We start from the raw sequence: 576,716 nt of genomic DNA, 5'->3' as shown, positions 1-576,716 counted from the left end.
GCAAGTTTTTTCAACATATAAACAATCATACTGTATTCATTGTAATGTGTCAAATGTCAAGATATACCCTTGCGTATCCGTGCTTCATTATATTTAGAGCAGTTTGCTGTAATTGGAAACACTGTCCACTGGAGGGCGGTAGTTAGCATGGTTTTGACTTCCATCGGCTTTAAAACTTTCCCTTTTCCTGATTAGTGTCATAATTCAGCAGTATTGATATGAGTCATATAACTTCATGACATTTACATCTCATGCAGGGAGAAACTAAGACAGTATTTGTGGTAGATATACTTGAGAATGCCAAGAACCCTTAACAATGATAATGCAATCAGAGTTGTACAAAGCCCACCTGAGGAGAAACTCTGATCTGGAATCACTGCGTATTGCATTATGATACCAGTGTCAAGTGTAACTATCTTGGTGCCTCTTAAAATCAAGTCAGATTTGTCACAAATACTCTGAACATCATCTATAAGGTGCTTCAACACTAAACTGAATAAACTAGATGTAATTTACTGATAAATTTCAGTAAAATCATTGTTTCAGTGTTTTACAATGCATGTATCAGCCTTGTGATACAGTGACTTCAGATTCACTTCAGCTCTGACCAGAATAAACCAGTTACTGAAGATGAACGAACGACGTATTGGATTATCCTGCTTAAGAAAGCTTTAGGTATCACTGTGGTCCTGCAAAACGATGCCCTCGTAGGTCAATGTGCTTTCAAATCGACAGCTGCAAGCAAAATAAAACTGACTATCGATAGCAGAGTACACTACACCAACTCATGAAGGTTAAATTGGATTAAAAAATTTGGAATGCTCATGCATAAAACAAACAAAAGAAGCATCTCATCCAGAGGTCACATTCAGAAACCAATTAAATCATAGCCTTGCATTACAAAACCCAGAACTATTTTAGGACACATTTTTTAACTCTCTACAGCAGCCACTAGCTCACATCCATTTACAGAGCTGTGGTGTTTGCAAAGGCACAAAGGTACAAGCCTGTTGTGTGCAAGTCTATAGATACAGAATACGCATGTACACAGCTTCTCGTCATTGATTGCCTACATTATAAATGATGCTGTCTTTAATCTGTTCTGTGAATAAATAGGCCTCTAGGAAATCATGTGAGGATTCAATCCTATTACATAGTGTCAAATTTATGTCCTGGAGGGTCATGTACCTATAGAGCTATATATCTTTGCCTTGTCTTTCATTGCATTTAGTTCATTGCACCAGGTGTATCACGCAAGGTAGAATGTTACATTCCCATGACAGTATGACTGGATACAGGAGTCTGTCTTCCCAGGTTAGATCATTATCTTTCAACATATTTATTGGTCCACATGAGTCTGACTCAGGAACAGTGACTCACCACAGGTTGCTTAGTTATCTCCACCAAGTCCTTAATGTTGTAATACTGGTGTTTCTCGAAAGCAGAGAAAAGCATTTCCAGAACTTTCTGTTTGTCAGCCCTGGCTCTCTTGCCTTCCTCTTTCTTTTTCTTCTCATATTCCACCTGTAGGCACAGAACTTGTGCAAACACATAACAGTGAAAAAACAAAAAGACACAAACACTGGAGCAGACTTACATTATAGGTGTGATTAGACACAGGTTTGTAATTTGTGGTAATTGCTTTCTCCAGCTGCTGAGACAGTCTGAGTGGCTTCTTTGATTCCTCAATCTGTAATCTACAGACAATATGTGCAAGTTTCTAACAATTTAACTTTGCAGCTTTAAATAATAAACACTGGTTTTCCATACACCATTGAACATCCTTACTTCTTTAACTTCATGTAGCTCTCATTGACTGCAGGTCTGCATTCAGCACGTTGCACCACCATGCCTTCGAGCGTAACCTGGTCTTGGAAGCAGAAAAAAAGTGTAATATTTGTTCATATGTATTCACATGTGGTATACATACAATAAATCCATTTTGACTTGTATAAACAAACCCAAACATTGCATTTGCCAGAAAGTTGAGTTTCTAACATCTACTTGTAAAATGAATACATAGTGCCACTTGATAAAATTAGGAAGAGAAGTACCGAACAATGCAGAATAATTCTTGACAGAAACAAGCACCCTCAACTGTAGTGTTGGCGTACAACCCCTTTTCAAAATTCAACTTGACATTTGCAATCTTGTGAATCAGACAGGTGCTTTCTATGCCTCAATATTATGTTTTGCAGTTTTATTAATAGTGGTCTGACAAACAATAATAAATGTAATCTACCGAGCCTCCCTGACCTTTACAATAGAAATCCACTGATACATACACACACATTTAATTTACACATAAGCATTGTTGTTTTACTAGTGTAAAGCCCTTATCTACAGCACTGTGTGATGTGCACATCTGTGGTCTTATGACTGAATGCTTTAATATTTGTTAAAAGTAAGTGTTCATGTACCAAACAATACCGCAAAAGGTCATGGTTTTGATGGCGCTCTGGTCTAATACAAAACCTTTTAACAGCATCAAAATTTCACCCACAAAATCCATCACCGGGCTTGCACACAATTATTAGCAATTACTGACTGATGAGTGCAGGAGTACTTGTTGGAGTGACTTAATAAATACTCCCACTTATATTTTGAAGCATCCATTTGCCTCACAGTAACTCAGTTCAGCGGCACAAGAGGCCATGTCGTTTTTATTTGGGGAAAAAAAAACAACATCTAACTGTTCATGTTCTTTAATGTTACACAAGAATGATCATAGGAGCAATATCGGAGAAACCTCCAGTTATGTAGCAGGAGGCATTCACATCCACGCTCAATGGAATTGGGGGTGGTGTAGGCTGTGGGCTGCCAAACCGCTGCTGAGATGTTGGCAAGGTTAGAGGTCAATCTTGCGCCCCCTCACAGGTTACCATCCTCTCTGCTCTGCCTGGGTTCAAAACATCCACAAATCCCGAGTCATCTACACAGACACACTCACTCGCTCTTTTTTCTCTTTCTTTCCCGCTCTCTCACCCACCTGTGTGATCCAGTGTTTTGAATCAGAGGTCTCAGCTTATTTGCAAGTACCTGCCAAAAACAAGCATTTCAGGGCAATCTGTTGCATCATTCCTTCATCCCCATCAGCAAAGTCAATTGTTATGTCCTGTACAATACATGGCTCATCCAGAGTTTTGTGATGAATTTTTCAGTGAGTTATTTATGCCTTGCAATTAATCGGAGAGACAATTTCTCACTTTGGACTGTTTTTGGCATCCACTTTAAACTGTGAAAATTGCTCGTGTTTCAATCTCAAACTCAGTAGCTGCTAAAGAGAAGGTGTGGTGTCAACCATACTCTTCCATATTAAAGTGAAAAGACTATTAAACACTTGTGAAACACCCCAAGGCATCACAGTGATCTCAGTTGGAAAGAGGTGGAGGAATTCTTTATCATCTGTGTGACATTTTCTTTAGAACGTCTTAACTCTTGTTGCCACCCACCACCTCCATGTAATGCAATGACGGTCAACTGTAATTTGCAGTTTCAAATGGCAAATGTCTCATGTAAAAGTCTTTCCTTCAACAACTGCCAATCAAGTGATTTAACCAACACCTCAGCAAACTATGAATAATTTAACATTACAATTTATAGAAAATCTTGACATAGAAAAAAAAGGCTCTTCACTATAATTATCACAGATTACCCTTAAAATTACAAATTAGAGTGACATCTGGTTGCGCGTGTAGTTTTTTTTTTTAACAGAAAAACCTGAGGAAAGAACATTAGCTGAACTTTGCACTACATTTCTGTTTGCAACTCAATATGTCATTATATTCATATTCATGATATGCATTGTGAAACCTATCACAATACACAATGATTCGCTAACATCCCCCTGACAGCTGTAATTAACACACAGCTCTAATGAGCTGTTACTCATAGCTCTGTACAAGTTTTAAAAATCTAGGCTAATACTTGGCACAGGATCCTACCCTTAATACAGAATACGTATATGCAGTTTAGCGTGCATGAATGTAACATTTATTGCGAAAGTTGAAATCAAGTGCCTCTCACATTAAGCATATCTATCTTACAAGTGGTTTTCAAAAGGCTTTCTGTAAGCAGGATCTAATTAATGCATGCTCCCATGGGCTGTATAATACGGTTACACCATCAGACCTTTCATAAGAGCTGGACATTGTTGAACTGCTTGAGAACTGAGTAGAGAAGCACAAATATACTGTTACAAGGGAAAATAAATGTATTACATTCACCTAGTAATGAATAAAACAAGTAGAACCTGGGATGCCACCACGGGTCTAGTCCTTTTTTTTTTTTTTTTAAACATACTTCAAACAGAAAGGAAATATTGAAAAAACTTTGATCTTTCTGTTTGATCTAAATCTAATCAGTTAATTTGTTTGGTTAAAATGATCACTTCATTTAAAGTTTGCAAGTATTCAACAACTCCTTGAAATACCAGGCAGATGCACAAACTGATGGACAACCAGAAAACATAACTTGTGAGGAAGCTAGGGCCAGAGCACAGGGTCAGCCAAGATATGGTATACCTGGAGGAGAGAGGTTTAAGGGCCTTGCTCAAGGTGGCTCCTTCTGTTCTTTAGAGTTGTCTACTGAGTCTTGAACCCTTGAGCTACCAGTAAGTATTGATTTTCATTATCTGAAATGAAGTGTTTGGCATCTTGTATTTTGGCTGGAGAATGCTAATTATGTGCCTTAACTGTGACAAAATTAACCAGTGATCAACTGGTGATTGTTGCTGCACTGTATGTCAGTAAACATATCTTTAAATGACAAATGGGTTTGCCGGTTTCCTCCCACCTCCAGAAAATATGCAGCCAGGTAGACGCTACTGTAAATAGCCACTAGGTGTGAATGTGCAATTTTTTGACTAGAGTCCTACTTAGAGCGTGTTCTTGTGATGGGTTCCAGATCCACTACGTCTATGATCAGGATAAAGCACCTATAGATGAATGAATGAATGTGAAACCGTTAGATTGTTTGTAGTGACCAAGTTGTATGGTAGAATGCTATTTTGTATTATTTGTACTATTTAGCATGGTTGTATGCTATTTTTATTACCACAAGCTCTATGAGAGCTCAAAATCACCTGCCATGTTAAACCCCTAGTAAGCAACAGTAAGCAACTTATATTCCAACCACTCAAATTCATAATTAACTTCAGAAAGTCAAAATATTTGTGCATAGCATTAACAAAGCCCCTCTACTAAAGACTGTTCACTTGGAGGCCATCTTGGGAACAATTGTGAGCAGCTATTTTCAATCTTTTATGTACTTGAAGGGAATGAGACAAACTGATAAGAGGTTTCAAATATGGATGCCAAATAGCCTTGGTATTAAAATCTGACAAAAAGTCCCGTGAAGACCTTAACACACACAAAAAATAAATAAATAAATAAATTTTTCATTTTCACACTTCATTCAGGTACAGCACAAACACCATATATGAATGTAAGAAATATGCTGTCTGCACTGCTGTGAGTTACACGCTGCATTATTCATGTTTCAAGAAGCGGCTTGTCTCTACTCATGCTGTCTCTAGGACAACTCCCTTGTCTCACACTGTACTTTGATGTACTCAGTATGTACACACATGCCTAGTATTTCGTCACCTACAGTAAATGAGTGACTAAGAGGATATTGGTGATACCACTTGAAACTTTATGATGTTTTGAACGTTAGATTCTTCTCTTTTTTTCCAAAATTATTGAAATTTAATATGAAAAACACTTCTTGGCAAATACTAAAGGTGATGATTCAAAGTCTCCTTTGAGAAATGTCGACTGTTACTTGATTTCCTATAAGCTGAAGAAAGGTACTTGAGACATACTACTTCTTCATGCGTAAGAGCTCTTGCCATAAAGCTGGTCCTTTTTATTACCTTAAGTAATCAAACGATTATAGCTGCTTATTATAATTAAGTATTCTATATGCCCTCAGACTCTAGAGCCAAGAGAATTGAGAAATTACTTGAAAAATTCTGCATGGTTTTTTAAAACATTTTTTAATTATTATAAACTGAGAGTGAACCCTGAAGTTAGACGACTTCTTGTTTCTACTCTCAAACAGCATACATGGCGCCAAAGAGCTGAGCTCTTATGACCCATGGAAAAAGAAGTAATTTGACGTGACTGACAAGACGTCATTGTTGACAGGCACAGCAGACAGAAACGCCTCAATGGCCAACTGCAGAGAACGACGCCAGAGACACATTAAGATGGCAGTCTGTATAAAGGCATATCTCCTTAGCGACAAACAGACGTTGCTTAGGCTGTCTGATGTCAGCCCACATTCTTATGGTAATATTACAAAAAAGATGTTGAATCCTAAGCCTGGGAGTGTTTTTATAGGCTAATGAGACAATGTAGTTTCTGTGTAATATACTGTATTCCAAGTCAGCTTGAGGTCAATTACGTGTCAACAAATTCCTCCGCATAGTTAGGAATTAAAGTTTCTACCAAAATCGATTGTACTACTAATTAATTTTATATCCAGGATAAATATATAAGCATCATAAAGAAGGTACATCATTTCCCTTTTAGGCCTCTAATGTGTGTTGCATTGGCTACACTTATGCCGTCTGAAAGATGAAAAACAAGTCATTTACATAAACATGCCAATGCGCTGTTCTCGATCTGGCCGTGTTTATTTATAAAGCTGCCAACAGTCACTAGAAGTACACAATAAGAACAGATGGCCCTCTGAAGAAAAATCTCTGCCAAAAGAGAACTAAAAAGTGTGTAAACTTTGACATCAATACCCTACCCCCCCCTAATTTCCAGTGGTTCAGTTTAAGCCCAGCATGTTAAGCTGAGTATTTACTGTTTGGGCAAGTGCTCTGAGCTCACAAGCTGCTGCCCAGCTGATGATCTCTTTCATCAGAGCCGAATGTGTGCTAATTGCTGAACCAGAGCAGAGGAGCACATCGGAGTGGAGAGGTGATTAAATCCAGCCTTTAAAGTGGAGGGGAGGCAGGGCTGCATGCACACTCTCTCTCTCTCTATCTTTCTCTCTCTCTCGCGCTCTCGCTCTCTCTCCTGACGCAGACAAGCCCACCCTTAACAGCCCACCCTCCTCCTCCTGCGAGCGTGTAAGCGTTTGCGACCGTGCTTGCATGCTCGTGTGTGTGTGTGTGTGGCTGCGAAAGGCTCTGGCACTTGTTGGCGGTGCTCAGTGCTCCCGCGCTCAATGCCAGCGCCACTGCTATTTGCTTGCTCGGCCGCACTCACGCAAACACACTCCTCCCCCCACACACTGTCAGGCTGGGTTCAGAAAACGGCATGGAATGGAATCTCAGAAGGATGGAAAGCGAGCTAAGGCAGATCAATCCGGACTTGCTGCAGCCCAGCAAGAGCTTTAAGAAGCCCTCCTCGGGCACCATCACCCTCAATGTGGGGGGTTACTTATATGCGGCACAGCGGCAAACTCTAGCCAAACACCCTGGCTCACTACTTGAAGAGCTTGTCAGTGGTAAGAAAGCTGTGCAGCATGTAGACTCCATGGGTAACACATTTATTGATCGTGATGGGCCTGTTTTCCGCCACATTTTGAATTTCCTGAGAACGGGGGAGCTGATCCTGCCAGATGACTTCAAGGAACTGGCACTTCTAAGGCGCGAGGCTGACTTCTACCGGCTAAGCGAGCTGGCCCAGGCGCTGCAGGAGTGGGAGCAGCAACAGGCAGGTCAGCGCGAACCTGCCTTCCTAGAGGTGACTGACAGCCACGAGCGCTCACATGGCCTCAAGGTCTACTGCAGCGATGCAACCTTCATTGAGAAAGTCAAATCACGCCTGGTGCAGATCTCCAAGAGTCGTCTGGATGGCTTCCCTGAGGAGTTTGTGGTCTCATCTAATATCATCCAGTTCCGGCACTTTATCAAGTCCGAGCAGGGTTCCCGCCTGGTGCTCAAAGAGGACAGCACCTTTCTGTGCACTCTGGAGACGCTCAAGCTTGAAACCGTCATGATGGCTCTTAAAGCAGGCTTTCGTGTGCTTACCTGCCTGGACAGTAGTCGGGGATCGGTAGTGCAATGCGAGGCTCTGCACTTTGTCAAGTGACCCAAACCAGCAAAAAGTACCCATCAACCCACATTGATGTTTCCAGCCATCAGCACAGGACCTGCACTGTATTTACAAAAGAACATTCTGCAATGTATGCTGCTTCTGCATTCCTCAAGCTCCTACTATCCAGCCTTGAGAAGTAAAAAGAGGTGTTATGTATTGTGTTTTCTTCTGGCATACTATGTAGAATTTTTCATTTGACACAAACTAGCTTTTTGTTTTGTTTTGTTTTTTAAGTAAGACAAGGAGTATACAGATAACGGTTTATGAACTGCAGCGTATTATAGAAAACTTTTTGCCTTCTTTCCAGAAAATGTTGAAATCAGAGGAACTGGTTCAGGTTCAGAACAGGGTTCATATGTACAACTACTGTGATGTATGATCAACAGGTTGAAATCTATAATGCATGTGCAAATGTTGTAATTGCTGGTGTTGTGAAATAGTAAAGTTGACAGCAAAATATTATTCCAAACCTGTGAATGTTTTACAAAATAAAGATTATAAATAGCAAATTGTAGTACCTTCTTTATTTAATGATTGCTATGTTATTTAATTTGCTTGTTTTTAAAGAGGTCAGTAGATTTAGTTGGATAAATTAGTACTATTAACAGTAATAGAACGGTCAGTTATATAATAGTAATATAGCGGCTGCATACACTCTTGTAAACAGAGTTGCATGGGATCAGTATAGATATAGGTAAAATTAATTTCCTCAGTAAGAAGACGGATTCCATTGTGCCCTAAATAAGTCTGCAGTATTCTGTATGACCTAAAAACAGGGGGCCATTGTTCAATAATTATTAAATTTCTCCTCCAGCACTGATCCTAATTTAAAGCAGCCACTTTTAAGCTTTTACTTGTGACAGAAGATATCAGACACTATATAACAGAAACAGCATGTATAAATAGCAACATCCACATACACAAATTCACTGCTGCCTAATACAATATCTAACATTTTTATCTGTCATTTTACAAATTGTATGTTTGACAAAATAATTACAGACACTACCTGACTGTGTCATCAGCTTCTTCCCTTCTGCTAAAATAATTCATATATCAAATCACTGTTATATTAATCCTATTTATATTCATACAGCTATCAAGCACATAAAAATACTGGTGACTGGTGAATGAATACATTTGTTTGATGCCAGTGTAAACTCAGTTACAGCCAGAAAAAACAGTCATTATCAAATGAAGTAACTTTGGACATATGGCTACACCCACAACAAGGCAGACTGCATCTCCACACACAAAAATACATCTGTTTCCATAGAATCGGTCCTGCACCCATCTTCTGCTAATGAGTCACAATGAATAGTTGACACTTGAGGAGACAGAATCATACCCATCCCCACAGTTTGTTGTGAGAACATCAAACTGGGTTTCATTTTTAATTGCAGATAAGGGTCATTCATTTTTGATGAGAGACTGTGGGGCTTATTAGCCCTTATCCATGGTTGATGATGCATCTCTAACCCACAGGCATCAGGGCAACTAACACCTTGCGGTGTGGGTGGGGGGGGGAGATTGCGTGCATTTATTTCAGATGTAAGAGCCATTAACTGCTCAAATATTCATGGATTAGTCTCACATCCATTTGCTGCCAGGCAAGACTCCTACATTACAACAAAAGCCCACTGATTCTTTTCGAGTGTTCCAGGGGCGACATGACTAATATCGTTATAATAATTAATTAGTCAAGCTTCCATTTAAATTCAAGGTGGCACATACCCCTGAGGGGTCTCGTAATCACATTTATATCTGTATACATTCATGATGGAAATGTGATTCGATTTCTTTCCAAGTATTGGTAAGGTTATTATCTTGCATAAATACAAGTCCATCACAATTTGGAGGTATACGTGTTATCTTATATTCATTCTGTCATTTATTCCTTTTTTAATGGATTTATCACACAGTAACACTAATCGTGCAGACAAATATTTCACACCACAGATTCAGGCATCATAATCTATTCTAATAAAACACTTACACACATTACTCAGGCATTTAAAGGCCACTTTCAATTGGCACCATCCCAAACTAACACATTGGCTACAAATTCCTAGTATATTATAACTAAAAGTGGTCTTACCAAGCTTAGGGGAAAGAAAAAAACACCTGCCCACTCAGTTGTGTGGTCTTGTAAATATACAGTATCTTACACAGAGGCGTAAAGACATAAATAAACTGTGCATTTTTTAATCAGCAAGGGATGAATAACTACACATGAAACTGCATGTCCACTCTGTCAATAATGCTTTAATGCCACTGTATAGTCACTACGATAGCTGAACACTACTTATCACCTTAATTAAAAGAAATAACATAGCTTTCTGAATGGATCCCATATAATAAAAATATACTGATCCTACATCAAAAGGAAATAGCACAACTACTTCTCCTACAGCATTCTTTCAAAAATGCAAACCGATGAAAGAAAGAAATTTTGGGCATCTCATCTTAACACCAGAGGGACCAGAATCTTAAATAGAATCCCAAGCAGGGTTCTGCATTAATAATGTGAAGTGTTAGATGGGTGAGAATAGATTAGCACAAAAAATACAAACCTTCAGAATTTAGCAAAAAAAAATAAAAAATCAATTTATTGACCGCAATCAATTATTGAACTTACTGCGTTAATAACAGGTTAGTTTAATATGAGTGGTTTTACAGAGATTAACAACTTCTAAATGAAGAAGAGCTTTACTACTAGAACATTCTGCAGAAATGATGCAGAATCTCTGACCACATCACCTTAATTAATGATGCTGAATTGCACTATTCAGTCATTTAATAGCCACAATGCTGAATATATTGCATAATTTCTTGCCTAGTATTGAGAACTGTATACTGAGCAGTAGTGGTTACAAGTAAACAGCTGACTATATTCTAATACAGAGTCTAATTAGCTACATATCATATTTACTTCTTTAAAACATGATTCTCAGAAAAAACACAGAAAAAGAAATGCCTGTGGAACAGAGGCAACAAAACATTCCACCAACCATCTATGCTAATTATCTCACTTCTCTGACTCCTCTGTTTCTATTCTATTCCTTTCTATTTCAGGTCACAGTGGGAGAAAAAATCTGTTACTCTGTGTGGCATCATTAATGACTTTTTATGGACCCAGTTCTTAATACCTATTGTTTTAAATAAGTACCTCAATTGTGAAATGCCTTTCAGTGCATGTGTATGCTTCAGCATTCTGCTTTTTGCTCTAGCCTGACCTAGCAACCGGCTATATGTGCCTACGATGTCAAGGAAAGTTGACATCCCAGCCTATTGGGTGAGAGGCAGTACTGTTAACAAGCAGCATCTCACATTTGACTGTGACACCTTATGAAAGCCTCCGAAGCACATCCATTCAACAGTACTCGCTCAACACATACACGTGTGCACACATGCACAAATACACATCTAACAAACCACACAGCCTGTTCACTTCAGTAAAAGGAAAAAAGGCTCTTTTCAAATGGCTACACAAATACATATATGCATTTCTAACTACACATGTAGTCTAACTACACATGCAGCCTGGGGCACTCTGAATTAATGCATGTGGAGCACTGGAAATGTCTAAGTATGATCACTAGTCAGGGTCTATTCTAGTCAATCATGTTGTATTTACATCAGCAAAGGCTATGCATACAGTGGACATTTACAATAATACACTAAAAACAACCACAACTAAAAAGATTTGATAGAAAATAAATGTCAATTATTAGTTTTTTCCTGCATTTATGTATTTCTGCTAATTATTAAACTATTTATGCATGCTCATGAAATATGTAATGAAACTTTAATTTTATTTTTTTATTTAACCATTTACAAATTACAAATTCAGTTTTATAACAGAAAGCCACAATGAATAGTTTTGGATATATTAGAAACCTTTTACCAGCGTCAACTAGCTTAATTGGTCGAGCAAATCATTCTAGCCAAATCAGAGTAATTCAGCTATATTGTAGTCTAAATGAAGGTTTTCATTTCTAATTTCATTGCTGTTTTGTCCATGTGGAAAAAATGGTAAATATTTAACAAATTTTTGTGTACTAAAGAACCATATGTCTGTAATTCTCTGAGAAATTCTTGGAGTGTTTGGCAGCTTTGAGCCTTTATACACTGTTGCATTTGATGAAGTGTTTTTCACCCTGAACCACTTTAATTCATAACTTGCCTGGAAAAAAATATTCCCCCTCCCTTACCACCCCCATAGGCCAGAGAAAGCTTTAACTGAAGCAAGAGCCTCTATTCATTGCCAACTTCGGTGGCTAACCTGTTGCTTAGCAACCACTTAATCAATACCTGCGGCTTGCAAGAGCTAGGCAGACGGCTGCAAAAAATATTCATAAGCAACAAGAACAAAAGGAGAACAAAGAAATTAAATTCTACAATCTGTTGCATTTGCTTTCACTCATTAGCTATTTATTTTTAAATAACCTCTTACTGCTAAATCACACATCAGAATTTTTTGGCTATTGCTGTCAGAGCACACTGACAAAAATGGTTGTGGTTTTGCAACAACCACACATGTGCATGCACCACGCACACACACTATTAAAATACAGTTCAGGTTGAACTAAAGATCAAACACAAACCCAAAGTTTGATGTAGGATGTGCAAGATTTGCAGGATTGCTTGTATCTAAAGCTTCTAAATATAGTTCATAATATTCTACTATAAATGAAGAGACATAGTCTTGAGCTTTTGGATGCATTTCAAAGACACTATTCTGAGCTTCAGACAACTAGCATGTATGCCTTAAAGGAAAACTCCACATTGAAACACATTAAGTATAATAATAATTGTGATATGTTTGTCAATGTTTTTGATTATACTGCTAATTTGTTGGTGGATGTAGAACATTGCTAGTGCAGATATACTGTTGTGTAGCAGAAAATAATTCCAGCAAGTTCAAACATAAGTAATAATCAGCTTTCACTGCTGGCCCCTTTTTTAAGCAATGTTTACCATCATATTGATGATCAAATAATTGATAATGCAACATGGAGTGATAATCCAGCACAGAAGTTCTCACTCACTCTCACTCATTTTCTACCGCTTATCCGAACTACCTCAGGTCACGGGGAGCCTGTGCCTATCTCAGGCGTCATCGGGCATCAAGGCAGGATACACCCTGGACAGAGTGCCAACCCATCGCAGGGCACACACACACACTCATTCACTCACGCAATCACACAATTTTCCAGAGATGCCAATCAACCTACCATGCATGTCTTTGGACCGGGGGAGGAAACCGGAGTACCCGAGGCACAGGGAGAACATGCAAACTCCACACACACAAGGCGAACCCCCAACCCTGGTGGTGTGAGGCGAACGTGCTAACCACTAAGCCACCGTGCCCCCCAGCACAGAAGTTAAAAAAAAAAAAAAAAAAAAAAAAGCCAGACTCCAGGTTATTTAAGGCAATGCGGATATATAATTAATTTGCAAGAGTAAGGGGGCATGGTAGGCAATTAAAATCAATCAGTGAATGGGATATCAAATACAACGGACAGAGGACATCAGAAGCATGGAAGTTGAAGTTTTGCAACCTGATCCTGATCAGACTAAAAGATTAAAGTGCTGCTGCACCAGTTTCTTTAGGTAGAGATGATTTTCACATTTCACATCAGAGAAGTGCTATTTCACAGACACCACTCAACAAGTGGTTGAATGGCATTGTACATAATGCAGAGAACAGTTAACCAAGGTGAAAACAGATCAAGATAAACAGATGTCAATGAAAGAGGTCTAAATCATCTTGGACACCACAGAATCTCAAACATTTCATGCCACCTTTAATGACAACTCTCTAATACACCTCTACTATAGATTCTATTAAAGTAGGTAAGAGATTTCACATTTCTTAAAGTCTCTTCCGTTCCATCAGAAATCTTTGATGTGAAGGCTCACCTGAGGAGTTCTCTGTAAAGACGGCCAGCGTCTGGCCCCCCACACTCTGCATGGTGAAAGGATGCTCTCTGGGTGCTCGCACTGACATGGTCTTCTCTCCAGAATGTTCAACCACACTCAGCTCTTCATTCAGATTGAATGACACCTGAAAAAAATAAGTCACACAAAGTCATACACTGTAGAACAGTCTGATGCATTTTTCAGAGATTCTGGGATAATAATAATCCAATAGACTGCTCTTACACCATAAATCAACAGTAACATTCAGTTTTCCTCACTCTCTGTTATATATTGAAGCCATATAATTTATCATTTTAATCCCATAATTTTCATGCATTTGTAAAGGGAAAAAACAATTAAGATACCAACCTATCTAACAATTAAAAATGTAAATTTATTTATTGTTATATTTATGAATTTGAAGAGTGGCTTTAAAACGTTAATAAAATACTCACCATTGTTTTTCCTTGTTGTCTTGTAGAATTGAAAAAAGATTGTGGAAGTTATAAATATTCTGACAAAAAAACAAGATATAATCATATTAGATAAATTATGCTTACTTAGTTATTTTAAGTTTGCCTACTTCTCCTCGTCCCGATGCTTTTCCCCACTGCTGCGCCAGATACTTAGGAATCTGGTGGGGGAAACAATAGGGCTACAAACGCTTATATTGAGACCATTTCTTTCATATAGTCACTAGTGTAGGATTAAATAATCTAGATTTTTTTTTAAATCTACAGAAACTGGGCCAACCTTAACCAGCCAAACGCCGGTGTTTTGCTTGGCTCTTGTTAAATCGACGTCTCGGCCTTTATCAGACATGACTGCAGCCTCTCAGCTCCACTCTGAGTTGGGAACATAGGCCTATATGCCAGAAAAACGTCGGTGGTCACTTGTTTTAACAAAGACTTTCTACTAAAGTGTTATGAGACAAGGCCCAAAGAGTGCTGTGTGTATATATACTGACACCTAGTGCTAGTTTTGAAGCACATGTTTAATTCACTAGTGCAAAATGTAGGATGATTGACAAAGCTAAAAGTGTTATTTTAAAAACAGAACTTGATTCAGACACTGAAGTCATGGAAACCTTTTTCTAACATGCCTTAAACTGAAGTATAAAACATGTTAAAACTATACAAAGAAATGTTTCAATGTTTTTATCAATTCTTGACAATTAGAATAGCTGAAATTTCAAAGAAGGCTTAGAGATATGTTTCAACTTAATTTATAGTGGTATAGTGGGGTATAAACCCCACTAGCTAGTGTGCAAATACATTAAATTAAACCATCCTGTGTGTTTAAAATGTTAAAATTTTCCCCTCAAACACTGAACGCTTTTATCACAATTAAACAGTAAAGGTATTATGTACTGACAAACTACAAAATTGTACTATTTCTCTTGAGAGTGAAATAACAGTGAAATAAATCTTTTAATTCTAATAAAAATCAAAATACATACAATAAACACAAAGTGCACAATAAACAAATGCCATGTCTTCAAGTTTCAATACAACAAATACATGGAAAATACTGATTGTGATATCTGGTGTGTGTGTGTGTGTGTGTGTGTGTGTGTGTGTGTGTGTGTGTGTGTCTCCCGCGTGTCATTCACTAAATTCCAGGGGTTTCGTTACCAACGAATAAAGTAACGTATAAAGTGGGCGTGTTTATGGAGGTCTTTATGGAGGTCTTGGACAAAGACCCTCTTTCAAAAAAAAAGAGCATACCTAACGACAAAACAGTCATACAGGTAGATTTTATATTTTATATCTAAGTGCATCCCGTGTGGCGCGCGTGTGTGTTCGTTCAATGATGACTGATTGGTATATTTTCCATTTGCCGACTTCCATCTAGCTCCAGCCACAAGGTGGCAGCCATGCATACAGTCAGCTCCTTATGTTTGTTTTTTTTAATAAGGCTTTACAATCTAAATTTAAAAAGTCTTAGATGAATAACTTTTAAAAAAAAGAAATATTTGACAGCGCGTGACAAAACCAAAGATTTGGTTGAAGTTGTGTTAATCCAAGCACACCTTTCATCATGTTCATATTAATTCAAGAGCTCATCCGAAACAAGCACTGTAACAAAGATCATGCATAATGAAAGACTGCTGAAACGTTGTTGGCGTTTAATAGAATAAATGATCTGTATGGAAATGAATTGAACTGGTTTCTCCCAAGTCTTAGTCACATACACATGATCTTGAAAGAACAATGGCCTCACCAAACTGTACTGCCAACCTAATCAGCTTAAACAGGTACGCAAGGAGTTACATTTGAGAAGGAGAAAATAAGTGTAGCCTTGTAAAAGAAAATAATACAATTGAACTATTGATGGAATATTCCACTGGCAGTGGCTGTAACAGTAAAAGATTTGGACACTCCTGCACATAGAATAGTTTTCTTTATTGCTGTTGATGTAGAATAATAATGCAGATTATTACATTACAAAAGTGCAAACATGTGGAACTGTGTGGTGACCAAAAAAATTGTTAAACATTTTTTGGCATTAATAGCATCAAATTGTGTCTGCATATTGTCTTGTATGAAATATAATTCAGGATTGCATATTTATTGTTGTACTGTGAATTGTAAGTTGATTGAATAATAAATAATGCACAAATTATTTCAACACGCAATGTTATTGCTTACAGTCATCGCAGATGAATTCTTCTAAAACTTATACTTACATAAAAACTTTACACTGAAATGTTTGTAGATTATGTCTTGATCAGACAATACATCATCTTCTTTATGGTAAGACACTTCTGGAGTTCATATTCAATACTTATATTCATTGGCTTTAGTTGGGAGTGGGGAAGGTGACAGGCAGATTTCTCCTTCTCCCAAAAGCCGTTGTTTTTCTTGTTGTTTTAATATGACTATGTGATGAATATGACTTCACTAGACAGACACACACGGACAAAACTACAGTGAGCAAGCAGCAACATAAACATAAGTCCAAAAACATATTTTATCATGCACATAAGCACTCGTGTCTTTGGTGAACAACAACAATAAAATACAGCAATGAGATACAGTAAATGCTCTATTTTCTTGTCATTTGTCACTCTATTCTGTTCTGTCACTCTATTCTGTATACTCTATTTTGACTCTATTTTCTTGTGTATTTTCTTCATCTAAAGCCCCAAATTACCTGAAACTGTGACTCAATATTATGTTGCAATATGTTCATCTAATCAAAAAGGTATTCTAATAAATGGTTATGAACTAAAAACAGACTCCCATGTTGAAATCAAGCATAATTGTTCAGCAAGACAATAGCTCTCTGTTTGTTTTGCTGTGGAGTGCCAGTGTGATTTAAAGCTGCTGACAACACCAGACGCTTACATTGCAATTGGCTCTCTCTCTCTCTCTCTCTCTCTCTCTCTCTCTCTCTCTCTCTCTCTCTCTCTCTCTCTCTCTCTCTCTCTCTCTCTCTCGCTCTTGCTCTCTCTCTCTGACATTTGTATGGATGGGTACTAGTCTGTCTACATGCCTGTCAAAAGGGCACACAGTTAATTTAGGTTTTCTTTTCCTTATACAAACTGCTCTAGGTTGAATTCATACCAAGCTCTATGTCATACACCAGTCAATTCGAATCGGGTTGAAAGAGAGAGAATATGCATCAACTGTAGGGCAGTCATAGCACCTTTTCTGAATGGAAAAAAACCCCAGTGAATGCTGGACGTCATCTTTGCTTTGTTGAGGTGTAAAGACCTTTTCATTATCAGCCCTCATTGAACATGTCCCTGATGAGGTAGCACCTGTTTCTGTTAGCAGTGTGGAATTAATTGCACATAATATACATTTTATTCAAACTGTAAGTATAAAAGGACATTCTAAGGGATTAACTCTGAAAAACAAATACAGGCACATTTGATATATATTTAAATGTATATTTCAGCTGTAAACCTTGATATACATTGCTAGTAAAATTCCCACTAGTAACTATACCTTGTCTGTTATTAGAAATAAGCTGGCATTTAATATTTCTTCAAACAATAAAATGATACTTCTTACACAGACATCACTAACAATAGATATAGAGTATTAAAAAAGCTTTGTATTATTGCACATTATATCCTTTATCTATAGTAAACAGCACCAAAGAGAGAGTGTTAGAAAATCAGTCTGTGGTTTATGTATGTAAATGAGACTATATACAAGTCAACCGATTGATCATTAAAAGTGCTTGTCTATACAATTACACCATAGATTAATATCTCACTCAAGCAATACTTGACATTAAACCCATATTCATGATTTTTCACAGTTTAGTAATTCATTAAGCCAAGACCTCTGTTTACTTCCATTTCAAACAGGGACAAGAAGCAATCAATAACTGTCTACTGATCATGTGTCTGGTTACTCTTTTATTATTTTGTATGTGGAAAAATCTAGCACCACTTTCACTGTAGTGGTTTTGTGAGAACGGTGCAAGTTTCTGGACTGTCGTTTTCCAATGCATTTTTGTTAATTTTCTAAGCCAGTAATTAACATTATGTTAGACATATGTTGTTTATAAACTGGTGTTTATACTAGAAATATGTCCAATTACAACTGAACATACAATTTATTTATGTTTCAATTTCCATTTACATATGTGTATTTTTTTATTCTCATCTTATTTGTATTGTCTGTGTTGTTGTTCTCTCTGTGTTCTGGACGTGTATGAGACAAACAGATTCCTTGTATTCGCAATAAAGCTCCTTCTGATTCTGATTCTAAAGTTATTCTTCCTAAATGTGTTGCAGCAAATAAGCATAATATTATACAATATGTATAAAGTGTGTGTGTGTGTGTGTGTGTGTGTGTGTGTGTGTGTGAAAAGTTCAAGAATAAAAAAAATTCTTCATAATTTCATAATTTAATAAATAAAAATAAATAAAGATACATGACATACAGATTAATTAATTGTGTTTATTTGTTTAATTAACACTAATGGGGTCTCTGACAGTACAACAACTACAAGAACTACAAGAGTCTCCCCCCACCCCCCACTGAAGCAAAGACCTGGCTGACAACCTCAACACCTTCTACTGCAGGTTTGAGAACAACATCTTCACACCTCCCATCCAACCCAGCCCACTGACTGACATCACACCTCTGAGAACCCCATTAGCATCTCCTCCCAGCACTCAAGTTGCACTCATGATTTGTAAAGAGGATGTGAATCGCCTCAGAGACAGAAGACAAGGAAATCTACTGGCCCAGATGGGGTCTCCCCCTCCTGTCTCATTTACATTTACATTTACAGCATTTGGCAGACGCCCTTATCCAGAGCGACGTACATAAGTGCTTAAATCTCTAATATTGAATCATTAATGCTGGCTCACTAGGTTACATACTTAAGATACCATGAGTTTAAAACATTTGTTCAAAGTTACAATGAAAAAGTGTCAAAGGTTGAGGTTTTTTTTTTTTTTTTTTAAATGCAAAAGATAAGGAAAGAAGTGCCTGTTGAAGTGTTTCCTGAATAAGTAGGTCTTCAACTGCCGCTTGAATATAGCCAGTGACTCAGCTGTCCAGACCTCTAGGGGAAGTTCGTTCCACCACCTTGGTGCCAGAACAGAGAAGAGTCTTGTGGTATACTTGAATCTTACCCTGAGAGATGGTGGAACCAGTCGAGCAGTGCTGGTAGATCGGAGGGTGCGGGGTGCAGTGCGAGGAGTGATGAGGGCTTTGAGGTAAGAGGGAGCTGGTCCATTTTTGGCTTTGTAGGCCAACATCAGTGTTTTGAATCTGATGTGTGCAGCTACCGGAAGCCAGTGGAGGGATCGCAGCAGCGGGGTGGTATGTGAGAACTTTGGCAGGTTGAAAACAAGCCGTGCAGCTGCATTTTGGATCATTTGCAGAGGGTGGATTGCGTTCATAGGTAGACCTGCCAGCAGTGAGTTGCAGTAATCCAGTCTAGAAATGACAAGAGACTGAACAAGTATCTGAGCAGCCTGTGAGGACAAAAATGGCCGAATCATTCTAATGTTGTAGAGAAGAAACAGAAGTGAACAAAGCATGTGCTGGCCAACTGGCTCCTATCTTCACCCATATCTTCAACAGATCACCGCTGTGTGAAGTCCCCTCCTGCTTTAAACCCTCCACAATCATCTCGGTCCCCAAAAAACCCTCCATCACTGGACTGAATGACTACAGGCCTGTCACTCTGACATCTGTTGTCGTGAAGACCTTTGAACAGCTGGTATTGGACTGAACCAGAACAGATGTTGGATCCCCTACAGTTTGCCTACCGTGCAAACAGATCAGTGGACGACGCAGTCAACACTGGACTGCACTACATTCTGCAACACCTGGACTGCCCAGGGACATATGCCCGGATTTGTCGACTTCAGTTTGTCTTTTAATACTATAATTCCGGAAATTCTCCACTCCAAACTCCTAAGGCTCACTATACCCCCTTCCATCTGTCAGTGGATCACCAGCTTCCTGACAGACAGAAAACAACAGGTGAGACTGGAAGGTTTCACCTCCAGCATTCAGACAATCACCACTGGCACTCCTCAGGGATGTGTCCTCTCCCCACTTCTATTCTCCCTCTACACTAATGACTGCACTTCATCTGACCAAACTGTTAAACTCCTGAAATTTGCAGATGATACTACGCTCATCAGTCTCATCCAAGATGGCGATGAGTCTGCATACCGGCAGGAGGTGAATCGGCTGGTGCTATGGTGCAGTCAGAACAGTCTAGAGCTAAACACCCTCAAAACTGTGGAGATGATAGTGGACTTTAGGAAAGACCCCCAACACTACTCCCCCTCACAATATCCAACAGCCCAGTGTCATCTGTGGAGTCCTTCAAGTTTCTGGGCACTACCATTTCCCAAGACCTGAAATGGGAGTGCAACATAAACTCCATCATCAAAAAGGCCCAGCAGAGGATGGCAGGCGTTAACAGAACTTTGCTTACTAACACTGCCAGACACAGGAACAGTTTCTTTCCCCAGGCAATCACCCTGATCAACAACTCACCATAATTATATTCACTGCTACATGTCTATAAGTATTGCATTATCAGAGCTGTCGGTCATCACATCATCTGTATATATTACACACACTATTGCTGCTATATATTGTACAAAAAGCATAATATTGCACAATATTGTTATTTGCATTTCCCACACTTTATGTACATAACTGATTAGTCATATTCTGTACTCATATTTAATACTTATAGAATTTGTCATAGTATCACTTGGCCAATAAACCTGATACTGATCCTGATTCTGATCCTGATTCTGATTCTGATTCTGAAGAGACAAGAGACCAACGCCCTGAAACACAGCTCCCTCTCACCTATTACTTTCACCTCACATCGACATATAAAGGTTCAGTTAAAATAATTGTCATTCAATGTCATGGCTGCACATTAATGCAATGTTTACAGATAAAACACTTCTCTTATTTCGGTTGATTATTTGGTCTTTTTTATCTTTCCAGATCACACAGCTATCTTTGATGGACTCTATTCGGGATTCAGCCTCCACTTCAGACTGGCTTTATGTCTGGCCGGTAGCGACGTAAACGGACATGCGCGGTCGCCATGTTACCAAGTTCTCCTCCCCTTTTGGTCTCGTCACAGGCGGCTAGCACTAGCACGGCTACATTACAAGGCGATAGCTGAAGAAGGAGATAGCAACTGGTAAAACTAAATGCTGGATTAAAACAAAGAGGCGTAAGAAATGGAATAAACAAGTCCTGCGATATCGTTAACTTGTGTGAATACAGTCTGTCGACCTGCCATCGTAGAGGGATTATACGATTTGACGCTTCATATAAGGTTATATTCAGACTTACAGTCTGTTAGCTGTAACTGATAGAATACAGTGTCGATGCATGCAGTTGTAGCATACGTTGTCTGATATTAATTGTGACGTTTAATTCTTATTGTCGATATTGTTTAGGCAAAATAACAGATGAGGCACGTTAAATTAACAAGCTTCTAACACACGTATCCGATAAAGAGTTGAACAAAACGCCGTTTGTTATATTGTGAGCTAGCATTACTCAACGACGACTGTTTTTAACTTAGCCAGCTAGCTAGCGTATTAGCGCGCGACCTGGCCGTGGACATTGTTAAAACAAAGTGGAATTATTAAATCCTGGCTGTTGTTTGTGAAAGTGGACATTAGTTGTATGTGGAAACTACTTTGGCGAGGTGAAACTCTTACTAAAAAGCGGCCTGTCAACAAGGCAGTTCTTCTAGTCTGTATTTACAACTCTGCCAGAGACCACCAGTAGAAATGCATCATCCTGAGTTGGCAGGAGAATCAGCGAGCTCTCGAAAAATGGCGCAGGCGGCAAATTGTCCCAGACGGACTACCGCTAGCACTGCCGTTGGATCTTCTGTGTTGACTTCATCATCGGGGGGTGCCAACCTTGGAACCAACATGGTGCCATCAGACGAGTATAAACCTTCAGCGTTGATTCAAACTCTGCCCACTGCTGCATCCTCACTCGGGTCTCAGCAACCTCCTCCCCACACCCTCAACATCCACTCGCAGTCCTCGATTTTGCCCCCAGGTATGGCCTCATCAGGGGCACAGATAAAAAAGAAGAGTGGCTTTCAGATCACAAGTGTTACCCCAGCGCAGATCTCTGTCAGCACAAATAACAGCATTACAGAAGACACTGAGAGTTGTGATGACTTGGATGAGTCCCACACAGAGGACCTGTCTTCTTCTGAGATTTTGGATGTGTCCTTATCCCGGGCTAATGATGCAGCAGGACCTGAGAGGAGCTCTTCTGAAGACACTCTAAACAATCTCCATGATGCAGAAACCCCAGGAGCTGTGTCCCCAAACCAACCACCATTACTCCCGCAAACACACAGTGCTATGGTTAATGGTGCAGTTCACCACCATCATCATACCCATCACCACCACCAGCTTCACTCTACTCCCTCTGGAAGTACTCTTTCTGCCTCATCAGTCTCTGGTGGGACACAAGCTGGGATCCCTCTTGGTAATGTAGTCATGTCTACTGTCACACCAAATCCTGGAGCTTTACCAATCATAGACCAGAAAATGCCTTCAAATGTGGGAGGAATGGTGGATAATTCCACTGTTGGCACAATCAGTGTTGGTCAGCCCTTGATTGCTGCTGCCCCAGGAATATCTGCTGGAATAAATTCTGCAGTGTCAGATGCTACAGTTAGTGTTAAGCCCATAGCAAGCAATGTTAATAATTTAAACTCATGTGTGCCTGGTTTGGGTGGCATAAGTACTAACAGCGTAGCTCCTTCAGCTGGCTTGAATAATACAAATAACCAAAATGTAAACTTGATGCGTCAGCAAAGCAGCAGCATAAATAGTGCCATGACTATACCTACTGGCACCACCGCTTCAGCTGTTATCGGCTCATCTAGTGGCAGTCATGTGGGTATAACTGACATAATTCAACCTTCTGCTGCTGCTGCCCCTGCCTCAAACATTCAGCCTCAGCAGACCCAAATGCCTGTTCCTCATACCACCAGCTCACGTTTCCGAGTAGTTAAATTGGACTCTACTTCAGAACCATTCAAGAAAGGTAGATGGACATGCACAGATTATTATGACAAAGAGGGTCTTATTTCTGGGTCCTCTGAAAATGTGCCCAGCACCCGAACAGCGGAGAGCATCCGCCAGTTTTTACCGGACATCTCAGAAAGAGAGACTGTTACTGTCAGCTCAGTAAGCAGCTCAGTCAGCACTCTAAGCCACTATTCTGAAGGTGTAGTCAGTGGGGATGTTGGTGGTTCCTCAGCTGTACAGCAGAGCTTTCCACCTGGTCATATGTCAGAGTACTCCATGCCTGCTAATGTCTCCAAGCCTCAGATGCACCCACACAAGAAGGCCAATACTGCCACCCCAGTGCCAGTTAGCAATCAGCAGCAGGCTCCAGTCAACATGGGAGGATTGCAGACAACGACTGGCCATCCATCACCTGCTGTACCCCCTCAGCAGCTGACGTATGCACAGGCAGCACAGCTCACTCCAGCTCAGAATGTGCCTGGAGTCACTCAGCAGCAGATGGCATACCCTCCTGCTCCACAGGCAACTGCAGCAGCACAGGTAGCCCCAGTACTTGTCACTTCGCTAAGCCAAGGAGGTAGTCGGCCATCAGATTTTGCCCAAAGTCAGCAGTTAATCCAGGTTGCGGCTTCAGGATCAACACAAGCCCTGCCCCACCTGTCAACCTCCATGACCCCTGTGAGTATAACTGGAAATGGGCAGGTGATGCCACCCTCTCAGCCACCAGTGGGCAACATACCTGCTGCTGTTGCTCAGTCAGTCACTCAAGGTATACTGCAACCCCAGCAGACACCACAGATGGTACAAGCCCCAACTGGTGGTGTCATAACACAGTTGGTACAGTCTACAGGTCCTGGAGTTGTGCAGCAGCTCCCAAAAGGGCCACAGCTCCCAACACAGCTCTCTGTGGAGCAGCAGACACCTCTCAGCAGCCAAGGCATAGGAGCTCAGTTTGTCCCTGTTACTTCAAGTCTGCCCACATCTAATGTGCCTCTCAGCATCCAGAGTGATCCTCAGGCTGGCCTGGTCCAGAATGGTGCAAAGGATGGTGGGGCTCAGCCTGCTGTCAATGCCCTTTATGCCACCTTGCCCACGCTGATGGCCACACATTTGGAGGATGCACAACGCCTTCTAATTCAACATCAGTCCCTGCTTACATTTCCCAAGCTAGCAGTTGGTGAAGGTGCCTCACAAACAGGCACCTCTTTAGCTCCTGAGGAGAGTGGTGGAGTCAGTGCCTTAACTGCCTCAGCCAGTCTGCTGAAGAACTTGCCTGTAGATGGAGAGGAAGATGGGTAAGTGTCAAAGTTTTGGTTAAATGAATCTTCTTAAACTATTGTGATGCTAGTTTGAATATTTCTTTCTTATCTATATCTTGCATACCTGCAAATTCTACTACAAAATAATAATGAATGACTTTTTGTATTTTATTTTCTGCTTCTACAGTATTAAGTCCTAATTTGCTCGTGGTAATATAATTTTTAAGAAAGAAAGAGGATAAATAAAGGCTGCATCAATTTATTGCTAGTCACTCTGCCCAAATGTTTACTGACATAATCCTTTGGCTTTGCACACAGTTATAAGCTGTAATAGCATGGAGGGTTATAGAGTTTATATCAGGCTGATTATATACAAAGATCAGCCTGAAGATATATAATCAAATATACACAATACATACACAATCAATTATTTGTCTGCTGTATCATAACTCTTATGAGGACCGCCGTTATTATACTGCATCAATAGCCTGTTTTGAAGTATTATTGCATTTTTCAACTAAAATGTCAATTTCCAGATTCTAAAAGTTAGTTGTATGCTTCAGTTGTACTTTAGGGATTGGGGTCTATCTCTTGTTGTGTTGTATTTAAAAGAAATATGCAGCCTGAACCAGTTGCATATCTTAATGTATAAGCTAATTAATCTAGGATGTTATTGGCATATGTGGCATTCAGATAATTTTTTTAACGAAATTCTGATGACCTCTTTCATCATTATGTTGATCTATTTCACTTTCTATGTGACCCATAATGGCCAGTAGGATTTTGCATTTCATGCTTCATCACTGCTTAAAGGGAGCCAGTGCTACAGTGCTTTAGTCCTTTAGTCTGTCCAGCTGCCTCCCTACCACATGTCTATGCTTTTCTCAAACAGATCAGGTTCCAAAGCTTAAATTTCATGTTAGTACTTTCGTGCTCGTTTAAATCCATCATGCTTGATATTTCATGGAACGCTGTGGTTTCCCATATAACAAAGAGCTGTTACGTATACCTGCTTTTTATTCAGAAAGTTAGAGTCCAGCTTTTTTCATTACAGCTGCAATTATGCAATTATTTTGTCTGTAATAACTAAGGAATGAATGTAAAGACAGTATTTACATATTACCACAATACCAATGATTTGTCTGTTAAATAATACAGTACTCAGTTTCGGCTACCCATTGTTTTTAATGAATGTATGCTAAACCATAGGCCATAGGCATGTTTATTTTGGAATGGGTTTGCTCACTTTAACGAGAGAGTCAGCCTGTATGTCATAATTTAGGTGTGAACCTATGGCTAATAAGGAAGTGAATAATTGCCTGCCCAGGGCATTGTGCTGCTGAGTAAGGTGCTGTGGAAGTGACACAGGGTTGAGACAACAAAATAAATATGCAAAGGGAGAGAGAAAAATGATTAGGTTAATTTCATGTACCCACATATATTGTGGGCATGTTTTTAGCAAATTGGCCAAACATTCTGTCCTTATTCTGCACTTAACTGTTACAGTTTTAAAGGTATTCATTATGTGAAGAATGAAATTTGTCTTAATTCAAACCTGTATGCTAACCAGCTTTGATGAATCATTGTCCCACAACAAGGGCCAAATGAGTGTTTATACATTTCCACATGCTTAAACTGACTGTATTTTACAGTCTTTTTGCTGTTTCAGTGAGATCTTTCCGCAGTTCTTTGTTCTCTTTGACTCATCATTAATAATGTTTTGTAAATTTCATGATGTAGACTGGCAGACTTATTAGGAAGACGATTATCTTGTTTGCTTTTTTAACATAATCTTCCCTTGGCAGTTATTCAAGAAGCGCGCAAGAGTCTCAATGAATCGCTTATTGTGTGGAGATCAAGTAGATTATCTCTCCAATTAATGGACCCTATGGAATGGCAGAGGAGAGGAAATGCTTTCACTCTGGCAAATCGGGCCAGAACAGATAAGGTGCCTGACTTATGTTGTGATGAAGCTTGGTCTTTCATTCAACAGGCTGTTACTCTTAAAGTGAAAGTGTGGTGTGTGGTTCTCATGTCTATCCTGTCAAGTTAACTGGTAGTTCTGTGCTGGTATTACACTATTAAATTATTTCTATATCTTGGAGCTCCAGTCTGAAGCGTGTTTTTGTAAAGTGTGTGTTTCAAAGAAGGTCCCTCGTAGAATTAGGCTAGGAGTTTCTTACATTTATGTGGATCAAAGTATACTCCACAATGAAAACCTATTGGTGTTGAAACATCATAAAAATAAAACGGAAAAGATCTGCAAGACTTGCATATTTTGACTTATTACATCGATAAGTTGTGCATCACTGTCCTGGTTTAAAACAGTTTAATCCCCATAGTAACAGCTAATTAAGACTAAGTGATGTAAAGAAATAGTATGCTTTCTTTGATGCTAAAACAAATTTGAGATGGGGTGTGTGTGTGATCTGCCATTACTGTGTGACTGACTGCTTAGAATCTGGAAAAGAGGGAGCGTATCAGTAGTGTCCTATGGTTACCCAGGCTAGAAATAGCTTTCCATACTGAGTGTTGGGGCTGATTTACACTTCTGTATCTGAAAACATGCATAGGCGTCATGTGCAGACGTTCATGATGCTGCCTTCTGATGTATTCGAACGTTACATGCATGATATGGCAAAGTATGTACATTTTGAATGATAAAGATAGTTTCTTAGCTTGTTTTCACATTTCTTTTGTTTTAAAAAAACTCAAAACAGTGAGCATATTTTAGACCATCTAGCCCATTTGGACCCATTTCCCACAGAAAAAAAAACAGGGACCCCTTTGACATCTAAAATGAAGATAACACTGCATATATCGTTTTTTACCTTTATGGAAAGTATAGAAAAAACTGTAGTGTGTTGCATTTATGAAATCAATGAACTGCTACCAAGTAAACAAAATTTTATTTCTGCAGGCAAACAAAAATATTTTGAACAGTTTGAACTAACCTTAACAAAAAAGATGCTGGGTTGAAGGTTACTTTCAAATAAAATGTTCAATGTCTAACTGAGTCCTCTTCGTATTCATGACATCAAAATATTAACTTGCCGGCTGCAGCAATCCAAAAATGCGTCTGCTTATTAGGCATACTGGGAAGCCACTCTTGTCAGCAGTAAAAGCAAATGAATCTGTCCACATCTCATTAAATGTTCTGTTTTTTTCAGAAACTTTTCCCTTCTTGCATTTATCCACGTTTGCCTACCTGGGGTTGAAAAGCTTGACTTGAATTGAATGGAATTTTCAATTTCGCGCCGGCGGATTTCGCAAGTCGGGAATTGTGACGCATATTTTGAGCGGCAGTTAACAGTTTATTTTACAGTTTCAAGAGCATCATAATCTTAGAATTTAGAATGACATTTTTAAGAAACTAACTAACTAAAATAAAATAAATTTAAATGAAATATTTATTTTCCAAATCTACAGGGAGCTGCAGCAGAGGAATGAAAGAGCCACTTGCGGCTCCGGAGCCGTGGGTTGCCGACCCCTGATCTAGCCCGTTTGTATGATTGGAAAGCTGCTGTGTAACACAGTGCATGTCTAATTGTGTTGTGAAGCCTTGTTAGTGCACTAGTGCTGTATTGGATACAATATTGGTATCAGGCCTGAAAATCTTGGGTATTACAGAAAATAAAGGACACGTTTGATCTGATTCTGTAACAAATATAGCCTGAATCACACTCTGATTCCTGTTGCTTATATCTCAGCTCAATATAAAGCAATGTGAAGTATGTACGTGTTGATATTCCTAGATGAGTAGTTAGCTGTTTAGCAAATCATGTGTAAGTGTTTCTAACTTGTAGACTTTGTGACATTATAAGAGGATGACAAACAGCTTATTAAATCCATGAAAAACAAGTCATTCTGTTTTTCTTCCTGTAGGGTAGTAGTGTTTAGTGAAGTGATGTAAGTGAAGATCTTCTGTGAATTGCTTCCATTAAATGCTACTCAATTTTAAAGCTTAGAGTTTAAAATATAAACCGGGTATAGATAATAGTGAATATCTAAGATATCAAGGTAAAAAGGTCTTGTGCCTAATCTGTACAAAAGGCTGGAGAATATTTGAGTTCAGAAAGAAAGAACATCAAACAAGTCATTTTTTTTTTTTAGTCTATTTAGTCAACCTCTTAAGTGCAGTCTAATGTAAAATGGCTTGTAATTGCAAGAAACCTGCTCACTCTCTGTAAAGCTAACCATGCTCTGCTGTTGAGGTTAACTAAATCAGTTTTATCTTAGTGATCTCACATATTTTGACACGTTGCAGCATAAATTAATTTCTCTTATTGCTTATATGTAATATATTTATCCTGCAGCAGATAGCAGTGAGCAGCATGTATTAGCAAGGGATGAAAATGGTCGTTGTGTACTTTAATTAGATGGCTCTTTATTATTTTAAGTATTATTATATTGTATATTTTATATATATATATATATATATATATATATATATATATATATAATGTGTGTGTGTGTGTGTGTGTATATATATATATATATATATGTATGTATGTATGTATGTATGTATGTATATATATGTATGTATATATATATATATATATGTATGTATGTATGTGTGTATATATATATATATATATATATATATATATATATATATGTATGTATGTATGTATGTATGTATGTGTATATGTATATATATATATATATATATATATATATATATATATATATATATATGAAATATATTATTTTAATAATTATTTTCTGTACTACTTTAAAATTATTTTAAGTCTCCAGATAGAATGTAGAAACTACTGATTTGTTTACTTTTGTAATGCAATGATGTCACTGCATATTTTAAAAAGCCTAACGGTTTTTAGATGAGGAGGACAAAAGCAAGACAGAGCTGGAGAAAGATAAAGCTGCTGAAAGAAAGTATCTTTGAAAAGGCAGAGTAATTCATCTTTAATCACCAGAATATGGATGCGTTTAATCAGCTGATACGTGATCTCATGTAAGCAGAAAAAAAGTAATTCACTTTGGTCTCAAATTGCTTGTGTAAATAGGAGGTTAAACTCCTAATAACCAGAAAGACACCGTGCAGTAACTGTTAAGATTACTTGAAAACATATAAATACAAAAATATTATATATATTTTTTAATATTTATTATATATTAATAATATATATAAAATATATATATACAGTTTAGTACATTTTAATTTAGTTTATTTCAAACAAACAGATGGTAAAGCTCACTTAATTAAAAAAAAACATACAAACATATCCTATAATGCTTTTTCTCATGAAAGCAGTTACTAGTATTGTATTATAGCTGTAGTGGTTCTCGTTTGTTAAGGTAAATACATTCCTTTGCACATATTGGCAGTTTTTCAGGTTCGGTCATGCCTTTTGCTCTTTATATGCTGAGAGCTGAATTGTTCAGTTATGAATGTGACCTGACTTGTGATTAGTTTCTGTTCCATGTTGCTCAACATTGACGTAAATCACTAAAGTGCCACCCCAGTATGTCTCTTATTGAAAGTTTATTTCAGATAAGTAAGTGTGTTATGAGAGAATTTCATGCCTTTCCATGTGCTGGCAACAACTGAAATTAAAATCATGGAGTTGTTCCATTTTAAATCAATACAAAGTGAAGCTTACAGAAGTCTGAAATTAAAATATTTGATTAGAGGCTGTTGCCAGCAGGGCTTTTCCCAACATATGAGTTACAAGTATGCATTTTGTGGGGTCATTTATGGTATGCACCATTTTGCTATCAGCTGAAACATTGTTTCCTTCTATTTTTGGCCTTTCTTGGGTTGTTCTATATGTGAGTCAGCAGAATTGAACTGTTCTCTCACTGAGGTTTAGGCAGAGCAGGAAATCTCTGGCTGAAGTGTACAACCTTGAGCATGTACCCCATGTGTTTCTTATGCTCTGTTGCCCCACAATGAGATTTCCCTGCCTTGTCCATCAGGCTGAGCTCTGTGAAATGAGGTCAGTGTGAATACAATGGTGGCTGCTGCACAGAACGATGCCTTCACCAAAGCAAGTCTAATCTTTTTTGGACTTATAATTAGAAGTTTAATTATTTGGCTTTTCTCAAAACCGTAAAACTGTTTTATACGTATGATCAGTTTTAGAGGATTCACCACATTTAATTAACACCTAGATTTACTTTACATACAAATTTTATACATGAAGGTATTTGCTGGCTTTTTATCTCTGCACAATTCTGGATGATCAGGGCTTCTGCTCATCTACTAACACTATTGACCATTAGATACACAATTATACAACACTTTTGGAAGAATTCCTTAATTTTTTTTGTTTATCCCAAATGTGGATAAACAGTCAAGGCAATTATGGCTTTAATTTAGTGCCAGTGCTATTCCACCCTCAGACTTTAGGGTAGAGTTTAAAACTGTTCCCCCTGCCTTAACACATATTTAATGATAAATCGTTGTCTGGCTTCAGTGTGACTACCACTGCTTAATTATATATTTTTTAAATAGGTAAACCATATATAATTTTTTTATAATTTTTTTTTATTTGGCTTCAACCTGATATGCTTTGAATAGCTTGCTAGGTTCTAACTGGAGCCTATATATACTTCCCTTTCTTATTAATTTCATTGAAATAGCTTAAATGAAAGACCCAAAAAGGGTCCTGCCTGCTATGTGGAAAATAGTAAAATACTGCCTGATGGTCTAGAGCTTATATTATTGTAGTTATGTATCACTTTGTACAAAATAAGCCCTCTGTGTGTGTGTGAGACTAAATAACAGTTGGTTCCTGCATTGATCTCTGAGCCTGCCACTGTGTGAACTATTAGCACAGAGTCATTGTTTCAGCAGAATTGGCTGCCAGCCATGTCTGTCTTCCACCCCTGTCCCACATGCTAGTCAGCCCAGTTCTTTATACCAGTCCGCCTGCTTGTCTGAGCTACCACTGAGCTGCTATAGTGACCAGCAGCCTAAAGCACAGTCAATCCCAAGCCAATGTGTTTCTTGCCCTGATTCTTTAAGAACTGGGTATGTTTAGAAGAGTGTTTCTTAGTCATAGCGTTTGTAGCAGGTATTTATGCCATCTGCTTAAAGCTGATTAAAGCTTCATTTTACTGAAACCGAAAAGCTTTATATGATGTTGTATGCTTCAGAACTCTGTATGCTCTGAACCAAAATGAATAAATGCTGTTATAGCCGACACTCTTATCCAGATTGAAGTACAAAACCTGCAAACAGTTGAAAGTCAAGTAAAGAATCTAGTGAATGTGCATGAACCTAAAGTAAATTTATTTATGTATGAAGTAAATATTAATTTTAGAGACGATTTCAACCTTAATGCACAGGACAAAAGGCAATCTATTACTATTAAAAAAATTAAAAAAAAAATGTTATATAAAAATGTTATACCTTTCACAGTTAATGCAAGATGAGTGCAAAAACTCTAAATTCAGCTGTATTTCAGTGCTTGATCTGTTTGTGTTCTGAAGCTTGGATTTTTGTTGCCAGAGGTGACAGGCAGTGATGGAGCTTCTGCCTGTTGCAGCAGTGGCTGTCTTTCTGTTTAGGTCAATGGCTGATGGCTAGTGTTCCCAAAACAACCTTGTCTCTTTTATTGCTCTGCCTCAAGTGATCTGACTAACCGTTTGAGAGTAAGGCTTATGTTGTCACTGTAGTACTACACTGTAATACTGGTAGAAGTGGCACATACAGTAATGAGAACAGTGTATTAGTTATCATTTAAGTGGAATCTATAAGTGCTTTTTTTTTTTTGTATGAGGCTTTTAAGGACGCCTTTGATCATTTTGATTTTATCGCTAGCCGGAGCTCCCCCTTTTCATATTTAGGGGCCTCTGAAGCCTGAATTTAACAGAAGCGCCTGTCTGAGCTTGTTTGAGTGTGCAATGCCTGAAGCTCCTTCACCATGCTGGGTTTAGCTCTGTGAATCCTAGGCATGTCCCTCAAGGCTGTTTATATGCTTGCACAGAGGGAGAGAGGCCTGTTCTCCCACTCTTTGAAGGCTAGTAGCTTCTCATCAGGAGAATCAACACAGACACATTTCTTCTCGTATTAAATTCTTGCTGAATATTGTCCAGTATCATTACAGAGATTATTGACAGTAGATTATATGTCGGCTTTATTGCTGACACCCACCATTTAGTGTGCTGTCTTGGTTGAAACATCTCCATCTCCTTTGTCATCTGTAGACTGTGAAAATGCTCTAAACTCTCTCTTTGATAAAACTCTGCTCAAATATTGAGTAAAGCACAATTCACTAACATGGTTTTGAATATTAGGCAGACCAGCTGCATTTACTACAGCATTTGTTAAGCTGTTCTGTTATGCATGATTCCAAATGCAAGCTTAGTGGGTTTCACTTCCATACATTCTTATATTTTCTGTTAAAGTATAGTTCTGTTTTAAGTTTGAATGCAGTCTAAATGTCATGAGGATGTCTGTTTTTATTAGCAGAGAAGATTATTTTGGCTGTTTACCAGAATTTGTGGTAATATCATACTTCTGGGATGGCTCACATATTGTGTCAGACTACTGACATGACAGGTTTGGTTTGAGTTTGTTTTATGTTCCAGTAGGTAACTATTGGAGATTAAATAAATAAAAAACTTTACAAGGTAAATTGTGATGCATAAGTGAGCATGCTTTAACCATGCACCCCCAAGACACGCACGCACACACACAAACACATGCACTGGCTTACTGCACACTTTAGTATGGGGCAAAAAGCATAGATCCAGTGACATTCATGTAGTATTGATGGAGAACTTTCCCCTCTGCTCTCTCAGGCCATTCAGTAATACAGGTAATATGAGACATATAGAGAGTCAGACAGACAAGTCAGATGGCTGGTTCATACTGTCTGGTTCATACTGTCCTCACTTCATTCATGTGTGAATGTCCACATTACCTCACCTCTGTTAAAATTTATTCACTAGTTATTTAGGGTTATCGTATGAGCTCAGAAATTAATTACTGACAATCATAACATTTCTATTAGACTAAATATGTTAGTAATATATGTGAATTCTTATAATAAATATGATACATAAATTAGATAATTGCGAAATTTGTGATCAGCTAAAATAAGAAAAAAATCCTCATTTGCTCTAGTGATCCCAAGAAATCTCAAAGAAAAGGTCTTTGAGTTGCTCAGTGGTTTCATGTGTGGCAGGATGCATAGTTTTCATATGACAAAATATTACTCATCCTTTTCTCTACTGAAATGATGAAACACCCTTCCGCAAAGTGCCAGAGGCTAGGATCATGATCGTTCTCATGTTAGCACTCTAAACAGCTGAAGGAAGTTCTGGTGATAATGGACGTCACAGGCTAGTGATGAATCTGGTTCTTAGTTGTTAAAGCTGTCCTAAACTAATCATGGCATACCTAACATACTATAATCATTTCACTTCCCAATAAAATGTTTTGATGCTTATTGCAGTAAGTAAAATAGAGTAATGCTGTTGAATTTGAAGAAAAATTTGGAAAATTTAGGGAAATCCTGGAACAGGCAAATGTAATCTAATATGATTAAAAGCAGTAGTTAAAAATTGCTGTGAGTGTGGGGTGTGTACTGGGTGTGTGCATATTTGGAAAAGTAGGTGTATGGCTCCCCCTGCAGTCTGGCTAGATGCAGTGTCTGTGTGTTTGTGTCTGTGTGTGAAGCGTTAAATTTTTGTCCAAATTCTTAGAGTACCATTATACAGCGGCCTCACTTGATATGCAAAACACCAATCAGGGCAGGTCATAAAGCTTATAAACAGTAGAATTTGTTTATACAGTTAGTTGGAGGTCTCCTTTAAGATTTCTCTAAGGTTATGATAATTGTCATTATTTCATGAGAATAACTGTTTTTTCCTATCATGTATAATCCCACTTTTTTTTGTCATGTTTGATCAAGGTAGTGTTTTTGTTTATTCTTGAATTGAGTGTGTGGGTGTTGCAGGTTGTATTTTTTTGTTGTTTTTGTAGACTGAATACATTTGGGTTTGAATATAAGAAGAGAGTCTAGAATTTCAGCATTTATTTCCTGGTATTTCTATGCAGGAATTTCTTGTTAGTGTGTGTCCACACAGTAAGTGTGTCCTGTTTGATTGTCCAGATCTACTATAGCTCTATAATGTAACATATCATTCAATGCACATAGCTATCGTCAATTTAACTATTTGGAATGTCCTGAAAATATAGAAACCACTGGTGAATCTGAGCAATAGACTCCAAAAGAGGACTGAAACATTGCAAGAGCTGTAAAAACACAAAAACAGCACTAACATCACCACCACCTTCACAGGGCAGGGCTGAAGTGATCATAATCCACCATTCAAAAAGACTTTAAGAACAGAAATATAGAGGAAAGACCCACAAGATGCATACCGCTCAGTAAGAACAGTGATCAGAAGGCCTGATTTGGAATTCACAAGAAATACAAAGACAATCCAGACAATCCACAGAAGTTCTATGACCAAGTGTTTCGATCCCAGATGGTGTTTAGTTATGGTTGGGAATGGTTGGTTTAGGTATGGTTGGGAAGGTAACAATATGAAATGATTATAAAGTTAGATTTTTGGTGTGTATGTGGCAATCAACGACAAGGACAACAAATAGTGGGCAAAACCTGTCTCTATTATAATACAAGTGGTGGTGACAAAGGTGATAATATTTACGATATCTACAGAAACAAGATGACAAAAGACACAAATTGGAAAAGAGACACGAGCGGTGCCAAAACAAAAACTGGGCTAGCTTGAACATAACCCTTTAACCTGAACTACAAAGGAAAGTAATAAAACAAATCTTCAGCTTAGATGACGCCCTAACTAACCTATACTTCCTATCCAAACAAAAGATACAGAGGGTGGCACTCTCCTAACCTAGTGTATCTAATACAGAAAAGCTTACCTACGTGTTGCACAATATATGTCATGTGAAGTACTCACCTGTCCAGTTTTCCCCAATATAAACAAAGTCACATCCACAAAGCGAATAAACACAAGCATACAGATGCAGAACGAGTGACTAACAAGTCACATACACAAAGTGACTAAGTTGGGATACATGAACAGTCCGACATACTAAAACCGATGAACAACAATAGAGCTCTCTAACAAATTAGCACACGTCTTCTTCCTCCTTCTGTTTCTGATTCTGATTCTAATCCATATTCTGATTATGGTTGATTGGTGGTGTGTGTGTCTGTGAGAGTGTGTGTGTGTGAGAGAGAGTGGAAAACTGGAGGTGTCCAATGGTAGGGATCTGAACCCACAAACGTAGAACATAACTACCAAAGTAATGGAAAAACTTAATGTGGAGATAGAAAGATCTGCTCATGGTCCAAAACATACAAGTTCATCTGTGAAACGTGATGGAGATATAGTCATGGCTTGTATTTTGTGTAACTGTTCCTGGAACAGGTGGAATAATTTTTGATTGATGATGTACCCCAAGACGGTGGTAGCAGAATTAAATCAGAAGTCTACAGGAACGTTTTGTGTGCCATTGTAAAGAGAAATGCATCCAAATTAATCAGGAGCAATTTCATTATGCAGCAAGACAATGATCCAAAACACACTGACTTTGCCAGGCTAGAATCTTTGTTGTGTTGGCAATCATTTGACCTTAATCCATTTGAGCAGCATTTCACCTCCTGGCTGTATTTGTGCTTGGATACTGTGATTCCAGCTGTTTCCTTAGAATCCCACTAGTTTCTGCTTTTTTAAAATCTACAAGCATCTAATTAAATCTTTTTGATTTATAGGCCAGAATCCCTGTAATTTGTTTTTACATAAATATTTGAAGTATAAAGCAAAACAATCACTATATATGTGTTCAAGAGGCAGTGATTCATAGTGTTAAAGATAAGTAATGGAATGGTATTAAAATCTCACTGTCATTGCCAATCTCTTGTAATTCAGTTATGTAAGTTGATGAACTCCTCCAAGTATGGTAAGCTGCTTTCAGGCTCATAATGATGCATTTGGGCATGCGCTAAAGATTTTGTTGCAACGTTTTGTTTATTGTAAACATTGGAACTTTCATAAATGGATCCTTTTGGCATTTACTAAACAGCATTTAATCTGTGTCTAGCACATCTGCAATGTATGTTATAAGCACAGACAGATATTTCAACACATTTTTATCAAACTTTTTTTTTCCCCAGGTAAAATTGTGTCTGAGATACCAATTATACTCAATGTAGCTCAGAGTAAACAGAAACATATCTGGCTGCATAGATGCCATACAACTTTAGTGTTCAAAAACAGATTCCTTTCTCATTCTAAAGTAATCTTTAATTGTATTATATAGTAGTGGATATTAGACTCTCCCTCTCCCCCCTGTTCTTAGACTTCCATTATAAGTTTTTAATTTCAGCACTGCAAGGTATAAGAAATTCTGTATTACTTGCATGTTAAATGAGAGTGTAGTATTTTACACTTCTGCAAATCACCCTGTATAAAGTGTGTGTTATTGGGTTTTAAAAGTCTTTTGATTTTGAGTGCATTGCAGTTGTTCCTGCTTTACTTCTGAAACCTATATTTGCTCTCTTTGTTCAGTCCTTTGGGGGCTTTGTAATATTTTCAGTTTATTGTATTTCTATACTTCAAATGTTAATGCTAATGTCATATTTGAATTATTTGACAATTGTGCAATGCACTTATTTATTCTCAATAAATATTCCTTTTTAACTATAGGTTTATAAGATTCCTGAAAAATGCATCAGGGTGGGTGGAGGTTTCCAGGTCTTGCAATATCTGACATGTACACTAGGGACCAGACTTGCTCCAACAGAGATTCTTGCCTTCCTGCAACTCTTATTTATGCAAGTTATGCTTTATATTTGTTTGTGTGGGCATTAAGTGTCATTCTGAAAATGACATTTAATGTGGGCACTGTTTGCATTTCAGGATGCCAGCTGTCTCAGGACTAACCACGACTATCTACTCCTTCAAACAACCTTTTCTGTTGGTAGAAAAATGTTTCCAAGAATGTAGGATAATAAGGATTACATTTGTATTACTAGCAGCTTTTTCTTTTCATTTTAAGCAGCAGGTAACCAGACAGTTATTGATATTCATGAGGTATTCGTGAGACACTTTGAGATATTCGTGGTAGGTATCATGAGGGAGAATAAAATATGGCAAGTTACCTCTAATAACATCCAAAAACAATAACAATCTTTGCTTGGTGACTAAATTAAGTTCAGCCGTTTTTCCAACTCGCTGACCTCAGTCATTGTATGCTGTAGTGTTATTCCGTGTAAAAACTGTGAGGTTCAAATTTTGTAGATATAGTTAAAGTGCTGATGAAGTAGAGTGGCATGAATGTGCAAAAAAGTAATCTGGAAGTCACCACAATGACATTCTCACCATTTCACTTACGAACGTCATAGGCAGTCCATTTAACTTTAAAAAGTTCAGTGGCCCTTAACACTGGGAATGTTTCTTTTAGTAATGTGAACACTCACTGTTAGTTGGAAGGTCATTTCATTATGGGAGATTAAGAATTTTCTACTCTGAACTTTTGAGTTTGACTGCTTACAGTGGCACTTACTACAGTGATTTTTATAGTTATTGTATTCAAATTATGGGTAACAGAAACTCAGTCCTTTCTGTCACTCTCTCTTAATTGTTTACAGTCATGAGAATGCTAGTATTCTATTCAGTTCTTCTTTAATTTACATGCTGTATGGAAGTAGTGAACTACTTTGGTTACGTTATTCTAAAGCTAACCTTAGATTAAGCATGTTTCCTTACGCTTTGTGATATCTAAAGTAAAGATGGGAGGGTGCTTAGGTTATCCTGATCAAAGTAGAGATGTAAGTGTAAGCTTTGCATCTGATGTAATCCTACAGTAATCAGAGATGCTGGGCATTGATACCTATTTTATAACTAAAACTAATACCCATTTGATTATCTGTGAACTAAATGTAATCAGAGGTTTACATTTTCCTCTATGTTCCTTGGCATTGAGAATTTTTTATTATTAAGGAATATGTCATATTAGTGTTGATCTGACTTATAGTTTTTTTAATGTCCCTTTCTTACTCAGGCATTCCTCAGTCATGCATGCCCACTGTCCTCTCCAACAGCACACCTCTGTTCTCTTGCCAGAAGTGCGGAAGGCGCAAGTGTACCCTCTCACTTAGGCCTCACAACCAGTTCCTGAACTAACAAAAGGCAAAGGGGCTAATGAGTTTAGCGTGTTTACATGGTTAGGTACTATGATCTTGCATTCACAGAGATTAGTACAAACTCAGCACAAAGATTAGATTTTGTTTATCTTTACTTGTACAGACTGCTACTGAGGGTTTTCTGTGTTTATTCCATAGCGGTTTAGGAAGAGTTAAGGAGAAGAATAAGATGTTGGGATTTTTCATGAGATCTTTTAGACTGAGAGATACACTTTGAGAATATCATCCTAAGTGACCTTGAATTATGTGCTCTATTTCATCTCCCTTTGAATCAGATGGGGGGGTTTTGTACCTTTTGGCTTGAGGTCATCATAAACAAGATGTTTTGGATGTTTTGATGCCTTTGAATGGGTGCAGCATTGTACTGGTGTCATATTTATACTCTCATTTATTTAAGTGCTTTTGGTCTAACAGTGCATTTTACTGGCAAATTTGGGAAGCCAATTGAGAAGCTGCAGGTGTGCTTTCATGTACAGGCCAGCACAAGTCTAAAATGCCCTCACAATGCACAGACACTTTCAGCAGAGGGATTGTTGCTCCCAAGCAAACTGGATCTTGCCGGTTGTTGTCTGTGAATGCTCCTCTTGGAATTGGGGCAAACCAATAGGGAGAGAACAGTCATCACGATCTGACGTGACAGATGGAGAGAACAAGAAAAGGGCGGGGAAATAAGCTCAGTGAATGTAGGAAAATAGGCAGCTCACTCTGTAGTAATAATAAGATACCAGAAAGAGATGGGGAGCAATATGAAAAAACATGCTAAACATGTTAAACTGGGCCAGCTGCTAGATTTGTTTGTTTTTAATTTAGTAATTTAACCCCAAAATGAATGTGGGAGGGGGTGTACATTGTTGATGTCATCTTCTGCACTTTATCATAGGATGATAGAGAGCCAGGTATGACGCACAATTCTCAGTCACTGCTGCTAACCCTGCGTTCCCAGTGGTCACCCTTCAGTATGAAGCAGATGAGCCATATGCGTTTTAAGCCTTTTGAGGACAAAGTCTCTCTCTTCTATCATATGGTTGTTAGTTTTATGTGGTGACACTGGGGAAGCTAAATATCTCCTCCACTCATGCCTGGCTTTCAAACAAGTGATTTTTCCTTTAGGGAGCTGTTGGTCAGCTGCTGCATTTATCCAACACAATAAATACACATCACAAGGAAAGCACAGTTTAAGAAGAGCAGAGCATGGATGCCATTAAGCTTTGTAGATCAGTGTTAACAATGTTCCCTATATAGTTTAAGTTTTAAATGCATTTTATTGTGGCACTTGCCTGTAATGTCTGAATGTTAAGCTCACTTCTAAGCCAGTGCTATAAAGTCATCATTTTGAAGCAATGTGTAAGGTTTAATAAAATGCACTCAGTTCGAATTTCCTTAGTTGCTTTGATGGTGGGCGCTGTCTTTTTAAACACTTTCGTAGACTATCAAGCGTGTTCACTTTCTGACCTCCATGAAAAGGTAGTGGACTAGCAGTATACTAAGGTAAATAATATATGTTCACATTTTTGGTTCCGACTGTTGACGGTTTTGAAAACGTGCAGTTGACATGATCAAATTAAGGGTTCAATTGGAAGTAATGCATGTGCTTGACTGGCCATCTGTATCAAGAACATCATGTATAGTACAAACAACCCCCATCATGCTTAGACAAATTAATGACCTCCCTACTATTGTATCACTTCATCAGTTAACTGGAGCTTGTCCTTAATGCACTCCTTGCTGGTCTGCTTAATTGGAAAGCCTTTACTGTACTTTCATGTATTTGAGACTTGGCTTAAGAACAGTACACATTAATACAGTTCCAGACTTGTTAATACAGTATTTCTACATTGTATATCACAGATGATCTAAACTGACTAGTTTTTTTGACAGACTGCATGGGATTCAGTTATAGGGATGGAATGTGCGTGTTTGTATGGATTTGGTAGCTGAGACAGTGCCAAATGTTCTCATGCTGTAACAGACACTTTGTTCTCCATTTTACTTTTCAGTTCACTTGAGTGGTTTCTCACAGGTTGCCTTTACTGACCTGTTTGCCTTCAAGCGAATCCTTTACATACCAGAAATCACTTCACATTACTTATACTTTCTGCCTCTGTATACAGATGAGCATAGTTATGTAACGGCTAACGGGAGATGCTTTTCACACTTCCTCAAAAAATGAAGCACAACCAGGTATAGAAGTGTGTGTGTGTATGTATATGTATATATATGTATATGTGTGTGTGTGTGTGTGTATGTGTGTGTATATATATATATATATATATATATATATATATATATTTATATAAACCTAGAACAGTGGAAAAAATGTGGAAAATTCAGCTTCTAATATGTCCAAGATTGAGAACAAATTGTTGAAATAGGAGAGGATATTATGAATTATATCAAGGTTGACAGATTTCATAGATGCTATCTGTTGAATCGTAGATACTATCTGCTGATTTTGAAATAAATGCCATTGGATAAAAGCATGATCTTATCCTTTACCAGGATTTTTAGCAACCCATTGAGCTCAGGCATTAGTCTTTTAATCGTTTGTGTTTAATTCACATGCACATTGAAGCAGTTCACTTTGCTCCTTTTCTTGCTCATGGAGTGAAACTTGCTGTGGCTGTCCAGTCTTTTCTGTGTGTGCTGCACTGTGAGAGTGGGAGCTGGAGAATACAGGATGAAGCTCTGTTGTGCAACCTGCTGCTGTCAGCCCAAATGGCAAAATGACGTACACTCTCATGCTGAGTGGCAATGTGGCACACATTTCTCTGTGTAATAGATAAGCATGTGCTGATGATGATTTATTCAGTATACCATCTTACTCGATATTCATGGTATTGTGCACATATATATCATTGAAAGTCCAATATTATGGTGACGTACTAAAGCTTAAAAATTTTACAATTTACATTCTTATTTAAAAATGTAATATTAATAAATAATTCTACAAAGAATAGAATAAGTCCTGTATATTTTCCTGACCAACTATAGAAACCTGTTGTGTTTGTATGAGCCTGTGTATAGATGATAATGTATTTGAAGACATAGAAGCTCAGCTAAACACAACTGCATCGCACCAACACACTCTGTGTTGTTTAGACAGTTATAGTCCCTTCTAATGTTGGGCTCTTTTCTGATAATTCGGTGTGAGTAGCCTAAACCTGTGAGACATGCACATGCTTTATCAGCCGTGGTCACTTTAAGCCATTGCTGACATAAAACACTGATGAGAAGTGACAAGATAAGTCCAGGTTGACGTGCAGGGGCCCATCTCTTACAAAGCTGCAGTTGGAGAAGGAAATGCATGATGCACTGGCGGGAAATGAGGAGGAGGAGAGAGTGGGTTGGGCTATGTGAGATTTGGGTGGCCTATGATGTAGTGTGGGCAGCAGCCTCCAGAGCATCAGTTTGTAAAAACACTGATCATTGGGAAGGTCTTAATCTGTGCCGATGGTTTATGTAACCGTGAGTCACATGACGTGACATCACAGCTTGTCCCACTCTTGTTTTCTATCAATCGCTCGCAATTCTGCTTGTTGGACATACAAAGGCAGCACAGAGGATACCGCTGAAAAGACCCACATGCAACACTTGGACTGCTTTTTGCATTTTTGTGCCAGATACACAGTAAGATACTGCTTGTGGTCCTCATGTGTATGTGTTTGTGCACTGTGGATTGTAGTGGATTGAATTCTGTTATTGAAGGATTGCTGATTGACGGATCAATGAGAGAAACAGATCTCCAGGTGCAGGGCCGGGACAGAATGGCTGTAAAGCTTTTGTTCTGGGAGTTGGAAAAGCATCTGAAGAGGTAACGTTCACAAATGAAAAGGACAAATGCCTGTGGAACATTGTTTTCAGGCCTTTCTGTGGACATATCTATTTATAGATTTGTTTTTTTTTTAAACTCTGTCCTCATAATATTTAATAGTTTTATTTTGAAGTATATATGTGTAATATTCTGTGCTTTCATTGTCATCAAGATAATAGTCAGTGTGAATGAAGTTGGCATTGATCTTTCATGGTGTGTTGTGGTTGGCCCAAAACCAAATTTTTGCTTAAGTCACCATATCGGGGGACACAAAGTTGTTTGAATGACATTAGGCTAAGGGACCGCATTTGTGCATTGAGGTCAGACCACAAAGAGATGACGTATATTTGGACACGCTTAAAGCCTCTTCCAGGTAAGAGCCTAAGAAGAGCTTGTTGCTCCTTGAGCTACTTGGATCCTGTCCCTTGTTTGTTGGCCTGCTGTGTTTAATTGGGATAACTTGTCTATATTTATTAGAAACCAAGGAAATTACTAGTCTACCAACATAATCCTGAGGCAGCTTTATACATTCTATAATTGCATATATGTTAAGATAATACTGAGCTATTTAGATATTAAGTGTAGTTTGATCTAATGTGGTAGCTATATTGTGGTTATGATCTCACCCTAATGTCTTTTTTTTCTGCCATCTGGCACAAATCCACACGAACATACAGGAGTTATAACATATTTAGTAGATTCCACACAGGTTAAAATAGAAGCCTAGAGGTAGGCTTCCAGTTCTGTCTAGAGGTCAAGCATGCCGAGACCTTTAGAAGTATACATTCACTTCTCAGAATGCATACTTGTAAATAATACCCCTTTTAGTCATATATACTGGTGGAGTCCCTTTAACACATCAATTCAGTTTGCTGTTACTGTTTTTAAGGTTAAATAAATCAGTAAATATATAAATAAAAACACTACACATCTCTATGCATTATTATTTTGTATAGTGAAGATTAGCAGCAGCATAAGGTTCAGACTTAGTATTTGTAAGCTGATCTGTGAACTTTTTACTATTTACTTGATACTGGAGGAAAAACAAACTCTATACAGGCTCCTATGTTAGGATTCATCATGAATAGCACTGAATAGATAACTATTCTAATAATATATAACTATTCTAATAAAACATACCAAGTCTTAGTACAATACCTACTATAAGAAGATCTTTTCTAGAACAAAGAGTTGAATCTGCTTAATGATTCTGTAATATGCTTTGTGTGTGTGTATGTGTAAGGTTGTTGTATGTATGTGTAACGTTGTCAGCATTGTGTATTTTTTTTAATGGTTATGTGACCTGGTAGAATTCACTAATAACCAAGCGACGCTTTTAAAAGAAACATATAATGGATTCTAGCTTACTTTTTATCACACACATGATTGTTTTGGTGGGTCACTCTGATCAAATTATTTATTTTTGCATAGTGATAATGCCAGTGATGGTGATGTTCAGTTGTCTCTGACCTGACAGGCTCTTTACGTGGGGTTACTAATGAAAGGCAATTATTTATCACAGTATTGGCATGAATATTATACCCCATACAAATGTGCTCATGTTAGTTTGCCTGAATTACTGTACTCCTTGCCGAAACACTTAACTTTACACTTATTATGGTTTTCTTCTAAAAACATGTCCTTGCTTCTTTCTATATCCGTTTGTCACTTCAGACATCAAATCTTCAGATCGTATGCATTTCCTAAGAAATTAGGCTTGTGCAAAAGTGGTTAATTTGCTTCTTGGACTATTTTTCGCTTTAGAAAATAAGATGAATGGTTTGTATTTTTTAAATCATTTCTAGAGCTGTTTTATGTCTAGCTGCTGTTCCGTTTACTTCAAAAGTGTCACCTTGTATTTGCTTTGTATGGTTTTAGACACCACTGTACGTTACTTGTGACCGCTTTGTTTGTGGAAGTTTTTTGTTTTTTTTTAACGAAAACTGATCCGTTTTGGATAATGTACATATAGTTATATATCATCAGGTAAATTATTAATGTTAATCTTGCTATTTGTGTAGACTTGCATTATTACATTAGGTAAAGTAGTAGTTGATGGATAGCATGAACATTTTAATTTGGTACACTGTTGTAAAAATAAATAAATAAAAATACATTGTTTTTGTGAAACCGGAATTTCCTTATTAGGAAGCAGGATTTTAAATATATTAGGAGCGGTGGCGCTGCTGAGCTTCCAGTGGAGGCGTTACCGCATAAATTATTCAAAACACGATCCTGCTCCACCAATAGGGTGCAACGTTGCGCTGTTTTTCTCGGATATTTTATGCAAATAGTGCAGGCTGCAGATTTTTCAGCAGAGCGGAGATGAGCTGACCTTGGAGATCCTTTGTGCGGCGGAGGTGGATGTTCGCTCCGCTGATAACCAGCCTTTCTTTCCGAAGGTCGACTTTTTCCACCAACCGATTCAATGTAAACCGCGGACACACTATATAACGCTCGCGAATCGCTTGAGAGTTACATTTTTCTTGCTTCTGTGTCGGTATATATGGAGGAAATAGCATGAATTCTCAGTGCTACTCGGTGGCGATGGATCTTGGTGTTTGCCAGCTAAGAAATTTTTCGATATCTTTTCTGTCATCACTGCTGGGAGCCGAAACTTCCTCCGTGAAGCTCGACAATAGGTATTAAAAAAAATACAGACAGACCGTGGTGTCATCCATAGGTCTGTAATTTAGCTGTAAAACAGATAAATGTCGTTTTAATGTTTTAATTCAGTCTGATTTCTGCTTGCTTTCGCTGACACTCGATGCATTTGTCAGAGAAAAAGATGCTGCATAGAGAAGTGCTAAGTAAAGCTGGGCAATTTTACTCTTATATTTAAGCTGCTTTTCAAAAAAAAAAACAAAAAAAAGCCTCGTATTTAACGAGGTAATTGTTTTTAAGCAATGTTTATTATTTATAGAAAACCTGATTCTGTTCGGTTTTGTGCATTTACTGAATGTTTAAATGTTTTTTCCCCACCAGCAGCGAGTTGAGTCGTTTTTTCCGTCCTATTAATCACGGTTGTGTTTGGGTTTTATTTTTCAGCTCTTCGGGCGCTAGTGTTGTGGCCATCGACAACAAAATCGAACAAGCCATGGTAAGTGTGTGGATTTCTTTTCTTACTAAACGGGGCGGTTCTGAGGCGGAAGATTAGAGTAGATTTGTGCAGTAAAGCGAAAAGTAATGAGTGAGCGGACGGAGCTGCATCAGCATCTGTAAGTGTCCAGTGAATTACATAATCTCTACACAGTGGGGCTCAACGCTAGTGCAGTGCCGCCTCACATCCCTGAACACTTCAGATCTGTACATGTTGTGTTAATTACCGCCGACATTATAAACACTTAACAGCTCTGGTGTTTTTACCTCGTTGTTTTTCTCGTTTCCAGATGCTACATTTACACCATTCGGCTTTACCGCTTGTAATTTAACATTATTATTTCACATAACGAGTATTTATTGTTTTCTGCGAATACAAATTTTTATTGCCGACATGTACAGAAACCCAACCAATACTCCTGTCTATTTTAATGGTTTGAATGTGGAGTCATATTTCCTGCATAATGCCGTGATCAGGAGCTGCACTCGGCCTCACGCGAGCCTGTGCCTCGTTACTGTTGCTAGGCAAAGGCCTAAGCTTTTACAGGCTGTTATAAATATCTCCGCTTCTGATTGGCTCAGCTCGGTGTGGGACGGCCATTTTGTTCTCTGGGTGACGCGGAGTATAGCAAGAGCCGGTAGTGCTGAATGCAGGTATTCCCAACCTGAACACATGCCCACTGCTTTCCTCAGCGTTGCATCAGTTTGCCTCATATATGCTGCAGCAAATGGACTAAAAATCATGTCGACAATTCAGTGTTCTCATTTTAAAATGAACATGAGGATTATCCATGACAAACATGACCTGTATAATTGAAAACTTCACTAAATCAATTATTTGTACCATAAAACAGTGGTGTGACAGTTCAGGTGTTTCTGTGAAATCTTGTGTGGTTTTCTTATGCTGGAATTTAATTATTATTTTTTACTCTGTCAAATTACTCAGAATGCTTTGTGTTCTCTGTCTCCAGGATCTAGTGAAGAGTCACTTGATGTATGCCGTTCGAGAGGAAGTAGAGGTGCTGAAAGAGCAAATCAAAGAGCTGATAGAAAGAAACCTTCAGCTGGAGCAGGAAAACAACCTGCTGAAGAATTTAGCCAGTCCAGAGCAGCTGGCTCAGTTTCAGGCCCAAGTTCAGAGTGGTTCTCCACCATCTTCCACACAGGGAGCGCAGCAACCAGCAATGCCGGTGCAGCAGCTCCCTCCACAGAACACTGGACCCTCAGTGTAACATCCAAGTGTCCTGTGAAGAGGAGTGAGTGGTCAACTGAGCTAAGGCAGACTACAGAAGCAATTACAGAACATGATATTGGAGGAATTATATAAATTAAATATAATTGGATATTATATGCCTCTTGCACAAGAGGATTATGTCAAAGTTTGCACATATTTAAAGTCTAAGAACCTGACAAAGGCTACACTGCATTGCTGTGCACACTGCTGACAGTCCAGTAGATTGATGACATGTTGGATATTGCCAAACTGCATGGATTGTGACTGTTGGGAGAAAAAAAATTCGAAGTGGACACAACTCAATTCACTGTGCCTCTGTCTAAAGGATTTTAAGCGATGTCATTTTTTCAGTGGTAACTCTTGGCTTTGTAATGGTGTTTCCATACCTCACTCACTTTTGTAGTGGAAATGCTGAAATGATTTTTTTAAGACTCCAAAAAGCAAGCACTTTAATGGTGATAAATGTGAAAATTCTCTGAACAACCAATCAGTGCACCGTCAACTACGTCGAAGGTGTATGAGATGGTGTCACACTTATTTGCATTAGGGTCATCATTATACCTGGGTGAATGAAGGGAGTAAAGTTGTTTAAGAGGGGAGGTATTGATTTTCAGTATTTAACATTCAATTCCTTATTCTATCTGTTGCGACTTTAAAGCTGCTGTTTCAGTGCAGTGACTCGAATCTGAGGAAAAAGATGTTGTGTTGAGAGAATGAATGGAAGAATGAATGTGGGCTCCTGTATATCCTTGTATATTTAGTGTAAGTAATCTGTAAAATAGTGATATTGCGAGAAACACTAAGAGACACTATTTAGGTTGTACAAACTAAAGACGGGGTTGTTGGTTTGCCTGAAATATTTGACTTTTTTTATGCTGTTCCTGGCTGTGTTAACACCTGCTGTAAACCTTGTTCACTTGAAGTTATTTGAAGTATATTGCACCCATGTGATTTGTTTCTGTTTTTGACAGTGAAGTACTCTGGAGATCAAACCTTCAGCTTAGTTATTCTGAATATCATTAATAACTAATATGCATTATTACTGCATTATATATAAGTTGTATGCTTATGTTGTTTGCATGTCTCTCAAAACCGGCGATAAGATGTAAAATAGTTCAATTGCACTTCACAACTCCCAATAAAATGTTTAAGGAACCTTGGCTGAGAACATTATTTTAGGTAGGTGAGAGAGAGAGAGACAGACAGAGAGGCATAGGTTCGATAAGATACAGTCATTATCTCTACAATTTATGTCTTGCCCTGTTTGTCAGGTGTTCAGAAAGTTGCTGGGGTAAGATTGATAATGTCCCAGATGTTTCAAACTATTTATTTCTTGGTTACAAATTATCAACATATTTTACTTCTAATGAAGAAGACCTAAAACCTCTCTGCAAGCAGGTAACCAAACAAAACGGTCATATCAAATATTATTCACCTTATTATGAAATATTTGCTCTTCTTACCTTCTGTATGATACTTTGTATATTTACAAAAGCAAAACTAAAATGGACATTTCCCAAATTTGTAGAATTTATTTTCAAAACTGTCTTACAGGACACCAACAGAACAAACCACATACAAAGAAAATGTGTCACAAGAATAATGGTTACAAAAGCACACATTGTATTACACAAATATGATCCATGTTCAGACATGAGGGTGACAAAGCAAGCCACAATGGTTCAGTAAAAAAGTACTTGTTCCCGTTATCCAGGTACATTGTAAACAAGTGAATGGCAATATCATGTACTGTGCACAGGACTTGTCTCCTTAGCATACAGCTGACGATCAGAACTGCAGCCTCCAGTTTTCCTTACTACTGTGCCTAATGGTCTCCGATCTCATGGATGCGTTGTGGAGGTGCAGGGCTCATATACCCATTCGGATGCTCTGAATGATTTGAAAGATAGCTAAGAAGATTAAAAGCAGGTTATTAGAGCTAGGAACATACACGAGTTTTGAGTTCTGCAACAAAATTACATTATTTGTTTCTCCATCATATTCATATGGCATTAAGAGTGACAAATTGAAGGAAAATCCACTGCCTATTATATGCGGTGTGGGGAATTTTGCTGAACGAATTTGGGTCCTTTTGGAGTCCAGGGTCATTGCAAATCAATACAAGTGTATTCTGAATGATCCTATTTAATCTAGGATGAAGCATGTTTCCTTTTTTCTGTTATAAAGGAATTTGTATTTTCTCCCTTATCTGGTCTCCCCTATAATAATACAGCTACCAAACTAGCAGATTGACTACTAACACTTGGTTCCTCTAAAAAAATAAAGCCAGCCAACCAATGCTCATGCTGTGGTGCAGGGCAGCAAAACACACTCAGAGGAAAGCACAAGGTACGTTCTTTCTCATACATGAGCTCACAAAAGTCAACAATTAGCTAGTCACCAGATCTCAACCCAACTGAACAATTATAGGACATTTTGTAATATTTTACTAAGACAGGGCTCTCAAAACGTTGGGGGAATATCGTTTGGAACAATATTGTTCATCTATCTTGTACAGTACAAAAGATCTGTACCAAGAACATCAAAACTGTCCTTGCAGAATACAGTGGCCCAAAACTACATTAGGTTGTTATTTTTCTTTTTTTTTTACTTAGAATATTTCACCCAATATTTCATGTGGGTAAACAAGTTTGAATTGAATGTTACCTGATCCACAAACAACGAATACAAAGAGTGCCAAAAGCCATGGTCCCACTGGATACTTCTCCTCTTGTGGTCGCTGCAAGATAATCAGAAAACAAGATATTGCACAGCATTTCCTTCAAAAAGTAACACTACCAAGTACTGAATTATACAATTCCCATGTTTATTGTCAGTAAAATAGCTAAACAGACATACATTTTGAAAATGTTATACTTCTGTTGAGTTCACAGACACAGTAAACCAGCATATAGCTTTGAACATTTAAGATTTAAGATTTATTGTCACTGTACTTAACACAGTGAAATAAAAGCAGTCCTTACAGTGCAATTCACATATACTTTGGTGCAATCTACAATTTTAATAATTGAAATAAATAAAAGAAAAACTACAGACAACAATTTCAGTCAATAAATAAGTCAGGTATTATGAATTATGTATAATGTATAAACTTTGATGATTACACAAAAATCCTGAGGCTTAAGATAGTGGTTAAGATAGATGGATAGATGGTTAAGACACTGTGTCTTATTCCTAAAGGTCCAGCGTGGCTGCAGGCTCTCATTCCAACAAAGCTGAAGTGGAAGTGATAACATTTGCATAATCAAACGATTGATGAGTTGATCAAGTGAAATCCTGCAGCAACTATATGAACTATTATATATAATTATAATTACACACATGAATTTTAGACTTTTAGTAAAGTTTAGCATGGTGCTAGAGTCACACAGTACCAGGTATATCCACATTAACATTTGTTCACAGCCTGCCCCCTGTACCACCATGCTGCCCTTGTGCTTTATTGCCCTGCAAAATTGATTACAGCATGAAAATATTTCCTTAGTGAGAATACAGAACACAACACTGCAACATGGAAACTACTATTTTAGAAGCAAAAAAAGGACACAACATTTATATTATCATCCTGGTATACTGTTCAGAATACCCATGTTGACCATTGTTCATTGCTACAAGTGTCAACAATGGGCAAATAAGAATAAGAAAAGTACAAGGAACAAGACAAAAAGTTCAAGGTGTTGACTTGGCGATTGAAGGATGCCTCGTCTCACAACTTATGAAATCTTCTGCTAAAGTCTTAGACCTTCAGAGCTCTCGTGGAGTATTAGACACTCAGAGTGCGAGACACCTCTGAATTAAACGACTGTTGGACAAGATTTCAAACAAGATGGAACATGGAGCTCAGGATGGGAGATGGAGTTCTGTATGGGAGTTGAGGTAAGACCATTGACGACAATGCAATCGAATCATGAGCAAATAAACAAGGTCTTAAGGGGCGTAAAATTTTATTTCAACTTCTGATTTGTCATCCTTTAATTTCTGCACTGAATCATGATCTTGTTCTAGCTGTGTAGAGCTGATGTGCACTTATCATGGCCTTATTCATACCAACATGTATGAGAGGGTGTGTCCACTTGGCCTTAGAGCATTTGGGGGGAAAGCCTGTATATGTCACATCCGTTTATTTCACATCATGAACACATCCACAGAATGTACTGAATGTTAAAGGTTTATAACAACAGTAGTGTTGATGGTTAAAGAGGTTAGTATGTAATTAGCGTATAATTTTATCTCACATCTAGATACATAATTAATTCAAGACGACTTTACAGCTTTACAGGTAATAAAGATTTCGAAGTAGGTTCCTCAGGACCCCATGTGTTATTGAAATGATTGTGTTATCTATTCAAATAACAAGCTAGTAAACAGTCTCTACAGAAATTGATGGTACAGATAAGGAGTGTATTGTTTCTCCTCTGGCGTGACAAAAAAAAACAACAACAACTTTAAAACCCAGACATCTCCTGGCGGGGGGGGGGGGGGGGGGGGGGGTGTCCGTTTAGAAACGCTGTTAATTCTCATTTCCCGCAGGATAATAATGCGTGTCTTACCAGCGTCTTCGCCACGTTGCCCCTCTGCGTGATGTTTTTACTGTGCTTCTCGTTGGCCATTCGGATCCTCTGTTTGGCGACCATCTTCTTGTCACACGGAAAAATAAACTCCTCTCTGCTATAAAATCAGATTGTGTTGCTAATTCTCCGTGGTGATGCTTAACCTCTTTTTCCTGCACCTGCTCCCTTAAAGCCTGGATATATTGAAGTGAAGTGCGCCTCCATCAAAATAACAGCTAAAGGAGAGAGCAGGACGCAGATGATGTGCTCCTTTTCTTACACGGAGCTCCTTGTTATTAGCTATAGCTTCCTCCATAACATACACTAGCGTAGTATTCTGATATAGCCTACTGTTTAGTACAGTAGGATGGATCCATTCAGCTTTTATCTATCTGGCTGTTATGATATGGTAGAACAGGGAAAATTGTTCACTGGTTGTTGTCTCTTGGTATAGATGCATAAACACGTCATGTGTTTTATGTCATCTCCTCATCCTCATGGCTTATTGTGCTCTTTATTATAGGTTCCCTATAATAAAGAGGTTCTAGGGTAATAATATTAGATATTTATATTGGCCTCATTTAGAGAACTGGCTATATTGTGATTTTAAGAGAAACTTTAGAAAAGAATCTGTATTTATGTAAGAAGATTGTGTGTGATGTTTTGGACTGACCGAAGAAGCTTGTAGAGTCTTAGACGAGAAGTCAAATCAGTACCAGTCAATATTTAGACTCTAAATTTTAGAGCAATCCCAGAAAAAAGACCAGATCTGACCAGTTAGCAGCTGTCAAAACACAAACTTATTGCTTGACTAAACTAAATGATTGGATTTTTAATTGGCTTACTATTGTGTTATAACATTAAAAACAATTTGTCTTTGCTGTAGCATTTGTCATGGTTAATCAGAAACCGTTTCCTTTATATGAGCACTTAGCAGCTGGCAAAAATGATTTACCAGTCAGTCTGTGTTTTGGCAGATGGTAGCTGGTCAGATCCATCTGGATTTTTTTATCAGTGATAATATTGATACTGTATTTAATGGAAAATGTGAGATCAGTCCATTCCTACAACAAACAATTCATGGTGTGCTGTATGCAAGAGTGCATACTGCATGTGTACCACTGTAATGTGATAAGACTACACATTTTTTCCATTTTTATGCTTTATATTAACATAATCTGATCATTTTTACTATTTGAAAATCCCATGGATTTTCTCTATATGGAGCAACAAAACATAATAGTTCTACTGAAAGCAGTTAATTTTCATTTCATTTTGTTTTTTTTCTGCAGCATGAACCAGTAATCTGACTGAAATTACTCACATTGTGAGCTAATGGCGAAATGTCTTGGATATTTTAATACTGATGGTTTTGGGCAGAATGTCTGACCTAGTTTGAAATCTGTTTACTCCTACATTACTTCCCTAATTATACTCTTAATCTCCATATGTGTCTTCAGCAAGATATATGTTAACATGAAAAACAGTAAGCAAAAGGAATAAAGCTTTCAAAACTTACAGCTTGCCAAAACTGCTAAAATGTCATGATCATGATAGATGTGTGGTGTGCAGGTCAACATGCTATGATGTGAAATAACAGAAATAGCAGTAATGATGATCTAATGCAGATTTAAACATCAGTATGCTAAATGTACTGTTATAATGTTTTATTAGATCCTGTTATATCTGTTATATCCTAAACTGTTCTGAATGCTATTTTAATTCACGTTTACTGAGTTTACATAGACAATGGTGACAGAGAGGAGTCATTGAAATTAAAACTGTTAAAACAGGCAAAGATATTACTTTGAAAAGTTAAAGATCACAACCAATAAGAGAACTAATGGACATTTAGACAAACAACTGTGAAGCTTTCTTTTCTGCTATAGGAAATTCTATGAGAGCTTGTCACCCCTTAAACTAGCAGGAAGCACAGTGAGACGGGTGAGAGCATACTGAGAGATCTCCCTCGTTCTGCAAAATTTAGCACAAACATACACCCCGCTCATCCTTCTGAGATTTAGACATGTAAAGCTCAGGGATATGATCAGATTGTGGGCTAAAGTGCTAATGCTCACCTCTGGAGTACCTCTTAACTGCTCATGTCTCTTCCACACCACAGGCTTTGTTCGCCTGGCACTGTCTCACTGAAACCTTTGTGGAGTAATAGTATAGACCTGTCCCTATGGAATACAGTGAATCTTCGAGGTCTGTCACAGCTCAGTTCCCAGCACCATTTGAGTCTCTGTGACCAGCTGTGCCATCTAGGGGGCTATTGTTTACCTGCTGTCTGGGAAATTATAGGTAGCCTTTCTGAAAAGACTAAGAGAGTCAAATAACAGGTGGGCGGTCTGAGAGAGAAGAAGATTTTTTTTTACTGGAATACTGATTGGTGTGGATAAGATGTAAAGTTAGAATTAAATAGGCATGTCTTCTGTGCACGTTATGTTTTGTTAACTAAACATGCGGCCGCTCCTCAATTATGTTCTACCTTTTTAAAGAATTCTAGGAGAATAGTGTGTACCAAAAGTCTTCTGAATTTAGCAAACTTTCATTTGATGTGATAAAAAAGGTAAAATGGTTTGTTAGTCTGAGCAAATTATGATGTTATAGTGGTTTATAGAAGTTTGTCTGTTTATTTATTTTTTTAATTGTTTTTTCCATTGCGCTTTTAGTTTTGCAGCAGTCATGGTGCAGTATCGATTCACCTCAGGTATGCTCTTTAGCCTCTAGACATTTTGACTCAGAGTCCCCATAGTCACACAAGGCCAGACAGAGCTGACACAATTGGAGACTGTAGCAGGAAAAAAAAACAGCACGTGTGAACGAAGGCACATGTTTCTCAGATTCCACAGCATGACTATGAGATATACTCTATTGAGAGCAAGAGAACAATCATATAGATCTTTGAGCCATGTGGGAGGAATAAATTAGTCTCCAAGCTCAAGCTGAACATGAAATCTCTTTAGGAAAGTTTGCACATATGTGGTGCTATATTTGTGGAAGTTAATTATTTATTTAATTGGCACTTAACAGCGCTTGAGTTGGTGGATTGTCTGCTAAACATTTTTCTTTTATAATGCATCTTTATAAGTACCATGGTGTATTGAGTGAGGAAGACAACCTCTTATAAGAGTCTTACATTAAGGATTATGGTAAATTAGGATTTACCAGTAACAAGTAGCTATGCTTTTTTGTATGAATGAAAATGATATTAAACTTAAAACCCAGGTGACAGGGCATGCTCTAATAATATCACCACATGCAGCATATATCAGTGCCTTGGAAGTGGGGTGTAGATGCCATTTGAAAAAACTTTACAGGAGAGGCAAGACTAACCTTGATCTTACTTGGACTGGCTGTATTAATCTTTTGAGTTTGGAAATCTTAATCAAAATGAATTTTCACCCAAAGTGTTACTTACATGTCTTTGATTCCAAACCCTCTTCAGATAGAACAAGTAGTTCACATGACCATGCATAGGTCCATTTCAGGATTTTTGCCAGCACTTGTGTGATTGCTATCATACACACTGTTTACATATAAGGAGAAATGACAGAGAGCTATTACACATACAGGGCGTTATTATGTGGTTTCACACACTGGCAAGTACTCAGTTATTTGCCTAGATGGCTGTATTTTTGATGGGAGAGATGAAAGAGACAGGAGCCAAATGCAGCTCAAAGGTTATGCATTATTGATTGACTCTTGAGTTTGTGGATTGAAGGAACAGAGCAGAGTTCACACGCTAGTAAGCAGTCACACCCTTCTTGGGAACTTGCTGGATTGGTATGGGACAAAAACACACCCAAAATTTTTATGTCTGCCAACTTTTTTTTTCATAACCACCTTTTTGAACATCATGTTGTGGTACTTGTTATTAAAGATGTGCACTAATATATTACGGCACAAGAAGCAAGAAGTTCTATTAGTGGACCTGGACAGGGATTGCAAAGAAAGTCGGTCATAAAGCTGCAATTAGTATTTAAGCATAAAAGAAAGTCTGTCACCCATAGTGTGGACTTCAGAGAAGTTTGTGGATTAGAACGTAACCCTATAGCAACTACTTAATGCACAATGTATATGAGTGTTTCCCTGAGCTCTAGCCAGGGGAGTTTCATCTTTCATTGAGGTTATTTGTAATGATGGAAATTTTGATTCCAGACACAGTAACTCCATGAGTAATTGAGTGAAGTTCTTTTGGTAGGTATCATTAGTATATGGAACAAATGAATTAATAGGAGGGAAATTTTGAGAGAATTTTGCTGTAGCATGCTCATCAAAGGGATGGATGTAATAGAGAGAAACAGATACAGGGCTGCATTGGTGTAATAATTTTCCATGTTATTCAGCTGCAGTTGCTTCAATACTGGGTTTTTGGCAAGCTAGTGACTAGCAATTTTCCTCATTCTGCTTCATCCCACAAAACCATCTGGGCACAGCAGTAATAATCAAGAGAGAGGGCAGACTGAATTCAAAAGAACTATGCATTCTGGACATGTATGATCTGAGAAATTTATGTGTATTTCGAATCTGAAATGGATTTATTCATGACATATGTAAACATCCATCCATCCATCCATCCATTAATTAATTAATTCATTCATTCATTCATTCATTCATTCATTCATTCATTACTGCATATACAGTAACTGCATACGTAGGTCATAATCACAGTGTTTATCCTATACCAGCCGCTAAGTGGGAATACACCCTGGATTAAATGACAGTCCATTGCAAGTCATTGCACACACAAATTTATACACTCATTTCCACCTAAGGCCAATTTAGCATAGCCATTCCACCCACTAGAATGCTTTTGTGAAATGGGAGGAAACTGGTGAACCCAAAGGAAACCTACACAGGCAGAGGGAGCAAATGCACAGAAACACACAGGCAGTAACATAAGCTCAGTATCAAAAGCCCTGGAATAGTCAGGTGGCAATGCTATCCACTATATCAAGATGCTGCCTATAAATATGGAATGCAATTGCCATTATAATATAAAATGATATATATTATATAGAAAATATGTAATACTGTGGTGTTAATAATTGCTATGCTCTGCTATTAACTGCTATTATTTATCCTACATGTAGTGTGTTCCTCAATGTATGGTAGTAAGATCTGAAATGTTAGCTCTTACAAGTAACAGAAGGGATGTAAGAAAATAATTATACAGAGGTTAGGTTATTTTTACACTATGATCCAGACACAGCACTACAGATTTTTTTACTCTATATGTTGACATTTTTTTCACCGGATGTTGTGTATTTTTTTCACCAGACGATGTGTATTTTTCACCAGATGATGTGTTTTTTTTTTTCACTAGACCATGCAATTGGACCAGAGGGTGTGGTTGGTAAAAACTCTTTAAGTTCAAACATGTTACAATGATATGTTTCATGGCAAAACATAAATATTTACATACTTGGGGTCTCCTCAGGGAGGTGTACCACAATCAAGGGACATTTGTCCCTCTTATTTATATAAACAGTTGAGAAAATTGCTTCCTTTCAGTGTCCCAGTATCTGTTAATGGCGGGTGCTTTTCAAAGGAAGGCTTGGTGTGTCTCACATAGCCAAGATCAACACAACACATACAAGTTGGGTTTCCACTGACTCTTAAGATGCGTTAAAAGGTCAGAACTAGGCCACATAAAATGACAGATGTGTGAAAACGCCAACGTCCATCTGCTGACACTGCCAGTCTCAGTGCCTTGCTGCCGACCAGGCCACAGAAAGTAGTACACTTTAAGACATACTAAACATATACTGAAGTTCCTGCCAATTGCATGAAAAAGATGAGAGGGAAAAGCGGAGCAGCGTCCTACTTATCTAGCTTAACACTGTCTAAGCCCATCTCCCACGGCTACTATAAATCATATTTATGCACCGCATTTATTATTTTTTTCTAGGCCATTGGATATAGAAGCACTAATGTCTTTTCAATCCAGAAAAAAAGGCAAGAGAGAAAAGTGAAAAAAGTAATTATTATTATCTTATCCCACTGATCTCAATTCTCTATTCCTGTCTCCTATACTACCTGGGAAAAGAAATGCCTCTAGATGATGAGAAACCCTTAATGATGTACCGGACAGGTCCTTGAAGTTTCAGCTGAAAGTTTAACACCATGGGCTGTCTTTCCAGGAAAAGGTATCTGATGCCTGTGACACCACATGCTGATCAAGGATTGTGTTCATCCACAGGTGTATATCTGACATAGTTAGTCACAGTCTCCAAGAACAAACTCCTTTGTGGATGGATGAGGGGAAATAATGGGACCCAGTGGAGATGAAATAACTGTAAGCTGTAAAGATAAACAACACATTATAAATAGACACTGTGGATTGTGCCACCAGATACAAGCTGCAGTGGTAGTGAGATAACACCCATGCTGTTTGTTGTTTAACTACTTTAGGTTTTATTTATTGAGGATGAGTAGGTCGATGAAAAATGGTGAGATGGTTTGTGGTGAGATGGTTTGCTCTTGAGAACTGAGACTGCTTTGGGGTCCCAGAGTATAATCTTTGTCTCACTAAGTCACTAATTCCTGTCTCAGTAAGTCACACTTTGTCTTAGTTTATGCTGCATCTGTGTTCCTTCTGTCACTGTTCTGTCTGTCTGGTGAGGTAATGTATGAACAAGACATTCCTTATCCTGGTGTGAGTGAACTGTCACTCAGATACAGAGAAGGTGGCAGGTAGGAGTCACAGCAACACGTGAGAGCTGCCATCCACACTGACAGAAACCTGCAGCTCATAACCTTAGTGATTCAGCACAGGAATGCAGAGAACGTCAATTCAACTTTATAGCTGGCAAGTACACTCCAGACAATCAACACTCCTTTAAGGAGCTATGATGTTGGCTCACATTCAGCTGGGGGGAAAGGGCCAACCAACTGCTCAGTGCTCTTAGGAAATGACAAAAAAACACTTTCCTTTGGAAATTGTATATAGAAGTGAGTTATCTAGATTTACAATCATTCAGCTTTATTATTCCACTCCAATCATTCCACTCTCAGTGAGATAATCCTGTAAAATAAAATTGAGTGTACCTGAGGTATCATAATATCATAGTTCACCTTCAAAGAGAGGCTCATGAGATTCTCTCTCCCTTAAGCCACATATGGAGTTTTATCGCAAACAGCCACACATTCATGTAAAGCATGTAGCATATAATAACATTCATGTGGACATGCAACTGAGACATTTGCAAAACAGAGAGCAGTGACACCTGAGCCAGGCTGGCATACAATACAAGGCCAATGGATTAGGTTTGTTTTGCTTCTAGCCTGCTCTGTCGCACCCTTTACTGTTCTCTTATGTGTCATCTGATGCTGTCACTGAGCTGATGGAGTAATGAACGCTTTGGTGTGGGAAACTACGATGCTGTAATTAGCAATTTTATCTTGTCTATATTCCTGATGACCTATTGTTTGGAATGTAGCACAAATCCTGTATAGCAGTAAAAGTAAACCAACCTGTAACAAGGAAAATAGGTAAACCCAGGTTCAGCCAGACTAATTAGAGCTACCTTTCTAGAAGGTGATGTAAAGCTATAGCCTGTAGGATGTATCATGTACCCTGATCTTTTAGCTAATAAATAAAGTTAAAGAGAATAGTGCAAGGTACACGAGCATGCAGGGTGTCCCTCTCCCCTCTTCTGGGAACAACATTCTGGCAATCCTAAATATGTTTACAGTAGTTATAGATCACTATTACTAGTCCTCATACATGTAATGTATGTATTTAATGTAATGTGGTGTGCATATTGATCGTTGTGAGACTGGTCAGAGAACATAAATGTACAAACTGATGAAAAGCATAGAATTTTATATTCAGTAATTTGTCACTCAAATCACAATTAATCACACAATAAATTGAATTATTAACTATGTACCTACTCTTTCACATATGCAAAGATATTTTTATCGCATAAGTATCTCAAAATATTTTAGCAATTGAAAACATCTTGAATACAACTGATTTAATCTATTTTCCATTATGAGATTAAAATTTCTAATTTAGAGTTTAAAATAAGAGTATTTATATCCATTATTTTTTCAATCTTGAAATTGTTCTTTTCACAGATAATTTTGTTTTCTTAAAAGATGTTTTCTTTCTTCAAATTTGATATTAAAGAGACAGACAAATTGAATTGGCTTAGCATTCTTTTAGGTGCTTTAAAATGTTACTTTGTTTACAATATTATTTAGTTTAGAATGAAAAATATTAGTATTTCAATTCAACTGTATTGAAGATATTTTCTCATGTTAATATATAGTCTTACAGTGTTGATTAGACAGGATTGTCTGTGTGTTAAAGTACAAGACCAGGCTCATTTTTTAGTTCAGTAATGAGTTCAATAAAATTCCAGCTCTATAGAAACATCTATTGTTTGGATTGTGTTATATAAAGACTGATCACTCTTTCCACCTTCACCAGTGACATCTTCCCTATACACACTACAAATACAGAAACAGAAACAAATGGCTTTGTTAAATAGAGGAATTGTTTTATACGCTCCAGTAAACTCACAATTTATGTTGAGGAATTGTAATAATATGCACCAGTGTAACAAAATCCTGAACCAGCTTGAAGTTTATGCATGTTTAAGGTAAAGTGATGACTGAAAAAACACTGCAAATCCTAATGTACTGTTATGTCATATATTAGATTGATTAAAGAATTTCAGCATCCTATAGTGTACCATATACTGTGATATTGTATAAGAATGTGTATGACGTATTTTAGGTTTATTGACAAAAATTGCACAACAAATTACAATATAATATATCTCGTGTTGATATATCAGCTCATCCTCAAACACGATATGAAGATAGGTGTGTCCTGGGGTAATCTATCACAGAAACAAATTCTTGCGAATCTAACCTTAATAGGCTGTTTAAACAGTAAACACACACACGCACACGAACACACAAACGCACTCACACACACACACACACACACACACGCACGCACATACACACAGTATTAACGTGTGTGTGCATTCTGCACTTGAACAAAAATATTTGAGGTTGATATACCATTGTGACTGTGATGCTGAGGGATGACTAACAAACATTGCTTTCTATGGGCTAGTTTGGATTGTAGTGGGAAAAGCAGAGGAATAACAACGAGCTCAATCTTTCCCTCAGGGAGTCCATGCTTTAATATGGGTCAGTGCTGTCATGGTAAAAAAAAATCCTTCTCCTCATCCCCAGCACTAGTCAACCTGCTGAGTGTGAAGGTAAAAACAACCTTGTACTTGTTAACACTCATTAGTTCCACAGGCTTGCATTAGTGCAGTAGCGAGAGTGAGCCAGCACAGAGACTTGACCAACAAACAACCTATTCAGCTCTGCAGTGGGGATCACCTGCAGCACACTGCCACTTCCTGCCTGTGCTCCAAGTCAGAGGAGAAAGCTCCATCTAAAACAGCTGGCTGGTCCTGCCCTGCCCACTTCCTTTCAGAATGTAAAGAACCAGTTTAGACCAGTCTTCAGCAAATGAGTCGATTGAAGTGGTATATGTTTTAATAAACCTTTTTTTTATGTATTTATACGCGATGTTTACCTAATAAACTTCAAACCTTATTCCATAACTTTCAAGCCTTATTCCAGCTTAGATAGACACCCAAATTCAGTACAATTGTCTAATTTATCTTTAACTGTCTACTTAAATAATTATATATGTAAATATATGCATACATGCATATGATCACACACATACCCTCCTTTAGCTCTACATTTTGGTTTATCATTTATGGCACAATTGTGCAGTCCTCAACAACTTCTATAAATAAACAAACAAAAAACCTCAGATGACATCAACAACAACAAAAAATAATACATTTCAAAATGTAAGCACATCTTATTATTCGTTAACATGCAGATCCATCTTTAGCAACAATAATTTAAAGTAAATGTTTTACAAAATTACTTCAGTTCATTGATGTTTAAGGGCATTTATTTAAGCTCAGCTCTCTTAAGATCCCTCCCACAGCATTTCAATGTGGTTTAGTTCTTGACTTTGACTTGTTCATTGCAATTTAGATTTTTTTTAATTCTTTAAACATACAAATGTCAGTTTGTTGGAGTGTTTGAGATCATTGTTCTGTTGCATGACTCAGCTTAAGCTCATGTCTCAATGACAGCAAGTTTCCCAGGTCATGTGACTGCAGAACAAACACTAATCATAACCCAATCACCATCATGCTTGACATTTGGCATGGATGTTGGTGGTGATATGCTGTGTTTGTTTTTTGCCAAACATGTTACTGTGCATGATGACCAAATATCTCCTCTTTAGTGCCATGTGTAGAACAGATATTTTTCCAGTACCTTTGAAGTTTGTTCAGATGCAATTTTTTAATCCATGCTGTCATATTATTTTGGCGAGAATGAGCATTTTCTTAGTCACCCTTGAATAAATGTAATACTTTTTCAGTTTATTTCTGCTGTCTTGAACATTCAATGTGCTTATTAAGGCCTGTAGGTCACATGGGATGCTTATTTTTGGAAAGACTAGCAATGGTCTTGGAAATCTAATTGTAAACAATCTTTCTCACTGTAGAATAAAAAAATCACATTTTTTAGAGATAGTAACAACAATTGTTTCTTTAAGGCCATGGCTGATGTTCGTTCTTCTTGATATGATTTAGACACATGCCTGAGTACTCCAGAACACCAAACTGCCAAAAGTGCATTTCATTTGTTTCACCTAGCTGCTAATTATACTCTTTATCAAATTTCCCATTCCCAAATTTGTTCATTAATAAGCACTAGCCAAAGGGTCTGAGATGTTGTGCCTTTCAGAAAGTTAGGGCCACCTGCTGTTTTAGCTAGTATGGATTTACAAGTCTTTTAGAATAATGACCCCTGTCACAGCCTTCCTTCTAACATGCAGACTGAAACTTATAATCCAAGTCTTATATGACTAAAAAAAGCAGTGTTCCATCATTTATGCCATTAAAGTGATTAGAGCTCAACAAAAAATATAAAAGACAGTTTAAAGAGTTGTTTCCACGGAGAGCTCAAGCATACTTATCACTATATTAGCTGATACCATTAGATCTATTAAAACATGGTGATTTCTTCTGAGGAAGAGAAAGCATAAGAGAAAAGTGACCCCTGATTAATTGTGCTTCTCTTCCATGAGCCTATTGGCAGAACAGAGCAGCTGGACAGAACCTGCTGACACGCCTCAACCACCCAAGATGAAGAGGACACTCAGCACTCTTTACATGATTACTTTCCCCAAGACTACAGCCAAAACCTCAAACAACCTTTATTCTGAAAAAATGTGTCTGAATGTATAAAGGTTTATGTTTTACACAATGTAGCAGCCTTTTCAGGCCTACAAAAGCTACATACATACTGTACATACATACATACATACATACAAACATACATACATACATACATACATACATACATACATACATACATACATACATACATACATACATACATACATACATAAAATGTGTATTTAGACAAACTGTGTGGCAAAAGCATCACCTTTTCCATGTGGATATAATAGATCATGTTTTATCATTTCCTAGTCAGTTTCAGCATAAGGTTTTACCTGGATCTGCTTTGGACTTGATTTGTGCCGAGAACTTGCCTCTAATACAGTTAATATAGGATGACTGTATTAGAGGCTATCATTGAAATATGTTTTTCTTCACTAAACACTAGCCCCTGCCATGTTATATATAGTTATATGCATTTTTTAAATGACCATGACATTTCAGTATAAAATCTGAATTTATGTGTGAGCTTAAATTTCTGTCACTACATTTTTGTATAATTACCTAATTCAGCTCTTTAGTATTCACTAGAACTAATTAAATGTAGTATGAGAGATGTGCCAGGGTTTAATTTTCTGCCACATCATAAATTTCTTTATATCAGATCAGCTTCCGTAGGTCTGCATGTGGAAAGCTGCCGAGAAAGCTGCTGCATCAGCTTCAGTGAAAATGATTCACTCTGCAGCACCAGTGATCCAGTCTGTACTGCAGAGAAGCCCTGCAGCCTCTGGAATAAGCTCAGGCACTCCAATGTTGAGTGCTACCTCTTTCCAGGGGACCTAGAAACCTACACCAATAAACCCGGCCATCAATTAGTTAGGATTCTTTCAAATAAAGGATAGTCAACCTGGTCCTTCACTCTGTCCAAAGCACCATCAAATGTGTCAGTCTCTCTGAATGGATAATGAGACAGTGAGGCAATATGGTCATTTCTCTATTCTCATGAAATTACTTTTACTGTAAGTCACAGTTGGAATCATCCTTTTATCCAGAAAGTAATTGCATGATATAGTAAGCTTGTTGTTACAGACTATTTACTATTTACATAACATGACCTTTCTCAGAATACCAGAGACTTTAGAGCTATTCATTACATTGTACTATGTATTTAGATCTGCTGTCACTAGGACAATGGACATCCATGAACTATAATATTTCTAGTTATTTGCTTTGTCTATTTATAAACCAATTCCTTTGTGTACATTATATGAAAGCGGACATGATCTCCAGGGCATGCTATAGGGAAAGGCCAGCAAGTTCAGACATGTAAATACATTTTTTTCTGTTTTTTTTTTTGTTTGTTTGTTTGTTTTTTGTTTTTGAAGCAGCTTAAACATCTTTTTGTTGTAGCTTTTGTCTGATATTAAATTTCTGCTATCATTGGACATTTTATGAGCAATTATTTATTTGTTTTTTTATTTGTAAATGGGAACACTCCATGTCTTTTTATATTAGCTTTCTGATTCTCAGCTAAATAAATCTTCTAATTTATACACATTGGTACTAACTACAACCTACCAAGTTACTAAAAACTGTTGAATGAACAGAGATCTGCTGCTATAGATCTGAGTGTAGGGATTTCTGCCATTTGAAGTTGTCTTACAAAGCATGTTCTTACTTCCTTTATGTAAGCACGGACAGGATGTGTATTTATGGCAGCAGGACTGAGCTCCGTGGGTGGCTGATACAGCCGTGTGCATTTGTAGTGTGTATAGGGAAGATGTCACTGGCGAGGGTGGAAAGACTGATCAGCCTTTATATAACACAATCCAAACAGAGACCAATTTGAGCTCTGAATAAAAGATTAAAAAGAAGATATACAAAAAAGTTTCCTTTCTGTATAAGCTGAATTTTAGACTTTGTAAAGTGACTTTTGTTTCTTTTAATTCTTATTGTTCATTTTCTTCATTTTGTTATTAACTTTTAGCTAAACATTGTTGAGTTCAGACTTAATTTGAACCAACACCGTATGACTATCACCATTTTAAATCAAAACTCTTTTAGTCCTTTAACACACAGTCACACACACGGTACATGGGGGAGGGGACCACCACTGTTACCACATGAAGATTAGCCTTTCTTAATCTCGTCTGTCTACAGTATAGCAGAGAAGTTAAGTAACAGTGTAATTGTGAATGCCACTGGTGTTGGATTTTATTTTAACTCTGCATTGTGTATTGTTTAATTTGTGAATTTTGGAAGCTCTGAACTGAAATGAATAATTTGCCAATAGTTACTCCTAAGGCTCTGAGTGTAGAAATCTGCTTAAAAAAATTGGATACAAATTTGACATGTAACAGCCTAAGGAATAAGCCTTGGGAATTATGGTAACTCTGATACACAGTAAATATTGTAATAATCAGTAGATATCATCCTACATGTTTGAATTATTTTCATGTAACTGCCGGCAACTTATGGGGGTCTGGTTGTGGGTCTGGTTGTTTCCCAGTCAGCCTTATCAGGTGAGAAATTGTTAGAGGATGAGGTCTTAAATCAATGCTTAAGAAGGTCAGACTGTGCCCCACTGACCCCAAACAATTTCTTGACTACATGAGCTCATGTCTGTATATGTTCATGCTCTTGGTTTTAGTTCATGATTTATTGTACATTCACATGCTAAATTAAAATATCAGATCATAAACATTATAAAGCACTGCACATAATGATGCTAGTACATTTAGTAAAGAATGTGGCTTTATGTGGGCACACCTAAGAACATGACAAATTAATTGTGTGGCTTTTAATGCAGGGGAAAACAGGTTTATATGGACATTATGATGATCACATTGTGACTGTAGATGATAATAAAAAATGATAAAGCCATTACCTGTTATGGCCATTACCCAGGTGACAGCCATTACCCCACTGTCAAACAAACTACATTTCTGAGCTACATTATGAGCCGGCCGCATTATGAGCCCCCATAACACACCTTTAACAATATACCTAGAATAATGTGACCAGGGTTAATGTGTACTTCCGTGTACAGTGGAGTGCTCACAATCTTTACTGAATGAATGATGAGTGATGGATTTGATGCTATTCTTTTCTCTTTCACTCACTTTGCATTGATAAATGCTTTTATAATGTAGAATGCAATGAAAGTTATTGTTGAATTACATTTACCCATGACCTACACTGTGTTTAAAAATAACATATTCATATTTAATCAGACTTAATCTTAATTCAGCATGGTTCAGTTTCAGTTTTAAATGTGACATTAAATTTCATGTTTGTTTGTGTGTGTGAGGTTTCAGTTTCACATTCTCTTTTAGCTCACATGAATGCAGGTACCTGCACTTTTAATCCTGGTGTAGACACAAAGAAGACCATAAACAAGCCTGAAAGGAGTGCCCCTCCCATGGAGTGGAAGGATAGAGTATACCACTCACATAAGAGATGGCACTAATCTCTGAGAAATAGCTTCCACAACATATATCTTTAAGCTCTTAATAAATAGATGTGCCATGTTGTGCTTATCATGACAGGACATAGCTGAGATGTTTAGAATGACATGGCAGAATGGCTGTTTGTGATGGAACTAAATTGCAGCTGGATGGGAGCCAATCAAATTGTTAACAGTTCACACAAAACAAGCACATGTATTTTAAAGCAAAGTGAACAGAGCCACCTAGTGTCTGCTTTTATACACAGGCACCGCATGTCTGTGACCTACATAGTTTTTCAGGATGAGCTAATACTGGGAACATAACTTCTTGGTGCTAGTTAAGATTTTTTTGCTCTCTAATTGGGTTTCCAATATGAAAGTGAAGCCCTTTGTCTTACAGTTATCCTCTTTTAGAGTGCAAAAAAAAGTAGAACTGCATGCATAGTCCATCAGAGGAGTTCATTAGTTACGATTTTATATTTATTGTTTGGTGCCATTTAATAGTTCTGACACACATATTCAATATTTCATTCATTCATTCATTCATTCACTGTTGTATCACTGTTGCCATCCAAGCCCTCAAGCAACAGAACACCTAGAACCAGGTCTCTATGGACTCACACAGGACATTTTGAGCACCATACATTGCACACATCACTTTGGAACTCTTTTTGAACTCTTTTTGCACTGGTCATTTTACATACTTTGCATATTATCATGTATATAACATATATAAATTATATTTAACATACTTAACTGCATTCCATCCCATTCATTGCATATTATACAGATCTGTTTTTATTCTTAATTTTTGTATTAATCCTTATTTTCAGATTCATAGATCTATGTTCATTGTTTATTTTTTTTCTCTTTATTTATCCTTTTCATTTTAATTTCTATTGTATTTCTTCTCACTACAAGGAACAGTCATAAAACACATTTCAATACATTTGTTACTTGTATGTGACAAATAAAATTTGAATTTGAATTAATTACGAATTAATTAAGATCATTGTGAATCAAGGCACAATGCAGAGATGCACCATTGGTGGACCTTGGAGCCTTTCGGTGGCAATGCTGCATTAACAGCGTGTATATATAATTCTTACAAATTTTAAATAGTAGTATTCTACTAATAGGATAACATGTACTGCAGTGGCTCTCTAATACTGGGCACTCTTAGAAACTGACCTCCCCCACATAGATCAGCTACTGGAAATAGCCTACCATAGAAAATGAATATTGAAGCTCCTTAGAGAATTATCAGAATGATATACTCAGTATACCTCTACAGGGAGAATACAGAGAGGTGCTGCTAACTATTGTTCATATTACTTAATCAAAATAGCATTGCAATTCATTAAAACAAACAAATTATAATAAAAATGCATTATTTACTCCTACTATCTGCAAAAAGCCTGTCAATGGCTCTCAGTCTTCAGAAAACATGAGATGAGGTAAGTGGTATGGCAGCAATATGTCTAAATACAGTTTATCTTCAGATGTACACATCTAACCAAACTCAGTATTGAAAGTACTGTGAATATAGATGCTTTTTGTTTCTGCAACAAATGGAGATGTTGACATTGTATAGCTCAGGCACTGATTCTAAAGATCCTATTGTTTAAACTCTTGAGGTTCCTTGATCCATAGGAAGCCAATCTGAGTGCCAAAGTTGAGGCCATCTCTCACATGGGAGAAGAAGAAGTCAGAATGGCAGGAGGTGCAGAGGGTGAGGTTCGGTCTGTTTGTCACTGTGTTATCCTGGATGTGCTCTGGGAGGAGACCACCTTTCTCCAGGAGGACCCTAAAAACATGTGGGAGAAGAGAAAGGGACAGTTTTCAGCAATTCTACAAAGTGATACTCCTCCAAAGGTCACTAGCAACGTAGCAATAAAGATTTTAGTACTTTTTGTAATAAATCACCTAAATTACCACCTTGCTTATCCTTTTTAAGTACAAAATGAAAACATTGTCATTATCCAGCATTGCTAAGTAGTCATTTTCCATTTATCATCAATCACCATTAAGTCTTGTAAATTATTAGGTGTTCTAATCATTTGACATCTCCCAAACCTTTGATTAATGGCTTTTCTCTAAAATTATTATATCAGATATTTCCAGAGTATAGATCATTTGAAAATCATAAAATATTTTTTTTTTACCTAGTGGCAAGTCTGATATCCACATAAGGCATGGGTGACTCTGTGTCTCTGACACAGTCTGAATGGATGGCCTGAAATTTTTTTGCAGAATTTTGTTCCAGAGAGAAACAGCAGGGTCCAACAGAAGGCCCAATCACAGCCACCACGTTAGCAAGCTCACTGCCAAACTCCCGCACCATGGCATTTACTGTTGCCATAGCAACTCCCATGAGAGTTCCCTTCCAGCCTATGGAAAAAAAAAACGTTTGAGTTTGACTCTTTTTTCACTAGCATTCTGTTGAGTATGTAATATAACAACCACAACAACAACAAGAAAAACAACACAAAATACATTTCTCAAAAGAAGAGCCAACAAAAGCATTTTCTGCTGTAATCATTTTTGTAAATACTGATTAATCTACTTTACATTATGTAAATCATCAGAGTTCTACCATGTTACCATCAGTGGAAACCATGAAACAAGCAAATGTGTGTTTCAAACAGGTAATGAAAAAAATTTAGGGTATTTTTAATATATCAAAGGTCAGAGTGCACAGTCGTAAGTCAACAACCACAACAGCTAATGTAAAAACACAACAATTAGGCTGTTTCATGTCACATACTATGAACTTGTGTTTGAGCATACAGGTAATTTTATACACATCAGGTCATTTTTAGAAAGAGTTTGGATTTTATATACATGAGATCAGGACTGTTTTGACAGACATTATTTTTCAAGCATATTTATTTAATGGTTGTGCTTTCCAGAGGAGGGAATAATCATATGGAAAGTACATAAGAACAATCTAGGTATAAATGTCATTTTAATACTAGTGCAAATGTAATCAACATTACTGTAGAGCTCATGAGGAACTGAGATCATTTCTATACTAAAATTGCACTCAGAAAGCAAACAGATGTTCACTGATGAAGATGTGAAAGGTTAAGTGAAACATGAGTTAAGTCACCTGCATGTGCTACTCCAATGACCTTTCCCACAGGGTCAGCAAAAAGCAGCGGCATGCAGTCAGCTCCTGGGGCTGCTATTACAACACCTGGCTGATTGGTCACAATGCCATCATAACTCTCAGGTTCTGGCTTGTTCATTACCCACACATCACTGCCGTGGTTAGCCTAACAGACAAAACAGAAGCTCCAACTTTACACTGATTTTTCTGGCTGTAAGTCATTATGAAAAAAATAGACTAAGACAAATATGATGAAAAGTCTCTCAGTAATTTAACTTCTGAATCAAGATGAAAGATAAATGCATAAGATAAAGATAAACAACCTGAACCAGACCTCATGTTTGACAGAGGCAGGTTTAAGCAGTGATACCTGCAACAGTTTGCATTCAGCTTCTTAATGAACTGTGTAAAATACACACATATATTGACATACAGAATTCTAAAATTCCCAAGCAGTAACTAAGAAGTAAAAAAGTAGCTAAAAAGAAAGAAATCTTAATTGCATCATGAATTAAAGTGGCTTGTGTGGTATTATTTCCCTGTGCATTGTGGATTTGTAATTTTTAATGAAGTGTTTGCAGGGTCAGGAGAACCACCTTAGAGAGATGGAACTGATGAGGCTGAAAGCCGGCATGCAAGCCAAGGCGGCGAAGATTCTCAGCCACTACAGCGCGTGAGTCTCTGCGACGGGGACTGCTAAACAGATTTAGGGAGCTGAGAGTGCTGATGTAGGAAATTCCTCCTGTTCTTGTGGTAAAGCCATGTGCAAAGCAATCTTTGAACATGAAGTCATAAGGGAGAAATGACACATTTAGCCATATTCTTCTTTTCACAAGTTCATTTAAAAGTTCCATTACTAAAATAACAACAAGAATAACAAGAATTAATAAAGTGTTTTTCATGTAAATGTTTATCACTGTCCCAACAAGAATCCTTAAAGTGATCTCAAGTCATTTTTCATGTCTCTTCATGTACAAGGGTTTTCAATTCTCAGTCCAGGGTTGAAATGCACCACAGAAACCGACAAGTCTTCAGATGTGCCGAACAGGTTAGTAGAAGTGATAAAAACATGGCTTCAGAGGTTTGTAACTAAATGTCTTGGTATCTAGCACATCTGTAAAACTGAAACAGTGATAAACATCTGTACTGGGAAAATAACAAAAGAGCCACTTACTTAAAACTCACTTTAAAGAATTTTAAAGGCACTTGTTGAACGTCTGGAAGTGATGAACGTCTATGCAAATTTTGGACACAAATGATCTGAAGGTTTCCTTCAGTGAAACTCACCTGAGATGAGTGAAGACTTAAGGACTGTAATTTCTCCTCGGAGCGCTGGGAGGCGCTGTAGGAAGCCGCTGATTTGCTCTGTAAGCTGAGTGAGCTGGAGGCAGGTGTTGTTGACTTGTGTGAAGGCGCAGGAGTCGCATTCCAGCACACTGTTGTAGGTGAAAGCGTAGACCTCGGTAAAGAGCTGCTTCTCACACGCCTGCATCTCCTCGCGCCGCGCATGGCTCGTCATCACGTGCACGTGTCTAACGTTCAGCTCGTCCGCGGCTTGCTTGAACGCGTACAGCACGGCTACACAACTGTCGTCTGTTAACACATAGACGTGTCCGTTCAGACCAGAGCACTTCTCCATAACAAACGTCTTAGTGAGTTCTTCAGACCAGCCCACGTGCTGTTGGATAAAAATGTAAACAGGTTGCCTCGTGCCATTTCCTAGAGAGTTCAGTAGTTTGTTCACGCGCTCCTCGAGACACTGTGTGTACCGAGAACAACCGGGATGAACCAAATCCGCCAGGATGATTTCAGCCATCACAGCAACAGCATGGAGTGTGTACAGAAAACGTTGACTTTGCAAACATTCCGCTAAGAAGTCCTCTGTAGATGCTTCACGTGTTTGTTTTTAAGCGCTGTGAATGTGGAACTTTATGTACTTTACACTTCCTGTTAGCTGACGGAACACACCGCCCTTTCTGGAAAGTCCTGAACGGACAGTACAAGTTTATGATTTATTATCTTATAAACGTCAAACTACAGGCATAAACAAATACAGAGTCAGGGCTGTAACAACTTTTTAATACGATTATAAATACAACAAAAGTCGATAAAAACATCAGGATATTAGCTGTTACTGTGTCTCCAGGTGATTAGTGACATTTTCTCATGCAACGTTCACCTTTCTATCTTTACACAATACTAGACGGATTTTCTCATTTCACCAAACACGTTTTAACTGATGACATTTACAGTTAGCATTTCAGCATATTGAATTAACCACATACAAACCACCAGGAACTGCAAGGTACAAGGAAACTCCACGGTATAACTAACCAGACCTTCTTCCTCTCAGGAAAGCCCAACATGAACACAGCAAATATCTATATAAAAGCTTACTAGTTAAATTGTTTTTGCTGTGTAGGTTTTTTTGTGTGCTTACAGATGCATGCATTTAAAGATCACATCCACACATCAATGTGTGTATTAGCAACAGCTGTAGAGTTAATTACTATAGTAATAAATTACATTAATAATAGTAATACTAATAGCTGCAATATATTACATTACAACTACAAATTTATTGCTGAATCATGACATGAATTATTAAATTAGATCACCATAGCAACCAAACAACCATGTGCTGCATGTTTAATACTAGAATAATATTTATTTCAACAATAGTTTCAACTCCAAAAATGTTTGGAGCCTGCTATCAACCCTGTTTGTTGGGTATTTTATTCTCAGTTTCTGGGTGTAAACAGATTCATTCACTGCTTTTTCAACCCCACTGTGTGAGTCTTGTTAAACCTATTTACTAGAGATGAGCCGGATACTCGGCTGAAACGAGTATCCGGTACGGATAAAGCACTTCTGCCGAGTACGAGTATTATACGAGTCAACATCTGTGCTCGGATTGAATGAAAATCATCACTGGGTAGCTGATTGTGTCAGCGTTCTCTGATAGGCTAGTCACAGCGACCCTCCCCTACAGTGATAGGCTAGTCACATCGCCCCTCCCCTACAGTGATAGGCTAGTCACAGCGCCCCTCCCCTACAGTGATAGGCTAGTCACAGCGCCCCTCCCCTACAGTGATAGGCTAGTCACAGCGCCCCTCCCCTACACACATACAGATGTATTGTGTTGCTGTGTCTCGCTCTGCTCACTCACAGTCACACACACAACAGCTCTCTGTCTGTCCCTCAGTCACTCGGGTTCGCGGGTCTTTTCCGTTAACCTTTAGGGTTTCTTCAGCTTTTTACTTCGGGTTGTAACGTTAATAATACGTACTTACTGACCAGTAGAGTTCTGGTAAACGTGGGTTCGTTCAGACGTGGTGCTTACTTGGTAGAATGCGACTCGCATTGCGTCTCTGCCTGTCGGAGATTTTTTTTCTTTTTTAAACCTTCAGCTGTCTCTAACCAGTAACCAGACACTGTGTGTCTGACACGTTTTTGCTGTATTTCATAAAAACATAAAGGTAGTAAGCTAGTGTTATAAATATTACAAATTAATTATTACCAGTTAAAGCCCCGCCCATTTCGAGACAACTTCCCCCTACCCCGCCTACTTCCTGGTTAGGCCCCACCCACTCCGAGTACAGATACGGATAATTGATATGGTTAACAGATACAGATACAGATAATGCTGTACTCGCTCATCCCTACTATTTACTATATACTGCCCAACCAAATATCGTGTTTTAACAAAGGCATTGTGTACTATATAATCCAGGCACTGACTTCCTTTGTTTTCTAAACTCTCTGAAACAAAACACCCCACTTCACTTTATACTTTTATATATTTAAGTAACCAAAAATATATGTTTTATGGTTACAGTCTGTATATTTATATGAATACACTGAATATTAGTGAAGCAGTGTTGTTTTTATAATGACCAACAGAGGTAATAACAGTAGAATTAACATAAAACTTTCTAGTTATTTAAGATTTAAACATTTAAATTTTGCCCATTGGTTATGTTGATACTTATTAAGTGCTTTCAGGTACACAGGCTACTCAGCATTGTACTTTATATTATTTATTTATTTATTTATTTATTTATTTATTTATTTGTTTGTTTGTTTGTTTATTTACTGGCATTAATAAAGTTTTCTGATTCTGATTTATTTCTTTATTTTTACAATATTTCATTGATACGGTGTTGTACAGTATGACAAAAACATAAATATGACGATGGATGTTAAAATATTATTTCACAGTGGCTTTTTCAAAGCTGTGTCGCTTTTACTGCACTCATTTTGCTGAAGACCTCAAATACAAGAGATGTCAGTTTATGTAATCAAAACGTTTAGAAAAAATAGTCAGTGTCTTGCAGGATTTAGGCTAGTAAACAATTTCCAAACAGTGAGCCATTATAAAGAGGAACAGTGTTTTACCCACACAAAGTAATTTGCTGTTGCTGTCTTCTTGTTAAAAATAACCAACAAATGATAATAAGCCAGTGAATCATATATGTGCACCATGCTAAAGAATAGGATCCGAATGATTTTGTGAATTAGGTCAGAACACTTTACTGTGTAAATGCAGACCCTATATAGGCCACTATCTAACCCATTTTGTTGTGTAAGATCTAACCCAGTTACTGAGTGCTATCAAACACTCTCACTGTGCATTATTAATTCCCATCACTGTGTGCTATCAGACCAAGTTACGTTTTATTTAAAATATGTATACCATATACAAGTATACTCAATCACTATGGAGCTTTTATTGATTTCCATTCGAGCTATATTACTTCTATTATTCTATTATTACTTCTATAATTCATCTGTCATTTGAAATTGTGTAAACAGTGTACAATTTGAATCTAACCTTATACACTTTTTGTTTGTTGCTCCATGTTACTTGAAATCCTTTATACTATCTAACTCTTATAATATCAATTAATTGATATAATGACACTTAAATGTGAATGAGGATATATTTGTAACCTATTTAACCAAAAAAGGAAATAGGCCTATATAATAAAAAAGGGAGGTGGCGATACAACGTGCATCGAGGAAATAGTGTAAAAAAACATAGTGTAAATCAGCATTTATTAATTATGCATCTAATGCAGTTGCACTGATTGAACACTAGAGGACCCAAACTGCACATCTCATAAACTCTATCAAGAGTGCTCTGGGCCCAGTAGCTCCAAACTGCGATGATCGACACACATATAAAGTTATACGTTTACACAACCACATTATAACACTAAGAGCTGTTCACTGGCATTTAAATGACACTACTGCGATCTACAGAGCCCAATATCGGGGCAATGTAAGTCGAGCATTTTAGCCAAATGCAGTGTTTTGGATTGTTTATGATTCCCAAATAAAAAAAATACTCTTTTTAGGACCAAATTGTCTTTATTTTGTATTTATTTTGTTTGAAGTTTTCTGTAAATTGAATTAAATTGTGGTTGGTAAAGCCAGTATCATTAATAGAATTGAGTCATTATCAGGTTTAATAAAAAATAAATGATTAAAAAATATCTAACATGATGTGGATGTGTCACTTGTTAAGTTTAAGTACTATATCATTTGCACTCACTGCCTTTATTTGATCAACTTTCTGTTTAAAACAAAACACTCCACTTAATATTTCAGTATGCAAGTTAGTAACTATATACAAATTTATTTACTTACACTGAATATTACTGAAGCAATGCCATATTATTATAAAACCATATCGATCTGGAATAATCCATGCTTTTAACCATATATTGTTGAAAGCGTTGATGAAAATGACATTTTCTTTGCTGATAAGTTATTATTGTGACCAGCAGATGGAGTAAGAACACCATAAATATTTCATAAATATATTTAAAGATTTAAACAGCTATATTTTCCCCAGTGGACATGTGTTCATTCTGTGTCCCCAGTCATTTGGCCCTTATTAAATGCCTTCAGGTACACAGGCTATTCAGTATTTGCTTTATATCAACTATTGTGATGTTTGTGAATAATCAACTGTTTTATTTTTTGCAAACTTTTAGTACCCTTCAGATATAAAGCTATTATTAGTATAACAAAGATGTTGACAAATGTTGAAATATTATATTGCAGTGGCTTTTAATTCCTTTCATTTTGCTGAAATGAGTAAGAAATAAGAGATATATTATATATAGAGATATATATTCTGTCTAGTAGTTAAATATACTGTAGGCAAGCGTTTAAGCTAGCAAACAATATATAAAGAGAAATAGAGCTTTATCTACACAAAGGAATGTGATGTTGCTGCCTTCCTGTTAAAAAAAAATAAAATCAGATGATAATAAGCCAGTAAATTGTATGCATATGCTAGTAGTCTGACAGAAAAGATCCCTATAGGTTGTTCAGGGCTTATCTGGACGTGTATACAGAGAGATCTTGTGAATATATATGAAACTTGAAACGTCCTTGTCTTGCGTTTATCCGTGGAGAGGGTCGTGCACGGCGCTCGGTGTCGCGCGCTTCACTGTAGCCGTGTGGAGACTGGAGCGGAATGTGGCGCTGAGATGCAGCACGACTGAAGGACTACATACACACTGCCACCACAATCATCCAGCTAGGTTTATGTTAAAGGATTACGTACGGAGACGTTCTGCCACGCTCGTTTTTCTCACGGTAAGCGTCTATAATTTGATCGCGCTTCTTTCCCATGTGTGATGGTTGTGTGTTTGGTTCTCGCAGCCCGACGGTTTAGCTGCCACACTTCACCCGTGCTATTCCTTCACACGGCGTGTAAAGCTCAGGAACGCATCGCGGCTCTTCATTAACCAGGCGATCCGAGTGGTGTGTCATTCCCAGTCTCCGACAGTTTGCTTTTACTTGTTGAGGTGGAATCGGAATTATTTCTAACGTGTTGAATGTTGGCTGCGGTGTTAATTACTAAAGGACCAAAGGTGAGGCGTCTGTGGTGGATACTGTAGTGTCGGAAAGACGAAGATAAAGCATGCCTTTTGCCCATACCGTTAAATGCGAGATAGCAACCAAGCAAAAGAGTAAACAGTTTACATTTAGTAAACATTTAACAAACATTTAGTAAACATTTAACAAACCGACAGCATGAGCATGTTCAGTAAATCTTTCTTCAATTAAGTTATAGTGAGGCTGTAGCTGAACTGACAGAAATCGTACAGCAGTATTTTAATCAAAATGTACCCCAAAGTCTCATTGTCTAGAGTTAAAGAGGTTACCCTGTTGTAGTATAAAGTATGTTAGTGTTAAACTGTTTAAAGAGTTTTGTGATGTAAAGAGTTGAACAGTAACAGTAGTGACGATAACAGAGTCTGGGACGCAGTTGTGGCTCTATTGAGTTTTATCTCCATAGCAGAAGCCCTTAATGACATCATCACCTGGGAAACGCATTCAGCACCATGGAGAGAGTTCCGTTCACAAACTACACACACACACACACACACACACACACACACACACACACACACACACACACACACACACACACACACACACACACACTGAATAGTCTGACCTACAGCTCCTAATTGGGGTTTTTTGAGATTCTAACAAATGCATAATTACTTAGACAGACAGACCTAACTGACCTATACAGTTCAAAAGAAATCATATATAAACTGTCTCTTCACCATAAACAAGAACAATAGATTCAAGATCGTTGTTTAATTGAAGATTGTTGTTTAATCATAATGTTTACAGATCATATTTATTCAATTCTCATGATTAATTGCTTACTACTGGTCAGGGTCATCACAGATCCAGAGCCTCTCTTGGGAATGCTGTGGATGAGGCAGGAATAAACCTTAAATGGGGCACTAGTGTTAAAAACCCAACTAAAAAACCCAGCTGAATTTTCCATTGATCCGAAGGGTTTCCAATTATGTTCACTTACATCTCTGCAGATGCTTGCCTTTTTTAAACAGCCTGCATTTTCATTAACATTTTCCACCAGCCCTGCACAATCAACTAACCAAAGCACTTGTGTAAACATTAGCTGGAGAAAATTTACACTGCTGTGGCTGCATTGTGTTGCATTACATGAAATAAATTTTCTCAATAGGTCTTCTGTGAATGCTAAAATCCAGTGGAACTGTACACTTTCTTTGCCTAGCTGCATGCAGATGAAAACTGAGGTCATATTGATCTTAGCTTTCACTCAGAAATGCAGGAAACCAGGAAGGTGGTGGTATTTTCCATGGCATTTTTTTGCATTTTTGTTGGCCATCACTCTAGTTGTCTCCTTTGATTAGTGGAACCTGGCATCATTGCAGTGTTGCTGCATGTGTTAGTCAGGCTTGTGTGTCTGCTTTTCCTTTCAGCAGCAAAGATCATTAAAGATGGTGCCAGATTTATCCAGCGTGCTAGATTAAAAAGGCTTTGGTCACAGCTGCTGTTTGTCCTAAGGGGTCACTGTGTCTTATTGCATTTCAGTACTGAGGATATGAAAGCACCCTTTGAAGTGCTGGATATTTTTTGTGATGCCCACTGTGCAACCATGAGCTCCATTTTCTGGAAACAGTGGAGCCTAAGATCAATGGTTGGCATCAAATCAGGTTAATTTAATTTCTGAGAATATTAGTGAAAAAGCAGTTAGGAAATGCAATTGCTGCTTCTCCGTGTCTGGAATAAAAGCGGTTGGTTTAGTAGAAGACGAAGGAAGATAAAGCTAAACCATGTGGGGGGTGGGGGTAGGAGGAGACAGTGTGGGTAAAAGAAGACTGCACCAATTAAACTGCAGTGTTACTCACACATGCACAAGTAAAAAACAGTACAGAATAAGTATTTACTGTATGGTGAAATAGAATGAAACTATGCTTCATTCTTGAAATACTTTATATTTAGAAAGGCTTGCATTAGGCATATTTCCCATAAGCTCATTTTTTAAATTGTAATTGCTCATTTTAAGTACTAAATTCAATTATAGGCATGGTTGGAAACAGTGTCACAATTACCTCAATTATGTTTTCATTTGTGTTATGGGTTGTGTTGATGGACTTTCAGGGAGTTTTAATGATAAACAGTGTTGCAGATAATGAGCAGATCCTCTATCACTGTTACCAATTTTTACACCACACAAAATCATTTTGTTTTTTTTTTCAAGTACAACAAAGCACCATAATGGTGTAAGTGAAGTTGTTTTTTGGTGTCTGTTTATTTTTTTTTTTTACACATTTTACTCCCCAAATGTAAGAAACCTAACAGGATCTATAAACCTATAAACCTTTATTTATAAATATAAACCTTGTAGTGAATACACTTATAGTTCTGTGTAGAAATAAGACAGAATCTTGTTGTTATTAAATCGTGATGCAGATTCAAAGACATCCCTGATCTCTTCTCCTGTCTGCCCCAATAACAAAATAAACTAATAATGACAGAGAATTGGATTTGCTGGAGAAGAGCAGGATAACCCCTGGACCACTCAGTCTGCTTCATAGCCCTCAGGTTTCTTCCCGCTGCAGCTGGAGATGATGAGGAGCCTGACTGTGCCACAGCACAAATAATCTGAAGCTCAAATAATCACAGCTCAAATTGAAAATATTTGTCCTGCATTGTCGGTAATCAGGGAAATGCACTGGCTTGCCTTGAGTTTGCACAAATATCAGACAATAATCAAATTTGCATCCAGTTCAAGCTAGGGCTTGACTTCAATTACCAAATGCTTTATGCATACATGATTTTATTGTTATAACATTTTGATGCACAGTGTTATTTTATTTTATTGACTTATTATTATTTTACAGTGCATTTTTTTTTGCATTGGTATCATCCTGGTCATATCCCAATGACAGATTAAGCTAAAAAATACAATTTAAATGTCATTTTGGCAAAACTAAATAGCAAGACATTGGGTTTAACTATGCTTTGTGGTGCCTGCAATACTGTATGAATGATATTGTGTGGTTTGGATTATTGGGAAGTTGAGGATGTCAGAACACAACAATAAAATGCTAAACAAATGGAACTGCATTGTTGTTATTTCTTGTTCAAAAATGTTTTCTTGATTATCTGGTTATCTTGTTTAAATTCTGTCCTTGTGCTCTGAAGGTTAAGACATGGTTTTTCATGCTGCATGTAAACACAAATCAGAGGCAGTGTGCAGGTGCAATGGAGCAATGAAGTATATGGGGAGAGGGATTACTGTAGCAGAGCCCCTGCTGTTCCCTTGACAAGCACTGTGTGTTGTGATTAGGGGTCACTTTGAGGAGAGCTATAACTGAGCTCGCTAGAAGGTCACAGGTCTTCTTTCAGCCAGAGGCTCCCACAAACCACTATGTCCAAAGGCTTGTGGCAGAGCTACAGTAAGAAATAGGCTCTTACAGAAAAAGAGAGAGTTTTTTCTTCTGGAAAGAAGACAGATTATTTTTGTTCTTTTACTCCTCACTGGGAACAAAGAGAAGAAAAGGCAAGTTGTAGTCTGCCATTCCATTTGGTTGGCAGTGAGAGAATGCATAAGTGAGCTGTTTGTATGTTTTGAGGCTTTTTCCTAATGGGAAAATTCCTTTTGGTCATTTATTCTCTAAAATTCCTGTAAGGACTTAATCAAACATAGCTAAGTAAAGGATGTAGTAAAGGTCTGACATTCTGCAGTGTGCAACCTTTTCAAGGGCAGCCTGATCTCTTCTCCAATGACAAAAATACTGATAAAAATGGAGGATGCAATTTGCTGGAGAAGAGCAGCTAAATAGGAAGCACTGGACCACTGACACTCAGTGTGCCTAATACTTCTCAGGTCTCTCCCCTTTACAGCTGGAGTTAATGAGGAGCCTGATTGAGCCACAGCTCAAATAATCTTCTGCTGGCGAAGATATTTCTCTAGCATAGTCAGTAATCAGAGCAATGCTCTGGTTTGCATTGCCTTTCAGTTGGCTGAAATATCAGACCAATTTGATAATAATAAACCAATAATAAACTTTGTGTCTGGTTCAGGTTTTGGCCTGACTTCAAAAAACAAATATGGTTTCATACATTTAGCCTTGTTTTCTGTCATTTGTGTATGATATCAGCAGTGATTGTGTTTGAGGTAGAAATTCTGTCAGTGATATGTTTCTACCACACAGAATACAGAATTTCATTCCTGAACTATTTCATTTTACCTAGATTACTCAGAGAATTCGTATGACCTGTTTGTTGTACTGGGGTGGAGGCAGGTGGAGAGGTGGAGAGATAATGGTATTTGGTAGTGAATTGCATTCTAAAACTATATCCCAGTACTGCATCACCTTATTCATACACTGACATTAACTCAACTCCTGACACCATAAATATAGCCTGGGAAGCTTACTAGAGTTACTAGAAATCTCTGCTTTCAGGTGTGCCTTCAACATTGACATGAGATTAAAAAAGTCAAGAGAGCAAATATGACAAATTATGACAGTATTCTTCAAAAAAGAGCTTCAAAATAAAAAGACACTGCTGCTTTTCATGACAAGTGGGAATTAATCTATTATTCATTTCCCATGCTATCAGTAGTCATTTTTTTATGCATAAGTACAATAGCATGTCGCAATTCATTAAATGGGAATAAGATAATTTACTAATGAAATATGAAGTGTGAGACGAGTTCAGTCAAGATACACCATTAAGAGGAATAGATCAGTATGCTCAGCCAGATCTACACATGTACCTGCCACATCTACAACATTCTCAACTGGGAATTAACAGGTTGCTTAGTAACAGCACTACCTTAAATTCCTTTAGGCTTAATTGGGATACAGTTTTGACAGCTTGGACTCATTTGAGATGGCACCCATGTTATGCCTTGAAAGTGAAGCACCAGTATGGCAACACAAGCTGATAGATTAAATAATGAAGTTGGCGACGGTGCCTGTTCGTGCTCAATCTACCTTAAACAATTTGTGCAGACACACTCTGTTTTCCCCTGAGCACAAAGGAGCAGCAGCACCTGAAGAACAGTGTTTTGTTCTTCAACGTAATAGAGTTCTCTTTCTGATGCGAAAAAGGCCCAGCAGCGAAGCTAAAGGTTCAAACCTAACTGGCCCTTTAATTCAACTATTTGGAAGAATTACTCAGTCCTGAAGCATGCCACAAAATTACATTTATTGGCTAATTTTATCATTTTGTTTTATTTCAGCAACACACTTGCTTTGGGATATGGAATATAAAAAAAAGTCTTAAAGTTAATAAATGAAAACACATTTGATTGTATGTTGATGTTGGTTTATGCCACATTTGGTGGTGCAAGATAGTTTTATGCAAGATTTCTGTAGTGATTTCACTGAATTAAGTCTAGAAGGCCTCTAGTCTAATATCACGGTCTAGTAGATTTATGATATTTAGGTTTATTTGCCTGTAAGCATAGAAGGCATCCCATGTTCAGATGGATATGTATTGTGTTGCTGTTGTGTTTTTCCATTAATGTTTTAGCAACCATTTCCCCATGGGCTCAAAAATAAGTGTAACATTATCCCTCCCCCATTGCCATAGCTCTGAGCCAGTGTGGGAAATCTGCAGTATGAGAGCGACAAAGTAACATAGTCTTTTTGTGTCTGCTCTGTGGCACACTCACACCAGGCATTTACATTCATATATTCACATAGTAACAGTGTGCTGCATAATATCAGGGCAAAAACAATTGCCATTCATTCTGAAGGTAATGCATCCATAATAGCACTGTGATATCCAACAGGAAATATGGTCTAACTTTTAATGACTCTTTGCCAAAGGAGGATTTTAGTAGCACTTACAGGTAAAATCTGTAATCCTCTTTGGAAATTTTCTGTTTCTATATAAATATCTGAGAAGAGTGCAAATATAAAGTGTTACATATGTATTTGTAGCTTTATTTATAGACTATTTATGTATGTATTTTACTGTTCTGGTGCTTATAAGTCTCTTTGTTTGCAAAATGTTAAATTACAATGATGCTATTAATGGCAGGTTAGCCGTATGATTTACGATTAAATGAGTCATGGAGTTCTTGGCCAGTTTTGGGCTGTATTAATACAAGCTGAGCTTTCCTAGAGATTTCTTTCCGAAATCACCTTCAGTTGTTTAATGAATATGGCATAAGAAGGCAGCAGTAGTAGGGCTTTAGGAAAACTGAGAATTTAGCAAGGTTATAATGGATAAAGAAGGCACATTTTTAACTGGGAGTTTAAGGCTTTACAGGAGGGAACAGCTAAGAGAAATTGCAAAACTTAGTAAAACACAAACATCAGATCAAGAGTCATAACTGCTGGACCTCTGGTTATGTCTGTGGCATTTCTAAATTGGCTGTTTCTTGAGATTCTTTAATAGTAATAAATGATTTGAAATGTATCTCTTTGGATTCAAAAGCTTAGCTTGTAGACCTCTAGTCTGAATTCTTATTACTGATCATAATCTGTGCTGTCAACATTTAAAGGCCAAAACGCTGAGATGTGTGAATTATTTGATGAGGTCCAATTCTGCTGTATGAATAACAGTGGTTTAAAGAGGAATTTCAGTGCACAATAAGATAAAATCTGTCAACCAATAGGCATTTGCTGTGCTAGAAGACATAAATGCACATCTAAGCTTTTGATGCAGGCTATGCTCTATTTACTCACAGTGTAACACGGGTAACACAAAATCAATCGTGCCTCTTGAGTGAAATGTTGAAATGAGAAGTAGCTACATGTATAGCTCAGATCACACTTCCTTCACTGGTTCCAGATATGCTGTACAATGAACAGACTTTATGATTAAATGTGAATTATAACCTATAAAATCTCTCACAGTTTGTAATGCAATGTATTTAGTATGCTTCTGTATTTTTGTGATTGTACCTCAAGGACTTCTACAGCCACCGAGAAAAGCTCCATCTGTTTTCTGTATTGTGGTTAATGGTGGATGGAAATGATTGACTGCTTGGGCAATGTGGTAAATTTCTGAGTGCTTAACTTGTGTTTGGATGTTTGCCTTTTTGGAAGTTGTGATGAGTGCCACTGCAGTACTCAGCAGGCTACCAGCCGTGCAAAATTACTCAGGTAATGACCAATGGAAGACGTGGCAGCCTCCATTAATGTTAGAACAGAGAAGAAAAGGAAAAGAGTATTCAAGGTTATGTGGTTTTTTTATGGGTTGAATAATGTTTGCATAGCAACAGTTCCCATAGTCCCCAGACCTTTTAATCCCTTTCACACTAGGTTTTGCAGTGTGGACTGAGATATGCAAATGGTTTTGGATAGTGCATGTACTTATGAGATGACTTTGTGAAATCAGTACAGCATACTGTCGTGGATAGTAATACAGTGACAGTAATACAATACTTGCCTAATTTAATCGCACAAAATAATCTTTATGTAATTCATGAATTCAGTTTAATATTCAAGTTACTATTTAAATTAGGAATTGTTTTGTTGTTGTTGTTTTGGTTGCTTTACATTTACAGTATCCATAGCAACTGCCTGTGACTCTCAAGGACGCTGGTTTAAATTTAGCTAGTTTGTAGGTATTTTTTGAAATAGAACCAATAATCCAACTAAATTCTGAAACAAATTCAAATGATTAAAAATCACAGGCAGATGCAAAAAAAAAGAAACGTTGTTTTCCCATGCACATCTCTAACTGAGACCAAAATTAGCATTTGTAGGATTTCAATGTCTGGGTTTTTTCTAGTGTTTCTGGAGGCATTGTAGTAGATTCATTCAGACAAAACAAGTTTAATATTTTAAAAACAAACAAAACAAAAAACAAGAAAAACAAACAAACAAAAAACAACACTAAAACACTGTTCTCTTATAAGCCAGACCCACTTTGGATTTAAATACAAACACAGATACAAACATTGACATTAGGTGCTAAACATATATAGATAAACATAGTGGAATTGTATTATAAACCTAATATTTAATTTAAAGGAATCTAAGGTATACTATATGACCAAAATTTGTGGACACATGACGATCATATCCATATTTGCTTGTTGAACATTCCTTTCCAGATTTAGTCCCTGTTTGCTGTGGCAATATCCTCTACTCTTCTGGGAAGGCCTTGGTACACCATGTCTTTATTAACCCTATGCACATGGGCATTGCCATGCTGGAACATATCAACCCCTTAGTTTCAGTGAGGAGAAACTGTAATAATACAGCATACAAAAAAAAAAAAATTCTGCACAGTTGTGTGATACCAACTTGGTGGGAACAGTTAGAGAAAGAACCACATATTGCAGTGAAGGTCTGATGCTCGCATACGTTTTGGCAATGTAGTGTACATTATGTTGCATTATCTTATACACTTTCTACAATTATCAACCTTTTAAAATCAGAGAGTCACCCTTATAACATACAATACTATATCACTGTCATGTTGGGGTCACTGCTGTACTGACAATTTTATCTGGTTTATGGTGGTCCCTTTTTATATAGAACTGACCATTGGACACATTTAGTAGGTTTATAATCCACATAATGAACCTATATGGTAGATATGTGTTCTAAAATAGTATATGTCAATGTTTAGGGGTATATATTAAATGGGCAACTCTGTGTATGTGTATAATTAAGAATAATTGATGTAAGGGTCTGTGAAAACTCGATAATGTCAGTGGGAGCAACGCTGATGTGTGATGTTGATTAGTGTGAGAGCAGTGAGATGCATATCCCTGACGAACTGAGGGTGATTGATCATGACTAAAGCACTAACACCACCTCTCGCCTCCAAACAAAGCTCCAGTCAGCCCAGCTAGAGAGGATACTCATTAAGAGGGGTTGCTCTGTTCATGGACATTATGATGAATAGAGGGGAGTAGAGGAACAGACCCTGGCTGGACTCCAATCTGGTGGCTGTTTATCTCCGAACATTTCTCTGTGTCCAGAGCCCATCACTGCAATACGCCTCTGCTGTTTCACAAGTCTGTTAACATGTTGCCTCAGACCAGCTTCATTAGCTCTCTGTGCTTATTGGGTGAAAAACATGCAGGCTTGCACTGTTTTATGGAGGAATCTATCAGGACTGTTCTAGGAATTTTGCCATTCTTTTATAAGGTTATTTATATAATCCATTTAAAGGGAACGCTGCCTGTGGTGTGTGTATCGATGATTAGATTTTATGAGAGTTTGTGAACTAATCTCTGAATTACTATTCCAATATGTAATATGTTCCAATAATCTTATGTCCAAAAGATGTCTTACCTATTGACTCATGATGAGGAATATTTCGTCTAGTTTAGAAGAGTACCTGCTGTTCCATTCCATATGCAGAGACACACTACACAGCTCTCACTGATCTAACAGTGGGTTGCCTGACCACAACTGTGCGCTACCATATGTGTATTTCTGGCAGTAATATTTCTACAATCAGCCAGCATTTGATTTTGATTTCACAGCAGTACTTTGTGACTTTTCTCACAAAATATTAAAGCACTTTTTAAAATTCCCTTTGTTCATATTCTTTCCAGCCTCCATTAATTGTAGCACATATGGTGTGAATTTTATTCTTTTTTACAACCATTTTCTCACGTGATTGAAAATTGCCTCACTACAGTGTACATGTAGGCCATGTAAATGTTTACATAAAACATTAGTACCTTAGCACCTTGTCCTATTCCACCATTGAATATTGTCTCTATTTGCATCTTTCTTTTAAACCCCTCAGTATTTTAATAGTTAACTCTTCCACATCATGACTCGTGTTCTGGGAAGATTTAAGACAAACCTGGCTCTTACTTTGCTGCTACACCCAGACAGCATGCTGCTTGGCTGTTCACGGCACCTTCTGCTGCGACATGGGCCATGTGTTTGTGTGTTTAAACTGCAGTTCTAGAAAAATAGTCTAAGAGTGCTTTGCACTCTGAAGTCGATTAATAGAGTATGTGCTTTAAAGTAGAACAGAAGGCTAATAATCAATAATTATGGATGCTGCAAACATTCAAGAAGAAATGTGGAATCATCCTCTAATATGAAACTGTGAAATTGTATTCACCTGTTTTGTATTGTGATTTTAACCATAGGGATGGTCACAAAAAACCTTTTGTATAAATATAAAAAGACAGCTAAAATAAAATATTCAATACTACCATTTAAACACTTGAGAACCCATTAGTTTCACTGCAGTTACTGAATAATTCATTATAATTGCTGAATAATATGCTTTAATATAGGACCAATATTATATGACCAACAGTTTATGGAAACCTAACCATTAATGCATATTTACTTTTTAAACATACCATTTCAGATTTAGTCCCCAATGAGTTCTAATAACCTCCACTCTTCTGGGAAGGCTTGCCACTAGATGATGGAGCATGGCTGTGAGGATTTGCCCTTTCAGCCACAAGTTACTGAGGTCAGACATGTCAGGTGAGGAGGCCTGGGGTGCAGTCAGCATTATAGTTTGTACCAAAGGTGTTCACTGGGGTTGAGGTGAGGGCTTTGTGTAAGCCACTTGAGTTCATCTTTTCCCATCTTGGCAAACCATGTCTTCATGGCATTGTGCACAGGAGTTTTGTTATGCTGGAACAGTTTTGGGCCTCGTTCTTACAATTAAGGTTGTATTGTAAATAAACAGCATACGTAGCCATTCTACAGTATATAATTGTGTGCATCCAGGTTTGCAGCAACAGATTGGGGAAAACCCACATATGGATGTAATGTTCAGGTATCCACAAACTTTATACCTGGGCCATATTGTGTAATAAAAGAATAATCATATGCCTCTAAAACAGGTAAAGGTTTGGATCCAATTTGAAGGAATACCAGAAAAAACACTGGGTCCATTTTCACTGGTGTAGAGTGAGAATTCAAAAAGTCACAGCTTTAATGTCACATGTATGTGCTCTGTGTACACATGCTGATCAAAACAGTAAAGTGCATGCTTAGATCTCATGCCAAACAGGAGCAAACTGTAGCCACCTGTCGCTGCTTTATCGAGCCCTGCTGCCAAGCTCCAGGAACTCTTCCCTTAAAAAGATCGATATTACTCAGCATGACTGGAGAACTATTGATCCTTTTGGCTTGAAACATTTTTCTGTTGCCATTAGTTAAGATTGAAATAAAGTTTTTTTTTCAGGCTTTCTGATAGTTTACCAAATACCATAACACATGATGACAATATTGTAAACATTAATTTGACCATGAAAAGGCTTCTTTCCTTTTCTCTTAGTGAAATATGGAAGTGATATAAAGGGAGTGAAAATGAACAAGTAACAGTACAATCTTGGGCTAGATTACTGTCTATTAGGCATTTTTTATCCACCATACGAATGACGTCTCATGCCTAATGAATACCACAGGACCATGCAAACTGTATTTACTTAAGTGATCTTCAGAGGTATTTGACTTGGGTAAAGCAATTTTTTTAGGAATTCTGACTCAGAATTCTTTTTAAATAGAATCCAGCAAATCCATGGAAGTGTCTTAATATTTGAACCTCTTTAAGAACAAATGTATTATTTGCATAATTATGGAGTTTATTTCTACAGAGGCATGAGAGAGAGATGGAGAGAAAGCATCAGGTGTATAACACCAGCAGCAGCTAACAGCTGCTGAAGAGAAGAAGCTATAAAACTAGATTAGCAGTGGATTATTTGGCTGTCACACTAATCTGCATTTTTTGTCACCCCATTACAGTCTAGCATTGCATAAGAAATGTAAACAAACACAATCACACATGCGGTCACATGGTACAAGGTAAAAATTAAGTTAATAATACGCTTGGAATTTACATCCTGATATATTTGTGGCCTCTAGTAGAGTGGAGGTGATGAATTGGCCTTTTCCTCCATTAAGCCAGGGTAAACCTGCTGAGATTTATGGGGGCTATTATAGCCAGAGATGGTCATTCAAAGGCCACTCATCTTGTTGATATATATATAGGAAGAGAGAAAGAGAGATAGGAACACCAAGTGTAGAAAAACAGAAATGTGCATGGTTGACAAAGGTAAGCACTGCATAGTCAGTGATGGTGAGGTTGTGGCATGGCCACGTGAAGAGCTGATGACTTGTTTTTTAATGCTGGAGCTGCATGCTGTTCTTTTCCTCTGTGAACAAGAGGCACAATAACAGTGATTGACAACAGGGTTGAGGGAAACTGAGCTTGTTCATCTGTTGAAGGTCCTGTGAATTTTTATACCAGGGCCTGTTCATTTATCTAGCAGCCCAAAAACCATCTTGCAGAACTGGCAGTCCTGCGTGTACATCCAGCAACCAAAGAAGGAGAGAAGAAGAGACAGGAAGAGGGATAAGGAGAAGAAAGACTGCTTTGAATATATATGTGAATAATATGAGATGTGTCAGAGGCTTCTTCTTTTTTCTTTTATTGCATGTGTCTGTGAGCATGTCTGTAGTGCATTCACTATTCAGCCTTAAGGGATTCATTTGGTTTTGTGATGGAGGAATGATCTCATGTCTAGACCAGCTGTAACACACACACACACACACACACACACACACACACACACACACACACACACACACACACATATATATATATATATATATATATATACTGTATATATATATATATATATATATATATATATAGTCACTTGAAAGTTTGTGAACCCTTTAGAAATTCCTATATTTCTGCATAAATACAGTATGACCCAAAACATGATCAGATTTTCAAGTCCTAAAAGTGAACACAATTAAACAATTGAGCCAACAATATTATACTTCTTCATTTTATTATTTTTTGCTTTGCTTTCAGTATCTGTTGTGAGCCATTGTCCAGCAATAACTTCAAGTAAAGTTTCCGGTAACTTTTAACAGCTTAGAAGAATTTTATTCCATTCCTCAGTACAGAAGAGCTTCAACACTCAGATTTTAATGGGTGTCCACACATGAACTGCTTGCTTCAGATCCTTCCACAATTTTTCTTTTGGATTAAAGTCAGGACATTGACTTGGCCATTCTAAAACATTATCTTTGTTCTTCTTTAATTATTCTTTGGTAGACAGACTTAGGTGCTTGAGCTAGTTGTCTTGGTGTATGACCCATTTTCTTGAGATTCAGTTCATGGACAGCTGTCTTGCCATTTTCATTTAGAGATATTCTAAATAATTTGGTATTCATTGTTCCATCAATGATGGCAAGCTGTCCTGCACCAGATGCAGCAATACATGCCAAAAGCATGATACTACCTCCACCAGTATTTTCTTTTCTTCATAAATAATGCTTTTCATTTCAAAACAAAAAGTTTTATTTTGGTCTCATTCCTGCACAAATTATTTCAATTGTCCTCTGGCTTGTCCATATGATCTTTACCAAACGTCATGTTCTTTTTGGAGAGTAATGGCTTTCTCCTTGCCTTTGCCTTTGCCTTTCTCCTTGCCTACTCTGCCTTGCACACCAAGGTTGGTCAGTGTTCACCTGATGGCAGACTCATGAGCATTAACATAAGCCAAAGTAAAAGAGGTTACTTGCTGAGAATTACACTGAATTCCTTTCTGACCCAACAGACTATTGCATGTCTTACTTTTGTAACGATCTTTGTTGGTTGACCACTTCTGAGAATGTACTAGAATGGTCTTAAATTTCCTCCATTTGTACAGAATCTATATGACTATAGTCCAAACTCCTAAGAGAGGATTTTGTAACCTTTTCCAGCCTGATGAGCAACAATAACTCGTTTCTGAAGCCCTCAGAAATCTCCATTGTTTTTGCAATGAGCCCCTTCCACAAACACACGTCAGACTTTAAAATATATCTGTACTTTAAATAAAATAGGACACTTGCAGAGACCTGATTGTTATCTCATTGACTGAATGAGATCTAATTTGATCTTGAAATTAAGTACTAAACCTAGAGGTTCACATACTTTTGCCTCTCACAGATATATAATATTGGAACAGTTTCATGAATAAAAAAATGACCAAGTATAATATATTTGTCTGATCTGTTTGATTATGTTCGCTTTGTCAGTTTTTGGGACATTTGTCAAAATCTGATGATGTTTTAGATCATATTTATGCAGAAATATAAACATTTCTAAAGGTTTCACAAACTTTCAAGCGACACTGTATATATATGGATTTCATATATATATAAATTATAAAATTCTAGAATTACATTCTTCAAAATGAGAAATTTTATGAATTATTCCTTGGAGTTTGTAAATTGGAGTTTGATTAGTCTTTAAATAAATGTTAGCTTTAATATAAAGAATAGTAAATAATATGAATTTGGATAAACTTTTTGATGCACAAATATCTTCTGTTCTATTTTGCAAACTAAATATATATTAATTTTACTGACTGGAAAAAAATGGTGAGGCCATATTGATGAGATTAACAGATGTTTGTTTCTGGATAAGAAACGTGATCATTTGTTCACTCTGTGTTTCTCCTCACACACAAGAGATGTCAGAAACCTTTTCCCCCTTCAATTTACAGTCAAAAGTAACTGTTCCTGAAACTAGCTAGGCTCCTCCAAGACTCTGTAACATGTGTGGATGAAATGTATAGTTTTGATTGGGCTGTGATGGATGGGTGTGCAGTTTTGTAGCACATTCTCCCTTAATGCATACAAACGTGCCTGGCCAGCATTGCAATTAAATTTTCTTATGTGTAGCACATAAGCTGAAACACATCTGTTTATAGAATTAAACATATATAGTTATACATATGTAGTTTAATGTATGTTTCCAGTATTAGTTAGACATGGATTAAAGTTCTGTTAGTAATAGTGAGTAATTCATTTATACAAAAAGGCTCAAAAAATACTGTGTATCAATTTTCAGTTCCTCACTATAACAAAGAGCTGAAGAAACAAACTGCATTCTATGGAGATTAACATATATTTGAGTGTTGGAGCAAGCACAAAATCCACCTGAGAGAATGTTTAATGTATGTGAATTATTCAGAGCTGGATGTTTTGCCCTAGAGATACCACTCTGGTATTATACCCTGAATTTGGTAAAAACAAAACAGGATTCCTACTGAAGCTTAAGCAGATATCTGAACCTTTTGACCTGCTTACTACTCCTGAGGCCTAAACAGCCCCTGACAGAAACATTTCAGGTTAATACTTATATTTATGTGTTATATCAACATCAGAGGTAACAAGCATGTCATGCCTATGTCTGCTCTTACTCATGGTCTTACTTGGTTTGTATTTGCTCTATAAACTCTTTAATAAGCTGCCCACCTACATCCATGTTACAAGATATTTGTCTATAAATGTCCATTTTTCCTAAAAATCCAGCTTTGTCAATACATTTAAGCCTTGTTTTTGTTGGGTTATTTTTCCCCAATGATGGTTGTATTCAGAATCAGAAAGCTTATTACAAATCAATAAAAGTGTAGCTTTTTACGCATATGGTTGGGTCTTGAGCATTGATGCTTTAATTCCACACGGTTCTTGTGAATATGTTGTTTAGTACTTTGTAAATTTTAAGCATGCTTCAAAGCAAACTTCAGCTGTGCAATAGTTCAATGTGTTCAGCAGAGTTTATGTATTTATTATCTTGTTTTCAAAGAAATGTCTATTCTCCTAAAGAGCACTGCTGAATAAGAAGTATGAACCCCTAAACAAAACTCCGTATACATCTGTTTGCTAGGAGGAAAAGCACAAACTGGGTCATCACTGGCCATCTTAAATACGTGAAAACTCTCTGTATAGCATTTCTTTACAGTGCAGTGTATAAAAGTCTGAAAAAGACTAATGGGTCTGAGGGGAAAAAAATGGAATGGCTGTGCAGAAAAAAGAGAGAATACTGCAGCGGTTTGGAACATCCTTATCTGATTCCTTTCCAAGCCCTCTTGGTTTTTCCTTTTTTTAATCTGTTTTATATCAGTTCAAATGTTCTACTGACTTGTATAATAGGTTTCTCCATGCCACAGTGGTCTTGTAGAACCCAGAGGAATTGCTGTGTTCAAAATGGCATTCAATTGTACATTATATACTTATTGGCAGCAGGTTCATTAGAACTGTCATAACTGTTTTATTTTGTGATGTTGAGTATGTACTAAAGTGGGAATTGCATCACTGGTGTTTAAAATAAACCCTGAATGACCTGCCTTTGGACATCTTTTTAACAATTGCTCAATTTTTGTTTTCATTTCATGCGCTGTAAAGTTCCTTGTCTGTATAACATCATATGATGCTGGATCATACAGATTTTCTTTCAAATCTAGAGAAAATGCAGGTGCCATGTCCACTGCCTGAGCTAGCCTGTTAGTTAGCTATTTTGCCTAACACTCTGCATTAAAAATGCAGACTACATGTTTTAGGTGCCACACTTTAACTAAAAAGAAATGTTACATTAAGGCGATAATTTATGCCATTACATGATATAATAGACTGTGGATATAGAATTTGCTTACACATAATATCTTTCTAACATTCCAGCTACCTAAAGCTTGCACTTCAGCACAGTTTGTTCAAACATGGATAGGTATTTAGACACAAAGACTTTACAAAAACAGCATTATTGATGGAATGAGTATAATAATCAACAGAGATTTATATACTGCACATCAAACAGACCAAGTACACAAAAGAATACATACATAAATTAAATCCTCTAGCTTTCTCATTTTTTTTTGTGATATTGAGATAGACATTTTGAAGTCAGTTTAGCAGTAGTAAATAAACCAGTGCAAATCCAAATTCTAATAGTCACAGAATATATTTTATATGCTTATGTCTATAATGTAAATGAATTGAATGTTTCATCAAGATTTTCCTGTCACACAGAGGGAAACAGGCATAAATACTGTATTTACTATATAAATTCTTGACTATGACAGCATTCCATGCTGTGATTATTGGGCAGTCAAATAATCCTTAATGGCCTGTGCACATCAGTCATCCAAAGAGATGTTTGTGTGAAAATAATTGTGAATAAAGTCTATTTAATTCGGTCATCTCTCTGATTTCACTCACTGGGGGCTTTGAGAAGTGAGGCCTGCAGATCAGCTCAGGACATGGTGAAGTGTGAGCCAAAACATCTGGATACCTCATCAGACCAGTGGAACAGAGACAACTCAAGATCCAGATCACTGTGAAACCCAGCTACATGAACCGAAGAAGCAGGGGAAAGCAATGCACTTGGTCTGGAGTTCCGCATAAACTATCCAAAATCAGCTTGAATTTTTAACTTATTAGCTGGGAGTGAGTTTAAAGCTGAATACTGTTTGTAACTCGGTCTGTAAACATGTGTTTAATGACTTTATGACATTTATTCTTTTACAAGGATGTGCACGAGTTGAGACAACAATCTAAAGCTCAACAATTTATACTTAAGCTTGACACTAATTGGAAGGGAAGGGAGCATATGGTGCTGCCGTAGCTCAGTGATTCTGTCACTCATACAGCTTGGTGCAGATACCCAACCCGCTAATGAATTCAGCTCAAAACAGACTTGAAAGTGTGTCATTAATCTCTAAAATCGGCTGTGCTGCGTACGTAGGCTTGGCTGCATGTTTGCAGTACAGCATTGAAATGTTATAATGACTGTGAGCGGGGGCAAGAAGAGAATTCGATTGTGTGCTGCTCATATTAAGTGTAGACGTGCTGTTCAGCACCATCCTCTATTATGCTCACTCTGCTTTTCTTGGATGCTAGCCAGCTGATAAATAACCATGTTGTCCTTGGGTGTGACATGCTATCAGAAGACCAGACATACAGTAGCAAATGGTCCAATGGTATTCTACACTGTCTCGTGACTCTTGTTGTAAGCATGTGTCTACCATGCTAAATGTCTTTGCAGTTCAGTAGAGTATGCAAATGGAGCAGCAGTGGTGTCAAAGGCAGTTCTGTTATTCACTGAACAAGGCTCCGAAAGGTAGGAGGAGATCCGTTTTAAAATGCTTGTTTGTCATCATATGCCTCAAGGCATTATTTTCAGAATCAGATATTATTTCAGATATTTTCACTCCAATATACATATGTAGGTTATGTTAATGTCTTCATTAGTTCACTTATCATCAGGCTCAGCACTACCAGGATCAATGACCAGTTTGCTTTTTAGGGTGTTGAACGCTAAACAATATGGCTTGTGTGGGTTAAGAAGACAGCATTATGAAAGGATCTTATATGAAAGCTTGACTCAATAGCCAGGCTGCTTTCTCTGTTCTTAATGCCCTACAAAGTAACACTTCTCCTTCAGTTTTTAACCTTCAGCGGATGACTGAGCGACAGAGAAGGGAACCACTTGCAGTCAACCCTGGCCTTCTCCATATCCTGGATTAATGGTTTGAAATGAGCCTCTATTGGCTAAAGTACATTTGACAGCAATGCAAAAGAAGTGGGGATAAGCATTGGAAAAGGGATTTTAATGAATACACAGGAGGCTCTCTTTTCTGGGGAAAATATTGGGTCTGGCTTTGTTCAGTAAACAGAACCAGGCTAAGCTTCTGGAACTCTGCCAGGGTCATTTATATTATATCTGATGTTTGTATATTTTGTAACTGCATGGTGAAGAGAGACACACTCTGTCATGGCACTGCCTCATCAGTTTTAAATCAGCACAGCTGTAAAAGCCATTAGCATGTCTGGAGAGGATTTTACCCAAGCATGATATCACTACAGTTCTCTGGTGTTCAGTTTTATTGGGATTATATCATAGTCATTTGCAGGTTTCTGTTCTCTTTCAAATTCATTTTTGGAATTTGTTGCATTTGATGTTTATTCAGTGTTTAAATTCTAATAATCTAAAGTCTTTTGTCTGTGTTGAAGGTTTCCAGTTTGCTCCTTTTTGTACTACAAAAAAATACTTTTAATTTTATAGATATTTCAAACACTCTTTATGCCCATGACAATAAACTTGAAACTTGAAACATAAGTAGTAATCCAATTAGTGATGGCTGTAGTTGAAGATAGTTTTCTTCTTGATTCATAGTTTCATGTATGCATTGCAGCTTTTTAGAGTGAAACAATGGACATACAATGACATTTTTTGTCCCATGCATTTCCCCTTCTCTGTCAATGTGGACCCCCAACCTCAAAATATTCATAACTCAGGTTTACAGGCCTGTGTGAAATGCAGCATGATGCTAATTGGCCATGCCTTCTGCCCTGTGTGTATGTGTGTGTGTGTGTGTGTGTGTGTGTGTGTGTGTGTGTGTGTGTGTTTGTGTGACAGTTGAGACAGCGGGAGAGAGATAGGAGATGTAGAGAGGGAGACTGTTTAAAATGCAGAGCAGTCATGGCTGGAGGAATGCTCCAGCTCATTCTCGCCATCTGGTCACTTTTAGAGTGGTTCATGGCGATCGCTTCCTCACATATCACAAGAGGCTGTAGAACACACATACACAGCTCTGCGTTTGTACACTTTTGATGTGTTCACTCTGTAGATCACTAAGATGCAATACAACAACATTAATGAATAGTCTTTGTAGCCACTGAGGGATAAAATTGGGTTCTGGTGGAGAGGCTGTGATGAAGGAAGCCACATGCTGAGGGTGTTGATAATTTGTTATGGTTTGAAGCTGAGCTTGACTTGGGTGTTTAATAGTTTGTTTTGAATCTTCATCTAACTCAGGTATATTGATAACTGGAAAGATAAAGAGAAGAGTGTGCTTAATATTCACCTAAATTGCTGGCGTAACAGATTGGAAACTGCTTTAGGAACTGCTTAATGAGTAGCAATGATCATGTGTGAATAATAATAAATGACCCAAATTTCTCATTCTAATTTCCTCTTATTATTTAAGCTGAAAAGCAATTTAGAAAAAAAAAATACCCCACTTCCTCACCACATTACTCAAAGGTACAGTGTAAATGCAAATTAGTAGAGACTTGAAAGACTGCTTCTTTTATGTACCATACGTAGCAAGATTATTTCCTAAATTAGTGCGTGGATTTTCAATAAATATACAAAAAAAAAATCTCAGATGTTTCTACAAAACATTCTTTATTCATATGTTTAGGAATATTCTGACTTGTGTTTAAATGGCTTTTACACTCAACGTCCACAGAAAGTAGTGGTTGCAAGTAGCAAGTGGTGCCTGAGCCTGAGAGCTATTCAGTTACAATGTTTAAAAAATAACTCAATAAATATGGTTTTCTTTCTGTAATTTTTGATACAGAACCTGTTACATGGGCTCTCTGCTGAAAGTGGAAATAATGATATATGTCTTAATGGAACGTCATGCTTTTGATATGGTTGCTAGGCAACTGGAAAGCATAGAGAGTCAGCGTCAACTAGTTTAAGATTGAAGTAAAATTTCACTAGCTAGCACAATACAGAAAGCAAATAATGTTTTTAAAAGATAATAGGTTCATTTTACTTTATAGCTCTTTTTTATGTAGCTCTTTGTCTGTATGTAGCACCCTGGTCCGTCAGGAACGTTGTTTGATTTCACTATGTACTGCATCAGCTATGTACAGTCAAAATGATAATAAAAGCCTCTTGACTTGATTTGGTTTGACTAAGAAAAGTATCCATGCTCTGATTAGCACTTTATGGATATAAATTTGCATGTTATAGTGTATACTGAGATGCCAGAGGTTATTTATACTTTATGAGCGATAAATGTCAGTATAAAGTACTGTGTTATTTACAATGACCAGAATTATGAATGACATAAAGCCTCTTGATGATATTGTGAGTATTTCGCTGTATAACATACACATTATTTATAGGATAAAGTACAATGAGGTTTGCTGCTATAAGAAGGTAGTGTGGTGCAGCCTGAGGTGAATGTGTTACTGCCCAAAAGTTAATACCAATGATTGCTGTCATTTTTATATTTAATTTTCTCTTAATTACAAGTTTTATTAATGAAATAACTGTTCTATTAATCAAAATAAACCTCACCAAAAACACCACTAGATTAATGATTAAAATTTTTTTGAAATTGTCAGTTGCCTGTGTCAGTTGCTACCAAAAGAAACAATAACTTAGATAACAATAATTTATCTAATAAATTAGAAATAAATGTGCATTAATATAAACCGTGCAGCTGGCAGGACTGAGGGAGCTGCTGTAGAAATATTTATCGCCTTCTGACCAATCAGATCTGAGCATTCATTTGTCCTGTTGTATAAAATATAACTGCCATTGTAGGGCATCAAAATAAAGTAATTTGTCTGTTTAATGACAACATGTTAGTATTATTATTATACAGCGCTTATGTGCTGAAGAGAAACCAGTAAAAGGACTGAGTATAAAGTATTTTTTATTTAATATTTTCTTATAATAAGATAATAGCATAATAATGATGAAAGTCCTTAGGCCTCACAGCTAAAATGCTTCACTGAGTTTATTGCATTTATTGTATTTATGTCACTAAAGACAAGATTGCTGTTATATGGAGCTCTGGTTATGAGATCTCTGAATGTCTGTCCCACTGAGAGAGCCGGAGGGCATGTGAGTTATGGAGGCTATGAGATAGACAGAGTGCCTGCAGGAGGAGTGAAGCGAGTGGATACTGATGGATGAAGCCTTGGGGGAGAGGGGGGAAGACGTGAAGAGTTGCCTTCTGTTGCATGCTGTTTTGTGCTGGGCGAATACCTACAAAATCGCTTACAACTGTTTTTTTTATTGACAGCTAAGGGAAATTTTGTTCTGACAGCAGCAGACTGGCAGTCAGTGGGCTATCTTATTGTTCATGCCAGGAACTATATGCTAATTAGCTTTGTACCCTTTAATAGCCAGGCTAATTGACCTATTCCTCATGTGGAAGCTTTATGACAAAGCCACGCATGCACATAGTCCAGTATCACAAATGTTTAGCAGCCCAATTGGAGAAATTAGCACTGGGAGAAGTGGCAAGACAGTGTACACATCAACAAACAAGAACTGAAAATCAGCTGTGATTAACTGCACATCAACACGATGAACAAAGAGAGAGCAGTGAAAGAAATGTGCACCCACTTTGTCTTTCAACTTTTATCTTCATGGTTCCAGGGGAGCAGTTCAGACTGAAGGGGTATACACAAAAACGAAAGATGAAAGGCATGAACAGGGCACATGATGCATGCCAATGCTGTAAGAGCACAGGGTAGTGGAACCCTGTGGCCTGAAAAGAAGGATGAACAATAACTGGCAGCACTGCTAGTCATGCTTCACTCTCTCGCAGACACATACACAAACATCTTCAGACTGACTAGTTTTAATAATTGATCTCGGTAGAAGGACTAACTGCTCATTTACCGTACACATGGTTAAGATAGTAATTTTCCATGTGCCTGGAAGAATAAATATGTTCATATGGTGTATAATATTTCCCTTACTAAATTCAGAAGAAGCATATTTCAGACATGCTGACGTTGAGAAAGCAGTCACTGGAACGACCTGCCCTTGAGCTTTGTACAGGCAGTACTGTCAGTCCGAATAATGTTAAAACTGGTGAAATATCTTTGTTCAACACTGGATTATATAGAATAGCAAAGAATGTCTGTGTGCAATGTAATGTGTTTATTCAATTATGTAAAGTACTCAAGTTTTTAGTAAGTTTACAGAAAGGAACATTTTTACAATTACCAATTAATTATTGATTATATTAAACTGATGGTTTATGTTCATAAATGGGGATCCTATGTGTTTTAAAGTGCATGTCACACAAACTGCCGCAGGCCCTGTTTTGCTGGTTAATTACATGTTCAAAAACAGTGCTAAATGTTCCAGAAATGACAGTCAGAGGGAAGCTTTACATAATAACACCGTATATACTCCAACAGGAATAATAGTATTGTAATACAAAGGGATTGCACAGATTATTAAACTCACTAATAGGATTAGGTGGTGTACATTTCACATCAAAGACATTTTGGGGGAAAGGAGGCTTTAGAAACAGGAACGGAAAGAGATAGTTGGGTCTCACTCATCACTCTAATAAATGCTTCTCAGATATTTGCATTATTATCTGACACTATTGCATCAGCTTTGTAATATAGTGCGCTTATGACAGTGGCTGTGGCCACCAGTGCTTGTTCTGCATGTTCTGCTTATTGATGCAGGCATTGTCCCCAGTTGGCTGGGTATATAAGACCTTAGTGAATATTGAGCACACTTCACATCTCTCTGCAGTCAGCCCACGCTTACATCTTCATTCACAGAAAGTGGCAGGAGAGTTGCCTCTCTTTGTTCTGTTTCACCACATACACAGTAATCCATTCCCAAAAACAATGAACATGGATACTGATTTTCACGATAAGTGAGAAGCTGTAAACCAAGTATATGTGAGACATGGATTTTAATTCTTGGCTTTAGAAAATGGAAGTCATCTGAATGTCATTTTTTGGGTTCTTATTAACAACTTAATTTAAAAACACAGAAGCTAACAAGACCTTCTCTGTGTTTTTGTTCCAGGATCATTCTGGTGCAGTTATAATGACTTATGGCAACAGGACTTGAATGAATCTTGGCATGGCACTTTTCATTCTCCACTGTAGAAGGTTTTTCTTCATGAGGAGACATGAGTTTAATGGCGCCTTTCTAAAGGCATTATTAGGTGCAATTTGCTCTCAGCAGTGAGTGATATTGTGGTCATGACCCCTTTTCTACTGAAAGGGATGCTCCTCTTAGCCTGCTGGTCTTTTCAAAGAACTGTTCATCCCAGAGAGTCCAGGCTGCCCTGAAATACGAGACAAACGTTTGGTCAGCGTTGAAACAGCAGGGAAAAGCAAACACAGCGTGGGTAAACCAGAGATTGCGAAACGGAAAAACATGCAATTTTTAGCATTTGTGTCAGTGTTTAATATGCTTAACATAATGCCATCTCAGATGAGTTCATCAGTGTTTTCAAATAAAAGCTTCAAATGTAATTGAAAAGGTTTCAAATGTAATTGAAAAGAGTCATCTACATACACATCAGACAATTCACCATGCCTACTGTTATATCAATATGCAAAATCAATATCTGAGCTGCTGTGCTGTATTATAGATGTGCTGTTTATATTTATACCACAGTGCTATTGTCGTCTCCATTCTGATTGGTCAGATGCTATTGATTACATTTCCATAACAGCAGCTCTGACAAAATCTTGCCAAGTAAATAACAGGTTATATCAGTGTGCTTGCTCTACATCTATATGGTGGAAACTGCAGCATAGAAAATCCTGTTAAATCGTTTATATTGTGACATTTTCTGTGAGAACACTTTTATTTAGCGTTTATAGAAGGAGTCACCTTTCATGTCAGCATTCTATAACGGGTAGAAATAACGCTCTTCCTTTAAGTTTTTCAACACAAGAATGTCTTCAGGACAGAGGGCTTTATGAGGTTTCTCAGGAACTTAACAAATTGCTTAATTTGTTTTACTACATTCAAGGGAGAGAAATAAATATGGGTGAGAGAATGACTGTTTATAGCTTTAAAGTAATAGCAGCTGTTCGACAACAGTAAAGATAGATATATTTACATAAGAATGTTATTTTTGATATACACAACAGTTTGACATGAAGTGAAATGCTGTACATATTAATAAAGACATTAGGTGTGCGGCGTGTCATTAGTATAGGAAAATAGTGCTGTATAAGAGAAATAAACCCTTCAGAGTGTGCTGTTACAGGAAAAAAGGTCAAATTTTAGGTGGTGATGGCCCTCCATGACACCAATCTGTTAATGAATATTTTCCTGTAATAGCTTGATTTGTTGTGTTTTTTTTTACATGATTTTTCCTATCCCAGTGTTGGCAAATATCATGACATGCACAATGCACCTAGCTTTTTAGAGGAGGTAATGACACTTGCTGCTCGCTTTTACTCAAACTCATGTCAGTGCTTTATCCAGTTCCTGTCAAAGCCGCTTCCCTGAATATCCCACTGAAACCACATGATATTCTCATATATTCAATTATTATGAACACATGTCTAAAATGGCATAGGTGTATAAAGCATTGTGTATTTGTGGAATCCATGCTGCATTGGGAGACACTGATCGTCTATAGCCCTATCATTTATCAAGGTAATTAGTGTAGCAATTACTTATATCAGCAAAGCATAATTGATTGAAATTGAGCATATAAGTTTGAGGACATGTCATCAATGGCAGTGTCTGTATAGATTAAATCATTTCTCACAAAAAGAATGGATCAAATGAGTCAAGGCAGACATTTTAGCATGCACCAAGTATGCTGAAATCTTTCCTCTGAAATGGAAGACTTTCTGGGAAAGAAGAAGAATGCTATTAAACTCTATTTCCACAGATCACTTTGATTTATTAATTTTTCTTCTCATCTATAATGAACATCCTGAGAAGCATTTGGGATCAAGATGGACACTTATATTTGTGTGCCATATTTATGATTCCTGTCCCATCTCTTTCTTTATGTCTTCCTCATGGGGGTGAGCAGGATGCCACTTAAATCATTCAAAGTGTCAAGTGAGTTCATGAATAATGAAGGCAACACAGGTTGTGGAGTAAATATTTTATGGCCTGTGAAAGTGAGTAGAGATTTGGTTGGAGGGGGTTACTGTCCATGGCATGTGTGATGTGTGAGATGAATGGCAGGGCAACAGGAGTAAAGGAGCGAGTTGTTGTATGGCAGGATGTTGGCTTGGGCTCTTGGTTTCTGATGAGTAGCGCAGAATGCTATGTCAATTACTTATGCTAATTATTTTGTTAATTGCTGCATAGAAAATATGTGATTAGCTTATGCATTTATGCATTACTGTAAAATGATTTATAAAAGCTTTCATGGGCAAAACTGCTTTAATGCAAGTTTGGATATTTGTTAAACCTCCGACTTGCTTCAGCAGGAATATATTTGGCATAAACATTTCCTCATTAAGCCTGGACCTTTAATATAAAAGTAGTGATATGATTGCCTTGATTAAAGAAAATTGTGTTGCGCTCCTTAGTTGATTTCTGTGTGTCGCATTTGAATAATGATCATTACTGTAGTGAACTTGAAAGTGGCAGAGAGGAACATGTTTTGCATACTGATGACAGCCCTGCTTTCTCAGCTCTGTGCTTTCCCCATGACCAGGATCCATCACCCTCACCCATATTAAGTAGCATAATTCTGTTTCATTTGGACATTGATTTCATAAATGATATAATGCATGCAGATGGAGCAGGGGTGCACTTAGGGCATATTAGAGACAGAAGGAAGAGGAAAGCAAACTGCAGCTGCAATCAGGAGACAACATGGGGGTTGGTGGTCTGGCCAGCTCCACAAACACACAGACACACACACACACACACACACACACACACACACACACACACACACAGACAAACACGCAAAACCCCACTGGACATCTGATGGATTGCAGGATGACGTGTGTCAGATTGATGGCCTAGGGCCAGATGGAAGTCATTTGTGGAGGGTGCACTGATAGGACTGGCTCGTGTCCTTGAGGAGTATTTGTTGTGCATTCTAATGGACTAAACCACTGTAAATTCTGCTTACCATGCAACAGCAAGATCTAGAAGCTGATAATAGTAAGAATAACACTCTTTTAAACTAAAACACGAGTTCTGATTTAGAGGCCCTCAAACTAGACAGAGAGTAATCCGATGATCGCCAACCCCCACCTACTTAAACCCTGATCTTTTTAACCTGTTAGTGATACATCAGTGGTATCTGATGTCCATTACATTTAGAATAACAGTTACAGCACTGTCCAGACATCCTACAGAAGTGGGTGTGGGGTTGTAGTAGATGCTAACCAATGCACACATTTTAATACTGTTTTAAGTCTTACTCATTTAAATATAATGAAGACCTGATGAAGAGGATGGTATTGAGACAGCTGTATGAGGTTCAGACAGGTGAAGTTCATTCCACAACTTTCCAGTACAGAGAAGGGTCCTGATTCATGTTTTACTTGTATCTTGATGAGGAATTATAAGTCATTGTTGAGCCGCATTAGAGTCTCAGTTAGTTAACATCTGTGTCATGTTAGAGAAGTCAGACAAGCTTGAGCTTTTTTACTGGAAAAAAGCAGGAGCTACACTGTTTCCTTATAATACAATGAATATGATTTGTAAGATTTATTGAATGGAATAACTTACTAAAATGTACATATTTATTTTTAACTGTTTTAGGCAGATGCATATGACTGTCCATGCATTATTCTTATCAACCCCAATTAGAAATACAGAATGTACATATTACTTTCTTAATTTCAGTGTAATAATAATTATGTATGTGTATGTATAGTGCATTATATGCATTAATCAGTTTAATTTTTATGCCAATATTGATTAGAGAATGTGTTTATCACATTTTTTGTGGACTCTATGGTGTATGGTCCAAAAATATTATTGTATTTGTCTGTTGTAGGTTTGTACATATGCTGTGATGAGCGCTTGAGGTTTACTTTCTGCCCTGGGCAGCTGGCCTGCAGGAGCAGGAGCTTTGGGGACAGCAGTGGCAGACAGAAACAGAGATCCAGCAAAGCTGCCATGGCCAGTGGTAAATAACCCTCTCATTTTCCCTTCTGTTAGAGGCTTGCTTTTATGCATGCTGATTCAATACTCTGCTAGTGCTATAGCAAGGCTTTTATGTAAGTCTCATAATTTGTCTTGGATTTATGTCTTTTTTCCCTTCTGTCAATAATGTGATTTAGGTATAGATAGTTTCTAACTGTCCAGTTCATTAACAATCAATCATATATTAAGATGTAATAAAAATAAATACAAAATTACAATTTGACAAAATGCAATAAATGTTTCCAAAAACCAAAAATACAACTGATGTCATGAAAGGAACATTTACAAATTGATTTAGTAAAAAGCAGTGATCTATACAGAAATTAATCTGCAGTCTGCAGCCATTCTCTAAAGCCAGAAGAGTTTTTAAAGGGATTGTTCTGTCAAGCTGGTTTTGTCTTTGTCTTCAGTCATGTTAGATTGCGTAAGGATCTGTTCAATATTTACTTAAATAATAAAATGTGTCCTCTGTGCTTTCTCTCTGCAGCAGCAGATGGCATTGGGGGTTTGGGTACAGAGCAGACCCACCTCAATGTGCCAGTAGCAGACCCCAGCGCTTGGGCCACAGCCATGAATAACTTAGGCATCATGCCTATAGGCCTAACCGGGCAGCAGTTGGTGTCAGGTAGAGCCATGCATCTTAGTTCTCTGATCTCTTAGATTTTTCTCCACTCTCCCTTACTTTTTTTAGACTGGAGCAATGGCTTGAGTCAAAAGTAAATCTCTCATATTCCTCCCAGCAAGCCGCACAAGCACCAGCTGCCCAAGCCAAGTATGTGACCTTTAGCAGCGATGCTAGACATTGGATTTTATGTTAAACTGTGTTCCAGTCTGTTGAGCTTTATTTTTTCATTGAGGACTCATTTGTTGCAGCTCTGGAAAGGCTGGTACCCTCGAGTGCTCTGGAGGCATACACTGCTTCTTTGTCTGAGGTCTCTATAAGCTATTCCTAGTTCCCGCTTCTACTTAGAATCATTTGGAAATGTGTTGGCGCCCTGTCTATTGGACCTACTGTAGAAATAAAAGAATCATTAATTAACAAATGTTAAACTGCTAATGCAATCACTACAGCCTTTGAAAATTGGAAAATGATTCTTTGTAAGCAAGCTACAAGATAGGTGGCGGTGGTGGCTCAAGTGGTTAAGGCAATGGGTTGTTGATCGGAAGATCAGGGTTCAAGCTGCCACTGTTGGGCCCCTGAATAGGGCCCTTAACCTTCACTGCTCCAGGGGTGCTGTATCATGGCTGACCCTGTGCTGTGACCCCAATTTCCAAAGTTGGGATTTGCAAAGAAAGAAATTTCACTGTGCTGTAATATGTATATGTGACAAAGTAAAGGCTTTTATACAACATGCTTTATAATTATTGGCACCCTTTGAAATAAAGGAAAAAAAATATTTGTGCTTAACAGCACACTAAGAATATATAAGAAATATATAAAAGAAGTTATTTAACCACAGACATTTTATCCATGTGACATTTTCCAGTATATTCAGTAATACTAGCGGTGACAATAAATCCACAAGGAATGTAGCATTGCCTGGTCTCTGAAGTGTATAGCAAAGAGAGTGAGTGAATGATGGAGAGGCTCTATAATTAGCTTTCCATACAGTTTAGTGCTGTGACTGCATTTACAATAGTATCTCATACAAAATAGAGCCTGTGCTGAGTTAGCGGCATACTGGAGCTAATATCATCCCAAGGAGCCATGGTAGATTGAGGCAAATTAAGCCGAGATTTGAATGCATGAGCAGATTCTTCAGATCATGCAAATTTATGGAAATGGCATAATTTGGAATGGCTTACATTTGAATTCTATTTGAGAGTATTGTCATTTAGGTACTATGATTAATCATTCAAGACAGGAAATTTAAATTAGTTTTATTTGCTTCTGGCGTGAAGTGACCAGTTAAAATAAAACATGGGAAGAGTGCTACTAGCAGTTTGCATGGGACCCCTTCAGAGCCTAGTGGCTGTAGGTAATGTCTTAGTCACACAGAAGAAAGGTGCTTGTGCTGCAGCCTTCTTTATACAGTAGTCATTATAATGTTTTCAAAGATAATAATTTCAAGAGAGACCTTATTGGGCACTTGGTTTCATCATATTTTTAAAAATATGTTAGATTATTGTGTTATAATGTGCTACTGGGCTAAATAAGTCACAGGATTAAAGAGATTTCCTCATGGAACTAATATTACCCTGTCTTACAAGTGGCCACTAATGGTATTTTTTGAAGGTGTTCCACCTTTGAGCTAATCATAGCCAGTTGTTTCTTGTGAAGAAGTTTCAGTTCTGGATCTAATTGAAATTCCTGGATCCTCTAAAATTATATATAAAATAAAATCTAATAATGGCATATAACTCATTCCTTCAGTGTCTGGCAGCAAGTGAACAGCTTAAGGCCAAAAGAATGAGCAGTCCTGCAATCCTTAGGGGAAAGTAGGATATAAAGAAATCATATATAAAATTTCTTGTGTTTATATTTTCATGCATTGGGCAGGGATCTGCAAATTCTTTGTTTCACATAATTCCAGAAATTTATAGTCTGCTACATATGTATTTTAGAGGAAATAAGAGAATAGGGTTCTATTATACTTCTTCTTCTGTTTCCTATCTTTAAGGCAACATCGGTTTCCTGTCCTCTTGTAAGAGCTGTAGCATCTTGTTTAATTGTTGTTTGATTATTTTAGCCATTCTCTTCTAATAGTTTGAAATGAGTGAGTACAATCCTAATCCTTTATTTTGCTGAATTTTTTTTTTCAGATTCAATCTGTATCCAAGGTTTTGACCCCAACTTGGGTATTATTGCACCCATTAACCCCATGATGGCAGGAATCAGTTTGGTGCCTCCGCCACCTGTGCAGCCTGAACTACCCATCATCAAAGAGATTATCCATTGTAATAGCTGTACACTTTTCCCCCAGAACCCCAGTAAGACTTTCAAGTGTATCCTGCGGATACTTGCATTAGCTAATCTCACCTTTCCTAGCAAAAAGATGATTAAAAAAGTGCAGCTGATACAATCATTAGTTAATTGTGACTTTATGTGTTTATCATGCAGATCTTCCACCTCCATCAACCAGAGAGCGGCCTCCAGGCTGTAAAACAGTGTTTGTTGGTGGACTGCCTGAGAATGCCAGCGAAGAGATTATCCGAGAGGTGTTTGACCAGTGTGGTGAAATTGTTGCTATCCGAAAGAGCAAGAAAAACTTCTGTCACATCCGCTTTAGTGAAGAGTTCATGGTGGACAAGGCCATTTATCTTTCTGGTGCGCTTTTGTTTTACATTTGCATAAGAATGTCTTACAGTATATTTTGATATACAAATTTTAAGGAAAAAAGATTGTGTAAGGAAAGTTTCTCATAGATTGCAAATCATTTGCATAGACTGCAAAGCAATACAAAGCACATCAGACTGATCAACTTTATTCTATAATAAATCTCTTGTGTACTAATAGGAGTTCCATGCTAGTTTATGTTCTTTATGAATATGTGGGTCTTTAGACTTTATTTTAAGACTGCCAGTGACTCAGCTGTTTAGACATCTAGGGGAAGTTTATTCCAACACCTAGGTGTCAGAACAGAGAAGAGTCCACTGAACCGCCCACTGAATGGTTTGATGAGTATTAGATTTATGTAAATCATATGCTTTGACCTTCACAACTCACCTGATTTCAAGCCAATTAAACACTTATGGGAAAGTTTCAAGTGAAGTGTTAGAAAGCACATTCAATGACCACAAAAAAATACCTATTGAAACAACACAAACATGCACAGAAACTGTTCTAGCTCAGGCCCATGGCTCATGTTGATTTTCTTCTTTAATATGTTACTTATTTTTTTAATAGATATTTGTCATGAATGAAATGAATGATTTTTTTCCCCCAATACATCAGTACTTTATATCAGCATTGATTTAATAAACGTTGTATTTTATATCGTAGGCTACCGGATGCGCATTGGTTCCAGCACAGATAAAAAGGATTCAGGCCGCATCCATGTGGACTTTGCCCAAGCAAGGGATGACTTGTATGAGTGGGAATGCAAACAGAGGCTATTAGCACGGGAAGAACGTCATCGGCGCAAAATCCAGGAAGACCGCTTGCGACCTCCTTCCCCCACTCCCATCATGCACTACTCAGAACATGAGGCAGGCCTGCTTGCTGAAAAACTGAAAGGTGTGTCTGTCTGCTGAAAATGTTGTAATGTCTGCATTTCATCATGAAATGTATCATCATTAAGTAACAGAGAAAAACAGTTAACGTGAAAAACTATCTTGAGCTGCTGCTCTGCAGTGCTTTGCTAACTTCACTGTGGTCTCATGATCTGCTTGGCCAATCAATGCTGTTTTATTCCTGCTGTTTTCTGATGATGTACAAGTTATTAGTGAAATGCTTGGCAGCTAAGCCTAAGTTTTTCTCGACAGTTTAGTCTTCTCTACTTTCTTCAACTGAAAAAAAAAAACTAAACGCTGTTGTTTGTTGTGTAGGGATGGTGTGCCTCTGTGTTGGACTAGCTGCTGTAGTGGTCCTTGGTGAATATGCCCTAGAAGACCACATGCTTGTGATCTAAACACTGCAGTAAAGGGATCAATTTCTATGTAAATGAAGTTTAGAAATAACTCTGCCAACTGATATTTGGGTGAAAGACTATGCATAAAACTCCCCCTTCTTTTCAGTCACTTTCTTTAAGTTACCGTGTCAGTTCCAGTTACAGTCTTTATTCAATGTACTGGCTGTCTAGCCCAAAGCAGAAGCTGCCAAGCCAAAACTCTTAATTCAATTTATTTGTATAGTGCTTTTAACAATTCACATTGTCTCAAAGCAGCTTTACAGAAGCATAGAAACAGAAGAGAAAAAAATAATAAATAAAATAAAAAATAAACATATATATGATATTAGGAAGAAACCTTCAGAGGAACCAGGCTCAGAAGGGCCGCATTCTCATTTGGGTGACACTGGACAGTAAATAATGTCAATGTAAATAGTATCATTTCTACAACAGTTTTTATTCATGCAACCGAGAGCCCCTAAGGAACTAATGGGTCAGCGCAAACTCTTCACCATAGACCCAAAACTAATTCCTTCCTGCCAAAGTTTTTTTTTTTTTTTTTTTTTTTTAAAATCTCCACCATTTAGTTGAGTCTGGTCTGCACCCAGAAACATTGATTTTTGTAGGGATTTCTATGGAGTGTCAGACACTGGGTTTAAAGTGTTGTTTGCTCATTTGCTATATGTTAGGAGTGATAATAAATATAGATTAAATTCTCAAGGTTGTGTCTGGCACACAGGGCATATTCACATGTAAAGGCTTTAAATGTTCTGCAGGACATGTACACATTATAATACACACAGCTAAAGCCTTGGCAAAAATAGTGGAGTGTTGTTTTCTACACCTCAGGGATATTTTCCAACCAGATGGTTTTACAACCATGTTTTTCTTCAAAAAGTAGAAGCTGGCAATTGCAATTTAAAATCTGTAAATTATAGACGCAGTCAACATAAATCTAAACCACCTCCATTTCTAAACCCATTGCTTTTCATTGTATATGCTGCATAAACAATTTACACCACTGAGCTTGTGCCTATAGCTCCTCAGCAGGCTCTTTCATTTTAAGAATTCATTTCGCTTCAAAACAAAGTTTTTCTCTTTAATAATAACAGGCTGTTACAAATAATGTTTTTCCGGATATTTCTAGGTCAAATATTTTTTACTTTATATACAATACGTGATTTGTTTCATGTCTCAGAATCTTTTTTTTTCCTTAAATTTGTGAAAAATTCAAACAGAAAGGTGTAAGGTGCCTTTCTAAGCTCTCAAATCTCCTCATCTGCTTTCATTTAGATGATGGTAACTTGACTACAACCCCCCCACCTTATCAGCAATCTTGGCACGCAGTTGAGCATTTCCTATTCTCTCAGTGTGGTGCTTTTCTGCACCACGTGTACTTGTATGTTAAATGAGCCCCAAAACGCACACAAAGTATTCCAGATACAGCTCAATATTCTGTTGGGCACTGAAAGGAAACCACTATGAAATTAGTCTTTACTATGAATTTGGGGCAGCCTTTGTTGTTTTGTAATATACTAATATTTATTGCCTATAAATATCATTGTGTCTGTGTAAATGGGAACAGCATGCAGGCCTTTGCTTTTTAGTCTAGTTGTAAAACATCAGGGTGCACTCCCTCATTTACAGTATGTGTATTTCAGTGGAGTAAAGCCACATCTTTGAAAGCAGGCAGCACTGAACACTAGTGCAGCTATATAAATCCAGTGTTTCCAGTGGATTTGGCTTATTCGGCTCTGCTTTTTGGTCTCGGCTCTCTGATAAGTCTTTCTTATCCTGCTCTTTTAGTGCCACGAAGTCTGGTTCAGGTGAAGGCACGGTATTTATTTTTATTTGTAAAAAGAAGCTTCTGGTTAATCCTAATATATTATTACAGGAGATTGGTGTGAAAACATTCAATTAGAATATTTCTCAAAAATAAACCAGTAAACTAATACTTAATCATTGATTAGTAATTATATTTGTGTTGGCAGTGAATAACTGGTAGTGTGTTATCTGCCATAAAGCTACAGCAGGGGAAAGGGGGTATGTAGGGGAGACTGATTTAGAGTATTGAGATTTACACATTTATAAATCCGGTCATGGTCTGTGTGATTGAAAGGGAGTGGTTGTGCAGTCTCCTTTGACTGAGGGAATTATTTTTATCCCTGTCTAATAGCATGCTTGCTCTGGGACCAGGAGAATTCTACTTTCTTAATTAGCTGGAATGATGAATGAGTGTCACATCTAAAAGCACATCTGCCCTCACTCACATGGCAGCTGCTTTAGAACCCTATAGTCTCCTGGGGATTTTTTTTAACCAAACACGGATTACACATCAACTCCCAGAATAATTATTGGTCTCTAGGATGTAAAATTAAAATGGACAGAATATAACCGAGATTATCACGTCTTTTTTCAGATGTGCGAGAGGAAATGTGTCTCTTTTGCAAGCTGCAGAAATAACTTTATAATCAAAATCATACACTGGAGAGATTGAAAAACATGCCCTTTATTATAGACGTTCCTGAAATATGTTTCAAACATTCTACATAGATATGATTACTGAACCCTGAGGGAAGCTAAACTCAAGACCATCTACTTTATGCATGTGACTTGGCATTTGAAAATAGTACTCTGGATTATACTTCTTAATTATTTTTCAGGTCAGTGCTTTTCATGACAGGCTTGCCAGGGTTTTAATTTAATGCTAAATTGGTCTGGTTTAAAAATATATTACTAATAATAATATATGATAAATAGTCTAATAAAATCTCTGAAAAATAATTTCTGAAAAAAGGCACACCGTTAGTCTAGACAAATGTATGTGTGTCTATGATGCTATGATGTACTGTCAGGACTCAGCCCAGACTTTTGGCCATGTGCCTTTGTTTACGTTCCTCGTAACGTGTCTGCCCCGCCTTCCTCTGCCCCTCCCTGTCTCCACACCTGTTCCTAATCGTGTCTCATTGTCTTTTGCATTTAACTGTGCCGCGTTGCCTTGTGCAGCATGGAATCAACTGTTGTCTTTGTCTGGTCTAGTCTGTGTTATGTTTCATGTTTTTCGTTATTAAACCCTGTTTATTTTGCTATCCTGTGTTTGGGTCCCTTTTATCCTGTGTTCGTGACACGTACAAAGTCATTTCAATTTAATTGAAAATATATTGTAAAGATTGGAAGAGGGAAAGGGGGATTTGGAGAGGGGGAGGGAGAAAGGTAAGATTTGTAGAGAGGTTTTAGATATGGAGGTTTGGAGATTTAGAGATGGAAAGGTTCATTAGAAATGTGTGTGCACTACAGTGACCTTGTCCCATACAACAGCTGAGAAAAAGAAGAAAAACATGTCTCGAATTTTCAATGCCTGAATTTTTTGGGCAATCCTAGTTAATAATACAGTATTAGCTTTCTGCCTGTACTTTGCATGTTGTGATGAGAAACACATCTGCTGTATTAAACACAGTAAAACAAATGAACGTGTAAAATTGCTCAAAAATAGCTGTTAAGACTGTATGCTACAATGATGTTCATTCTTAACTGTCTATTACAGAGTTGCTATAATATTTAGTCGATTGTAGCCTTTAGGTTAAGGCAAGTGTGATAGAGTTTTAGACATCTCCTTTTGCCATTATTACCTTCAAATTATACAAATTCTATGGCCATAGGCTGTTGCTGCATTAAATAATTTCTAAATTATTTAATGACCCAGCTTCCAGCTTACATGTTCTATTGACAAATGTAAATAGGAGACACATATGTGTGAGTTACACAAACCATATTTCATATATCTAATATGAATATAATAATAAATATTTACATCACCTATAAAAACATTTTTTTTCATCTGAAAAAAGATAGATCATAGATAATCTAATAATCATAGATAATCTAATAATGATCTTCCACTTTTGCCACAGATGACAGCAAGTTCAGTGAGGCCATAGCAGTACTGTTCACATGGATAGAAAGGGGTGAGGTGAACCGACGCAGTGCCAATCAATTCTACTCCATGATCCAGTCAGCCAACAGTCATGTGCGGCGCCTGATGAACGAGAAGGCGCAGCATGAAGAGGAAATGGAGCAAGCCAAAGAGCATTTCAAGAACGCACTACTCGCTATCCTCACCCAATGTAAGACTCGCAGGCCCTATACACACACTGCTTACGAAGAGATGTTCATGTAGTGTTACCATGACAACAGTACATCCTTTGTTCTGTCCAAGATTATGTGTGATTCTTAAGCTGGCTCAGTCTTTGATCAGATCAATGGGCTTTATGACTCAGTTTTCCAGATGAACCATTGTAAATGGCTTCATTTAGCAGCTATGCTAAAATGTAATGACGTACAAACTAGCTTTAATGCAGGAACAAATTATGCTACATAAGCCTTATTTATGTCAGGAAGTGGAAAAGTTTTTTTTTTTTATATGTATGCATATATAAAAAAATATATGCATACATTCAGAATATTTATATTATAATAAGATCAGACCTAGCAACAAAGGGGGACTCTAGCCATAGCCCCCAGAATGGCCCTGGGTAAGTACAGTCTCAGTGGGAGGAGCCTGTCTTCATTTCAGGGATGGAGCTGTTCAACTTAACATACAGGTAGGCCAAAATCAGATTCTAACAGTGAGATCATACAGAGGCTTTTATTAGGCGTCTAATGATGGAATACAATATGCTGTGAATTTCAATTTTGTCTCTAGTTGTGGTTACACGGCAGTTTGCCTACAGTTATAGAAATTCATTCATGTCTTTTAGTATAATTTAAATAATTAATAGCATGAGATTACTTTGAATTTTATAATGGTTATAACACAGGCACATGCACAGACAACAAATAGACCACAATTGATCTTATACCACTGCCCTTTTGCCATTAGACTGGTTGGCTGGTATGTCTAATAATTATATTTTTTTGCTGTAACTTTGTTGTTTACATTGCAAAAATGCGGACCTCGATTGTGGTCATGAACTCTGCGACTGGGAACTCACCCCTGGCTGCACCATCAGCTTCATCAAGTCACATCTGGTTCAGATTTTTCTCAGTCATAAAGGACGGCTCAGATTTTAAACAGCTTATATAACAGCTTATCCCTATATTGCAATACAGACTGCCAAAATTATCATTTAAACAACACCATTAATGTCAATTCTATTAATGTTATTGAGGTATCTGCTTGTATTCATCACATGAGACTTGCCAGATGGCCAGTCTTCCCCTGCTTCATGTTTCAACATGAGTATGAAACACAAGCAGGGGTACTTAGGAAATACTGGGCTACTGTACCTACAATTTAAAACTTAATCCTGTGCATGTGCTTGTTAAAACATACAGCACACACAAATCATACAAATATCTAAAACCAAGTATATAAATTTAGTCAGATCAAAAGGCAACATTTTACAAGAGGTAAGAAGGTCAGTATGTTCCTCAAAACTAATTTGAAATCCATACGTTGCATATTAAAATTTTTATACAATAATATGACAGAAATTTAAGTGAAGCTCAGAATCAGCTTCCCTAAAATTCATTACAAGCAATAAGACTTGAAGCGGGATTGTATTCCAACCATTGTATTCTGTTGCCTTCCTCAGTCCTTAAGGATTTGAATCAGCAGGTCATAAGATGTAAGTACAATAGAGCAGACACTATCAGGAACCTCACTGGGAAGGTTTCTGGTGTGTGGCTCTAGCTGGCAGTGGCTGTACATAAATGGCTTGTCTTGTCTGACTTCCTTATCCACCAAAGTTGAGCAGATTACGGGCGTATTCAGCGCTGCCACCCGGCAAAAGGCTTGGGACCATTTCTCAAAAGCACAGCGCAAGAACATAGACATTTGGCGAAAGCAGTGTGAGGTTGGTATGTCTCCTATCTTCTTGTCATACTGACTCTGCAGGCTACATTGTTGCTCAAGCTGCTAATGTGACTTGTGAGTCTTTATGGCTTTTGTGGTCTCACAAATAAACCATCCTACATTTCTGATTCTGGTCTCTCACTCTGCAGCACAGTCTATGTGCACTAGAAAGTCAGGTATATCTTAAGTTTCCATAGCAACCGATACTTCTAGGGTTAAAATGATAGTCATTAATGAAAGACTTGGATTAATAATTTATTACTGATTAAATTTTCAATAGGTTTGGATTAAATTTTTAAAAGTATGTTGGTATTACATTCTAGTACCTTGATCAGGATTTGACGTTTGAAGCTATCTGGATTCGCTATTTTCAAATCCTTATTACTTATAGATATACATTCTTTCAATTTGGACTGATTTACTGTATTTACAAATGACACATTGCACAAAGTTATTGGGATGTTTTCTCTGTGAGGACCAAAACACATGAAGAACAACTGAAGACGTTACGCTTAAGAAGTACAATTATTAAGTTACTATTTTGAATTAGAATTCAAGAAGTAGTCTATTTGCATACACACACTTCTGTAAGTCCAGACATTGACAGGAACCTTCATATTTATGTTCTCATTTTAGCCAGAGGTAAGATGCTGATTTCGTGGAGGTGACTTTGGTGCAGTGACAGGCCAAAATCAGTTTTGATGTCACCATTGTGAAATCTTGGCCAGTGTGGTCAGAACATGTTTAAGCTAAGTTGTATGTCATATTATAGCATTCATTTTCTTTACTTACATTTTTTGTGCTAAAATATAGTGTAGTATAGTATACAAACAAAAAATATCGGTAGAATAAGATGCCTGATTATTGTAGTTCAACAAACAAAACAAGACAAAGGAACATGTAATGCAGGACTATACCAGTGTATACATATAGGGAAACTTGTATGTGCTCTTTTTCCCTTCAGTGCAACAGCTCCGAGGTTATTTATTGTGTCTGATCTGCAAGATTTCACACTACTGGCATTAAACCACCTCACTGCTGATCCCTATAATGACTATCAGGGGACCAGTGAGCCTGGAAGTTTGTATAATGTGATTTTTTTTACACTTTTCAGTCCCAGACAAATGGAGCATCCAAGCTTTTGTTATCACACACAGCTGTGTGATGGCAGAACCTCAGCTCTCTCAGCAGGCTGTGTTGGACTCGATCAGTCACCAACTGCCTGTCGTTCTATCACAAAGTTGAGCTGCACTTAAAGCCTATTCAGAGCTGAAAAACACAGATACTATCATTGAGTAAATGATACTATTATACTACATTGAATACAGTATGTGCTGTTGCAGTGATTACCTTCGTAAATAAAATGGACGTTTTATTCGAGAAGAAATAGTAGAGTTAGATAGGAAATATAAAATTGATGTTCGAGCAAAGAACATGTTACAGGACACATGCCACTAATGGTGTGTGTGCATGTTTCTCTCTGACTCCCTCTGTCTCTCCTACTGTGTATGTCTGTGTGTGTGTTTGTGTGGGTGGATGATTGGGTGTGTTTTTGATTTTGGTGTTTTAGGAGCTGAGAAATGCCCACAGTGAGGAGATCATGGGAATCCGAAGGGAAGAAGAAATGGAGATGTCAGATGAAGACCTAGAGGAAAACCCATGTAAGAAGGGTCGAATGGATAACTCAGGTATAAACTGTGTTCCTTAGAGGTCAATTAAAATTGTGTGCTGTTATTAACAGCGATTTATGGTTCATGTTTTGTCAGAATTCAAAGTGTCTTTTTACGAAACCTATGCATTATTAAATACCGTAGTGAGTACAACACTAGTAGTGTACTTTATTTGAAAACTAACACTAGTTTTACTCGTATCTGATTTGTCAAATCCATATCTAATCTCGATAGAAATATTTATCTATTCAGTTATTTGTGATTGAGTGTCAAAATGAGTTAATAAACCATCCAGGTTTATGGTTTTTCTTGACAATGCTGAATGAAGAACAACTGTTTCTGCAAAGCTCAGCTGTCTGGAAATTCAGAGCTTAGCTACTGTATATATCATGAACCATCCAACCTTGAAACCTTGAATAGTATTTTTGTTGGAATAGAAAAACATTCAATATCTTAATTCAGTCCCATATTCTTTATGCAGCTAATGCATTTTACAATTGTCTCTGAGGAGTTTTATAAAAATCCTGTCCTGAAGCCAAGAATTATGTGACACCAGCACTGACATGTAAAATATGTCAACTGCACATTCTACCATTTTAGGGCATATATTCAGCTGTAGATACTACACAGTGAATGGTATACAGTACTTCTGACCTAACAATGATGTGTAGCTTTAGACTAGGGCTTTTCACACTTTAAGTGTAAATTGTTAAACAGAATCCTAGGTTGTTATCTTTTTTATGTTTCACACTGCACTTTGCTAAACCCTGGCATAACCTTCTTATTTACTTATTTACTATGTCAACAACCATAATTGGATAAATACAGTCTGCAACCGGTTTAAACAACAGCTTGACTTGTGCTTCACGTCAGTGAGGAAAAAAGATCAGGTCTGTTGTTCTGCACCCGGGGAGTTACACAAATCTTTCACAGATTTATAATTGTTTTTAGCCTTTATAAGTTTGTCATTTAGTTGAACAGGCATTCATTTATATGCAGCTATTTTTTCAGTGTCACATATTTTCCCCCTCTATGGTGAGCAATTCTGTGATGTTCAGTTTTTTGCTGCCTGACGCTACAGAGCCGTTTTTGTTGAGTGTTTCTACGTCCTGGTATTCACACTATATGAGGCACAAGCTGTTCAATTTCTGATTGGGTGTCTGTTGCTAAGCAACTAGCCATAACATTCTAACACCACATTGTGTTACACTGTACACGTTTGGCACCACAGTGCAGGGTTAACACTGAAAAAGTGCCAATAACCCTGCTTCGGAGCCAGGCTTCAAAATTCAGGATAAAAATCGGTTCCGAACCCACTTCTAAATTACCAGAGTGTGAAATGTTGCTCGTTAACAGTGGGGTGCAGAACGACAATAACCCAGGGTTATTGTAAAGTGTGAAAAGGCTTATTGTGTTACTTTGCCTGAAAGAGCCTTAAGGCACTGCAAATTAAGCCAATGTCTGATCAATGGTGATAATATTAGAAAAGAGATCTATAAGGTTGGTGGCTGATATAAGCACTGTAGATTGGCACTGTTCACTGTCATATTTCTTATTAATGGTATTCCAAAATCATTACAAACCTTATTCGTTGCCTTCTTTGCATATACTGTTCTAAAGGTCTTTTGTATTCTTGTTGTGACTATAGCTCTGGCTGTGTGCTCTTATGGCCTGCGAGAGGAGAACGACAGTCTGCGTTGGCAGCTGGATGCCTACAGGAATGAAGTGGAACTGTTGAAGGAGCAGGGAAAGATGCAGCATCCTGATGAGGAACAAAATCATGAGCACCAGCTCAGCTTCCTGCAGCAAACAATGCACAGCATGCAGCAGGTAGCACACATCTCACATCCCCCCCTTGAAGCACACACACACACACACACACACACACACACACACACACACACACACACACACACACACACATACACACACACACACACACATACACACACACACACACAACACAGATTCATTTCACTCTGATGTCTTGGGATATGTTTGACCTCTTTACACAAAGTGGTGCAGCTTACCTGGTAGCAAGAGCGCTGGGAGCTTGCAGAGCAGCCTGCCAGACTCTTTGACTAACTCAAGTTTATCCCACAGCACTCCACTGCTGCCTCTCTCCATAGAAGTAAACGCACACCAATCTCTCATTCATTAAAAAAACATGAAGCATTTGTCTTTCATAACATGACACATTTGGTGACTAAGGCTCAGCATTTGTACTCAGCGATTGCTAACATAACATGATATTATTAGTTAATATTATTTTTTTATCCTGCATGATTCCAGTGAGAAATCTTTTTTTTTATCATTTTAATGGAAAAACAAGAATTTGTGTTTTATATCAACCACAATACAATTTCAGTCAGGCACAATATGATCAGGAGCATGAATAAACACAAAATAAAGATCAGTTTAGATTTCTGGTTGTGCTTATATTAAAAAAGTTCAGATATTTTAGAGAGAAATGCAAGTGCATCCTTAATGTCACTTAACTCAACACTGTCTGTGTCGCATAAGTTGCCGAGTTGTGACCAGGTGGGCTATTTTAAGTCTGACTTGACTACACAGTACCATAATATAATAAACATAATAAACAAGTAAGATAACATTAGCTGAGATGTGCACACTTTAATACATTAATACTGTTATCTTGTTTATTAGCGGCTGGAACAAGATATCATATATATCAGTAGCTACAGAGTTTGGTCTAGCATATTAAAACATTTCTCTAGGTAGCAGTCCAGTGCTCTTTTTTTTTTTGCTGCATCAGACTATGGTCCCTGTTGTTGATCTCCTTTTATAAGCATTCATCACCGACACAGACAAGTACTCTGCTGGCATCTGTTATTATTTACTCTGTATAATGCTGTCTATCTCCACAGCAACTACTGAGGCTCCAGGATGAGCTGAAGGGAAAGGAACTGGAGCTGGAGCAGGCACGAGATGAGCAGCGATACCTAGAGGGTGAGATCTTCAGTCTCAGGGAGAAGGTAGGTTTAACACACGTATGGATTAAACCCTTACTGTATGTCTATATGTTTTATAGACATATGGACTATTTATAGACTATGGCCCATTTGGTTTCTCCTGATTTTTTACCAACATTTTTGCAAATCCTTGTTCAATAAATGTTTTAGCATACTTTCCTGTTTGTTTTCTTCACTTCTGTTCCACTGACTGTTCCACTGTTGTCAAGGAAGTATGGTAGATAAATGGAGAAAATTGTCTATTTTTATTGGTCAGCTGCTATGCTAGTGCAGCGTGTCACTGTAAGTCACTCTGGATAAGTCTGCCAAATGCAGCAAATGTAAACGTAAATAAATCTGTCTGCATAATGTAAAATATTAAAATATTAAAATAATATGCACAAAATGCTAGCCTACAGAATTTGTCTTTTTAATCGGAGAGCTCTTTGTGAATGACTGTCTCTTATGGCCCAATATATAAATCAAACCCCAGTTTGAAAACCTGTATCTTATAATATTAATTGTTTAATTGGACATCCCTTATGCATGGTGATAATTTACTAAGGATTCTTATTTTACTCCTAAATCTTTGTGCTGATATAACCCATATTTAGAACAAAATTCTGTTGGGAGATGATCTAAATTGGCAGTCTTACCATGCCTCTGCACGTGTCACTCTCGCAAGGTCACTCCGAGTATTTGTGCATACAGTGACACACACCAAATCTTTTTATTGCAATTCTGTATTTGAACATGTGTGAATGGTGGGACGCAGTTTATGGACTCACTGTTTTTTCTGTTTTGCTTGACAACTACTAAGCCTGACTCATTAACTATCCATATTATATGTGCACATCTCATTCTCTGCTTAACCATTTCATGCTCTCTGACCTGCAGATGGGGATGAAATGTGCTGTCTATAAAGACAACATACTCTACAGTGTGTTTAGTGCATTTGTGTCACTGACAAAGTGCCCCTGAAAGATGATCCAAGTGTTATAGCTTCTTCACTGATGAACAGTGCAACATGATCTCCTCTCATTTTTGCTAGCACTGTGGTTGGCCTTAGAGCACAGAATAAAATCCATGCTTGTTTACTCAATTTTCCTAACTACAGACATTGGTTTGCATGAATGTTATTTGACTGAGATAATGGGAACATCAATAAAGCAGAGGTCCTGTGGAGATTGTGGTTTACGCTGCAACTAACCCAAATCCTAACAGGATTGATAAACATGATTTGAATGTTGTGACTGATCTGCTTTCTACATATTTCTACACATCTATTAAAAACAAACATGTACAGTACATGCAGAACTGTAAAAAAGGGTCTGAATGAGGGATTAAATATTTAACAGTTACTCAGCTCAGTGTATGTGCTATAAAAATATTAAGACACATAAGTCTGATTATACAGGGTTGCAGAAACCAAATTGCTTCACATTTTTTTTTAACCTTGTTTATATTTATAGCTGTATAATTAAATAACATTTAAAAACAAATACTTTGTTTTCTCCTTACAGCTATTAAACAGCACAGACTTGGTGGAAGGATCAATCCACACCACTAACACTCCTGAAAAGGTAAAGACGAGTCAGTGCTGTCACTAAACTACAGCATACTGGATATGTATTAATTAATAATTCAGCTTTATAGTGTGTTGAAATAAATGTGAGCACATACACAAGGTTCTTTTGTTCTTCAAATTTTAATGGTAACATCAAAACAATTCATAGTTATTCACACTTCACATTAATGCTAAAAAATGAAGTATACTTTACAGTTTCTGTGCATGTTTCTCCTACATATTGCCTAAGCTGTACAAAGAGCTCAGCTTATTTAAAATGTGCTAGCACAGCCAGGTCCGTATACACACCATCATTTCTGTAGCTCTTAATGCACCTGGTAGTGATTGACAGCTTTTCCATCAGGACATGTCTGCTGTAAATAATGGTTTCTAGGGTTTAAGTATCCTCTCTACTCAGAGGCACTGTCCGCTTTACTTACATCTCATATCATCTCATGCTATGCATATGTTTTTTATGGTGTTCTATCTATAGAATACAGTGACACATGGAGCAGATGGGTAACTGTAGGAAGTAACTCCTCACCATAGTCTGTGTAACAAAGCAGCTTAAGAGCAGCACCCTCTATATACCAATCTACATCGACAGGGATTATAAAAGAAATATAAACGTTTTACAAAGCAGCATACCATTTTAATGTCTAATACACACACACACACACACACACACACACACACACACGCACACACACACGCACACACACTATATATAGATACTGTTGCTGACTGGACATTTGTTGTGTAGATTTAAAACAGATATGCCTGTCTTTTGTGTTGTTGGCATTATCTGTGAGGTCACATCTAAAAAGCAAAGTGTGTTTGATGTTGTGATCTGTGAATCACTTCATCATTTATTTGACTTATGGCCTGCCATCTTTAGCAGCCTCTGCAAAGCAGATGGGGTAAAATGTCGATAAACATTGATTTCTCTGAAAGAGGAGCCAAATACTTGTTTACTACAGATTGGTCAGCATGTATGCGGCTTCTACCTCATCATTCACTGTGTTTTGCTTTTTACTCACTTTACACCTTATTTTCATGCATGTGCATGATATTTATGTTTGTGTTTGTGTGGACAGGGAGTAAATGGCACTGCAGAACACTATCAGCATCGAGAGAAGAGCAATGAGGGGGTGACACGTGGTCCTCTAAGATCTGAGAAGGAAGCCGTGTTACTTGGTAAGCTGTCTCCAGTCTGTAGAAGTTTGATCAACAGTGGTTGGATTGAGAAGATTGTTGAATGAATTGGCGATCCAGAGAGTCTTACTCTGACATCTGAGAGCATACAGTAGGCTGAGAGAGAACGAGAGTCAGAGACAGAGTAATGCTGGCAAACTAGTTGCTAGGAGATGTAGTCACAGCTTCTGTCTTCTGTCCATTTGGATGAAGATGCTGAGGAGCACTAATGTCAAAAGGGCTCAAGGGAGCTGTTCCTTTGTCTGATATGTGCTTCACTGGATCTGACCTACACATCCAACAATTCTACCACCCCCCCCACCTCTACCACCCCAACCCCCCCAAGCCCACACACACTCAACATAGTTGCCCAGCTAACAGTGAGTGTGAAAAAAAAAAAAAGACTGAGGGGCCTTGAGCCAGAACGGCAGAGAAACTCAGCTTGTACCAGCAGAAGGGGCATAAAAGGCCCACAATGAAGCACAAAATTGCTTACATTTACAGGTTTAAATCATCAGTCAGCAGCACTGGAGTGCTAACTCTGGAGAGGAAGCCTTCATTTGCTCCCATAAGTAGCACTGCTAATATACGTCCCGTTATATAAGATGATTGCTATTAGATTTGCTTCCCTTCATACAGAAATACATTTGTTATCTATGCTGGAGCAGCAGACTGCAACTCAGCATGAAGGTGAAAAAGTAGCTCCTGCACTGCAACTCTGCCTCTCATTTTAAAATCTGAGCAGACATCATGATCAAGCCCACCCCTCCCTGACACGTCATGAGGGAGCCTCTGTGAAAGGAAGGCTTGTGAAGGGAATTGAATTAGGTTTCTCTGTAATTGGCAGTGTTACGCCATATAAATCAAGGAAATAAATATTGGCTTGGGACCCTCCAGGCAAGGCACTATATTCTCTGCCTCTGCTTCACTGCGTTACCTTTGGAGGACCTCTCCAAAGTAATCAACTAAGGTGGGGGAGGGGCTGTAGGGGGGTTACTGCTCATTCTGCTCTGACAAGGAGTTTTATGATTGTGCAGCCTGCCTTTATTACCAGCCTGTCAGTGACTTGCAAATGTGGCTATAACACCACTGTTCTCGCTTTTTGTGCAGGAGTTATATCAACCTTCCTACATGTCCACCCTTTTGGAGCTAACATTGAGTATCTCTGGTCTTATATTCAAAGACTTGATGCAAAGGTAATACCTTCCTTTGTTTCTTTTATATGCATTTGTTGATCTGTAAATGACTAAATAACCATACATATGTTCTGACTGGAAAAATATTAAATTCATTTCAACCTCTGTGTGTGCGCATATTAAGCTCTTGATTGCAGAGGCCAAAATGGAACTTGCCCTGTTTTGGTTGTGCCAATGTTCAGCATCATATTTCTCCGTCATGTCACACTTCACCTTGGTTAATGGCTCATGTGAAAATAGACACTTTGGGCTCTAAAACTTTGTAGCTTTTAATAATAATTTCTGTTTTACTTAGTCTACTAGGGGGAAATATTTTTTTGAAAAGAAAAGTTCCAAAAACCTAAGAGTTAGTTTTTTCCACATAAATGTTTACATCTTCAAAGTATATTTGTGCTATTAAACCAATTTCTGCTCTTTCTGCTCCCCAAGTGCTTCATAAATATCTAAAATCTGAAGGCAAATTTGTATTCAACCACTGAAATTCTGTCAGATTATCTAAACAGAGGTAAAATGTCTTACTCTGAAAGCCAACAGTGTCCTGCTTAATTTTACATCTGACTTGCAACCTTTCAGGCAAAATAATTCATGTTTATACTGAGTGAAAGCCTTCCATTGGAACTTTCGTTCCATCGACTGTAAAAAAACATTTCAGATTTTAAATACTACAACCTCTGTTTTACATCTATTTTACATCCGCTTTGCAATTGATGATGATGATGGTAACAACAGTTTTAGGTGGTCTGCTGTATATTTGATAAACTTTATATATTTATTTATGTTTGAGCTATTGCAGGCCAGGGGTCTCGTTTATAAAAAAAAATTAATACAAAATTAACTAAATTTGTGAAGAAAATGGCAAAATTCATTTGCTGAAATGGCCACATTCTTTCGCATGAAGACACACATCCCCCAAATGACTAATATACAGTAAACATAAAAACAAAGGGATTAAAGATATTCAGTTGCATGAAGTACCTTAAATGTTTATTTGACTAGGACTGGTTTGAACTGTAATGGCATGAAAATGTCTTTTCCACTACAGTCTCAGTATTTAGCAGACCCTTATTCAAGTGCTTTGAAGTCTCCTTTAAAAATACTGAAAAATATTTCAGAAGTGTCACGTATTGCAGCATGAGTGATATTAATGCATGTAATGTCATTATTCAGCTTAGAGTCTGTTAGAAAGTGCCACACTGGTCTCCAGTTTCTCAGTGAAATGTGCCCAAGGCTAAAAACCCTAGAATAGAGACAAACTCTAGTTGAATGAAATCAGCTCAGCAATCTTTAAATGCGCCTTTTATATGATTTGACTTTCCATTTTCTGTGATGCCTGTCTTCACCTTAGCACAGAAATCAGGAAATACTCTACCATTAAGTGATAAGTATAGTCTTTTTGTTAACCTGTGGTTTATTTCTTGTAACCTGTACTGGTGTCTTTTAGCCCTCAGTGTCCTTTAATAAGTGTCATTTATAAAATAGGTTCTAAATGCTGACCTAATTCACATGATCAAACTGCACTAAGTTGAATTGACATTGCATTTTAAATAAGTTTAAGACTGGGAAAGATGAACTAAACTTACATTTAAAAACTGGTATAAATAAATGTGTCTTTTAACAGGGAAATGTCTTATTTTCTTTTCTCAGGTCTCTGCCAGTGAGTTAGAGCGGCTGATGGTTCGCCTACCAAACATGTTCAAGCAGGAGTTCAGTGGTGTTGGTGCCACGTTGGAAAAACGCTGGAAGTTCTGCGGTTTTGAGGCCCTCAGCTCAACATTGCAAAGAGAAAGAGACAGTTGCTGACACTGAGGTTACAGGATCTGTGAACGCTGTGCCTCGGTGACAGACAGAATGAGACTGGCCAAAGCCTCACAGAAACTCAGTGCAGGGTTCTCCCTCACTGCTATAGCTGTCACTCCTGCTGTTCTGGTTTAGAAATGGTGAAATATGACAGGAAAGGAAAAATCACAGAATCAGGATAGATGTGCTTACTTGAAGAAGCTCTATTCAGATGTCTGATCCTGTTGCGTAACTTCCTGTCAACAGCAGGGGGAAAAAGCTAGGAATACAGCACTGCTAAGTTCTACATGAAGAACGTGGAATATGGATTTGTAGTGACACACAAGTGTGCACACAACAGATCCAGTGGCTGAAGCTCTTCACTGTACTGAACATTTACTTGAAAGAAAGTGTTCAAAGAGTTTCAAAGTTTTTTGTCCGGCTTTTTCTTTCATGCTAGTTATTTTGGGAACTTCAGCCGTGGTAAATGCCCCAGTATCGTAAACATGCTGCAGTTAATATTTACTCATGAATTGAGTGACCAGTGCATATTTCACTGTTAGGGGTCTTTTGCTGTTGTCTGGACAGTATGTAATGTGCATTTTCCTTGTGTCATAATGCACCATCATTATTGGTTCATGTTAATTATGACTCTCAAAAATTCTATTAAAAACCATTTTTATTCAAACCCAAACACTGCTACACATGCAGAGATGAAATCTGTCACATCACTGTCTCAAAATCATATTTTTTTGTGTTTATTTTTCCTAATTTTTTTGCAGTAATAGTCAGAAGACTTGATGAAGACATGAAGCAGAGGCATGGTAATCACTGAATAAAACAAGCTGTTGCCTTAATGGAAAAGAAAAAGATGGCTAGCAGTTATAAGCACATTTTTAGATGTCGACATGGAACAGATCTAAAGGATGTCTAGGATAATCCTATAAGCATAAGATATGTCAGTAATTGGACATGGTTAGCATTTATAGTCATCTATAGTCAGCTGAAGTAAAAATGAAGTTTCCAAATGGATTTGTTTCATTTTATTTATGCAGCACTTTTAATAATAGACAATTTGTCAGAAAGCAGCTTTACAGAGATCTGGATGTAGATTTATATTTAGATCCCTAATGAGCAAGCCAGAGGCAACTGTGGCAAGGAAAACTCCCTGATATGGATGAGGAGGAAACAACAAGGGGAACCAGACACAAGCCAGAACATGTTCTTCGGGTGGCTCGATACTGGGATTACATGCCTAATCAGACAGACAGAATTACCTTTATATTATGTTTAAATTCCTGCACATCAGGTCAAATATACATATTCAAATTAATTTCTATTTCATTTAAAAAAACACACAAAAACAATCACAATGTACTTTAGCTTGGGGTTGAAATATATCCAAGTGCTAATATTTTGCATGTTCCTGTGCAATATACATATCCCAAGAAATTGGGTTTCAGGAATAGCTAAGCAGTTGAAGTTTACAGGTCTCGCTGAAGAGGCCAACTATAGCAGCCAACTATAGTAGCTAAGCAATGCTGGGATCTGACTTTCTGATTGGTGGCCACAGTCTTAACCATTAAGCTAACACTGTTCTCAACTGAATTCAACTTTTAAAAATCTATTTTTATCAGGAATTAAATCTGAGACTTCAATACACACCGATCAGACATAGCATTATGCCCACTGAGAGGTGAAACTAATAAAACAGATTCTCTTTTCATCACGGCTACTGTTAGTGGGTGGGATACATTAGGCGAACATTTTGTGTCATTGATGCACGTAAGGAGCGAAGCCTGGCCTGTGTGGTCCAATCCAACAGATGAGCTACTGTAGCTCAAATTGCTGAAGAAGTTAATGCTGGTTCTGATGGAAAGGTGTCACAGTGCATTGCAGTTTGTTGCGTATGGCAAAACAGTCAGGGGGCCCATGCTGACCCCTGTCCACCAGCGAAAGCACACCAAAAAAACTAAATAAATAAATAATAATTTTTAAAAAAGGTTCAGGAGTGGTTTGAGGGGCACAAGAAGTAGTTTGCGGTGTTGATTTGAAGTCTGATCCATGGTGGCCCCACCTAGCAACTTACAGGAGTTAAAGGATTTGCTGCTAAAATCGTGGTGCCAAATACCATATTCAGGGGTCTAGTGGAGTCTAGTGTATAGGTCAGGTCTGTTTTAACACCAGAAGCGAGACCAACACATGATTAGGAAGGTCATAATTTGCTTATAATTTTTATAAATTTATCCCTGATGTGTGTGCAGCTATATAAATTCACATAAACAAAATATATTTGATTGCATTTGACATTATGTTCTTGTCTAGCTGATGAAGTTTCTTCACATAAAAGGTACATCTGGTTAGATTCACTTCAAAGTGTTCATAGACATCACTTTGTAGCTTGAATATTGATAGGAAAAGGCCTACATTTCCCTTTTGTTAAACAAATAATTTCTCATTACAGAGTCTGCAAAAGACTACAAAAACGAATTCATTTTGTTGACAGCATGGTGCACAAAAATACAGCTTACATAAGCTTTTCTTCCTTCCAATGAACAAAAATAGTGTTTGCTGGACACCAAACCCAGACTGCAAGAATAGCACTTACTGCTCAGCTTCTTATTTCTTTCCTCTGTGACACACTAGCTTCCTAACTAACCCTGAAGCTGGAAAATGAACATTAAGCACATTCAGGTTTTCCTTCTTTCCTTCCCCTGTTCATTTGGTTTGCAGAGCGTGCAGGCCATTAAATGTGCTGAATATCTGTGGTTGACGGATGATGATGACCATCAAAATGCTAGCACAGCAGGATGTTTACAAAGCTCTCACGGTGCAATTTCTTTTTTTCACTTTGAACCTATTTTTAGCAAGGGCTTCAAACATTGTACCTTGCATTTCCTCTGAGAGCCATTTTCTCACTGGTCGTTATTTCTTTTGCCTGTGTTCCTGTCTGCATAGAAATTAGACACTAATGTGATGTAGGTAGGTAGGTCTTTGTTTGAATGAAAAAGCATTAAAAACACCATCACTGGAATGTTCTAGAAAATTTTCCAGTGCCACTTATTCTTAAGTCTTCAGTCACTTGGGTAGCCTTTTTTCCATAAAGATGAAATGTCTAAGACATCCTTTTGGTCTGTCTGAGGAAGCTACAGCATGAGCTGAGTTTGTAAATGAGGTTTTCTGAAGTCCTCTATAAATAACCTGGGTAGGAATGGGAATACAAGCAGCATGAGTTGTTTTAATCTCCTAGTGACAGTAGCCAACTAATTAACTCCAGATTTGTTTATGAATTGAGGAAACAACCTTACAGTATAGCTTATATCCTTCCCCTGTACAGTGACTTTACTGCACTGTGCAATGACATCTGCTACACTGTTAATCTATATGAAAATTATTTTCAATGCTCAACATCAAGACACTGTTTTTATTGTGTGGTTGTCACGAAAACAAATTCCTCGCATGTGAAAACATGCCTGGCAATAAAGCTCTTTCTGATTCTGATGTATGATATACACTTAAATCATACTTAGACCATTTCTGTTACAGCTCACCGTAAAGGTTAGCATCATCTTAGGACAACATGAGGAAAAAAACAACGTTTTAAGTATGAAACGTTCATTATAAAAAAAAAAAATACATACATACATACATACATACACACATACATACACACACACACACACACATACATACACACATACATATATAATGTTTATTATCTATGATGACTGAATAGTGAGAATCAGTTAGTGAGCGCACAGTACAACCAAGAGCTGTGGAGAGTCATAAGTGTTCAAACACCATATACAGACTGTGCAAAGAGATTAGATTGCTTTTAGCAAACCAGATGAAAAACCATTTAAAACAGCACATCACACAAATAACTAAGAAACTACATAAAATGCAATGCAGGCCCAAGCTGTGCAAGCCATTATAGTGAGTTTTATGATAAGAGGTTTTCTAAAAAGCTGTCTTTAAATCTTGGTGAAATGGAAAAGATCTTCTCTGGACAGGTAAAGGCATGAAGCAAGCCTGGCTCTTTTATGTTAGAATAGCTAATAGAAATGCACCATGGTGGAGCAGGACATGCAGAGAGCAGGCTTGTTCAGATCCTCCATGCAGAGTTCACAGCAAGTGCGCAGTCTGAAAATAGCTGCAGTCACAGGAGGGGTCAGTGCAACAGAAGCCAACAGGGCAGCCTGAGTGTAACACAGCTTCAATCAGGACAACAGCAGAACACTCACCTCTGATATACTTACTGTACACATGCTAGTAATCGATATCAGCTACAGCATCTAAGCTGGGCTGGGCCAGGAGAGGAAAGCTGACAAAATCCATGCATCAGTGCCAAACTGTGAGCTATTTTACCAGCTTCTTGATGTGCTCTCAGTTGAGACTGGATTGTTTCCACATATTTGTTCCACAATGGTCTACCTTTGTGCATTTGGATGAACATTTTTTGCAGCACCTGGAAACATTGCCAAAGAAGATGCTCTCATACCATTATCAGTGTACACTTACTATTATTAACCACAAGGGTTATTTATTCGGTATTATAAATAAAATTGTATAGGCATAATTCCAACTTGGTGAGCACTTTTGTACCTTTACATTTCTTACATTCACAGACAGGTTTTTCAACAGATATATTATAAACTTAAAGCATTTATAATGCAGCTTCAAAACAAAGCATCAATAAATGTGAACAATTCCTATCTACAACATAGATCCTTCAACATGAAAGATCCAGGTCTGATGCCTGATTCAGATTGATGGAAGTTCAGGTTATTGACTGACAAAACCGTGATGCAGAGTCCTTGGAGTTGGCTGAGTCAGAGCTGGTGCGCACGGATGAGAGGATGCTGGACAGTGTGAGCTCAACAAGTGGAGGAGGAATAACAGGTAGAGGCAGTGAACAGAAAATGTCTGAGTGAATGGTGCTTTGAAGAACACAGACAGTTAACTCCGATGGCCAGACTCAAACAGATCTTTCGCCTCATTGATCTTCGCTGCCAAATATGGAGATCCACCTGCAGAAGAAGCAGCAATTACTAGTCATGTTTTGTGTGGGGGATATTTTTCTGTTTCCGCCTCCACTCCAGGAAGTAAAGGAGCTACAGCTGGAGCTTTACACAGCATGCTCACATGAAGGAGCTAATAATGTCTGATCTGTCTTAAAACACAGCATTTAAACCATAGTAGCAATTACAGGACATACATTTGATAACATCTACAAAATGCATAGAACAATATAAAGAAGATGAGTGTACGTTGAATGTATGTTCTGAACCCCTGGTCCAGTTCAAACTAATTCCACTCTCCACTTGAAAGTTCTGGTTTTACTTAGCTGACCATTTCGTTAACCTAAAATAACTTCAACCATGGGCACTAGCTCCAGGGCACTGGCTCTGGTGCTTGAGTATCCCAAATACTTCAGATCTGAAGAATCTATATTTAGGCCTAATTTAATGCCTATGTTCACTGTGCTTTTGGAAGAACATCTGTTAGACGGGCAATGACAGCTTCATTTTAATACTTATACGAATACTATTTATGCTATGCATATCTTTATTTCTAAATGGTATTTGTCTGATTTCTAATCAAAAGGCTCAACACTTTTTTAATAGCGCTGTAGGAAGAGACACTAAACAGTATCATTTTCATCAAACACTAAGATCACCTTTATACTTGGGCTATGCATTTAGCAAGCTGCACAAAAAATCATTTCCTAATATCGTAATGTGCATAAGCAGCGTTAATTTACTTTGACTGACATCTTAATCTTTGAGCAGAAAGTGACGGTGACCTCTTGCACCCTTTAGGCTATTTATCATAGAAAAATTCACATGCACACACCCTGCTCTCAACAGTGAGTGTGTCGGGAGCAGTGGCGGTTATAAATTGGAGAACACGCTGGAGAGCGAGCAGGTATCAGGGAGCACGGCCGCTAGCGGCTGCTAATCTGTCTGCGTGCCAGAGGGGGAGCGGCAAAAGCAACGCAGCTTGCAGTGACAGTCTTAATTACACTCTTGCAAACACTCTCTCTCTCACACACACCTTAAATCTAAAAGTTTAAGCTCATCTTTAACTACCCCATAAGAACACAGAACTCATCAGTGTCTGGAGCTGATCTGACTTTCCAGGTACTTTAATATTTGAAGAGATGTGCTTTTAAAAGATTTCAGTTAAACTAAAACACAGACAGCCACCCAGACAATGCTCAAACATCCGCATGGATTCACTGAAAGCAAGCTAATGAAGGCTAATTCAACAATCGTTCCATGTCATTACACTGGCTGTGAGAAATAGTCATCGCTGCAGCACTAAGAGCCATTACTGGAAAACCGTACGAATAAATGACATGAATATTGATCTTGACCTCATTGCCCGAGTCAAGTGAAATCGTGACAAAAATCATACAAAGAGCTGCATGCCATGTGCGCACAGCAAAGTATAGAGAATCTAATCATCTAATCAATGTAACGGAGTCATTTCCCATTTAAACTGAGTTTGACATCGGGTCAGAAGATTAAGATAAAATATGGGATGTGATCATTCTTCATGGTGATTAATGAAGCCACGATGTCACGTTCTGTCAACATCTCATGCCAGGAAATGTGGACACCCATAACTGAGGATCTGTTCTTTTCTGTGACAGGATTAGATACTCACTTGGCTTGCCTACGCCTTCTGCATAACAAAAAGGATGTTATTGCTACATGTGTATTTGTGGTAGCGCTTTAATGAGCAATATTTCTCTGCAGGACATCTTCCTCTTGGTTAAAGGCCTTATCTTTCAGCCACAGATAGGCATCACAAAGCACACTGCTCATTTCACACACTGTAACAGCGACCTGGAGGAGCGCTGCACTGGCACACACACACACACACACACACACACACACACACACACACACACACACACACACACACACAGGTGGTGGAAGGAAAAGCTAGCCATGAGGGGAGCCATTAACCTTGAGCAAGGAAACAAATTACTAGCCAGTTTTTTAAAACTGGAGTTGATTGGGTTGGACAAGTCTAAATGACCACAGACAAATTCAAGGCACAAATAAATTCACTGAGGAGAGAGGACAGAATATTATTATACACACCTCCAAATGTGCATAATCTTTTTAGAGCACAAACAAATAAAAACACACATAAATACATGCGCATATACATATACATATACATATATATATATATATATATATATATATATATATATATATATATATATATATATATATATATATATAAAAATACATGCACACATTTATTTATTAGTGAAATAGCCATGCAGAATAAAACACTGACCTTTATCTGGATGATTTAGGACCATGATCCTCCTATGGGCTTCTCGCACTTTTGTCTTGGTGCTTGTTGGACTGTGTAAAGGGAAACATGCATGAAACCATCACTGGTAAATGATAGCACACCTCCATCTAGTGGTCATACAGCAAATACAATGCACACTAATTATTCTTCCAGCTTTTTGGATCTTGTGTGGTACTTGGTTCAAATCATAAAACTAAGTAACATAATTTAGACAAAAGATATCTAAAGGTTTCAGAGAAAAGGTGTAAAGGCAGTTAGACTCTCAGCTTCTCAATAGAGCCTTCCAGAGGAAAAAATACCTTCCCTGAATAGACACATACTAAAAACACATCATTCAGTGTGACAGACAGACCACACCAGAGAGGCGAGCTTAAAGAGCCTACAGTAAAACATATCTGTGGTCATTACATATATATAAGTGTACAATCAGACCAGATTGCTAGGATTGATTCACAGCATCATAGCTCATGAACCGAGGGCTCAGATTGGCTACAGCACTCCAGATGGCTTTAAAAGGCCAGGCAGATGGGAAAGTAAATAAGTCCAATTGCTTATTCTCTCCCTTTTTTTTTCAAGATGATACAGAAAGCGACAAACTGATGCAACTCTTTTGAGAGCAAAGAACAGATGTAGAGAGAGAAAAAACCTCTTAAGGTACAAATTGGCCACATGGACCTAAAAGGAAACAGTGGAATTGTAAATGTCTTATAATGATCATTTTTCATCTCATTCACTAGAAGCAACTTTCTCCCCTTACTGAATAGAAGTGCTGATTAAATTGTCTCTCAGAGGACATTAAAAGCGTGCCTCCAGCAGATGTTTTAGCTGTTGTCATTACTGCTGGACACCTTAAAGTAAAAACCACTAAGAGGTACAGTAAGAAAGGCAACCATAGAAACACTTTCCATGTTATATACTTGCTAAAAGAACATACAGTTTTGTGGTTATTTTTACAGCTCAGATACCTAACAGAAAACATGAGAAAGTCCTTAAAATCCTGACTTGATTGCTTTAGTGCCCTTAAAAAAAAGTTACTGTAGCAAGTGCTTATTCTGTACAAGTAGGAGGTGTTGCATCGGTCATCGCTGCTTTTTAGCTCTACGTGTGTTTAAACCCAAGTTAAAAGTGGAAGTAATAGATGTTCTGTTTAAATCTGTGCGTGAATTAAACTTCAATCAAGCTAACAGTTTATATGGTAGTATACAATGGTTAAGTGAAATAAAGGAACACAACCAAACAATGCTGGTCATTGTGTGGTAGAGTCGAAAGACAATAGAGAAAAGTATGAAGTGAGCAGCAGCCATATGATGCAAAGTCCACCACAGAAAGAGTAATAGAGCCAGGGTGAGTCACAGCTGATGTGAAACCCTGACGACACATCCTCACTCCTCCTGTAGAAGAAAAATTTCGGGTGGTCCTTCACTGAGCAGATTACAAAGCTAAAGACAAGAATGTGGTTTACAGTCGTCACCCCCACTAGGATCAAAGTTAAGACATGAAACCAAAACGATAGTCTTTGAATAGGACCACAGGGCCTGATGGGAAAACTAGTGATTCAGCGCATTCATGAAATGAATTGTTGTGAAAGAAACAGCATTTGTTCCTATAGAACGATGTACAAAGGAAGCATTAAAACAATAATCTAATGGGATAGAAGTGTGAAGAACACACAGGAGTTGCATTCTTACCTGATCCCGAGAATGAGACTGGCTTCCCGCTTATTCATCTTCGGCTCAAATCCACCTTTGTAATATGGCGAGAATGCCTGATGAAATACATTAAAATAAACAATGCTCAGACAGAGAGAGATCCTTTACAATAACACAAACACTTGTTCTAAGATCATTATGGACATTATCAATTTACTTTCTGAACATATAATTTACATCAGTTTTGTTAATTACCTCTATCTGATGTTAAAAAAAAAAAAAAAAAAGAATAACAATTGGAAAAGCATCCATTATTATAATTATTAAAAAATAATAATAATAAAATACACTGGCCAGAAGCAAAGGCTGTGTTGTGTGCTCCAGATATTGTAAAATAGTTAATCGGTTGGGGCAAGAAGGAACAAATAAACATGTATGCCTTTTTTGCGTTTTTGCAGCCATTACCTAATTCTTTGCCCGATTTAGGCAGAAGATCATGCAGTAGTAATATATGAGGCAGCTCATAGACATACATTAAACAGAGGTATCAGATGAGAATTGTTGGGAGTTGTTGAACAAAACAAGGTGTGACACCATATGTTCCAAACTTAGAAAAAATACATATAAATATATAAGAGGAGGAGAAAGCTTTTTGCAATTGAGAAAAGTGCAACTGAGGGTTTTTTTTTTTGCAGAACCATAATTAGTCTCTACTTTAGTGGCTAGCTAGGGAAGGAGAGTCACTCACCATTATTCTCATTAAAGCATTTAGTGTGCATTATCCAGGGTGCACACAACATAACTCTCAATGTGCCTCACAGAAATAAGCAACCCTATACAGCAGAGGTATTCAACTAAAATTTAAAGAGGTCCAGTAAGAGAAGATTTCTTGACGCAAAGGTCCGGAAGATCATAATGTCTAACTAGTTAGTGTGATATATATTTAAGTAGCCTAGTAGTTGTATCAACATCTGCAAGCAATCAATACCTAACTGTCAAATCAAATAAATGCAGTACAATTCAAAAACATTTTGACAATATTTATTGTCATGAAACATAGAACTGAACATATGTATGATTGTAGATATGTATAACGTTCTCTCATTAAATAAATAAAAGTAGGGCTTCGTTTCAAAATAAGAGAAAATAAATAAAATGTGAAAATTGTGTATGTTTAAATAAAGTGCGTAACTTTCAGTTTTATATCTCAATGAGAGAACTGATCTCTAGCTTGGCTTGCCAGGATTTTAAACCTGGGCTTGAATGGAGTCAAGGCCGCTCTCATACACATGTGGAGGTGTACCTTTGTGTTTTGCCTCATAATGGCGTTTCACATTGCCACTTTTAATTAGTGCCACGGTTTCTGAACATATGAGGCACACTGGTTTAGTGCTCCCAGTGGGAAGTCTGAGCAGAAATGAGTCTGTCCATTCTGGATTAAATGCTCTTTTTTCGCTGTCCACGTTTCTTTTTTTGAATAATTTGAAGAATTTTTTTCTCCCTTTCTCCGTCTCACTCGAGTGTTTCTCTCCCTTTCTCCATCTTACTCGAGTGTTTCTCTCCCTTTCTCCGTCTCACTCTTTGTTTTCTACATGTATTGCTATCTTTCTTTCATGTGTAACTTTAATTCTCTCTCATCTGTCTTGCACTGTTGAGTCGCAGTGTTTACTTCAGTAATGCACAGACTTGACTGGTCTGTGCGTTTCCACTACCACTACCGTAAAGATTGCAAAAGCTGCGCCGGAAAATATAGGCGCCCTGTCAATTTTAAAATCATAACATTTTGTTTTGGCTGTAGGTCCGGATCCGTATTGGACAGCTTCTGGGTCCGGACCCGGACCACGGTCCGCCTGTTAGTGACCTATGCTATACAGTATATAGTCAAAGCATTGGGAAAACTGACACAGTCAAATGGGGGTCTTCCACAAACTGATAACACAAAGTTGGAAGCACATGATTGTAAGGAATGCCTTTGTATGTTGTAGCATTGCAATTTCCCTTTACTGGAGCAAGTGGACCCAGATGTGCTCCAACCTGACAATGCACCATTCACAGTGAGAGAAGGAAAGACTGTCGGGTGGCCTGCACAGAAACCTGATCTTAATTGCACCGAACACCTTTGGTATGTATCAAATGATGACTGAACCAAGTGACATTACTGGAGCTGAAGCCTGGCCACACTAAAGCTCCTGTGGCTGAATTAGGGTTGCAAAGGGACGGAAAGTTTCCGGTAAATTTCCGGCAAATTTCTGGAAACTTTCCACGGGAACTTAATCTGGGGAATTTTGGAAATATTAAAAATTGGAAACTTTATAGGAATTTATGGGAATTTACAGGAATTTATGGGAATTATTTGGAAATATAGGAATGTTTATATAAACTATATTATATACAAACATAAATAAACATTTTGTTTGGACGTAAGCAGACATGCATGCAAGGTAATACACATTTTAAAAATTACGTCTTGACTGATTTAATTGTAAGTAGAACTTTAATTGATTTTTTCATTGAGTAACACAAAAGCATAATAAACTTAATAATTGTAATAAACATTATTTTATAGAGGATTTTTTTATTTCGGGGGGAGTGAGTGTGTGAGGGAGGGTCATCAAATTATCTGTGCATGTGGTAACACTCCTAATTTACTGCTTATTAAGAGTTAGTAAGGTAGTTATTAAGTTTAGGTATTGGGTACAATTAAGAATGTAGAATAAGGTCATGCAGAATAAGGCATTAATATGCGCTTAATAAGTACTAATAAATAGCCAATATTCTATTCATATTCATGCTAATAAGCAACTAGTTAAATGACCCTAAAATAAAGTGTTACTGTGCATGTTATGGATGAATGCAAGTACATGCAGGGGGTGTGGCCTCAATGGCATGCAGGGGGTGTGGCCTCAGTGGCCCTCCAGTAAGCAGTGTGCAAGTGACCGAGGAATGCAGGGTACAAATTAACACAGGGTACTTAAATTGCATTAAATCTTGTTGTTTTAAACAAAATTATGCTGTTAAGATTTTCTTTAACTACATTTAAGTTCCTTGTTATAGGCAACTCTGCATTTTTTTAAATTCCCAGTTTATTCCCATATATTCCCGTTAATTCCCATGGAAAGTTTCTGGCCTTGAAAATTCCCGGAATTTTGCAACCCTAGGCTGAATTAGCACAAATCCCCACAGCCACATTCTAAAATCTATTGGGAAGCCTTCACAGAAGAGTGGATGCTGATATACCAGTAAAGATGGAGCAGTTCAATATTACATGGGAAACAACTCGGAATAAACACTCAGGTAGCCATGCAGTGCATATGCTAATTGTGGTGCTCTGGTGTGCTGCAATGGCTGCCACATGCACCTTTTGTATAGAGAAGACTGATGTGTGTCTGTAGGTTACCACTTGACCTTGTGCTGGTCACATCACACCATCACATGATGTGACAAAATTGGCAAGAATGGGAAACTGCCGTAACATTCAGCTGGTTGATGTGTCCTATCTTTACTCACACCATTGTGAAACCCAGTTTATATGAGAATAGCCAACAGCTTTCACAGCAAATTTCTGTAATGCACAAAGCTCCAGCAAGTGTATAGAATTATTTGTACTGCAGCATCCTCAACAGATACTGATACCACATGTAGTAGCCAGGGTGAATCTGATTGGCAAGTATAATAATATCAGCCACATCCTGGGCTGGCAAGAAAACTCTGTCTTGACTAATGCAGACATACTTCAGAACTGTATTAGGGAACTTTTTGTTACCATAAGATCTATAAGGCTGGATGGTCCCTGCTCCTGCTCCTTGGTGGAAGTGCTTAAAATCCAGTCATACAAGTATGCCAATATCTTGAGGGAGACAAGTTGAATACAACACCCACTGCATTAGGAGAGGGCATAAGCAGGATTTTGAATTGCAATGGCTTCCCTCTGAAAGTAATCCTTAAAAATTATTTACATACTGAAGAGCATTACACTGCTCCAGAGATGTGAACCAGTCCTCGAGCTTTACAGCACAATCCGTCACATGCAACACACTAAGCATACAAAAGGAAATGGTCTTTAGGGACCAGTTCAACTCTCTTAAATCTAGGATTGGACAAAAATCACAATCATTCTAATGGTCAAGGAAGCAAGTTGAATAGAACCCCTTGCTATCGTCCTAGCTTTGCCATTCAGAAACCTGCATGCTCCAATCTACATTTACAGCATTTGGCAGACACCCTCATCCAGAGCGACGTACAGAAGCGCTTAAGTCTCGATCACTGGATACATTAACTCTGGTTCACTAGGTTACATTTACTTAAGATACCATGAGTTTAAACCAATGTTTTTAATCTAGCTCCCATTATTTAACCTTTTATTTAACTTAACCTATCTTTAACTACGCAAGCTCAGGATTGAACAGTGCATGTTATACTGAGAGAAAACCGCTGAATAACAACAAGCCAGTATTTGCATAGACAGAAATATATTCTGTGAAGAAAATGCAGAGGATGAGACCAAGCCAGTGGGGTGCACTTTAGCAAATAGTGACTGCAACCCTGTAACAAACAGTAATGTAATCTATTCTAATGCAACTAATGTAGTCTAGAAATACTAAGGAGGGAAAACCAAAGCAAAGCTAATTTACAAACAAATGGTTGTACTATACAAGGAAACTATATTAGACAAGCAAAAATTAAGGCTATATTTTCCAGCTTTGGAAGACAAACAAGAATGACAGCAGGATTTATTGTGCATAATATGTGACTTTGTAAAAAGTCTTGGTCTTCATACCCACGTATGGGTATGGTATCCAGGTGTTCTCATGCTACTACCCTCACATTAGAAAGAAACAGTGTGACATGCATCACAGCACTAGGATTTTCTCAATTCTATGAAATTAAGTATGACCTTATAAAGAATCCACAGATTCACAACTTCAGTTCCTACCTGCAACTTGTTACCAGGTATAGTGTGATGTGAAAAATGGAAGAAAAATCTAGAATTGTAACAGCTAATCATAAAAGCTTGTGGGTTGTGGGCCAAATGAGATTTGCAAGTATGGCACAACCCCACAGCACTGAGGAAAATCAATACGAACTGAAGTCTGAGGTGAAACTGCAACTCCACAAGAATGAAACCCCACAAGTGGAAGGTTAATATGGCAAAATTGCTTCTGGCCATACAATATGAAGCAGAACACTCTGAAAAATCCCAAAACATTTAAAAATTCATGACTGACTAAAACTGATTATAAAACTGTATGGTTTTATACACAATATATTTGAAAACTGTTTTTTTTTATGAACTACAAAGTTAATTTGTTTTCATTACTTACCGTAGAGGGAAACTTTTTGGCAGAGTCTGTGATGACCTGACCAAGAGGTTTCCATAAGTGGAAGGCATATCGACCTAAAAGTGAACGTAAAGAGTAAAGAGATTAAGGGGTTAAATGAGATTGCCTGTTGGGTTAACTGTGTTCCATCTATTGAATACATTTAGGCATTAGAATAGCTGGCATGAAGTAAAAGTGAAATACAAAACCACATTTAGTCTAATGTGTTTAACAAATGGAAAAGTCTCCCTTCAGTTTGCCTCTATAGTTTGTGGTCACAGTGCTGTTCACAGTGCTGACTATCATCTGTGTTTCACTGCTAAACCAAATCAGCACCCAAAAAAAGTGTCAACATAAAAGGCTCCTTTTGGGATTCTCAAGACTAACTTATTGTATGAAGAGGGAAAAGAGATTTATATATAGATAGATCAATATATCGCTCAATAGATAGATGTACATATAATCTTAAAAAGAAATACTAATTAGCTGTACAATATAGTTTGTTAAATCTCATTCAGAAATACATGCTCCAAAATAAATGTTGAAAACAAAATCAGAAAAAACAATCTAAATATTAAAATAAACTCCTTTTGAGTTATTTGTTTTTGCCTAAAGTGAATTTACTGCGGATAATTGTAAAACATTTTAAGACATGCTGAAAGACCTTGTTAAGTGGGCAGAGTTATTTTACTTTCAACCTCAAAAAGACTTGCTCCTCGCTGAGCCAAGGCCTTTCCCCTTAGCAGACCACACACTGCTTGGAAAGAGATTTTTGGCAGCAGAGCTGTACTGGAAGAGGAATTAGGTAACTTCCTCAAAGCAACCACAAGTGCTTTTCCATGATGACCTCATACAATCACAGTTGGATATCAAGCCTATTAACAACCATTACCTATTATATGAAGGTAGGGTGTCGGGCAGAGACACCTACCAGAAAAGAAAAAAGCAAACCCTCTAATAATAGGAGTTGAGATTATTTATCTCCCAGGTTTAGGCAGTTAAAAGTTGTAGTCACTGATTTTATTGTAAAAAGGCTTTGGGTTTTTTTTATGCTAATGGAAGCATTGACCTTGTTAGTCATTGTAAGGATCTTCTTGAACAATTGAACAAACTTTTAAAAATTTAAGGGATTAAGCATCATTTACAAACATAGCCCGCTGCCACATTTCAACAATTCATAGTTCTATTCAACATTTATGCTCCATCTAGAATTCTCAGCACAGGTAAAGTCAATCACAAGAATGTGTAAACTCCTGCATGTGTAAGGGAGCGGAGAGAACTTTCCTCTGACGGGGGTACATTCACACGCCTCATAAGAAGCATGCGTTAGCCTTCACCAGGTCTGTAGCAGCTGTATGTTAGGGAAGACCTGACTGGTGGGTGGAAAGACTCAATCGGCACAAAATCACAAAAATTATTTTACTTATACTTTTTAGATGCTTTCCATATTTCTCCTGTACAATAAAAATATTGTTATAAAAATAATAGTTTTTCTTTTAACTTGTTCCATTTTCTAATAAAGCAATAAGATAAGACAGGGAATGTTATGTTACTGTGGTTTTAGTAAATAAGTATAACTGATTAAAGTATAACCAAGTTTAACGGTTCTAAAACCTGTCATAATATATAATTAAATTATTATTAAAAAGACCTGATATTGATTAATTATTATAAAATTAATTAATAAATCATTATTGTAATACACATTTTAAATACATTTATTTTCTTACGATGAAAAAATCTATTTCTCTTTACTGTAGAATTAAAACATTTTATTTTTAATCATATGGAAATATTTGGCAGTAGATTGAGCTTTGAATAATTAAATAATAAATAAGTGTCATCACAACACACAATTTGCTTCTGCATCATTTTAGGGAAGTGTGTAATTTACATTAAGAGCAGCAGTCCTGTGTGTTTTACACAATCCAGTGCGGTCATCCTATGAGGGCTGTATGTGTCCTATGGGGAGTGTAGCTCAGTGGTTAAACATGTGGGCAAGTGATTGGAAGGTCGTGAGTTCAAATCCCAGCTCTACCAAACTGCCCATGCTGAGCCCTTAAGCAAGGCCCTGAACCATCAACTGCTCAGATGTACAAATGGCAAATGTAAGTTGCTCTAGAAAAGGCAAATGCTGTAAATATAAAATGTCATAACCACTCTGTGAATTTAATGGATTTACAAACAAGGAACACTTTTATTATGTACTACTTAAGCCACGATTGCAAAAGTCAGCTGAAAAATTATATTCCCTAAAATCATTTGTTCTCTATATTGAAAATGCAGATATAAAGAACTTTTTTTTTAATTAAGAATGTATATCAATCACATGCAAGTGCAGAACAAACAGAGCCACAAGCACTACTGTTTGCTGAGCGAATCATTGGCACAACACTCCCCACTCTCCAAGATCTGTACTTCTCCAGAGTGTGCAAAAGGGCAAAGACAATCACTCTGGACCCCTCACATCCTCCTCACGCACACCCACTCTTTAAACTGTTGCCATCTGGTCGACACTACAGAGCCCTGAGCACCAGAACGACCAGACATAAGAACAGCTTCTTCCCTCAGGCAATCCATCTGATGAACACTTGACATACACGAAACACACAACACTATTCTTGCATTATTTACTTAAAACACATACTTACTTATTTATTTTAATTGCACATTTTTTCCACTGTACATACAAACTGTCTATATTATATATGTGTCCGTGTCTTGTCAATGTCATCCTGTTACACTGTGGAGCTTCTGTCACTAAAACAAATTCCTCGTATGTGAAAACATACCAGGCAATAAAGATCTTTCTGATTCTGTTAATAGATACACTGAAGGAAGTTAATATAACTACTGAAACTGGCCAGACAATAAGCCTTGATTATCTGATACATTATTACGTGAATTATCATCAGATATGACTTTGCTTTGACCTTTTTAACGCAAAGCCATTGGTCAGATTAAAGATGAAAATCCATGAGGCCAAAGAATTTCTGAATATTTCTCTTCACATGAGTTTTGCTTACCTGCGAATCCTGCTGCAGCAACACCAAGTCCAACTGCAATCAATGTGCTGCCCTGTAAATTACACACATGTCCAATCAGCTTTTAACAAGGCGACACAATTTTAATGCACAGGATTCAATAACTGCCTTTTAAGAGCAACTAGGTGCTGACTTCTGAATTCTAAAGGTGTGCAGTGAAGGTTTTTGTATCTGAATCTGACTGATAAGTACAGAAAGCTTCGCAAAGAAGACAGTTGCTAAACCCAAACTACCGATAGACAACTACCAGGCTAGTTAACATGGAGCTAGCTAGCTAGCTAAACACAGTCACATACATAACAAATGAATGCTAGCTAGCCGGCTACGTGCTACACAGATGTTTCAGAGTTTACGTGAGTTAATACTCCTGTAACGTGTTATTTACGTCCTTACATCAGACTACTCACAATACGTTTGTCGACATCTGTTTCACTCCGCCGGTTAGATGTAGTTATATATTCGGCTGATCTCAGAAGGTCACTATCCGTCGCTATGTGACCGCCTGCACGCGCCATGTTTCACACGCTGAAGAAATCTACGGGTCGCCAGTTAGGACCAACGGAACGCACGAGAACTGGAACTGTGTAACTTTACAATGACAATAATTCTTTATCTGTGCAGTAAATACACTTCACTCACAGTCTTTACCTAGCCAGTTTTATCCAGCATTCTTTATTTATGATGGTCAGGATTAGAATCAGAATCAGAAAGATCTTTGTTTTGTTTTTCCCAAAGCCAAAAATAATTTTCCCAAAGCCAAAAATAATTAAAAGTACCAGATAATGGAGTAATGTAAAAATCGATCAACCAATAAACCAAAAGTAAAGTTTAATCAAACAGGGGTTCAAGGTAAGTGTGGCATAATTGGCAAAGTATCTGTGATGTGTTCAAAGGAACCATTTTCAGTTTTCTTCCTAAACCATTTCCCACTCATCTGCATTTTTGTTAAAGTGGTGAAGCTGCTTGACTTTTGTTAACTGCTTCCCTTCTGCTACAGAAATGCTAAAACATGTGACTATTTATTGTCAGGTCTAATACTACAATTGGTTAGTAACTGAACTTCCCAGGACGTCACTGAAGGCATGCAGTTATTCATGCTTGATGTTGGCCGTGTATCGAGCAAAACAGCTCTCTTGTTACCTTCACTGTTCGATAAGCTCTTTCAAAGTATCGTTATATAACAGCATGCAAACTAATAAACATTTGACCTAAAACATGGCGATTTTTAAATATTTATTTTTAATGAGTACGTGCTTGACTTTATTTAGGGTGACCAGACGTCCCCTTTTGCCCGGACATGTCCTCTTTTTGAAACCTAAAAATGTGTCCGGGCGGAATTTCTAAATCGTCCGGGATTTTGTTATTCTAGCCTCAAACGTGTTTACGGCGAATTTGCATTGCACTCTCTCTTTCATTCACATACTAGTCACGCCCTTCCCCTACAGTTCGCTTTGCATTGAGTGGAAGTGTAAGGTGTAGAGCTACCGTCATTGGTCAATAGTATTCTCTGTACACATTTAATTGGTCAGTCACCTCAAGCGCCTTGTTTACCACTGGCAAAGCGCATGGCTACCCGGCATCTTCAGCCATGCCGAAACGCAAGTGTAAGTTCACTGACGAATTAAAACAAAAATTCTTACTTAATGAGTAATCGTAGACTGTTGGGAAAGATTCAGTCCTCTGAAAAATATGCCCCACGTGAGGAGGACTGACCGGTTAAATTATATTTAACATACCGGTTAAAGCCCCGCCCATTTCAAAACAATCCCTACTTCCGGGTTAGGCCCCACCCACGCGCGCTGAAGTGTCCTCTTTTTCACACACCCAAATCTGGTCACTCTACTTTATTCCAGTTTACCCTTGCAACCTTCATACTACTGTTCACAAATATCTGGTAGTGTAATTTAATGTAAGTAACTGAGATGACAACAGATGAATGTTCTTGGTGAAAAGTTTTCATTTTTTTGTTCTAGAACATTATACTTATTGTGCTAAATGTACATTTACATTTCTGGCATTTAGCAGACACCCTTATCCAGAGTGACTTACAATTTATTTCAATTTCTACAACTGAGCATTAACGGCCTTGTTCAGAAGCCCAACAGTGGCAGCTTGGTGGACCTGGGATTCAAACTCATAACCTTCTGGTCAGAAGTACAGCACTTTAACCAATAGGCTACTACATCCCCCCATATCTAACACAATATAGTTGTCCCTCACTATGCCACATTGTCTTATATTATCTTTAATTATATAGGTTTTATATTTGCTCCGAATTATAAACCTATAATATCTAAGGTGCTTTGGATTCTACAACTTTGGGATAATTACCTGTCACAACACAGACGGCGCTGCGACTAGACACGCCTTAGTTGGACCTATCAGTTATAGGTCTTAGTTATAGGTCTATAACTTCTCTCTGCTGATTTACTAGCAGTTAACGGAGGACTGTCTGTCAGGACGATTTTATTCCCTTATACAGAAACTTGAATCAGTAACAAATTATGAATCCAAATGGGAGTGATGACACACAGAACACTGGACCGAACCGCGGAGTGAACGGAACGCAAATGGATGGGAATGAGAATTACTCCACAGACCAAAACACCCAACCTCAAGATTCTAGGAATCCTAGACAGTAAGTCTTTACAAGATAAATAAAATACCTTTTAATACTAAACCTTAATAATATCAAACTTGTGGCGCCCCATAATTAAAGTGTCCAGTGGACTTGTTACATTAAGCTTTAATAATAATACATTATTATAACAGATTAAACTGTTGTTTATAGCCTAATCGTTAGCTATATTATTGGAATTCATAAATACGCTAGAATTATGGGTTGTACATTTAATACTTTGTTGAAAGATACCCTTTTACTCAAAATTATCCGCTTAAGTTTTCGTTTCGTTTCCGATGGTGAGCCGGTGAAATCGGAACACTGTAAACAAACTGTCTACGCATGCGCAGAGCAGTAGATAGTCCAGAATAGGACGTAATAATTACAGAGACACAGATCTCTCTCTCTCTCTCTCTCTCTCTCTCTCTCTCTCTCTCTCTCTCTCTCTCTCTCTCTAGATTATAGAATATATGTACAAGACATATACAAGATTAATACTAAGCTATATATGGCCATATACTATGCTATATATGATTTTTTTGAAGTAAAATACTCAGTTGACTTCTTTAGTTAAAACTCTATTTTTCTATTTGTCTATAGGCATATATATACATCTTTGTATATCTTTGGCATATATATATATATATATATGTATATATATATATATATATATATATATATATATATATATATATATATATATGTATATGAATGTATGTATGTATCATTGTCTTGCTCCCCAGTCAACATATTTTGAATTGTGTTTTCTGTTTAGTTTCCTGATTCTTGAGTTCACATTTTTTAGTTTTAGTTTTGCTAAAAATCACATTAAAAATCTACATTTACATCTATTTTCTCAACTGGATCCCAAATGTCACCATTGTACCACAACTCATGAACTCAGAGTTATCAAGCCATTAGAAGATTTTCACTCCTGATTGTGAATTGGTGAACACCGTAAGAACAAGCTGTTCATGTGAAGTCTTCCGTATAAACATGCTAAACACTAGCACGTTTAAACATATCTCATGCTTCTAGAAAATTCCATGATTGAAAAAGATGGCTTTGAGAAATAACATGCAGCAGCTGATCAGTTAAATGAAAGAATGTTGAGCCACAGACTAGAGAGAATTATGGACTGTGGGTGTGCAAGGAAAACATCAGGAGGGGTATTACATGGAGATAATATATAGCATTACATGTAAAGATGTACGATGGCCCATCAGAAAACAATCGAGACATAAGACATCTATTGAGATGTGCAAACACTTTTAAACACACATTTAAAGCAATTTTTTAGGGTAGTCTCACACTTATTAGTCTTATTTAACCCCCATGTTTATAAATATTTTTAGCGGGAGAAAGATTTGGTGTATTCTCCTGTATGCTTCTGTAAAAAAATTGTGCTTGACTACAAATTAATATAATACATTTTAAAGCTAGTCTCTGGTGGGGATTGTGTTTGAAATATTGTCAGGATGTTATTTGCCTGTGTAACTAAACACTAAATTCTATATTAAACACTGTACACAGCAAAGCATGCATTATCAATGAGTAAGATTATGGCTGTAAACCAGCATTGATGTTGATGTGTTCTTTATGGAGCTTATTACCGTGATTTTCTTTTCCCTTTAGTGTCTTCCTGGACAGACACATTTGGGTCATAGCTCCTACGGTGGGTTTTTAAGGGAAGTTCCAGATGATAATTTGTGGGAATGTATTTGGACTTTGTTTACCATAAAATTACTCATGCCCCACCTTTGTTTGGGACATTCTTTGCAAATGAGCCAATGGAGTTAGTTAAGTTCAAGGCATGGATGGAGATGGTGAGTAAAAGCTACCTGCTGTAACTAATTATGTTTATGCTCACTCAGCTCAGATGGATACACCATGATCCCACCGAATGAATCAAGACGAGGCAAACTGCTGAGGAGTAAGTGATGACGGGTTACTGATTTTTTCCATTTCCTTGTTATCCGCAAATTTTCTCTCCTTATTTGTGTCTCACAGGTGCAATTTTAACATGCATAATGTTTTGGATATAAAAACAAGTCTGCCTTAAATGTAATATTGCCCTCCATTACATTTTGTTCTTGTCTTGGAGTGAAGAGTACTGAACTCATTTATTCACAAGTAAAATAGAAATCTGTTGATTTGTTTTGTGACTCTATATAAGCTGGGTCTTCTGAATATATATATCTCCTCATCAATACAGCATTTGTTGGACTGTATATTGAATTTGTATTGAATTTGAATATTTACAATCACACCCTCCGGAGTCACCCAAATGAGGTTCCCCTTTGAGTCTGGTTCCTCTCAAGGTGTCTTCCTTTACCATCTAAGGGAGTTTTTCTCTGTTACAGTCACCTCAGTCACCTCAGACTTGCTCATTGGGGATAAATACAAACTCATTTAAATATATCTAATATTCATCTTGAAATTTTGTATTATATTAATCTTTATATTAACATTTCGTTCTATGTTTATGTTCTGTAAAGCTGCTTTGAGACAATGTCCATTGTTAAAAGCACTATACAAATAAAACTGAATTTGAATTGAATTTGTCTGTGTCTGGAAGTGTTACGCTGGAACATTCTGGACTGTTTAATGTCAACAATAAATGATTCCCTTTGCTTTAAAACACTATAGCTATGAAACCACCATTGTACTGTATATGTTAACATTCTAATGGAAATTTAACAGAATCTTGAAATTACATCTTAATTAAAAAGTCTTTGGAGTCTTTCTACGCAGAATCTTTCTACGCAGCAGTTAAATAATTTTCCGTTCATTTAAATATTTTAATTGCTCTTATAGTAAAACATATAGTTAAGATTTAACAATGTATGGGGAACACACTAGGATTTGTCTGTACTTTATCTTTTCTCCTGCAGTGTCACAGACAGAACAAGAGGATTGGCAGAGATGGAAGGAGGAACATCGTCCTGGCCCTGTTCAGCTGGCCCCAGTGAGGCTAGGTAAAAGAGATATGCATGACAAATAAGTTCTGGACACTTACTACAGACATAAAAATTAAAGTATAAAGTACTGCTAATGTTTTCTGTGTCATAGGGGGAGCTGAATCATTGCCAGAGGTACGACAGAGACAGCAAGCAGCGAGCCAACGCTCTAAACTCCAAAAAAAGGTTACTGTATTTCTGTTTCAAATTTTAAATGAATTCTTCAACAATCAGAAATATTTAGGCACATTTTATTCCTTTGTTATATGTTGTGGCTTTCTATACTGTAGCTCCAGCAAGAGGACATGGACCGACGCAAAAGACAAGCAGAAGAAGAAGAGAATGAGAAGAAGAAGGCCAAACAGAGAGAAAAGGTGGGACAGGATGAGATTCATACATTAACCTTTTCATATCATAAATATGTAATATGTTTTCGTAGAGCTGAGTTTTTATTACATGGCTGCAGTGCTGCTTTAAAACTCTAGAGGTCATAGCTGAGACCTAGTCATATAGTCATACTATATGCACAGCAATTAAATGTATTTAATCTATAAACTTGTATACAAGAACTAGGATTTACTAATTAATGTGTTGAGTCATGTTAATTGTCACAAACTACAATGTGCCACCTATTAATTAATGATTATCACCAATTAAGGCCCATTAAGGGCACATAGTTTGTGTGTCTTTATAATAAGTCTATTTTTGTTTTCTGATCCGCTTGAATTCTTTTCTTGAAAAAGTTGTATATATATTCTTAATTACACATCTAAAGAACTTACCATAATAGAGAAAATAAGGTTATGCAATATTACATGAAAAATTTGCTTTCCAGGCCAACAAATTAGAATGGAAGAAAAAGCAGGAGGAGGAAGAGAGAAAGAATCTGTACCAACATGATCTTCTAATGTATGTTCACATATTTTCATTACATGTTGTCACATCCCCATGGAGTTAAGAATGCAGTGTTCAGTCATTAAGAGGAAGCTAGTTGCTGTTTCTCTGCTGGCTCAAATCCAAAAATAACAAATCTGTGAGCACAGTTTCAAGGAACTACAGATTTTTTCTATTACTGTCTAGTAGACACAGTAGCACTAAAGCAGCAGCAGCAGCAGGAGTTCCAGTCTGTTTGAGCAGTGAGTCGATTAAAACAACAAAAGGAGACATCCACAATTTCAGTGGTGCCCAATAGCATAAATTATTCATGGTAATGGGAATGCCCCAAACTGGCAAAACAAACCATTGCAGTTATCAAATAACAATGTGTTCGCTTAAGTCTGGAGAGAGTTTGTGAGACTTGATTATTCTTTGGATTTTTATGGCATTTTTGTTTAGTTGGACACACCAATATCAAATATGATTTAATACTGTGTTCATCAACTAACAAAAACTGTTCTTGTGAAGCTATTAATATTTAAACTTGGGCCGTTCTGCTTTGCAGGAAAAGAGAAGCGCATCTTCAAAAGCTCGAAAGATCCAGTTCAGTTCCTATGGCAGCGAGCAGCTCCACACCCACATCATCTTGGGTAAGATGACAGCCAAAAAATGCACTGTGTTTTCCATAGGCCCGGGTTCAAATCTTTGCTGCATAGCTGTGGCACTGAGGTTAACAGCCCAAGGCCCTGGGGTAGTTCACACCAATTGATCTGACTTTGATGCATATTTTCAGAATAAACAGTCCCCTCTTGAGGGCTTTCATCAACATGGTGGATTCATCTGCAGACAAGAATCATTCTGCCAATGGGCTTGGCTTCCTCTCTGAATTGTCTGCTCTATACCCACACACTGGAGAGGGCTATCTGAGCCTGTCATCTGATTTTCTCTGAATAAAAATACACAGACTTTCTCTTCATGGCCAGCCAATGTGAGGACACAAGTGCTGCTTCTGCACAATGATATGAACAGAGTTGAAGGGACTTCCCAGAGTTCACAGAATGCAGAAGGAAGTGTGAGAGTGCAGGAAAAGGGTAGACTGGTGTGGTATAACCTGCATTGTTCTAGTGAAAGTACCTGGACTGTAGCCAGTGTCTCAGCCAATGACATAAGCAGTCTAGGGTGATGGAATCAGGTCTATCAGTACAGCGTCATTGCCACTGCCTCTGTGTCATTTAATCTGATGAAACATGTCTATGTCCAAGTCCATTTCCAAATACGTATATTGCAATGGGCTCTTATAGGGAACTAATGAACACTGATTGTCTGTAACATCTTTGAGACAAGAATTTATTGTAGTTGTTTGTTTTGCTCTTCTGTAACTGCTGTAAAAGGATTCAGATTAACAAGATGATAGCTAGGATATATTATATTGCATTCTCAGTGACAACTTGTATAGCATATAACTGGCATTTATGCAACACATTCTAAGTAATTCATGATTTCCATTGATTGGTAGAGTAAATTGATCTCCCCTGACTAATTTTGCTTCTTTCTTACTAGCTCCAGCCTAGAGAGTTTTCTTAGCCACTGTCACACATGGTTTACTCACTTAGCTAAGCAGACAAGGCACAGCTGCTCTGGGATGGTGTGTATTTTTAAAAGTGCTCTAAAAATAATATTCTTTATAGTAAAATAGTATTCTATCTCAGTCTGTGCCTCAGCAGGCCAAGGATGATTCTGCAGACAGGAGACTGAGCGTGGGGCTTGTTTTACTGTATGAACCACTTGAATGTGGCATCTGACGACATTGCTTTTGCAGGTCGTGTGGTGAGGAAAAAAGTTTTTTGTGTGGCTTGCTGTATTGTTGTGCAAGCTTTTCTTCTGTGGACATCCAGTTTTTTTCTCTACGGAGGAACATCCTGCTAACGGACATATTAAAACATCAGAGGTTAGTTCTGTATAGGCATACTGCTAATATCTGGTCCCATCAGTATTCTAAAAGACGAGGTTTTTGAGTGTACTTCACAGGGTATTGATTCTAGTCTTTGGAAGGCCGCCAAGCAAAGCATTGGAATGCTCCAATCTAAATGTCATAAGCCAGCTGATCAAAGTGTGTGTGGAAAGACGACGTCTTGATGTGGTTTTGTGGCCACTGAGAAGACAAGACAGATTAATCTCCTTCATATCCTCTGTTTGTGCATATGATCATTTGAGTTGACTTCCCAGGGTGTCAGGCCCAGTTCGTCCCACCTTATTCCTCTTGCTCTCAAGCCATTCCAAACAGAACAGCCATTCCCTGGTGTTCCTATGCTATCTGACCAAAAGCACAAAGGATCTCTTCATCTTTTAAGCACTCTTGCCTCACCCCTCCTTATAGCAACTCATTGTGTTAAAAATCCCATGATTTATATCACACGATTATATCACAAAAGCCCATCTAATACTCCCTGTTCAGGGCCCTGCCCATCTGTGTGATTGTATCACCTTCAGTGGCCTGCTTCATAATGAGGAGTTTCTTCACAGGCTCGAGGGCATGAACACAGGGAGGCCAGGAAGGCTGAGGAACAAGATAACCTGCAGCAGAAAAAAGATGAGCAAAGGAGGAAGGTACCAGAGACAAAGCACTTAAAACATAATTTGCATAACTGTTTAATGACTGTCATTTAGTAAAAAACAAACTTGTCCAAAAAGAAAAGCACCAGCATATGCCCTTAATTAACTTGTCCTAGCCTTTCAGTCAGGATTTTTCACCAAGATACTTGCACACATTTAGTACTGGCTTCACTGCAGGTAAACGTAACTAGAGGTGAAAGATAAATGGTTCTTTGACAAAGATGATAATCCCAATGTTCTTACCCCTGAACTGCTGATTACAGATAAACTGGGCAGAAACCTTTGTGACATGTATACACATCCATCTTCTGAACTTTTCTCTATAAACCGAGAGAATGTGTGAAAGGCCCAGGAGATCAGCAGGTTCCAAAATATTCAAACCAGGCTGTTTTATATAAACCAGAACTACATATATATGCATGGTTATACTTATTTCTCATGTCCATGTCTGCTAAATATCTAACCTTCACTAATGTTAGCTTAACTTTCTCTTGTGATAATCTTACTAATCTGACATTCAGGATCCGCCACACTGGTGATTTTTTGAGATGTTTGTAGTGAAGTATAATAAGGCAGGCGATTGTCAGTATGGATGAAATTTACTCTTCATTATGAAGCACATATTTGCTAACATTGATATCATGACCAGTCTCATAGAATTCGACAGTTATTCAGAGTAAGGACACAAAAGAAGACAAAGAAGGAAATGAGAAGGATATTATGGTTGATTTCTAGTACTTCCCTGTCTGCTCTTATCTGTTCAAATTCTGAAAAATACAAATTATTCAGTGAAAATAATCATGCACAGAAAGGTCTGAATGAGTAATACATGCTTGATATTGATTACACTGTTGTGACAACTAAAAGTAACTGAAAAACAACTGCTCTCTCATGCAACTCACTTGAAAAATTAGAAGAGTCATTAATATCATGGATTACGATTCCATTAATTTATTATTTCCAGAGTCAAATTTTGGAAGAAAAAAATAAACAAGAAGAAGAGGACAAGAAAAGACAAATGGAAAATGAACGGTTGCGGTAAGGACATCTAATTCTAAAAGAACTTTACAACCCTATGAATGTCACGCTTAATCAGCTCGCCATGGAAATATGAATGGCTTCAAAATAACTCTCTGATGTATGGGTCAGTCTGGAAGGTTGTTACGGGGTGATGATATATTTCCTCCAGGGTGAACTCGACCTTCCTAGACAGACTGGAGGCGAGAGGATCAGGTACAGCGTCTGAGTCGCTCCCCAGCACCCCGGAGCTTGGTAATGTCTGGCAGATGGAGGAACCGCAGGACCCTGCCTCATCCCCTGTGTCCTTCCCATCACAGCTCCACACTGACAGCGCAGCGGTGGAGGGTAACTCAGATTTATGTGCCAGACATTGAGCGTGTTTAGTCTTAGGCGTTTCAAAGCTTTTTTTGTGATTCTTTCCATTGCAACGTCACCTTGTATCAAAACGCAATTTGTTTCATGTGATTGATGTTGTGCAGAACTCTGCCTCCCATTCCCAATATTATTTTTTGTCAAGCACCGCTAGTCAATGTAGCATATTATGTAAATAAAAAATAAGCCTCTAAATCCTCCTTGTGAGACAGAAATATGGCGCTGAGATGTCATTTTAGCCCAGCAGAATGCATGAGGTAGCAGTAAAGGCTACAGCTAATTAGGTGCACCCACTGAGAGAGGCCAATTCACTGACAGAAATAATCATATTTGACATTGGCTTGACTCACATCCAAAATGAATGCTGGAAAGATTGTTTGACAGCAGTCTGATTAGTATGATGTCTGAGAATCAACACCAGAAAAACCGGCTAAGCGCTCTATATCTCGCTTTTCAGCTGTGTCCTTACTTGTACACATGCTTCAGTCATTAGACAAGCTACACTCAGGGTTCATTCAGGTTTAAGCAACGTAATTAACTCGTGATTTCAAACATAAACAAACAAATCTGTCTTCATTATCCTAAACTACACCCTAGACTAGAAATATAAAATCCTTTCCTATACGCTTGCGTAGTTCATGTATTGAATTTTATTTACACATATTGTTTATTTAGGTGAAAGTTCATTGGGAAATCCTCAACATTGATTCATAAAAACATTCAGATTTAGATGATTTATAGTTTGATTCATTGTCTGGCCACAGCCTTAAACCATCTCCACTTTGAAAATTCCTCACTTTTTTTTGCCAAGAGGGGTGGCTGGAGCTGACTTTTCCGTGAGCTAGCACTGTTTATGGAGCACATGCCGCATGACAGTGCAGGATTAATGCGCTGTTCACCTTCTGTCTGTCTACATGTATTCTAGGATACTTAATGATACATTACGCATGTATATTCCGCCTCATTTGAATCACTGAAATTTGAATTGCTGGCAGGGTCCTGACCCTTAGCCAAGGTCTGGGATGAGCCAGGACCAATCCAAATCCTCACGGCTCTGCCTATGACTGCTAAAGACATTGAATGTCATTTAGAGCTGTAGTTATCCTCAGCTTTTCTATGGTCCTCAGTGTAATGCTACACTCACAATACATTTCCTGAGGTCTGTGGACATCTGGTGTTTATACAGTATGGCTCATACATACTCCATAGCGTGCCTATGGTTCCCTGGCAACTTCTGTTGCAATCCTTCACTGCCTGACATTAATTCCATCCATCTTAATTAGCACAATGATTAAGCTCGGAGAATGTCACCACTTGCCTTACTCAATTTTGTCTGCGGCTCTATACAAGCAGAGGATGCAGAGGCAGCAAGAGTCTGTGACGCTGGGACCAGGGACTCATGGAGAGGACGTGTGTGCAACAGAGCTTGTTTGGCCCATTAGCATGTGGTTAGAGGACTGGGATGACACTGTGTGTGGAATGGGTTGGCAGGAGCACTGCGGTGGAGCACTCCCACCCTGTCTGTCCTGCTGCATGAACTAGATGAACCAGCAGGAAGATTCAGTCAAACTGCTGAGCCTCAGGCTCAATCTGGAATGGGATGGATTCGGATGGAATAGGATGGCTGTTGTGGGTTGGGATGTAAAGTCTTCCCATGCTACCATGCTGCTGTACTTTTCACCATGCTTCATTTTCACTGCCAGTACATGAGAACAGTCATTTAACTAATTTGTTTTAACTTTTCAGTTAGATTGAATTGAATGTAAAATTGTATATTTTCTGTTTTTTTCATTATAGATTCTGACATAGAATGGGTTGTGTTGAAGCTGCAGTCGATGTTCTCTTACTGTGAGCGAAAATATCTGGAAGACATCGTCTCTCAGTGTAACGGCAATTACCAACAAGCTTATGACCTACTCAATGCTTAAATGAGAATGCCATTGGCTCAATCTTTTAGGGTTGGAGGCACAACTAGCTTAACATTATTTTTACCTTGATTCTAAGTATGATAGTAGCTGAACTATTTATAAAAATTGTTTTTCCTGTAACATGCTACTTTTTCACCAAGAAGCACTGGAGTGGTTTGACACACAACACCCGATCACTATTTAAAGCCATGTTCATCAATGATTATGTTCATAAATGATTTAAATAGCGACGAGTGTATGGATAATAGCTTGTATTAGCTATTTTTAGTTGCTAGCTTCTTTATCAAATGGGTAGTTTGGCTTTAGCATTGCTATTTTAAATCATAAAGTTGTTTGTAGCTGAAAAGGTACAATTTTAAAGGTGTGTTTTCAACAGTGCAGATCTTATAGACAAACACATTATTTTTAAGAAAGATACTCAAGAAAGATTCACTGTTAAGATTGTTTTTCCTTTGCTCTCTGTCTATAATAAATAAATCTTCCTTTTAACCTAGCTGAGCATGCCAGCCATTTCATTCCTCCGTTCCAGTTATGAAAGCTTACATATGAATTTTTTTTAATGTTTGCCAGTAGTTTGAGTAACTCATTCAAAAATCCAAACAGTTCCTAAGGGCTTTTCCTGGTTTGTGCTCACAAGTCTAAACAGTGATGTATAATTCACATTAGTGAATGTTATAGAGAGAAATTGAATAAGACCAAAGCAGCACACAGATCACTGGCCACTGATTGTTTTGTTGTATCCTGTACTGTGCATGAACTTACTGCTTGAGCTATTGCTCAATCCAGCACATGCAGTCATGAAAAACTGGAAATTGATGTTTCATCTCACACCAAGAGGGGAAGAGTGCAGGTGTGTGTCGATGTGTGTGGTCTGGATCCTGATCCAACTATTACATCCTGCAGGATCAGGCTTTCCAACAGCATCAAAGTTAATGGAATAGGATCGCAGAGGCCTTTTCACCCGGCTCAAAGGAACGCACACTACACTTAGCAATCACCAATAATTTTGGTACCACATGTTGACATTGAATCACGATTAATCATATTCAAGTACAGGAAGGGCAGAATTTTGCACTTATTATGTTAATATATCCCCCTATTAAATAGGCCATTTCCTGTTATAGCCAGCTTGCCTTTTGAACCGTGTGTGAGTGTGTGTGTGTGTGAGTGTGTGTGTGTGTGTGTCTGTGTGTGAGACGCCAAGAGTAGAGATGAGTGAATGTTTAATAGGGGGTTTCCAATGTCTAAACCTACACAAATGAAATGAATCTGTTATCACCAAGGACTGAAACTACAAGCACATTTGACATAAGATAAAAATGGACTTGAGAATTGTTTTTCTAGGCCACACAAATACTTGTATTTAGTGAGAGATAGTGAGAGAACCACCAGCAATATCATGTGGGTACACAAGCCCAATTGCTCCCAATAGCTTACAACTCTATTCTGTAAAAACCTGCAGGACCCTGATTACCTCAGCAACAGTAAGGGGGATTTCCTGTGGTTCCTCCCCTGAATTAGGTCACAGCATTACCCATATCACAAAAGAATTCCGAGGAAAAATAATAACAACTATAGACTGTTTTAAACCACTGAATACACCCTGAAGATCTGGAGGCTATTATCCTTTAGAGTCAAAGACAAAATATACTGAAAAAAATTACTTCATTGGATTTTGTTTTTGACTGCTATCCAAACTTTATGAAAAGGAAAGGTCACGTTTTAAACTATGAGTAACACTTGTTGCAGTTTTTCCAAAATTGTCTAAACTGGAAAAAATAGGGTAATGAAATACAGCCTAGCCCTTTACAGTAAAAACAAAGATTGAAAAGATTGCCTGGGTTATGGCTAAAGGATATGGGTTTGTTACAACAGTCATACCATTTTACATCTCTCAAGCATAGATCAATTGTAGATAACTTTCTTTATTGGAAGGGAAGGATATTTAAGGTCGGTGAAGGACCTTAATGTGAACTGGAAAAGCATGCTTTTTGCAGGGCTGTAACATGCAGAAATCTCCACAACAACCACAACTGAGTCACTCTGCTTCCTGGGGAAAAATCGGCTCCATGAAAGAGAGACCATGCAGGCACGCCTTGGCTGCTGATGAACAGTGCTGACAGTTTGCTGAATTTTTATTGTACTCACACACACTCTCTCACACATACACCCTCAAAAGCATAGAGATTAACAAAGGACAAAACAAACCCATTTACTAGTATTGAAATATATTATATGTGACAGTGAACTGATTCCTCTATAGGTACTCAAGCTTTATACCTTTACAGTAATCTAAACCATGTACGCATCATTAGGCATTTGGCATGTTGTCGTAAAGAGTATCAAAGCATTTTTGTAATGATTAAAGTAACACTGCTTTGTTCCCTCACAATTAATCATCAGCTTCACTACATATACACCACAAATCGTCTGTATGGCAAAATAGACTGCAGATGGGTTTTAGAGAGAAGATATGTTTTTGTATTTGTTTCACATCCAAAAGACATACAGTATACATTATATAGTGCTGAAACAAAACCAGTGCAGTATTGGTTAAACTCAAATCCTAACATTATTTTCATGAATAATAAACAAGAAAAAACAATAATGGCAAATATTCTGTCTGTCAAAAGGTGATGATGACATCCAGGGCTTTCTACGGCTGGTCTCATGTATTATGGTCAGGAGATGGTCATTATCATAAATGGTGATTTATTATAGAGGTTTTTTTACTCTAGGATTCCTGGCAGCATTGACACATGACATGCCTGGTTACAGCTAATGGTCTTCTAATTTGAGATATTATGCAACACACAGGAAACTGATAAATTAGTTGGAAGACATTAGATGCTGTTCCGCCTGGACCTCATTAAGTATGACTTTTATGTGTAGTGAGAGGAGCTTTATTGCTGATCATATAGCCTACACTCCATGCCATTAGTGGGTAAAGGCCGAAGAGAGACTTTAATGTGATTTTTTTTTTTAAAAATTTATGATAGTTTATGATGTGTTTATATTACCATTGTGGTGTGAAGCAAAATCAGAACACTGGATAAAAATCTGTCATCAGTTTGGCCTGCAACAAGAACATGTGAGGAAAAAGAGGTTTTGAGATTCCTTGACTTTCGTTCAGTAATGTCCTTTGGTGTTTAAAGAATCTCCCCTTTGCATGAAATCAGTCTTAGACCAGGGTGCTGACGCCACTCATAGTCCATCACAGTGTGATTTAACATTATAATTACAGACAATTTTATTTTGCTGGGAAAGTTATTTATCTCAACTGTTTTCCCACTAAGGGCTGGCTTCTTTCCAGCCTGAAGTCTACATGGGACCTGCACAGCTGCGAGACAAGCAAAATATTTGCCTTCTCTGGTCTGGCACTGGCACAAAATCCAAGGCTATAGCAAAAGCAATAAAACTGCCTGCTGATGCCCACACTTTGGTGCTACAACAGCATTTTCAGGAAAAAAATGCCTCTTCTGACTATCCGCTTGCTCTAGATTCTCATGGGGAATAGAGAACACAGCTACACCCTGACCTGATGAACTTCCTTTGCCCTAAGTCTCCTCAGAATTGAAAATTGACTTCCCTTGCCAGCATGTTTGAGGCATCACACTAACCTTCTTCCCATAGAGCAGAGAGGAGCACCTCATGCAGAAAACCACTAACGCATGGCTATGTGGCCACTTTGTGATGGTCCCAGCATGCTGCTAGTTTCCAAATTAAAGGCTATGACAGTGTTGGAGACCAAGCATCAACAGTTTGCCACTGACCTGTAGAGTGACGCTGTCATTACCTATGCCTTGTTCTGCCTGGAGTACTGGATGTTAGGATTGAATTTCTCAGTGTGCACAGAAGATTTGGGAAAACAATCAGTATTATTTTGATGACATTTTGATGTCAAAACATTGCTGAGTTATTTTTAAGAACCAGAATTAAACAGAGTAGTGTTTCCTGCTATTTATATTCAGTATTTTGTTTACAGCTAACAATACACTATAAATTGAACTAATCTCTTTTGGGCATATCTATTGGTCAAAAACATTTGTATGAGGTTGTCAGAGTGAAAATAAGAATAATATAAACAACTGCAATGAACCCAAAAGCAGAGGTCAGTTCGGTTTTACAAAAACATTCCAGCAAATAAACTCAGTGACTTAATTTAGAAGTTGCACAGGACAAAGCCCTGACCATGCTGTGGTCTTCTGTCTCAGTAATATCCTCAATGATACATCTGAACTCCCAACAGTATCCCAGTTTATTCACAGCGTAATCAGTTCAGGAGCCTGGGGGAGGCCTTTGACCAGAAGACAGTCAGACCACTTTCACAACACTGTAGCGAGTTATTGTGTAAAGTACAATTTCAGGCAATTGTGGTATTCTACAAAAGTGAGTCTCCAAAGACCAAAATGGTCCAGCTATACAATACAAAGAAAAAGAATGTTTTTATTCCACTAGATACCACAATTAATTTGAAACAAATAAAAATATAGGAAAGCATAAACCTTTTTCGATTTCCATACTAGTGGCACAGCACTGACTGGAAGACAATAAAACTGTGATGTTGAATCAGGATTCAAAACAGTGCACTGAGTAAGTGAGGGATTAAATGAATTTCGACTGTGTAACACTGAAATGTAAAAATCCTCTTTACTATAGAGTTAGAGCTGTTTTTTGGAAATGTGGCAATCCTCTTCAAGTCCTGCTGTTGTGTTGGACTGAAAAGTATGGGCTATGATAAGCTTAACAAATCAGATAGTTCAAAGCAAGCACACAGAGCAACCCACAGACCCAGCAAAGATCACGTAGTCAAACCAACTTTCATTTTCCAGTGACTTGTTATTCACATTATTCACATTATCTGCCAAAATGCATCTCTTTTTTTCTCTAAAAACAAATGTTACATTATTTTAGGTGGGGAATTGTGTATGCAGTGTTGTCTGTGTATTTTGAGATTAAATGTCTCTAAGAGTACTATTAGAGTATTTACTATAAATACAGTGTGTATGATGCATCATACATGATGCATGTATGATGTGTTGTAAAAAGTGATAGTGATAACAAAAATCTTAGTAGCACTTTGTATAAACTAGTGAACATGTGTACCAGAAAGATATAAAAATGATGGTATATGACATATATCATTAGACCATGTGTTTCAACACAATCTTGACATATGGTGGCCAGACATCCTATTCATCTACAGTAACTCACCACAGGTTATGACTCTTCTTAAGCAGTAATAGCCACTCCCTTGAAAGTATGCAGTCTCTAAACTAATGCAAAACAATGTTGTCATGTCTGTGTTTACAGTCTGCCTGCCGATTCCTGAAGCAATTACACAAATCATCCGATTAATAACTAAAACATCTTCTCGGAAGCCATATTCCAGCCAACCACCTGTTCTCGGCAGTCATGTGATACATGGCAAAATGACTTCTTATTATTTAAGATGATCATTTAATCAGTCGAGTGTACATGTCCAAGTCTGCTGTAAAGCTTTTCCGTGTTTGAAAAACTGTTGTGCATAATAAGGGATGGGGCTAGATCAAAAGCAGAAAGTCTTGTGCCCAGCCCCTTAGTAGTCGGCTGTATGGTGCCATGTGAAATTAGCATTGTCTAGAGATAAAGAGAGGGTCAAGATCAATTAGAGAGTTTAGTCAACCTTAACCAAAGCTTTAGAAGAACTGCCAGCTCACCTAGCATGATCATTCAGCATCTGGAGTGCAGTGTGGTGAAACAGGCACCAAATCTTGACCAGTGTTTAGCCTGACGCTTTCCACTCTGTGATTTGTTGAGTCACATGGGAGAAAGACAGGACCACCGCCGTGACTGAAATGAGCATAGTGTTCTCACGCTATCTCTGCACATTCAGCATCATATTCTTGTTTATTTAGGAGCTGCAATGAATATGCCTTGGTTTAAAAAGTTCTCATGCAATAACAAAAGAAAGCCTTGTACTGCATGGCTTGTGTGTGTATGAATATGTAAAGGTGTGTGATATACTACAGCACTGCCATGTTAAGATGTTAAGCTGTTTTGCAAATATACAAGGCAACAGTTGAGGTGACACAGATAACTGTCATCTGTGGTTTCATCTTTCCTATGTATGTCACATTCTGTGTTTATCTGTCAGATAAACATCTTTATGCACATGTAAGCATTGTACAGTAAGTGGAAAGCATGCGGTCAGTTGTCAGTGTCTTTAAATGAACAGTGAGTAAATTATTTTTATAAACACCTAAAATGCAGTTTATATTTGTAAACTCAAATACTTATGAGAGAGAAATGTGTACGTATTGTGTAATATGGTAAATTGGGCTTAGGGTAAAGCAACAAATGGAAAGAAATGCTTGAATTGAAATTGAATTACATTTTTTATTTAATTTAATATGCGTGCAAAAGCAATCATTCAGTCGTTTTCAATTACAGGCATGCAGTGCACATAAAGGTTATTGAAGCTGAACTAACAACTTCTACGGTGCTGCACTGCTTGCATGTATGCGTGTGGGGAACAACTAAAGGTGGAACATTCCAGTGGGCACAAAATTACAAGCATACCATAATGTCTGTTGTCAAATTTCAAAGCTTTTGTTTAGATCTGTTCAATGCATGTTGTAAAAGGACTAAGGAAACTGGTCTTCTCTGAGGTTTTCTTGCTCTTGCATGTCTGCCAAGAACACCAGAGAAGGCCAGTGATCTGTTTATGGAGGATGCGTGTTTGTGTGACCTGCAAGTGCAAGGCAGTGAATCATCTCATTTCTGTTTACTGTTTCACTGATTAATTTCTTATAACAGAGGCTTAGGACAGTCGTTCAGCTGCAAAGTGAATTACAGATTTATTAACATGCACATTCCGGTACAATAATGTTTCTATATTAACAAGCTCATTCAAAGGAGCATCCATCCCTCCATTTTTCTGTACTGACTATCCTAAACACGGTCGCAAGGCAAATGTATTACTACGAAGCCCACCTCAGATCTTGTGGTACAAAATCTACATAATCTCAGGCTGATAATAAATGGATTAAAACAAAGATAAGTATGTAGTCATTTATAATGTTTTCTGTAAAGAGAATTTTTATTTGACATTTATGAAAGGAGACATCATGATGCTTTAAAATAATGTCATTTTACACCATAGTAGAAACTTCAGGCAGACATCACAGGCTACTTTTTTTGATGTTTGTAATTTGTACTATTGTGCTTAAATACAAGTGTATGAAGATTTAAAAAAACTGCTATAAAGAGAAACCATCTGAGCAAACATCCTATATCACTCCACTGTGTGGAAACTTATTAGACTCAATATGAAACTCATGTCAAGTGAAATGGAAGATCTTTAACAGTGTAGTTAGAATTAAGGACACACAAAAGTTGGAGTTTGTGTTAGAACGCATGGTTTGTTCTCTGTTTATGTATTTATTGAGATAAAAGCCAGAAAACATCTCAATTTCTAAATATTATGACTGAAATGGGACTATTAAGCTACTGCTAACACTAGTGGTAATGTTAGGTCTAGATCATTAACATAGGGTGGGCTTTTTGATTAAGCATTTGTGTGTTTGAATTTTGTATGAGTCCAGCTGCTTCCACAGAGTTCTTTACACACTCTCTGTAATGACAAACAGATGTCAGCATCTGCAGCTGTATCATACACTATAATGATTCAGAGCTGTTATCCACTCCAGAGGGGCATAATAAAATCCTCTAGAATACTCGGATTTGTCAGCACCAATGCACGCACACACACACACACACACACACACACACATGCAAACATGCAAACTCCACACATGGTGGGGGAAGGAATTGAACCCCATTTATACCATCTACATAGGGACAGTTGGGGTCCCAAACAGAATAATGTGGGACTGCGTTCCTCTTTATGAGGCACTGAAAAATCTCCATTAATGATGACATACTGGTAGCTGTATATCAAGTAAGATCTAAACCATAAATTATGTCTGTCTAAACCAACTGTATTTTCAAGCCTGGCCATTACATTTTGTGTTCAAATAATGTGGGCAAATACATTCAAACGCGAGTAAACCAAGATAACCAGTCCATCAGTGACCACCTTCATCAGTGCTGATTCTGTACTTTGATGCTTCTGGAAACTAGCAGTAGAACTTTGTGCCACTTTTGTGATAGTAATATTAGTAATTTAAAGTATATTAAGTCAAGCACAAATATGCTTGGTCTAGTGGAGAATATAAATGTACAGAGCTTTTTATACCCAGTGTGACAAATTATGATAATAAAATGTTAATTGGATTATGATGCCTTCTGACCTAATGCTAGAAAAAGTGTTATATAAATACTGTTCCTGTACAGGAACTGACTAAACAGGTTCTGTTTAACTAAACTAAACTAATCTTTGTATCTTATTATCTTTGGCTCATCTTTTCTGTGTAGAAGCCCTACTAACCTTTATAGTTTTTGCAACAAACTGTAAAGCAGATGTTATCGGTGCTGGTGCAAACTGTAGATAAAAATAATGTTAACTGGGACACAGTGTGTCCCCGTTTGATACAGATATAGTTAAGATAACAAATGTGCATTATGCAGGATTGATGGATATTTGAATGATAAGCATTCAAAGATGAAAGATAATATCAAACCTGGCACAGCTACAGTGGTGTGAAAAAGTGTTTGCCCCATTCTGATTTTTATTTTTATTTTTTTGCACAATTGTCACTCTTTAAAGTTTCAGATCATCAAACAAATTAAAATATTATTCAAAGATAACACAAGTAAACACAGCATGCAGATTTTAAATGAAGGTTTTCAAGAACCAAACCCACATGGCCCTGTGTGAAAAAGTGTTTGCCTTCATGGCAGAGTTCCAAGACGGAAACCACTGCTGAGCAAAAAGAACATAAAGGCTTGTCTCAGATCTTGATGTTCCCCAAACCTTTGGGAATAAAAGAACATCATACCAGCAGTAAAATATGGTGGTGGTAGTGTGATGGTCTGGGACTGTTTTGCTGCTTCAGGACCTGGAAGACTTGCTGTGATAAATGGAACCATGAATTCTGCTGTCTAACTAAATATCCTCAAATCAAACCAAATCAAATTTTATTTGTCACATATACATACTTACAGAGTACGACATGCAGTGAAATGCTTTTTGCATCTGTCTGGAATTCAAACATAAGGAATGCAATTTCTCAGAGTTTTTCTGAATTCAGCTCGGTCATAGTCAGTGCCACTTACAGTATATTCCACCTCAAGTGGACACGGACACTGCAGTATGGGACTTACAGTACATGAGACTTATCCTGAAGGACAATTTGCGGCCATCTGTTCGTGACCTCAAGCTGAAGCGAACTTGGGTTCTGCAGCAGGATAATGACCCAAAACACACCAGCGAGTCCACCTCTGAATGGCTAAAGAAAAACAAAAAGAAGACTTTGGAGTGGCCTAGTCAAAGTCCTGACCTGAATCCTATTGAGATGCCGTGGCATGACCTGAAAAAGGTGGTTCATGCTCAAAAAACCTCCAATGTGGCTGAATTACAACAATTCTGCAAAGATGAGTGGACCAAAACTCCTCCACAGCGCTGTAACAGACTCAATGCAAATTATTGCAAACGCTTGATTGCAGGTTTGAATTTTTTTTCCCTTAATAAAAAAAAAACTTTTTTACTTGTGTTATCTTTGACTAATATTTCAATTTTTTGATGATCTGAAACACTAAAGTGTGACAAACATGCAAAAAAATAAATAAATCAGGAAGGGGGCCAACAATTTTTCACACCACTGTATAATGTATGCTAACTGTGAATATATCTTTCCTTATTCCTTCTGGATACAGATACCGATAAGATCACAAACACAATTTCAAGTCAGTATATCACTCATTCACATCTCAGGGGGAATTAAGAGTAGCCAATACACCTACTGGCATGGGAGGTTGCAGGAAACTGGAGAGACAAGGATAAGGAAAGAACATGTGGAACTCCACACAGACAATACCCTGAGCTCATCATTGTACCCTGGAGCTGTGGGGTGGCAATGCTAACTACTGCACCACTGTGCTTCCCATTTGTACAACATAGGCATAAATCAATTCAACAAACAATTCAGTTTCCTTAATGATCATCACAAGCCTGGAATGTCAATCTTTAAATCAATGTACAATGTGTGTGGTAGCTTTTTATACAAATGGAAACAGAAGCAAATGTAAAATATCAGTTGCTGCACTATCATTAAATTCACACTAAGCTGCTCAGCTAGTGTGATTAAAGCATGCATATGCAGACAGCTTTATCATAAGCCTGCAATAGTCTCTCTTACTTTGAAGAAGGAGGCCCATCATTTCTGGATTACTTAAAAATAACATCATCATGGATGAATCATAAGGGGATTCCTTCTCTGAAACCACAACATCCCTTTTATTTGTTATTGAAATAACAATGAAGCATCACTTTAATTTACATTAATTCCATGCAAATCTGTTGCAATTGCAGTTATTTTTAGAATGACGTCCATACTATTTCCTCTTAGTCTCTGAACTCAGAATATGCATCAATTTCTCCAATCCATATATACATTCTTTTCTCATGTCACTACATATATCTTTTATATTAAATAAATTTTATACTATATCTTTTATATGATTCATGCATATTTCTCCCTTTTTGTTTTATGTTGCCTCTGTATATATATAAAAAATAAATAAATTAAAATAATTTAAATATTAAATAATAAAATAAATTTCATGTTAAAATGAAATTCAGTAAACAGAAGTTTGTGGAAGCTTACAGACTGCTCTCAGGGTGACAGTGAAGGAAAATGTAGATGTCTGTTATTTAGATTACTAGGAAATAGCAAATATCACAGAAGGTTACTCTAATTTAGCATAACAATGAAAGTAAATGATGTGGTGAAGCCTACAACCAACCAATGTGGCTTGTCTGAGACACTAAGTTATTTCATTGTGGTATACGGGAGCTGGCAATAATAAACCTAACCATTAAAGCATGACATGAAAGTTTACACAGCAAGCTAACCAGCATTTACCATAACCAGCAGGGCTTTTTAATACACTCTCTTCTTATTCTTAGTTAAATATATACGTTTTTAAAAATATTATTCAGTAATTACAATAAATTATTTAGTAACTAATGTGAAACTAATAAGATTTATGACTATCAGAGTGAGAAAAGCATTTCAAGACCTAACAACACGTCCTGGGAGTTTAATGGTTTAAAGTAGCTCGTGAATGGATTTATGATCAATGACTGAAGATCACAAATAGATGCTGTCATTTCGGATATCCTTTTTGGAAAATAAACACCTTATACCAAATAAACACAAAATAAACATAATAATTATGGTATTAATTGGTATTGGTATACAGAATAGTAAACATAATTGGTATATTATTGGTAAACAGCTTTAATACCACTGTATTATATCCAAGAATGTTTCAGAAATAAAATGTTCTACAAGAAATAGAGGGTGGAAATTTGTTAAACAAGGAAAGAAAATCCTTGCTGGCTACAAAAGAAATTTGCAAGCTGTGGTATCTGACAAAGAGGATGTTACTAATACTTAGTAATACGTTCAGACCATTTTCTTAGCCACAATAGCTTTTTTTCCTTTTTTTAAAGCCATCAAATATAAACTGTACATTATCGTTTATAAAACAGTGAATTGTTTTGTTTGTTTGTTTAATTGATTGGCTTTTTTTAATTGTTTGCTGCAGTGGATATGTTGACTTCTACAAAACACTATGTTGACACTACAAAAATCAACATAATAATAGTTATATTACAGAAAATCTATATAGTAATTTAGGGGCCTTGTTTAGGGGCCCAGTGATGGCAGCTTGGTGCACTTGAACTTGTAACCTTCTGATTGGTAGTTCAACACCTTAACCAATAGTATTCAGTGGAACTAGAAGACGCAATTGTGTATCGTAATGACAATGTACCTGTGCACAAAGTGAGCTCCATAAAGACATGGTTGCAAATGCTGGTGAGGAAGAACAAAGGTACGAATGGGATGAACTGTAGTTATAACTGGAAGCCAGACTCCTCTGATGGCTCACACAATGTCAGCACCTGACCTCACTAATGCTCTTGTGGCTGAATGGGCATTGATGGAAATCCTTCTAAAGGGTGGAGATTATTATAAAAGCGAAGGGAGACTAAACCTTGAATGATATCAAAAGTATATATATGTGTGTGATTGGTCAGGTGTCCACATACTTTTGGCAATATAGTGCATCACTGCATATAAAACCTTTAATGACAATTAGCTAAAATATATTAAAATTGGCATTTAGCAACATTTAGCAACTATTCCCCATGCTTGTTGGCCTCTAACTTCATCATTAGTTACAAAAAAGTGGTTTATTAGCCTGTAACCACGAGGGACCACAAGTGCAACTAATCAAAACATAACTAGTCAATAACATATCAGTCAGTCTTTGGTCTGAGCCGTGATGGATCACGCAGATTGGAACTGTGCTGTCCAAGGTCCTGAAGCATGTGGGCACACAAGCCGAGGTCAGTACATTTCTGTTGTTGTTGCCCAAACTTGAATGGATAGCTTTCAGTTAGAGTTCTTTCTGAAATGTGGCATAGAACAAAAATAACCAAGGCTTAGTAAGCAAAGAAGGAATGTGTGAGCGTGCAAACTTCTAAGTAACCTTACTGTGCATTACAAGCTCACAGCTGCATCATAAATCCTACCTTAAAGCCATTTTCATCCCACCACAAAATCCTATAAAAAAGTTCATTAATCGTATAATGTATCAATGCTCCATGTTCTGCTGACAAAAGCACCATTTGGTTATAAAACATGTCTTTGTTTCATTCAATGCCCCTACCCACCCCACATCTGACCACTATGTGGGAAACTCACCTCTCGTGACTGGAATCCAGTAGAAAAATTTGGAAAGCAACACTGGTTGGATGTACTTAGGATAGTAAATCAGTGTTTATTAGCCTGAAACAGCTGGGTGTTATTACTGATATGACACATGCATTTCACATGTAAAGAACACAGGAAAAAAGGACTCTAACAGCTCCAGCAAACCACTGTAAGAGAACAAAAGGGAGAGAAGGCTTTAAACTGTTCCAATCCACATAACAATCTTTACATTACCGAGTTATAATCTTACTTATTTCACAGACACTTTTCGTAGACATAGGCAGAATATTGATATTGATAATTGAAATAGCATTGCTTAATGACCAAGCAGTGACTCTCTCACTAATCAGGGGTTAAAATTACCCATCCTTATGTACTGACCTAGCTGATGAATAACTTATTTGTACTAAACTTTTCACAAAAAGAAAAACCACAAATACAGCATTTTAGGCATATTTAGAAAAGTATTTTTATTAGTTTGAATGATATAAATAAACAATACTATTAAACTAAACATTTGTTGATATGAAAAATCTTTAAAATTTTAAGTTTGAAATTTAACTTGTATGTTGTACAGCAATAAATGCTGCTTTGAATGAGAATTTGTGCACAGAATTGTCAAATACAAGATACATAAATACAAAGTTTCTTTAATGAGAAACCACTCAAAATAAGGTTTAAAAGGAGCCCTGTGCTTCCCCCATTTGCAAAAAAGCGCATTTACAACTGACCTACAGTCAATGCATGTCATCCAAAACCTGTGGAAAGAAAGGAGCTTAGACAGACATACACACTGTACAAGAGTTTTATAATAAGATAGAACATTTTACAAATGTCCATCTCTATGTTCATCATAAAAAATAAATAAATACATTTAGTGCATTTTCTCATCTCCCCCAAAAAGAGTGAAATGAAAAAGAACTCTTTAAATTAGCATGTACCAAACTCAGTTTGGTTCACTGTATTCATGTCAATCTTTTCTGCTCTCACAATGACTAAAAGACAGTCCAGCTATCTTTGATTTTGTTTCACTTTGTTTAAAGAAATTTTGCATAACCAACAAAAATCCCATTTATATAACTAACTAAGGCACAAATCAGACCTCTAACAGCCTTTTTGTTCATCTTTTAACATTGTATCAATTAGGAGTTTCAAAATCAGTGCCAAATTTGCTCCAGGACTTCGACTTGCTAAGCAGAGCATAAGGAATATTTAATTGAAGGTTTTAAGCAGAGGTTCTAAATCTCAGATCTGAGAGGACAGCATTACATGTGTTTTAACTGCTTAATACACCTGCTTCAGCTCTGGAAAGGTTGGCTGTCTCCATATGGACACTGTTTATGTAGTCGAAGAAATGGGACTAAAAACCATTATTTCAAGGTGTGACCGCAAACTGCTGCAATTCCAAACTCTGACCAGCCACTTACAGCAATCCCTTGAACTTCCACAATTAACTACCCCAAGTGATTATCAGGTGACATATATCAGGAAGTGTGTTCCTAGATTTAACACTCACAAACTCAGTTTCTTACTGCAAAGTTTTGTACAAAAGTATAAAAAGCAAGTGAAGTCTGCAATGAAGTAGCAATGCAGTCTAACCAACTGAGGCAGTTAATGTTAACATGCCAAAATGTTTATATCAAAAGTGAACAGTCTGATGTGCCCTTAATGATGTACAATATAAACCAATATTGAAAAAAGTCAGAAGTCAGTGATCTAAAATATAAGTGCTCAGTGGTTCTTGGTCATGTTGAAATTGTTCATAAGGTTGTAAAATGTGCATAAACCAGTTCAGTAGCAAAAATGAACAAAAGTCAGGTGTTCATTTTAAAAACACCAAAGTAAGTCCCCTCAGGTTCTGGATCCAAGAGCCATGAATTGGACACGTTGACAAAAAGGCCATCGCTTTCTCCCAACCGGACACCTCTTCCTTGTTGCACACAGTACATGTTGTAGTTTGGGTCACTCCAGTTGAACGTCCCGCCACTCTTTGAAAGCAGCACAGGTTTGAGATTAGACTGGGTGTGACTCTCATGGAAAATATACTGAATCAGCTGGACGTTGCTAACGTCCTGTTTCTTTGAGGCGTGATCAGGAGCATACCGGAAACAGGTCTTGCAATAAACGTAATACAATCCTTGTTCCTTCATCACAAATCGTCCCTCATGGTAATTGACCTTCATCAGCGTGCCATGATACTGGTTCCAATGGATAGTTGTCACAACCTTGGAGTCAGCTGAAAATTCAATTTAAGTAACGGGTTAAAACTTTAACATCAGTGCAATAAATGTCCAGATATAGCTGAATAGTAGTGTTTGCTTACTGCTTGCAAAGTCCATGGGCGTCTTGACAGAAAGGTGTGCTATGGGTGTTTGATCTTTTTTTCGGGGTTTTTCCTTTTTCTTGATGTCTCTGAATGCACCTGCGATTATGGGTTCAGAATGAACTTCCTGGAGAACAACAGAATAAAACGGCATGTAACCTTTGGGAGAACTTGGGAAGAAAATTAGAGCAATGTGACCTAGAGCCTGGCTATTATATATTAAAAAAAATATATAAAAATGAGGAGAAATATGCTTTAGATGGAAACTACAGAGTCACTGAATACATTCCCACCTGTACATATATAAATGTTCATATTGCTTGATGAGCAAGACATTTACATATGAGTTAGAACATAAAACTAGGATGTTAACTGGGATTATTATACAAGTAAAGCCTCTATTGTTGCAATACTAATGCAAACTCTAGTTATTTCCACACATGGCAAATACCGGTTAAGTAAGTACTGTGGAATGAAGACTTTTCACACAGCAGCGCCAAAAAACCTGCATGAGAACATGTGTGTCAAATCATGAGAACATGTGACAAACCTGGTATCAAGTTTCAGATTGATAAAAGATAAGTTCAGCATGTCATTTATTTAAAAAATCTTATATGTAACTATCCAAATAATTGATTAAGAAAGGAATGATAACATTTTTCAATTAAAACCGAAATTGTACGTTGTCTAAGTTCTCTCAATTTCAGTGATTTCAATTCAGTGATTTCTGCAACAACAACCAAGATTTGAGAAATAACAAGATTGTGAATATAGTGTAAATAAATGACACAGTGGAAAATGTAATAGCTGAAGACGAATGCAATTAGACAATTGTAATATTATGTACAAAGGTTGTGTGCAAAATGGCGATTTATCTACAGCAGTGTACAGACTGTTGTGTGTGTGATGAAAAAAGACAGAATGTGGCCCCATTTGGCCCGTGACTGAATTGCAATCATTTCCTGTAACATTGCATGTTAATGAGGCTGGCGCTGGCCTTTGTTATGATGTCTCTTGGAGAAAACAAATGTCAAATAGAACCAAAGCGTACATGAAAACATGCAGAGCATACGCTTAGTGTTTGCCATGGAAGACAGCTAATACTGCGCCTTTGCCTTTACAAATAAGGAAACAATGTTGAGATTTTCCGCATGAATGAGTTTATTAAACATCAGATGGCAGAAAGCGATGAAAGAAATCTTGTTTTGTGTGTGCAAGAATCCTAAAGTTTAGAGTGCACTCTAAACCATTGTGAAAGTTTGTTTTAATTCATGACCACTATCTACATCATCTGTTGTCTATGTGTGATTATTGTGGAAATATATTTCAACTAAAAACCTGTTTACGCAACATACAGCAAAAGTCCAAGAGCACTTGTCTTTTTATGAGAATGGAATTTGTATTTGTTTTTCCATCCAATGCAGCTTAAAAGCAACAAAAAACCTTGGTTCCTGCTTAATCATTCATAAATTTTACATGTCCCAAAGACCCAGATAACTGGATTACTTTATACTTTTATGTAGAATGGTTGTAGTTTTGTCATTTCACACTACATTCACATATTTTAACTGTGTATTACTGTAATTCATCAACCGTCGTAGACTTCAAGTATACGAGTAAGTTTAGACTGAACAGGTTTTCTGTTTTTAGGACATGGAAAGTCATAGATCACTGATGTGATTTAGGTGAGATAAAGATGGCACATTCTTGTATCTTTACAATCTCAGAAGGGTGTTTAACTTAAGGAATGCTACAGGTTTTTTTTGGCTTGGGGGTTTGGCAGCCAAACTTCGGAGTCACATACACTCTCAAAAAGCAAGGACATTGAACTGCGAACAGTACAAATAGGAAGATTAACAAAACTGGGCATCCATTTCAGTATAAGAATTAGGTTCTGGGTTTTATTCAGGATAGACATTTTAATTTTATTTGTTGAGTTTGTAGTTTTGCACTTATTTGATAGCTATGATAAAAATAGGCAAGTTAACATCAATTATATTCACCAACTGCAGTTTATTTGCTCTCTTTTAAGACAAAGATAAAGCTCAAGGTGACTCTACTGATCTTTTGTGTATGTTATATGTGTTTTTCATTTCAATTTCATGAAAATCTACACAAAGCATTTTCATTATAAATCACACATTTCTTATTTGTTTGTTTTTTAGTGTTTTAGCTTATTTTTTGGCTTCAAATTAACAAAGGATGTGTATCAGCTATTACTGGGTTAAGACTGTCAGATAATTCTGACACGTTGCTAATTAATATGGATTAATGAATAGTTTTTTTTAAATAGCAAGAATGTGAGGGTAAAAGAGGAGGACACGGTGGGCCACACAATTTTCCCAGGGTGCTGCAATTTTCTGAATAAAATGTTTAATTTATTTCTAAAATGTATTTTTGCATACGTTGAGCCCTTTTTTTTTATTAAATAATTATCAAAGACAGGACAAAGCTCTAGAGCACACATCTTAACCAACAGACTGCAGAGCTTTTACATGCAGGTTGACTCCATTCATGCCGAAGTGTACTGCAGTGGGCATTTTTTTATATATGGATTCATAGATATTTGATTTCTTTGAATGGTGAAACAAATAGATACAATGAAAATGTCGATATCTCAAATGTATTTTATTTGTACGAAAAATGTTCCTATTTTAGTGTGTGCACAGGAAAACAAAAAATAAATAAAATAAGGCATTTACTCATTTCAAAATAAAAACAAATGACGTTTTAATTCTGAGAGATCCATTAAGTGTTTCAAATGAATCCTACTGGAAGTACATGGTACTGCACTAAAACAGACCTGCCAGGAAATTGTTCAGATTTTAGAAAATAGTACTTTTAATTATGTTGACTGTTGCAAAGCTTTGAAGTGATGCGTTATAACATTACATGATTACAGTCGGTTTTGCTGTTTATAAACTGATGGGCTGATGAATTAAATCTGGGAAAGCTTCATCAAAATCCACAGCTACATTACCAAACATCAGCCGTTCACATGTGCTGCCCTTAACTGAGTTCAAATACTCTTCTGTGCTAGAGAACAGTACAAGGTGTCAAATGCTTCTGAACTATAATACAATGTTTTTCACAATAGTATAGCTATCATTCCACAGTAAACACAACAAGGACAGTTGTGATTAAAAGCTTTGATTAGCTGTCTTCTCTGCAGTGTTCTGGATGCTGTTCAGCTACGACCGTAAGAGTTTGGGAGGCCCACATACAAAGCTCAGGCCGCTATACACAACTTTGAGGATTTAAACACTGGCTTTTTAGTTTTTCTTAGAAAAAACATTTGAGGCTATGCAAACTTTCAAGCTGACAGTTCATAGTGAAAAGAGCATGACCAAGAACTCATTGCTCAAATGCTTATAAACATAATGAGATAATACACTACTATTCCCAGGCCATGTGGGTGGTTTGAGTCAGTGCTACTACGGGCCAAAAATCTATCAAATTATATTGAGAGTGTCATAAATACGTACAAGCTACAAAATAACAAGCTCTAACATTTTTACGTGTTTCCCATGTGCTGCCATGAGGCACCTGCACTGATGATTAGTGTTAGTGATTATGAGGTCCATTACCAAAGCCACATGCGATGCACTGCATTTCTCTCATAAGTCATTGAGAAGGAATGAGAAGCAGCAGCAAGGACAGAAGCACTGACATGCACCTCATAATTCCCTGTTTCGAAACCAACCCCAGGTTATGTAAACATGCTCCTTGTTATAAATCTATATGAGGAGACTGATGACATGCATGTTAATTCCTTATAGTGGTTATCCTGACAGACAGCAGGCCCAAGCTCTCTGGCTTGACCTTTACACAGGCAGCCCCAACCACCACAGTTAAGGAAATGGTTTACAGCAGCTGCGGTATGTAGCTCAATGTTTATCTTCTGCTTTAAACAAATTATGAGAAAACAGTGGCTCCGTGCCTGTACAAGAGCAGCAAGAATATCCTTGATGTCAACAAAAGAGAATCATTATTTCTACCAAGTTAAATAGCATTATATGTTCATTTTAAGTTTACTTGGAATTAAAGAGCACTAGTTTTACTTGGAAATGACTCGTTTTATCAGCTAAGCAGACTTAAAAAAAAAGAACTAAACACCAAAGCTGCAGAGCACCAAATAAAGATAAGAACCCCTTTTGTGTAAGAACTCTTCTGTGGCGTAATCAGTGCAAAAGCAGTTAAATCTCAACACAAAGACACTCACCTCTATAGGCCGAGCTGAAGAAAGGTCGACCTGGAAAATAACAAACATGATTCAGTCCTGCATCTGTATTCAATCACTTGCTTGTAAAATGGCTTATAAATCGACTCAATATGGGGCAGTTGCATGCTTTGTCATTTGTATGAACTTAAAAAAAAACATACAGGGTTTTGTTTTGTTCACAGAGCAAACCTGAGACAGATGTGTAGATGTGTAGATATCTGAACGCATGAACTGATGGATCTCAGGCTTGTTAAGCAAAAATGACATTTGTGATGGAAGCAGTTTATTCTGAGAAGACAACACAACTACCAAATCATTCGTACACCAGGGCACATTTTAATTGCTGTGATTAAAATATGCGAGCCAAAGCATGCTCATTATACAGGTGACAATGTCCATGACTCCTTCCATTGCATATGCAGGTTAAACTGCAATTTGTCTAAGATAAGTGTGATGTGTGTGGATTAGCATTTTCTTATAATATAACTAATTAGATTCAAGATGTTATTGTTTCATTTACTCGTTCCATTTTCCTCAATAATACAAGAAAAGAAGTTACTTTTACCCACAGTAAAAAAAGAAATGTTCTTCATCTGAATTTCTCTCTGCATCCAAAGCCAATCTGAACTTTCTGCCAAATACAACTGAAATTCATCTTGTGTCTTTCTTTGGGCTCTACCACAGGACATAAAAGCCTCTCACACACTTATACACTAGTCTTCATGCCAAAGCCTCACAACACAGGATTCACAGTAAAGACTCATCAACAGCAAAAAAAACTGAATCTGGCCTTCATTAAGATTTATATCATGTTGTGATGCCTGCGTTTGTGTGTGTGTTTGTACATGTGTGTGTGTGTGGTGCATGTGTGTGTGTGAGTGTGTGTGTGTTAAATTAATGATCAGTTCAATATTAAACCCCTAAATAAGCAAATGGGAGCTGAGAAGATCTAAAACATGTTTACTACACAAATCCTGCTTTCTGTCCGGGGCTAAAAAGATCCTCTCTCTCTCTCTCTCTCTCTCTCTCTCTCTCTCTCTCTCTATATATATATATATATATATATATATATATATATATATATATATATATATATATATATGTGTGTGTGTGTGTGTGTGTATATATATGTGTGTGTGTCTCTCTCTATGTCTCTCTCCTTCTCTCTCACTCTTTCTTTTTCTCTCCCTCTCTCTCCCTCTGTGTCTCTCTCTCACTCCCTCTCACTCTATGTCAAATTTAATAAAGTATCCCAAAAACTGGAAGCAGATTGTTTTAATGAATGTCATTTCCAGCCTTTTCCTCTCACACCAGCATCCTTTAGCACTGTGAAAGCACAGCAGCCTCCAGAGCGTAGAGACACCTCTGGCTTATAAAAGTCCCACAAACCCTTTGAACGGCTCGGAGTTGTGCGCTAGCACACTGACAAACACCGCTGAACACCGCTGAACACTGCCACATGCGATTATCGAGTCGGAAAATCAAGCTCGTGCTGTTGTGCGCGTGCCAAAACCCAAACCAGTGAGGCGACATGCTGTGGCGTTGTTTTTTTTTTTTTGTTTTGTTTTGTTTGTTTGTTTCGAAGAACTTAAACGGCGCGAACACGTTGCTTGAAGATGAACTTCAAAAAAGGGCGTCTAAGCGACACATACATGCTGAGATAAGCCCCAACCGCCATTTCCAGCTTTGCACATAAGTGAGTCGCTGCGATTTACAGCGGACACGCAGGTAAAAGCGAAACCGCGCGCGCACTGAAACTTACAACACAGCTTAGGTTTGTGCGGTAATCTGATACTTTTCTAACAGCTCGTACTTTAGAACAAAAAAAACACATGCACACACAAACACACACACACACTCACACACAAATAACTTCAAGGTCAACACAGTTGCACTGAGCTCACGCGCGTCACGGCTCGTGCTGTAATCGTGCCAGTGTGCTTTTGCATGGCTCACCTCGCGGAGATAACCGGTCAAGTGCAGCAGAATGGTGACACTGGACGCGACCTGCAGCAGCCCCATCACGGCCAGCGTGCCGAAAATCAGCGGCTTATGGGCGCTTTGGGTCGGTGGCTGGAAGCGCGATCCCCCGTTTTCCATGTCCATATGGTTCCGCAGGTAACCGTGATAATCATTAGCTGCCATGAGCGCGCGGTTCTAATAACCTCCTCGGTGCAGGAAGTCAGTAATGTGCGCGGATTGCTATATAAACGGTGGGTGGGCAAAGCGAACGCGCTGCTGTTCAGACATTCAGCCAATCAGATAATAGCGGACTCGAGATGTGTCTCGCGCACCAGCGCAGTACAACCCAGTGCCTTCTCAATGGACTTTTGCACTTAAGAAGTGAAAAAGCATCAAAATAAAACTCTCCTTGGCACTAAGGTGGTGTCCACAATAATGCATTTTTGTACCTGTAGTGTTTATTTTGTTTTTATTTTTACTATACTTTAAAATGACTTAAAGGGAGATTGATGGATATTTAATTAGCTTTAGTGCCTAAGGAACTTTCAGCATCATAGCAGGTAGACCTACAATGTAAAGGTACAATATATAATCTTGGTCATACAAGTGGGTATCTTCAAGGGTTTCTCCAGCTTTCTAGGTAAAATATACACTCTAAAGGTACAAAAAGTTGAGAGTCGTATGAATGGTAGAATTTAGTACTCTTTTTTACCCACTGTTTAGTTGCAATAATAAATACACTTTATAACTATAAATGACATTGTCTTTATTATGCTTTTAAAACACAGCTTAAAAGTTTATTAGCATTAACAATTAACACAATGAACACCCCAATGCAGAAATCAGCCCTGTTGTTATTTCTGGTTTGTGTGACTCGAGACTCTGAGGAACAAATGGTACTAAACTGTAGCATCCCATGTCTGTCAAACCTCTACTATGTGAACCACATCAAATGTACACTTAAAAATGCAATTACAGTCCAAATATGTATCCGAAATCTTTTTAAAGGCAACTGATATGAAAATTTCCAGCTGAAAGATATGTATTCCAGTTACAAAAGGCAATGTTCTGCCCCAAAAACAAGGAAAGATTCTAGGATTGTGATCTGAGTGCACAATCATTTTGTATGGCAGTTCAGTCCCCTAACATCACTAAAGCTACATTCACACTGCAAGCCTAGGTGATTTACTAAAACTAGGCTTGCAGTGTGAATGTAGCTTTAGTGATGTTAGTGATGTAATTCTGCTTTACAGACACGGAATAGGCCCCTGATTCATTGTGAAACTGACCATTGTATGGTTTCCTCCCTCCTCACAAAAAACATGCCAGAAGGTTAATTGGCTTCTCTAAATTTCTTCATGGCATAAATATGTGTGTATGAACTGATTTATATCCAGTGTTCCCAGGATAGGCTCTGGATCCGCTTTGACCCTGAGCAGGATGAAACTGTTACTACAGTTTAATTAATGAATCAAATCAATGATGATTAATTTCATTTTGTTTATACTTTCTTTTTAAAGTGGCCTTCATCCAGCACAGCTCTGAATACTGCCATTTACTGAATATGCAGTTACTGAAGATTAATGAATAAATTGAGAAACACAGATATCATTTTCTTTTTTCCCTTCTACAAATATTTCCACCAGAATCAGCGTTTACAGTGTAAAGTAACAGTCAGTGTTTTTGTGTGTTCATGCTTTCATTATTAAAAAAAAGATATTTCGGAAAGAAATCTGATGTTTCCCCGAATGATGCTGGATTTAGAGGCTTGCAGGATGTCTTCATTTTTATGTGTGGGAAGGAATGATTAAGCAGGTGTTGCAATGGTGCAGCGTTAATTGCAATTCAGTTGCCTTTGCTCAAACGATGAGACATGATGAAGTCATTTGAACAAACCCTGGGGGGTGGACAAAGTAACAGAAGCACTTAACAACATATAACTTTATGAGGAGCGGGGTCACTCAATGCCTTCATCATGCCTACAGCTTTACTTGTTTTTCCTTTAAGAAGAAACACCTCTAGGTCTTTGAAGGATAGAGGAAGTGCTTAACAGTCTATTCCAAAACATGCAGTAAAAGTGATCCATTGTGCAGATCTAGTCATCGAGAGGCTCTAGGAGATATATAAGTCCATAACTGTGTTCAGAAATGCAGGCTTGAATTTTTAGCAGCATGTATTTAGAAATCTTCTTTATACACAATATCATTAAGGAAGTGTTGCTTAAAGTGCACCTGGCCATCAAAAAGCCAGGCTGAGAAATGACTTGAGCTAATGACTTCCAAAAGATGGATATCCATACAATTATACATCCACCAACTTGTTAAACAGTTAGCAACAAACATTGTGGATTTGGTTTTCTTGAAATGTAAACACATCTGAAAGTAGGAAAATTGGTGAAAGTCAACTCATCAGACCATATTCCATTTTTCCATTGCTCAGGGGTCCAGGTTTTGTGCTGCTTACACCAAGTTATGTGTGTTTGTGTGTGGGCCTTGGATACCAGCAGTTTCCAAATGGCAGCTCAGTCATAAATCTCAGTTTTGTGAAGCTAGCCGCATAGTTGTTCTTTAATTGTTTCAACAAAGTGCTGATCCAATCCTATTGTAATTAGTATAGTAATTACTGTATGTTGCATTTCATTGTGTTTAACAGCCATCATATTGTTATTAAGCTTCAGTTACAGCCACTGTTCCACTGTGCTGCAGTGTGTCTCTGCTTAACTTGCCTTGTAGTGAATTTTGTCACTGTTCCTTTTGAAACATTGCATGATTTGATGAACGGGGGCACTCTGACGCAATTTGAGCACAAACTATTTGGTCACTCATTTTCAGCTGCCTCATGATGTTTTTTTTCCTTATTTTATGTGGCGTTAGTTATTTTGTCCACCCCACCCTGTTTGCAGTGGCGTGTCTTATTTGGAGTGTTAAAAGGCATTATGACTTTCTTTCCTCTAAAATCATGTGTGTGTTTTACTAACGTGTTACAGTTGACATTCCTGCCAAGGAAAATAAAGTCTGATTGTAGACTATGCCTCCAATCTTTTGTGGCAACAGTATTATTTCCACAGGAAATGCATTTATCCATTATCCAAAAATAGAACCATATGAGCTTGTTCGAGTAAGATGCTGTAGGATGGAGTGCAGTTCATGTCTAACTGATAATCATTTACAAATGTCGGTCATATAGTTGATGTGCATCAGTGAACATCTGAGGTTAATATCACAAATATCACACAATGGCTTTGCTGACAGAGCTCATGTGTTTCACACTTCTGCTCTAAGAGGTAACTCAAATGTATTTAAAACAGATTGTTTCAAGCACATTAAAAATAAAATTCAGATTTTTTATAAAGTTCCTCCAGTGACAGTAGAGTCAAAGTGCATTTGCGTAATTTCTAGATGTTTAAAGAGTCCATGAGTAAAACCTGGCCTTTACGTTTTCATTCTAAATCCTGCAACCTCACTGCTCTGAAATCATTTAGTGTGCAGCCATTAAATGAGCTTTTTTCCAGAACCACAAATCTCACTCTGGTTACACACTGTGTCATATTAGGCTACATTTGTAATTGCATTTTGGCAAAGCAGATCCTTGTTGACTGTCAGTTCACCTGCATTCTTTTACAGGACTGAACACAACACAGGACGAAGTCTTTGCTCGAAACCAGCACACTCTCTGACCTTTTGAACTCAGCTGGGCAGCCAGGCGCTGTGGTGCTGTTATCCCACAATGCACCACATTCACTCTGGAGTCATTAATATACCGTGAGAACCCTTTTTTTTTTGCAGTGGCTTTCTCGTGCCTTCAGCGATTTTCCGCAGAGTGCAGGCGCTAGGGCTGCGGCAGGAAGGTTTGGGTGGTATTTATACCCCTTTGTTTTGCCATGTGAGCTGTTCTTGCCCAAGCCAGGAGGTAGTTGAACAAGCTGAACCCAATGCTCCATCAGAATATGAACAACAGCCAAAACCATACAGTGTCAAGAGCAAAGCACCCGAAACCACTGGCAGGCACTTTTCTGCGTGCTGAGCCGGCCACGGGAGGGTATTATTAGCTCTCCTGTGAGCACAGTACTGTATGCACAGGATGAGAGCGAGCAAGTGCCAGAGCCCTCTGCATGTTTCACAGACTGTGGAGTCACCATGAGAGTGTTTTTTCTGCCTCTAGACTCCATGTGGCTGCCCTGCTGTATTTCAAGCCAACCACGTTTTTTGCATAAGTTTCATGATATTTCAGCACTTCATGATGGACAGGAAGTAAGCCATGAATTATTAACACCCCTGGCTTCAACTAAACCTCAGTAAGGGAATATGTCTGTTGTAATAGTGCCCAAAGAGATTTGTCTTTCAGACTTGTAAAGTTCGAGATTTCACTCTCCCATGCGCAATAACACTTGTGGTTATAGCTAACAATCCTGGTTATAACCAGTTACGAACTGGTAATGAATGTCAAATGGAATACTGTTACAGTTTAGAAAGCAAGACATGGACATAAAAGAACACACTGTTGTCTTTCCCCTCTCTCCCACATCCTGTGTGGCGCTTCCATCCCAGAGCAGGAAAAGAGCTTCTCCATCGTTCCTCCTCCCACCGCCCCCTCATTCACACACCAAAACACGAGAGGGCTTGAGGAGAACACGTATATGTGTGTGTGTGTGTGTGTGTGTATGTGAAGCACTACTCTGCCTCCTTGCGCTGGCCTTTGTACTTCAGACCTTTGCGAACTTATTACATAGCAACTGACATAGCAACAAGTGTGTTTACAAAGAATTCCATCTGCTTAGATGTTGCTCATGCGACACATAAAGGGGAGTCTGTGGTTTTAGCCTAAGCCCAAATTTTAAAAGATCATTTATGAACTAGGTTTTGACTACTCATGTTCAGAGATCAGGATAAGTGTAGAACTAGGATAACCGAGCTGACCGAAAAATTAATCATTATGACAGACGATGATGGATGAGCTGCAGTCGAAAATTTCTCCAACCCAACTTCCTGCTAGGAATTCCTAACGCATGCATTACAAAACACAAACTAGTGTCAGCATGCAAAGGACCAGCCCACTTTGACTGTCAACAAGCTAAAAAATGTACAAACAGTCCCCTGCACAACCTTTTTTTCTTTTGCTATATGATCCACTTGTGTATGGCATAAGTATGCAGGTGAAATAAATACTTGGTTGAGAAAGGTCTAACATACAGAAAGCCTTTTAATCTGCTCTCAGGAATGTGTCACTGATTTCACTAGCGCTCTGAACCCCCGTGTGAAACCCGATCAATTATTGACATATAAACGGGTAATTAGAATGAAAAAATAAATAAATAAATAAAACCAGTATTGCAATTGTTCACACAATGGTGAACAGCTTTTTATTTTATTTTATTGATTTCCTTCCATTTTAAACAGAATACAGACTATGCTTGCTCTATCATTATAGTCATGTGAGTTTCAGATGAACAATGCATAGTAGGAGCTGAAACACTGGTCTAAAACCCCACAGTCTCTAATTATCCGTACATAAAATTGAACTGGCCCTCTTAGTCTGTGCGAAGCCATATCCACGGCTCGTCTTGATGGCTTGCTGTCTTATCCACAAGGACCAAACATGCAATATGTCACTGCTTTAACAGCTCTTCCTCTGCTATCCGCAGACAGCTTCCTGCTTGTCTTTCCGTCAGTTAAGACCTAATTAGAGAAGCCACACTGCTGCTCTGTTCAATCTGGCCTCTGTTCAGCCTTCACTCTCCCACTGGACCTCTGAGTGAACTGCATAGGCTGGAGTTTTCCAGCTCCCAAAGAGAAATGCGCTACCGCACTAAGCAAGCTGCTCCTGGTTCCAATTCCAGTAAAGGTGACACTGTACAATCATTTCTCCCGCTTCTGGTAACCACAAACAGGAAAAATATTCCTAAGCTCCAATCCAACAGACAGTCAGGGGAAACCTTGTGATTCATCGACAAATCCCTGAATCTAATCTCAATTTCCTCTTCTCTGTGTCTCCATGTAAATAAGGAGGTGCTTGTACTTGGGAATTAAAACTGGACAAGTTAGAGGGAGGACTGATGTCATGGAAGGAGATGAAGGAGTGTTTGTGCTATCGTCATGACATGAAACATATGAGCTCATGAGCTTAAATCATCACAACATAAGATGCAAATATATCAAAGAGGCAAAGGCAATAAACTTGTGAGAAATTAGGTGTGACCTTATTGTCAATAATTGGATTGTGGTCAGAACAATTCTGTTAGTGTGTCATGAACAACACGGCCAGCGTCTCTCATCCTCGGCCTCATTGCCTGTTTTCAATCACGTTAGTCAAAATATTTTCAGAAGGGGAAATATTGAACTCGGTTGCTGAGATGTTGTTGAATGTCTGTAAGGTCTTCATCCCCCCACCACCATTAAATACTGCTATTTTGAAATGACTCAACTGCTTGAATAAATGAAGGATCTTACAGATGTCTAAGCTTGGGCTCTCCCACGGTGGGACTTTTCCATGATAAACAGGGTCAGGCTGATCTGGCTCAGGGCTGTGGGAGAGCCCAAGCCGTGCACCCAGCCCACAAACACAACAAGGCCAACTGCCATGTGCGCCGTCATGTTGTCTAAGATATCCTGGATACGGCTACTCAATACTCCATGCATCCCGGTAGAACAATGATCTGCGGTGAAATGGAAGTGAACAACTCATCCAGTCAGCCGTGATGGGCACCGCCGCTCTAATCACGTCAGCTAACGACTGTCCCGCCAGGCTGTTGAATAAGGTGTTTGGTGACGCTTGTGGTGCAACAGCCAAATGTCAGTGAGTTCACGGTCCAACAGATTGAAGCAAATTGGATGGTTAGTGGTCGGTGTTAGAGACATCACCAGCTCTCCATTATAAACGCCATTTTACTGTAATGAAAAAAAAATGGACTCAATTCTGTGGGATGTGAAAAACATTAACAAAATGATTTTCTGTGGCAGTTTTTATTTATGTTTAAATGAAGTGCTAAGTATGAGAGGAAATTTTGTGTGTTTCTGCACATTATGGACATTCAGGATACTCTCTCAAGAATACTTCAAAAAAACTTGCCCATTAATTCACACAAACAAGCAAAGCAACTTACTCAGCCAAAGATTTGTCAAACTCTGTAAACCTGTTACTTGGCTTCTCACTGAGCATGGCTTACAACAAAATGTTAAATAAATAGTTCGTCGGATTAAACAAATCCAGTATAAACGATGTAGGTGGAGATCCTTCTTCACATAAAATTCTCTCTATGCTGTAGGTCATGAATACCAAGGCCCTGATTCAAGCTTCTGTGTTTAGGGAAGTGGATTCACCCAGCAACACTGGCGTTTTGTTGGCGCTGGAAAGCATATGATATCATGGTCTGGGCTGAATCACGGCAGTCCTGGGGTTGGAGGGGGGGATTCCAGTCCAAGACTGAGCCTGTCTGCTGTCACACCAACATGGGAGTCAATGGGGCAACAGCATGCGCAGGCTCCACACAGCTGATTGTTACCTTGTTTAAGAGCCCAGAGGGTTTGGGCAGCATGAATGATATCTCTAAGAGCTTTATTATCAACACGGTAATGATCTTTGTTTAATGAGCTGTGTTAAAAGTGCCCATTTTGTGAAACATGCCATCCTTTTGCATTCTTTAGTCTTTGTGTCACTGCTAAAGCCTGTAATTATCTCTTTCTATTCTGCTTCTATTCATGTCTCCTGAAGCCTCTCCAGATTCGAGCAGGATGTTGACAGGAACCGCACATATCATCAAAAACACACCAAAGTTTATACTGCATCAGTGAATATCTCAGTGAAATATCACAGTGAATAGCTGTGAAATACTGTCACAGAAAAAAGGATGGCTGCTAAGTTGTTCGTTCTGCTTATTTGTACCCATGTGTAAGGCACAAATCCACGTTGCATAAATCATTAGAACATGATTATTATAATACTAAGGCATTATTTGTATGTATTTGTATGCAGGCAGGTTCTTAACTCAGAAACGATAAGAGCACAAACCCTTATTTTTATATACTTTACTTCCTTCTAGGAAGAGGGTGTATGTGTATTGTAAGGTAAAAAAAAAAAAAAAAAAGATTTCACATTCAGACTCTTTTATTGTGCAGTCCAATAAATAGGAAAACTTGACAGTTTCACATGAAAAAGCTTTATTCTTAGCCACAGCTTTAACAGGTGTAGTGCTCTTACTTTAGGCTTTTAATATGTAAACTATTCATCAACTTCACTAGTGTAATCACAATTATAAGTTATACTGACATAAATTATTAAATATCTTACTTTTCAAGAGAATACAAATAAGCCGGAAAAATAGAGAAGTCAGTGTTATATTGTCTGTCTACTTCACTGAGATGAGCATGACACTGCACAAGTAACAAAATATTTACCTTTAAACTATAATGTCAAATCTGCAGTACACACAGCTTTAAATAACACAAATAGCAATAGATACATGAAATATAGGAATGTACAGAAAATAAAGTACACAAAGCCAGCACATTTATGCCTGGTTATACTTACAGCAAAACCAAATACAATCCCACTGTGAAAGAGGCAAAAGTGTATATCTGCAAATACTGTACACCTTCAGCAGAACTAATAAATTAGTTGATAAGTTTTTTTTAGTCAGTTTAAAAACCAAATTGTTCTTTTCCACATTTAGATTTATATAATGCCTACAACTGCCACCTCCAATACTTTTTTTTTTTAAATGGCAAATTCTAAATCGTGTAAACAAAATATCTTCCCCTTCTTCTCCTTCAGAATACGAGTCATCGCACCATTTTTCACTGTAGCAATTCACATACAGATAGCACGAGCATCCACAGTGCTGTATGATTTCGGACCATGCTCATGAGAAATAATCGTTGATGATATGATGCCACAAACTGAACATCCACACCACTTCAATAGTAATACAGGTAAGCATGAAGGAATAGAATAGCATGCATTAGTGTTCATGTCAATCGTAGTACGTTCTAGATGTGTCCTTACTACCTACACCACTACACAGACCTCTCTTGAAACCTTACTGGTATCTGAACTGCGACATTGTTTTGAATAAATCATGAACTGATGTTGCATCATGTCAATTTAAACTAACTGAACGCCTGCTACCTAGAAGTCTCTTGGGGTGCTTTCACATATGCAGCGTTTAGTCCATCGAGACCTGATGCGGTTTCTTTGTGCAGGTGACAACACAGCAATCACATTCAGGTGAAGACCAAAACAAACTATTGACCTAAATTACATTTTGACATTTTAATAGATGCGAGAGCCGTGAGGCACAAACTAAACCAAAGAACAGAGCTGTAGAAATGCTCTGTAAAAAAAGGTAGGAATAACTGTCAGGGGTGAGGCACAAAATGTTGAACTAGTTATTTATATAATTATCTAGTTATGTATTGATTGATGTGATTTCACACACTTTTTTCATTGGTACATTTCTGACTAAGAAATGAATTGTACATGTATGTTTTCAGCCACACACAGCCCTGCACAGCCCAACTTTTTTTTTTTGCTTTTTGGTTTGTTTAATTATGTGCAGTATGAAACTAAACCAAACCAGGTACAAACAAATAAACAAACAGACCAAAAAATGTCAATTTTGCTCTGCCAACGACTCCGCAACTGGACTAAGAAGACTAGCATCCTTATACTTAACCACAGGCTATTATCAATACTCAACTACACAAGCTTTTGATGGTTTTAATACCAAGTGGCTTTGGTGGTTTTTAATAATGTGTCGGGAAATACACGGTTCTGAGATAAATGGAGAAGGACCTACACGGCCATTTCTGTGTAAAGTGCTACCTTCATAGGAATTGCACAGTAAAGTGTAGTCAGTAAGGGGAATGGGATAGTGTGGGAAAGTTTGCGGTGGTTGATTTCCTGCTGGAGTGTAAAACATCTCCAGGAGACGTAAGGAGTGTGTGATTAGTGACCGAGTTATGCAGGCACTGGAAGCTGTGGTTCATTCATGGTTCAAATTAAAGTGGTGCTCCGAGGAATCTAAGCAACCACAAATGTTATGAACAGAACTCTAAGAAACCTCTATATCAAAGTCTAGGTATGGACTTATAAGGACAAATAAGCATTAAAAGTAGAATTTTTTACTGACACATTTCTGTCTTTATAGGATGTCATCTGCTATCAGTAACATTCCAGAAATAAGAAACAGTTAATTTTATAACGGTTAATCCTGCACAAAAACAGAAACATGGGGAAAAACAGTTTTAGAAACCCTAATGTCTGTCTCAAGTAAAGAACATGACCCATGTCCGGTACAAACTGTACATAGTGTCTCACCATTACAGCAACTACAGAAATCTTAATACAGATCACTGGTAACCTGGCAAATCTGCCCTACTTTCTCCTTCATACTATAGAGCTTCTTTGCCTGTGTAGCAGCTTGTAATTCACTGACTTTTCAAAATGTTACGTATTTATGTAACTTAAATGTACTCTTAAAAAAATATTTATTTTGTCTACCTTAATTTTTGGCAACAGTGTTTTTTTATACAGTTTAGTTTACTAAGTGCGCTCAGATGTTAAGGAACGTCCAAGTGCACCACATCATCTGACTATTTTTAGTCATACAAAAAATAGATTATTTATTTATATTTATATATATATATGATGTGGTATCATAAATACTTATCCATAAGGGCATTTTAATAAATTCAGTGCCATCCTGAGGTCTGACAGGACACACTGAAAAAGGAAAGACATGGGATTACTATATTGATATTAAAATACATTTTAATGGAGTCTTTCCATTGGAGGCTGTTTTTAAAGTGTCAAAATATTTACCATGAAATGGTATTTTGATATCTTGGGCAGCTGCATGTGAACCTGGTGTTACTGAATAATTGACCTATAATTACTGTGCATTACTATTGTCATTCATTTGTACATCAAGTGACAAAATAATGTTGTGAGCAAGAACGTGGATATGGGAGGTGTAGTGGTTCAGCTGGCTGGTCCCTTTATCATGTAAATTACCCTAAAGAGAGGTGATCTAATGTTTATCTCAGCTCTAGGGATTCCACTTAACAAGCAATGGCGTCACCGAGCCCTCTGTTTGTTTGTTTTTAACACTGGCTTAGGGCATGAAAGCAAAACAGTGAGCAAAGTGCAAATGATAACATACTGAGTGTACGATATGCAATCCAATATAAAATGAAACAAAAAAAAGTGACAGCAAAAGATTGAGAACAAATATACTTTCAGTCACGGCATGCAATACACTCAAACACACACACATCTGATTCATGGTTAGACCTCGAAACTGGCAGCTCTGTTGAACATGAATTTGAAAGTTAGGGATATCTTCACCTCAGTAAACTGCCGTTAGCACTTACTACTGACGTGTCAGTCACTTGTGTAAGCACTGGGTGGTGATGGTCTATGGGTGTTCAAGAAGCCAATGGAAAAGGGACCTGTGCTCATGTCTTCCGTCCTCAACATGTGGGTCCTCCTCGATGGGACATTCCTCGTAGTATCTAAGCAGAGCCTGAAGGAGCTCGCCCACTCTCCACTCTCTCTCTCTCAGCCTCTGAACTACACGCAGAAACTGCAAATGTAAATACAGCAGCCAGAGTTAGAATGCATTTGAAACAACATTCCCATATTTGGATGAACCTGAGGCTACAGTGGCAGAAATCAAATGGGCCTTCTGTATTCCCAAACTTTTAGAAGTTAAGAAGAGTCTACCTTAAACTTAAACTGGACCAAACTAGACTGAGGATTAAACCGAGTTTATACTGTTGCACTTCTAATTCAATTACATTTACTTGTACCACAGAGCTGCTGAAATCTCAGTTCTGATTGGTCAGGTGTTGATTAATATTCCTTGACAGCACGGCTCAGACAGTAGAGCAAATCCTAGGTTAACACTAATGCACTCACTATTATTAGAAGATTAAAATGACAATATTATAAGAATATGAATGTGCTCATGGACTAGTACGGTGGATATTCCACATAAACATAAAAATCATATAGTTGCCACGGTTTCTGTATGGTGATGTTTGTTGTTTGATAATATGACTTGTTTTTTAGTCTTAATTTTAAGACAGAGTGCAAATATAATCATTTTGGGGTTTGTTGTGTTACATGTATTATACATTATATTTATAATTCTAAAAACCTAAAAACATGTTTATTACTAAATTTGAAGTGAAATTTCCCAGTATAGATTTTTTTTTTTAATGGGGAAAAGAGCTTGCTGACTCATTTTTTTTTATTGTTGTATTTAGATTTATTTGTAAAATACGGTCAATAATATTGGTATTCAAATCATTTTTATTCAAACATTATTTATTCTGAACGATATATGTAAAAAGGTTTATATGGCCAAATCGTTGTAGATACATGACTGTCACACCCATGTGTATTTATTCAAGCATCCAATTCTAGATTTAGTTCCCTAATGCTATTAGAATAAAAGCATCCTCCAGTATCCTCTTCCAGGAAGGAAACGTGGTAACGTGGCTCTGGGGATGTGCCCATTTACCTATGAGCATCATCAAGGCACTGATGTCGGTTGAGGAGGCCTGAAGTCTTCCAGTTCATCTTAAAGGTGTTCAGTGAGTTTGAGCCTAGGCCACTCGAGTTCTTACACATCAGTATTAACAAACTATGTTTTCATAGCTGGCTTTGTGCACAGGAGCACTGTTATGCTGGTACATGTCTGGCTCTCCAGTGAAAGTAAAGGGTCATTCTATAGCACACAAAGACATTCTAGACAACTGTGTGATTCCAACTTTGTGGTTTCCAGCATTTTGGGGAAGGCCCACATTTAGGTGTTAGGATCAGGTATCACATGTATTTGAAATATCAGATATTTTTTGGAAATCAAACCTGCTGCATGTCTCCTTCTGATTGCTGGCCGAACTGCATGACTGGGAGCTCGGTGAGTGAAGCTGCCATCCACTGCAGCACCGTTCTCAGTTGGGGATCTGAACCTTGCCCCCATACATCTGTACTGACCACCAGCAGAGCCCTGTCTCCTTCTGTGTGGCCCCTCTCCACTCGCACTGTCCCTGCCAGAACAAACACACAAAGGCCTGTTAAAAGCACACATACACCCTAACTGACATCAGAGCAGATAACCCCTATTTCAGCAAGCCCATAGCATAAATCCCGTTCCCACAGTCAGTAAATGGGGCCAGACTACTCAGTCTGAAATCATCTGCAGACCCGCAGTGCTTGGACAGTTACAGGAGACAGGGATATGAAACAACAGCAGCGCAGTTTGGACAAAGTAGCAGAATATTTCTACTGCCAAGTATGATCCTTCTGAAATATGACGGGGTCAAGCCCGACTACAAATACAAATATCATATTTCACTATTTACCTATTAAAAAAAAAGGTTTTATGATGAGAAAAAGAAATGATCCATTACCACCCATGAAGTTCCTGGCTTCAGCTTCCTTTCCTTCTGTGTAGTCACTACAGGATGAGAAACATCAGTGGTGTGAGCAAACAGATCAAAAAGACAGCATCAATGCATCAAAAAGTCAAAAGGCTGGAAAAAACATGCAAGAGGGTCATTCAGAACTGAAAGACAGAGAGAAGGATCACATTTTTCAGCAAACCTAGTTTTCATACTGACCTGTTCCACTATTAATAGTGACATTGCACTATACAGTACCATACGAGTTAGGAGGAAACCAGTTCAGGATTACTTTAAATTGCTAGACACTGATTTTTACCAAAGTGATTAAATATTTTTATAGAAATGTGTGTGACTTGCACTCAGTAATGCATTAATGACCAAATGGGAAGCAGACTGAGAAAACCGGTCAGATGTCGAAATGGCTGAATTTTGGACAAAAAAAAGATAAAAAAGTTAAAATTGGTTTTTAACAGAAACATATTTTCTGACACCTATTTTGAGGAACGTTTAATAAATACAATGTAAAAATCCTTTAATTCAATTTATTTTCTTCCTAGGCTTGAATTATCTCTCTAAATAAAAATAAAGGATGCAGTTAATAATTGTGAATAAATACGCTTTTTAGTTCTAGTGTTTTTAGTATTATAAATAGCCAAAGATTTAAGAATCCCCTCTGAGAATGGTTTTCCCAGGCTGCCACAGAAATAAGTCAGCCCAAAGGCAACAGATTCAATTGCTCTTCATCTCATTAAAGAGTTTCACTGTGCTCCATTCAGATAACATTTTCCTGTTCAGTGAAATGAAGCACTGACAGTGATCTTGATTGCCATTTAGCATCTATGAGTCATTTTCCCAGTGGAACAGGATCCTTATGAGAAGCAGGGGCCAGAACAGTCTCCCATCACTCAGCCATGCAGCAGACAGCAAAGACAGACTGTTCTTTTGTCAAAGACAAGATTTCACAAAGAACTGACAGAAGGAATTAACTCCCTGACTCTTCCTACTCCCACTCACACGTACACACACACATGATTTAATTTACTAATTCTATTTGTTAAAACCACAGAATGGAGACCAACAAAGGGCTGTTGTGTTCCTGGGTTTGTCTCTACAAGGCAAAGGTTGCTACAGTCACACAGACAGATTTTCAGCACTTGATGATCAAAGCTCTTGCATCATGCAGACATTTGAGAAAGCCCACGCTGACTATACTCAGTTTCCTGCTCTGGACCAACCTGTCTGATGGGGAGAAGGACAAATGCTCTTCATAAACCTCGCCCTCTAACCCCAGACTGCTCCAGCTACTGCTGTTCCCATTACTGCTGTAGGAGAAAAGAGGAGCACTAAACACTGGGCAAGCACATACACTATCAGGTTATTGCCATGTCACTGTGGATCTTACATACCCACCTCGAAGAACTCTTCAAGATTTTATAAGAGGCTACCTATCACTTCTAGCCACACACAGTAAGCACAAAGGCCATGATTTTACACTAATGGTATCCTAGAAACACTGTCCCAAGATAAATAACTGTTTACGACCACACCTTTCAGAAATATTTTGATACCTACAGTACTGATGGCTTTCATTATCCAAAATACTACTTGGTTATGACTACATCAACCTTAAATGCAAGTCTGTGCCAAGAACTTCTATCAGCTAATCGAAGTAATTCTCCTCTCAGCTTAGAGGACAAGGTCATTTAAATTCCTAATCGAAAAAGGAAATATACTAACTTCAAAAATAGAACGTTTGGTTTTGCTTTTTGTGGAATAAACAATATTCCTTGAGTGAGTGTAGTATCTATAAAAGAAATTCACTTCTTGGCAAAGATGAATTTTTGTTTTGGGGAAACCTTAGCTGTATAAAGGCCTCAAGTTAATGTTCAAGATTCTGAAGAGCCAGAAATACAACAACAAAATATTGCAGGCTGTATTAAAATGTGGGCAATGAAAACAGTTTGCTTTTCATTTACAATTCCTTGAATGATTTATACTGACAACTAAATTAAGCACCACTCCTCCAGATTCTCATACCACTACATTTATGCATTCGCTTCTCCATCAATTCGTCATCATTTTCGGTATGTTATGAACAGTGTTAAAGTGAATAAATGTGTGCAGAATCAGGAAAAATAAGTAGTTGAGGAGTTAGTAATCAAAGTGAATTTCTTCAAGCTACTGAACCTCAAAATTACCTGTCACTTAGGTGATGGAAGCTACTACTTTCATCAGGATGGTCTTCCTCAAAGCTCAGATTAGACCAGCTGCCAAGACTGTCATCTCCCACACTTAGATTCAGCTGCTGACTGACAGTTGACTCTGTGACATTGACACTCTCACTCCCAGGAGCACTGGAACATAAATAGTAAATATCCACTTAAAAAAGCATAGACAGTTAACATCTTTTTTCCACTGGTGAGATGCTTGAAGTCAGAGTGTTGGTTGCTTTGCTAGAAAGTGTACTGATATTCATCATACGCAGACCTCAACATTCATTCTGTTGATGGATGGAATTTACACATAGCTACACCCTACTCATACCATCATAGTGTAATTATACTGTATTATTACCCACCAATGGAAAATCTATAATTATTGCTAATTATAATTGCCATAAATCACAACTACATCAAAGCAATTGAATATCTGTGATTTATTCAAATCACTTACCTAAATCTGTCCAGGATTACACCAACACAGGAAATGTTAATGACTAAGGAACCCACAATATTTGAGCAACTGATGAGCCACTTTTCTTCTGACGTGCAAACATAAGTTTTTACAAACATTTTTACGAGACCAGTCGTCTGTTTTATTTACCTGAGGTTAATGGTTTGGCAGATGTTAGACAATGCAGACGTCATGATCTCTGTGGTAAGGCTTTCTGCAAAGCTTGCGCCATCGTGACCAATCCCACTGTCTGCATTTAAGCTGGTGCTGCTATGTTCCTTCTTAGCTTTCTCAAATGCTGCAGATACCATTTCCTCAGCAAAATCTGCCCTCTTGTCCAGATCTATCTGGATCTTGGGAATTTCAAGACCAACCATCGTGTCCACTGAGTCTTTCTGCATTCTCCTCTGCATTCCATGGTACTTCATGTGACAATTTTTGCAAAATGAGCAATCTCGTCCTTGACAGTACCGGCAAGCCTTGTATGCCTCGGTCAGCTTCTCGGTGAAAGAGCTGCGGTCCAAAGCCCTTCTCTCTTCTACTGTATGAAGAGCTGTAGTCCCCAGAGTCATTTCCAAAGTGTCGTCAACAATCTTCCTGGCATAATGCTCAATTACTTGCATAACACCATTATTGTAATTTCCATCATCTAAGCTGCTGGTGCTATGATATTGCCTGTTTTTCCCAGTGTACGGTAGCACTGAACATGAAAACGCAGATTTGATTAAATTTTCAGCCATGTCTTCAACATTTGACTTCCTGTAGAGACACGAGTCTGTGAGCGATTTAGGAAGCCTAATCGAGGACATTCTTAGCTTTCTTGTGACGTCACATGTAATATTGTAAGCCAATGACTCAGCAAAGTTGACAAGTTCCATATACTCCTTTCTACCAATGTTTCCTGCATCTTGACAAACACACAGCATGGACTCACTAGAGGACGCTTCTTGTCCTCCTGTAAGAATGGCAGGAGAGGACTCAGATGGTGGGACCTTAAAAGTGCTACGGCTGCTGTCATGGTGGGACTGCCGGGATGAGCTAAGTCTCAAAGGGGACTTCTGCTTTATTTTCTGTGCAGCATGAGCTAAGCCTGATTTGATAGATTTATAAGCCAACTGACTGGCATACTGATCCAGGATAAGTTCCCGGCTTCCTCCATCTTTTTTAAGTACCTTGATAACATATCCTGCATACTCATCAGTAACACTTTCACAGCTTGGGTACTCAGCTTGGCTTGAGCTTCTACAAGTGTTGGACTGAGGATTGGAAACTGGTACAATGAGAACATTTGACCATTGGTTATTTTTGCTGACAAAGTGACAGTCTTTCCGGTCACCATGCTGATGCTTATCGGATTTCAAGGATCCTCTTTTGACTGTTTTGTGAAGGCAATTGCTGGAACGCATCATCCTCTTTACATCACTGATGACTTCCCCAGCAATTTCCCCAGCATATGTCCATAATGAATTCAAGGTTTGTTCCGAGAACTGTGCACTGTGTAAAGCAAAGCTGCCATTGCCTTCTTCATTCTCTGACTTACTTACATCACCAACGGTTAAAGTGTCCATCTCAGTTGCCATGGAAACAATATGGCATGCCAAACGCTCAGCATAATGCAGAGCCCCTCTCTCAATCATTTTATTTCCCACAGTGGAACTTTGCTCTGTGTTATGGGTCACAGAGTTAAAACCATCTTCCTGCTCAACATCATCTTCGTTGCTGACAGCTTCTTCAGAAAGTGACCTCATGAGCCTAAGCATGAATTCCTCTTTCTCTGAATCGGAGCTCTCTTCCAGTCCTGGAGTTGGTTCGTAATGTGGGGTGGGTGGTGGTGTTGCAGGGGAAAATTCCTTCGCAAGTTTACCCTTCAGCTTCTTGGAAAACTGTTTAAGCTTTTTCTCACTCGAGGTGTCTGATGGTTGCTGGGGAGTTGAGGGAGGAGTGCCAGGGCTTCCACTGGACTTTATTCCAGTGCTGCCATTAAGCATCTCTTCTGAGATGACTTTTCTGCCTCCATGAATGCCTCCCTCAAAACTGGGCACTTCCAAAGTATCCTTCATCACAATAGACTTGACTTCTGGTGAAGATTTGTCGACTATATATGCATTTTCTAAGCCAGTTTGACAAATTGTTTTATCTATGTTCTTTGAAGTTAAATGTGACTGAGAGTAACATGATGGTGACTCTGTCAAATCTCCCTTGGGAAATAAAGACATGATTTTCTGTGATGCGCATAAATTATAAGGTGGTGAACTCTGACAAGCCACATCCTGGGATTTTGCTATACCAGTACATGTAGCAATCCGACTCCCTATGTTTTTACTTATGAAATCAGCACAGTCGTCCATTTTCTTCTTCATTTTGCTTGTGGGCACAATTTCAAACACTTCCCCCACTATTGTCTCAACCATTGCACCAGACATTTTCTCAAAACTTTTTCCCATTGGAGGTTTTTCAACTGCACTTGTTGACATATTCCCAAAATTCCCACAGACATTACGAATTTTGGAAATACCTAACACTGACTCAGAACATGTTGCAGTGGATGTGTTGGAAGTGGAGGTTACTGCCCTTCCTTGAGAACAAATGCTTCTTTTAGGGCTGCTCTGGCAAGTGTGACTAATGCTGGACTTATACTGACACAGTTCCTCTGGGTTCTGCAGGTAAGATATAGCTTTGCCAGCTGCAGGGACAGGGACACAACTGGCCATTCCAGAAACACAGTACAGAGCTTTCTTTACAGTGCAGCCATCTTCCTCTTCTTGATTTCCAGCTTGGATAAGTGACTGCGAATTCTGGAAACTTGACTGAGCATTGCAGATTTTTGTGGTCTGAGATGCATCTTCAGCACTGACATAGCAGATATTGTCAAGTGACACACTTATGGCTGCCTGTGTTGTGAAAGTCACGTCAGCTTGGGACAGTTCTATGAAGGCTTCTTGAAGAACGGACTCAGAAAGATCTGAAGCATAAGAACAAACTACTTCCTCTTCTTGCTCAAAAGACCAGTCCTTTGGGGTAAGTGGAGTAGAAGGATGTGAGAACTGGCAGACCTCCATAATTCCCTCAAATACTAATTCCTCGGCAAGATCAGCTGCAAATCTGGTGACAGTGTTGTTAAAAATCTGCTTTTTCACAAACAGAAACTCTTTTAGAGCTCCAGAGACTGCTTCCCCAACAAGGAAACCAGCCAATCCATTTATGGCACGCTCTTTTAACACATATGCATGGCGCATTCCAATCTCTTGAAAGGCCATATGAAACACTGAGGAGGTTAGCCTAGCAGCTAAATGGCAAAGTGTTGTGGTACAGGACGAAACTCCTTTCTGTAAATCTCTTAAGGCACTGCCAATGCTCATTTCAACCAGGTCTGTGGCAAACTTCTGAATCCCATCCTTCAGAGACTGCGAGTGTGATTTGGCAATAGTGACTGTCTCCTGAATATCAGACAGTTTCATCAAATGTCCGCTAGTGTTTTTGAATTCTTTATGGCACACACAACTCAAGTTCTTGTTAATGTTAATGTCAACAGGAGAAGAGTACCCACAAACAGTTCCAAGAATTTCTTTCGAGAGATTGTTTGCAAAATCAGAATAGGTTTTATAAAGTGAACAAAGGTCCTGTGGTTTGGGCAATTCTGCTACATCTCCATCTGGTTTCCAAAAACACTCCAAGGCTCCTCCGTCTCCCAGAGGACTAAATGCGGATGAGTGAACCGGGCTGAAGATTCCTCCGCTCTCCTCACAGGATGTCCTCACTGGTCGTGGAGAATCTGGAGTGTCGGAGTGTATACTATACGGAGATCCTGGTTTAAGTGGAGTGGGCTTCCTGATATTGGCTGGAAGAGTCCTGTGGTCAAACTTGTGAGGGTTCATTGCTGTTGAGCCACTTTTTGAATCTGATTTACTATCAGAGCTGTCAGTCTTTTTTTTTTTCTGGGTAAAGAGAACCTGTTCTTTTGGCACCTTCATAGTCGAATCAAAACACTGATCAAGATCATCGAATTGATCAAAACTATCAAAAAACTCACACACTTCAGAGTCTGAATCTTCTACACCCTCTTTAAGAACAGGGATCTTTGGAATGTCAAGCTTTGCTTTTAGACTCTTCTGATAACCAACCTCGTCCAAAAAAATAATGGGACTTGGACTAGAGCAGTCTGAATCATCAGATTCTGTGAATGATGTCGAGGTAACACGACTTTGTGGAAGGTTACTCTGTGTGGATAAGTTCCAATCGTTCTCTGTATCCATAGACAATGTTGTTGGTGACTTCTGTACTAATCCTGTCACATCACAAGTTGACTTCTGTCTACTCTTAGTCTTCTTGGAGACAGAACTAATGATGATACGAGACCCAGATAAATCTTTGAAATGTGAGGGGAGAGTTTGGGAGGCCACGTCTCTCTGGTTCCTCTTATATGCAACTATAAAATAAGAAAGGTCATAATGGCAATTAGGTCATATAAAAATCTGTTTAATAAAATGAGAAGTTTTTCAAAAGCATATGTGATACAGGACTCGAGATGACAGTTAAGCCAAACATTTATTAATATTAGTAGTGGCTCAGCGGTTCATTTACACGGGTATTGTGAACATGTAAAAGTAGTAACCTGTCTCCTCCTCTTCCAAATGTTCAAAAGCTGTGACAAAATCTTCCTCGATAGAAGAGACAGATTGATTGGTGTCATCATCCTCAGCTTGACATGACTCTGATATGCCCCTCTGAAGAGACTGTACCTCCAGAGCGTATCTGATCCCTGCAGTATAACGGCTCAGTAGCCCCAGCATAGTACAAACACTGATCTGTTGAGGGCTGCCATGTCTCAGTATGCACATGGCTCTGGATGATAAGTTGGTCTGCAATTAGAAAAATCAGACAAGGCTTGTAAAAACATCACACTGTGTGGGCTAAACAAGTTTGAGAAAGCATATGCCATTTTTTGTTAGGCCTGCAAGTTTGTGGCTTGATATAAAGGTCTGGCAGCCTACAAAATTATTCCTATTGTCACAGAAAGAACATACCACACACCTAGAAAACCACAAATCACCACAGATGACACTTAATTTCCAAGAAATGCAATAATCCACCATCAAGCACAAACATGCATGCATACTTTGTAAATATGGTGCCTAAAAGATAATGTACCTGAGAGACTCTGTCTTTTCTGTCGAAGGTTCGCTTTGGATCTTTGATGAGCAGCACTTCTTCATCTTTGAGAGTTTGTACATGTAGGGATCGTAACAACTCCACCAATTCAGCAGAGAGAGAGATCACAGCCTATATAAATTACAGTTAGATTCATGTGTTTATTATCAACATTGGTAAGTTAGAGCACTTCCATCACAATAGTGCAGTTTTTGTGAAATATTAATCCATATGCCATAAAGGTCAGCAAAATGTTATCAGCATCATAATCGTTGTTTAAAACATATACATAATCCATCCCTATCTATTTTGATCACTGCTTATCCTGCTGGGTGGCAGGGAACCTGGAGCTTATCTAAGCAGATTCTGGGCACAAGGCAGGGTACAGCATGGACAGGATGACTATAACAGGGCACAATTGCTCACATATTCACACAGCAATTCACACACTACAGACAATTTAGAGATGCCAATCTGCCTACACCGCATGTCTTTGGACTGAACTGGGAGGACACAGAGTATGTGAAGGTACAGTAAACCCCTACAGCAGGGGGAAACCATGGCAGAGGCAGGAATTGAACCCCCAACCCTGAAGGTGTGAGGCAATGTGCTAACCACCAAACCACTGTGCACCCCATTTATATGTGATGATCTATATAATTTAGTTTGCTTACTGCAAATTGCAGGAAAAGAAACACTTGCCTGTAGTGTGAAATCCTCCCCTGCAGTGGAACTCGGTAAGCATATGAAATGTATCTAAAATAAAGAACACGGTCATGTAAATTTACACGGTTCTTACACAGAACAGAACTGCAACTCCATAAAATTAGCGGAGTATCAAATGATGCACTTCTTAAATCATTTCCACTGAAATACATGAGTTGACAAATTTAGTCCAAGTGCCACTTCAGGACATACTTAAGATTACTAGTAGTGTACACTTTTTAAGATTAAGATATTTAGATTAGGAAATTAAGACACACGGCAGAGCGGACAGACCACTTAAGATAAACTCTGATGCAATTATTTATATCACAATACTCAAATTGAGGAGGTTATTTCAAAATCATTTAGTTAACCAAGTCTGTGGTTAAAACCACCATTGCAAGCTTACAGAAGGCCAGAATTATTGACACACAAGAGAATGACTCAATCAAATAAATGTTAGAAACATCTGCCAAGGCTGAGAAGGCCAAAGACGTTTTAACGGAAAAGAAACAGATTGTTGATCTACACATGTCAAGTGTTGACGAGATCAAATACACAAAGCAGTTAAAATACAAGTAAGCACACTTATGGCCATAATAATGTCTGAAACAGCTGAAAACCTGTGGTCAGAATAGACGATGACAGTCCACATGCACAAATGTTAACAAGTTGTGAATAGAGCAATAATTTTGCCCTTATACTTTCCAAGAAACCATAATCAAAACTGTTATTGTATTTTTGTTGTTTTTTTTTCTCTTCTATACACATTATCCTTACTTGTTGCAGACACTGTGACTCTCTAGTGCGCTGCTCTGGCACCACATTGCTCAGCTCTTTCCTGTTCTTTAAAAGGCTCCTCAGGGACAGGGCTGAACTCTCACGGATGGTCTATTCATATGAACACAAAGCAAAAATAGAGCTGTTAGTTCCTTCATTCAAGTTCAAAAGCTGCTAAAACAAGTATAATGACAACCAAGACACATTTATCCATCAATGAACTCCACAGTGCAGACTAGGATGTTAATAATAATGAGTGCTACAGTGTGGTGAAAGCTGATGTTTAAAACAGTAAACACTTTAATGGCTTCCCCAGGGTTGACTAAATGCCAGCGGTATCAAGCAGCTGGACAGAACTGAACTCTACACATATTACTTCATTGCTGGATATTTTGAGTGTTTTGGCTTTAGGAAACTAACACAAAAACAAAAACTATAGTTCCGTTAATGTGTGTCATGCTATATCATGTATCAGTTAGACTCTAGATTTAATGATTTTTCCTGAAAATGAAATGCTCTGTGGGTTTCATTTAATAAGGTACTGGATTTTCCTATAGAAAGCCTCGCTCATGCCAGACACTGGAATACATGTCTCATTTCCAATGTGTACAAACAGTTTTTACCTGACTACACTGGTGCTGTCTGTGCTTTTTTTTTTTTGTTCTGTGTTTATTGTCATCAGGTTCTGTCCTTAATTAGAGGTTATACATCTTAAATGTGCAAATTCTTCCTTCCTTCACCAAAACCTCACATGAATGTTGTCATAGCAAATAAACCAAAAACTTCTGGTTTCAGATGTGACATCATTTCAATACATATTCTGTCCCAATAGCATTACTAATCATGTACTGACTCTTGAATAAATAGCTAAACAGACCAGTTTATCTCTCTAAACTATTTACCCATGCCTGGGCCATGTTATTTGGTGACTTTGTGTGCTATGAATGTGCTGCAGTCTGCACAATGATTTGCATTCAACTAGACTGTATTTTTTATTAACTGCAATACAATTAAAAATAAGTCACTGCAGGGTAACATTGGGGAAGCTTGCAGGAGCTTACTGTACTTGAAAGGTTTAACTGTCCATGACATTGTGTAAATTGATAAGCTGTCCTCATACACATTCATTCATTCATTATGAGTGTTTGTATTAAAACTATAAAAGTTTTCAATCAATTTTTCAAATGATGACTTGATCACTTCAAATTATATATTTTTATCCTACATGTTGTTAAATATATGCTTGTTCAATTTAATTTTAGACTTCCACTCCAGCTAGAATATCCTATTGCAAACTAAAAACCATGGACTGACCTGCTCTCATTCTTTAACACACACTGACCACATTTTCCTAAATACTGGTCTGCCCAAACCTCCTACTTCTCCCCTGTCTCTGTCAGCAGCATCAACCAGAAGCTGCAAAGCACTCTTTCTGACACATTTTCACTTCTTCCATTACCTCTGCTCTTCAAACACCCATCAAGCTTCCAACGTTGAATTTAAAAACACCCAGAGCACATTCTTTCTATCTGCCAGTCCGCTCTTTATTGGAGAAATGAGCTCGGGGTCGAACTCATCATCCTGTGGGTTACATCCTGAAACCTGTCAGATATATCTGTTCCCATTTCCAACCTGACGTCCTGCCTCCGTCACTCTGCATGAATTAGACTGATAGAAAACCTCTCAGGTTTTATTTTAGAAGAAAATAAACATCTCTAATTTGCTTGTCATAGCTAACATTATTGAAAGAGCTGTTGCCCATTTAGCTGACATTAATATCTTGATGTCCTTTCAGTCTGGCTTTGTCTACTAAACTCTGTTGATTGTGGTGCTCAAAATTCTTACTCTATTCTTACTTGTGGCTCCAATACTTTACTAATACAATGTGCCCTGAAAAGTGTGCCTTTTTCTATCTGACTGTAACTGACACCAATAGCACAACACTCCTGCTTGATTCTTATTTTAATACCAGGCAATATCTCAGTGACAAAGATCTGGATCTGTTTCTATTATTTTTCAATTTGACATGTTATTCTCTGGTTACAATATCCCACATTTTCACTGCTGCAGATTTCTATGTAACCTCCTCAGTAAGTGGCCATGCTGTAATTTAAAGATTGCTTGTACTCTACTTTTCTTAAATCTGGGACTTAAGCCCTTAAACTTAGTCCCACAGAGCTTTCATAACACTTCCTTCATTACGTCCTTCGGATGCCAGTTACAACTGATCCTTTTTCTTTCAGTTATTGCTTAAGCCTAATCTCCCTGCTGTGTTTGCTACTACTTTCTTTGCATTGTGCTTTATTAAGCCTTATTGCTTTGCTAGCATGTAGTATACTGTGGTGAGTTTTACCGGGGTATTTTTCTACACCAATTTACTTAAGTTTTGTTCCAGGTCCGACTGTTATTCTATCAATACTCAATACAATCAATACAAATATTAATAATATTAAAATATCAAGATACCAAGAATATGAACAACCACAACTATGGTAATAAACTAGTAACAACAATATTACTACTACTAGGGGTAAGAATTATCAGTGAGAATCATAACAATACTCAGAAATCCGAAGGTTATTTCTTTAATACTTGGAGCTACCTCTTTCCTGATGCTGGCACGGTTCTTGAGTGGAACACCCTTGATCCGGGCACAGGCATCCATGGCAATGCAGGGCTGAGCTGGAGGCCACACCTTCAATGAAGAAAACAGGAATAAAAGAGATTGTCAGATCATTCATACATGTCTGGATGTCAGCAACAGGCCTGATGTAGATCCATAAATTAAAAGCTACAGTAGCAACAGCAGTTTGTTACCTTTGCTGGGTTTCCAACATATAAAGTAAAGGAATGAAATGCACAACACAGCCAAGGTGAGATGAATGTTTACTATATTCAAAATTTAATAGTCAAAAATACAATCATTACACACTACGACATGTAGTGAAAAGCTTTTTATGACTTTCCGTGTAGAAAAGAAATTTTTAAAATACGGTATTTTAAATAGAACTTCAAAATAAAATACAAAAATAGACTAATAAGAAAATAAACTGTGAAACTAAAGTCTGTGACACAATTAGGTGGGAGGCAGTAAGAGGTGATACTATACACACAATATGGGGAAAATCAAAGAAACATCTCTGGCATGTAAATACAATGACTGATTTATTGCTATTAGTAAAATGAATATGAATATACTTTTAAATTTATAATAAATACAAAAGAATCAAACTTCAAGTCAAATTTTTGATTACTGAATATCTATGAACATTTAAACGCTTTAACAGAATGTTATCCGCTGAAATATACATAAATATTTATATTGTCACCAACAACATAAGGTGCTGTAGATAAGCAGCAAAATATAGACTGCTAATATTTCTAAATCTGAAGCGAAGTCATCACACAAACGCTTTCACATTTCTGGATCATGATTTAATTTATTAGACTGTTAGGTAATCTGATCATTCCCATAATCATATAAACTGCATTGTGTAGATCTGCTTTATAACACAACTGAGTAGTTTCAGGCTTCTGTATTATTCAATTAAATATAAAAGAATTTTAAAAGAATAAAAATGAAAATAATAAAAATAAAGCAAGCCTTTCTATGAGAAGGTGTGGCTAAACCTTTGATTTGCTGAAACAAACATTTCTTATTTCAGGAACTACAGCAGAATATTTTACACAAAATTAGTGTAAATAGTGAAAAAACAGTTTCCCTTGTCAGGGAAAATGTACTGATGAAAATTTCCTAAGAAAGGTAAAATAGGTCAGACTTTTTAGCATGAACATGCACTGGTGGGTAAACAGTGACCGCAAGAGCAGTCTCAGTCTCACACACAAGCTATTTTTCCAGTGAACGACTATTAAGAATGGATTCTCCATTATAGAGAAAACTCGTGTGGGGGACGTGAGAGGCTGAAGCTCAGGGAAATAAAAGAACAAAACTGCTCTGGAGACACAAAACAAAACAAAACAAAAAAAAAAGTCGTTCTATAAATTTTCCAGTATCAGACCTGTGTTTTGCAGCTGAAACCCAATTATTGTAAGTCACAACCCTATATTATTATATACGCTATACTATTATTACAAGCTCAAGCTCCAACCCAACACTCCCACTAACATTACCACAAGCCATGAGAACGAACCAAGAGTGAAAAAAGAAAAGCACATTGGTGAAAGAGACTGAAATCCTTTCACATGGTAAAACTGTGGCCTTTTATCTTAATTCTATTCAGATTTGGTACTCTTAATTGAAATAATCCAATTATGTACCTTAAATCATTTTCTAAAGCTACAAAATAAACGGTTCCACCCCAGTAACAAGGAAGGCTACAGTTGAGAAATGCAAAGAAAAAGTGCAGACATTTGAATATTTGTTTCTGCTGTGAATTGGCTTTACTACAAATGAAGAGCCATCGAGTGAATTCAGATGACTAGGAATCAAATAAAAAACATGCAAAAGGTTTCATGTTATACTGTCCCTTTAGCATTTCATGTAATTAACACAAAATCAAGCAGACTGAGATATTTAGGGGAGCTTGTGGTTTTTCAAAATGATCACAGGTTTTCCGCAGATTTGGGTCGACACATCACAGCACACGTTCGGCCATCTTCTATTCATGTGCACGAGTACAGCTTATTAAAGAAAGTAATTACATGCGTCTTCAGTAGTAGGAGTTTAAAAGAAGAATTATGTGCTTACTATTTCCCCAATGACTGTATTAGGTTACAGTTATTCCAAATAAGCATTCAAACTCCATTTAAGTAAAAGATGCAGCTTATATCTTTGCCAATAGTAAAATTTTCACTCATGACTCAAATGGGTGAAAGGTTTACTTAACTACACTTCAAGGCCAGCAAGATTACTGACATCTTGATTAGTTATGCTGGTTTTCCCAAAAGAGCATATTGTGCTTATATTGTTATATTCAGAATGTAGCCTTCAACCCATTCAATTCCCAGTTTATACATTTACTACATGAGAAGTGACATTTTGAATAAGTACTTCTAATAAGGGGTCTGAGGAGTGCCAGGGGTTTATGAAACACAGCCAGATGGTCCACTTTTTAAAACATTAAAAAACATATGTCGAAATCCAGTCAAGTGGCTTTTACTCTCTATGTCCCTCTATGTAACTCAGACACATCGGAACAAACTGTTTTTCCTCAGCACTAGCCTACACATAGCAACAGCAGCATAGTACACAAGACTATAAAAAGAGTTTATCATTATTAACCTATTTGAATGGTCACTAGATTGTATTATGTTTAATCCAGACTCAAGTAATCAGATATCAAATCAGGCTTCAATCTAATGACAGTTTTATTTAAAAAGGTTTTCCATCAGAGAACCGTTAAGAAATAAATATACACAGCTTTATATATATATATATATATATATATAAAGCTTTATGGCACCAATAAAAAGGCAAGGTTTATAATAATGCGTCTAATATTTGAATACATCTGAGCAGAGAGGAATCACAGTGTATTTTGTTGATCATGATGTCTTTCTATACTTTCTAATTTTTTATTAAGCTAAAGCCTGAAAACACCTCAGGCTTTTGAGAACAGCCTCTCTTATTTTTTTCACATTTTCTGGGGTACGCACAGAAGTGGAAGGCCAGGTGATTTCCTTTTCATCACAGACACTGTTATTCTGAACACTTCAACCAACATGAGACATCGTGTTACTATCAGGAATGTTTCCAAGACAACCCACAGTGAAACGTCTAAGAAAAAGGTGCTAAACCACAATTACAACTTCAAGACTTTTGAAATAATATTCAACACCCAATGCTCATGGTGAGCCCACGTTACCATGGCTACTAGCTATTGAAACTGCACCATCAGTGCTGCTTGCTAACAAGGAGCAAAACTTATCCACCCTTGTTGCTGCGTACTGGCTGTTGAAATAATATGCATTTACTTTGCCACACCCTTTACATCGATCAGCCATAACATTAAAACCAACTGCTTATTATCATGTATCCCTTGGGCCACTAAAACAGCTCTGACCGGTTGAGGCATGGCCTGCTGCTGCTATTACACATGTGTATACAGTATATGTTTACAAGAAAGATCTTTGTTCAGAATCATCTATTTTTACATATTGTACTGTATGATATAAAGAATGCACACCAGTCAGCGCAACTTTGTGTTTTTGTCCTGTAGTGTTTTGTATTGTCTGTTTGAACTGTCTTTTGTCTCGCACTGTTTGCACTAGGTTGTACACAATGCACTTTATGTGGCTAGAAAAACTTAAAGTCCTTAGCTCTGTGCTGTTTTATGTAGCACCATGGTCCTGGAAAAACACGCTTTCATTTCACTATGTTCTGCATCAGCTTTATATATGGTTAAAGTGACAATAAAAGCTTCTTGACTTGACGTCACAAGACCTCTGAAAGTGTGCTGCAGTACAAGATGTGCACCAAGACATTAGCAGGAGATCCTTTAAGTCCTGTAAGTTGTGAAGTGGGGACTCTATGGATCAAAATTGTTTGTCCAGCACATCCCACAGATGCTCAATCAGACTAACATTTGAGAAGTGAAATCAGATTAATATTTGGGGAATCATGTCCCTCAAACATTTCCTGAATATTTTTTTTTCACTGAGGCCACTGCCATTAAGGAAATGTTTCCATGAAGTAGTGCAGGTGTAGGTGGGGTGTGTACTGTATATATATCAAAGCAAGATCTACATGAATTCTAGAACTCAAGGTTTCCCAACAGAACATTGCCCAATGCATCACACTCTAAACTGGCTTGTCATCTTCATATAGCACATCCTGGTGCCATTTCTTCTCCAGTTACGTGACGCACACACACCCATGATGTCCACATCATGTAAAAAAAAAAAAAAAACGTGATTCATCAGACCAAACCACTTTCTTCCATTGTTCGATGGTCCAGTTCTGATGCTCACATGCCCATTGTAGGTCTTTTTGATGGTTTCCAGAGGTCAGCAATTAGACCAGTCTTCCTCTGGACTGCAAGCTGTGACGCACCGTGTGCCCAGACACCTTGTGCAAGACACTTTTTCAGCACTTTGTGCTACAGCACCTCTTTTGTGGGATTGGACCAGGCAGGCTATCAATAAATCAATGTTAGGTTTGTTGCTGGTTCATGCATTGCACCTTCCTTGGATCAATTTTGTAGTTATTAACAACTGCAATACAGAAACACCCCACAAGACTATAAGAGATGACCTCAGATGTCACTCAGATTCTTACACTTGCCATTTTTTCTTGCATCCAACACGTCAACTTCAATAACTGGCTGCTTATTTGCTGCTAAATATAAATATATGCCATTGTAATGATATAATCAGTGTTATTCAATTCACCTGACGGTGGTTTTAAGGTCAAAGCTGGTCGTTGTACATCAGTTAGTAGACTAATAGACAGATAAACAATGCGGTTTAAAAAAAACATGAAGTGCGTTACTGTGTTACTTTCTTACGTCACACGTTTTGTTTACACACAACTCAGGCCTGAATGTGACGTGCGTTACGTTTTGCTTCCCACAACCTGCCTTTTGTAAATCGATCCGACCGCAAGAGATTTACTGTCTAAAGCGTTTAATGACGCTTGTTAAGGATTACACGAAGCACTGATTAGAGTATTTATCTGAGGCTGTTAGCCTACAGCTAGACATGTCATATTAATATAGATGATTACAGCATAGCTAGCTTAGCCGGTTAGCATCGAGTCAATGCAGCAGATATGCTAATCTTTAACCGATTACATCACGACAGCGTTTATATAGATAACATTCATATTTATGATCGCTGTCATAAATATTTTCTAAACGCGTCTCTCACCTTTGTTGTGACAGGGACGCGATAAGCTTTTGGATGTTTCTGTATGGCTCCTCTTCATGAAATAAGTCAAACAGACCAAAGCAATCGAACCCGGAACAGCGGGTCTGATAGGATGAGCGCAGAGTCAATGATCGACGTTTCTGAAGCAAAAGCTCTCTTCTTTCTTATTAGGACGTCTTTCTGCACCGAGGTTCTTTATCTTTTTTTTTTAGATAAAAAAAGAAAGTGATTTTGAACTTTGCCGGTGCAAAACAGACAAAGTTCAGGTGGAAAAACAAATCACAGGAGTGGGCAGTTTTGACTTTGCTAACAATCAGGACATGAAGATAAGAAGATTGAGGTGTAAAGAAAAGCCAGTTTGATTGACATGGGAGTGTCCTGTACATTGCAATGTGATTGTGTGCGCAAAGCGGATAAAGCAGATTTACTCATTCTTTTATTTACTCATTCATCTTCAGTTATGTTTATGTTGCTCAGGTCCACTGTAGTTTTTATAGTTTAGGATCTCAAACCAATTAAGTTAGTTAGAAAAAAATGTGGGCAGATATAAGTGAAATATAACCATGATTACGCTTTTTGTGGGAGCTGCTAAGATTGTTGGGGAGAGACTTTGGAAATAGGCGGTATTGTGTGGAGAGATTGGTGAGGGGAGACTGTGTGAGCCGGCAGATTTGGTGAAGAGAGACTGTGGTAGATGGCAAGATCGTTGTGGAGAGACCGTGAGAGCACATGGAATTTGTGAGGAGAGACTATGGGGGTTAGTAAGAAGAGACTGAGCAGTGAGGATTGGTTAGGAGAGACCGCGGGAGAAGGCAGTATTGGTGAGGAGAGATCGTGAGAACCGAAAGTTTTGGTGAGGGAAGACTGTGTGAAGAGGCACACAAAGTATTTGTGAAGAGCAACTGTAGTCTGTGGCTGGATATATAGACAGTAGATAGGTCCAAGTAAGCCTATTAGATAAATATTGTGGTTAGGTTAAAAATAACCTCGGTTAAACTCTGTTCAAACTTGTTGGTGAAGAGAGTCTGTGGGAGTGAATGGGGTTGGTGAGGAGAGTTTGAGGGAGTGGATGGGGTTGGTGAGGAGAGTGTTGGAGTGGATGGGGTTAGTGAGGAGAGTCTGTGGGAGTGGATGGGGTTGGTGAGGAGAGTCTGTGGGAGTGGATGGGGTTGGTGAGGAGAGTCTGTGGGAGTGGATGGGGTTGGTAAGAAGAGTCTGTGGGAGTGGATGGGGTTGGTGAGGAGAGTTTGAGGGAGTGGATGGGGTTGATGAGGAGAGTGTTGGAGTGGATGGGGTTAGTGAGGAGAGTCTGTGGGAGTGTATAGGGTTGCTGTGGAGAGTCATTGGGAGTGGATGGGGTTGGTAAGAAGAGAATGTGGGAGTGGATGGGGTTGGTGAGGAGAGTCTGTGGGAGTGGATGGGGTTGGTGAGGAGAGTCTGTGGGAGTGGATGGGGTTGGTAAGAAGAGTCTGTGGGAGTGGATGGGGTTGGTCAGGAGAGTTTGAGGGAGTGGATGGGGTTGATGAGGAGAGTGTTGGAGTGGATGGGGTTAGTGAGGAGAGTCTGTGGGAGTGTATAGGGTTCCTGTGGAGAGTCATTGGGAGTGGATGGGGTTGGTAAGAAGAGAATGTGGGAGTGGATGGGGTTGGTGAGGAGAGTCTGTGGGAGTGGATGGGGTTGGTGAGGAGAGTCTGTGGGAGTGGATGGGGTTGGTAAGAAGAGTCTGTGGGAGTGGATGGGGTTGGTGAGGAGAGTCTGTTGGAGTGGATGGGGTTGGTGAGGAGAGTCGGTTGGAGTGGATGGGGTTGGTGAGGAGAGCCTTTGGGAGTGTATAGGGTTGCTGTGGAGAGTCATTGGGAGTGGATGGGGTTGGTGAGGAGAGCCTGTGGGAGTGAATGGGGTTGGGGGGAGAGTCGGTTGGAGTGGATAGGGTTGGGGGGAGTCGTGGCCTAATGGTTAGAGAGTTTGTCTCCTAACCCTAAGGTTGTGGGTTCTAGTCTTGGGCCGGCAATACCACGACTGAGGTGCCCTTGAGCAAGGCACTGAACCCCTTAAAGCACTTAAAGTTATATTGATTAAATACTTAGAGTAGTTTATGTAATTCTATAGTGATCTTTTTTGTCTTTCTTATTTTTTGTAAAATAGTTAAGAACCCTAGATATAATGCTAACCGTAGATATGTACATTTGTGAACTTTATAGTCAAACTATTTTAAAATGGCTGTTAATTATCTTATCATTGTAACGAAATATGAAAGAAAATGTTCACATTTTTAATTTTACTTTTTTAAATTTTGAGACATCTTAAGCAGTCATCTTGACTTAATCTTTCAATGGGGTATAAACAACAGAGTTACGAAAGGGCCAGGATTTAAAAGTTTTTATTCTAAGGTTTCTCTCATAGTTTCAGTCTGAGGATAATTTACCACTTAGGCATTTTATTCGAACCATTACCAAAGGTTCGGTGCTAATAATTCTGGAGCTGACTTCATATCTTTCCTATGACTTGCTTTTTACTTGTTTGTGTTACTTTCAATATTTCAAAACCTCACAAGACAACTCAGGAAAAAATGAGACTGAGAATGATACCATACATTATGTATGCATTCAGTTTTATTGAAGAAGATATTATGTGGCACCTTTTTTACCACTTCAAAATGTACAACAAAATTGAGACATTAATTCAATCAGGATACAAAAATACACATCTCAGTGACTTTTATATTGTAATAAATAGTTAATCATGCACCTACGATAAAAAGGCACAGAAAACAGTCACTTAGTAGTCATAAAAATTACCAACTACTTTACCAAAAGATCATCCAGATATCAATACAAGTGACTACTGTAACATTATATCCCAATGGTGAAAACACATACACATCATTTGTTTAACCTTAATAAATATGCAAATGTATATAGCTATACACATAGTTTTACAAATTAAACTGTGCCATTGTAAACACAATGTAAACAAATGAAACTCATCCCACTTCCCACTCATAATAAGATCATGTCAGCGATATGCTCTAGAGCACACTTGCTCGAAAAAATTCTCATGTGAATTGGTTTTGAAAAAAATCAGGCAGTATACAGCTTTATGTACACCATCTATAGATAATCCCGAGCTCAAATGAGCCTGAAATCTTATCAAAAACACACTCAGTCTTGGGGATACACTCTTGAGAGCTTGTTCAGAGACAGATACGCATGAATGTGTGCAGACGAAATAACTGCAGTTTGAGAGGAAGACTGCACTTGGGGAAAATGAATGAAAATGAAAGCACATACGAGGCACTGTTCATTTGAGGTCTGTTAACCTGCTACAGTTGTAAAATGATAAATCTCTAAGGTCAAATTACTTCAGTACTCTCTTCAGGGGCTATCAATTCCCTAATTTGTCGATGTGCTATAATCAGAGGCTATGAAACCATTACAGGTGTCTTAGTTTTCTAACAGTTAGCATGTATGGCATTGCACATTGTTAACACTGCACTTTAGTAGTTTCTAGAAAGATATGCAGTCAATGGATGGCATGTTGTACTTGCATCATTGGCAATGACTATAGATAATATATCAGTGTGGGTTAAATCACTTTCTCACTTAAAATAAAAAACAGTCTTTGACTCCTTTCTAAGGCAATGCATATCTGTTGATGAAGAGTAAAAATAAAAGGATAAAATCAAGACTACATTCACTATAATTACATGTGACACGCTTTGAAAAAAAATCCATTAGGTTCCATTAGCACCCTAAAGTGTTCTTCAGGTTGACCCTGTTGGGAAAGGCTCTACCCAGAAACCTACAAAAATGGGGTCCCTTTAAAAAGTTTCAAGTAGAAAACATTTGGAAAGCTAAAGAACCCTTAAGGAACCTTTTTTCCTAAGAGTGTAGTGTGAAAGTTTATAGAATCCAAAAATAACCATGTTGGTTAAAATTAGAACCACAGAGAATCAGGCCTCCTCCCATTGCTCCCAATAAATCGTGTGTTTTCTACATTCTTAGGCACATTAACACACTCAGCTTCTGGAGGTTCTCAATGCATTACATTCCCTTTAAGAGTCTGATCATAGGACGTAGCCAGCCATCTAATCTGCAGTCAAATGTATGGACAATTTTTTATTTTTATACTCTAGGTGTATTGTTAGTTTTTCCCATCTGATTTATTATTTTTTTTTTATCTGATCATTGCAAAGTTATTTAATGGATATGAATATTTTCAATTAGAAAATTTAGAGAATAAAGATGTCATTCTTTTACTATTTCTATTCATTATTTTGTTTTGATTTATGATTTATTTAGTTTTTTGTTTATTTATTTATTTATTTTTTTACCAAACCCACATTCAGTTCTCTACCACCCCCTAGAGGAAAATTGTAATATGTCATAAACCCCAAGTGAAACCTACATAAAAGTTGTAAATAACATGATTGAAGATGGAGGGTGAAAATCTCCATTGCAATGAAAATAAAAGAGGCACAGCAGGTAATTCTGCTAGTTCCATAGTGTGTCTAATAGAACATCCAGTTGTCTAGCAAATTATCCTGGAAGCACAATTGAATAGAAAGGACCAACAACTTGCTTAAGGAAGATTTTATGAATTAGGTGAGAATATGGCATGTCCACGAACCCACCTTAAACTTAAATAGCTAAAACAACATGAACTGGTTCAGGAGTGCACGAATTGATTTCTTGTTTTCCTTGGAAAAAAAAAACAAACAAAAAAAAAAAACGCATAATAAAGCTTCATAAAGAAGAAAATGTATCAAAATAAATACAATATTGCACCTTCAATAGAATACAACAGCACTTAACATAGAAAGGCGATTACTAAACATTATTATAAATCACATCTGTATTATGGTGCACTATACACAATCAAGTGTGTAAAATCTATAGAACGTTTTAGCCTTAACCTATACAAACCATATCCTTACAGCTGGAATTAACAGTAGAGACTGTTTCAACATATTTACAGTGCATATATTAACCAACAAAAACCTCACGTATACTTGTATACCCTGTAATGCCAGCTAAGAATACAATTTAGTTCTGGGTGTCTTATCAAACATATACTTTATCCCTATTAAAAGGAATACTAATTATGAGAAACTTATACAAATTTGCAGATCAACTGCGATATCTTATGACCAAAACAAGATTCTTATTGCAATTAAAATAGCTAAATGTTCCAAATAGGCCTATAGTCAAAATGCAGAAAATAAAAAATGCTGAAACATTATTTCATAATTCTAATAAAAACCTCCACACTAATATTCTGATACTTAAAAGAATATTTAAAATTTGCATACTTAATGTAAATGATTTCAAGAAAACATATGGGGCAATTCAATGTATTCTTCCTTACTGATATTTTAAAGAACTGATATTTGTGTTCCTCAGTGTCCTAATCGAATATAAATCATAGATGTCCTACTATAAAACTCACTTTTACAATAAATATGGTACATGACACTGCTATTTGACACAGAAGTCTCATGCAAACAAATATATAGAAATGAAACAGCAGTCTAGTAAGACCACAGGGATGCTTCAGTAGTAACAAATGGTATCATACTAAAGTCATAGAAAAATTGTTCAAGTGTTAGTTTGTACAATTAAAAAATGACACTAATCATGCAGTGAAACACATATCCAAAATCAAGCAAATTCACCATGCATCAGAATGTCACTGCTTTAGGAAACCCCTCAATCAACTTTCTTTCTTAAATGAAAAACCATTTGCTATGATTGCAGTTAGAGTGCAACTCTTCAGCAGCCTTTTTCCCGTCTCTTTAAAATGTAAACAGTGCTGTCAAAAGAAGAATATTGCTGACACATCACGTCTCCATCCTATTGTAGCCATCCACCACGAGACAAAATGCCAGCAAGCTATTATCTGGCCCTGCTTCACACACAGTGAACACTTTATGGAAGTCCTGTTTTGCTACTTGACTCTTTTTAAGATGCCAGAAGTTGCCTCTGCAGTGAGAGTTGCATACCTGATTGTGCCATCAATGCAATAAGAAATGGCTTTTTTTTTTTGGAAATCTAAGAACCACCTGAAAATATTCGACCACTGCAATTCTTTTGGCACCAGCACTCGTACTAAAACAACACATTCGCAGGTACTCTAAAGCTATGCTAAATCATGGGGGGGGAGGAAATCCCTCATTACCGAGCTCATCCAGACAATGCAGCTCTGTAAAATGTTCACTTCTCCTGAAGGAAACGACTCCTTGAGCCTCACAGGTCCACCATGGCGCTCTTGGCCAGCTCTTTAGTTCCCTGGAGAATTCTCTTCATATGACCCACCTTCGAGATCCCCAGATCCTGTGCAAATAATAATGGCAGATTTGCAGTTTGTATATGTACATCAGTTTGACATAGTACTAATTCATTTTTATAATAAAGGATATCTACTTAAGTTGATGCCTAAGCAGATACAGACTTAAAAAAGCTAAAATGTTTTTGTTATGCCTGTTTGAGTAGTTCAAATTAAATATGTTAATTACTAAATTAATATGGACTTAGAAACTACATAGCAATGCTTCAATTTTTACAAAGAAAATTAAACGATGTTACTATATAAAATATTTTAATGGAAAGCTAAACACAAACAGCGAATTAACTGGTATAACACTTAAAAAAACTATTAAAATGATAGAAGTATATATAATAAAATAAACTCACCATAAATAGACAACAAATAAAAATTTCAATAATAATTTAAGAGAAAAAAAAAAAAAAAAAAAATGCAACTAATAAATGTACTAATAAAATGTTTAAAATATCATTTTCACTGATTTCTCAAATCTGCACAAACCTACAGAAAACACAGGTCATTCCCAGATAAATGACAGGGGCATGAAATGAGGGGGAACCTTTTCTAGAATTATCATCCTGGAGGGAACATATATATATATACAGGGATTGGACAATGAAAATAACACTTGTTTTTAGACCACAATCATTTGTTAGTATGGTGTAGGGCCTACATTTGTGGCCAGGACACTAATTGAAACTTTTTCTGACACTTTCAAAACACACCAAAAGTTGCTCAATGATAACCAGATCTGGTGACTGTGCAGGCTAATGGACTAATGGAGATGTTAAGCTTAACGTTCATGTTCACCAAAGTACTCTGACAAGTCTTGTGTGTATTGGTGCATTATTATCCTGATACACAGCACCACCTTTAGGGTAAAATGTTTGAACTATTGGGTGCATGTAGTCCTCCAGAATGGTTTAGTAGTCCTTGGCAGTGACGGGACTATCAAGTCCCAGTTGTGGGCCTAGGGAATGATTCACTCTGGGCAAGAAACAGTCAAGATAGTAAGCTCCTTTGAGACTTCTTCACACTATAACTCTCTTGGATGTTTGAAAGACAGTGAAGGTGGATTAAAATAATATTATATAATAAGATAATACACGATTCACATTGTCCACAGCCCAAGATTTCTGCTGCTGGAACCATTGAAACTGATAATTGGCACTGGCATGAGTGACCATGAATAGTGACACTCCCAACCAACAGTTTCAGTCGAGGTTGCGAATTTGATTCTGAAGTCAGTTGGGCTGTTGTGGTTTTAGGTTTTTTTGGATACAGTCCAACTTAGTACCCAGACATCCCCTTCAGCTTCCTCGTGCACTGACTGTTATGATTACAGAGACAGTTACAGAGAGGATACTCGATACACAATAAAGTCTTGCTGTCCTGGTCACAGATGCTAATTCAACCTTCACACACTGCTCTTACTTATGGAACGTGAAATCAGTGAAGTGCATAGATAGGTGTGAATCCACCAACACTATATTGGCCAGTGTTTCCATTTCATTGTCCAACAACTGTATAGGAGTGGTGGTCTGGGGAAGCTTGACAGATGTCACCACAGCTGAACTCTGGTAGACAAACAAAATGTTTTTTCCCAGGTTGCCACAGATGTTTTATGTTTTATGTGTGCTATAGGCAGAACACCTGCTTTTTAGTCAAGAAGTCAGCCGCAACATGTGATGGGTTTTTCCAAGGCAGGCATGCATGTCTTATTGATTATTTTTAATCATGAAGACTGGTGATACATTTAGCACAAATAATAACATACAATTGATGCTACGATAAAGACACTGGAGGACCCAGGTTGCAGATGAGGTCTTAATTGCTGGATAAAAAAGTGCTATAGACAAGACCTTTGTGTAGTTCTGCTGGTGTGATTTATGTAACATTTGACACAGTACAAGTATGAAACTTAAATATACTCAACAAGTGCAAATGAAAATACAATGATGTGAAAATGGTCAATGATGTTTTTAGCTACTGGTTTAACAATTAATTCAGGAATATTTTACATGGCTATGAAACTGCTTTGGTTTGGCAGCAGCTTTGCACTTGTTAGATACATTTCAACTAATTTCTTCTTCTTTCTATCACACACATACACACACACACACCTCGCTGTATCAAAAAAATTACACAAACAGAGGCATGCTCATTCAGATCTTAGCAATTGACATCGGTGAACTTGTGAACTTATGTGTCTATAACAAACAACACAAGCTGATGCATGTGTCACACCATGCTGCAAGTGAAGTCACACTTTTAGTGGCCTTCAATGTGAGCAGATTTCTCTTCTTCACCCTTTCACCTCTCACTAACTCTATTCTCTATTCTAATCTCAACGCTTTCTAAAGCCGTATCATGGCAGGGCCACAAACAGTTAGTTAGCATGTAAGTAGGTTCAAGTCCCAAACAACACTCGCACAAAGGAAGCCAAGCAGAGCAGTGCAGCACAAAACAGCAAACAGGGTCAGGTAAAAAAAGGACAGAAAAGATACAGAGACAAAGTCAGTGAAAGCTATAGGAAGAGAGATAAAGTTCTGCTTATTCTGAGGGACATTGTGAGGCACGAAAGGGCCGTGTGTGTATACCTTCAGGTCCCTCCTTTCCAGATGCAGGAGCTCGGAGCCGCGGATGTCATGGCGGATGAAGGTGTCTTTGTATTCCCCCAAGCTGAGCTGCTCCAGCCAGGCGCCCACCTCCTCAGTGCCCCACCTCTGAACTACACAAGTCAAGAGCAACAAGGCCCCTTCAGTCTCCAAGCCCCGTACAGGCCGCAAAGGACATGAGCAAATGGAGTCAGGGGGCCGAGGAAAAACAAAATAAAACACAACAACCACAAAGGAGGGAAGGAATCAAAAAACATAAAGAGAAGACACAGAAAGGAGTGGCGGTAGCAGCTGGCAAAAAGAGGGTTAAACAGGTTTTGGTTTGGTACGAAATCTCTGGTCACTGGCACACACCCAAAGGGTAATTTCTGGCATGCAGGTTATCAGAGTGGGACATTCACCACTGCATTCAGAGCAGACACAGGAGACAGAGAGAAAGAGAGAGAGAGACAGAGAGTAAGAAGATAGAGAGATAGAGAGAGAGAGCAGGGAGGACGGGAGGTTTAAGCCTGTGCACCCTGTTGATCTATGTCTGGACCCTGAACCATGGTTTCAACTGTCATCCAGCCATACACTTGCTCATCCACAGGCAAGAAGCCATGCGTCAGAGATACATTATTAAGCTTATATGCTGACATCATCCAGAACACTACTGAAACACCAGGGCAATTTCTGTTACTTATATGCACTGATTTATAATAGTGACACAAAAGTTATATAAAGCATATAATCGTTTAAAATACTAAGTTATATATTTTATATAATTATAACTCGCTACTCAGTATACTTTATACTTTTCAAGAGTCCAGTGGTTTCAACCTTTATCTGCTGGAAACATGAATTTTAATTTGAGTATGTTTGTTATGGTGAGTTAAGTCATAGTGGTTTGTGCCTGCTGTTCACGTGTGGACACATGAGACTGTATCTGACTCACAGGACAACATCATGTACAAAGGAAGTGCAGGATGCTCATGGATGGTTGGGTTGTATTGAGAATGTCACAGAACAGAGAACTCTTGAGAGGGATACAGATGCTACATGAAGATCTATGGCATCCTACATGCCCCATAGCACCGCCGTGATGGATTTAACAGATCAGACACATAGTTATTTCACGCTGCACTATGGCTTTAGTGAGAAATCAGGATTGCCTCTCAGTATGGTTTTGGAATTACATATTCCCTATGGAAAGGCACTATGGAATTCCTCTCAACTGCAAAACAAACTCTGGCAACACTATGTTCCATACATAAAATCTTCCAATGTCCAATGAATATCTTTGTCAGAACAGCCATGTGACTTACCTGACTGTGGGCTGGACTTCTTCAGTGCTTTTTCCTTCTTGAACTTTGGCACAATACGGAACATGCCACTTCGGCTGTTTCTCTTGCCATACTCCAGGGAGTGGTCCTACCACAAACATAAAATTCAAATAAAAACTCGTTCATGGTGGGCATAATGGAAATATTAGGTATACTTGAGATGTGGGATGTGGTAGCCTAGTGGTTAAGGAGTTGGGCTACCAATCGGAAGGTTGTGAGTTTGATTCCTACATATACCAAGCTGCCACTGCTGGGCCTCAGTTGTATAAAAATGAGATAAAAGTCGCTCTGGATAAGGGTGTCTGCTAAATGCTGTAAATGTAAATGAGATAAGCATGTAGGTGTTCAAATACTGGAAACATCAATAAGGGAATGTCGGTAATTGTTTGGTTTCATTATGTGCATGTAGGTGATTGCCATTTTGGTCACCTGCATGTTGTATACACTGCCACTGGACAAGTTGCTGATGTGTGTTGGCAATTGGCATTTTAGTAATGGCTATTTTGGTGGCGTGTGTTTGTTATGCTGGTAATAATCACGCATATGTTAATGACATATGGGAGATAGGCATGTCTGGCATTATGATCAGGTTTAACACTGATGATGGTGCACTTTGGTGATGTAAAAGCTGCACATATTAGTGATGGGAATGGCTGTGTTGAAGATTTGTTTTAGGTGATGGATATGCTGGTGTTGTGTATGTTAGCAGTGGGCATGTTGGTGATGTCCATGTGGGTGATAGGTGTGCTGGGATTACTAGTGATGAACATGCAGCTGTTGAGTATAATCGCAGTGGGTATGTTAGTAATGGCCATGTTGGATATGTTAGTGATAAGTATGTTGGACGGCTGTGAATAATAGAAATTTTAAATACACACTCGTGTGCTGGGCTTACCTCCTCATCATTGGGTTGGAGAATGTGGTAAAGCCACAGGATCTCAGTCAGCTTGCCCAACTCCACCTCAACGCACTGCAATGCACTGGACAATAACTCCTCTTCAGGAGGCTCCAGTTGCTGTACAGACACAATTACACAACATGAAATAGGACATACCATGACAGACAGACTACATGACCAAGCAAATGTAAAATTTAGTTTTATATTTGCCTTACCAATGACACTCGTCCAACTAGAAGTGACTCAGTCTCATTGTGCAAGGCCTTCACTGTACTGGTCACCTCAATAGCTGTGTTCCTGGTTAGACTCTAAAGGAAACACACACAGTAGATTACATCGCAACAAACCTTTAGGCAAAGCATGTGTGCATAAGATATATTGTGGCCAAAACTGTGTTGTGACAATTGGTTTGATACAGTTCAACTGCAGTGTATTATGTTAGATTGCTATCTCACCTCAGGGAACTTGGGGTGAGTTTTATTGATGGCATGAGATGCAGCATTTACAGCATGAGCAAGCTCTTGTTCCAGGAGCCCATTTGTCTTGGCTGCCTCACAGATCCTGGTAATGAGCTCTTCAGCTGCACGGGCACACATCTGGACAAGTGCAGCTTCTTCCTCAGTGGCTAGATCTACAGAGTGCTGAGAGTATAGGTGTGGCCTCAGTGGAGGCTTGTCATACTTCAACTTGTCCTCCCAGGACTTCAACGTGTTCTCAAATGCCTGTAGGGGAAAAACAAAACAGAAAGTTCAACCGAAAGTGCAACACTTGGATTGTGTCCACCTGCACACTAACACTCACCCGATCTCTGGTCAGCATCTGTGCTCTATTCTTGTGTTGGATCTTAATAACTCCAGGAGGCTGGATCCAGGCTTCTCCATCCACTTGAATAGGCACGCCTTCATCTCCTAGGATGGTAATCTTCACTGTGCGACACTGGGACAATGACAGGAATTCATCGTGTAAGTCGAGATCATGTGAGTATTTCACTACAATCTTGGGGATTAATAAAAATGATATATGCAACATTTTATAAAGTAAAGTTCACCTGTGCAATACGGTGGTGCTGGAGCTTGATCACTCTGGACACTGCCATTTGCATACTCCCAAACACAGCCACTACCTCCAAGATTTTATCATCGAATGATGGAGCACAGAATATCTACATGGCAAAGAAAAAAGCAGAGTGCTGTTTTTTTTTAATTCATTCCATCTATAATGTACAAAGTAAATGTCAGAAAAAGAATCAATCCCGTTTTTGGCTCACTTGCCAGAAAATGGGGGTTCAGTTGAAAATTTCCATATGCCATACAGACAACTTGTGTGTGAATACATTTGTTTACGCAACAAAGAATGCTGTGAAATTAACTATTGTGGATTGTTGTATGTTATGCAAACCATGGCTAGTTAGGCAAAAATGGCTAAATGCATGAAGCCAGTTTAAGTTAGAGTGGGTTTCTTCAGAATTGGACCTGCACAAGCAATTTACTTACAATCCATTCATTTCAGATCAAGGTGCATTGAAGAAGACAAACATCACAAATCAGTCAATTTCGTGTTAGTGTTAGAACTGTCCTTAGTAGCAGGTAAAGGTAAGTAGGAGAGGATGTCTTCGGTGTGGGTTTGAGATCTAGGTCAATACTGCTCTGCCAACACACATTCTTATATATTCAGAAGCTGCTGTAGTGGTCAGAACCTGCTGTAGTAGGACAGATATGTAATCACAGCTCCAAGTGCATCCTTTCTGAGTATTTGCATATGTCAGAAGATATCTATAAACAATGTCAGTGTGTTTGGTGTTTAGAACCAGTCTGTTGCCAGAAGCATCAGTTTAAACCACAGTAGACAGGTCTGAATTGAGCAAAGACTGTTCTGTGCCAGGCTTTATATCAACAAGTGTTTATTTGCTATGAAGATCTGCCAACAACAGAAATATAAAAACAGGCTTGATTCTGTGTGCTAAAACATATGGACAATGAAACTCAAGTCTCTCCTTTTGCTTAAGAACTGCTCATAAGTATTTGGTCATGGCCAGCTTATATCTGACTTTAACAAATGCACATGTCAGCATTCAACACATCATCTATCAATGTGCACAAACCTTTGTGTTGTTGTAATTGTGCAACGAAGCGGGTGTAGGTACAGAGACATGACATGCCACTAAATGGATCACAGAAAGATTGCTTGTCTTAGTGATATAAGCTGCTCATCTGTGTGCTGGGGATCACTTTGAGGACAGCCTCAAATTAGGCTAACTAATGCTGCCTTTGTTTGGTGAGTCTCCCACTCAGAAGTTGCACATGAATGACCGCGCAAGTTGTAATTACGACTAGGAAACTCAGAGATATTTCTGATCCGAATTTGATTCAAACTTTCAACTTTTCAGATTTTGTTCATTTTGCTAAATGCATCTAATTCTTTTTATGCTGTGAAAATACGCTGCTTATAATTGACCAAAATTCCATTATATTCAGCAACTGAGTAATATTACTATGGCGTCAAAAAGATATCTGTATGAATGAACCTCGCATTGTCCATGTTTCCTGTTCTTTCCTACAACAAGCATGTGAACGTGACATACATGTAATTACGGTATTACACCTATTAAGGTAGGATAAAGTCCAATGGCAAATGAAGCTCACGTTAGATCTACAGATACAAAAAATCCTTGGGAAGATCCACTGTGAAGATTTGACTTATGCCTGGGTCAAACTCCAAGATTTCTACAATACCAACAATGCCATGAACAACGAATGTCAAGTACAGCTATTTCCACACAGAGAGAGGATGATTATTATCTATACAGCAGATACAGGAAGAGGAGAGATCAAAGCTTATTAGGGACCCCTACATCATCCTCTTTGGTACCGCCCCAGAAGTTGGTTCCTCCTGCGTAGCTGGGGATGTTCAGCACAGCAATGCCCTGAAGACTGGGGAGTGGGATGTACTGTCCATCACACTGCAAAAACCATCACACACACATACACACACACAAAAGTGTTATTTACGTTATTTGTTTTTTAAAGTGGAAATGAACAAGCCATGGATGAATATTTGTTTCCTACTAATTTAGAACCAATGCACTCTGTCAGTGAATTAACTTATTAAGTCATAATAAGTATTTAATTGTGTATTAAAATGTAACGTTATTACTATGTTCTTTCTTCTCTAACCTCTAACTGCACTTTTTGCTCCAGGTTCTTGTAGGTTCTCTGCAGTAGCTCCTTAGTTCCCAAGACTCCGTACCACATCATATTTTTGGTGCGGCTCCTAACACAGGGGAACGTGGGGATGGAACAATTATTAATAATATCATATAGTAAGAATTATTATATAGCCAGAGAGGAGATGTTCTGACCTGCATTTCTCAGGATGTTCTTCACGCTTGTTGTTAAACTCCAGTGAGATCTTTGCATCCAAGCCAATCCCAAAGTAATTGTTCATGACACACTTCTCCAGATACCCCTCTCTACATGAATTATAAATAAGCATAAATATAAAAATTGTATATAAGCGATTGCATTTGGATCCATAATTATTCTCACACTTGGTGAAGATGGGTGAAAAAAAGATTATGAAAAAAATACTTTTCACATGTTTAAAAGTATGACAAAACTCTATCTAACCTTTAGTTAAAGTGAATTTATTCTAAGAAAAAAAAATGTTAGAAATGAGATCTAACTGAAACATGTCCATATTTGATTTTTGAAAAAGGTTCATCTGAGTGTTAAGAAGGTGAACTTTTATATAATTGACAATGTGCGTGTGAGGGAGAGAGTGTGTGTGAATTTGTGTACATGTGTGTGTGTGTAGGGGTGAATTAAGAGGTGTGTCAGAAGATCTTACAATGAATCAGGGTCAGGGTCAATGAATGGTGTGGCTCCAAATGGATCAATGTTGGCAAGTAACATCTTGCTGATGATTGAGCTTCCAGCTATGGAGGCAGCAAGGCCTGCACGTAAGCCTGAAATCCAGCAGATCAGAAAGTGTCATTACCAGAATTAAATACCTCGATACAAATCCATTTACAGTATTAGAGCCTTTTAATAAATAATGAAACTTTATTCTCTCGTGGATCATAACTTAATGTCAGAGCAATCATACCTGGACAGATGATGCGAGTGTTGAGGACAGGCAGGTTCTCTTTACTTGTGGTAAAGGGAGGAATGGAGAAAGAGCCACAAGACTGTGTGCTGCGACTCACACGTCTCTCCGTAGGTGAACAGGGTGACTTCGCCGCTATAGGGCAAAGAAAGAAGGCACGTTAACATAGAGACGACACAAGAGAGACACAGAAGAATCTGTTCTCTATGATAGCCATTTTGAGATAAAAAGAAAATGCCAGATATATCAGTATTATTCTACAGTAGGATTGAGAACTACGATGGAGGACAGTATTGATGGGGTGCAGGGACTGGAAACTACGTGGAGATGGGGTAACCTACAATCTCCATCTATGTATAGAAGGCGTGCCTAATAGTATTAATTAAGTAAATGAGTGTAACCTCATAGAGCAGTTGTACCTTATAAAGTGACCACTGACTGTAAGTGAATACATCTGAGAAAGAGTGAAGGTAAGATTATCAAGCTGGTAGCCACAAAAAGTTTGAATGCTTCATCACAATATGTTTCAGAATTTGTTTTTACATAATAGAATTATTTTGAATTAATCAACGATAGCTTATCAACAGCAGCTAATGATAATGTAATGTTTTCTGGAGCATTTTATCCAATCCTGGATAAATAGGACTGTCTAGCTCACAATCACATGGTCCTTATAGAGACAAATATATTGCCTTGGAATCTATAAATGTTTAAGCTTTAAATCTGTGAGCAAAGCAATCCATCTAAGGTTTTGGGGAAAATGTAATAAAAAAAAATACTGCAGAGCCAACAATAAACCATAATCCATACATATTAAAGACAAAAAAAAGAGTTATGTGAATACTGCAGGAATAAAGTTTCTCTTTAAGGAAAATGTATCTTTAAGTAAGTTTTCTTGCTGTTCATCACATATTTCTTTCTGGTAATTTCGCATCACATACTGAAAGAGATCATTTAGTATCTTGAATGTTCATACCTTGCCTACGCCACTAGAGGGCACCATCATCACACTTTCAGAAATCAAAGCCAATTTCTTTTCCAGACTTTTATCTAAAATATACTGATAGTAAATGGCTTGTGTTTAACTACCCATTATGATACCACATGTAATCGTACACTCATTTGTTGTTGACTGAAGACTTTAAATTGCGTGAGTGCAGATTGAACTCACAGGGCAGACTCTCCAGCTCTTTAGTGTCCTCATCCTTCTCATTGTCCTTGTTTTCCTCCTCTGTGTTCCTTTTAATGTCTGTAGGAGACTGCAGTTCCTGTTCATCTGTATGAGCATTCTGTTCATCCACCACTAGGGAGCAGAAACACGACTGACATCAATTTCAATGTGAATATTTACACCAAATAAACTTCACAAATCCTAAATAGACAGATCCACTGTTCAACAATGGTACAAATAAGAAAAGTGCTAGTAAATCATTCATCAAAACATTGTAATCATCTTTGTCATTATTACTTTTCTCAGCCTGCTCGATGATCTGCCTGACAGCTTTCTTCAGGCTGTTTGCACGCAGCATGAGCTGCTCACGTGGCCGGAACAGCTTGTGTGGAGAGTCCTTCTCTGTTACGTTCTCCTCCATTTTCTCCTTTAGCTCCGTCAGAGACTCCTCACTGAGATCCTCCTCCTCCAGCTCCTCTTCCTCCAGCTCCTCTTCTACAATAGGGGGAGTGGTGAGAGAAGGAGGACTCATTGCCTGAGCCTCTGTGTTCAGGGCCTGCAGGAGTGAATCCAGCTTCTCATTCAGCACTGTACACTGCATAGAGAGGAGACACGAGTCAGTATACGGCTCTATTAAAACCATTACTATTACTATTAAGATTTGGCACAAGCTTGAAATGACCATTTCCTAATAAATAGAATTGAATTCATATACACCTTCATGTATTCAACAGTTCCTAAGACTAGAAAACATTAGTGTAACAAAGTTTTGCCAACATTGCTCACACTTAAAAATGGTTTGTAGCTATATATACATAGTCAATTCTTTTTATTGGAGCGAATTTGGATTTATTTATAGCTAACTACTGTGTTATAGCTTGTTAGCCATCATGTTGCTTGACAGTATGGCAGGACTGGAGTCATGGCTGTGTGTTGCCTTGAAAATGCAGGATTTTAAATTTTCCACAAAAATCAAGCTAAACCAATGTAGAAGAAGCAAGGTGCAGGGAAAACATACTTTCACAGCCATGCTTTCAGCTTCCTCTGTGTTCTCTGTGCTCTTTTCATAGGACTTCCCAACTCTGGCAACAAAGTCCTTCACTGTTTCACACAGGATCCTGACAGTGAGAGGAGAGGATAGTTCAGTTTTACTTCAATTCCGCTAGCTGAGTGTGTATGTGTGTGTTTGTGTGTACATATAACACTGGATGGGTTGACTTACTTTGCTGAGGATATGACCACAGAGTGCTGATCTGAGTTGAGGATCTTTGTGAGATGAGCAGCAACTGAATCCTCATAATCTGATATCTGAAACTACAGCGACATTACCAACATTACAGGACTCTCAGGGTTATTAGCACCCCAAATAAATCATTTTATAGATTTAAGATTTAATAAATATTTATGCCGTTCAGCAAAGAGGGTTGCACTACGGTGTATACAATCACTGTGCCCAAAAAAAAAAAACATTCAAGTGTCAGCAAATAAACAGAATTCTAAATTAATTTATTTCCATTTATTTATTGCCCTGCATGTTGCACTCTTAAATAGAAACACGGCATTGGGCAAATACGATTCGATAGTGGATGTTGGGGTTGTCATGCATGTACCTGGCAGTCCTCGGCCTCCTCAGGTGTTGCGGGACAGCTGTGTTTGCGAGGTATTTTAATCTCATACGTCATTATACTCCACCTGTGAAAAGCAGAGAGCAGGTGCATGCTACCAAATAATGCAGGGGATGTCGAGTCAGCTGAGATTCTTGTATGCTTAAGTGACTTGCACTGCAAGAATTTCACCTGGATTTGCAAGAGTCTATTAGAACATAACCCTGAATTGTTTAAAAATCAATGTGCGTCAGAAAGAAACACTGCTGTCCCAACATGTGGTTGTCATCCAGTCTTTAATAGTTTAAACACACGCTTGTATCGTCATTTCAACCATATATAGCTGACGCAGTACACTGATATTTATGCAAGGTTGCTAAAAAGCTTTGTCCTATTTTACACGTTTACCTGTACATCGTGCCTTCCTTTCCATTTTGTCCTTATTTTGTTTAATATTTATATACCTGATTGATCATCATGGAAAAAAGTAAAATGTGCCTCAGTTTACAGTGTAGCTACAAACAACAGAAATTTGTGACATAAAAACATGTCATGGTCTAAGGTACTGTGTACTGGGAAAAAATATGGTATTAGATGAATCTAAGATCTTATTCGATAATCACAAAATAAATTATTATTTTATATATTTATACTTCATATATCTGAATATTTCTGACATTTCACTTAATCAGTATTATTATCTCACTGGTATTTCACTGTTATCTCACTGTTATCTTACTGTTATCTCAGTTTTTATGGCATTGGACTATTGATCAGAAGGGTTTGTGTTAAAATCCCAGGGCCACTAAGCTGCCACTATGGGCCTTGAGCAAGTTGTATAAAAAAGAGATAAAATGTAAATTGCTCTTGATAAGGGTGTCAGGCAAATGCCATAAATGTTAATCTTATACAACAGTCTTGCAGCAAAAATAACATTTCTTCCTTTTTTTTCCTATTTCTTCTGCTGATACATGTGAAACCAGCCAACCATATCTTTCCCAACTGCTGCTCACGATGCAGAGCAGCATAAAACACGTGGGTAAAATGGTGCTATTACATATACTGTACAGACTCATATCTATTCTGCTATATTTCCTCCCAACAGAGTTTTAGACTGCTGTTGTGACCTGTTATAATGTATCCATTGACAGAGGTTTTAAAGCACTTTTGTAGATGTTTAAGAGCATCTGCCAAATGTAAGTATGTAAACGGATGAACACCGTATCTGTCCTTCTCTGCATACATGATTGGCTCCTGGCTTTGTGAAAGACAGAGTATATCATCCCTCCCTCCGAAATGGCAGCAAAAAATGAATAAAAATTTTCTGCCATATAGTCTATAGAGTTATCAAGTAAATTTAACTGTGTATGTTTATCACAGATCACAGAATATAACTAAGGCATTTTGGGAGGTCTTCTAGGTTTGCTGTTTCTAATAAAGTGAGGTGTTTTTACCTATCCAGCATCTTGGTACTGGCTCGCTCCAGTTTCTCCAGTATCTGAGGGAGCTGTGTGTCATCGTCACACGACGGCCCCCAGCCGAGCACACGGGCCAGATCGTTTCCCGTGCCTAGAGGCAACACACCCAGCTGGCACTGGCAACAAAAAAAGTAAACATCTTCAGTCGTCTTGTTCACACAACCCTTTTCACTCATCGATTACTCTATCTAAGTACAGACACATACCTGTTTGTGAAGACTGAGTTTATCAATTTCGGACAGGACCCAGCCGACACTTCCGTCTCCGCCACATACAAGGATTCGGAAGTTATCAAATTTCTGAAATAAGCGTAGGCTGAAAAACATCATAACACTGATGTTCACAACTCTATGGTTTATATAATCATATAAGAACAACTGATAAAATGACATATCTTGCTGTGTATATTCCCAGGTTTCAGCGTGACTTACCCTAAATGAGGTCCACCATTGATTAGGTCAAAGACCTGAGCAGGGTTGAGTAGCTGTTTGAAGCGGCGCAGAAATTTCACTCCTTGGTTGTCTCCACTTTTGGAATTAACAAAGACAAGAAGTGGGCTGGCACATGATGGGGGACAGGTGGCTTTCCAAAAGCCTGTCCAGAAACAGAAAACAATAAACTCAGTACAAGTATGAATCACTGCGGAAAAATCTTTATGTATGCTTTTATACCTCGCTAAATGTTATGTGAGAGTTATGCAAGGCCAATGACTAACAACCTATTTAAATCAAGAAAAGTCTGAGTCACATTGATTTGCATTAAGAGTATGAGTTCCTTTCACTGAGTGTTACAGTGCAAAGTTATGAGGTCTGAGGGATACAGCACCAGATGGGGAAATAAGAACAATGTGATTTATATAATCCTTATAATTCTATACATGATATAATACATGGTATGTTGTAGGTTTCTCTGCATTTAAATGATACACTCTGTTGTGTTGTTGTGGGGTTTTTTTACATTACAATACAGTACAAAAGGTTTTGTGCACTAAAAACAGCACTACAACTAGGAATGGGGAACATTGTTCTTGTGTTTGCTCTCAGGGTTTATTTACACACATAGCTCATCATAATATTGATTTATTTGTCTATATTAATGTTTGGTAATGTAGATAGTGTTACTGTATATGGTATTCATGACAACTTGAATACTCATATATTTCAAAATGTTTATTCCAATAAGCATTTTATGGTTTAGGATATTTTCCAGATTGAATCTCATATTTCATTTTAAAATATTATGATAGCTGACTCGGTGCTCAGGGTACTTCTGCAACATATCGGGGATCCTGTAACGTGTCAAAGATCAAAAACAAGCACATTCTGATTTATGGTAAGGAAAAAATATAAATAGGTTTGTCCTTAGAGTCTTAACGTGGCCATAAATATTCATAAAACTTGTAAGCAGAAATAAGAAACACATTTTACTCAAGGGTCAACCAAAAGCCTGCTGTAATAAATCAGATATTCATGTTAATGTTAGGAGACAATGCAGAGCTTCTTTTGTGAAAGTGACCTTTATTTAACTTTCCAACTGAGCTAGAAAGTTAATTCTAATGTCAGTCAGTCAAGTAAGTGTTTGACTCGGGTCTTATGTTGATATCAGTAATATTGAAGGAGATCTCTTTATGTCCAAGCAGAATAAGCATTTCCAGCACTGTACAGTATGTTTGTTTATGTCAGTTGTCATTAAGGATTTATGTAGGTGTCATGTAGCTCAGTGAACACTACCCTTAAGTAAAGTAAACCACATGTTTTTTTCCAACTCTAGCATTCACAACTTGCACACACTCGCTTAGTTACACCACTGAATCATTTAAAAAAAAGCCAAGCCTGAGTCAATACATGCAAAGTGTCAAATCTGAGCATGCCACAGACTGTATAGCACACAGAAGTAAAGAAATAAACCAATCAACGATGAGCAATTCTCTTCCTCAAGTGATAGTAAACAGAAACAATCATGAGGCTCTCAATTTCTCTATCTATTAGTATCACTTTGTGGTGTATTGATCTTTAAATGGATGTTTATAGGAACATTGGACTACAGGATTCCCATGTGTGTGTCTGTGTGTGTGAGAGAGCGAGCAAGCGAGCGAGCGAGAGAGAGAGAGAGAGAGAGGGAGCGTGTGTGTGTGTGTGTTTGTGCGCGGGTACATGTGTGTGTGTGAGTGAGAGAGAGTGTGTGTTTGTGTGCGTGTGTGTGTGCATGCATGTGCATGTGTGTGTGAGTGAGAGAGAGAATGTGTGTGTGCGTTCGTGTACATGTGTGTGAATGAGAGAAATAGAGTGTGTGTGTGTGTGTGTGTGTGTGTGTGTGTGTGTGTGTGTGTGTGTGTGTGTGTGTGTGTGTGCGAGCGTGTGTGTGTGTGTGTTTAAGACAGCAGTGCTAAGTGAGCTTCCCCACAGCATCAGACTGTTTCAGAGTGGAGCAGGTCACGTGCTAACAGCATGTGCATTCAGCACTGTGAAACACATCAGCCACATCTCTGTGTACATGAGCATGTGCATCTACACTACAGATATGCTCTCTTCCCTTCCATCATCCCCTTATTCATCTTTCCTTTCTTCCTTCTGTCTCTTACTGTCTCTTTTTCTTGCCTTTTCTCGGCTCTTTCTACTTTCAGCAAAAGACTGAGTCACGAAGATTGTACATGTGCCGAAAGCAGTCGGTGGGCAATTATGATGCCACTCTACTTCCCACTACCCATTTAGCTCTGAGGAGGAATTCCTTTGCATGTGAGGGGCTGCAGTCAGAGGAAGAGCTGTTTCTTTATCCATCACAGCGCACATATGCACACATACACACACTCCTCAGAACTGTACAGTAAGTCAAATTAAAACCCCTTCCATCCATCCATCCATCCATCCATCCATCCATCCATCAATCTATCCATTTTTTGTATTGCTTATCCTACACAGGATCCCAGGCAATCTGTAGTCTATCTCTGGAGGACTTGGGACAGAGGGAGGGGGACACCCTGGACGGAGTGCCAATACATTGCAGGGGACAATCACTCATTCACACACTATTGACAATATGCATCTTCGGGCTGGGTGGAAACTGGAGTACCTGAGGAAACCTCTGAAGCACAGGTAGTGTAAGGCCAATATGCTAACCACTAAACCATGCTGCCTGTCCCAAATAAAATTTCCAACTACTGATAAGGAAAAAACAAAGAAAACACCACTTTATTTAGAATTCCTTCTCCTGCTCTCCTCAGCCCTGAAGGCCACCTTTCCTTTCAGTCTGTCTCTCTTCTGTCTCCTCAATCCACTCCGATGTGAAGAACCCTATGTGCAGGACTTCAGAAGGATGCCACGCACTATGTGTACAGATAAAAATCATTTAGCTACTAAAAATGTGGCTCAGGCACACTCATTACTCCTGTTACAATCCCCTACTACGGAGTCCTCATTGTGAAGTGTGTTTCCTCCTTTAATCTAGATCTAGATTCTCCTACTGTCACCTTTTCCTATTTTTTCCTTCTTTCATCTTTTCTCTTACTCTTTCGATGTCTCCATTATTTCACACTCTCTCTATCCCTCTTCTTCTTTCTCCTTTGTGTTCTTTCAGTCTTTGTGTTTACTTTTCTTGTTTCCATCAAGTACAGTTTATTTTCTTTAGGAAAAGCAAATCTATTGTCTATTTCCTTTGGCTGCAAACTAACATTTTGCTCTGCTACACATTCCTGCAATGGAACAAAGCTCTTTTCCTCATGGGCATTTAGGCCTGATCAATAGAGGATGTCCTCAAAAATCAGGGCACACACGCTGGCACGGAAAATGCCAAAGGTAACCTCCCACCGTGCAGCTCTATTAATAGATCTCTGCACGACTACTTTCCTAAATAGTATTATATTTTACTATCAATAATGGGGCAGGCAATTTCCTGGAAACACACCTGTAGTGGCAAATGCACTAAGATGGCTGGTTGAGTAAACAGTGCAGCGATGAAGCCTCTGCATCAGGTTAGTAATGCATCCAGGGGAGAGAGAGAGCGAGAGAGAGAGAGAGAGAGAGAGAGAGAGAGAGAGAGAGAGAGGAACATCTACTGTTTGCTTTCATCTTGAATTTTCCAAGCTCATGGCCTATCACAGACGATTATGTTTACATACACAGAAGACAGGCTGCTCGCAAGACAAGTGACTTTCCATGTGGCACGGGCACAAGACCACGCACTCGGGGAGAGAATGGAAACATTGTAAAGGGATATCACAACACACTGTGCTAATGTATCTCAGATGACTGAGAGAACACATCCTCCACATCCCTGATCTAATCACAACAGGTCAGAAGGCCAAGGCAAGAGGTATTATTCTTTCTGCTGTGAGAGGGATTAGCAAACCAAATGAGCTCCATCTACTCCAAAAAACACACACACACAAATGCGCAAGTATACTCAATCAAAACCCATCGACGCACCGCCTTATACCTTCAGTCAGACCTCAGGTTACTGTGAAGAAGACTGACATGACCTTTTTGTTTTCATCTGCTACATCAATTTAATTTATAGATTCTCATTGGCTTTCAGTATACCTTAAAAAACAAACCAGCAAACCTGCGTATGAGAGCTGGACCTTAAAATCTAGAAATTGTAGAAGTGAGTGTAGAAAAAATCTCTACGAATGAAACAGAGTAATCATTCAGATGCCTACCATCAGAGTCAATACTGTTAAGGGCAGTAGGAGGGATGATGGACACTTTGCACTGGCCAAGAGGACACTTGCGGGGATAGAGATCCATGCAGGCTGTGTGTACCTGTTAAAGCAGAAACACATTCTGAGAAAGTGCTCACAAAGTTCAATCAATTATTAAAGAACAATTCTGTGTCCCACCAACTTTAATGCTTTAAACCAGTTGTCTTCAATCTTATCCGCAAAGGGCCGGTGTGGCTGCAGGCTTTCATTACAGCCAAATTGGACACACACTTTATCTTTGATTGGAGACTAAAGTGAACTGATTAAACAAGTCAAATCAGGAAATCTTGCTGAAAGCCTGCAGCCACACCAGCCCTTTGTGAAGGAGAGTGAAAACCTCTGCCTTAAGTGGAAACTATAAATCTGCTGCTCTGTGTTGATTTGAAGAATATTAAGACCTTACCATCGCTTTGCACCATAGACAGCGCCAGTCTTGCAAGCGCAGCACGCTACCACACGTTTTGTCACACACAGCACACTTGGCACTGACTGGAAGGTTGCCCTCAAGCCACTGATGTGGCATTGCAATCTACAGAACATAAACAGATGCATACTGCATTATATTTAATGGATTCGTTTTCCTTTTCTCAAACTTTTTTTTCCAATACTGTTGTCTCTCTCTCCTGGTGGCTTTCCATCATGCTTCCTTTCCTTCCATTCCTTTCTGGTCTTCTGATGTCCTTCACGCTAAAAAAATGCATGATTTCAAGACTTCAGATATCACTCACCCCATCCTCATCCTCAATGATGTCTCTCCCAATAGATGCCAGTGTGGTCCATTTACAGTTGTTAGTGGCCCTGACAGCACACCTTTTGTGGGCTTTAAATTTGCACACTGAAAAGAAGGAAGAAAATTAATTATGAGTTCTTTAGCAGTAAACCTCTGTTTCACTGTGAATTCTTAAAAAAATCATTCCAAAGACATAAACTATGAATGTGATTAACCAATAACAGAATCAGGTCTTACAATGGGCTAAACCGTGTCAGGAAGCATAGTGCAAAACCTGACGAACTTGAAAAAGCTCTCACAATGCGCCTGAAATAAACATTTAATTTACTATGCTAGAAGTTGTGCCTGAATTCTCTTAATAAATGCACAGTGTGAGGCACAAAATGGCGTTGAAAAGCTGATGTAAAGTGGTGGAATTGGGCAACCACAAAGCTGCCAAGATTCTCATGAGGTAATGTGGTAATAATAAAGGATCCTCATATTAAATTAACATTCATGTAAAAAATGATATTGTGTAAAGAGCACTCATATGTATTTAATGGCATTTTTTTATTAATTGGTTTTGAAAAGAGAGTACTGTTCATCAAGAGAATGGAAATTAAACTGTATTCCTTCTTTCCTGTGACTGTATATTTAATGTGTTAAATGTTTTTGATGTGAGGAAACTGATGTGTTGTTCCTGAGGCATGTCCTTTCACCAGGATCGGCAGATTTGTGTGACTTCCCTGAATATCATTCCTTTATCAGTACCCTAACATACTCTTCTGTTATTATACATTTTGCCATAAATAAAAGCACCTGGTTCTGGGATGTAGATCAAATCAGATTGAAACCTGGCTGTGATTATGTTTTAAAAAGAAAGGAATATGTAATCTGTCACAATTCTCAGCCTGTATTTTTTTTGTAGATTTCACACTTTTCCAGACAGTTCTCCCTCGCACATTGCCTGGATAGAAGAAATGCAGTTTGTGTGTTGATTTGTACATGATGATTAAAACTGCAGGTTTACGCCTGGTTATCAATCTTGCAGAAAAAAACAATCGCAGAACTTAACGCAAAAGAAAGCATTACTCATCAATATTTGTAGAAGCTTGCATTATTTGGGTTTTATTTTTATATATAATTTCACATATGCGTTGTCACTGGTAGGAGTTTTAAAGAAAAATCCTGTGCTTGCAATTACACCAAAAAAAAAACTCCACAGGTTGCAATGCGATTTTAAAAGTTGCAGCAAAATGAAGCACACAATCAGTATATGTATATTAGTGATTTTATTAATTTGAATGGAAAATGTAAATAAGGCCTTTATGAAGATTTGTGTTTAAATACTGGCTTTTAAACATAAATTGCCAACTTAATCTTGAACTTTGAACTTTATATTTTGACCTCAAGTTGCCAACTCTGAATAGGGCCCGTTAAGAGTAAACTGAGTCGACAGATCGGCTTCCATACATGTACACACACACACACACACATTTGCACGCTCTGTTCCTCTACCCACGCCACTTGTGTGGGTGAGAAGCAATAAGCTAATGGCTGGCAACTCTCTGATTTCCTTTACTAAATTGCATTGCAGGTTTAATCAGATTAAAACTGTTCATCTGGCTCGGTCCACACAGAGAAATAAGTGGCTGACTGATTGGCTGCAATCTTTTAACAACAGTTTGCCTGCTTTAGCCAATGCACTAAAAGTGTACAGTAAGCCTTTTTTTCCAAAACACCTCGTAATCAATGTAGATATCAGTCCTGATTACTAACCAGCACACTGCACAAAGCTCTTGCTGCTGGTTTCTGTTTTAAAGCCTGGTTCTCAAAGCACAAAGTATATAGAAACCATACGCCTACACACAATGCGACATGCAAACACTTAAGAGTCTGTGCTGTAAGTTTAGTGAAATCTTCCTAGTTTTGTACCTAATCAGATCGCTCCTCTATTCTGCCATATGCCGCTGGGTCTCCAATTACCTGCTCAATTACTCAGATTTGTAGTGACAGTGTTAATCACGATGCTGGGGTGACGTTTCCCTCCCCACCCACTGCACCAACACACAGTGTTTCTGGCAGTTTCCTTAGCGTGTGCTTCAAAACGAGAGAATCGTGTAGAAGCATTTGCAGAAAATGGGGCACAGCATTTGGAACATGCTCCAGAGTTTTCACTCTCTGCTTCACTCTCTCTCAATAATAAATGAGGAAAGTCTCTGATGTGAAGTCTCGGAAAGCCCTCTCTTACCAAAGCCACATTAGCGATAAGGAAATGCCTCATCTCCCTATAGTTCTACACTTCAGCTGCAATCTGAGCTGAGCCTCTACCCAAACATTCTCCATTGCTCTCAAAACAAGGTTCTAATCAATAAGGCTAATGTCATTCTCAGAGCTGTTAGCAAACCATTTGCGGAACACTCGGTAACGTTGAGTGATCATGAGACTGTATATGACGTGCAGCTAATGGACAGGATGTCTCTGTCAAATTAGACAGTGAGAAATATTGAGTATGCCTCTTATGTTAGGGCCCATGTCGCACATCAATCCTTATTGATTTGGTGGTGCAGGAAATCGAAGAGAAATATAAGCAGCAATGATCGCTCCAAACTCACAGGCTCTTCAGCTACTCTAGATGTTTGCTTTCTGAGCTGGCTTGAATAGATCTTTTACTTTACTGCTCTTACTTCTTTAGGTCACTACAATCAAGGACACAATACAACTACTCCTGAGATACCAGTAATCCTGTCTGACTTTCTGGACCTGACTGATTCATCCTGATGCCCTACTTCTGGTTGGAGTTCTCATCACTCGGAAACCGCTCGCTGTTTCCGAGGACGGCTCCACATGGACAGCTTAAAGATACACGAGATTGCTGTGGGCAGAACTACTTAGAAACCAAAGATGGATATGGACTGCAGTTGATACAAACAGCATTGTTTTGATGGCTCAAGACTGTGACTGCCACAAGTTTTTGCAATTTTGCATTTAAGTCTCCATCAGTACACAGCTGATATCTTCAACAAAAGAGATTTCATGTTATAACTAGAACGATACACAATTGCACATTTTAACCATATTGTACACAGATATAGAAGGGAAATGATTAATAATCTCACTCTCAGGAGTCACCAGATGAGGATGGAATCAGTTTTAAATCTGGTTCCTCTCAAGGTCTCTTCCTCATGCATCTCAGATTGTCCTTACTATCATTAGGTATAAATTGATATGTATATAAATGAATTGATATGCATATAAATATTCAAATTCATAAGTTATATAATTCTTTAAAGATGCTTTATGACCAAAGTGTTACAGAAAAAAATGTAATCAAATTGAACACAAATTTTGCAATTCTTAAATGCTTCATTTGAATTGTACGTATTTTCTTACATCAAAAGTCATAAAATGATATTATAGGATGCAGCATGGTGTGGTGCGTGTACTCTGTAGTAGTATCTGGGCTGATGCTGGGCTGAAACATTACTTCTGTCCTTGGATTTGATGTACGAATGTTATTACATGTTATATTAAATGTATTGACTCACATAACATGACTATGAACACAAGGCACAACTTGTCTTATTGAGTCTTTAAAATTGTTTTGCTTTCAGTTTTACTGAGTCAGTAACTAAGTGGATAACAGTTTTGGATGAGTATTTGCTGTCAACCGATAACTACAGTAGTCTCAGCCTCAAACATACAGACTAGGAGTCATGGAGCATCAGATGTCTTTCATACTCTTTTCTGGCCATAAGCTTCAGGACCATGAATGTTGCACTCTGATTGGATGCCTGCACTTCTGTGTATACACACTTCCACACACACTGTACACATACACTTTCGAGCACTGCCTTTGTTTAGGAAAATAACAACACAATAAGCTTTTCAAAACAAGATTTTAAAAAGTTCACAGAATTAATATGGAGTAAATGAAATAATCTCAAATGAAATAATCTTGTGTGACTGCTGATGGACTATGGGAAAAGGTCTGGGGTACAGTACAGTAAGTCATCTGCCAAGTTATTCAGATTGCCTCTTTCTGTGGTTCTACACCAGGTTTATTGAAAAAAAAAACTACCAGAATCTTTAGCAAATGGTAGTCTGGCTTGTGAAAATAGCAGATCCCCAGAATACAATACGTGTATTATATCAAAAAGGAATTTCTAGAACATTTTATAAACAATACTTCAGCAGAACTACAGCAGGTTGTGATACTACAGCAAAAGTTATATAAAGCTACAGAACAACCATGGCAGACTATGTATAAAAACACATAAACACCTTTGGCTAAGTAACAAGCATTTGCTACTTGCAGGTTAAACAAAAAACGCATTGAAAAAAAATCATTGTCACCAGAAGACAGCGTGAACTTCAGGATTCTTCAGACAGCTCTTGGTTTTAGTTCTAGACTAGAGATTAAATACACCAAATAAGATGATCTGCACATTTCAACAGAATAAATACTCGAAAGACACTGAAAGCTCTGGTTGTTCTGGAAAAAATGCAACATCTTTGTAAAATGTCTCTTAGTTATCACTTCGGCACTGTTAGTGAAAAACAACCTTCATCTATCATCAGGAAAGATGAAAAAGATGAAGAAGTTCACAGCATTTCCAGTCTGGTTATTTAGGAAAGCCACTTTAAAAACTTTCTTATACTGTGTATAAAGGGCTGAAACATTTAATGAAAAGTGTTTTATTCCTTTCCACAAACACTAAGTTATTGATGGGAAATGGTTCATAATGTTGCATTCATGGTCATAATGCAGCCATGGAAACCTTGTATATTCCTCGTAATAACCGGTCCGTACATTCACCTGCTTCAGAAATGGAATTAATGTTTAATGTTTAACTATCTTTTAAACAACATCAGATCATTGCAGCAATAACTTTGCACGACTGGAAAAAATAAGACTCCTGCTAGAAATGAAACCAAGCTGATTCACAGGCACAAAGTGTTTGTGTGAAGTTATTTTTACTTCCTGGTTTTGCAGGATCCAGTGACGTGCAGAGGTGTTTAATGAGCACCATCTGCATGTCTGCGAGCCTAATTAGCACTATCTTTCCACATGATTTCAGTCCATTAGCATGCATGATCCTCAAGAGGATATTTTTAGGTTGAATATTTTAACCTAGCAGGACCTTATCTGACACTTAATCAGGTATCAAAATCATATAGACATAAATAACACACACAGATTTTTTTGTAAATATGCAACTGGAGATAAGCACTGAAAAAAAAAAATAAAAAAGCTCACATTTCCTAGCACTAAATAAGCAGATGGAAAGAATCAACAAAACATGGCATCCATAATTAAAGACGGATTAGAATATACCATGCTGAGAGAGCTTTAGCAGGTAAAGAGAAAATGTAGACAGAGGAAGTGGGCTCGTACCTTCACAGGAGAGGCCATGAGAAGTCACCCCTGAGAGGCTGTCGCGGCAGACGTTGCAGAAGGTGGGGCGAGCATGGGAGCAGGCATACCAGTTGTGCATCCCTGAGAAATGTTCCACATTAAACTGTGCCGTCTATCAAAGGAGAAGTTAAAAAAAAAGATCGGCAGAACCAGGATCAACAAGACTTCTTTTGGAGGTCCTAGAACGTAAATACACTTTAGCATAGATAAATTACTTTTTTAATTTATTAATTTGTTTTAGCAGCAAGCAGAATTCACACACACACACATGCAAGCACACACAACAACTCACACACACAGTACATCCCATATATAGAAAAGTACCACACATGCCCAGCACACATTCCTCTCTTGTACAAGAGACAAAATACTATATATATTTAATATATGGGTCAATATATAAGATCAACACTGATTTCTGATGTGATTTTATTCATCGGAAAGAATGAAGGAATGGATTGTGCCCCGCTTGGCAGATGTGTGGGTGCTGACAGAGGAACATGGGCTCAGGGTGTGGTATTGCAGAGAATTAGGGCTTATGTAATCCTCCCCTCCCGATTATTTCAAAGCAATATAAACTTCAATATAAACTAACGACATCATGTGATCTGTCAACAGTTTGCAGATTCAAATCATTCACATTCAAATATGCAGAAATTTACATCAGCGTACACTTTTGTTAAGTGTAAAAAATTTATAGAAAGTTCAAGAGAACAGGATCGAGAAGCAGGCAGCAGAATCTCCAGGACTTTGGGATCTTCCACAGAGAGAGAGGGAGAGAGAGAGAGAGAGAGAGAGAGAGGGAGAGAGAGAGAGAGAGAGAGAGAGAGAGAGAGAGAGAGAGAGAGAGAGAGAGAGAGAGAGAGAGAGAGAGAGAGAGCACAGTGTTTCAGTGGCAGGTTCATTTATCTTGAAATTCACGGCTAGAAAATATAAAACCCTGCCCTCAGCGATGCAAAACAAATATCACATCATACATGCCTAGCGTCACATATTAGATCACTGACTGAAAGCTTTGTGTGTCTCCAAGTTCAAGACTCCGATGAGATCAGGATCAAGCCGGACAGATGACAAAACCACAAGATATACTCACTAAAATGGAGATGAGGAATGCTTACCTCGTAATGCTCTCTAGACTGAACCGATTTCAAAGAACTGATCCAGTCCTCCATCTCTTTTCTGTTCTCTGCACAGAGAATGAGCCTTCGAAACGGAGTAATTACCTGCAAAGAGAAAGAGAAAGAGAGAGAGAGAGAGAGAGAGAGAGAGAGAGAGGAGGGGAGAGAGAGATGCAGAGAGATAAATGTCTCTTGTCTATCTGGCTCGCTGCCTGTCTCAGCTTAGAGTAAAGATGAGGCTGAGACTCCGCTTCTTAAAAATGAGAGTCAAGATGACCCCCTACCTCCCTCTCTGTCCTCCCCCTCCCCTGCTCTCCTTTCCTCTCCTCTCCTGGTCCGCTAGCCCAGCATGAGCAAGATCCAGGCTGACAGGCAGAGCGCCTCAGAAAATGCTAAAACCCTGTTTCATAACAGAGGTATTCGCTGCACTAGAGATCCACAAGAGAGATTCCCTCTGCATATTATCTATTGATACTATATCAATCTAGATTACAACTTTACTATTACAGGAGAAACAGCATGACAGAGCAATTGTTGTGAGTGTGATTTAATATGTTAACAGAGGATCTGTGTAAAAAAGAGGAGGAGGAAGATGATGAGGAGGAGGCTTTACATTTGCACACATCACTTATATCAATATAAAAAAAAAGAAGCTCCTAGAACACCTAGTCCTCGAAACAAAACCTCCTTGTCTCCAATTAACATGTTACTTACACAAAAAAAGATCATCCTTAGAACCCTGACCACAATAAAATAGCAGTGGAATAATAATAAAGGTAATATGCTAAGCATATTTTTACCAGATGTTTAGATAGAGGATGTTATGGATTTTGAAAACAGTTGAAATCATAGATAGCTATGCATCAAAAAGAAGCAATAAGAAGTTCATTTCCTTCCAAAGCACATTATGCAGTCTTGCATAAGCTGAAATCAGCATCACCAAGCAAGAGTTGGTGTAGTTACCGTACTTTCAGTACTCTCCCAAGAACTACTGCATTATGTAAATAATAAAAAAAAAATAAATAATCCAACTTGCACAGAAATGTTCTCATCTCTATGACAGATTTGTCTGTGGCTCATGAGCCGGATCCCACAGCAAGTGTGAAGGAGGCAGAGTGAAATCTGAACTCCACAGAAGCAAAGGTGAAGACAAGCAACAACACACAGAAGAAGAGCCAGATGTGTCAGAATCAGAGAAATTCAAAGAAAGAAAGTAAGTCTTAAAAAATGGCTAAGACAGAGTCCCACTTCAGCAAGACTTCATGAGAGTCAGCACAAACCCGCCTGTTATGGCTTCCTGTTTTGAGCTGCTGCTCAGGTGACACAAACTCTGAGGCTCTTATTGTGCGGCTTCTTTTTCCTGTGCTCTTGCTAATGTTGCTAAGACTTTAGGCAAGAAGAGAAGGTATCTCTTTAGTTATTAATTAAAGTCGGTTATAATTACTTATTGTCCTTATTGTACTTGTTGCCTGGTCAGGATTTGCAGTAGCTTTGAAGAATATTCCAGAAACACTGAATGCGATGTGGAAATACACACTGGTTGCGGCACTACCCCGTGCCACCTTAATTTTTATTTATTTATTTATTATTTTAACAGAATAAATACCTTTAATCTTATTTTACTTTCGGCTTTTCCCGTTAGGGGTCGCCATAGCGACTCACAACTCTATCCTCAGCATCATCTATTCTCGCATCAATTAACTTCATGTCCTCTTCCAACACATTTATTTATCTCCTCTTTGGACTTCTTTTTTGGACTCAAGTCTGCTATGAAATGCGCCAAGATCTTGTTCAGAAATGTCTAAAATTGAAGCTAGTAAAATTCTGTCAGATTATGTAAACAAAAGTAAAAACATCTCACTGTCCTGACTAATTTTATATCATCAGACTCGTGGCAATAAAATAAATCATATGTTTATACTGATTGAAAATATCTGATAAGTTGATTTCCATTACGTCAGCAGACTGGAACATGTGCATACTGGTAAAAAGGCTTCTAGTCAAAAACTTAGTTGCTTTAATTCTCCTAATTGAATATTGAGTATCCAAAACTTGTATTTGAGTATTTGTTTGTTCTGTTTATAGATCCTAGGATGGACAAAATATTTCTCTGTTGTCTCTGAGCATGTATTTTGCCATTTGTTGGATTATTTCAAACAGTGTTCTGACTTACTGACCTCACTAATCTAGCACACTGACACCTCGCTCTCCCGTTTCATGTCTGGTCATTCTGAGCAACAGAAACACAGGAACGTTGTTATGAAACAGCACGTCGGTAAGTGGGAAATTTTTTAGCAAATGTTCTTTTGGCGGATGTCCAGCAAACCATTGAAAGCCTTTAGCTGGCTCTCCTGACAGGCTGTTAGCAAGACATTGGAATGTGAAAAGCCTCCTTTGTAAAATGCAAACCGGTGCAAGTGTGAAGCATGTCTGCTGTGTATGGGATAGGTTTCTTTTTACAGCCTTGTAAATGACAAGGAGGCTATAATACTTTGGTGTTAACAGCAGGAGAAAGGAGACGTAAAGGTGCAGTTGAACACCAGGCGTGTGGAGGAGGTTAGAACAAGCCCACACGCTTAATGTTTATTTATACACTCTCCATAGATACTGCAATCCTCCACAACACGGCTTGCAGCCAGAGCTACTACTGTATACTCTGCAGCCACTGTTGAACAAAACTTTCCTAAAGATCACAGGATATTTTAACATGCTTATTAGGATTTTTTTGCAAAGGATTTGAAGGATTGTCCTTCCATTCCAAATAAAAAGTCACTACAGACTCTTTTGCTAAAACATTTTGAGCAATTTCCAGCCCTGGCCTGATGTAGCAGTCACATTAGCCATTCATCTCCCCATTACACAAGCACCCACAAATCCCAAAGCATCAGACCACAGCCATGCTACTTCCTCTAAAAGTCTTTTTAAAAGCTCTAGCCCAAGACTAATGCTGTCACGATAGCAGCATAATGGCAACAACAATACCACTTTAAACAACACATGCAAGTCTGTCACAATTGAGCCATTTTGGCTGACAATTAATTGTCATTCACATCACTGTGATCATGATTTTATTTTCTTTCTAATGATATTATTCCACTTTTCTAATATTTATTACATTTATTTGTTTGCATTCTGGATTGTAAAAAAAAAAAACATCTCATATCACAAATAATAAATATCCAAAAAAAATTATATCAATTGCTGAAATTCACAGTCACTGGACAATATGTTATGAATTACAGCAAAACTATGGAAATGTAGAGTATAATGTGCTTCTATATGAATGAAAAACAGCTTCTTGAATACTCTGAATTTATGACCTGTCAGACTCAGGGGGTTTCGCACAGGCAGTTAATTTAAGTCTTATACAGAGTAAAATGAACTGAGAGCTGAAGCACCTGTAGGAGGTGGTGTGAGTTCAGTTGCAGTGGACCTGTGTTGCATTTCCTGTGAATGTGAACGCAACTCTGCTTTGATTCTCAGCTCGGCACTTGTACGGGAACGAAACCTGAGCATGTGTTTTAGCTGAACACAACAAACGTGTACCCTGAGTGTCAGGGTGAACACTGTGAGACAAATAACTGGTAAAATGCCTTATTGAGTTTAATAGCACCAAAATAAAAAGAAGTTACTTTGGTGGTATTACGGTGTGCTGCATTCTCACACATTTGTGATGATGTAAGATAAACACAGATTCCACAGGGTTTAATAGCATCAAGTCAACACCAATGTTTGGATCACATTTGAATTCAGACCACAGCAAATGTGCTCTAGTGACAGACTGGTCAGCTTAACAATGTAATGCAATACAATATAAATGTGCATTAGTAGTTACATACTAAACATACTATAGATTTGAATGTATTTAGTATTTCCATTATATGCAAGATTAATCTAATAAGCTGAATCCCACTATCTGTCACTCAAAAGAAGGAAGACGACCATCTTTCTGAGGCTGCTTCCTGTCAAGCTTTTTTTTACTCAACACTGCTGTCCATCTTCCACAATAAGGATCTAGACCTAGACCCAGATTTTGTAAAGAGGTTTTTTTTGCTATATAGATACAAAATAATCAGAATTCAGTCGATATTAAACTGAGTATCCCTTCAAAAGCAAAAGTAGTTGCAGATGTACAGCACCAACTCACTCTGCAGATTTTCCACAAGGGGGTGCTATTAAAACCAATGTGCAGTAAAACCAAGATTTGTTGGTAAGACTGACCACAGGCACAACACACAGCGTGTAACTGTGCCGCTTTGATAATATCAGTTACAGAATCTTTTAAATATGATTACACTAACCGGTCACTTCTAATCCTGTTCAGTTTAAACGTAATAATCTCAATCTGAAAGATTTGTCTGTTTCAGCTGCTTGGATACATGATTTGATCATTCAAAAGAAATAAAGAGATTTAATCAGAAATTAACATAAAAATAAAAATGTGTTAAACAGTACAGGGATTGTGTACCAGCTCTAAACAAACAATTTCCCATTCTTAATAAATGGTAACACTGCAAAATGTTTATCATGGTCATCATTTAATATTGAGATTTCTGCTTTGTTGAAATTATATTGTATAACACAAATCATTCATTCATTCATTGTACATTTCAAGTTCAGGGCTGTTTTATTTCTTATCAGATAAGTAAACTTATTTTGTGAAACTAATATTGTTCTACCTTGAAAAGTAAAAAAAAAAATAAAAAGTATTAAAACACATTACACAATCTGCAGACAGAATCATTTACACTAGCAGTTATTTGACATTATTATCATCTCGGCTGTAAGAATAGCATACATAAAAATAAAACTTCTTGTCATCTCAATACATGTCCTTGTGCCTGCATTTGTTTTTGTTAAGAGTGCTACAGTAGTTCCTCTGAGCAGTCAGTTTCACCAGTCATGTTAACTGAGATTTTTGGCTTCACTTACCAAACCTTCTAAATGTCTTAAATTGCTAAATTAGTGAAAGCAGCAGGAGGGATGTGCCGAGATAATGAAGTTTGCTACAATAACATTCAGAGAGGGAAAAAACATAATAATAGCTATTGTATCATGATGTACAGTGCTAATGGAGCACCTCAGTAACCCGCAGTGAGACTATTCCTGCACGTTTAAAAGCCTAGAGGCAAATCGTGACTGAGCCCAACTTATTACCCTCTAAATGCTTATTCACCTTGTGTACATTTCATCCTCATCCATGTTACAGATTGCAAAAACCTTTCAAACTGTACATCATTCCTCCCCCAAAAAAAAGATGTTATTGGTCAGTATTTGGAGGACGCAGTCTGCAAGTGTAAGCAGCAGATCAATTTCCTCGCAATCAGCTAAAAGCTCTCAGTAGCGTCGCACGAGCTTAAATTGAATAATAGAATCATGCGTCTTGTCAGAATCCGAGCCAAAAAAGTGCTCGCTGGAATGTGCTTGAAGGTGTAACACTCTGTTCTTCATCTTCATTTCTGAGCAACCCCCTTCTTAAAGCATGCGCACTTACACACACTTACACACGAAATACAAAACGCACACACACTCAGACAGAGCACCTTCCTTTCATTTTAAAGGCATAAATAACTAACACTTGTCTGTTGAAAACGAGATGCGACATTTACACTGTAACTGTCCCACAGCGCTGATCCCTCATTACCTGTGTGTGTGTCTGTGTGTGTGTGTGTATGTAATCTCTGAGCAATGCACTCACCAGCAGCCTTCTCCCGACTGCAGCGCAGTATCCTCTGAGGATGTCTGAGCTCCTGTCCCCCTGCACATGTGTGTGTGCATGCATATAACGTACAGACGGCCAAAGCCCATTGTCCCCATGCCTTTTCCTTACTACCCCTCCTAGACTCCCTGAAAATATGCTCTAGCGTCCTCTAGAAACTGAACACATATGGAGGGAAAGGAAAAAAAAATCAAAAGACGATATTGCAGACCACCCTTAGTGAGTATCTTAAAGAGACAACAGCCTCTTTAGCAGCAAGTCGGGTGCATGATCTGAAGAGGCAAAGCTTAAAGAGTTTGCCCTGCACCAGGCTGAAACGAACATTCAAACACTGACATTAAGAACCAAGAAGAGCGTGAACTCATTTCAGGTTATTCACCTTCCATCATTCCTTCACTTCCTTCACCTCTTTCCTGCTTCGTCCTCTCTGATTTCTCCTCGTATCTATCGCTTAGTCTCGCTTCAGCCCGCCACTCAGGGAAACGTTCGTGCTGTGACGACACTCTGAGGATTTCCTTTTGTTCCTTAGATAGACCCCAGCTTCTCCATGCTAGCTTGATCCCTCTCTGTCCCTCCCTCCGTAGCACACTCAGAGCTGTGCTATTATTAGAAACAAGGAAAAAAGCCTAGCTACAATAAAGACAGGCCTGCAGTAAAATTCTCCTGAAAGAGGCACAACCTAACGAGTACACACAAGAAGATCACCTTTCATCAAGAGAGCAGTAAAAAAGGAAAAAACATTCAGCTGAAAGAGCAATTAAGAGCCCCTGTAGCGTCATGCTATAATAGCAAAATGGCTATTTGTCCTGAGGGAAATGAGTCAGAATTATTAAAGAGGAACTGTTGGAAAGCCTACACTGAGACACCATTAGAGTTTTCACAGCTTTCTGGAAAACATGCATCCAGATGCAGCCGTAATGGCTTGAGCTGGACTTAATGAATATTGTTACCATCAACAAAACGTATCAGGACAACACAGGAAATCACAGAAGGAGGTTTATGTTTTAAAAGGTTTTCAGAGGTTTGTTTCAAGAATGAGACCTCGCAAACCACCCGAGAGCATGCGAGACACACACGCACACATACTCGTACTAACCCAAAGTCACTGTTAGACAATATGCCATCAGCCAAGTTATCCAAATCATCCTCAGTAAAGCACTAAGAGCACTTCTGCTATGAATTACTCCTAATTCTGCTCTGATCTTCCTTAGTCTTTCTTTATGTCTTTATATAGCTATGCCTGAGGAGCACGGCAATTTTTAGAAGAACGCGGCCATGCTTGCTGCTCTGCTAAATGTTCGATCGTGGTGAACTTCTCTAGCTTGTTTGCATTCATACACCCTGATGCTCGAAAGTGCACTAATGAATACGAGGGAAGAAGCTGCCTGAAAACAAATCCCAGTGTTTTAAATTTCCATAGTACAGAGCAACTTTATCCAGAAAAAATCTAAAAATCTATGTGTTACATAGCTAGATAACATAGTGTTCTCTGTTGGCGGTGTGCGGTGTTCTGTATCAAGCATAGTTACATTATAATGTCAGCAATCAGGCAGAAATATCAGACCGGATCTCACACAGTGTCAGCAGGAATGCTAGCTAGCTAAACAACCAAGCTGAAGGCAAGAGGATTTGACAATTCAGTTCCACCTGGCAACCCGCATCAAGCAACATAAATAAACACAATGAAGGCTTTGTTCTGTAAGACCTCTGTATAGCAGATGAAAACAACAGGGTCTGTTTTATTCGTGTCTTTATAGACGTCTACTTGGATGAAGTAGCCCTTAACAAATTCTGTGATAAACCAAGCACACAAAACATTGTCTCAATCTCAAGACTAAATGAGCTGACATTACTGATACCAGCCACTCTATAGTAATACAATTTATGGTCACAACTATGGACACGTGACCATCACACCCACATGTGAATCTTCTCCAGGATCTTTGGTGGATCTTCTTTGCCAAAAGATTGGCCAGGGGTTCACCCTTAACTCGTTCTGCTCCAAGGGTCATGACCAAACTTTCTAAGCTGGGATATGTGAAGAAAAGAATTTCACTGTGCTCTATAAACAATAGAGCACAGAGTAAATTCTTTTCTTCACATAACCCAGTTTAGAAAGTTTGGTGTGGAAGAACTCGAGTAGCCTTCCCAGAGCCCTGACCTTCAACCTCACAGCCTTCTTTGCCTGACCTCACTTATGCTCTTGTAGCTGATTGGACAAAATTCCCAGCATCTAGTGAAAAGCCTTCCCAGAACACATTACACCAAGGAAAACTAATTCTATACCGGGATGTTCAACAAGCACATGTGGGTGTGATTGGTCAAGTGTACATAACCTTCAGCCGCTGTGTTCCAGCTGCATCAATGCCAAGCATCAATGTAGAGTTCATGCTTCTGCTATGTATATGTAATTTACTGAAACAGCTGCTTACCGTGAAACTGTTGTTGACATTCTTTGTGCTTGATTCGGCAACACTGGCATCTGAGAGGTCCACCTCATCAAAGATAAGGGACTGTAGAAGACAGTACAGAGAAATAGTAAACACATTGCATTACTGCACTGCGACAGCTTGACTGCTTATATTCCAGTTTAAAAAGTAAAAACTAGCTTAATAGCCGAATCAACCTGGCTTCACTGATAGCTGCAGCTTGTCAACATGCTTTATTCTTATCCTCTTCATGGACATGGGTATACATGATTTTAGAGCGTGAGTTCATACACAGTAGTCGTCCTAACAGTGGTGGAGGCTTGAAGCGCGTAAGGAAAGCAATGAATAGAAGAAGCATGGGACATGTGGGCATTCATACAACCTTCAGTACTTCGCTGTACTACATTATGCTTCAAAGCAGCTCAGAAATTTCCATCACGCAACGAGGCACCACCTGAAACATCAACCCAAAGGCTTGCAATTAAGGCCAGATCATTTTACAGTGCCTAATCTGCATTCAAGTGCTGATTGGCAGATATTTGACTAAGTGATGACTGTGTACTTGGGAAGTGTAAGCAGTGTGACATCCTGTTTATGATATGATCTGCAGTCTTGGCTTGCATCTAGTAGGGAGAATGCTGGCTCAGTGTTGACTGACTGGACTAGGTATGCAATGTCTGTTGGAGAGCAGGGTGTTATGCCAACACAAACAGAGCCCCCCAGATGCTCAGCCACTTCATTTGTGCCTGTGAGGTCACTGTTAGGACTCCCCTCTCTTTCGCATACACATACAGAGGTTTAATGTTAGGGAGAATGTTCTTTTATGGCAAATAAGAGCCTTAGAATTGGAGGTTGTGAAAAGCCTTTCTTTCCTATACAGAATTCAAGACGGTGTTTGAATGCCTTCCTTAACCCGTGGGTCAAAGCAGGACGCTGATATTTCCATATGAATGACATACATGGTGGAGACAGCGGGGACACACTGAATGGCTGACTGTCTTCAGCCTCTTCGTGTTGGGGCGTCACACATGCGGATGCAGTTTCGAGATTAGTTTAAACAGTCTCTCCTTTCAGACAACGAACAGTGACACACAAGGCCCAAATCTCCACAACATTTCTCTTCTACTGCTTATGTGGACATGACGACAGCAATGATATGATGTTCTCAACCATTGCGCAGCTCACATCCCAGCTCAGGCACAATGGGGAGAACAGGCATCCTAAAATGATGCCAGAGTGTACGGGCCAGCCAGATGAATGGAGCGAATAGCAGTCAGTAATCTCAGTTATAAGTGGGAGAGAGAGAGACGAATATCCAGTGCCAGAAAGGAGGCTCCTGCTGCAGCTGCTGCTAACCCGAATCGCCACCAAACCTTCCTCCGATCCGCTGGCACCCAGAGCGGGAGGTGGGCGGCGAGCACCAGACCAGCAGACGGACAGAACCCTCCAACACACTCGGCTACGTGAGACACGGTACTGCCAGCGGGCCAGCACGCCACCCGTCTGCCTCAGGGCAATTACAAACACATATATACACCATGGCGTTAAGAACAGTGATTGTATATATACCTGTATATAAATTCTTTGTCTGGTTACTTCCCCTGGATCAAATTCTTTCATAGAAACGGTTGAGCAGTGGGAAAAGAATGGGGGCTAGTGTGCTTTCTAATTTTCCACTGAAAAGTATGGTATGGCATGGAATGGTTATTAAACCAAAATCCAGAAACTATCAAGGCCAAGGCCATAGTTTCTATCACAATATTCTACTCTGTAAATTTAGAGGCTGTCTAGACGTCGTTGGGTGGTGAAAGTAATTTCCTATATTATTGCTAGTAAACACTAAAAGCACTGGTGAAATAATAGTACATCAGTATGAAAACACTGTACTGTACTGCACAGACTCAATTCTTAAAGGTAATAAAAGGAGCTGATTTAAGTGAATATTTCAGCAGCATACACAATCTTGCAATCTTGCTTTCCGTGTGCATCGTTAACACAAAAAAACTGACAAAATATAAACGGACAAAAAAATAATTATTACCTAGAAACTTTTTTCTCACAGTGGCACTGACCTGACAAATGTGCCAACTTGTGAACGACTGATTCTGCATGAGCTCCAAACTGACTGTTACTGTTTGCATCCTGGCTTACAAAATCCAGCACAATACATTTCAGTTAACAATGCAAATAACAGAGATTTTGGATTTGTTACCATTACCTTGCCATACACCACCAACTAATTTAAAAGTGTTAATGTGATCTACAGTTTAAAAGCAGCCAACAGCCTCACCTTGGCGTCCTTGGCATAGTAAAGTGTCCGGCCACGGAGTTTGAAGTATCTTTTTTTCCAGCGCTGGAAAGAGCTGGTCTGTTTTAGGAGCAGACCTTCCTTCACACTCGTCTACAGAGAGAAAGTAAAACAGAATGAGGACATTCATCTATTCCCAGAATCCACAGGCACATAATGGCAAAGACAAAGCAATGCAAAAAAAACAGAACTGTGAGGAGGTGGGATCACTGAGTTCATGAGAACTCGCTATATCCTTGTTTTTGATTTTTTTTTTTTTTTTACCATGTCAGTGCTTCTAAATGTGAACACTTTTCTTTTCTTTTTTTTTAATTGAATGTGTCATATGTTGTGGTTGACCCTGCTTAAGTGAGGTGCCTTCTCATGTTTCATGTGACATTGCCACACTAACCAAAAGCACTTTGCTTATCAAATTCTTTGGTTTGTTATTCAAATACTTCTCTGGAAATACAAGGCAACAGAATAAGCATTACTTCACAAACCAGGCCACAGACTTTTAAACAAAAGTACAAGTACTTATTATTTCATTCCAACCAAAATATTGAGTCTGCTAAGCTCTGTGCACTACACATCAAATAATTTATACAATTATAGAGGAGTATGAAAATGTAAAATGATGTCAGTGTCAAGAGTGTTGTACCACCCCTGGATCGAGACCACGCCTCTTTGTGTATCTTTACCAGCGTCATTTGTGTTCCAACAACAATTATGCGCTTGAGAGCGGAGAGACAAATGGCAAACGGCACAAAATAAAGAAGGTTCAATACTGAAAGCAAAGCCTGAGTGAGATGGACAGTTCTACATACATACTATCACACACAGAGGACCTCAGAGGAGAGAGATCTGTTGACAAAATTACACAGCTACAAAGTTTCAGGGCGCAGATCCTTGTTGAGCATACATTTGTGTGTGTGTGTGTGTTTGTGTGTGTGTGTGTGTGTGTGTTCAGGGATGACCTCTGGGTCACAGTGTCAGCCAGTCATGTTTAGTAGAGCTGTACTGTCATTTCACATTATCTCAGTCCCTACCAAACAATAAACAAGAACCACAAGGCTGGAAGCAGTCATACTCCTTCCTGTCCATTCAGCTACAAATATAGCATGAACATTTGAGAGAGAGAGAGAGAGAGAGAGAGAGAGAGAGAGAGAGGCAGAGAGAGAGACTGAGTGAGAAAACAAGAATCCACAGACATATAGGGGTGGGAATCTATTTATAGCAGAGGAAATATGCTCTCTGAAGGGATTGCAAACAGAACGGCAGGCTTCGATCTTACATCCTGGTGCCACAGCTGTGTCAACTTACACACACACACACACACACACACACACACACACACACACACACACACACACACACACTCCTACTATATAGTTGTTAAAGTCTTGAACACTCAAATAACACTTGTGAACTCTTCAGTACTGTACATGTACCTCTTGTGACATTTCAGTAACATGTTTTTAACTTAGTTTATTAGAAAATTAGAAAATTAGGAGATATTGATTCTTAGTAAATATAATCCATACCGCAGAATCTCCACTTACTCTTCTTTTTTTTGTCCCTCAACCGGTTTTTGAAATTGTAAGCACACTAGAATCAATAAAATAAAATGACATAATTTATAAGTTAGTATATTTGTTTATTTATGTAGTTCTTTAACAAGTCTATTTTTTTGAGTAACATTTCATTTAAAGCATATAAAATCGAATCCTCATACTTTAATTCTACATTCTAGAAAAGTCAATCCTCTAATTCTACAAAGAATCATTTTTAATAAGCGCCGACTCTAACAGACTCTTCGTGCTATGTTTCTATCAGATGTTTCCCTAACGTAGTGCAGTTGCAAAATCAAATTCCTGCAACAAATTAACACGACTTTAGCTTCCATATAAGGACTTTCATGTGCTCCATGAAGTAAACATTAAAGTAGTGATGCAGAAGGATTGGTAAACACAAACCTCACGTCATCACTCTGGCTTCCTCAGTGTTACATTTACCTGGAGCATTTTGTTCGCTTCACTACATACCAAGACGGCTTCACTCACAAACTGACCGTTATTCGCTGTCGATGTCTGGCAAACTAAAATTTCTTTGTTATAAAAAGGTGAGCTGATGTGTAGCAGATGGACGAGAGGTGCAATGCAATCAGTGGGCAATTTGCCTAATCCAATTTTCAGCACCAAGACCTCACCTGACTGAGAGGATTCATGAGAGCTGCATGACTGTATGCTCCTTTGTTCCATTTTCTCTCTCTTTTTTCTTTTCCCAGCTTAGCAACTAATAGCACAGGGAAATGAAGAGACTGCATGAGACACTGTGGCATTCAGTGCTTAAAGCAAAAGAGGGAAAATAATCTATTATTATTATTAATTATGATGTTAATATAATTAATATGATGATTATTATTAATATTATTAAATTGTTGTTGTTATTGTTATTTCTGTGTATGGAAAGTGCATTGAAAGCACAAGGACAATACTTTTTTTCAACAGGTTTTAGGAAAAACTTTAATGCTCTACTTTAATGCTCTATTTCAGTGGCCCTTTTTTGGTCTCTATAGACCCTTTCCTTGTCTTTAGTTCCTTTCCTGTTGCCAAGTAGGACAAGCAGCAATCTATTAATAGAGCTTTTCTTCACGAAACACTGACAGGGAGAGCTGCTCTCTGCCAGACAGAACTGAGTAACCTCACTATGCCATAGAGTACACCCACACCTCAGTGCTCAACACACACACACACACACACACACACACACATGTAACCCCATATCTCCCAGTGTGACACTTGACACACAAAAGGTTGTGTGTGTGTGTGTGTGTGTGTGTGTGTGTGTGTGTGTGTGTGTGTGTGCATGTACACAATAGACTGAGGCGCCAATGAGGGCAGCGGCTGTGTTTGGGGGTAGCACAAAGCAGGAGATCGTACAGAAAGTGAATGAAGAAAACAGGTCTTCATCCTGTCCCTGAGGATATCCAGCTTCTCTATCTAACTCCCTGGCACACGACTGCTGTGCCTGCACCACACACAGACACACACACACACACACACACACACACAGGATGTGCCTAGTGCCAAGATGGACTGCTACAGTAAACACAACTCCTTGATGATTTTCGACTATGAGTGCGTATTGCCTGACAAACTACGAACTGAATTATGGAAAGAATTTCCAAGGGTTCACTAGGAACAAGGAAATGTGCACAGACAATAGTATATCCATTGGAAAAGTCTACACATCTCTGTTAAAATGGCAGAATTTTGTGATGTCAATAACAAATCAAGATAAATTCTGTCAGATCTGACTCTTAATGTTAAATTAGAACATATAAAAAAGAAGTGGAAAAAAAAAAAAAACATAAATATTTTTAGTTTTAGTTTTAATTGCACATGTGCCAACACCCCTAAACTAATATTTTGTTGAAGTATCTTATTGACATTACATAACTCAGTCGTATTGGGTTGGGGCTTTAACGATGGCACATCCTGACTTATCAATATTTTCCCACTCAGAGGGCAGTATTTAATATTTAATGCCTCATAGAAATAATACAACTCCTTATCTCATTTAATAACTTTATCTCTGGATTTAATGTCACTATCTCTAGTACTGTAAGTACTGTAATAATGCACTACGCCTTATGTAGAGTCATAAAATCATAAGGGTCCTTCTATCTAGTGATGCTAAACATCATCTTCAAGCAAAAGAATTATAAATAACTAAATGAATATAATGACATTCACGAAGAATATAACAAATTTTACTATATCAAAGATACTATACAGAACATAGTATATAACAGACATAATTATATATAATTTACACACACACACACACATATATATATATATATATATATATATATATATATATATATATATATGTGTGTGTGTGTGTGTGTGTGTGTGTGTGTGGTTACAGTCGTATGCAAAAGTTTAGGAACCCCTAACAATTTCCATGATTTTCATTTATCAGCAATTTCATTTTGACCTATCAAATAACTGAAGGACACAGTAATATTTCAGTAGTGAAATGAGGTTTATTGGATTAACAGAAAATGTGCAATATGCATCAAAACGAAATTAGACAGGTGCATAAATTTGGGCACCCTTCCCATTTTGTTGATTTGAATACCTGTAACTACTTAGTACTGATTAACTGGAACACACAATTGGTTTGGTGGCTCATTAAGCCTTGAACGTCATAGACAGGTGCATCCAAACATGAGAAAAGGTATTCAAGGTGGCCAATTGCAAGTTGTTGTTCTCTTTGACTCTCCTCTGAAGAGTGGCAACATGGAGGCCTCAAAACAACTCTCAAATGACCTGAAAACAAAGATTGTTCAACATTATGGTTTAGGGGAAGGCTACAAAAAGTTATTGCAGAGATATAAGCTGTCAGTGTCCACTGTGAGGAACATAGTGAGGAAATGGAAGACCACAGGCACAGTTCTTGTTAAGGCCAGAAGTGGCAGGCCACGTAAAATATTAGAGAGGCAAAGGTGAAGGATGATGAGAACGGTCAAAAACAGCCCACAGACCACCTCCAAAGACCTACAACATCCACTTGCTACAGATTGTGTCAATGTGCATCAATGTGCATCAATGCGCACTTTGCACAAGGTGAAGCTATACGGGAGAGTGATGCGAAAGAAGCCTTTTCTGCGCACACGCCACAAACTGAGTTGCTTGAGGTATGCAAACACACATTTGGACAAGCCAGCTTCATAATGGAATAAGGTGCTGTGGAGTGATAAAACAAAAATTGAGTTATTTGGTCATAACAAGGGCCGTCATGCATTGTGATTAAAGAACACATGCTGTGGGGCTGTGTGGCAAGTGCCGGTAATGGGAATCTGGTTAAAGTTCAATATCAGCTCAATATCAGCAGATTCTTGAGAATAATGTTGAATCAGTCACAAAATTTACGGCAGGTCTGAAGTTACGCCAGGTCTGGATATTTCAACAAGACAACGACCCAAAACACTACTAAAAATCTACTTGGGCATTTATGCCGAGGAACAAGTACAATGTTCTGGAATGGCCATCCCAGTCCCCAGACGTGAATATCACTGAACATCTGTGGGGTGATATGAAGCGGGCTGTCCATGCTCGGCAACCATCAAACCTAACTGAACTGGAGATGTTTTGTAAGGAGGAATGGTCCAAAATACATTCATCCAGAATCCAGACACCCATTACAGGCTATAGGAAGTGTCTAGAGGCTGTTATTTCTGCTAAAGGAGGCTCTACTAAATATTGATGACTTTTCTGTTGGGGTGCCCAAATTTATGCACCTGTCTAATTTCGTTTTCATGCATATTGCACATTTTCTGTTAATCCAATAAACCTCATTTCACTACTGAAATATTACTGTGTCCTTCAGTTATTTGATAGACCAAAATGAAATTGCTGATCCAAACACCCAAATATTTCTAAAAGAAAATCATGGAAATTGTCGGGTTCCTAAATTTTTTGCATACGACTGTGTGTGTGTGTATAAATTACATTTTTTTCTTTCTCTGAATAAGAAATGTATTCAAAATATTTGGCATTAATTATTAGATAAATATTGTTTGATTATATTAAAGAACCTTGTCTTATGCAGTACATTCTATCTGACTGGATTTTTCAATGAATGGACTCTAAAAGTCAATCCTGACCAGCTTAAATATTAACAATGTACAATCAGGTGATTCAAGGAATATAGTTATAAAGGGCTTGGCCTTCTTTGATTCACTGTTTATGTAAAATTGAACAAAAAAAATTGTCCTCCACATGTCAAACCTATACGACATCATACAACAATGAAATAAATTGAATGAACAAATACAATGAGGTACTGTAGTTCCAATCTGTCCATGCTTTCAATGTAAGTACCGGCACTGCATAAATAAATTATGACCATTACTTAGAGTTTTAGTTAGTGGCTTGAGTGCTGTAAATAAGTGGTGATCTTTCTGTCTACAACATTTGGCATGAGGTTTTGTGGCATAAAATGCAATCGGAAGAATACATTTTAATGTTAAAATTCCATAGTGCTACATTCCAACTAAATGATCTGCATTTAGTATTAAAACCCTAAACCAAGATATCATACCAATGTCTACTGCTGTTGCAAGTCTAATTGAGGATCAGTGATCCACTTGCTCTTGATCTAAAACTGTTCTGGGTGAATATTAAAGTCAGAAAAGGGACTTGCTTGGAAGACTAGATTTTAAACAGTGCTATGACTGTGGCAGATGGTTCTGCTTTGAGCTTATGATTTACGCCATTTATTTTATTTTTAAAGGAATGATATGTGGAATTACCCCCGAATGTTTTCACCTTAAGAATCTCACCTTTGCTTCGATGGTGATGCTGCAGAAGCAGATATTCACACATTCTCCCCATCAAACAATTACAACATGAGACTCTCCAGTTTCATGGATGGCACAAAGTAGCAACTGAAAAATAAATGATCTTTGGTGAAATCACAAAAGAGCAGCAGGGACACGTTGCCTCCCCGGTGATGACTTTTCAGGCTTTGTGTTAGCAGAGCATGATCAGAGCCCTACATTAACACAAACATGCCGTTGCCACCATGGAAGTTAAAAATACCACTTTCACTAAAACTTTGCAGTAGGGTTTAAACTGGTCCAGCAATTACACCTTGTCAAATGTTGCACATAATTTTCTCATCTCCTGCGACACAGAGCCATTGTGTACAGAGGAGGCAGCACACAAGGTAACAATTACACTGGTCAGGACGCTCAGGCGTGGGGAGGCGGAAGGAATGACAGCCACTGAAACACTGCTATACAGTCAGCAGGGGAGGGAGGAGAGGAGAGAACAGCCATTAAAGCTGCTTAACAAAGAAAAGAAGCTAGCTCCGACTTGCCTCCCCTCCCCCAATATACACACATAATGCAAACATATATCTTCCAGACAGCCTATGAATACAGTCCTTTGGCCAAAATGTGGCAAGTGCAATTACCAACTGTAATGTCATATCTAAATACAGTGGTGTTTAGGGTCAGGAGAATATTAGTGTTTGACACAGTCACACACCAACCGATCAATCATTGCGAAAAGAAATCATGTGAGATGGGAAATACTGTATCAACTGGAGCCACTAGGATGAAAATAGAAATTACATAATGAGGGGAACATATTGGCTAATTCAACTTCCTCCAAGGACAATTTTCTCTCTAATGCTTTGCTTACAAACCCCTTGTGAAAGAGCAGGGAATCATATTTGAAAGGAGAAGCTTTGTCTAATCTTCTGGCTCCAACAGGAACCCAGTAACTCTGGAAGCAAATGGGTTTATAGAGGGATTTCTGTCTTTACTCCCTGTATTATCAACAGAGCTGATCTGTAAAATCCCCACTGTAAATCAATGAACATAGCCCATGATATATGGGAAAGACTTAGTACCTTTAAACAGAAAAATACGGAGTCACTATTTCCCATGAACCTTCTGGTTTGTAAAGTGGATCACAGAAATAACATGTGATTGCTGTGTTATATGCTGTCTAATTCTCTAATCTGACTGGTCTGAATGGTTTGATTTGTTTTCTTTTTGTAAAAACCTGTAGTTATTGGCAAACGACTTGTATAAGAGGGACAAAAGAATTTAGCATGTGATAATTGAGCATGTGCTGTTGGATTATGTTCATATGGGAATCACACAACCCCATCAGTGACTATTTACTTCTAATATAATCTTATACTTTACGCATATTTGTGTTTTTATTCAGATTTTATGCTTAGTTTCTCTTTAAGAAACGAGAACATGCCAATAGTGACAGACGTTTGCAGTAACATCTTCCTAATATAATTTATGTTACATTATCTATGTGTTTTCTCAAGTGTTCACACTCTAGGTGTATTCTGTATGTTTATAGGGACAATACATTTGGTGACCCTGACATTAGATTCAGTTTGTTACACATCTGCTGATGCCAGAAGTATTACAAGAGCAATCAGTATAACACACTGTACTGCTTAAATTTTCCATTTTTCGAGAATGTTGTCTCTTTGCATACATACAATAAATGTATTACTGGACATTTTTACAGCATTAGTTATCTTCTAATTAATGGTGCTTGCAAAGCAACATTATTACTATTGTGCCGGACAAAACTTCGGCGCGTAACTTGTCCTGCAGCTTTTGTCCTAGACCCATGAATGACATGTCAAATCGACCGGCTCATTGAGGAGAGGTGTGCTATGACTTTTATAAGCGATCCGAGTACCGGTACTTCCGGTACTGGGTCTCAAAGTGGCCTTTTTTCCCATAGACTCCCATTATGAACTTTGGAGGTTTATAACTCGGCAAGCTTTCGAAGTATCTACACCAAACTCGGCCAGCTCCTTTAGGGTGATACTCTGAACAAACTTTTAAATTGGTGTACCGACTGGCCTTCCGGTTGTGCCGCAGCCCCGCCCCCAAAATATGCAAAATCAAAAAACTTTTTACAACATGGACATGTGACATTAAAACACTCACAACAATGAGGGGAACTTCCTCACGTGTATTTTGATGACGTCACGTGAAGTCACGTGAAAATAAAAAATTAGCACAACATGGACATGTGACATATCAAAACACTCAGCACAATGAGGAAAACTTCCTCAAGAGTATTCAGATGACGTCACATGCTCGTCTCGACTAGCCTCCGGGATTTGCCACGTGCAAGCACCATTCACATTTTCTTCAGGAAATGTACGTTCTAGTTATCTTATCTCATACTTATCTCATGATACATTTTGCAGAAATATCCTAATACAATAAGGCTTTTTGGTGCTAAGGTGTAGAAAAAATAATTCAGTCTGTTGTATTTAGTTCGTGGTCTTGAAGGTTTGTTAGTAGCTCATTAGCATTAAAGTATAGCAAAATAAATAAACTGGAATGTTGGAAATAGGGAAGACCTTTTAAAGCTTTACTTGATATCAGGATGTTACAGGTCTTCTGCTTGCACTAAGTGGAGGTCTGAACAACTCTGAGTGGGTGTTTTAAGATTACTTAATTATTCCACTGGCAGAGTCGAACAGTCTAACTCCTGTTGTCTGTGCAGGAAGTGTTCAAATTTTGTCGTGAGAGCAAAAAGGAAAATTTGATTTTACCTAACCTAATTAGATTCATGTTAGTGTAATGCCGCCAAAAATTACGCCTGCACCTGCATGAAATTAGAGCCCTATGTGTGAAAAATGGATGATCTGACTGTATAGCAAACTACAAAAACAGACGGTGTTTATTCTGCTTCATGCCGGTGGCAATTCCATTCTTCCAGCTCCACTATCTAAACAACAGTGCATCTTATTCATGCATTAGAGCACAGGGCACAGGACACACAGAAAAAGCAGATATCCCTAACTCAATAACTTGACTTGTCAGACATGATTGCAGACCTCTCTATCAGTCTTATCATGGATTTCCCCTCCTTATCAGTACACCTGGATCTGAGCTTTCTGAGCTGCACTTGCTCTTACATTAGGAATACGGTAGAATGGTACATTGGTCTCCTGGTTTCTTTCACTCTTTTGTCATTTTTACTGGTAAAGCAAATCAGATAAGACTTAAAAACAGTATGTAAGGCTTGTCTAACACTTCTGGCTGTAGCATCCAGTTTCATCTGTGCAATTTTTCTATGCATTATTAATGACATGTCTGGTCAACAATATTGTTGTAAGCTTTAAATGAAACAGCTGTGTGCATTTCAGGTTTTAATTGCACTATAAAATTTTCCCAGACCATGGATAATCGCATCACTGCACATGAAAACAGAGTAACTGTTACACTGTTAGATTTTTTGTGCATTAAAAGTTTAAAGCACTGATATTCACAAACTCTTCACACCTTTTTATGTAAGTTTGATAGTTTAATGGTCTCTACCATTTAAAGGACAGTAATACACATAAAGCAAAATTAGATCTCACACAGCTCTTGTGCCGAGGAATCAAGCCTCAGCTGAGGAATCAACAGAGTTACTGAAAAAAGGGAAGTCTAACTATATGTTTACTTGCATCATAGGCATGAAGTAAACAGTCCTCATATAAACAGCTGAAATAAATGTTGCATCATTTAGAGTCAATTGAATTTTTTTTACAAAAACCTTTTACTTGGCAACAATTTAGCCATTAAAATAATTACTAATAATTATTAAATGCATCTACAGGCAGAATCAATGAGAAGAATAAGAATTAAAACTTTATATTACTATATTAATAACTAAATATCACTGCTTTTAAAAATGCTCCCTAGCAGTTTTATCAGAAAAAATATATATTTTTTTCTATTATTTATTGATATTTATCTGAAAGGCTGCAGTGTTGCCCAATTTTTTACCATGCTTTCATAGAAAACCTGCAACAGGCATCACAAATAGCCTGAGTGTTGAGTGGGAAACCTACTGAATAAACACTGAGTGGTGCCGTGCTACGGAAACCAAATCTACACCTCATAAGACGAAGAGATTAAAACAATTATTCATTTTGTTTGCATGTTTGAAAACTTATTCTGTCAGTGTAACTAATGTTGAAAGCCTCTGAGCATCCTGTTCAAAGCCTACTGCTGCTACACCTTATACTGATGAAGACGGAGGCCTACCAGCTGGTCGCCATGGCATCAGCAAATCAGGGTGAAAAACTGCCATTGCACCCCTGCAGTAAAAGATCCACCGCATCTGGACAGCTGTGTGTGTGTGTGTGAGTGTGTGTGTGTGTGTGTGCGTGTGAGTGTGTGTGTGTGAGTGAGTGTGTGTGGGTGTGTGTGAGTGTTTGTGTATGTGTGTGTGAGTGTGAGTGTGTGTGTGTATGTGTGTGTGAGTGTGTGTGTGTGTGGCTGTATATAAGTGGTGTGTGTGTGTGTGTGTGAGTGTGTGTGTGTGTGTGGGTGTGTGTATGTGTGTGTGTGTGAGTGTGTGTGTGTGGCTGTATATAAGTGGTGTATGTGTGTGTGTGTGTCAGTGGACGAGGAGCAGGCAGGAAGCCATAGACAGTCTCTATGATTAGCCAAGTTGTGCAAACAATGAGGTGGAACACTCAGAGGCTGTGTGCTCCATTACTGCTAATCTGCACACATCACAGCCCAGTGCGCAGTCTGCTTCGGCAGAGGTCCAGTTAAAACAAGTCCAGCAGCTATCAGAAAATAACTTAATTATTTCTCAGCTTTGTTCTTTTTTAAAAAGTTATACTGCATAATGGCTTTGCAATACGACAATGTCAAATCAGTACAATAATCAATTATATCACTACACATTTTGGACATCACAGAAGATGTATATAGGCAATATAATTACTAGAACAACAAACTAAATTTTTATTAAATCTTTGAAAATGTAAAAGGATGCAATTTTAGATTGATTTCCTTTATATGTTCCCTTCATCCTTTTGCAGATATTAAATGAAAGCATCACTAAACGTAGATTATTTTTTTTTTTTATTTTATTTTATTTTGTCATGCTACATGTCATCTATTCTGTTTTTGGCTATTTTGGTCATTAGAGATTATATTGTGTGCACATACTGTACAACCCATACTGTACAGCCTCTCTTCTGTTGCTCGCACACACACACACACACACACACACACACACACACAGACACACACACCTATCTTGTAAATACACATAAGCACATACTAACTTTTTACACATACAGAAATTCATTTAGCAACCATACTGCGCTTATGTTCCCCGCTGAGGATACAGATGTCCTGTTTAGGGCTCTTAAAGGGGCTGAACGCAAACGGTACTCTTAACATTAACCTTCTCAATAATTTAAGCTTTATTTTGAAAAAGAACTACTCTTTCCAAAGCCAGAGTTTAGGTCTGATTAGTAACCTATTACAGTATGTATATAATCATCTGTAATTTCTTACAGCTCGCTGTTGATTATTGTTGTTTTTATTATAATATTCCTCTTAACACATAACAGCATATGCAATATGCATAAAAGCATAATGCAGGTTTTGCACACTTATTGTAATGTCATGAGGAGAACACCTCAGTTATTAATGGTATTGATACTGTCTTGTGATCAGTAAAGAAATGTGAAGATGAGGGATAGAATGACAACTTTAAAGAGCTCTCTCAATTCCTGTTAACATTTTAAGGAGTCTCTATTTACCCATCTGTTGTGTGTAATGGGCTCTTAATTAACATGTCAAAAGCTTTCTTGCATTGGTTCATGATCCAGAGCACAAGCCTCTAAATATAGCCTTCTTAAATAATGTAGTGAGGCTAGAGAGCAGCAGTCAATAATTGAGGGGATCTCATACTAGACAGAAAAGAGGAACTTTTTTCATGTCAACAAGTTTCTGTGCAGTCATTTCACCTAAAGTGGCACCTAACTGAGTACTGGACAGAATGCCCAAAGAGCAACAAGTAGTCTGCTATTAAATGAGTTTATTCCAGTGAATAATGATGGAAATGTTGATTGGGAATGTTTAGAGATCAGCGGCATGTAAATCTAAATACATCAGAAAACGAATTGGATTTTTTCCCCTCACTAATAATTCTTGAGTATGTAAAAGCAGTGCTATGTCCATGATTACATTATGCTGAATGACTGAATCCAAACATCATGTTATTTCAACAAGTAGCCTGTCAACAGGTTTGATCAATTTATAAGAGACGTTCGTGGCCATTTAAGCGGTTTAATGGACATCATGTTAATAGTGAAACGGTGCACAGCTTAAAAGACAGACAGAAAGAAAGAACAAGCGTTAGTACAGAAGTCAGTGTGTGGTTTTGCTCATGCACGCAGGCCAGAACTTGAACGCGTGTAAGCACTGATGATTTTGGATGAATTGCTATGAGACATTTATAGTCACATCACAGGTGATGCATTAATATAGGCACGTTTGGGTCTCTTACCTTGCTCCGGATCTGGCCCGACGTAGACACTTTCCTGATGAGCTTCTGCGGCCCTTCCTGCTCGCCCTCGCTGTCGGACGACTCATCTCCAGCTCCCGACCCTCCGGCGGCTCCAGACCCCGCGCTGATGTGCTGAGTGGCGGCGGCTCCACGGGGCTCCTGTGGTGTGACAGCGGAACTGCGATGAGCGCGTGCTGCCGCTCCCTTCCTTTCCACGAGCCACGGAGAGCCGCACAACGGCTCCACAGCGGCTCGCTTCGCCGTCATTCTGCTCGCTTCCTACTACCCATATGCACTGAGCTCAATCCTACACACTCTGTCCTACACACCGCATACTGTCACGATGGGCATGTCGTACGCAGCGCTGCCTGTCGGGGAGGCTTTTATTTCATCCTCAAGGCTGGTGCTTACACAGTCTGAAAGGCTTCACACCATTATTATTATTAGTAGTAGTAGTAGTATTTTTTTTTTTATTATAACAAGAGATCCGGGAGGAAATGTCTGTAGCAGACCCTAGTGGTGGCTCAAACTCACACTGCAACAGATGTTTCTCTGCACTAGGCTGATGTCTGTGTACTATACTGTACATGACTGAAACAGGTCGTTTATAGGATATAGATACAAGATTTATAAACAAAGTTACACCTAAACATGTGCCACATAGGCTTAGGCGCGTGCAACTCATTTCTATACTGATTTTATATGAAAGAAATATAATTTCAGTAAATTTGTTCCCCCCCCCCCCCCCCCCCAGCCTAAGGCTTTAAGGGTTCTTAAAGCTTTTTACTGAATGATTTGTTATAAAGTTTCAGTTTTAGGCTTTTTATGGCTCCACCACGAGGATCATCAGTAAAACAGTTAGGGACTCATGTGCACTCGGATTATGTACTTGATTACTTTCACCTGAACTACTGACAATAGACACGAGCATAATTTTATCATAAGACAATGAAATATCGTATTTCTATCATGTATTATTTGTGAACACACGTGTTAACAACAGTGAGCCAATCACCTTGCTGTGATTGTAGTCGACCGATCACGTGACAATATCCTATTCTACAGCGTTCTATTCTGTTCTATACAAATTCATTTTGAATCTAATTAAACCCACAGCACACTTTACTGTACTCTTCTATTTCTTTAACATCATTGCCTGTTTAATCACATTGTTCTATTATTCTGTCCGAACTTTCCATTATTCTATTCTATGCATTTTTCTTCACTGCTCTATATAGAATTGCATTTGTTTCTATTCCATTTTCTGTTCTATTCCATATCATATGCCATCAAGTTCTATTCTATCATGTCATCTATCCAAAATGATTCAAAGTACCATATTGACCGACTCAACATTCTATCCTATTTTATACCACTCTATACTATTATTATCTATTCTGTGATATTCTATTCTATGTTCAATCGTATTCCATTCCATCCTGTCCTGTTCTGTTCTTTCCCTTCTCTCATACTCTCAGTAGTGGTTTTATGTTTACTGACATTCACTCTAGTGAAATTCTCCAACTCTCTGAATGTTGTTTACTTCTACTTTTTAACTCGCCCCAGAGTAACAGAGCACAGGTTAAAGGGATGGAGCTGTGAAAGTGTAACAGTTTGGCTTTTTTTTTTTTTTTTTTTTTTTTGGGGGGGGGGGGATCTATCTATCTATCTATCTATCTATCTATCTATCTATCTATCTATCTATCTGTCTGTCTATGTATCTATCTATGTATCTATCTATGTATCTGTATCTATCTATGTATCTATCTATCTGCGTCTATCATCCTGTCCCTTCCTCCGAGCGCAACAAAAGCAGGAAAACGCACAGATTCCTAGCGGCACCGGTCTCTGCTCTACAACCAAACCAAAAGCTCCTCCCTGTGTTACAGAAACCAAGCTTAATCAGTGATGAAGAATGTGTCCTTCCTCATCCTAACTCCGGTGAGGAAATCAGTGAGGTTGTACTCACCAGTTCTTCCCAAGCAGGGCTCCGTGTGTACTGGTGCTCATCGTCCATATTCCCAAATCCCCCCGCTGTCCCGCGGCCACAAACACCAGCGCTTTACACACTTTCAGACTAATGTTTAGGTGAATTAACGTGTTAACGTGTACACGGACACCGTGGGTGGATTCTTCAACTCACTAGTAGCCTGTTACGGCTTCTCCACTCCGCCACTTATCACTTCCCTCCTCCTCCTCCTCCTCTTCCTCCTCCTCCTCTTTCAGGGTCTCTCCAAGGGCTGAGTCTTCTGAGCCACGTGATAAATGTCAAGCCGTAAAAGGAAGTGGACTGATTGCCATGGCTACGTACAAAAACCAACCACTGGAGCTTGTTCTATTTTGACACACTGGAGAAGGGAAGCTGGACGTTCTAGGATGTAGCCTATGATGTCATTTGACCTGATCCTTCCACAAATTCAACTAATCCTTCCTATTTCTTTGTTGAGATGATTTGAAAGCAAAATCGGCACAGAGAAATGTTTTTATTATGTTAAAGATATAAGATCAAGTGAACTGGAGCTCTGTTTCCTAATCAGGTGAAGCAAGGACAAGATGAAGTTCTCCTCAATAAACATCTGGGTTCATTGAGAGGTGAACCCAAGAGGTGGCTTGATAGACTATACATCATCCCATCATTTATTTATTTAGAAAACATTTACAAGTATACAAGCTAGATTACAAGCGTAGGAGAAGACTGCGTCTAGCATTCTGTGTTGTATGGTTTTCTCTTTCTGAAAAGGTCACAAGTAGAAACCTTTTAGCAAGCTAGAGTCAACAATCCATGAGGAACCTTTCTGTTTTCTTTCAGAGTTCAAGCGTTTAGCTGTTTGAAAAATGAAATGGTGAAAACAGTTTCTTGGAGATTCCGATGCACCAAGGAATTCACTTCAAGAATAAATGTTTATATGGAGTAATGTTCACAAAATTGTTTTAAAACAATTCTGGGCTTGTTTCCCAGATTAAACCTAAACTGTAGCTAAAAGGAGAAGTCCAGTGATGAGTAACCACTGATGCAGCTTAACACAATATTGTTGCAAAACCGACAAAACTGCCCACTTTCTGTAAAGGAAATACTTTAATAGGCTTTAAGCGTATTAATTAAGCTGATTTGATCTTTCGAAGCAGTAATCGATACAGGGGTTTCAAGTATAGGTTAATTATAAGACCAGTTAAGTAAAGATATAAAAAAAAAAAGCAAAATGTATTTTATAAACAGCTTGTAAAAGCCAATCAAATCAATAAATTGTCTCAAATAATAATTGGTTTAAGGGTAATTTTAGCTTCTTACAGACATCAAGTTAAGGGATCACATTCGAACAGCCTCGATGAATAGACTACATTCGACTAGATAAAGTATAAAACATTGTCAATGAATTACACAAACAATCTATGATGATTGGTGTCTGTAATATGCATTCGTTGCAACAACAACAACAATTCCATTTTATATGTATAGCTCTTTTAGCAATGGACATTGTCACAAAATAGTTTGTTCAGTAATCTATAAATCCACGATATAAAATGTCTCCCCAATGAGCAACCCAGAGGTCACAGTGGCCAGAAAGAAACTCTCTGAAACTACATGAGAGAAAAACCTTGGAAGGAATCAGACCCAAAATTAAACTTATCCATCATCAGGGTGTCACTGGAGAGTGTGATTCTAAATCTTTCCTTCTATAACTGTGTAGTATTTGGTAAAAACTGTGTAATAGGGAAATTAATTTTAATCATAACATGAAGTCTATGTATATGAAGTTATCAACTGTTCACTGATTGAGACTTGAGTGCAAAACTATTCATATGAATGTATGTTATCACAGCAACAATAACATAATAATAATAATAATAATAATAATAATAATAATAATAATAATAATAATAATAATAATAATAATAATTATTAATAATAATAATAATAAGAAGAAGAAGAATTACGAGAATAATAAAGTCATTATTATTTTTCTCCCACCTTCCAAACAGACATACATTTTTCTCGGAACCAGAACGGTGTGTTTTGTTTCACACGGAGCGATTATGAGCCGCATAAGCTCTGTTCGTCAACTATTTTCCTCCGCAGAGCAGCTTCTGCCGGTGGTTTAGGGAACTGAACATGGAGGAAAACATTAAATAACGTTTCACAATATTCGTTTGTTTCGCTGTTTGACCTTGATGTTTTTTTTTAATCACCATGCAGTCACACATTTTAGTCAAAGGAACAGCCGCAGCTGTGGCTGCACGAAGACTCCGGACTATTTTGTGTCCCTTCGTGTCCAGAGAAGGATTTAAACATGAGGTCAAACTCATAAACACTTCATCAGGTAGAAGATAAGATGCACGTTTTAAACTCCACCTTCAGCTTTTAACACCCTGATATTTAGATTAGAAATCCTCTGTATTTCACTATATCTAATATCTAGGCTTTGCTAAAGTAGAACCAGTCAGTTTGGGAAAATATTTTAATAAATAAATATGTTTGCATAATAAACAAATAAGTATAAAAACCCTACTGTTATAACCCTACTGTTATAACACTGTTATAACGTTATATAACGTTTGCTTTGATCATGCTTTGATTGACAGGTGACACAGTGACGATTGGGGAAATCTCCTATAAGCTCAAGACACCAAGAAACCCTGAACTCGTACCAGTGAATCACAGTATGTGTTTTTCTCAGTGGAGTTAATAATTAACACTCTTATTTCTCTGAAATGTCAATTCTCAATTAAGTTAAGGTGTTCGACTACTGAACCGAAGGTCATTGGTTTGAATCCCAGGTCCACCAAGTTGTCACGGAAGGGCCCCTTGAGCAAGGCCCTTAACCCCCAATTGCTCATGTGTATAAACTGAAATAAAAAAAGTCACTCTGGATAAGAGTGTCTGCTAAATGCTGTAAATGTAAATCTGTAAATGTAAACAATAGACACAAATCAGTTACAAAATTGGAAACAAAATGGAATTAAGGAATAAACATTTCTTTTATTTATTTATTTATTACAGGGACAATGCATATTAATAAACATTTCTGTCAATATGCCAGAGTTAGCCAGATGGCTATTTTTCACCTGTAGTCCCTAGACAGATGGTAATAGTCACCCTAAAAAAAAAAATAAAAGTAAATAAAAGTACATATTGAAATAACAATAAAACTACAATACATTTAATAAAAGTACTAAGTATTAGCTATAATGTACATTAGAAACACAAGACGCCAGCAATCAAACAAACATCAGACAAATACATGAACACATACGCACACAATAAACAAAAAACCTTCAGGGGGCAACAAGAGCAGGTCAAAAACAACAAAAGCATTTATTATGACTTCATCATAAGTCAAGTCAAGAAGCTTTTTTATTGTCGTAACCATATATAACTGTTGCAGCACACAGTGAAATGAGACGTTTCTCCAGGATCATGGTGCTACATAAAACAAAGACAGAGCTAAGGACTTAGTAAGTTAGTCCTAGATACATAAAGTGCATCTGTGCAACCTGGTGCAAACAAAAAGTGCAGGACAAAAGACAGTGCAGACAAAAAATTACAAGACAATACAAAAAAGACAACACACAAAAGACGATAAACAGAAACAGTGATTACCAGCGTAAACACTGTATGTTCAACAGTATTGTGTGTGCAGAAATACCGGAATGAACTGAACTAGTATTATTGTAGCAGTTACTTGAGATATTGTAAAGGATTGTGCAAAACAGCAAATGACTGAAATGTGAGACAATGTGCAAAGAGGCAAAAGTGTGCAAAAACAGCACGTAAACAAGTTGTTGGATGTATATTGGAAGTGTGTGTAGTTGGTGTAGGTCTGTGCAGTCCATACAGATGATGTGCGTGTGTATGTTGTGCTCAGTACAGTTCTGGTAAGTTATTAAGGAGTCTGATGGCTTGTGGAAAGAAACTGTTTCACAGTCTGGTCGTGAGAGCCCGAATGCTTCGGTACCTTTTTCCAGACACCAGGAGGGTGAAGATTGTATGTGAGGGGTGTGTGGGCAGGAGGAAAATGACTTACAAGTAATTGTAACTCATAAGTAAGTCATTTAAGTAAGTCATTTTCTGTCTAGTAAAGATTTTCTGTCTAGTAAAGATTTTGGATGTTATTTCCTATAAATTTAGCAAAAGTCTTAGCAACAAAGTCCATATATTACGAAAGTGGGATTGGATTTTGAAATATCTGAATTCAGACATTGTGTACTAACAAATATAGAAACTTGAAAGAGAGATAATAGAGAGAAATTAAAAGACAATAACGTTTATTATTATGTATATCTGTAAATAGTGACATATACAGCGTTGTCTTCTTGAACGGAATTGAAAAGAAAACGACAGAAACGTATTTCTGTTGGTTAATTCTGTAATATTTCTTATGCCATCAAATCTCTGTTTAACTTTGAGCAGTTCTAGTTGTGTGATTGAGCCATGTTACTGTTTCCTGAACAGAATGACATAAGGGATTTCTTAAAAAGATCTGAACTTTCTTACATGGAGAAGAATTTGCAGGCAACTAAGATAAAAAAATAATAAAATTTAAATCTAAGTGTTCTTAGGCTGAGTATTAAAATATAATCAGTAAGCCTTGTGAGAGCTTTGTTTTCATATTCTTAATGATGACATTGCAATTCAGAATGTTTAGTGATGGAATATACTTCCCCAGCAAGTGCAACAGATCTACTTGTTTTGATAAATTCTTTTTTTGTTTGGTTTTACCCTTTAATTTGTTCATCTGTCATCACAGTCAGCTCTACCCCATCAACTACCAAGCAGTTTACACAATAGGGAAAACTTTTGTCTGGCTGCATTCTATCTATTGTATTCCATTATAATCCACATTACATTTCACTATAAACTATTATACTATTTAGTTTTCTTAGATATTTATTTTTTATTATTTATTATTATTGTGTAAGTATGTCCTTAGTTCAATACATCACATGGTTGTAATATGTATGTGACGAATAAACAAGTTTAAACTGAAGAGGGAAGCAAACCGAAGAGGCAGCTTCCTCTGAGACACATGAACCAGCCAACAAACTGCTGCTTATTTTACTTCCCAGTGCAAAATAACGACACATAGGAAAGACAAATCTGCCCTCTTTCACATACACCAGCTCACAGATACCCACCACTGGCTAGTACCACTGTGATTGCAGGGGAGAGAGAGAGTAATGCCTTCCCTCCTTTTTGCTGTCTTGGCTTTTGCCCACGGATGGCTGTGGCTTCATCAGGATCATCATGCTGAACTTCTGTTGAAGCTTTTTAATTGCTAGTTTTCAGTATTTCAGTGTGCATATAACTGCAGTTCATCACTGTTCATGCACATCTTGGGAAAATCTAGGAAAATAATACATTGAAAAGTAACAATTTCTGGGAATTGATATAAATGTAGAAAATGTTTCTGAAACTATGAATATTCTGTATAGAAATGTTCTGCAGTCACTCCTGAGACAATAAAATTTCTCCATCATATTGAACCTGCCACAGCACTGCTAAGCTGCCACTTTTGGGCAATTGAGCAAAGCCCTTAACCCTCCCTGCTAAAGGGGCGCTGCATTATAGCTCCGACCCCAACCTCCTTAGATGGTATATGCGAAGACAATTATTCCAGTGTGCTATAATGTATAAGTGGTGATAATAAAGGCTTCTGTGGCCCAATTTAATTCATTCATTCATATTTTAATGTAGAAAAAATGTCAGCTCACTTCCTCGGTTTAGCTTGAGCTAATTGATTCCACTTTCTCCCTCCTGCCCCTCCCCTCCGCCGCCACCTTTTTCACCGGTTTGTGGGTGTTTTTCGATCGTGTAGCATCTGTATCTAGTTTTCTGTTTTCTGGCAAACCTTCAGTTATATCAGTTATTTAGCTGAAGCTCATTGAGAAAGGAAAGAATTGCTGAATTCCATAGATTTCATCTCTCTGGTCTAATCAGTGAAGTGAGAATATATAATGTTTATTTTTTTGGAATAAAAAAAGAAACATACGTAATGTTCAATCAGTTTAAATTGCTTTGTCTTGTTTGAGGATTACTAATGGTTATGCGTTACAGCGTGTGATAGCGTTACAATGTTTACATTATGCATATGTCAGCACTGCATTACATTGACACGGTGTGTTTGGCGCAGTGACCGAGTCCATGCCACAGACAGTCGCTCAGCACCTACGCTGGATCATGCAGAAAGATTTGCTGGGACAGGATGTGTTTCTGATTGGTCCTCCTGGCCCTCTGCGCCGCTCTATTGCCATGCAGTATCTGGTAACATTGTGTAACTTTTTCCTTCAATGTTAAATTTTATACCTAATCTGTGCATTTCAATAATGACCTCTCTATACATGCATGCCATGCTTTCAGAAATACATGTACCTGAACTGTGTGCTGGTCATGATTTCTAGGAGCTGACCAAGAGGGAGGTTGAGTACGTGGCTCTATCCAGAGACACGACTGAGACTGATCTCAAGCAGCGCAGAGAAATCCGCTCTGGCACAGCCTTCTACATAGACCAGGCAAGTCTGTCCCCAGCTGGATTTAGGCTTGTTATTATGCTATGTTATGTTATTATGTATCCGATCTAGTATTTTTTTTACTCTTTAATTTCTCTTCCAGTGCATGTCATACAGTTTAGAGTGCAAGACCGACATGCTGTATTTAAACAAGTCAAAAGTATCAAGGAGAATAAAACACTTTCTGCCTCTGTAGGTGGCCCAGCCTTGTTGTTGTGTACTGTATGTTGATGCAATATATGATGGTCTGACTGCTGGTTACCTTTTTTAAAAATCTGAGGACACTTTTGGAGGTCAGACACATAAGAAATTCTCTTATAGTCAATATGATTGTTAAACAAACAGTTTTTGTTATCGACGGTTCTCAGTGCTTCCAACATTAGTCTGAATTACTCACAGACTTAAAGAAATTCAACTTTATAGTCGTTGTGCATAATATATGTAAAAGCCAATGAAATGCAGTTCTTTAACTGTTATGAGGTATCAGTCTCCTGGGCTTGAGTTGTTTTTGTTTTTTTTTTTGAGCCGAACAGCATAGTGAAGCAGTGGCTTGTGTGTGTGTGTGTGTGTGTGTGTGTGTGTGTGTGTGTGTGTGTGTGAGAGAGAGAGAGAGAGAGAGAGAGAGAGAGAGAGTGTGTTAAGTGTCACACTGCTCTCTGGGGTTCTGTGCTCTTTTTTTGACCCATATACAAAGCTCTGTGTATAAAAATGGCTTTCTTTACACAAGCTGTGTCTTAATAGATTGCTTACAATAATGTGGTTCATTTTATCTTCAGACACAATTTTTTAGGCAGCAGTATTACACAGATCCATATTGCTTATCTGAAATCAAAGACCATTGCAAATATGTCTACCATTTTATTTTAATGAATGATCTAATCCAGAGGTGTCCAATCTTATCCTGAAATGGTCAGAGTGTGTATCCTGAAATGTGTGTTCAGGTTTTCATTCCAGTGAAAAAAGAAGCCATACAAGATCAACTGATTAAACAGGTGGCATCCAGTGTTGCTTCTGCTTGATTGACATGAAAACCCACACCCAAAACAATGGTTTCTTTGTGGATGAGATCGGACAGCCCTGAACTAATGATTCAAACTAGCAGCAAACTGTAAGACATTTAAAGGTTCAGGTGACACTGAAGGCTTTAATATCATTGTGGATGGAAATTATTTTGGGTTGTGACGTTGGTAAAACATCTGCCCAAATAACTGCAGCCCAGGAGCTGTACTGTCCATTTGGAGTATTTATGAACATTACATCATGCACTTATCTCTCTCTCTCTCTCTCTCTCTCTCTCTCTCTCTCTCTCTCTCTCTCTCTCCCGTCACTAGCTTAATGGGCAGTTTTAGAGTGGAATTCTTGGAAATGTTTACTTTTAGTTCACTTTTTCCACCTTAGCACTTGACATTTGCTTTACTCCAACTTACAAGACATAGTAATGTCAAGTAATTGGATTCTTTAAAAAGATTAAAAACAGAAGGAACATTTAGGGCAGTCTGATTTGCTGTTTCATTGATAAACACATCACATGGCTGGTGTGTGGCTTTAGCTCACCTCCAGTCTTGTGTCTCTACCGTTTCTAGTAATTATGGGATTATACAGTCTGTGATGGAAATAGACCCAAAGTTTAATTTAGAGCATCTGGCTGCACGTTGGTAGGCCATATTTCCACATAATTAGGCACGTTACTTACATGTTAACCTAATTATATGGCGACTTGTTTTGTGGTCACCGAAGGAGCCTAAAATTTCCTGCCTTTGACGTCAAGACTGACACACATATTTGTATGGTTGCACCGTCATGACTGAAGAAATCTGATCAGTCTGCCCACACGGATTCAAGGTTTTAAAATAGAAACAGGCTGTTTTTTTTGGGCTGTGGGTAAACTAGCGGCATCATCGTATAAACGATACTCTAAACGGACTTTCCCTTGAAAGCACAAAAAATTTGATTTTTTATTTAATCAAATCACAGTTAATTAGCTTTTCAAAAATGACTATAGCATTTATTAAAGGTCACTTGCGTGGGAGCTTTTAATAGGACTCATTTAGCTCATGAAACAGGTCAATAACAAGCTCAGGGTGAGGTGAAGTTGTGCTCTTTGTGTTAGCTGGTCGTCTCATGTGTGCAGTGTGCAGTGAGGGCGGCGACCCAGGGCCGAATTCTGGTTCTGGAGGGCTTGGAGAAGGCTGAGAGAAACGTACTGCCTGTCCTCAACAACCTGCTGGAGAACCGCGAGATGCAGCTAGAGGACGGACGCTTTCTCATGTCGGCCCAGCGTTACGACAAACTGCTGCAGGTTCTATCAACTTATATAAATTGAATTAATTAATAAATAAACTCCCTATGCAGTTGAAAATGGATAGAAAGCGTATGGAAAACTATAAAAATGAATTGTGTTTGAACTGTATGAGTAAATTACCCCTCACAAATATTGTGATCGTAGTGCAGTATATACTGTGCAAAATAATCAGTTCAGTTTAGTCAGTGTAGTTTATGTGTGTTTTCATCAATGAATACTTCAATACTGGTACACTAGGGCACAGACTAAGGATACCACGAGTCTAAAACTCTGTTGGGAGGAAATAATTTATTATTTGTTTTAATAAATATGCCCAGAAATAGCCTTAAAAATCTGTATTCTATTTCAACAGAATATTTGGTTGTATTGTAAATGCATAATAATAAAATCTTATAATAATCTTAGACATAAGATATAATGCAGCACATGGACCTCTAAGATGCTCCTAAAATAACTAAATGAAACATTTCTGCTGTATATATGTGAAACTATAATTATAATAGTTTTTTTAATGAAAATAAACTATAGAAAATATGTAGTGGCATTTAGAGAAACATAAAATAATGATTAGAGGACACGGTATAAAACAGCGCTCTACGCAGAAACTCACGTGCAGGATTTATTTGTGTAAAGTAAATCCCTCATGCTTTGTGCTGATTTTAGGAGCACACTAAAGAAGAACTGGACCAGTGGAAGATTGTGCGCGTAAGTGAGGATTTCCGGGTCATTGCTTTGGGGCTGCCTGTGCCACGTTACAAGGGCAACCCTCTGGACCCACCCTTACGCTCGCGCTTCCAGGCTAGAGACGTCTACTACTTGCCCTTCAAGGTACAAAGGTCATGTCTTATTTTATTTATTACCTCACTGAGTTCAATGCATATCGCTTATATTGCTTGTGCTTTTCTCAGGACCAGCTGGAAATCCTGTATAGTCTTGGACCAAATGTGAAAGCTGAAAGGTAAAGAGAAGTTTAGGGTGTGCTAAATAAATATACCGTATGACACATCCTAATGATTCACAGTAGCCGCAAAACATTCTCTTTTTCTTGGCAGAGTGTCTCAGCTCTTGTCATGTGCTACTACTCTTTGCTCACAAGAATCTGCCAATCTGGGTCTTCCTGACTTTCCCGTAGACAATCTACCATCTGCTGTCAAAATGCTGGTGAGTCGCAGAAGCTCCACTCTGCTGTGGAAAGACTTTGTGTAAAATTGTCATCAACAAGGTAGTGGCTAAACAGGTGATGTGGCTTTTGCAGAACATGTTCCCCATGCTGTCCGCTCAGCAGCTGCTCCAGAGACTCTACCCATATGAGACCATGCTGGGGAAAGAGGGTCGAAATGCAGTGGAGGGTGTGTTCAGTGTAAGTGTTTCTCTCTCCTTCTCTCAATATGTCTCAATTGTATATGTCTCTCTGTTTCTGCTGCTCTCTCAGTCCCTCTGTCCCTTTCATTCTGTATCTCTCTCTTTCTCTCACATTCCATGTCTCTGTCTGTCTCAGTCTTGCAATTTCCCACCTCTCTCTCTCTGTCTCTCTCTTTCTCTATCTTTCTCTCACTCACACACACACACACACACACACACACCCACACACACACTCTTTCAGTGTCTGTTCGTCACCACTTCTCGATCACTTTTAGTCTTTGTCTATTATTTTATTTTCATCATAATAGCGCTCCATTGAGCACTATTGGCACATTGAGACCGCATGCTTTAAAGATGAATACTCCATATTCTTTCTTTCTCCTTCTCTAGCGTTTTGAGCTGATGGATGGAAAGAAGCAACCTTCTCCCTGTGCTGTGGTACATGCTGAGCCAGGGAATACAGGAGAAGCATCAGTTTCCCTCAGTATTGCTGACAAAATCAGTTCCTTCCAGGTCAGGGCTCAACAAAATGGTTCTTTATGAATTTCAGTAAATGACCGAGAAAACAGAAACAAGGCTTTAGGCAAGTTACGCAGCACTCTCTCAAACCAATGTCAGCACAAGCCATAGCACACTATGTGGAAAAGGCAAGGCATTGTAGAAAGGCATTAAGATAGATACGATTTTAAGAGAAACAAGCTTTTTATTTGTCATTTTCACGGAAATGCTGCAGGTTCCAGCAGGGTCACGGCGTCCCCGGCCCCCCGACAGCAGTCCGTCTTTCATCAGCACTCCCACCCACGCTCGCCTGCTAGCAGAGATGATGCAGTCTCACCTCGTCAAAGACATGTGTCTCATTGGAGCCAAGGTACACAAGCAGCTTCCTGAACCACAGCAGACAGGGTTACACACATCAACAGAGTTTTTAACTACAGAGCAGACGTGTGTGTAACTACAAGCACAAAAGAGAGAACAGTATCCAGGCATCCAATTAAAATCATTAAGAAGGTTCGTCACCCCTTGTCGAGCAAACGTTTGTGTTGCGGAGTGAGTTTTGAAATTGCGTGTCTGATTCGTGAGATTAGATCAAGCTGCTTAATAAACATATTAGTATACATGTTTACTCATACGCTTTTTCTTTATTTTCTTTACAGGGTTGTGGAAAATCTGTGATTGCCAAAGAATTTGCTGAAATTCTTGGCTATAGCATTGAGCCAATCATGCTATATCAGGTATAGTGGAAATAACTGACATACTCTTACATAACTTTCCAATATGTGTTATATTAAAATCTATCTAAAAGACATATGTTTAATCCTACAAATCGCTGAGAAACTAACATTTAACTCGGCTTGTTAAACTCAGATAATGTGTTCCTGTATTTAAAGTCATGAAGGAAGAAGCAGAAAGCGGTCAGAACACAATCCTTCGGTCTTATCCAAGCTGTATTAGTTATATATTAAGCACGGCATTGACTATAATGTTTTTATTATTATTTTTACTTATACGAGATTTGGAGATTTTGGAAGCCACTCAGATATATGTCCTTTAGAGTTCAGGTGGAAAACTGATTTGAATTTTGGACATTGATTGTATGTACAGCTAATCCTCAGAGCATTATGGTTGAGTCTTTGTGTTCCTGGCACATGAGCTGCAGCTGCAGACAGAGCTGTTTACTTAGAAATGTTTGGATATGCTGGACAGACCGAAGCTCTGGCTCAGAGCCTCGGCACAGTCATGCCAGAGGTCGTGTACTCTGAGGTCATCCGTCCCACTCATCCAACTCTCCTCACCAATCACGCCAGAGAAGCGACAGTGACACCGTCTGATTGGTCTAATGTGACTTGGGCATTTCCATGCAAGAGATTTGAAAATTAAAAGTAGATGAGATAGTTATAGATATATAATATTCTGTACTTATGTAAAGCTGCTTTTAGACAATGGGAATTGTTTAAAAGTGCTATACAAATAAATTGAATTGAATTGAATTAAAATTGTTTACAGATACAAAAACACCCTTAAACAGCTCATATTATGAGATCAGAGGACTTTTTTATTCTGAGCCCTGAATCTTGACCTGTTATTTCCTCTAATATTCAAGTCAGGAAAAAGCTTCATATAATGTCATCTCCAAGCTGTAGTTTCGTATAATACAGTTGTATTTCAGCAGTTAAGAGGACTATAAACAGGAGCAATTTCAAAGATGTGGACCAGCATCCAATCAGTCATGACAAGGAGTATCTACTTGCATCTCCATTTTTTAAGCTACACTCACATATACAGCGATTCAATCTCTAGTCTCTATAGTATGTAGTATGTAGTCGCGAGTTAGCGTTCCTACTGCTGGCCGCGAAGGTTTATTGTGGCTGGGGCAAATAGCATGAAGTTATGTAAGATGAAGGAGAAGCAGTGTGTGATCCTTGCCACAGTTCATGCAAGTACGCGTTCTACTGTCTTCACTCCCATTGGTAGTCACTGCACCAGGGTGCTCCATATTATTGTTATTTATTAAAGTTAAACTTTGTTGCATCACCAAACATGTCCACTTGAACCACTAGTCAGCAAAGGTTACTGTCGCTTGTATTTGCTGGAGGTCCACAGCTCTCGAAAACTAATGATCTCTAGGGGCTTTGACATGCGGATCGCTGTATTTGTGAACATAGCAATAGAAAGCTTCTCTTCTTGATATAGTATTTTTTGACCTTGAAATAGGTGAACTGTAATCATTATTCTTTCTTTTTTATATAAAAATGAACAGGCTCCCCCGTGACCTGAGGTAGTTAAGCGGTAGATAAGCGGTAGAAAATGAATGAATGAATGAATATATAAAAATGTTTTTTATATAAAAATTTACTTATAGCTGTAGTGTTAGATTTGTTTTTTTAATTTATTTAAAAATGAAAATTATTAAAAATGCATTTGTTAATCATTTATTATTATGATTATGAACACATTCTTTTTCAGGTAAAAGTTTGAATACAACTCGACTGTAGACATATACTGTATGTAGACATATAAAAACACTGTCATTTGTATCATATTTAGATGTTGATCAGTTCCAGTAAGTTGTTTTTGGCCCGTTTATCAACTCACATTGATAAATCACACTTAAATCTCCAGCATTTTTATTTCTTGATCTTGGAAGGCTTACAGTCTCCTTTGAAAGATGCTGTGTGTGATTTAACACATCACCCACACATAAAAACACCCACAAACCCACTCTTTCTCTGAAGAACGTGTGAATATATCACTATATATGTTGTGTAGCAGCCAGTCACACAGCCTAGTGTGTGTGTCACACAGAAGTGTGTGTGTGTGGAGAAGTGAGTCTGTGTGTAAGCTGTGGTATGCTGGGAATTTGTTGGCTCAGTCTGAAGCAAGCAGGAAAAGGAAGTAGCCTGTGCATCATGCTGTGGATATATTTAGCTAGTGCAGGTCAGGGGTCTCAGCGTCCGGGGAAAAAAAGGAATTTTTCTGCTATAATTCATCACATAAAACTTTTAGCTTTTTAAAAAAAATTTTTTTACGTATAGCTTTTACATGAGATTTATTTCATTATCTTTATGTTTTGTAACTGAGGTGGTATTTGATTTATTTATTGGTTTATTTTTTGTGAGATTTTTCAAATAAATATAAAATAAATGCCAAATGATACTGTAAAATAATCCACCTTAACAAATGAATTTTTTTTTCTTAAATTAACAACAGAACCACAGATTATTATTAGCTTTTAATGATGTGTCATTCGAATGGGCATTAAACCCATTGTAGAAAATAAAACAAATGGTTCTCTTCCCCTTTATTCTTTAAAGCTTTGTTCATGCATGAATGCGTGGTTGTCTATGTGGCAGGATATGACTGCGCGGGATCTGCTCCAGCAGCGGTACACACTGCCTAACGGTGACACGGCCTGGAGGGCCTCTCCGCTGGTCAGCGCGGCTCAGGAGGGCAAGCTGGTGCTGCTGGATGGAATCCATCGAGTTAACCTAGGAACTCTGGCTGTGTTGTCCAGGCAATTTGGATTTTTTAGCTTATTTATTCATTTTTGATGATCACAATATATGTAGAGGTGATGCTGTGACTAAAATGTGTGTGTTCTTCATGCAGACTGCTGCATGATCGAGAACTGGCTCTGTATGATGGAACTCGGCTCCTGCGGTGGGATCGTTACCTCGCTGTGAAAGAAGAGCTCCAGCTCAATGACCATGAGCTGCAGGAGAGGTACTGTGAGTCACAACCTAGCACATCGCTGTCCAATCTTATCCAAAAAGGACTGGTGTGGGTGCAGGAATTTTTCCAGTGAACCCTTTTTAATCCGTTGGTCTTGGCTTTCAGAAGACATAAGAGTGACTTCTGCTTTATTTGGAACAATAATATGTACCAACACTGACCCTTTTCAGCTAAGATTGGACATCTTGAACACCACTAGACTAATGCAACAGACCTGTGCTGTGTTTCAGTGTTAGACATGTTACACATATGCATGGTTCTGCAGAAAACACATTTAATTTGCAATCAGATTTTAGTTCTAACAATTGGAGGCAAACATATTATTGGTTTTCAGTCAGGTCTACAGACAAAAATGCAGTGTTGCATGTAGAAGAAATGTGAATGTTCCACTATTTCTGTACCTGAGAGCCAGTCATATGTGCTCCCAGTGGGAACAACAGCCTGTGTTAACACAAGTGATTACGTCAATGGCAAGGTGTTATGAGGAAATGAGTGTCTGCATGTCTGCACGTGTGTGTGTGTGTGTGTGTGTGTGTGTGTGATGGAGTGTTAGGGAGTCTTCAGTTCAAGCCTATTAATTTGCTCATGGAAGCTCATACCAATCAACACCTCTAAGAGTGCTTAACTTTGTATACGATTCCTATTCAACGCAATAAAATAATGTAGACTAACGCAGCATTGATTGTCTATATTTTGCTTTTAGTATGAAAATTTGAACAAGAACAAGAACATTTGAACAATTTGAATTTCTATGTGAATATTCATTCACATAGAAATTCAGAAATCACTCAAAATTCTCTTAATGCATGCGTTGATTAACACTACAACACAACAGTGGAACCAGGATTACAAAATGGCATGTACAGATTCACAAGCTCTATAGGAAAACTGCTAGGTAGGAACATATCAGAGATCAGAGCAGAAGCTTATCAAAGACATAAAGAACGCCAACACACATACTGTATATTGTATACAATATACTTGATTCTCCACATAATTTATTATTAACTGGATTAATAATCTATAGTTCTTTAACAAAGATGTACAATTGTTGAATTTCTGAAAACATTTAGCTCGTATTTATGGAGGAATCTTGTATATCTTGTGTGTATGTTTTCCACCATGGGTAAATCTTGAAAACAGTTTATTTATATTTTCCGGTAAAATTACACATTTTTTTGAATTGTTAACTTTAAAAACTTTGAGAGAAAAAATATATTGGTGAGGAATAAAGGTTTATGGCTATTAAAAGGTGAGTGATAACAGGAACTTTCTTGTTTCACAGATGTTTCAGAACAAGAAATGTAGCTGTAAACAGTTAAACGTGTGACGTGTCTTTCTTTAATACATGAAATGTTATGATCGTGCACAGATTGAGTTGACTTGAGATTGTAGTGGTATTAGAGGAATACAATGCAACAGAAAATTCCCCATTTCTGGATGCTAACAGCTTAGTGCCTGGACACATCACATCACCCCGTCTTTGATTACTTTTACTGCAACAGAAAAAATACAATATTAAAGAATGGCAGTTAAATGCGTATGTCTCAAAGCATTGAAGAACTTAGGATCAGGTCAGTTCATAGATCCCAGTGAGGCTATAAATGAATGTGTAAAGACAGATACACTTGAAGGGTAAACCTATTGATGAAAGCCTCAATGAAATGAATAAACATGTGGTGTTCTGCAAGTGGCTAAGGATAAACATCCAGTTAGGTTGGTGTAGATATTTATCTATGCTACAGGAACAAACATTTCTTGATTAATAAAATCTTTCTCGGTCCTGTACCTTGGAAAGATTTTCAGATGTTAGAGTATTAAAAATTGCTGACTGGCAGTGGAGTACTGTAGTGTGTATTAGCTTAATGAGCTTGCTTATTTTTATATGTTTCTATCATGGCTGAATGTTTTTTCCCGAAGCACAGAGAACACAGACCAGTGGCTCACGTGCTCTAATAGAGCGTTTGAATTGATCCTGACAGCTCAGAGCCGCCTGAAAGGACAGAGCCATATCTGAGGTGTTGATTAACTCCTGTTGACATCACCCCCATAGAGTGTCTGTCTCTGACCTGCAATTAAACACACATACAATTGCCATAAAAATGCCTGTTGTCAGGCCTGTGAGAGTGGGAGAGAGTAAATTAAAATCAGGACTCAGTGTCTGGGTAAAACATTGACTCTCGATGAGATGCATTACAGTCCATGACAATGGGCGCGTTCATCTCTCGCCACAATAACAGGAAGCTGCCCACCAGAAAGGCAAGTTTATTTTACACTGAGGCTTGAGTTTATAGGGGTGTCATGGCTGGAGAGTGTCTTGTGTCTGTTTTTTCTTTGCCTCAGTTATGAAGTCTATAATGGTTCAGCAGCCTAGCAGCTTGTGTAATGTGGAGTTAACTACCTGCTGGGGAACTGCTACTGATTTACACTTTAATCACCGGATATGTTGCATTCATTAGATGAAATAATAATAAGAATGATGCAGCACGACTCATCCGTAAGTTTAACTTTCCTGCAATAGTATATTTAATGCTACGCCATCATATTGGTGAATCATTAGAACAAACTGCTTTCATCATTATTCAATACAAGTAGTTGTTGTTGCCTGTCTCTAGTGAACAGAAATGGAAATTCACTGTAGCAAACAATTATCAATGTTTTTGTCATCTGATAGGAACTGATTTATATCTGGTCTCTTAGTGAGACGTATCTTTGTGTTATTATAAAAATAACACAACTGATGTTTATATGAGCTCATCACAATTCCTTCTTTACCGCGACGTCTCCACATTTCATCACTTAAGGAATGCTGTAAACTTTCAGCCCACAGAATCAGCCCTAGATATGTTCATGCTGCTGGAACCCCACCTAGACGGGCAGGAAGGATGTTTGCGGTGGCCCGTCTGAGGCTGGAATAAAGCCTCTTCCTCTTCCTGTCTTACGAGTCGGCTTCCCAGACTATACTTCATGTGGTTCCAGTGCTGCTCTTAATTAACACATACACGTGCACTCTCTCTCTCTCAACACACACACACTCACATCACTCCTTCCAGCCTAGTTAAAGAATGAACCTAGCATGCTGGGCTGTCTAGCCAGACAGGGAGGCAGAGAGGAGACTGACCTAATACCTAACGTATTAAAAGAACTCACTGAAGGCTCCCAGTCCCTCAGCTTACAGTTCCTCAGGCAATTGAGAGTTTTATTATACCCATATAGTTGCATTATTTATGATTAAAGTAATTAATCTCAAATCCTTCATTCCTGGTGACAGGTTTAGAGAAACCTGCTGCTCAGTGCTTTATTGTTTTTGACTTTCATGCTAGCACTGCACCTGTGTGTTGCCATTGCAACACAGCAAAATAAGCAGGAAACACGATTAGGACCAAGCTCAGGCATGAGGTATAGTATGCTGTTGCTAGGCAACAGGAGGTGATTGTCATACCAGAGATGATATAATGGTCAGGAGTTTGCACCTCACTTCTTTCCACCCACTACCTCTGTCAGTTGCAGTTTCTGCATATTACATGCAGGACTCTCCTCAGTTTATAAATAGACAAAGCTGTCCTGTGCGATTAGCAGGAAATCTGAGTCCATCAGGAGCTGTAGTATTGTCAGCTGCAAACACTCAACCATGTCCCTGTAAAGTATGTCCTGTTTTCTGGGTGTTAGACATCACAAGCCTGGTGCAGAGTGAATGTTAGCCTTTAGGAACATGTGTAATCAAAGGACAAAGACAATGCAGTAGTAATTGATAGGTCATAACATATGAAGGATCCTTAGCATCCTTTACAATAGTTTTTAAAGTTACATAACATTCATTTTTCTAGTCATAAGTCCTTGTGCTAAATCTGGTTATTGTTCTCGCTCAGGTACCATGCTTGCTGAGCAAAAACGTGAGTTCAGCTAGAAATAGTGCAGATCATTAAATGTTCTGATCATGTCTGAGAAGAGATGTTGCTGTTTAGCTGCTGCTTCAATTCTGAACTTTAATAAGTGCAGGGATTTTCTGCAAAGGTGGCTTTTGGAGACAATAACTAACATATATTTGGTCAGAAAATGTAAAATGTAATGTCTACTTAGGGTCTCCATACAGGAGACCCTAAGTAGAACTGCATTTGAGATTCAGCCACAGATGTTTTTGCTGTGTATGATTTAAATTTGGTCGAGTTTGCACTTAGTTATATGGGTGATGTTACTACAGTTAAAGCAATTGGCACATTTAGCTTCTTTTTGTGCACAGGGACATTGTCATGCTGCAACATGTTTAGGCTTGTTAGTTCCAGTGCAGAGAATTTTAAATGCTACAACACAAATACATTCGAGACTATTGTGTTCTTCCACCTTTATTTTGGGGTGGAAGCTCACACAGGGGTGAAGATCAGGTGTCCACATACCTTTGGTCAGATAGTGTTTAGTGTGGAGTCACGTCCATCACTAATCACCTTCCCCCAAACTCTAGAAACAGAAACTGAGGTACATGGCCAGGGTTCTGGATTTGGATTTGTATCATACCATGCCATACAGTTAGTCACTGGTGAGAATCATTTTAGAGTCAAGCAGAAATACAGTGTAATATGTTCAGATTGTGTTTAGAAACAATTAGAAATGCTGTACGTTTAGATTAGGTTTAGAGATGAGCAGCGGTACAGTTTAGTATGTACTGACTTATCTATTTTCACATTTACTGTATGTGTATAATTCAGCAGTCTTAAGTGTCTAAGAATGACTACTGTAGATCATCTTTTTTACTGCCTGCCTTCTCACATAGGCGCATCTTTCCCATCCATCCTTCATTCCGGGTTATCGCGCTGGCTGAGCCGCCGGTCACAGGCAGCAGTTCTCAGCAGTGGCTCAGTCCTGAGCTCCTCACCATGTTCTTCTTCCACACAGTCAGACCTCTTGCCAAAGTGGAGGAGGCAGCAATTATCCATCAAATGGTCTGTACACAGTCACTGACTCTATAGGCAATGTCGAATTTAATACTGTTTTGTATTTATTTACAGAGAAAAATGTTCCAAATTCATGTTTTTAGCTGTCATTGTTTACCCTCACTGTGGGCTTCCTCCCACCTTCTCTTTATTCTTTACATCCTTTCATTAAGCCTTTGCCAATATTTTCAGCTGTCATTCTTTTTCTGTCAAAAGTCAATAATTGAATCTCTTAGCAGGATTCCTTCCGTCTTGTGGTTTACACCAAATTCACTTCCATGCTCAATCTGTTATATTTGGGCATGCTTTTAATGCTTTTTCTGTTCACAAGAATCTTTACTGTCAAATTATCATCCATTATTATGCACAAATTAAATTACTGCACTGTCATAAATTTCTTTCAGACCCCGAACGTTCCAAAAGAAGCAGTGGAACAGTTGCTACATTTGACCCACAGCCTGAGAAGCACTAATGACCCAACTGTAAGATGCTGTACAGTATCTCCCAATAATCACAAGCAGTGTCACAAATGTACACTGTCACATAGATCAAATACAACATTATAATACGACACAGTGAAAACCAAATGCAGTAAACAACATAAGTATAACACATTAATAGTAATAGTGCAAATCAAAAGTACAATTATGTACAATACAGAATATGGCCAGTAGTGAAATATACAGTATGCTAATGATGCAATGGTAGTTATATCATATAAGAATTGGATAATTACAAAAATTCTGGAAGAAAAGAAACACTGCCCATTATTGAATCTTTACCTTAAGGTATTTTACCACTAAGGAAATCAGTTCATTTACACTATAGCATCTTTGTGTGTGTGTGTATGTGTGTGTGTGTCTGTGCTCTTATACAGGCTCAGTCTTTGGCTTCTTCATTGTCCACCAGACAGCTGTTAAGAATTTGCCGCCGTCTGTCTCAGTATCCTGAAGAAAGCATTGCTCATGCTGTGAATAAAGCCTGCTTGTCTAGGTAGCATTCTTATCTCTCACATAATCACGTATTTACATCGATTGTTTTATAAAACGATTCTTAAGTGAGGTAGAACACAACCTACATATATAGCTGCTAACAGTGATATAACTATGCCCTCATATACCCACAAATATCCATCATAGCTGTGTAGTAGCTACCAGAAACCATGCAGGGATAGAAGAATAGGATACATCCATAGCATACATATTAAAGTATTTTTAAAGCATTTTGTTTCACCCTGCATAGGTTCCTCCCTAGCCTGGCACGCTCTGCTCTGCAGAAGAACCTGGCGAATTGTTCCATAGAGGAGCGAACTGACCCAGAGCTAAAACAAGACATCACCTGTGAGTTTCAATGTACTTTACACACTAGCGATTAAACATCTTTATTTATTACTACTATTACTCGCCATCTTCTAGTTAATTAAATTCTGTCTGCAAGAAATGGTTCAGACTATTTGATTATAACTACATTATTTACTGGCAAAAAATGATAGATTATAGTAAATTGAATTAGATTGAATGAGAATTTTAATGATATAAAAGACTTTAATGTCTTATATTGCTCAATCGTTCACTATTGTGTCAGTGAAAGAGTCAATAAGTAGTTGGTGCGCCATCATTGTTTGATGTCATATGACCTATTTGAACATTATACTGTAGGTTACCTAGCAACTTGACAGCACACAAATATAGAAGAATACACAAGTAAATTAGTATTAATTTTAATGACATCAATGTACAAAGGATCATTTCTAGAAGAAAATCGATTTCGAGATCGAGAAGAAATCAATATTTAATGTAATAATATACAGACAACATTACAAAATGATGTAAAATAGTGCACTATATAATGAATAGGGCAATAATACTGATCTCACTACATTAGTTTTTTATTATTTAAAATCTAATGCATTAGGTTTTTATTTAGTGACCTTTACCTACATTTAGCAACAAGCAAATGATAAATAACAAAAGACTTTCTAAAGAAATGAGATAGACTTTTATAGACTTACCTGCTATGACTTAAAATAGAACACTAACTTGCGATTAATTCATTTTGTTAAAAAAATGTAAACAATAAGTCTGTCAGCTCGAGTATGTGATAAAGACAGATGGTGATTCTGAGTTGAGCTAAAAGGTCATCACGCTTGTTGAATGAGCAGTGGAATTTAGTCTTCCTTGTCTTCTATGCTCTCACTCTTATTTTCCTGAATCTTTCCATTTCCTGCTTCATTTTTTCTCCCTTTTTCTCTTTTGGTCTATTCATCTCCGTCTTTTTGTTAATGTCAGGCACAATTAGAGACGGAATTCTCACCATAGGCAAGGTCTCCGCTCCTGTCTACAGCCCTGACGAGAAGATGAAGGTCCCTGATGTACTTTTTTATGAGAACACTCAGGTGAGCATATCAGCATTAGTCTCTTCTGCTGCAGCTTAACAGGTAGTGGCCGGTTTATTGTGAAATGATGTTCATTTCACTTCCGGATTATGGCCCCTGGAACATGCTGAAATTCTTTTGTAACAAGTGCCATCAGTATGTTTTGCAACAATAAGAAAAAATGAGCTCTTTGTTTTACCCATCATGAGATGTTTCTTGTGTGACCCCTTGGTTATGAGACTCCGTTTTATAGCCCATCAGTTGGGACTGAACCTGTTGATAATCATTTCCACTGAAAATGGGCAGGATTGCTTTCTAATTACTAATAGATTTTAGCTGGTGTCTTGGATTTCCATGCCTTTTTGCACCTCCCTTTCTTCATGTCTTCATAACTTTTTTCCTGTGTCATTCCATTTTATTACACATAACTTAATTTCTGAACTCGTTTGTTTTGTTTTTGTGTGTATGGATTATGGGTTGTTACAGACATTTCCTGTCAACAGCACCTTTAGAAATATATTTACTGAGAAAAATGAATGTATTTATGTTATATATATGTTAAAACAAGCCTGTCATATGTGAGCACCAAATTTTATATACTGCATGACATTTTCTCAGTATGTTTGCTTTAGCTTTTTGATAATGCCACCCTGAAAGTGTGCCAGACCATCCTCATGAGGAAAAGAACTCTGGCCTGACCTAGATACTTCCTCTCCCTTTTTGAAAACACTCCCCTTCTATGCTGTTAGAGGACAAGGAAAAGGCAGATGAGGAAAAAGTTCCTCTCTGTCCCACTTCTGAGTGGCCTGCTTTTTGTCTTTTGAGCATGCCCAGGAGAGGAGTAGAGCCCACCACTGAGACAAAAATAAGGACATTCACTTAGATATGGCAGCCTCTGTGTCCTGAATGTGGTGAAAACTAACTTGCAGACACTGTACTCTTTCCTTGTGTTGTTAGGTTAACTGAAAACAATTAGGGTGCTTTAGGGTTTTCTAAAATTCAGACTACTCAATACACAATATACAGCACTCTTTGAATAAATGATGCTCCTTCTTGGTAGTACCCTCAAGTGTGCTTTTAGTATGAATATTTTTTCCTTCAAAGGTGCATGTAGTATCTGTGGTCCATTTATATATCTTAACGTTTTTGCTAGTTAGTTAAAGTTGATATTTCCTAATAAAGTGGATTGTATTTTCAAGTTCCCTCATTACATTAACCACATAAAGTCCCAGCTTATATTTTAGATATTTGTTTTAAAGCATTTTAGAATGATGAAACATCAATATAGACTGTATTGCATTGAGACTTAGACTTTTATGTAATGTCTGTGGCCTCAATGCAGCACATGATGATTATGGAGGACATGCTGAAGGACTTCTTGTTGGGTGAACACCTTCTGCTGGTGGGCAATCAGGTAAATATCAAAATGAATCCACATAAACACTTTTAGAGGCTCCTAATATTGTCCAATGAGTGATGATCGTCCTGCCAGAGGTGTTCAGTGAGCTTTTCCTTAACACAGTCCTGTGGAACAGTAAGAGTTTATTAGCACACTCCAGGGAGGAGTGTGACTTTGAGTCATGAGTATAAGTTGTTTTGAATCAAACTTTAAATGTAGAGCAGAGGTCTAAACATTAAGGGACAGTTTGAACCAGTGAACTAGGACTCTTCATGCCCTACAGCGAGTGTACATTCGCCCACTCCCTACTATAGTTGACTTCCCTGTCCCTGGAGGGAGCGTTCCGACTCCGGATGGAGGGAATGGCATGACCACAGCTGTCACAGTGCTCCCGGGGCTGATAGATAGACTCGCACACATTTGTAAATTGAAGCTTATCCTAACAGCCCTTTGTGCACAATATTAGGATTCCTTGAATGTCTGTGTGAAGTATGATTGTAAATAAATGATAGTATGGCTACTTTTTGCTTATGCATCATAGTCATTAAGATTGCTCTCTTTGATTGACAGGGTGTAGGGAAAAACAAAATTGTGGACCGATTCCTGCATCTAATGAACAGGCCCAGAGAATATCTGCAACTACACAGGTAAATTTATTCTATATACAAAGCCTTGTTTCAGAAATAGTTACACTAACTTCTTTTTAAGTCCACATCCTATAGAATAGGAAGCGGAATCATTTACTCGAATCATTTAGCTCTTAACTCTATAACTAGCGGAATTAGTCATGTCATTTATATTTATGTCAAGATATCACTTATGAGCCTTAAGCTGTTGAAGTGCTTAGATTTTCTAAGAATCCTGTGATCTTATTATGTGCATTGACTAAAAACAGGCTCCTTCTTTCCAGGGTCAAGTGATTATTTTTTTATCCTTTATAATATAGGACATTGTAGCACTTAATGGTGTTCTACATGCTCATTTCAGAACACGTGTGTAGTGATATAAAGTTAATTCAGGGTCCTTTTGAAAGTTATTTGAAAGTCAACTGTGTCCTACTGGCCTGGTTAGCTGCTCTAATATTAGACCAAAGAAATCACTTCAGGGAATCTCCATGCCAGTAACTCTGCTGAGAAATGCTTCACATCTGAGACCTACAGACATGAGAGCACTCTATCTATTAAATCGTATAATTATGTTGTATAATTATATGGAGAACATGAGTACAAAACAGATCTACATCAGCTCCCTTAAGGAATTCTCAGGCTGTGCCATGTCTACATTTTGGAACTAAACATGTGGAATAAGATTTTTTAGACGTCTTAGTGTCTTGCTTTCTGCTCTTGGTTCATACAGAGACACTACGGTCCAGACTTTGACTCTTCAGCCATCTGTGAGGGATGGAATCATTGTTTATGAGGACTCTCCACTGGTTAGTGTTCCTCATACAATCCCGGGTCATTGTCTCAAACATATTCAGCCAAGACTATTCCCACACAATATATATGTGCATATATACATAGATATGTCCTAAGTACATTAAAATTATCTTTAGTGCCATCCATTATTTATATTGTAATCGATTTCTTTTGTTTAAATATGTTTTATCAACATGTGTTGATCAAAATGGTGACCTGGTGCCTGTGGAAGCGGGGATGTGGTCAAGCGCCAGTTTGTGAATGGAAGGCAGAACAGTGGGAAGTGAGTAAGGATCCCACGCCTGTGCTAAATTATATTAATGACAGTTTTCTGTTGCTGTGAGCTGTGGCTGTGAAGATAAAAGCGGGAGAATGCATTTTGTGTTTCCAAAGTCTGCCTCGAGTTTCCTCTTTCCAGGGTTTCGGCACAAGTGTATCATGTTTGGATTGGAGGCTTTAGGAAAGAGAAAACTGTAGGCAGACTTGAGAAACTCAAAATGTGCATTATTTTTTAGTTTTTATTTTTAGCATTTCTTTTTCTCTTGTATCCCTGATACAGCTCACTGCAACAGAGAACGGTAATTAATATAATTTAGCACGTGTGTGAGATCCTTACCACCCAGTTCCCTTGGCTCCGCCATCCTTTCACAAACCGGTTCTTGACCATGCCCCTTCCACTGTGCCAATATCAAACAGCATTTGCTTCATCTCTATGTAAAGGGATTGATGCAGTAGCACTTTAATCCTTTAGTGCAGGGGTGTCCAATCTTATCCGAAAAGGGCCAGTGTGGGTTCACATTTTCAATACCATTGTCACTGTAATAGCAATAACGGTTCCCCTATTTGATGTCAGAGCAGCACTAACTTTTCAAAGGAATAATTGAAATACACATCTTAAATATCACACTCAAAATTTATTAATATGTTTCCGGGAAAATGTTCTGTTCAAGCTGAGAAATCGAAACAGAGGAGAGAAGAGAGCCATCTCTAGTGATATTAATACTTAGTCAGTCAGTAGTTGATCTTTTGCCAAGCTCCAAAGAGGGCACACTTGTTGCCAGGCACCCCCTCTAAAGATGCTCTGATCCAGTTGAGGAAAAGCATGTTAAAGATTCATGAGAGAGCCAGTGAACAGTGTGTACTAATCCACCAGACCGCTAGTCTCTGCAGTCTGTGTGGTGTCTTGTTAGTGTGAGTTGGTGGCATTTAGGTGTACTGTTTGTGACCCACGGTTGTGGGTGTCCTTTTCAAATGGGTTTTAATGATGCCTCAGCTCAATACAGAGCCACATCCTTCTTTTCATCTCGCACAACTCTGAGTGTAGCACCTCAATTAGCACTCTTGGCAGCTCTCAGAGTATTAATAGAGTCAACTTTGAAGTGCTCATGAAGCATTGAGTCCTTTTCAGTGGTTAATAATGTTCTAACCCTGTGCAAGCAGAACAGGCAAACACCACCTATAAATGATCTGAGATGGGTTATAAAAGAAGTGAAATCTATAGATGAAAAGAACATTTTTATATACAAGTTATAGACCTGGGTTAGCAGTCCATTTATGCTTTTAAGAAATATACGTCTACATCTGCACTGCCCTGTTTCCTGTGCAATTCCTGTCAACACGCTGTGGTTTCAAAGTGAAATGTCGGACATTGTTCGTGAGAGATTAATAGCAGCCAGCAAAGCCAGGACGTCATGACTGTGTGTTAGTGCTATGAAAATGGAACCTTTTTATCTCTGCTTGTCTCCATGTGCTGTGTGAAGGTGAAAGCTGTAAAGATGGGACACATTCTGGTAATAGATGAGGCAGATAAAGCCCCCACTAATGTCACCTGTATCCTGAAAACTCTGGTGGAGAGTGGAGAAATGATCCTGGCTGATGGCAGAAGAATAGTGTCAGGTAATAGAGTGAGATGGATAGCTTTTTGCGTTATGTAAATATTAGTATAATGTAGAAGTCACGAAATATTCTTTCTCTCTCTAGATTCCATGGAAGCAGACGGGAGAGCCAATGTTATTACCATGCATCCAGACTTTCGCATGCTTGTTTTAGCTAATCGCCCAGGCTTTCCTTTCTTGGGAAACGACTTCTTCGGTGCTCTTGGTAAGACATCTGGCACCGGACATGTCTGATTAAATGCATGTTTTTCCTAATATTAACTGAGAATTGTTATTATTCCTGAGAGCTACAAACACAAATGAAAATAGTAACACCACTGCCCATATATGAATTTATTTCCCAGTAGATTTTACTTGAACATCATTTGAACAAAGTAGCAAACAGTCCTCTCTTTTTTGGTAAAGTCTTTAACCTGATTCAGCTTATCAAGTAAAAGGGTATTGAGCAAGAGGTTTTGTAATATATGGTGAAATTCTCCTCCATTTTAGATAACTTTGTTAAAATGTTGTCTCAGAGGGAAAAAAGCATGTCACGGTGATGTACAGGTACCTAGGCTCTGTGACTTGGTTACAAATGCAGTCAATTTAGAGAGGTGTTAGTTATGCATCAGTATCCAACATGAGTACATTTGTTCTGTGTCTATGTTTGAGAAGGAACACTTAGCGAGGTGCTGCATTTGTTTGTAGTTTGAATTTGAAATCTGTCAACTTCACCATCTTTCCACCAAAATTGCTATAATGATCACTTTTAATATTCTAGAGCACTAACGTCATAGGATGAGTCTAATATGGCTATTGGTGTTTGTGTTAGGGGACATCTTTAGTTGTCATGCAGTGGACAACCCGAAGCCCAAGGCAGAGTTGGCTATGCTAAAGCAGTATGGACCCGACGTTCCTGACGCAGTTCTACAGAAACTCGTGGCAGCGTTTGGAGAGCTACGTGCCATGGCAGATCAGGGAACCATCACTTACCCGTACTCCACTCGGGAGGTGGTCAACATCGTCAAACACCTACAGGTACGAAACAGCTTAAAAACAGCATAGAACATTCAGTGTTGTCAGCTGGAGCGAGGCAGTGCTGTGGAGGACTGCAGGGTGTGACTGGGAAAATTCACTCAGCCCACTCACTAAGTCAGGAGACACACATAGGCCAGACTGCCACTCAGGCCCACAAACACAAGTAAATACATGGACACTTTCTCCTAGCTATGCAGTTCCTGCTCAACACTGACAATGGATTGGATTATTATTAGAAGTATCATCACATTTTACTGATGCCATTAATGTAAAAGTCATTTTGTGCTGTTTTTCAGTACAAGATCTAATAAAAATCCAACAATATTTAACATTTAAGGATTTTTTTTTGTAATATCCTTTAAATGAGGGACTAGAATTTCATGATTAATTTTAAAAATGCAGCTTATGGTATTTTCCACAAGTTTTTTTTTTTTTTTAAATTACATGTATATCATAATGACATGACATAAGGAAACAAGCTTATCAGTGTTGTATGACAAGTCATTATCATCTCAATAGCATCTCTTTCTGTTCAGTATATAGTCAGTACTGCAGTTTGAGACAAGACATGTTACAGATACAGTTAATCCAAAAATGTGAAATAAGCCATGGTTTCTACTTGTAGTATCTTGCTTTAAGTGATGCATTAACGATTCACAAAAAAACAAATAACAAAAAATTGCAAGATATGCAAGAATCTGGCAAGGAAATCCACTACTTGCATGTCATTTCTGATGCTTCTGATCACTTCACACCTTTTATGTCTAATATATGTCGAGATACAATTTGTTCCATTCCATTTTAATCACACCCTGCTGTTTCTCTTCTCTCCTGCACTTGGATTCGAACAGCTGTTGGCTTGTAACCTCTGGGCTCCTCCCTTTTCAGTACCTTATGATTACTCACTGCAGGTCATGTAGCCCGGGATCAATATGTAAGGAATCTATAATAAGTGTCTCTCCACTCATTGATCCAGTGCAGACCTGATAATGAAGAAACAAAAAGCAATTCTCATGCAGTGTCTTGTACAAAATGCCCAGCATTGCTAGGTCATCTCTAAGCCTGCAAAATCTATATAAACACATCCAACTTTCTTTGATTTTTTTGTATGGATTTTCTTGTCCTGCGTTCCTCTAATCCCACCTGCGCAAGACCCTTGTCACATATCAAGTCAGAATTGAGTGAACATGATTTTTCGGGTGCCCTGTAATATAACCCGATCACCTTTCTCTATCTCTGTGAGGTGGGGCTTACTTGCCTGCTTTTAGTGCAAATGCCTATTTTAAGTTTAATAATACATTTGCCCAGTCACTCCTGTGTGCAATGTGAGTCTGTCTTCATGGTAACATAGAGGGACATAAATCAGTTTTGGAGTCAGCAGAGCTGGTATTGACAGCAGTATCTCGTCTGCCTTAGCTCTCTCACCAGGCCTTCCTCATTAGACACCTGATTCTGCCACACTACTCACCACACCATCTTTTCTGCCTTGAACTCTTCTTTTATTTTTTTTATAACAGCCCACATAATATGTGGAGGGGATAAATATTGCTTCTCTGAAGTTTCAAAAGTAGGTTCTTTTATTTCAGGTCATCCAGACGGCAGAGTGTCTGGTTCAAAATAAATCACTATGTAAATGATTCTCATTTAAGCTCTTTATGTTTATCTCGCTAGAAATTTCCAGACGAGGGCCTGGCTAACGTAGTGAGGAACGTGTTTGACTTTGACTCCTACAACAAGGACACGAGAGAGGTTCTGATTGCAGCTCTGCACAAACATGGCATTCCCATCGGAGCCAAACCCACCAGCATCCATCTGGCCAAGGAGTAAGAACCCATAGGATTCTCTCTAACGTGTTGTAACAGGTCTTCTGGTTGTGTACTGACACCATCAGTGAAGAGTTACTACACAGCTTTTCTTAACTAAACTCATACTGGATATGAAGTTAATCTCCTGTCTGTCTGCTCCATTTCACACAGGAGTCAGAATTATAGTGTCATCTGATCCCAAAAGTGAATTACCTACAGAGTATGTTGACTTACAAGTCACTGTCATAATAATTATGTCATTATGCCATACACTGTATTAAATTTGATTCCTCACATAGTATACAGGTTGTAGTAATCTACTGTAGCAGGTGTATTTATTTTTAAGGATTTATGTGCTTACTGTCATGCCATTTATAGGTATGTTCTCTACCTCTTAATTGAACTGAAATGAACTGCAATAAGACTGACTTGACCACTTGTCATTTGTTCCATAGTGTACATACAGTATTAATAAATAAAGGAAAATATTTGTTTCTTCTGTCTCATGCTTCTCTCTGTCTCATGTCTTAATTTTCAAATTTGAAAGTGGGAATTCTTTAAAGTCAAATCATTTTTTTGACTGATATTCTTTTAAAATAAAAACAATGAAGAAACAAGTATTTTCTTTTGGACAGGACAATTCTCTTTTTATCCGATACTTAATGCTTAATGAATTGCCTGTGCAGAGAAGAGTATTTCCGCATGGCAAATACTCCTTCATGGCAATGTAGTCCTTCCTGGGGAGTAGCGAGAAGCCTATGAACAGATGTGTGCAGATGGAACTAGCGGAGCAGAAACCCAGAAACAGCTTGTTGTATGCTATCTGCCAGAGAAAGATTAAAGCAAAAAAAAAAAAACACCTCATTAAAAAAAAGCCATTGTGCTATTAGGTACTTTGAGGTTATATCATTAGCACCTTGTCATATGTGCACCTTTCTTTTTAGGTTGAGCAGTAAGCAGTTCTGTTGACTAAAACATGACTGAATAAATTATGGTGTATACAAAGAGGGAGGCAGATTATTACAACAGCCAAGCTTTAAAATGCATGTATATGCTGAATCCCCTATTCTACCTTTTTAAGGTTGCCGTTACCAGATTGTAAGATGGCTGGGTATTGGACTATTAACCACGGTGGAGGTGCACCGCGGAAACTTCTGTGTCCTACCGAATCCCATCGTATAGATATCAAGGTATTACATATCAATGCTAAGTCCAGAGCTCTTTTAGTGTCATGTTATGCTGTGCAGTTAATGTGACAATGATGCATCGTGCTCTCCAGGGCCCAGTGTTTTTAAGAGTACAGGGTTATCCATTGGAGAGGCACGAGGCCAGAGCGATGAGCTTCACAGAGGAGTACGCACACTGGCAGCTACCCATGAACGAAGTCAACATCATCTGTGACGTCATCACTGATAACGGTAGGCCAGTGTACCAGAAAGCATTTCACTGGAATAAAAGTAGCGGCTGTTAATAAATTGTTTGTGTTATAATAGATCAGGCTTTCAAATGGCTGTACTGAACATGATAGAGCTGTAGTCTAGTAGCCTAGTGGGAATGTTGCAGCCTAATTTCTGAGGTGTTGAACCACCGATCTGAAGGTTGCAAGTTCAAATCCCAGGTCCACCAAGCTGCCACCGCTGGGCAACCTGAGCAAGGCTTAACCCTCAATTACTCAGTTATAAGCCCATCTGGAAAAATCCAATAAATGTAAATGTAGTAGGAGGAAGTCAAGCTGAATAGACATGTTATAATCTTAAAGACATTTCTCTTCTTGTCCAGTAGCAAGTAATTTAACAAGAATGATTTATAGACCGTGTTTAAGACCATGTATTCACAAATACCATCCCTATATTTCAGTAGATTAACTACAGCCAGGAAATAGTAATTGCAAAAGTAGGGCCACGCTTGAGTTTTAGCGCAGGACAGTAGAACATCTAAAACCAACAGCAACTTAAACCTTCCAGGGGCAGAATCCAGCCTGAGTTTTCTCAGTGATGCAGTGAGCACAAATCCACTTTAAAAATGTGTTAAACTATAAAACTGTAATAGACCTGGAAAGAAACTTAAACTGGGGTGAGGTGATCTTTCTTTTGTATTTTGTATTTTCTCTGTATTTGTGCTATATAGGCCTTATTGACACATCTACACAATCTACATACATACAGTATAAAATTTCTTTCATGTGCATTATTTTAATAGAAATAGTAGCAAATTGTCTATTTATTTGCACTAGAGAGGTTTTCATTTTTTAGAATTTTTTGCGAGAACACTCAGGTCTAAGTCTAAATTATTCATACATTTACTTGTTTTACAGTTACTAAAGGTTGGATTAAACCCAAGGGGTGGTCAAATTGGTTAGTAAATTAACCCAGTAATAAATATAATAGCTTTAATAAGAGTAGGTTGTAATTTTCAGAGCTTTAACAAAATTTAAAATCCCAAACCCACATGTCTAGAGAAGGTGTTTATGATTGCATGTAAGACTGTAGATATTTCACAATTTTTGAGACACGTTGACAGCCTTCATCAAGTTCTCAGCATTTTCAAGACTGATACAAATCCAGTAGCCTCACTACTTCTTGGCATCCAAAAAGGCTGAATATTTAACTGATGACAATCTACTTTGTTGTTGTTTTTACAGATATGATTTATGTGGCAACATGTAACCCTGTGTCATTGTATGCCATGCGTGAGCGGGCAGATACGCTGCACTCCATTGAGCTGTATGATGTCTTTCCCCGCACTATCAGCGGAGTGTGGCAGCCTTTCATCACTGTGGCTGCACTAGGGAGCCCGCTTAAGGGCCAGGTGGTGCTTCATGAAGAGCAGGTGGGTTTGTTGGACTCTTGCGAAAAACACATGCTCACAGACAAAACAATAACATTTTTTCCTCATTAATCCCACCTGCTGGTTTCGCACGATCCATCATTGGATATGCTGTTTCACCAGTCATTTTAGAATATACAAAGGCATATTTTGTTATTATGCTGCTGCTAGTTCTGTGTAAGCCAGCAGATAACTAGTGTGTGTATACAGTCAGATCTATAAGTATTTGGACAGTGACATCATGACATCAGTATTGGAGCTACGAATAATAGGCAAGTTATTGGATCTAAGCAACACTAAAATGTGCAGCCAAAATGTGATGGCTAGATGACTGGATCAGAGCATCTCCATAACAGTACGTCTTGTAGGGCGTTCCTAGTATGCAGTAGATAATCCTACGAAAATGGTCCAAAGAGCGACATCTGGTAAACACTGTCATATTGCAAAAACTGTTCAGGAATGGTTTAAGGTGTTAACACGGCCTCCAAATTCTCTAGGTCTCAATCCGAGCAAGCATCGGTTGGATGTGCTGGACAAACCAGTCCGATTCATGGAGGCCCCACCTCATAATTTAGGACTTAAAGTATCAAAATCTCTTGGTCTCAGATAGCATAGCACACCTTAAGTATCTTGTGGAGTTCATGCCTTGATGAGCCAGAGCTGTTTTGGCAGCACTAGTGGAACCTAAACAATGTTAGTCAGGTGGTTTAAATGTTATTGCTGATCGGTATATGAAGTCTGTGCTTTACTAATAACATTTCTAAGGTCTTTGAGGGAAAGGTTGTAACAGTTATATGCCTTTGGCTTAGGGAGGCCCTAGAGATTTGTAAGAGTTTTTCAAACGCCTTCTATGATTATGAGATTATAGCTCTCACGGGTCTTTATGAGCATCTAGCAATACTGTACTTACCTAATACGGCCTTGGAGCTACACACAAAGTACGCAAATAAAATAAATTTGCAAACGCTGTTACGATTCAAGAGCTGTCTGCAGAGGCTAAAAATATCTAAAAATACTTTTCAGGGAAAGTGTCTGTGTATGAAAGAGAAGCCTATTTCTAAATTGTGGACTTCTAGACACCAGAAGTGGAGTCATCCAGAGGTCATGGTTCTCCCAGTAGAAGAAAAACAAAGCATGAATGGAACAATATGGCCAAAAATCCTGACATCTCTTCTTCAGCCAATTTCACCATCTATTCGGGCCTGATGTAAACTTCCTATTTATAGCACAGACAGTGTGAACTCTGTGTCAAGCAGCCCATAAGGAACCCATTAGCCCCCAAGAGATAAATCTGAGCTGCTTTTCCATAAAAGTCAATTGTATATTAAGCAGTTCACCCTGAAAGAGGCTTGGTGTAGCCAAGTCACTGTGTTTCATCTTCAGCAACATCACTGCTGCACTCTTACTGCTCGCATTTTAAAGGCCCAAAAAGGGCATTCATAATTAAGAGCTGCCAAATGAGTAGAAAGTTAGGGGTGAATTATATTCAAAATGCTTCTCTGCTGTCTGTAGAGTAACACAGTTCTGCATGTGGACCTGGCAACCGGTGCGGTGAGGAGACTTGTCCTGTCTCCAGGTAAAGAGGAAGAACCCATGCGCAAAACCTCCAACTGGTGGAATACAAAAGACTCTGAGGTTAGGTCCTGGTACATGCCAGGTTGTTTTCACTTGGATTCATTATAAAGCATTTTTGAAAACAGAGCAGATATTATAGACAAGGCGACTGAACATGGGCACCATAGAGAAAAACTTAGCAGTGTCCTGTGTATGAGGTCAGGTTTTACATCTGGATGAATAGAACTTGATAGAAAAGCAGATTATTGGTTATTGTCCAAAAAGAACATTAACACTGACATTTCTACATTCCAAAATGACTGTAGGCCAAAAACCACAATCTCATGTATTACTGGTAGATTTATTTTAAAAAGATGAATGAAGAACTGGTCAGTGTAAGAGTGGACTAAAATGTCAAGTCACTTGTGGCAACTTAACTTGACATGATTGGAACTGTTATTAAATTAATGGAAAACAAGTCATGTGTAGTTTTAATACTGAAATGACACTTCATCCAGAAAAGCTAAAATAAAGATATTTCTACAGCAAATTAAGAGCTGATCATTAGTGAAGAGTAAGTTTCATGTAGTAATAACTGTCAAAATATTATGTTGCTACAGTCAGCTTACAAAATGTGCCGGGAGTTTGCCCACAAGAACTGGATCCTGTTCTACAAAGCTGATGGGTGAGTTTGTCTCTTTCTGTTTTAGTGTTCTTTACTGAGAGCCTCTTCTTGTACTTGTGTAATGACAGGCTTTCTGCTTTACACTGACAGGAATCAGCTGGATGTTCTGGATGTGCTGGAGGGCCAGGTCCACACCATAACCCTCCCAATCAATCTTAAGGCTGTATTCTTGGTGGCTGAAGACCGCTGGCTGTTAATTGAGAGCAAAACTGACAGGTGCCTCCGTTCATCCAATCCAAATGGACAGAAATTCCTTTGTGAAATGTTTCTAGTGTTAAAGTGTGTGTGTGCGATTGTGCCCTGCGATAGACTGGTATCCTGTCCAGGGTGTACACTGCATTGTCCCCGAAAGTCTCCTGGGACTGGGTCTAGGATCCCCATGACCCAGTAGGATAAGCTGTTGTAGACGACAGATGGATGAATGGATGGATATTTTTGCTACTACTCTGTGTGCACTGTAACTGCTATGAATTTTTATGCAATTAGCATTCTATTAATTGAAAATATGCTTGTTTTTCTGGGTACAGGAAGTTCCTTTTGACCAAACCCATGCACATGGGAGTAGAGGAGTCAGATGTCTGCCAGCTTCATAACATCAGTGAAGACAGTGTTAGCAGCGGCTTTGGTACCAGCTCAGGTACAGCAACTCTGTTAATATATTCAAGAATAGTTTGGCATCTCTTAATTTCTGTTTTATAGTTCTAGCATTCTGTATACAATATTAAATCAGGGTGTTGCATCTTTCCAACCTTTCACATTTCGTTAACAATGGCCAAGATGTTTACAGCCAGTACAAAAATGTATTAATAAATATCTTTCTCTTTTTTTATTTATTTATTTATTTTTTTTACTGTATTTCTTAGGTTTCATTCACACATGCAGTGATTTTATCTCTGTAAGTCTTCAGTGGATATGCTATGAAGTCACCAGTAGGCACTACTGCTACTGGTTGCCATAGTAATAAAGTTTAACAATGGATGGCAACAAATAAGTTTTCTTCCTGCTAAAATTAGACATTCTGTACGGAGAGTATCTAAAATCTGCCAGTTCTTTTGTATATATATGTATCAAATCATATGATTTGAATCATATACACTGTACTTTTTTCACTCACACTGGCAGTCGCACCAAGTTGCTTGAATAAGGTTGAACTTTTTTCAACTGGACACACCCACATTTTCTCAACAACACTTGCTGTCACTCATTTTGCCAGAATTCACCAGCTATCATTGAAAATGCTTCTCCAGGCATTCATAATTAATAAAAATGGAAATAATAATTACAATTTATTATTATTGTTATTATTATTAAACTTAAAAATTATTATTTGCTATTTGGAACAATGCTGCACCATCAAATTGGCTACCCACAAATGAGGCTTCGGACAGATCATTAGCAATGATGCCTGCGATGCTGTACATGTAACCAGCCTTGTGCTTTACTCATATGTGCTGTGCTCTCATGAATTACTCCTTGGTTCTATTCATCCAAGTAAAGTTAGTATGCGTAATTTGACTTATCTGTAGGCATAATGCAATCTGTGCAGTGTTAGTAGAGTATCTTCACATAGATGTCTGAGATCACTTCATCACTAAGGATTTTATTTATTGTTGAATCCAAGTATGTACGTCTTCAGCCTGACTAAGTAAGATGCTAAGATGCAGTCTTGCATTTGCTGAGATTTATTTCTTGTTTGTGTGTAAGTGTTTGCTTAAGGTGCAAGTACATTTTGAAGTCCTTCCACATTTACAGACCGCAGATTCAGATTCATTCTTCCCACTTAAAGATGGCTTCTCTCAGTGATACAGTCATCTCTCACTTTCCATATAGGGAGACACTTATTTCATTATGGAAGCGCTCTTGGAAAGGGTTTAACTTTGTTGGTCTGATTAATGATAGCAATCGTTTGAAGGCTTTATGGCTCATTTGATGCAAAATAAGCGCTGTCTGTTTTCAAAGCTTTAAATAGCAGGTGAAATAAATTGCTTCACTGTTGTTTATCTCCTGCTGAAATTTTGTTTGTGAGAGGAATATCTTGATGTTTGACTCCTCTGATGAAAAGCCCCATTTCAGATGATCTTAATCTCTTCAGCTTATCACTTTATATGGCTTAAAAGTATCACACAGGCATAAGACTGCAGCAGGGGTGGGAGATATAACAGAAAAACATCATAGCACAATCCACAGTGAAGCTTACAAAAATGCTAAACAGCAGTCTCTTATTTAAAAAGCACAGATTTTGCAAGATTATAGCACAACACAGCCGAATTTCCTGAATCCGATTGCTTAAAAGGTGTTGATTAATTTTTCTGCAATTGCAAATTCGACAGCTGGCTGCAATTCAAATGATAGTTTTATATTAATGCACTCCTTCTACAACAGTGCTGTTGCTATAGAAACAACTCCTTCATTGTTCTTGCACGGCAGGCGATCAACATAATCTAAGGCTAAAAAAAGCACGTTATTATTTAACAAAGAAAACATAATTATTGATATTTTGATGTTTTCTGTAAGAAGATGTTTATTGGACCTTTATGGCATGATTTGTAAGACAGTGAGTTTTCTGCCATGGGAGAGTAATCAGGACACAGGACAGTTAAAGAGGGAAAGAATATGTAGCACTTAGCATTGAGCCAAATCGTAGCACCCCATTATGGAACTGCATGCCCTTTTGTGTTTTATGCTTTAGATATCATAAGGCAGAAAATTGTAGTGAAACGAGTAGTGAAAAAATATACAGAAGCCAGATAGTCGCTGACTCAATTAATCTCAGAAAGGTGATGTAATTTCTGGAGATGTAATCAAGATGGAGATGTGAGTGTCATTGAGCAAAGGAGAGTCATTGAGCTCAGCGTAATTTGGTGTACTGGGTAAATGCACAGTTCGGGACAGAACCTGACATTTGTTTTGAAAAATGGCATCTTAATCAAGCTGAGTCTGACAGGATATCATGAGACACACCAAATTATGGCCAGTTCGAGTGAAACGTTCAGATGTCAGATGTCATCCATCAATATGAGCGCACCAAGAAAGACCCCTAACTCTCTCAAAGGCTTTTACAACAAGCAGCGGTGGAGTAATGGTCATGGTCGTGATAGCTAACCCACACTGTTTATGATCTCATTTGTCTTGTGTTTCATGGCTCAGGGATGGAACCTGGCACTCTTCAGGGTGTGTCCAGTGATCAGCTGCCCAATGAGAACCTCAGTGCTGCCCTGGGACAAAAGATCGTCTCACCAAACCGCCTCATCTGTGACAACTCCACCTACGCTAACATCGTCGTGGGCTTTCCAGACCTGCTGGTGAGTAGCTGTCATAACACATCAATCACCTATCCTGTTGCCCACAGTATGACACACTGCATCAGTGTTATTAAGTTCAAAACAGGTCTGAAGTCCTCATGTTATGGAGGGAGACCTGACTGATTCAGAAACCTTTTACTGTTCCACTCTTTCATTCAGTCTCCAAATGAAGTGTACAGCTTTCAGAGGAAATCATCCCTCACTGAAGGCAGAGGGCCCGACATGTTTTTTGGGTCGAGTCGCCGCACAGGTCCTGCGAAACGAGTCAACTGCGTCAGCCTTTTAGCAGCCAATCAAGTTGTGCGAGCTCTTCCCCCTACACAAGTACCTCTGCCTGAGATCTACCCAAAAGGTGCGGGGACAAAGATTAACCAATCCTTAGATTACACAACAAATAATATATTTCATATTGTATGGTGTAAATTTAATTACAGATATCACACCACCTTTGACTTCTGCCTACCTGGAGGTGACGGATCTGAACACCAAGAAAGTCAAGTATATTCCAGTGCCAAGGTAAACACACTGGTTTCTTCTTAGGAAAACTCATTGTGTTAGTTTTGTATGCTGGTTGAGCAGTGTGTCTGACCAGAATTTACAGAATGCTGCAGTGCCCCCTTCTGTCCAAGCGAGATGGCGTTTAAATAACAGAGAAAGCTACTGCTTGAGTGCACGTGTTTTTGCCCCTCAAGTTTATAGAATAGTGTGAAAAAAAAGAAATGTAACTCAGACAAAAACTAAAACTAAACCAGATGAAACAACAGAAAGAAGACAACAATAAAAAACATGAGACAAAATCAAGATGGCATGATGGCACCACTTGATGTATGCTAGGATGCTAGAATATGTATTCACATTCACATAGGGTGGATACAAATTTTTAGCTGATTTTGTTTTATTAATATAAACATCACTGCCTGATATAAATCACAGGTTTATATCAGTGCATTCGTTCTAATATGTTAAAGTTTCTTTAGTAAGAGTTCATTCACAGGGATGCGCACAACTTGCTTCACATAATATAAGTATAATAATAAATGGATATAAAAATGCTCTCGGTTAACAAACAAAAGGTATTCGATTGTTTAATATTTCTGGAAGCAGTCTCAGGTGTCCGTGAGAATAGTGTGAAAGCAAAAGAGGATGTTGAAGCTTTTATAAGTGATAACAGGAACAATTTGTTAAGGACATGTTTAGCAACATTAAATGTAAATATAAACTAATACAGTCTGGCTGTTTAGATTTAAATAAATGCTGTATATTGGACAGTTTTTATTACCTGTCATAAGGTTTGCAGACTATTCTATTTTATAATATTAAATATCAGCTAGCAATTCAGGTCTTTACATTGAGCAAAATTATACATTTTGCCTTTTCTAGTATCTTGTTTAACTGTGTAATGTGATCTAACTTGCTTTCTAACACCACAGAGAAAAACACTGATTTGTAAAAAAGAAAGAGATTTCTATCTAAATATGTTAAATTGCATCACAGCAGATTCTTAATATTCTTCCCATGTTCTCTGATCCTACAGGACGATGTCCATGTCTCCTTACACGGCGTGGATCTCTAAGGTGTCAGACACCGATGTGCTGATTGCTCCACTGGGCTCTGGTGGGGTTGTGACTGTAGATATGGGTGGCTATGTGAGGGTGTGGGAGACAGGTTTGGACAATCTGCAGCGTTCTCTGCTGGAGTGGAGGAACATGATCGGCTCAGAAGATGGCCGACCTGTCCAGGTAAGAGAAACTTTGCAATGAAGGTATGTTTTATTATTAATACAGAGATTTAGGGTGTTAGGCATTAAGATTTTATAATGGTTTCATTTGCAGTTTTTTATTTGACTTGTATTGCTGTTGCAGCACATGACCATATGGTGGCAGGCTTGAGCCACTAAGTGGTCCTCTTTAGACTTTGGCATTAAAAAGCACATTTTAAAATTAACTTCATATGCGAATAATTAGTCATTTCTTTACAGGTCACTGTACTTTGCTTTTATTTAAGTTTATGTTAGCTGTTCTACTTTCTCGTGATCAGTGTCTGTTTTGTTTACATCTGTTATCACTTTTTGCCCATTCCACATTTTATCTTGCTAATTTGTTACTTTGATATTTATGTAAAAATAAAAAAAAATCCTCTATTAACCTTTCTTTATTTGACAATTTTTTTAAGTTTTAAGTACTTCGGCTATGTGAATGAGAGGTAAACAGCTTATTCAGTTGAACTACTTCTGTGTATTTGGTTTGCAAATATGTGGAAGGTCTGTCCGCTCTACTCCACTCCACTCCACTCCACCCTGTTTATTCATTATATCACGTGAAATCCGTAGATGAGAAGAGCATTAATGAAGATTACATGAAAACTGTGTGTTCTTACATTCTGATATGCTTTTGACTGGTAGTCACACACCTGGTAGAGGATAGCTACTAATGTGGTGGCTATGCAGTAATCTCCTCTTACTGGCTTGATTTTATACTGTGATTGTTGTGATACATGTCCTGCTTTACATACACTGAGTCTGATCCAGGTTTTTTTTTACTCGCAAATTCCTGAACTCTTTCATAGCACTCTCCAAGCATTCATGGCCTTTGCTCCATCACATATATTTACCTAGATTTCTTTTCTCGGTGCGTTTTTTTCCACTAAAGCTCTTTAAACACTCAAAGTAGTAACACAGGTTTTCTGTGTAGCCAGTGTAAAGGTATGGCATTTGTATGTATGTTCACGAAGGGGGTGTAAGAGAGGGAGGGAGAGAGGAAGCATGGCTGAATCTGACAGTGCCTTACTGTTGATGCTTTGAGATCGAGATTTATAATGAGATCTGAAGCTGTACTATCATGTTTTAGGACTGAGGAGATCCTTAATTTTCAGGTCTACAGGAGCTCTCCCAGTACCCACACACCGGCTCTAATCCTATCGTGCCTTATTTCCATATACACACAGTGTGTGTTGGGTGTTGAGTCAGCTGGACTCTGTGGGTGTCCTCAGCTGGAGAGTTTGTGTGGAACACTGTGGGATGTGGGATTAGATGACATCCTGGATTAGAGAGACAGTGTTGTCTTTAACACACTTTGAGGATGACTCACAGCACTTGCAGCTGCTTTTAGTTGGTTTTGTCAATGCTATTCACTGTGCTTAGGTGATGGACTGGAGATCCATCAAACTCCATATATTAGACTTAAAAACAGAATTTTAGAGAAGCACTTGCCCTGTTGTCCTTGCCATTGTCGCGTCTATCTTATATGACTTATCCCTCATTATTGATCAATATACTTGAAACTAAATGTTTAACTTTTTTATTCCATTTTATTCCTGAAGGGCCGCTTTGCGACTATGCCAATTGTTAAAAGTCATACACAAATAAAACTGAAAAATGAGCTAGTCCACCAAGCAAGGGAATGAACGCTCCAGTGTCTTTTTTTTTTTTTTTTTTCATTTTTATGTGAACAGTCAGATTGTTCCTATCCATTCTACTATGAGTCACTTTTATTTATACGGCACATTTGACACCAACAGGCATCTGTCCAAAATGCTGCATGTTAAAAGCAAATAAATTAAAACTTAATTAATTCAAACTTCTGTTGTCACAAAAAATGAATAGCAGTAGAAAGCAAGAGACAAGACAGTGCAGATACAGCACTAAATTTAGTTTAATGCAGACATACTGTGCAAGACAAAAAAGACTAAAATACTCAAAGTAAACCAGTAGACAAAGTGCATATACTGTAAATACATCACAACAAGCTATAACTATTTTATTGTTGTAATGCAGTGATGTAATAAAAATAAAAAAAACATACAAAATAAATGTTACTAATTCACATGACAGGCGCTAACAGAACAAGATAAGAAAATAGATGTCTGGATTCTGTAAATTGTAAGAAGTTAGGGAGAATAATTTTTAATTGGATTTTTAAAAATGGATTGTAAGATTTTTCATATATAATAAGACTGACAATAAATGTAATATGTAATAACATTTGCTTGTATTTCAGTTATCAGCATGTATGATAACTGCTGATTCCACACACTTGTGTATAGCATGTAGAAATCTTTCACTATTGGAATTGGACCTGATGTATAATGCTGTACTGGTCCACATTCCTTAGATTGCTCTGCAAAATGAGTTAGTGGCGAGAGTGACATAGATATTAGAGCAGCAGACTCCAGCAATAAGAGCGTCTCTTTGCGCTCATACCGGGATCCCTGCCACCTGCCTCATTCCACTGCTATAGACTCATTCCCTCGCTTCGTCGTTCAGTTTTCAAACACTCTGTCACACTGGCAGATTTTATTTTCTCCCTCATTCTCACCACTTTGTCTTCCTCACCCACTGTTTACTCTTATAGATTTTCACACTCAGGCATGCTTTTGAATGGTGCCTCTGTTACAAAGAATGCCTTCAGCCGTGGGGTTTTTCAACTTTTTCAGTTCTCTGTCTCATGCCTTCCTGGATTAATGAGCCTGTAAATTTCCCTCCAATCTCACAGGCTGGTCCCACCTGGAGTGGATTTACGAGGAGGGTCTAGTCAAAGCGAATCGCTCTCGTTTCACATGTTTAAACACTGCATGATGGAAAACTGATTGATTCTGTAGCTCTGTGCGCTCTCTACAAGAAATTCACCTCATGTTTAATATGATTGATGGCACTAGGCCTGGCATTCTGCTGAACTTCCGACAGCAGTCATCTACATGCATGCCAGTTGGATATGAACATTTATTTTATTTGGATTATATCGGCACTTTCTTTTGTCAACACTGTGAAAAGAAAGTGTTTGAGTATATCCAGTAATTGACAGTAGTTTTTTTTTGTTCGGTGCTGAATCTGCATCAGCTTGTCCAGGAATGGCCTATGGAGCAATAGTTGATTCCGAACAAGCCCCTTGCAGATCGGTGTAGGCATTTCCGTGATCTGTGTGAAGCCCGTTGTTTTGTGGGAAGCCTTCGCTCTGCCCTTTAACCCTATGAAAGACTCCATTATGAGGTCATAGCTGTCTCTCGAGTCTGTCTTTCCTCTGTCCATGGCTAACACTTCGCTCTGTTCCCTTTATTAAATTCACATTATTAGAGCACAGCACTCTCCTACACAAGCTGACGTCAGACCTGTGGAATGTCTGCTTTTGTTCCAGTACTTATATTGTTCCCTGAGGCAACTGATGAAATTTCTGTAGTACTAAGAAACAGAAACTAACAGACACTTTGTCTTACTAAGTTTACCGTGCTTTAGAATAATAAAGACATGGATGAACAGGCAAGTGCGGACAGATACCTGAGTGACATTAATGGTCTTTCAGTTATTGGACATTCTGCAAGGCAAGAATAGCTTGACATTGTACAAGTCCAGTCGTTTACTGTAGTGAAATGATGTATAGCCCGTGTCCTGGTGAAACACAGGACAGCCATGTGGGGAATGTACATGTCTGTTATTCAGGATAGCCTGACGTCAGTGACTCTCTCCAGGTCAACCATATATGTTCTCATGCAGGACAGAGCCCGAATGCTTTCCTCCAGTTTAAAACAAGTAACCAGAGAGAGAGTGTCAGGAAGTCAGTCTTTCTAACAGGTGCAAGCTGAGAACCCTGTTTGTTAGTGATTAAAGGGAAGCGGACACTGACTCATCTCTGACCAGCACTTAGTCTTAAACTGGAGAAACACTCTTAATGGCATTAAAAGGCAGGCGACGAGTGGCTTACTGAACGAGAGAAATGGTCTGGTGACTGATTCATGATTCATAATACAATTCGGTGTGGCTAATCTGTGACTACAGTGTGATACTGTATGTTGTATGTGCTTAGTGTCTCAATGCAATGACTAAATATTCTTTGAATGTTTGAAAGTTTGTCTTTGAATGTCTCTGATTACACATGATTCAGTTATGTTTCATATAGGTGGAGCCCAGCGCTAGAGGGGGACCACATAAATTCAGTTAAGATGTCTTGTCCTGTTTTATACAAAATATAGTATGAATTAAAACAGGGTTGGTAATTCCAAACATTATTATACAATTATTTATCATACAAGAAATACAGAGGAAAATATATTAAAAACAATAATGTTATACTTGTAAAAGCAAAAAGACAAAATACATTTCTTTTAGGGGGCCCATAATTCTTAGCTACAATCCTGCATTTAACTTCATTTAAAATGTCCTTTTGAATCAAAATATAAGGGGTAAACATAGCAAACAGTAATTGCCAAAAATGCAGCAATTAAACCTGCTTGAATTTAAATTCTATGGTAATTATACTGAAACAGCAGATTTGATGAAATATTATAATATAACTGTGTATATAATAATTCATCTGATTTTTAAATCAAAACTGACATTAACATGTAGGAACACAAATATTCTTTGATGAACTAAAATTATGATTCATGAAGAGACCCCATTTTAAATCGCCTGAAAGATCTTTTTAAAAGATAACTCATCCCATAGTACAAAGTCTAAAGCTTTCCCATGTTTGCGCCAGAATGAAGGCATGTGCATGAAGAATCCAACTGACAGTGTTTAGGTTGAGAAGTGTTTAGGATGATAATCATCAGTGGATCTTTATCTCACAGCATAGAGATATGGAGAAGAGGCAACAATTCCCCTTTAACCTCTAGAACATTCTGTCTGCTGTCTGCAGATGAGAGACTCAGATTAAGGTGTGTGCTGTATACATGTTCTCCATGCAGTCCACAGGTATCTGTATACAGACATGAGTGTGTGTGTGTGTGAGAGAGAGAGTAACGCCAGCAGGAGTCATATGTCTCTGGGGCTTGATGTGAACTCATGCTGTTCTTGTAGCCACCTCTGTCCCCATGTCCTCAAGTCTGTGGTATGGTAAGTGTCATCGCCTTTCTGTCTCTTATGTTCGTCCATGTTGAGTGTCACCCAGTATCTCAGTCTCCAAATGTGAAGCGCTCCAGCAGCTGGGGAAACATTCCACCCTGGAGGCTGTGTGGCTGATGCGCCTGTGTGAAAAAGCTCTATTTGGATCCACCTAAGATCATAAAGCATTAATTCTATTGGATCCTTTACAACTGAAAAATGACCTCTCTAGCACTTTCCCTGACAGCAGTCAGCTTTATAAAGCATAGTGTTTGGTTTCCTGCTGCGTTCAGATGCAGGATATTATTCAAGACACACTTCACTGTTACTGCTACCATCAGTGGTAATGGTTTGACACCATGCAGTTTGCATTAATCATTAATACACATTTTTTATTAAAAAAGTTGATTATATAACCTAGTTTATTAGTCCATTTATCAAACCCTCAAGATAATGTTCTCTTTGTTGGCTCAAACTGGTACATAATATGAGCCTCAATAGGAAGCAAACTGAGTAAATGGTTACGGAGTGAAAGTCTGGCTTTGATATAATTAAAGGTCCTTGTAGGACTTCCTTATTAGTATGTAGTAATGTCCTCCTCTCAGTTTGTGCTTGTTGCTGATTGCTGTGGCTATGCCAGGACACCTCACTGTGGAGCAGCAGGCTTCGAGCTGGGCATTCCTGACATTCCGACCCAGAATGTCGCTGTGGCCACTGGACTGTAGGAGGTTAGATTTGACCTAGTCTCAGCCTCAGACGCTTCGTCCACAGTCCAAGGAGCGTCTGAAAACTTTTTTACACCTACAAGGTCACATGCTCCTGTGTTTTGAAGATTGCCTATGCATTTGTCCCATATTTAAGTGTTATAATGGAATTTCACACTGACCAGTGCTTAAACAGGATAGACTATCTTCAGAATTCACGATATTTAAAACAGCATCAGACAGCATCAGATTCCACTCCTCTCAACCAATCTGAGGCTACAGCAGGCACAGGACCTGAATATTGGGGAAAAAAGACTAAGTATTTTTTTTTTTCAGTCTGCAGCTGCCATTGAGCGTGTTCTGAGATTAACCAGTCTGGTCATTCTCCCATGACCTCTCTCATCAGGAAGGCGTTTCCTCCCACAGTAGCACTGCTCACTGGTTTTTCACACTATTCTTTGTAAACTGGAGACTGGAGACTGTTGTGTGTAAAAATCCTCGGAGATCAACAGTTTCTGAAATATTCAAACAGCCCTTCTCTCACCAAAACCCATGGCATGGTCAAGTTCACTCAGATCGTGCTTTTCCCCATTCTGATGTTGACCTACATCTGCATGATTATATCCATTGTGCTGATGCCATGTCAATGGATATTTGCATAATTACATGAATGTGTAGGTGTTTCTAATAAAGTAGACAGTGAGTGCATGTCATTCACTAGAGGTGATGTGAATGAAGCTTGAAACTCAGACAAATAATATATATGTCCAAGTTTACATATGTAATTTGTGCTGCAGTGCTTTTGCTACTTTGATTTTTTTTAGCATTGCATCATTACAGAAATGAAAAAATGAAAAAAGTATTTCGTGATCATTTAGAATGTTACTATTTGATTAATATCTGAACTGACTTTGTGAAACACTTAACCTGTGTATGCCCCTTGGATGAGAACTTGTTGGATTTGTCTCCCCACATTCTGTATATAGAGGCAATGTGTGAAAAGAAGAGTGTATATTTTAGTACACTTCGAAACTTTACATATCAGTGCAGACAGACGTCTCCATGTGAGCAAACACAATGGGGCCTGAAAGCACAAAACGGGCCAAAAGTGCAGTGTTTGACACTGTAGAGAAGTAAAACACAAGCCTGTACAGTACAGTGGAGTGTAATCTAGTTACTCATTCAGGCTACAGCGTAGTACCTGCATATTCAAAAAGATTCTCAAATATCAAAAAGCTTATTTGGCAGTTGGACCGCAAGAAGTGAGAGTGGACAAAGCCCTCCACCAACCCAACACTTACTGAACATTTACTGAAAGATCAGTAGGATTGTATATTCTCCATTAAGGGAATATAAATTTGAGGGCAAGAAAATGACAAAATAACACACCTAAAAGACTATGATTTTATATCACTATGTAACCAGAAACCAAAGATGTAAGATCATACAATGCAATAATGTATTGTAATCCTACCTCAAGTGCCCTGAACACAAGAGATAAAAAAGGTCATCAAAAGAATTAGCGTTTGTCCTTGACCATTTTAGTCACAGTATATCACAAATCCTGGATTCAACTACAAAATAGCCATAATGAATGACAATAAATCTACTACAGCAACAGGTTCTGACTCTGAACTGATAAGACTTCTCATCGTCTTGTATAGATATTATGACCCACAGCTGTGCACTACACACTGCAGTACTGAAAAAGCAGAAAACACAAACAAGCCATGCATCAGATGAGTATTACCAATCAGATGAGTAGACAGTCATCAACTGTGCTAAATAAGTGTTTATGATATCAAGCGATTTCTTAAGGCTATATAGGATCAGACATGCAGCATCATTATGTTTGAATCAGTCTTGAGATCATCTGAGTAAGAATATTAGGGAAGATTTTTTACAATAAAATGTGAGGGTCATAATAAAGAAAATCTTTCGACATGTGTTCGTTTGTGCACGCACGCATGCATCCTTATGGGATTACGAGTACTCTTATATGTCACCTTTTTGATCTTCAGTGACCTATAAATCAGTGAGTGACAGACTGATCCGAAAATGTGCATTAACTAGGCTTACGTGTTTAATATAGAAGATTGGCCCACTTTTACACATCTCCTTGATGCCATTTGCAAGGGTGGCCTAAAAAAACCTTTAGCCTGAATGTGGTACTGTGTTTTTTTATTACACTTTAATTTCATAGAGTTGTAGTGTGATCAGGTAGGACAGTTAGACTGCTGGAATGTCTCTGTGTTTGTTCAGTCCCATTCTAGGCTTCTGCAGAATTTCGGCTGTTCGGTTTACTCTCTTCGTTTTCCCTTTCTTCCCCGTCTTCTTTCTTTTTTGCCTTGAGGCACTGCAGGAGAGCCGGGTCTTATCTGATTGAGCTCGTTTTGTTGACGCATGAAAAAAACAATAGCGGTAGCTCTCGACAGTTGTTGTGGTTAGACACACCTGGATAATTCTCACCCACTGTCTGTGAGCATGTGTGGACGACGTGTGTGTGATATATTTTGTTGAGTCATATAACCACATGTCAATCATGCATGCACTACACAAACTGAGTTTGAACAAAAGATCAAACATCTGCGTGTGTAACCAACATCATTTGTGTTACCATCAGTGATCTCTGTTCAGATATTAGTGTGCAGGCTGGACAGAGATGAAGTAATGGCTTTATGGTGAAGATTTCTGGCTGATCTAATGCCACGTCACAAATACACACACACACACCATTCATGATCTGCCCCTGATACTCTGGGGAAATAAGAAACATATGACTTCTTTAAACTTTAAACTGTCACTCCACTCACAGCTGAAGCAGACTAAACATTGGGTGTTTAAGTTTGTCATCAGAATCCCAACTAACCACCGCATTTGGCAGGACTGAAAGTAGCTGGCCAACAGGTTTGCATCAGTTCTGTGTTCTTTCTCTTGCTCTTGCTGACAGTACACTTCTCTCTAAAGTAGGAACTGGTAAATCTTCAATCTACAATCTGCCTTATGTCATGTTGATTTGCACAATTCAGAAAGATCTCCACTTATCTTTCTTCACAGCCTAATCTTAGTTGCAGGGGCTAATTCTACTGTTACTGCTAGCTTAAATGAGTTAAAATAGACTTGTGCTAATAGCAGGGTTCATACAGAGGTTCCTGGCTAGCACGGGCTGAACACATGGAGCATCCTGTAAGTTCTGCAAGAAAGATATTAACTCCTTCTTGACATTTATAATTCATGCCACATAAACTGTGAGAGCAGAAGGACACATGAATGTTTTAATACATTAATACTGACAGCTAGTGCAATGCTATCCAGCTCCTTCTAGTTTGAATCTGAGATCATGGGAATAACTGAATGTCCTAAATCTGTTATGTACATGACGTGAATGTATAGCAACGTAAAGTGACTTAAAAAGCTGCCACAAGAACATACAACACAAGAACAGCGTTGTGCATCTTGGAGAGATCGTACATGCTTCTGAGACGGATAAGCACTGCTTAATTTTCCCAGTTGCAGTTTTGGTGGGTGGTGCTAGAGAGCACTGTCTAACACAATGGCCCAAAATCTCCCATAGGGTTTCATCTGGGGTGAGATCTGCTGACTGTGTAGATTGTAGCATCTGATTTACATCATTGTGACTGAAACTGTCGTTCCTTAATAACACATTTGGTTTTCTCTTTCTGTATATGATAAAAAAAAATCTCCAATAACATGCAAAATAAAATTACTATGAAGGTTCCATCAGTGAACCTTGAGATACTAAAGCTTCTGGCTTGCTCATTAGAGATAAACTGAAATGAATTATATTTTTTATATTCTGAACGTGTACGCACAAAGAAAATTGAATGGAATGGAATGTGTAACATTGCCTCCATCGTGGTTCAGGTCCATTAAACAGCTTTTGGTTTGTATTAGTTTGCGGTATTGCCCGTGTACGCATGCATGCCTGTGTGTCCTGCTGCAGCCCCCAATGTGCCAACAGAGAAAGCAGACCCCAGGTGCCTGCTTTTTTGCTTTGTGTTGTATAATTGCCCGTGAAGACTGACTCTACCCATCACACCTGTCTTCAATACACACAGGCCTGGATTGTGCTGGCTATGTTCACTGCTCCCAGTAAGACTGCTTTTGCATATGAGTGTGATTCACTGACATGCAAATGCAGTAGCAGACTGAGTGACCTGCATGAAGCATGTTTTTAGTTCCTCGGTTGTTGTTTTGTCTCTCTCTCTTTCTCTCTCTCTCTCTCTTTCTCTGTCTTTCATTCAGATAGAATTGCTTATGGGGGCTGGCAGAGAGCGTGCTGTGCCTCTTTCCTGTAAGCGTGTGTTCATGGTGTGTGTAAGGTTGCCTGCTCCGCATATCTCAGCACAATTGATATCAGACACTAGGACAAACAGGGTGGGCCTCATGACAAGTGTTCTTTTAGATTGTAGACTGTCCCAACTGTTTTTTCCAGAATGATTCAGCAAAATAAAAAAAATGTTCTGTACTCTTAGCACAGTCATCCTTGAGCTTTGACAGTCAGGTTGTTTACTGTGTTGGCTGTGTTTGTGTTTGATGCCCTGGTATCAGCTCTGATATATTTATTGGGAAATGAACACAGTCTAGGTCTAAGCACTGAATTACTCTTGCGGATGACAGTAAGACCTTAGAAAGGAGTTATTATACTGTTCAAGCCCCAAGTATCTCCCAGCAGGGGTGAAAGTAGGAGTGGATGAAGGTCATAGACATCTGCACTGGTGTGAGTGAGCATCAAAGAGCTGCTCAGTAGCTGCTGGTTTTTAAGCTCTGTGTTCTGGGAGATCAGAGAGAAAGCAGAGGATGAGTCCGTGTGGATAAGTGGAAATGATACACAGAACTCCAGTTCCAGGTCAGAACTGGGTGGAGATGAGGACTTCTTCTGTTCATACATAAATAAATGTGTTCATAGGCATTTCTTTTGTTATATATTTATATTTGTTATACTATTATTCTAAATACTAACAGATCTGTTTCGCTATTCTGTTCCAACTAGTAATGATTGTAACGAAGATGTAATATTTTTTCTTTTCTTATTTTTTTTTTCCAGATCACCATTCAGAGAGACAGCGGTCTTGATGTCAGTGCACCAAAACATGGCAAGATCGACCCCGTGAATGCCCCTCATGTCGGGGGTAATCAATGGGCAGGAGGCACCGGTAAGTTTTAATCTTTTGATAGTCAACTTAAAAATACTTTTGGAGGAACCTTGGCAATGCTCTTACTAATAAGTCAAACATTTTTTTGAAGACACTATAATTTAGCATTTTTATTTTATTGCCATTATTTTAAATACTTTTCAAATATTCTTTGATTTTTTTGTGAATTAAGAAATGATGAATGAGGATTAGGATCTGAGCACGGATAGTAAAGAAGTTCCACATATGTTCAACTTTACTTATTTAAATACAGATTTGTTTGATCAGTCGTCACACTATAATAAAGCATCATAAAACTGTGTGTGTTCAGATAAGAAGTTGTGTCTAGAATTGTTATATAAAGGCTAATTGTGTGGTCGTGCAGGGGGCAGAGACACGGCAGGCCTCGGTGGAAAGGGAGGTCCATACCGTCTAGATGCTGGCCACAAAGTCTACCAGATCTCCCAGGCTGAGAAAGACGCCGTGCCTGAAGAAGTGAAGAGAGCTGCACGAGAAATGGCAGAGAAGGCTTTTAAAGAGAGGTACGCTCATTCATCACTCTCTGTCCATATCCTGCTGCCCTCATACTCTAAGAGGATCTTTGAGAGAAATGTTTCAGATGAAGTGAGAAGCTCTTGAGGTTTTTGAACAGAGAGAGAAGTTGCAGGAAGTCAGTGCCTCAATTTGCGGTGTTTACACGCATGTGTGTCTGGACAGGTATATACTAAAGCACAGATCCTCATCAGTTGGCTACAGAAGACTCAAGCTTCAGAATCCAGAGAACTCAACCAGAGACAGCTATTCCAAAAATGTGCCCCATGAATACCGCAATTCATGCGACTCCATGTGTATGTGTGAGAGGGAGACAGAAGCCACAGAGTGCAGGATGAGAAGGCCTGGTAATGAAGGAAGCTTCTGTTTTTGGCCATTTTCTCCTTTGTGCTTCCTGTGTCCACACCCAAGCTCCAAACATCTAAAACAAGTTTCACACTCAGATCCATAAATGCACAGAGCACCAACACACTGAGCCTGATCTTTAAGTGACACATTCATGGACAGGTTCAACTTCAGAATGACGAATATAACAATTATTCTGTAATTGTAATCAGTCTTTAACTATAATTTTTCACATTTCTCAAATTGTTCTTTATGGCTGGAACATCATGTCATATTACAGTGATGTTTTTGATGCTGCTGATGATTCAGCCAGGATGTGTGAATTTGGGCCGTTTATGCGATAACGCATTATATCCTGTTATATAGATTCTGCATGCTTCTCGTCACGTTCTCAACTGCTAAATCTCAGCTCAAGTCAGTCACAGGAAGTGGGATTGTATTTACCTTAGTGGTTGAGTGTAACATTTACTACTGCAAAAACCACACACATAAAACAAGTAGGCTTTGAGAAAAGAGTGATGACAGCCTTCTGAGCCACTCTCAATTTCTTCTCACCTTTTCAGTCTAATATGGATCCTCCCAGAGTCATATTTTCCTCTCCCCCCCATTTCTCTCTCACGCACACACACTGGCATGCTCTCTGTGGTCTGTGGACAGGTCTGGAATTCAGCAGAAAATAGCAGTGTGGCCTGTCCCTTCTCCAATAGTACTACACAAAGAATGTGAGTTTCTGAGGCCAGTCAGGAAATCCACAGCAATTCACTACTCTAAATATGTGTTTGTGTGTGAGGAAAGGAGAGGAAAAGAAAAGATTGAAGAGGGAGAAAGCTTGGTGGTTGCTACTGTTTCATTCGAGGAGGGTTATCACACCCTAACCCGTATCATTTCTCAGAGTTTTAAAGTCTTACCACAGTTTGCCTGAGCAACTTCTTTTAAGGGCAGTTCTTTTAACTTCTTCTTTTGCACATCTGCTCCAGATGGCTGTGGGGATGAAGGTGACTTGTTTAGCTGTGTGTCGAGGCAAGACCATCCTGTGATCTCACCTGTGTAGAAGCTGAAAGCTGCTCACCGCTGTATTCTGTGAACATGTTAGGCTCCACTTCCCCTCTATGACTTCAAACATCTCTCACATGCAAACACACACACACACACACACACACACACACACACACACACACACACACACACATGAATTGCCCTTATCGTTCTGCTCTGTCTCTGTCAGAGTATTGTAGGATTAGCACAGGTCTGTAGGGATTATTGGCTTTAAGTGCACACTGTTGTGATCTGTGTGTCACCTGGACAGCCACTTAGACCTGCTGAAAGAATCACACAGAGCTGTCAGTTCAGCAGTCACACACCCAGAAAACATCAGAACATCCAGCGCTAGCTGAGGAGGAGCAGTATGGTGGGCGTTCTGTCACTGGAGCCTCCAGGATTTCTCACATACGGCAGTGCTCATTAGGGGCCTCCTACATTCAAGAGCTCATCATCATTGTTGACAGATGGCTGTATCACTGTGATCATCAAATGATAGCCTTGAGCAAGTTTTCTCTGGCTTCAGTCCATCCTACAAAAAAGTGTCTCCAGTAACATTAAGACTATGTAGAATGTAGAAAAAAAACTAGGTCTAAATAAAACTAGCTATAGAATACTGATCAAAGATTTGGATATAGCTTGAAATCTAGCCATAGTTCTAATATTCATTTCACAGCTTTTAGAGCAGAATCACATGCATTTATGTAAATTTGTTAGCTGAAGGCAGCTCAATGGACCATATACAAGCTACAGAGTTGCAGGAAGCCTTCTGTGGTCAAATCTGACAAAACAATGTTTTAAAACAAAAAAGTTGAGAAAGAACTGAGACAGATGATTCAACCAGAAGTGCGTTTTTATTCTCACAAACAGTGGGGTCCAAAAGTCTTAGACCGCTAACAACAATGCTCCTGTTTAACATTCTTCTTCTTACACAAAACTAATCTAGTTATCGACAATAGGCAATAGTAACTAAGTGAAATGTAGAATCTTTGAAATCTTGGGGAGCAAAGCTTATAAGCTCTCCTCCAGCTGCACGTGGAGTTCATTTTTGGGCTTTTAAAACTATAAAAAAGAAACCTGAAATGAAAAAAGGCACATATTCTCTCTGGCATCATTGTAGCATCCGGTTTCCTTATATTTATCTAAAATGATGTGTGATTTGAAATTATAAATATGGATTGTAGCATTGACTTAGATATTCCACCATGGTCTGGAATGTTTGTGGAATTGTTGTGTGTGCTTCTGTGTATAACGGAAGTCCTGTGTGTTTTAGATTGAAGGAAATTCAGATGAGTGAGTATGATGCCGCCACCTACGAGCGTTTTTCCGGAGCCGTCCGGCGCCAGGTCCAGTCCCTACGTATCATTCTGGACAGCCTGCAGGTAAACATCTCATCTCAGTGCTCTTGAAGGGTGTGTGCAGTGCATCCAACAGTCTCTGAGTGTTCTTTCCTTTCCTTCCTTTTGCAAACACACACACAAACACACTCACACACACTCACTCACACACACACACACACATAGCTGCTATTACAGCTGCTACACTTTTCTTCCTGCATTTGCCCTCAAGTCCTGAAACAATTATCCCCTATCACTAAGTGAAACTAAGTGCTGTTGTTGCTTTTATGTGTGACCTCGGAATGGACACCCGGCCATGTAGTGCGCTAAAGCAGCTTAGCTCTTCAGCAACACTTCTGGCTATTCTCTTTGCAGCTAGACAGAACAGTGACTCTAGAGGATCGGGTTCCTTGCTGGCAGACGCAACTACAAGTCAGTGGGAAAATACTGTGTCAGGAATTCCATCTTATTTTCTGCTCCCTTTTCTTTGACTTTCTCTCTACAGTTTGCCTCATCCATACTTATGAAGTCAATACCACTTTGAAATAAGAGTATTTACATTTTCCTGATTATTAGCTGCAATAAACAGTGGCAGTTGTGTGTGTCTGTGTAACTGTAGCCCAGGCAGTTTGGCAGTTTTTTTTCTATATGGAGAAAAAACTGCCAAACTGCCTGGGCTACAGTTACAGGCTATGCATTAACGTGTATATTTTACTATAACACGTAAGAAGCCGTAATCAAACTGCACACGTTCTGCCTTGTTGTACATGTCTTTATTCACATGAGCAGTAAACAGGCCTAATGTCATATGTTTTATCTTATCAAGAATAACCCATCATACACACAAATCCAACCAAATGCCTGTTCATCACACAGCTAGATTACGTACAAATTTAACATAACACAACATTATGAGTACATTAGTTTTCCAGTGGCTTTCATTCTGATGTGAGAGTTTTTTCTACTTTGCAAGCAAAATCGACATGAGCTTGAGTTTCAAAACAGCACACACAGTCCGACATGAATCTTTATTTCTGTTCACCTCAGTCTAATTCTGAACGGCTCAACCTTGTCCATGTGTCCATCATTGTCCAGGCAGAAGAGCACAGCACAGCAGACATGGAGTCGTCATCTATTTCTCACTTTTATTTCTAGAACAACAGGAACATCACAGTGACCGTGTCAGCACAAACATCACATGTAGCGTGCCATTCCCACATTTCCTCACTGTGTGATCGACTGTATACACACCTGAGCATCACTGTGGTATGAGTTTACAAAGGACTGAAAACAGAATAACCATTATTCTAGCTTGTTGTTAGAGGAATGCACAGATAACTGCAAACTGCAAAGGAGAAGAACCAAGATGCATATTTACTTGCATGGTGCTGCTCTATAATCAGTGCACAGGGCTGGCATATGCTTTTCCATTAGTTCAGTTCTCACACACACACACACACCTGCACTTACATGGCTCATCTTCCCACACAGCTCTTATTCATGCAAGCTGGGTATCTATGGTATCTTTAATATCATGAGTTTCTAAGACTATTCATGTTTCTGTTGGTTAAGGTGTTGGACTACTGATTGGAAGGTCATAGGTTTCTAATCCCAGGTCCTGCTGGGCTCCTGAGCAAAGCCTCTAACCCTCAATTGCTCAGTTGTATAAATCGAAATAAAAATGTAAGTTACTCTGTATAAGGGAGTCTGCTAAATGTAAATGTATAATTGAAATGTAAGTATTGTGATATTTTTGCCAGCCATCCCTGCACTTAGAGATTCTTCACTTGTTCCTCTAGTGAAACTTTTAAAGCTCACAGATGGCTTCCAATAAATCCTTAAAGAACCTCTGAAGAACTCTTTTCTTCTAAGAGACCACCTAGTAGAATAATCTCATGGCATACTGTGATACTATTTAAAAACACATTAACCTTTTATACTGGTATTCAAGTCTTTCGGCATAATAGAAATCAGACATCTTCAATCAGTATGAATAAATGAATTATTTTATGGCCACAAGTTATATTTGTTAAGAAAACTAGTTATAAATTCTGTTAGAAAATGAGTCAGGACACTGTTGGCTTTCAGTTGTTTTTACCTCTGTTTGGTTAACCTTAGACAGAATTTAAGTGGTTGAAAATAATGCCTTCAATTCTTAAATGATTATGAACAAGCACTCAAGCATCTCAGAGAGCAGAAACGGGCTTGATACCACCAATTACTTTGAACATAGAAACATTTGTGTGAAAAATATTTGTGTGGGTTTTCTGGAACATTTTGTAGAATATATAGCCCCTAGATAATAGGATAGAAATGCTAATACAAATGCTTACATTTCTGAGTGTCCATGTGCTGAACTTGTAAACAACAAAGCAGGCATAAATATCATTTTTTTGGACTTTGGTAAGAGTTTTAGTAAAAATATACATTGTTGAACTGGATTATCTTGGACTTTCTAGTTTTCTTACAAGCATTTCAGAGTGCTCTTTAGGTGCACTAGGAAGTTAGGGACTCTTTTGCAAGAGTTATAACAACCATATAAGCTATGTTAGATATATTACAGTGTGCCTAAAACTTGCAATCTTCATCTGTGTCTTAACCAAGTTAAAAACCACACTGTAAACCCAGAGAAACCATGTGCCTTATAGCCTTTACTCAGCTGCTATTATAGATGTGACCAAAGTCGAGTCTTTGCCTATTGTTAGCAACACAGCTCAGCTCATTGTTTCTAGTAGTGGCATATGGCACAGAAAATAACCCTGATTTCATTCATTCAGGAAGCCTCTGGAGAGTAGTATATTTTTGTGCTGAACTGCAGTCGCTTGCCAACAATTTCCTCTCTGTGTCACAGAAAACATTGTTGTATTATGAGTGTAACACTTTGTTCAGTGTTATCTGAGTGTGACTGGCAGGATGACACAGGAGGACAATGTGTGGGATGATGTAGCAGATCAGGGAGCTCCAGCAGGATCAGAGTCTAAATGAAAAGCAGATGTTGAAATGTATCTATGGCAGTTTAATGTGGTTTTGTTGATTGTTCATAGCTGAGGTGCTGCTGAGGTCAGGAGCATATTGGTTAGTTGTGATGTTTTATTATTTAACACTCACTAGCAATCAAAAGTTGGGACTTATCTGCTCATAGAGGGATTTTCTTCATTTGGAAATCTGATCTTTTGTATTTTAGATTGAGAAAGAAGACATTAACATTATGATAGATTACTTGGTATTATACACCGACCATGAAAACTGTTAATCAGATAATTTGCTGTTTGTTGGCATTTGGCTGCTTCTCCCCTTGTTTGGGGTCACAGATTTTTATATGAGTAAGACCTTATTTTTAAAAAGACATTTTGATTTAGAAATAAAAATTATACAATAGAAGTTTATTATCGGTCTTAGCCTTAGTATTGTCTTCTCATTGACCTTGCAACTTTTGTTCTCTGGGTATGGTTTAAATGTTTATAAAGCATGAAATTATCACCCAATTCTATTACCCATTATAACGAACTTCATTTAACTTGTTCAATTTGTTTTGTCATTTATGGTCAATATTGTCAATTTACTCACTCACTCACTCATTTTCTACCGCTTATCCAAACTACCTCGGGTCACGGGGAGCCTGTGCCTATCTCAGGCGTCATTGGGCATCAAGGCAGGATACACCCTGGACGGAGTGCCAACCCATCGCAGGGCACACACACACACTCTCATTCACTCATGCAATCACGCACTACAGACAATTTTCCAGAGATGCCAATCAACCTACCATGCATGTCTTTGGACCGGGGGAGGAAACCGGAGTACCCGGAGGAAACCCCCGAGGCACGGGGAGAACATGCAAACTCCACACACACAAGGTGGAGGCGGGAATCGAACCCCCAACCCTGGAGGTGTGAGGCGAACGTGCTAACCACTAAGCCACTGTGCCCCTGTCAATTTACAGTCAATATAAAATATGAAAATAAAAATAAATAAGACAAACATGCAAAAATGAGCCAGTATTTTGAATGGTGATGTGATGTGAAGTGATGCTGATTTATCTGATTGGTTTATTGCTCTTTCAGCCTGTGGATGTTGAAAACATTTATACAAAATGTATCAGTGTTATCAGATCTCTTTAGTTTGGTTTCTCATTATTAACACTGTCATTGATCTTAATAGTCCTGTTGAGTTGTTATGTTAATAAACTGCTGTTAGGAGGTGAGTGTAATATTGTGTGATAAACTTTATGATTCTTTTACAGGCTAAAGGAAAGGAAAGGCAGTGGCTGAAGAACCAGGCTTTGGGGGAACTGGATGATGCCAAGATTATTGATGGCCTGACTGGAGAGAAAGCCATTTACAAACGCAGAGGAGAGCTGGAGCCAGAGGTGAGAGAGCTGTCTGTTCTGTCTGTGGCTGTTCTCATAGGAGGCTTATATAGACAAAGTGGCCTCAAGTGATTGAAAACCTCACACTTACAAGAATGCCTTCAGTAGTTCATATGTGTGTTCATTCCCACTCGCGTAAGCACTTTTGGTCTCAGAGGGTTATATGAGTGATGTGTACCATCTTAAACCATTTTAATGTCTTTAATGGGTTCCTAAGTGGTGAAGCTGCTAATGGGACTACATTGTTTTGCCAATGGCATCCATGAGCAGTATATACAACATATACATTACCACAAAACCAGGGGTGGAAAAATTACATAGTAAAGCATTTTTTATCAAATATTTATTACATCTTTTGAAAACATTTGCTTACTGGTTAGCTAATGTTTAATTACCTTGTTGTTGTTAATGAGGTGACCTTTGCAATGAAAGCAAGACTAGCTAACAAATTTATGACATTTCAACAAATATTTCAACATATTTTGATTTCATTATTTCCAGATTTATTTTATTTGGCAGTCAATTTGATTGAGTGTCTAAAAACAAAACATTAATAAATAAATTAAAACTGAAGACACAGAGTAGCATTTATAAAGATGCAGTGACTGGCTCTGTGTGTCACAGGGAAGCACATACTCTTCTTCAGGTTTATGTCTGTTTTATAAATAACCTAGACACAAGGCCTGGTTAGGGAATTTAAAAAGTGCTAATAAATTATGAAAGTGCCTCCTGTAAAATCTATTACAAAATGTTACAGATTTCTGGAATGAAATTTGAGCAGAGCAAGAACTACAATTAAGGGAACCGCAGCAAGATGCATTAAAATGATGGATATGCACTCAAGTCTAAAGTTCATATGTTTTTTGATGCCATTCTGTATGTTTTTGTAGCTGGGCACACCTCAACAGAAGCCCAAGCGCTTACGTCTGCTAGCTGACGTGTCAGGCAGCATGTATCGCTTTAATGGTGTTGATGGGCGACTGGAACGCTCGATGGAGGCTGTGTGTATGGTGATGGAGGCGCTAGAGAATTATGAGCACAAGTTCAAGGTGAGATGCTAAACCACTGTTTGTTTTTTCTCTCCATGTTTTTATACTCTGGCAAATTTTGGTTTGCTTTCAAGGAGACTGACACAAGAATACACCCAGTTGTGTGCTTGCAATAATTTTCCAAGCCATCTTCTCTCTTTATAAGTAATTATTTTTAATGGACATCATGCAGCAGTGAGAAACGAAGACAGTTGTATTTTTCAGAATCCATACCAACACACCACGGAAACAGTGACTGTGTTTACTTCCTCATTCAGTCATGTACTGCTGCAAAACTGGGATATCCCTAGCCGCCAACACACTGTGATGGAGGTTACTATGGAAACATGGGTAAAGGGGGCTGAAGAGATCTTCATGAGCTGACACATGCTTCACTCACAGCTGTGTGTATGGCAACAGTTGTGCATGGTTTCAACCCAAGTGGTCACTTTTTTCTGTCTCTTATTTTTTTCTCTGTCTTATTTATCTTCACTGAAGTACGTAGAGCTGCTGGCTGCCATGTAGGAGGCAATGAATCACTCTATGACCTAGACGCTGTTCTCCACACAGCAATAGCAGCATAAAGCACAAAGATCTGTTGTTTCTCTGTTTATTTCCATCTCGGAGAATCCGTGGGAGGGAATAATGTAAAAAGAATTCAGCATTATGTCACACAAATGAACTGTGCCTCACCACACAGGCAGGCCTTATTACAGATATGCTTTATTTCAGTTTTAGTGGTCTAATCCAGCATGAGCAGGAGGTTACTTAGGAAAATAATTCTAGAGAAAACAAATGGGAAAACATGAGTGATACAGTGTGTGTCTGAGAGTGAACGTGTGGGCACCAGACACTATGGCCCCATCGTGCCATTTAATGCCTTGCATATGCATCCAGCTGGCCTGTCATATATCCTTCAGTGCCTCTTATGTAACTCACATATATAAAGCTCCATCTGACAACTTGTCTACATGGGTTTTTACTGCCTCAGGGGAATACATCTGTCAGCTGTCATTCACTCTTTGACTTAAACCAGGTTTCAATAGCTTGTTTCAAATATTAAATAATACCCATCAGACAAGCAAGCAGATTTAAATATTGATTTGGTGGAAAACAACAGAATCCTATAGTTTCAATAGTAATCAACTAGGCACTCGTCCTCCTGGTGACAAATTAAAGAGAGACTTAATCCCAGCTTAAAGACTGCTGGGGGCATTTATTTAGATGCGAGTTCACTTGTCCACTGCAAATCAATATGCTTTCAATTCTGACTAATTAATTAATCATTGCATGCAGCATTTCTGTCCTGAGTGTTGCTCACTGAATTGTTTGATGACTCAAGATTTCAACCTAGTTAAAAAAAAAGCCTAAGAGAGATTTTGTTAGACTCTCCAGCACCATCATCAAATTATCATTTGGGGAAATGGTCTTTATTGTTCAAGTAGAGTTTCAGGGACAAACACCTTTGTGGATGAAGTTTAACTGGTCACATAACATACATTGGTTACGTGTGCGTTCTATGAGTCTCAAATGATTACCTCCACATGATTATAGCATTATGCCGGCTAGTTCCTCTTCTGTACAGGTTAGAACATGAAAACGTACTTTACACAGAGTATGTTACAGTTATGATTTGGGCCAATTATCACAAATGTATCCCTCTCTATTAAGCATTGTAATAAAACAATGCAAATGACATGCAATTAGTCATGTCCTGAGAGCCATTTTACACCAAAGACCTATTGATGACAGTAATTGTGTTTGAATGTTGATGTGCAGTATACTGAAACTGTCTGATTATTCACCTTGATTAAACAATAGTCATGATATTTTTATTTCAAAATACTCCTATTTAAAATAATGTCTATTAAAAATACATATGCATATATATATATATGTATATAAATAATGTCTCTGTCTTGTCTGATCTTTTAGACCCTTTTGTTAAGCAGTGAGTGATTTATGTAACTTCCCTTTCACATTTTTTAACAATCAGTGTCAGCTATGGCGTCTGGATAACTGGAAAAACCCTTTCTAAACAGTTGGCATACCTATATATTTGTCATTTACAGGATGGAGTTGTTGGTGTGTGTATCCTTGTTCTGGCACAGTACATTCATTTCTCTGCTTTCCTGTTTAATTTTTGTCTGCAGTATGACATAGTAGGCCACTCCGGGGATGGATTTGATATAGAACTGGTCAGATGTGACAAAGTGCCAAAGAACAACAAACAGAGACTGAAAGTCTTAAAGGTATGTAGCCTACGTAAGTACTGCGTGCATTCTGTCATGCTTTTTCCCTTTGTTTGGAAATCAGCTTCCTTTCTGGAACGAAGCCATCTTTCTGATCATGAAACGTGGCTGGGTGTGCACAAAGAAGGTTCATTTACACTCAAAGAAACAATGTTAGGCAGAAGCCAGCTCTCTCAAGTAATCCATACTACATATGTACACCTATGTAACTCTGAAATCCTTCCTTATTTGATTGAAATAGTGTTTATACGTAGATATTTTACGATTTACCTGAATTCCCTGTCCACAGACTATGCATGCACACTCTCAGTTCTGTATGAGTGGAGACTACACGCTGGAAGGCACAGAGCATGCTGTAAAGGATCTGGCACGTGAGGAGGCTGACGAGCACTTTGTCATTGTGCTGAGTGATGCCAATCTGGAACGCTATGGGATCAGCCCTGACCGCTTTGCCCGCACACTCACCAGCAACCCTCAGGTCCATGCCTTTGCCATCTTTATTGGTTCTCTTGGGGACCAGGCCGAGAGGTGAGGTTCAATCCGTTGGCACATAAACATACATATCGTTCATGTTGAGATATTTTTACATACCGTTGTATTTAACTTTTAGAATTATGTGCAGCTTAAAATTAAAATGACAGCAGAAACATTGACAACTTACTTGAGCAAAATTGAGAAGCTCTTCATAAACTTTGGGCAGATCTCATCAATGGGCCTGAACAAAAATAAACAGAATCTAAACAAGCAACAGCAAAATTACAAATTTCTAATATATCTTGGAAATCATATGATTTTTATAGATCTAAAACCCTTTTAAACATTACAAACTGAACCTTCAAAATTTAATTATGACTAATATTGCATTCCTGTAGTGGTATGAAAGAAGATCTAGACCTAATGACAGAGTAGGTATGTTTAAGCTGAAAAAAGTCTGGGTTTTGTTTGCTGTGCCAGAATGAGGACAGCGAGGACAAATGAGGAGAATATAGCGACACGAGAGCGATGCTACTGCGGTGGTCAGAACAAATTCCTTATAGCCTTTAATCTGAGCCCTCACTGACTCCACTCTTTTCAGGCCCACCATGATTTAAGGGGAAGGCTTTTCAAAACTGGTGTCCTCCTTGGGGGGACAGAATGACAGTAATGAATGGTCAGAGGAATAGGAAAGGTGGGAGGGCAAGAGAGTGAAAGGAGCTGGGCGTCCCTCCTCCTTTAGCCCCTTGCCCCCAGCAGGCATTTCCCAAACCCCCCATCTCTCACAAAAGAATCTGGCTGAATGACAGGCTTTGTCGGCCCATTGAGGTCTAGGAGCTCACTCTGATTGCAAGTGAAAGCACATTTGCATTGGTAATGTTTTTTTTTCTGGGGGTTTGCTTTGGGGGGTCTTTTCTCCTTATTTTCTCTGACATGTAGGCTCCAGAGAACCCTGCCAGCGGGCCGTTCTTTTGTAGCCATGGACACCAAGGAGATACCTCAAATCCTGCAGCAGATCTTCACCTCCACGATGTTGTCCAATGCCTGAACACACCCTACCACCTAGGATTCCTCTCCTGAGATCTGTGGACTGCAGATACCAGTCTTGAGAACTTTTCTGCTTCGTTAAACATGTCTAGTTTTTAATTTTGAAATGATTCATTTTATTTTAATGTGACACATTATCCACTACAGATTGTTGAGTTTAGATACTGTTAATCCATTTCATTTCACTGTACTAAATAAGTGTGTCATGTGTACAGAAAGATAAATAGATGAGTTTCGTTACACAGAGGACCGACTGTAGCCTTACTGCCATGTTAAAAGCAGCCGGTGTTATATAAGACCTGTCACTTGATGGACGTGTTTGTGTGAGTTATCTCAGGATTGTACTTTCTCCTCAAGATCATGGAGTGGACATATCACTCGAGGGAGTGGCAGAGTGATAAAATTCAGAGTGGAAAAATCCCACTCACCTTATCACCTTAGTGTCCCTGTTTAATCTCTCTCCAGCTGAAAAGAAAGCAGATTCTAGAGCAGTTTTATTCCTTTTATTCTGTTTTATAGATACAATGCTGAAAAAAATTCACAGCTAATCTGGCACCAGGAGTGGATGAAAGTAGCTCACTTCTAAGACATTTACTTAGAAATAACCTTGGTGAAATCTTAGATAAACTGTAAGCAAGCTCAGGTTATTTTAAGCGTGTAGGTCTTTAACCCAGCGTGAGACTTGAGCATGATTTTTACTCAGCTTCCCGACTTTACTGATCTATTGGCTTAGGTATTTTGACACTAGCAGCACTGAGTGGAGCATTGTTGATCTGACCCCTGGCATTCCCCCATTTAACTGTATGCACTCCTTTAGCACTGTTTGCGTAAGTCCATCCGCCCCTTCCTCAGGCTCATCCTAGAATCCTCAGCTCTGTCGGGATGCCTGTGTTTTTCCTGTGTTCCAAGCATGCCTTTTCCTTCCTGCACTGCTGGAGCTGCTGTTATGCAGACAGGCTGCCGTGTGCCTCCCCAGGGCTTGAGGATTCCAGGCCTGGGCTCGGGTTACACCATGCTCACTGGGTGTTGCTGGGGAGAAAGTGGACCTGTAATTTATATGAGCTGAATAGCAAGCTGTGGAGAGCTGCGGACCGTCAGCAGGTGCCACAAACATGTGCCTGGAAGGAAGATGGATGTGGCTGTTGGTCACATGTACAATTTTTTCAGTTAACTCTGGCCGGGTGGAATGGGACAGCTCTGATTTGCATTCAAGTGCAAAAGAAATAGGGAGTGAGAAAAATGTGTAGAAAAGATGCAAACTTGTCAACATAGTTAATGACTGAATCCTTCCACTAACCTGAAGACAAAGCTTTAAAAATAAAAACATATTGAATGATTGTATAATGCTTTGTGTGTGTGTGTGTGTGTGTGTGTTATTAACATGGTCATATCCTGTGATTGTCTAATGATCTGTTGCTAGATTTCATATGACATTTAAAAAGATCAAATAAATCTTAAAAAATAAACACCATTATCTTTTCTTGTCATGGGGGATTTGGATTAAAACCCTGAAAGGAAGTGCCCTGCTGACTGTGTTATGTCTGATATTTACAGTGTAGATGCCTCCAGATAAAAAGAAACAACTTTTCACTTAGCAGCACAAGGCATGGGTTTTCCATTTTTAACAGAGGTGGCTGTTTGGTGTATTTCTGGAGGGCACAGCAGTTTTCATCCGTGTTGGTCACTTTTTCCATCTGCTAAGGAACAAAATGAAGGATCAGCAAATTGCTCTGCTAAGTTTTACTGTCCTGCCCACCCCAAGCCAACACGCAGACTTTTCCATTACATCCGCATCTCACATGGTTATTATTATATGATTGTAATTTCATAGTACTGTTAATACTCACTCCTTCATCCAGCTCTGTAAATATATGCCCATGTCTATTTTCCCCATTCCTCATCCCTCCCCTGGTCTTCAAACCGTGACTACAGTCTGTGGTCTAAGGTTAATTAAGTCAGGTTTACAAAGCACTTGCATTCTGCTTTAAAGTCACTTATCTTACCTAGTTCCCTGCCATGAAATGTTAATTGTGGGCTGAACTGTTAATGATTTACTCAAAGATAAAGATCACTTCAAGCTAAGATCAGTTCTCACAATCAAGGTCAGGTGACATATGTCACATATTACTTCTAAGGGAACAATCAGGAAATGACTGTGTAGCAAATATTACGCAGTCAGCTTTTCAACCTGTGGTTTTTCAGTGAAAAAAAGAGAAAATATTCTTCTTCTTTTTCTTCTTCTTCTTCTTTAACTACAAATATAATGCCAAGAAGTTAAAAAAACCCAGATAAACAGAAGTACAGATGTTTTGCCTGACTAAAAAGACCTGAAAGCTGCTTAAAGGATACCAAAGAGATCAGAGATGGATATAAAGACATAGAAAGTGTTTACAGGAAATGATCACGTATAGAAAGGAAAATGCAGATACTATAGCTGAAATCAGCATTATTAATATGTATGCTTCTTTATTTCTAGGAAAGCCGGCAGGTGTGATGTGGTGGTGTGCATTGGACTGGCTGGCTGTTTTGTTGCTTGGTCCATGTGACTCATGTGTTATGACAGATTGATTATATGTGACTAATACATTGCAACACACCTATTTAGGATATTTTTACACTGTTGTGTTGAGTAACTGAGATGTCTAGACCTTTGCAATGCCCATGATGGTGGTGTGTATCCATACAGCTGTTAGGATTTACTAGCTTTGTTCAAGCTTGCAAATGTTTTCCTCTCATCTGTCTAAGGCTTATTTCAGATGTGTAAGAACACACGGAAAGGTCAGAAATGACAAAACATCTTCTGCCCTAATAATCACAAACACATGTAATGCCATGTTGTACAATCTGTCATTTTCCCCAGAAAAGAAATACTGCTGTTCTGAGATCAGGATGCTCTAGTTTCTTCTTTGTTGCTTTTTTCTTTAGGGTAAAGGGAAACTCAATCCCGTGACACGCTGCTCTGCATGTGATAGCATTTAATCTGACCTCCTAAAGAGAATGTGACTATACTCATTCTCTATTGCATAATGCTACTGTATAGTCATGCTCACTAGGGCTTTAGGCAATATTCTCCAGCTCCTCCTGAACTCTTCACAGTATGACCTTGACTTACACATGTGCTCTATATTAAGACCTGCTACAGCTGAGTGCAGAAAGCCTTCATACACTTAGGACAAACTGAAAAAGATTTATGCGAATAACCCTTTTAGATCCTGATAAAATTTTTGTGTGTGTAAAAAAGAAATGAAAACAAGTTTAACAGAGTGTTCATTAAGTGGTGATTTGTAACTGTTTCGCTAAGGTATAAATATGAGGTTACTCAGAAGCCGAGCTTTAAATATAGAGAGTTTATTTTGTTTCTTATCTAGTTATAGGATCTAGAATAGTTTCAATTCATTTCTATCATATTTCATGCTAATTAAACACAAAGACAATTCTCATGTTATTTACTGAGGATGCTAATAATTCTTTAGCTTATTAACACTTTCCTTTGATCAACTTTTTAATTGTTTATTTTGCATATTTGGTGTCTTTAATATGCAATTTGGGATTTTTTATGTTAACACATCTAAGATAACAGTGATCCTGACTCCTTGTGCACTCCGGAGCTGCCTGATCCATCCTGATGCCCTACTTCTGCATAGTCTCATCCCCTGAAAGCCACTCACTGCTGCAGATGATGCCTCCACATGTACAGCCTAAAGATACAAGAGATTACTGTACATGGATTTTGCAATCAAGTCTCGATCAGCGAACAGTTGATCATTTCCTAAAATAGACTTCGTGTTATAACTAGAATGAACTTTCTGCTTCCTCCACAGTTGCCCTTTTTGACCATATACTACACAGAAGGGAAATGATTTATAATCGCACTATCTGGCATCACCCAGTTGATGGAGGAGTTCTATCATCATATCGTCATCTCTGGAGTGTTCATTTTAGATACATTTTCAATGTAAAATCTCTTAAATCTGGATATACACTACTGTGCAAAAGTCTTAGGCAGGTGTGAAAAAAATGCTGTAAGAAACAAAGAATGCTTTCAGAAATATAAATAATGAGTGTTTACTTCTGTCAATTTACAAAATGCAAGTGAGCAAACAAAAGAAAAATCTAAATCAAATCAGTATTTGGTGTTACTACCTTTTGCCTTCAAACCAGCATGAAGTGATGACACGGCCCCCACAGAGCCCTGATCTCAACATCATCGAGTGTGTCTGGGATTACATGAAGAGACAGAAGGATGTGAGAGCCTACATCTACAGAAGATCTTAGTTAGTTCTTCAAGATGTTGGAACAACCTACCAGCCGAGTTCCTTCAAAAACTGTGTACAAGTGTACCTAAAAGAATTGCTGCTGTTTTGAAGGCAAAGGGCGGTCACACCAAATATTGATTTGATTTAGATTTCTCTTTTGTTCATTCACTGCATTTTGTTCATTTATGAAAATAAATGTTTAACACTTCCATTTTTGAAAGCATTCTTTGTTTACAGCATTTTTTTCACACCTTTGTACAGTACTGTATAATTATTTCTGTCAAGCTGTTTTTTGAATAACTGAATTGAATGTAAATGTTTTGAATTGGATTTAGATTCATTTTGTATTCTCAGTGTTTTATTATTACATTTAACAAAAATGGGCACATTGTGTTGAAGCTGCAGTACTGTGGAAACAACGCAACTAATATCAGTTCAGTGGTTTGCATTTCCTTTTCTGAACGTGATATAAATATTCTATTAAAAAAAAGCTTTTGTGTCAGCACTTTGCTTTTAACCGGGTCCAACATATTTTAATATCCTTTGAGCTGCTTTCCCACTTGCACCATTTACATATCCCTAATGATATATCTCTTCTAACTCCATCAGACTCCTTGCCAAAGCCTTCCTTATTTTTGTTCACATACTGTAGCAGCTATATGTCTTCCAGATGAAATGCACAACTCCATTTTTTTTACATTTTGGAATTCCTTTGTAGCTAGACTGTAAAATGAAGGTACATTTCCTGCTTCCCTTAAAAAAACATGGGTCCAAGCCGTAGTGAAAAAGTTTGCAGGAACATTACAGAGTGTTCATGAAGGAACTTTAATGAACAGTTTGTTAAACAAAATTATTTGCAAGAATCTGTTAACCAAGTCAGTTGATATACCAAGTACACCAAGTCATAGTTCTTTCTTGAACAAAAGATTAGAAGAGTGTGGGAATAGGAGTATTTCAAAGCATCTGGGAATGTGTTTACTGAATTGTTTGAGAATGCTTCTGTGTCCTGTGTTTGTCAACCTGTTTGTGGAAGGCATGTGTCTGCACTAATGTGCTTCCTGATCCTGTTGATACACTACTGAGAGCTAGGAAGAGGAAGATGCAGCTAATTAGCAGCCAGGGCTAGTTATTAAGCTCAGTGTGTGTAGGGCTTTGCTCAGGATTCACAGTGCAGTTGTGGCTCAGTCTTTTCCTCTGTGAATACAACAGGTTACTGATTAAACTGCTTGTCAGATTCACACGTCTCTACAGGGACACGTTGTTCTCTTTAGGTTAATTAGTTACACTGCTGTAGATTAGGACAGCGTCAGGCAGGGTTTGCTGTCAATGTGTTACTTTATTGGTGTGTGTGCCTATGTGTGTTTATGTGTTTTGTTTGTGTGCATGTGTGTGTGTGTGTGTAAGAGCTGGATAAACTTAAAGCAGTCTATATGATAGGTGATTAAAACTATTAACTCTGTGGACCTTATTTTATTCCAGAAATATGAAACACACACACACACACACACACACACACACACACACAGCCCCATGATTTGGTCATATGAAATTGCTGTATGTCAATTTCATATTCATTATGAAATATGACAATGTTAGTGTGTTTTGAACATCTGGTTGGAAGTCAACAAAAGCTTAAAAAAATAGCCAAAGAGTTTTTGCATTTAAATAACCATTTCTCTCTCTGCATTCGTAATCATCGTAGGAATTCCAGAAGTATATTATGTTATTACTGTTTACAGGTGTTACGTTACTGAGTGAATGAATGAAGTCTCTTTTTATCTCTGTACATGTTGTGCTGTATCACTGAGCAATTTTTAAATGTCATTTAATCTAAATTGGATTCAGCTTCCTCATGCTGCATCTGACACAGAAAAATGATCTCTGTGAATACACAGCTTACACTGATTTTCTGGTTTGAAACAAAAAAATTTAGGAGCAAAAAATGGAGTGAATGTATCATACTGTACATGTTATTACAGAGGTTTGTACAGAAGAGTCGAGTGTTTGCTGACATGCTCCAAAAAAGCTCCTCAGTGTTGTATAATGCTAAAAAGTATGAAACCTGCTAGCAACAGATATGAATCTACCTCTAGACCTGATGTCTGGAAGTTTTTTGCCTGAGCGGTGTTGTTCAGTGTAGTAAATCTCTAAAAGCTACTGGTTCACACAGTGATGTTGTGACTAACATGAGGTTGTGTTGTGACACCAGGCCTAAACATGTCCAGATGTCCTGGAATGACTTTCACATTTGTCAGTTGCATCAGTTTATTCGCTGGTGTGCAGTTACACTGTTTTTTCTGATGCACTCAGTGAGCGAGTTCTGCCAAAGTTTGAGGCAAACTGATGAGTTCTGTTTTTGTCATTTTACCAAACTGTTGTGTCCTATTAACTACAGTCCATGTGGTGTGTGTCTGAAAGATGTGTGTGCACTTGTGTGAGTGTGTGTGTGCATGTGTGTGTGTGTGTGTGTGTGCATGTGTGTGCGTGTGTGTGTGTGTGCGTGTGTTTGTGTGTGTGTGAGCTTGTGTATGTGCGTGTATGTGCATGTGTGTGTGTGCTTGTGTGTGTGTGCATGTGTGTGTGCATGTGTGTCTTTGTATGTGTGTGTGTGCTTGTGTGTGTGTACATGTGTGTGTGTGTGTATGTGTGTGTGTGTGTGTGCATGTGTGTGTGTGTGTGCTTGTGTGTGTGTGTGTGTGTGTGTGTGCTTGTGTGTGTGTGTGTGTATGTGTGTGTGTGTGTGTGTGTGTGAGTCTTTTCACACCTCAACCTCCAGCTGGCTCTGCCTGACCAGCTCCTCTCACTTTGCCAGCTTTGAGTCCCAGAGCTCAGTCCCCAGCTGCACTCCAGACACTGAGCACAGGATCAGGAGCGAGTAAATCATCATGGAATAATGGGAGTTTCCACATATATTCTTATTTGTGAGAGCTGATGATCAAGTTTAGAAAAAAAATCATTATTTATTTTATTTTGTTCGGCTTTTTTTTTTTTTTTTTTAAATAAATGACTGACAAACACTTTTTCTATTTTTTATTGACTGAAAATCGATGCAGTGTTTTATTTCCTATGAAACACTGTAACATTGCTGTTTACTAAATTAGCACTTCTGAGAGAAACATTTTGAAATGTTTTATTAATTTGTACAAGCGTTAATCTGGAAGCTGTTTGTACGTAGTCGTGGTTTAAAAGATTGCTTAATAGGTTTCAATAGGTATCATTTCATCATCTAACACAAACACACACACACACACACTCCCAGTCTGCCTAAATCATTTACACTACTCTTTTTCTTTTACATGAGGTATCATATGCTTTTCGCTTCTGACAGCCAATATGCTTACTTTTGTGTAAAAGTTCATGACTCATCATGGTGAAGTATTTAGTTAGTAATTGAGGCAAACACTTTTCCCCGCAGTTTATCAGGAGCAGCATTAGAAAGAGCAGCGCAATGAAATCTTTCATGTGGTGTGTTTATGTTAGTCTGAGACGTTGACTGTGAAACAGATTATAATGCTCAATGTGAGTTGGTCGGTTAAATGTAATTACATATGCAGGTATATAGGTGAGGTGCAGTCTGGATTGCTGTGCAGCTGTTGCTTTGAGTTGAGATGTTAGATTAAAAAAAAACATGAAATTTATAACGGACCAAAAAATTTAGTCGGCGTGTAAAAAAACAAAAATAGCACATGAAAGCATATTTGAACACTTTTAAAGTCGTCTATCTTGTGCTTGATGACATCTCACTCATTAACTTCAAGCAGAAGTCTGTTATTAACTTTTCATATTTTTGCTCCTCTGTCTGTCATCTGGATTTGTTCTATATTTGTGGTCATAATTTACAGAGCCAAGCTTGGTATTTTTGTGATTTCAGTCTTGTGTGGCCTAATATAACCTTCTGAGCATTCGATTTTTAGCAGTTCAATAAGAGATCATAACTTGTGCCAACATGTCCTGTCATCTGTCTCTGCTTTTTTTCTGAAGAAAAATGTGAGCGGCTTAAGTGGTTCCTATAGTATTAGATGTTTCCATGGGGACTTTAAGCTGGATTTGCAAAAAGTCACTCTAAAGAAGCTGGTGGGGGAAGAAATGGCCTTGTGTTTGCTGTGGAATGGACAAGAGCCTAGAGGTCATGTTCTGCATGTCCCAGCTTTACGTGGTGGATAGAGTGATGCCTGTCTTGCATTATCAGCAATGATCACTGTGGCTCTGATGCTAAACCATTACTTATATAATTGAGTTGTCTGTGCACACTTTGTGATTAAATGATAAGTGTTTGTTCTTCCAGTTTAAATCAGGGGTGTCCAATTTTATTTGCAAATGCAGGGTTTCATTCAAATCAAGCAGGAGCCATGTCTCATTCCTTTCAAAAATACAACATATGAGGTATAGCTTCTGCTTTTATGCAATAAAAACCTGCAGCCATACCAGTCCTTTCCGAATAAGATTGGACACCCAGGTCTCAACCGAGTCAGAATATAGTTCTTAATATTATCAGGTACATAAGGCAGTGATATCAAAAACATTCCTCCGTAACCCTGTCAGATGCTAAATGAGATCCTGTCTATCAATCGTCCCATTAATAACTCAGACGACTGATTGTGAATGGAAAATCTAGCTCATAGACATGCAGATCTGGACAGATTTAGGCAAGTTCCATGCTGAAGTCTGGCTACTGATTATTCTCTGGAGTAAAATGCTGTGTATGTGAAGATAATTAAGAGGCAAACAGAGCTGGCATTTAAAGCTGGTGTGAAGTTAATTGAGACGTGGTGCATCAGAGACTCTGTGATATGCTGTGTGTGTGCAGTCATAGCTCATTGTGAGTATTAGCAGAAGCTAATTAAGAGGGATTAAACTGATTACAACCATGAGAGCATGAGGAAAACAGCTCTGTCTGAATCAGTCCATTTTAATTGCAGAAAACTACTGTACTCTAATCTGTGAAATTGCAAGCACAGTTTCCTGTTAATTCTTACCAGTAAGGACACACGTGTAACCTTCTGTAGTAGAATACTCATGTAGTAGTATACTCATGATTTACAGAGAGCTTTGCCTGAACATGCATCGTGATGACAATACATGACACATCTTGGCCCAAATCAGTGGATAATCTGCAGTAATTCAGAAAAAAATAAAAATTAATAATGATGTTTCAAATAAAAAATGGGACTGAAGTAGTGCTATTGTTTGAGTTTATCTTGGACACTGTCTATACAGTTTTGGTTAGCCCTCTGTTATTGGTGAGATGTCATGGAGAAATGATGTTGACATATTACATGTGGCTGTTTGATTAGTTGTACAGTTAAAGAAACCCACAGAGAAAGTGTCTCCTCTACAGAAGGTGTGGCTGATGCAGCGTGTCAGTCTCTAGCCTCCAGGTGAAAGGGATGTCATGCAAAACCTGCGAGACTAAATGAGAGGGTGTCGATGCTAAATTAAGCTGTTATCCACCCACAAATCTGACCTGGCCAGAGGGGCAAGAGACCAGAAGGGCAGATGTAAAGGATTACTTTAATGGTGACCTGAGAAATGGTTCAAAGAACCTGGTCATTTTAATCACCATCTGCCTAGCTGTGTGTTTCCTTCCCAGTGCATTTAATCTCTCTACAATTCTACAAGATTCAAGAATAGAGTGAATAAAAATGTTTGCATTTCTTGCCTAATTTAACTTAAAGGTTGTTTTCTTTTCCCGGCTTTCTAACAGAAAGCTTTGTTAAATAATTTGCATCTGCAACACAGAGTATGGGAGTAAAATGCAGGTTCACCTTCTTCAGAAGATGTTCATGTGGTTTATGAGATTTCACAACAAAGACTCGAATCATTTTGCCACATGAAGGACTGAATTGTGCTCAATTTGTAAAAGGCGGCTTGTTTTTTATGACCCGGCTCACAGAATGCTAAATTGAGCCCCTTCATTTCACTGGCAGCCTTCTGCCTGATTCTCATTCATGCATTTCAAAGTGGCCTTTCTTTCCTCTGCTGGCAGAGCCTGCCCTGCTGCAAGCAGATAAGTGAGCTGTGCTGAGAGACGCACTGAAGGATGAAAAGGAACAAATTGTTTAGCACTGTGGATTACACTTCACAAATTCTTGTCCTCCCTCTGTCCCTCTTTATTATTAGATTGTTTTCCTACAATATCAGCACAGCAACAGCTGTTCTGAATGCAGTTAACTTGCGTTTACCAGCTGAATACTGGGTTACAGTGTGATCTTATCAGAATCATTACTAAACAGAGGGTAATTCAGCTGCCAATCAATCTAATGACCTCCTATTCTCCAGTTTGATTAGGATCTGCAAGGATTTACTTCCTTGATAATGCCATTTTTTACTGTTTACTGTGCTTTCACTCTTGTACTCATTGAATGATCAACCCCGAGACGAGTGATCAGTATGCGTCAGACCGCATCTCACAGCAGACGAGATGTTCTGCTCAATAGGAGCGCTGATCGAAGCAGGCCATCTGGACCCTGCCTCTGCACCGAGAAGTGGAGAAGAAGAGTTTTGTGTGCTCTGGTCAACAAATCTTCCTAGATTTGCTATATACAGATCAGATTAGATTTAATTAACACATCAGATCAGAACAAGAGCTCATATATAGTGTAAGAAGATCACTTCATACAGTAAATGATTATATCCCTATTCTGAGTATCTGTTTGATACTTTTATACTATTAAGTGCTGAATTTCTTTTAAACAAAACAACAATCTAATAGCTATTTGTGTCTGATTTTAGACTCGCTCTTGTGCTTTGTTGTGACCTTTGACACATGCCTCCTTTTCTGTGTGTGTGTGGGTGAAAGGTAGCTGATGACACAGAGTTCAGAGGAAGGACAGAGACAATACCGAGACTGCATGAGAGATGAATGTGCTTTCCTTGGATTTTCCACAATTCTATATTTAAGTGTGTACTTTGGCTGTGTTTACTATCCGATATCTCAGAAGTCCACTGTTACTTCAACATCAAGGTTAACTCTTTATTATTTGAGCAAACTACCGAGTTCATTTATATCCCACTGTGTTTGTTCGATTCTCCCACTGAGTCAAGCGATTCTTTCTTCCCCTCCCCCAGACTGAGACTCATAGAAATGATTGCTTTAACATTGGTCTTTCATCATTTGTGGGAAATGAGAACATTCTACATCGCTGTGTTAAGCCAAAGACTACATTTTATAAAGAAGCATAAAAAGAAGATACATTCTTCCAAGCTAAATAACCTGACTGACTTAACGGAGCTGAAATCCTGGGCTGCTTGGCTTGGCCTTAGGTCCCGGGGCCTTGGTTTTGGTAGCTACACTTGGGGAATGGTCAGTGAAGGAGCTGCTGATACAGAACTACTGCTTTGTTGAGCCTTTTGATAGAACAGACATGACTGTATTACAACACACTAAGCTGTTAATAGAAAATTGGTTACAAATGTTATAACATGGGGGGGCACGGTGGCTTAGTGGTTAGCACGTTTGCCTCACACCTCCAGGGTTGGGGTTCGATTCCCGTCTCCGCCTTGTGTGTGTGGAGTTTGCATGCACAGGCTCCCCGTGACCCGAGGTAGAACGGATAAGCGGTAGAAGATGAATGAATGAGAGGATAACCCATGGAGATGTGACTTTAGCCATGCAATTTTTTGTACAATTATCTTTTACAAATGTATTCTGTTTGTACGCTTTTTTATTTTTTAGTTTCTTTTGTCATGCACTGAGCTTGGGGAACCTAATCGTTGACAGAAGAGAAAAATGGAAATGCTTTTCATGAGCATGATGTATAGAGGCCAATTTGCTGAATTGCACACAGCAGCTCTCTACCTGCAAGCTATGTGCATGAACAAACTGGCTGCATTTTACTGATCTTTTGTCAACTCCTATTGTATTTATTTTCCAATTATTGCTTTCAAATGTGAAATCTGGCCAGAAGATGAGCATTAAAAGTTTTAAGGTTCATTGATGTAAACTATAACTCATTTCCCCCTCAGTTGTTGTCACAAGGCAAGATTTCTTATTTCTACTCAAATGAACATGAGCTCCTATAAACTTTTTTCTTTCTTGTCATAGAATCTTATCCTTTTTATATACTGTATAAACTGATGAAACTTTACCCATTTTGTTATGGGCCTGAGTGCTTTATGTACATTTCCTTCTTGAATTCCTACTGAAAACACTTTTTATGCCAACAGTCTATTTATGTACCTTGTGAAGGGACACAGAATAGGGAGGCATATATCCTGTTATGCCATGATGTATTATGTAACTTTGTTTTGCCCACTGGAGTACAGCCATGCTTCTCGCTGTGATATTGAGTTGGATGGTGATGCCCTCCTCCTGTGTTCCTCACTCCCACAGGGTTGGAGACACAGTTGTCACCTGCCATTTGCACTTTCCCACACTTCCAGACCACTGGCTCTCTGCTGTCTGCCAAACTCACACGGACAGTGCTGCCAAAACGGTGCCTGCTGCTGCCAGGGGGGAATTCGGTTTTTAAAAATGACAGACTCGGGAGCATTAATCTGTTATGTCAGTATATTTGACACTGGGTCGCTTCAGGCCTGTAGCACGAACACACTGGCTACTCCCCAGTCCACAGTGACTGACACATGCTATAATAGAGCTTGCGGTTTATGTCAAATTTATTTTAAAATAAAAAAATCCAGTTCTGCTTTAGATATAATAAACACAGTTTAAACACAGTAAATAAAAGTTCAGCTGGACTGTGCTAGGGTCATGCACTGACTCATAAGTAACAATACCTGTCTTCTGCTTTTTCACTCTTTCACTTATTAGTAAATCTAATTTCTTGTAATAGACAAAGCAGAAGTTGATGTTTCCCTTTAGGTATCATGGGGTTTATGTGTCAAAATTATTGTGTGATTTTACAGGCATCTCCAGTTCTGCCATTCTGCCTATAGACTATCTTAAAGCACTGAGGTGGTGTCCAGCTGTCGAATGTTCTGCAGGACAACTGCTCACAAGCTGAGACCCCTCCTGTGTGGTAAACCATCTACAGACTGCCTACAGTCCATGGCTAATTTAATTAACTGCGCTGAATGACTCAGAACAGCTCTACTCAACAAACTCCAATATTGTATATACAGCATCAATTTTTACATGAGCAATTATCTGAAATTTTGCTTGGGGGGAAATGTTCTGATCAGCAAAAACTGAAGAACAACACACAAGGATACACTTTAAAGTCACAGTTTTTCATTTTAATTTCAGGTAGTCATATTAAGTACACTTAATGATGCTTTCCAGTTTTGAATTAAGTGTGCATTTCTGTTAAGCTTAATTAATAATGCAATATCTTTAATGCAAAAGCTTCTTATAAGAAAGGGATAGACTTTTAAACAAATACTATTTACATAAAAATACAAAAATATATATTCACAAAAGACTGATAAAATTTACATTAACCAGCTCTACATTATTACAAATTCTTACAAATAATAATTTCTATAAAAAGCCATTTAAATAATCTTCCAGATCAAATTCTTCCAGAGGAAGCGCAATGAGTCCATATAGTGTAGGTGTTTACGAATGTAACAGAGAGATGTCGTCATCATGGTGTTGGTGCCGTGACTGCTTGCTCTTTCAGGTCACATGCCTAGAGAAGAAAGTACACAGAGGGCACAGTTAGTGAAGCTCCAATGGTTATTAGCTGTAAAGGTTTTTCGAGGTTTGTTTTGAATAAACAATCATGATTGTGGTCTTACAAAACCTCAACTGTCTATCATTCTGTAACTGTGCCATTCAGGTCTGAGTGGCAAAACAAAACAACATGTACAGTGCAACAGTGCAAAGCTTTCCACGAAGCCTTTCCCCTTACTGAAATTTACAGTGTTCATTCCGTATATTAAACACACGTTTCATCTCTGAGACGCCCTCATTTAGCATTGAATCACTTACTTGCTAACGTCTTATCAAGGTCAGCGATGAAATCTTCCAGTTCCTTTGTGTCACCAAGTTTTGCTGTAATGAGCATATCATCGAATGAGTCAAAATATAATATGCGTTTATATATCACCTGTTCTTAAATTGGAACTAAATAAAAATGACAATTTACTTGCTCTATTTATTCATAAAGTCAGTCTGAATCAGAAACACTGGACAAATGGAAACATTTAGGCACTCACGTTTGGGAGATGTTACTGAAGGGCTGGTTGGTGAAGGCAAGAACACGGGAGAGTTGAGCCTCTCGTCGCTAAAGCTGAAGCTGTTTCTGTTTAGAGACTCTGCACCTGTTCCAGAGAGACAGAGAGCATGAGAGTGACCAAAAACATTCGACTGCAATTCCTTCCTGTCCATCACCTTTAAGAATCCCATCCACATGTAAGATAACTGAAAGTCAAAGGCCCCAGTGAGCGAGGTCTTTTCAGTGTGAGAGACAGCACTCACGTAACTTCATGTTTATCTATTCTTATCCCTGCTCAGAGTGCACACACAGGCATGTTGCTACAGGAAGTGTGCGGTGCGTTGGGTTTTGATCCTGTGTGTTAGGCTCCACCGAGTCCTGAGCACCGCTGTGTTGTGAACACAGTGTTTTCTCTCTCATTCGCACCACAGCTTTAAAACAGAAGCACCAAAGAAGCACAGATCACCTGCATTCCACGCTGTGTAGTGAAGAACTGAGAGTGACATAGCGATGGCTTTGATTTTGCCAAGAGATATTTTGCTCAGTCACAAAATTTGACTACATTCTCAAGGATGTAATGTGATGAAAAGTTTATTTAATGCAAATAATATTCATTAATTTACATGAAGGAATGTGGCTCAGAAATGTGTGCATATTTATTGTAGAACCTATTTGGTTATGAAGCTATAGAAGACTCTTTAGCTATAGCTAAAGTCATTTGGTAAATGCTTTTATCTAGCGTGACCTCCCTCCAGTTCAATGTTACTAAACACTTGTGGACTCTGTAAGGATCATAAACGGAAAATACTTCATATCAACGCCTGGAGTTTAGTCAGTATCTATATTTGACACATTTAAAACCCATGTTAGGAATGTTCTAGACAATAAATGCAACTGCAGAGAAACATTATAAAGTTTTGTCCCAGATACACTTTGTCTTTTTGTAAGGTTATGCATTAAATAAATACTTTGTTTTATGGCTCCTTACATTGCACATTACTTTCCATGTATCAGAGATGTATCAGCATTGCCAAATTAACCCTGTCAGGTTTCAGAAATCCTCCCGACTTGCTGCTTAGACAAATCTGTGAAATCTGTGTGTGTGTGTGTGTGTGTGTTTGTGTGTTTGTGTGTATGTGCGTGTGCGTGTGTGTGTGTGTGTGCGTGTGTGTGTCTGTGTGAGTGAGTGAGTGAGTGAGTGAGAGAGAGATACATGCCACATAAAGAGTTTAAATTTGACACAGATCAGATGCAGCCTTGTCACGTCATGTGCCTTTACAGTTTAGTGCCAGAGTTCATAACCATACATATAGATGCAAGTTTGGGGCTTTATAAAGCATGTGACTTTAAGAAGTCACTACTATTAGACACATGACATGATCCCGATGTCCTTCGTGTAGTATTAGTGATCTTGATCATATCGAATATGATTATTATCCCAGCTCTCTCTCTCTCTCTCTCTCTCTCTCTCTTTCTCTCTCTACATCCCTCCCTCTCTCTCTCACTGTACATCTCTCTCTCTATCTCTCTCTACATCTCTCCCCCTCTCTCGCTCTCTCTCTCTCCCTCTCTCTCCAGATCTCTCTCTCTTTCTCTCTCTACATCCCTCCCTCTCTCTCTCACTGTACATCTCTCTCTCTATCTCTCTCTACATCTCTCCCCTTCTCTCGCTCTCTCTCCAGATCTCTCTCTCTCTCTCTCTCTCTCTCTCTCTGTACATATCTCCCTCTCTCTCTCACTGTACATCTCTCTCTCTACATCTCTTCCCCTTTCTCTCCCTCTCTCTCCAGATCTCTCCCTCTCTCTCTCACTGTACATCTCTCCCTCTCTCACTCTCTACAGTACATCTCTCTCACACACACAAACACACACACTCACTGTCTGAGTCGCTGATGCCGCTGTCGCTGACGCTCGCGCTGCTCCGCCTCTTCATGGTCTTTAAGTGTTCGTCATATCGGAAATGTCTCTTCTCTAAAGGCGACTTGAAATCCTCAATGACTGCGTCGAACTCGCACAGGACCGCGTTCAGGTCGTCGTCACCCTCAGGGAAGCCTGAAAGAGTCGCATTATAAACGTGACATTCTGCAGTATGACACAAACACAAACCTTCAGGATTTACCTGTACAGGTAAACAAGCTGTTTCTCAGGATTTACCTGTACAGGTAAACAAGCTGTTTCTCAACCATGAAGGAAAACTTACATTTACTCTGACACTTCATCTTTGGTGACTTCATTCCGGTGTCGTATCCCAGCACAAGCCTAAATTATTCCGAATGTGTGTATCGTAAAAGGTTCGTTCTCTCTCTCATGACTGAGGACCGCGACTTTGCTTTTAAATATTCCCTGTATGCTCCAGGGGGCGTGTCCGGGGCGTGTCCTGGGGCGGAGTCAGCGCAGCAGCGCTCGTGGCTACGTGCCATGCTGCATAGGCTTCTGCTGTACTAATGAGCGACACACACCCTAGCATTTAGACCTTACTATTAAACCTAATGCAATAGGTCGCCATGCTTCTTTTAGCTTTCCGATTCAGTTACACCGATTGGCGTCATCCCTGTTAAACCATGTGTTTGTAAACAGCACAAGCACATGACTTTTACACAGTTCCTATTTATTTATAACCATGCTTATACCATTAGTGTACTTGAATCATTTCCCATTTTCATCACCCACTCTTTATTTAGCACCTTCACCTTCTTCATCTGACCCTCTGAGGGACACCTAAAGGCTAAACAAGCAACTTTACAACGCGGTTTTTTTAGTAAATGTTTCTCTGATTTATTCATCCATAGTATTTTTATATAGCCTGTTTATTTCATCCATAAAGCTTTTTATTCTTCATGTCAACACCCGATTCCCTCAATTGTAACAAGAACAAATCCTTTGAGAACTGCTGCTGTAGGTTATATACAGTCACCTTTTTAAATACAGAGCTGTAAAATTTACCAACACAACACATGCAGAGGATGTGGTCAATTTTGCATAACACTCTGTGAAAAGCATTAATAAAACTTTAGTAAAACGGGTCCAAAGATGTGAGATGTTTGTTGTAAATGTTGAGTTTGTAGCGACATCTGGTGGTCAAAATAAACAATTACACGCTGGTTTTAGTACTTGCATGGACGAATGTAAGCAGCTTTTAACTAAACTGAATTGGTTGTCTAATATCCGTGTCTGTGTTGATCTGCACATTTAGCTGTAAATATCAGAAAATGAAAGATGAAACTCTGATCTATTATGTCATACTGATACAGGGAACGCATAGAGTCACATTTCCAGCTAAATGACTCCCGACGCATGTGGCAAGGACTAAGGACCATCTGTGCCTTTGGAAATAAATCCTCTGCAGAGGTGAGAGCAGATCCGTCGCTGGCTGACGAGCTAAATACTTTCTACGGCCGTTTTGAAAGCAATCTAAGCAGCGCGAGTCTGCCGATCAGCGCGTCAGGAAGCAGCAGTCAGAGCAGCGATAATCATGTGATCGCCGTGTGATCGGAGGGCTCTAAAGCGAGTGAACGTCAGGAAAGCAGCCGGACCTGATGGGATTTCTGGTCGTATTCTGCGGTCCTGCGCTGATCAGCTCGCTGGTTTGTTTACATCCATTTTTAATGAGTCTCTTGCTACATCGGTGGTTCCCACCTCCTTCAAAAAAACTGTCATCATCACTGTGCCTAACAACAATAAGCCCTCTTGTCTGAATGACTATATTCCAGTTGCCCTCACATCAATAGTCATGAAGGTCTTCGAGGGACTGGTTAAAAACCTCATCTGCTCCTCCATCCCGGATACTTTGGACCCTCTTCAGTTTGCTTATCGCCCCAACAGATCCACTGATGATGCCATCTCTCACATCCTGCACTCTTCTCTCACACACATTGACAGCAATAATAGGAACTATGTAAGGCTGCTATTTATTATACTATACGACTATAGCTCAGCTTTCAATACTATAGTCCCCATCAAGCTGGCTTCTAAACTCATGGACCTCGGCCTGAATTCTTCACTCTGCAACTGGATTCTTGATTTCCTCACTCTCAGACCTCAAGTGGTGAAAGTAGGCCAGTACACCTCCAACTCCATCACCCTGAACATAGGAGCCCCACAAGGCTGTGTCCTGAGTCCCCTGCTCTACTCTCTCTACACACATGACTGCATATCTTCCCACAGCTCCACATCTATTATCAAATTTGCTGATGATACTGTGGTTCTGGGCCTCATTCACAACAATAATGAGATCGCATACTTGGATGAGGTAGAGAAATTAACATCATGGTGCCAGGACAATTGTCTCTCTCTGAATGTGAGCAAAACTAAAGAGCTGATTGTTGACTTCAGGAAGAGACAGCAGCAGCCCTATACTCCTCTTATGATCAGCGGGACCCCTGTGGAGAGGGTGAGCAGCTTCAAGTACCTCGGCGTAAACATCTCCGAGGACCTGACTTGGACTACCCACATTCAAACACAGGTTAATAAAGCCAGGCAAAGACTGTACCATCTGCGACAGCTGAGAAAATTCAGGGTCTCACCTGCAATCCTGAAAACTTTCTTTTCAGGGGCCATAGAAAGTGTATTGTCTCAGTGTGTCTCAGTGTGGTATGGGAACAGCTCCAGTCTAAGCCCTGCAGAGAGTTGTGCGCTTAGCTGAGCGCATCACAGGGTCTGCTCTCTCATCTGTGCAGGATATCTACCTCAAACGCTGCAAAAACAGAGCTGTTAAAATCGTCAAGGACTCAATCCACCCCAGTAACCATCTTTTCACTTTGCTGCCATCTAGTAAGTGTTTCCGTAGCCAGATGGCAAAAACCGAGAGACTTAGGAGGAGTTTCTTCCCCAGGCCATCAGGCTCCTAAACTCAAAACCAGCTTCTCAGCATCATCTTTATCTCAGCGTCTCCACTTAATATTCACATTATCAGTAAGATATCCATCATTCACTACCTCACATTGACATACTGAAAGTGTCAACCTGTTTGCACATTGCCTCTTGCACATTCCTGTGTATCTTTATATTTAAGACTACAGTATAATGCACATATGCACATTGCCTTTTGTACATCCCTGTGTATCTCAATATTTAAGACTACAGTTTACTTTCATGCACACTATTTTTCATTCTATATTTAATTTCACAGTATACATCTTTTATATTTTATTCTTATATTTTTATTGTTTACTTTTATTTCACTTTTTCATAGCTATATTTTCATCTGTGTTGTATTTTTTTATTAATTGTACTGTCCATGGAGCGGACCTGACTCACATTTCACTGCTTTCACTAAATGAATATTTTTTTTAGAACATGTTTACACAAAAATTTCTAATCTTCAACAAATTCCTATTCATTAAATTAACGACTTTATTACTTATATTCAGACATTGTTAACTGAACGCTGTAACATATTATTTCTACAGCCACTCTAATGCAATGTTTGTATTTATTATTCATAAGAATATGATACATAACACATAATCATATTCATGCTTCCCAATTGTCATCAAATGAAATAGCAAAATAAATGGGAAACTATTGAAGTATTTATTTAATTTATTTTATTTTATGTATTCACTAAGGCATTTAAGACTGTTTTATTGCATAAATCATGACAAAAAAAAACATGGGTTATACAAAAAAGAGCATTTTGTTTAAATTACTAAAAACACTAAAATGACAAAAACTGATTATTTTCATTGAATTACAGAAGCTTTCACACTCGGATTCAGAATCATGTATTTTTCTCAAATAACACCATGTGTTCACATGAACTAGGAGACCTTGTGCTAATGATTTTATATCCATTTAAATAAATGATTTAAACAAGTTTGTTGTGTAGTTACATGAAATCACATCAGCAGCAACAGAGGTATCATTTTAGGAAATTACTAGGTGCAGTCACATTACAAACCTTAACGTTCAGATCCAATCGTGCTGCCTTTAAGGTTCATATTTGCATCCAAAGTGCCTTATATCTCTCAGTTGAACAATCAATAACAATTCACAAAAACATCACATTCTTCAAACACAACCAATTACAAGCCTATAACACAAAAACAGTTCCCTCTGGTGGGCAGATTATTTCTTATCAGCTGTTCAGGATTAGGGTGAGAAGGTAAAAATTGGTCAAGATGGACTTTTAAAGAATGAATTAAAGAATGAATGAATTTTGGTTCACACAGCTCAGAACAAATGTGGGGGAAAAAAAATCTGGGAAGACAGTACCTTTTGTCTCTGAGGTTATTGCTCATTTTTGCCCCTAGTGGAACAGAAACTAGCTCTTTTTTAATCTTACAATTCTATAAGGCGGTTTTTTAATTCGCTTGGTGGGTGGGATTAGTTCATTAATCAGGCTGCGCTGTGAGTATAATCCATGTAAAGAGCAAGCTTTGAGAATACTTTAATGGCATTCTTCATTCTAAACCATAAAACCAGCAAGATGGTATTATTCACTGATACAACTGTGATCAAGCTGCTAAATTTCACTATTTAGTGTTGTCTGACATCAGTTTAACTCTATGAAATAGTGTAATTAATCACAAATCCATAGTTAGCATGTTTTCAATCATGCAAGATAATCAGAGCATATTTTCTTAAGTACCATTGAACAGATGCAGCTCATTCATGTAAAATAGTGATTATGAATTATGAAGTGTTCAAATATCTGTAATATCTAGTGTTTAATCAACAAATAATTAACACACTCAGCTGGTTCCCTTTCGATCTCCTGAAATATCACTTTAAAATTGCTGAATTATGGCTCAGATCAATTTTCACAACATTAAGTAACAAACAACATGAGCACAAATACAATATTTTCACACACAGAGCAACTCAAATATGCTTGACAGTATGTTTTCTTCATGCTAATTAGGCATTTTAAATATAACTGAAATGTAAGAATTTGATCATTTTCTTTTGCAATTGTTTGCTGCATTAATACTGCCATGTTGTTCCTCTTAATCACTGTACTGATTTATTGGTAAGCATTAATACTGGCTTTTCTTTGATAATTACACATAGTTAATAACGTATGCCCTTTCCGTTCCATTCAAGAACAGCAAAACTTTCAAAATCTAGCATGACCATCTTTCCATATCATCATCATTTGAACTGGGCTATACAAGGCCACAGTCTTTCAGCAGTAACAGAGCTTCTTCTCTTCCTGCTCACTGGTTAGAGGTGTTGCAATGCTTCCACTTAGTTGTTTCAGCCTCAGAGGCTTGTGATTCTTCAGCTTGTGGGCCAGGGTGAGGAAAATGGCGTCCACATGCTCCTTCTCAGCAGGGTCCTTGGCAGATGTCTCAAAGAGGGGGAAATTATAGCTATCAGCTAGCCGCTGAGCCAGTGAGGTGGGAACCTCTCCTCTTCCTAAGTCACTTTTGTTCCCCACTAAGATGTGGGGCACGTTCAGAGGAACTGAGTGCCGCCTACACTCCTCAATCCACTCGGGCAGACTTTCGAAGGATGCCAGGTTGCTTACATCATAAACAAAGATCACAGCGTGAACGCTGCGGTAGTAATGATCCACCATACTCTTTCTGAATCGCTCCTGTCCTGCTGTGTCCCAAATCTGCAACTAAAAGCAAACATACTGTTTGGATCAGATTCCTAAAATAATCACACCTCAAACTCACTGTTAAACGGTAGCATGACCTTCATTGTTGTGATGATTTCAATTGACAACTCAATGCGTTGGGGAAACTGGGGCCTACTGTTAAACGCACATTAGTCAAGACTAAAACTAGTGGTAAAGAAAGATTTTTTCACTTCCTGCTCCGGTATACAAAGCAAACAGAGTTCAGTTACCAAGTATTGTCATGCCATCGATTTTAAATGATGATATATGCTGTTTATTGAGTGTGTAGTATGAGGTACGGCACATAAGTACACTCATCATCCACTTTCCAGGATCACCTGTATACCTACATATCCATGTGCTGAAAACCATTCAGTTATCTAATGTTTTTTTTCCCCCCACACCATTCTGTGTAGACTGTTGATAGAGAATGTTGTGTGTGAAATTCCTAGTATATGAGCAGGTTCTGAAATACTTAAACCAGTCCATCTGGTACCAACATCCATGTCACATCTAAATTATTTTAGAGTGCATTTTCCCCTCTGTGATGTTTGATCTGAATATACGCTGAAGCACCGACCTGTATCTGTGTGATTTTATGCACTGTGTTGCCAGCACGTGATCAACATAACTGTAATGCTGCTGCAGGAAGACTCCACAGTACAGTACCTTTGCTTTTCTTTGTAATGAGGGCAAAGGAATTTTTAAACTGTCTGTCACTACTGAAGTTAGATAAGTAGCATACATTTCTATGAAGGAGGTTCATTAAAAGCTCATAACCTTACCTGTCTGAGTGAAATAAAAAATGTATGTGCTTCATTTGTTTATTTGTTATAGAATGTCAGGCATTTGCATTGTTATATACCGATTACATTTACACACATGAGTCTATTAAATGACTGGAGTCTGCTATACACTCTCTGACAAGTCTTGTCAACAAAAGTTGTAGGAACAACAAATAATAAATTGACTTCTAGTTGATCATTTGGAATCAGAAGTGGCTTATATGAAAGGCAAAGGCCTCAAGATTACGCTTATTTTACCAAAAAAAATCTTATCATGCCTTGATTTTTAATTAGGACAGAAAGGTCAGACTTTACTTAGACAAAAGTCTTGTCACTTAACAGAAATAGTGTACAGTACAGAACATAAAGTCATGGTGCAGTGGAAAACGAATTAATATTGTGTATGACTCCCATGAGCTTGGAGGACTGAATCTCGGCAATGACTCAAATAACATTAATAAAGTCATCTGGAATGGCAAAGAAAGCATTCTTGCAGGACTCCCAGAGTTCATCAAGATTCTTTAGTTTCATCTTTAATGCCTCCTCCTTCATCTTACCCCAGACATGCTCAATAATGTTCATGCCTGGTGACTGGGTTGGCCAATCCTGGAGCACCTTGACCCTCTTTGCTTTCAGGAACTTTGATGTGGAGACTGAAGTATGAGAAAGAGCACTATCCTGCTGAAGAATTTGCCCTCTTCTGTGGTATGTAATGGGCAGCAAGAATGTCTTGATACTTCAGGCTGTTGATGTTGCCATCCACTCTGCAGATCTCTCGCACGGCCCCATACTGAATGTAACCCCAAACCGTGATTTTTCCTCCACCGAACTTGACTGTTTTCTGTGTGAATCTTGGGTTCATGCGGGTTCCAATAGGTCTTCTGCAGTATTTGTGACGACTGGGATGCAGTTCGAAAAATCAACCTTCTGCCACTTTTCCACAGTCCATCCTTCCTGCAGGCTGTAGGCCTTGGCAAATGCAATACGATTTTTTGTTGACTTCTGTTTAATGCTGGTTTCTGGTGACCAGATGATATATAGCTCTGCTGCAGGTGAAAAAGGGCTGGCCCTCGACTGTCGAACCAACAAACGGTCCTCTCGAACAGTTGTCTTACGGGGTCTGCCTGACCTGAGTCTGTCATAAACTTCACTGGTTTCTTCAGTTCTTTTTCTTATCCTCTCCACTTGACGTTTAGATACATTAAAGATGTCTGCCACCTCAGCAGGAGACTTGGTTTTCAGGCTCTTGATGATCAGCACTTTGTCAGAGGTCCGGATGCATTTCAAATGAAGGTTGGGTGTGCTATGGTTCTTCTTCTACACACCTGGGAATGTGTTAATTACAGTATTTCTCACAGGTGATGCTCTAATCTGTGACCTTTCTGAACAAATTAAATAATTAAAAATCAAGGCATGATAAGATTTTATTTTGGTAAAATAAGCGTAATCTAGAGGCCTTTGCCTTTCATATAAGCCACTTCTGATTCCAAATGATCAACTAGAAATCAAGTTATTATTTGTTGTTCCTACAACTTGGATAGGCAACAAGACTTTTGTCAGGGTGTGTAAAGCAGATAGTTAAATAACATTTAAAATGAGGTTTCCCGACCATAAAATACACTCAAATGATTAGATATTTCAATATAATCATGTTTAACGTGTTCAATATATATTCTAGGTTATTTTCACATTATCATCTAGTGCTTGCTAATATTCTGAACAGCAGCTACGTTAATTCCTATCCACTGCTTCTCTCTTTCTACCCGTCCCGAGGCATCCACAAATTGTACCAGCTCCGACTGTCTTCCTTGCAGCGAAGATGTTGGACCTCCACTGAGATGCGGCCGAATCTGTGAGAATCCTGACTCATCGAGAGATTTACCAACTCCAGTTAGACTCTGCTATACTAAAGAGGAGATCCAACTCCATGTGGTCTTGACAACAATCTCCTCAAATACAAATACAACATTTGTCAGACTGTATATTTACAATCACACCCACATGAGGATGAGGTTCCCCTTTGAGTCCTTTGGTTCCTCTCAAGGTGTCTTCCTTTGCCATCTAAAAGAGGTTTTCCTCCCTACAGTCACCTCAGACTTGCTCATTGGGGATAAATACAAACACATTTAAATATATCTAATATTAATCTTGAATTTTTGTATTATATTAATCTTTATATTAACATTTTGTTCTATGTTTATGTTCTGTAAAGCTGCTTTGAGACAATGTCCATTGTTAAAAGCGCTATACAAATAAAACTGAATTTGAATTGAATTGAATTATTTCTACTAGCCAGAAAACCTTTAACAATGTACAATATGATCTCCAGGGCCCAAATCACCCAGTTTTATATTCTCTGTAAGATAAGTGGAGTTGATTAAGTCGTGTTAAATAACGTGTTATTGTTAGACTCAGAGGTAAACACACAGTAACGTCTAGAACATTCTGTAAAAGACACCACGACTGAGGAGTAATAACGTTGTAATAACGATGTTATAACACAGTAACCGCATAATAACGGAATAACAAATTGTCCGTTAGAACATGTTGTGTGGACAAACACCACACGATATAACTGACTTTCTTACCTTGATATTTTCTCCATTCAGCTCCAGGGTCTTTTCTCTGAAATCAACTCCAATTGTGGCTTCTGGGTTTTTAAGAAACTTAGCTTCACAGAACCTGTAGGTTAAACACGTTTTTCCAACATTCGAATCCCCGATGACAATTATTTTAAACACCCTTGTTTGGAAACTGTCTTGAAACGAATCATTTGCGAGACTGTTTCTGTCCCAAACTCTAGCGGAATCAGGATTAGCGTTTTCGTCTCCAGCTGCCATAGCAGTACGAGTTCCCGTGAAGTATCGCGAGAACACAAAGAGACGTCTGAAGCGAGCGCGAGAACACATCCGACCAATCAGGAATCAGGGGATCACACACAACACGCGCGCGCGCGCGCGCACACACACACACACACACACACACACAAGATAAATAAGTTACAAGTGTGAAGTTGTTAAATAACTTGATTAGGGACAAACGTTTACATTGCAGAAATGAAACATTTTGGGTCTCAGAGTAATCAGGGAGGAAGGAATACACCGTGGATGAGCTGGCAGTTCATATGAGGATACACAAACACTTCCACACTTAGCATTAGCATCGACAACCTTCATAATGAAATGTATTGGAAGGAAGGTGGGAGGAAACAACACACAACTCAGACATGGGAAAACATGAGGCATCCTTTCTACAGACATGCATCTTATAATATGTAATAAATAAAACTAAAATGTATAAGGTGTTTAATAACTCAAAAATATATTAACACTTGTATTTATCTCTCAAAGGTTGAGAAAACAATACACTCATTAGTGTAACAGCACCAAATTGGCAATATTAATCTGAGAAAATAATTTATCATCTTCTGATGTTCATTATCACAGTACCTATTAACTCAATAATACTATAAAAAAAAAACATGTAAATTCAAGTAAAAGCAAAAACAAAGTCACTTATTGCCAGCCACATACAATTCTGCAGTTCTTATCGTCAGATGGAGGATGACATTTTTTGTGTCTCCTACAAAACAGCCATGAACAAACACTGAGATTTCCAGACTACCAATTCTCATCAGAAAAAGAGCTTGAGCTGCCAGAATCTGAATCCGCATCAGTCAGTCCAAAGTCCCAGTCTACACTGGAGCCACTGTCATCATCCTCCTCAGTAATGAAATTCTGTCCTGAACTAAGGCAAGCTGTATAAATGCGGGCAGAGAGACTTATCGAGCCAAACGAGGACCCGAACATGGTGACCACGTTTTTCCATGTGTCCCTAGAAGAATCATACTCATGTATGACAAGCCTGTTTTTGTTGTGATGGACAATGGCAAGAGTAAGCAGGAGCAGTTTGTTTTTGTGTTGTACCACTTGGTAGTTGAGAGCACTGCTATCGATGGGTATGTCTGCAATGCGTCTCCATTCCCCCCGGACTGGGTTATACACTTTCACTACTGGGATATCACAAAGGCAGATGATCTGATCCTGAAAGACACAGGCCTTGTGGAGCTTGTTGCGTTTTAAAGAGCCACGCTGAAGCCAATGGTTTCTCTTGGGCTCGTAGCACAATATTCTTCTCTTGTTCACTACATATAGTTGCTCATTGACTGTCACAACTTGCATCTTGCCTAAGGAATGGGGCAAAGGGGCGACAAACATCCACTGGTTCCTCTGAATGCTATAGCACTCAACCTCCTTGAGCCTGCCATCAGATACAGGGTCCCTGCCACCAAGAATGTACATGTGCCCACTGAGGTAGCCAATATATGAATGCATTCTCCCGAGCAGTCTTTCAGCCAGCTCCTGCCAGAAATTCAGCAACGGATTATACACCCAGAAGTGCTTTGACAGGTGTGAGGCTATGTACAGGTTGTTTTCTGGCGTGGCGCAGACTAAAAATGTTTCCATAGGAGAACGTTTAAAATTCTGATTGCTGAGATTTATGATAGGAGATGACATGGAGTAGATCTCTTCAGTGTAAGGATCATAACACATGAACGGTTCATTTGGTCGGCCAAAAAACAGGACCATTTCTTTTGCGCTTTTACCAATTCTCTGTTTTGTATTGTTCATTGAAATCACACTGCTCTCTCCCGTACCAGCCAAATCTGGCAAACTCGGAAGGTGTTTTTTAATAAAAGGCTTTGATTTAAGGCTGTCTAAATAGAACCGGTCCTTCTCTGTGAACAGTGACCATCGGACACATTTAAGGATGTGCAACGCGTCCTCCGTTTCCAGAGGCAGATTATGTTCGATCCAGTGTATTGCAACCGCACACACTTTCCTCTCGCAGTCAATATCGAGGGAATCCAAAGTGAGGATCTCTTTCATTTGTCTCATGTCCAGTTCACACAGCTCCTTTTCACTATCACTGAGCTGAGCAAAGTGCTTTGCTATGAAGGCTTGAGCTTTGCTTTTCAGGTCCATGTTGTCAAAGGTGTCTGCAAATTTCAAGATCCCTGTACAGTTAGACAGGTCCAGCCTTCTGGTCATGAAATCAGCACAGGCATGTCTGATGTACTCCACCTGCAGCATATTGGCAGCTGAATAGAGCTTTTGCACGTTGGCTTCAGTGATGGTCACTTTGCCTGTGTAGCAGTAATCGACAATGAGCGCCATGGACTCTGCGTCCACGTCGTGAATTGTAATCTTACTCTGAGTGCTTTCGTACAGTCCTCCTGTAAACATACTCCTAAAATATGGACTGGCTGCTGCCAAAATATTACGGTTACACTGGAAAAACGTCGGTGTCTCTGTTATGGAGGAGCATCCTGACGTGTCCTGTCCTGCTTCCACTTCAATACCAACATCAACCAGAAGTTGGGAGTCGTAAAACATTTTAAGTTCTCTCATCAAATTCCGTGCATGGCTTAAATCCTCGAGCTCTTCCGGACCACTAAAACAGTTTACTGTAGCCATTTGGAGCTTATACGACATCCAGTTATCTCAGAACAACAACAACAACGTCCACAATATTTGTAGATTCTGACTCTGAACCGATTCCCCCCGCTGTCGCCGGTTTAGGATTCAGCTTTCTCATTCATTCACATTCCCAGCTGTGACACTATAACAAGCTCTCAAAGCTAGAAAGAGACACTGTTTATTTTTCTTACAGCGCAGCCAAATGATTCGAATCAAAACGAGGTTCTGGTGACGGCGGCATTACATTTTTCATTATAGCCGAGAAAAACGAGCCGCTTGTCGGTTGACTCATCTTGCTCGTTAGATAGCGTCAAACGCAAACATGGTTGCCAGGTATGCACAACAAACGCATATCATTTATTATAGAAAATGAGAGTCACATGGCATATGGCGATGATCCTTTTCCCAGTCAGTATTAACTACTTTAAAAACCCAGCATATGATTGACTTTCATTGTTCAATGTCATGTGCAAAATTATTGTAATGTAATACATTTGTCTATAAATATGATAGCTATAACTGTCCTGATTATATATTGGAATAAAATATTAGCTTAATATTACTTGCTGTATTAATATTTGTGTGAGTCTGATATACGATTCGGGTATAAATAAATGTAGTTTATTCAAAACGCGCAACCTTCACAGTGGAATACAAAAAAAAGCAACCCATGAGCGTTTGTATTTTACCTCTAGCATGAGGGTATTTCAGGGTCAAGGCAACACATCCAACATGGAAGCACACGATGCTGATTGGCTACACACAATAAGCACTGTCATCGGGTTTGGTTGACTCGACCAATCGTTATTCGGGCATTTTATTCAATCAATAGAAACAATAGTAAGAAATAGATATTGCATTGTTAATTTAGTCGACCAACGTGGTGGCCTTTTTACCGAATGTTATTGGATAGGAAATAGCTGTACAAATAGCTGTAGCCTAATTACTATCACGTGGCCTGGGTTTGTGTATTTACTTGTTTAGTTACCAGTGAGTTTAAAATAATCTAGTAAAATCCTGGAACTTAATATGTAAAATTACTGTTTTAAATATATTTAGAACACAATACAAAAGCTAAAATTATGCAAAGTTAAAACTGCAACCTGTAAATCAGTGTTTAAATATAATTAACAACCTTAAATCTTAAAAAAAAAATAATAATCATAATTAAGTTTGGTCTCATAATTATAAAGTATTCCCATTCTGTTTGGAATCTCCAGAACATCCAAGAGCTGAATTGTGTATTATTCTTTACCAGCAATGATATTAGTTGTAACTGCGATTAAGCTCGTTAATTCTCCTCAGTCCCTCCTTGTTATCTATAGTCTTGTGAACAGTTATGAGAAAGGGGAAGGCTTTAGGCAGTTCAACCCTCCGGCTGAGTTTCTGATGGCCCCAGTGAAGACAGCGCAGTCTCTCAGCCAGGTCTCTACGCCCAGCACGCTCTAGTCCATCCTGCAGCATTTTAGTCTTGTTAGGCTTATCCCAACACCTCTCGTACCTGTGAGATAAAACCACCTGCATAAAATAATACAGCTTCCAAATTTCAATAACAGGTTGTTAGGTAACAGATTCTGTTACTAGTTTTACCTACCAGGACTCCAACATGCACTTGGCCTGATCCCTCTTCTCCCTCGATGTGGCGTGAAACTGCCTGACTTCAGTTCTTGTGAAGCCCAGCTCATATGCAAGAACTGGCCACTCAAAGCCCAGCTGTTTTGAGATGTCATGTATAGACTTCATGTTGATCACAGCATCCTGGGAGACACAAGTTTTGTATTAAATTTACATCTGCGCTTCACTATTAATTTCCCCCTTAATTTTCAGTTGTCTACACAGCTCACCTCTTGAGCTTTGCTTGGCATTTTTTCTTTTTGTCCACGTGGTTCCTTGCTTCCAGTTCCTGCTGAACCATTATTTTTCAATGAACAATAACAAAAGTCAGCTGCTCTGATGTCGTAATATTATTAATACACTTGTCACATGTTTCAGTTCCATTCTGTTGCATTAGCAGTTTGAAACATTTTTTATATTATTCAATAAAAAAGACACACATTAAAAACATTTTTAAAATTGTTTAATAAAAATGTATTAGCGAAAGAGAATTTGTTGAAGCACTTACTTTTTGTAGCTGTATATCAGTCAGTGATGATTTTGCACTGTCTTGGATTCACCATGGAGATTGTCCAATACAAATCTGCTCTGTTAGAAATTAAGGTTACATTTAAGCTGTGTTCAGCCAGTCATGGCTATTGCTATGCCATGTGACTCTCATTTTCATTGTACATTTTGAACAAAAGGCTGGATATAAAAGTCCTTAAAAACAGCTCAAACCCAGATGTACAAAATTATCTTTATCTCAGGTTCAGGATGGTGTACCAATACTTCATTAGATGATTAGACTAATGCTAATAATTAGATGATAACGGGGCAGGGAAAAGCACAACAACACAAGTAGTACAAGAAGAAAGATATTGAAAAGGATGTTGACATCTCTTTTGGAAATTTCCCTTAGGTCAAAAGCAACAATCCGTCTGAATTATCACATGGTACATGAACCGAGAGAGAGCTGTATGTCCTCACATACAACCAAAGCTTAAATCTCCTAAAATCCAAGCCTTCATTGCTTTAGTATTCTTCCCTGTCACATCTGCACTCACGAAACTCACCCCTTTAAACTGAATAACCATGATCTCAGAATCTTTTATAGCAGTGCAGTGTACAATTGATTATATATACTTCTAATAATGCTTATGCACCTGTGTAGTGTTTATACCAGCACTAATCCATTTACTTCCTAGGACATTCGCAGCTATGTAAATGTAAATAATGCCAGGTTGTCACATTTATTAGATCATTGCATTGTGAAATATTTTTTTCCAACTAACACTTAATAAAGATTCATCTTACAATATGATTCCAGCTGCACATATACCTGTTTAAACTGTTAAAAACTATGAACTATATGTAAACTTGTAAACAATTTACCAAACTTCCAGAATTGGCATTATAAAAATATTTCCCAGAGAACATACGCTTGTTCTGCCTCATTTTCCTGCTTATGATTGAATATATCCTGCCTAGTACTACTCAGAAGGAGTGATCAAAATAAAGTGTATTCCACATATAAGGCTTTGACATAGTGCCATCTACAGACAAACAGTGTAGCATTCCTCAGACACCAAATATATAGAGTGTTCAAGTGGACAGCTGAAAAACCTTTATTTTAATGTTAAAATACACTTATTTGAATTTTCTTTCATGTTTCTACCAAGATGTGCAATCCATCAGCAACGCTCTTTAACATGAGCAACTTGTAAACACACAATAATGCTTGTTGCAATCGCATTAAGAGGCATTTGTACTTATGTTACATTTTTAAAGCCAATTTGCTAAAAGAACAAGATCAGTGTGTTAAATTGTTTGTAATAGTGTCAAAGCCAAGCTTTCCATTTTTAGTTACTGAAATTCACAGTTTCAATGTTATCTTGTTTTTGACACTAAAGTACTCATCAAGGTGCTTCCTTAGAAACAGTTTGAGTTCAGTTGTACTAGATGTGGTTTGTGAAATGAAACTTAACTGGTCTAAGAATTCTCAAACAATGAACAGTAAAATGCCATTTGGCAGTCAGGAAATAACTTACAGTAAAACCTTAAAACACTTACCATGAGGCACTATGAGCTAACAATATCTGTCTTATGAAGTTGTACTTGACATTACCAGTTTTCTGTAAGTATAAAGAATTAAATAACAAACAGTTCTTTTTAATTATGGGGGAATATCTTACATGTAAACAATCATTTGCATAATTTTCTAATCAAAGTTTTTGGTCACTGGGGCATATTGCAATTTCTGTATGTACATGGCATAAATGAAATTAGCTGTGCTAACTGTCTTATACCATCAATGATCACATATCAATGATTACACTTTATTCTTTTTCTGTTGCCTCTAAACAACAGCTTTACCCAGCCAGCTGGGCCTTAAACACTGTAGGCCGTTTGTGAAGATCAGTGCATGTCTAGCATCAATAACATCCATCCCTCCAGCTTGAATCACGCAGAGCACTCAGGGATGCCATACTCTTTGGAGGAGTCAGTAAGCTGATAAAAAACAACAACACAGGCATTGCTGTATTATAGATCTGTAAAATGTGCTGAAAATATTATTTAGTAGGTATTTAGCCTTTATGTTATCAATAGTCAAATATGGATTTAAGCCAGCTAATATGGATTGTTTGAGGCTGTGTTTACCTGCGTGCAGGCTGAGCGATCTTGCTCCGTGTTGTCCCACTTGTGCCAATAAAGGAGGCTGGTCGAGGTAGAGCACTGCGACTTGTAGAGGATGGAGCGCTGGCTTTATTGGGTTTACTAACACTATTGCTGGAGAGTGAGTTTAAACTAACAGATGAAGGCATTGTGATGGGACCCTGTATGGTAGGACTGACGTAGGCAGTGGCTTTCACTGGTTGTCGTGTTGCAGTGGAAAAGGTGCCGATACTCTGTACCCGCTGCTGCAGCTGACCTGGTGATGGAACTGACATTACAGAACATATAAACTATGGGCTAAAGCAATATACAGGTCAAAGTTTTGGTATATAATAACTGAGTAAATTATATCATATTATATAAAAGTATAACATATATTGTAATGAACTGCATTTTATTAATTGTATTGTATTCTAAGTACAATTCAATACCTGTTTTATGTATTTAAATGTGCCATTAAAGTACATTCTATGTGCCTGTATTTTTGCAAATAAAATCCATCACACGCTATTTGACATTCTTTTTGTATATTCACAATAATTTTGATGTTCAGTGAGTGACATCTACATTTGGTAATCAAGCTTTTAGTTCTGTTATTCCCTATTATCATTAAATGACATAGAAATGAAACACCGGAAACTTATGAATCTCACTATTAGATTTTAAGCTGATTGCATTTTTGCTTGAGTTTCCTTTTGTATTTTGTTATATCTTGTGTCTGTATGTTGTCTGTATGTGATACTGTTGCGTTGCCTTCTTAGACAGGCTTGGTTCTGTGCCTTACTTGCAGACTGAAGCCTGGCAAGGCCGCTTGAAGAGTCAAAGCTCTGACTGTTGCGTAGGGTTGATGGTGAAGATTGAAATGAAGAGAAGGGTGTGTGACTGGCTGGAGCTGCAATACTTGTCACACTTGGCACAGATAGCATGCTGGGAGCTCGTATCAGATTTGGCATGCTTTTCCGCAGCATGTCTGAAAGTACATCATACAAAGAACATCTAGTGGAATACCTTAACTATTAAACTAAAAACACCCAAAACATTTAATATGGCAACAATTACTAACTTTGTCACCTGCCAGATTAAAAAAAAAAAAAAAAAATATATATATATATATATATATATATATATATATATATATATATATATATATATACACACACACACATATACATATATACACAAACAGTATATTTATATATATATTTACTGTATATACAAACAGTATATTTTATACAAACAGCCCACACCCCTACTACCTCATCCAGAATGTCCTGTTCCACCCCACCCAATCTGGCGTAATATGAAAAACATATGTTGTCTAGGCCAAAGGCTGCCATAAACTGCCATTCAACCGCACATAATCAGTAAAACTGGACACAAATGACATGTAGTGGCTATATTTAAAAAGAGCTACTGTACAATACTGTATATTCTTTATATTTACTGTAGACAGGCCAGTTTGATCAGTTACTCTTGTCTTACAAGTGCATGCTGCAGGTATGCATACTGATTGTAGCCCATGGCCAAGAACACTTGACTGCCACAGTCAGGATGTTTAAAAATCTCAATAATTCAATACACTCATAACAACAACTCTCACACACACACACACACACACACACACACACACACACACACACATACACACACACACACACACACACATACACACACACAATCAATCCTCCACCGTGTCAATACTGCCACTATGCTGAGAATGATACACAATCCAAATAATATTTGGTCAGTGGTGATTTTATGATCTCTTTTCAGTGATATATAGGATCAGTAGGTGGGGGTAGGGGGCGGGGGGTTGTAAGACCAGCATCATAACATATGGGCTGTATTTGCATGCAGTATGTGCACAAATAGTCACCACTTTCATATCACTACCAGCAGCAGTACACCTAGGGGGTGAACATACAATTTATGTAGGATTAAGACAGAGAACCAGTCAGTATATAACACTAAAAAAAACCAACAACAAATTGTATATATAAATATGTCATGTGAAAAAAATAGGACACCCAATGAAAGCCTTAAACATATGGGCATTTGATATTCATTTTAACAAAATTTGTTAACAAAAGTAATATAACTAAACAAAAAAACCTGTAAAAAAAGATCTGTAAAATGTAATTTAATAAAATCTAATGTAAGGATAGAATAAATTGGATAAAAATACCTACAGGTGAATCACATCAGGTGAACATTATTAGAACATTATTACAGAGCATTTTGAAGATGGCTTGCATTATTTACATATTTTATATATTTAGTACATAATTTATATATTTAGTTTGTTTTGCTCTTATTTGTTACTATGGTGATATTGCTCTTATTTGTTACTATGGTGAGATCCAAAGAGCTCTATGAGGCCTTCAAAAATTGATCAAAAGATTGTTGATGCTTATGAAATTATTCAAATTATTTTGAGATCTTTTTATATCCCTTACCAGACGTAAGGGATATAAAAAGATCTCAAAATAATTTGTAATCAGCGATTCCACTGTCTGGAAAATCCAAAAATCGGAAGAGCAGAAGGGAACCTTGCATCATGACAATGACCTAAAACATAACATACCAGTAAATCCACCAAGGACTCACTGAAATGTAAAAAACAGAGAATTGTAGAATGGCCAATTCAAAGTCCAGATCTAAATCCTATTGAGATCCTGTGGGATGATTTGAAATGGACTGCACATGCAAGAAACCCCTCAAACATCACACAGCTGAAATAATTCTGCATTGAAGAGGGGAACCTTTCTTCCAGTCAATGTCAGAAACTGGAAGATGGCGACAAGAAACATCTCATTGAGGTTATATCAGCCAAACATAGAAAAACTAGCTATAAAGACACAGGTGCCCCTTTTCCACCAAGGCAGTTTGAGTGCTGGTTCAGAGCCAGAGACTAATTTAAAATCAGTTCTTTCTTTTTCGACACCCAAAGCACTGGCTCTGAACCAGTAAAAGTGGTTCTTAAGTAGCACCAAAACACTGCTGGTCTAGAACCGCTTGCGTTAGGGGCTGGGGGCGTCGTTACTGTGACTAACAAGACAAAAGAGGACGTCATTAGCACCATTTTTAAATCATTTTAAATTGGGATTCGCCAGCGTTTGAAAGCCATGAGCATTAACAGTAAAGCAACATCCGCCATTGTTATAACGTTGTATACGGTGATGTAAGACTTGGCTCTGTGATGGCTCTCTAGCCCATGGAAAGGCAAACCGGTTCTTAGAAGGCTTGCCAGTGGAACCAACTTCAAACCAGCACTCTGAACCAGCACCCAGTTCTTTCTGGTGGAAAGGGGGCAAGGGTGTCGTAACTTTTTTTTATTGATTTCTTTTGTTTAATAAGTGAAAAGAGTGTGATTTTTTTCTTGTTTACATGCAATTACCTCACTTTCATTCACAAGCACAAATGAAAACAAGATCAGGAATTGATATGTTGACATTTCTTAATAAAGAGCTGAATATTTTATTTAATGGGGTGTCCTAATTTTTTCACATGAATGTATATGCTTTACATCTACATTCCTTCACTGGGCTTTATTCAGCTTCTATAATAAAATAATTTCCATTAGTATATCAGTAACCGAGTGCTGACCTGTGCTGGTGCGGTAACCCTGTGTTTCGGTGCTTGTGTAGCTGCTTGTGCTGGAAGTAGGGCTGCTGAGGTACTGTGTGCTGGAGGAGCTGCAGCGTCGTGGCTCTCTGAGACTTGACAAGTTGTGTGAGTGGGACACACTCCGCTGCATGGACCCTGTACGAAAAAGCCGTGGCTGGGGAGGTGGCAAATCATCAAAATCCTCCTCATCTTCCTCCATCCTCAAATCAGTCCGCTCTGGGCGACACAATCCTGAGTGCACAGAGAAGCTGGAGCTCCGGCGGGCACCTGTGGCCGAGGTAGTGGCGTACTCCTGACGCAGACCTGAATATATGAACAGGCATTCAAGATGGCTCCAAATACTGGTTTAACCTCATATACTGTCTTTCTTGTTCTGACATATTTGTGTATTTATATATTAAAGCTGATTATTGAGTTAAAATGTACATACTCTCCTCCTGTAGCCGGGCCATGACCTGGACATCTGTCATGTCATGAAGTTTGTAGTCCATAGAGACTGAATCATCATCCAGCTCTGGGATGTTGAACTCATTGTTCATGGAAGACTGTGGACTGACGGCAGCATGTGGACGACTGTAATCTAGTGAAGAAATAGCATTAAGTTTGGGAGCAAACTAGGTATTTACTAAACCGTTAACAATTTACTTAAGGGTGATTATAATAGGGCTATGTGACACCTTTATGACAACTGACATAAACCTACATAAACATTTAAAAATGCTTATTCCAATTGCCATTTCTGCCTTAGCGACTGCTTTTGTCAGTGTTATGACAAATTTAAAGACTTTTAAGCTCAGTGGACTTCTAGTACGTCAAATCCATATAAAGGTGATGCTATGTAAACAGGAATATCCTTATGGTAATGGAATGTAGCCTACTATGTGGAAAAACAGTGATGAGTTGGCCTCAACTGACCTCAGATCACCTGAAAAGGACTCCTTAGGTTTGCCTATAGATTTAATTTGCACGGTACAGGTCTATACTTTTTCAGTAAAGAGCCAAGAGATTTAAGAGAGAAAAGGAAGATCAACATATAGTGAGAAAGAGAGATAGAGATAATTGACAACATGTTAAGCTTATTAAAATTACACCATCTCTTATGATTCTGATCCTTTTAACATGATTCTGATCAGTTTATGGAGGAATGAAAGCATAGAAATAATAGATTAAAAATGTGCTGTTGGTGGTAGTAAACATTCGACATTGTGGTGTTTTAAAGTTTTTATCATGTTAATGGCCCAGCACTTATTACACTTATTGGAATAAGCTTTCATCATTGTGTGTGTAGGCATTATGTCAGTTGGGCTACATTTAGACTATGAGCACAAATACCTTACTACTGAATAAAGTACTTTACATGCCTTTTATACTAGCTAAGATGTCTTCTGTTACTGATTCTTAGCTTCCAAAGTAGCTAAGCTGTTGTGCCTCATAGAAAAATGGAATATGAATGAGTATGATGAGGCTTACTTTGAGTAGCCGAGTGATAGAGGAATGAGGGCGATCTCTCGGCCAGGTCACCACAACTCCTCCCAATGGGAGGTGACTGGAGAGAGCAGTGGCTGGATTGAGGGGATGGAACTAGATCAACAGACACATGAGACATGATTCATTGTAATGGATTTTCCAGATTTCAACTCAGGTGATGATAATGTGATAATATGGCCATCATGCTTTGTTAAAGTAATATGAGAAATCATTTTATTTGAGGTCTATGTTTATGTCTCTGATGACACAGTATAAAATATAATATAGTGTAACATATAAATGCTTTCCAATTGAGCTACTTCCATAAAGGGTGTCACCAGGTCCAATCAATAAGTCTCACATTTCCCCAAGCCTGGCAGAAATATGCTGAGTAGTACAGAACGTCATATGATATCTTTTTTAGAGCACAAATCAATAAGCACAGTAATGCTCTGAGCTTTGCCATCTGTCCATTTTCCTCAAATGTACCCATTATGTAAAAAGGTTCCTGTAAATTACAAATGGCATGCGATGCTGTATTTCTACTGTCAGTACGTAAAGAGAAAGTTAAAGCATAAAATGATTATTTCTATTACTTTCTGAGCCTGTTAGTACAGCTGTAGTGATAGTGTTACCTGTTTGTTCAGTTAGTGCAGGTTTAGTAAGAGATTTAACTGAGGTGCTTAAAAAGGAGAGTCCATCTAAAGGTCTGTATGATAAGGATGGTGAACTGCCAGAAAGAGCTCCTCTCCATCGTTTGGCTAAGAAAAGAATGGAAGTTATATTAGTTAGTGTTCAGTTTGTTGAGGATACTTTCATTCATGTAAAGGTGAGAAATGAGAACATTAAGCTGAACATTAAGTGAACAGGGCTGTGGTTAGGGGCACATAGGTTTAGCTTTTATTTAACTGTTTTGAAGGAATGAGGATAACTTTCCTGCCCTTACATCTCTGTTGATTACTCAACTGAAAAATGCTCAAATGTAATAGCACACATTTTACATACAGAAATCTGATTCACTAATCAGCCAACAGAGCACTGTGCTTTTGTTGTACCTAAAAATTAGCCTTGCCACTGTCTGTATGAAAACGAGCATTCACAGCCACCCACAAAGAACAAAGCTTTTTCAGAGAGTGGCTAAACAAAGCTGTATTCATAACCTTCCAGCGCACAGCCAACCTTTGCTCAATCTGGCCTTTCAACAGCAACAATAGCTCAAAGCTGAACAGCAGAATCCTCTGTACACAAATCTCAGATTTATACATGCACACATCCAAACTGATCGTAATGCCGTGCCTGTCCAGGCTGAGTGTGGAAATGTAGCTAGCACACTGTTTCCGTCCAGATTAGCCGAAAGGGTTAATATAGTCATAGTCTCTATGGTAACCGTCCTCTCCACCATGGCTGCAAAACACTGTCGGATATTTCAGGATGAAAGAGAGTTAAGAAAAGGAAAAAGGTTTAGAGTTTGGTTTCTCTGCTTTAGACATAGAGTAATATATTAACATTTATAGGGATTATTATTATTATTACTTATTATATGGGTTTTCACTGACAGAAACCATTTTAAAATGTTACACATGCTGATGTAAATGCTCTAAAATGAGTGCAAGTCCAATAGTACAATGTCTTAGAATAAAATGGCCTCACACCAGGCATTATGCTGAGCAACATACAAGACTTAAAATACACTCTAATCATGATGTATTTGCAACATACACTTGTCTAATTTCAGCACATCATGCAGTATTATATTATTCATAACCATGTAATTATATGCAAGTATTACCCAAGTATCCAAGTTTATTACTTTACATTTCTTACAGTTCTTATATTACATTTCTCTCACTAGTCATGCTCTTTTTTAAAACCATAAAACCTCCCATGTTATTGTACAGGCTAATGATTGCTCTCTGATGTACCAATACCAATTCAAGGTAAATGTGCAGTTTTATTCACTAATATAACTCTGATAATGAGTTTCAAAACAAATGAAATCAAACTGAAAAGCATTTACACATTTCCAAATATTCTCTAAAAATGTTAGCTTTTTTAATTGTTTAAACACTGCATGCCACTGTCTACTCATACAACCAGCTTTTCCTTTTCCTGTAGGTTCAATGTTTGTAATGTAAAATCAAGAATACCGTACCCTGGTCTAGTCGATAGCATAAGGTGCGCTTAGCTGACTCCACCTCAGGCCCAGGGTTGTCGAATACATGTCTACACCACTGCAGAGGGCTGAGAGGTGACCGAGGGAACAGCTTTGCTTTTGGAGATGCATACAACCTGAAGATATAAGCCACAATGTCAACATGCTGGCATGCGACTCTATGAGTGTGTTACAGAATGTCTCCACTTCATGTATGATGTAGGATGGAACTCAATGAGAGCATTTAAAAATGAGGTATTAAAAAGTGACACTTGTTAAAAAGGTCATTATTAGCACTAGATCATATTATGCAAGGGTGCATCCGGATAAACGCATGGATGCAACCTTTATTAAGACTAAGACATCAAATCATTACAATAAAACATATTTCCATTGTCATGCACATGACAAGCACCTAAAGCAAGTCAATATATATATATATATATATATATATATATATATATATATAAATATATATATATATATATATATTCTCCAGCAGAAGCTTTGAGTCTGGGTTTCGTTCTGTACACAGCTATAACAAAAGACATCTACCAGATCACTTGTGCTAGTGCTGCAAGAGGACCTGCACATTTCTCTGCTAACTAGGACATAACTGCAAATATCACAGTATTGGGTCAGCAATGCCAAAATCCCCCTCACTGTTTCCTACCAAATAGAACAGAAGAGCTGCATGAGCTTGATTTGAGACAATGTGAAAATGAAGTGCTATGACTTGGATACATTTGGAATGCAAACAAATAATGCAGACTAGTGAGATGTCAGAAAGGGTTGCAGCAGGGTTGCAGTACCAGCTGTCCTCAGACTCTCGGTCGATGTTTAGTAGAGAAAAGATGTCTAAGATTTCCAGCTCGTTCAGCAGTAAGCTCTCAACCTGAAAGCACGCGTACTGTTCATCTCTATTGTGTACTTCCAATTGTGTGGGCTGAGCTGAAAGGCAGTGGTTTCCTGAATAAACATGACCACTGGCCGTGTTTCCAGCGAAGTTCTGGTTTGGGAATAAATGTCCGCTGTGGCTGTAGTTATTTGCAGCCCTTGTCCTTAGCTGCTCGTTTTGTCGCTCCAATTTGCGCACGAGCTCCTGCAGCTTTTTCACCTCGAGCTCCGCATCCATAACAGCGTTGTTCCCGTTAACGTCCGCCATCGCGTGCAGCTTCATCACGGCCGCCTCCATTGAGCAGAAAATAAAAAATTAAAATCAAGGAGAAATATATTTTATACAACGATAAAGAGATGGCAATGTTTTAGTCAGTGTACACAGCTTGCAGCGAGTGCATGTGGTAGGTCTGTTCAGCTCGAGGCGACATGCTGCTTCTTTCAGATGCTGATGTGCTGCTCGATGCCTCCTTTCTCCTTCCTCTCTGTTAAAAACAGCACCACACTAAAGCAGCACACACACACACACACACACACACACACACACACACACACACACACACACACACACACACAAACATACACACACACATACACACACACATACACACATACACACGCAAAAACACATACATACACACACATACATACACACATACACACACAAACACACACATACACACACAAACACACACATACACACACACAAACACACACATACACGCACAAACATACACACACATACATACACACACATACACACACAAACACACACATACATACATATACGCACACACATACACACACACAAACACACACACACATACACAAACACACACATACACACAAACACACACATACATACACACATACACACACAAACATACACACATACTGTACACACACACACATACACACACACATACACATCATCATCATAATAGCACTAAATATTTGTCAATCAAAAAATCAAAAAACTGCTTTTACAAATCACATGTTTATTATAGAGTTTTTTGAGGGACATCTAGCAACTTCTCTTTACAACGTAACCTAATATCCTAGGTTCATTATCTAAAATACAAAATGTTATTTCTGTGTTACCTAAATGTAATACTAATTTTAATACAGTTACTGCATTTATCTACTGGCAATTTTCATCTGTTTCTGAATTCAGTAAAGATCTAAATGGGGCTGACATTGATATCCATAAATGTCACTATAAACTACCTATTAAAGTTAGGGTATGAACTTTTGAATTGAATATGTTTAAAAATTATAGTCTCATACATTATCTTTTACACTGGAAGGGATCTCACACTCCCCGGCTGTACAAAGTCTAATGATCCCTGTCCTAATATGTCATAAAACTGTAGAGATTGGACTTGGTCTGCACAACACCCAGTACCTCAGCCTGATGTTGCACAGAATATGTTGCGTAAATTCCCCTAACATTTGTAGTCACACTGATTCTGAAATAACTTCTGGTTTATGTTAATTCTATTTAATTGAATTAATTTTTTTTATGTTACAGACCCTTGGAAAAAAAAGCATTTCACTACGCATTGTACTGTGTATGGTTGTGGACGTGACCAACAAAATTTTAATTTAAATTCTGGGGGCTAGAATGCCTTGACTAGCCTGATCACCTTCAAGTAGAAAAACATTGCTTGCTTGGTTTGTTTCCAGTGTTCAACTATCTAGTTTAAATGAGCCTGTGCTTGGTTTACAGGAGTGGAACTGGGTGTGCTGTACATCAGATGTGTTGTGTGAGACGTTTGTCTGGTCACTATGCTTGTACAAAGTAGTTATTTGAGTCAGTGCACCCTTCATGTCAGCTCAGTCTAGTCTCTGAAATACTCAGATCAGCCTGTGTGGTTTTTATTTCCATTGTTTTGATGTTTGATTATAAGAAGCCAGGTTAAGAAACCTGGTTTATTGGATAATGGCACAGCTGAACAGATGTACATGTGTTCCAATATACAGTGGGCATGTGGCTCTTATAACAGCCCTGATTCTTTGTGGTATGGATTGTCCAATTAAATACAGTACGTGAGACACGTTACACCAACCAAAAATAGATTTTATTGTGGGTCAAACATGGGTTAATATTTAATTTTTAAACAAAAATTAAAAAGAAGACCAAAAAGAAACACTTCACTAACATAATCTATTAACCTATAGTAGCTCATAACAGATTACTTCACTCGTTAATTGTCAGTAGTTCACTTCATTTAGCAAACGAGATATGAAAATAATAATAATATATAGATGCTTTATATTGAATAAAATAAAATAAAGAGCCAAATCTCCTCCCATATGTATTGTCAACAGCTCCACCACCCACAATGAATGTTATTTTTTAAAAAAACCTATGAATGAATCTTTGATATGCATACAGAACTGTTTTCTTTCCTTTACCATATCAAACTATTTTAACATTATTTGACATTTCTTTATGTCCGTGTACTTCATGGATTTGCAGTTGTTTTGACTTCAGCGATGCCATTTACCTGTAAGACAAAAACATGTTTGTTTTAAACACTGCACTTATAATTTCAGTGTAATCATTTGAGCAGAACTTTGTCTTACCTTTAATGACACCAAAGCAGGCCTCACAGTGCACATTGCGCTGGTACACCCACATGCTGTCCCCTGCTTTCAGGTGTCCTAGATTACTGTTACACACCTGACACTGGAGTAGGAACAGAGAGAGTAAGAGTAAGTTTTAACTGGCATATAAGATACTGTTTTAAACACAATCCAGTTCTAAGTTTGAATTAAAACCCTAAATGATCTTTAAATTGTAATATTATTGTAATAATTGTAATATTACATTATAGCACTAAACCGTTGAATTTTCCAGTCCAATTGGTTAGAAGGTGCTGCTCAATTTTTAAAACAATAAAGATTTAATATCACAGCTTCATCATGTGTTCCTCTTTAGGTTTCTGTAGTAACAGCTTGTTCACAGGGTTCCCATTATTTATGTATAACAATAAATATTTCTCTGTTTTTTTTTTAGGAGACATTTAATTTACATTTTTATAGAAATAGAGACTACAGTCAGCACCAGCACTTTTTTGTCATAAACCTGTTTCTTTAAGTTTTCTGCTAGGGAATTTAGGGAAATCAGGAAAGAAGAATTTGTGCCTTGAGGGATGTCTGTTTGGTGGCATTGCTTTTTATTATCTGTGTTAATAAAACTAAATGGTTTCACAGACATTACATTATATTAAAATGTAATTATTAATGGTTTAAATGACGAGTTGTTCTTAAATAAACAAACAAACAACAAATAAATACATTCTTTAAAAGTATTAAAAGTTTTGTATTTTAATATATAACGTGTTTTTATGGGTTCTTATAAATAAATAAAAAATAGTTCTTATAAATAAATACATTAATTGGTCTTACAATAAAAAAAAAAATGCAGAAATATGTAGAAAAAAATTCATTTACCTTGAAACAATTGGCATGGCACTTTATATCCATTTCCTCTAGTATCATCTTTGTATCATAGAGAATTGGTTTCTGGCAGTATGTGCAAATATCCTTCTCAGCATATATTTTCCTACAAAAAAAAGTGCTGTAAATGTATATATTCTGTCACGGATATGAAGTAAAAACATCTAAAGTTCAGTTGAATTACCTTTCAGGTGTTGTGTAAAGCATTTCCATACTTGACCTACTTGATTTGTAGGTGTCTAAGAGAATTTCAGGTCTGTTGAAAAATTATACAACAGTAAAATGCAGATTTTACAGCCAGTTTGTAGCAAAAAAAATGTAACATTAGTTAAACTAACGCATTTGTGTGCTGTCATTGTACCTGCTGTCTGAGTAAGTTGTAGCAGTGTAGGTCTTTGTGGTGCCCCGACGACTGTCGAATACATGACTGTGCATAAAAAGACCCACAAATTAAAACATCTGTAACACTTCATCAACATATAGTGCTTAATATTAGTGAAATGTAACGTACCTGTCAGACATCGCAGATGATGTCTTCACGTATTCTGTGTACACATTTTCAGAAATGTACTCTTCGGGTCTGTAAGAATAATACAGTGCCATTGTAAGACGTCTGCAGGTCTCAAATGATCATGCAGATCTGGAGTCTGAAAGCAAATGCGTACCTGCTGTCTTTGGAAGACATTCTGGTATATGCTGTAGATCTGGTTTCACCACTTTTATCATTCCTGTTAACAGATCCGATAGACATACACACGGTTCAAAGGTAGCACGAATCATGTACAAAGAAACTACGAAGAAAAATACCATTTATGGGTTACACCCTACATTCCATACCTGATGTCAGAAGCATAAGTGTCCTTGATGGATGAGGGTATGAGGGTATCAAACAACTGGTCCTCAGTACTGTAAGAAATCATTAAATTAATCTTTGCTCTTTCTGCTGTAATAATGGATTTCTTTATGCATGTAATTATTCCAGTATTTTTGTTAATCTATGTGCTATTAAAAGGTGAGGCTGAACAATCACCTGGATTTGGAACTGAAAGAATAGGATGATGTTTTTGAAGTTGGAGTAGTACTTGTATAGGTTTTGCTGAAATAGATAAGAATAAGTGTTTATCAGAATGTCAGGGTGATAAGATATAAACAATCCAGCTATAAGTCTGTGAATGACATTTGCATTTACTCTGAAATGATCTTGGTCTGTGAGGACGGTGGTGTTGATTTGACTGATTTGACGTCATCTCTGAAAATTAAAACGTTGTGTAGAGTTATACAGAGTTATACGCATTAATAAATGAATTATACAGGGGTTATTCACAACTCACTTATATATGGTGTCCTGAAAAGTAGTCACAGTGACAGTCTCTGTTTTGGTATTCTTGGTGGGTGAGCTTGGTATTGTCACTGATTTGACTGTTGTGGTGCCATCTCTGACAAAAAAAGTTACATGTATATTCAGCAGAAAATAAAACAGAATAAGCAATAAATAATACGCACATTTCCCCACTTACTGCACTGTGTTATCCTTAAAAGTGGTCACTGTTACAGTCTCTGTCTTGGAAGACTTGGTGGGTGAGGTTGGTGTTGTCACTGATTTGACTGTTTTGATGTCTTTTCTGTGAAAAGACAAAACGTTATATGCCTCAGAAAATACAGAATAAGCAATGCTTAATACAAAATTTCCCCACTTACTGCACTGGGCTATCCTTAGAAGTAGTCACAGTGAAAGTCTCTTGCTTGGTAGTCTTGGTGGGTGAGGTTGGTGTTCTCACTGATTTGATAGTTTTTATTTCTTCACTGAACATAAAAAGAAGGTTATGTAGTTATGTGAATGTAAGCAGAATGAAACAAAAATAGGCAATAGTTAGAAATTACATTTAAAATGAGAGATGGAAATCAACTGAAGTCACTGAATTGTACACAAGAAAACATATCCTGGGGAGGTAAGTTAATGAGTTAATGAGACACGTAAATGGCACAATCTTATCAGTGTAGCTGTCGACCTTCCAGGCACGCAAGACTAAATAACACAGACCTAAAGACAAGATTAACAAAGACAATGACCTCTAGGTGTGGTGAAATAGCACTAACAGCATTTACCTAGTAGTAGTCTTGGGGTTTGTGAAGATCTTTTCACTGAATGTTTTCGTTTTGGTTGGTGAATTCAACACAGATGTCCTGAAGAAATATGAGAAGACACGTTGAATTCAGAGCAAAGTTGCATGTGGTGTCAATCACTTAATGAGCAAAGTGTTTTTTTTTTTAAACAATGCTCTACCTGCTTGTGGTCACAGTTGTCTTTGTGCCATCTTTGAAAGATGAAGTAGGAGTAGTAGGAGTGCTGAAAGTGACATGGAATGTTTTTTTAAACATAATTCTGCAAAAGAATGTGGTATTCCACTAGGTGTGTGCGTTCAGGGTGTGTTTTATCTCATCTTCAGCTTTATTGATGTGGTAAAGCAGGAATATGATGGGTGGGGTACGCATACTTTAAATGATGGAAATTGTGGGTATGACCAGGTATTCTAAACGATTACCAGATAAATTCAATTATATAAAGTAAGCTGTTTTTTTTTTTATACATGTTTTTAAATGTTACCTGAATGAATCCAGTTCATCCTGACTTGAACTGAATCTACAATATACAAATATGACATGATTAGAAATAAGATGAGAAATATAAATTTACTTTTTCTTTTTTTCCATATGTATTTGTAGATTGTATTACCTTTTAGTCAGGGACTGAACAGATGTTCTTGATGAACCCGAGTCAGTGACTGTGGAGGAGCTGGTGATGACGGTGCTGGTCTTAGTTTCTGAAGGGCTAAAGAAAATAATATGCAAATATGTATCCATTAATAAAAATTGATGGCCATTTCTAAATACACTTATCCATGATGGGATCTGGATGTTTTCTGTATACCTGGTAAGATTTTCAGTGGATTTATACCGGCCCAGAACACTTCTCCCATAGTTTGAAGTTTGGCTGTCAAAAGACAGTAAATGTCACCGTTCCAGCAAAGTTCAGCAATAATTATAATTTGTACATTTTGCATTCTCAGTATGAAAAATTAGATGGGGTACCAAACTACAATGTAAAAACGTTTCACCCCATGATAAAAGATAATGTATTTGTCTGTATGGCTATTCCCTCGGTGTTTACTCACTCCACTACTTTATCATCAATCGGTTCTTTCTTGATCCAGCTGTTGTCCTGCAGCAGGGATGTCTTCTTTTTGCTGTCGTCTACCACACTGGACTTGCCTGCAGTTACAAAGTGTAGTTTATGTATCATTCATTAGCTCATCTATTGGTGAAATATGCAATACATGATACATAATGAGCTGTTTGGGGAAAAACATGCTACTGAATGGATTTTTCACCACACTGACACCTGAGTAAAACAAGAATTTTTTAAATTATAATTTGCATTCATTCCCTTTTAATGAGCTCCATAACCAGCTCAAAATAAACAATGAACATTTAGTTCCTCTAATGTACAATAATAGTAGTGACACTGAGCAATGTGCCAGTGCATTGATTCTCCAACGTTACTTTAAGACTGTGACTGCAGTTAATGTTATAAGCATAACACATTATCTTACCTGTGTCACGAGGGTATGATTTCCTGGTGAATGGGGAAGTCATGGTTTATGCTACAAAAAAAATAAAATATTGATAAGATTGATAAGATTGTGCTACGGTTTTGGTCTATGTAAGCACACATTACTGGCAATGTTTGGTAACAACGATCATCTCCGACTCCACAGGACCATAAAAGACATAATTATTCTGCTTTTGCAGACTTCTAATATAGGTATCTTATTTATTTATTTTTTTATTTTCATACAATATTTTCAGGAAAGAAAACTTGTCTGTCTTGATCTTCATCAGACACACCCTACACAAACATGCAGGTGAAAGGAAGCAGTGTTTTCTGTTGTTTAATCACAACACACACATACAGTGTATTAGCCTCACATTTCCATGCACAAAACACTTACAGCGCAGTAGGACGCTGTCCTAAATCATTAAAAATCTAGTTGTGAATGCCATACTTGAGTTTTTGCTATCAGTCTATTTCATTCATTCACTGAATCCTCTGTTTTAAACCGTGTCATGACACAAATGTCATATCTATACCACAACTGTAATTCAACTATAATGTCACCATGTAAGAAAAAAAACCAAAAGAAGAAATATTGATGGCTTGAGATTGATGAGCGTCTACTTACCTTAATGTGTCAGTGTCTGATGCTGGAATGTGAATACGTTTCCTGAGCTTTCCCTGACTGAGTTTCACTTGCTGGGATCACCTGAGCAGGGCAGCTGAAGGTGTGGCTCTACACTGTAAATAACCAGTCCCTCAACCTGAATGCTAAGCAACGTGCATATTTCTCCACCTATGATTAGTAACGTAATGTGTTCATGTGATCAGTAAAGGTAAGATCAGGATACACAGGAGAGGTCGAAACTATTTAGAGGATGAGGCATTCTTAAGCTTACAGTGACACTAACTATTTTATACATTTTTGCACTTGGGCATTCAAAGAACCATTATTGGTTAACACCCGAAAACATCACGTTAGTACACATTTAAACAAAATGTCAGTGAAACATTATAACAATGTGGGGGTTTTGGTTTTAAGAGGTGAAGCATGAATAAGTAAAGATGACATATGTTTGTATTCTGCTGCTGTAACCTTTGAACTGCTCTACTAATCTTACAACATTTTAAAATGGATCTCCTACACTTTTATATTGATTGAAACAACAAAACTGTCTGTAGCTCTTAAACGTTTCTGTCAAACTTAACTAGTCCACTTAAAGTCCACATAAGGTCAACTGAATTTTGCTTCTTATCTCTTCACACCACAACAGACTTTGCTCAGTAAGACCAATCTCTCTGGGAATCATATCTTGAAGAATATTGTAAGCTTTACTCTACATAAACATACTGTGAACAATGTTAATGTGCTTTTTTTCAGTAGAGGTATTCGAGTTTCTGAGAATTCCATGAACAATGTTAATGTGCTTTTTTTAGTAGAGGTTTTCGAGTTTCTGAGAATACCTTAGTTTATTTTGGCTCATGGGAAATGGAAAATGAAAAAAAATTCAACCTTTCAGTGATTTGGGACAAATTCCAAGCACTGAAATATGATCTTTTTAGGTGTGACAGTGTATTTCATTTCATTTTGTATATGCTTTTACACATTTGATTTTGTATTGGTGTTATTAGCACTAAGAATAAATTTGAATTTGTCATCTAATCTTTGTTCTAAAACAGGGATGTCCCGTTTCGGCAAAGGGCTGGCCTGACCGCACTTTTTCAGATACAAATGAAATCAGGTGTGGCTTCCTTTTAGTTGAAAAGAAAACATGCAGCCATACTGGAACTTTTAAGATTAGCTTTCACACAATGTTCCTGAGATAGACTCTGAATCTTCAATGACCCTGATCAGGATAAATTGCTTACTGAATGTGAATGAATGTGAGTGAGTCTTGATGCACTGATACATATGTTCAGTCACATGTCATTGTCTTATTGTTCAGGTGTTACTAGTGTATCTCTGGGGTTGGGGGTTTGGTTCCTACCTCTGCCCTGTCTACACAGAGCTTGCATGCTCTGCCTGTGCTTTGGGGGTTTTCTCCAGGTACTCTGCTTTCCTCCCCATGCACAGTAGGCTGACTGGCATCTCTAAATTGTCAGTAGTATGAGAGTGTGTGTACAACTGTGTCATCAAGGGTATCTCATATTATGTGCCTCTAATAGAAATACTGAATATATTCATGTCAGCTCATAACATGGGTACAAACATTGATGAAATTATAATTAACACACCACAATTAACACCTCCTAATTAATTAATCAATTAATTCATTGAATGATTAAATAATTACTTAGGGCCTTTTTGATAATTGCATGTTTTTGCCTCAACATTGTTCTCTTGGCTGAGTTGTAATGAAGTTGGAGTCAGTGTACATTGACTTTCAGTCTCAGACCATAATTAGTATGAAGAGCTGAAGCTAATTGGAGTTAATTGAGTAAGTCTTGCCCTTCTGTAACTGACACAGCCACAAAAATTCTGTCAAGCCAAGTTAACAAGGCTAAAATTGTGGAGAAAATATCCGAATCAGAATCAGAATCAGGTTTATTGGCCAAGTGTGTTGACACACACACAAGGAATTTGGTTCCAGCTGTTTGTGACTCTAAAAAGTATAGACCAAAATAACACTATAGTCTGTATACACTATACTTGTAACTTGGACTATACAAGACAAGACAATACAGACTATACAAGACAATACAGATGATGTGATACAATAGACATTATGAGTATTAAATAGGAATAACAGAATATATGACTGATTATGTACATAAAGTGCATGGTAGTGCAAATAACAATATTGTGCAATATTATGCATATGTGTGTAACATATACGGATGATGTGATGACTGACAGTTCTGATAAAGCAGGGAATATAATGATGGTGAGTTGTTAATCAGGTTGATTGCCTGGGGAATCAATTTTATTTCTGCTGTTTTAACCATGCTTTGCAGTCTGTTTCTGTCCTGTTTTGTTGCTGCACCAAACCAGATGGTGATGGATGTGCACAGGACAGATTCAATGACTGCAATGTAGAACAGCATCAGCAGCTCCTGTGGCAGACCATACTTCCATAATTGGCATAGAAAGTACATCCTCTGCTGGGCCTTTTTGATGATGGAGTTTATGTTGCACTCCCATTTCAGGTCTTGAAAAATGGCAGTGCCCAGAAACTTGAAGGATATTGTGAGGAGTAGTGTTGAGGCGTCTTTCCTAAAGTCTACTATCATCTTCACAGTTTTGAGGGTGTTTAGCTCTATGCTGTTCTGACTGCCTAGACTGCCTATAATCTGTAATTGCCATACAAAGGGCTTAGATAGTTTTTCAACATGATTCTAATCCCGGTGACACTCTGAGTAATGCAGCACCAGGCTGTTTGTTCTCTTGGCTCAAAGGGCTGTCATGTCTTTTACGTGATCTCATCTCTCTCTATGAGTCATTGCACTTAGCTACTTTGAACAGCAGATGTCAGTGTTGCTCTGCTTTCACATTTTCTCTGGTCTCTCAGGTTGAGAGAGGACTGATTGTGTGATGGGTGAGGCTTTTACCCATGAAAAATTCTCTTCTGCATATGGAGCATACAAGGGGAAAATAATCTCCCTCGTCTTTCCATCAAGTCTGGATTAATGCTTATTGTTTCCTTTCTGCAAATTTCCCATTAAACAACCAGTCAGCTGTGAACGGTTTTATTTCATGTTCTGTTTCTCACATTCCATATGCTGTGCTTATTTTATCCACCAACAAATTTTGTCTTGAATATTAAAATTTTTAAATATTTTTTCCATCCCTGTAGCAGTGATGCAGAAACATCTATGTAAAGCTCTAAATGTCCTAATTCAACATCATTATATGTAGTCATTACAATCAGGGTAGTCAAGGTCAATTAGGAGTTATTACTCACACGGTTACTTTACACGACATGCATTTAATAACAATAATTTTAGATTGAAATGTAATAAAGCCTATATGGGGTCAGTTTTAAAAAGATTGATTTGAGCTAGATTCTAATTTCCAAAATCATCTTGTATGCCATGTGAAGGACCAGGAAATAATAAAGATTTTGGGAATTTGTGCAAAGCCTTCACCAGGGAGATCTGTGTGTCAGGATGATCCTAGAATCCTTTAGCCAAGCTAGTACACACACACAGAGAGTGAGAGAGAGAGAGAGAGAGAGAGAGAGAGAGAGAGAGAGAGAGAGAGAGAGAGAGAGAGAGAGAATAATTACATAACATTAGATAAACAGTTTAATTACATACCATTGAAACATCTATTTGAGCAAGGGCTCGTTCATAAAACATTGTAAACCAAACACCAACATTGGGACAGTTATTGTTATGTCATATATGGGTACAACTCTCAATATAAAAGCTAACCATAATGCAATATGTATTTTTTAATGCTATTTGTGCATATGATGTGCTGGAGCCATGCACGAGCTGACATGTGATTTATAAGCTTTACTGTTAAGAGTTTTCGATTTGAGCGAAGCAAAGAAGCCAAAACAAAAAGGCATGGAATGATTGTGCATTAAATGTGAGTATTGCATGTCCAGTGCAGTGCAGTCCGGAGTGATGTGATGTGATGTGATGTGGTGAAGCTGACTGGGTGTGAGCGTATCCCGGCATGCCTGACACAAGCGGACGGGGGAGGAAGAGGAGGAGGAGGAGGGTGAAGTTAAGATGGCAGCGCTGCTAGGGCTGTTACTTGGCCGACCTCGAGAAAAATACAAGGAATAAACAAAAACAAATAAAAAAACGAGGACGTCAGCTCGCGTGTTTGAGAGAATTCGATGTAAGAAAATGTATACTCGGTTTGACCTCAAGCGCTGTTTTGCACAAGACAGGCTTTAATATTCTGTTCCGAGAGAAAGAGCGGCTTATTTCGCAGTTGCACCAGCGGCGTTACGCCGACATTATTACCGGATTGGAGATACCGGAGCTACCAAACTGCTCTTGTGCTCGTTTGCATTTTCGTGGCGGATACATGGGGGGAAAACCTACTGTACGCTTTACGACGGGTTAAAGTACCTATTGATCGCCAGCTAGTGACATATTGATGTAATATATGCATTGTTCCCCAAAACGATGATGTGCGCTGCTGCTGCGGCAGCTGGAGCCGGCGGCGGGATTCTGTCTTTATCCCCGTCCATGGGGCTGGGTGTGAGAGTCTTACCCGGAGCTTTACCTGGAGCTGGGGCCGAGTTTAATTCTGCCGGTCCCGGGATGAGCTCCTGTTCCACCTCAGGGTCCCAACCGGACTGTCGGAGCCGATACCAACTGCTCCTTTCGGGGCGAGCTTTGGCGGATAAGTACAGGAGGATATACACAAGCACTGTCAGCGATAAAGAACAAGGCATAACCCTCGGCAGGTACGTGTTGTCCAGTTAAATTGGATAGCTATGTGTTCTATATAAACAAAAATGGCAAACAAATAATAACATAGCAAAGCTATAAAGCTAATTGACCAGTCAACACAAGCTAGCATTGTGTTGCTAGCACTAGCTAGTGTTTGCTAACTTCCGTGTGTTATGCTAAGCAATGTTAGCTAGCATTTTTATATTTTTTTAGCTGATAAAACACTTTTAAATACAGATACGACCAGTGTATGTTGACATAATGACAGTTGGTGCTAGCGTTATTAAAACCAGGACCGAGCAAAGCGAGTATGCTAGGCTAGCAGTTACTAACCACTAACGGTTAATTTAGAAGCTAGCTAGCAAGAGAAATTCTGCATAAACTAGCACACTGGCTTGTTTTTGTCTAGCATGTGTTTAAACTCTGGTCTGTCTTACTACATTTTTTATTATTATTATTATTATTCAGTCTGAACACACATGATATCTTGTTCTTGTTTTGTATGATTAGCTGACTAGTTAACTATTTGCTTTATTACTTATATTATATTATGACAGTGTAGAGCCGACGCTGCAAAGCAGGCTCCAAGATACGTTTATAACAATTATCGGATTATCGCAAAGATGATAATACAATGCTAAAATCGTGTTTGTGTTTCATTTTCTGTTCAATTCCTGAACGTTTGGTGGGCGCGCCTGACTAGCTCGTCGTAATGTAATTACAGGAATGCAGTTAGATAACAGTTATACAGGCCAAGCCTTTGCATAAAGCCGTCTTTATCTTTCATAAGACAGAAGTTATTTAGGAAAAAGCATGATCTAATTCATTGGTAAATGTAATAATGAACCCTGACCCAAGGATTCTTGTTTGTAATGCGCATAGGCCCCTGTTCATTGGTTAGCCTGCGCAGGCTGGAGCAGCATTGTGCCTTACGTCACCCTGTCCATAACCCAAGCGCTGCTGCATCTCCGGCTTCACTGAGCTTATTTACACAAGTTCGCCTTTTTATCTCTATTATGTCTTCTGCGTTCATTTGTGTTACGGTCACAATTTAGTAAGGCATAGCACATTGACACGTAGACATGCGTTACATTTAACACGCCCAGTCGTTAAATAGACACTTTAAAGTATCGGCACTGCCCCGTTTTTCGTTTGTGATGATGGTGGCTTGTGTGTTCCCAAGATAAACAAGGCAGCATAATCACAGCTGTCTCACTAGGTAGGTATGTACATTTATATGACTTAGCTCATGCCCATGAACGCGGTGTACACCTCTGGCTTAAACCATGCCCGGGTCATGCCACTGATGTTTCGCTTGCAGCTGAGCTCTGATATCAGTCTTGTTTTAAAGATGTATCTATTTTTTAATAAGTGCAACCGGTGCTTAAGTTTGTGCTTTGCTTGTCATTCATGACAATGACAAATTTTGTCATTTCCAATTATTTAAAAACTCAAGCCTAGTAAAGTTAGTACGAAACACTATACTGCCTGATACGGGGGAAGAGAAAATTATTATGTAAGATTGTAATCTCACTGGAGATTGTCCTTGTGCTGGCATCCAAGCAAATTAACATTTGTCATTAAAGGTACCATGTTGGTGTAAGCACATTTAAATGAGAGAAAAATATCACGGACTGACTGTTTTTGCTCAGAAGTTTATCTTCTTAACCTTATCTTAAAAATATCATAATTGGATTATATTTTAAGTGTCAAATTTGATTATGTTGATTATTTAGTGTGCGTGACAGTTTCTACTGAGAGGTTTCCTCAATAATTGATAAATAAATATAAACAGATAACATGAAGGTTTTAATGTTGCATCCTTAATAAGTTGGATCAGTGGTTAATGTCAGTTTTTAGAACACCAATGTACAGTATGTTTTCGTCATTTGTGGATAATGGCTCTCACTGTGGTTCGCTGGAGTCCCAAAGCTTTAGAAATGGCTTTATATCCTTTTCCAGACTGATAGATCCCAATTACTTTCTTTCTCATTTGTTCCTGAATTTCTTTGGATCGCTGCATGATGTGTAGCTTTTGAGGATCTTTTTGTCTACTTCACTTTGTCCGTCAGGTCTTATTTAAGTGATTTCTTGATTGCGAACAGGCTTTATTTGTTTTTGCTGCTCCCTAAAAATATGGATGTTCACTGTTGGTGATTTTCAGATATTACTCAACCCATGTGGAGACATTATTTAGAAGATATTCATTTAGAAATAAATTTACCGAGTGCACTTAAATGGGCCGATCAAAGTATTTATCAAAATCCACTTATTTTCTATTGATCATGTTAGTAGTTTACACATGTAAGCATACTTGGTATAGAACTGGTGAGTCACAATGACATGCCTGTGTTTATTTTATGTATCAGTGTATTTCTGGTTGCAAGGAATTTAACTCTTTAAAATATTTATTACACTTGGTTTTCGTTAATGTTTCATTTTTTAAATTGTTTTTTTTAGGGGAAAGAAGGCTTTGACTAAGAAGAAACTGAAGAGGCGGCAAAAAATCAGATCAAAAGTCAGAACAAGAACAAAGGTAATGTGAAAACACTTAAACCAGTTTTGTAGAATCTACCAAATTTGTACAAGCTATGTATGAATGAGTTATGCATTGATTGAAGTCCCAGATTTTTCCTTTTTCATTTCATTCAAGAAGTATTATTTTGCCATCCTTTACATTGAAAAGGCAACTCTAATGACCTACATTCTTGGCGTGCCCACCTTTGTCAGATCCTTTTAGTGTCATCTGCTGCTGGATGCCGTAATTACATGGTGATCCACCACAGAAAGAGTCTTTTGCCAGTAGAACATTGGGATGCGCATTTCACTCATTTTGTGAATTCAGGCACTCCATAGATGTAAGGAGCATTTAAAAAATTCTGCTAATCTTGTACCTTGACCAAAATCCACAGCATTTGTTGACTGTTAGTTATGTTTTTTTTGTCTAAAGTGTGTGGGTTTTCACATGATGATGGTGAACTAGTTAAAGAGTTGAAATCTAAAATTTGTTAAAGATGTAACTGTCAAAGTGTATGTGATCACAATGAGAATTTATGTTTGTATTAACTGGTTAGTACAGATATTTACTGTACCAATGAAGGAAATATTATTGAATGCTCAATATTAGAACCTTGGCTGATTATAAAATTAATTCCCTTTGGTGCAATTGAGGCATGATTCATGCACTTGCCCATTGTACTTGAACAGGTAATAAACAGGTTTTGTGAAGTGAATGGCCTCTATTTTATTCCTAAACCTTAATAAGTGTTAAATCATCCTGCAGTCAATATATTTAGTTACAATACACGTATTCCATCTTCTCTGTATTAAAATATTAGCAAATGAGGCTCTCTCATGGTACAACAGAAAAATGCCTGCACTGTTGTTAGAAGTTTGATTTTGAATTCCAAAGCTGCCATAGCTGTCTGTGACTTGGCGCTCAAGCGAGCCCTCTGTGTGGGAAGGATGGCACACTTAAACTTCCCTGAGTCATACTAGCCAATCATATCTGTCTGTGTGCTCACATACTGTATGTGGAAGAGGGTAGATGGCACTTTCCACTTTTCTGAGACACCACATGTGTTCAGCTGCCCTGTCATATAGCGTGAGCAGCAGTTTGAAAAAGAAAATGATGCTGGCTTCATGTCCTCAACAACCTTATGTTAGAGAATTTAGTTTTAGGGCATAATCAATACCTGAACAATGATTTCAGTATTTGAATACTAATGACTCAAATGACATTCAAATCACATCTCTCTTTACATATCTCTTTGACAAATGTACTGTTTTACTCTGCCAGTGATATTGGGTAACAATTTTAATGTTAAAAAATGTAGCATGAGGAACATGATTTGTGTTAGAAATGCCCAGATTAGTGTCCAGAGATGTTAACCTATTAGAACCTGGAGAAATTGTATAGTGATGGCCAGATAGTATTAACAAGGATTTCCTGTAGTGGGGTGATACATTTCTAAATTATGCCCATGATACTATGATATTCCTCATTGAGTGACATGTCTGAGTAGGGCCTGGGGTGTCCAGTTTATCTACAGACCAAGTTGTGATAACTTATTTAGTGATGTAAACTGAGGATTGTTTGGCTGCAGTCTTATTCATATAATACAGTAAGTTGTATTTTGTGATGGGGTACGGGGACTAGCTGCTGTTTAGCAGTCCTTGTGGGAAAGTCAGGAATAGTCTAGAAATAGGACAGTACACTGGGTTCAGCTGATCTGAACACCGTTTACAGAACGATCTCTGGTTAATGTCATATAGTGCCCCGTGCACGAGGGACTCTTGCATTCAGAAGTGTTTCCTGGATTGCTGGATCAGTCCTCAGTTTCTGATTTGGTGACCTGGTTATAACGTCTAAATCTCATAATAAAATTGTGACAGCAACAGCGATGGGATAACATGCATAGATTCGATTGTTATGCTCAATTTTGAGACAGTAAATTCTGAGAGGCATATCTTCACCTTTCAGGAGATTCAGACACTGGTTACCTGAGCACGACTAGCAAGGTTATTTAGAGCTAACCATTCAAAGCGGCTTGAACTACTGGGAAATCAAACCAAGTATAGAGAAATTAGAAGTGTATAGAGAAATGGATTCTGTTGGGGGAATACCAATACCACATCAGGGAACAGTGATTTAAAATGATTTAACATTTAGACACCTTCTAGTGTACGTGCAACACAAGGAGGGGATAAATTTAATAAATTAAAACTTACGTTTCATAATGCAAAAGTTGAAATTTCTGCTTTCAGAACATGGACCTAATGGAGGTAACGTGAAGACAGATACATGAATTGCATTTGTAGTCTTTCTTTACTAGGGTATAAATAAAATCTGAAGACATCCAAGCTGCCATATTTACTACTGTTTGCCTGTTACACAGGTATGTGTCACACTTCTACCTGACCCATTAAATCTGTACATTTATGAGGCTGTTTTCTGACTAGCTAGTGCAGGGGTGGCCAACCAGTCAGAGACCAAGAGCCACATTTTTTACTGTGTTACCGCAAAGAACCACATCATACACATGGGCACACATGAACATCACCTTTTTTCCCCTGCCATTTTGAGAGCAAACTTGACACAAATTGTTTACTCAAATGATCTTGCTCCTACTGGGAAACTTTTGAGGTATTGTCATCCCACTCACATGCGCGTTTGATGGAAATGCCATATTGAACTCAAGTGAAGCGAACACGCACATTAAAAAGACACAAATACAAACTTCGTTATGAACGTAAGAGCTGCATGAAACCGGGCAAAGAGCAGCAGGTTAGCCATCCCTGAGCTAGTGTCAGATACTGAACTATGTATGTGTCTGAGAGATGAGAACAGTGAAGCACGTTAAAGGCTTGTCAAGCAAATAAGCTGTGTCCTAGTTTTAAGAGATACCAGGTAACATGACTTCTGCTGTCAAGTCGTCAATACGTCATCAGTTAAGATCAGGGTTTGTTTAAAAAAAAACTTCTATGCTGTATGTTTTGCTGGTAAATAAATTGATCAGAAGAATCATTTTCTTATGTGTTGCTCAAGCAGTTTCATAACACTGGATATTTGTAGTGAGGAGTTTGGCTTTATAGTCATCATTGTTCTGAGAAAGACCTTTCAGGTCAGTGATTTAACATCATTATCAATATTAATCCATGTATAGCTGTTGTGTTTGCAATGCCAGGAACACAAATTTATTAGGCTCTTAGAGCTGAGTACATGCCAGTAAACACTTGCACACATAGAAGAGATTTGGGGAGTGGCTGGGTCATGATTGGCTGTTGCTAGACGACCCATGTTGCATGTCTCCACAGCAACAGCGTTCCTCACATCCTGAACTGAACACCAGTCTTTGGAGGGCAATTCCTGCCTGTGTTTGGATATTCTTCATGCATCAGATTTATTTTCCCTAGTGAATAGGAATGGTTCCTGGGCATGGATAAGAACAATTAATGTGACTGTAGCAGAGAGGAGCATAAGCAGCAATTATCCCTCCTAATGTTCTGTCAGTCTCACTGCAGTCTGCTTCGATCTCTACATTTCTCCTTTCTCCGTATCTTTATCTGTGTCTCTCTGGATGCTACGGCATGCTATTTGTGCTCCCAAATAAACATGGGTGGGATCTTTCACAAATCAAGGGCTTGACCTGAGGACTGAAGGTATTGCTGTTATAAATTACAGCATGTAACAGCTTGCCCTATCAGACCCGGTGTGACAGATAGATGTGATTTTGTTCTGTGGAATGACTTTCTGGCTGAGTGAGCGTGGGAAGAGATTTTTTTTTTTTTTGCTGTGTGTAACATAGAGCTAGGCTATATGGCCAAAAATATTCGATGTCGAATATTTTTTTAATACTCTGCATTTGTGATAATTTCTGAATAATATCCGTTGATCAGAATCAGAACCAGGATCAGAATCAGGTTTATTGGCGTTGACACATACAAGAAATTTGGTTCCAGCTGTTTGTGACTCTCAAAAGTACAGACATAAATAACACTATACTATACATTTAGCTTGGACTATACAAGACAAAACAGACTATACAAGACAATACAGCCGATGTGAGACAATACAGACAGTACGAGTATTAAATAGGAATAACAATATATGACAGATCAGTTATGTACATAAAGTGTGAGAGTGCGTGGTAGTGCAAATAACAGTATTGTGCTTTTGTACAATATACAGCAGCAGTAGTGTGTGTAACATATACAGATGATGTGATGACTGACCGTTAGAAACATTTACAGGACATATGTACAGTTACCCAATAAACAAAATATCACCAGACTTGCAGTGATCATTTTACATTTTTAATGTGTCCTGGGGCTCGGGAGCAAAAAACCCAAAGAATCTCAGCTCTCAAACAAATCCCATAAAGTTATTATTAATTAAACAAAAAGCATTATTGCATTCTGATTAACACGAATAACAACACAGCAACTTTGAGTATTTAAGTATCTTTGATAGGCATTGGCTGTATGATTTTCAGTAGTTCAGAGATCTTCTTGTCTTGTTTTGCTTCAGCTTTGGAAACCGCAGTCATTTTAGACTATTTGGTCTTGGTCAAAATAGAGTGCGACTACGATATTGTGTGAATTAGAGAGAGGTCATATAAAATATGGCTGCTGAAATATGCAGTAGTTTTGCTGCAACTAAAAAAAACATGTTAATAATTTTACGTGTAATGTAAAATATTGGAGAAAATGTCCCTGGGATGCACATTTGCTCAAAGAATGCGTCCATGATGAAAACCATGCATTAAAGACTCCGGTCACAGAGGTAAAATGATCACTGCGCTCGATAGTACTTATTTTTAAAGCTTATTACTTTTTAAAACGATAGTACGTATTTTCAAAGTTTCTGCAGGGGTAAATTTGTTTGGTACTCAACTAGGTTAGTGACATCTCCAATGTGTAGCCCACACACATGCATTGTTTGTCTGGAAACTCAACTAACTAAGACTACAATCTGCTAGAACTAGTTTGAATAGATGTGCTTGGCTGCCTTCTCAGCTGGCCTCAGAGGAATCATGAACAGCCAGCTGATCACATCTTTTTGAACTGCAGCTCATGCAACGTCAGGGGATGATGTAATACCCTCGAGGGAATAGAATATCTGTCTACTTCTACATGCATGTGCTCCCAGATTCCCGACAAGGGAGAGTGTATGACTAGTTTTGCTCTCTTTGACTCCTGGCCATGGATAGCGGTGGATTAGAACTCACAACCTCTGTGTAGCAGGTCAAGCTTTTCTGTTGAGTCACTTGGGAGAACTCGTCCCTGCCATCCTGTTCACTTTGGACATATTAGAAATCACATGTGAGCTGCCTGTCTGAGCAATAATTTGCAAAAACAGATTTTGATCTAATCCTCTTTCCTTGTTGTGCTTATTTGCTTATGTCTTATTCATGATATTCACTATGTAGAAGACCCATCTCACAGAGCCTTTCTCCCCCACCCCATCTCTTCTACCTCTTCTCTCTTTTCTCTCCCTCTTGCAGACAGAGAATCTTGATGGGGCCTTCCCAGTCCCAGACATCAAGCTCCACAGTAATCCATCTGCGTTTAATGTGTACTGTAATGTTCGGCGCTGTGTACTGGACTGGCAGCAAAAGGAGACCTCCCTGGCCCTGGCTTCCCGGAACTCTGTTCAGAGTGGTGACTCGGACAGTGAGGAAGAGGAGGAGTATCGTGAACCTGCTGTCAAACTACCCAAGGTCAGTGGATCACAATATTGTTGATAAGACTCTAGTGCATACCTAACATTAACATGTTATTGTAGATTTATTTAGACTCACATAGAAACAGGCCATCTGCGTAGTTGCTATGTGAACAGAAAGCAGTGCAGCCTGCAACACAGGGTGGCTTTTTTAGCACTGTGCTTTCACACGCATTAGGTTCAGTGGGATGAACTGACTTTAGTGATGACTGACATTGCTGATCGTAGCAAATTGGCTCAATTAACAGTGGCGTCTTGATAAGTACATTGTTAAATTAATTGTTTAATACACGGACATATTGAATCATCTCATATCAGTTGATACAAATAGTATGCTGTATCGTTACACACCTGTTCTAACGATAGTGCTGTCTCATGTTTCCTAAAACACGTTCCCAACAAGCAAATCTTATACACTCAGCGATTTTGCTAGTAGTTAGTGGAGGTCTGGATTCAAATAACCATATTTTAGAGGCTTGACTTTGCATTTTTCAGTATTTATTTGTGTAGTTAATAAACACTTTCATCAGAAGTGATATGAGAAGTGTTCTGCTTAGAGCAGTAACACTCATGGCTTGTTCTTGTTTTCGTCAGATCATTGGCATTGGACTGTGCGGAGTGTTTGAGCTTATAAAGGAGACGCGGTTCTCACACCCCTCACTGTGTCTGAGGAGCCTGCAGGCACTGCTGGACATGCTACAGGGGCAACAGCCTGAGAGCTTCCAGACAGAACCACCAGATGTGCTGGGTGTGTTTCTGTCCGTCTCTTATTCTAGCTCTCGTCCTCTCTCTCTCTCACTCACTCACTCACTCACTCACTCACACACACACACACGCACACAGACACTCACTCACCCATTCACTCATTCCAGACAGAACCACCAGATGTGCTGGGTGTGTTTCTGTCCGTCTCTTATTCTAGCTCTTGTCCTCTCTCTCTCTCTCTCTCTCTCTCTCTCTCTCTCTCTCTCTCTCTCTCTCTCTCTCTCTCTCTCTCTCTCTCTCTCTCTCTCTCTCTCTCTCTCTCTCTCTCTCTCTCTCTCTCTCTCTCTCTCATACACTCATTCACCCACTCACTCACTCACTCACACTCACTCTCACACACGCACACACACTCACTCACTCTCACACGCACACACACTCACTCACTCACTCACTCACACACACGCACACACTCTCTCTTTCTCTCTCTCTCACACACACACATTCTCTCTTACACATACACACATACACAAACAAAATGAATTCTTTCTGTGGGTGTTCTTATGTATACAGAATCTCTGTTCCACCTGCTGCTGGAGACCACAGTACGGAGTACAGGAATGAATGACCCCACTGGTCAAGCACTGACCGCTCTATCCTGTGCCTGCCTGTTCAGCTTGGTGGTGGCCTGGGGAGACACTGGAAAAATCCTGCAGGCTGTATCTGCTATTCTCACGAATAATGGCAGCCATGCCTGCCAGACTATCCAGGTTAGAGGAGCTTTTTACCTGCATGTTGTCCGAATACAAAAGGAGCTTTCTGACTGAGACACAACTACATCAGTAGATCTCGAGATATCATCTGAAAAGATTATTTGGATTTATAAAGTATCAATGTAATATATTTCTTACAGCATTCCTTAGAGCATTTGCAGTGCTGTTCTTGTCTGAGCAGTGAGAATATTAGTCAGCTCCAGAATTACCATCCTCATATCCAAAAGAAATTATATCTTAAGTCACCATCCATCATGGGGACACAAAAGCAATTGCTATGCAACATTGATTGTAAAGGATATACAAAAGACGTAAGCAATTAAAAAATCTATTAGGCTCAGTCAGACCCATAATAATAGGAAGAGTTGCGTGAGTATATTTTATCACAGCAGAATAACAGAATTGCACACAGGTTTATTGATTTTTGTGGTGTCGGGTTTTAAAACTATTAGAAGTTGTTATTTACTCCATGGCAGGCTTCAGCATATAATAACTGATGGACATTTTCAACATTTTTCTTTTGAAAGTTTTTCAAGCAGCCTCATGTGTTCAAGCTCAGAATTCTTAATGTAAGCTGCCATAAAGGGTTTGTTGTGGCTTATAATATTATTATTATTATTATTATTATTAATAGTTTATTACATGACTGTTTGATTCAAGTCATATTGAGTGAATTCTCTTTAGTTTAATTGTCGTATGTGGAATCTGTGTAAAAATCTTTTGTTAAGTCAGACAGCTCACAGCTTAATTCAGGTATGATATTACATTAGAAAACATAATAAATCTATTTGATGTAGAAAATGTCTTAGTATGCTTTGCCTAAAATGATGTTGGCCTGAGAAATGCACTGCTTGATTTTTTTTTTTGATTTTTTATTTAAATACATTATTCTGTCTGTGTTTATTAAGTAGGTTTTATATCTTATACTCCATGACCTGCTATTATCTCATACAAATCATGCTTAAAATCATGCTTGATTTCTGATGAACAAAATAACACTAGTTGAGTTACTTGTATGCCACACAATTAAAAACACTTGTCCTTCCTTATATGCTGGCTGTATCTTATAATTCTGGTTTCACACACTGATTGCTCTGTTAAAAAGCCCAGAAAAATGGACATTGTTGGCACAGTCATTTTGAGATGTGAATTAGACTCCACTTGACACTTGTGTGCATGTGCTGTTTAGGTTCCAACAATTCTGAATGCTCTACAGAGGAGTGTACAAGCAGTGTTAGTAGGGAAGGTCCAGATTCAGGACTGGTTTGGGAATGGCATCAAACGAGCTGCACTGATGAACAAATGGGTTCTAAAAGAGGTGAGCATTGATGAGGATGAGCACTGCCTGCTCCAAACGGATGGATCCTTCCTTTACCTGCTCTGTAAGGACGGTCTCTACAAAATCGGCTCAGGGTACAGTGGCACTGTTCGGGTAAGCCCGTGTCCTTCTGAAATGTTTTTGAATTAGTTTTGGTAACACAAGATTATATTATAAAGGTAAAATGAGATTATGCGATTATAAAACAGTCTGTTATTGCAGGGCCATGTGTATAACTCCACATCTCGCATCAGGAACCGAAAGGAGAAGAGGTCGTGGTTGGGATTTGCTCAGGTAACAGACTCCTTACCTGTCTTCCACAGAGAGCTGATGATGAATGCCACACGCAGGAGCAAAGAGCTGTAAATTTGTTATGTGTTGTTTGATAGGGCTTTCTGTTATATCGGGACATGAACAGTCACAGCATGGCAGCCATCAAGATCAACCCAGAGACCCTGGAGCAGGAGGGCACTATTACAATGCCTGGTACGAACAACTGCATTTATGGAAGTGCATGCTGGTGCAAACAGTTGTTCATTTAAAGAGTGACTTTGTTTAGTGTTGGGATTTAAATGATGTACTTTTTTCTCTAAGGTCTCCAAGCAGAGGGACAGAACATAATCTTTACAGATGGAGAATATATCAACCAGATAGCAGCCTGCAAGGATGTAAGTACTTATTTGTTTTCAAACTCACCAAAGCTATTTTTAAGCTTTTGTGCTTCATGTCTAAACGTGTTAATTGTGTAGAGATCTTCTTTGCAGGACTTTTTTTGCCTTTTGAATTGTAAACCTGCCCCATAAGCATAATAAGAAACCATGCAGTGTGTCATCTGGCCATTTTCTCAGAGTTACACCTAGTCCTTGATTACATGGTGCCAGTGTAGAGGAGATGAGATATGAATGGTATTGTTTCAAAGGAGTGTTACATACAGACAGACAGACAGATGGTTTGTTTGTATGCATAAATGTTTCCATCAGCAGAATTTAGGCAGCTACCACGGATATCCTGGAGGAGGAGCATGTGCATTCTGTCATGTTTAAGCACAGGAGAATTACAGAAAGAATAAACTCCAATACCCAGTAACTTCCTCCTTCACCCCAGTGATACAGACGCAATGATACAAACAGGATATCACACTTCAGTTGTAGTGGCATGCTGTCTGAGGCGGATGTGGCTGTGTGCGTCTGTCTGTGACAAATTGTCTATTGAAGCTGCTGGTTGGTGTTCATTGGTTTGCGACCAGGAGGAAAATTCTCAGCATTGTTCAATTGCACACATTCAGATTGCTGTAGTTTATCTTGATAAATGTAATAAACAAGTGACAGATTTACAAAAAACTTCAGTTTGAATGTTTTTACAATAGCACTAGTTTTCTTCACATTATTAAGTGGTAAGTTTAGCTGAATTTTAGCTATTTGATGACATTATGTTTATCTACGTTATCTCGTGTTAACAGACTTACCTTGCAACCCAAATTCAGTGCCACAGGGTTAGGAAGCATTGTGCATCAATTATGTTAGACTTATTTTAAAATGCTGCTGAGTTTTATGTAGTGATTACGCTGTCTTGCTGGCTAATTAATTAAGAGTGGAGAATCTGACTAGCTGGACGTTTTTAGTCTGTATTTTTGCCTTGTAAATAACTCTAAGATTCTGGGGTATTTGGTTTGACGCGTACAGTGAATAGGTTGCATGCTTGATTTATAGCCCAAGAGCTGTTATAATTATAATGTTTCCAGATGCTGTATGAATCTTGAACCATCAAAATATGAACCAACCTACTGCATACATTCATATTTATAAAATTGGCAACACTAATGTGTGTAACATTTGATATAGGATGGCTTTGTGGTGCGAATATATGCCACAAGTACAGACCCGGCCTTGCAGCAGGAGTTGCAGCTCAAGCTGGCTAGAAAGTGTCTCCACGCCTGTGGCATCTCTCTCTTCGATTTGGAAAAAGACCTGCATATCATCAGTAGGACACTTGTTTCTGTGTTCCATCATGGTTTTAGAAAATGTTGCTGAGCATATCACTTAATCTCACATTTACCTGTTAATAGAACACAAATCACCCAAGTCACATGAATTTATCCTGCACGTTTTAATGTGTTTGTGGTCACATCCTCAGGCACAGGGTTTGATGAAGAAGCAGCGCTGCTTGGAGCTGGTAGAGAGTTTGCTTTGATGAAAACAGCTTCTGGGAAGGTCAGTGTTTGCAATATAATGCCTTTTTGCTAGTAATGGGTGTAAATAAAGAATTTCATACCATGTGTTACATAAGATCAGTGATCAGTGTTGCATAAATATGATAATGCACTTAAGTTAGAGGATATTGGTAACAACTATTTTGCTTAATTTTTTGTGAATGTGCATCAATCTCTTCCTGTGAGTGTTTGCACACAAGCACTTCTGGCATTGAGGGTGTCACTGTCATTGAGCACTGTGAGACTGTTTTTAACTGCCGACACTTCACAGAGAATACATAGTGCCTACATTAAAGCAAGAAAATGCACTCAGTTCATAAATCAACTTAAAAGGTTAAGTAACAGGAATAAACTGTGCTATTCTACACTTTTAAATAATTAGGCGAAAGAACTTTAGGGGGCTTTTTACACCTGGTCACTTCATGCGTTTTCTGTGATCCGATAGCTATCTGATGGTAAAAAGACCAGGTCTAAATGCCCTCCGAAACGTTTTCGAGACAGATATAAATCCGATCGTTCAGACCACTTCAGGAGGTGGTCTGGGACGCATTTCAGATGAAACTGGACAGGTGTAAATGAATGTGGTTGTTCAAACCACAAAAGTCAGCGCTATACTTGTCCCAAATGGAAGTACGTCGCTCGCAGGTGACTCGCAAGTCGTGCATCGCGCCAGAAACAAATATGTTTTACCACCAGTGCTGGCTCCGATCTTTCACCCAGGTGTCTCGTTGGGTCTTAAAATGCACTGCTGCTGTTAGCAAAAAGGCAGCAAACAGTAAATGCTGTTTTTTGTAGCAACCGCATACACCAAAGCGTGTTCCATTTCAATTACCCCGGAAATGAGGTAAAATATACTGTATTTGCATTTTGGGCGGGAGTAGAAAGATCGGATTGATATCCGATTCGCCAAGACGCATTTATGTGGCCTAATGTAAATGGAACAGTTTTAACAAAACAGATAGCTATCGGATCAGAGAAAACACATGAAGTGACCAGGTGTAAAAAGGCCCCAAGGCTTTGTCAATCTTCATAAAACCACTTTGTAAACACTAGCAGCTAATAATGATTAGCAGGATAGCTTGCAAACTAATATATTGGTGACAGGGATATTTAGAGATTAAGGTTGGATTTGATTTAAAACTTAGATTTGAATAGCATGTTCAAGATTTCTAATCAGAATTAACAAGTAAACTTTGTTTGGAATTCACAGCTTTTGAAATTAGTTAAATGCCAGCAAACACTGCAGTAACTGTACATGTATGAGACTAGACTGTTTGTCAAAACAATTTAGTACTACAGTTTTTTTTCTAACAAAATTTCAAGCTTTATCATCTCATTACACCGTCATATAATCTTCACATTCTTAGAAGACATTGAATTGAAATTGAGTTTCTATTGCAGTAATATGGTCTATCCATCCAACCATTTCCTCACCACATGACTTTCACACCACCCTACCATTACACTCTGCCTGTTACAACTGTGTGGATATCATATAAATGTTAAAGCTTCAGCCATGCTGTTTGTGGCCCTAATGTATGCTGCCTTTGTTTTGTCATTTTTTGTTTGTTTACTTTAGATTTTTTTTTATGCAGCAGCAGCTGCAAATGTGAAAGAGTCCTCTGTTTATAACAGTTACTTTGGCCATTTACACAGGATAAAGCACCAGTCTTAAAGCCACCTGAGAAAACAGTAAAGCTGCATAAAGGTTTACATTTGCTTATCTACCTTTCTTCACCTTTCTTGTAGATCTACTACACTGGAAAGTACCAAAGTCTTGGCATTAAACAGGGTGGACCATCAGCAGGGAAATGGGTTGAACTGCCCATTACAAAATCACCTAAGATTGCACAGTTTTCAGTGGGCCATGACGGCTCCCATGCCCTTTTGGTGGCTGAAGATGGCAGTGTTTTCTTCACTGGATCTGCCAGCAAAGGAGAAGATGGAGAGTCAAGTAAGTTTCTGTTGTCCTTTATTCCATATCTTTTACAATCTTGTTTTAAACAGTTTCATTCATATATAGTCCTATTAATTGAGGTTTCACTTTCAGGTTAATTCAGTATAACTATTTAATCACTAGTGAATAAACTTTGTGAAGATTGAATTGAGTAGAGTCCGGTTTATCATGCTGACATATTTGTCTTATAATTATCTTTAAAAGAAATTAAACCAAGATTTGAAATGGACCTCTATTATTTGTAAAAAAAAACAACAAAAACAAACAACAACAAAAAAAAAACAATTTTACACTCACCTGTTAAGTACTTATATACAGGTCTATAATATACAGGTCTAATATCTTGGATAATTGCTATTTGGTTGATCTTTTGATGCTTGCTCATTTTCAGCAAAGAGTCGCAGACAACCAAAGCCCTACAAGCCTAAGAAGATAATCAAGCTGGAGACAAAGACTGCGGTATACACAGCCTGCAACAATGGCAGCAGCAGCATAGTAACTAAGGATGGAGAACTCTACATGTTTGGCAAGGATGCCATTTACAGTGACAGCACCTGTAAGTGCTTATCTCTGGGATTGTCACTAAAGTCTTTATAAAGGATCGACTGGCAGTTAGTTGTCTGTGTGGAACTTATCTATAATATATCCCTGACAGCATCATTTGATGTTTCTGCCTGTTGCCACTGCTTTATTGTATGAGCCAAACAACAGTTAATATTATCTTAATTTAAGTTGATTAAGATAACGGTTATCAAAGGATGATTTGCTGATTTGAAGTGATGCCTGTACATGTGTTGCAATGGTTCTGACTAATATTGTGGTTGTAATCTTTGGTAGAATTAAAGTTTTTCCTCTTTTCTCAGGTCAGGTATCAGATTTGAAGGGGCACTTTGTAACTCAGGTAGCCATGGGGAAAGCCCATACATGTGTGCTGACTAAAAACGGAGAGGTGTGGACATTTGGAGTAAACAACAAAGGCCAGTGTGGCCGAGACACAGGAGCCATGAGTCAGGGAGGGAAAGGTAACAGTCAGCTTTCCAGAAGTTCAACTTTGCAGTAATGCAGCTATTTAGTGATTTTGTAATTTCTTGATTTTTTTTGGACATCATGTTTGCTGCCTTGGTAATTTGAAGAAGATTCTTTTTCTTAATTTTCTGCTTTTACTGTTTACAGCTTTTGGGGTGGAGAACATGGCTACAGCAATGGATGAGGATTTGGAAGATGAGCTGGATGAGAAGGAGGAAAAGTCTATGATGTGCCAGCCAGGCATGCACAAGTGGAAGCTGGACCAGTGTATGGTTTGCACTGTATGTGGAGACTGCACTGGATATGGAGCTAGCTGTGTGAGCAGTGGAAGGCCAGACAGAGTGCCTGGAGGGTGAGTAACTCACATGAGAGTAACGCAGCAGGAACTCACATTGCTAGCCAGTGTGCTGTTATGTCTTTAGATTTGTTGTGTGTCTGTGTGTGTCTGTGTGTGTCTGTGTGTGTCTGTGTGTGTCTGTGTGTGTCTGTGTGTCTAATGTATGTCTATGGGTGTGTGTATGTGTATTCTCTTTAGAATTTGTGGTTGTGGTTCTGGCGAGTCGGGCTGCTCTTCATGTGGCTGTTGCAAGGCTTGTGCTCGTGAGCTGGATGGCCAAGAGGCCAGGCAGAGAGGGATCTTTGATGCTGTGAAGGAGATGATACCACTAGACCTGCTGTTAGGTACAGCACCAACTTACGACTGGTTTTCAAACCATCCACTACCATCTCTAGCATATTCATTTCATGTTGAAGAGCTACTTTATCTACATTTTTTTTGTTACTGTTTTGCCTGTCAGCATTGTGCATGTGTATATGTGTGTGCGCTCCACTGACTGGCATTTCCTTTTCATGCTCATCATTCACCGTCTCCATGTTGTCTCTTGTTTGCCCCCTCTTTTCTGCCCTGGCGCTTCTGGGTCGTTTTTATTTTAGCTGTGCCTGTCCCTCCCCCTCCAGGCGTTAATATAGAGGAACACATCCAGATCCGACAGGAAGAGAAGAGACAGCGCGTCAATCGCCGCCACAGGCTAGAAGAGGGTAGAGGTAAGATGCAGTCATGACATTACACACACACACTCTCTCCCACAGACTCCTAGTTCTTCAGATTCTCAATGCTATGACACCTTGCTAATACCTCTTAAGTATTTAAGACCTGGAGCTTTGTGGAGTTATTGAATCAGGGCATCGCTTCTCTTGGGTCCTATAATCTTTTTCACATGCAGCTAATTTTTTCCTGTTGTGTGCCTGGGGCTTGCGTTGGTCCACATACAATAAATTTGATTATGTTTTGAAAAGAAATCTTTCACTATTGATTTATCAAATCTACTTAAAATAAATGTAACCCAAAGAGATACTACGGATAGATACAACCTTTACATGTGATCGTGACTTTCATGTGGAAGTGCCCCCCTTGCTTGTGTTTTATGGTTTGCCATGTGTTTCCATTTGTGAAATGCTTTGCCCATGCATGTGAAAGTTTCTTTCTCCCCCCCATAGGCCCCCTTGTATTCCCTGGCCCCCTTTTTATGAACCAGCGTGAGCAGGCCCTAGCCAGGCTAAGACCCATTCAAGCCTTTAAGCTAATGCGGGACAAACTCAAAGGTACTATGGTCTTCACTAAAGATTCTGCTTGGAGTCCAGCTTCCTGCTCTTTTCCCTCATTTAGCACACTAGTCTTCTTTACCTTCTTGTTCCCATTTTTATTATTCTCACTCTTGCTTTCTTTAAAAAATAAAACTTTTACCTTTTCTCTCCCTTTCTTTAGCTATTTTTTCACTCACTAGTTTATGTACACTATGGTAGAACTACATAAATAAATTGTATGTTAATTATATTCTGTTTTCCTCTTTTTGAATGAATGTTCACTCTGCTCTCCATATGTGGTAAATAAATTTGACTTAAATATCACTCAATATTTGCATATTTCAGCTTGATTATTGTAAAAAAAATGTGTTCAACCATGGTGCAGTAGTGTTTGCAGAGTCTGGCTAATATGTGCACAACAGAGTTCACAAAAGCAGATGGTGTTATTATTGCAGGTGCATTTGACTTGTGAAATCAGTAGGAGGCGTTTCATCACATTTGATAAAGTAAATGTATTCATCATGACTATGAGAAGTAATACAATACGTCTACAGTATATAGGGAACAGTTTATTAAAATACAAATACTGTTTCACACGCGGGGGCACGGTGGCTTAGTGGTTAGCACGTTCGCCTCACACCTCCAGCCTTGTGTGTGTGGAGTTTGCATGTTCTCCCCGTGCCTCGGGGGTTTCCTCCGGGTACTCCGGTTTCCTCCCCCGGCCCAAAGACATGCATGGTAGGTTGATTGGCATCTCTGGAAAATTGTCCGTAGTGTGTGATTGCGTGAGTGAATGAGAGTGTGTGTGTGCCCTGCGATGGGTTGGCACTCCGTCCAGCGTGCATCCTGCCTTGATGCCCAATGACGCCTGAGATTTCGGAGGGTTCCGAGAGTTCGGATAAGCGGTAGAAAATGAGTGAGTGAGAGTGTTTCACACACCTTCTGGTGGTGGATAAAATGTGTGACCCCGATGTGTATTAGCCCTGAAGTTGTGGGGGAGCATGTCTGCCTTCATGTTCACACTTAAGGCACACTCTTTTGCCTGTTCAATTAATTAGTTAGTTAGTTATTTACTGAGAATTTGTTCACCTCGCTGGTTTGATTAGGACTGTGACATGCTTTATTTTTGATGTATTTCATCATTCATATGTCTGGGCTTTTCTCTTAGTTTTAATAAGCAACCTGTCATCAATTATTTATTTATTTCATTTTTTTATGTTTGAAATGCCTTCTAAAAGAAACCCACCTAATTAGCTGTAACTTTACATATGTTTTATTGTTGTGGTCTCATCTAGCATCTTTTTCTGTATTTATTTTCCTTCGATTCTCTGTGCGTGCCTTTAATCTTTCATTTCATTGTTAATCTTGAAGCTCCAGTTCTGAATCACTTTTCAGGTGACTGATTGCCTTGGTCTTTCTCGTCGTATATGTGAGGTGGTTCCCAGCATCATCAAACCGTGCTTTTCTTTACAGATGGTAGCAGTGAGCGTGGTGACAAAGATGCAAGTAAGATCACTACCTATCCTCCTGGAGCAGTGCGCTTTGACTCTGAGCTTCGTGCGGTGCAGGTCAGCTGCGGCTTCCACCACTCTGGTAAGCTAGAACTACAGCTGACTATACAAACAGATGCTAATACAACAATTCTATTGATTACCTTTGTAATATAGAATAGAATAGAATTACACAGCGCTTTTAGTTGTGTTTCCATTGTATCACATTATATTATTTACTAGTTACAAATCACCTTATTTGCAGCTCAATGCATAATAAATACCACTCCTATATGTTTTAACTGTATGCTAATCTCTCTTTCACAGTGGTGCTAATGGAGAATGGGGATGTGTACACATTTGGCTATGGGCAGCATGGACAGCTTGGACATGGCGATGTGAATTCTAGGTAATAATAACGAGGCTTTAATTTGATACCGTATGGTATTTTGGGGTAAATCTTTTAAATATAAGACAAACTGGTCAGCCCCAGCTTGTTGACCTGTGGCTTTATTTTGTTCTGCAAAGGGGGTCTCCGACTTTAGTGCAAGCTCTCCCGGGCCCCAGCGTGCAGGTTACCGCAGGCAGTAACCACACAGCTGTGCTCCTCATGGATGGACAGGTCTTCACTTTTGGGAGCTTTTCGGTATGTCACAGTTTTTCATGTGTACCTATTCCTAGTACTCCATATTAAGGTGTGTAATGTCTTAAATCCTGAGTCATGCTAAAAAACACAGTGAGGATTTTGTTTTCATGGTTATGGCAAAAGCACAAAAATAACATTACATAATGTCACAGTGTTGTGTATTATTGCAGGGCAGCACTAATAGTTTTAGTTTCTATGATGACATTCTGTACAGAGGTAGGACTGCAAGAGCTGAGACGAAAGTTTTAGAGGCTAAAATAGGGTCTCAGTAGTAATGTAAGTAGCAAAGTGACAAAGTCCCTCTGTACAAGCAAATTTTAAACATAATGCCCTGATGCAAAACTCTACTAACATCATCGCAGGTTAATTGATTTATGATCAAAAGGGAAAAACGGGTCAAATAAAGACTTCTACCCAGCCAAATTAGCAGCACATTGGGGTTGCCACAGCAAATTTTGTGCCTACACAAAAATAAAACCCTGATGGTTTTTGCATTCTCTCACCAGAAAGGACAGCTTGGTCGGCCCATTGTGGACATGCCCTACTGGAATGCCAAACCTTCGCCCATGCCCAACATCGGAGCCAGATATGGTCGCAAAGCCACTTGGATTGGAGCCAGTGGTGACCAGACCTTTTTGAGGATTGATGAAGCACTAATCAACTCTCATGTCTTGGCCACCTCGGAGATCTTTGCCAGCAAACACATAATTGGTACATCATTTCTGGAATTTGAGGGACTTTTCCAAGAAATTGGTTCTAATAAAAATGCTCCTGCTTGTCCTGGAATAAACTGATTTATGATTTGATCTGCTTAGGTTTGGTTCCTACCTCTATATCCGAGCCCCCTCCCTTCAGATGCCTGCTGATCAACAAAATGGATGGAAGCTGCCGGACATTCAATGACTCAGAGCAGGAAGATCTACAAGGCTTTGGCCTCTGCCTAGACCCCGTATATGATGTCATCTGGCGGTAAGGATCTGATTACATTCTCTGTGCTGAGCTGGCTTTCTTATTAAGAATATGCTGATGTTAGATGAGAAATGAAAAATGGCATTACTACATATCCATCAAGCATGATAGTGGCAGCACTGTATTGTTCAGAGCGGAATACATATATATTTGTATTATGTGAATCCAGATAAGAGTATGATGAGTATATGTTTTTTAGTTAACATGAGTCAGTATATCTGTCAGGCTGCACATGTTTTTTCATCTTCATAGTTCATAATTATCTTTTTTTCCCCCAGGTTCCTGCCCAGCACCCGAGAGATGTGGTGCTATAATTCTGTAATAGCAGACGCCCGCATGCCTACAGCCACGGATATCCAGTCACGTTGCAGCATCCTGAGCCCAGAGCTGGCACTGCCCTCAGGATCCCACGCCACCACCACACGCTCCCACGGAGCCCTTCATGTCCTGGGTACACCAATAACCTCATCAATCAGACTCCTTATACACTCTCTCTTTCCACGTTGTATTCTGTTGTCCATGACACAACCATTCCTTTTGTTTTACTTTTTTGTAAAACCTTCATTATTATTATTATTGTTATTATTATTTTTATTCCCTTTTACTTTCCCTAGACTAAATTGATAGTGACCATAGTAGATGTGAAACAGCACATTGCTTTCCTTTTATACCTGGATTGAGAATAATGGGCTAATCATTAGAACTATCTAGATCAAAGATTGTAAGAAAATACTGTACGATTATGTTCTTCAAGCTCTTTAAAACTGGCATGATGCTGCAGCATTTGAGGCATATTGCATATAGATGTAAAAATGACTTATAGGGAATGTTTTTTTCCCTTTGCAAGAATCTGTTTGCGCACATGATTTCAATATAGTCCTGACTGCAGTCAGAGTACAATTGCTGTGTAATTATCTATTTTTAGACCTCCTTGTGCCTTTGAAAACCAGACTTCTATTTTTCTCGTTATTGAGTGCACATAAATATCTTTTGTACTTTTTTGCCCTGCGTTTCTTAATTTTTTTTATTATTTTTTTTGTCATTGTCATGTCATTTGCTAAAAGCACTTTTTCAGAATATTCCAAGAATTTCTGTCCTCATATTTGGTTTAGAGTGCAGCTGGCTGAAATGGCAAAGGTTCAGTGTAGGATGGGCTGATTTTGACCAAATTAAGAATAAATCAGAACCTGTATTTGCTTATTTGATATAATTAGATTAAAGTAGATGCAGCTTCAACAAAACGATTACAGTACAAACTAAGAAACCTTTCTATTATAAATCGGTACTTGTGTAGGTTCTGAAACTATTCCTAATTCTCATGGGACACTTTCTTGTAGGTTGTCTGGATACACTTGCAGCCATGCAGGAGCTGAAAATGGGTGTAGCTAGTGCCGAAGAGGAAACCCAGGCTGTGATGAAAGTTTATTCAAAGGAGGATTACAGTGTGGTCAACCGCTTTGAGAGTGAGTACACACTCCCTTAAACAGATACAACACTGAGATGCTGAAAGTGTTTCCATAAATAGCTAATACAATTTTTATTTGTGCATCTACATCACATCCACAGAATATTTTTAATAGTACAGATGAAGAGAATGTTGCAGTTTGTCAGTACTGTTGTGTGTTTAGGTCATGGTGGAGGTTGGGGTTACTCTGCTCATTCTGTAGAGGCCATTCGCTTTTGTGCTGATGCTGATATCCTACTGGGTGGTCTGGGGCTATTTGGAGGCCGTGGAGAATACACTGCTAAAATTAAGGTATGTTAGTATTTATGATCAGAGCTGCATCACTTCTCATGCTAGCAAATAATCATATGTCCAAAGCAGCACCTTATTCACTATTTAGTGCACAAGTTGTGTTGTGTTTAACTGCGACCCATTTGGAATTTAAACCATCATTCTAATATGCACTTATAATCATACAATGAAAAGTACTGTCCAAATGATGCACAGTGCTGTTTATAGATTATATGTGACGTTAGCAAAACGATTTTTGTTTTGGACACACATACAATGAAATGATGGTGTGGCCTTTTTTTTTTTTTTTTAACCATATTGTGCAAGTCCTGTGGTTGATGGTTGGTTGTTTTCTTACAGCTGTTTGAGCTGGGACCAGATGGAGGTGATCATGAGACAGATGGAGATCTATTGGCTGAGACAGATGTTCTGGCCTATGATTGTGCTGCTAGGTATGCCTAACAGAAAAGTATCTGTTATTTTTACTATGCTATCAGAATTATCTCCCCAGTCTGCCCTCATTAATATGTGTCATTTTTAATGAGATGTAGCCGTGTTTGAGGCTACAGGATAGTGTTTACAAGCCTAAACATGCTTTTACTTCTAGGTACGATTTATGCACAGAAATGTGAATTGTGTCCATGACGTAGACATGTAAACACTAGATTTGTCATTATGTACGATCATACATTATGTTTTTCCAGGGAAAAATATGCCATGATGTTTGACGAGCCAGTGTTGCTTCAGCTGGGCTGGTGGTATGTTGCCTGGGGAAGGGTGTCAGGACCCAGCAGTGACTGTGGCTCACATGGACAGGCAACTATAACCACTGATGATGGGTACATCTTAATTTCTCACAAAAATGCAGGTTTCTCATCATTACATCTGTGTATCAGCGTTTAAAATTTGATATTTTTTAACATTGTCAAAACTCTGTTTGATTTTGCAGTGTGGTGTTTCAGTTTAAAGGCTCCAAGAAATCAAACAATGGTACTGATGTAAATGCTGGTCAGATACCCCAATTATTATACAGGTAAGTGATATTTGGCTTCTTTAAACTGACAATATGTTCTCCTAATGCACTTAACTGATCAGCTGCACTATGCCTCCAGGTTGCCATCTAATGACGGTAATGCATCAAAAGGAAAACTACAGACCAGTGAACCAGTTCACATCCTGAAGCGATCTTTTGCCAGGACTGTCTCAGTGGTATGTTTATTATGTTATGTACAAGAACAGGCATATTGATTGGTTGGAACAGGCATATTGATTGATTATTTCAGTAGCCAGACACTTAATTTGTCAAACGTATGATCACAGTTTTGCATTCATTATTATTTAAATATTAGATTTGGTTTGTTTAAACTTGTTACCACACTGCTAATTTCACACTTTATTAGATGCCGGCTTAGTATAAACTTGCGTAACTTCACAGAACAGGCTCGACAGCTCAGCTGAGTAAATACTAGGGTTGGGAACCGAGAACCAGTTCTAATTCAGAACCGGTTCTGTTTTTTAACAGGAACCGGAAACGCACGGAATATTTAAGTTTCGGTTCCAAACGCGGTTCCGATGCGATGACGGGCAAAGCGCTGGGAGCGGTCACTTTAAATAGCCATGTCTTATGTCATGAATATTAATTGTTTACACTGTTTACAGTCACGCAACCAAATTAAAGCAGCTTACCAAAGAAATCAGTCACTCGCGCTTCTGTGCTGAGGCACGCTTTGTGTTAAACACAGGGGCGGTTCTAGGATTTCATCTTTAGGTGTTTTAGCCCTCAGTGAGAATTTGAAACAGGAAGAGTTTTATATTATATATTATATATGACTACATAGTAAGCCAAAAGTTATGGTATTATTAAATGGCAAAAGTGGACACCAAAATTTTATGCATAATGTAATGATGCCAGTTTTTAATCAAATCAGTTCATGTATGTGTGAATTTTCTACGAACAGTGTGTCCAATTAATGCAGTCATTAATAAAAAATATTCACAAGACAAAGACCAAATCAATAAATGTTATTTTTATTTAATATTGAATGGATTGTTTGCATTAATATTTTGTTTGTGCTATCAACTCTGGTAATAAGAATAGTGAAATTTCACTGCTTTTGGTTGCCGTCTTTGCGGTTTAACTGCTGATTAACGTTATAGATAAATGCCTCCAGCTCTGACTGCGCGTGCACGCTGCGCGGGCCTGTGCTTCTCCGTTCAAATAAAGCAGACAGCTCATGACGCACTTTTGAAAGACTACAACGTGCACGCGCGTAAAAGCAAAGAAAAAAAATCGCTCTTGGACCAAACTGATAAATAATTTTCTTTCCAATCGAAAACATGTCCTGCGTTTTAACGTAATTTTTATTTTTTATTTTTGAAAGAAAAAATTATACTTATAGTTTTAGGGTGGCTGAGATCACATACAAGGGGGCTGGAGACACCCTAAAAAAGGTCTAGAACCGCCCCTGGTTAAACACATCTAAAAAAAAAAAGTCTAAAGTGTGGATTCATTTCCAAAGCTAATAACAATGAAGCAAATCTACCCCCTCCGAGAGGGTTTTCTTCACAGTTGGAGATACAATAAGCCAGGAAAGGTCTCGTCTTCTCCCAGAGAAAGCAGACAATTTTTCTTCAGAACAATTGATAACTGTTTTGCTAAGTTGTAATTCTGGATGTTAAATTTGATGTTGGATTTATTTAAATTTAAATTGATATGAATTGAAATGCACTGTTTAAAATATTTATAGAGTCATTAATAAACACAAATGGAATTGTTTAAGTATTGTGCATTATTTTTCACATTTCTTTTATTATGGAATCAGAATCAGAACCGGGAATCGTAAGGCAGAACTGGAACCGGAAAATTTCTTTTGATACCCAACCCTAGTAAATACACTGTAGAGTGTTAAATATGGTAATTATTAGAGGGCAACACAAGCGATTGCTGTAAGAGAAGCTGAGCCTCCCCCTCCACCTTTCTTTATTGAATGGAGGAATGTGTCTTAATTATTCTTCACTCTTGGTGAAATTCAATGTTTTAGCAAATCAGATATCATACTGTAGTAATTTTCTAACTGATTGGTCAAATGTTTCCTCTCAGGAGTGTTTTGAGTCTCTGCTGAGTATCCTTCACTGGAGCTGGACCACTCTTGTGCTTGGGGTGGAGGAACTGAGAGGACTTAAAGGGTTTCAATACACTGCCACTTTGCTGGACCTGGAGCGCCTGCGCTTTGTGGGAACCTGCTGTCTGCGACTGCTCCGTGTCTATATCTGTGAAATCTACCCAATATCTGGTACGATTATAATATCTGGCAGAAAGATTGATAAGAGAATGCATGTAAATTTGTACAGCAAAATATCTGTAAAGCTATTCATACTAACATGTACTATCTACACACTTCAGCATGGCCATACTGGGCATAAGCATTATAATAACTGCTAATTTATCGATATTGTTCATTTTGAACTATCAGTTTATTGCTATGATTGAGTGAGCAACAGAATGGAAATTTAAGAGCACAATATTTAAGTTAAAGATCTCTGGTCTCTCTCCATTAGCTTTAGCATTTGAAGTCTCATGTCATAATTCAAACGAGGTCAAACGAGTTCAAAGCCACATAGATTGTAAACTTGTGTTTTTATAGATATTTATTCCTAACTCTCTGTTGCTCTGCTTGTGTTGCTCTGCTTCTCCTCCTCAGCCAGCACCAAAGTAGTTGTTGAGGAGTCAAGCAAGTTGGCAGAGTGTGTGGGTAAGACACGCAGCTTACTGAAGAAGATTCTTTCAGAGGGCATGGACAACTGCCTGACCAAGTTAGACAATGATCCTCAGGGCTACCTCAGCCAGCCTCTTACCTTGCTTGAAGCAGTGTTGCAGGAATGCCACAACACCTTCACAGCCTGTTTCCACTCTTTTTACCCTACTCCTGCCCTACAGTGGGCCTGCCTCTGTGACTTGCTCAACTGCCTTGACCAGGTAATCATTTTGGTTAATAGCCTCAAGCAATATTTCCATTGGTTAAAGCTTTGCACTCTTTTAGTTAATCGTTTTAAAGTTTTTCTGTCAGTAAGAAGCTGAATTATTTTCAGGCCAGGGAATACAGGCTTCTTGACAGATTTAGGTTTCCGGTCTGTTCAGATATTGTGTAGTGTATTTTTTGTACGTTTTGTATTGTCTTGTAACTTTTTGTCTGCACTGTCTTTTGTCCTGCACTGTCTTGACTGTCTTGTTTGTCTTGTCCTGCACTGTTTGCACCAGGTTGCACAGTTGCACTTTATGTGGCTAGGACTACTTACTAAGTCCTTTGCCCTGTCTTTGTTTTATGTAGCACCACAATCCTGGAGAAACGTTGTATCATTTCACTATGTACTGCAACAGCTATATATGGTTGAAATGACAATAAAAGCTTCTTGACTTGACTCTTGATATATCATCAGTGACATACATGATGTTTCAAAATTGATTTTCAAAATTTTTCATGCGGAAATCAGAAAGAGGAACTGATGAATAGTTTGTTGGCTAGATGGTTATAATCTACCCGATTCCATTTAATATGACCATAACTGTCCTTCTTTTCTCTCAAGACTAGCTTTACTCATGCATTAAATTTACCTCTGATCTTCCAGGACATCCAAGAGGCAAACTTACGCACATCAAGCAGTCGTCTGCTGGCTGCTGTAATGTCTGCGCTGTGTAACACATCGGTGAAGCTGACTTCCATCCTGCCCATTGCATATGATGGGGAGGTGCTGCTGCGCTCACTTGTCAAACAGGTCAGCACTGAGAATGACTCGGCTCTTGCTCACCGTTTCCCCCTGCTGGTGGCGCACATGGAGAAACTCAGTCATGTAAGTGTCTGTTTTTATTTAATAGTACACATGTGCCTGTTCTGGTTTTTATTCACTGTAAGGTAATGCAGTGCCCCAGACCTCATCTTACATTACATCTTAATTAAAGTCTCTGCAGTTGAATGCAGATTTTGTTACACACCTGGAATGATGATAATGTTTAGAATATGTAGATTAAATTTTTCCTCAACATAGTTTCTGAGTTGATAGAAATCTTTCCTGACATCTTCCTTAACATAAAAATTCTATGCTTTGTGTGATATTATCTAGACGGAAGAAAACCTAATGGGGATGACAAGTTTCCGGGAGGTTCTGGAAAAAATGCTGGTGATAGTGGTCCTGCCGGTGAGAAAAAGTCTGAGGAAAGAGATGGAGCTTTTCTCCCCACATTTAGTATCCAATACTTGCGGACTTCTGGCCAGCATCGTCAGCGAACTCACCGCCTCTGCACTTGGCTCTGAGGTTAGAAACACGTATCTCTCTCACCCATCTCTCTTACTGTCTGTCTCGTTGTCTTTCTATCCTGCTCTTTATTCTCTCCTTTGTTCTTTTTTGTCCATCTTTATTCCCTCTTCTCTCATTTCCAGAAACACACAAGCATGCTTCCTTAGTCTGTTGGGATTCAGCTGAGCTCTGCATCACTCCTCTTATCTTATTACAGCAGCCTCATGGTCATAAACAGCCTTTGGCAGTTCTGGAGAGATGATAACATTTTGTTCATTACAGATACCCTGCCTCTCCATTTCTCTTCTCATCTTTTAGATGTTGTAGAAAGCTGAGTCATGGGTACAATACAGTTGTGACTGTAATTGCAATCTAGTCTTAGGTCTTTTTGCAGTATCTCTCCCCGTGGCTTGTTGTCATGGAAACTGGTTGACCACAATGTGTTTTTTTTTCTTTCTTTTTTTTCCCCTACTGGCTTTATAGAATTAATGGTGCATTATTGGTTTTGGTAGCTATTTTCTCCATTTTATTGTGTTTTCCAAAACATATAAACTCAGCTGAATGACCACAATACAGGAGTCTCATTTTCCTTTTGTATTGTTCTGTATTCATCACTTATGCAGACAACAGCACTACCCTTCCCTTAGATTTCCTAACTACACTTCTGCCACCCAAAGGAAATAAAGTGTAACTTCACTGCAAATTCATATTTATTCTAGAACTTGGTGTGTACCTAATATTAAATGATGAAGCAAACTTCTGTGCACTTTTAGTACAGGCATATTGTTAAATTTCTCTATTGCATTCAACTTGTTCAGGTGGACGGGCTGAACTCGCTTCACTCAGTGAAGTCCACTCCCAATCGTTTCACAAAGACCAGCCAGGGTCGCAGCTGGAACACAGGTAACGGCTCCCCTGATGCCATCTGCTTTAGTGTGGACAAGCCAGGTGTGGTGCTGGTGGGCTTCTGCGTCTATGGGGGAGGAGGCATCCATGAGTATGAACTGGAGGTTCTTGCAGATGACGTAAGAGCTCGTTCTTTGCATTAGTCAATATTTAAAATTCAATGAAAATATTAGAAATGCCAGGATGATGTCAGGGATTTTCTGTTTTGAATTAATGAGTAGAAGTAGCAGAAACCTGGCTTGAATTTTATGTCTTCTTGTTTTTTTTTTTATAGAAGTGCTTAAGAAAGATTAAGATTGTAAAAATAGCCTGTTATGTAATGTGTTTTTGACGCATCTTTCAGGCGCAGACGGAGCACCATGGAGATTCTGCCCATTCTCACAGATGGACATCATTGGAGCTGATTAAAGGAACCTACAGCACTGATGACAGCCCTAGTGACATTGCTGAGATTCGACTTGACAAAGCGGTGCCTCTAAAAGTAAATTCATTGCTGGGTTAATCTCAGCCGTAAGCCTCACGTGTCACGTGTTCTGCATTCATTCATATTTTTCCTTCATTTTTTCTTCCCCTTTATATCTGTCTTTGTAAGGAAAATGTGAAATATGCAGTCCGTCTGCGCAACTATGGCAGTCGTACAGCTAATGGAGACGGAGGGATGACCACAGTGCAGTGTTCTGATGGCGTGACCTTCACCTTTAGCACCTGTAGTCTTAGTAGTAATGGCACTAACCAGACCAGAGGCCAGATTCCCCAGGTTCTATACTACAGGTTAGACATTTCCGTTTCAGTTTTCATGACAGTTTAAATAACTCATTTAACAGCAAAATATCACTTTATTGAACATTTAATTTGTTGTTGCTAATATCTTTTATTTTCTGTCACACAGAAGTGAATATGATGGAGATTTGCAGTCACAGCTGCTAATCAAAGCCAATGAGGAGGATAAAAACTGTAGCCGTGCTCTCTCAGTGGTTAGTGCTGTGGTACGGGCAGCTAAGGACCTCCTGCACAGAGCCTTCGCTGTGGATGGTAAGGAAAAATCTTTGTCAATATCTTGTACATAAATTTTGTAAATCATTATGACTTATTCCATTTTATTTTGCAGCTGAGGACATTCCAGAGTTGCTGAGCTCTTCCAGTCTGTTTTCCATGCTGCTTCCCCTTATCCTGGCATACATCGGCCCAGTGGCTGCATCTGTACCAAAGGTAAGAAAATTACAGACTTTTTTTGAAATATATTGACTTTGTAATATCAGTCAAGCATTTGCTTTGCTAATTGATGCATCATAATACATTTTTGAGATGGGATTTCATATTTTGATGCTTAATGTCTCTTTTAATTGCTGCCTGCTCTGCTTAGGCTGCTGTGGAGGTGTTTGGTTTGGTGCAGGAGCTTCTTCCTGCTGTGTCTGCGCTGAACCAGAAGTATGCCCCACCTGCCTTTAATCCAAATCAGTCTACAGATAGCACCACTGGAAACCAACCTGAACAGGGCCTGTCTGCTTGTACAACCTCCAGTCATTATGCTGTCTTAGAGAGCGATCATCCATACAAGCAGGCTGCTGTCACTCAATACAAGGTAAGGATATGAGTTCCTTTAAATTGGAATGGGGATTTAAAAAAGTAAGGTGCTTCAGAAAATGTATATATTTTAGTTTTGCACATCTAAATTTGTAAAGTTAAAAGTAATGATCAGATAAAACGTTTTTTATGTCTTTTGAAATCCTGCCTTTTTTTTAGGTATCTTTCCCAGACTGTGTTCGCTGGATCACCATTGAATTTGACCAGCAGTGTGGAACAGCCCAGCCAGAAGATGTGCTGAGGGTTCTTATTCCCACCCGAACTTTGCATTTCTCCATCCCAAATGTCAAAGCACTTGCCCACGAGACCATCAATGCCTGGACCGAGCTAAAGAAGTTCTCTGGATCCAGTGGTTGGCCCAGTAGTGTCCTTGTACTTCCAGGTAGGAGTTCAGCTCCTCTATTACTGTTTTGGTTTTAAAAGCAAGAACAGTGCAGCTAATGTCATGTGTCTAATGTGTGTATAATTAAGAATACAATATAACAGGAATGGAGTAATTTGTGGATTGAGGATTTAAAAATAAAATTATTAAATAATAAACTTTTACTTGAGGATAGCTCTCTAAAAATACTCATGTCATGTAGTACAAGTAAGCAGTAAAGTCACAGTAGAAGTGTGTAAACTGTTAAAAACTATTAGAACTACTGCTGGCAATATTGTAAATAAGAAGGGAGCTGCTCTTGATCCCTATCAATTTGATAGGTTGGGTTTTATTTTGTTACCAAATAATATCAGAGAGTAAGTTGGATTGCTATTCAGTTTTTTTTTATTGTTGTTCAGATGTAGGCTATCCTTCCTGCTCTCTGAGTTCACGTGTTCAATTTAAAAAGATGTTTTCATCCTAAGGCTACTGTGCCAGAAGTGTGCAGCATTTTACAGCTGTTAAAACATTGATTTGTAAGCCTATAAGTGTGATGTTGTACTGGGTGTTAATAAAATACTGAAGAGAATGTGTTGCGGTAGCCTTTTTTGGGGCTATTATTTAGTACAGTAATACCTCGAGATACGAGTTTAATTCATTCTGTGACCTTGCTCGTATCTCAAATTGCTCGTATCTCAAAGCAATTTTCCCCATTTAAATTAATTAAAATCCCATTAATCCGTTCCAGCTCGCAAAATTCCACTCCAGTTGTTTTGTTCGTGTTTTGAATATGAAAAATGTACAGTACCTGTATTTATAAATGACAAATATTGTATAAAAACATACAGTAATAAAAGAGAATGTTAAAAAAATAAACTGGTTTTATTTTACGGACGATGCGCACGGAGGTTCAGGGAGGAGTAAACAGGCGTTAGGAGGAATTTCACTTTCGTTCATTTACTCGCTACTGTACACTCTTAATGCTACTTTACACTTAAATGGAACTTAACTAAACTTCACTAAAATTAACGCACTTAACCGAAATTCTTTTAACTTAACTGAACTTAATTGCTACAATTTCTGTTTTCTTTACATTAATTTTACTTCATTTTTTTCATCTCTTTTCTCTTCACTTGTTTTTGCCTTTTTTGTCACGCTTTCCTCACTAACATCTGCCGGTCGTTTTAATAAAAACCTGTCTGGTCGGCATATCAGATGCGGTGTAGTCGCACAAGTTAAAATTTTTTTTACGGATCCAACGCTCAAAACGGATCAGAAAATTACGGATCCACAGATGGTCGGCACCTCACGCAGCGCCTTTGCGACTCTCCATAGGAAATGAATGACCTCCGGTTTATCGGCCGTCGTTTGTCGTGTGCAGTGGAAAGGCTGCTTTAACCGAGTGAGAAGCGGGAAGCTGAGGCGGGGGAAACGGAGCACACGTGGTTGTCAGGGATCTTTGTTTCGCCGCCGCGGCCGCTCGGATGCTCGTATCTCAAAAATTTGCTTGTATCGCAAGGCAAAAAATTGGTCGAATCGAGGCATCACTGTATTATTTTGTATTCTAATATAATTTGAATTACATGACGTTAGAAATTTGTTCAAAAATGTTATAGGCCTCACAATTGTGAATAGTTATGAACAATTGTTTGCTACCATTACCTCAAGTGTTTTTTTTTTTATTTGCAATACAAGGAAATGAGGCCCTCTTCTCCTTGGAAACAGCATCTGATTATGTGAAAGATGAGAAAGCTTGCTTCTATGGATTTAAATGTGTGGCTGTGGGGTACGAGTTTAACCCTGGCTCTGAAGAGGTAATGGATTCTTATAAGCCTGTTACTAAGTACATTTTCAAAAGCAAATCCAAATTTGTAATATGAAATAAACTTAAATATGAAATACAATAAATGCTATTACAAAAAAATATATATGAAAACTTTTGTCACTTGCATTTCAGGGCATCATTCAGCTTGAGAAGGAACTTGCTTATTTGGGAAGTGTTTGTGCTGCTGCGCTTATGAAGAAGGACCTAGCTTTACCTATAGGTAGAAAGAATATAACTGATGGGGAATTTAATAGGGCATTAGTATTTTAGCCATTTAGCAACTTACAGACAATATTCTTATTCTAAATGCTATACATTTCTCCTTGTTCTTAAGGAAATGAACTGGAGGAAGATTTGGAGATTCTTGAGGAAGCTTCTCTTCAGGTATTTCAATAGCAGCATTTGCAATTAATTTGATCTTTTTTCCAGATATATAGAACAAGGTTATAGTCTTTTCTGATTATTTTTTTTATCTTCAGGTATGCAAAGCACATTCAGGGATCTTGGGGAAGGGACTGGCTCTGTCCCACTCACCCACTATTCTGGAGGCATTGGAGGGCAACCTGCCCCTGCACCTACAAAGCAATGAACACTCCTTTCTGGAAGACTTCATAACTTGCGTGCCCAATTCAAGTGGAGGACGTCTAGCAAGGTCAGCTTTAAACTTCACAAAAAGATGGTACTCTTTATGTAACCACAAACATGTAATGAACATGTAATGAACAGACCTACTGCTGCCATAATAACAGGCACTGTTAAACAGGCACTGTTACACATCTCATGAGGTGGAATAAGAGAAAAAATAAATCTAGGTCTTTTTTTTTTAAGTGCCCGTCACTGCAGTTGTATACTGGTGAATGTTTAAAGCAATGAATGCACATTACTTTACGAAAATAAGGCCCCCGCTTTCTGTACAACAAAAACTCTATCTGTGAGAGTAGGTGGCAAGGATGATATTCAGGCAAAGTAGCTTCGGGTTATGACCTGATTGGTGAATGGCATTCATCTGAGAGCAGCGTGGTAGTGAAGTAGGAACTGGAGAGACTTGATTCTCAGTCACCTCTTAGAGCTGCATGACTCTTAAACTGAGCTATTGGATGAAATGACAGAAAACAGGGTTTTTGCTGCCATAAATGAGCTTCATGGGATCAGCATGCATCTTTAGGGGTGCACATCACCTTGCACAGAACAGTGTGTACTTTGCATAGACATGTTGTTTATTGGTGTGTTTGTGGCTTTCATACCCGAAGCATGTATCGTACTTATTTTGCTTTGTTATAACAGAACATGTTTTATGACGCAAAACTATCACTCCTCTATCACTTTTTCCTTGTGTAACTTAAATTATAGCATTGTGAAACAACTGGAACAGAAAACTATCAATGCAAGATTTTTTTTCCAAACACCCCATTATTAAAAAATATACCGATGGGGGAAAAAAGTTGATGTTAATGCTGGTTTCTTGCAACAGAAAAAAAATAAGTGCTTGAGGCCCTGGAGATTATAGGAATGATACAATGGATAGGAGAAAGGATGAAAACTTTTTCCTTGCATTTTTAGGTGGCTTCAGCCCGATTCATATGCAGACCCTCAGAAGACATCACTTATCCTCAACAAAGATGATATCCGCTGTGGCTGGCCAACGACTGTTGTTGTGCAGACCAAAGACCAATATGGAGATGTAGTGCATGTGCCAAATATGAAGGTAGGTCTTCCATATGCAAAAAAGAAGTGTATTTTTCTGTTTTGAGTTTTTTCAGGAATAAACATTGTTTCTGTGATCGGCAGGTGGAGGTGAAGGCCGTGCCTGTGTCTCAGAAGAAATCTATTCAGCAGGACAACATGAAGAAGTTGCAGCGCCTCCCAGGAAGCCCCTCTAACTCAACATCAGGCATGGATCTCACTTTTGGTGGCCTGCCAGCACCAAAACTGGAAAGCACTTATGAGCCCATGATCATTAAGGAGGCTCGCTACATTGCTATCACCATGATGAAGGTTCACTGTTTGTTTTGTTTATATAAAGACTAATAAAAACATAAACAGATGCATGTATTTCATATTTGAATCTTTTTATCCCTAGGCATTTGAGAATTATTCGTTTGAGGAGCTGCGCTTTGCCTCACCCACTCCAAAGAGGTAAATATATGCAAAATTGTATATTTCTTTAGGTCTTTCTTAAGTGAATCGTGGACCGTTTCTGATGGCATTTGTCTCAACAGGCCTAGTGAGAACATGCTCATCCGTGCTAACACTGATGGCACCTACAGTGCCAACTGGACCCCTGGTGCTGTTGGGCTTTACACCATACATGTCACCATAGATGGCATTGAAATTGGTATGAGCCTCTTTGATATTTTTTGCCACATCAGCATTTCCTTAGAACCCCTAGATGATGGAGTCCAAGCGTTTAAGGCAGATGGAAAACTTACTGTGTTAAAGTTAAACAACACTGTTTTTCTGGCTTTTCCTGTTATAAAATGAGACACTTTAAGGGGAAAGTCGCCACTCCTTAATCCCTTTATGGAAATGTACTTAAATAATAATTTATTTATTTACTTCAATATATAAATTGTGCATGATTAAATATTATTTCATTCTTTTTTTTTATTCCAGTCATTTGTGTGTTTGTAGTTTACAAACTTTATGGTTTAGTAAAGATTAGTGCTTTCAGGCTTAGGTGGGGTTATAATTTGGTTGCCACTGCAATGATATCGAGTACAGTTTGACCTCCTCCTCTCCCCACCCTGGCTCTGTAAAGGCATTTTCTGAATAATTTGGTTTGCTGTTTTAAAGTACTAATTCCAGGTCCTCAGTGCTTTATACAGTCATTAAAAGATTTATGTGAGTGCTGACAGCAGAGGTTTTTTATTCAGATGCTGGTTTAGAGGTTGAAGTGAAAGACCCACCGAAAGGCATGATTCCTCCTGGGACACAGATGATTAAACCCAAAGCTGAACCACAGCCAAACAAGGTGAGATTCCCGCTTTCAACCAGCAGAGCAGTTAAACCTGATCAGTTTGGCCACATAGAGACAATATATGTTGTTTAGATAGCTATTTTTTATTCTTTGTATGAATTCCTTACTGGTGAGTGATACTTGACCATCTTACAAACTTAGTAATATCTTCACATATTTTTAAATGGGTTTTTTTGCTTTTTCCATTAAATTTAAACTGGGAAACAAGCTACACAGCTGAGCAGAATCGTTTTTTGTGCCTTGCTGCTAGGCTTCCCATTTCTTCCTAAAACCTCTAAAAAAGGCTTGGTGTCATGGCTTGAGATTTTTATCTTGGTAAACAAACATGATATATTGTGTTGACAATGAACCTTTTCCTACACTTTCTCTGCTAAATACCCCTGCTGTGTTCTTGTCTGTCACTCTTGTGATCTAAGGTGCTTTGCTTTCTCCTGTCGTCTGCTTGCTTGTCTCACTCTCTCCCCGTCTCTCTCCCTGTCTGCTCCTTTCAGGTGCGCAAATTTGTCGCCAAGGACAGCGCAGGGCTGCGTGTGCGTAGTCACCCCTCTCTGCAGAGCGAACAAATAGGCATAGTCCAAGTCAATGGCACCATCACTTTCATTGACGAGGTAAACCACTCTAGACTAGGGACACATAATCTATCTGTAATGTTTTATTTCTTTTTCCCCCTCTTGTATTTCATCTTCTTTTAATCAGAATGAACCAGTAACATTAACAGTTCAGTTCATGTATTGCTCCTTTTATCTTAAATCAGAAATAGCATTAAGGCTACTGTAATCATTGCTGCAGCTTTTTAAAGCTTACATTTTTTGATTTGGGTGAAAACATTTCTTTGCATTTCCTTTGCTTCAACACATGCAAGTGACTTTCAGGCTGCAGTTTAATCCACAGCTTTAACCAAAGGCACCTTCTTTTATGTTAATTAGGATTCACCCTTGATACTCTCTGCTTTCACAGAACACAATAGCATTTGCAATATAAATGCAAATGTTTCAAATTCATATACATAGTAATTCTACACTGCCATCTCCTGTAGGATAGTGTGTACACAGAACACTACCACCTATTGCACTTACAATTTGCAGCCTCTGAAGATCACGCAGTGGCCTCTTAGCAGTTACAGGAAGGCATGGCTCTGCTCTGTTGCTTGTTTCCCATAGATCCACAATGATGATGGTGTGTGGCTCAGACTGAATGATGAGACTGTAAAGAAGTATGTTCCCAATATGAATGGGTACACTGAAGCCTGGTGCCTCTCTTTTAACCAGCATCTGGGCAGAAACCTCCTGGTTCCTGTTGATGTAAGTATAGGTCTCCCGTTTGTAGAACAGCAGGAGCCCCATGGCATTTATTTCACATGGGAAGTTATGATTTAAAGCCTTTGAGGTTAGACCACTGTGCCAGTGTTTACAGTGATGTTCTCTGCCTGATGTGCATCCAGTAACATAATGCCTAAAAGCATTGTATGTTGATTACTTTGAGATCAGCTAAATAATTTATTGAATGGTTGTTCCAGTGGTTTAACACTAAAACCATGTTGTGGGAATGTAGTGGCCTGTACTTGTCTAGGGGGAAGCAGCTAAAAGCCCTGTTCAGTGTGCATTAGTTCTACATAGGGAAGGTGGGTGATTTAATGATTACTGGTTTATTTCTGGGATTTTATCCCCATCTAAATGTGTCATGTCTGTTTTTTTACAGACCAGGATGTTCTCTCGACAGGATAAATCTATTATAAATGGCTGTAAAAATAAAACAAGATAGTAAATATCCCTTCCAAATTTCCTCGTAAACACTATTGTTAAAGGTTTTGCCATATCCTCTGAGAGAAGAGGTTTCTGTCCTTGCCTAATGAACCCAAATCAGGTCAGGATTAAAACACAACAATAAAGATCACGTTTAAACGGACTGTTAGAGAAACGACACATTTTATTGAGCTTCATGCACAGGTATATCTTACATACTTGTTTTACACAAGTGCCCTGATAATGCTCATGCACAGCTATCATGATGACATGGCTGTGTGTACATTATGAGATGTATCTCTGAGCTATGTGTACACACAGTGATCAGACATCATGCATCACGTCAAATCGCAGCTGACATTCTGCAGCAAAATTAATTATCTGTGTCTGGGAAACATATATATTATTTAAATAGTGTTTAGGTTTCTATGTAATATATTTTGAAATGTATTTTAACATTATTTTGTGTTAAACAAAATGTTATACATAATAGTTTAAATTAGACATCCACTCTTTAATCATTGGTTCACTATTAAGCATTCATACTTAAAATCAATGTATGCCAAAGGAAATCTTTTATTTAAATACAAACATAAAGTGGTGTCTTTTAATTAGCAGCAACAATGCTTTGCTAGATTGCAGGGCATTATTTTCCTTGGCATTGGTCAAAGCAAAAAAAACACAGGAATATACTTGTGAAATGATTGGTCTCTTGGTTTTCTTTTCCTATGTGAACATAGTTTGAGGTTTCTTTGTGAAGCATTTAAAACTGTTTCAAGATATTAACATGTGACTTGTGGAAAAACATCTTCTCATGTATTAAGTGGGTTTCATGAAAGAAATGATGCATCAAAATTATATTGATGAAGCAAAAAATAGTTTCTATTTTATAACTTGTTTTATTGGAACCGCAAAGGTAAAAATATGTAATTTTATAAAAATAGTGTGAGACACTAGAGGGAGCTAATTTCTTGAGTTTTGGGTAGTGTTTGTGAGAACACTTACATACCGCTGTAGCATTTATATTATAGTGCTATAGGACTGTACAATTACATTACAGGACTATACAATTACATTATAGTGCTATAGGACTATACAATTACATTACAGGACTATACAATTATATTATAGTGCTATAGGACTATACAATTACATTACAGGACTATACAATTATATTATAGTGCTATAGGACTATACAATTACATTACAGGACTATACAATTATATTATAGTGCTATAGGACTATACAATTACATTACAGGACTATACAATTATATTATAATGCTATAGGACTATACAATTACATTACAGGACTATACAATTACATTACAGGACTATACAATTACATTACAGGTCTATACACTTATATTATAGTGCTATAGGACTATACAATTATATTATACTATTATAGGACTACACAATTATGGGACTGCATGCAGCATATAAAGCTTTGATCTGAAAATGGACTATAAGAGTGCTTCTACTGTAAATTATACATGATTGTGTACTGAAAATGTTGCCTGGACAAATGATGTTGCAAAAACTGTAATTAAAACTACAGGCATTGAAAATATTGATGTAGCTCTTTAAATCATTTGTCAGTATTGGTGACAATTATATTTGGGTCAACTTTCAAATGAAAAATACTGATTAGGAGCCTGGGTTGGTCACTGAGAAGTGCTAAAGGGTCTTCAAGTTAAAGAAGGCTTTCTACCTTTCAGAACCTTGCTTTACTGGAAAATATGTCATCACCTTAAAGGACATTTACTAATGGATTTGAGGAGCCTCATTTTAAACAGCATGACACACCACAGCTTTTTTTGGAAGATTGTTAAGAATGTGTTTTTAAAAATTTTCTCATCATTTCCATGTATTAAAATTAGCTTTTAGATTCAGCTTCAGATGATCATGATGGAACTCCTATAGCTTACAAGCCCTAATGCAGGGAATTTCAGGAACATTATCGATTAAATCGTCATCGGAAACAGACGGTTTTCCAAAAAAGAAAACCCATACTGTCGGCACCTTTTCTGTCTTAAGTAATTCCCGAAGTGATTTGATTTTCTTACAATCTGTTGCTCAGAATACCTTTAGTGCTAGCCAAGGAGTCAGGGATATCGACATTTTGTCTTGGACGACCTTATCTTGTTTCCCTCAGGTGAGTTGTAAAAAGGAGGGACACATGTGTTTGGCTTTGCTGCTTCTTTGCTTTCCACCAGTTTTTGTGTCTTTTTTTGTCTGCTCAAAATCATGTTAATTTACAGTTAATGTGCCAATCCGACAGATGCATGATATTTTTGTGAATTATGTGTTTAGGAAGATTCAACATAATTTATATGGCAAACTAGACTATGTTGAATAAATGTGTGTGCCTAGTTATCTATATTTTGCATTTACATGATGGTTTCATAAGAAATACATATATATTATGATTTAATATTTTACAAGTCATTGGCATGGTTTTATTTTGGCATGATTTCACTTTGTCTGACATATAAAAGGAGCTGATTGGCATGCCTGGTGCATAGTCATCCTCACTATCTAGTATGCCAGTCATGTTTTGTACACATTGTTCTCATTCAGTTCAAGTCAGAATTTGCATTTTAGTTTAACATAATCAGTACAGACTACCTATTAATGATATTTTTTGCATATATGTCATGGGTAGACACTCATTACAGTGCATACAATGCAAATATTGTAAGTGATATGACTCCAGCCTAAATGCAGACACTTTATTGAGATCCATTTAAAGTAGCGTGATGTAATGTACCTGTTTTTTTTTTTTTTTTTTTTTTTTTTTTTTTCTTCATAGATTGACTTATCACCTTTGGTTTTGCAGGAGGCCAGGCGCCAGTCAGATGAGTGTATAAGCGAGACCAATGGCCACCCTTCCCATGAAGCCCCCATGTGCAGTGTGGACAGGGCTGGCCTGGGTGGCGGACCAGGTCTTTATAAGGTAGTGAAGACGGGACCCTCGGGTCACAACATCAGAAGCTGCCCAAACCTTAGAGGTATCCCCATTGGGATGTTAGTACTGGGGAACAAAGTCAAGGCGGTAGGCGAGGTATGGACTCCCACCTGTGTTCTTTTGGCTGCTAGTAAATCACTACGTTGCCAGATTTCTTGCCTTATTTCCAGTGCTGCGGTTACTGTAATAGCATTTTCCTTGTCTTCTTCATGTCCCTCAAAATTGTTATTTCCTTTTAAAGAAACAATATATAATAAGCTCCTGGTGTGGATGTGTGGTCATTCTATGTATATTGAAATTCTTACACATAAAAGTAGAAGTAAAACCTGCATGGCTTCAGCATTTGCCCTTGCTCTGAATGAATAACATTTTAGTTCAACTATTTTGAATGCTCAGTAAATAACATATGACAGTATATGGACGTGAATTACTACTATAAGTGAAAAGAAAAAAAGGAATGTCTCCTGGAATGTGAAGTTCATAAACACAAAGACAAAGTCATTTTTAAAGTGTCTTCTTCTGTCTACTTGGAGTATTTCTTTCTACCTTTATAAACATATAAAATATTCTCCATGGTTTGCCGTTGAGGTGGCTGAATGTGCTCTTCCTGCTCAGTCTTTCTAAAGGGTGTGGTGTGTCATGCTGTCCCAGAGTGCCCTTCAAATTTTAGTTACTACTGTGCACTTAGCACTGCTGCTCCAGTTGTGCACTTCCACAGTCACTTGCCAAACAGAACAGCATGCTCTATGCTGTGTATGATACTAAGTGAATGGCACATCAGTTCCTTTAACATTTACTGCCGGTGCAATCATGAATCATTTTATTGTAAATCGTTATATATAGTGCAATGTGACAACAATCAATGTAATGGCCAGGAACATTGTGTGTGATGAGAGAAATAATGTTGTTGGTCTGCCAGGTGGTTAACCCAGAAGGAACATGGGTGCAGCTGGATAAGAACAGCGTGGTTGAGTTCTGCGAGAGCGATGAGGGAGAGGCTTGGTCCCTAGCCAGAGACAGAGGAGGAAACCAATACCTGCGTCATGATGAAGGTAAAACCCCACCCACAAGCAAGACGTTGAGAAATAAGTTCCCATTCTTGCTTGTCCAAGGATCCATTATAAAATGATTAAAGTATTTTTCACATGGAAAGCTGATGAATAGTGTCTGTTTTGACTTTATTTTTCCTCCAACAGAGCCAGCTATCCTAGAGCATGGTGCTCAGACTCCTCCCCCCAGCCCCTTCTCAGTGCAGGCCTTTAGCAGAACTATGGGCAGTGGGGCACAAGGCTTTGATTATGGCCTCTCCAACAACAAAGGTGAGCTTAGATGAGGACTTAAATGCAAGAAAAACCTCGCTTTGTAGGCGACACACTTCCACCCATACCACCCATTACATTTCACGTGTGTTACCATGTGGTCATCTGCCAACATTGTCTTCAAATAATACATTACATTTCAGGATTTACAAAGTTTTAAACCTTTCCACTCTTGTCAAACATTGGGCCTCATTTATCAAGCTGGATACAAACATGTATATTTGTAAATCATTCGTTTTACAAAAAAATGTGGCATTATTTAAAAAAAAAAAAAAAAATATATATATATATATATATATATATATATATATATATATATATATATATATATATATATACGTATATATATACACGTGTGTGTGTGTATATATATATATATATATATATATATATATATATATATATATATATATATATATATTATAGTTATTGTTATGAGACTATATATTACGTTATTGTTATGAGACTATATATATATATATATATATATATCCTGTATATTCTCCAGAATTTGTTAAAATTTAAATATGAAAAGACTCACAAATTTGAACCTAACTGAGGTGTATAATTGCAATATAATACTGCAAATATATCTGCTAATCATGTTGACAAATTTAAATGGTTTATTTAGTACAATAATGCACACAAATTAAATAAACATTTTGTAAAAGTCATTTCATATTAATGACTGAAAATGACTGCAATCCTCAACAAACCCTTAAACTAGACAAGTTAGGACAAAATATATGGTACTCAGAATATATCACACTATTAAAGGAGCTGCAGTAAGTAATAATTTTGTGCACATCTTGTTAATGTGGAGCTCTTGCACTTTTTAGTCACCATTTTATTATTTCTTTCTGTATGTGTTGCCTTTGTGGATTTCTGTCAGCAAATATAAATCAGCTGTGCTATGAATTCACTTTGCACTTTACAGGTGATTCGTATTCATCGACATACACGAGAAAATCAGCATTACCTAAACTTATTGGACGTATATTTTAGAATAGAGGGCCTACAAAAAAAATAGACTCTACTTTAATTAAAGGTTGATAAATGAGACCAAACTTGTATTCATTTGACAGCCTACAGTTTGTGATTTTGTATTGGTCTAAACATTTTTTTTGTCTTTTCACGTGTTTTGCATTTTACTGGGACAATGCTACTTCTCATCAAAACACATCTCAGTAATCTGAACAATTGTCTGTTAATTTAATGTTTGCCTACATCAACATGCTATAAAAATTTAAGAATTACTTCACTTACAACGGAGTCTTTGATCAGATCTTCACCAGCCATCACAAGCTACCGATACTAGAAATCTGTTGTCTTTGGTTTATAATGTACATGTTGAGCTTCAGAATGATAGGTCTTTTTCCCTATGAGACCTTAAATTAGTGTTTATTCTCTTCTGTAACCAGCTTCAACTTTTATATCTCAGCTGACCATCACCTACTGTCGCCTACAATTACTGTGGTTTTGTACTACATAGCCTAGCTACTCTCGAATACTGTCATGCCACATTCAGTTGTATTTGGGGGAATAGAGTTCAGATTCATTAATACATTCATTGTCTTAGCTTTTCTTTCTGTGTTCTGCATGCTTATATGTTTACTGTGTGTGGCTAACATCTGTGCCAAATAATATTGTCCTTGCATGCACGGGAAAGATTCTGTGTGCTGCACAATTAGTGTGTCTGGTTCTACCAAGTTGTGTCCCACTTTTGCTCTCAGTGGAGGACTTTAGTTAAAGCCTGAATCCTGCTGTGCTTCTTTCAGTCACTGCTGCTGAGCGGTGTGTCCATACACCTTTGCTGAGAGGCATGGTGTGTTATGGACTCTTCATCACTGCCTTATGCACATTCATAGTTATACTTTATGGTGAGATTTTTGTCAAAGTTAAAGTTAATCTAGGCTATGTATATAATAAAACATTTCTAAAGTCTTCTTTGAAGTCTCATAACAATAACGGAACCAATAAGTATAAACCAATCATGATTTGTGCTCACCCTGGGAGTGATGAAAGAACAGCCAAGGCAATGTTGCCAAAGCCAACACCTTACCTATGGCCTGACTAAATGAGGTGTGGATTAAAAAAACAAAACAGACTTACTGTCCCCAAAGCCTCTACCTGTTCCCCATAATTGAACTAATCCACTGACACCCCTTTTGTCCTACCAGTGAATGTGCCTGTGTGGGGCATTGATGAGTCTTAACATTTTATATGGTTCCAATCGTAAAAGCTATAGTATTCCCATTGTCTTCCACATTACAGGTGACCGCCTGAGTGCCATACTGAATTCCATTCAGTCTGGGCCTTTCCTCCCAGCTCCCTCCATATTTGAGCAAGCCGCCAAACCTCCCTCTTCCCTTGTCCACAGCCCTTTTGTATTTGGACACTCCCTTTCCCAGCAGCATCAGCCACAACCACAGCTTCTGAGTAAGTCTGGCCCTCTGTATGACAGTGGTGGTGCTTGCTTGTACAGGTGCACAGGGCTTTGTATTTGTTTTTGTTATATCATTTTTTTATTTTATTTTTTTAAATGTCTGTGTTCCACTCAGGCATAGGCTCATTGCTCTTCTGCCTCTTTTCCATCATACCCGCTTGCTGTTTATGCCAATAAGTGCCATTTTTCTTCCTACATGTCCTATAGCCATTTTAACTTTAGAAAGTCATGCTCTAACAATAATTTTTTTGCTCCTCATATTGCGTTTGCCCACAATATATGCTAAATTTTCTGGCTTTGTCTCATTTTTACCAGTTGCTTCCATGAACCACTTAATGGTTTAAATGCAAGTTTTAACAGGGCAAGATTATACTCCAATTTAGTTTAAAGTAAAATGCCACTATCGATTCTGTTGTAAAACAGTGGCTTTGTTACTTTTTAACTTTGTTTCCAGTTTCCTTGGTGAGAAAAATACTTATTTTTGGTATGCAAATGTCATTCACAGTCCAGGGATCAGTTCTGTTTTTTTTGTCTAGTGGCTGTATTCTTTCACTCCCCTAGTGTTCTATACTTCTCTTTGCATGCATTTTCTGTTGATCTTTTTTCTCTCTGTCTCTCTCTCTCGCTCTTGTTCTCTCTCTCTCTCTCTCTCTCCCCATCCATCTCTCCTTCTCTGTTTTCTTTGGTTTAAATCTTGTTGCTTACTCTCCTTGCAACTGTTTTCCGCTGTAGATGCTTCATCTCGCAGCCTTGCTTCAAGTGAGCGTGTGCACAAAAGCAGTGTGGCTGGGCCTGGCACCGCTCTCTCATCTCTTGCTCTCAGACAAAAGGGTGGGTAATGCATGCCTCCTTTTAGGAGCACCTGAAGACCTACTTCTGAGACGGGCTTTGTCTCATCCACTGCTTGATGAACTATGTAGTTTCCCTATAGGTATGGACAAGAATAGGTAGTTAATAGGTTTGGTAAGACCGACTACAGTACTTTGGCGAGCAAATTGGAAGTGCATTCTTTGTCGTGTTCCCTGTGCATCATAACATTAAATTTTATTTCCTCCCCCCATGCCATTTCTGATTTTCTTTTCACTTTTAATTTTCAGGCATCATATTTATATTGAATCTATATATTTCCTTTTAGACTTAGAAATCTTAAATCTCTAAACTCTTAAACTTTTTTGTGGGATGCTCCTAAACTGATTAATTATTATTCTATTATGATACTCAGGTGAAAGAGGAAATGTGACTCGGGCAATGTCTCCAGCAAGCAAGCACCATCAGGAAAGCCGCACAACTAAAGCTGACAGCCGCTCCAACCGCTCTGCTGAACAGGGCAAAATCAAGACTATTGAAAGCCTGTCTGCCAGCGAGGCTCTTATCCTCAAATCAGACACTGGGAAATTGCGCTCTGACTCGCACAGTCGTTCTCATTCACCCAACCACAACACCTTGCAGGCTCTAAAGGCTGATGGGAAAAACCCAGGCCTTCGGTCTGAGTCTCCAAATCCAGGGTCACGGTCTTCCTCACCGAAACAGAAGACTGTCATCTCAGGCAGGTCAAGTCCCTCTAGCAGCAGCTCCCCACGCTCCTCCTCTCCACATGATAAGAACCTGCCAATGAAAGTTTGTCCCTCTTCAAAGGCTCATCTAGACCCTCCTCGTGAGCGATCCAAATCTGACTCTTATACCCTGGACCCAGATGTTTTGAGAAAGAAAAAAATACCACTGACAGAGCCTCTGAGAGGCAGGTCTACTTCTCCCAAACAGAAACAACTGTTAAAGGAAGCTAAAGCAGGAAGCAGCAATTCTGAAAACTGTTCCCCACCTCCTCATGTTGTTCAGGAGAACCTTCACAGTGAAGTTGTTGAAGTATGCTCTTCCATTGCTCTGCTGTCCAACGATGAACCCAATGATGAAAATGCAGAATTTTATAATGCTGACGAAGGCTCCTCCAAAGTGCATTTCAGCATTGGAAAGGCTCCTGTCAAAGAGGAATTAGAAAGCCGCTCCTCACCTAAAGTCAGCCGCAAGACTTCGAGTAGGCATGTGCGCCCCAAAAAGGACAAATCAGGGCCACTCTTTAAGGGTGAGAATACCCGGCATGCTGAACCTGCCAAGCAGGCCATGTCACCTTCTGTGGCTGAATGTGCTCGTGCTGTTTTTGCAGCTTTCCTGTGGCATGAGGGCATTGTTCATGATGCAATGGCATGCTCCTCCTTCCTAAAGTTCAACCCTGAACTGACCAAAGAGCATGCACCCATACGCAACTCGCTCAGCTGCCAGCAAAGCCTTGATGAGAAGGAAAGCAAGCTGAAAAACCGTCACTCACTTGAAATCTCCTCTGCCCTCAACATGTTTAACATCTCACCTCATGGCCCAGACATCTCCAAGATGGGCAGCATCAATAAGAACAAGGTTCTCTCTATGCTTAAAGAGCCACCCTTGCCTGAGAAATGTGAGGATGGGAAAGGTGAGCAGGCCTCATATGAAGTGACCAGCCACTCCACAATGAGGTCAAAGTCTCTCCTGCCCCTCACTCTCCAGCACCTTGTTGCTTTTTGGGAGGACATCTCTATGGCAACTATCAAAGCTGCCACACAGAACATGATTTTCCCCAGTCCTGGTTCTAGTGCCATACTGAAAAAGAAGGAGAGTGAGAAAGACAGCAAGAAGGCAAAGAAGGAGAAGAAAAAGAAGGAGAAAGCTGAGGTTCGCCCCAGAGGGAACCTGTTTGGGGAAATGGCGCAGCTGGCCATGGGAGGCCCAGAGAAAGACACAATCTGTGAGCTTTGTGGAGAGTCTCATCCCTACCCTGTTACCTACCACATGAGGCAGGCCCACCCAGGTACATATTTCTCTTTCTCTCTTTTTTTTTGTATTTACGAGTGCTAAGTACATTATTGTTTTGAAACTTTGAACGGAGATATGGTGAGTATTTTGTTCCCCATTCATTCAGGATGTGGGCGTTATGCTGGAGGTCAGGGCTATAACAGCATCGGCCACTTCTGTGGGGGATGGGCTGGGAATTGTGGTGATGGTGGCATAGGAGGGAGTACCTGGTATCTGGTTTGCGATCGTTGCAGAGAGAAGTACCTGAGAGAGAAACAAACTGCAGCTAGAGAAAAGGTAGAACTTCATTTTTTGAATATGTACATGGTTGCACAATTATTCTCTTGCAAATGATTGTGAATTACATTTTACCTTTGCACACATTTCTGTGTGGTTCAGGTAAAGCAGTCCAGGAAGAAGCCTTTGCAGGTGAAAACACCTCGAGCACTTCCCACTATGGAGGCGCACCAGGTGATCCGTGCCAATGCCCTGTTCCTGTTATCCCTGAGCAGTGCGGCCGAGCCAAGCCTGCTATGCCATCACCCACCCAAACCCTTCCACACACACCTACCTAGCCTGAAGGAGGGAGTTTCTGAAGAGCTGCCAAATAAAATTGGCTGCTTGTATCTGCAGACCCTGGCTCGGTACATCCAGCACTATTTGCTTTTTTAATTAGCCAGCCAGAGAGATTTTTGTATTTTCTCTGTACCTTCACACTTAATATACTTAAAAATTGCTGATTGATAAAAAAAAATTGTTTATTAAAACATCTAATGTACCTGTTTCAGTCAACATACAGAGAATTTTGGAGGCTACCAGGATGAAAACCTGTTCCAGGATGAGATGCGCTACCTGAGATCAACATCAGTACCAGCTCCTTATATCTCTGTCACACCTGATGCTTGCCCCAATGTCTTTGAGGAACCAGAGAGTAATATGAAGTCCATGCCACCTAGGTAACAGCACATTTCTTTACTGCCGCTTTCTTAAACTTCAGCTAGGGTAATGATTATGCTAGTTTTGCTAGAGGCAGGAATGAGTGTTTTAAGCATGTACTGTTTTCATAGCCTGGAGACCAGTCCCATCACGGACAGTGACACAGCCAAACGGACAGTGTTCCAACGCTCTTATTCTGTGGTGGCTTCTGAGTATGATAAACAGCATTCGTCTTCTCCTGCGAGAGTTAAGGCAGTGCCCAGACGAAGGGTACACAGTGGAGATGCAGGTACTCCTTTTATTTCTGCCTCATGTACAGTTTTGCTATACACCAACACCAATTTTTATGTTCATTCTCCTGTTTTGAACTTTGAATTTGAATCTGAATTTTGAACTTGAAGAATGTTTTCTTTAAGAAAATGAATTATAGAAAATTCAGATATTAGTGGTAAGGCAGTCAGAGGTTATATTAATTATTCTATTATGCTATATTCTTTATATTCTTTTTAGAGTAGCAACTTGCACGTGGGCGATGCTCACATAATCAAAGACTAATGAGAAATGGAATTATAAACAAAGCGTTATAAACAGTTATTTAACAAAGCAAAAGGATTTTTTCAGCATTTTTAGAAAGAGTTTCCATCGTCTGTCACTTTGTCTTTCATCACTGCAAAAATCAAGATTGGACTTTGTACATAGCAGTTAACATTACAAGCTGCATTTTTCTATTTTAATAAATTCTAGAGATATTGAGGAAATGACTTTTATGGACATTCATGTTAAACTACGTATATATATATATATATATATACTTATATATATACTATATAATATATAATATATAATATATAATAATATATAATATATATAATATATAATAATATATAATATATAATATATACTATATATTTATTACATAAATATATATATATATATATAATATATATATATATATATATATATATATATATATATATATATATATATATATATATATATATATGTAATTTTCAGGATATATTATTATTGGAAAATAATGTCCCTTTGGGGTGGTAAGTGGATAAGCGTCAGTTGATGATTGACCTTTAACGGTATGGCCTGTTGTGTTTTCTTCCTTACTTCTGAACAGTTTGTCGAGTTTGTCTCAAAGCACTTGTTCGATCTAGAGACTCTTAGACACTGGTATAATAATGTGCTGCCAGGGCCTAATTCATGATGGAGATCTAGGCATTTTTCACTCTACTCTATTTTTTTTTCTTTTCTGATAAATAGAAACAAACAATTTTTAACTGCACTAATACCAATTACATACTTAGATTTATTGGATTTTTTTTTTTTTTTTTTTATAAACCCATTTCTTGTGTAGTAAAAACAAAATATCCACACACCTTTGACCAACAGTGCACATTATAGTGCCATCAAATGTCATTTGGTGTAAAAAGCTTTGTTAATGCTTTCTAGTTTGTGATTTACCTTTTGAGTTTGTAGACATTTATGGGTACTTCTGCGTTCTGATTCATATTCTATAAGTGTAGTTCTTGATGCAAAAGGTGTTACATGTATTTTTGTTTTCTATAGAAGTGGGTTCCTCCCTCCTGAGACACCCCTCTCCTGAGCTGTCTCGACTGATCTCAGCGCATGGCTCCCTAAGTAAAGGGGAAAGGAATTTCCAGTGGCCTGTGCTGGCCTTTGTCATTCAGCACCATGATTTGGAGGGTCTTGAGGTGGCCATGAGACACGCTCTGCGCAAATCAGCTTGCAGAGTATTTGCTATGGAGGTTAGTGATAGACAGATGTAATTAAAACATAAAATGGCTACACACTCATGTTATCAACCATCACAAATAAAAATAAAAAAATAAAATCCAAGAAAAATCTTGTCAGATCTTTTTACATTTATTATGATATAGAGGTTAACTGCTTGTCTATAACTACATCACTCACTCTCTTTGGGTAAGAGTCTACCAACTTAGCACTTTATCATTAGGTCATTTTATACTCTTCCTTTCTGATCATAGGTGAAACAAGTTCTGCAATGATTTATCTTGGTTTTACAGGGGGAGAAGATTTTGTTTTCTATCTGCTATTTTGCAGTATTAATAGTATGATGCAATGAAATAGAATTCCTAGCAAAGTCTCATTTAATCACTTTCTCATTAGGCATTTAATTGGCTGCTCTGCAACGTGATTCAAACCACCTCTCTCCATGATATCCTCTGGCATTTTGTGGCTTCTTTGACTCCATCTCCATGTGAGCCTGAGGAAGAAGAAGAGGAAGAAAACAAAGGCAGTAAAGACACAGTGGAGCAGGTAAGGCTACAGCGCACAAATGTCAGTAGCTCCTTAGAATTCATTTGCACTTACGTTTTTCCAGAATAGTGTAAACCTTTCTTACTGTATAAATGCTGAATGATCTGTTTCATTGCAGGAGAAAGATTTGGGTGTGTGCGAGCATCCTCTCTCTGACATAGTCATTGCCGGAGAGGCAGCTCACCCTCTACCCCACACCTTCCACAGACTTCTCCAGACCATCTCTGATCTGATGATGTCACTCCCTGGTGGCAGTTCCCTTCAGCAAATGGCCCTGAGGTAAGTGAGTCACCGCAATATACTGCAACACAGGCACCTATCTGTTGTTCTGTGTGACTAAAATCCTGAAACTTCATATAGGTGCTGGAGTCTAAAATTCAAACAGTCAGACCATCAGTTTCTGCACCAGAGTAATGTGTTCCATCACATAAACAACATCCTGTCCAAATCAGATGATGGAGATAGTGAAGAAAGCTTTAACATCAGCGTGCAGTCAGGATATGAAGCCATCAGTCAGGTTGTAATAAAACAGCATTTTATTGTAATATTCTTTCTGTATATTCTTATAATATTCTTGCAATCTCAGGCTCTTCAAGCATTTATGCTTTTGGCATTTCTGCAACTGTATTGTATGTAACACCTTCCAGATTTGTGTTTATTTAATATCACATGAAGTGAACAATTTGGTGTATTTTCAACACAAAGATAAATCTAATAATAATCCAGTAATAAAGCTGATAATGTTTACATGTAATAACCCATTTCTTTGAATGTAGGAGCTGTGTATGGTAACCTGTTTGAAGGACTTGACCAGTGTGATGGACATAAAAACATCCAGCCGGCCCGCTATGATTGGCAGCTTGACAGATGGTTCTACTGAGACATTTTGGGAGTCAGGGGATGAGGACAAGAACAAGACAAAGAGCATCACCCTCAGCTGTGTGAAGGGGATCAGTGCCACTTATGTTTCTGTGCATGTGGACAACTCCCGTGACATTGGAGTGAGTGGGACTGGAGAATTTACAGTTATAATCAGCATAAAGATGATACATTTATTGATCAGTTTTGTTGTCTGTTCTTTTCAAATCCTTTAGAATAAAGTCACTTCAATTACGTTTCTCTGTGGAAAAGCTGTGGAAGACCTCTGCAGAATCAAACAGGTAACTAATACCGATCTGCACAAAACTAACCATCATGGTAATACTTCTGCAGAAATATTTCATTTGTTTTAGATGGAATCTACTTTTATATGACTTCCACCAAGGTCGTAAACGATATCTCCAATTCTGTGACTGATAACCAAGTATTCTCGTATTGTACTGGTTATAATGACAGCAGAGCTTCATGTGAAAGTAAGATATCTGTTTTTGAAGGCCTGTTTTATTCACTGGGATCTTTACTGTGTCAGATTGACTTGGACTCTAGGCACATGGGCTGGGTGACCAGCGAGCTACCTGGTGGGGACTACCATGTGATCAAGATTGAGATGAAGGGTCCTGAGAACACACTGCGGGTGAGGCAGGTTAAAGTGCTTGGCTGGAAGGAGGGTGACACCATCAAGATAGCAGGGCAAATCTCAGCTAGCGTGGCTCAGCAGAAGAACTGTGAAGCAGAAACCCTTCGTGTTTTCCGCCTCATCACCTCACAGGTTAGTGAGATTCTCTTTAGAAATGCCATGCAGCTGAATTAATGTCAGAACATTTTGTACCTGGGTTTAAGATGGGTCAGTATTTTTATAATGAGGGCACTGTTGTTGTGTAGGTGTTTGGAAAGCTGATTTGTGGGGATGCCGAGCCTACTCCAGAGCAGGAGGAGAAGAACCTGCTGTCATCTCCAGAGGGTGAAGACAAGGTAAGCGTTATACTATGCCATTACCATAGGCAATACATATTTGAGATTACATTAAAGAAACACCAATGTTGCTTTTATTAATGATTTCTTCTCACTATCATTTGTAGGCACCGTCTGATGCTGATTTAAAAGAACACATGGTTGGGATCATATTCAGCAGGAGCAAGCTCACCAATTTGCAGAAACAGGTATGTCAGGATGACTGATCTTAAGCCAGTCCTAAGCCTGTTGTACACTTTTGTTTATGGTCATGCATGAAAGCAGTGTAGAAACAGTACAAAAAACAATATTTATTCTATAATAATTATATACAATATTTGTACCACCCTAGTAATTGACAAAGGGCTACCTGCAGCCGAGCAAAATGTCTGGTTAAACCAATCAGCATTATTTGATTGTGCGTAATGGTAATGCATGCCTAGATTAATTTGATGGCTTAAATTGACATATGCATTACATTTTACTAATCCAGGGAGAATAATCATAGAGATAAATGTCTCACAATGACTCTTGTGAGTCCAATGAGAAATATAATTTGTGGCATTCTGAATTCCTTCTTTTGTCAGTTGGGCTGCATTGTCACATAAGAGAAAATGCTAAATTTTGTTTCCTTTGTGTTCTTTTGCCCTTAGGTATGTGCACACATTGTGCAGGCGATACGCATGGAAGCTACACGCGTGCGTGAGGAGTGGGAGCATGCCATCTCTAGTAAGGAGAATGCCAACTCGCAGCCTAGTGATGATGATGCCTCCTCAGATGCATACTGTTTTGAATTGCTGTCAATGGTCCTAGCCTTGAGTGGCTCCAATGTAGGCAGACAGTACTTGGCTCAGCAACTCACCCTACTACAGGATCTGTTCTCCCTACTTCATACAGCCTCGCCACGTGTCCAAAGACAGGTATGGTTGTGTGCAAGCTTGTTACAGTAGTATGTGTTTGTGTTCCTTTGTTTTACACAGAATGATGCAAGCCACTGCAAGAGAGTGACTAATAACTGCTTTTGATCACCCAGGTGACCTCACTGCTCAGACGGGTCCTTCCTGAGGTGACTCCTGTGCGCTTGGCCAGTGTAATTGGTGTGAAGGCTTTGCCACCAGCAGATATCAGTGACATCATCCACTCAACTGAGAAGGGTGACTGGAACAAGCTGGGGATACTGGACATGTTCCTGGGATGCATTGCCAAAGCCCTTACTGTACAACTCAAGGCCAAGGGCACCACCATTGCTGGCATAGCAGGCATGGCAGCAGCCAAAGGTGTCACAACAGTTACACTGCCCATGATTTTCAACTCCAGGTGAGCTTGTAGTGGTAAATCTGAACAAAGTCAAATAATAATTGCTTCATGCTTTAATAAGCCAAGTGTGCATTTTTCCTGCTGTTTGCCTGTTGGTGAGTAGTTACATCAGGCGAGGGGAGAGTCACTGGTGGATGAAGGGCTCAACACCACCTCAGATTGCTGAGATCATCATTAAGTTGGTTAAGGACATGGCTGCTGTAAGAACTATTTTTAAATACTTTGGCTCAATTCTTGTCTGTTTTTTTTTTTTTATTGTACTGGTTTCGGATGTTGTGTGCTCATCAGTCATACATTATCCTCCCTAGGGTCATCTCTCAGACACCTGGTCCAGAGTAACCAAGAACGCCATTGCTGAGACCATTATTGCTCTTACTAAGATGGAGGAGGAGCACCGCTCACCAGTGCGCTGCATTGCTACCACACGGGTATGACTAAACCTTTCATTATTCAGTGCAAACAGGTCATCTAAACCACTTCATCACAAACCAGGTCACTGAGTCATCAGGTATGGGCTTAAAGGAGCCCTCTGGCTCACAGCTCATATGTCCTGAAAAACTATATTTTCAAATGAACATCTCCATAGGGTTTCCTGTATATTATTACTGTTCATTATATATCAGAACACAATGTGAAAAATACCTGGTGTATTGTTTCTGCATAGCTCTGGCTGGCTCTTGCCTCTCTCTGTGTGCTGGATCAAGACCATGTGGACCGGCTATCATCAGGCCGTTGGATGGGCAAAGATGGCCAGCAAAAACAGATGGTAAAGCTTTGTTTTAACAGCCTTCAGAGATGCAATAATTAGCATCCTGCGTACTGCTAAAGCACTCTAATCGTTTTTATTTTCACAGCCTATGTGTGACAATCACGATGATGGTGAAACTGCAGCTATCATCCTTTGTAATGTGTGTGGAAACCTGTGCACTGACTGTGACCGTTTCCTTCATCTGCACCGCCGTACTCGCTCCCACCAGAGACAGGTACATTCCTGCTAACACAACTGGAATGAATAACAAGAAGCAGAAGATCCATAGAATTTATGCTAATCAAGACCAAATGCTATAGGCTTTCATACAGATGCTAATTTTTTTTTTAATCATATCATTCTTAAATCAGTTTCTTAAATTCTATTTTCTACACATTCCCCATAAACACCTATGCTTTCAAATAAAAATATAATATCGTCTATTATGGATATTTAAAAACTGGCAAATATGTTTAGATCTGAATTTGATGGATTTGAACGGTAATGACTTGCTATTATTTATATATATATATATATATATATATATATATAGATAGATAGATAGATAGATAGATAGATAGATAGATAGATAGATAATGTGTGTATGTGTGTATATATATATATATATATATATATATATATATATATATATATATATATATATATATAGATATATATAGATATAGATATAGTTATAGATATAGATATATATATTAAGAAGATAACTTTGATTTTTAACATTAACTTGAGCATTATTAATGACATTATTTATAACTTATTTATTAAAATGTTTAAAGCTATTAAATGCACAACACAAAATGTTGTACACAAAATTGTATTTAATAATGACATAAGCACTATGCTCCATAGTCTATAACATACAGTGCCTTGCAAAAGTATTCATACCCACTGAACTTTTCCACATTTTGACACGTTACAATCACAAAGAAAAATTTATTTTATTGGGATTTTCTGAAATAGACCGAAAGAAAGTGGCACATAATTGTGAAGTGGAATGAAAATTTTAAATGGTGTCCAAATTTTTTTTTACAAATAAATATTTGAAAAGTGTGGCATGCATTTGTATTCAGCCCCCTTTACCCTGATAACCCCTAACTAAAATCCAGTGAAACCAACTGCCTTCAGAAGTCACCTAATTAGTAAATAGAGTGCACCTGTGTGTAACTTAATGTCAGTATAAATACAGCTGTTCTGTGAAGCCCTCAGAAGTGTGTTAGAGAATATTAGTGAACAAACAGCATTATGAAGACCAAAGAACACACCAGACAGGTCAGGGATAAAGTTGTGGAGAATTTTAAAGCAGGGTTAGGTTATAAATTAATATCCCATGCCTTGAATATCTCACGGAGCACTGTATGGCACAACTGCAAGCCTACAAGACTTGGCCGTCCACCTAAACTGACAGGACGTGCAAGGAGAGCATTAATCAGAGAAGAGGCCCATGGTAATTCTTTGTGGAAGAGTGGCAAGAGGAAAGCCATTGTTGAAAGAAAGCCATAAGAAATCCCGTTTGCAGTTTGCGACAAGCCATGTGGGGGGAACAGCAAGCATGTGGAAGAAGGTGCTCTGGTCAGATGAGACCAAAATTCAAAACGTTATGTGTGGCGGAAACCTAACACTGCACATCACCCTGAACACACCATCCCCATCTTGAAAGGGACAGGGAAGTTGATCAGAGTTGATGGAAAGATGGATGGAGCCAAATACAGGGCAATCTTAGATGAAAACCAAAGAGTCTGCAAAAGACTTGAGACTGGGGCGGAGGTTCATCTTCCAGCAAGACAATGACCCTAAACATACAGCCAGAGCTACAATGGAGTTCTTTAGATCAAAGCATATTCATGTGTTAGAATGGCCCAGTCAAAGTCCAGACCTAAATCCAATTGAGAATCTGTGGCGAGACTTGAAAATCGCTGTTCACAGACGCTCACCATTCAATCTGACTGAGCTTGAGCTATTTTGCAAAGAAGAATGGGCAAAAATTTCACTCTCTAGATGTGCAAAGCTCGTAGAGACATACCCCAAAAGATTTGTGGTTCTATGAAGTATTGACTCAGTGGGGCTGAATACAAATGTACGCCACATTCAGATATTTATTTGTAAAAAAAAAAAAATTGGACACCATTTATCATTTTCCTTCCACTTCACAATTATGTGCCACTTTGTGTGGGTCTATCACATAAAATCCTAATAAAATACATTTTTGTTTGTGGTTGTAACGTGTCAAAATGTGAAAAAGTTCAGTGGGTATAAATACTTTTGCAAGGCACTGTAAATGTGAATGTGACAATGCTAGCAAAGCAGCCATTTGTGAGCTGCTAACAGCCATAATCTGAGTCACTCGACTTGTTTTGCACATAATAAATGACATGAGAAACTGGACTGTATAATATGTGTAGATACATAATAATCTAGCAACATTTAGTTTTATTTTATATTAATTATGTGTTACATTTCTTACACTGACAGTGCAGTTACATTGTGTGAATTCTTACAATCCTTTGTTTGTGAGACTATGTTGGTCCAATTTTTTGCAGGTGTTTAAGGAAGAAGAGGAAGCCATTAAGGTTGATCTCCATGAAGGCTGTGGAAGAACCAAACTCTTCTGGCTTATGGCACTGGCTGACTCAAAGACCATGAAGGCCATGGTGGAGTTCAGAGAGCACACAGGTGACTGTTCCCTATACTGTTTGTTGTTTTATGCTGTATTTATAGAAATTGTTTGACAAAAGCATGTCCATTTCTTTTAATTCATTGATATTTCTTTGATCTACTCTTGTGGCCATAACTGACCAGCTCATGTGTTTCAGGTAAACCTGCTTCAAGCAGTTCAGATGCTTGTCGTTTCTGTGGCACCAGAAACGGCACAGAGTTGTCTGCAGTTGGGAGTGTGTGCTCAGACCCAGACTGTCAGGTAAATCTGACCATTTCTCAGAAGATAATGAAGGCAGTTTTCTGTGCTAGTGTTTGTCAAATGCAGTACACATCAAGACCACCGCATTATCAACATGTTTCTATTTGTGCAGGAGTATGCAAAGCTGGCCTGCAGTAAGACTCACGCATGTGGTCACCCTTGTGGCGGGGTAAAGAACGAGGAGCTGTGTTTGCCCTGCTTGCACGGCTGTGACAAGAACACTGGCTGTCTGAAACAGGACGCTGATGACATGTGCATGATCTGTTTCACTGAGGCTCTGTCTGCTGCCCCTGCCATCCAGGTATTGCACCAAATGGCAAGCGGTTTGTTCTTATTCTTCTTGAAAAGTAAACACTCGACATGACTTGTCTCTCTTTGTATCTCTTTATTTTCAGCTGGACTGTAGTCATGTGTTTCATCTTCAATGCACACGCAGAGTTCTTGAAAACCGTTGGCTAGGGCCTAGGATAACATTTGGCTTCATGTCCTGTCCTATTTGTAAGGTATGTAATCACACCAAGCAGTGTCATGGTTTGTATGAAGAGTTGATTGCGATGGTCTGTACTTTAATCTTTAACATTTACTGCATGTGTTTTATTCCTAGAACAAAATTAACCACTCTGTGATCAAAGATCTACTGGATCCCATTAAAGAGCTCTATGAAGATGTGAGGAGAAAAGCTTTAATGAGACTGGAATATGAAGGGCTTCACAAGAGTGAGGCCATAACCATGAGTGGGGCTCGCTTTTACAATGACCCTGCTGGATTCGCTATGAATAGATACGCTTACTATGTTTGCTACAAATGCAAAAAGGTTAGCTTCACAAGATTACCTTATTATCTTTTACCAAGAATATCTTTCATTTATCATTTCATTGATGTCATTGAGTGGATGTATCATTCAGCATCATAGCAAAATGAAGTTGACAGTTGATAAACAGTAAAAGAGAGAAAAAAAAAAAAGAGACACGTGTTAAAGTAGAAAACTGAACAATTTTCAGAGTTAGTATTCTACAAAGGCTAGATATGAAATTAAATTACTGCCACCTGTCCAGGTTCATATTTTTCATTGTAGAAATCATCTGTCCAGGTTGGCTCAGAATGTGATCTGTTGATTTTTTTGCAGGCTTATTTTGGGGGAGAGGCACGATGTGATGCAGAAGCAGGACAGGGAGATGACTATGACCCCAGTGAGCTTATCTGTGGCGCATGCTCAGATGTGTCCAGGGCACAGGTAAGTTGAGTATTTTGTGCGCATGTTAGTGTTTTGTTTTTTTTATTTTATATATGAGGTTCTGATTTTTTGCAATTCACCATGCAAAGACCACCCTGCAGCTGTGAACAAACTTGTATTAAGAAGATTCCTTCATTTTCTTTTCACTTTTGCAGATGTGCTCAAAACATGGAACAGACTTTCTTGAATACAAATGCCGTTACTGTTGTTCTGTCGCTGTGTTTTTTTGCTTTGGGACCACACACTTCTGCAATGCCTGTCATGATGACTTCCAGAGAATGACCAGTATCCCCAAAGAAGAGCTGCCTCATTGCCCTGCAGGTAAATTCCAATTCCTTTAAAATGTACACCTGTTAGTTTCATTGCATTTTGAGTCATGAAATATCTGTGTCTTTGACAGGCCCTAAGGGTAAACAGCTGGAGGGGAGTGAGTGTCCCCTGCATGTTGTGCATCCTCCCACTGGAGAGGAGTTTGCTCTGGGCTGTGGTGTGTGCAGAAATGCTCATACCTTCTAAACTAACGGGGCTCGTTGTACGTTACTGTCCGAGTCCCTGTTTTACCTGCAACTGCAGACTTCTGCTTCAGCCAGTCTGAGAGGAATGTCTGGATGTCTGGCTTAATGAAGCAGTAATGCAGCACTGTGCTTCGGGATTCTGTCTCTCTCTCTCAACAGACCCTGAAGAACCCAGGAAATAGTAAAACAAAAAAAATAAAAATAAAACTTGTGACGTGTCTGCATGCAGCCGTTGTAACCCTCGGCTCTCTTAAACTTTGCTCACCACCCGATCACTGAAGTGTACCAATATGGAAACTGACTCTTTTCCTAATCCTGTACAGTATTCTCTGTTGAGTGCATCATGGCTTAGCAGAAAAGACTTCAGTTCAGATCATATATATGGACTGTTAAGAATGTTATGATGGCAGGAAAATAGTGTACGATTTATCTAATCTTGTATATAATGATAATATCCAAAATAGGTGTATTCAGATGTTGCTACTCTACACTTCAGTTTTGTTTGATATTCTGGGTTTTGTTTTGAGCCAGAACTTTTAATGAAGTGCAATACTGGGTGTGCCTCCTATCTTGCAGCTGTAAACATGGAATGTATGTCAATAAAGCAACTGTACATTTTTATACAGTGACACGCTGCTGTGTTTTCACCTGGCAAATTATAGCATCATTCTTGTGCTCAGAAAATTTGATGGGCCTACATCTGTCACGTGTGAGGGGTTAACAGGAACCCTTTCAACTCTTCAGTGATATAATGTGGTACAAAACCATTTTCTGTCTTTTTAAAACCATAAAAGGTGAGTATGTTCTATTATTGTATTGTAAAAAAAAATAGAACACAAATCTTTGGGATGGGGCCAGTCTACACACCTAAAAAGAATATTAGACATTGTGAATTTGTTTGGAAGTGTGAATGTGTGGAAGTGTGAAAAACAGCTGCTGTAAAAGAGAAAATAATGCTACCTGTAAATTTGCTCTGTATTGTCTGTGGTGGATAGAGTTGGGTGGTAATAAACCAGATCCTCTGTTCTGCAAGGTACATTACAAATGTGTCTGTTTTTTTTTTCCTCCTGAAATAATTAACCTCGGCATGCACGTGTTACAATATTGTGTAATATTTTGTAAAATTTAATTAGCAGCCAGAATATACAATGGAAATGAAAAACAAAAGTCTACATGCCCATGTTAAAATGGCCTTAAAAAAGGTATTTGTGATGTAAAAAATGAAGATAAATCATATCAGAACCTTTTCTACCTTTAATGTGAAAAACAATCAAACTTTTGTTCAGAAAACATTAAAAAAATAAATTAATAAAAAGTTACCAAAAAAAAAAAATAAAAAAAACACAATTCACAAGTAAACACACCTTTTTATAATTGTGGATGTGGCTGTGTTCACACTGAAATAATCAACAAGAACAGGACATCTACAAAAGGACTAAAAATCTCAACAGACATACAACATTGCACAGATGCCCTTCATGTGGCTAGGATTAACCTACTAAGTCCTTATACATTTACATTTCTGGCATTTAGCAGACACCCTTTTCCAGAGTGACTTACAAATTATTTCAATTTATGCAATTGAGGGTTAAGGGCCTTGCTCAGGGGCCCAACAGTAGCTGCTTGGTGGACCTTATAGCTCTGTCTTTGTTTTATGTAGCACTATGATCCTGGAGAAATCTTTCACTGTGTACTGCAACAGCTATATGTGGTTGAAATGACAATAAAAGCTTCTTGACTTGACATTAAAGGAGCTGCAGGAATATGTGTATATGAAATTCTTTACCATGAAACATTGCTTTACTGTAACCTGCTTGGATCTAGAGCCCAGGACGACAGGAATCAGGCCAAAGTAGCAGTTATTTACTGCCATGAGCTCATGATGATGAACATGTGAAACACCACACAGGCAGCAGCCAGAGCTCAGGATAGAAGCAGGAACCAACCTGACTACCTGCTGCACAACCCAATGTAAAGCACATGCCACAGAACCCTAGTCTTTAAAAAAAAAAGTAATAATTAATAATAATAACAATAATAATAATAAAACAAAAAACGTCATCATATAATTGTGAAGAACATTTAAACATTTAACGAATTTGTTATACATTTTAGGTATTTATTTGAAGATGAAGTAACTCACAAGTATAGACATACTACTATAGAAGGATTCTATAATCATCATGTATTTACAAAGCATTAGCTAAAATGCAACCAAATTTAATCTACTGATGCACGCGCGCTGCCATGCTAAATGACGTTAGTGCTTTACAATGCATCATGGGAATAGTAGTTCATACAAGCATATATATAAAGTTTATTTTCAGATGGCTTCGACTTGGTTCCTATAGTAACTGATTGATTCTACTTGAACGAGTAAAACTTGAAAATGTTTGTTGCGGTAACTGAGCAGGATATTTTCATATTTAGGTACACATCTCCCATGAACCCTTGCGCTCCGTCACATAACAACAACAACGCCATTTTAGTGATCCACTGAAAATCAACAGCGACAGTAGGTCGAGCGCAGGAATTAGGTCAACACACACACACACACACACACACACACACACACACACACACACACACACACACACACACACACACACACACACACAGATTGAGGCAGGCAGACAGACAGACAGACAGACAGAGAGAGAGACAGACAGACTGACTGACTAGCAGGCGGTAATAAGAAATTAAAACGGAGTTATTTATCTTAGCTAATGCTTAGCTTCAAATGCGCCACATCTTGCTGTTTCGGATGTTTTGGAGCTCGGGTTTAGACTTAAATCACACCGGATCTTCACTGATTCAGCAAGACCTTCTCTACTGACTAAACACCAAGCAGGTAACCAGCTAGTTCGAGCACCACAACAAAATGTCTAGGAACATTTGTACTGAGTAAAGTATTAATTATGGTGTTAGCTGTCGGGTGTTAACGCGCTGACTAAACGTCCATCATTAGCTTTTACATGATGAACATCAGCCTTCTTTAACTGTTTAAAACACTCAAACATGGTCAACTTGCTTAGTGATTATAACGTTATTATCGTTGGCGTTTTTTCTGTGTTTGTTTGTTTCCGGTAAATAAAGATAAAAACAATTCAATCAACACCAGCGAAGGTAATTAAAAATGATGTAAAAAAAAATACAAAATTTGCACAAACTAAAATCAAACTCATTTTTGCACATATCTCTTTTTTACTATATATATTTTACTGTATATGTAACATACACACACATATATATATATATATATATATATAAATATATACACATATATATGAGAGAGATAGATAGATAGATATTTAGAACTATATAAATATATATAGTGTGTGTGTATAAGTTCTGTATGGTAAAGAAGAGAAATGTGCAAAATTCTTTATAAATAATAAATAATTCCAGTTTTCTTTGTAATAAATAGACTCATAATATACATTTTAATTACAGTTCATATTTGCTGTGGGATGATTCCATAATAATACAGTACAATACAATAATGCCAGATACGCTTTGCCAAATTTTTTAGTGTGACTTACGTAAGTGTCGAAATAACAGCAATCTGTTCTCTAGATGCGATATACAAACAGGAACAACTTATATCCATATCTATTTAAAGTAGTGAAGGATAAACTTCATGCAAGTTCCAGACCTGAGCAGCACAGTGATGACCTCAGCATGTTGTTTAATGTGAAAGTGGGAGTCATTTTATTTATGTTCTCACTTTCAAGAATGAAAAGAAGAATAATCAGACACAAAGAGGCCAGTGGCTCATCCTGTGAGGAGCGTATGGAGGTTTGTAAGAAAGCTAGACAACCCAGTGAGGACTGTGAAGATGTGGCTTCATCCTGGGCATGGGTACCACAGGAGATCCTGCTGCGTGTCTTTCAGTACTTGCCCTTGCTGGATCGAGCCTTTGCCTCTCAGGTTTGCCGTGGTTGGAACGAAGCTTTTCACATGCCTGAGCTCTGGAGATGCTTTGAGTTTGAGCTCAACCAACCTGCAAGCTCTTACCTAAAAGCCACTCATCCTGATCTCATCAAGCAGATCATCAAGAAGCACTCGAATCATTTACAGTATGTCAGTTTTAAGGTGAGGAATGTTTGGATGTGTGTTTTTATTATGAATAGCTGATTTTGTTTTATCTTTGTAGACATACTAGAACAAAGGAACTACAAAGTAACTTGTATGTGTGATGTCTGGATATTGTTTAGGCTTTGCGATGTAACACTTTACAAAATGTGTGTGCAGGTGGACAGCAGTACAGAATCAGCAGAAGCAGCTTGCAACATCCTGTCTCAGCTTGTAAACTGCTCAATAAAGACCCTTGGTCTTATTTCCACAGCACGCCCAAGTTTTATGGAGTTAACAAAAGTAAACACACAGAAACCTTATGGAAGTTTTTTTATGTCTTGTCTCTGTAAAAATATTAAAATCTTTGCTCTTTTAATCTTTCCAGTCCCACTTCATCTCCGCACTGACTGTTGTGTTTGTCAACTCCAAGTCTCTGTCATCACTCAAGATTGATGATACGCCTGTTGATGACCCATCACTCAAGGTCTTGGTGGCCAACAACAGTGACACACTCAAACTGCTAAAGATGAGCAGCTGCCCCCATGTCTCCCCTGCTGGTAGTCATATTTTTAATATAAATGTATTTAAAGATTTGAATTGAATGGATGGATGATACTGGATTATAACTAAAAAATCATTGCCTGATGATGTGTCATGTGGAAAAGAAACTGCTCCCTCTGCTTCAGTTCTGTTTTTTAACCACAGGTTATATAAGAAATGTGTGGACCTTACCAACTTTGAAAAACAAATAACCTCAGCTGACAACAAAAACCACAACATGATTTTAGTATATAGGCATTATCTTCAAAAAGTACACAAACATTCCAGGTGGAAAAAGTAAGTACAACCTGTAATTAGGGGTTGTGGTCTAGACTTTGACTTGGAGATTGCAACGCCTTAAAGTTTTGTCTTCTTTAGACAATCAGATGTTGGTTTGCTGGTGTGCTTGGGATCACTGCTCTGTTGTGTGACCCAGTTTCAGCCAAGCTTAAGCTGCTGGACAGATGGCCTCACATTTGTCTTGAATATTCTAGTATAAGGTGGAGTTCATCAATGTCTCAAAGTTTCAAAGGTTCTGTGCTGGCAAAACAAGCTCAAATCAACATAATTCCACTAAAATCTTTGGCACTTGCTATAAGGTGTATGTGGTGTTGCTCTGTGTTTGGTTTTTGTCAAACATGTCACTGTGCATAATGACCAAACATGTACAACTCTGTACCTTGGTCTCCTTAGTCCGTAGGGTATTTTTCCAAAACGTTAGCAGTTTGCTTACATACAAATTTTGCGAAGCTCATTTGCCATATTTCTATGCGAAATGGGCTTTTTCCCTAGTTTCCTTAGGTTATTTGTTTATAGAACCTGATGAGTAAAACAAAGTTATTTAGGCTATATTAGGTTATACCCCTGTTCTAGCAAGTTTTACAAAATAACCAAGCACTTCAAAAAAAACCTTTATGTTGTGGAAAAAAGTAACCATTGTAGCACAAAAGAAAATGACATCTAAAATGTTTAACTGTTTAGAGCTGCCCTAAAAGAGAAGGAAGTTTAAAGGCCCTTGTTTTGAATGACTTTAGCACATGTGTGGCCACAGGACAGCACTAGTTTCTCACACTGCAAAGGTGTGATCTCAGTCCACTCTTCTTTCACTCTTTTTCACAGTTCAGTAACTGTAGTGTTTTTTTTTTAGCAATAACTTTGTTAAAAAGGATTTTTCTGGGCTGACCATTTCTGTACTTCAGTATTCTTCGAGGCCTAACTGCTGCTGTAGAAACAATCCCCATACCATGACACTTCCTCACTTTCATTTCTGACCCAAATAAGTTAAACTTGCTCTCATCAAAAGTGAAATCTGTGCCAGTTCTCCTCTGGACACACAACAAATTGAATGAGTGTCATATTTTGGTGGCTGTTTTCTGCAGCAGGAGGTGGGCCTCTTATGCAGGTACACGGCAGGGTGAATGCACATGTTTATTAACCCTAAGCTGTTCTTTCCCATCATGCATCTCCCATTCAGCCTGCAGTTGCTAGGCAAAGCCCACACTGTAAAAAACAAGGGAAAGCAGTTCCTTGAAGCTAATAACATTGAAATAAGAGTCCTTATTTAAATCTGATTGAAAATCTCTGGAAAATGCAAAGTTGCTGAGAAACCCACTACAGTTACTGTGGAAAAGATCACACCAGAGCAGTGTGAGAACATAGTGATGTGCTGCTGCAGCTGTACTCAAGTCGTTCTAATTAAAGGCTTCTACACTTCCTGTTATATTAGTATAATATTACTGTTACAGTGGTTACTGTCCTCAAATTGTGATCATTGTTTTCTACATGAAGGAATGAACTTGTTGAAGTGCCTTGAAGCTAATATTTCTTTAAAGAATAAAAGTATATAGATATGTCAAAATTTGACCGTGTAAAAGGGTTTTCACAGGCCCTTACATGTAACAAGGTACTTAATTCACCTTTCAAAATGTCAGAGATTGTTGAAAGAATTTGAAAATGATCCTTTAACTCTGCCTCTCGTGCAGGAATCCTGTGTGTCGCAGATCAGTGCCATGGCTTGAGGGAGCTGGCACTGAATTACCACTTGCTGAGTGATGAGCTCCTCCTTGCGCTCTCCTCCGAGAAGCATGTGCATCTGGAGCATCTTCGCATCGATGTTGTGAGTGAGAACCCAGGTCAGCAGTTTCACACCATCAAAAAAAGTAGCTGGGATGCCATGGTGCGTCACTCACCCAAGTTCAACCTGGTCATGTACTTCTTCCTGTATGAAGATGAGTTTGAGCCTTTCTTCCAGGATGAGATTCCTGTCACACACCTCTACTTTGGCCGTTCGGTCAGTAAGGAAGTGCTCGGGCGCGTAGGCATGAACTGCCCTCGGCTTGTGGAGCTGGTGGTGTGTGCCAACGGCTTGCGTCCCCTGGACGAGGAGCTGATTCGCATTGCTGAGCGCTGTACACAGCTGTCGGCTATCGGCCTAGGCGAGTGTGAGGTGTCCTGCAGCGCCTTCGTGGAGTTTGTGAGGATGTGTGGGAGACGCCTCACACAGCTCTCCATCATGGAAGAGGTGCTCATCCCTGACCACAAGTACAGCCTGGATGAAATTCACTGGGAGGTTTCAAGACACCTTGGCCGTGTCTGGTTCCCAGATATGATGCCTACCTGGTGAGGTACTTGCAGACTTATTTGAGCATCATATTACTGGATTCATTACCAGCACAAGAAGCTCATTACTTTAACCTTTAAGGCAGTTCTACTCTAAAGTTCTACTCTAACTCTAAAGTGTACTACAGATGATTCCTTGGTATTTGAGATATTGTAGTATTAAACACGGCATGGTTTATCAGTGGTGTTTTAGTATTACTAACTACAGTGTAATCAAGAGTTTGAGGAAGGAAACATCACTGGTGTAAACTCTTTATTAAAATATAAGGCTTTTTTCTCTATACTTAATACTATGTGTATATGCTGACAATCATGAGAGAATAAGCTATTATCATTATTGAAACTATGGCTATATTATTACAGTTGTACAATGCTTTGTAGTTTATTTATGTATTTAGATATTTCACATACTATTTCATTATATATGTTTAATATTTTGTTGTAATATGCTAGATGCAGAATATTGCCTTTGCATCTTATTAACCTAATCCAGTCTAATTTATATAAACAATAGAAACTGGGTATATGTAAAATTATAAAAATGTAGTATTTATTTTGTTGGCAACAAAAGTGGTCTCATGAGGCAAAAATACACTTTCACATTGAGTTTCAGTTCATTTGATTAGCTCTAAACTTTAATGTCAAAATAATATATATATATTTTTATATTTAAAATATTTTATTTATAAAAAAGATAAATACTGAAAAGAAAGTAAAAAAATCTATAATTGTTAAAATGACATTAAAAAACACTAAATTTGCAATAAATAAGTATTCTATTGTGATCTTATCTCTTAAGAGTGCATCGTGACATCATAATCTTAAGACTCTCTCATCATATCGCCCAGCATTATTTTCTACTTTATTTTTAAGTGACAGGAAATCAGGAAGCTGGTGAGTTTTGTTCTTTGTACACAGACTGTGAGAAATGTGGCAGTTAACTGAAACAAGTCTGGATTTTTTACAATATTATTGATATAATATTTTTGATCTGCAGTTATGTTGTAAAATTCTTTTTCACATGACATGTTTACTTGTACTATGTGTCATTCAGGTTTTTTTATTCATACCTTGGATCTTGAGTTGATTATAGGAGAGAAAAGTGGTTTGTTAAGTTGTGTATGTTTTAAAGATGTGCTGAAGACAGTGTGAGAGGCTACTTTCCTGACATGAGCAGCTTGTCAGTGATGTTGGATAAACTACCACTTTACTGCTTTTTTAAATAATCAAACGTAAACAGATTTTTATTGGGTAACATCAGGACCTTTTGATTGTGATGACATTTGTTTGTATTAATGGTTTAAAGGCACTTTAGATGCAGATCACATTACCTACAGAAATATAAGTGCGAGCACAGATGGAGGTGAGCTGCAGATAAGCAATTAAGGTTTGCACTTATAAAAATCTGTTATTGTATCTGTTATTGTTTTTTTGTTGTATAAAAAACAAATGAGCATAACCCAGGTTTTATAGATTCCTATAGAGATTCTAGCTGTGGCTTTGCAAAACAGATTTATAAACCTACATACTAGTTTAACGGGCTCTTTGGCCTGATTTCATTGTTTTGTATTAGGGAAGCTCAACATTATTTATGTATTTAACTACTGTTCAAAATACTGTTTTGATATATAAAAGGTACTCGTGTTTCTCATATCCTTATTCAGTGTATTAGATGTCACTGGTTGTATATACACTGATCAGCCATAAACTGCCACCCAATGGACCACCAGTTTTGGTTATCTGGATTTGACCGGTGCCATTATCATCAGATAATCAAGTGTAATTCACTTCACCTGTCAGTGGATTTAATGTTCTGGCTGATCAGTGTATATAAGTTATTTATCTAAAACAGTATAAAAAAATAGGCTTTGTTGTCTTTGGGGGAAAACTTTAATTTGTGAACCTGTGCTTAGTCAATTCCAACATCCAAACCTGCTTCACATTTTGCATTGTACAAAAATAAACTATATAAAATGTCCTTTTGTGCACTGAGAGATTATTTGAAATTGTAATGTAGAATGTGTTTATATTTTAGTTAAATGCTTACATTGTTTACATAAACAATAAAAATGAATGTCTGTGACAAATTTATCACTCACCTTGATCACTATAAATACCTCATATCCCATGTGTTTACTGGGTATTTTGCCCCCTTCACTACGGGATTACTCAGACGTCTTTCAAATTTTACTGATGTAGAAAGTCCCGAACAAGGATCCTTATTAAGGATTGGATATCCTTGATTAAAGAAGTTATGATTGAATGTATACTAAAAGGAAAATCTGAATCATTTTATAAATTGTGGGCTAGTCCCCTGTTTTGTCTTAGCATCAATTTCAGGCTCATTGTGCATTCTTAAATTCTATTGTTATTACAGGATGATGCTGTAACTCTTGTACTCCCAATGTTAATTTTGTATTACTGTAATCTCATTCATTCACTATTTCTAAAGCTAAAGTTATGAAAATGCAATAAAACAAATTATTTAATTCCTTACCATCCTTTTTTAAGACACAAAAGAAATGGAGCTTATGTTAATGAGAAACCAGAAAGCCTACCTTCCTGAAGACTTCTTGGCCATTTCAAAACAATTACACTGGGCCTCCACACAAAAATGCTAACTAAACCTCCCCTCACAGAAAACTTGCAGATATTTTTAAAATGTGTTAACATGGAATGTCGAACATACAAGGCCCAGTCTGTTGCTACATAAACAATAACATTAAAATGAGCACATTAATAAAAAATCTGTGATTTGACTCGCATACAGGACTACTTGTCTGAGCTAGGGCTGGGCGATAAAATGATAACGATATGTATCGTGATAGACACGTGCTCGATATCAATAAAAAATGTGTTCGATAAACGTTCAATATTTTTTAGTCTTCGTCGGAAGAAAACAGGTTGCGAAGCAAGTTTGGTTGCATTAACAAAGGCACTCACTCTCTGGTAACCTAGCAACGTAGGGAGTGAGACTCTTAACACCCAATCATGTAACAGTATCAGTTTGGTTGCGCCATATCGTCGTCTCGTGCTGGTCTGCTGGATTCCTTTTCAGTAACCTGCGACTGATAAGCAGAAAATGAGCCGCAGCGAGCGAGGAAATTGTACATAAAAGAGGAAAAGTCAGCTCGCCAGTATGGCAGTTTTTTGGATATTATAAGTCTACGAAAACATACTTGAATAGTTCAACTTCAAGTATGATTAGAGTAAGAATAACTTTATATATATAAATAACATTATTCAATTTTATTTCACTAACAATGAGATTTATATAGCAAAATATTGTTTGAGACTAAATTCTCAGGTTTCTCTATGTTTATATTTAACACTGCACTATTTTATTACACTTTATTAAGCATTTCTTACATTTTGCACCTTAAATCTCTTAAGAGAGAATTGTTAAGTGTTCATTGTGACTTTAGACTCTTGTTTACATTTTAATTATTTGAGTTTTCCATGGTTGTTGACATTTCTGTCTTAATAACTGAGGGGATTATAATCAGAGGAAGGTTAAGTTTAAAATAAAAATGTTTAAATGTAATATATTTTTCTCCTGGTCTTTATTTTAAATGGGTTATAAAAATATCAATAATTATCTATATCGACCGATATGAAACACTGATATCGTGATACAGTTTTCAGCCATATCGCCCAGCCTTAGTCTGAGCTGTGTTTTTATAGAAAATTAACCCTTTCTGACCAATCTGAATTGAGACAAAATGTGGTATTTACAACAGAACACACAAGTTCATTGTTACCCAAAGCAAAAAAACATTGACTGTAATCACAAGTAACACAGCTGTTTCAGGTGCAAAACTGTCTTAACTTATTTACAAAGGAAATAAGTAGGAAAGAGAACTCAAGGCCACCATCATGGCAGAGGAACTTCTTCATAAGTAATTTGGATATATGGAGGCTTCATGGGCAAGTGCCAATACTCAAAGTTGTAGAACAAATAGAAACTCTTCTCCAGTATTATTTTTTTATAGGCTTCCATCAGGCTGAGAATAAACTGAAGCATTGACTGGTGAGGCTGAAAAGAATGGTAAAACTTTCTGATAGCTGTGGCCAGATCTTTCATCGAGGGTTGATCAAAGATGCTGCCATCATCTCCAAGGTAGATAGGTTCACCACTATACAGGTAGATTTTTGTGTAGTTTGTCTGAGTTTTGCTTGAGAGCTTGGCTCCGAACTCTGCCAATTTCCTATAGGTGCGGTGTACGAACTGTGAACAGTCATATGAGTCGAACCATGTGGTTGCGTTGGGTCCTGGGTCTGACCGCACAGTCCACGTCTCATAGTAAATACCCGTGTCATTGTCCTGTTGAACCCATTGTGCCAGATTATTAAACTGCTCACCTGTGACAGAAAACAGTGACACGGAATTATTAGAAAATAGTACTGAAACCATTTTCACACAAACTGTGTACAACTTCTTACCAGAAATCTCTCCCACTTTCTCCAGAGTTCCATTCTGTTTCCAGTGCACATCATCAATTCCCTCAAAGAAGCATGCAGCCCCTTGGTTGCACCAAAAAGGGGCCATTGTGTTCTCTTTTACATGGGGAAAAGTGCAGTTTCCAAGCTGGAAAAGCTCGTACCATTCCATGGTATAGTTTCTTCCCGTCTCTGAGCTGGCAAATCCAATGGCATCATGCATTATATGCTGAAAACAAAAGATACACTGTTAAAATACACTATTATGGTCATTTATTTTTACAATAATAAATCCTATTACACTTTAACTGTTAATAAACTTACAAATTTCCCCAAAAGATCTCCATATTTGAATTCCCACACAGGAGTTTGAAGTCTAAACACGGAAATGACGTCACTGTTTCTCATAGAAGGGATGCGACCGTCTGGGTCTCCAGTAGGGCAAAAGGGGTAAAGTGCTTGGCAGTAAGGGTCAGTGGGCGGACGATGGTCGAATCTCCTAGTCATTTACACACACACACACACACACACACACACACACCACAATTTCAAACATTATTCAACAATATCCTATGTATAATAATATCCAGGAAGTTTTTTCTGTTTGCTTCTTTTTCTGACCACTCCACTCTATAACATAGAATATATATAAAATATATTTTGCTGTGTATTTACAGATCATTGGAAACACACTTCTAAAAAAAACGTTGTGTTTAGCAAAACAGTGGGACGGCGGTAGCCATGGAAACAATAGACAGTATAAGAATCAGAACCAGTGTTACTTTACCTGTAAGGAACAGGCCAAACTCTCTTTCCACTAACATTGTCAGAACTGATCAGAATGAAAAAACTGATCAGAGTGAGGAAAAAAAAACACCTGATAGACATGTTTCACGATTCATGTTAGACTTCTCAGTGCAGGAACTTTGTTCACACTTCCGCATTTCCTCACATGCTTGTGGGCACGTGGTTCGGTCACGTCACGTGGTTCTCTAAATCCGATAACAAGCCTCGTGACGAAGGCAGATGTAAAAGTCCTTTGTATGTTTAAACTGACCGAAACTGTGTACTATTCTGCAATTAACTACTTGTCTACAGTGCTAAAATAATGCACTCCTGTAATTCGTTGCACCTTTATGATAATAATAATGATGATGATGATAATAATTATAATAATAATGATAATAATAATAACAATAATAATAATGAGAATAATGATGATGATGATGATGATGATAAGAAAAAGCTTTAAATAAAATAAAAAACACAAAACAGACACTTAAGACACCACCTGCAGATTATAAATATGAAATAATTAACAGCACGGTCTCAACGCCATTGCGCATGTCTATTACATTCGAAGTCTCCTCGCGCGTTGCCATGGCATCGGTAGACGCAACGAATACTAGCTCTTTGCGGTTAGCTTGTTAGCTGATATCAGTCTGTTAACTAGAAAACAACAACAGAGAAATATGTCGGACGTTGGATCTGAGGAACTTGAAGACGAGCAAATCTTTCATGGAGTAAGTAGGTCAAGTTCCTTGGGGCATTTTCACTGTCATTATGGAAAAAGTGCTCTATTAAATCTAATCATCCGTTGCGCGCGTTTGTGCTCGTGTTTTTTTTTGTTTTGTTTTGTTTTTTGTTTTTACCACCAAACTATTCCTTAACGTGTTGATACTCAGATATATACACGTTGATACTGATGTGTTGATGGTCTTCACAAAATAAAAGTTTTTATATGCAGTTATTTAAATTCGATTCATCAATTCATTTGAAAAACTAAAAGATCCAAAGTTTTTTATTTTGTTCATTGATTCATATTATTCACTTACATTAATACAGAAATTAAGGCAAACACTCCACAAAGTTTGTATAACTCTCTCTCTCTCTCTCTCTCTCTCTCTCTCTCTCTCTCTCTCTCTCTCTCTCTCTCTCTTTCGCTCTCTCTCTCTGTGTGTATGTGTGTGTGTGTGTGTGTGTGTTTGAAGGAGTATGAAGGTGAGCGGAATGAGGCAGGAGAGAGGCATGGTGCTGGGAGAGCAGTGCTGCCCAATGGAGACATCTACCAGGGGATGTATGAACATGGCACCAGATCTGGACAGGTGTTTCATACAGACTAAATGCACTGTGTATTAATACAGCTATTTGATCTTTTTTTTAAAATGAATATATACATATTGCATATTCAAATATTTTATAGATTATGTAAAAAATCTTTGTTATTTAGTTTGTCCAGATCTAAAGTCTGTGCAAAAAATGTAACCGTGCACGTTTGTTTTGTCAGGGAACCTACAGATTTAAGAATGGCTCTCGATACATAGGGGAGTATTACAGGAACATGAAACATGGACAAGGGGTTTTCTATTACCCTGATGGTTCCAAGTATGATGGTGAGACATTGCTATACTATTATTTTTTTAAAACCTGTGTGGAGTTTAAAGGTGAATGTATGGATAACAATAAGTGTCTGCTTGTCTTGCTTTGGGTTAGGTTCATGGGTCGAAGACAAGCGTCAGGGTCATGGGGTTTACACATACCGTAATGGAGATGTCTATGATGGGGAGTGGCTTCAGCATCAAAGGTCTATCATTTACACTTGATTTCAAATGTATTATTATTATCTTAGACATATCAAAACTATAACTTTCAATCTTTAACTTGCTTGGTGAAGTTTGGCCTGTCATAGAGTTTCTTATAAATTGCATAATCAGTGTAGATCTATGTACTGTGTATGTAGGTATTGTTGTACATTGTTGTGTATATATATATATATATATATATATATATATATATATATAATTTATTTATTTATTTATTTGCTACCTTTAGTATATTTCCGTCTCTACTTGTTTTACAGACATGGGCAAGGTGTGTACACATACCATGATACAGGTTCTAAATATGTTGGCACATGGGTTATGGGTAAGATGGAGTCAGTGGGAGAGTTCATCCATCTAAACCACAGATACCAAGGCAACTTTCACAACAATCATGTAAGTTCTAGCTCTTTAGCAAACTCTTTAGTTAAAAAGCACACACTTTTTTGTTTTCTCTTATTTATTAAGGCTTTTTGCAGCCCTCAGGTCCAGGGAGGTATGTGTTTGACTTTGGATGTGAGCAGCATGGGGAGTATTTGCGGATAGATCAGGTAATTGCTGTGTGTGTGTTCTTGGTGTGTTAAAGTGAAAGAAGGTAGAGTGGTGTGTATGCAATATAAACATGTGAAAGGATGCTGTTATTATGTTATTGATAAAAGTCATTTCCCCCCTGCTGAAACTCCAGCCAATGCTAAAGGAGGGGACTATTAAGTATAAGAAGACTATGGAGTTGCTTTCCTCCTACCCTCCTCAGGGGCAGTGCTTTATTTCCATTGCAGTCTTTGAAGGTTCTGTAGCAATGATTTAAACACAGTCTGTTGCTGTGCCTTTCGTTAGTATAGTTACACTGTTGCACTTGTGCATGCTGACAAGGGCTTGTGAAACTGAAAAAACTAACTTCTTTTTGCTCGAAGGTTTGAGTTAAGTGAATCTGTTTAGATTTAGTCAGTCACTGGAGTTTCATATGTTTTAACATTATGCGTGTGTGTATAATGTCAAAGCATAAGCATCTATGTATTTCAAAGAAAGATTTGGGATTGTATTAAGTTCAGAGTGTAAGTCTAAACCTTTGGCCTGCAGGATAAAGGAAATGCAGAAGAGGAGGAACTTGTCACTACCACTACCCTGAAATGGAAGCCCAAATCTTTGACAGGCTTATCATCTTGTGTCTCTGATACACCGGGTCTAAAAGATAGCATCTCTTCAGGTATACCTGTAACATGGCTAAATACCTTTCCTGAATGGACCAGCCAGTAAATCTTTTATAATTTTACTGTAATCTTATAAATCAGCTTTTGTTTGCTACTATTTTATTATTATTACTGTTTTCTAGAACACAGAATTTTGTAAATAACATCATATCAGTGAGGTTATGAAGACAACAAATCCTGTTTAATTCCAGGCTTCTGTGTCTTTTAGACTAGGACCTGTCTGAGGAGAAAAAGACTTGCCCCAGGAAGAGCAGAACTTGAGGCAGAGCCCAAGTTAGAAGTATTGTCTGACCCATGGTGTTATACAAATAAATACAATAAAACATTTTGATCAGATTTGAGAATTCAACCATGTTGGAGTATAGTGGTGCTCGAATACATTACAAATTATACATTATACATTAACTGATAATTACTATTAGTTGTTTCTGTATTCAAAAATGTCTACATGGGTTTCCATTGGTTCACTGGTTTCCTCCCACTTCCCAAAGACATGACAATAGGCAGAAAGGCTACCCAAGGTGTAAAACCATGTGCTGCCCAACAATAGACTGTTGTGTCTTTCAGGATGTTTTCCCATCTTCCTGTGATTTGTCCTTGTTCACTGAGATCCTGAACATGAAGTGCATACTGAAGATGAATGACTGAATATTGTCAAATGTAGGTCACATATAGGGTAACAAAATAAACAAATGAAATTAACTCATGTACTTAAATTCATTATTCTATTATATCCTTTTTTAACCAGCAGGGGGTATTTTTAGATAAGGTATTTCTAAGGTATTTTTTAGAGTATGGTCAGCAGGGGGCAGTGTGTAATACCTATAGAACTTTCATCACTCAAGAGTTTTGTTTACTCAGTTCATATACAAATATATCCAGCCCAAGATTAACTGCATATATACTTAACAGATATACATCACTAATGAATACAAAGGTGTTGTGCTGGAGAAAGGAGATATGGGGGTCCCTCTATTAACTCAGCAGAGTGAAAATAAAACCAGCTGACTCAAAAGTCTTGGATGTTTAAAGAATAATATACATTCTGTGGGGTTCCAGGGTCCAAGTCTGTAGATGAGTTTTGTCCTGACTTTATTCCTTCCATATCAATATTTAGAAACAATTACAATCATATGAAAATGTTATAGCTATTTGGACTGTATAATAACAAGGTATTTGGATTTGAATAGGAAATTAGATGTAAGGTCTTTATTAAAATGCCTTAAAAAGAGTGCAAGGAAAGTAATACACATTCCTGATCAAATTTCTGTTTGCATTCCTTGGAAACAGGTAAAGAGGACTACAGGTTTGGATTACAACTGAGTCACTGTGGTTGGTGCTATAATGGTGTTTTGTATTCAGTTACACCTTTATTTACCTTCGCTTCATGCTTAATCTTTAGCAAACTACAGCATAGTCTTCAAGACAAACTGCACTGACATCTGATTTTTATCTTATTACATTCTGTTGCACATGTTTTTGTGGAAAGATAAGAAATTTGATTGAAACACTACACAATATCTTGTTTGGACTGAATCACCTCTGTCTTTTTTTTGTTCCTGTTTGCTTCCTTATACTGTCTCTTTGTTCTAAACGCTTCGTTCTTTTAACCCAAAGCACTTCTGACTCATGCCTTTCTGTGTGTGTAGGAGTGAGACTTTCATATATCACTTTATAGCTGTAAATATTTATTGTAATGGACTATTTAAGATGTTCTCTACATGGGATATTTTGTTAATGTCACATATGATTTACACTCGCACCATTAGGTTTATTATTAATTCTGAAACATTTGCTTAAAGATTTTATTGGGGCACTACGTCAGGCGTTTAGATAGACCTAATTCATGATTAGATAGATCTCATTGGGATAAATACAAACACATTTAAATATATCTAATAATAATCTTGAATTTTTGTATTATATTAATCTTTAGATTAACTTTTTGTTTTATGTTTCTTTTCTGTAAAGCTGCTTTGAGACAATGTCCATTGTTAAAAGCGCTATACAAATACATTTGAATTTGAAATTTGAATTTGAATTTAATTCATGGCATTTATCGAGGGATAAAGAAAAAGCTTTCTTTCTTTCTGATTTATCATTCATGGATCATCATTTTAGTTGTCTTTATTGGGACTGCTGAATTGTTAGAAAGCTAGTTTTACTTTATTGAATCCCTCAGCCTACTACAACATAGCAACATGTTTCTGAAAGCACATTTTACTCCTGAACAAATCAGACAAAGAGTTCTCAAGGTCTTTCACTCCTTAAACCCCAAGGCTCTGACGGTAGTACAAGACTTTTCTTACACTCGCATTTACAGTAGTCTACTTTGTCTGCTAGTTTCTTTGTTGTTACTGAAGAAATCCTAATAGTTAATGAAAGAAATCTTTAAAAACAATGAGCTGAAATTGATCTACTTCACAAATGAATTACACAAATGACAGTAGTGTTTTCAGCATATTGTAGTGTTTTTTCTTTTCTTATTTTAATTTATGTAAAGGTTCACTCATAGATAAAGTTATGATTAGACAAACTCTCAGTCAACCTATCTGACTTGGGTTAATGTTGGGTTATTATTATTTACTTACAGTACAGTAATACAGAGTAATACAGCAACACGGAAATCAGTGGAAGTTACTTCACAAAGTGTGAGTGTGTGTTTTGTGGCTGTTACAGAATAATCCAACAGCTATCTCCAACGGCCTCTAGGAATTCTGATTACGCTGTCAGAAGTAATCAGATCAGTTCAATGAGCTTTTTGTTGTTTTAAATGACATTACGCACAAGAAGTGGGTTCAGGCCACTGCATGTGGTATTTCAGTGCAGTGTTATCCACGTCACTCCTATTTTTTCAGACAAGTCTAAAATCTTCACTCTCTATTGGTCAAACAAAGTTCTAACTGTAACAGTAGGTGTGGTAGCAAACTAGCTCTGCCAGAATTCCCAGGAGTCTGTACTGTGGATCTGAGACTAACAGAAGCTGAAGGAGTTTTATTCCTGTTCGTTGCTTTATATCCAGCCTGAATTGGAGAATTACTCTGAAGAATCAAGTGTTAGGATATTCTGTTCTCTCTATGGACTCATGATGCAGCGTCATTCAATCCTCCTGGCACTCCAGCAGAAGAGGTAAGCTGGGAGAGGAACAAATCCTATAAAATATTATATACCAAATACGTTTACAAATACAGTTAATACTGATTGAACTAAAATAGTTTAAAGATAGGGTATTTAGATATTTCTGTCAAAAGAGATACATAGCAGAAACAGAAAGATTTTGCATCCTAAATATAATCATATACATATGACACAATTAAATGACTATATATTTTGACATTTCTTTATCTAGGCTTCCAGGATATAATTAAATACAATACACCATGTCCAAAAGCATCATATCTTTTTCTACATTGGGAGACTATTGTGCATGCTGGTGTATTGTATTAGCCACACATATTATATGAGAATTTCTTGATTCATTCTATTAAAATAATCAAGAAATTATACTAAACAAATCAAAGAACTCATTTGTCCACAAAAATATTCATAAGAATATACATGCAGTTTAATTTATGTTTAAGGCTTGAATTTAACCTTAATATTCTATAAATAAAATTTAGGATTTAAATATATTTCATGTATATCTCCTGTGTGTTCTGACATACAAACATTTTAACATTTCGACAGACCAGTGTGAAGATGATATACTATGGGACGGACTATAATTATTTTATTACTGTACATTAGTTTGGTATTTTGAGAAAGTATTTTGAGATTTCTTTCAGCTAATACTTTTGATATTTGCTTACTATATATCTAAAAAGTTTTTACTTTTGACTGTATTTTATGATTACATATTATATTTATTAAGACATGTTTATTTGTGAAAAACTGGAACAGCTAGCTATTCGCATTTGTTTCAGCAGAGTTATTATTGTGCTAACTAACATTCAAAAGATTAGGAATAAACATTCAGTTATTTAGCCGTAGCCTTTCATACACTTTTTTTTTCACTTATTAATAAAGTTTTCTAATTTAACTTGAGTGAATTTTAAGCTGTATATATTTCTGGAGGCAAGAAGCCTAACTGCAGATTTAATTGAGTAAAGAGTTGTAGTACTTTCACTACCTCTGACAAAATAATGCTTTGTAGACAGAGTGATAGTGAATTTAATCAAAACAATATAGAACTAAACATTAAACATTTATAATAATTTATTTAATAGGCTTACAAAGCAGTGGAGGAGCTACACATATACAGGAAAAATATCAGCAGTCTTCACTGTTTAAGATCCATCTAGTAAGTCAATATACAGTACACTAATACTCAATTCAGTTGTGTAAGAAATTCTATTGCTTTCCATCACAAATGCTTAGGTAAGTGTAAGAAAAAAAATCCCAGTGAAGTTTTTTTAGGTAAAAAAAATTTCTTTAATATAAATAGTAAGAAATGTCTCCTAATCTAACGCATCCAGATGTGTAATTATGGTGAATACACGCTATAGTTACCAGAATCAACAGCTTTGAGTAAAAGTAAATTCTTTGATTGTATAACGAGTTAAGCAACAAAACAAAAATAAAAATAAACTTTTTTTGGGATGACAACTTGTACAGTGAAAGACCTATGTGTATATAATGTGTGTGTGTGTGTGTGTGTGTGTGTGTGTGTGTGTGTGTGTGTGTATGTGTTTTGACCTAGCATATTTTTGTCACATTTCCAGAAGACCTGTAATAAATTGTAATGTAAGTGTTCTAATCATTCCATCACAGGAAAAAAAAAGATTTGTAAAAGTCTTTGAAAATGAAAGACTTGATATACATGTTCTTTACAAATATCGGTAGACTTTATATATATATATATGTGTGTGTGTTCGTATATGTGTGTGTATATTGTTTATATTGTCATCAGGAACATATCTTTGACTGAGATTTTCTTTGATTTATTATAGAACACCAACACCATCATCACCTGTTATGTCCAAAGTCTTCTTCTCTGAGCTTTAGTCATGAAGGATCGTTTAGAAGAGCTGCGTCTGCAGATCAAAGCAAATCAGCGAAATCATGAAGATCACTCTTTCACCCAAAATGAAGAGGATGAGCCAGTGTCCTTCATTGATCACTGGCCACAAGCTGTGATTTTTGAGACTGAGCCTGTGCTAGAGAACTTCCTGGATGAGGCCAAACGTGTTCGTGACAGCCTTGGAGACCTGGAGGCTGAGGTTAAGAAGTTCAGTCAGCACCAAAGAAACTTTGTGGCCACCATGCGGCGTCTCAGCGTCATGAAAAAAGAGAGCAGCCTCACTCGGGACATCAAGCTGCAGGCTGAGAACATACGTAAGAAGCTTGATGCCCTATCAAAGCAGGCAAAGCTCACTGAGACTGAACTGGGGGCATCAGCTGCCACAGCCAGGATCCAGCATGCTCAGCATGATGCACTCTTTCGGCGGTTCCAGGAGGTCATGCGTCTGTACAATGACTCGCTCCTAAGCAAACAAGACAAATGCAAGCAGTTCATCATCAGGCAGCTGGAGATCTCTGGCCGAGAGGTATCAGAGGAAGAAGTAGAAAATATGGTCGAGCAGGGTAAGTGGGATGTTTTCAATGAGAACATCTTGGTGGATGTCAAGATCACTCGCACACAGTTATCTGAGATAGAGCAGCGCCACAAAGAACTGATCACCCTTGAGAGCAACATGAAGGATCTGAGAGAACTCTTTCTAGATGTGTTCATGCTTGTGGAAGAGCAAGGAGATCAAATTAACAATATCCAGGCCAATTTAGAGAAGACTCAGGACTATGTGATGGCTTGTAATGAGAAATTTAAAATGGCCGTCAGATATAGGAAGAAGAACCCTTTAAGAAGACTGTGTTGCTGCTGCTGCCCATGGGTGTGATGAAGGATATTTTAGATATAGAGAGAACCTGTGGAATTTGTAAATGCATAGACAATGTATGTGTTAAATGCAAAACCTCATTAGCAAATTGTAAGACATTCTGTAAAATTAAGACACTGGAGTCATGAAGCCTAAGTATGGAACTGATATGGAGCTATTAATAACACTAAAGTTTATGTTTTATATATATATATATTATATATATATATATATTATTATGGCCAACCCCATTTTATTTTGAGCTTTCATTTAAATGTGTGTGTGTGTGTGTGTGTGTGCGTGTGTGTGTATGTGTGTGTGTGTGTTTGTGTGTGCTCACTTTTTAAAGCTGTTTCAGAACCAAAAAATATGACATTGTCTTTTTTGAATAATTTCATGAAGTAAAAACAATGATGAATAATCACTAACTGATATGACACAGAACATGAACGTATTAGAAATAAATTGTTTCAGGCACAGTGTTACACTCCAGGTTGGATGCTACAATGTTTTCCACACTGCCAGAGTGTTAAACCTGATTGTTCTGCACGATAACAGCATTCATTCTGTAAATACAAATCTATATTTATCAACAGTAAAATCTCCATTATTCATTCGGATGAATGGAGTGAAAGTATTATGTCAGATGACAGATGGTGTATTGAGGAAGAAAATACTGAGAAATAGGGATCTGGGTGTGTCCCATGAACTGCCTAACACTTATCCAGAATGACACTGCCCTGAAAAAGAAAAGGTATAATGATGGTATTATCATATTTATAGTGGAAAATATTTTAGATTAATTTTTAAAGCCTTAATTAATAGTTTTTTCATTCAATAGATTTTTAAAAATGAACAGGATAGGAATCTCTTGCAATTATGTGGACCTTATGGGGTTTCTTTATGTGAACTGTTGTTTAATAAGCTATTCTTTAGGTTCTTTGTTATAGTCACAATTGTTTGGCTAAAGTCCTGGACTGGGAAGTCCACAATCTGCTGTAATCTGCCACCTATTGTTGTAGATATGAAGTACACAACATGATATATCAAATCATTTTACTAGCTCAGTTTTTAATATGATATATTTTTTTAAAAATAAGATTTTTGTGTGTGACACAGTAAAGAGACATCTACTTTATTTAAACTGTATTTTTTTTTTACTTTTTATAAAATGTAATTTTACTTTGTTTTGTAAGTATATAATCAGAAGCAAAAAAGATTTAAAAAAATTAATTGGACCCACTTAAAAAAAAAAGTATATATATACAGTATATATATATATATATATATATATATATATATATATATATATATATATATATATATATATATACAGTATATATATATATAAACTCTATACCCTATACTCCAAACCCCTACAGACACCATGTTGTGCTTTAAGTCCATAGTAATGATTAAAGCAAATATTCCAGAAAATGATGTTCTTTTCACTTGTGTTTGAGCTTTCTCTACCATAAATTATTTTCATGCATTATACAACACTTGTGCTGCCTGCTGTGTCCATATTGATCCCTAGCCAGTGCACTTTTATATACTGTATTTAAATTAGTGCCATTTCAGATGTCCAATTTAACACTGAAACGGTAAGTCAGCGACAGTGATTGGAATAGAGATCAGTCAAAAATCATCAATAAATAAATTGAGTAATATAGATGAGTACTGTTTTGAAGCCACTGTGGAGGTTTAATCTATATGAAAGATGTGAAAGAGATTTGCAATATCTGCAGCTGACATTAGCCAGCAGACAAAGCTGTGTGTGTTTCACAAGTTCATTTTACTGCCAAAGTATTACTGAAACTCACTGGAAACCGAATACAGCCTGTCATAAATCATCACCTGATCCAAAGAGATTACAGGTTCACAGAATACAGATTCCTGTATAAACAACCTGACAGTGCAAACACTTGCCTCAATAAAATCACTGTATTCAGCCAGTCTGAAAGGATAAGCAGGTGAGGCACATGAAAGCTTCCTGTTTCTCATCTCTAAAACAGTTTACTTAACACTCAGACGAAGTTAATGAACAACAAATCAGATTAATGGAAAGTTAGACATACAATCCCAATAAACCCAAATAAAGCTTATAACACAAGGATCATTTATTCCTCTTATTTCATTTTCAATTCAATTCAAATGTAATTGTATAGAACCTTTAACAGTGGACATTGTCCCAAAGAAGCTTTACATATAACTTTTATTTACTAATACATTTTCTCTACAGTTACCTTCAAAAATGTTGGAATTATTAATTTTTTTATTTTGGCTGTACAGAAAAGTTATTGGGGATTGAGACCAGAAACTGAAAATTTTCTAGAATTCTCACTCACTCACTCATTTTCTACCGCTTATCCGAACTACCTCGGGTCACGGGGAGCCTGTGCCTATCTCAGGAGTCATCGGGCATCAAGGCAGGATACACCCTGGACGGAGTGCCAACCCATCACAGGGCACACACACACATACTCTCATTCACTCACGCAATCACACACTACGGACAATTTTCCAGAGATGCCAATCAACCTACCATGCATGTCTTTGGACCGGGGGAGGAAACCGGAATACCCAGAGGAAACCCCCGAGGCACGGGGAGAACATGCAAACTCCACACACACAAGGCGGAGGCGGGAATCGAACCCCCAACCCTGGAGGTGTGAGGCGAACGTGCTAACCACTAAGCCACCGTGCCCCCCATTTTCTAGAATTTCAGTTTTTATTTTAAGTTTTTAGATGTAGATCTGTTAAATAACAAAAAATATATTACATTGTTTATCAGACCACCCAATTGGTGTTTGAGCAAAAATATTGGAACTCAAGTCATTTTATAAGAAATGCATAGCATTTTGAAGCTGAAAAAAGAGGGAAATTCAGTCAAATTTTGCAAGGATTTGAGAATACAGTTTAAAATGTCCAGAAAAAGACATAAACCACTTGTGTTCTGTGCAATGGACATGGAAAAGGTCAGCCAAGAAAAACACCAGCAGCTGATGACAGAAACGGTTTAAAGAGCTGTGAAGAAAAACCTCAAAACATCAACCTCCACAGGGCAGGAGTGATGGTATCACAATCCAACAATCATAAATACAGAACTATAAAGGTCATGCTACAAGATGCAAACCTCTCATCAGTAGTACTCATCAGAATCAAGTGACCAGACTGTAATTCACAAAGAAATACAGAGATGAGCCAAAAAGTTTCTGTACCAAGATTAATTTGGTGTAAAGTAATGGAAAGACCAAAGTGTGGAGAAAGAAAGGATCTGCTCTTAATCCAAAACAAGTTTATTTGTGAAGCATGATGGAGATATAGTCATGGCTTGGGTTTTGCATGAATGGTTTTGGAACAGACTCACTAATCTTTACTGATGATGTAACTTTATTGATGATTTAATGATGGTAGCAGCATAATGAACTTAGAAGACTATAAAAACTCTGTCTCACAATTTACAGAGAAATGCATCAAAAATTAATCAAGAGGAACTTAATCATGCAGCAATACAATGATACAAATCACACTGCCAACACAACAAAGCAATTCATCAAGGGAAAAAAGTGTAAGGTTTTAGATTGGCCAAGTCAATCACCAGACCTTAACCGTATTGAGCAGCATTTCAGCTCCTAAAGTGCTGACTGAAGGGAGAAACCTCCCGAAACAATCAATGACTGAAAGAAACTACAGGAAAAGTCTGGTGAAACATCACAATAAAAAAAGAGGTGGGTGATATCAGTGACTCATAGACTTGGTGCTATGTAGATTTAATAATTGGTATTAAAACAAATGAAAAAAAAGTGTTATTTACTTTTGCCAATCTTTAAATCGGGAAGTCTGAATCAAAAACTGCTTTATATTCTACGTCGTTTAACACATCTAGATGTAAATACTAGAAAATAAAAGCTATAGTCCTAATCTCTCATTTCATATCCATATGTAGATCACAAACACAGATTTTTTTTGTGTACAGACAGTTGCCCTTGCTGGAAATAGTTTTAGACCAGACTCCTAAAATGAAAATTTCACATTTCATCTTTAATAGAATATTAACACAGAAAAAAGTTTTAAATAGTTTTAGATTTAATCATTTCTATTCAGTGATGTTCATAATTGTACACTGTTTTTTTAATCTACTGATATTGTTTGGTCTTTTAATTTGCACAACACAGTGTTCTATCTTATATCAGGTTAAACATTAACCAAAATTGGGGCAGCAAAATTACATTTATGTTGCTTTAAATTAAGGACTAGACCAGAAGTGTTCCCAGTGTTAAGGTGTAATTTATTCACAGAAACAGTAGGTGTCACAACAGGAAAATATGTGAGTTTCCATCAGGTTATCTTACCATGCTAATGTTTCTCTACATGTTATAAAGTTACAAATTAATATTATATTAATATTAAATATAAATATGTCTATTAATAATACTAGTAATAATAATAATAACAACAACAACAACAACAACAACAACAACAATAATAATAATAATAACAAAATAAATAATGCCATATCATTCAAAATACATATATCGTGCTGAAATGGCTAATTATGTATCCATGGTAATGGTCGTTATATTAACAGTAAAACACAATAAAAACTTAATAGAATTTATTTAAAAAAAAAAAGAAAAAGGAAAAATAACCGTCTAAAATATCAAGCATTTTTAAATAGATTTTTAGAGAGAGAAAGTACATTTGAAGGTGAAGTGTGTTTCATATAAACCACGAGCTTTTCATCATGACATCTGTGGTTCTAGAGGTCTACAAGGTTAAAGCTCCATTTAAAACTTAATCTAACAGGACACGAGTACTTGAAAGTTTGAGATGTTTTATTTTATTGAGTTATTGATGTTTTATATATATATATATATATATATATATATATATATATATATATATATATATATATATATATTTAAAAAATATAGCTCAAATAAATTTCCAATCCTTCCACAGTAAAAAGAAACAAACAAAAAAAGACTACAAACCACAATGGCCTTTAATTATATTTGCTCAATTGGATAACTCCTACTGACTTTGTTACACAGTCTGAAGGAGTGGGGAGAGTGCACTCAGCACTATCTTTGCTAACACAATCAATATAAAAATCTTGTATTTTTTTTTCTAAACCTACAGCCTAATTGCCCTTGTAAAAGGACAGTAACATTCACTGTTCTTTCTAACTTTTTGTAGTACACAAAGAAGAGAACAGGAAAAAAATTATGAACTTCATAAAATGGTGGCCTGCTCTTGCAATCCAATTATAACAGAGATGTGACCCATGCTGTGTCATAAAGTATATATTACATTCGTAATCCTCATCTCAGAAGACCAAGATTGCAAAGTATCATCAGTGTACAGAATTACAGAGCTAACTAACTGTTCTCAGAAGTGAAGCAGGAAGCTAAAAGGTCAAGTACAAACGCTCATTCTGAATTAAAGAGTGCATGTAGTGCTTCCTCTCTGATTCACTCTTTAACAAAGCACAGCAGAGGATTAATAAACTTTCACAATCCGGCCACAACAGTGTGGAATAAATGTGGTTCTTTGTTGTCAGCCCAATCTGTAATACCCTGGCTGGGAATGTGAAGTCCTGACGTAGTTCATCAGGCAGATGTTTCTCTACCTGGAAGAGAACTGGAGGAGTTTTGCACCAGGCCCCAAAACACACCCTGGAGCTCCATCTGGTCAGGCTGATTTACTGGGATCTGTGACACCCATGATCTGAACCATGACTATTTGGGAATGCAGTAATATCCAGATTTCTCTGTGCTTTGCTCTCATTATGTGAATGAGACTCCTGAGAGGACTGTATGTGATCATTAATGAGTCAGTTTGGAATTAAATCATTTAGCAGGTGTCGCCAAACCAGTACTTTCCTAGAATATGAAAGTTTGCAGAATTTGTGTTTTAAAATCATGCAGGGAAATAAAATACATTATATTCACAAACTTGCTTTACTTTTATGGCTGGTGGCCTAGGAAAACCCTTCATATTTTGCCATTTTCTAATATACAGTAGTTCTGGAACTTAAGCTTTTGCTGAACAGAAATCGGTGCCGTAATTGTAAATTTGCACAAAATTGATCAAACCATACTGATGAAGATGTGATGATTCAGAACCCTGGTTGACATTTTAACAGTTAGTGTTTGAACACACACTGAACTGATCAGGATTATGTCTGTTTTGCTAATGGCAATTTACTGACCAAACAGTTTTTATAAAATCTGAACTTAAATTTGAAGAAAACCATGCTTAGCTATAGCAAGGTTTTAGACATCTTTATGTAGAGTGACTGCATTTATTATGGGCTTAAACTCAAAGAACATGATGTTTTTAGGAAAACAAGCAAGGTTGTAAAGTAGCTGAAATAAATATGCTTGCATATAATGATAAAATATTATTATTGGCAGAAAAACTCAATTTTGGGGTGAAACAGTGTTTTGCCATATTTCATTGGGAGCTAATTTAAAGAAAAACAAAACAAAACCAGCAAAAGCGGGAAAATGGCCATCAATTGTCCTTTCATTGGCAGTGATGAAGTCTGGTAGCCAATGTATGCAGAAGAGGGTATATAGCTCTTTCCTCCTATAGTATTATGCTACCATGCTACCAGAAATATACAATCTGCTTGTTTCACAGGTCTAAGCCAAAACACATGTTAGGAAATGACAGGTGACCAATTTTGGGTTTTTTTTGCCCCATGCTTTGGAGGTCTCCTCTGGGTACTTTTGTTTCCTCCCTAGTCGGCTTAGTGGCATTTCTACAGTAAATTGTCTGTAGTGTGTGAATGGGTCTGGTGTGATTTAGTGTGATTGGACCTTTGATGGGTTGTCGCTCCATTCATGGTGTCCCCCACCATGTGCCCCAAGACCCTGTGCAGGATTTGTGTCACCAAAAATAGATGGATGGATGTGTTGAATGTCAATCTATAGCTTTAATTTGATCAACTCTGTACCAAGCATTATAAATGCCTGAAACTAGGTTTCATTTATATACAGATTACAATCTTTCACACAGAATGAGCAATGGAAAAGTGAGATATCACCTGAATAATAGGTCTGATAATACGCCTCAGAAAAAAGATGTAAATCTCTGTTACAACTTGTTCCTGATGTATGAAGTGAAATTTCACAAGTAATATTCAATGGTATCGCAATTCTGTCTGGGAATTAAACAAACAGGTTAAACAAAATGACACATGGTAAAAAACGTCTAGACTAGATTGCAAAGTTCTAAGTTTCAAAGGCAGAGAAATTAAGAGATGTGCTTTAGTGAAAAGTTTTTGCATTAAAAATCCCATCTGCTGCTGAAAAGGAGAAAGTGATGGTTTCTGGGGGGGAAGAGTGGCCACAGTGGAGCGGCCTCATTTCCCTGCGAACAGTGACGTGTCAGATCACTGCCACATTGCCAAACTGGGGAGACAGAAGGAACGCTGAAATGACACCACAGTTTGACAACTTCCTTTTCTATGAGAGAATATCAGGAATAACAATGAGCTTCTCACTGTGTTTCTGAGGATTGTTGAGGCTCATGTGGTTTCTGGAACATCACACACTGCTACGTAAAAGTGGCTTGGATTTTCTGCCACTCAGTGTCAAGCTTTTTTCAATATCCTTCAGGCATTGATCCAATTTACTTAAATAAGTTGAGGTGCCCTACAATTAGCCTTCATTTTAAAGGCAATCAACTTTACATTTTAATGGTGATTTATATTTGGTTTATAAATCACCATTAAAAATGTCAGACAGTTAAATATGCTGCCATAAATAAAAAGCAGTGAAAACCTTCGTAGTCCTTTAAGTAGTCTGTTGGAACAGTCACATTTTGTCCTCTCTCTTTTTCCCAAGCTTTTCTGCTGAAGATCAGGATCTGCGGAAAATGCATCTCTAGCTCCGTCTCCATCCGTCTGAGGGCAGTGAGATGCACAAGGGTGCTGTTACGACTGGCCAGGTCTGGAAGAGTGATGGAGTGATGGTCTGGCTTCTGCACTGAAACTGATACTCACGAATTCCAAGTTGCAGTCTGAAGACCAGAGCTATGACATTTTGATGTCACAGCTGCCACAGTTGTACTTCTTGAATTTCTTATTCAAGCAACTTCCATACATATTGGCTATAAATATGTTAGCATTCCTGCAGCTGTGTTTCAGCAACATTTTTCTCAAAAACATTTTATATGGTTAGTTCACAAATTCCGGTTTTGGTGCATTGAAAGTTTCGCAAGTATGCTAGATGAAAAAAATCTACAGGAGAGGAGAAATTATTTGGGTGAATCAAATCTGGTCTGGATTTTAAACATCCTTTTTGCCCAAAATGTGTTTGAATTTATTAATATTGAAAGTTATTTAAAAAAAGTTAAAAAATATTGTTTATTAAAATGCATAAATAAAGAACAAAAATAAGTAATATAATTGTAGGAACATAATCAATAGTAACACCACCATAATACTGATTAATGTCCCATAACATCCTGAATTGTTTTATTATTCTTATACCACAGCAATATACCAATTTGTTGTAATTTCAGTACGCACTGACACTGGAAACTCCTTCCACAAATACCTAATAAACATCTCACACAAAAAATATCAATAACACCACATTTGAAAAAAATTTTTTTTAATAAATTAATCAAAACTTTCAGACCAATCATCTTTGTGAATTTAATAATGCTGTATGATAACTAATTAACACTTTAATGTAAGAATAACATTAAGTCTTTAAGTAAGGATTAATAAAATAAGAACCACACTCTGATACTGTAGTAATTATTTGCTACATACAGTATTTCTAATGAATTGTGTGAAGCCTTTATTTCTAACAGAGGAAAGGATGTAAGTTACTGGCTGTGTGAAACGTGATCATGAGAAAAGAATGAACTCAGCAGTAAACAATGACAGCAGGAGCTGTGGGATTTTGTGCTGTGACTTTTTGAAAGGCTCTTGTTTCTCTGAGCTTCTTCTCTGGAGGTGACAGACAGAGCGACAGACAGACAGACAGACAAGCAGCACTCGGCCTCCTGTCTCAGTAGCATCATGCCTTCACCTTCAGCAGCCCTACAAATTTGCTGATATCCAATATGCCAGCCAGCTCTGCTCACATCTGTTGGCCAGCAGCACTCAGGCAAACATCGATCAGCTGCTAGCTTATGTCCAAATATTTCACAATGTTGTACATCAAACTTTTGGCAGAATAAATAGTACAATTCATTATTTATGGTGCCATGAATTATTCTCCCTGATATGAGCTGCAGTCACGTAATGCTAATATGAAGATAGTGCAGTGGACACCCAGTGCTGTTTCTCTCTCTCTCTCTCTCTCTCTCTCTCTCTCTCTCTCTCTCTCTCTCTCTCTCTCTCTCTCTCACACACACACACACACACACACACACACACACACTTACATGGTCTTACCATACTTCTGAGGACATTTTATGACAAAATTATGAATGCTAATAAATGCCATGTTCACACCAATTTTTATCTTTTTTTTTTTTTTTTTTTTAAGAATCAATCAATCAAACAAACAAAATACAAACATTAAAAAAGAAAAAAAACTTATGGCGACCAGCCAAATGTCAGGTATTCCTGTCCTTGTGGGGACACTGTCCCACTTTCCCACATATTTAAAGAACAAGAACACATTTAAAATGACAATTTTCTTAAGTTTTCTTAAATTTTCTTCAATTTCTAAATTGCCCATTCTTAATTCAGATTATAATAAAGTTTTGTATATAATAGATTATAATAAAGCTGTTTTTTCTTTACAAGTTCTGGATTTAGTGAGCCAGTGAGTATGTTGTTCCCAAACTCGTTAGCTGTCTGGAATGAGAACAGAGCTTTAAGCTTAAGCTGACTTTGCACTACTTTGATGGGATGAGTTCAATTTTGCAGTGATAAAACAACCAAACTAAAAATAAAAGCAAAAATAAAACCATTCACTGGTTCTCAAGACAAATAAAAAAGGTGCTGCATCTAATGCCCTTTGTTTACAAAAGAATTACTGCCTGTGTCACTGTATTGAAATTGCTGTCTTAAATGTTTTGTTATGGGTGCTCGTTAATGTTGACTGTTTCCATATGAAGATTTCCACAGAACTGGTTAAAACGCTCCATAGGGAACATTCCCTGCTATAATTTTCATTTAATAGACTCATAAATTTCTACTTCAAAGTTTTAGAATTATATATCTCTAACATTTTGCTCAATCATTTGAATTCATTTAGACCATAATAATGCTTGAATAAGAAATTATGACTTTCTTCACCTGAGTGAGTCTCGAGCTGCTGTAAGAGAATAAACATTCCTGATTCCTGTAAAAGTTTTAAAGACTGCCCTAAAGACTGTCCGTCTGACTACAAGAAGCCCCTTTCCCTCCCTCATTCCCTCTCTCTCTCTCTCTCTCTCTCTCTCTCTCTCTCTCTCTCTCTCTCTCTCTCACACACACACACACACACACACACACACACACACACACACACACACACACGCACACTGTGTTCTGAGGGCAAATTACCCTCTCCTTCAGATAATAATGTTTTTATATCCTTGGGCGGTAAAATACATTTGACAATTTCTTTGAAATTATAGCATAATAAATGTGCTTTGAGCAGTGAGTCTGGCCTGTTTGAACTTTTTTTATGTTAAAACACTTTACATTGAAAAAACTGGATTCGTATTTTTCCAGGTAGAATCACACTATCATAACTTCAGGGTAATTGTAAAATTTGATGTCATATGTATTTAAAAATAAACATTAATGATACAATATTTTCCATATGAACAAACAGATTTGTAGGGCAGGTTTTTCCAAAATTAATATTCTGTGATATACTGTTAAATTCTCTGTTATAAATTGAATAATACATGTTCATTTGTACTTTTTCCCTCAATGAATTTAAACACTTTAAATTTAAATACACTGTAATACATGCATTATGTGCTAATGCATAACAATATATTGTACATGCTATTGGACATAGCAGATTGGTTGAGGGGAGCAGATAATATGTCACAGTGGACTTTTCATAATCTGTTTTTTTCTTCTCTTTTTTGCTTCCAAATTCTTGTAAGATGCAAGTTTGTAAGTTAACTGTTTGTGAGTCTTTGTGCATGTTGCCTTCATGCTGTGTGCATGCACATCAATTATAACTGTTAACTTGAAGAGATCAAAATTGTAGCTCAGGAAAAGCCCAAATCTTTGATGAGTTTTACAAAATTCTGGGTCAGAAATAAATAGCAAAAAATAAGTCAGACCTACAAGCAATGTTGTAAAATAAATGTCATTCCATGTATACATAACACAGAGCTTCACAATGAATATGTTATACACTTAATTATATTACATTTGTCACTTCTAATAAATACTGAATAATGCATAGAAATGGTCCAGATCTTTAAAATAAGAACTTTGACCAGGTATTCAGCTGCATTTACAGTATAGAAACTCTACCATTACTGTGTTAAAAACCAAAGGGCTTTCAACATGAAAATGTATATACATGAAAAATACGTTTAAAAATACGTAAGCATTTAATTATATTTCAAACAAATTGCATTACCATCTTTCTACATTAAACACGATAAACATTAAGACAAAGTGAGCATTTATAGATGTAGATCGATTTAGCGATAAATGATTCTGTGACTCTTCTCATGTTAGTTTGTTATTAAATAGTCTCTAAGGTGAAATGAATAGATTTTCATTTACAGCATTTAGCAGACATCCTTATCCAGAGTGACCTTTATATAACTGAGCAATTTTAGTGTTAAGGGCCTTGCTCAGGGGCCCAGTAGTGACAGCCTGGTGGATGTGGGAATCAAATTCACCACCTTCCGATTCAGAAGGTAGGCCAGCACCTTAACCATTTAACCTTAACCAGGCTACGACATCCCTATAGATCAGTCCCTGAGCTCTATACTGGCTAGGCCATATCAGGTTTGGTCTTTTTTCTGAGTGAGATGAGACATTACACAATACAGCTGCTTAATCTCTGCCACTGAATAAAGATCATTCTGAATAAGGTCATTTTGCTATCCGGCCACCTGCCGTTTGCCAGAGCAAAGCGTTTTCATGTTGCCTGTGTTTGTGATGATGCCAAATGCCAAGTAGACAGAAACACAAAGATGAATGTGTTATTACAGCAAACCAGAATAGACACCTATCCCCCTTCACCACTCGCCTAAATATTGGCATATGGAATTACTGCATTAAAACATTTTTTTTAATTAAATGTTAGAATGTTTTGTGCAAAGGATCATGGAATAACTTACCTAACTTGCAGAGCATGGTCAGAATTCTGCTTAAAAATCACTTCCTAAATGTTCACTCATTGACTTTAGCCTCATACAGACGTGAAATGAATTTTAATGATCATTCCATAACCTATTTTAAGACTGGTTCAGGCTTCATAGTAAGAGCTACAAAACCACAATGAGTGGATTCTCGGACTATAATTGAGGATGGAAAACTGTTAGTTCTAATAAAACCGAATGGCTCGAAAGCTCATTTTAGAGCATAATGCCGGTCTGCTGTGTTAAATAGAATGTGGGGTGATTGTCTTTAGGGTAGATTGCATTTTCAGATCGGCTTTTCTTTTTTTTTTAATAGTAAATGACACTTTCAGATGAGAATGTGCTGCCACCTAATCAGGTGTTTTTTTAATTAAATGGAAAGGTCTTCATTTACACACTGATTGCCATGAAAGGTTGAGATCAGAATATTTACTCCTTTGTGATTTTTTTTGAGAATCCCACAGGAGAAGCTTTAAGTTTTTGGAGGTGGTATATAGTAACAATAGAATAGTGAAAAAATGAATAGTATAATATAGATATCATATTAAAAAGGAACATACTTACTTTGGAACATCCTCAAAATCTCTATAGTTGTCTCAACAGTGCTATGTTGCATCACTATAACTCCTGATATTTAAGCATGTTAGATTATTACCTGAGCACTGACAGTTGATTCCTATCCATAGGACTAATAAACACACATCCTCAGGTTAATGCTGTCCAGATTTCTGTTGCCAATTCCATCTACATGCTTTTGTTGTGTGTTTAGTGGCATTATATTAAGTTTTGCCATTAATGATGATACCACATTATAATAGTGGTCATTTATTCCCAGTGATCTAAAACAACTCTGGACATGCAATGAGAACTGCACTTCACTTTGAGATCATAATACACATTGTACATCTGAATTTGATTTATTTGGGCTATTATTCTCACTGTAAACATAAAGCAGGAAGATCAGCTGTGCTCCAAGCTGTGTTCTAGGACAAACAATAAAAAAAAACTACAAAAAAAAGCATAGCAGAGAATATAGAGAGTGTCTTTGACAGGAAACATGCCCAAAGTGTCATGTTTTAGGCACATGTCCTGCTGTTTCCAAACTCACTTTTGATGGATGACCCACAAACGGGACCCAGGACTATCGAATGCAATGTTTGAGTCACTTTGTATGTCATAAATTATGTCTGGATGGATGTATTGAGTAGCATGTCTGCCTTCTCAAATTGCATCCAGATGTCACTGCATTTAAATTAAATACAAAGGCAGAAGTACGTGTTTCATAAATGTCGAGTTTTCCGAGCAGGTGCAGGATGATCAGTGTGCTCAGAAATGCACAGGCGATATATGTCCTGTTCTTTTAGTGATGACCAGAGACACAGGCATGTCCGACTGAGTAAAATACAAACTCACAAATCATACCCATGGTGCATTCTCTCTTATCAGATACTGTATCAAAGAATTTCCTTTGAGATTAATAAGTTTCTATTTTATCTTATTCTGCTACGTTTTTTCTTTAATACTCAGATTCTAAGAAATGTGAAAAAAAAAAATGATAAAAGAAAAACAGAAAACAAATAATTAATAATTAATTCTGTTTTACCAGTGCAGTAACTGAAAAAGAACCAAATATTTCTGATTTACATGTTTGGTGGCTGTGGTGATTCCCATGTTCTCATACTCTAGGCAGGCTCACCTTGGGAACAAGCCAGATTTGTTGCTTGTTAGTGACATTGTCTCATGACCTCTCTCTTCATGACACATCATATCTAGTATAAATAAAGCCGATGGAAATGCCATTATGCTCCTGCACCACTGCCCTATAACTCAATAAACAAAAGTGTACCATGCCCTTGCTGCGCTGCTGGGGAAGACACTTAGATAGAGCTTGTTAGAAAAAGCCTAACCCTCACACACGGCCGCATATACGCTGATAACTGGGAGAGTGCTTTAGGCAATGTCACCAGAAGACTGCCTGCAAACGCCTCACAGTACAAACGCAGCAAAAACAGCCAGGCTGCCATTAAAATCATAAATTTTTTCACACACACACACACACACACACACACACACACACACACACACACACACTCCCAATGGTGGGTAGGATATAAAATGCATTTGACTAGCGTAAAGAAAACACAATAAATTATTGTGTTAAGCTTTGAGTTACACACAGTGAGGGACTACCATTTCCAGTCCATATATAACAACAATATATTTTAACGAGTCTTTTATTGAGCAAGCCACAAACACCACAGGTGCACAAGCTAAAAACCATGGATTAAAACATATGACTCACAATTCACTTTGACTTCACTGCTAGAAATGTGGCGCCGTCTTCATGCTGAGTATGATGATATATTCTTAATATTTCAGTCAAATGCTTTACATAAAAAATAGTGCACTGGCTTCGTCACTCTTGCATGGTCGAGGTGTTAGGGACAGACACTGGCAGATGGCCCTCTGCTTGTAAACGTGTACACTGATTAGCACATAGCAGCACAGAGGTCTGATGTACAGATCATTTTCTGTGATTCCAGTCAGGTGAATCATCCGAGTTAAATGATTTGTTCAGATATGTTCACTGATTTGTTCCAGTGCACACACTGCCCAGATGTAGAGCCAGATCATGCCAAGGCACACAACAACTTGAGCAGTATAAATTAGCTGTATTATTTAATATGCTTGTATGCACATGATTAGAATAATTAGTTGTCACGCAGCTGAACATAGACTACTAAAATGCTGAAATCAGCTCAGAGCAGATGAGCTGTAACAAGACTCAGTTCAATTCAATGAACAACAGAGAAGCAAACTCTTTACATATATGAACATATAACCTATGTGCATCTCTGATAAGAATCAACTGGTGAACAAATGTTGTGGTCTTGCATGAAAACAGTGTGTTGATGTTCATGTTTTAGGGAATTTTGTGGTTTGCAGTTGTAAAGGCAGTTAACAGAGACAGAATTGGCATTCAAATAGACAAGTAAGTCTGATGTCTGTGGCAAAATCCCAGGACAAGACTCATATTCAACTCTCCATCCTCCTCCTCACCCACTCCCCCTCCATCCGGTACTGTGCATCCGGAGCACAGTCCACTGATGAGTTACAGACAGTCAGCCAGGCACATCTGCCCTTAAACTGGATGTCAAAATGCAGACATGCTGAAAAGCAAAAAAGAGGGAAAAATTTCTCCTTGTGTGAAGGTTAATGAAGGCAGATTTTTTTGGGGTAAATGATAAATAAAGCTAACAAAATCCCTTGAATTTTGTAATGTTTGCTGTGATCAACTAACTAAAAATATTTTCACTTCTCAGAGGTCTGAGAGTCCTGTCTGAGACATTGTAGTATTCTAATCATATTTTACCTAGATAACTTCAGATGTAAAAAAGCTTTGCCATGTGCAGTTCAAGCAATTTTCAGTTCCATCATCTGACTCAGTGTTTCTTAGTTGCTGACCTGCTATTTGGTTGGAAAGATTGTTTGCTTGTGTTTTGCTCCTTCACATTAAGAGGGATTTGTTGTGGCCAATGATAATCTTTCATTGTTGCAAATACTTTTTGTAATATCTTTAATATCTGTATTACATCCTCTAAGCTGAAGTGCAATAACCTTGGAGTAGAGTGGGAGTGCTTGACACACTGGCTGAACAACGTGGAGGCTTCAGGCCAATGGCAGTGGGAGGTCAACGTCTCCTTCTATCACATATGCACAGCCATCAATTTCTTCATGCGGGTCAGCAATAGGGCCTCTGGAGGCAGGCGAGAATAGTTTATCTTATGTTACTCATGGCTAAGCAGGATAAACTCCAGGGTGAAGATGTGGGTCTGTCCTTCTGTGAAGGGCCTGACTGAGCATCCATGCTGATGTCACCACTAATGCACGATTTGAAGATCTGAATGCTTCCCTAAGTCCAGGCTGCATCACAAACCAGTTAACTTTTGTTTTATGTATTATGTATAACTGGGATAAAGCAATTACGGAAAATAAATGAATGAAAGAACAAATAAATGAACGAATAAACAAATGCAACTGAAGGTTATAACTTTTGGATACTTTATTGTTTATTTTGTTTATCTATTTTATCACATATTTTGTGAGAAATATCCAAATGACTTCCTCTAAGTACAGAATATTGTTGTAGACTGTTTAAAACTCTCCAAAACAAGCAATATACATTATTATGAACAAGGTGATTGGCCTCAACTAATTAAAAAGTAATGAAAGCGAGTCTGTAAAGCCCCCACAGAGAGAAGTTGTTTTGCAGCTTCACAGCAGTTGATGAATATTAACTTTATTTCTGCTCAATTTCCCTTTTTATTTTTAGACCTTTCCCCAGAGGATAATCTCAAGTCAAATTAATTACAACTGCTGGTCAGTAGAGGGCGATGTAGTGGCATGCCTCAGGGTGCCACTGGCAGGGAATCTCTGTGTGCTTAAAATAGCATCTTTGCTAAAATATTTCCCTCTCTGGAGCAATATAAAATCGACAAAATAAGCAAACAGAAATGAGCCTCATCAAACTCACATTCACCCTCAAGAGGGAGGAAATTCAATAAAAAAAAGGCTACAAATTTACAGACATGGCATTGGGGCACACAAACTAAATTTGGATTGTAGTTTCTCTTTTACAGAGATGCAAGTGACTACAAATAAGCAAGGGTGCTATAATTACAGAGATATCTAAGCAAAGTGTCATATAAAGAAGTCCCAGCCGTGGTGTAGATGATTTAGATTTCCCCTGTGAGAGAACATTCTCTGCTGAAATTCAATGGTGATAATTAGCTCGACATTGTGTTCCCCCGCTCCCCTCCCACTCTGTCTCGTTCCTCTATTCTGCACTCAGTAACAGGCCCAGCTTTTCTGCTGAGGGGTTTGCAGATGAGATTAAGGATCGAGAAGAAGAATAGGAATGATATGCAGACCTTATTTGCACCGAAATGGCCTAGAGCTCACACCACATTTATTCATTACTGCATCAAAGACCCTCTCCTCTCTCCCTCCACTGGCATAGGTAAATAGCTATGTGGCTTGCCCTTTTGAAACGAAGAATTGAATAATTTCTTCTCTCATCTTTAAGTTTTAACTTTTTGCCCCTTCACCAAAGGCTCTTTACCCTAGATATAAGCTTCTACAGTAGGGTCATTTTAAGTTTCCAGCAAAAACAGTGATTAGGTGGATGATGATCCATGATAATAAAAATACTTTTATAAATTCAGTGTCATGTTTTGTGGAACTGAAAGTTTTTGTAGTAGGTCTAAGTTATGCTGTATTCATAAATCTGTCTAACTAGCACTAAAATTCTGCACATTTTTCTGAAGAGGATTAGTCTAGTAGGGTGCCAGATTAGATCACATCATATTACCTGCAAATATTATTTTAAACCTCCAATATAGAGAATTTAACTTTAGTGGAATAGCTGCTTTATGGCTGTTTCACACAGTGTTATTCATAGATTTGTGACACATTGTGGGACAAATAACACTGACCATTTTAGTTAAGAACTCTTTTAAGAATTAATGAAAGGTTTTCTATGCTTAGTGGTTGGAAGCATTTCCGTGTATTAGCTAATGTTCTGGGCCCCGTTTGCTCGATAAAAACTCGCTTCTGCCAGAAAAGCTTCCAGCTGCTTCAGTTTGTCAGACCACTTATTCCCAAAATATTTTTTTTTCAATGTCCTTGATTTATTTTTTGATGTCTCATGATATTAAATTCTTTATTTCTGTAACATTAATATACAAGGCAAACACATTTGCTATGGCTTTCAAAGTTTTAAAAACGTTTTGAAAAATTCTTCTCATTGTTAAATTTGGTGTGTTTTTTTTTAAGCCATGATGAAATATCATTCATTAAATTAATTTGCAGGTCTGAGAACAAAGGCTATTGCATTTTAGATGACTGTTTACACAGATTGCTGCCACAATCAGGTGAAAAAAAATAGTTTGGCCACCTATCATACATTCACACAGAGAAGCCACAGACCAGTTAACATCTGTCCACGGGCTGAATTTAGCATTGAGGCCAGACATTAGGCACCGCTGTACCGTTTCAAATAAATATGACAAAAGAAAATAAATGGTAAAAGTATAAATAATTAGTTTTCAAGGCTTTAGTATAAAGATTTTCAAATGAAAGTGAATTTTGAAATTGTTTTGCCAGAAACATGGTGTGAAGCTCTGTTTATTTTGCATACCCAACACACACTTTGCTCATTTCTGGTGACAAAATATTCACTTACGTTGGGTTGAGTTATAGCATACTCATTTCATCCTGATTTTGCTTAAACTGACAAAACCACACATCAGAAAAGAATTCTTTGTAGTTGGGATCAGTGATCTTTGAAAGTATAAAACAATGTGCTTACCATCTGCTGATATAGTGCAACTGCAACCGAATACAGCAGAAAATAATGTTGTGGTATTGCCAAAGATTTATGTGACTGCAGACACTCATCTAAAAGCCACCAGTAAGAGGAAAGCTCTAAATATGCTAAGGTAAAAATGTAAATTCTTTTTTATACAATTTTTATTTTTACAGTACTTTTAACAATAGTTATTTGTCACAAAGCAACTTTACAAGAATTAAAAAATTCAGCAAAAAGAGAAAGTTTAACAATTTATATAAGAAATTTTAATTATTATTTATCCTTAAGTATTTGGCAAGGAAAAGCTCCCTGAGAGGATATGAAGGATACAAATTAAACATGCTATTGGATAGAAAATAAATTATTACCTTAAGCTGCCATCTGTTACTACATTCAACAAAGATATTTTTTCTAATTTTATTTATGATAATCGATATGATAAATGATAATCGAAAAATGCTACTAATCACAGTCTAAAATGGGGATACCTGAAATCCTTTCTGATTTTTAGAAACGTGACAGAGTAGCTCAGGCTGCACATTTAGCTTGAGTATTACATACAGCACCTGGGACAATGTTTGCTACATTTCAGTACGAGCTGTGCAGCCAGTTAACTAGGTCAGCGGTGACTGGGTGTCGAGAATACAGCCCTCCTGCTTGTTGCCTTTCTGGGAAGAAACAGAGGAAGGGGACACCTTGCCAGAGATATCCCCAGCCTTGTTCTAACAGCAGGAGGGAGCGCATGAGTTGACCTCACCTGACAACAGCACCTTTAGAGCATCTACATATAGAAACTGGACCATATCACAGTGGGTGGATTATGTCGGGAATGCAGCTGATATTATTACATTGCAGAACAGCACATAGCTGAACTATACACTGATTTACAACACCAAAACATTAATTCATGCTCTCAGTAATTTGCAGGTACTGTTCAGATATATTTCATTTTTTAAATATTGTTATTATTTTTAAATCTTTCTATATATTTATTGCAACATTCATTGTGGGTTTAAAGCTCAGATGTCTTATGTTTGAGGTGTAAAGGGATTTGAAGTCATAACCCTGTGATAGTGTATGGATTTTACCGTCGTGTACTATCTTACAAAAAAGGTAAGCTTGTATGACTTTCATTACCGGCTAGGCCGATTAAAGCAATGCTCTTATCAGATGGAAGATTAGCTCTGGAGCTGGGTTCATGTGATGTCAAAAAAAGAGCAGAGTAAAAGGCCGGATTAAGTCCGGATTGAGGCTGGGAAATGAAAGAGCAAGAAATTAGAAGCCGGTAGTAGTTCTGTTTTTGAGCCTCTGTTTCTGACCGAGTTCAGACTACAGAACAGTGAAGACGCAGCACAGAGCTCCATGCTGTCTGTCTGGTCCCAAACAGCAACCAGGATCAGATATCAGCGATCAACAGACCTGCCACTGCTGCGAGCCAGAGAGATAGGAGATAAAGTGAGCGATTTATCAAAGATCTTTCTGAAAAAGTGTATATTTTTAAGAAATAATGTGAACAAGTAGCAGTAAAAGATCATATCTCTCATAAGCAGAAGAATAATAAATGTTCCAAGCTACATCCTGGTAGTTAATTAACATACTAAAAATAACACATCTATATACACATTCACGTAAATTATCCCAAACAATTCTCTCTTTTTCTCCAACAAGCTGCTTCACCTTTCCTATTGTTGAAGGCAGCTGAGACATGGCCATACATGCCAAGCTTGATTACAGCCCCATGCAGCTGTCTGTGTTCAGAACAAAAACAGTATATTGGCCTCCTTCCATGGCTAATGAGCATAGCCATATTTCGGGGCTAGACATTAAGATGTTTTAATTTTGGATATAATTAATTAGCTTGTCAGTTTTATGTTTGGTACCTTTGTGGCTTTGGGAACAGGGTCTTGCAGACTGGGTGTTTGTAAGTCAGGTGTCGGTGAATTTTATAGCTCTATTCTATTATCATTTTATTATATTAGCTTAACTATTATTGTTATCAGTCATCAGTCTGCCAAAGTTTCTTTTACAATTTCCTTTTATTAAAAAAAATGAAACAGGAGATGGCCTTGGGAATTTTTGCTGGAAAATTATACCTTACAGAAATAACAATGTCTAAATATTAAAATTGAACCATTATTAAGGACTGAATGGCAACATCAAATGCATTGTGCTTGGCGGATCATTTGACTCAGATAATAAATCACATTTTCAAACCCACTCTGTTTAAGAGCACTGCAAACACTGAACAACTCTAAATTAGCAAATTATTCTGCTTCATAGTATTTCATATTAAAAGTGCTTTTATGTTGGAAAGTAGTTTATTTTAAAAATAGGTCCATGCCAAAAACATTCATATGTACTGTATAAGCAAACGTTCCGAAAATGTTTGAATGTAAATTATCACACGCACACAGTGCATACCAGCAGCAGTGCTAGATGACTGCGTATGGTCAGGGGGACAAAGTAATTTAACCCAACATGCGACCCGTGTCCCTCATTAATGCAAACAGCACCAGTCCTTTAGGTTTTGGCTCTGGGTCTCAAAAACAACTTCAACCATTGTATTGTGTGTACATTGCACATTTGCAAAGCATTTAGGACTTGACTTGGCAACTTGTGAAAGCCTGAGTGTAATTTCCTCTCTTTGAGTTGAAATTGCACTCAAGGGTCAAGGAAAAGAAAAAAAAGAAAATCCTTTTACTTAAGTCAGACAATCTATCATCCATCAAAGCGAGAGTAGCATGTGAATTTCTTAAAAACAGTGTTTACTGGCCCTAGACTATTAACTTGTTGAAGCTGCTATTATCCATTATTCATTACTAAGGTAGTTGATTTATACTTGATTATACTTGATATACAATGGAACATTGAACGTGAAGATTTCCATAATCATATAATGTCTCGGCTAAGAGCCTAGATCACTTAGGTAATCATTAAGGTTTGACAGAACGGCAAATTATTTTGGAGCAAATATCTGAGCACTTAAACAAATAATAATATATTTAAAATGGATATCAGTAATCAGATTATTCCATTACGTTTAAGATATTTTTTAAGAGCTTTTTTGTGCTTGAGCTTTGGATATACTGTATAACACAAAATCCTTTATGTCATACATTATATATAGAAAGCATTTAAATATTGACTCTGGTAGAGAAGTAAGCTGTATACTGTACATGCTAAAAGTACATCTCTGTCTGAAAGTGAAATTAAAATTTAATAAAACTACCAATAAAACTATCATTACAAAGGTGATTTATTCAAACAAGCACTAGAGGGTCAGCTATTTTTTTTAAATATAAACTAGATATGTACTGTTACTTCTCAGTACCCTAATTTTCCTCACTAACACTCGCTCACACTCAACTCTTTTTCCTAGACTCAACCAAACCAAGCTCTTTTTCAACCTAGTAGCTAATAGATAGCATTTTGGTTGCTTATATGAGCATGTCTTTTTTATTATGATGTATTATTGATGTAACCTGTACACACACAGGAGAAAAGTGCTCTACCACTAATTTACTAAGTAATAGCATGACTAGCATCTTGGTACTGTTACTGATATATGATCTGAGACTGTCTTTGTGTGTATTTAATTATGGGAATAACCTAAAACCCCCTTCAATTTCAATTAAAGTTCAAGTTACATTTATTATTATGACATTTGACAGATGCCCTTATCCAGACATACAGATATGCTTTGAAGTCTCTATTCATTAATATGTTGATACTGGTTTGTAGAATACCATTTATCTAAAAACTCTATTAGGAGGTAATACAATAAAAAAATCACAAACAAGTTAATTCAAGAACTTCAGGAAGAGGTAGGTCTTTAGACTCAGCTGTTCGGACATCTATGGGACATTCATTCCACCACCTAGGTGCCAGGACAGAGGAGAATCTTGATGGATGCTTTCCTTGTACTCTGAGAGACAGCAGGACCAGTTAAGCATTGTTGGAGAATTGGAGTAAGCATGGTGCAGTGTGGCTGTGATTAGTGCTTTAAGGTAGGTGGGTGTTGGTCTATTTTGGCTTTGCTGGCAAGCATCAGTGTTTTAAACCTGATGTGGGCAGCTACAGGAAGCCAGTGGATGGAGCATAGCACTAGGGTGGTGTGGGAAAACTCAGGAAGGTTGAAAACAAGTCATGCAGCTGCATTCTGGATCAGTCACAGAGGTCCAATGGCGCTCAGAGGCAGAAATGCCAGAAGCGAGTTATAGTCTTAAAATGACAAGGGACTGAACAAGCACCTGAGTGGACTGTGTGGATAACTTCTCAAAAAAGTTAAAAGGGTTCTGAAAGTCAACTGAAAACTAAAAGTCAACTCATATACTTAGTTGTAATTATAGGTGTGGGAAGAATAAACTGTCTGGGCTGCAGCTGGAGACTATTAACCTTAAGTCCTGCTGTACAAAAAAAAGATAAAAATAAAACAAAGATGTCACACTTTACATTCAGATTGCAGCCCGGTCTATTTAAAGCATATATAATGAAAAAATGCTACCAGAGATTCTTCCAGAAATTCTTTCATTTTAATGTGATTTAAATGTGATTAATTTTGTGATTTTACCACAGCAGGTGTCACATTTTATCTCATTATTATATATAAGAGTGAAATAACTTCTAATAAGTTATAAAAGTATACAAGTAACCATTACATAGATAATTACATTTCAGTGGGTCTTGATGGTAGGACAGCAGTCAGTATTTTTATCCCTTATTTAAACAGATTCTGCATTGTATAAATTTAACTCCAGGGAGTGAAGGTAGGCCTCAAGATTTTTATTCTAAATGCAAATATGTCTCATTTACATTTCCTGCATTTTGTAGATGCCCTTTCATAGAAACTTACAGAAGTGCTTTAAAGATATATTTATATTGGTTTACTAGGTCACAGACTAAGAATTCCACCAGTTAAAAAATACCTCAAAGTTAAAAAAAAAACCCAATTGCTATACCTCCACTAGTTTGTTTAAATTCCCGGATGTTTGGTCTAGGATGTAGTTTTATGACCTTTTATTCTAAATCATCTTGAAGAAGAATAAATAGCTTGAGTTATTATTCCTATCAAACATCAGAAAGGGGAATATCTGGAAGACATTGCAGGGTTGCTGATGATGTCCTGAGATATTCAGTCAATAAGAATGTACACAGAATGGAGAAAACCAATAGAAAAAAAAAAAACAAACAAACAAACAAAGGGAACATGATGATAAGTTCACAGAAAGGCTAAATTAACTGAAATAAACACTTTTTAACAACCATGATGTGCACAAATGCATCTCAGAACACTCAAGATGCCAAACTTTGAGGTGTATGCACTACAGCAGCAGAAGACCACATCGGCTTCCATTGCTGTCTGCCAAGAACAGGAAGCTGATGCTACAGTGGGCAAGGATTACCAAAACTGGACAGTTGAACATTTCCTGGTCCCAGATTCCCAGATGTGAGCAATAAAATTTATTTTGAGGATCAGTCATGTCTCCTGTGACTATGATACCTACAGTTTTATTTTTTAATATGATTAGATCATTGCCACAAAGGCCCAGTGCCTTTTTCTAAAATACTGCACTGATAGAAAATGCTGAATATGTTAGAATTGGAAAAATTCTCCCATAATACCTGAGTTCAACCAATTGAAAATGTTAAGTAAGCTTCAAGTTACCAGTGTCTCATCATCTTCATATTACCAATTCAAACATAAAAAGCTTCTATTGTACCTTCATAGTATAATAATCCTGACATTCTAAATTATATCAATTGTGAACCAGAGGCTGGTAAATTCAGAAACTGATGAGGTGAGAAAATAGCACCTATAGATAGAAGTATGGCCCCAAACAAGGTTCCACTGACCTTTTTTCACCTCACAGAATGGGAACTGATTAAGGTTCTCACCTCTCTCCACATTTACCATTCAGAATATATGACAAACCCTAGAGTTCAAGGATACCACATTTCCACACATAATAGGGGATTCATCACTAACAGTCACTTCTTACTCAGAATGCATTATTATGCTCCTCTTCAGGACATTCACATTTTAAAGCATTGCCTGACGCTGAAAATACTACAGTGAATGGCTTTCATCTTCATTCGTACATTTCTGTATGACAAAATAAAAATGCAGAATCTTATAGAAAATGATAGAAATTATTTGTGCTCAGTATTTATTCTATGGGTAATTTGCATCTAAAGCAATCATGTCCAAAATTTTTTTTTACTGGCCACGTGTAAGCATACATGTTATTTGGTGCTCTTTGATATCAATACCAATACAAAAATCAATAGGCTACTGATGATTAAGCAATCACAGGTATAACATAGTATTTATGCATTTAAGTCCATTGATTTTGGTTGCTGACACCTTTGTACATTTCAAAGCATCTTACACTCATCTTTATTGAGCACATCTTAACAACATTCCCTAACAGTCTATTACAGATAGTATAGATAGTATAGTAGATAGTATAGATAGTATAATAGTATGTATTATAGATTGTATGAAAACAGAATGGATGTTTCACAGGTTACTTGTACAGATGCTCTAACACATTCATTCATTCATTCATCTTCTACCGCTTATCCCAACTACCTCGGGTCACGGGGAGCCTGTGCCTATCTCAGGCGTCATCGGGCATCAAGGCAGGATACACCCTGGACGGAGTGCCAACCCATCGCAGGGCACACACACACACACACACACACACACATTCATTCACTCACGCAATCACACACTCACACACTAGGGACAATTTTCCAGAGATGCCAATCAACCTACCATGCATGTCATAGGACCGGGGGAGGAAACCGGAGTACCCGGAGGAAACCCCCGAGGCACGGGGAGAACATGCAAACTCCACACACACAAGGTGGAGGCGGGAATCGAGCTCTAATACATCCTCTTGATATTTTGAGCACAGTTTGCAGCCTATATTTTTTTTGTTATTAATGGTGAAACATATCCGGATGTCATTTCATGCAATCCGATCATTACAATGACATGAATGATTTATTTATAAACCTGATCTCCTCCATTTCCAATAAAACCAAACACCATCACACAACAGCAGAAATGTGATGTGAGGATAATCTCATCTATTTCTCAGACTAACACAGTGCCCTACAATGTGATAATGATATCCTCAACAGGGATGGTGGATTTTGTTTAGCTATATGAGAAGTACGAGCAATAAACAGGAGACTATCCTGACAAACTCTCCAATATATAAGGCTGTGGAAGCAGCATATTAATAAGCATAGGGCTGATCAAACAATGAAGCCCTTTTGTCTTTTATATCGTAAAATAAAAATTAAATGTTCTGCAGAAACTTCTCTAGGTAAAACAAGAGCAGACAACAGTGAAGCTCAATCCCTTTAGTCCTTTACATCATCGAAAAAATGACATGTTTAACTTCCTTATGTAAAGCATGCTTTGTTTAAATTCATTTTATAAAGCAGATCCTGAGATGACTATGGCATACAGTTGGCCAAAGCTATGTGAGGCTCTTCCTCTTATCTTAATCAAACAAGTTACAGCGCTAATGCCAACTGCCTTTAAAGCTGTGTCCTCAGTCCAGGATGTTTGTAGAAGGAGAGAAACTCTTCAGTAAATACAGGCCTATCACCATCCCATTTATTTGAAGGATCATGTGTGTTGATGTTCCATCTGTTTATTCAAATAATACATTCAGCATAACATCGACAGTGTGCTTCTGAGTGATGAGGCGTACACGGATGGTTAATAGGACAGTGGGGTGTGTTATTCTTGTCTGTGGCCTCCTCACCACTTCCAGCCTCCCTTTCTCTTCTTTGTCCCTTCTGTGTTGTGTCTGCACTCTCCTTGTCTCCTTCACACCCTGTCTGTGGCCATCTGGGCCGTCGTAATGTCTGTTCACTCAAGGTGAAAGTAAACTACAGTCCGTTCTGTCTGAACACCCGTACCACCAAGAGTGCTGCCTCTAATAGCTAATAGTTCAAAAAGCTATTGTGTGTGTAGTCCAGATAAATCTATAAATAAAACAGAGCGGGGAGACACTAATACATATCTGTGTATCATGACATTTATGCAAAGGATAAATGAGATTGTAGAATAACTTGTGTTCATAAGAGTATAGGAATATGATCAGCCAGTTTTGAGTAATTATCTTCAGGTATAGGTATGATACTGCAATATGCCGACAGATGTTAGTTCTCAGAATACTGGCTACACACATAACATACACAGCTTGAGACAACCATGCTTCAGAAGTGTTAATAGGCTCAGGGTATTGCATTGCAGGTGGCTAGGAGGAAAATAGGTTTTGTGTCTTGGGGCTGAGTTTGCTCTTACATTTCAGCTCCAACCTTTATGCTTTCATAATTTTGCTACTTGTGTACATGAATATTGTGAACACACATGCTTAGATGTGCTGTAAAGAAAAAACTGCCAGACGAACATTCAGTGAGGCTTGACATATATAACCACGTATGTTTTCTCATGAGCACTTAATCTCTATGCATTGAAATATTATTACAATTTTGCTTGTATATACTTCTGTTCTTAGCACATTTCTTTCCATGCAGCCCTGTCTCTTAAGAAGCACAGAAGAGAGCTCTGTCAAGGAAGGAATCTGTCTCCAAAAAACATAGTAGAGAGTCCAAATCTCCACTGAGTTTACATTACAGTGTCCCAGAATAGAGTATTTCTCAATAGACAGCCACCACATAGACATGGATGTGTGAAATGTATGACAGTTTCCCCAATGAGAAGAACATGTCTGCAGTTAGCACTTCTTCAATATTTTCATTACCTAGGGACTTCAGAATACAAGAGCAGTCACTCATTTAAACTCCTAATCTGGCCTCAGTCTGTATTTTGCCATCAAATTAGTAGTTAGCGTTAGACTGCAGTGTAATCCTGAACAATCTGCGACTGGACATCAGTGTTAATAGAGGTCACAGTAGTAATCCATACACCCTGCACTTGTTGCCCTCCTGTGTTGTATATACTCACTAGCTCAGTAGTGTTACATATGCAATTAGGTTGTTTGTTTTACATGCATTTATGGGTCCTGGAGGTCTGACAGACACAGGGTAGATCTCCCTCCCCATTGAGAACCATCTGCCGCACAGTCAATTAATATTCAGTAGGCATCCTGCCACAGCTCATATTCATTCTACCTGTTCAGAGAGCTAGTCATGAACGGGTGCAGGCTCAGCACACCTCAATTCATTTACAGTTGTGTGGTGTGTGGACAGGACTGATAATTATCTTTTGGGTAGCATGTTAAAATTTCATTGCTATATTAGGTTAATTTTCAGGCAAGATTTTAAAATATTGTCCTTTGATTTGAACTACTCAAATCTGATAGAACATCGTTACTGTCAATTACCCATGTAAATGCGCTTCTAAGAACCTCAGTTAACTACCAAGCACTCGTGTAACCTGACATCTTCTAACAAAGTCAAGTAGTAACCAGGTTTGCAACAACACACAAAATTTTAATTCAGTACAGTATATGATATGATGGTGTCTCGATATAATACTTTTTACATATAGGAATTGCAAGCATTGAGTCACAATGCACATTATGGCTCACGCAGACGTGGCTCATGCAGACACTTGTCGGCAGATAATGAATCATTAGAATGTGACAAATTTAAACACTGTAAAATAAACAAACACTGAACAAGTTTTGACTGGTGTGGCTTTCATGAGGTAGTGTGTGAAACACAGAGTTTTTTTTTTCCAGACTTGTTGTTTGCTAGTTGTGCTGTGCAAGTCACATAACACTCTGTAGCCTTGGACATGTTTTTTAATCCTGCATACTCCACTACCAAGTAGAGACATATCTGCAGCTAGCTGCAACTTCCATTCGCTATGGTGATGTCTTTATTCCAGAGGGAATCAGCTGCCTGAATGCGGCAGAGAGATGTCTGCACGTGTCTGTGTGTGTGTGTCCCGCGATAGTCTACCATCCCATCCAGAGAGAATTCTCTCTCTGGATACACAGCAACTCTGACTAGGATAAATTGGTTACTGAGAGTGAGTGAGTGGTGTTGTTCTCCATGTGTTTATCTAATCTGATTTGTGTCATACACTTCCATTAGCCGCAACGCAGGATAGGAAATGCAAATAGACACACTAGCTGAAACGATGTACAGACAGACTTGCTCTAGTCTAGACCTGCACTAGTGTTTGTGTAAAGTTGAAAAATACAAGGAAAGCTGACAAATCATTGTCTCTTTAAGTAATAAAAACAAATTAACAACTGTATAAACACAAAGATCAATTCCCCCATGAGAATAAACCAGACTCCTAGTTTCTGACTTTTACATTTTCTATTTTGTTTGTCGCAGTTGAAAATTCTTAAAAAAAAATTTGATCTGAGCTGGCAATTTATGAATGTTTACAAAATTCCAGACAAACCCTAGCCCACACCCCTGACACAGTTCAATGATTAAGACTTAGCCACGTATCAGAATCAAATACTGACTATTTAAGTCTACATGGATCGTGTGACTGCTAGTTTTACTATGGTAATTGTTCCTTTGCTAATGACTTTTGGTTCATTTTTTGTTTATCTTAAAACAAATAACAGTGTTCTAATAAACAAGTGGAAGCTGTCGTGATGAGCCAGAAGGAAGTGTGACACTTCATCTGATATACTGTATACTGTAAATAGTTACACTGTACTATTAATCAGGAAAAACACATACATATAAGGATTTTTCCATTTTTCCTTATTGAAAAAAGTTTGCAATTTTTAAACTATAATCTGTTCTGTGCTACAGTAAGATAAAAATATAACATTTCTCCTTGAAATGAAAAACCAAGTAACACCAGCCTCTCTCAGCGCCTTCTTGCTTGACTAACCTTGAATGAAATCTCAGATGAGAAGAGAAGCTATTTTCACTCACCTCCCCTTACCAAGGATAGTGCGTATGTTATTATCTGTTCTCTGCTAGGCTGTTTTAACCTGTCTCTGTTTTGAAATGCCATGCATGACGAATTTTCACAATAAAATACCGGCTAGTTATTATATTCTATACTTATGATACTCATAACATTCATTAATGCCGATAATTTCCACTATTATTCCACTAATATTTTACAGCTTCTAATTTCACATGAGTGTATAGTTTTTATAATATTTAGCAGAACCTTGGTTTGCTAATGCCTATTATTTGCAAAAAAAAAAAAAAAAAAAGTGACCCACAGAAAAATCTCAGAAATTCGCAGCCCAAAGTCAACTCAATGCTAAATAAACAAAATTATATTTTGTCCATTCTCACTTAAATAGTTTAAAAGTGAAGCATAAAAATGTTGGCTCACTTCACTTTCTGCATAGAACAGTCAGCTAATCTGATCTTTGCTGAAGATCAGTGACTTGAGTGTTACAGAAAAGAGCTGTCAGTGCTGAATTCGGTAAAAGGAAGAGATGGGTTATAGTGCAAAACCATTGATGTTCACTGTGTTTCCCACATCCAAGTACTTCAGCATACTACGTATCACATTTACAACCCTGCTCCTTGAACTATCACATCATTTGTGTCAAGTCTCAGAATCCCATTCTCTACAGGCCTGACCTCTGAACTGCACAACCTCAGCCTCCCTCTGTCTACTGCTGCAACGCTGGCGTCTTGCAAAACCATCAGCTGACAGATTTACTGGTGTGAGCGTTAGCAAAACTCTGCAGAGGGTACAGTCCCATAAAGTTACATTCCCAGAATTCTCTTCTTATTTGGATCCTGAGTAATTTACTGTAAGGGCACCTCTGTGAGAACAGTACAGGACAGTATTGATCGAGGGGGTTGAATCAGACAGCTGTCTCAGTTTAATTTATTTCAGCAAATGCACTTCAGTGATTCTATTTGATGACATGTAATAGGTAAATAAAAAACCTGCTTTCTTAACAGACCAACCAACAAACAAACAAATAAAAAACAGAAGTGATAAAGTACCTTTCATTGTGAAAACTATTTGTGCTATGTCCCTTAATGAAACAATAATAATGTGTTGTTACAGAAATCTCCATAAAAAGCTAAAGGTTTGAACATTTTGAAATAGCTTGATCTTGAAATATAATATCTCTATGTTGATGCCAAATCACCAATGACCTGGACTCTTTTTATTACCTCATGTCTGGCTCAAAAGAGACAAGATATATTCATATTACTGACCATTACTGGTCAATTAGCCAAATAGTAATTTGACCATCAATCAAATTAATTAGCATGTTGTCCTGGTGACATTGTTATGCACTCTTTTTTGGAATTTTTTAAAAAAAAAAAACCTTATTTCCAGTTTTAGTTGATAATTTATGTAAAAAAAATTGACAGTGTTTATTTGTTCTAAATTCTTGTAAATGAAATCATAAAAAGTACAAATACTTAAATATTCCAAGCTCATTCACATGAATGGAACGATTAATAGCCATAAAATTCTTCTTCTTATTATTGATATTCTGATTAATTAAAGAAAATGAATCGAGAACTACTGGAAATATTATGCCAACATCATACAATCCGTATTTAGCTCTGAGACTAAACATATAATACAAATGTAATGTACAATACCTCATAATTATTGCAGTGAAGAAAACTGTAAAACCTTCATCTTGTTTTAATACCTCTTTAGCTAAGCCATACATAAACAGTCTTGAACTTCAGAAAATGACAATTCCACTTAAAATTCATAGAAACTGGATTTCCCAGACCAGTCTTTGAGGGAACAATTGGAAATTAATGTTTAATCCTATAAAGATAAGGCTGTGATTTTGGCCTGGTCTCTATCTGCTTCTCAACAGAGAGCCTGTCAGAAATTGAATCTCCTCTGTGACAAGCAGAGTCTCAGACTTCCCTCAAGTCATTATCAATCCAATGACCACCATCCAAACACCTCACATACCACAGTGATATGTTAGAGCACCAGAGAATCACAAGTGTAAACTGAATCATTTTGACTAACAGCAGCAATTGTTTACCTAAAAGCTGAAAGCAGATATATGGTTAGATAACATCTACCTTTTGTTAAACTTTCAGTATTCCCACATAAATACCCTGCCTGGATTCAGTGCTTTCATTTCTCTGCCAGTGACAAGTAAGGAAGAATAATTTAGCTTTTTTTTCTTTGCTATCATATTTTACTTTCAGTGTAGAAATGTGACAAGATGAAAATAGCATAGTCAAATTGCTTCCTTATGTTAAATGTTTATTTTATTAACAGAACTTCACCATGTGTGAAGGGAAGGTAATTAATTTTAATCGTATAAGTTTAAATGTACCTTTGAACTGATGAGAGAACTTTAATCTAAAATTTAAACTATAGTCTACATTTGCTTGCTGTTTGTTTTGGTCCATTGTACAAGTGAACCTTGATTGCATTGATTAGATTATCATTCTTTGGGTCTTCCTTTGTTTCCTCTGCAGCATTGTATTCTAATCTGTTTAAACATCTGTGTAAGCAAACATCTTTTTCTTAGGCAGCTCTCTATCATGTTTATAGGTAGATATTGTCTTACACTGTGCTTTTACTGTATGTGCTTTTACTTCCTAATCAACTTTGTATGCTCAGCTGTACTAACTAGTTATGACTGACTGTTTGACCTTTAAACCTGTATAGGTAGATGATGTTTTTTTTTTTTTTTTTTTTTTTTTATGGATTGGGCATAAAGTATAATCCAATTCTCCGGTCATCAGTCAGAACACTTACCATCTACACACTTGCACCTAACCTCTGGTGGATTTTCTCAGAGTGTCATTTTGCCTTGATCTGACATGTGACACATTGAATGGGCAGCTTTTTCATTTTTCAGATATAGTGTCATGAAATTAAATAATAGTCTCTCACTCAGACTTCAATAATTTCTGTGATTTCTATTATTCAAAATAAGGCTATCCAATCATTCTAGGGCTTATTCAGACAATTCAGTGATCATTTTGGACTGTCAAAATCTAAAAAGAACTAATGACACATTTCAGTCTTGACTATTGTGCTATGAAAGCAACTCATCAAAATCCCAAGGTGGCTTTTATCTACTTTAACGCTGCACGCTAATTTCATTGTTTAACACGCAGCCCAAGCAATCACCTCAGCGCCTGCTCTTCCAATCTTGGCCTCGTTTACAAATTTGCTCCAGGGGACATTTAATGCAATTATAAGTGTCCTATAATTAAATACCAAATGGCACAATTTATCCTCTTGTCTGGGTAAAGAATAAATGCACTCATGTTTTCTTTTTTTTCCTTTAAAAAAATATGTATCAGACCACCATATCGGCCATGATTCCTTGTATTTTTTAAAATTCTGTATCACCATTTTTTTCAGCACTTTGTTTTTTCCCAGAACAGAATTAAGGGCAAATTTATGTGCCCTTTCCCACCTGTCACAATTTGTCAATGGCTAAATTTGCACCTTAATTCAACCAGTGAAAGAAACCAACCACACTCTGTAGAATACATTAACAACGCCGCTAAATGCCATCGGGACTGAAATTCACTGTGGCTTGGCGTGACTTATTGAAATGTAGTCCTGCATGAAATACCACCCACAGCATGTTTTCCTCCATGCAGGATATTCTACTGTTATTCTTAACTGAGAGCACTATGAGAGCACTTCACCAATGCAGACAGGAATGCACAATCAAGGATAGTCGCTAATGAGAGCCATTTACAACAGAGCCTGCATCTCATCTTGTGTATGTCTAATTGCAGTGTGTGCGAGCTCATTTAGTGTTTTGTTTACCCAGGCCTGCTCTGGCCTTGCCAGGGCTTAGCCTCAGACCTGGGTGTGGGAAGAGTGGATAGTGAATAAATGCCAACATGGAAATGATCTGCATCTAAGTGTCATACTGAATAGGTTAAGAAATCCATCAGAACAAATAGAGCGAGCACTCTGTGGGTACTTCATCTGGGTGGATATGTGTAGAGTCCACTTGTTTTTACTCCTGTTTTAGCTCCAGTATTGGCCTTCTTTAGTCAAAAGAGCTTGGTTAACCATTACTTTTACCCAATTAAATCAATTTGTTTTAGGGAACATCCAAACTCAAAGCATAGCAAGAGAACATTAGCTTGAATGGGTGTGCCCTAGAGCGTGTGAAAGCCTTGGGAACAGGCAAGCATCCTACTGATGTATGTTCAGATCTTCAGACTCAATAAAGTGGATACAGTGTCCACAGAGCTAAAATCCAGATGGTGCACACACATACACACACTGCTGTCAAAACATGCTGTCAAATTTATGTGACATATTTGGGAGGCGTTTTATTAAGGGAATGCCTTGTTGTGTTTGAAATAATGACAAACTGATGTATAATTCAATCAAGCATGGATTTAGTTATACATAGTTATCAAGCTGGAGGTAATTTTTTTCTAGTTATTCCTAGTTGGCTTTCACTCTATTACAGATAACTAAGATGTACAGTACTGAGAAGGAAGAGGAAGTATAAAACACAGAGTCAGATGATTTATACTCCATTATGATTCCAGCAATTTTCTCTGGTTTGGAATTCTTTAAGGAAAATTCTTCTCACTTAGTGAGAGTCTCCAGCTACTGACTCTCACAGAGCTCTGTTGTCTATGACCTCTATTATTTCCTACTGTTGGCAGGCGCCAGGACAAACATCAGCCCAGGTCCTTTTATTCCTAACCAGCTCTGCAGTGGAAAGCATCAATAAAGAGTGGTGCATAATCCCAGTTGTTTGTATCTTAAGGGAAACAATCGTTTACAGGGCTACAGGAGCACTTTGTCATGATGATGAAGTAGTAAGGTCTTACGTAAATACTGGGTTGTTCACTGGTCTCCGCTGAGCGATGAAAAAACACACAATCATATTTAAAGGCTTGGACTGATGCTGGCCTGATAATGGTAGCATTACTTAGTCATCTGAATGGCACAGAGGAGCAAATGGAACGCTAAAAGTGTGGAAGTGTTTTGCAGCAGAAGGAGTGGATGTGGGGGTTGCATAGTGGGGCATCTATCATACTGCTGGGTGATAAAGAGAATGCAAATAAGTCATTTTTCACAGCAAGCCATGGCTTAGAATTAAAACAGTAGACTACAGAAACAAAATGAATTGGTTTGGGTGAATATTATCCTTATATACCGTGGATACTCAAGCTTGCGAGGAGACGTGCTGTGCAGAACAGAGAACATGGTTTACATACTGTTTGGTAAATAGTTCCCTTTTTTTTCTTGTACATAAAACAAAACATTTGAACATTTTATGGCTGTTTTTAGGTTTTAATTTGAATGATTATGTAAAACCAAAATAAAGAAAAGGCTTGTTTAGAACACAGACATAATGCAGATGTGTTGACACCAAATTTTGAGATGCTTTATTTGTCTAGTGCAGGCAGTTTCTAAAAACAGTCCCTTTTTTCTGCAAGAGCATGCAGAAAAGAGTCTTCAGTCGTTCAGCAGAGTAATTTTCTGACTAGAGGTGAGTGCAGTGTTTGTGTATGCATGAATCGACAAAATAAGATGAAACGATTGAACCTCAATCATTTTCAGACATATACAGTTGAACAATGCTAGCTGATTTTGAGTCGTGACCTCTTTAGCTCAAAGTTACAAACATATTTAATTCACATTCAGGCACAGACATTACTTTTTGACATTTTGACAGTACAAAGAAATTGGGACACAAACCACTGTGCCCTCTTTTTTTGCCCTCTGTGATGTTTTATCATATACAGTAGATAAAAATAATAACCACAGTTAACAAGTTTCTATATCTGGCAATTGATATATGTGGCAAAGACAATAATAAGTTTGTTAATATTTTGAACTACAAAGTAAATACCATTTCTTTTACCACTTGTAGTGATCACACTTCTTTTCCATTGTTGTGTGTGTCCAAGTGAAACTTTGCACACACAACACATCAAAGAAGCAGGTGTAAGTTGTCATGTACGTTTGTGTGTGGACTGGTGTGGAATTTGACCTTAGGTTAGTTCTTGCTTTTAAAATTTTGCAGAGTAGTTGTTTCTGTTTCTAAAGATTTATGAGCGGACAGTGAAAGCCATGTCGGTTTGCCTACTGGTGACAGATATCAGGGAAGTGCTAGGTAGTTTTCTACACAAGACATTAGCATGTAATGTTAGTTAACTCTAACATTATACACCTGGAACAATTTGTGGTATCAATTTTCTTTTAGACTCAATACAGCAATAGGGCTACAGCAATGATGGACAAGGAATGTATATTTTTTAATCCCTAAATAGCAACAGTTTAGCTATATGCAGTCTAATATTTAAATATATAACTGTATATATAACATAAATATAGAGTTGCAGTGATTGCGGGTCAGTATATACATGTATTTCTATTCTATCATACTTGAGTGCATATATAGATACCTGTAAAATTTCAAAACAATGTTATATGATTTCAAATACTAGTAAATACTAGTGCTATAGGTCTTGGGATAGAGTCTCTTCTTGAGAACGTTTTTCTACAGTATATTGAAATGTCTTTGAATGATTGGCATTTGTACTCTTCTCATTCTTGGCCATTCATCTTGCTATATATGGTCTTGGTCTTGACCTGTAAGTTGTAAAAATTAATGTAATGTATATAATGTAGTTGTATTGTCTTTTCTTACATAAAGTTTGACAGGAAGTAAATGCTTCTTCTATGAAACACAGCCTAATGATAGACAATGAACAAATGAAGCCAAGTTGAAGTAAAGTTGTTTTATGTATTGAAAAATCTCCACTAGTCCTGGCCTTGGACTGGTCTTGAATTTTACAACAGCTCTAGTAAAAACATTAAAGTATTGCACCATTCACCATGTATATTAGTTTTAGAGCTATTTTGTTAAAAATGACACTATTGTGTTTTTTAATGTCATGTTTTCTATTGGATGGGACCATCTGATTCTCAGATATAAAGATGTCCCAAATTCCATCTGTCTCATACAAATTAAATCACTTATGGATTTAGGCTATAACCACATGCCTACATGCCAAATCCACAAGAGGAAATTGAACACATGCAGCCGGCTCAGTTCATGGGAGTAAAAGAAAATGAAGACTTTCTTATGGACAGATTATTTAAGCTTGAACATAAGCACAAAACACTAGAAAATCTTACAGTATTTTTAAAGGAAACTGACAGAGAAATTTGACAGTTTGGTCACATTTACTTATAATTATGCTGAACAAAATCTACTGATGTTATAAAAGAAATGATTAATACTAGATGTCTTATAAGAAACAGATTGCAATTCTGGCTATGAAGATGTTTCCAATAGAAGAAAGCCAAGTCATCTCTCTGCATCATTCTAGACAACTTCCTTCTGTTTGGGCTCTGGTTGGTTTTGTTTATGAAAGTGCTTTGCTCTCCGTGTCGAACCATGACCAGCTGTACAGCTTATCAGAAACACCTGTTGTGTTTGAGGTTGTTGAATAAAAGCTCTGTTCAAGCTCTCTGCTCACTCAGACTCAGGTACAGCATAAACAACAACTGCTGGCTGAATGTTTACTTCCTTACTGAGGAAGACATGAACATGTAACATAGAGGACTCATGCACTCAGAAACGCTCATGGCATGTTGCTATCTTGATGAGAAGTGACTTGTTTGAATTAGGTTGCTTTGAGCAATAACATTCAAAGAAGAAGGCAGCATAAATAATCCATTGGATTATTTCTATCATGTGAAAATAATATCTACTGAATGCATGAATCATTAAAGTTGAATTATAATTTTTTTTCTGGAACAACATTAAATTCAGATCCATGCATTTCAGAAATGATATCAGTTGTAGACAATGCTGAAAGACATGCTAGCTAAACCTCAACACAGTACGTATAACCGAACTGATGAAACACAAGAACACCTCCCATTAGTCACTAGCCGGCTACAGTCATTAGCCTCTACTTAAAAAACCTCACAAATCTGCAGTGAGGATAAACTGTCTACAGCTTACAACCAATTAAAAAACAAATAAATGTTTTTTTATATATAAATATCAGATTCTTTCACTGCCTCATTTCCAGACGCTTTGTTAGTTTTCTTATGCTTTCTCTTTTCTGATTGCTTGTTATTGCAGTCAAATTTCTTTCATGCCTGATGCTTTGGCATGATGGCATTTGACATATCTGAGTTGCTGGGTCACATCCCTGACCTTGCTTTGACTGTAAATTATTATTATTATAGTTCAGTCAGGGTCAATTCATAGCAACCCAGGAATATATCATTCTAGAGTTTTTTTGTTCTCTGACTCGATGCATGCATTGTAGCTTTAATGACATTTCTTAAATAAAAATTGCTACACAATAATATAATGAATTAATTTTTTTTCACATTTACTTTTTGTGAGTAACCTAAAAATATGTAGTTATTATGCCCAGATATCTAGATACATTCACAGTCTATCAAGACTATAAGGCATTTATTAAACCTTTAAAAGGTCATTAAAATCACTGAGACATATAAAGTCTCAACTTTTCTCAACAAGAAATATAAGTCTCAACTTATCGGTGTGACCAGGGGAAACATATCTGGCTTTGGTTTTATAAAAGTCTATAAAATATTTACCTTTATAAGATGTTGCATCCTGCACCACTGCAAATGCATCCAAAAAGAAGAAACACAATGCAGCACTAAATCTTTCATTCGTTTACTTAAATGAACGAACTCTGACTTTTCTCACTCTGACTTACTCACACTGGAATGTTTCAGGAGAAAACAAATGTAAAGTTCTTTAAGTAACTTTGACAACTGTCTGTAACTGCATGGGGAAAATATGGAAATGTTTTTTTTATTATTTTTTTTATTTTCTTGTATTTAGCAGCAGAACTGTAATTAGACTGCACCCATGTCCAAATATAATTGGGCACAATTAAATTATGAAAAATGTATGGAAGCTTGTTCCAACTCATTTTAGGTGATAAATCATAATAAAAGATAATTATGACTTTATATCTCAGAATTCTGACTTTTTTCTTTGCAGTTGTTGTCCAGACTCTTGAAAGAACGTTACAGAGTAATCCGTCGTGACGTAGACACAACAAAACAGATGTGTGTCATAGCTTAGCTTTATGTGTGTGACTCCTCCAATAAAATCAGTATCTCTCTATTTGTGAAACCACAACAAAAATAATACTCTATAATGTTATGCCTGACCATATAGCAAGTAACTGGAAGAAATTATGTCAGAATGATGAAATATAGGGTGCATTTATGAGGAAAAATACAAGAATTACAAGGAAAAAACTCAGAATTCTGAGATTTAAAGTTGCAATTCTGAGATATAAAGTCACAATTATGAGATTTAAAATCTCAATCCGAGAAATAAAGTCACAAATATCTTTTATTTTATTTTATTTTTTTTTAAATGAGGCGGAAACAAGCTTCTATAAAAATTATTATAATGTATAATTTTCTTGATTCAGTGAATTGTTCAGCAGTGATCAGTCAGTCACCAAAGTTTAATTGATTAATTGGTTAATGACAGGAAAAATCCTTGAACGTCAATGTTGACGTGTTACTGGAATAAATATTAAGGTGTAGCATGCATGTGCAGAAACCCTGAGTTTATGGAATGAGTTCTGGGACATGCTGTCCTGTGTCTCAGCTGTGATTCATGGCACTGGCTGCCACCTCTCCCTCTCATCTTACCATGTGTGAGAGAGAGCAGATATGTGTGTGCTCACACATCCTCATGCTGGAATATAATCAGTCCGACAACACCTCTGAGAAAGCCCTCCATCATCTGACCTTCGGAATCACTTGCTGAAAACCAGGGTGGTCCAAAGATGAGAGGACGCTGGAGTTCTATTTAGCTTGTAATAGCTTAAAGCTGGAAGTTAATGCATACTGCAGGATTTGTGGTGAAGTAACCAGAGCTCTCTCTCTCTGTCACAGTCGTACTAAGCTCAGGCTCATGTTCCAAATGTAAATTCACACCAAGGATGAATTGACTATGACTTTCTTCCATCTTCCAAGATGAATAACTGTGCTCTTACTAAGATCAGGTAGATAAACTCTAAATGGTGTACTGAAGAGAAACAAAAATGAGGCAGTGTTCTGAGAATTTGATTAAGAAAGACACGCAGGTCCTGAGAAGAGGTGTGCGTTTACATGCAAATGGATTCAATAAACAGAGTGAAAACCTCTGGATCCAGTTTTATGATTAGTTACACTGACTTGACAAACAGAGGATATGATTACACAACCAATACCTGCTGTACAGATTGTATGACTTGTTTACATTTTTGCATGAATAAAGCATTAAAAATGGACCTGTGTTTCGGGCAAGCTGTGTAAAGAGGCTCAGATGTGCTTTTGAGCTGAAGCCCATGCTCTAAACCAATAATAAATTATGAATTATAGTCATTGCCAGATCAGATTGGTTACATCTTAAATTAAAGTGGGATGAATTTGGACTGCATTTAGCATATCACTGATTGATAAGAAAGCATAAGTAAGCCCAAGCTGTATATAAATACAGAAATATTAAAAGGATGAAAAATAAATAAACTAAAAATAATATTATGAGTTCAACAAACTATTATTTTGTTTGAATAATCCGGTTTGAGACTCTTCATATAGATGAAAGCTTGTTTGACAGAAAATTTGACTGCATGTTTAAGCAATCATGAACTTTAAATATGAACAGAGCAAAACTGTTTACATCTGATATATTTATAACAGACCTTGAAACTTCTGGAAGCATTTTTTTTTATTTGAATGGTCAGGTGTGTTTAACCCACATCATAAACACTCTGTCAATAAAAACACAAGTCTATATAATGATAGATTGTAAAATAGCCAAACCACTCACAAGTTATAAATGCTTTGATTCATCAGATGTCTCCTGTCTGATAAAATGCTCTGAATAAACATGAATTAAGATCAAATTCCTATTACTAAAACAGTTTATTTCTATTGTGTGTCAGTCTGTATTAAAAACAGCCCTAGAGAACCTATTTTTATAGAGTGGTGCTCATTTTGTGAAGTGTACATGGCACACACTATATCCCACCTGCACACAGAGAAGGAAAGGCCAGAGCAGAGACATGGCATCTCAATAAACATAAGTAAAAAAAAATGGGATGGAATTGGGATGTCTTAGCTGAGTGGATCTCACTTCAACATTTTCCATAGGCTAAAGTGTTAGTGGACCATCACGTAATGAGCACCGTAATAGCTGTGCCTCCTTTCAAGGTAAATTAAGCAGCAAAGCTCTCTTTGCTGAGGATCGTCTGCTGAAATAAGCCCAGGATTATCCATGAGGAACACTTCAATTCACATAAGGCTTAGCTGAGTCATGGAAGAAAATTCTGACTGTGTTCTTGTGTCTAAATATAAATATGTAAATTATGTTGTCTCATTTCCTGTTCCACTATATAAATTTTCGCATTATCATAATTATCATCATAAGCTTCATTATTTTAAAATTTAAATATGAACAGATTAACATAAAGAAAATAATGCAGCATCTTGACACCAATTGAAAACAGTTTTATGGGTGCTTCAGCGTTAATGAGGTTAATTATTTTTTTAACGGCTTCTGAAAGGGGAAAAATAAATTCATTTGGCATGTCGTCCCTCTGCCCTTAATATTAACAAAAAACCATGAGTCTTTATCATGTTCTGTTTAGAAACAAGCTGCATCCTGCTTAAATGCCACTACATGCTCGTAAAAGGCCACATGCACTGTCCTTACAGAGCACCCTGTGATCTGAACACTTCTAACACTGTTTGACAATCAACAGCACTTGTAAACGCATCACAGCCAGAATGGAAAGAGCTGGTGATTGTAAATGTCATGCAGAATTAAGAGGGGAATAAATAGTTTTACCTTGGTGCAGCAGAACAACAAAGCAAGAAGAGAAAAAAACACCCACTCTTCCCGACGGGAGGCCTTTGTACAGCGCTGCACTCTGAATGAGGAGGCCCTGTTGTGACAACTCCTAATTGGGGAAACATGTTCCATTTAATGAACAATAGCATGCTAAGTGATTTATGATTTGTGAATTGGTGCGTTATCACTAAAATTTGTTGCATCCCTGGGTGCACACATGAATGAGTAACCCGTCGTTTCCATTAAATTTTATGCTTTTATTATTACAAAGAATTTACTTATTGTTTTGAGTATCTTCTTCTTTTCAATAAAGCTGAAACAGGAGGGATTTGTTCTGGGGTCACAGATTAGGCCCATTGTTAGACTAAATTAAATAATTTACTTTTTACCATCCAATTTTTCTTTTTTAAAAACTATTAACAAATTATCCAGATAAGGGAAAAGGGGATGGATGAATTAAACTTTTATATGATTTGTATATAATTATCAATATATTCTGCATTATGTTTAAATGAGTTTTTGATTATAAGAAATAATGCATTTGTAGAGAAATATAAAATGGCTCATTTGAAATCAGTCCAGAAGTGAGGATAGAGAATCATAATACCCATGGAATTAGTATTTTTGAGGTTCTGCTAAATTTCATGATGGAAGGGCGGAAAGGATTAGTCATGTCTGAACTATATGGAAACATTCTGAACACTGAAGGAGGGGCAAGCCCAGCTAATGAGAGGAACTAAATTAGAACAAAAAACAACTGCATTCCTGCAATTTTAAGATTTGCGGATTTGGAAGCCATCAAGCTCTCAAAGTAAACATAAAAGAAAAGCAGCCCCTCTCTAAATGCAGGAATTGAGCAAAGGCTGCTAGTACTGCACTGCCTGTGAGCCTGAGGTCAAAGCAGCCATGGACTCATGTTGTTTTATAAGTGAGTTATGGCAGATTCTTCCAGCTTCCTCTCAGCCTGGGTAAAGCCTGTGCTCTTGTGGGTTCCCCTCCCAGCATGCTGCTTCCAAGCAGCTCTGTGGCTTCTTTGTCTGGTGCACAGTGCAGCCCATAGGGAGCCCCATCCTCCCCAACCCCCGAGTGTCCAGATGTTACCCCCTTTGTAGCAAGCAGCCTGATCTGCTCTGACAATGTTTACACTTCACTGTAATATAACCTTTAAATGAATTTCCTCCATTTAGTAAACAGAAAAAAAGTGTACAGGTGTCTTAACACTATAAAAGGAAAGACTGAGCATAAATCGGTTAAAGTGCTTGAGTAAAAATAAGTGCTAACATATATTAACTGTATGTTTGATAGAAAAAGCAACGACAAGATTAAGTGCACTTCAAGTCATCTCATTTATAGCTAAGGGAAGATGATAATGGCGACAGTAGTCAGTAACGAGTACACAACAGGGGATCATTCTATAAAAGGCACAGACAAAGACGAAAGCAGCTAGAAGTCTGTAAATCATCAAAACGGTCCATTTAACTGCTTTTGATCTGTGACAGTACTATATGAAATATATATCCAGCATGGGATCATATTGTGCATACGCAGCACAGGGGACCGTGTTTGACACTCAGGCTTTACGGGTTCTATAACTCCAAGGTTCGCCACTAATGAAATAATATAATCAAATGCATGTATGAAGAGACATACTCAAGCTGTGAGTGCAGAATCCATGACAGCACATCATACGCTGCTTTTATCAGAGTAAAGACACTAAACACAGGCGCCTTAACTCCATCTGTTCTGGCCTGTGCTGCTTAGCTTTATGATTTAAACAGACCCACAATTAAGACAAACACAACAAGATGTTAACTGAGTACTTGCCACATTTAAGTACACATGCAATGATGTATTATAGTGACTCAGCTTCGCCTTGATCATAGCAAGAGCAAAGCCAATGGCCATGATGTGATGAAGCCTACATTCTCAGAGCTGCAGCACGTTGTCTGATTTCAGCTCTGTATGTAATGTAAGTGACTATATTTCATGCATAGTAAATTTTTGGATACTAGTCAGTGTACTTGAGTGGTTTTCACTTGAGTGGTGTACTTGTGTGGTGTTCCACTTCAGACAATAAAGTATAACTGCATTAGCTGGCAACAATCTCCCATGTGTGCAAAAGCCAGAACTTGCAATACTTCCCATTGAACATGCTTAATTAAACAAAACATTAGAAATACTAAAATATAAATACAATTATTTTGTTGAATTCTTATACCAAAGCTGCAATATTAAGTTTTTGAAAATTTTGTTGAAAACTACAAAAATTGTATAAATGAGAAATAGGGACAAAGGATGATATCTTCCTTGATCCATGGAAGGAAGAACATCATAGTCAGGCAGTTATGGTGATGAAGTTCCCTCTTGCATCTGACAGGTCATTTGTTATACAAACAGGAACAGAGGAACGTGTTTAATCCCATGACCTGCTTCCTACTTGAAATGCTATTGACTTTTCCCTTGGTTACAGAAAGATTGACGAGCCAGTCCCCGTAAAATGTACTACAGAGACTCCAGCCTTTCCATACGGTTCAGTCATCATCAACACCACACACACACACACACACAGTGACAAAGTTGCTTCAGCCTTGTGGCATTCAGTCTAATTCATTAGTGGACAGATTAAATGCCCCATTTATATCTAGTTCATTAACCTACAGAAGGCTCTTGATTAAAAAAGGCACAAAGGTTGTAGCAATGAGATTTTAAATGAAGACTCTTCCATCTTAAGGGACAAATGCAGAGCTTGAATTAACATGCCATCTCCAGCTTTATTGCTGACCCATGACCCCTTTTCAGGAAGTGACATTGGAGGATGACGTGCCCTTAGTTTAAGCTGCTAGTATCAAGGCTGTTTATGGCTTTGCAAGGTGTTGTTCTGCTTCGTGCTGCAGCTGCAAACAGCTGGAGACTTTTTAAAGGCTGGACGAAGAAGACTGATGTGTCTCTGGGTGTCTTTAAAAAAATGCAGCAATCATATTTATCTGATCTTAAGCAGTTTAGCAGTTGCTATTTAAGATTTTGTATACTATCAATGTCAAACCATCTTGAGTGATTCATACCAGAGACATGTAACCAAAATTGTCTATATTATAAAAAGAAATCCCATTTTCCATCATTCACACTATTCCACAAAAGGTGCTACAAAGAAGCTTAAGCTCACAGAAAGTAAACATTATCCTGCACTACGATCATGCGGCTTTGTTACGCACACTTCTGCCTGTCTTAATGCTTTACATCTCATGTCATTTCTTTTAGCACACAGGAGCATTGGAGGAACAATGGTGGGCATTACATCACCTGCAGAACTAACAGAGCAGCATCCCACACACTCTCTGCATTGCTTCTCACCCTGATCTCACCCTGATCTCTCCTTTTCCAGGGACTGTCAACTTCCAGCACATCTGGCCCTTCACATCTGTTCTGTCTCATGCTTTCTGGGCAGAGCAGATTTCCCATCACTCATATCTCAAGCTGTTGGGTTTGATGGCTCTGGAAAACTTACAAAAAAATGCATAAAATACTAAATCACACAATAAACCCAGGGTCTAAGTATGTATGGAAGAATGAGGATTTGTTTATTGAAAATGTGTTGTAACATGACCTATATTGAATATTTGTTATGTTCTTAAGACACAAGAGATCTGGTAAATGGGAACCACATGGATGATGCATAATTATATGAAACAACAACACAATAGGATGGTTGTTTATAGATTTCAGTATCATTCACAAGTAGAAGGGCGTATCTTGTTATAATTTCCGGCTGTGGGCGAGAATTTTCTGACCAATCTCAAAGCACAAATCACATGAATGAGCAGGTTTATAACAGGTTTAATCCATCTTCAGATCTCTAGATAAGCAATTTAGCCATATGGAAAACAAATATCAAACTTATTCACTCGTGAGTTTGTGGGTAAACATATGGCTTCTTCCACAGAGAAAGTGGCTTCTTGCTGTAGCATTACTGATTCTGAAAATATAACAGATGATAGAATCTGCAGGAACTTTCTGCTTGGGTTGTAGCATTACATTGCAATGTAACTCTGGTTGCCTGCCCTGTGCCTGACAGAGAGGCAAAAGATGGTGACTAAAGGGATTATTAGGATGTTTGCCCCAAAGCATCGTCATTACGATCAACGGAACAGGAGATCGGTCAAGTAAAATCACCATGACACAATCCTCTCTGCATTCATTCTTTAGAAAATACTTTTACACAGTTTATTATAAAAATATAAATGTTTCCACTACAAATCATTTTACATTAGTAGACAAGGCCATCTACATTTACACACCCACTTATATCCTCATACACACACATACAAACCACTCTAAAGAAAGAGTAGAGGAGGACAGGGTGGAAAAAAAACAGTATTGCTCTCTAGAGGTCATGTTTCATGAAGTAAAACGCACAACACTGATAATGTCATCACATAACCATATCATAACTTACTGTATGCTACGAAACAAAAAACACTCAAATTAGCACGATATACTGTTTGTTATCAAATAAATAGGTAATTACTGTTGAATTTTTTTGTAAAGTAAAAAAAAGATACAAAAAGCATAAAATATAATACAAACAAATTTGTTTTTTTTTTTTTGTTTTTTTTTTTTAGAAGTTGAAACAGATTTTCTTTCATTCTTTTATACATACAAACATTTGTACAAAAGGATGGCCGGATGCGTTTACCATTGCTGTTATTACAGGGCGTGTTTACATATGTACATGCTGAGAGCTGAGGGAACAGCAACATTTACAGGCAGATTGAAGGGTTAAAAAGGAAGAGCTAAAAGTCACTGAATATTTTCTAGATTATTCATGATCTGAATAAACCATGTCGAGACCCATAAATGAACCATTTTGAAGCATGCTGCATTCTCTTCCCCATCATATCATTTCTGCTTCTGTGCGTAGACAAAAACTCAATGATGATCAAATGGTACAGAACATCAGTCTGAAGTAGTCGGTTGCATGGTATTTACTTCGGTTGTCTCTTTTTTCATCCTAAAATTGAATGAGGGCTGTGCATCCTGAGCTTCTGCATTAAGGACATATTACTTAAAACTGTCCCTAAAGTACGTTCCCTCAAATATATTAGTGCCATTTGAAACTTTATGAAATTTCACAGCAGGAAATGATACACTTTGCTCCTCAGTGAGGCCCTTCATTCCCGTCATATCTAACACGTCCAATGCCCTACTACACTTATGTTCTCTGACCTTCTTTCTCTGAGATCTTACTGGACAGATACAGATGTCTCCACATGTACAATCACTTTTGACACATTCCAAAACATTTCTCTGATTGATCTCTGAATGTTGCTCATTAGGAAGCCAGATTATGGATTGACTTTACAATTGCATTGATTTTTCTTTCAAGTAGTTCACAAATTCACATATTCACTTTCCTTTAATGCAATTGTTCAGTTACAGGTTTTTTCAACATCAAAAATAAAGTGTCTGCTTTAAGTGGCATAAAGAGCACAATAAAGGAGTACACACATAGTATCTTATTGTTGATCCATATTTTCTAATTGTGTAATAGGTAATCATATGTTCTGGTCAATGTGTCACAGCCACAGAAAAGAAAAAATGGTAAAATAATAATTTGCCTTTACTGGACATTCCTGGTTTCTTTCTTCTCCAATTGCACTGTAGTTTACTGGAATCCAGCTCTCTGGTTCTCTAGGGAAATCTTGAAATTAAAGGCATCTCTTATGTATTGGTAGGGGTTTTTCTCTTCAACTAGCTAAGACGTTCCCCATCCAACAGGACAGAATACCAGTGAGGTGTTTGGATAGAACAGGCCTTAGGCTTGAGTCCATTCTCTCCGAAAGGGTGGCTGCATTACAATGTTTTTGCATTTTATTACCCTCTTGTCATGTATTAAGAGCTGTTAGTTTTATCTGCACAGAGGAGACACTTCCAAGTTCTTGAAAGCTTCATCTTGCTCTTCAGACAGTGCTCTGCTGATATGTGGAGGGCTTATGGGAGCTAGAGTCCTGCCCCAGAGCTTAGTTTTTTCAGAGAAGCCCCACCTGCTTTTTATTCTTCTTTATTGCATAAAGCAAACCATTAACAGGCCATGAGGCACACATTCTGCCTGAGCAACATTATTAAATGCTGGAAAACAGCCATTCTCCAGGAGTGTTGCTTTCCTGTGCCATGATATGCTTACATTGTTGTTTATGCTTTTTCCTCGTATTCATAATTTCTGTCTTTTAAAACCAAATGCAGCACCAGTCTCCTGAATTTCTCTCTGTTTTGTCCATCCTTTTATTTAGTTTTTTTTTTCATTCACTTTTTAGACAGGAACTGGGCCATTTTTTGAGTGTGTTTCAAGTGCTTTGATACTGCTCACAATCTTCTTCTGAGGTCCAACAAATGTTACACCAACCTTCTTGAAGTCCCTGGGAGATGAACGAGAGGGGAAAAAAAAGAGTATGAGTTGTACAATATTCACTGAATGACAAGTCACTCAAGAGACAGGAAAATTGCATTGGACAAATAAACTGGCCGAGAAAGATCTGATTCCAGGATTCTGTGATAAAAAGGTTTAACTTGCTGCTTTGGAGATTTAACAGAAACAAGGTCAGAGTTAAAATTCCTTTGCTCAGAGTTAAATTTTAGGATGAGGAATACAGTACCTTTATATTTGCATGCACTATGTAAGAGAACAGAGGCTGCAGGTCCACCAGGCATGCTATAAATTACTCATCCCATGCACAGCAGTTGAAGTTAGACTGTTTTCTTTGTTAACGTTATTTTTAACATCCTGAAACACTTGTTTAAAACTCTGTGACATTAACAAATTAGTGCAGCGTTGGAAGAAAACGGCTTTCCCTTTTCTGCTAAAATACTGTCCCATTTCACAGCTTTGTTATGTTGAACTTTATCAAAGCGTATTAGTACAAGCTTGTCTAGGTTAGAATCGCACTGTTAATTAACTGTGTCTTTTAGCATGTGAAGTCAGCATCTTGTATAGCAGAGGTTTTAGGAGATAGCCAGCACACAGAAAACCACAATCCAAACCCACCGTCCACACTGTAAGGCCTAAAGAGTCGTAATTCCCATGGACGGCTCCCACTCAGGACAAGTGGCTGCAGGCCTGACCTCAGCCAGGCAGATTCTATGGACAAAGCAAACCTTTAAAGTGACTGCTACAGCATATTTATTAGCTGTGATATATCTGATTACTGACATTACTGATTATTATAATCCAGGAAACTGCAAAACTACATAGCGCTACATAGAAATGCATATGTTATCTGCATTGATAATTTGGCTGATTAAACATTCTGGACTTTTAATTCATTTTCATTCAGTCTGAACTAAGCTAACAGAGATACACCAGTGTAAACAATTCCTTTTTTGCCTTTCTGGTAAATGGACTGTATTTTATTAGGATGGTTTGATATTTTTGATATGAGCATGTTTCCTTTTGTGCAGAAATAGTGTACTGTGAGGTCTCCTGAGGATAGTTAATATAGAAATAAATGGAACACAAGTGCATCTGATCTGACAAGTTGGTTATTGGAGAGAACATTTTTTTGTTGTTTTATATACTAAGTATAAGTGTTTAGTAATGAATCTGGAAAGGACTGTCATCTATCATAGAGGTATTTTTTATCATCACACACTTCAAGCACACTTCTTTCTGTATAAAACATAGACTCAGCTGGTGCTGGTGGTCATAAAAAGCTACAGTAAATGTGCAAACGCTAGGAGGTTGACACATTAGGACTACAGGTTTTAGGCTCAAATAAACCATTTTAATTGCTTTAATTTATTTATTTATTTATTTATTTATTTTTAAGTAAAAGTTTTTATATCAAACTTATTTCAAACCAATAATGAAGTCATTTATATGATAAAGTATAAATATACTGATAATATACAGTAAGAGTAATCACCAGATGCAGACAATAAACCTCAGTATTTTCTTATGTTTGTTATAAAACACACTTTTACAGATGACCTGCATAGACACAAGATATGTTGTTGTATACTTTGTACATATATCATACTGTATAACTGACAGATTCTCATGTGAATTGGTTCTTACTTGACACAATGATTTAATGATCTTAGAACAGTCAGTTTGGTCAAAATGCATTCAGATAAACATGTAAAAGCCTCTCAAAGTGTAGAATCTAACAATATACACGTCATGGTAACAATTACAGACACTTTTCCAGAGATGTGTAATTGACATAGAAAACAGATTTTTGGCTTTTTGTTTAGTTGACAGCATGCTATTACTCCAGAAAACCCAAATATCAGAATCACACCCTATTTTCAGGATGAACAGTGTGTACTGTACAAATCCAAAGTTTTAAGTTAATGCTTCAGAGGTTTTGTTGCTCTGTATTGTACACAATATTATTCAAAGCCATTTAGGAGTATTTCATCATAATTGTCATTTAAAGCTCAACTTCTATTGTCTTCACAGTTGACTTCTTATACAAGGCCAAGTCATGAGAAAACATCTGCATTTTAAGCTGCCCTATTCTGGGTCATGGATATGGGAGAGAAAATCTATTTGCATATAATTATTTACCCAGCCCTCTAAGCCAAATACACACATAAAGCATTCTCAGAGGCTGATCTCTCGCTGGTTAGCTATTTCCTCCAGAGAACAAGAAAACCACTGCTCCAGGACCAAGGCTTTGATCATGTTGATTATGAATGTCACGTTATTTACTCTTTCAAATACCTTATCAGTTGAGGGGGGAAAGTGTCTGTACAGATGTTATTTGGGCTATGAGAAAGTTCCTTGCCAGCTACTACAACTTTTTTTTCCCCAGAAGTAGAAGCAAATATGTGAACCAAAGCTGGGATTGATATTTTAATTGGAAGAGCTTTGTAAATGAGGCCTTTATTGTGTTGAGTGGTTTGGGTGGTCACAACATCCAGTTCACACATAAAAGGGACCACACTCGTGCTGCCTGTCTGACTTGTTTCTAGTTTGCCTCTATGTGACAGTCTTTTTAAAAAGGTTTCTGTACGTCTGCTGCTTTGTCACTGCGAAAAAACATAGCTGTTGCAGTTGAGAGGAAGGAGATGCTTAAGTAATCAAACATTTCTAAGGTCTGATGTGTATATTGCACTCAAGTCATCACAAATCACTTTATGTGTACATCATTACCAGACACACGGTTATACAGTATGTTTCCCCACCCAAACCTGAACATGTGTATGTGATGGAATACAGTGAGAGGAAGGCAGTCTTACTCTGCAGAGGTCTTGGGTAGTGTATCACAAGAGCTGTAACTGACTCCGCTGAAGGCCTCTTTACAGGGTAGAGTCCTTGCACTCTCAAGCCAGTGGCCCACAGTGCTGAATGAGGTGATATCTGTGCTGGTCCGGAGCTGATTAACAGGCCTGGACGACAAAGACAATGAATGTGAAAGCTGTAAATATTTTAGAGAAAGAGTTTGTTGTAATTATTCCTTCAATCTGATTTGTAATAAGGTGTTGATTCACTTTTTAGAACACCACCACTCTAACAGTAGTGCCAACAGCAAGGTTTATATTCTTGTGCTTGTTATTGTTTCTACAGTAACTTATACAACGTGACGTTTTCCTTGAGAAGACACTTTGTGGACAGAAGACTTTAAGAGACTGGTGAAGGAATGACTAGTTATATCTTTATAGCTGTTATAACATGAGCAATGTGAGAGACTCTGTTTCAGATTCTTCCGGAACATGAAACATAACTATAAATGGATAAAAAGAATGACATGTATTTATTCTGCTTGTATTGTACTGTGTACAACTTGTATTGTATTGTATTGATAGGGGTTGCATTACCATTATTTATTCTGTACTTAAATAATATTGAACAAGAGAAAAAGCAATGTGGTTGCTTACCTAGTCCTATCCACTGTAACAGAGATTATTTCACCACCACTACACAATCCATTTCTCTAGTTTCCCAGCAGTAAATGTAATCATTTATTTGAAAAAGGTCCAAATGAGAAGCTCATAAAAGTGCATATTTAATAGAACAAACACAGAGAGCTCATGCGTGCCTGAACGGTCTCTGTAAGGAAATACCTGTGGAGATGCAAAACCGTTCTCCTCCATCCATGTTATGCCAAACATTCCCTGATGAAATTTATTTTACAGTATCACCATCACTGACATTTTCTTTGTATGCTTATTTCTACTGGTTGTGTGTGTATCAGAAGCACGTGTACCGGGTAAAAACTGTCCAAAAAGTGAATAATTCAGTGGAACCGTTAAGAAACAATCAGTTACATTACTATAAAAACAATCCAGTTAGATTTACAAACATATAAATATGAGATAGTTTATCATTACGTTGGCAAGCTGAGCCTTTTTAATTTAGTTCTATTTAAACATTCTGTAAAACATTCTAATTTAATCAAACTTAATGTTAACTCAAAACAGATTTAGCTAAGCAATCTTGCTGTATTTTACCATTATTTAGATGCCTATTGCTTTATTCAATTAAACAAAGTCATTTTTTCTGTTTCTTCAACACATGTTTGGAGTATATGTGACAAAAGAAGTTGAGCAAATTTGAAAATAAATTTTATTTTCATATGAAAAGGCCATACCAGTTCATAGCATATCATATCAGTTAAAATAGAAAATGGTCAGTGATGGGTTTCTGACCAGTTCAGTAAGGATTATACTTTAAAAAAAAAAAGCCTAAAGAACAGAACAGAAAACCTGATCAAAACCAGGGAAATCAAATGTAGGAAATGAGATTATGATTCCCCTGGAGATGGATATTAATAGTAATGTGTATAAGCAAATTAAAATATCAGTAAGTTTATCCTCCAGCCACAGTTGTTTAATGGCGGACAACGGGAAGGCCTGCAGTAACAGCTAGACAAATAGACACGGAGGTGAACTAATAAGTGAAATTTAAAAATTTCCACAAATATTTAGACACAAAAACAGACAAAGAAGATTTATACATTGTGTCCAATAAACTATGCATCCTTCGGCTTTATACTCCTCTGAACCCATTCACCAAATATGAAGTAAATGATTGTGTCAATTTTAAGTTAAAAATGTAAATGTCGCCATTGTTAATTATGTTTGAAAATAAAATGTTAAAAGCATGATCTTAGATCTCAGGTTATCTGAACAATCGGTCGGCGTGGGATTGTAGTGTTGAACAGATGTTCTCTGAGCTCAGGTGAAAGCTGGCAAAGAACAATTTTCCCCAAAGATACAGAGAGACTACTGATGTGAATGCATCACTCAAACTCTGTGCTTAACCCACTGACTATACCAGTAAACTATGAATGACCTCAACGTTTGTTTCTTTTGTGTTTTGATCTGATGGTTTATTTTCAGACACCACACTGAATTCTCAACAAAACACATACAGCACAGAGGGAAGGCCAAACATGAAAAGAAACAGCTTTGTTGTTGGAAATGGAAGTGATAGCCTAAAACCCCTGTGTCCAAAACCTGCTGGCTCTTCAACTCTGAGCCTTCACGCGGTGTGAGTGTATCAGACACATGGGACAAAACTAGGGGTAAACAATTGCCTCTCTGTCTGTTCCTATCTTTTTTTCTCCCTTTCCCTACTGGTGTGGTGACCTCTAAATAACTGCGGCTGCGTAGTATCTAGTTTTTAATGCTCTCGGGGGAGAAAAGGGAGGAGGAAGAACGTGCCCTTCTCCTTTGCAGGAGAGACATCTGGGCAGCTTCATCATGGACAGGAATGCACCTCTTGCTGTGAAGTGGAGCAGGGTGCCTGAGCCATCTTTGAGCTGGAAGTGTGCCTCTGTTTCACTTCCTGTGTAACACGCTCTGTGGATTTTACTCATCCCTCTGACTGAGGGTCAGGTCTTGGAGCCTGAGGCCGGGTGTTAAAGCTGGCTGAATTGCTGATCCATTAGCACATAGGGCTTGTAGATAAACGAGGTGCATGAGAGCGGGTGCAGCTGAGACCGTAGAATGACTTTTTCAGCACCTCTGAGCAATAAATCACCTGGGTCTATTGCTCCCTGGCTCTCCATGTTAAAAACCAATTAGGAAAATTACAAGTGAACTCCCTGGCACATATTTGCACTTCCTTAAGACATCATTAGTCACAGTTATGTGCTTGGGCATATTAATAATTAAATAGCTCCCTGCTACATTTAATAGATTGGCACTGAATGAACAAATGTAAGAGGATATTACTCAGGTAAGCTAAGTTCAGGTCTATTTTGACACAGAAACATAAAGGCAAGGCAAGGCCATTTCTACAATGATAGGAAGTGTAAAGGTGAACATTTATCTGTGTGATCATCTTTGTGTAGGAATACATATGACAGAAACTTATGAACTAATAACCAAGGCATCCTTCATATTCCAGTGACCTGGTCAAGAAGAACGCAAGAGTTTATTCATTGCACACTGTATCTGTCTCCAGACCGTGACTGAACAAAGTGGCTCCATTAATAACAACAACAACAAAAAAAAAAACGGAGAAAAATAATTTCCAGCAGATGTTGATTTCTCATCAGGACAGTTAAGTAAAATGACCATTGGCCAGTTAGAGGTGGTGGAAACCTGAGTGATGTGAGAGTATAAAGGAAGGAGGAAGAAGCTGCTTCCTTTCATTAAGTTTCATGAGAAAGCTATATGTTGATGAACAGAATGTGACACAGAGCAGAACAGGAGTGGGTGGCAGTTTGCAATAAGCACATGTTCTGTGCTGCACTTCTGGATACTGTGGGTGGACGAACCATCAATTACCTGGAGGTGGTGCTGGCTGTGATCTTCAGACTGCCTGGGTTACGTATAAGCTTGTCCAGGATGCTGACAATCTGCTCAAACTTGGGCCGATTGTTTCTGTCTTTCTGCCAGCAATCCAGCATTAGCTGATATAGGGGTGCAGGGCAGTCCATTGGTGGGGGTAGACGGTAGCCTTCATCCACTGCTTTGATCACCTAAGGCATGGAAAAGACAAGCAATATCAATACTATGCTGTTACGTTCTGATGTTCAACTAGATGATCAATTTCCAGACTTTTTTTTTTTTTACTTCCATTTGCTTGGAATCAACATTGTCAACAAATCTATTTTGGCATCTTACATTTTTATTTACAGCATCTAGTAGACACAGTTATCTATAACAACTCATAGTCTCAACAAAACATATCCTCATGCTAGTGCAGGTGGGCCAGGGTCTAAGAATACTATTAAGCTAGCCCTGCTAGCAACCACATGACATCATTTGATTCTTAGGTTCAGAACCGTCTAAGAATGTTCATATACTTTCTCAATAAATAAAAATAAATTCTTATGTTTTATTACAAGGTGAAGTGACTTAACAACAATTAAATGACGATTGATAAGTGATTACTGATTTGTCAGATCACTGATCTCATCAGAAAGCCCTGATACTTCTTCAGTATAGTCTCTGTGTGAAGTTGAGTGAGCTTTCTCTGCATGCATCAGGTGATCAGTATCAGGATATGTTTGCCACCTGTTCCTGCCATGCTTTTACTTCCTCTCACAGCAGGATGTTCATTATCCTGCCATAGTAATGTTGCTCAACTCACATCCTGGTTGGACATCTCCCAGTAAGGCCTCTCTCCATAGGACAGGACTTCCCACAGCACAATACCGTAGCTCCACACATCGCTGGCTGAAGTGAACTTGCGATAAGTGATAGCTTCTGGTGCTGTCCACCTGATTGGGATTTTGCCACCCTGAAGAATGACAAGGTCTCATTAGCCATGTAATTGTTTTAAATGTCGGGCTGTTACAGGAGGCAAGAGAAGCATGTTATCATTAATGTATTCATTTTAAGGTTAACAAAATATCTGATCAGTATGCTCTGTGTTATCTAAAATGTAGTGTCACGCATTTTAAGCAGGCCACATGTAAGACGGCTTACACGAGGAAGGCGGAAATATCAAACTGTTATGCATGTAATGAATAAAATTACAGTGCTGATGTAATATCTGCTGTGCTAGCATTAGCATTTGTTTGCTGTTGAACAGGACCTGGCTGAAAAGCATGTGAGTAAGAGAGGTTGAACCACAGGACTCTGATCTGCACTGATCTTGGTCTGCACTTTAGTGCTGCCTGAGCTGCTTTCATCTGCGAAGTCGCCTCCCTGAGGAGCTGAACTGTATTTACCCAGCTCTGCCTGAGCTCCCAGGCTGGAGTTACACTGAGATCAGCCCTCTCTGCTGCAGCAGGAGCGGAAAGAAAGAGAATGGCAGTGGAGCCAAAGCCAACTAGCCACACAGCCAAGTAACACAACTCCTGCCCAGCTTTATCCAAACACCTGGTCCTCAGCAAATAAATTCACTTGCATGCAGGTCTCCCCACTGAGCACACTCACACAACCCCAGCTCTATCATCACGGGGGATTACCACTAATGAGTGCAAAATCTCATATGTCTACCCTCTCCTGTCCCCTGGCTTTAGTAGAGGCTGAAGGTGAAAATGGCCACATTAAATATGAAAAGGCAGATTGGCCAAAGCCAGAGACATCTCAATCTTGGATAGGGAAACTATACCGGATTATCTCATTGGCTGAGAATGAATTTATCATTGATTGTAATTTTCAGCTATAGAATTGTTTGTATTTGGACTCATTAATGCACTACATTAAGACAAATGCTATTTGTTCAAAACACTTGTGATCCAAGCAATACACTTTTAAATTGGTGCTGGTACACTGATCATAATGAAAAGGTTTTTAAACTTTCTCTAAGTGAATGTGCAATTCACTCCCTTTACTAAACATATGCTTGAAGTGTGAAGTAAACATGCACTCTAAATTAGGCAGCGATGTTGAGATGGACTCTCATTAGTCTTATCAGAAATCATAAATAATTTCTTCATACTGTGGCTGTCTGCTCTGCTGCTGAATGCCTTCTGAGGTGTTTGTCAGATGGACATATATAGTCATTAATTCACAGTTATTTACTGAGAGGTTGGCTGAGAGAAACGTGAGTGTGAGGCAATTTAGTTTCAGGATCTGACATGAATTTAGCAGTCCCTCTAAGAGTTTTATTTTGTGACTAAAAATTGTGGCCAAAAATTGTAAGCATGGGATTCTCCTTTTAAACTTCTACCAGTGACGACGCGTGTAATTACTTTCCATTGTAGCTGTACTCATAATCAAAACATGTCAATCAAAGAGGACTTTAGCTGAATGTGCATTGTGATGATGTTACACAATGTGCCTTGACCCAAAATTGCGGATAACCATTGGTAATTTTGTAAAATTGCAAGTTTTTGAGTCGCATTAATTTCTGCATCTGCAAAATCTAGAAATCCCACAGGGACTGATTTAGGCATGTTTAGCTATGTTTAGTGATGATTTTAAAATGTTTAAAAAATTTTTTACTTTAACATCACTTCCGCGTCACATCAAAAAAATTCCATAATTAATATCACTTCCATAATTGTGATTGGAATTTAGAGTTCATGTAATTTAGCACTCACTCTAGTTGTGTAGGCTGCCTCTGGATCATCCTCGAGCACTCTGGACAAGCCAAAGTCAGACACCTTGCACACCAGGTTGCTGTTGACCAAGATGTTGCGGGCAGCAAGATCTCTGTGCACATAGCCCATGTCTGAGAGGTATTTCATACCTGACACAATACCACGCAGCATTCCTACCAGCTGAATCACTGTGAACTGAGCATCATGTTTCTGATAAAGAAAGAGACACAAAGAGAAAAGGTGTTTTATATAACTGGACCATATAATAATAATAATAATAATAATAATGATAATGTCATCATCATCGTCATCATCATCATCATCTGCAAGAAATACTGGAAATAGATATGTTCATGAAGACATTTCTGAACATGAGTTTATTGCACCTGATATCCCTTTTTGGTCTGAACAGGTGAACAGAAAACTGATTTCATTCAGAACATGACAAGTCATTATAATTTGAAAATGCAGACAAGAAAGATGCACACAATTACATCAGAGGCTTCATATCTGTTTTTCAGAAGCTCGCTGGCAGACTGCCACTGTTTACACTGGCATGTGTGAAAAGGGTTTATGCTGAGAGGTATGCTCAGCACTCAGAGATAAACACCAGGGAGGAAGCTCTTCAGGATGAGAGGAGAGACACACCGGATAAGCAAGATAGCATTGATTTGTCAGCAAGCTCTAGAGAAAGAGGCTTCTTTACTAAAAACAAGCACTCTCAACAGATGGCCAGTGTGGGAGCTGGTCTTTTTCCATGTGTCCTTTCATGAATGCTTTTCTCTTAGGTCTTATGTATTCCTCTCTCTCTCTCTCTCTCTCTCTCTCTCTCTCTCTCTCTCTCTCTCTCTGTCTCTCTCTCTTTCACTTTCTATATTTATCCACCTCCTTCTAAGAGAAAGCAACAAACTATGTTTATGTGCTGCATACAAACTAAGTTTAGATGAAAACAAAGCCTGGACCACCTGGAACTGACTGAAGTTCAGAGAGGTTCAAAAGATGGCTTAATAATAGTCACATAAGCATTGGTGAGGAAAGGCTCTTGGGGAAGATGTCAAGATTCTTTGATAGTGTACAGGCCATGCTGAAATGCACAGGAAATTGCTGCAACTGTTCTGCCTTTTCTGGGATGCTGTGCAGGCACATATGGAATACAGTTCAGATTGCTCCTGCTAAAACCAGGACGTCTCTGCTCGCACTATTTTAATGCTATGCTAATTTCAGTCATCGGGCCTGTATTTAACTAGAATTGCAAAGTTCTTTCAGCTGCCTTATCCAGATGCATATGTGGATTTGAGTTTGCTGTGCTCATTGAAATAAGGTGCAAATAGGCATCACTTTTTCCTCTACTGTCTACAATATAGCATAATATAACCAGGATGGAAGAATGCACAATGGACATCTACATGGAATTTCATCACTTTGTTGTACTAATGTCTGTTTATGGTACCCATAGCAATAGGTCATCTTTTTACACTAATAACATATCTGTCTTTTCTATCTAGCCCCTGTGATGGCAACTACTTGAAAAATCTACAAAACTGCTTAGAAAATATTGTCAGATGTAGCACTGCCAAGGCCAGATTGTGGTGGACAAAGGTTAATCTGTCCCGTTTAATGAGCTCATTAGTGCTTTTATCAGCACTTTTTTCAGAAGAGCTATCCTTCTGCATGGCGCACATCCTCTACAGACTGTTTGCCTGTTTACTTTTGCTGTGCTTACATAACCGTAAGGGGAAGTCGTTTGAAGGACAGATCATGTCCAGTCTTTTTAATTGGCCAGGTAGGGCATGCAGGCACCAGGCCATTGTTAAAGTCTTTACATTTGCAAATCCATGCCCACTATCTGGGATTTTTCCTCCAAGTGGATGCCTAGTTTTTTCTGGAAGAATTATGGCATTGTGCAGTTGAGTTCAAGTAAACCACTGACACTTAAAATCTTTTGGAACATCAGGCTCTATTTAAGACAATTCCCATTTAGCTACAAAAATAAAATACAACGGCTGATCCTTTTACATAGTAAAAAAACTCTCTCCCAATATCAGTTCTCTACCTAGTAAATAGATGCTATGCACCAAAGTGAAATTTGGTCTTGGTAATGTAGTGCTTGCTGTGACAAGCAGATAGTTTGCAGGGTGATGTGAGAAAAACAGGAACAGAAGAACAGATAAAGAGAGAGAGAGAGAGAGAGAGAGAGAGAGAGAGTCAGAGAGAAGTACTTAAATCAGTTTAAGATAAATCTTTTGTGCCATTTGTCTGATCATACACAATAGAAGCTCATTATCTGCACTCTGTGTGTCATACTCACTCGAAGAAAGCTGTCCAAGGAACCATTCTCCATGTACTCCGTTACAATCATTACTGGCTTACCTTGAGAGAGAGAGAGAGAGAGAGAGAGAGAGAGGGTAAAACAGTGATGGTCTCATACAATTGAGGTTCTACACTGTGTTGACTGGAGCTACATGTAAGCTCGATTTGCTAATTTGAAAACTAATGATTCATTTTGTGACACTTGAACAAAACATTTCCATACATCTGAATTAGCTGATAAATAGTGATAACTACTTTTATTCTATATGCTAAAGATACGCTGAATTTATAATGTAACATTGCAAAGTTATTTCTAGAATGACATGTTAAGATGAGATTTACTGAGGAGACTTTTAAACCAGCAGCATATGTGTATTAAATGTGTATTTTTTTAAAGCATTGAAGAGCAAAGAGAGGGAATGGCAGCTCTGGGGCTTTCATCACGTCTGAGATATCGTCTAAGCTCCCAAGACAATAGCAAGGCTCGCATTGCTTAGATGCACTTCTTCACATGACACTCTCAACACAGTGAGGTCAGTCTGTGGCCTTGAGTTCAAGAACGCTTCCGGAAGGATAAAAAGGCCTCTGTCTAAAGTCTCTGTGTAAAGGGCCCACAAGGTCAGCTGTCACTGTCTGACAGCTTTATTCATTCTCCAAGCTGGTCATAAATTACTGCTTTTATCAATTTCATCTTATTGCATGCCATATAAAAGGTTCATGTACAAGAAAATGAGAATATATCACTTTTTTGTCACTATATGTTTGTCCATTTTTGCTCCTTTTTCTTCCGCACATGTAGGAATACCACACATTTGGCTACAGAAGACCTGAGCTCAAGGTAACGGCAGAGCACTAAACTTGGAAAAGTGGACAAACACAGTCCAGTTAATGAAAAGTGTTTTAGTCATATGACACTTTCTCTCTTTCTAGGAGCTGTTTATATTACACAGCTTACTCTGTAGTGTAGATGAACAGTACAGCCTGTTACATATCACGATGGCTTGCCTCTTTCTCCAAACACATGGGCCATTCTTTATCCAAACAGTCTGGGATACTATTAAACACACGCTTACATTTCACTGACCTGTGAAGAAGTGCTCTTTTTCACCTCACTCACCAACCTTTATGGTTTCTTATAACAACAACAACGATGACAACAACAATAACAACAACAACAACAAATAAATATAAAAAAATAATAAAAATAATAATAATAAAAAAAAATAATAATACATTTCCTGCCAGTAAACTCTAGATCATAATGTCAGCTTGTGATAAATATTACAGTCTTTCTGTCCCTGGGAAACACCAATTGTAGTTCCACAAATATTTTTTCAAATAGCTGGCCAAAAGTACAAGGTTAAATGGGGTGTGAAAGTCTCAGAATTAACAAGGCTGAATTAATAAATCATGTCACCTCACAGGTTATGGAAGACACATGTTAGCCTTGTCCACCCCCACTGCCTACATACCTACTACATACCCCGAGCTGCTTTCACACATGTCTGTATACCTCTCTTTCTCTCTCTCTCTCTCTCTCTCTCTATCCTGCATTACAATGATACTGTATAATCAGGTCTAAATCACTGCAAAGCATTGGATTCAGCTATTACTTCAGTCAGAAATGACCAAACATATAGACAAAGTTAGCATAAAAAAAATCAAAGTTAGCATGAAATTCATAACATAGCAGTTTATATATTTTGCTTGAATTGAAATGAAATGGCCTAATACATGCGAATATTTGTGTTAAGAGGTTTCTAATGATTTTAGACATGGACTTTATAAAGTAGGGAACTTGCCAGCATCAGCGCATTTAATAGTCTATAACTAGAAATAGCTAATGCTTTATACTATAAAATCATAATAGAATTAATAGTGGCCTGCAACTGAATTCAAAAGTTCAAAACCATAATTAAAATCTATAATAGGTATGCATTGATTTATTTATTTTACATTTGAACAGACAACCATCATCTTCATTTCCACTTTATTCTAATCATTGAGGAAGCCGAATCTATCCTGGTGACACTAGATGTGAGGTGGAAACACAACCGTTCAACATGTCATTCAAATAATAACGATACATTTCACACACTGTGTGGTCTAGTGCATAAACCAAAGGGTGAAATGTGTTGAGATGTAACTCACTGCGAGTGACCACTCCTTCCAGTCTGATAATATTGGGGTGATCAAATTGTCCCATGATGCTAGCCTCACTCAGGAAATCTCTCCTCTGTGTCTCTGTATATCCTGCTTTCAGGGTCTTGATGGCCACACAGATCTCTTTCTTAGAAGGCAGTTTCAGACGTCCACTACACACCTCCCCAAATTCGCCTGCACACACATCATTTATGTAGAGATTATATTTCTGAAGTCTTCTCTAGTTTCTGAATTATCGCCTAATTATCAAAGCATAATTAATTTACAGCATTCAACGTCTCAATGCAGCTTGGATGCCATAGAGTCCTAGATATTTTTGTAATCAGACATTAGTGTCATATTGTTTACCACCAATTCAGAATAGATAAAAAATTCAGTTCAGCTTTTTTTTTTGTCCTTATGTAAAATAATAATTCAGCTCCTAACAACACAAACTGACTGCCTTCATTTAACTTGAGTTCTTAGAGGTTTTTTCATTAAATAGAAATAACTAAAAGGTAACATGTAAAACAAAGAAATATTTTTGCAAAAAATATTCAAATATTTATTGTGGAATGTGTAATATACATTTTTGTAACTACTGTCCCATGGTTTAAGGCTTATATTGAGCCCATGATACTTTGTCAGAGCATAAAAGGTCATCATCACAAAACTGCACAATTATCTACAGCATTCAGACTGAAACGCACTGCAGTATTATTTTCCATCTTCATCAGCACAAATGCAATTGTCTTAGTAAATACATAATACATAAGATTTTTACATAACACTACTGTGGGATAAGGTAAAATACACCTAAATGTCGATGTAATTATAGTTTTTTGCTGGGTTCTCTTACATTGGCTTATGCAGTAATAAATTATGAGGCATTATTTTGATGTGTGCTCTACTGTTTAAGACATCGAGAACGGCGAGTGCCTGGGAGAGAATAAGCTACAGGGGGTAAAAAATAATATCCCAGCTGGAGGCATGCTCTGCTTACCCACCCTCCTCAGCTTCATCAGCACGCTCTCTATTAAAGGCAGTGAGGCGGTGAGGATGAGCACTGGGAGGAACGATCTTCCTATTTTCCTGCTCACAATCAAAAGCATATAGTTCCAGCTGAGGTGCTAAATGATTCTCATTTACTTTACCTGCCACATCTGTTATAAATGCATTTTGCCCTGTTGCAGGTAGCTTCATTACAGCTGCAGAGGTTAATGTGGGACATGTCGTACCTGCACCCACTACTTTGTCGATGGCGATGCAAGAAGCATCTAACTCCTTGGCGAATTCGTGCACTGCCTGACTTGGGTCCTCATAAGTGTGGGGATCCACGTAGGTCCTAATACCAGGCAGTCGCACTGAAAATAAAATAAGAGTTATGGAAATCCTAATTGACTTTTCTGCATAAATAATCACATTGGGTATAAAAACTGGATTCAGAAAATGAATTACATGGTTAGCGTTAACAACCTATACAGGATTATATAGGATACACAAAGACACCACAGTGAGATATACTTACAGTGACCATTACCAAAGTGAAGTCTCTTTTTGTCAGGATGTTTGGATTTGCTGTAGCCACAGCACCTGTCAGTCAGAGTGTTAAAAGGTAAAAGTTACCATCAGTGATGTTTGGGTGAGCCTTCTGCTACACTATGCTGGTGCTGGTGAACATCTAATGGACTCAACAGACAAAATTCATGGCCAGGATGAACCTGTCTACATTGCTATGATCCAGTGCAGTATTTTAGAATCTTATAATAAATCAGATATTTATGCAGTCTTTCAACAGTGCTGTCTGCCAAGATCAGCCCCTCTGTCTGTCTTGACACTCAAGCTCTCATGGTGCCTGTTACATTAAGTAAAGCAGTGGCAGGAAAAATAATACTGCTTTTGCCAAGTAAATCATCCAGAACTATATATAGCCGCTTGACATGCAGGGGCATGGTCTTCTTACATCTACATCTTCATCTAGCAGATCTGGGGGGTGGGAGGTGCTGAAGAGGGAAGATTTAAGTAAGAGACATGTATAAGAGAGAAAATGACAGGTTCAAGATGGCCACACTTGAACCTCAGTAAAGTTATTGAGTATGAGTGACAGACCAACCTGCTAATCACAACGTAAAGCACCACGGTGAGGAGGATGATTGCCACAGCAGAAGCAATGGCAATTAGCACAACCTGACTGTTCTCACTGGAGATTGAGAAAGCTGGGAGAAACAAATGGAAAAATAAAGACAGCACAGCAAGAACATTAGACTGGATCAGAGAATGCTAAACAGGAGAAGAAGCAAATGGAAATACTTATGATTTATGTGATCCTGCACAGGTCAAAGTAAAATGTATTAAAAAAAAAAACTTGTCAAGAACAAGAACTTTCCCTACTCTAGAGCAAAAAATATTATATGACTTATTTCTCAACATCATGCATCATCATCTGTTTCTTAAAATTGACAAATTAACATATCATATCTGCCCTGCAGATAATTTCTTCAAATATGCTGTGAATCCTGACAAACCTCCAGACTGTGAACTAAAGCACAGGAAAGCTCTGCTGACTGATTTTCCAAATCCCAAATTCAGAACGCTTTTTGCTCAGATTAACAAATGAATAATGGGAGCTATCATCTCAGGGGAGCTATGCCATCATTTTACATTTGCTATGCATGTGAGGTTCGATAGAGCCATGACCAGTTCAGTAACCTGGAGATAGAAAAATTGCCTCCTGCCTGTGCTAGATCATTCCATTCCATGACCATCCATTGATTTCCTATAAATGTTTCATTAGCTAGACGAATGCAGAGAAAGGAGAGGTTCTGCTCTGATAACAGGATATACAGTGTATCAAATACACATGCCGTGCTAAATGCAGATGATTTACTGGTAGAACGATGACAGAACATTTCTGCCATCTGTAAGACTGGTGTCTCGTATCTAAATAGCTTACAAATGACACAGTGAGCATGAAGCTCAAAATCATCTTACAGTTACAGTACAATTAAAAACAATAAGTAGATACAATTATAAGACTGGAAGAAGGGATTCTAACAATGTGAGACAACCAGAAAAAAGACAAAAGAGTCCATGGGTGGTAAAGTGGGTCTAATCCTAAAATGATTCAAAATTATATACAATACCCTAATATTATACCTTCATTTAGTTTGACTGATGGGACAATGTTCTGTATAATCCTCCAGGAGTAAGTGAATGGAGCCGGTAATTCTTATTTACTGTAAAGATTTTGAGATGGGGAACCAGTTTGTGCTTACAGTCTGGGCTGGTCTCAAACTCAAACTTGCGGCTGCTACTGCCATAACCCGCAGCGGTACGCGCTCTAATCTGCAGCAGGTATCTCGTATCTGGTTTCAGTCCATTCAGAGTCACATTGGTGCCCTTGCATCTCAGGATGGTGTAGCTGGTCTCTTGTTCTTGCTTCAGGAAACAGAAAAAAAAAAGAAAATGAAATCGAGACATGTTAACGTAACATAGATACTGATACAGACAGCTCATCTAAGCAAATCAGAAGTAGTTCAGCTGTAATCAGAGCAGACTGTGCCTACTCTGCCTGAAGGCTATTTTTGTATTTTATGGAGGTTAGAGAGGATCATACTGGGTCAATTTCCCAGGTTCAAAAAAAGGTATATTCATAATTTGGCACGTTCCAGACTGTTGTATACAATACCAACTCGACATGATAAACGGCATAGAAACATAGTTATCTTTATTGCTATTCGAAAGACCTCTAAGGTGCGATGGTCCTCTGTAGAGTGTTAACAGAAACCTACAATGGATTTATGGGACATCTTTCCTTTGAACCCACTGTTTCCAGATGTGCCTCTGGTAGGGTAAAGTGAGATCAGCAGAAGGAACAGGGTGTGACACTTTAATCCACTTACTGCAGGTTTTAGCAGAAAATGATTCACTGTTAGCAACAAGCTCAATCAAAATTCACATTTCCTCATTTCCTATCAGTCTGTAAATGCCATAACAGGTTGTTACCTGAGAAGACTTTTGCATGTTGCATCATCTCGTATCCTTTAGAAGACATTCCATTGTTGATACAGTGTTCATCTGTACTAACAATTGTACAAATTCACCTGGACTTTGATTTCCTGTACTAAAGAATATGTGCACATGACAGGACAGTGTCTTTACATTAAATCAAATATCTGACCTTGGATTTGATTTCAGCACCAACAAAGAGCACAGCTATCAGCAGGCTTTATATCATGGAAATCGTGGTAAGAAAGCATCCTGAAAACGTCATATGGAGTGCATCGGGTTTTATGATTTAGCAAAGGCTGCAAAGATGAAACCAATACCCTGCAACTTATTGTATGTGCGTTCGTTCATGTCGTAAATCTTTTCGCAGGTTGTCACTGTTCACTGCTCATGACACCGTGTGATTCCCTGAAAATTATATACAGGTGTGTCCAAACGTTTTATGCTGGAAGCATTTTTACCATATGTCTCAGTTGTGCATCACTACTTCCACACACACACAGGCTTACTTACTTTGTTATTTCCAATCGTGTAGGCTTTTCTTGGGAATTTAATGTGCTTGTCAATCTAAATACTCTCATTTTGGAAACTGTCTCAGCTTTAATTGAAAGAGAAACTGTAAAAAATTTAATTTTATTTCAAAAAGCATTCCTTCTTTACAAGCTTTAAAAACAATCCATATATATATATATATATATATATATATATATATGTATAGGGGTTTTTGCATGGACACTACCCTATATTTTGTACTTTTAGAATGAAACGCCCCAATCTGCGTATTTAAAACAGGCAAGACACAAATCTATGTCGACAATATTATAGATGATATAAAAATTGTACATTTTTACATATGCAAAAATGTAAATCAGGGCAACAAAGTATTTTGTAGCCTCGCTTCCTTCCGCTTTACTATACAGAGTTTTGGCTTAGATGAAGCAGCGGGGCGTGATCTTTATTTAATTTTTTTGAAGAGAAGCATTGCGTGACTATTCCACAGGAGCTGCATTATTTCAATAAACATGCATCCTGAATTCTGTTTATGGAGACATTAACCATTGTTTATTTATGATTTAAGGTATGCACCATTATACAGTGCAAACATTCTGTTGTTTTGCACCAGAACCATAGATACCATTTCTTTTCTGTAAACTCACTTAATGAATTCAAAGCTCTTTTGTGGGCTTAATACCGTGAACTCTTGGTGTTACTGTGGTTACTGTGAGTCAATGAGCCCTGTGAACAGATTTGGAGGCCCTTTTTCCTCTCTCAGTGGGTGTGTTTGTGTATTTCTTAAAAGGGTGAGGGGCACTCTGTTATCCTCTGCCAGCCTGGATCAAGGGCACTATAAGTCCTACCAGGGTTATTCCTTTGCTTTTCCACATGGCAGATCCAGCTGTGTAGGATTTGGACTACCTAACCCCGCTTTTGGAAACGATGCCTCAGCAGCATGTGTAATTAACAGAATCAGCAAGGAGATACAATAGATTTGATTGTAAAAGGAAGATACCATGCCACCCAGTGTCAAAAAAGACATGGATTTCAGGGGCCTCAGAGTATACATGTGCCAGTAAAACTAGCCCAAGATACGATGGCTTTGGTTACAAATAAGAAGATTATGGCCAACCCACAGCATTTCACAGGCTGAGATTTGGAGTTTGGCTGATCACAGTGAAAGGTAATTCACAATTCTCCTCTGTAGAAAGCAGAGGAGTCGGTCACACCTCGCTGAATCTCCTTTTTATCAGTGGATTGAACTGTGTTATTAGTGTATCTGAAACATTTTTGTAGCCACTCAGCTCAACACGTTAGATACATAAAAGCCTGGTATTATTGTAGAAACTTGCAGAAAATCAGCTTGATTACCTTCATTTATAACTTTAATAACATTAATGATGCCTTATTACTAGGCTAAGCTTGTCTTTATGAAATAGAGATATACAGTAATTTACCCACAATAAACCATGATTTCATATTAAATTAGAGTATAATTTAAGATTTAAGTTAAGAAGATAATTTACAGACAGTGCTTAAGAGACAGACAGTGTTCAACATCATTCCGGAGAATGACAGCATAAGCAAAGAGTTTTTGTCATTTTATCCAATTTTGGAGACAATGGAAGCCTGTGTGTAATTTTTTGCATATTTTACACGCATGTGAGTCTTTCTTTATGGTCATAGATTCAAGTCATTTACTCAGTAGACTATGAAATGTTGTTTCTGTGGGAAAATTCTGGCTAATTGCCATCGGAAACTCTGCCTTTTTTCACACTCTCAGATTCCCTGCCAGTTTGGGAGAGACACACAATGTCAGGGTCCAATTAAGTGCCAAAGCCGGAGTCCCGCTTCCTGCAGTCTGCCCGGCCTGAGGGACACATTACCCACTTCATGCAGGAGTCGAAGATATCACAGTGTCTGACAGCATGAAAGAGCTCCACTGAACACTGACCCTTAGAAAGCTCTCAGCGGCAACAATGATGTGGGGCAACAAAGCTCACCCTGCTATTCCGCATATTAAATCAATCAGGGCCAAATCCCTGTACGCTTCATTAATCACACAGCAGCTGCGGCAAACCTGGATAGAGGCCGGCTAAACTGGCTTATGACAGAAGAGCACGACTAGTGATATTTTTTTTTTAAAGATGAGCACGCATCGGCTTAACATACTAGTAGTGTTTTCTATCACTGCTTCTCCCGATGCAAAGAATGTATGAGAGACAAACTGCAAAAATATTTGACAGTGGTCCAGTATTGTTTTTCTTTAAACTGTGACCTGGGATTAAGAGGGTAATGAAGATGAATTGATGAATGAATGAATGAATGAATGAATGAATTAAATTAAGAAAGAAAGAAAGAATACCACACTCACCAGTCAGGAATGAATGTAATAAATTAAGCCTCTGTTCATATGTCTTTCAGAAGCTGGATAAACAAAATACCCTCTTTAATCCCCATAAAAAAAGCCATAGAGAAAGATCTAGACCCAGGTTAAATGTTATTAGTGTTGAATGTCCAAAGTGAATAACGATTAAACTGCCCCCACCTTCTCATAGTACTTGACCTCGTAGTCCAAGATAATACCATTGGGTCTTTCTGGCTCCAGCCAGGATAGTGAGATGCTGTTTCGGGATGTTCTGTCTTTCCTGATGATTGTGACCTGGGATGGAGCTGCAGAGAGAGAGAGAGAGAGAAAATAAAGAGAGATAGAGAGTGAGGATGAGGAAGAGGATTAGCTTCCAAACTGCTTTTGACTTCATTACATGGCCAGTTCACAGAAAGTTCAGCAATTTTGCTTTAACTACCAAAACCTCCTGTGAATTGATTCCGGGTGACCCAATTGAGTTTTCTTCAGTAGGACCCAGATTTATGCTTGAAACAACGATGCATTTGTTTATAATTTGCTTTGTTGCTGCATAGTTAGTCTGGATTTGTCACAATAAATGATGCTCCTGTCTATTGCATTCTAGCAAGGATTTTCAGCTCTCTTATTCTTTGAAAGGCTAATACTAATCCCTTAAATGTTTCTATGATTCAGTAATTCACATGGTCTCAATATGTGATCATAATTCAAGTCAGAGTTCTGTCCCTCCCTTCTACTGCCTGGCTCACTTGCGTTCTTTTTCAGTTTTACAGCTCTCTAATTGCAAGGCAGCAATGAAGCCATGAAGGCATCTGACTGGCCCATGTTTTAATTTTATTAGACCACAGGAAAAAACATGTTGTTCTTTGAAATGTTCAAGGTTTTTCTTGACTGTGATTACACAGTTTTGATTTCACCCCCATTTGGAACCTTTTTTTTTACTGTTAACGAATCCAGATGGACCCAGTCTGTTCCTTACACTCCTACACACAATTCTGATAAGGTATTAGGGAAGTTTTATAGTGATAGCAGTTTATGGAGCTTATGGTAGGCAAGATTTATGTTGTATGGAATGCTGAACATTATTTCTAAGCTTTCTGTTGGGCACTTCAGGGTTCAAAACACCTTATAGTCTACAGATACAATCAAAGGGGAAATAGTCACCTACATTATAGCAACTTTGGCAGAATATAGAATATTTTGTGCCATAAACACAAAGATGAATCATCTCACCAAAAACCAATAACCCAAAGCACAGGCCATTTATAGAGGTGCCCAGAGGCTTGCTCCACCACTGCCTTACATAATGCTTCAATAATTAACATTTGTAAATAATCTTTCATGGCATTGACAATCAGGAATGTGCTACATCACCAAATGTCCTCCACATGGTTTTTGAATTGTTCTATGGTAAACACTCTCAATATGGATATAGTTCTGACTTCTCTATTGAACTCTTTCTTTCTCTCTTCTGGTCTTCTCCCCTGGTTCCTTAAGAGGCTCTGCAGATTTAAGGAAAGAATCTCGCAACACTCTACGGACAGAACTCTTCATTCCCATGCCTTCCTAAAGCAGCTCCAAATACAGTCATCTTCCCACAAAGTGCAGTCCAACAATATTAAATAATGTTAAAGGGACGTCACATTTAGCTCCAGCTCTCCTATTGTCATCAGCTTTGTTGAAATTCTACATCCTGTGCTGGCAGGAACAAGCAGGAGGCCGCGGTTTGTCTGACGACACCCTGTCAAAATGGCAGAACACAAACATTTTAAAGTTTTTGTAGGCCAAGACGAGATCACCGTCCTAACACAGAGGGCATGTGCTGTCTCCCTGGGGCTGTGCTACACAAGTTAGCTGTGTTTACATGGAAAGGTCTGTGCTGACATCCCTGAAAGACCTCGTAAAAATGCTCTCCAACAGGGAGTGCAGCTGCAGAGTGGGAGCATTGGACTGGCCATTCGCACGTCTCTCTCTCTTGCTTTCATTTGCATTTTATAAGACAATAAATGTAGCTGCAGTGTTTGCCCAAGGTCGAGGGAGTAGAGCTGCGGTGAAAGGGGTTGTGATCTCGCATGTTTCAAACTCTCCAGAAGAACCCAGCGATCAAATGAAATACGCATATATATCCTCTGTTTACACTGAGATGAGTGAACCCAAAAGTGAGAGAACACTTTAGTTAAGCATTTTATCTGTGCTTGAGAGCAAAGGCAGTAGAATAGAAGAGAGATAAGCTTTAAGAGACATAGTGAGACTAGACTTGTGGTAGGCACACAAACTCAGCATTAATGGTAGCTATAATAGAATAGATGATGCTTCATGAAACACTCTGGAAATTGTAATCTCCTCATATCAGCATCTTGAATAAATTGATTGTGCCTCTTAAAACTACTTTGGAAACTTAAGGCAATTTAGGTCACACTTAGTGTCCTCTACATTTTCCATCAAATAATTTAAGGCACAGAGGTTTATTTACTGCCTGACTTGTTGAAGGCCTAAAGCTTTTCTCGAAGTATCATGTCTGGCAATCACTCTGTTAATAGATCACAGCTGTGACAACACGAGGAATGCTGAAACCCCAACGACATCTGACCAGAATGCACTGCTTTGACAAGAAAATATCCTGAGAATCAGGCTAAATGAGTACTTAATCATATAATGTTTGTTCAAAATTAGATTTATATAATGAATCAGGCTGTATTGCTCAAATAATAATAGTACTCGGACTTTCCGACATTGTATAATTGCCACAAGCGTTTCCTCACGATTATTAAAAACATATTACTATCTATGTAGCGCAAGCTGATATTGCAGTGACTAGATACTATATTATCTCAAGTATATCTACATTCTCCTCTGCACAACTGTCTTGCTTTTACTAGCTTTAGAGGTTTAAACTGGTCCCCGTGGTAAAAGGGTGCAAAACTATCAATCCTTAGCCTTTGATCTACAGTAGCCCACTACCTACTGTTTTATGGTTCCAAACTCTAGTGTCTGTAACCTCAGTTCTAAAGCTTGCACTAAATCATCTACCAGTTTCTGCACCTATCACTTTAAAGCTGGAACAGAACTGACAGAAGAGACAGAAGCCAAGACCTCATACGGCTTGAGAGCACAACAGCTCATCTTTACAGAGGAAACCCTGGTGGAATGGAAGGCAGATGGCCCTGTGTTCCAGCTTTATAGTAACCTGAGGAATCGTGACCTTCATGCTGCCTGACTGGACTCCAGCACCTGCAGACAGATATGTGCACAAACTGCTCTGACAGGACAGGAAGTTTCAAGAATAGGAGGATCAAAACAAGCTTGCTGTGATATTAAATGCATGTTTTTTCTTTCTCCAAATGGAATGTTGAGCTTTGTTGCACATCGCTGCCAGGAAATTGAATTGTCTTTATCAATCTCTTTTATGAATACGTTCTGGGGCAAAACATTCTTCCAAGGTTATTTTAACATATTAAAGTGTTTTTATTATTCAAAGCTAGGACACAGATGGTGTAAATGCGCCTAACACAGCTTCACGACAGCCTTTCTATCATCTAGAATACCATTAAAATTGAATGAAACGACATATGAGAAACGAGATATGTCTATGTGTGAAAGACTGTCTGCACTTTGACCCCAAACACTTTGTTTATTAAAAGAAATCTATAGAAAAAAGCTGTTCTGTGTTAATGTATTTTGAATGATGCTTTATTCTTTATTTTCTTGTTTTCTCTTTTTTTGCATCGCTAATGTAAAAAAATTAACTGAGGATCACGTTGCTGCTTTAGCAATGTTGTTTAGCCTGACTCACTGTGTATGGCATGGTTGCTTTGATAAATGCTTTATTAACAACACTCCTATATTTTACTATCGCAACTACATTATGTAAGTAAATCTATTGTAAATTATCTGTTTTTTTTTGTGCAACGTAAAACATGATGTAAAAACAGCCTTACCTGCTTGGTTGGTAGTTATAGTGACACTGGCGTACTGGCGCATTGAAGGGGCCAGATAGGAAACTCCATTTTCTGCCTCAATCTCAAATGTATAGTTGGTGTGAGCTAGTAAGTCAGCCACAGTCACTGTGGTGTTCGTGAGGCCTGAGGAACGAGGCAGGAAACGCACAGCCCCTCTGCATGGCTCACATTGTTTAGTCCCATCCAAACAACGCTTACACACTACTTTAAACATCAAGTCCTTCCTGCCACCTGTGTCTTCTGGCCAGCTCCAGTCCAGGATGACTGACGTCTCGTTGATGACTGAGATCACGTTCCGAGGAGCAGAGGGGGGACCTAAAAAAAAAAAAAAAAAAAAAGAGGCATGTGGACAAATACTATCTAGCAAGGAATTTATGGCTCTCTTGAAATCTTGAGGTTTTTTCAGCTTATGCAGTTTTGAAATAAAGATGTTCATGTCCTTATGGAAATAAAGTTTGTAAATAAGAAACATAGAAATACATTTATTTTTTGTCAGTTTTATGGCATTACTTCACATTTTAGAGGTATCTACTAAAAGGATTGAAATGTTCATATTAAAGACTGTTATTATAAAAAGGAAGTGGGGATAACATACAGGCAGTCCGATTTCATCTGATTGCAAAAGCAGACTTACAAAAAAAAGGGCTAGACATTCGACTGAGACTCACTGCACTTTCCATATGATCACAAGAGCAATTTGAAATGAAATCTGAGGATAAGGCATGGAGCAAGACACTGAATCTGTCCAGACCTCAAACAAACCTAAATTGCTCCTGGCTCTACTCTGAAAATGTGAGTAAGTGTGCGGAGGGTTAAGAGGGGATTATGTTTCAAGATAAAAACTTGTGTTTGGTCGTTTGATTTGACATGAAGCATTTACACAGAGCAATGTTGCATCAAGTGCTGTCTACTTACTTTGACTAAGGTCCCCTAAAATCTCTTAAAAGATAAAGGATGAGGAAAGGAGTCAACGTTGCATTAAGGAAAGACTCATTGCACAAAGGGGCCCCACACACACAAATATGCTTCAGGATTATGAAAGTCCTATCCGTTTTAAAAGTGCCATAGGTCAGCGTTTAAGATCAATTATGAGATGCACCACAAAGATGACATAATTACATGCATCACTAAAATGCCATTCTTTGCAATTTGCCCAAGACCTTTTACTTAAAATACTTGAGAGCGAGAGGATTTCTTTTTTTTTACCATAGCACTGCAAATACACTTAAACCTTCCTTTCTAATGAAAAGCAATCAAAGAAAATCCTTTTCAATATTGTGAGGATAAAAAAGACATAAAGTCGATACAGCCCACAGCCATAAACAATCTTGTCTGCTTACAGATCAGGGGAAATGTGGAATTCTGTTGCGGGTTAACATCATTGCCAGAGCATAGCATCCTTTGATCTGGACTTATAATAGAAATCACAGTGTGCCATTTAACGTTAACAGTCTGGCTGGCCTGCCAGCAGGAGCATGTGAGGTGTGCCGAAGTAAGCCATCCATTACACACGCACACACACGCACGCACACGCATACACACACCCCTTCTGACAAGCAGCTCAGCTCCGTGCTCACTGAGGTGTGAATGTGGCATTCAGGGCCACTATAGACTTAAATTAGCAGTGCTACCTCAACGCTGAGCCACCACATATTCTGGACCCATGACTTTGAGAGCGTGACACATGAGGGCTGTTTGTGTGGTGCTGAGAGGTAAATGGTTTGCATGGTATTGATTAATGTACCAGATATGTAACATCCGTTCCTTTCTACTGCAGGTCTTTTCCACACGTTGAGGATTCATGCTATTGAAAATACAAGTTTTATGGGGTCATAAAAAGGAGATGGGTCGAAATAAACAGATCTATTTTTATATACTAAAAGCAGGCATAAATATGTGCACCTTTGCAATGCCTGACAATGAATAAACAATTTGTTACAGAAAGCCTACAGTAAAGACCAGAGACAAATTATATAAAATGCAATTAAAAGTTGAACATCTCTAAAGAAAACTAAATGAGCTTTGCGTTTAAAACAGATCAAATCAGAGAAAGGCTTGCATTAATTGCTGTGCTGTTTTTGAAACCATGCTAAAAGCTAATCTGTTCTACTCTGAGTACCTTCCGTGCATCTCAGGAGATTCTACAGTATCTATATAAATGTCTCTGCTTAGGGACTACTGAAACTGAGCTCACATGCTGCTTCAGTACTTTCACCATATAATTCATTCCATTCATTTCTCCAACGCAGTTTAAAAGACAGACTTGTTAAAATGACGAGTGCATCTAATATCTAAAATGGGAATTAACTGTAAGCGCTTAGAGAAAAAAAAAATGTCAGAACAGCTCTCGGAGCCACAAATGAATACGACATTTATCAGCATTAGATGTCACGTAAGAGATATATAAGATTTTCACACTTGGCTACAGAATGAAGAAACAGTTTCACCACATTTTTACATCTGAATCAGCTCTGAATGGTAAAAGACCATGATTTATGAATAATGTGCAATGATATGACACATGTAGGAATGTATGTCAGTGGCTGTTTGCCATCTGCAGCCTTGTCTATAAAAGAGAATAGACTGGCTCGCTCCAGTGCTGCAGGCTCTGGGAGAAACATTGCCTGGGAGACACAATGTCTAATTGGACTAAAATCAGGAAAATCAGAAACCTAATCATAATGAGCCAACACAAATCCATAAATCTGCGAACAAACTCTAAAACACGGTTAGATGTGGTGTGAACACGGTGCAGGAAAAAATATCCCTAACGTGTGGGAATTGTTTTAAAACTGCAATAAATAAAATAAATGAGTTGCTCAGAAAAAGAAGTACGTACAGTATTGTTACAAAGTGTTTAACATTGCATTTCTCATAGAAATTCATAATTATTCATATGATTTAGCTTTTAAAAGTTTCAACATTAAGACTTAGGGTGGAGTTAGTGTTCATATGCTACATTTTCCTATTATAGTATGCATACAGATAACTATGGAATTGTTGGCAATATTTTGAATATACATAAATATGCATTTTAATCATTATTTTTGAATGTTGATTGACATGTACTTGAGATACGTATTTGGAAGATATCAAAAAATTGTAAGGGATAAAGACATTATTTTTTTCCTGGAGATGGAAAAAAATAAAGCATGAGTACTATTAATGTTCTACTAAAGTATTCTCCATTTCTAATTGAAGAAACTGTTAGCTACAAGAGAAATGAATCTACATTATATTGATGATGATGATGATGATGATGATGATGCTGATGATGCTGATGAAGAAGCTGTGCCTGTGCCTTGTAATGGTGCAGTTATGAATACGTACGGGTGCAGGCCATTGACACAGGATCTCCATCCGCACGGAAGTAGTTCTTCTCACAGCTGCAGTGCACAGCCCCCTCCTTGTGGGTGTAGCTATGTGGAGGACACTTTGAACACTTCATATTCCCAGACGAAGCCTTATAGAAGCCAGGCCGGCAAGCTGCGGAGACAAACACGAGCGGATGACAAATTAGAATGCATAAAGACTTTAACCAACAGAGTCATCCATTACCTCATTATCCCGCTGCCACCTTTAATGGACCGGATGATTTCACATGACAATATCCATCAGTAGATGCACTGAAAAGACTGACTTAAACCAACCCAAAACACTCAGAGCAGCGAGAGTGAACACTGTACGTGTGTGAGGAGAATGAGGATGAGAATAGGTTTGCTCTTTTTAGAAAAAGAAGGGGGGATCATGTGCCAAACTGAAGACCGGTGATAAAACATATTAAAAAATGTGCTCCTACTCTCTCCCTTTAGTGACACGTCCAGGAGACGTTGCATGAATTATGCAAATATACCTCTTAAAATGGAAAAAAAAGAAAGCTTTCTTTAAATATCTCTGCTATTAAATTGTGCTCAGCAGCTCATCTGCTCCTATTCATGAGAATCCCATTCCATTATACATAATGAAGGGGTAAAAATTACGACAAGCCTGCTAATTACAGGGGCTCACACATCTGTATTCCACTCCTTTCTTTTTGCAGGTTCAATTCTTATCACTTGATGTCGCCGGCAAGCCAACACTTAAGTCTGCAAGAAGATTTTTCTCAATTCTCACAGCTTCTCTGTGGATTTTACAGCACTGTGTTTGGATTATATTTCTCAGGGAATGCAGTACAAGATCATCTAAACACATAATACAAGGCTCTCATGGGTATGATTGTCACTAGCAGATCTGAGACACATTACACATTTTCGGCCACTCACAGTTCTATAGCACTACTGAGCAAAGTGATTTTTCTCTGTAGCGGCCCTGCAGTGCGAGCAGACCAGGGAGGCATGAGGCCATGTGATATATGAGAAATCAGGTTTACATTAACTTACTGCTCCTTAGAGAATACAACAGCCACTGTAAAAACCCTGGATGACAAAAAAAATCAGTGGTGCCTATTAACACGAGTTATGGGAAATCAAAAGTGACACACTGCTTTCTTGGCAAATCGAAATCACAAAGTCCCAAATGAGATAAGTGCACAGTCTGCATAGATCTTTGTTGCAAAATTGTGTACTTCTGAAAACAGCAATCATGACTCAATTTATTTAGTGCTTAGCCTTGAGTGTGTTAAGCAAGATCAAACTGATCAAAAATAGAAATGACACATAAACAAGAAGTTTTCAATACTTATCAGGTCATTAGAATTATAAGACTTATAAGGGAAAAACCTTTGCTTCTTTGCTTCAGTCTGCACCTGGGCAGCACTTTAATGGAATCTTGAGAGGAAATCATTCCTGGTGACATCTCCCTCTCATCTTTCACAGCCTTTATATATAGTGAAGTGATAGGGTATGAATGACATTAACCAGAGGTTGGCCTTCACTTCCTCTAAATCACACAATGTCCTCAGCTGTTCCAGTGATCCCTGTAAGTGTGCAGAGTGTGTGTGATGAAATAGAAGTGAGACGGTCTTACTCACTTGTTGGTTGGAAGTGAGCAACCCACCTTACTCAGAAATGGGTGCACGAACGTGTGTGTGTGAGAGAGACGGAGTGAGAAAGAGGTGCTGTTATTGATTGCACATGTGCTATGAAGAGGCGCTGGAGCCGGCTTCTAGTCTAACAGGCTGTGAAGGGCTGGGGAGGGGGTGACTTTGGAGAGCCACAGAGGTGATTTCTCATCCAGGGCTTTTTTAGCACACTTTACATACACACCCAGTCTTCCTCTGGACACACTGACACTCTCTGAGGATTGATGCTTAATTAGGATATGACAGATGACAGATTATTTTGCCCATCTTTGTTCTGTAGGGTTTAATGGTGAATGCTCTGGAAATTCACATCATATTTAATATTATGTGACATTGAGACATTGTTTACAGTGCATTGTTTGTTTATATTCTGTCCATCTAGTCATACACATATTTTAATTAAAGCTATTATATACAGTCTGTATGATTCTTCTATATTATTATTTATTGATTATATTGTTTTTGAATGGTGTCTTCGTAGATTATCTTCAACTGGGGGTCGAAAACATTTTCTGTGCACTGTACATAAAATTGTACAGAATGAACATGTTAAATAAAAACTTGCAATGAAATCACACAAGCTATGGATGTGACAGAGAGAACTTGAGCTAGTCAACAGCTCCACATCAATCAATATGGCATGACAGAAAGTGCTGTCTGGATACGTTTACTGTTACACCCTTACAGTAGCTCACAACGCCTGGGAGGCTATGGAGAACAAATGCATTCATTCAGCAGCTCCTGTTCAGACTAATTGCCTGTGAAACTGAATCTGTCTCAGTAAAGGGCTGTAGATGCTCTTTCCCTGGGGACTGACGAACAAAGGCCAGGTCAGAATCCCCACTCCACATGCCACTCACAAACTGTAAGTGTCTGCTGTGGTTATTCAAAAAGAGACATTTTCTGGAAGCCTGGAAACCTATTTCAGCTTCACAGGCCACAAAATGAAAAATCTTGACATTTGCCTGATCAATCAACTCATTCCTGTCACAAAATACCTTCATCTATAATTAAAGTATTGAGTGATTGTCTCCTTCACTGTACAGGATGTGGAGGATCATTCTTTTGTTTCTGCAATATGCAGAGGTAAGGAAACATAAAACCATATACCAAAAGTGCAAAGTACAAAAACGTATACCAAGAACAAATAATCGTATATTGCAATGAGAAAAAGTTTAAAGACAATTTATAAATAGTAGCTCAAATTAAAGGTCGATTGTAGACACCATGCTGTGCCTGACTGCATTCTAGTTCATTAGACAAAATATTAAATCTAATTAAAGCACACACATGGGTTTCATCTTTGCTCTTAATCGCATCATAACCAGCCCGGACACCTCTAGTGCTCTCTTGAAGTCTTAGTGAAATTGACCTCTAAATATGATCGATGTTTGCTAGGTGCTACTAAAGAGAACTTTGACAACTCATTGCTTTTTACTTTTTTTTTCTACCAGACAGTATGACAATGCCTGGTAAATTAAATGTCATGTTGTATTTAACTGTTACATGAGCTGAGCTTATGGCTTATACTGTACTTATGTAGCCATCTGATTTTCCCCATATTTGTCCAGTTAAGCTTATTTGGGACCTATAATCAAATAGTGCAAATCATTGATTAGTCAAAGGCAACTGACCTGAAAATGCTATCTGAGTTTCTTTCTCTTTTTCTGGTGACTTTTGGCAATATTACAATTGTACTAAGAGTTTAATGTATTGTTGTTTTGTTTTATTTTAATCCTGGGTTTGGATTTGTTACAGCATCATCACATGCCACTCCGTCAAGCGGAAACATGTTTTCTGGGTACATTTGAAGTGTAGATCACATTTGTTTTTAGTTAAATCAGTCTTTACAAAGGATATTATGACCAACGATGAGCAGATATCATGTTATCTAATAAACATCACAATGAGTTATTCTAAGGGGCAGATATAGTAATTATCATCCCATACGCTCTCTTTTTCTGTCTCCAATTTACACTTATAATAGTATTACATTATTTTCTCTACTGATGACTTAGCATTTACTTCATTAAAAGAAAAACAGCTAAATACCCCTACTTACAAACAGATATATTCACACAGCAACATGCAGACATAAATCACAGATCCAAATGCTTAGCCTTGCACTCACATGCTATGTCCCACTGAGCGGGCCATTTGTAACTGCGTGTACACAGGAGAACACAGCTATAGCACAGAGAGTGGCCTGAAATGCGATCAGAGCTCGTCAGCGAGTCTCTGTTTGTCCTGGAGCCTGTACAATAGCACTCTCAGAGGAGAATGAGGCTACCTCACCCCGAATCAATACACACTGCCTTGTAAACAACTCCAATGACATCCCACATCAGTTGGACGCCCCGATAGCAAAGCTCGGTTTGGATAGAAAAGGTTTTCACCTAGCAGCGTAAACAATATCTTTTAATTTACTAAATTATAGTGTACTCTGTATTCCTGATTGGCTACATTCTTGCCGTAGGAAAAAAAAACCCTGACACAGAAAAATAGAAACTGACAGCAAGAGCACTGCAAAAAAAAAGGGGACCACTTCCAGATTGGAAAGTGTTTTGGAGGGGAGAGTGGAGCTTTCTGTCATGGTGAAATGAGAGGTCGGTGCGGTTCTGCTCCACTGCAGTCCTGCCAAAAGAGTGCCACATCTAGCGCGTTCACTAAACAAATGATTTCCTGGTTACACCAAGTGGTTCTCCTTCTCGTCTTTTCCACAAGGTCAGGCAGACTTTCACGCCACCTGGACGCCTTTCCTTTCCTCTTTTCTCTAACTGTTACTGAGATATCATCAGACGTTATGTGCAAAGCTTACTCCTCAGTTAAAGTAATGGCACTTGGATCCAGAAGCAGCGGATTCAGAGTGAGACATTTAAACCAACTGAATTTGTGATGGATATTAGCATACTAATTTGCACCATGCTTCAGGGACTGTTTACACCTTCAAACATGTGTTTCCTTCCTTCGTTCTCTTGTGAGATACAATGCCGCTCCCATGCCCACACCTTCCCCAAGCTGCTCATCAGACGCCTTTCTCATTCAAATCAGACCAGGATCAGATTGCTTAATTAGGCAGTCCAGAACACTGTGCCAATTTTCAAAAGTGAAACTCTAAATGTGAAGAGACTCTTTAAGGCCATTTTGAAATGAATAAGCCTCTACTCTAGTACCATTACCTTATAGTTACCAGCACAAACACCAATCTGGGACTGAAGAGGCACCACAGAAAGCGTCTGTTCAACAGCTCCCTTCTTCAGCGCTTGGCACTGTATTCGCATAATATGTTGCAGAGGGTTTCATTTTGATTAGCTTCGGCTGTGGTGAATACACTGCATCAAGGGCAACAATAAACATTTTGATCTTCTATTAAACCATCAGTCGAATGCGTGGCACTGGTACTGATGAGCTTAAAACTCTGCTCTGTGTTATCTTACAAATGCTCTCTGTCACTAAGTACAAACAAAACACAACTGCGGTAGAACGAGCTGCAGCAACGCAATTGTAACAGTTATCGCACCGTAATGACTACATTTCTTAACGCATTTGCTTTTAAAAGGACTCACAAATTAAACGTAGCCATATCATAAATCTGACAAAATGAGTCTTAATATTGTGCACGTGCAATGTTTAGAGACGACACTTTAGAGGAAGATACGGGAAAGTGCTCTGGACAAAGTGAAAAATATTATTAATATAATTAATATTCTAATTACAAATATTATAATAATACAGTTCATGCAAACAGATTTCAAGACAGAAAAGATGACAGAAAATGTCCGAAGAGCAAGCTGGCACTTCATCACCTCATCACATTAAGAGCAATATTTCCCTTCTAATGTTTTTTCTCTCTCTCTCATATCTTTCCTGATGACATCTCTGTTAGGCAGCTTTTCCCATTTACACACTCTCACCACAGCCAGTGGCCATGCCACAGGAAAGACACACACATATACACACCTATGCAGACAGATGAACACACTGACAACATACAGATAGTCAATGTGCATACACACGCAAAACAAAACTGTGATTTCAACAGAAAATCAGATTGAATCAAGGATTATACTCTAGTTAGTAAATATTCTGAGTGAATTCATGCATAAATACAGGCTTAAAATCTCATCTCAAGATTCCATTACACTCATTTACTTTCAGACTCTGCGTACCACATTTACTGCATGTAACTCACTGCCATGTCATGTTAATATACAACTTTACATTCTGTAACATTTGCAAATTCTGTAGTTACTACTTCTTCTTCTTCTTCTTTCGGCTTTTCCCTTCAGGGGTCGCCACAGCGAATCATCTCTCTCCACCTATCCCTGTGTTCTGCATCCTCAACACTTGCACCCACTAGCTTCATATCCTCATTAATTACATCCATATACCTCCTCTTTGGCCTTCCTCTTTACCTCCTGCCTGGCAGCTCCATGTCCAACATTCTCCTACCAATATACTCACTCTTCCTCCTCTGAACATGCCCAAACCATCTAAATCTGTTCTCTCTAACTTTGTCCCCCAAACGTCCAACATGAGCTGTCCCTCTGATGTACTCGCTCCTAATCCTGTCCAATCTTGTCACTCCCAAAGAGATCCTCAACATCTTCAGCTCGGCTACCTCTAGCTCTGACTCCTGTCTCTTCTTCAGTGACACTGTCTCTAAACCTCACAGCATTCTGTAGTTACTACATGTAACATAATTACACATCCATTACAGCTATTAAAAGGTAACGTGACAATATTGCATTCGATTACCCATTTTTCTGTTTTTTTTTTCTATTTATTTTTTAACTTAGTTCTTATATTTTGTTTATACAGTATATATGTACAGTCTAGGAGGAGTAGCTGGATTTTCGTTTCACTGCAAGTTGCATACCATACACTGTATAACTGTGTATGTGACAAATAAAACTCTTGAATCTTGTTTATCCCTTTCAGGAGGGTGAAAAAGTGCAGGTGGAATCACTGTTCAGATTTACAGTGCAACATACTCGACGACAGAAATGCCCCAGTGTACTGTAACTGCGGAAAGTTCTTAGGTGATAGGCCAACAAGGCACATAGTTACCAGGACTTCTTTCTGTTTGGTGCTTCAGCCTGCACTTAAGGTCAAGATTAGGTGCTTTATCCACAGCTTAGCTCTGTGTCCTCCAACTGCCTGTGTGTACAGACCATAAACAAGTGGGAGAAGCAGCAGGGGGTCAGCTCGTGTTCAAACATCACCTAGACACAGACTGATAATCACACACAGTGTTCCTGACATACACACTGGCTATAAAGCAGATACTAAAGATGAAGGAGATACTACTTGCCAACATATCTGTCTTTTTTCTGAAAGTGTTTTCAAAAGTATTTGGTTCGCTGATTTATAAAGAACTATACTGCGTTGCTATTAAGCATTTCTACAAACAACCTCCTCAGTCTGTGTTTTCAAGCTTTTTCATAGCTTGCTAGTAAGACATGAAAAACTCAAACAAATTTAACAACCGTACATCTAAACTAAAATTCAAATTGAATTAAGGCACCTAAGAAGAATTAAACTATGTACACAATATAATACACACTGTTTCAGTTCTAAAGGCAATGATTTAAACTTTAACACCAATAAATCTGAGGCTATATAATGATATTAAATTTAATAGCCTCTAAGAGATATGTGGCCAACTTTGTTCAGAAACCCACATTAGTACTTACAGACAAATAAATAATAAATTGCTTATACAGGATTATTGTCCAGATTCTGATGATAATTATTTTATGATCAATAATAATCCATTTTATTATGTATATGACTTATAATATATCTAAATAGATTTCTGATTGTTGCCTCAATTTATTTCAATCATTTTTATTTGATGCATTGTTCAAAATTATTATACCCCTAATAATGACAATAATCTAGAGGACAGAAAATGAGGAATGGTGGATTTACATGAAGGATGATTGTCATTTTGTTTAAACTTGAGGGCATGTCCCTGCATCCAGAGATATACACACAAATTCGCACACATAAACACACACAGACAAAGTTGTGTGACAGCAGAGAGCTAAAAAGAGTTCTGCAACCTTTTCCGCATAATTTTCCCCAAGCTGCTGGATATGACTGGGTCAGTCAGTAATTTTAGGACACCATTTCACTGAAATCCCCTGACATGTCTCAATAAGCCACCATGATGCCTGCAGCAAATTGAGCAGATGAGAAGAGGGAGCCAAAGAAAGAGGGAAATAGCTTTGTAACAACTAAGCCTATTAGCACAGTTTTCAAAGCCTTTTGGAATGTGTTTCTCTATGCCTGAGTTTCGGTCCTCCTTCTTGGCTCTATTGTACAGAATGTACAGAAGGCAGCACAATTGGAGCCCTGCTTTGGCCACCACCTAATCCCCCATTGTGGCAGGTTTATGGCCGCCCTTTTCTGTGCCACTCACTGCCCACCGTTCCTCCGGAGACGCTGGACCACACGGAATCCGCTGCTACTGATAAATCTCCCCCACAGACAAAAGCAGAGCGGGGTCAGCCAAGGGTTCAGGGATTGTGCTGGTCACTTTTAATGTACGCCGACTGTCAGACATGGCCGTGACTGATAACAGAGGAATTATTTTCACACAGAAGCAGTATGCAAACACCAGCCATAAAACTTCCTATTCGAATCCAAATAACCTGCTTCAGGCTATTGTGGTGCTTCCATGCCAAATGAAAAGCAAGATAACCAAGCCGTGTGTTGAGGAGGGATCTATAAGTCTTTGAATTACTGTCTGTCAATCTATTGTGTTCTTATGTGCCAACAATGACTGCCAACTGCAATGGGAGGTGCTCCATATGCCCATTACCACAACGATGATGAACATAATTCAGGCAGACGCTTTTTTTTATCCGCCCAGTCTCGATCCTCCAGATCCCTGACGTGAAAAGAAACAAAAATACGGATGACGAAGAATGGTTGGAAATGCAACAGGGCATAAGTAATTATTCAAATTCCTCATACCTCACTCAGCTCCAGACATTTTAAAACTGAATATGCATTTCACATAAGTGTAAGTGTGTGCGTGCGTGCGTGCGTGCGTGCGTGCGTGTGTGTGGTAGGCAGAGGAAAGTGCACCATGAACAAAGGCCTGCTTGAATGAACAGGGCTAGTGAGTTGGAAGTGTCCTCCTTTTACAAATGCTGAAATAGGTCAGCTGGAATACTCCACAGCAACAATACTGAGCCCTCTCTGAGGATGGCCCACTTCCCCTATCATCAACACCTCCACCGTCATCTATTCACACTTCATAATAATATCATCACTGCCACATTTCCATGCACCCAAATATATCGAAAGTACTCACACATAATGGACAATATATAGTACAGTACAAATGATATATATCTAACTGTTTAACAAAGAAATATCAGTTAAATAGTGAAGGTTTATTTGTTAGAGACATTTATTTAACATTTAAGAAGTCTCCATTGTAAGCACTTCAGATTCCCAGTACAGGAAAGTCTTCAGGACAGAGAACGGTACACTTTTCTAGTTTCTCTGTCAAATGACAAGCTGCCAGGTGAGGAAATGACTGCTTCTAACATAAGTAGTAACAGGAACTAACTTTCTGAACAAGACCTGATAAAACATAGCACATGACAGTGTCTGATAACAAACTGAACAGATTTAGACAGTTCAACCCTATTAGTTAATTTATCAACTTAACTAAAGTCATGCCTCATACAGGAATGCAAAGTAGTGTTCAAAAACCTGCAACATTTCCAGAATCAAACTTCATTTCTCATTGCAGTCATATGACTTGTTCCAGCAGCTACCTAAACACTGGTTTCTTTCCTGAAGCAGTTCTACTTCAGACCAGAGGGTATTTAAATCCCTACCATAGATATCAGGTGATTATCAACACTAAGCCAGCTCCTGGAAGAATGTGGTAATGACACTTTATGGTTGGCAGTGACACTTTATGACTTTGCCCTAATGAAGTTGTAAACATGCAGGTCTCATGAGAATGATCCTTGCATATAAAATATCCAGGAAAAGATCAGTGTCTCTGAGTAGGGTCATGTGGCATCCCTACCGTTCCAGGGCAAACAAGAGCAGCAACTTAGATTCCCCTGGCAGGTGTCACTGTCCTAGTGCAGGCACAGTGGCCTGCAAATCAATCTCTTATGTCAGGCCACACGGCAGGGTGTCCACACATTTGTTAAGGCTGGCCTGTCCCCATTCGTCTACGGATGGGGAAGAAGGGGCCACTCAAGGGAGAATGCTGAGGGTATGGAGAAGCACACCTCCATAAATCAGAGGAACTGAATGCAGTGCAGCATAGCAGGCCTGTCAGGGGCAGAGGAGACACGCCATCGCAGCTGATCCCGAGACACCAGGATACATCAACCATCTCTTCTTACCTAGCTACTAGCAGCTGCTGTGATTACCCCTCCTTTTTCTCTCTCCCACACACACAAATATCGATGCACATCAATTATATACTCATATATACACTCACGCACGCAAACTGTGAACCCCCTTCTGTTAACATTGTGCTACATAAAATGCCCTCCTGTGGAGCCTCAGAGGTTTGCTGATGGTACAGTTGAGAGGCTGAATTTACGAGTCTAAAGCAATGGTTAGATGAAAAACACAAGGGCAAAAACGCAACATCCTCAGGGTATGGCCAAGGTGACTGTGAATGGAGCTGCCTTTCTGCTGCTTTCCTTTTCAGATCTTAGAATCAGCAATGCACCACGGGAGCCTCTTGAACAGAAAGAGTTCCTCTGGGTCCTCCTTAGATATCCATTGCTTGAGGAGGGCTGACATTTTAGACGTTTTACACAAAAGACCTTCAATGCTTCTGTTCTCGTATAGAACACTGCGGCAATTATCAGTGTGTTTGCAGCAGACAGGGGGGCAATTACCTTAGAGGAAGGTCAGAGAAAGTGTTCCACTCCAACAGTTTGCCATGGGATCGATTGCTCACCTAGTCCCCTGACATGCATGGTCTCACCTGAAGCTGTCCTCTCCTGACACCCCAAGACCCCTGATGCATGGCTCCTACAGTACCAAATCTCTAAGTGAACCTTATAGGGCCCAGGCAAGGTAATAAACATGATGATATGATACGTTTATATCCATGAGGTTCTAGAATGCCTCATTTGTGTTCAACTAGCAATCCCTGTCAGATTTCTTTGATTGCAAAATAATGTCCGATTTCATATTCTCATCACTGCAAACACTATAACACGGAATTGCTTTCATGCAATCTTTTTTCAATAACATCTCCTATTTGTGGATTAATGACAAACACTTCCACACTTTTCAGCTTCCCCTAGCACATTCTACACCAATAAAACAGTAATCAATAAATATCACTTTCTGTTTTCCTAACATCATTTCACAATTTGATAAGAAAGTGTGAGGCTTGTAAATGGAAGTACAAAATTTCTTGAAAGAAAAGCAGAGCAGCAATCGCAGAGATGAGGTCGATCGTTAATGGTGATCTATTAGTGGATCGTCTTTTGTCTCTGGTCAACTGAGTCTCACGATTAGTTACACTGATGGATTTCTTAAGACATCAGAGGGGAGATTAGAGTACACTTGACTGTGAAAAGTAATCCCTGCAGTGGGCCTCTCTTCCCAAGCCTGATCGATGCACACTCAAACCGGGATTGTCAGGACTGGGCTGTACTGATTGGCCTGCACTGAGAAGCCGACGGTACGAGAGTTGACAGCGGTCTATTTCCCGGCTCCTTCCCATCGATCGTCTCATGGTTCCAGTGTTACACACATACACACACAGACACACTGACTGTCCCACCCGATTGTGTGGCTGCTGCAGCAAGCATGCAGCATGTCACCACAGCATGACACATACATGTCAACACGTGCTCGCTTACACTCCGGCACACGTTCTCACTTGCCATCATACAGTAAAAACCATATCCATAAGGATAACACATTAGCACGCTCACATGCATATCTGAGAAATTTGCAGCTGAGTAAAAAAAGGAATCATTGGATACACCATTCTGAGGCTTCCATCTTCATAGAAAAAAACAGACTCAAAAGAAGTGAAATGACTTCATTTGCATGGAAGGCTTTGAAACAGGATCACTCAAAGAGATCTTTGTGTAACAGATTGCTGCACTTATGTTGTAGTCCACAATATCTCATTAATCACAGACACCCAGCCTCTCCATCATGACAAAGACTGGGCACGCACTCAGGAATGAGCAATCAGGGACCCTTGCTAATCGAGGCTCAACTTCATTAAAACCAGGTTTGTTTATGCTGAACTAAAACCAAATCATTCGAGAAGCTGACAGAACTTAGTCAGCTAAGGACTGTTTATCTTCAGCTGACAAACTGAAGATGTGATGAGTATATCCATAACTGTCACATACCCAAACTGAGATGGTCACATTTTTAGCATTTTAAATTAATTTTCCCAGACTGCTTATATCCATTTAACTGACAAAGAAATAAACAAAACATTTTAGTTAGGAATGTGCTGACTTATCTTAATGCATAGTTAACCATGTTCAATGCTATAGTACTGAGTTCAATATACAATTCACTCTTTGAGCATGTCCTCATGGAGTCAATGAGAATAATAAATAAGTGAAGCATTTGGTGCAGATTCTGTGCATTTCTGTTCATTATTTCTTAGCAATAAACCTAAAACTACACATGCCACAACTGACAGCTGTGGAAAATGATACTTGCCTGTGCAACATTAAAGAGATTTCATTAGCTATTATGGATATTCTTATATTAAAATTAGCCACATCCCTAGATTTAATAAATAAATACATGTGCTTAGGAAATGTGCAAAAGTTCTCAAAGGCTGAGCTTATTTATTTTATTCAGACATATTCTATCTAGAACAAATATCTAGAAGAATAATAACCTCATATTTGAAATTAAAATTTACAGCACAGGCATTCATCAAAACGATGATTCTCTCTGTGGTTGAGCTTGTAACTTATTCACTGTTCATGATTCGGGTGACAAGGTGAAAAGACTGGGTGCTGTTAGTAATGGCAGTTATAACTGTTCGTTTAACACCACTGGCACACGGGTAACGCTTACCGGTGAATACAGTGACACACGGCAAAAAAAATAAAAAATACTATGACATTGTTAATAACAACATTTTTAAACCTATGTTTCTCAAATATGTGCAGTTTGAGTAAAGTTTGAGGTTCATTTTTGATCTGCAATTATTGATTTGACCCTTTTCACTGCAGCTGAATTATCATACAATTTTGGCAAAAAAAGAGAGATTTGCCTTCCATTTAAGTGAAAACATTTCAGATTTGTACAACCTCAGAACTGTATGTTAAGGATAGATGTATAACCTGCCACATGTTTCTAGATGGAACCTGTAACATTGCTGCTCTTTTCCCAACCTGACACGAGGTGACCTACTGATAGTAGAGACTGGTCGGGAGTTAAGGCCGAGGACAATGCGATTACAGCGGGGTTTCCGGTGGATTAATGTGCTGAATGTGCTGAGGAAATCACAGGCCTACAGGAATGTCCCCCTACTGGGTGCACACATGGTATTTCACTCTGCTCCTCCACAGCCTCTGAAGCTGCAGCCTGGACAATGAATCCAGCAAAGCCCATGACTGCTCTTATTAGTGCAGGATCACAAAGCCGTGTCAGAGAGCACTGGGCCTTGTAACTTCGCCTGCTGAACCAGAAACTTATGCAGGCTTCCATATGTTCTCCTCAATGAGAAAAACAAATAGGCCCACATCAGGCCTAGAGATAGATAAAGATATAGATAAAGATAGATAGATAGATAGACTGACTGACAGACAGACAGACAGACAAACAGACAGACAGACAGACAGACAGATAGATAGATAGATAGATAGATAGATCGATAGATAGATAGATAGATAGATGTGAAAAATACACATATTTAGGTTTTACAGAACGAGAACCATAAATAGAGCCTGCTGTTCATTCAGTGACCGAGTGCATCAGATGACATGAGAGCAGGCGATGATGATAAATGCTGACTATTTATTACTATGGATCTCAGTTAACAAAAATATTGGCTTTGGATGAATTCTCCTCTGCTCTGCTGATGTATTTCTGGACCTCTTCTCTCGTTCATTTATCCTAAATACTGGCTAAACAGCAGTAATCATAATTAGCTCAATTAAAATGATAAATAATAAAAGTGCCAATTCTTCATACACCTGGAGACAATTTTCAGATGGTTCATAAACTACAGTGCAATAATTAGCTTTGATCTGCAGCATGTAATTTCCATTTGCACATTGTTCTTTAAACTGCATAGTAATTTACTCTGTACAAACGATTAAACAGACTTTCTACTGCTCTAGAAAGACACAGAACCACACAGATATAGATTACACAACACACACACACACACACACACAGTTTGTGCTAATGTTCACTCATTAGCATTAACGCCATTGATTGACATTGATAAACAGAACAAACACATTCTTTTGAAAATATTGCAGACAGGTACAAACAAAAAATAATTACTGCACAAGTGGGATTAATTAAAACAGTCCTATGCACACCCATAGTTGAGATAAATGATGAACACGTGTGGTAGCTGAAGTTGAGAAATTAAAGCCAGAATTCATAGAGCATGCTGACAGGACTAGTACTTCTACTGTATGTTAGTTTTTCTTTTCACAGCATTGCTGTTCCACTGTTTCAAGGTGAACAGGGCTAGGGTTCAAATTTAACTACATATAAAAGTGTAGAAAAATCTAAAAGTTTTAACCATGTCCAGTTTTAATTAGAGTATTTTTAGAGACACATATCGGGAACACAGAACAGATAAAATACAGATACAGATAGTGACATTGTTATACCTTTCTCTCGCACACTTACTAATTCACACCCCCACCCCACACACACCTACACACACACACACACACACACACACACACACACACACAAACACACAGGCTATCATGTCTTCATTGGAATAATCAGAAGAAAAATATTCAAATAAGACAGCTCTTTATTGTGCTTACAAGTACATGTTTAATTTATGTGGTGATTAACTTTTACTACAATCATATGCATCCGTCTCTAACGTGAATTTGGATGGTAACGAGATGCAAATGACAGGGTACAGATACATTTGCCTATCTATTTAAATGTAAATTGATATATTAATTGGTTTGTCCTTATTGAGCATGGCAGGTTGTCATTTCCAACCTTTATTCTTCACAGTAATCTTCAAAGATGTGCCTCCTGTCATGGCAAATAATTAAAATGTGTCATTCTTTTGAGACACATGGACTATAAATCAAATTTCCTAATTTTTTGCTTCCAATGTTCTGCAACATTGCAGCATTGTGGCATGGCTGCTATTGTTGTGGTCTCAAAGCTTTGTGATCCCCAGTCTGAACCTGAGTTTGGCTTAGTGTCTGTGTTGATTTTTGCATGTTCTCTCTGTGTCCATCTTGGTTTCCTCTGGGTTCTATGGTTTCCTATCATCTCCCAGAAACATGTCAGTAGGTAGATTGTAAAAGAAGTAAAATGCCCCTAGTATGTGGAAATGACTCTGTGCCTGGTGTCCTGTAATGGACTGGCATTCCTATTCATGTTCACCAAATCCACTGTGGCCCTGACCAGGATTTAAAGAATGAAAAAACACGCCTACATAAAGTAATTAAGGATGTCTGCGACATTATTCCCATACATTTTATCTGTGATATTGGCTGTTTTCAGCTTTGTAAATGGTGTTCCTCCTTTAAAGGGAATTAAGAGCTTCTGGTGCCTTTGTTTTATTGCTGCACAGGGAGCAAGTCTTTTCTTTTGTATTCTAATGCCTGAGCATAACAATAAATGTGCATGGTCTTTAAGCTTTAATTGTGTGCAGCAAAGCTTCACCGAGTAGCCCTTGGCAGAGAACTGACATTCTTTTGGCGAGCTCTAAGAAAAAGAGGACAGTGATGATCAACAAATAATTACAGGTTTGGGATTGTCATTTGCAATCACCAGATTTTTGGGGGACTTTACATAGTTCTATTGTATCAGTTGAGACAAAAACAGAAAATAGCATATTATTATCTAAAATACTGCAATAAGGATCACTTACCTTTTGAAATAAAGCTTAGCCTGTGTATAGGAGACGCATACAATACAGTACTTAGGCCTACTGTAATACATAATACACAAACAAAAACTGCAAAAAAAAAAATTTTGCATTTGCTTAACAGCAGTCATTGGATCTTCTACTGCATGCATTCAGTTCTATTCCCTTTCACAAATAACTTTATAGATTTGTATTGGAAAATATGCCCATTCACTCAATTTCACATGATGTGTATATTAATCTTAGTGGACTGTCCTCAGTGGCATTTCAGATCTCCATGGTCTCTTGCCCTGGCCGGATGTGTTTAAAGACTTATCTCTCAAACAGACTTCCTGAAAGGTCACTGCTCATCTCAAAGGCATCTCACAACCTTTAAAGGTCTCCTTTTTTGTCCCCTCTTTAAGTGGCAGACATATCAAAGTGCTCCTGTTTCGAGATTCTTGCCACAGCTAGATTACAAGTTCTGATCTGCTGGCTGTATTAAAGCACAACCATGCCTCAGGGTCTGGGCTTTATATGCTGCCTGATAGCATCACCTTAGAACAGCTTTCATGAAAAAAATCTTGCTGCTTGTGTCTCGACTTGGATTCAAAGCTCCTGTCTTTCATCACCTTAAGCCGCAGAATGCTGTGTTTTCCGGGTAGCCATTGAAGCTGCTACGCATTGCTGCTCTGGAAGATTCACTACTATGCTTGGCATTCAAGGTAGAATGCATGCTAAAAGGTTGTGGAGCTGTGCAGGTGCACTGGAGTCTGAAACGCTTTAATAAGTTGTGGGTGTGGAAATTGCGGCCTCTCTGGAGCGATGCAAGGTCTCAACCAGGCTGAACTGCTCTACAGTGTAAGGGCATGATGTGGATATTTCTCTCTCTCTCTCTCTCTCTCTCTCTCTCTCTCTCTCTCTCTCTCTCTCTCTCTCTCTCTCTCTCTCTCGCTCTCTCTCAACGCAGAAAATTAGAAACATATCCTTAAACACCCAGTCTTGGCCTCCTAATGTACTGTATGCACTGCATTTCTGACACTGGGGTTCTTTTTTCTGTGAGATACTGAGGTTCACTATATTACTGTGTTTCTGTCTCAGGGACATCTTACAACTTCGTATAATGAAATTGCGCATTATGATATCACAGAATATTTTGGCCAGTTTAAAAGAATAAAAAAAAAGTGTGAATACATTCAAAATTTATTTGGACTAATTCAGACATTAGGTCACAAAAGGCAAGTTCCTGAAATGATACTAAATATTAAATACTATTTGGTTCATTGTAAGAAATAATGGTAGAAAAACATAGCATGATGTTCTGGATAACAATGAAGGCTTTATTTTCATGACATTGCAAGTGAAATTTGCTGGTTAACACCAGTTTGGGTTGTACAATGTAATTTCATTGTTATTTCCATGGTCATAAATTAGCACACTGCCCTAATCTGGGTGGAGCTGAGCACAGGGAGTAGCAGAAAAAAAAGCAGTAGAATTTATTAATGCATAGATTTTAAGCTTTTAGATTTAAAAGGATTTTAAGATTTTAAGGATTAAATGTTAATTCCAACTTAAATGTTAATTCCAACTTAAAGTGCCTCAGTTTATGAAAAATAAAGATTTATGGATTCACTATCACCTCAATTCAGCACAAATAGGCTGCTTCAGCTACATGTAACTAAATATAACAGACTTTATTATCTTATTTGTAAAAGAATTCACATTTCATCAGGTGTGGCTACAGAAGCACATTTAACACCTAAAGCTTTTTTAATCACACACAAACATCTATTTTATTTCACAAAAAAATGTATGAAACTCCATCTATCTGCATCTTTTTTAATGCATATCATTTTATATGTGTGCTATAATCAGGAAAAACTCTGAATGTGTCAGCTAGTTAATTATCCAGTCTAAATGTGATATTAGATAACAATGGTGTTGAATATAAAACATTAGGAGTCACTTTTGCTGATGGCATTTGTGTGAGTTTCTCTACAAAAAATCAAAAAAGTTTCTCTTGTGTGAGTTTCTATTCAAAAAATCACTTGAAAAAACACAACCGTATTGAGGATGTGCAGGTATGAAATTTGAAATTCTGTCTTACATAGACTGGCCTTTTCACAGTTACTGCTAAGACCACTTAATCATGTGGACACTAGGAGCCTTCCCAGGAGACTTGGCAAGGTGCAGATACAAAAAAAGTACACAGAGAGAACCCATGGGACACAACCTCACAAGGGACACTGTGTACTCATTCAACAAAAAATAAATAAATAAATAAATATACACACACATGCAGGTCAGCACTGCTGAGCTATTAATCTGTTCAACTCAGCCTGGACACCAGTGTCCCAATTATCCATTCATGAATCTTTTATAAAAAGAGATTCTAAAAAACTGTTAAAATAAAAGTGTTGTGAACTGGAATAAACAGGGAACAATTTAAAAATGACAGATGCATACATTAATTTTCTTTACTGGATTGCATTTATTCGATCCCACCAAATCTGAACACATTTTTAAGTGTTTGTAGACCGTATATGTTTAAAAACACACTTGTGATACCACATGATACAGGTTAATAGTAATGAGGTGCAAATGTGTGTAACCGCTTGAGACAGCAAATGGAAATACTTCAGGTCCAAAATATACCCTGTGATATTATACAGACACAAAGGACAGTTTCTGTCTTGTATATCACAAACACACGGCCCACAAGTTGCATTTTTATTTACCTGTGGCAGAAATATTCTGTAATCAACAATACCACATGCTAATGAAGCTGGACACACCCTGGGAATCTATGAGCAACATTCATCCCCCAGTGCTTAAAGCACACCAAGAATCACCCTATCGCTTCAGTTTATTTATAAAATGACCATCCTGAATGTTTGTCTATACAAGTTCTGAATCAGCTACAAAAAACCCTAAATTTAATTATTGGAGAGATTTTAGTAGAGTTAGATTATAAAATTACACAGTAAATCTAAACACTGTAACTTTCCAATCTTTTGTTCTATCAACACTAGATGAAGCTGAGATGGTTGAGCACACCACAGGTTTTTTTTAGGAAATATACTCAATTACTTGCCGCGATGAGGCATGGGGGCACAGCGGGTAGCAATGCTGCCTCACAGCTCCAAGGTCCTCGGCTAGATTCTCAGGTTACTGACTGTGTGATGTGTTACACACTTCCAAAAACATACCAGCAGGTAGACTGGCTACCCCAGGTGTAAATGAGTGTGTGTGTGTGTGTGTGTTTGTGTGTCGTGTGTATGTTTGTATGTTTGTATGTATGTTTGTATGTATGTATGTATGTATGTATGTATGTATGTGTATAATAGATTTGTGTACTTACTTGTTTGATGTTATGTACAAACTGTTCATTTGAAAATGTGTCGATGTGATTTCTCATTAATAGATGTTACATTTAATAGATAGACTGATATTCTAGATATCCTATGCAGTCTTTCAAATACTTCCATTAGGAATATTAAATCAGAAAAATAATGCAGCATCATTAACATTATTCTCTCCACTGTGCTTTATAATCTAGTGTGAGAAATATATGTGTTTTCTAAAGAGCACCAAAAACCAAATCATAGCAAAAATCTTACAATCCTGCTGCCTACTCCACTTGCTAAGTCAAAATGCCCGGCACAGACTACAAAGTACAATGGTCAAGGACTCTAGCTTAGGCAGCATGTATCCCAAAACAGGGCCCAGGGTATGCAGGCAGTCCAAATAACTCAGTGGATGGTCTATGAGTAGACAATTGGACATACAAATACCAGCTTGGACTCATATTGTTTTAGCATTGCTACATTCGCTAGGAGAGATGTCAAGCCAGGACTGGCGATAGTGTAAGAATTCCGAGAATAGGGGTGTTTGGATTTGCAATTCATCTGCAGTTGTGTATTTCACAACCTTACTGAAAGAAAGGTCATAGAAACAGCTTCACTGGGTAATTTACAGATGTTCATTTGCCATTCCTCAAAGGGCAACGGAACACCATAGCAGCTTAAGTGAATAGTTGATTAATGACACTCCTGTCAAAACTGAAAAGTGATTTTTTTTTAAAAAAGCAATGTGCAGTGCCAAAAGAGACCGCCATTGTGTTTATCTTGGTGAATGGGCTACTTCCCCGTGCAGAGTGAGCTAGGGGAAGGAGGTTGGGGGAGATTCTGCCTGAAGTATGCTTGAAACACTGGCTGTCAGAACGGCCTTGTCCTGCTGTCAGACTAGCAGCATGCTCATCGATCTCAGTCACACCCCCCTCTAGCCCATGTCCCATCCACCAAAAGGGCCCATCCCAAATAAACAGCCTTACCCAGAGCCTGAATCTGCAGCATGGGATTTACATTCCAGGGCCTTTGGTTACAATCTTTGAAGTAAAAATCAACTACTTAAGACAGAGCATTCTCTGAACTAATTGTGACCAAGCCCCTTTGGAGCTGCAGAAGGTAAGTTGTTGAAACAAAAACAACAACAACAACAACAACAACAATTTTCCTGGCATGAATAGATTATGCCGTATGGAGTCTTGGGACAGTAAGACCCATGCAGAGACACACACTACGCTCGTCTCACCCACTGCTGGATTCTCTTCTCTATAATTAATTCTTTTGGTTAAGATTTGTTAATGGTGCCTTCAATAAAAAATGCAATGTTTGTGAACTTGTGCTGTTATTTAGACTGCTCCTTTTCCCACTAGATTCCACCACAGTTAATCCTTGCATATAAACAGCATTACTGCTGTATGGGTTTCTCTGATTTAATTAGTTTTTCTTATATACTGTGTAATGATGAGATTTTCAGAAGCAAAATCTCTCTCATTGGGCATTTAGTGGGAAGTGTCCAGAATGTGTAATACATTGTAATACTCATGTAATACAGTGTAATACTCATGTAGCCCATATATAGCTCAGTGCTAAGTCAAATAATAACACTATCATTTCACATTTTGCACCACAACACTTATTGTTATAACCAGTCAACAGATCTGACTTAAATAAATAATTTCTCTTATATTCTTTTCACTGAGTCGTGAAAATTGGTTTTTGAAGGGAATTAAAGAATTATTCTTGCCGACCATTTTCGATTTCTAACCCTCATAGTTGTTACATGTGTAAGCCCATCCTGAAACAATCTCACTTCAATTTGCCCATGGAAAATGTCAAACATTAGTCTTTATGGTGGAAAATGCTTTAGGGTCAGTGGAAAAGCAGCTAGAAAAATAGTCAGGGAGTGAGTGTCCCCTAACTTCAAATTGATAGAAAAACCAAATGCAGTGAGTCAGAGGTACAATAATAGCTTCCATCTGGGACCTGACCTGGGTTTATGAAGAATAATTCCAGCATAATAGGCCTAAAGCAAACCTGGCAATGACTGCACTGTGAAGAACAAAGCATCTGGCCTGATGTACGAGTAGGTAGTTTGTCCTGCAAAGGTGTCAAACTATTACCATACGAAGCAAAGGCAGAAAAAACTGTCTAACAGCCAAGGCCATGAGTCAAAGCCTGATTATTCAGCGTGTGTTTACTGGGGCAGAAGGAGCCTGCAAAGAGGCAGTCACTGTGAGGCAAGTAAACCCTAGAACTACTCCATCGCTCCCTAAAGCACATAAAAAGTTCTTCTCCGGACTCCGGCTAATTGCCGGCAAACTTTACACTCAAGGGACATGGGAGACTCGAGCACCTCTGTGTTCATCAGGCAGAGGCAGCTAATAAACTGTCACAGCATTCCTAATAAACTAGCTCAGTGAAAAAACCCAAAACAAGGAAACTAACACTACACTCTAGAACAACCTTTTTTACTATGCTGTTCAGCAGGCCAGTGTAAATGTTTGTAGATACTCTATAAAATGCTCACCACTTGTTCCAACAGGGCAGAAGATCAATGCTTCAGTACCGAGAGCTGTTGTTCAAAATTATGTACACCATAAACAAACGGCATCTTTATAACTTGGCCAACAATCTATATTTATTCCAATTCTGGTATGCCACATAAAACATCCATGTGAGTGCACAGACAAACACACACACACACACACACACACACACACACACACACACACACACACACACAGACACACACACACAATTTCCATGGCTCAGTCATGGCTTAACCTCCTAAGATAATTTACTGTAAGTGTGCAAGTATTTGTCAAAAAAAAAACCTCCAAGTATGAACAGAAAATAAACCAGCCAGTGATGCCAAAATCAAACTCCAGTGTTTGACAGTTAAACATGTGTTCTCACAGTTTCCACTTGAATGCACACTCAAACACTGCTTTATGTGCAATCATTCAAAACATGTGTAAATCAAAAACACAAAAGTGAAAATTGTAGCTTACTTCTAGAGATTTTCTATGTATGGTATGTCCCTTGACAAGGAAGTGACAATACACAGTGCATTTCCTAATACACTAGGTGAATATTTGTTTCTCAATTCTCTCTCAGGTTTGAGCAAAAGCAGACCTAGTCAGGAACCTAATTTGGTCTTCTCATTATAGTAAATGGCCCCAGCAGAGTCTTTAATATGAATGAAACTTGAAATCACTACAACTCCAAAAAGCAGAACAGTTCACATTCAGTTTTTCATTCCATGTGGGAGCACTTCAGCCATTCCGTGGCTCTGCCATTGTTTGGGAGCAATGATTTGGACCATCAGCAGTAGGGTGACATGAAGCAAAGTCTTGACATTGTACATGAGCCCTGCACGTTTGTATGAGGGGGGAAACACAGGGGAAAGCATTTAGAGAAAGGGTGGAGAGTGATAGAAAACATGTGGCATGCGACCGACGCCTAGGCATGCAAAAGAGTCCTTTGATCTTCCAGCTAGGACCGTCAGCCGCCAAGGCCGAACATTACCACTCCGACCACCTCACAGAGCATCAGCAGCAATGCATGGATTAATCAAGCAAACATTCTGACTAGTGACTCTCCTCAGAGGACCCCTGGCCTTATTTACTGTGGCTATTGCTACTGATACATGTTATATGAGAATGTCAAATGGCTACAATGCGTTATATTGGCCCAGCTTCAGCAGATTATTTGGAATATCCAGTTTACACTGCAATAAAACAAAACACCTTACAATAACACCTGTGCCCTTTCAAACTGTGGCCATAGTTCAAGAGAGATGGACGTGATTTTAATAGGAGTTTGATTTGGATCTGTATTTGTTTTAGGCATATATTGATTTCAACAAAGCTCATGTCTTACAAAGCGGCTAAATTCCTCTTGGCTCCACATAACACTGTACCAATCCTAAACCTTCAGGAGGAAATCCATTAAAATGTTCAAATGAAGCATCTGTTTTATATTTACACAAAGGGGCATTTAAAGGAGAACGGCTTCTCTTGAATAGACATATAATGACGTGCAAATATTTCTGTCCCATCAGTGGGAGAAAAAGAAATACTCATTTTTAGACTTGTAGGGAAACAGAGGGAATAAATTAGGGCGGAAATGTGAGCCTGAGACAGATAATCACACAAACAAGATGCACTGGTGGAGGCTTCTCTGCTAAGCTAAACCTTCCACAGTAAAATAAAATAAACACAAATATATGGTATAACAACATTTTTGTGTTAATCTGTACAGTATATTCTCAGCCAGTCTTTTCATTCTGTTCCTGTGTGAAGATTTTGTCAGTTAAAATCAACTGGTGAAGAAGTTTTAAGCCAACTGATAATGTTCTCTATTATTTTTCCAGTCTACAGAAACCACCTACAGAAAGTGGTCATATTCTACCAGCCAGTCATATTTGTGTTCTATTCAGATGTATTATTATTATTATTTTATTATTATTCTCTTTCACATCTTTTACGCAAATATTGTATGTATATAAATCTAATGTTGTAATTGCGAGCTGTGAAATTGAGAAAATGGGCCAACGACCTTCACATATTAGTGTGTCCATTAGAGCCAAGATGAAGTATATCAACCTGTTGTAATGGCAGAAGGAGGACAGCTGGATTTCATCACAAATTCCCTGGTGATGTCATTTTGAGGACAGATTTTAATGAAGAACATGAAGACAGTTTGGAATATAGATCGGCACACCCATTAGCACTGACCCATCAATGGGTCGCTTATTACTGTAACACCTTTTTCATATTGATGTAAAATCATTCATAAAAATAAATAAATAAATAAATAAATAAATAAAATGTTGCATCTATTTATCTTAACCCCATGTCCTCTTAAGTAATCTATTTTTGTAAATTATGTCAAGTTTACTTAACATTTTTAGATTTTTTCATTGAAGCTTCTTACTAAATGCAAAATTATTTGATTTACTAGTTGGTTTATATTTAGTATAATTATAGTTTTTCTTAGTGGTTCATTGTTAATTAAGATGACAATCCCATGTGGATATCTGTGTAATGTTTTTGTTGTTTTAAATAGTCACAGTAAATCGTTTTTTTTTTTAATGGCTACAAGTGGTGGGGTTTATAACGACCAGTTTTCTCTTTCTATTTTAAGGCTGTAACGGGTTAAGGCTCTGTAATATATTATGTCCACACTGTGATCTAGTCTATCCAAAATTGTTTTCTTAGTGACACAGACCTCAGTGAAGGCCTAGAGCTAAAGTGCATGGACGACCCTGCTGTTGAAATGCAAGAACAGGCTCAGTTTGCATTAAACACAGTTCTTTGGCCCAGTGTCTTTCATTCAGCAAGGCTTTAGGGCTTGTTAAAATACCCATTGCACTTTCTAGAGCAGCATTAATAAGATCTGATAACTAATCAGGGATAGTGAGCACGGGAATTGTATATCCTGGTAAAGCCAGGAGGAATGTAAAACACTGCGGCTCTCAAAGGAGCCCTGTGGCAGCTGCGAACATGGGAAGCTCAAAAAGCAGACAGACATCCGGATCGCGTATTCGTTTTATTTGCTTTTTTAAGATCAAATTATTGTTAAGACTTTAATACAGATTTTAGTGCTCTGTTTCATTATCGTAACAGGTCGTACATTCACGTCAGGTCAGAATGTACTGGTGCTCTGCCAATGAAGCTAGTCTAGAAGCAAATTACCAACACATTTATGTTTAAAATATGGTGAATTTAAAAATGTCACTATTGCTATTGCTCTTATAGCAGATAATGAACAAGAGAAATGTAGTTGTTCTCTCGTTCAGGTTAATTCTCTAGTGACCTGAACAATCAAAGGAAGCTTCAACCTTCAACACGCTCATGTTAATATACTATTACTCTAACAAAGGGGAAAATTTATTCTACTCAGTAGTAAGAATACTTAAACCACTTCAATATTTTATATATTAATAATATATAAATATTAATTTTATATAAATTTTTATATAGTGTTATAGGCCTATAAGAATTATGTACATTCCTTTGGCCCTCAATAAAGCAGATACATTTCACATTTTTATTACTTTGTATTTTTGTTTTGTTTTGTTTGTCAAATGCCTAAGATATATCCATTTGCATGTCAATAATATATTTATTCATTTATTTATTTGGCAGGATCGTAAATTATAATTCTTAACTTGTCTGTCAGTGCAAATACAGTATATTGACTCAAACACAACAGTATTTAACAAAGGATCTCCTTCAATGCTGTGTCCTGTCTGTGTGTCAGGATGATGAAAATCTGCATCTGCATACCTCAAAATATCTGTGTTAGAGCGACACTTGGACTCCGCACAGTAATCAATCCATTAACACAGCAGGCCTGCAGAGTGAGCTCTGAGTAACACCCTTCCCCTACAAATGTGCTTATGAGTATGGAGGTGCAGCTGTCACACTCCTGTAATACAAGCCCTTATTAGTGTCCATTAGTCTGCCCCGAAACTAATAAGAGATTGTCAAATACATCTAAACTTTCACACAAGTGCCACACAAATAGGAGAACATCAAAAATATAGATGGTGCCCTAAGGGGAAACGCTGCTGTAATATTATTGTTTTGCTGCAGAGTAATCAGGGGGATAATGTACAAATCTCCAGTTAATACAATACTACTGAAAAAAAATATATCTCAAAACAAATGGAGCAAGCAAGCTCATTCGTTCATTCACTTGCTTACTCACTCATTAATTCACTCACTCCATCACTCAGTCTCTCTCATTGCATTGTCATCATCACTTACATGAAAGAAACACAAAGAAGCACTTGTCAGGCGCCTGGTTTTACATGCCACAAATCGGTGTTGGGATTGATAAATTGTTTGGAGCAGTCACCTTCAGATGCATCATGTTCATGCCAAACCACAGTCTAGAAAAACGGAGAGCAAAAATGCATGACCATGCACAACTATTTCAAATGTATGGTTAGGCCTCAGCCATCAGAATTTGTATTTAGTTTCAGTGAAAGAGTCCTTTTGGCTGTTTCTACAGCTCATTCCTTTCATGAGGTAAAATGAGAAAGGGGAAAGAAAAATCACATATGTTTTCTATGATTTGCATTTGATGAATAATAGATTGGGAGAAAACAATCCCTAACATGTCAAAGGCACTTTTCAAAATGTTTTTTTTTCTATCTTAAACAAATGATTATTATTATTATATTTATTAATTTATTTATTTTTATTATATTTAGTATTATTATTTGCTACATTTATGCTTTACTTCTGCATGCAAACGTACAGCAGAAATACTGTATTATACCCCCCCACCCACCCCCCACTTACACACACACACACACACACACACACACACACACACAAACATACACAAACACACACACTCTTTTTTTTAACCCAGCCTGAAATTGTGAGAGAAAACACATAAAAAGACAACAAACAAGGATGCCAATCTGGCTGTACCCTGCAACAAGACAACAGACCAAATCATACAGTACAGCGACATAACATAAGGTTCCAATCCTGCTCTGGGAGAATAAGGTCTAAATATTACAAGTGCCGAGGATCCAAAATGTCCTCAGGTTAGAATTATGTATAAAGGCAAATTAAAACTTTTATATCACAATCTGAGTTCTGCAATTTAACATTTTGCTCATTGTGAGACCTAAGGAACTGCTAGAAATGAAGTTTCATTTTCTTTTCATTTTGTTCAAAAGGACGAAATGTTTTGCCCTTGAATGCAAGTGCGGTACTAAATCTCAGTTTATGGCCATTATATGACCAATGCTCTTCACTAATTGCATGACTAATAACAGTAAAACTTAAATAGCGCACTAATCAGAAACACAAATGTAAGCATCTAAGTACTTTTAGAAAGGTGACAATGTCTCACTCTTTTTGTTTTCACGTAAAGAACTTAAAACCACCTATACCTTAGTTTCACTAAATGCTCTTAGAACATTCAGCAGTTTTTCAGCATTCACAGTTCAGCACATAACATCTCCATCTATCTATTTCTAAAGGCAGGCCCACACATCTTCAACCTCAATGGCACTCGATCAATTCTCACGCATCCATGAACATCGAAAAGTATCACACAGAATTCCATAAGAGAAAAACATCTTGAGGCCCAGTTGGAAAGGAGGAGAGGGATACAGAGCACTTTATGAGCTGTAGTGATTTCTCTTGGGAGCTGGCTTAACTCAAATAATACCACAGACAGGACTGAATCTCTCTCTACAAGCCAGCTGCCAGCCAATTTATTATCAACCCTCTCAGCCACAGTTCCTCTTACAATTATACACGCTAGACGAAATACATGGTTCAGTATCTTTACTCTGAGACAGCTCTCCCTGTAATGAACTTCCATCCTAACATTAATGGTCTTAATCATTTAACATTCTGAATCTGGCAAAAGTGCCAAAAAAATGTCCATACATGCATAATAAAGCTTTCAACCAAAAGGAGTGGCGCAACATAAATCAGTTTCCTTTCTATCCACGATATTACATTTAAAAAACTATCATGGGGTAAACTCGCAAGGTTCTATAACACTATACTACACACACACACACACACTCACACACACACACACACACACACACACACACACACACACACACACACACACACCTTCCACCACAAAGCCTCAAATGCCAAACACACATCTATTCTGTCTCCTGATGAGGTGATACCGAAGAGTATTTCACAATCTTAACTGCTTCAAGCTGCTCTTTGTGGACGCCTACACCACAGATCTATTCTCTCCCCCGCTGGTCTCGGTGCTCATACTCCCCAGTCCCAACACACACACACTATGGCTTACAGATCAGAGGTGTGTTTGTATCTCTTTGAGATGTATGTACTACTTTGAGAATTTTTTTTGTTCTCCAAGTAGTACACACATTTACACATTTAAAAGCACTTATGTTCTCAGCAGACAGCAAATAAATAGATTAAACAATCAAATGACTGAAGAAACAATAGGTTCTGCATCTCATTTAAAGTGTTTGTATATAGTATTGGTGCTAGTACATTATCCTGATGAAAGAAACAAAATGGGGCGTGAAATGAAAGACACTGCAAATAGAAAATGAAAGAGGAAGAGACTATACCTTGGCAGGTGACTCCCCGGTCCTCATACCCAATGTTACACAAACATTTCCCAATGGGTACCAGCCATTCCCCCTCAGTGCTACAGTACATTTTGGGAGGATCCTCTTCCTTGGAGTTGTTGACGCAGGAGCCCCTCACCTCCACTAATGACTGAGTGTCCATGGGAACTGTGTCCGGAAACATGGCCAGGTTCCGTACTGTGAAAGGGCACTTCTTAAAGTACACCCGCACTGACACCAGGGCCACGCAAGCCCCAACATCCTGGAAGGCCAGGTAAAAGCCTTTCTTAGTCACTGGACCTACTTCTCGTACTTCTGTGTTGAGTTTCAGAATGCGATCTCCCAGGTCCATCTGAGTAAAGCTCTCATCGGCTGCAATGGTGTCTATTTTCGAGAACTGGTGCTCACGGAACTTACTGCCCTGATCCTCGTCCGTCTCCAGGTAGTGCAAGTTGAAAGTTTCTTTGCATGTTCCCAGCACCAGTGGGATACTGTTGCAGTCTCTCAGAGTGAACTTGAGCTCCACATAGATCTTCTGAGCAGAGCTGCGAGGGATCCAGTTAGTTCTCAGCCAGTTGTTCTGGCTGTACTCCATCACATTGCACACCTGAAAGGTCCGAATCGGTGTGTAGTGTTCATCCACCCCACTGATCTCTTCCCACTGGGGAGCAAGAAAAAGAGAGCAAGTATGATTATGAGTGTGGAACAGGACTACTGAGGTTCAGTCTAAAACTAAGCCATAGATATTCACACTTCCAACACAAATATGAGTTACCTGAATGACAGAGTAAGACTGAAATAAATATTCACGCTTTTGCTGATAATTAACATGTGGCATTCTCTGCTGTAATGGGAGTGTGAATATGATTCATTTCATCATTCACAAGTGTTTTATCATTTATCAAACCACAGTTTATGGTGTTCAAAATAACAATGTGTCCTGAATCATATGGCCTACAATTGTAACATGCACATGGCAGAATAAGTTACAGTATATATTAAAAATGTGCTCTGGACTCTTGTTCACTCCTGAAGAGACTCTCTATCACTCACTCCTGGTCCAGTTAATTTTGTACCTGCACACAAAACGTTCTGATGGAACTACAAAGAAAAAGCATTTACCGAACATGAATGTCTCACAAGCAATCTGCCATGTCCAGTTTTTTTGTCCACAAACTTCATACCTGACCACCCACATGAGAGTAAAAAGCACCCACTCCCACAATGTACACGTCTAGTCCTCATTTCACACCTCTGGTATGTACAGAGAAAATGTCTTTTCTGTTACAATAACAGAATACTGTCTGGCTTCCCATCAAGCTACAGTTTAAAAAAGCCTCTGGCAGAATCAAGTGGGTCATCTTTAATGGTCTTGAAGTGTTCATTAGCAGGCAGGACAAGTGTACTCTCAGACTCAATTGCCTAACTATATTTCTACTGTGGCAGTGGTTAATGAAACACCCAGGAAAGTACATTAAAACAGTTTTATTTTCACATTTGCTTGATTACGATTGGTTATTTTGGCCACAAGTAGTAGTTTATCAACATTAGTAGTAGACACCAAATAACGAACACAGAATTTTTGAAAATGTAAATCATATCCTGATGTAAGCGTATGAAACCTTGAGTCATTGATTATGAAAAACCTTTATGGAATATTCTGAATGTCAAAAATACAAAGTCCAATTTGAGATAAGTTGCCATTAGAAGGCATAAGAATCTTCTAGAGAATAGCTTTGTCTTCTACAGTCTAATCCTTAATTCTTGAGTTTGTTTCCCAAACTGTAACTGTATTATATAGTGTGTCTACGTTCACAAAAAGGTTTTTATCAACAGCTGTTCCATCTGCTACCTTTTCTGCCACTTTTTAATGAATGAAACTTATGTCAGTTGCTGACGTATTAGTTTATTCAGCTTTATGGCAGATTTCTTTGCCTTGAATTTGTTATGATTTACAGCTACAAATTATTCACACACATTGAGTAAGGAAACTTTGATTTACTGTACAAAACTGTCACTGCGCTCATTTTTTGAATACTCTATGTCATTCGGGAATAAATGTATTACAGTATTTGTTCAGTTAAATCAGCAGCTTCAGCTATCCTGGCCCAATGGCCTGTATGGCTTTTGGGCAGTTTTCTACAAACTGGAGATCCTATAGAAGTGTTATGTCCTATAGAATAACCCCAGATAAATGAAAACTGTTTTTATTGCCATGTGTTTATGAATTTCCGAAGCAGACAAACTAAAAGTGCTGCAAAGTCAAATACATCACTGGAAAGTTCAAGTGGTGATTTGTCAAAGTTACTTTCTTTCCATGAGGTATTTTTTGAATTGCCAGCTTGAGATCACTAGTGTAGTAGATGCCCCAAATTGAATCCAGGTGTCTGGGCTGCACTATATTATCAAATTGCAGTGAAGGACTGAGTCTAGAAAATAGGTGCCAAAGTAAATAAAATATCATATATAATGCATTGATGACACGCTTGAAAATAGCATATTGCAGGAGTGGTCTCATGTCATGCATGACATCATCATCATGGCACAATTAGCCATCTTCCTGCAGTACCCTTCTTTAAACTATAGTGCTAAGCTGCACTGAGTTACAGTAGGCCACTGAACACAAATACATCTGTCTGGGCATTTCTTTTAACAGGTAACAGTTTTTCAGAGAGTGATTATGTCTGAGAGTCAAACTACAACTTTGTACCATGTAGGATCACTCCAAGTTACAAAAGGAGACATTATATCTCTGTTTTGCAATTTAACACTCAACAGGGAGACTGAAGTTGACTAAAGGTTTTTTCAAATATCACTTTACATCAATAATCCCACTGCAGCAAGGAAAGTAACAAGGAAACATGGAAATCAGCAGTTGGTTCATTTGGCAGAATTTTGGCTCTCTATGTGTACTGTAACTGTGAAGACAGATCGACTGGTAAATACTTTTGAATAATAAATTCAGATAACAAAACGGCGCTGGAACTAGTATTAAAAGAGACAAATTAAAAGAGCTAAAAAAGTTTTATTAAAAGTTTTAGAAATACATAATAAAACTACAGATTCTTTCTTGCTTTACAGTGAAATTGCATTAGTTAGACTAATATGTAAGCCCGGGTGGTATCAGATCTGCATTTGCTTATTCAAGCGAAAGACAAAATTGAGTCAAGCAAATCCTTCTGTTCTCATTGTAATTCTACTGATGAACAAATTAGAGCACATTTTTATTTTAAGAGCTACATCACCTGATACTGGAATGACAGGGAGAACACCAAAGACCATATAGCAGAGAAAAACAGATATCTACCAAGAGATACCATTTATGATATACAGTTAATTGTGTAGATTGTAAATTTATGATAGACAGAAACATCAAATTTACTCTTATACTCACATAATCATTATCACAATCATTCTAATATTCACTTCAAATAAAACATACTGTATGAATGAATATCTAATTTCATAGCAGTGCCCTAAAACTGTTTTTTCCCTTCCAGAATGGACTGTTTGCCCTTCTACAGTATATTCCCTTCATATCAGAATTTCATTTAGTCTGCATCATTCCCACACCAAGACTGGAAACAGCAGAAGCGGCTGCAAATGTTTCACCATCTAAAATTTCTTACACTAGGACAACTGTAACCTATCAGTCAATGCCTTTTCATCGCTGTTTTATGATTGTGGAACCATAACACATTGTGCACTGCCCATTTACCCCACCAAGGCCATATGATGTGCTAATCCCAGTTTATACAGCAGCTTTTCTTCGCACTTCATACAGCTGGGTACATTTCTGGTATTCTTTTCACAGCCCAAAACATACATACAAGCTCCAAAATTGTTTGGCTTTTATCCTGCTACTATTGCCTTTTTGGAATCATAAACATGGATCTTGGCTGTATAAGACATAGAATTACAATTGCGAATCTCAGTGTAGGTTATACAGTAGATTAGGTTGTACTGGACTGGAGGATCTGTACTGGTCAGGGCTTTGGCTTCCAGCAGATTACAGAGTTACTCGTTACTTCACAATTTTTATTAAATGATATAGACACTGTTATCTCAGTGAATTTTTGAGAGATCCTTTTTGGTTTTGAAGTAAATTAGTATCTAATTTTTGGCTATTAATGCAAAGTTTGCAAGGTTTTTTTTGTTTTTCAATAAATGTGGCTAGATTTATCATTTCTCTCTATTTCACATATAATAAATCTAGCCATAATTATTAAAAAAAATACTCAAAGATACTCAAAATCTAAAAATACCTAATCCATCCATATTTATTTGGGCTTTAGGAGTTTGCTTGTTTATGCAGTTCAAAATATCCCCCATTTTGCGAGGTTGATCTTTTATTCAACCAAATAAAGTTAAGTTAAAAGTTAAGTTTTAAAAGCACTGCTTACATTTAATTTAATTTATGTTTATAGCATTTGGTAGACAGACTTATCCTGAGCTACTTACAGAAGTCTTGAATACACTGATACTGGTTCACTAGATTATGGACTAACTATTATCTGATGTATTATCTGGTGTAAAAGTCTGATGGGTCATTATAGCTAGAAAAGTGCAGTCAACAAGTTTTTTTAAGTTTTAAATCTTTTAAATTTTGAGTACTTCAGGAAGCTATAGGTCTTTAGATGGTGTTTGAAGACTGTCAGTCAGTATCTCAGCAGTTCAGATATAGCATTTGGTAGACAGACTTATCCTGAGCTACTTACAGAAGTCTTGAATACACTGATACTGGTTCACTAGATTATGGACTAACTATTATCTGATGTATTATCTGGTGTAAAAGTCTGATGGGTCATTATAGCTAGAAAAGTGCAGTCAACAAGTTTTTTTAAGTTTTAAATCTTTTAAATTTTGAGTACTTCAGGAAGCTATAGGTCTTTAGATGGTGTTTGAAGACTGTCAGTCAGTATCTCAGCAGTTCAGATATCTAGGGGAAGATCATTTCACCACCCAGGTGCCTGAGCTGAAAATAGTTTTTATTCATACCTTCTAGTGATGGTGGGACGGGTTGAGCAGTGCTAGAGGAAAAGTGCTTCACCCTTTCTTTTTCCCACAAGAGGTAATCCAGCATTAGGTTGCCTAATGTAAAGTGTTGAGGCATTATCAAATCCCTAATCTACAGTCCATAATCATGGCATACATGTCTTTCCTTCCATGGCACAGATGATCTCTTTGTCGGCACTGAGCTACAAGCCAGGCACTCTGGGTAATCATGGAGCAAAGGCGAAGTAATCCTCCTCCTGTGAGTAATGAATCCCAGACTGAGGTCTGATGCAATTTGGACGAGCCATAATAAACAGAACTGTGCATTTAAAAAGTCAACCACGCCGAGCTGATTTATATTTCCTGTCCTTATTGGGGCAGGCGGCCACGTGGGGAGCATCTGATGGGTTTAGCTCCCAATTTGCTTTAACCGGGCCGATTTGTGCTTACACCGGCAGAAGGCGGGGAGCCCATCCATCAGTGTCAGTGCTGTGCCGGCACATTACGTACAATCATTTTTGAGGGTATGGCTCTTGGGGTAAAATGCTTATCACTCAAAACTAGGTAAAAGTCAAAAGTAATTATAGAACATTTATCTCAAGGTCTTGATCTTCTGCATTCTCCTTCATCAGTTATGACAATGAGATTTGCTAAATAAATGTTACGACGTTCACTCTCACCTTTATGATTGTAAGAAATATTAATTGTGCCATGACAGGTTCTGTACCAGCTATCAAAACTGCTATCAATTAAAACTACTTACAATGCCCAAGATCCTCCGCTAAACTCCATGTCAGCTGACCGTCAGACACCATTCCCCTTATCCAATCACAAGACAATGTCAAAATCACAATGATGGACACCTGTTTGAAATCTCCTACGCTCCTTGAGATAACTTCACACAATTTTTTTAGTTAGTTTTGCAGTTCCAGTTTTTTCTCCCTGTATGTCCTTTTCTCTGGATTGACCTGATCCTGTTTAGTTAATTCCTTATCAAATCTTAGCTATAGCATTTTCCTGTTTGCAGATAAGCCAGCATCTGTCTGCTATTGCTTTGAGATTACTGTTTGCTCCTTTTAATTTGTCTGTTTCCATTCATTAATAAAACCTAAACCTGCACCTGGGTAAATTTACTAATAAATAATTAGTATTATTTTCATCACCAAACAAGGGGTTTACATATAAGACATATCATGTTCACGTAAATGTATCCCCTTATAGCCAAGCATCTAGACTACAGGACGGTCTAGTCTATATTTTATGGTGCCAACTATAAAAAGGCAAGTGGAAACCAGATTTGGCAGCTATATGGAGAAAATTACTGGATTACCTTCAGCAAGTGCCAAGAAGTAATTTTAACACTTAATAAAGTTTAATAATGGTTGGATTAAGTAGCCCCTTGGGCCAATCCACAGTAAGATAAATAAACACAGTTGTTACTGGGCACTTTGGGTTTGATAACAGAAATAAATTATCTATTTTAACACACTGAACACTGTCTTTGGATCTCCTATTTCCCCAAGCTTCTACTAAATTATATTTTTATTTTACTAAAGGTAAAGAATGTTGAAATATTGAATTGCACTACTGTGTGTCATGTCTGTTCTCCTGCATGAGGATTTATGGTTAACATGGACATACATACCCCATGTGGTGGATATGATATCCATCCCAGCTCCCCTTGACTTGCTTTGGAATCCAACAGGTTAACTGCAGGAAAAGAGAAAAAAGAGAGAAAAAAAGAGTGAGTATTCCTCGTTAGCCTCTATTACCTCTCCCCCCCATGCCCGGGGACACATGTACATTCTGACTAATAGAGTATTTATTCAGCTGCAATATTCTCATGAGATGATGAAATTAAACAAACAGTGCAAGCCTCTACTCTCAGTAGATCAAGCTCATCATCCAAATGATTGTGGAAGGTGAAGGCACTGGGGAAAATAGGGAAATACCATCAAAATACCACATCAGCTGAACAGTTCGATTTCAATGCCTGCCCCACTGACGGAAAGAGGCTGCCGATGGGCGATGGTGTCTCGCATATCCATATCTACTGCATTGTTTCTTTGTAGGATGATGTTTTTTATTTATCTTTAAACAGAACACAGCTGGCAAGCATTGTCTGAATGAAATCCAATATGCAAAAATGAACGTAATGCAAGCTGTGAAACGATTATGAGCCTCGATCTATTGCATGCACATTCAAATTCAAGAAATAATTGTTATTGAATAATTTTTAACAAGCAAATAACGGGCAAGGCAATAGATGCCAAAATGAATAGTGTTTGTTTTCTTTTTATTTCTTAATGCTCACAATATAAGTGAGCACAAAACTACATTTCAAGAACAAAATGAAAGGAGAATTTTTTAACCTAAAACAAAATGGCTGTCTATAAACCATGAGCATTACAATGCACTATGCAGTCCTATAGTGCATTATAAGACACAAGAGGTGAGTGTATACAAAGACATACAATGTCATACTCCACTCCCGCCAACTTTTTACCATCTTTCTTTTGCCATTTTTACCGTCTTGTTCTTTTCTCAGCTTGACTGAAAACAGTTGTTCAGTCAATGTGAAATAAACGCATAATGGGAGCTGCCACGTGGGATTATGAGCAGGGCAACTCTGATGCACCGTCAAGTAAATTTTTATGCTGAACATATAAAACATACATCTGAAAATGTCAAGGATATTTGATTTGTATAATATGCTTATTTAGATAATTTTCATACCATAAAGATCTGACAGAGGTTTGGCAATAAAAGTTAGCCTAGTTTCAAACACAATAAATACTGCGATAACATAAAGTAGGAGAGTGACTGGTGCATATACTTTGTGGCATATTGTGCACATCAAGAATTAAATGGGGATCCAGCACAGAATCCTGTAAATGGGACCACACCTACCAAAACAGCTGGCTGTTCTCATACAGCAGACAATTTCCTATTAACTGTAATGAAGATATCTGCTTGTGTCCGGTAATGGCAGCTGACATCGAGCTCCATTGGTTCCAATTTAACTTTCTCAATGAGCCGAGCCAACGTCTCAAATTGAGCCGACCAGGGGAATTTGAGAACAGAAAATTAGATGGCTATATTGGTGAAGCAAATTCTTCAGCTGCAGGAGCAGGAAATCTTAGCCAAAAAACACCACCCTCATAACACCAAGAACCGATGGTACATTGGGCATCCTCTCTCAGCTCAATACTGCAACGCCAGCTTATTAATGGAATATCTGTTGTCCATAGGAATAAACAAGAACAGGCAAAACAGATGTAATCAATACATGACAGAGACAGTAATCTAGGCTCACAACCACAGTCTCTCTGTGAGCATCCACTGTCCTGATAAATCATCTCTGCACCAGTAACTATTGTTTTCATCAGCACGTTGCACGTTTATTGAACACATCAGCAGCAATGAAAAAAAACAAAACATCACCACAATGTCTTGTTTCATTCTCTATCTATCATATGACAGCCCACAATTGCATACAATATCCTATTTGTCAAATATTTACAGTATCAAGGACAAGCCTTTACTGTACAGTAAGCACAGCTGCATTTTATGGCTCAAAAAATAAAAAGAAGCAAAAATGCTTATAATCAGACGGAGGTTGATGAGACAACCATGCAGCTTTTTTCATCATTCAGCTAACCTTCACCTTTCTTGATGAGCTAATTAAATCTGTTATTGAATTAAGATGGGAATCGGGTGGTGCAACACCTCAGAAGTGCAGTCCAAGGGGATGAGGCATGCTGAGGCTTGGCTTTATTAAAAGCTGATTGTATGTCTATGTCTGTGAGTGAGGGTGTGTGTGAGAGAGAGAACACATGGAGAACCTGAGGATTGATTTCAAATATTTTCAAAGAAGAAATAAGACAGATTAAGTTAGCTCAAGTCCCCAAGAGCCTCTCCTGATTACTGAACAATGTTTAAACTTTACTCGGAAATGATTCCCCTTACAAATGAACAAATAGAAGTGTTTTGTCACAGAATTTACAGTGCCTATAAAACTGGAATCTGTGCGGTGTTATGTTCCCTATATAAATGTTTTAATCGGGTCCTCGAGCAGAACTTCAGAAATTTGAGATTTAAAAAAATGTTGCAATTAAAAATACATTGCAGTATATGATAACAGATCGCAATTTTATTAGGTTTATTATAAACAGTTCTTTCCAAAAAATACAAAAATAAACATAAAAAATATAAATAAATCAGCAAAACCTACAGTGGTGTAGTGAAGTATTAAACTGCAGAGTATGAATAATTCAGCTCTGTCTGCATGTGTCTTCTGCTCCAGCCTCTGTGCAGCTTTTTCCTCAGTCAGCTCCCTGTGAGCACCAAGCAGTCTCTGCCCGCACAACACTAGCAGCCCGAACACACCCCTGGCCCCGAATGCACTATTTTTACCATGAGCACATGTGTAAGCAGATTTTCGCTTTCGAAAGGTACCATCACTCACTAAACACTGTTTTCAGTGAGAGCAAAAAGTACCTCCACACCCTAAACCTGCCAAAATGACTCTCTCTCTAAAAAATACAGAAGGTATTGTAATGGCGAAGGTCGGTCCAGTAAGCAGTAAAACTGGGGTAATCCGTGTGATGTGTAATAAAAAACTTCAATTAGAGCGCAAAGGTCTTGAAATAAGAGAGCTTCAAGAATTTCTGAAACTACTAACAAGCAATGCTTCTTTCCATATCGCAGTCTTTAAATGGAAATATGTTTTTAGACAAGCTAACCAAACATATACTGAACTCTCCGACTCTTATGCAGCATACTGTAAGTAAGAAAAAGGTCCTGCAGGCTTGTCAGAGTTGCCCAGATCTAACTTCACACGGTCTGCTAAATGGCAGCAAAATTAGTTCGCTTCTTTAATCAAAAGTTTGTTTTACTAGGCCGTCAGCCCAGATTAAGGAAAAGAGAGCACAACACAGAGAGTCATTTATGATGTAGTAAAATAAAAATATGCCATGTGACCTAACTGTTATCCTGGAACTAATTACCAAATATATATAAATATACACACAAATGTTTTTAAAAAAAATTACCTTTAAAAGAGAAGCTATAAGAACTGTATATTTTATTTAGAGTACACATAAAATGTTATTATTTACCATTAAAAGCCTGATACAGACAAAGATTTTTAGTACAGAAAAGTACTATTAAATATCTACAAATAATGAGAAAAGTTGCATTTACATATGTAAACAAAAAAATATGGTATATAAATACTATATTTATTAATCTGTCTTAGTTGATTCTAGTTAAAAAATAATAATAATAATAATAATAATAATAATAATAATAATAAAAACTGTAAAAATAAAGTAGGTTCCTAGAGTTTAAACATATTATTATGATTAGTATTTAGTAATGTGTATTCGAATTTATATTGCTATTAAATCCTTAATAAAGTAAACGGGTCATTTCAAACCAATTTTACATCTGCAAAAGTTATTATTATTATTATTATTATTATTATTATTATTATTATAGTAAACTAACTTGTACCTGGTGCGTTAGCCGTGCATGTAGTAGGCTGTGTTTAGCTTGAGTTTAGCAGTACAGAGTTTTAGTACAGCGCAGAGCAGGACTGGATACCCAGCTGTCCTGTTTGATAGGAACCACAGTAACGCGCTGTTACGCGGCCTGAGCCGTTTGTCCAACCCCGGACAATGTCTTGTCATTTTGAATCTGTTAACCTATTATGAAAAACCTTATTGTAATTACTATCGTTTGTGTAGACTAGAGTCCTTGTAAAGTGGCGTTTAGATCTTTATCGCTTTTGATACACTTTTTTATTTTTTCTGGATCCAGTGATCACTTCCAGCTCCGACTCACTGCGCAAGAGACAAAGTGTCCCAATCACACAACAACTACTCACACAGCAACCTCCATCGTGCTGAGAAAACCATCATCATCTTATGGTCGGTTCCTTATAAAAGAGTCACTTTATAAATCACACGCTGATACGAGCTGAAAGCTTCAACTTTACCTATAGTTATTAATATAACCAATTTTTCAACGCCATTATCTTCTAAACAGTTAGATTTCGTTGATGAGTAAAAAAATAATGCCTTATTGCCCGAATGCATAAAGTAGTCTTATCCAGCAACAACAACATAAAATAGAGGCGTCTAATTTACAGCTACAATAAGATACAATGAAATTCGTGCAGCACAAAATTGTGATTTTGATCATGTGGGTCATCCTGTGCTACTGGGCCTTAAACGCAAAAAGCAACGAACAAAATCGCAAAAGTCTATGGGAGATTTTACAGTTGGACATAACATCTTTTCCTATTGCGCTGCAGTAATTGTACATTCTCAAAGAAAACTTTATGCCCAATTAACAGAGTGAACAGCCGAGGCGGCCACTTTCAGCCTAAACCATATAAAGGTGTAGCGCATAGCGCGTGGCTCTATACTGACCCTCACTGGTGAGAAACCTGCGCGTAAACAGCCTTTAACCCGCTATAACACCTTAAACCTGGTCTAATAACCATATGCACAACATGCCTAGTATTTTTCTGTATGGCAAGAGTTTAGAGTATGAGAGAGAGAGAGAGAGAGAGAGAGAGAGAGAGAGAGAGAGAGAGTTCTGTGGTTTAATATTTTGCTCCATATAACTTTAGAATAGCCTGAGCGTTTACAGACAGACATGACACCGAGCTTCATTAATTAATGCTAGATAATATCGGATAATAATATTTTCACTTTGTCTCGCCGTATACATTTTTTAACGTACTTTGTCTCCTGTTTGTTTTTTTTTATTTTATTTTAGTTGTTAACATATTGAACACTTAATTCGCATCCTTGAAGAAAACAAAGAAATAAGTTTCGTAAGTAGATGTTAAACATTAAAACTACCTACATTTACATTCACTGACACACACACACACACACACACACACACACACACACACACACACACACACACACACTGCTTCATGAACTGGAATGAAAGCTAAACCTTATATATACACCATATAAAAGAGCACTTATTATTCCAAAACTTTTACTTCGGTTGCAATAAGTACAGCAGATTTATTTATTTAAATGCATTTTACTTTTGATTGTTATTGTGGTTTCAGTCCTCTTTCTTCACTGCAGTCTTCTCTTTATTTGAAGATGATCATCTAAGATCAGTGAAAGATAAAAAATTCTACATACCTGTATTTTATTGAAAATTCTACCCTATATGAACTTTTCAATATCAACACTCTAAAGTATACATTTGTTCAGTTAAGAAACCTGTTGTGAGGTTGACAAAATCTAACCAAATCATTTGACCTTTAACTCTATAGAGTTACCACAACTCACTTTACACTCTCCTTATTGATTGTCTATTTTCACGTTAATCTCCTACTAACTGTGAAAACTAAACAAATCTCGCATTTTAAACTGATGCTTTGAAGAGTATTTAAGATTTGCATTAAAGTTGTAAAAGAAAGAAAGACATGTCACGCCCTGACCCCTGATTTTCTTTACTGAGAATAAACCTCGAACGTTTCTTCCTGCTTTCAGTATAACTCAAGAAGAATACAAACACGTATAAACGTGTCTAACATCTTACTGAAGACATACGAAATACGATAAGAATAATGTATAGCCTACTGATATAACAGTAGGAGTATATAGTAGGGGTATACAGTAGGGGTATACAGTAGGGGTATATAGGCCTAGTAACAGACTGGTGGAGGGTCAGTGTCCTGGTCTCTTTAATAACTACAGACTCATATAGTCTACAATGTCTATTCCTAATAAGTGTATGTTTTATAAGCTGCATAAAAACAACACAGTTAAGAAAGCGTGATAGATAATTCCAGTATTATACAAACTGCGCGCTTCATAAGCCATGGATATGATTGAGGTTGCGTTAAAAAGTGCCCGTAGTTAATTCATGAAAAACGAAATAACTATAGTTTAGTAAGTAAAGTAAAAGTGACAAACCGGCAGAGAAAACCGCTGCACTGATAAACCGCGTTTATTATCACAGACAAGGACAGTCATATCATTTGAACAGTTCCTGCGTAAATGCGCGTATTACAAGCAGCTGTGACACGGAATGAGTCTGGACGACCTCAAGCGTAAAAACTTTGACATGCCGCGGACAACGCAGCAGAGAGCTCGAGACGCGAGCGGAGAGTCAGTCAGCGCTCCTCTAACAGCTCGCGCCTCTCGTTCTCCGCGTCTGCTTACCTTCATTGGACGGATAAATGATGGATTCGGCGCAAGAAACGAGCATGAAGAGAAGGAGCAGGAGGGTTAGGAAGCGCGTGCAACCCATGACGGCAGTTGAGCGGGTAAGGAAAGGTACATAACTCCATGAAGCATGCCACCGACGCGACTGAGCTCTCCGCTCCTGAGCCAGTTACCATTCTCGGCGCGAGCGCTGATGTCAAGTTTGACACCGGAGACAAGGAGGAGTCTGCACGCGCGCTCCCTCACCCTGCGCACTTCCGCTGGGTCCTACACCAACCGGCACGCTGTTTTCACACCTACCACCTCAACACAGGTAAACACAAGAGTGACGTAAACTATTTAGCGTTTAGTTTCCCCTGCATACACTCGTGTCCCTATTTTGTCTTTTACAGGAAAACCCACTGCACACTGAATATGCCACAGCTCTCAATGTTGTTAGGTAAAACCTATAACCTACTGCAATGTGATTTAACCTTGGAGAAAGATCACAGATAAACCACTTTGTCTAGATGATGCAACTGCATTCATATGCAGTGTTAATATAAAGAATCCTGCATTTTCCACAAGGGGTGTGGAGCTGTGCATTTGTTCTAGTAAATAATAATAATGTAAGTTTATTCAGTTTTACACAAAAGAAATAATGAAACAACATTGATCTAGAATCTCTTCTGCTCTCACACTCACTTCTCTGACTGAGTTACTGATTATTTTCAAACAAAGACTAAATGTGTATTTCAATTAGTACTTATTTAATCTATATCACTTCTTCCTTTGTTCTACTAACAGTGTTTTATCTTAGATGGCACTTCAGGCTCTGACCTAGTGAATTTACATGAGGATATGTGTTTAATAAGAGATTGCACTCTCTGTTTCTCTGGTTATTGTATGCTAAATTCTGTCAACAATACATTGTACTATATTTCACAATATGTTTAATGAATTTCTTTTTAAAATAAATCTACAAATATTTGTATCAGTTAAAATATTGTACTAATTTTAGTAAAATATTTTAACTGATCTATTACAGAGATTCACTTGTA

The 576,716-nt window shown here is 38.1% G+C and overlaps 24 protein-coding genes across 50 annotated transcripts in view; 9 read left to right on the top strand and 15 right to left on the bottom strand.

Annotated features, from left to right (window-relative positions):
* The window catches only part of gtf2f2b (general transcription factor IIF, polypeptide 2b), a 15,913-nt gene extending 1,067 nt beyond the window's left edge, over positions 1-14,846 (bottom strand). Inside the window, exons 1-7 of the mRNA XM_060877318.1 lie at positions 14,736-14,846; positions 14,543-14,616; positions 14,438-14,456; positions 13,983-14,127; positions 1,789-1,870; positions 1,598-1,697; positions 1,381-1,524 (exon numbers count right to left, since the gene is read on the bottom strand). Coding sequence (XP_060733301.1) covers positions 1,381-1,524; positions 1,598-1,697; positions 1,789-1,870; positions 13,983-14,127; positions 14,438-14,456; positions 14,543-14,616; positions 14,736-14,804 — 633 coding nt within the window. The 5' untranslated portion in view covers positions 14,805-14,846. The remainder of the gene's footprint in view (positions 1-1,380; positions 1,525-1,597; positions 1,698-1,788; positions 1,871-13,982; positions 14,128-14,437; positions 14,457-14,542; positions 14,617-14,735) is intronic.
* Positions 7,110-8,521, top strand: kctd4 (potassium channel tetramerization domain containing 4). Its single transcript, XM_060877317.1, has one exon. The coding sequence runs from the start codon at positions 7,275-7,277 to the stop codon at positions 8,049-8,051; it is 777 nt and encodes a 258-aa protein (XP_060733300.1). The 5' UTR covers positions 7,110-7,274; the 3' UTR covers positions 8,052-8,521.
* A 6,697-nt stretch (positions 14,847-21,543) lies between the features above and the next one.
* tsc22d1 (TSC22 domain family, member 1) lies at positions 21,544-48,243 on the top strand. 3 transcript variants are annotated; one of them, XM_060876433.1, is made up of 3 exons: positions 21,549-24,806; positions 45,804-45,855; positions 46,826-48,243. In XM_060876433.1, the coding sequence occupies exons 1-3, from the start codon at positions 22,243-22,245 to the stop codon at positions 47,084-47,086; spliced, it is 2,877 nt and encodes a 958-aa protein (XP_060732416.1). In that variant the 5' UTR covers positions 21,549-22,242; the 3' UTR covers positions 47,087-48,243. The 3 variants fall into 3 exon arrangements, with proteins under 3 accessions (XP_060732417.1, XP_060732416.1, XP_060732418.1); XM_060876435.1 differs by lacking the exon at positions 21,549-24,806 and adding an exon at positions 44,976-45,397; XM_060876434.1 differs by lacking the exons at positions 45,804-45,855; positions 46,826-48,243 and adding an exon at positions 26,576-26,897 and having other exon boundaries at positions 21,544-24,806.
* Positions 48,244-48,887: 644 nt separating this feature from the next.
* serp2 (stress-associated endoplasmic reticulum protein family member 2) lies at positions 48,888-51,842 on the bottom strand. The gene is made up of 3 exons (XM_060877316.1): positions 51,660-51,842; positions 49,756-49,828; positions 48,888-48,998 (listed from the first exon to the last, which is right to left on the bottom strand). The coding sequence occupies exons 1-3, from the start codon at positions 51,741-51,743 to the stop codon at positions 48,958-48,960; spliced, it is 198 nt and encodes a 65-aa protein (XP_060733299.1). The 5' UTR covers positions 51,744-51,842; the 3' UTR covers positions 48,888-48,957.
* Positions 51,843-66,824: 14,982 nt separating this feature from the next.
* Positions 66,825-71,400, bottom strand: lacc1 (laccase (multicopper oxidoreductase) domain containing 1). Its single transcript, XM_060876432.1, has 5 exons — positions 70,762-71,400; positions 70,071-70,249; positions 69,475-69,640; positions 68,528-68,753; positions 66,825-68,169 (listed from the first exon to the last, which is right to left on the bottom strand). The coding sequence occupies exons 1-5, from the start codon at positions 71,288-71,290 to the stop codon at positions 67,980-67,982; spliced, it is 1,290 nt and encodes a 429-aa protein (XP_060732415.1). The 5' UTR covers positions 71,291-71,400; the 3' UTR covers positions 66,825-67,979.
* A 4,559-nt stretch (positions 71,401-75,959) lies between these two features.
* Positions 75,960-125,241, top strand: enox1 (ecto-NOX disulfide-thiol exchanger 1). Of its 2 annotated transcripts, none has more exons than XM_060876430.1 (15): positions 75,960-76,086; positions 103,547-103,678; positions 104,183-104,320; positions 106,459-106,626; positions 106,757-106,963; positions 107,639-107,872; positions 112,157-112,369; positions 113,994-114,100; positions 115,670-115,787; positions 117,418-117,599; positions 118,658-118,765; positions 120,265-120,324; positions 121,406-121,505; positions 122,613-122,698; positions 124,343-125,241. In XM_060876430.1, the coding sequence occupies exons 2-15, from the start codon at positions 103,669-103,671 to the stop codon at positions 124,496-124,498; spliced, it is 1,887 nt and encodes a 628-aa protein (XP_060732413.1). In that variant the 5' UTR covers positions 75,960-76,086; positions 103,547-103,668; the 3' UTR covers positions 124,499-125,241. The 2 variants fall into 2 exon arrangements, with proteins under 2 accessions (XP_060732413.1, XP_060732411.1); XM_060876428.1 differs by lacking the exon at positions 75,960-76,086 and adding an exon at positions 94,090-94,152.
* Positions 125,242-128,168: 2,927 nt separating this feature from the next.
* dnajc15 (DnaJ (Hsp40) homolog, subfamily C, member 15) lies at positions 128,169-142,415 on the bottom strand. Its single transcript, XM_060876431.1, has 6 exons — positions 142,234-142,415; positions 141,809-141,860; positions 138,786-138,859; positions 133,504-133,580; positions 131,795-131,865; positions 128,169-129,504 (listed from the first exon to the last, which is right to left on the bottom strand). The coding sequence occupies exons 1-6, from the start codon at positions 142,339-142,341 to the stop codon at positions 129,434-129,436; spliced, it is 453 nt and encodes a 150-aa protein (XP_060732414.1). The 5' UTR covers positions 142,342-142,415; the 3' UTR covers positions 128,169-129,433.
* Positions 142,416-144,145: 1,730 nt separating this feature from the next.
* On the top strand, positions 144,146-154,708 carry epsti1 (epithelial stromal interaction 1). The gene is made up of 11 exons (XM_060876427.1): positions 144,146-144,464; positions 146,321-146,379; positions 147,341-147,424; positions 147,519-147,592; positions 147,697-147,780; positions 148,242-148,315; positions 148,848-148,932; positions 150,806-150,889; positions 151,860-151,933; positions 152,085-152,260; positions 154,085-154,708. The coding sequence occupies exons 1-11, from the start codon at positions 144,331-144,333 to the stop codon at positions 154,213-154,215; spliced, it is 1,059 nt and encodes a 352-aa protein (XP_060732410.1). The 5' UTR covers positions 144,146-144,330; the 3' UTR covers positions 154,216-154,708.
* A 12,838-nt stretch (positions 154,709-167,546) lies between these two features.
* On the bottom strand, positions 167,547-175,847 carry tnfsf11 (TNF superfamily member 11). Of its 2 annotated transcripts, XM_060876426.1 has the most exons (5): positions 175,604-175,847; positions 173,648-173,677; positions 169,426-169,552; positions 169,206-169,338; positions 167,547-169,090 (listed from the first exon to the last, which is right to left on the bottom strand). In XM_060876426.1, the coding sequence occupies exons 1-5, from the start codon at positions 175,790-175,792 to the stop codon at positions 168,925-168,927; spliced, it is 645 nt and encodes a 214-aa protein (XP_060732409.1). In that variant the 5' UTR covers positions 175,793-175,847; the 3' UTR covers positions 167,547-168,924. The 2 variants fall into 2 exon arrangements, with proteins under 2 accessions (XP_060732409.1, XP_060732408.1); XM_060876425.1 differs by having other exon boundaries at positions 167,547-169,338; positions 175,604-175,844.
* A 7,844-nt stretch (positions 175,848-183,691) lies between these two features.
* Positions 183,692-206,284, bottom strand: akap11 (A kinase (PRKA) anchor protein 11). 3 transcript variants are annotated; one of them, XM_060876422.1, is made up of 12 exons: positions 206,149-206,284; positions 200,924-201,016; positions 198,322-198,432; positions 197,539-197,592; positions 196,837-196,968; positions 196,301-196,547; positions 191,839-196,114; positions 191,214-191,369; positions 190,251-190,337; positions 189,022-189,068; positions 188,477-188,658; positions 183,692-187,187 (listed from the first exon to the last, which is right to left on the bottom strand). In XM_060876422.1, the coding sequence occupies exons 2-12, from the start codon at positions 200,984-200,986 to the stop codon at positions 187,020-187,022; spliced, it is 5,523 nt and encodes a 1,840-aa protein (XP_060732405.1). In that variant the 5' UTR covers positions 200,987-201,016; positions 206,149-206,284; the 3' UTR covers positions 183,692-187,019. The 3 variants fall into 3 exon arrangements, with proteins under 3 accessions (XP_060732405.1, XP_060732406.1, XP_060732407.1); XM_060876423.1 differs by having other exon boundaries at positions 190,251-190,334; XM_060876424.1 differs by lacking the exon at positions 190,251-190,337.
* Positions 206,285-208,742: 2,458 nt separating this feature from the next.
* Positions 208,743-263,110, bottom strand: dgkh (diacylglycerol kinase, eta). 5 transcript variants are annotated; one of them, XM_060876417.1, is made up of 30 exons: positions 262,889-263,110; positions 260,920-261,078; positions 248,048-248,158; positions 245,761-245,841; positions 237,610-237,714; positions 236,471-236,603; positions 231,092-231,198; positions 230,767-230,892; positions 230,322-230,424; positions 226,099-226,261; positions 225,874-225,982; positions 225,644-225,783; positions 224,196-224,277; positions 223,808-223,899; positions 223,604-223,703; positions 222,883-223,180; positions 222,586-222,717; positions 221,415-221,549; positions 221,157-221,274; positions 220,669-220,779; positions 220,484-220,580; positions 220,162-220,269; positions 218,359-218,472; positions 218,112-218,246; positions 217,766-218,032; positions 217,526-217,618; positions 217,308-217,427; positions 216,395-216,500; positions 215,073-215,203; positions 208,743-212,480 (listed from the first exon to the last, which is right to left on the bottom strand). In XM_060876417.1, exons 1-30 carry the CDS (start codon positions 262,934-262,936, stop codon positions 212,394-212,396), a joined length of 3,711 nt encoding a protein of 1,236 aa, XP_060732400.1. In that variant the 5' UTR covers positions 262,937-263,110; the 3' UTR covers positions 208,743-212,393. The 5 variants fall into 5 exon arrangements, with proteins under 5 accessions (XP_060732400.1, XP_060732404.1, XP_060732401.1 ...); XM_060876421.1 differs by lacking the exon at positions 262,889-263,110 and adding an exon at positions 247,114-247,260 and having other exon boundaries at positions 260,920-261,229; XM_060876418.1 differs by lacking the exon at positions 215,073-215,203.
* A 1,874-nt stretch (positions 263,111-264,984) lies between these two features.
* On the top strand, positions 264,985-327,103 carry vwa8 (von Willebrand factor A domain containing 8). The gene is made up of 45 exons (XM_060876416.1): positions 264,985-265,238; positions 265,501-265,578; positions 269,049-269,179; positions 269,317-269,427; positions 271,556-271,723; positions 272,390-272,554; positions 272,635-272,684; positions 272,779-272,887; positions 272,982-273,086; positions 273,479-273,601; positions 273,822-273,956; positions 274,243-274,320; positions 276,940-277,100; positions 277,196-277,309; positions 282,087-282,255; positions 282,651-282,728; positions 283,124-283,239; positions 283,489-283,586; positions 284,535-284,641; positions 285,963-286,034; positions 286,590-286,666; positions 287,376-287,451; positions 289,198-289,333; positions 289,418-289,537; positions 290,144-290,349; positions 292,021-292,172; positions 293,236-293,344; positions 293,434-293,572; positions 294,796-294,983; positions 296,493-296,615; positions 297,155-297,219; positions 297,310-297,435; positions 297,747-297,856; positions 300,367-300,521; positions 300,681-300,873; positions 300,956-301,037; positions 302,056-302,260; positions 313,108-313,216; positions 313,581-313,737; positions 316,404-316,512; positions 320,711-320,836; positions 321,727-321,885; positions 324,018-324,116; positions 324,406-324,644; positions 325,530-327,103. The coding sequence occupies exons 1-45, from the start codon at positions 265,109-265,111 to the stop codon at positions 325,636-325,638; spliced, it is 5,667 nt and encodes a 1,888-aa protein (XP_060732399.1). The 5' UTR covers positions 264,985-265,108; the 3' UTR covers positions 325,639-327,103.
* Positions 327,104-339,066: 11,963 nt separating this feature from the next.
* Positions 339,067-342,366, bottom strand: rgcc (regulator of cell cycle). The gene is made up of 5 exons (XM_060876414.1): positions 342,212-342,366; positions 341,890-342,063; positions 340,013-340,117; positions 339,786-339,848; positions 339,067-339,483 (listed from the first exon to the last, which is right to left on the bottom strand). The coding sequence occupies exons 1-5, from the start codon at positions 342,243-342,245 to the stop codon at positions 339,476-339,478; spliced, it is 384 nt and encodes a 127-aa protein (XP_060732397.1). The 5' UTR covers positions 342,246-342,366; the 3' UTR covers positions 339,067-339,475.
* Positions 342,367-345,551: 3,185 nt separating this feature from the next.
* zgc:101559 (Ras-related protein Rab-33B-like) lies at positions 345,552-351,219 on the bottom strand. The gene is made up of 2 exons (XM_060876413.1): positions 350,952-351,219; positions 345,552-347,578 (listed from the first exon to the last, which is right to left on the bottom strand). Exons 1-2 carry the CDS (start codon positions 351,201-351,203, stop codon positions 347,138-347,140), a joined length of 693 nt encoding a protein of 230 aa, XP_060732396.1. The 5' UTR covers positions 351,204-351,219; the 3' UTR covers positions 345,552-347,137.
* Positions 351,220-351,889: 670 nt separating this feature from the next.
* kbtbd7 (kelch repeat and BTB (POZ) domain containing 7) lies at positions 351,890-354,135 on the bottom strand. Its single transcript, XM_060877315.1, has one exon. It carries the CDS (start codon positions 353,856-353,858, stop codon positions 351,984-351,986), a length of 1,875 nt encoding a protein of 624 aa, XP_060733298.1. The 5' UTR covers positions 353,859-354,135; the 3' UTR covers positions 351,890-351,983.
* Positions 354,136-354,547: 412 nt separating this feature from the next.
* Positions 354,548-355,743, bottom strand: wu:fc50b12 (uncharacterized protein LOC103911624 homolog). The gene is made up of 3 exons (XM_060877314.1): positions 355,688-355,743; positions 355,438-355,601; positions 354,548-355,344 (listed from the first exon to the last, which is right to left on the bottom strand). The coding sequence occupies exons 1-3, from the start codon at positions 355,706-355,708 to the stop codon at positions 355,110-355,112; spliced, it is 420 nt and encodes a 139-aa protein (XP_060733297.1). The 5' UTR covers positions 355,709-355,743; the 3' UTR covers positions 354,548-355,109.
* A 1,329-nt stretch (positions 355,744-357,072) lies between these two features.
* slain1a (SLAIN motif family, member 1a) lies at positions 357,073-366,723 on the bottom strand. Of its 2 annotated transcripts, XM_060877312.1 has the most exons (9): positions 366,171-366,723; positions 365,359-365,495; positions 363,842-363,967; positions 363,210-363,320; positions 362,170-362,319; positions 361,719-362,042; positions 358,897-359,082; positions 358,098-358,380; positions 357,073-357,947 (listed from the first exon to the last, which is right to left on the bottom strand). In XM_060877312.1, the coding sequence occupies exons 1-9, from the start codon at positions 366,551-366,553 to the stop codon at positions 357,872-357,874; spliced, it is 1,776 nt and encodes a 591-aa protein (XP_060733295.1). In that variant the 5' UTR covers positions 366,554-366,723; the 3' UTR covers positions 357,073-357,871. The 2 variants fall into 2 exon arrangements, with proteins under 2 accessions (XP_060733295.1, XP_060733296.1); XM_060877313.1 differs by lacking the exon at positions 363,842-363,967.
* Positions 366,724-368,314: 1,591 nt separating this feature from the next.
* Positions 368,315-374,069, bottom strand: scel (sciellin). Its single transcript, XM_060877311.1, has 21 exons — positions 373,962-374,069; positions 373,332-373,382; positions 372,894-372,990; positions 372,650-372,712; positions 372,455-372,550; positions 372,326-372,361; positions 372,005-372,067; positions 371,827-371,904; positions 371,419-371,523; positions 371,238-371,342; positions 371,052-371,156; positions 370,910-370,969; positions 370,751-370,816; positions 370,558-370,626; positions 370,386-370,448; positions 370,232-370,300; positions 370,082-370,147; positions 369,905-369,976; positions 369,715-369,826; positions 368,845-368,947; positions 368,315-368,765 (listed from the first exon to the last, which is right to left on the bottom strand). Exons 2-21 carry the CDS (start codon positions 373,372-373,374, stop codon positions 368,749-368,751), a joined length of 1,488 nt encoding a protein of 495 aa, XP_060733294.1. The 5' UTR covers positions 373,375-373,382; positions 373,962-374,069; the 3' UTR covers positions 368,315-368,748.
* A 3,917-nt stretch (positions 374,070-377,986) lies between these two features.
* Positions 377,987-438,436, top strand: mycbp2 (MYC binding protein 2). 15 transcript variants are annotated; one of them, XM_060876399.1, is made up of 84 exons: positions 377,987-378,702; positions 381,149-381,224; positions 386,695-386,910; positions 387,507-387,660; positions 388,188-388,384; positions 389,577-389,819; positions 389,928-389,999; positions 390,095-390,191; positions 390,300-390,373; positions 391,547-391,685; positions 391,839-391,915; positions 393,664-393,868; positions 394,263-394,427; positions 394,735-394,893; positions 395,045-395,249; positions 395,433-395,578; positions 395,855-395,941; positions 396,395-396,499; positions 397,955-398,074; positions 398,299-398,380; positions 398,500-398,617; positions 399,124-399,328; positions 399,433-399,586; positions 399,865-400,037; positions 400,924-401,049; positions 401,215-401,342; positions 401,682-401,773; positions 402,026-402,160; positions 402,271-402,354; positions 402,434-402,530; positions 404,422-404,614; positions 405,023-405,297; positions 405,948-406,169; positions 406,440-406,631; positions 407,432-407,638; positions 407,863-408,000; positions 408,112-408,290; positions 408,409-408,551; positions 408,628-408,728; positions 408,883-409,101; positions 409,263-409,485; positions 411,160-411,278; positions 411,422-411,509; positions 411,624-411,673; positions 411,769-411,941; positions 412,850-412,994; positions 413,078-413,284; positions 413,370-413,425; positions 413,509-413,624; positions 414,163-414,260; positions 414,758-414,874; positions 415,427-415,567; positions 418,850-419,074; positions 419,898-420,030; positions 420,175-420,297; positions 422,572-422,736; positions 423,966-425,582; positions 425,694-425,863; positions 425,966-426,210; positions 426,355-426,522; positions 426,634-426,791; positions 428,081-428,280; positions 428,663-428,812; positions 428,931-429,091; positions 429,173-429,329; positions 429,589-429,813; positions 429,907-429,972; positions 430,221-430,460; positions 430,574-430,663; positions 430,771-430,851; positions 431,296-431,562; positions 431,676-431,959; positions 432,063-432,159; positions 432,268-432,387; positions 432,624-432,725; positions 432,814-432,942; positions 435,266-435,398; positions 435,539-435,642; positions 435,755-435,943; positions 436,038-436,145; positions 436,247-436,456; positions 436,769-436,876; positions 437,032-437,197; positions 437,277-438,436. In XM_060876399.1, the coding sequence occupies exons 1-84, from the start codon at positions 378,419-378,421 to the stop codon at positions 437,390-437,392; spliced, it is 14,124 nt and encodes a 4,707-aa protein (XP_060732382.1). In that variant the 5' UTR covers positions 377,987-378,418; the 3' UTR covers positions 437,393-438,436. The 15 variants fall into 15 exon arrangements, with proteins under 15 accessions (XP_060732382.1, XP_060732384.1, XP_060732381.1 ...); XM_060876401.1 differs by having other exon boundaries at positions 395,831-395,941; positions 418,850-418,966; XM_060876398.1 differs by having other exon boundaries at positions 395,831-395,941; positions 428,084-428,280.
* A 1,434-nt stretch (positions 438,437-439,870) lies between these two features.
* fbxl3a (F-box and leucine-rich repeat protein 3a) lies at positions 439,871-446,605 on the top strand. Its single transcript, XM_060876394.1, has 5 exons — positions 439,871-440,242; positions 441,126-441,486; positions 441,646-441,768; positions 441,854-442,025; positions 443,991-446,605. The coding sequence occupies exons 2-5, from the start codon at positions 441,127-441,129 to the stop codon at positions 444,629-444,631; spliced, it is 1,296 nt and encodes a 431-aa protein (XP_060732377.1). The 5' UTR covers positions 439,871-440,242; position 441,126; the 3' UTR covers positions 444,632-446,605.
* An 18-nt stretch (positions 446,606-446,623) lies between these two features.
* cln5 (CLN5 intracellular trafficking protein) lies at positions 446,624-450,013 on the bottom strand. The gene is made up of 4 exons (XM_060876396.1): positions 449,855-450,013; positions 449,392-449,566; positions 449,071-449,296; positions 446,624-448,989 (listed from the first exon to the last, which is right to left on the bottom strand). The coding sequence occupies exons 1-4, from the start codon at positions 449,953-449,955 to the stop codon at positions 448,502-448,504; spliced, it is 990 nt and encodes a 329-aa protein (XP_060732379.1). The 5' UTR covers positions 449,956-450,013; the 3' UTR covers positions 446,624-448,501.
* Positions 450,014-450,449: 436 nt separating this feature from the next.
* rsph1 (radial spoke head component 1) lies at positions 450,450-453,631 on the top strand. Its single transcript, XM_060877310.1, has 8 exons — positions 450,450-450,590; positions 451,059-451,172; positions 451,355-451,460; positions 451,561-451,651; positions 451,928-452,063; positions 452,147-452,218; positions 452,748-452,874; positions 453,087-453,631. The coding sequence occupies exons 1-8, from the start codon at positions 450,540-450,542 to the stop codon at positions 453,089-453,091; spliced, it is 702 nt and encodes a 233-aa protein (XP_060733293.1). The 5' UTR covers positions 450,450-450,539; the 3' UTR covers positions 453,092-453,631.
* Positions 453,632-455,767: 2,136 nt separating this feature from the next.
* stx19 (syntaxin 19) lies at positions 455,768-459,840 on the top strand. Its single transcript, XM_060877309.1, has 2 exons — positions 455,768-456,007; positions 457,828-459,840. Exon 2 carries the CDS (start codon positions 457,885-457,887, stop codon positions 458,770-458,772), a length of 888 nt encoding a protein of 295 aa, XP_060733292.1. The 5' UTR covers positions 455,768-456,007; positions 457,828-457,884; the 3' UTR covers positions 458,773-459,840.
* Positions 459,841-504,402: 44,562 nt separating this feature from the next.
* epha3 (eph receptor A3) lies at positions 504,403-575,911 on the bottom strand. 2 transcript variants are annotated; one of them, XM_060876393.1, is made up of 18 exons: positions 575,674-575,911; positions 569,112-569,176; positions 562,472-563,132; positions 534,273-534,428; positions 530,922-531,257; positions 527,167-527,291; positions 523,391-523,553; positions 522,229-522,331; positions 521,644-521,708; positions 521,354-521,479; positions 520,125-520,310; positions 517,972-518,033; positions 515,664-515,873; positions 513,761-513,910; positions 512,953-513,146; positions 509,455-509,604; positions 507,257-507,349; positions 504,403-506,630 (listed from the first exon to the last, which is right to left on the bottom strand). In XM_060876393.1, the coding sequence occupies exons 1-17, from the start codon at positions 575,759-575,761 to the stop codon at positions 507,274-507,276; spliced, it is 2,916 nt and encodes a 971-aa protein (XP_060732376.1). In that variant the 5' UTR covers positions 575,762-575,911; the 3' UTR covers positions 504,403-506,630; positions 507,257-507,273. The 2 variants fall into 2 exon arrangements, with proteins under 2 accessions (XP_060732376.1, XP_060732375.1); XM_060876392.1 differs by lacking the exon at positions 507,257-507,349.
* Between the last annotated feature and the right edge of the window lie 805 nt (positions 575,912-576,716).

This window comes from Tachysurus vachellii, chromosome 8 (assembly GCF_030014155.1).
Source record: "Tachysurus vachellii isolate PV-2020 chromosome 8, HZAU_Pvac_v1, whole genome shotgun sequence".
In the NCBI taxonomy this organism is placed as follows: domain Eukaryota; kingdom Metazoa; phylum Chordata; class Actinopteri; order Siluriformes; family Bagridae; genus Tachysurus; species Tachysurus vachellii.
The sequence above is the reverse complement of the archived record's forward strand: the minus strand, read 5'-3'. Positions and strand labels throughout refer to the sequence as shown.

Bases quoted from the DNA above. Each gene is read 5' to 3' on its own strand.
- kctd4 (XM_060877317.1), top strand. From the start codon at position 7,275: ATGGAATGGAATCTCAGAAGGATGGAAAGCGAGCTAAGGCAGATCAAT.
- tsc22d1 (XM_060876433.1), top strand. From the start codon at position 22,243: ATGCATCATCCTGAGTTGGCAGGAGAATCAGCGAGCTCTCGAAAAATG. The intron at 24,807-45,803 runs GTAAGTGTCAAA...TTTATTTTTCAG, and splicing joins GTAGATGGAGAGGAAGATGG to CTCTTCGGGCGCTAGTGTTG. The intron at 45,856-46,825 runs GTAAGTGTGTGG...CTCTGTCTCCAG, and splicing joins ACAAAATCGAACAAGCCATG to GATCTAGTGAAGAGTCACTT.
- serp2 (XM_060877316.1), bottom strand. From the start codon at position 51,743: ATGGTCGCCAAACAGAGGATCCGAATGGCCAACGAGAAGCACAGTAAA. The intron at 49,829-51,659 runs GTAAGACACGCA...ATTATCTTGCAG, and splicing joins GCAACGTGGCGAAGACGCTG to CGACCACAAGAGGAGAAGTA. The intron at 48,999-49,755 runs GTAACATTCAAT...TAATCTTCTTAG, and splicing joins ATTCGTTGTTTGTGGATCAG to CTATCTTTCAAATCATTCAG.
- lacc1 (XM_060876432.1), bottom strand. From the start codon at position 71,290: ATGGCTGAAATCATCCTGGCGGATTTGGTTCATCCCGGTTGTTCTCGG. The intron at 68,754-69,474 runs GTGACTTAACTC...TTTTTTCCATAG, and splicing joins CATTGGAGTAGCACATGCAG to GCTGGAAGGGAACTCTCATG. The intron at 68,170-68,527 runs GTAAAAAAAAAA...ACATGTTTTTAG, and splicing joins GATATCAGACTTGCCACTAG to GGTCCTCCTGGAGAAAGGTG.
- enox1 (XM_060876428.1), top strand. From the start codon at position 94,095: ATGGAGCAGCAGTGGTGTCAAAGGCAGTTCTGTTATTCACTGAACAAG. The intron at 112,370-113,993 runs GTAAGACTCGCA...TATCCACCAAAG, and splicing joins ACTCGCTATCCTCACCCAAT to TTGAGCAGATTACGGGCGTA. The intron at 114,101-115,669 runs GTTGGTATGTCT...TTGGTGTTTTAG, and splicing joins TTTGGCGAAAGCAGTGTGAG to GAGCTGAGAAATGCCCACAG.
- dnajc15 (XM_060876431.1), bottom strand. From the start codon at position 142,341: ATGGCGCGTGCAGGCGGTCACATAGCGACGGATAGTGACCTTCTGAGA. The intron at 138,860-141,808 runs GTAAGCAAAACT...GTTCACTTTTAG, and splicing joins TGCTGCAGCAGGATTCGCAG to GTCGATATGCCTTCCACTTA. The intron at 131,866-133,503 runs GTAAGAATGCAA...CCCTTTACACAG, and splicing joins AGTCTCATTCTCGGGATCAG to TCCAACAAGCACCAAGACAA.
- epsti1 (XM_060876427.1), top strand. From the start codon at position 144,331: ATGAATCCAAATGGGAGTGATGACACACAGAACACTGGACCGAACCGC. The intron at 146,380-147,340 runs GTAAGTGATGAC...TTTCTCCTGCAG, and splicing joins ACGAGGCAAACTGCTGAGGA to TGTCACAGACAGAACAAGAG. The intron at 150,890-151,859 runs GTACCAGAGACA...TATTATTTCCAG, and splicing joins AAGATGAGCAAAGGAGGAAG to AGTCAAATTTTGGAAGAAAA.
- tnfsf11 (XM_060876425.1), bottom strand. From the start codon at position 175,792: ATGGCAGCTAATGATTATCACGGTTACCTGCGGAACCATATGGACATG. The intron at 173,678-175,603 runs GTGAGCCATGCA...GTTATTTTCCAG, and splicing joins TGACCGGTTATCTCCGCGAG to GTCGACCTTTCTTCAGCTCG. The intron at 169,553-173,647 runs GTGAGTGTCTTT...GTTGTTCTCCAG, and splicing joins CTTCAGCTCGGCCTATAGAG to GAAGTTCATTCTGAACCCAT.
- akap11 (XM_060876422.1), bottom strand. From the start codon at position 200,986: ATGGATGCCTGTGCCCGGATCAAGGGTGTTCCACTCAAGAACCGTGCC. The intron at 189,069-190,250 runs GTTGGTCCAGAG...CTCATCCTGTAG, and splicing joins TCCTTCTCCCCATCAGACAG to TGACTACACAGAAGGAAAGG. The intron at 188,659-189,021 runs GTAATGGATCAT...TTGTTCTGGCAG, and splicing joins AGCCAGGAACTTCATGGGTG to GGACAGTGCGAGTGGAGAGG.
- dgkh (XM_060876421.1), bottom strand. From the start codon at position 261,186: ATGACGGCGAAGCGAGCCGCTGTGGAGCCGTTGTGCGGCTCTCCGTGG. The intron at 223,704-223,807 runs GTAAGTCAACCC...TCTCACTGTCAG, and splicing joins GTGGTCATATCCTCAGCAAA to GATCCTGTGTGAAACAGTGA. The intron at 220,270-220,483 runs GTTAGAGAAGAA...TGGTTTTTGCAG, and splicing joins AGCAAAAAGTGCAGTTAGAG to TGTGATGGACAGTACATCCC.
- vwa8 (XM_060876416.1), top strand. From the start codon at position 265,109: ATGCAGTCACACATTTTAGTCAAAGGAACAGCCGCAGCTGTGGCTGCA. The intron at 265,579-269,048 runs GTATGTGTTTTT...TGTTTGGCGCAG, and splicing joins ACTCGTACCAGTGAATCACA to TGACCGAGTCCATGCCACAG. The intron at 273,602-273,821 runs GTCAGGGCTCAA...GAAATGCTGCAG, and splicing joins ACAAAATCAGTTCCTTCCAG to GTTCCAGCAGGGTCACGGCG.
- rgcc (XM_060876414.1), bottom strand. From the start codon at position 342,245: ATGAAGTCACCAAAGATGAAGTGTCAGAGTAAAT. The intron at 340,118-341,889 runs GTGAGTGTGTGT...TCTCTGGAACAG, and splicing joins CGGCATCAGCGACTCAGACA to GTGCAGAGTCTCTAAACAGA. The intron at 339,849-340,012 runs GTGAGTGCCTAA...TGCTCATTACAG, and splicing joins TTCAGTAACATCTCCCAAAC to CAAAACTTGGTGACACAAAG.
- zgc:101559 (XM_060876413.1), bottom strand. From the start codon at position 351,203: ATGGCAGCTGGAGACGAAAACGCTAATCCTGATTCCGCTAGAGTTTGG. The intron at 347,579-350,951 runs GTAAGAAAGTCA...GTTTGCTTTTAG, and splicing joins TGAATGGAGAAAATATCAAG to TTGCAGATTTGGGACACAGC.
- kbtbd7 (XM_060877315.1), bottom strand. From the start codon at position 353,858: ATGTCGTATAAGCTCCAAATGGCTACAGTAAACTGTTTTAGTGGTCCG.
- wu:fc50b12 (XM_060877314.1), bottom strand. From the start codon at position 355,708: ATGCCAAGCAAAGCTCAAGAG. The intron at 355,602-355,687 runs GTGAGCTGTGTA...TGTGTCTCCCAG, and splicing joins TGCCAAGCAAAGCTCAAGAG to GATGCTGTGATCAACATGAA. The intron at 355,345-355,437 runs GTAGGTAAAACT...TTTATCTCACAG, and splicing joins AAGTGCATGTTGGAGTCCTG to GTACGAGAGGTGTTGGGATA.
- slain1a (XM_060877312.1), bottom strand. From the start codon at position 366,553: ATGGAGGCGGCCGTGATGAAGCTGCACGCGATGGCGGACGTTAACGGG. The intron at 358,381-358,896 runs GTAAGGCACAGA...CTGTAATGTCAG, and splicing joins TGCCAGGCTTCAGTCTGCAA to TTCCATCACCAGGTCAGCTG. The intron at 357,948-358,097 runs GTAAACACAGCC...GTTTTTTATCAG, and splicing joins ATCGCTCAGCCTGCACGCAG to CTTACTGACTCCTCCAAAGA.
- scel (XM_060877311.1), bottom strand. From the start codon at position 373,374: ATGACTTCCCCATTCACCAGGAAATCATACCCTCGTGACACAG. The intron at 371,343-371,418 runs GTAAGTGGGGAA...GTCTTTTCACAG, and splicing joins TCTAAGGATAGCCCAGTGCA to AAAAGACATCAAAACAGTCA. The intron at 370,627-370,750 runs GTGATTGTTCAG...GATTTCTTACAG, and splicing joins TCTTTCAGTTCCAAATCCAG to TACTGAGGACCAGTTGTTTG.
- mycbp2 (XM_060876397.1), top strand. From the start codon at position 378,419: ATGATGTGCGCTGCTGCTGCGGCAGCTGGAGCCGGCGGCGGGATTCTG. The intron at 401,050-401,214 runs GTGAGTACACAC...TTGTGTGTTTAG, and splicing joins TGTGGTCAACCGCTTTGAGA to GTCATGGTGGAGGTTGGGGT. The intron at 436,877-437,031 runs GTAAGTTGAGTA...TCACTTTTGCAG, and splicing joins CAGATGTGTCCAGGGCACAG to ATGTGCTCAAAACATGGAAC.
- fbxl3a (XM_060876394.1), top strand. From the start codon at position 441,127: ATGAAAAGAAGAATAATCAGACACAAAGAGGCCAGTGGCTCATCCTGT. The intron at 441,487-441,645 runs GTGAGGAATGTT...ATGTGTGTGCAG, and splicing joins TACAGTATGTCAGTTTTAAG to GTGGACAGCAGTACAGAATC. The intron at 442,026-443,990 runs GTAGTCATATTT...CCTCTCGTGCAG, and splicing joins CCCCCATGTCTCCCCTGCTG to GAATCCTGTGTGTCGCAGAT.
- cln5 (XM_060876396.1), bottom strand. From the start codon at position 449,955: ATGTCTATCAGGTGTTTTTTTTTCCTCACTCTGATCAGTTTTTTCATT. The intron at 449,567-449,854 runs GTAAAGTAACAC...GTAAATGACTAG, and splicing joins GTTTGGCCTGTTCCTTACAG to GAGATTCGACCATCGTCCGC. The intron at 449,297-449,391 runs GTAAGTTTATTA...TTTTGTTTTCAG, and splicing joins GAGATCTTTTGGGGAAATTT to CATATAATGCATGATGCCAT.
- rsph1 (XM_060877310.1), top strand. From the start codon at position 450,540: ATGTCGGACGTTGGATCTGAGGAACTTGAAGACGAGCAAATCTTTCAT. The intron at 450,591-451,058 runs GTAAGTAGGTCA...GTGTGTTTGAAG, and splicing joins ACGAGCAAATCTTTCATGGA to GAGTATGAAGGTGAGCGGAA. The intron at 452,064-452,146 runs GTAAGTTCTAGC...GGCTTTTTGCAG, and splicing joins GCAACTTTCACAACAATCAT to CCCTCAGGTCCAGGGAGGTA.
- stx19 (XM_060877309.1), top strand. From the start codon at position 457,885: ATGAAGGATCGTTTAGAAGAGCTGCGTCTGCAGATCAAAGCAAATCAG.
- epha3 (XM_060876392.1), bottom strand. From the start codon at position 575,761: ATGGGTTGCACGCGCTTCCTAACCCTCCTGCTCCTTCTCTTCATGCTC. The intron at 521,709-522,228 runs GTTGGTCTGTCA...TCTGACTGACAG, and splicing joins CTTTACGTTGTGATTAGCAG to GTGCTGTGGCTACAGCAAAT. The intron at 513,147-513,760 runs GTGAGTTGAGCA...TCCATGCCTTAG, and splicing joins GGGAGATGTCCAACCAGGAT to GTGATCAAAGCAGTGGATGA.